This window comes from Rattus norvegicus, chromosome 9 (genome assembly GCF_021556685.1).
Source record: "Rattus norvegicus strain SHRSP/BbbUtx chromosome 9, alternate assembly SHRSP_T2T, whole genome shotgun sequence".
Lineage (NCBI taxonomy): Eukaryota > Metazoa > Chordata > Mammalia > Rodentia > Muridae > Rattus > Rattus norvegicus.
The window spans coordinates 63,203,895-63,759,752 of NC_141542.1; the positions used below are offsets into that span (position 1 = coordinate 63,203,895).

At 39.8% G+C, this 555,858-nt stretch overlaps 8 protein-coding genes, 2 long non-coding RNA genes, 1 other non-coding gene and 3 pseudogenes across 48 annotated transcripts; 10 read left to right on the top strand and 4 right to left on the bottom strand.

The window, feature by feature from the left end:
- Window positions 1-29,197: 29,197 nt before the first annotated feature.
- Window positions 29,198-137,301, bottom strand: Slc40a1 (solute carrier family 40 member 1). 10 transcript variants are annotated; one of them, XM_087564638.1, is made up of 11 exons: window positions 137,143-137,301; window positions 49,527-49,611; window positions 48,051-48,139; window positions 46,845-47,032; window positions 46,351-46,418; window positions 42,420-42,579; window positions 40,145-40,260; window positions 39,446-39,572; window positions 33,494-33,739; window positions 31,928-32,566; window positions 29,213-30,744 (listed from the first exon to the last, which is right to left on the bottom strand). In XM_087564638.1, exons 4-11 carry the CDS (start codon window positions 46,885-46,887, stop codon window positions 30,431-30,433), a joined length of 1,713 nt encoding a protein of 570 aa, XP_087420764.1. In that variant the 5' UTR covers window positions 46,888-47,032; window positions 48,051-48,139; window positions 49,527-49,611; window positions 137,143-137,301; the 3' UTR covers window positions 29,213-30,430.
- LOC148003715 (uncharacterized) lies at window positions 47,309-49,509 on the top strand. Its single transcript, XR_015629499.1, has 2 exons — window positions 47,309-47,583; window positions 48,357-49,509. It is a non-coding gene; the product is annotated as an uncharacterized LOC148003715 (long non-coding RNA).
- On the top strand, window positions 72,610-73,140 carry Plp2l1 (proteolipid protein 2 like 1; annotated as a pseudogene).
- Window positions 122,577-131,913, top strand: Asdurf (ASNSD1 upstream open reading frame). The gene is made up of 4 exons (NM_001399676.1): window positions 122,577-122,723; window positions 124,312-124,365; window positions 130,271-130,346; window positions 131,685-131,913. The coding sequence occupies exons 1-4, from the start codon at window positions 122,634-122,636 to the stop codon at window positions 131,762-131,764; spliced, it is 300 nt and encodes a 99-aa protein (NP_001386605.1). The 5' UTR covers window positions 122,577-122,633; the 3' UTR covers window positions 131,765-131,913.
- Asnsd1 (asparagine synthetase domain containing 1) lies at window positions 122,577-134,852 on the top strand. Its single transcript, NM_001106763.1, has 6 exons — window positions 122,577-122,723; window positions 124,312-124,365; window positions 130,271-130,346; window positions 131,685-133,228; window positions 133,440-133,621; window positions 134,496-134,852. The coding sequence occupies exons 4-6, from the start codon at window positions 131,777-131,779 to the stop codon at window positions 134,743-134,745; spliced, it is 1,884 nt and encodes a 627-aa protein (NP_001100233.1). The 5' UTR covers window positions 122,577-122,723; window positions 124,312-124,365; window positions 130,271-130,346; window positions 131,685-131,776; the 3' UTR covers window positions 134,746-134,852.
- A 26-nt stretch (window positions 137,302-137,327) lies between the features above and the next one.
- Ankar (ankyrin and armadillo repeat containing) lies at window positions 137,328-213,780 on the top strand. Of its 8 annotated transcripts, none has more exons than XR_015628848.1 (24): window positions 137,328-137,790; window positions 139,202-139,837; window positions 151,575-152,012; window positions 153,256-153,419; window positions 154,131-154,234; window positions 157,784-157,964; window positions 159,660-159,879; window positions 160,294-160,329; window positions 162,863-163,064; window positions 164,472-164,680; window positions 168,608-168,712; window positions 181,980-182,221; window positions 183,245-183,413; window positions 196,349-196,590; window positions 196,761-196,914; window positions 196,992-197,153; window positions 198,839-198,945; window positions 202,091-202,213; window positions 202,724-202,882; window positions 203,985-204,102; window positions 204,812-204,967; window positions 208,027-208,223; window positions 211,767-211,813; window positions 213,500-213,780. XR_015628848.1 is itself a non-coding variant. In NM_001431344.1 (24 exon segments), coding segments are annotated over 23 exon segments (4,338 nt in total). In that variant the 5' UTR covers window positions 137,408-138,040; window positions 139,202-139,236; the 3' UTR covers window positions 213,748-213,780.
- Window positions 213,767-248,338, bottom strand: Osgepl1 (O-sialoglycoprotein endopeptidase-like 1). 9 transcript variants are annotated; one of them, XR_015628600.1, is made up of 10 exons: window positions 248,239-248,338; window positions 231,234-231,509; window positions 226,392-226,634; window positions 221,640-222,027; window positions 219,791-220,144; window positions 218,893-219,023; window positions 218,704-218,775; window positions 216,851-216,954; window positions 214,997-215,222; window positions 213,767-213,950 (listed from the first exon to the last, which is right to left on the bottom strand). XR_015628600.1 is itself a non-coding variant. In NM_001394068.1 (8 exon segments), coding segments are annotated over 6 exon segments (1,245 nt in total). In that variant the 5' UTR covers window positions 226,613-226,634; window positions 227,634-227,712; the 3' UTR covers window positions 213,767-215,222; window positions 216,851-216,875.
- Window positions 227,841-232,817, top strand: LOC148003716 (uncharacterized). The gene is made up of 3 exons (XR_015629498.1): window positions 227,841-227,913; window positions 229,107-229,247; window positions 231,341-232,817. It is a non-coding gene; the product is annotated as an uncharacterized LOC148003716 (long non-coding RNA).
- On the bottom strand, window positions 245,093-258,873 carry Ormdl1 (ORMDL sphingolipid biosynthesis regulator 1). Of its 2 annotated transcripts, none has more exons than XM_087564326.1 (4): window positions 258,794-258,873; window positions 256,817-256,997; window positions 254,636-254,771; window positions 245,093-248,338 (listed from the first exon to the last, which is right to left on the bottom strand). In XM_087564326.1, the coding sequence occupies exons 2-4, from the start codon at window positions 256,988-256,990 to the stop codon at window positions 248,235-248,237; spliced, it is 414 nt and encodes a 137-aa protein (XP_087420452.1). In that variant the 5' UTR covers window positions 256,991-256,997; window positions 258,794-258,873; the 3' UTR covers window positions 245,093-248,234.
- Window positions 258,874-258,991: 118 nt separating this feature from the next.
- Window positions 258,992-344,400, top strand: Pms1 (PMS1 homolog 1, mismatch repair system component). Of its 13 annotated transcripts, none has more exons than XM_087567186.1 (16): window positions 258,992-259,110; window positions 260,746-260,926; window positions 262,373-262,465; window positions 262,795-262,940; window positions 263,259-263,396; window positions 267,754-267,936; window positions 275,812-275,914; window positions 289,191-289,354; window positions 321,439-321,555; window positions 328,726-328,848; window positions 329,097-329,240; window positions 329,405-330,261; window positions 336,931-337,410; window positions 338,437-338,567; window positions 341,109-341,269; window positions 344,103-344,400. In XM_087567186.1, exons 5-16 carry the CDS (start codon window positions 263,265-263,267, stop codon window positions 344,265-344,267), a joined length of 2,760 nt encoding a protein of 919 aa, XP_087423312.1. In that variant the 5' UTR covers window positions 258,992-259,110; window positions 260,746-260,926; window positions 262,373-262,465; window positions 262,795-262,940; window positions 263,259-263,264; the 3' UTR covers window positions 344,268-344,400.
- LOC148003717 (large ribosomal subunit protein eL37-like) lies at window positions 287,508-287,914 on the top strand (annotated as a pseudogene).
- A 58,571-nt stretch (window positions 344,401-402,971) lies between the features above and the next one.
- LOC120094923 (small nucleolar RNA SNORA17) lies at window positions 402,972-403,104 on the top strand. The gene has a single exon (XR_015630048.1). It is a non-coding gene; the product is annotated as a small nucleolar RNA SNORA17 (small nucleolar RNA).
- A 60,460-nt stretch (window positions 403,105-463,564) lies between these two features.
- Window positions 463,565-469,983, bottom strand: Mstn (myostatin). The gene is made up of 3 exons (NM_019151.2): window positions 469,484-469,983; window positions 467,333-467,706; window positions 463,565-465,394 (listed from the first exon to the last, which is right to left on the bottom strand). Exons 1-3 carry the CDS (start codon window positions 469,857-469,859, stop codon window positions 465,014-465,016), a joined length of 1,131 nt encoding a protein of 376 aa, NP_062024.1. The 5' UTR covers window positions 469,860-469,983; the 3' UTR covers window positions 463,565-465,013.
- Window positions 469,984-532,121: 62,138 nt separating this feature from the next.
- Smc6-ps1 (structural maintenance of chromosomes 6, pseudogene 1) lies at window positions 532,122-533,250 on the top strand (annotated as a pseudogene).
- Window positions 533,251-555,858: the final 22,608 nt, after the last annotated feature.

Sequence of the window (555,858 nt, forward strand, 5' to 3'; positions counted from 1 at the left end):
GCCCCACTGTAATAGGGAGTGCTCCATTTTGCACGGAGCTCAGAGAGCTATCCAGACATGGTGGAATGACACCTTAAACGGCAGGGTTCTCCAACACTTAGATAAGGATTATAAGTATTTATAAGAACATAAACCAAAGAACTGATGGGATGACATGCCAGTGTGTTGTTCTAAAGACAACTGTGCACAGAAGAAGTGGATTTAAACTACAGGTAAAGAACCACAGCCTACTTTCCCATCTGATGTCTCACCTAGACATTTCAGAGCCTTATATGATGAGCATTGTCTCTGGCTTAATAAGTTGATAGACTTTCCTGAGGTGACACAACCAAAGCATGTTTGAACAGCTACCTTTGAATATTTTTCCTTTAGTTAGGTTGGCATGGTCTCTATACAATGGGAGGTTGCCTGCTATGTGATCATGCATGTACACAAAAATTCCTAGAACTTAATGGGATAAGTTAAGAAGACAATCTTTGTCTTTTCTTCCTTTCTTCCTCTCTTTCTCTCTCTCTCTCTCTCTCTCTCTCTCTCTCTCTCTCTCTCTCTCTCTGTTTCCTTTTTCCAGCAAACATTAAAATTCAACCCACTCATGGTTCTGGCCCAGAATAACCAATCTTTTGTAGCTTTGACTCAGACCATAAATCATGGCAAAAATGATTATCTAGTGTTTATGTCAACTCTATAACAGATTCATACAAGCTTAAAATAAAGTTAAAAAGCAACATGGTCTATCAAATTGCTGTTATGATGTCCCTAATGTGCCACTTATTGTGTACCCAAGCTCTTCCTAGGAAAACACTATGGTCTTCAATGTTGCAGTGACCAAGAGGAAGCCATGACCTGAAATAGATAATATGTGACTTAGAATAGTCCCAGTATTTATCCAGTGTCCTTAAAACCCTAAATGTTGTCCAAAAAAAAAAAAAACAGCTTTACAAACAGACAAAACAAACAATCCAGTGTATAAAGCTTCAAACTTTCCTGCATCCCTACCTGATTTTAATCATTTCTCTGCCTCTCTACCTGCTATCTCTCTGCTCTGTGATCCATTCTCTCTGATACTTTGAGGATGAGGCTTTGTTCCCTACACCTTTCTTTTTTTTTTTTTTAATTAACTTGAGTATTTCTTTTTTTTTTTATTTAAAAAGGTAGTCATTTTATTTCTCTGATGAATTTTTTTTTATTTTTTTTTTATTTTTTTATTTTTTTTTTTTATTTTTTTTTTTTATTAACTTGAGTATTTCTTATATACATTTCGAGTGTTATTCCCTTTCCCGGTTTCCGGGCAAACATCCCCCTCCCCCCTCCCCTTCCTTATGGGTGTTCCCCTCCCAACCCTCCCCCCATTGCCGCCCTCCCCCCCATAGTCTAGTTCACTGGGGGTTCAGTCTTAGCAGGACCCAGGGCTTCCCCTTCCACTGGTGCTCTTACTAGGATATTCATTGCTACCTATGGGGTCAGAGTCCAGGGTCAGTCCATGTATAGTCTTTAGGTAGTGGCTTAGTCCCTGGAAGCTCTGGTTGCTTGACATTGTTGTACATATGGGGTCTCAAGCCCCTTCAAGCTCTTCCAGTTCTTTCTCTGATTCCTTCAACGGGGGACCTATTCTCAGTTCAGTGGTTTGCTGCTGGCATTCGCCTCTGTATTTGCTGTATTCTGGCTGTGTCTCTCAGGAGCGATCTACATCCGGCTCCTGTCGGTCTGCACTTCTTTTCTTCATCCATCTTGTCTAATTGGGTGGCTGTATATGTATGGGCCACATGTGGGGCAGGCTCTGAATGGGTGTTCCTTCAGTCTCTGTTTTAATCTTTGCCTCTCCCTTCCCTGCCAAGGGTATTCTTTTTCCTCATTTAAAGAAGGAGTGAAGCATTCACATTTTGATCATCTGTCTTGAGTTTCGTTTGTTCTAGGGATCTAGGGTAATTCAAGCATTTGGGCTAATAGCCACTTATCAATGAGTGCATACCATGTATGTCTTTCTGTGATTGGGTTAGCTCACTCAGGATGATATTTTCCAGTTCCAACCATTTGCCTACAAATTTCATAAACTCGTTGTTTTTGATAGCTGAGTAATATTCCATTGTGTAGATGTACCACATTTTCTGTATCCATTCCTCTGTTGAAGGGCATCTGGGTTCTTTCCATTTTCTGGCTATTATAAATAAGGCTGCGATGAACATAGTGGAGCACGTGTCTCTTTTATATGTTGAGGCATCTTTTGGGTATATGCCCAAGAGAGGTATAGCTGGATCCTCAGGCAGTTCAATGTCCAATTTTCTGAGGAACCTCCAGACTGATTTCCAGAATGGTTTTACCAGTCTGCAATCCCACCAACAATGGAGGAGTGTTCCTCTTTCTCCACATCCTCGCCAGCATCTGCTGTCACCTGAGTTTTTGATCTTAGCCAATCGCACTGGTGTGAGGTGAAATCTCAGGGTTGTTTTGATTTGTATTTCCCTTATGACTAAAGATGTTGAACATTTCTTTAGGTGTTTCTCAGCCATTGGGCATTCCTCAGCTGTGAATTCTTTGTTTAGCTCTGAACCCCATTTTTTAATAGGGTTATTTGTTTCCCTGCGGTCTAACTTCTTGAGTTCTTTGTATATTTTGGATATAAGGCCTCTATCTGTTGTAGGATTGGTAAAGATCTTTTCCCAATCTTCCCTACACCTTTCTTAACTCTGTACCAAGGAGCTAATCCTTCTAATCTTTTGAGCTCTGGCATGTGGCCACTACAAACTGCAGGTAGACATCTGCCAGAATATGCAGTCACTGATCTCTTTGAGAGGGACTCCCACTATTCTTGGTGGTGGGCCCAGTATAATCAAGAGTCTTACAACGGAAAGGAGGTGGGAAAGTCAGAAATGAAGATGTGATCAAAGAAGTGAAGAGGCAGACCGATCTGAAAATGCTATGCTGCCCACTTTAAAACCTGCTAGAAACCACAAACCAAGAAACTCTCGAGGCTGCCAGCCTCGAGAAAGTAGAGGAATGTGGATTTTCTCGTAGTTTCTTAAAGAAGTGCAGCCCTGTCAACACCCTGATTGCAACATAGTTGGAATCCATCACAAACTGTTGACATCTATACTTTAAGAACTTACATTTGCATTGCCAAACTTATTGTCAGAAGACCAATTCCTGCAGCTCATGACTTCCAACATCAAAAAGTTAAAAGAAATTTCTTTCCACTCTCAGAAAATTAAGAATTCAAAGATAGGTATGATGGTACATGCCTTTAATCCCAACAAAGGTAGGCAGATCTCTGCAAATTCAAGGCCAGTCTGGTCTACTTAACAAATTCTGTAGCAGTACCCAATTAAGATATTCAACTGATCCTGGTGACAGCAGCAGTGCTCTTCAATACCCAACCCCATGTTTTGAGTTCTCAAGTGGAAGACATATATACGCAGCCTTTATATATTTATTTGTCTTAAACAGCTTAATGGCTGGGCCACTTCCTAACCTCCATATGGTTCATCCGCCTACCTCCAGTAGTCTCTAATTATCACTTACTAAAATCTGTACTCCATCTCTGTTGCTCTAGACCCAGTCAGGGACTTTCATGGGGCACAATCCTCCAGCTCCTATGCTCTCTGTATCATGCCTCTTAGGCATGGTGTCTCTCCTCTCCTTGTCTTGGCATAGAGGATCTCTCCTTCCCTCCTCCCTTGGTCCTTTGTTCAGGAATCCTACAAGTCCTGCCTCTGTCTCCCTGCCCAGCCATTGGCCAGCAACTTTCTTTACCAATCAAAACCAACTGGGGGAAGAGGTCCCTCAATGTCATACATGATGACATATGGATTCTTGTACAATTTTAGACACTCAGATTAACATAATACAGACATCATTAGACAAAACCCATAACAATTCAAGGAGAGCAGGGACTCTGTAGAGAGATTGTCTCAGAGAGAGAGGGGGGGGGAGATTTTTGAGAATTCAGTCTGTGTTGTATGTTGGAGCATCTTTTGGGTATATGCCCAGGAGAGACATGCTGGGTCTCAGGCAGTACTATGTCCAATTTTCTGAGGAACCTTCAGACTGATTTCCAGAGTGGTTGTGCCAGCTTGCAATCCTACCAACAATGGATGAGTGTTTCTCTTTCTCCACATCCTCACCAGCATCTATTGTCACCTGAGTTTTTTAACTTAGCCATTTTGGCTGGTGTGAGGTGGAATCTCAGAGTTGTTTTGATTTGCATTTCTCCCATAACTAAGAATGTTGAACATTTCTTTAGGTTCTTCTTAGCCGTTCGATATTCCTCAGTTGAGAATTCTTTGTTTAGCTCTGTACCCCATTTTTTAATAGGGTTATTTGTTTCTCTGAAGTCTAACTTCTTGTGTTCTTTGTATATATTGGATATTAGCCCTCTATTGGATGTAGAATTGGTAAAGATCTTTTTCAAATCTGTTGGCTGCCATTTTGTCCTAATGACAGTGGCTTACAGAGGCTTTGCAATTTTATGAGGTCCCATTTGTTGATTCTTGATCTTAGAGCATAAGTCATTGGTGTTCCGTTCAGGAAATGTTCTCTAGTGCCCATGTGTTCGAGACTCTTCCCCACTTTTTCTTCTATTAGTTTGATGTACCTGGTTTGATGTGGAGGTCCTTGATCCACTCAGACTTTAGCTTTGTACAGGACGATAAGAATGGGTTGATTTGCATTCTTCTACATGCTGACCTCCAGTTGAACCAGCACCATTTGTTGAAAATGCTCTTTTTTCCACTGGATGGTTTTAGTTCCTTTATTAAAGATCAAGTGACCATAGGTGTGTGGGTTCATTTCTGGCTCTTCAATTCTATTTCATTGATCTACCTGCCTGGCTCTATAACAATACCATACAGTTTTTTACCACTATTGCTCTGTAATACAGCTAGAGGTCAGGGATAGTTATTCTCCCAGTTCTTCATTGTTGAGAATAATTTTTGCTATGCTGGGTTTTTTGTTGTTCCAAATGAATTTGCAAATTGCTTTTTCTAACTCTGTAAAGAATTGGGTTGCAATTTTGATGGGGATTGCATTGAATCTGTAGATTGCTTTTGGCAAGATGGCCATTTTTACTATATTAATCCTGCCAATCCATGAGCATGGGAGATCTTTCCATCTTCTGAGATGGCTCACTTTCTTTTTAAAATAATTTTTTTGAGATTATAAATTCATCACTTCTTCATGCCCTCCCTCCACCAGAACCATACTAGGTACTCCCATGTTGATCTCTTTCCAATCCATTGCTTCCTTTTTCTCTTAAATCTTATTATATGCGTGTGTGTGTGTGTGTGTGTGTGTGTGTGTGTGTGTGTGTGTGTGTCCTTTTCTCAGTAGTCATTGGCCAGTAGCTCATGAGGAGCAGGAAGCAGAGTTGAAGAACAGGGTTCAGATGGCCCAGGAGTAAAAGGGGATGGACTTCCAGGATTAACTTCAGAGTGGTAGCTCAACTTTATTAAAGGGTCAAGGGGAACAGATAGGAAGAGGGCAGTTGCTAGGGGATTGCCTGATAACTGTGAACACTATGCTTTATTTATATTAGGCAACATAGTTCTATCATCCTGATGGGAGCATAATATCTAATTATCATATAGGCAGCAGTGGGGAACATGTTTTGTTTTGGCTTTGTTTCGTTTTTGTAAAGAACTGTGCCAAAGGTCACACTTAAGATAAGTTAGGCATCAATGTGCTTAGACTGTATGTTACAAGTATGCATACCTTTGCAGGGCTGACCATCTAAGGTTTCCACTCTTCATTGGGAACCTTCAACATTGTAGAAGGAGGGGCAGAAAGAGTGTAACAGCCAGAGAAATGGGAAGTCTGGTATAAGACTGTATCGAACAGAAATGTCAGAAGCTCCACCCATGAACACTCACCAACATGGCTGCCTAAACACCATCTGAACAAGGACAACACAAATAGACAAACTAACCTGGAGAGGAGAAAGTTCACAAGGTCTCAACCCTAGACAGTTAAGAATGCTAGAGTGTGAGAATCAGTCCAGGGTACTAATTGATGGCCTGCTTTGCAGCAGCTTCCATTTTCAAAAGGACCAAGTCTAAGCTTTCTGATATTGCCCTCTTCCTTATGATCTCAGATACTGAAGGCTTGGTGTTGGGCATGGGTTACTATCAATGAGACTGTGATGGCTTATTCTTGGTCAGCTTTACTCAATATTCTCAGCACTATTACTCACACCGTTCTCTAATTTACTTCAACAACTGCACAGATAGATAGCCCTTTGAACTTTAAAGCCATATTTATCAATGATAATAAAAACAATTGAATTTGTACTTGGGTTGAATGTATGAGAAAGGCAAGTATAATAACCATGGGTAACCAGCACCTGTGTAGTACCATGCGCTTTTGGGCATATATATATATGTGCGTGTATATATATATATATATATATATATATATATATATATATATATATATGCATGTGTGTGTTTGTGTGAGTGTGTGTGAGTGTGTGTGTGTGTGTGTGTGTGTTTATGTATTCTGAAGACTACAACCATGTAGAAGTCCTAGGTTTTGTTTTAGCTTCAGAAAAGAGTTTGATTTGAACTAAGTTTTATTTGTATAGTGCTTGGCCAGTAGTAAATCTATTATTATGTTTTATAAAATCACATTTTAAATCTAGAGGATGTTGGCCATAAAGCAATCTTCCAAATGTCTTGCACATGCACAAAGTGAATGCACTTGGGAGGTGCCCACAGGAAAGGTCTTCTGCCAGGGAGCTGCCCACACTCAGCCATTAAGGACTGTTTGCACTATATATAATGATAACTTGCAAAACCAAAGACACCAACGTTGAGCTTCAAATGGCAACAGTTATGCAAAAAAAAACACTTTACAATATGGTGGCTGGTTACAATAACATTGATATTAAATTACCATACTAACAATGTACTTCCAGAAATTATAATCATTTTCTCACCTATCTCCAGTCTTCCATAGTAACAGCTTTACTTTTATAAAAACACTTGATGGTTCCATGGCATGGCTGGGTGATCCTTGCAAATAGAAATAATTATTAGATTTACTAAGAAGAGTAAGCTGTCCAGTATGGTGGCAAAGATTTACTCCCCATTTTGTCTCCTAAAGTGTACCCTAGCCAAAGAGCTGTTTTCTTTGAGAAATGAAGGGGATTTGGACCATGAGACAGTTTTAAACAGCTTGTGTGGATACATTCATAATCAAAGCATGAGCTAAGCCACTCTGTCCTTTCTGTGGATGGAGGATTTTTATGTGCACCACCTGGAGCTGGCACAAGCAACCTGCTGTTTCCAGACATTGCTGTGCACGGCCTGTGTTACCTTTCAGAACAAAAATGTATTGTCTCTTGGTTCTGGTGGGTGGAAGCTCAAGACTGATGCATCAGCACATAAGCAAGTACACCTCAGGACTTTCTTTTAGATGGTCAGGCTTTGCTGGGAACCTGGAGTATTCTTTGGCAGGAGTTGTATCATCCCATTCTCTGCCTTCAACTTCATTTACCAGCCTTCTGTCAAACTTTTAAAGTATAAAATTACCAGTAACATTGCATTAGAAGCCCACTGTGGTCCAGGATGACCTCATATTAATTGCAGACATCTGCAATAACACCATTTCTAAATTTGGTCACATTCAAATGGAGTTGGAACTCACCTCAACATATGAACTGGTGTGTTGAAATTCAATTGATATGAAATTTGGTCCATTGAATAAATCTACCAGAAAACTAGAATATAATAGGTTTCTCTGTTTACCACTCTACCACGTACCTGAACTTCTCACTTTGCCCAGTTCCTGTCACTGCTATAGGATCTTTTTCTTTGATTGTTTCCCTTTTTCTCCTAAGGTGTTCAAAAGAAGCAAGTTCTTACATATTATCCAATCTTTAAGACTTATTTAACCCTACACTTTCCATAAAGTCAATTTTCCAAGAAAAGAAAAAGGAAAAAAACTATCCCAAATCTTAATCTCAAACATGTTCTTACAGATAATATTTGTCTATGTAGTTGTATCTATTGCTTTATGGAACAACATTTCCTGCCAGAAGCTCACTTTGCTTCCTATCTCCCTATGTGGTGAGCTGAGCTCGCCATAGAACAATGGAAGGCTGTGTTCTGTTGAAACATAATAAATACTTTCCATTCCCCTCCCATGGGTGGATGTACCCAATAATTATGTTGTTGCAATTTCAAAAACTACACAATAACTGGACACTGACAGTTACAGAGTATCTGCTTTAGCTCTGAGTGCTTTATTTTTACAATGTGCAATTGCTTACTTTGTGTGTGAAGGCATGTTTTTGCCATGATACATATGTGAGGGTCAGAGCCCATATGAGTATCAGATAGTTCCTTCCCTCAACCTTGTGGTTCTAGGGACTAAACATAGGTCTTTGGGCTGAGAATTAAATGTCTTTACCTACTGAGGCATCCTACCCACCCTTCCCTGGATAGCTTGCCATGTATTCAGACTGCATAATCAGATCAGTGTTCTTTTCAGAGAAGGTCTATTATACTTAGGTAGCATTTTCTGGATCCAACTGATTTGTGGATCCAACTGAATAAAATTTTTACCATCAGGCAAAAGAACCTGTGTCTGTCTGTGACATGATACACTCTCAGGGTAATGGCTGTTTTTAGTGAGTAGCTAGTTCAAGCTTTTAGTGTCAAGCTAGTTTGGAATGTTCAGATTTGCTCAGTGGTTTAGAAGCAGAGCCCTAGTGGCAGATACCTAAACTCAAGAACCAACTACATCCCTACTAAGTAAACAGTACCTAGGCTCAAGAACCAACCCCATTCCTACTGTGAGCAATATCTATTCTATCCCTACTAAGTGAGCAGTACCTAGGTTCACAGACCAACTCCATTTCTACTAAGTGAATAGTACCTATTCTCACACACCACTTCTGTCCTTACCAAGTGAGCAATACCTAGGCTTAGACTTGAACTCCATCCCTACTATGTGAGCAATATCTAGGTTCAGACTCCAACGCCATCCCTATTATGTGAGTTGATGAAAGTTACTGACAGTAGTGTTTCCTTCCTAAAAAGATTCCTGTGACAATCAAATAAGGCCCCAAAGACTTCCCACTCCAAAGCCACCACTCAGACTACCTGCCAGGCACTGAAATGAATTCAGTTGATTAGCTCACAACAACTATGCATGCCCAATAGTACTAAAATATTTATGACTTGAAACCATCTTTATTGAGATATACTTCACATAATATATATATATATATATGTATATATATATATTCACCCATTTAAAGTGTAATGGCTTTAACATATTCACAGAGTTATAACTGTGAGCATAAACTAACTTCAGAGCATTTTTCTCTTTGTGTATAATAAATTAATGAGTGTTTTTGTATGTTGTTTGTTTTGTTTTGTTTTGTTTTTAACACAAAGTCTTACTGTGTAGCCCTGGCTGACCTGGAACTCACAAAGATCCACCTGCTTCTACCTCCTGATAACTGGGATTATAGGTGTGTACCATCATACCATGCCTTATCAAATTAATCCATACACATTTTTTATTGTTGTATTCTTGTTTATGATTTAAAGTCTCCTCATTCTGTCCTTTGAACAGTAGCCTAATTATTTTTTTTCAAAAGCTAAATTGGCGAAGTTGCTCTGAAAACAGAATGATTCATTGTATCCAATGCATAATGCTTTAGGGGGGCTGGATTGAATACTGCTCCCTACTGCTGGTTGGGTAAGAAGTGGTCATAAAAAGTAGTCATAAACAGTGATCAAGATTCACTTTAAATATTTAAGATATAAAGAAGAACTCTGGATAGAAAGTGCTAAGAAGTGTGTTCTGTGGTCAAGGAGAGTGTATTGATGTTCATCTTTATGACTGGCAAATACAGACTGACTAAAGACAGCCTCTCATGGCTTGGCATTGGAAGAAATGGTTCAGTTTAGTGGTAGCTGGAACAGGAGTTTGAGCATCTGGGCAGGAAATGAAACTCCAGGCCACAATCCTGAAGTTGAACTGGGCTGGGTTGGACATAACATCAGATGGCAAACGAAAAAAACTGGAATTACTTCACAAACTTGCTGAGGTCTGGATTAGTTCAGAATGCCCACAAATACATGTCTGTCTGCACTCTACTTCTACAAACTGAAAACTTATTAGACTTTGTGTTTTTCTTAAGTCAGCAGGTTCATAACAAACTAAAATGCATGTTATGAACAGTCTCCAGAAGTTTCCCTGGACTCGTTTAGGCAACAGCTGCATGAATATTTTGTACATTGGCTGCTTGCCCCTCTCCACTTTGTGAGAAAGCTGTAAGGTTTCTGTTCACTCTTTATATGTGGATTGATGGGAAAACATTATTTCTAAATGTCAGTATTCTGACCATCACTATGACTCCTGAAAGCTGAAAAGACATTGCTAAACTGTTTTTCTCCTATGATACTTTTCTGGGATTTTTCCCTTAAGATTTAATCTAGAATATTTGGTATTCCTTTCACACTCACTGGAGTAACCATTTTCAAAAGACAGAAAGTGGGAAGCTATAATGTGGGTGTGCAGTGGGGGCAAACCACTTGCTGTACAAGTCCAGTGGCTTGAAATTAATTCCCGATGCCTGTATAAGGTGAAAGAGAGAACGCATGTCACAAAGTTGTCCTCTGACTCTCACACATGCATGGCGACATTTCTCTCCTCACCTATATACAAAACAATAATACTTTTTAAAACACAACAACAGAAAGTCGGAAATATTGGCAAGGATGTAAAAGTTGGAACCTGTTTGCACTGCTCTGGGAACTGTAAGACAGCGTAGTTACCGTAAGAAAACAACAGGACAGTTACTTGACTTGGCAATCCCACTCCTGGATATATACAGGAGCACACTGAGAAGCAACTGCTCCTGTTTATCCTTATACCCACTTTTACAGCAGGTGGAAGCAGCCCAAGTGCTCACTGATTGAGGACTTGATTACAAAACAGGGTACGAATACCAGAATGGTATTATTCAGTCTTAAAAGGAAGGAGCATTCTGAAAGATGCTAAAACATCGGTGGACCCAGGAAGATGTACCAAGTAAAGAAGCAGGTTAAGAAAAGACTGTATCGTTTCACTCTTCCAAATACCAATAATGCCAAACCCATTGAGACAGAAATTATGCTCATTACCACGAACTCAGTGTTGGAAAATTGAGCTGTTAGGATTTAATAGATACAGACAAGTAGCATTCTGGGAAGGAGAGAGTGCTTTGGAAAATGGGTGGTGACAATTGCATTGCACCATGAATATAGTTTACATCACTGAGCTATCGTGCACTTAAAGTTTTCTAAGTGGATGCAAGCCTAAATTTTTATTAAATAAAATAAGAAAGTTTCAATAACTGAAAAAATAGTATTTTGTTGTATTTGGTGGAAAGGAACATTAAAATTCATGAAAAGTCAGTTTTTTCCTGATAAGATCTTGCATTAGTTACTTTATTGCTTTGCCAATGTACCAGGACGAAGGCAACTTCTAAAAGAAAGTTGGGCTTTCCAGAGGGTTAGGGTACATGGAAGCAGGCATCTGGGGTGGAGCCGAGAGTTGACATCATGAGCCACAAGTAGGAGGCAGATCTTGAAGACTCAAAATGGCAAGGAGTCTTTTGAAACATCAAAATCTACCCACCCATACTGGCATACCTCCTCCAGGAAGGCCACGTCTCCTAATCCTCCCCAAACAGCCACCAACTGAGGATTCAAATGCCCTAGACTTATGGAAGACATCTCACTTGAATCACCACAGAACTACTCTGTTAGGCCAGCCAAATAACAATATCCATGAGTTTTCTAGAAATTTACAAAAGCAAATGAAAGATTATATATATATATATATATATATATATATATATATATATATGTACACACACACACATTTAGAAGACCAAGAAATACCCTAAAAATTAAAAGGAACTTGTCTGCACATGTTATAAAGCTACAATTTTTCCTGAACCATAAACTTTTAGATCCTACTACGTACAAGAGATTAAAGCCAAGAAGCCAGTTCCTATGTGAGATACATATTCAATTAGTAACTGTTCAACAAACTCTCATCACATGCTGTGTATTAATTTAAGCCCTTCATATATATTAGTCCTGAACAACACCTCCAAGAAATTATTTCTAGTATGCTCACTTTTTCTATGGGAAATCAGGTCTGCCCAGTTGTTAAGCATCAGAGCCAGAATTTGGACCAGGAAGTTTGAATCTAAGATCTTGTCTTTTGATTATCCCTATAATTTAAGCCACCATGAATTCAAACACAGACAACTAGCTGAAGCCAGCCTTCATTTCAGACAGCATAGTTTAATTCTAGATATTTTAAATAGCATAAATAAAACTATAAAGCGTCAGGGCAAAATATGGACTTTAGGGTTTTCTTTTTTTAATTCTTTGACAATTTCATACACGTTACAATATATTCTGGTTACCACCCAACACTCTCTCTCTCACACCACATCCACTAAACTTCTGGGCCTTTCAAAAAGCTCCATGAGACAAAGCCACTTTACAGACCACCAAAATCTCAAAGTCAAAGTGTAAATGTCTTATAGAAACCAAGCATGGCAGTAGACACACAACTTTATGTTTAAAGGATTTATAGAAGCTAGACAACATGGTCCATTGCTATAATTTCAACAATTCAGAAAGGCAGCAGAGAGATTATGCTGTCCAGGTCAACCTGGACTATCTAGCAAGATTCCATCTCGAAATAACTAACCAACCCACTGATAAACCTGATTCATAAGCGCTTTAAAATCATAATTCAAGTCAATAAGCAAAGAGATGATGCCATAGTCATAGTGCATACAGCCAGCAGATGTTAATATGCACCGGCATATAGAGATCTTTTTACAAATCAATCAGATGATAATAAGTAAGCCCATAGAAAAATGCGTGAGCATTTCATAAAAGTGAGAAAAACAGCTGGGTTGCTGGAGCATGCCTTTAATCCCACTTCTTGGGAGATAGAGGCTGGTAGATCTCTGAGTTCCAGGCCAGCCTGTTTAACATAGGAAGTTCCAGTCCAGTCAGGGCTACACAGTGAGACTGTCTCAGACAGAGAGGGAAAGGGAGAGGGGAAGGGGGATGGGGAGGGGGAGAGAGGGGGAGAAGGAAGGGGAGGAGAGGGAGAAGGAAGAGGGACGGGGAGGGGAGGGGGAGAGACAGGGAGAGACACACAGACACAGACAGACAGAGACAGAGAGACAGAGAGATACTTAAAGTTACTATTTACTGAAAAAGTTCACATTTGAATGAGACCCAACCAATTGATAAAATCTGATTTTGATTAGAAAGTCCCACACTCCAGGAAAGCAAGAGGCTCCCAGGACCCAACAGGGATGACATTAGCTGAAATACCCAACAAAGGGGAGAGAGAACCTGTAGAGATCATATCCAGAGGTTAGGCAAGGCCCCCGGTTGAGAGATGGGGCCACCCACCCTTCTCAAAATTTTAACCCAGAATTGCTCCTGTCTAAAGGAAATACAGGGATGAAGAGTTGAGTGGAGACTGAAGGAAAGACCATCCAGAGACTCTCCCACCTGGGGATCCATCCCACATGTGGCCACCAAACCTAGTCACTATTGCTGATGCCAAGAAGTGCTTGCTGACAGGAGCCTGATATAGCTGTCTCCTGACAGGCTCTGCCAGAGCATGACAAATACAGAGGAGGATGCTCACAGCCAACCGTGGAACTGAGCATGGGGACCCCAGTGGAGGAGTTAGGGGAAGGACTGAAGGAGCTGAAGGGGTTTGCAATCCCACAGGAAGAACAACAATATCAACCAACCACACCTCCGAGCTCACATGGACAGCTGCAAGTGTAGCAGAGGATGACCTTGTCTGGCATCAGTGGGAGTAGAGGCCCTTGGTTCTGTGAAGGTTCCACCCCTCAGTGTAGGGGAGTGCTAGGGCAGTGGGGGCGGGAGTGGGTGGGTAGGGAAGCACCCTTGTGGAGGCAGGGGAGAGAGATGTGCAATGGGAGGCTTTTGGAGGGGAATCTGGGAAGGGGATAACATTTGAAATGTAAATAGACAAAATAAACAATAAATTTAAAAAAAAGATAAAGAGGACTTTAGGCTGTAACTGAGTACTCCCATGTGTGAGGCCTTAAATTTGATTCAAGCAAAACAAAGTGAGGAATTATACTAAATGCTTTTAAAATTAAAAACTCTATTTTTTTTTTAAAGAAAAGACATAGAATACACACAGCACAGTTTCTCTGGAGAGACACTTGCTCTCCAGAATTTCAAGAATAACTAGGAACTCTTCTAGTGACTTCTTTGTGGAGATCATTGCCCAAATACCCAAAATAACATACACATGAATGCATGTGGGTTTTCGTCCAATGATTTTAGTGAAATAAACTGTGGGTAAATGGGGAGTCATGGCTTTTCACAAATCCATCTTCAAGCAGGGTGCAGGGTCTCAGTAAACCAATGTTCGTCAGAACCCTTCTTGCGTGTGAATCTGATATTGACAATGCCTGTTTTGTTTTGTTTTTAAAACTGGGAGCACATCTACTTTCTAGAACTCTCCTTTTTCACAGATGCAAACTAGGCTTAAGCATAATTTGCCCATTAATACCATCTACTGCTGGTGATGAGAGGGGTGTGAAGTGTGTGCATATTAGAAGGGCTCTGCCTTAGGCGTGCTTTATCTCAGCTCCAAATTTTCCAGTGAACTCTGTATTTCTATGTTGAAAACACTGCTGAGCACTGAGCTCAGCCCAGTGTGTTTCACAAGATCCCCTCCCTTATCAGTCTATTAACTTCACCATGTGATGTTTGCCTTTTGTCAGAGCACAGATTGTCTTCTAGGGTCAATGCTGTTGAACTATAGTTACATATAGGAGTTGTGAGTAGAAAAGGTCTCTAATTAGTAACTATTAGGTCTCACTTCCCTAATGTAGGGTAATGCCAGGGAGTTGAGGTTGGAGTGGGTAGATGGGAGTGGGAGCATCCTCATAGAAGCAGGTGGAGGAAGGAGGGGGTATGGGAGAGGAGGAAGGGGGATAACATTTGAAATGTAAACACATAAAATATCCAAGAAAAATAAAATAAATGTAAAATACATGAAAAGAGCAATAGATTTGAAGTTCCAAAGAAAGAAAGAAAGGAAGGAAGGAAGAAAGAAAGGAAGGAAGAAAGAAAGGAAGGAAGAAAGGAAGGAAGGAAGAAAGGAAGGAAGGAAGGAAGGAAGAAAGGAAGGAAGGAAGGAAGGAAGGAAGGAAGGAAGGGGAAAGAAAGGAAACAACTGATTGAAATCATTTAAAAAGTTGAAAGAACTAAATTCTGTGTCTGAAATATAAATATAGTCTTAAACACTTGGGGGTAGACTAGTTTTGTAGTATTGATGCTATTTTTAATTCTATTACTACTTTTTAAAAATTGGAAAGATAACAATATCAAGAAAAATCCTCTCATCTCCACCTCCTCCTTTCCCCTCCCCCTCCTTTCTTTTTCCCTCTTCTCCTCTCCTTGCCTCTCCTCTTCTTTTCCTAAAGCAGCCAGTGTCTGACAGCAATTCAGTATTGTTTCCAGTATGAGGTCTTCCATGAGTTGCCTCATCTTTAGTTTGTTTGTCTCCAGTGTTTAGAGGGTGTGCTTTTCACATGCTCCTCCAGCCAAGGAAAACATCAGTCTTGAACCATCATGTAAAAGCTGTGAGTTCCATCCTACTTGTGTCAACATGATAAGTCTGTTTATATCTGATTATTTATTTACCAATTTCTCCCAAATTAAGCTTAACATTCCTCCAGTGTGTTACTGAACATAGCACATCCTTCTGAACCTAGTGTACTACATAAGATGATTTACCTACTTCCCGTTTTGAACTTATATTACATAAAACCAATTTTAAGTGTACTTGCTTTTAAATAAGCATTTATTAGTTAAAAAATCAAAAGCTCAAAAGTTTTGATAAATGTAAAATATTGGAGAATGTAGATAAGATACTACTAGGAAAAGGAGAAAACAACCGCAAGATGACTGGAACTGAGAAGAGTAAAAAGATAAGCACTAGATACAAATCACAGTCATAGCATCTGCATGTGGTAAAAGAGTATATCTTAATTTATAACAAATTAAGATCTAATTATTCTACACATCAAATAACTTGCTTTTAATTCTATGATCATAAACTTTTAATTACTCTTTAATCAAATATGTATAATAATTTACTTCTTTTAAAAATGATACTTTAATTAATTCTTTGAGAATTAATGCATTTGATCACATTCATCTCCTCTCCCCTAACTCCTCAAAGATGGACCCCGGCTCACCCCCTCACCATTCAACTTTACATTTTTCTCTTTTTTTATTAAACCCATCAAATCCAATTTGTGTTGCCCATAGGGAATCATTTAAAGAAATGGACTCTCCCTCTCCCAGCAGCTATTAAATGCAGCTAGGAAGGGACTTCATATCCACATCTCTCTGAGCAAATACAATTTTCACTTTCACAAAAGAAAGCTAAAGTCATCATTTGCATATATTTAACACATTGACAGTAATAAACTCCGAAGAAACCCAACTATATATTCCTAAAACAGAATAGTTCTAAACAGACAACTTAAGTTGTCTTAATCATTAAGACCTAGATCTCATTAACAGTTGTATGTACGAATGGGCTTGTTAATGTGTATATACATGGGGAACAAAGAGGTAAATACCAGGATCTGCTAAGGTCATAACTAAGTACATCTACTTCTCAATATTGCTAAAATTCTCTCTACTTCTGCTTCATGTAGGTAGGGCCCAAGGCAAACTTCCTCTCTATGGCTCACTACCCCAGATAAGTACCTCATCTCTGGCCCTGTCCTACCTTTTCCCCCAGGTTTTCTCACTATATATTTGTATTTTATTCCTTTCATAGTCTCAAATAATGAGCCTAAATGTCCTTTATTGTTTCATAAATTCATACACCATCTTGATTTTCTCTCAATAAATTCAAGATGTAAGAATCATACACGGTAGTGCATACCTGTGATGCTAGCCATCTGAACACAAAGGCAGGAGGCTTGCTAACCAGAGGACAGCCTGGACCATGTACTGAGTACTGCCCCAGTCTGGGCTACGTAACAAGACTGTGTTTCACAGCAAAGCTAGAGGAACCCTGCTGCCACCTTTGTCTATAGCTCTCAGGTTTTATCAACTTATACAATGATTTAATTTATCTGTATTTATACTATTTCCTGTACATGCTGTTTTCATTTTATAAATCCTTCAGTATATTCACCTTATTAAAATTATGAGTCTTCTGTAGAAAGGCTTTTTACTTAGATTATAGATAACATTTCTTCTTTGATCTCTGAATACAGAAACTATACTTTTTTACAAAAAGAAAATATATTTTCCTCCATAAGTTACCTGTCTTCTTTGGTCTGTTGCTTTCTTTAAGCATCTATTGCTGCTATCTGGTCCCTTCCTTTTCTCAGATTTCTGACCATCTTTGATTATCTGTTCATATTTATGAGAAAGACTTGGTTGGTTAATTTAAGCAGCTCCTGTAAATTCCTTCTGCTGTTGAAACATTGTCTTTTCTTAACTGACATCCCTGAGAGATGGGATTGTGTGTAAGTGGTCCGCTCATGGCAATGAATGGGCTTTGGGGCACAAAAGTAGAGTTTCCCCCAACTCTCAAAACAAGTCCTTCTCTAGGGTGTCTCAGTCTCACTGGAATGTGAATTCCCCAGGCTTTCTCTAGAGGGCCCCAGACTCACTATAGTGAACTCTCTTAATCCTTTAGAAGACCACAGCCTCACTGACCACAGCACCTCCAAGATCAAGTCTTCATTTCTTTAATTATCTATTTGAAAATGTCACCTTGCCAATGATAGTACACACATGATCAGCAATAGGGTAAGCTGTTTTGGATAATACAACACTTCTGCCTTCTGTCCTCAATGAGTTATAATCCAACCCACTCCAGAAAATACAGCTTATGCCTGTGCTAGGTATATATAAATCAATATTCTTTTATCTGTGTTCAAACATGGACAAAGCAGGGAACAATAGATTGTGTTGGGACAAAGAATATTCTCAATTCTACCTTAAGAATTAAAAAAAAACATTTAAAGAAGAAGCTACTGAACTAAAAGTGCTGATCTCCTGTGAGACAGATGTCAGCAGTTTGTCGTGCAAATAGAAAACAGAAGTTCAGGCCCAAGAACACAAAGCTAGCAATTGGCAAGGCCTAAATTTGCACAGAGCTATCCCTGCCACTCACACAGATGATGGAAAAGCCTCAACATACTTGGATTACTGCACAAGCACAAATCCTGACATTGTTAACAGGCAAGACAGCCATATAAGGGGAAAACTAGTCCCCTGGAAATACAGTTAGAATTCCTCACATTTGGCTAGTTGACAGAATTCTGTCCCTCAAGAACACAAGGGATTTTCTGGCATTTCTTACTAGGAAAGCTCCCATGGGACTTTGAGTGGTAGAGAGGAAAGTTGAAATAAATGGTTTGAGATCCTGTTCTGAATTTTGCTGACCATGTACTTATACATTATTCTACAGGTCTGTCTTTCTCATCTGTGCATTATGAAGGATATATTTTTCACTGAGTTATGGTGGAAATTAAATGAATGAGATACAGACAAATACCTGATATTCAAATATTATCTCTCTCTCTCTGTTCAACTATCCCAAATACCTTTTATCTAAATACCTTAGAATTAAGTGAGAAAATTGGCATCCAGTTGACAAATACATAATGCTAAATAAATAAAATATTAAATCTATCATGGCAAAATTTTCTTCCTAGAGCAAAATATGAAAAATCTGTAAGTCTGACCTGAACTGTAACCTGCCCTATGTTATTTATTATAGGGCTTTGAAAATTAGTTCTACAGAATTTCATGTATATAATCAGTAAGGACAGCAACCACCTAAGATAATTTGAACATAGTTATTTTAAGAATGTGACAGTGTACTTTTCTTCTAGTAAAATTCAATAAGGAAACTGTTCAAATAGAAAATCTACCCAAACTCACACAAGGCCAGGGATAAAAAAATTCACCTGGGCTTTGGTATCCCATTTGTCTACTCCACAGAAAAAAATATGTGTTCCCTTGTAGATCTGGAAAATGTGAACAAGCCTACAGATAAAGAAAAATGTATACTTTTTAATTTTTAAAGCATGGGGAAGATGAACAGTTTAGACCTGTCAGGTAAAATATGCACGTGCTGTCACAAGACTCAAGCATTTCAACTGTATTCTTGAGCTACCATCTTGCAGAAGATAGCAAGGATTATTCTGAAGGGTGGATCAAAGGGAGAAAGAAGGCGTCCTGGATGACATTGTAATGCTTAGCTGGGGGTTCTGAGAGTCTGAAGTCAGAATAATTTGAGGAAAAAGGTGAAACTCGGGTTTTTTTCTTTGTTTTATTTTCTTTGGGTATTTTAGTTTAGTTTTTGGTCTTATCTATAATCTCAGACTAAATTTATTTACTTTTAAATTTTTGTATTTTGTTTGTGTGTCAGTGTGTGTTCCACATATGTTCCCAGAGGCCCGAAGACTGAGTCACGTATGTGAGTGCTGGGAAGTGGACCAGAGTCCTCTGCAAGAAGAGCAAGTGTTCCTAACTGCTGAATCACTCTTATAGTCCCTAAATTAATTTCTTAATTATGGTAAAATATATTAGAAAATGTGTATCACTACTTACTCACGTAGTAGATCTTTAAAATGCTCGATGAATATACCAACAGTCAATGTGAACTTGATTTTTTGTCTTTCTTCAAACTTTGGATATATGCACAGATCGATCAGTAGAGAAAAAAACCTTGGCAAACAAACTATGGTTATAAAACAAGAAAGTATCTCTTTCAGTTCATTAAAAAAATTATAAGAACAAACAAAATATTTACCGTGTTTATTCCCAAGAACTCAGAATAGCTTGGAAGTGAGCATTTTCAGTCAAACCCTGCATGGTTCTCTTTTTGTCCAAGAGGAGTATGTTACCATGACAATTCAGGAAAACTTTAGAAGTTGTTTTTAAACATGACTCTTTAATCCAACAGCACAGGCAGTGCATGAAGTAAAGAAATGAGATGCCAAAATCCTTAACATCGATATGATAGGTAATAAAGGCTTTGTAGTTTGAAATTCACATCACAAATGTTTGCCGAGTTTTCCCTGGTTCTCCAGACTTAATAATTTTTGTGTAAACTTCTTTGCACAATCACTAGCTTTATGAAAATACCGTCCACTTATTCATAAACCACCTCGGTAGAAAATGCTAATCTCCCTCCCTCTCTCTCTCTAGAAAAAAGGCAACACCTGCATTTTGTTTGTTTGGTCGGTTGGTTTAAATTTTTGGTGTGTTTTCAGATTAATTGTCAGATATTTAGGAGTTCCAGGTCCGGCCAGCACAGGTCCACATCACATGACAAGGGGGTCATGTACTCACTGCCTGAGCCCAGAACCCTGAGCACACCTCATTCCCTACCCACAGGCTTTGGGTGTGGGTACCTTCAGAATTCTTTGTGCACTCTCTTTTCCTTATAGAGTATGACAAAGGGCAAAGGACATTGAATATCAAACTCATTAGGTTTGTTACTGGTGGGTGGAGCGGAGGAGAGGTAGGGCAGGTGGTGGAGGCTGGAATATTTCTTTGAAAGTTAAGTGAAATAAGTTGGATGAGAAAGGGAACTATTGCATTTCCCTCCTCATTTTAGGAACTAGAAGAACAAAAAAGGGAAGCTGCACAAGTAGATGAAAGACCATTAAAGAAGAGGAAGAAGTCAAAGGAGGGGCGGGAGGAGATAGAGTGGCAGGCAGGACCCTGTTCTTTTGTCATTACTTGCTCACAACAATGGGTTTGTTATGAAATTTAATAAAAAGGAAAAATGAAGGTGTCTTCACTGTGCTTAATACAACCCAAAGGAGTCTGTGGGAAGAAACAGCTTAAAGGGCCTGACAAAAGAACACAAGAAAACCAAACAAATTGCAACAAATGTGTCTTCAAGTGGGAACCCAGTGAGGAATTTCTTTTAAAATGCAATTACGAACAAAATAAAAGACTATTTTCCAACTTCCAATTCACTGTGCCATATTGACCCACTGACACCGAAGCATTTTGAGTTTCTCTTTCGCCTCCTAGTCTTCTCCTCCACACATAATTCTTAACCTGCAGGCAGTAAACATTCCCCTCCTTTTTTTTTTTTTTTTTTTTTTTTTTTTTGCTCCTCTTCCTGCTCAGTGCAGTAGCCTGCAAAGATAAGGGCAGCTGCTGTAAAACTATTAACTCCCCGCTCTGCACTGCTCCTGTGAATCTGGCATTTGGCGAGGCGCCTACATCAAGTGCTGGAATGTTTTCTTGTTCAGATGGTTCCATTCATTGCACAAGGTCACAGACCTTCAGTTATGGCTGCAAACACTCTGAGCATATACCTAACCACAGCTTGACCTCTGCGAGGGAGCAGAGGACCTCTGCAAGATTGCAGTCAAGCCTAACAGTCGGCATCTGCTTTCTGTGTAATCTCCAGGTCTGTAGCTAAGGGCTAATGCCAGAAACTCCCAATTTTAGGGGAAAGGGTGATCTTTGTCCATCATGTCTGCTAAACTTGTACTCAGCAAGCCTAATCACGGTGCAGTGCCTAGACCACATTATCAGTAAGGAGTCACTGAATGTTTCCTGAATGGAGCTCTACTCACAGGGTGTCACAGGGTCTCCTCTGCTACTTAGGTCCAGTCCCTTTTGATGATATCACCATCCTCAACTGCTTCATGTGGTCTCACTTGTTTAATTTAATCCAGGGAGTATTGAGACAGGTAGGGCTGCTTTTATAGTATTACCTCCAATTTATAGAAGGAAACCTACAACTTGTGACCTTGGTATGACTGACTCAAAGTCAAAGAGTGAGTCCAGGGCTCTACGCTTATTGAGCATTCATCCAGGACAACATAAACTAAAAACTGTAGTCCTTTATAGAGAAGAACACATTATTCAATCGAGATGTTCCATAACAAAAACAACGTAAGAAATTATCCTAAGAACCAGCACATTGGGCTACATGAGATTAAAAGTTTCTACACAAGCTATCAGAGGAACGGATGCCTTGCAAATCAAACAGCCAAATGTCAGGAAGGTTGCTGATATGCAGAATTTACAAAGAACTATAAAAATCAAACCCAAATTATGCTAAACAAGTAATAAGCTAATGAATAACTCCCTCAAAAGAAGAAGAATAAATAACAAGAATTTCAAAACTAGTTCAACATCTCCAGTCATCAGAGAAGGGAAGACTATAAGCACTCTGAGTTACCACTTCACACATCAGAATGGCCATCATAAGAAATCTGATAGCCGCTTCCAGGGCTCAGGAGCCACAAGGCAGCTGGGACAGATTCCTTCCAGTCTCCATCTGCACCCAGAGCTGGGGCTGTCCCACAGCCCTCAAACACAAAACCTGCCCTGAGAGAGCTGGTCTCCCAGGAGTGCTCTCATTCATAAGCCCACAGCCCACAGGTGGAAACCCACTTTCTCTCCATTGACTGTCCAAGAAGAGACACACCAGGAGCACATGGGATGCAGGAGCCTCAGGGCAGCCTAGGACAGGACCTTTCCAGTCTCCCTCTGTGCCCAGAGCTCGGGATGTCCCATAGCTCTCAGACCCAAAACCTGACCTGAGGGAGCTGGTCTCCCAAGAGAACTCTTACACCAGGAGGCTCAAAGGATCACAGGCCGAAAGAAAGGACAAGCTCCAGGCAAAGACAGCATAACCAACTAACATCAGAGATACCAAGATGGCAAGAGGTAAGCATAGGAACCTAAGCAACAAAAAGCAAGAGCTTGGCATCTTCAGAACCAAGTTCTCCCACCACAGCAAATACTGAATATCACAATACACTGGAAATGCAAGATCTGTATTTAAAATCACATCTCATGATGATGCTAGAGGATTTTAAGAAGGACATAAATAACTCCCGTAAAGAAATACAGGACAAAACAGGTAAATAAGTGAAAGCACTTAAAGAGGAAATACAAAAATCCTTTAAAGAATTACAGGACAACAAAACAAACAGGTAAAGGAATTGAACAAAACCATTCAGGATCTAAAAATTGAAATAGAAACAATAAAGAAATCACAAAGGGAGACAGACCTGGAGATAGAAAACCTAGGAAAGAGATCAGGTGTCATAGAGACAAGCATCACCAACAAAATACAATAGATTGAAGAGAGAATCTCAGGGGCAGAAGATACTATAGAAAACATGGACACACTAGTCTAAGAAAATGCAAAACCAAAAAGATTCTAACCCAAAACATCCAGGAAATCCAAGACACAATGAGAAGACAAAACCTAAGAATAATAGGTATAGAAGAAAATGAAGATTCCCAACATAAAAGGCCATAAATATCTTCAAAAAATTATAAAAGAAGACTTCCTTAACCTAAAGAAACATGCAAGAAGCCTACAAAACTCCAAATGGATTGGAAGAGAAAATAAATTTCTACTATCACATAATAGTCAAAACACCAAATGCCCAAAACAAAGAAAGAATATTAAAAGCAGTAAGGGGAAAAGGTCAAGTAACATATAAAGACAGACCTATCAGAATTGTACCACACATCTCAACAGAGACTATGAAAGCTAGGTAATCCTGGGCAGATGTCATACAGACCCTAAGAGAACACAAATGCAAGCTCAGGCTACTATATCCAGCAAAATTCTTAGTTACCATAGATGGAGAGACCAATATTCCATGAGAAAACCAAATGTATACAATATCTTTCCACAAATCCAGCCCTACAAAGGATAATAGATGGAAAACTCCAACAAAAAGCAGGAAACTACACCCTAGAAAAAGCAAGAAAGTAATCTCCTTGCAACAAAACCAAAAGAAGAGACACACACAAATATAATTCCACCTCTAACAACAAGAACAACAGGAAGCAACAATCACTATTCCTTAATATCTCTTAACATCAATGGACACAATTCCCCAATAAAGACATAGACTAACAGACTGGATACACAAAGAGGACACAGTATTTCACTGCATACAGGGAACACATCTCAGAGACAAAGACAGACACTACCTCAGAGCAAAAGGCTGGAAAACAATTTTCCAAGCAAATGGTCCGAAGAAACAAGCTGGAATAGCCATTCTAATATCAAATAAAATTGACTTTCAACCAAAAGTTATCAAAAAAGATAAGGGAGGACACTTCATATCCATCACAGAGAAAATCCACCAAGATGAACGAACTCTCAATCATAAATATCTATGCTCCACATGCAAGGGCACCTACATTCATAAAAGAACACTTAGTAAAGCTCAAAGCACACTTTTTTTGCACCTTACACAAAATAGTAGTAGATTTCAACACCCCACTCTCAAAATGGACAGATCATGGAAACAAAAATTAAACAAAGGCATAGAGAAACTAAGAGAAGTTGTGAAGCAAATGGATATTTATATTAACATCCATTACATTATAATGAATTATTTATATATTAACAGATATTTATAAAACATTTCATCCTAAAACAAAAAAATATACCTTCTTCTCAGCACCTCATGGTACCTTCTCCAAAATTGATCATATCATTTGTCACCAAACAGGCCTCAATAGATACAAAGACATTAAAATAATACCATGCACTCCATCAGAACACCGCGAACTAAGGCTGGTCGTCAATAACAAAAAAGACAACAGAAAGTCCAAATACACATGGAAGATGACCAATGCTCTACTCAATGATAATTTTGTCAAGGAAGAAATAAAGAAATTAAAGACTTTTGAGAATTTAATGAAAATGAAGGTACAACATACCCAAACTTATAGGATACAATGAAAGCAGTGGTAAGAGAAATACTCATAGCTTTGAATCCCTCCAAAAAGAAATTGGAGACAGCATACACTAGCAGCTTGACAGCACACCTGAAAGCTCTAGAACAAAAAGAAGCAAATACACCCAAGAGGAGTAGAAGGCAGGAAATAATCAAACTCAGGGCTGAAATCAGCCAAGTAGAAACAAAAAGGAGTATACAAAGAATCAACAAAACCAGGAGCTGGTTCTTTGAGAAAATCAACAAGATAAATAAACCCTTAGCCAGACTAACCAGAGGGCACAGAGACAGTATCCAAATTAACAAAATCAGAAATCAATAGGGAAACATAACAACAGAAACGGAGGAAATTCAAAAAAAATTATCAGATCCTACTACAAAAGCCTATACTCAATAAAACTGGAAAATGTGGATGAAATGGACAATTTTCTAGACAGATACCAGGTACCAAAGTTAAATCCGAATCAGATAAATCACCTAAATAGTCCCATAATTCCTAAAGAAATAGAACAGTCATTAAAAGTCTCCCAAACAAAAAGAAAAACCAGGACACGATGGGTTAGGGCAGAACATTCAAAGAAGATATAATACCAATACTGTCCAAACTATACCACAAAATAGAAACAGAAGGAACATTACCCAATTCCTTCCATTTAGCCACATTTTCACTTATACCTAAACCACACAAAGACCCAACAAAGAACGAGAACTTCACACCAAAATCCCTGATGAATACTGATGCAAAAATACTTAATAAAATTCTTGCAAACCAAATCTAAGAACACATCAAAATGCTCATTCACCATGATGAAGTAGACTTCATTCCAGGGACGCAGGAATGGTTCAATATACAAAAATCCTTCAATGTAATCTATTATATAAACAAACTCAAGGTAAAAAAAAAACCACAATAATTTCATTAGATGCTGAGAAAGCATTGGACAAAATTCAACACCCCTTCATGATAAAAGTCTTGGAAAGATCAGGAATTCAAGGTCTAAATATACTAAAAGCAAACCAGTAGCCAACATCAAACTAAACGCAGAGAAGCTTGAAGTAATCCCACTAAAATCAGGGACTAGACAAGGCTGTCTACTCTCTCACTACCTTTTTAATATAGTACTTGAAGTCCTACGCAGAGCAATTAGACAACAAAAAGAGATCAAAGGGATACAAATTGGAAAGGAAGAAGTCAAAATATCATAATTTGCAGATATATGATAGTATACTTAAGTGATCCCCAAAATTCCACCGGAAAACTGCTACAGCTGATAAATAACTTCAGCAAAGTGGCTGGATATAAAATTAACTCAAACAAATCAGTAGCCTTCCTCTATTCAAAGGATAAAGAGGCTGAGAAGGAAATTAGGGAAATGAAACCCTTCACTGTAACCACAAATAATATAAAATATGTTGGTGTGAAAGATCTGTATGACAAGAACTTCAAGTCTCTTAAGAAAGAAATTGTAGATCTTAGAAGATAGAAAGATCTCCCCTGCTCATGGATTGTCAGATTTAATATAATAAAAAAGACCGGGGGTTGGGGATTTAGCTCAGTGGTAGAGCATTTGCCTAGCAAGCGCAAGGCCCTGGATTCGGTCCCCAGCTCCGAAAAAAAAGAAAAGAAAAAAAATTGTAAAAAAAAAAAAAAAAGACCATCTTGCTGAAAGCAACCTACAGATTCAGTGCAATCCCCATCCAAATTCCAACTCAATTCTTCATAGAATTATAAAGCAATTTGCAAATTCATTTGGAAAGGAAAAAAAACCTCAAGATAATGAAAACTATTCTCATCAATAAAACAACTTCCTTGGAAATCACCATCCTGACCTCAAGCTGTATTACAGAGCAATAGTGATAAAAATTGTATGGTATTGGTACAGAGACAGGCAGGTAAATCAATGAAATAGAATTGAAGACCCAGAAATGAACTCATACACCTATGGTCACTTGATCTTTGACAAAGGAGCTAAAACCATCCAATGGAAAAAAGACAGCATTGTCAACAAATGGTGCTTGTTCAACTGGAGGTCAGCATGTAGAGGACTGGAAATTGACCCATTCTTATCTCCTTGTACAAGGCTCAAGTCCAAGTGGATCAAAGACCTGCACATAAAACCAGATACATGAAACTAATAGAGGAGAAAGTAGGGAAGAGCATTGAACATATAGGTATAGGGGGAAATATCCTGAGCAGACACCAGTGGCTTATGCTCTAAGACCAAGAATCAACAAATGGGACTTCATAAAATTGCAAAGCTTCTGTAAGGCAAAGGACACTGTCAACAGAACAAAATGGTAACCAACAGATTGGGAAAGAAGTTAGACTCCAGAGAATCAAATACCCTATTAAAAATGGGGTACAAGAACTCTTAGCTGAGGAATATCAAATGGCTTAGAAGTACCTAAAGAAATGTTCAAAATTCTTAGTCTTCAGTGAAATGCAAATCAAAACAACCCTAAGATTCTACCTCACACCAATTAGAATGTCTAAGATAAAAAAAACTCAGTTGACAGTAGATGCTGGTGAGGATGTGGAGAAAGAGGAACACTCCTTCATTGTTGGTGGGATTGCAAACTGGTACAACCACTCTAGAAATCAGTCTGGTGGTTCCTCAGAAAATTGGACATAGTACTACCTGAGGACCCAGCTATACCACTCCTGGGCAAAAGATGTTCCAACATATAACAATGACACATGCTCCACTATGTTCTTAGCACCTTATTTATAATAGCCAGAAGCTGGAAAGAACCCAGATGCCCTTCAACAGAGGAATGAATACAGAAAATGTGGTACATTGTCACAATGGAGTACTACTCAGCTATTAAAAACCATGACTACATGAAATTCATAGGAAAATGGATGGAACTAAAAATATCATCCTGAGTGAAATAACCCAGTCACAAAAGAACACCATGGTATGCACTCACTGATAAGTGAATATTTGCCCAGAAGATTGTAATACTTAGGAAAAAATTCACAGATCATATAAAGCTCAAGAAGAAAGACAAAATGTGGGTGCTTATTTCTCCTTAGAAGGGAGAATATATACTCATGGAAGGAAATACAGGGACAAAGAATGGAGCATGGACTGAAGAAAAGGTTATTCAGACTCCCCCACCTGAGGATCCATCCCTTATGTAGCCCCAAACCCAGTCACTATTGCTAATGCCAAGAAGTGCTTGCTGACAGGAGCCAAATATGAGTGTCCCCTGAGAGGCTCTGCCAGTCTTAATGGTACAGATGAGGGTACTTGCAACTGACCATTGGACTAAACAAGGGGACCCCAAGGGAGAAGTTAGAGAAAAGACTGAAGGAGCTGAAGGGGTTTGCAACCCCACAGGAAGAAAAACAATATCAACCAACCAGATCCCCCCAGAGCTCCAGGGACTAAACCACCAAGCAATGAGTACACATAGAGGCACCCATGACTCCAGTCACATATGTAGTTGAGGATGTCATTGTTCAGCATCAATAGGAAGAGAAGCCCTTGGTCCTGTGAAGGCTCGTTTCCCCAGTGCAGGGCACAGACGTGGGAGTGTGTGGGTGGCATGGGAGCATGCACATAAAAGCAGGGGGAGGGAGGAGGGGTATGGAAGTGGGGAAAAGGGGATAACATTTGAAATGTAAATACATAAAATATCCAAGAAAAATAAAGCTTAAAAAAATGAAAGAACTTTGATAGCATATGCCAGCAAGGATCTGGGAAAAAGGGACCACTGGTAGGATTGAAACCGTGTATAGCCATTATATAAAATCATTATGGAGAGTTTGTAAAAATTACAAACAGAAGTGCCGTAAGTCAACTATACCACTCCAGGGCATATGATCAAGGATTCTATATCCTACCACAGAGATACCTGTGCATCCACATTATCACTGCTCTCTTATCAACAGCAAGGAAGTGGAAATAGCCTATGTGTCCAGGAAGATATGAAATAATGAAGATGTGTCATATATGCACAACAGACTCTTTTTCCACTTATGAGGACAAGTGAAAATTCGAAAATTTCAGGGAAACGGATGGATCTGGAAAATATAATTTTAAGTGATGTGATCCAAACTTAGAAAGACAATGAGTTTCATATGCCCATTCTCACCTTCAGTGTGTGCATGGATACAGATATGAGTCCAGATGTGAGTAAGCTTCCAACCAAAAGGACAAGGTATGGCTAGGCGACAAGGAAGGACAGGAGGTGGTCAGAAGGACATAGGGGAGAAGTTACTGGGATGCAGCAAGGAGGAAGGTGGGATAGGAAGGGACATGTGAGAGGAGAAATTGACTACGGCGCACTTTGTTCAAAAGGCCAGAATGACATATACTTTTTATATGCTAATATTGAAACATGTAACAATAATTGGAGAACACAACCCAGCAAAGGAAAATGAAGATTTTACAAACATTTTATATAGAAATATTTTATGAAGATTTTATAACATAGTCAATCATTATGTCATACTGCAGAAGGGTGAAGAAAAATATTAAATGGAAAGAAAGTGCTCCTAGCAACGCATGGCGGTCTCCATGAAAGTGCATCAAAAGTTAAAGCAATGTCCCATGTTGGTACTGCATATTACAAAAAGACTTGTAGAACAGTTTAAAAAATATTTACAAACAGTTTTTTCTTTATTCTTTTCAGAGATATTGAAAGGGGAACCTTTGTGACTATTCTTGCTCTAGAAAAAGACAGAGATAATAAACACGTCGGCCCAAGTCAGTGAAGGTAAAATGCTCTGTACAAGCTCATCATTGATGTGCAGTCCTTTCCAAGCGTGGGCTGCTTTTCTGCCGGTCAGGTGCCAGGCCTAGGGCCAGCTCTTTCATATACCAGGATAGTTAGTGATCACTGACGACAGTGACTCTGGTTACGTGAGGTCCTCCCCATTAGCTTCTAGTTTCTACAACCACACCAATAACATGCTTTAAGTCCTTCTGTACTGCACTAGAAATCTACAGCTTTTCTTCTCTCTGCAGTCATTTTAGGAAGAGCCACATACACACATTACTGTAATATTTTGCCCTAGCTGATAGTCAAAATGCAAAGGTTATACCATGAGCCTTTTGAAGAAGTTTAGTTATGTATTTCATCCTTCACATATAATAAATTCCCTAAGTTCAATGGGATTAATAAGAATAATGCTCATTATCAGACTATAATCTTCCTACAAGGAGAAAAACTTGTTTCTGTAACGTAACTGAGAAAAATACTACTCATCTTTAAAAAAAAAAAGGGAAGTGAGCCAGACTTTTACAAGAGTGAGTTTTGGGGTGAATTGATTTATCTGCATTCTAGTGGACAATATCTACTATGGAGTAATTTAACTCACCTGACAGCCACTCTTTAAAATTTAATATACTCATAAGAGTATGGGAAACTCATTTTACCATTAAACCCATCCTACCCACATGCTGACTTTTCCTCTCCCTCTTATTTCCCCATGTTTACATGTAAGGAGAAATAACCATCTTCGCTGGTGAAGGTTCGTTAGTGCCCCTAACCCTTAAGGCACAGCTGTAGTAAAAACAGAGAAAAGTGCAGGCATTTATTGGAATTCTGTAGTACAAAATAAGCACACATGCTCTCCACAAATCTAGTAACAGGGGCCACAGCTAAACTATTTTACACAACAGATGTATTAGGCTGACTTTCATCTGTAACTTCCTTTTCATCAGGAGCACAAACAAAAATCTGGTTGCCCAGAGTCTTCTGGGCAAAACGGAAATACATAAGATGTCCCATTGCCACAAAGGAGACTGAAATCAATACTAGCAAGCCAAAAGCTTCAGGATTTGGGGCCAAGATGACCATGATGAAATGCAGAAGGTCGAGAAGGTAGTTCATGGAGTTCTGCACACCATTGATAATGCCTCTTTCTGATTCAATTACATTTTCTTGCAGCAACTGTGTCACAGTCAAATCAAAGGACCAAAGACCTGTATGGCAATGAATATTTTAGAATGTTAAATTTTAGTGCATAACTTAATGTATAGTTATATAGCTCACAGTCTCTAAGTGTATTAATATATGCAAAACACACTGAAGCTCTACAACCTTTGAATTACCTATATAAAGTATTAATTACATTTTTGCCTTATATAATTTATTAGCATATAGTATATTATATAGCTTATTGGTATATACTAATGCCTTCAAGAAATGATTTTCCCAGCTACAAGATACAATAAAGCTGAGTCACAGCTTCTCAGTCTTGTTTTTTCTATGATTACGCAGACTACAAAAGCGTCAAGGACACAAAGCCTATAAATTCTAGCACTTCTAAAGTTTAAAGTGACCTAATGTGCTGCTACAGCCAAGGAGCACAGAAACTTTAAACCATTGTTATATCGCTGCTTGAGTAGCATAGGGCTCCCAATAAAGCTGTCTTGACTGAGTATTAATACCTCTGATAAATTAATAAATTGTTCTGTATCACAAGATAAATAAGGTCTCATTTCAAGAATGAATGGATTTAGAAGGCTATTCACCAGGGTTCCATTAATGATTACTTAAATTCTGCTCTGTAAGACACCTTTACATAACGCTTCCTGACAGAAGTTTAAAACTCATACGTGACGAAGAGTATATAGTAAATACACACAGCTAGAGAAGGCTTTTGAAGGACGGTTTTTTACAACCACTCTATCTTTAGACGAGTGACAATTTAAGCCACTTCCCTAGCAAGCAGGAGGTCCTGGGTTTGATCCCCAGTACGAGACACACAGATACGCAAGGAAAGGGGGAAACACTTAAAAATATTCATTTAAGGATGTACCTCAGAATTAGAGTACTGGCTTAACAGGCATAAGATCCTGGGTTCTCTCTCACCACACCACACACACACACACACACACACACACACACACACACACACACACACACACACACACAAAATTTAGAAAAAAACTAAACACTTACATACACACACATATACATGCAAACATAGTTTAAACTATTACATGAAATTTTATGTTTAGAGAGTAAATTCTATACATAAACTGTGGGTTTTGCCTAAATAAATATCTGTAAAGTATTTCAGATAATGTATTGTTGAATTGTCTACATTAGGTTTTAAAATGATGTTTGTAATTTTTTAGTATGCAGAAAGAGAGTTCTTACCGATTCTAGCAGCAATGACTCCTGCAAACAGCAGGCTGACGGAGATTATGGGGACGGATTTAGTACTCATCTCATGGACGGTATTGACAACATTAGACACATTAGACATAAGCATTTCTGTTTCAGGTATTTTGGTAGTTGAGGACACTGCCTCCTCATGTATAAACCTAGAACGGATATCTTCAAATGGAGAAACAGACAGGTCCAAGGGGCTTCCAGGCATGAACACGGAGATCACACACAAGATCAAACAAGAAAGCTGAGCCAGTCCTGAGAACAGACCAGTCCGAACAAGGCCACATTTTCGACGTAGCCAAGTGAAGGCCACAGTTCCCATTATTCCAGTTATTGCTGATGCTCCCATCAAAACACTGAGGATGGAACCACTCAGTCCCTGAGTGTAAGCATATCCTGTGGTGATACAGTCGAAGCCCAGGACTGTCATATAGAGGAAAGCCAGGCCCATGCCAGCCAAAAATACGGGCTGGTTATAGTAGGAGACCCATCCATCTCGAAAAGTGCGGAAGGGTTCTGCGATCTGGGAGGCACAGGTGGGTTCTTGTTCACATTCAAGTTCACGGATGTTAGAGTCTTTCTCACCCATTAGGTGAGTTCCCTCCAAAGGTTTTGGCTCAGTATCTGTTAATAAAACACACCATTATTTTAGAGGAAGAACATGAGGAGTAAAACCCAATTATTTTTATTTTACTTTTCTCCTCCTATATAGATCTCCTTGACTACTACATTATAATGTGATTTTCTTTTACTGGTAAGTTATGAATTACAGCTGTCAAATAACTCCCAAGTACCAGTTTTGCTTTAAAAATACTGTTGGTCTCTTTTTAAACCTCTATTTCTTTTAGGTATTATACTCACACTTAAGTAAATTGCAGCAAGATTCATCAAATAAAACATAAAAATTATGCGGGGAAATAAAAGTATCTTTTTTTTCTGGAACCTCACTAAGATTTCATTTGCTGGGCTGGGGAGATGGCTCAGTGGTTAAGAGCATTTACTGCTTTTCCAGAGGTCCTGAGTTCAATACCCAGCAACCACATGGTGGCTCACAACCATTTGTAATGGGATCTGAAGCCCTCTTCTGGTGTGTCTGAACACAATGATAGTGTACAGTGTACTTCCATAAAACAAATAAATTAATCTTAAAAAAATTCCATTCACCAGAAAACCATCCTCCCCTTCTCCTGGAAAAGTCCTGCCTCTCTTTCTGCTTCCCACCGTTTCCAAATGGCGATTTTATTCCCCTCAGAAAATATTAAGAAAATTTTCATGTTCTTGTCCTCCCAGTTCTAGAATCATTTCCCAGGCATCCTCAATCAGCTGTTTCTCTGTTCCTATTGCTGACATGAAGAAAACGGGCCAGGGATCTAATCCCAAGCCCTTTTAGATCCAACCCACAGTTCTTCCCAGAATCTCAAAAGATGATATTACAACCCATCTAGGCTTTCCCTGGAAACACAGCCTGGACTATAGAACCTGATCTTCACCGAAAAGTTCAAGGTCTGAGCGTGAACTTAGAGCACAAAGCTGGTGGTTGTGCACCGTTACCTTTAGGTGAGGTCAGCTGCTTCAGTTCTGACTCCTCTACCTTGAGAGCAGCTTTTACAGCCAGAGCAGGGGTCTTCTGGTAAACCTTCCAGAGCAAGAAGTACTCCACACACATGGACACCAAATTCCAACCAGAAATGAAACCACAGCCAATGACTGGGGAACCGAATGTCATAATCTGGCCAACAGCCATGGGGGCCAGGATGTTGGTTAGCTGGTCAATCCTTCTAATGGTAGCATTCATGTCTAGAAGTAGGTGAAAGAGGAGAGTGAGCGTTCCAAAATGTGAAAGAAAGCCTGAACATTTACGTGCTATAAGTCTAAACCAACAGTGCAGACCCCTGAGAGGCTTGCTCCTGATGGCACTCTCTGGCCAATCCATCTGTTGTGAAGAAAACAATCAGTCCTCCCCTGTTTTCCTCAAGTTAACATTTCTCTAGGAAAAGTCAATATATTACATATATGTATAGAAACAAGTTCATAAACAGGCATACAAATACATCTAACATGTAAAATGTTGCAAGATAAGTATAATGCTCCTTTAAAGCAGTGGCTCTTGACCTGCCTAATGTTACGACCCTTTAATACAGTTCTTCATGTTGTATTGACCCCCAACCAAAAAATTATTTTATCACTACTTCGTAATTGCAAGTTTGCTACTCTTATGAATCATAATGTACATTATTCAGGGTATCTGATATGTGACCCCTGTGAAAGGGTCACTTGACAACATCCACAAAGGGATTAAGACCTACAGGTTGAGAACCACTGCTTCAAAGGAAGAGCTGGGGTTGACTCGGTTATGGATTATGGTGAAGAGAGAATAAGAGGAGTCACAGATGGTTCTACAAAATGTTGTTTCTTTTTATTTTTCTTGAATAACTATTTACTGAGAAACAGGTGACTTCAGAATACTCAAATTTAGTATAAGAGAACTCGAATTTGATTTTGCAAATGTTGATTTTGACAGACCCGCTGACATTCAAGAGGCTCTGTTGTGACCAATGGTTAAATAAATAAATAAGGCTGAAGATTTGGAAAGAGATAAGACCCAATTTTGGACATTTGCCAATTTTTAAGACAATGACATTACATGGAATATCAATAGAGCATGTGTAGAGACCACACAGGGGCTAACATGTTGTGAATGCCAATGTTCAGCTGTCAGAAAAGTCAGTAGAAAGCAAGATGATTAAAAACAAGAGTACGGTGTCCTGGAAACCAAATGGGGACAGTGCTTCAAAGAGCAACAAAATCACTGGTGAAATCAAGAAAGATGAGCATTTAGAAGGATCCTCAATGGTCCAGTGAAAACTACTGCAAACCTCAAAGACAGTGGAGCAGGCAGGGCAAATGCTTGAAGAAAGTTGGTTTTGGAGCTTGGTGCCAACTCCAGGAAACACTAATTTCTTATCTTTCAGCAGGTTTCTCTCCAAGGTATTTTGCTGCCTCCTAGCAAAGTGCCCGGAGTAAAAAGTAAAATACAACAAAAGTCAGCAGAATGTGAGGAGGGTGGAAGAGTTCCTGCAGGATATAGGTGAAAATGCAACGCAATTCCTCAGGAAGGAGGGAAAGAGAAGACAGCAGAGAAAGGATTGATCACTAAATGAAGGAAAGAATCAACTCTATGCTCAAGGGAACACTGGGTTCATTCACTTGTTTTTCTCCCATGTTGCTCTACTGTGAAGAGTTGAATTTAAATGGGGTTACTAAGTTAGCCTAACAAAAGGAGAGGGAACCAAGTGAGCTAAGGAGGTCAGCATGCCATCATGATGGACCTTGGGATTTAAACTGGGTAAAAGAAAGAGAATGTGAAAGTCATAGACTGTCGTGCAGGGCTGTTGGGCTGGGAGCTGAAGGAGAGGGATGGGAGGGTGCAAGAGTGGTAGGCTAAGACACAGAAGCCAAAGACTGAGACGATGAGGTGGGAAGATTTCATGGCAGTAAGGAGACTTTCTAAAGTTTGACCCTGGGACTGTGCAACCGTGTCAAAGACGAAGGAAGGGCAACTAAGGAAATTATCTCCTTTGTCATGCTCTATAGCACAAAGCGGGGTGAGATTAACTAGGTAGGTCCTTAACAATCATCTGGGTTGGCAAGGAAAAATCAATGACTAATGAGCACATTCATGGAAAATTGCCTTTCTTCCTCCCTTCATTCATTCTAGTCTTCAAGTGCTTCCTCATTAGTCCTATGAGTGTACGATGTGTATGATAATGCGAGAACTTTGATATTCTTCACCTTTCACTTGAAAGGCAAAGGCAGCCTCCATCAGTTTCATCCAAACTATCCTTGCCAAGGCTCCCCTAATGTCTGTCTGCCCACAAACAGGTGTTCAGTGCATATGCCAACGGTGACGCAAGGAGCTGATCCAAGTAACTTACTGATCCAAATCCAAAAAGCAAATAACTGATGTAATAACAGCTGGATTTTAAAAATATAACAAGAAGAAATGTTTTAATTAAATGTTTATCCTTCCCTAGATGATCACAGAGCTTCCAAGACCCCAGTTTTATCTTTTATGTGATACTTAGGAAGGTAATGATGCTTTGTGTCAAGAAAACAGGTTTTATATCTTTGGAGAAGAATAAATTAAGCAGTAGTTTTGAAGACCTGTTCATTTTATTGGTAACAGCCTAGAATAGAATCTGTCTTCTGAATATTCAAACATAAGCTATTCGTGAGCTTATATTTATTCTCATGTGAACCCTCAAATGAATGTTGTCCTGGCTCTGAGTTGGCTGTTTTGGCAATAGCTATGATACAGAACAGTCATGAAATAAGTTCTTTCACTGTAATAAGTACATAATACCACAGAGGAGAATATGTCTTTTCAAAAGGGCTTTGCTGAGTTGAGTAAATCGGAGCCCACAGGCTCTCCTCCCTAAAATATGAAACTAGCTTTTAACCAGTAGAGTTCAGACAGGAAATTTATGTGCCATGCTGGATCAAAGCAAACCATTGGATTTTTCTTCAGAATAATTAAAAAGACACTGTTACTAGATTGTTCCAGAAAGAAAAGAAGCAATAGATGGGCTGGAATGCCTGGAGAAAGGAGGTTACACAGCCTGTGTGTAAAAGAGACTATCTTAATAAAATAATATTTTATTTAATAACTGAAAAATATTTTAGTTTATAAAGAAGTTAAAAAAGAGTACATTTGTGAAAAAAACTATGCCTTTTCTGAAGCTCTCTACCTGACTGTTTTCTCTTGTTCTATGCCTCAATGACACAGCTTCAAATTTTAAAGCTCTCCAGAATCAATGAATACTGGGATAAAGAGGTGCATCCAACAGCCAACTCATAACCTTACTCTTTAAAATCAGTCACCCACCCACACACACAGACACAGACACACACACACACACACAGACAGACACAGACACACACAGACACACACACAGACACACACACACAGACACACACACACATACAGACACACACACACATACAGACACAGACACACACACATACACACACATACATACACACACACACACACACACACACACACACACACACACACACACACACACACAGCCTTACAGCCCAGTCTCCTACCTGGTTTTCTAACATCCTCACCAGAAGCCAAGGCAACCCACAGACTACTTTTCTTCTTCTCTCTTCTATTTTTCTTTAGCCATGGCCTTTTTTCCTGACTTTTAAAATTCTGCTTAGAGCAGAAATGACACCCAAAATCCATGGTTAGACATCTGCTGACCCTCTGAACTAAAGAAGTCTCTGTATATTGCTTTGAAGCATGGTTTTTAGTTAACAACCGCTGCCGTTAAATATCAGGAAAGAAAGCTTGTAGGTTTCCTTCACTGTTCCAGGAACTACACTTCAGCCCTTAAGACTTGGCGAACAAAAGAGGAAAGCACACATTCCATTTCTCTTCTTAAAGTGGAGGAAGCCCGCAGGGAAGGAAACAGGCTTCCTGTTCTGGATTTGTCTACCATATCTACCATTCACAGTAAAGAGAGGTTTAGCTGAGAATTGGCCAGTCATATTTTCAGTTGGTCTAAAACATCTTTTTATAAACTCACAGAGTAATGTTGTTGGTGTGATTGTACTAGGACCACATAAAGAGTATTTCCCTTTAACAAGGCTATTGGAAGGAGAAAAACAACATTTTAAAAACATTTCTTTTAATTACTTTTTAATTATGTGTATTGTGCAGGTATGTGCACATAAAGGCATGTGCCTACAGAACCTAGGCTGTCAGATCCTCTGCAGCTGGAGTTTGGCAACTGTCTGATGCTTCCCTGAGAACAGAACTCCTGTCCTCCTGAAGAGGAGTATGTAAATGCTCTCAAGCACCAAGCCATCTCTCTAGCTCCCTAAATCAACCCTTTTAATTTAATGGACTTTACAGGATCAAAATGAGTACAGTTAAGGAATTCAGGTAAGTGAAAGAAAGACAATCTAGATGCCATTTTTTTTCTTCAAACATGTCAGAAAAGTATATTGGTGACCTATTTTCAAAATAAACTCTTTGATATCCCTAGCTTTTAAAACATTAGCTCAGTGGTAGAGCGCTTACCTAGGAAGCGCAAGGCACTGGTTTCGGTCCCCAGCTCCGGAAAAAAAAAAGAACCAAAAAAAAAAAAAAAAAAACCCATACATGTTATGTGCTTAAAATATTGTTAAAAAGAGAAACATAACAACAACAAAAATGATGAAGACATCTTCTCCTTTAACATGACAAAAAGAGATGTGGAATTATTATTATTTTTTTGTAAATGAACAATGAGAGGAGTCAGGAGAATTCCCCGCAGGGCACATCCACTCCGCTGCTCTCACCTTATACACAAACCCCAAGGCCCAGGAGAATTTCTCCAGGTTGTAATCAGCCACCAGGAAGTGATGATGACTCAGGCAAATTCCTTTTGTTCTAGATCAGGGGTAAGCGTGACATTGTCAGTCACCTACAAATATACGAGGCCACATTCCTAGCTATCTGAGGACGTATGCAGGCAGGTTGGACAAGCCTGTTCCAGGCCTCCCATAGACTTTGTTCCCTTTCAATCACTCTTTTCTTCCTATCTTCTTTTAAGTCTAGTCAAACAGCCGCTTGCTAAGCCCAGCACATAATCTTTCCTTATGCATCCTGGAGTAAGCCACTTTAGTCATCAAGAATGGTTTTCTTGTTGGCCTGGGTTGTTGGGTAATGTGTTTGTGATACTCATTATCTTAATGACCAGCAGAGTCAGTTCAGCTGATCTCTTCAGCCCTCCTCCTTCACCTTGTGTAATGATCAATCCAGCTCAAGCCTATGTGCTCTGTGGAGAAGGAAAATGGAGACGGAGATGGAGAATACTGAGAAAGTGAGGGCATTTGGAGCCTTAGAAGTACTGAGGCATGCTGTCTTATAAGCAATCTTTGCTCTCTCTTGAGCCACTCATCTGTGTTTCCAATAAACTGAAACTGTTTAAAAACACATTCTGTCTTCCATTTGAAAAGATATTTCAAAAGCCTTACATTGTGTAGGATGTGAGATAACTGCTATTCGAACATTTTTTGAAGCAGAAAACAACTTCTAGGAACTTTGCTGCAATTGTGTTGTCCATGGGTATTAAAAAAATGCCAACGGTATGATCCTTAAAATCCATATAATAATGTCCACAGTTACGAGGGTCAAATACCACGTCAGACTGTCACCATCACAACGGAAACTCAGAAACAGCAAACTATTTTTTAAAAAGAGGAAAAGTTCAAATGCGATCTATTTGTTAGCTTTGCAGAGCATGATAGAACAGTAGGTACACTAACATTAACTCGGTAACAATTAGATAAATCACTGCGCCGTTTGACACCTAGAGCAGAACAATACAAAACTCTGCACTTTTCACAGATTATTCTTAAAACCTTCCCATATGATCAAGAGTAAAAAGCCCCCTACTCCTACTTAGCACCACAGATGCATTTAGTTGCACAGGGAATCCAGGTTACCTGCTAATCTGCTCCTGTTTTCTCCTGCTACGACAACAATCCAGTCCCTTTGGATTGTAATTGCAGTGGCAGTACTGGCCAAATTCGCAATGTTTGCAATGGTGATGATCAGGATGTAGCAGACAGTCTAAGGAATGAAAGCAATAAAAAAAAAAAAAATAAATAAAATAAAACCTTGAGTTAATATGTCAGTTCACATCTTTTAATTTTAATCTCATTCATGAGAAGTCACTTTACTTTCTACACATGGAACAGGTGCGTCAGATACTACAGCAGAGCATGACACTGTTCATATTTGCATCATCTGTAGTTAATGCAAAAACAAAAAACAAAAAACACGCCCCCCCCCCGCAAAAACCAGTAGTCACTTATGTGACAGTTCATATAAAGTAGTGACACAATGGTGGTTTTTAGTGTTTATCCCACAAATACTTGTTAAAATTACATCAGAGAATCAAAGCAACCTGTGGACATAGAAAGCGACACTGAACGGTTACAGTAGAAAACCCAAAAGGTGTACTCCTAAACCATAAAAACTTTACATTTTCATTGCTGTTACATATTCATTTTCTGTCACCCAGTGTCCTGGAGGAGTTGAGCCACAGCTCTGTGGTAGAGTGTGTGTCTAGCACTTAGTAGGTCCTGAGTTTCATTCTCAGGATCCCGAAAGCACACAAACAAACAGCAGGAAGAACTTACAAGGACCCATCCATGATACATGTTCAGAAGCTCATTCTTGTGTAAGAAAACCATCATCAGGATGATCCCGCAGAGAATGACTGATACATTCTGAACCACCAGGGACGTCTGGGCCACTGTACAGAACAAAAGCACAATGTTCACTGCACCAGCATGTCTTGGGCAGGCTGCTTTTATCCACACAGTTGTTGGCCTACATTGATGTACATGCATGATTACCAGACAGAGAAAACCTTCTAACAGTAAATTCTGCCTCAGTTATTTTCTGTACACAGACCTATGAAACCTGCAAACGTTATAATATTCTCAGGACTTTCTTCTACTAGCTGAAGTCTTTCATGATAACTGCATTTTCATCTGACAAATTTACTAGAAAGTTTGCTGCCCTAAATAGAACTATTCTACAGAGAAGATCCGCCTTTCGATTCTTTGCTGTTTAAGCTTAAATAAAGACACAGAGGAGGTTACAAAGGAGGTGAAGGGGGAAGTTATGGAATTGTAACCTCTCACTTACATGGCAGGCTTAATCTAATAAAATGGTCTTGACAAACAAAAAATACACAGACATTTGCCAAAAATCCCTAAGTAGCAAGTTTCTTCAGATAGGTATTTTATTCATCATTGCTATAAATTCTAAGATACACCTTCTATCAAAGAAATTGCAAGTCCTGTTAGAGACAGAAACTCCTTCATGCAGAACAAGTGTTAGAGTAAAGCCAGATAGAAAACCCAGTAGTTGTTTACCATTCACTCGGTAGATGATCTAGGACAGGATACTTAATGCTTATGCCTACGCCTAACAAGTGTGAATGATAACATCCGCCTTCCTTCCTTCCTTTATGGAATCCTAATGATAACTCAAATAAAATATTCATGAAAGCATTCTGAAATGCATAAGCTATAATTACAGATCTTGTCATCCAGGACAGTAACGCTTATCCCGGCTTGGAAGATCATATCAAAGGCTTAAGACAACAAGCTGCTCTCAGAAGACAGTCTGAAATAAAAGCCAACATAGAACTCACTTATTCACACATCTGGGCATGCATTCCTTCACCAAAGGATTAGATACCAACTGCCAACACACCAGAAGGAGGGATATGTGGGCAGATGACTATACCCATATCAGTATAATAACCAAGGTCCTGAAGTCTCAAAGAGCACGGAGGAAGAAATGCTCACTTTATTCCATAAGCATCAGGGATTTTGCATGAAGGGTGACTTGTGCAACAGACATAGGAGACTCCTATCTTACCATATTCGTCTTCTTCATCCAGCTTAGCACTTCTCTAACATACAGTTACAATGTTCAACAAATTTATGGTTAATAAATCCTAAGGATAATATCCCTGTGTATAATATAAAGAATTCGGTTTCCTCCAACATAAAGAAAATTTTTTCTCTATGTGTTCTGATCTGCTCATTCTCAAAACAGGAAAATCCTCAGATGAATCTTTGTACTAATAACACCAAATCCTAGAATTTGATAGTCCTATTGACTATTTAGAAGCAGTTATATTGAACTGAACACAACTAGTTATAACAATGTCTGTCTTCAGAGAGGCCTAGCCAGTTCTTTGCATTAGCAAAGCTCCAAAAACTTATCCACATTTCTCTTATATTCTAGATAACTAAATTGCTTACTTATTTTAGTCTCTTGTAAATAAAACAGATGTCTTGATATCCTAGAATAAATGTTAATTCATCATACATGTACAACACATGCATAGTACATGTGCATATAATTTCTTTTTAACCTAAAAATTATAATTCAGCTGTCTGCAGTATAGACATAGTTATTCTCCCTTGTACCAGTATTTAGTTATTTAGTTTTCAGTCCCATTACACATCCCTTTATATGTAGCACAGTAATCCAGAGGAGAGACTTTCAAACTGTTCCCAGGAACATCAGACAGGAGAGCCTCTAGTGTAATTCATAGTTACAGGGGAGCCAGCACGAAGCACGCTTTTAATATTTAACGTGATTCCCAGAAAAATTGATTACAGGGTTAATTGTTAACATTTGACACTGACAAACTGCCAAAAGAAAGAAAATCTATTAGGTCAGTGTCCTAACACTCCTGCTAGTGCAGGAGCCTGGGGACCTGGAATCCAGGTGTCACCACCAACCCCCTGCCTTTCAATTGTGTTGTGTGAATGATTTCTCTGAGTCAGTTAATCACATCGATTCTCTCTTAGTCTGATATTCCCTCCATTCCAGGGGAAGCACAGTCTAGTCTAGAGAGTACAGGCTTAGTTATGTAACAGCACTCACCTTTAAGTCTGGCATTCTTATCCACCCAGTCACCAATGATGGCTCCCAGGACCAGAACAGAGCCTGCCACCACCAACCCGTAGACAGCTGTCAAGAGGAGGCTGTTTCCGTAGAGTTCCACCAGAAACACAGACACTGCAAAGTGCCACATCCGATCCCCCTTAAACAAGAGAAAGAAGTTTGGCTGAAATGTTTTTAGTTTGTAGCATATTGTTCTCAAGAAGTTGTTCCTTATCAAATGGGTGCTTTCTGGCTATATCAGATGACGTTTCATGTTAGTAGTTATGGATTGAATACTTGCCTAATGCTAAAACTTCATTCCAGCGCAATGGAAAACATTCAAGCTTCATTAGTTTATAGGCATTAGTTTGCCTTACATGCGAACGGATTGAACAGACCCTGTGGCCTCTGATGGATTTGCATGTCTCTCATTTTTTAAAAAAAACAATTTGCTGTTTCACAAGTAAATTTCAAAGTCCTCAAGAGCAGAACAATCAGAAGGAGGAAGTCTGATCCCATAAGACCAAAGGTGTTGAAATAAATAAGTAGTCATTTTAATGTTTTAACACAGGTCAATTTTGAAAAAGAAAAAAGGCTATATTTCCACATAGTTTCAGAACATATAATGAATTTTACAATTAGTTAGTATAAAGTGTGGTATAAATTTAACACCAACTTTTAAATAAGTCAAGTCGGTTAATGTCTAAGACGTCTAAAATAGACATTTTAAAACACTGTAAGCTCCATCCTTAATGTCATGGGTTAACATGAAGGCAGACGATGTCTTGTCAACATCATCACTAAATTCACAGAGCAAGTTCCTTACATATTTGACCCTGTGTGAAAGCACATCAACTCTGAGCTCTTCCCAAAGTCTCACAAAATCCTCACGATAAATTTCCTATGCTGGAAGAAAATTATTATATTGAGAAGCCAACTGCTATTAAATTTTAATAAGACTAAGGTAACAATCTGAAATATTCAAAACTTAAATTGATTTGTGCTAATATGAAAAGCATGCCATTCACAACTATGAATGATTCTATTCTTCAGGGATCATTTGCTAATAATGTCTGTAGATGCTTTGAGTTATCACATCCTCCAGGCCTGAAGGAAGCTTGAAAGAGGTAAATACTCTTGGCATCTATCAGTCCATAAAAGAATTTCTAGACCCCAAATATTAATAGTGAAGAGGTAGAGAAGTCTTGGGTTAAAGAATAATACACTTCCCAAATATAATTCAAGCTGATTACAAGATTGAGATCTTGGTAAAAAAGTTGAAATTTCTCTGGCTATCCTAATTTAAGAAGTGACAAATTACGTCCTTAGAAAAATGTCAAGACCCGACTAACATCTAAGTTGATGTTGACTGAGTCAGCGGTTCTCAACCTTCCTAATGCTGTGGCCCTTGAATAGTTTCTCATGTTGTGGTGACCCCAACATAAGATTTTCATTGCTACTTCATAACTGTAATATTGCTACTGTCATAAAGTATAAGGTAAATATCTGTGTTTTCTGATGGTCTTAGGTGACCCCTCTGAAAGGGTGATTCAACCCTCTAAGGACGTGTGACACATAGGATGAGAACCACTGGACTAAGAGCTCACCCATCCCTTCCATGCCTCCATTTCCTGCCCTCCCCACCAAACAAAAGCACCTCTCACTATACTTTGGTATTTGTTTACATGCCTATCTCCCCACGCTGGATCTGAGAATAAGTAAGCTCAGTAATTAATCTGCTTAATAAGTGGCCACAGGATGGTTTTCCAATGCATGCCCAATGCTACTGTGGGCATCAAAACTTCAGCAGTAGACAAAACACACAGGCTGTTTTTCATGCTGCTGGTGTTCCAATGTACAGGGACGGAAGCAAAGCTAGCACAGGGCAGGTGGTGGCAAAGGCTATGAAGAGAAGGAACACAGGGAAGGGCTGGCAGGTGGCATTCTACATGACAGAGGCCTTTATGACTAGAGAAGTAAACCCTTGAAAATACAGAGCACTTGGGCTTAAATGACAACAGTCTGACGGACATGGTGTAAACAGAGGAACTTGCTTTTCTTCGCCGTACATTTGCTTTACGTTGCTGTTTTTGTTGTCGCTTTTTAAAGTCCACACTAAATTAAATTAGTAACGCCTTAACCAAAGCATCTAGTTCTTGCTTATTTTGTACTCCAATAGTAGCGTAAAAATGCATTGACCCATTAGTAGAAAGGAAGTTGGGAATTCAAAACCATACAAATCAACAGAAGCCTGACTTGAGAGGATCTTCTGCCCAACTGCTCCTATATCTGTTATCTAAGGACTCATGAGCTAACAGCGCTGGAAAATGTATATATAATATTTTATTTATAAATTATAATTAACTAGAAATATAATTAAATAATATAAGTTTACATGTGTAAGACACACACTCATACACATACACACCAGAGTGACCTACACGAGACAAAGGACATAGAACAAAATTGCCTCCTCTCTTGTATTCCTTTGGAGTGAGGAGTAAAATCCCACTAACCCTTATAAGGCTTCTGGTACTATGGTTACTTTCCCTCCCTCTCTCTCCCAAGGACCTGTCCATTTACTCAATTTATTATATAAGGTTGCAACAAGCATCTTCCATTTTTCTTTTGGTACTTGCTTTAAATTTTCTTGACAAAAATCTTCTTCAAATTGCCCTGGAACACACATAGCTCCTCTCTTGTTTCTGGACAGACTGAAGCCCAGTCTGTCACCCAAAGGTCACATGAACCTTGAAGTTAATCAGTGTTTAGAATCGAGGCACCTGGTTTTCTAGGAGGACTTCAGAAACTCTTCTATTACAGGTCTTTTTAATGCTTATTATAAAATTAAATTGGAAGAACAAACTATTGGTTCAGATGTAGAAAGGGTTCTTCACTATTTTGCTTTGCTTTTTCACCTTTTCTCCAGCTGCTAAAGTAAACTCCACCTAACTCCATTTTGTTTATACCTTTATTTTTATTCAGAAAGATGGCAGCTCACTTCTCTAAAAAGCAATTCCTTAGAGAGCCAACTTAATAATTTTCCAAGGGCATAGGGAATACGTTTCCTCATGTGATGGTTTCCACTCACATCTTATAGGTAAATCAATAGGGGATCCCATTAAAAGGAAATTAGTACTTCAAAATATACTTTTGAAATTCTTTTTTTCTTATTTGTAATACACAGAATATGTTTAGAATTGTAGCTTTTAAGCAGCAAGAATGATTGTTTAACCTGACAGTTTCTAATAATTATCCACTGAACACAGCCAGCATGCTAATATCTCGAAGAACTGATGAGGAACAGAAAGACTAACATTTTCCAAAAGCCACATAGGAAGCCAAAGGGAAAACTGGAAATCCATAGCTAATTTCCATTGGGTGGTGGCTTTTAACACAGCTCACACTACCCACAAATTAAGTTGCCACAGATAACAGCTTTGAAGATCAGAATTGTTATCATTTCGATGTTTGATCTTCGGTTAGGTATACTTAAACTCATCTTATAGTAATAATGTAATCCTAATATGCCAGTGTTCAACTGTCTACCCTTCTACTGTTTCCAGAATGCTGCATGCCAGTACCAGTTGTTAACCCAAGAGGGCCCATGAAATGCCTTTCCAAGGAGGCCCAATTAGAATTTACCAACACTAGTAACTATTCAAGTTTCCTGTCCTTGTGGATCTTGTTTCAAACAATTGTCAGTCCACGTAAAGCTTTAGAATTTCACTGTTAAGTAAAATTTACTAACACTCGTGGGAAACATCTTTGAAGAAAACAATGTTTTTGTTGAAACATGTGTTTTAGGAAGATTTATTTACTTAACTGAATGACAAAACTGCAAGTTCTCTAATACAACTGTCTCTGAGGAAAGTAAACAACAGCTTGTGCAACAATGAGTGCCTCAAGAACTGTGTGCATTCTCACTTACCCAAGTGGAGAGAGAGTGGCCAAGGTAGAGGAGGAATTTTGCTGAGGTCAGGTAGTTTGCTAAAGATCCTATAAAGGCACAGAGAACAAGTTAAAAACATGTTTAAGCACTTCAATGGGCTCAGATTAGAATTTGCTTTTGGTCTTAATTATGTGTGACTTTTATCAGGTCACTTACAGACTGATGCATTCAGTTTACCTAATACCATCCACACAGATTCTGCGTTGCCTCTTGGTCAATAACCGCCCCAACTTCAGGCAGTGAAGAAACTCTTGTTTCGACATTCCTTAACTTCAGTGGGGTTTGTTTTTAATGCAAGGAATTTCACCCTGCCCGGGTTGCTCTATGCTTACCCTTGCCTTACTCTTTTATTCGGACTTTGAGTTTACATTCTTCTTGAACCTCCATCAAAACCTAAGCCAACCCTCATGGAACTGTATCTCCCTATCCCCACCTGCATTCCCCCACTTGAAGCATTCGATTTCTCAACTCACCACAGCATCCTTCCTGATGGGTCTGATCTCTTGACTTGGTCATGGCACCAGACGCTCTCCCCTTGTTTGTTCGGATGCTAGTAGCTTTAGCTGCTCTTGCCCAGGGGCTTCTTCACAGGAGTGTGAGGAACCGGAGATAGCACGGCTATAAGCACAGCAGCCTTGTGCCGAAAGACCCCAAAGGACAACTAAGGCAAAGAACAGCAAAGCTGCCACCGGGGTCTTCTTTATGTCTTCTTTCCAAACTTAGCTAACACTGTAGCTGAAGTTGGAAAGCTAAAGCCTTATGGAAGCGGGTTGGAGGGTCCACCGGCCGCAGTAGACCCTAAGCCTGCTCTCGCCGCCGCCGCCGCCGCCGCCGCCGCCGAGGGAAGGGCAGCGGCTTATAGGGAGCCGTGGGCGGAGCTCGCGAGCGCCGGGACCGCCCCTCCCGGCTGGACGTCCAGGTCCCCGCCAGCTGTGCTCCCGCCGCCCTCCCAGGAGGCGCGAACAACCAGCGATCCGGCTGAGCTACCGCAGGAGAAACCCGAGAAGTGGCCCGCACAGTAGGAAGGGGATTGTGTGCGGACCCCGAGGGGACACCGCAGAGACATTTTGCACAAAGCCGATTGGCAGGTGCTAGAGGGAAGAAGCTCTTCTCTCAGGCCACTAGATTGACCCACAGTCCCTAGGCAAAGCTCAGCGGGAGCTGGCGCGGAAAAAAGGAGCCTCCCACCCACAGCTACACTTCGGAATGCAGGTAGCTAAGTAAATACAAGCCGTGTCCGGTCTGCCTGCGGCGCAGAATGTTTTCCTTCTCCGGGCTGTGGAGAGGGCCTTCTCTCAAAGCTGCCGAATCAAAGCTCAGGAAAGGGGCTCAAAGATCACAGTGCAGCCCTGCGCACCCCAGTGATCGAACGCGAGCCGCCTTCTGTTCTACAAGCACTGCAAGGAGGCAGCACCCTTCACTGTCCTTTCCCTCTGGGTTCTAACCCCAGACGCTCCTGCCTCTTTGGCTACTCCACAGGCCCCAGGTGCTGACAGGCAGTTACCAGGAATACCGGTTGTCCCAGTTGGGACCCTGGGTCTGGCCCGGTACAGATAAAGCCCTTTTGGTAGCCTCCTGGAGGGACAGGTAAAAATAACTAAAGGAAAAAGCGCCAGGTGTGAGCCTCTAATGACCCCAGGGCGTACCTGTTTCTAGGGTCCAGTGGACCCTTAGCTTACCTTTGTCAGTTCTGTCAACACCTCAAGAGTGATCCTCAACATTGAAACTCCAACCAACTTGCACGCTTGAAGCACTGCCAGAATGACACCTGGTAATGAACAGAGCCACTCATGAGCACAGGTCTTGTATCTGGACTCTCTATCAGAAGCCCCAAAGGTCTTTGCGGGCGGGGTGCAACTGGATTCGTTGGGATGAGGTCTGCAGAACAGAGATAGGGGTTTACTGCTGTAACCGCTTTTTGTCCTTTGCAAACCCTTCTCTCTCTTTTCCCACAAAACTTTTAAGTCCTTTCTTCTCTATCACAGGTTCAGTTATGTCTGCTGAAGTGACAAAATGGAGTAGTATATCCAAATGCCTTTGAAGGAAATCTAAAGAGTGCTTCCACGAGGTACTTAGGAATGGATCATCTAGCAAATTGTGACAATTCTTTCTTTCTTTCTTTCTTTCTTTCTTTCTTTCTTTCTTCCTTCCTTCCTTCCTTCCTTCCTTCCTTCCTTCCTTCCTTTCTTTCTTTCTTTCTAAAGTGTGTTAATCTTCAAAACACAAACCTTCCTGATTCCCTGCACATATATCACTGTGTGCCAAAAACAGGACCTCCATGTCCTTTGCATTAAGTACTGTGAGCTTTAAGAGCTATCCCCAACCTCTAATCAGAAGACTCAGAAACAGGAGCTCAGTTGATGTGTGCTTCAAAGTGTGATGTGGAGCTTCTGTTCCCCATTGTCACCAAGGAGTCCTCAGAAGCCAAAACTCCTGAGGGGTAAGAACAGGTGGGAGCTACAGTGAAGCAAACCTCAAGTAAGCAAGATTCACAGACAGCAAACGTGTGCAGCGTTTGAGCCTTGGCCAGGGCTCCTATCCTAGTCATTGGGAATGAGTGTACTGTTGAAGCTCATGACACAGAAGAAATTAAAATAGAAAATGGAATAAAAATTCTCAAAACACTTGGAGTACACAAGTGACAGTTTCCTGGCCTTGACGTTCCAGATTAGAAAGCAGAGCTGAGTCACAAGACATCGGTGGCTCTTCCTCCCTCCAAAGAAACATCTGACTGACTGAGAAGTAAAATTTCATCCAAAAGCAATGTTGTTCCTCAGGACAGAAAATATATAACTTTCTTGTCAACTTAGTCATAACTAAACAAGTCATGCATGTTTTAAGCCAGTTTTCAAAAACAAAAATTAAGTGCCCAAAAAAACTATTTCTCAGTTCTTTTCAACATAGTATTTATGAGACAGACAGAATCTAAGTTACGCATACTGGCTTTGGAATCACCATCCTCCTACCTCAGCTTCCCCAGTATTGGAATGACAGGCACACGTCACTATTGAGCTGTTTAAAACTCTGTTAGTTTTTAAAGAACCTTTTAAATCTTTCAGCCAGAATAAAATGTACTCTGATTGAAAGCTGTTAATACACATTTATGGTTGGGAAATAAAGGGGGCTTATTCTTTTCAAGTTGTGTTTTTACTTACCTCCAGGGCCCTCAGTTGCCCCTTCTGCCTCTGAGCAGCTCTCCAGAACAAAAACCACACAGGGAATGGTCACTGCTCCACAGCCCTGAAGACAAATGAAAAGGAAACAACACAGTGGGGTTATCACCAGCTATTACAGGAAGCCTTAGATCTGAGGACAGAGCTCCAATCGGATCCAAAGCCACGATTCTGTTCAAGGGCCTGTCAAGACTATCTGACGTTTCTGTAAGCTTCCAACTGAGTGGACTCTTAAGAAATTCAAGTTCAGGTTCTTACTTCAAGTCATAGACAATGGACAGAAAGATGAGCATCCTCATAACTCTTCAGTGTGGTTGAGTATCCCAAGAGATTCGACCTTGACAAACTTTTTATAAATACATGACCTCTCCTCCATTCTCCTCATACATCTCAAGCTTTAAAAAAGGAATGCATAATATTCCAAAATTATATATTTAATATGTAATATGCATTATCTATATTATATTATATATACTATACTACACTATATATTATATTATCCATATATTTTATATATAAATATATTACATAAAAATGTATGCTATATAACATTTACCTAATATATAATATAAAACATATATGTATGTGTGTTATCTAATAAATATATAGTATTCATAGCTCATAGTTGTCTTCAGGGTCTGGGAAGAATAGGTAATTATAAGGCACCTGGCATTTTTTGAAATAATGGACATCTTGCCAATGGTGATGGTGCAACGTTGTGAATTTATCTAAAGTGTCAAAACTATATTAAAATGACATAAACAATGAATTTCATTTTACATGATTTTTTTAACCTCAATTAAAAAAAATAAGACAGTGCTCTTAAAAGGAAAGTTTGCTATTTTCCCAAATCAGTGTGAACTGGGATTGATGTAGAACAGATATGTAGAAAGAAGAAAACAGAAATCAAGTCTTACACATCATATTGGAAACTAAAACAGAGAGCTGTGTTCATTGTTTAATTTTCTCAATATATAGCCAGAAAATACATGTGATTTTCACTTAGTAAATAGTTTGGTCTCTTAACTTTTGGCATAGGTCCTTTCTATCTAACCTACCTCTCTGTTATGATATAGAGTCTATTCCTTTGTTGTTTGTTTCCACCTAAACATCAAAGCTGGATGCTTACTGACCACAACCCTAAAGACCTCACTCAGCCTTGCCTTCCTAGGGCTTATGCAGACAGACAGGCCTCAGCTACGAGGTCCTGTTCATTTGGTTTTTCTGTTGCTTGCAGCCCTCACAGAGAAGAGTGTATACATCTCAGATGTGTGAAGAGTTCTCAGTGCACACACCCACTCAAGTCATCTGCCTCAGACATACCTGACGGCATACCTGTTTCTAAGAAACCCCTTGAAGCTAATTCCTACTAAGATGGCCAGAAATTTCTAGCCACAAAGTTTGCATTCTAGGCAAAAGGTAAAAATGTTCTACTTAGGACACAGTTCCAGGTTCAGTGCAGGAGGGACCAAATGACTGCCTCAAGGCCTTTCCTGGTATGGGCACTATACCTGTTCTTGATTTTGTATGTTTTGTTTTATTTCAGTAAATATTACTTTTATATTGCTTATTTTTATTTTTGTTACCAAATCTCATAAAATGACAGATTATCATTACATGTCACCGAGGAGATAATGTCATTCCATGGCTGTGAAAACCTTGGGCATTTCCCTAATCTTAGACCCTTGAGTTTTGCTTACACAGACATTACTGTGGTTAAGGCTCTTTAAGGAGAAAACAAAAGGGCCTTTACACATGATCTGGACAAAACCCTTTAGTCCCATAGGATTTGAAATCACTGCTGAAATTATTCCAACATTTCGAAAGAAAGCCTCGCCCAGAAATGTCCCTCAGAAACACTCCATTAGTGTTATCTTGCATTGAGCAACGTGCAAAACAAAAGGCTCTAGAACTACCCAAATGGCAGGTAGAAGACAGGCACTTACCAGATGTTACTATCGTGGTTCTTCTCAACACCCTGTGAAATAATTCTGTCTTTATCCCACTTGCAAATAGAAGTTAAATAACTCACTCAGTCACTCAAGTGAAGATAGAAGAGAGGCTGATTAGGATGCCAGGGGTGGCTGCTTTCCCATTGTGCCCCTTATCAGTGAACAAGAGTAGAACAGGACAAGTCAATAACCACAAGTAAGTCAATCAAGCAACGCAAAAACACCACAAAATCAGGCAACAATGGGGCCTTAGAAGGAACTGCTTTGACAGTTGAGGGACAACAAAAAAACATAATGAAAGTTAAAAACAACAAACAAACAAATGAACAAACAAACAAAATACCAGCTGCTGGGATAAAATAATGACAGACCTCCATCTGGAGCAGAGACAGTTTTTTCTTTTTCTTTTTCTCAAGTCAAGCTTTTTTTCTTTTTTCAAGTCTAGCCTTGGCTGACCTTGAACTTGTTCTGTAGACCAACCTGACTTCCAACTCACAGGGATCTCTCTGCCCCTGGGATTACAGGTCTGTGCCACCACAGCCCAGCTGGGCAGACACCTCAGTACTAGAAGCTGCAGCAGACCTTCCTGGGCATGGGACCTGCAGCCTACATGCAGGTGACAGTGGGCCCCTTTCCTAGCTGCTGCAACTCTAAAATAGATTAAATAACACGGTTTGGGTTTTGATTTTTTTAGTTTTGGTTGGTTAGTGGTTGGTTGGTTTGACTTGGGTTTTGGTTTTTTCCCGGCAGTTTCTATGAGTAACCCTGGCTGTCCTAGAAGTAGCTGTGTAAACCAGGCTGGTCTTGAACTCAAAGACTCAACTGCCTCTCTCTACCCTTTCAGTGCTGGGATTAAAAGTGTGTAGCATCATTGCTTGGCTTGAGGTTTGTATTTTCAGACATAGAGAAATGGAGATGTTTGAGGAAAATCCATTTTTTTTTATACCGAAGATGTAGGAGTTGAAGACCGATTAAAAATGTCTTTAAAATAGTCAAAATTCCAGAATTTCTTGGCACTGAAGAGGGGATTAAATGGAATTTTTAAAGGGGCCACTGTAGGGATAGATTATGCAATATCAGAATGGTTCTTTTAAAATTGTTGATAAAACCATATTAGATACAGACTTACTATGTTTAGAAGATGTACTTTTTATACTAAAATAGAAATATGATTTTAAGGATAATTTTTCATATAATAAAGCATAAATGCTTTACAGAGAAATGTACATAGTTTCTTTTCATTTTAATGTCTTTCTGTTTTCTTACCTCTAATAACCATTCTTTTATTGCAGGAAGCACACAACAAACCACTTCTAGACTCCATCCATTGCCTACACACACACACAAACACACACACACACACACACAAACACACTCACACTCACACACACATACACACACTCACACAGACACACACAAACACACACATACACACACATACACACATACACAAACACACACACAAAAAAACACACACAGACACACACTCACACACACACTAACACACACATACACACATACACTCACACACATACACACACACATACACAAACACACACACAAAAACACACACAGACACACACACACACACTCACACACATACACACTCACACACATACACACACATACACTCACACATACTCACACACAAACACACACACTCACACACACACTCACACACACATACACACACACTCACACACACATACATACACTCACACACATACACACACATACATACACACATTTACACACAGACACACACACTCACACATACACACACAAACACACACATACACACACACTCACACACTCACACACACATACACACACTCACACACACATACATACACTCACACACATACACACACATATACACACATACATACACACATACACACACAGATACACACAGACACACACTCACACATACACACAAACACACACACATACACACACATATACAAACACACACATACACAAACACACACACAGAAAAACACACACACACACAAAAACATACACACACACTCACACATACTCACGCACACATACATACACACACACACAAATGCACATGTACTCTCAGACACATGCACACACACTCGGACAGTGTGTACTGTGTGTATATGTTTCCCTCTGGTGGTAGGGAAGGTTTTGTGTTGCAGCTGGTGATAAAGGGTGCTTGGATTTGAACTGACTTAAGGAGACTTAGTAAACTGAAGATGAAATGAATCAGAGTGGGCTTGAAGGAAGGATAGTGAACATGGTGTGGCCAAGCTTCAGATTAGGAATCAGGGAACAAAGTTAAACCATGGCTAAAAAGAAGTTTGGCATCTTTGGGAAACTAATATGATATTGATCATGACTCAATAGTACAGTAATATATATTTTACTCATAATTTTTCTATATAATGAGCACATATTATTTCTCTAGAGATCACATATCACTTACAACTAAAACAAAAAGAGTAATTTAAACATTCTGAGGCTTTCCTGTATGTCACTTATGCTCAGTTGTATGTTTTCTTCATACAATACCATTAGACTTTAAAAATAAAACTTAAGGTCACGATAATAAATTTGAAGAAATTTAATGTTTTCCTACTATGTGGGTCAGCATTCTTTTACTGATGATTGATAATAGCTCAACAATTTTGATTTTGTATTAAAGTGATTCTGATATTCTGCCTCTGGGGAAATTGAAGGCATTCATGAAGGTGGCTTGGGACTTTTACTTATTTGCAGAGTCCACATATAATCTGAGACAATATTATCACCCAGAACGAGATAACTCTTAGGACTTCTGCACTTACGTTGATTGCTTTTGAGTTGCTTAATCTGATGTCATCTTTAAAGTAACAACAGATTAAATATTGGAGGATTTATCACCTGAACAGCACCACGTACGGAGATACCTACAGAAAGACCAAAGATAGGAGGAGTGTGTTGGTATGGCTGACAAAAAGCTTTTCTAGGGTTATCAACCTGGAAGAAGGCCTTTAGATTGCATTTGGTTTAGGCAGCCCAGTTACATTCGCTGTCAACTTCCTTGGTGATTATTCCCCGAGGTTTCCCTGATCCTCCCTCAGCTCTCCTCCCTCTCCATGTCCACCCCTTTCTTTGACACGTTCAATGACTGACTACTGAGCTGCAGCACAGCAACTCATTTCTTGTGGTCACAAGATGTGCTTATGTTCTCCTCAGCACTAAGATACACTTGTCCTTTGGGGTAAAAACAACAATAATAATGCAATCCTAAGAAGTCATAGTGGAAAACATTAATGTTTTGACTAATTTATCATAGCAAACGAAAAATACCTACACTATAATTTTAGGCTTATGAGGATGTAAGGAAGGTATCATTACAGGAGTGTGGTTGTTTCTTCTCAGTACCAATTACTTTAGACGTGTCTAATTTGTTTTTCTCTTTTATATCCACACACTATTGCCTTTAAAGCGAATGTGAGCTGGTCAAGAGTACTGACTAACTGTGTGTCAGGCTCCTCAAAGAGCAGATCTTCTGAGCTAAAGTTGAGTGTCGGGTGAACTGAATTAGGGAAGTCTCTTAATTGGGTGGCAGGAGTCCCTTTTGCACAGCTTCAAAAACAGTCTCCTTTTACAAGCAGCTGACCAACTCAGACAAGACTATAATGACGGCCGGTTAAATGCATTCCTTCATCAGTGATGCACCTATACTGGTGCTTAAGGAGCTGGTGATAGGGGGTTTGAGAAATAATCTCTCACTGAAATGAACCATATTAAATTGGTTTCTTCTTATTTAATTGTGCTATGGCCCCTGGAAAAATCTATCACCTTTTCTCTTTGCAGCCCACCCATGCTCTTTATCTCAATGACTCCTTTGGTTTCTCTTGTTCTCAGGTTTCAGAGACTGCCCAACTCCCCAAGGCCATATGTCTCAACTGCCTCAGAGGCTGTACCTGTCTGTAAAAGCATCATGAACATAAACATGTCAGAAACACTCTAAATATACCACACGATCTGATTATCTAGTGCCTTCATATAGAACAAATTAGCAAATGCTTCTAATTCTGTCCTATGCACACCTGTACAAAGACAGTTTGGCTATACGACTACATAAAACTCTAGTCACAGGTATAAATGGACACTATAGCACACATGGGAGTGCTAACCATTTTAGAGGTGTACTTAGATCACTGGTCTGAACATCTTTCTGATAAACTTCCTTTTGGACATTGTACACATAAACTTCCTTTTAGACACTGTCTGCATTAACTCTGAGACAAAATATCCATCAAGCATCACAATGCTGTTAACTCCCAAGTCAAGAAAACCATGCCACTGAAATCCTGTGGCTGTGAAATTAAAGACGGGGTGACCAATTCTTTAGGAAGAATAAGGATAGGATTCTGATGCTTTTAAGCATATCTTTCCAAATGATAGGAACACAATATCAAAACAAGGAAAGCTGTCTGTATGTCCTTATGTAAGGATGTCTCACAGGAAAATTCCCTCCAAAGACAGGACTTGATCTCTGAAATGTGACATACATTTTTAAAATTTTGATAAAAATTTAAATATTTTTCCATTCTTAATAGTAGTTATGCCTCTAAATGTATTTGTAGCATTTTAAAGATATTCCTGCATTAGAGTAAATACAACTTTCAAAAACATTCACCTCATTTCTCCCCTAAACTACAGCTAACAAATAACTAGACATGGTATGCACAATTATACTCACAGATATGTAGTAGGCTGAGGAGACAACCGGGGCGACTAGGAAGTCACCATCACACACACACACACACACACACACACACACACACACACACACTCACTCACTCACACACACACTCACACACACTCACACACTCTCACACACACTCTCTCTCACACACACACATACACACACACACACACACACACACACACACATGAAGGCACACATATATACACACCAGGTAATACAATAACAGTTAAGTTCACATATTAAATTAATGTCATAAAAGCATAAGACTAAATTCTTAGGAGTAGATATTTTACATTTTTGAGAACTTGTATCTACAAGGCAATTCATTGTCGTAAAATAACTTGTTTTATGATTCTAGTAAATATTAAGCATTTATGAAGTTAGGAAAGTGTAGTTTACAGGATAAGAGATTTTCCTGGTGACATTGGAACAATTCCACAGAAGGCAGGATGGGCGTTACCCTTACAGTTTCCTAGTTATTGGAGTTGGGAAAATGTAAAAGGTTTGCAAAATATGACAACCCCACCCAAAATATTCTTTCTATATTACATGTGATAGTGTTACATCCTTGGTTGCCATGAAATGAAGAGAAGCATCTCTCCATTAACTGATGATCAAGCAGTGGCAGCTTTCTCTGGCTGGTTGTGGAGGATGATTAACTAAGTTACTGGGTTCTTTGGTAAGTTTTGATTACATACACACACACACACACACACACACACACACACACACATATATACATATATATATATATGCACACATGTACCATGCATGTGTGTATATAAGTTATTAATTTTAATGAAATAATATTACCTATACTATATATTTACTTACAATCAAATAATGTAATATATAGTATTTTGTGTGTATGTATGGGCGCTTTGCTGCATATATTTCTATGTACCACACACATGTCTCAAGCCCCTAGAGGCCAGAAGAAAGCATTGGATTGCCTGGAGATGGCGTTATAGATGGTACTGAGTTACCATGACGATAATGGGTGTCAAAACACTACCAGTGCTTTCAACTGCTAAGCCATCTATCTATCTTGATATTTTCTTTCTTTTTTTAAATTGGATATTTTATTTATTTATGTATGTTTCAAATGTTATCCCCTTTCCTGATTTCCCCTCTGCAAATCCCCTATCCCATCCCCCATTGCCTGCTTCCATGAGGGTGCTCCCTCCCCACCCACCCACCCACTCCCACCTCATCGCCCTAGCATTCTTCTATGCTGGAACATCAAGAGTTCACAGGACCAAGGGCTTCTCCTCCCACTGATGCTGGATAAGGCCCCTTCAGCTCCTTTAGTCCATCCCCTAACTCCTTCATTGGGGTCCCTCTGGTCAGTCCAATGGTTGGCTTCCAGAATCTGCATCTGTATTCTTCAGGATCTGGCAGAGCCTTTCAAGAGACAGCTGTATCAGGCTCCTGTCAGCAAGCACTTCTTGGTATCAGCAAGTGTCTTGGTTTGGTGTTTGCATGTGGGATGGATCACCAGGTGGGACAGTCTCTGGATGACCTTTCCTTCAGTCTCTGCTCCAATCTTTGTCCCTGTATTTCCTTTAGACAGGAAAATTCTGGGTTAAAATTTTGGAGATGGATGAGTAGCCCCCTCAACTAGGGGGCCATGCCTAACCTCTGCATATGGTCTCTACAGGTTCTCCCCCCCCCCATTTTGGAGTATTTCAGCTAATGTCATCCCCATAGGGAATCCAGGAAGGCGCTTGCTTTCCTAACATCTGGAACTCTCTGGTTGCTTCCCCCATTGCTACACAACTCCGTTAAATTTCCTGACCCTCTGAACATCTCCTCCATCTCCTCCCATGCCTGATTCTGCCCTCTTTCCCCCTCCCCCTCCTTTCTTCCTCCCAAGTCCCACCCACCCTCTACTTCCCTTGATTTTTTGTTCCCCCTTCAAAGTAGGACTAAAGCATTCAAACGTTGGTCTTCCTTCCTCTTGAGCTTCATGTGGTTCATGGGTTGTACTGTGGGTATTCCAAGCTCTTCGCCTTATATCCATTTATCACTGAGTACACATACCATGTGTTTTCTTTTGTGATTGAGTTGCCTCACTCAGAATGATATTTTCTAGATCCATCCATTTGCCTGTGCATTTTAAGAAGTCATTGATTTTACTAGCTGAGTAGTACTCCTCTTTGTAAATGTACCAAATTTTCTGTATCCACTCCTCTGTTGAAGGACCTCTGGATACTTTCCAGCTTCTGGCTATTATAAATAAGACTGCTATGAACATAGTGGACCTTGTGTCTTTGCTATATGTAGGAGCATATGTAGGGTATATGCCCAGGAGTCGTATAGCTGGGTCCTCAGGTAGCATTATGTCCAGTATTTTGGGGAACCTCCAGACTGATTTCCATAGTGGTTATATCAGCTTGCAATCTCAACCACAATGGAGGAATGTTGCTCTTTCTCCTCATCCTAACTAACTTTTGTTGTCACCGCCTTTTTCTTTTATTCATTTGACTGGTGTGAGGTGGAATCTCCAGTGTTTTGATTTGCATTTCCCTGTTGACTAAGGATGTTGAACACTGCTTTAGATGCCTCTAGGCCATTTGAAATTCCTCAGTTGAGAATTCTGTTTAGCTCTGTTCCACACCTTTAATAGGATTATTTGACTCTCTGATGTCTAACTTCTTGAGTTTTTTGTATATATTGGATATTAGCCTTTATCAGATGTAAGATTGGTAAGATCTTTCCACAATCTGTTGATTGCCATTTTGTCCTATTGACAGTATCCTTTGCATTACAAAACTTTGCAATTTTATGAGGTCCCATTTGTCCATTCTTGATCATAGAACATAAACCACTGGTGTTCTGTTCAGGAAATTTTCCACTGTGCCTATGTGTTCAAACTTTCCCCCACTTTCTCTTTTATTACATTCAGTGTATTTGATTTTATGTGGAAGAACTTTATCCACGTGGACTTGAGCTTTGTACAGGGAGATAAGAATGGACCAATTTGCATTTTTCTACATGCCAATCTCCAATTGAACCAGCAGTATTTGTTGAAAATGCTGTCTTTTTTTCCACTGGATGGGGTTAGCTTCTTTGTCAAAGATCAAGTGACCATAGGTGTGTGGGTTCATTTCTGGGTCTTCAATTCTATTCCACTGGTCTATCTGCCTGTCTCTGTACCAATACCATACAGTTTTTATCACTACTGCTCTGTAATACTGCTTGAGTTCAGGGATAGTGATTCCTCCAGAAGTCCTTTTATTGTTGAGGATAGTTTTAACTACCCTGGGTTTTTTGTTATTCCAGATGAATTTGCAAAATGTTCTGTCTAAATCTATGAAGAATTGGTTTGGAATTTTGAGGGGATTGCATTGAATCTGTAGATTGCTTTTGGCAAGATGGTCATTTTTTACTATATTAATAATGCCAATCCATGAGCATGGGAAATCTTTCCATCTTCTGAGATCTTCAATTTCCTTCTTCCGAGACTTCAGTTCTTGTCATACAGATTTTTCACTTTTTTGGTTAGAGTCACCCCAAGATATTTTATATTACTTGTGATTATTGTAAAGGGTATCATTTTCCTAATTTCTTTCTCAGCATGTTTGTCCTTTGAGTAGAGGAAGACTACTGATTTATTTGAGTTAATTTTATATCCAGCTACTTTGCTGAAGTTGTTTATCACCTGTAGGAGTTCTCTGGTGGAATTTTTGGGGTCATTAAAATTTACTATCATAGCATCTGAAAATAGTGATATTTTGACTTCCTTCTTTCCAGTTGTATCCCACTGATGGTCATTTGTTGTCTAATTATTCTAGCTAGAAGAACGTCAAGTACTATATTGAATAGATAGGAAGAGAGTGGGCAGCCTTGTCTAGTCCCTGATTTTAGTGGGATTGCTTCAAGTTTCTCTCCACTTAGTTTGATGTTGGCTACTGGTTTGCTGTATATTGCTTTTATTATGTTTACATATGGGCCTGGAATTCCCGATTTTTTTCAAGACTTTTACTGGGAAGAGGTGTTGAATATTGTCAAATGCTTTCTTACCATCTGATGAAATGATCATATGATATTTTTCTTTGAATTTGTTTAAGTGGTGGACTACATTGATGATTTCTGTATATTGAATCATCTCTGCATCCCTGGGATGAAGCCTACTTGATCATGATGGATGATTGTTTTGTGTGTTCTTGGATTTGGTTTATGAGAACTTTTTTAACGTAATTTTGCATTGATATTCATAAGGAAAATTGGTCTGAAGTTCTCTTTCTTTGTTGGGTCTTTGTGTGGTTTTGGCATTAGCACAACTGTGGCTTCATAAAACGAACTAGGTAGTTTTCCTTCTGTTTCCATTTTGTGAAATAGTTTGAAGAGTATTGGTATTAGGTCTTTGTTGAATGTCTGATGGAATTCTGTAATAAACCTATCTGGTCCTGGGCCATTTTTTGCTGGGAGCCTTTAACGACAGCTTCTATTTCTTTAGGAGTTATGGAACTGTTTAGATATTTCATCTGATCCTCATTTAACTTTGGTACCTGGTAACTGTCTAGAAAATTGTTTATTTCATCCAGATTTTTCAGTTTTGTTGAATATAGGCTTTTGTAGTAGGATCTGATGATTTTTTAAATTTCCTCAGATTCTGTTGTTATTTCTCCCTTTTCATTTTTGATTTTGATAATTTGGATACTGTCTCTGTGCTCTCTGGTTAGTCTGGCTATAGGTTTGTCAATCTAGTTGCTTTTCTCAAAGACCCAGCTCCTTCTTTTGTTGATTCTTCGTATAGTTCATTTGTTTCTCCTTGGTTCATTCCAGTCCTGAGTTTATTTCCTGCTGCCTACTCCTCTTGGGTATATTTGCTTCTTTTTGTTCTAGACCTTGCAGGTATGCTGTCAACCTGCTAGTGTATGATCTCTCCAGTTTCTTTTTGGAGGCACTCAGAACTAGGAGTTTCTCTTTTGGCACTGCTTTCATTGTGCCCCATAAGTTTGCGTATATTGTGCCTTTACTTTCATTAAATTATAAAGTCTTTAATTTCTTTCTTTATTTCTTCCTTGAGCAGGTTATCATTGAGTAAAGCATTATTCACCTTCCATGTGTATGTATCTTTCTGTTGTTTTTGTTGCTGTAGAACTGGGTTATGGCATTCCATTTCCCAGACCCAGACATGCTTTTAAAGTCTGTGTTGGGGTCAAGAGATGTGACAGAGAGAAAGGAGCAAAGCAAAACAGCCAGAGAAATTATTGGACCCATTTAATTGCCTAATTATTATATGGATTTTTTATATCTCAAAAGTTAATTTAAGTCTTATAACATAGGACATGATTCCATTTTGGGATATAAACAACACCTTATATCCTTATAACCATCCCTAGGCAGACATGTGACTGGAAGCCATCTTTGTTGGGGTTGGAGATGAAAGATGCCATATGGCTCTACCACCATCTTGATTAAGGTAATCATGTGGTGTGGGCCAACCAAGGAGACAATAATAGGTCTTCAAGATACTTTGAATTGGAATATATTTCTGTATGATAACTCCTGTCTTAAAAACAAGGTTTATGAAACAGGATTTTTAAACAATGGTTGTTTAATGGGTGTGGTGGTTTGAATAGATATGATGCCCAGAGACACATGTGTTTAAACACTTGGCCCATAGTGAGTGGCACAACTGGATAGTGTGGCCTGGATGGAGTAGGTGTGCCTTTGTTGGAGGAGGTGTGGCACTAAGGTAAGCCTTGAGGTTTCATATATGCTCCAGGTACACTCAGTGTGACACACAGTTTCCTTCTACTGCCTCAGGATCAAGATGTAGAACTCCCAGCTTCTTCTCTAGCACGTGTCTGCCTGCATGCTGCCATCCTTCTCACCCTGAAGATAATGGACTAAATCCCTGAAACTGGAAACCAGCTTTCATTAAATGTTTTCCTTTGCTATGGTTATGGTCATGGTGTCCCTTCACTGCAGTGAAACTCTAAGAGAGTGAGGTATTCGAACTGCACCTCCATGTGTTCACATACAAGAGTGTACCTTGTTGGCAGCAAAATTTTGTTAAATAAGAGTCACCCATATGGTGACTTGTCAATATGTCACAGGGGACATGTTGTAGATGCCCATGTCATATAATAATCACCAAAAAAAATAACACCAGCAACAATAAAAATGTAGCTGATTGAGATATAGAAGGCAGAGGATGGGACCAGAGAGTGACAGGGGTTCCTAGGAAAAATCCAGAAAGATAAATGAGTCCCTTACATTGAGCACTGAATTGTTTGCACTGTTAGAACTTGGTACTGCCTTGTGAAAAGTGTCATTGCACCATACATCTTCACTCTCAAGAAAAAAATTATTATTTTTATTATTCAGGAATATACACCTGAAACTGGATTTTAAAAGACAGGATGGCATTTAAAATATTCAGGTTTATAAGGCTAGGACATTTTAAATTAAAAAAAATTTTATTATGTCTTTATTAATATGTAATCTTGATAAATAGGTAAATAAAATACTAAAAATTTAAATCTCCAGCTGTCAGCACCAAACTTTAAACATTACAGCAAGACAATGATCTAAGCAGTCAAAAAAGTGGTCTTTCCTTACCTAGGGTCTACTGGCTAACAGAGAGTGATTTACAAATGTAGGCCTAGGCCTGTGCCTGGAGCTGACCCGGTCCCACACCTCTCTGTACCCAAATCCTTTGGAGGAGAAAGCTGGACTCTCAGAAGTGCGGACAATCCTGAGAGCTCAGGGGAGACCCCCACTTCTGCTCACATTCGTGGCCCAAGAAGAACCTGCCTAGAGCCCTCTGGACACAGGAACCTAGTAAGGGAGAGGTTTCTTCCAGTCTCTACCTGCAGCCAGAGCTGAAAGCAAGTTGCCAGGAGCATTGACACACCTAAGAGCAGAGGTAAGACCAACTCCTTTGCTCCGAGCGACTAGCCTGGAGCCCTCAGGACACAAAAACCCAGAAGTAGTCTGGGACAGGACCCTTCTAGTTTATGCTGGTGCCCAGAGCTGATCTGGTCCCTCAGCTCTCTGTACCCAGATCCCGCAGGGTGAAACAGATCTACAGGAGTGATGACACACAGGCTTAGGTCAAACCACTATCAGAGACTGCAAGAGCGGCTAACATCAAAGACAACCTGATGGTGAGAGGTAAGGGCAAGAACCTAAGCAACAGAAACCAAGACTACTGGGCATCATTAGAGCGCAGTTCTCCCACCAAAGCAAATACTGGATATATCAACACATGGAAAAGCAAGATTTGGATTTAAAAACACATCTCATGATGATGATAGAGGATTTTAAGAAGGACATAAATAACTCCCTTAAAGAAATACAGAACAACTCAGGTAAACAAATAAAAGCCCTTAAAGAGGATACAAAAAAAATCCCTTAATGAAATACAGGAAAACATAATCAAGCAGGTGAAGGCATTGAACAAAACTATCCAGGATCTAAAAATTGAAATAGAAACAATAAGGAAATCACAATGGGAGACAACCCTGGAGATAGAAAACCTAGGAAAGAGATCAAGAGTCATAGACATAAGAATCACCAACAGAATACAAGCGATAGAGGAGAGAACCTCAGGGGCAGAAGAAACCACGGAAAACATTGACACAACCATCAAAGAAAGTGTAAAATGCAAAAAGCTCCTAACCCAAAACATCCAGGAAATCCAGGATACAATGAGAAGATCAAACCTAAGGATAATAGGTATAGAAGAGAGTGAAGAGTCCCAACTTAAAGGGCCAGTAAATGTCTTCAATGAAATTATAGAAGAAAACTTCCCTAACCTAAAGAAAGAAATGCCCATAAACATACAAAATCCCGCAGAACTCCAAATAGATTGGACCAGAAGCGAAATTCCTCCCATCACACAATAGTTAAAACACCAAAATGTACAAAACAAAGAAAGAATATTAAAAGCAGTAAGGGATAAAGGTCAAGTAACATATAAAGGCAGACCTATCAGAATTACACCAGACTTCTCAACAGAGACTATAAAAGCCAGAAGATCCTGGGCAGATGTCATATAGACCCTAAGAGAACACAAATGCCAGCCCATGCTACTATATTCAGCAAAACTCTCAATTAATATAGACAGAGAAACCAAGATGTTCCATGACAAAACCAAATTTATACAATATCTTTCCACAAATCCAGTTCTACAAAGGATAATAGATGGAAAACTCCAACACGAGGAGGGAAACTATATCCTAGAAAAAGCAAAAAAGTAATCTTCTTGCAACAAACCCAAAAGAAGATGGCCACAGAAACGTAAGTCTACCTCTAATAATAAAAATAACAGGAAACACCCATCACTATTCCTTAATATCTCTTAACATCAATCCCCGTCAACAAAAAACATGTAGACTAACAGACTGGATACCTAAACAGGACCCAGCATTTTGCTGCATGCAGAAAACACACCTCAGTGACAAAGACAGACAGTACCTGAGAGTAGAAGGCTGGAAAACAATTTTCCAAGCAAATGGTCCCAAGAATCAAGCCGGAGTAGCTATTCTAATCTCGAATGAAATGGACTTTCAACCAAAAGTTATTAGAAAAGATAAGGAAAGACACTTCATATTCCTCAAAGGAAAAATCCACCAAGATGAACTCTCAATCCTGAATATCTATTCTCCAAATGCAAGGACACCTACAATCATAAAAGAAACCTTACTAAAGATCAAAGCACACACTGCACCTCACAGAAACAGAAACAAAACAGAGACATAGAGAAACTAACAGAATTTGTGAACCAAATGGATTTAACAAACATTTATAAAACATTTCATACTAAAACAAAACAATATGCCTTCTTCTCAGCACCTCATGGCACCTTCTCCAAAATTGACCATGTAATGAGTTGCAAAACAGGCCTCAACAGATAAAAGAATATTGAAATAATCCACTCACCCTATTAGATCACCATGGACTAGGGCTGGATGGACTTCAATAACAACAAAAATGACAGAAAACTCACATTCACATGAAAGTTGAACAATGCTTGACTCAATGATAACTTGGTCAGGGGAGAAAAAATATAAAGATGTTTTAGAATATAATGTAAATTAAATCACAACATACCAAAACTTATGGGACACAATGAAAGCACTACTAAGAGGAAAACTTATAGCTCTGAGTGCCTCCAAAATAGAAACAGGAGAGAGCATACACTAGCAGCTTCACAGCACACCTAAAAACTCTAGAACAAAAAGAAGCAAATACACCCAGGAGTTATAGATAGCAGGAAATAATCAAACTCAAAGCTGAAATCAACCAAATAGAAACAAAAAGGAGCTATACAAAGAATCAACAAAAGAAGCTGAGTCTTTGAGATAGATAAACCCCTAGTCAAACTAACAAGAGGTCACAGAGAACGTATCTGAATTAACACAATCAGAAACAAAAAGGGAAACATTACAGAATCTAAGGAAATTAAAAAAAATCGTCAGATCCTACTACAAAAGCCTATATTTAAGAGAACTGGAAAATCAGATGAAATGGACAATTTTCTAGACTGATACCAGGTACCAAAGTTAAATCAGGATCAGATAAACTACCTAAACAGTCCCATAAATCCTAGAAATAGAAGCAGTTATTAAAAGCCTCCCAACAACAACAACAACAACAACAACAACAAAAGCCCAGGACCAGATGGATTTAATGAACAATTCGATCTACCTTCATAGAAGACCTAATACCAATGCTGTCCAAACAAATCCACAGAATAGACACAGAAGGAGCACTACCCAATTTCTTCTATGAAACCACAATTAAACTTTTACCTACCACACAAAGACCCACAAAGAAAGTTAGCAGAAGGATTGAAGGAGCTGAAGGGGCTTGCAACTCCGTAAGAACAACAATGCCAACCAACCAGAGCTCCCAGGGACTAAACCACTACCCAAAGAGTACACATGGACTGACCCATGGCTCCAGCTGCATATGTAGCAGGGGATAACCTTCTTGGCCACCAATGGGAGGAGAAACCCTTGGTCCTGCCAAGGCTGGAACCCCCAGTGTAGGGGAATGTCAGGGTGAGGAAGTGGGAAGGAGTGGGTGGTTGGGGAGGGGGAACACCTTCATAGAAGAAGAGGGAGGGGGATCAGATAGGGGTTTTATATAGGGAAACCAGGAAAGGGGATAACAGTTGAAATTTAAATAAAAAATATACAATAACAAAAAAGAAAAAAAAGGAATGTATGTCTAACCTCTTTGTTTTTGCTAGCATTGTTAAGACGTTGCTATCTTAGTAAACTGATTCATACAAGAAACTGTTATATTCTATAATGGTGTACTAAGCAAGAACCAGGAAAGCACAGTTGCTGATCTCTGTATGAATTATAGTCAGGATTTAAATTGCATTTTAATATGAAAAGGAGCTTCAATTTTGAAATTCTTACTTGTTAATATAAGCTATTAAAGATTAACCCTTTATATATTCAGAATTATCCTTGTAGTCGTGCTAAGTACTAATGTAATTAATTACAGAAAAAAAAGCCTGATTTAGCCTCCAATATATGTTTTCAAGGTATAGCTTAACCCAAGGGGGGGTTGGGGATTTAGCTTAGTGGTAGAGCACTTGCTTAGCAAGCACAAGGCCCTGGGTTCGGTCCCCAGCTCCGAAAAAAAAAAAAGAATAAAAAAAAAAAAAACAAGCAAGGGTTTGTTTTGTTTAGATATACTTAATAGATAATGGTCTCAAACTTCCAGATAGCTGCTGAGTATGGAATTTATTTTATTGAATTTATTAAGTTTAATTAAAACACTTATGACAACAGTGATCTCTAGATCATAGAGGTGACCCCAAGATCTCCAAAAGAGTAATGGGGTGCAATGACAATGACTACACCTGTAATGTGGTAACCCTAAATACTGGGCTAGACTGCCCCACTGCCTGGGCTGCTTCCAGGATCTGTGGACAAGCAGGACCATGGAGAGTTGATTGCCCCACTGCCTAGACAGAATAAGGTCAGGTCCCCCTCATCATGTTTCTTCACCACAGGCAAGCCTCTTATCTTCTGGGTTTGGTGGCTGAAGACCTATGCTCCCCTGGTACCTTTGGCCCCAAATGAAGCCATGGAGCCCGGGATAACTGTCTAGGTAATGGACTGGTCTCCATCATTTTGATGGATAGGCCATTTGTATTATACTTCCTGCTATAATTTATCTCAGATCTCTGATGCCATTGATGACTAGGTAAACTATAGCTTTGTCAGTTTGGCAGCAGGAACCCAAACAACTCCTCTGCTCAAGATTGCAACCACCTTGTTAGTTCATTTAGAGCTACTATGTCTCTAAGAAAAGACTGACAGGTTTGCCTTGGTAACAGGCTTATCATTAAAGGATAAACAGGTTTCAGATGTAACTTTTTACTGTTCATTTATTTAGAAAGAATGTGCCTTTTGAGACCTGCTCTCAATAATAACTACACTTGTTTCTAGTAAATGATTAGATGGAAACCAAAGGGTTTAAAATCTATATAAATTCTAACAGTCTAAAATGGTTTGAGATATAAAAAATAGAAAATGTGAAAACAGACCTCTGTGCTATTGTTACACTAAGATTTCAAACGTCCAGAGGCTTAACGTTTGTCAATGGAGTTCTGATAAGGTGACAGAACACTGACTACTTACTACAGAGTCAGGAACTCAAAATTTTAAATTTCCTTTGGTTATTTTCTAAGTATAGATTTAAAGGAGCTTCTCATCAGACTGAAAACTACATCTGGCTCTCACAAGAGAAGAAAAATGTTTATACTTTTTAACCTAAAGCTGTAGTTTCGGCTAGAGCTCAAAAGTATAAGTCTATTTAGTTGTTTTATATGTGGATTTTAGTACAGATCACAAACAGTGGTAATGTTAATATTGCTAAAACTTTTATCTCTTTTCTTAAATAAAGAATATTCAAGTAAGCTTTGGGGAGTCAAGGGAACCATAAATCTTGGCTCTACCTGTCACAGGTCAGACTCCAGATAAATACAGTGTCCCTACCTGTCTATTCCTGAGAATGGGATTCCTCTCCCTCCTGGTCTTGGGACTCCTCCTGTTCCCCTAGTTATTAAGTCTATGGGCCTGAAATTTTCGAATGTAAAATTTTCCTCCAAATCTCTAAACTATACCTTCTGTCCCTAGTTTATATCTGTCTCAGAAAATGTCCCCTTGGCTGAGAGACTCCATCCATGAATCGCTGTGGCCTGCGAACAACTGCAATCTGGAGTTGTTGACAGCTGTAGTGAACCAGTGCAGCCAACAAAGTTGTTCCCTGTTTCTTCAGCTGGGTCAGCTAAGCAGATACTTCTGATGAATGCCCAAATGCCAAGCCTTTGACTAGCATTCCAGCCTTACTGGATCCTGACAACATCCTAATTTCAGCGGGAAGTAGGTACAGAAGAGAGTAAGTCCTCCTTCCCTTGTCTCTTAACAGGCTGAAATGCTAAGTCAAAAGAAGACTGTCTGGAAACAAAATGTCTACCAATAATGCTGATTGGCATAACGAGAAAGGGGGCTTGATTTATCAAGTAGATTTGTTAACTAAAATAGTTCCATACAATATAATAAGCCCTTGGCCTTCTTTAGGCAGAACAAGGAGGTAAAAAAATTTAATGTTTCTATACAAACCATTTACAACTATAATTTGGTTATACACAAAGAAACATTGCAAAAAGGACATGAGATGAAATAAATATTGCTGGTGCCACATCCATTTCCAGGCTCCTTCTAGATAGTATCTGTGATGTCAGTCATTCGAGTTTGACCTTTCTGCATTTGCTAATTACTGTTGGCTCCTGTACCACTGATGCTTTAACAACATCATAATTCCTATCTGGGTACCATTAAGCTAATCGTTGTTAGATCCCAATATAAAAAGGTACCCATCACCGAGTCAAGAATTTAACTCAGGATACAACTCAAGAGGGGACTGGAAAAGTCAACTTTAACCTGTAAACATATTCAAGGACAAGATAACTTCCTGGGATGCTGGAAATTGTAGTTGGGGAAAATAACACATCACATGTTTTTACTTCCCTAAACAAGTTTGTTTGAAACTGCTACATCAGATATACTTGACTGTATGTAGGTACATTAGCAGCACGGCAGGATGTATGCTTGCCACTGATTGGACCTGATGTGAAATGGTATGAATTACAGGTTTTGCCTTTTTAAGACCCTGAAAAACATGATTCATGGTCACTTCCTGGGAACCCAAAGGTAGACCTGTTCAGTGTCCTTCATGGCCAGTATTTAATTAAAGCTTGCTTAAAATTTGACCCAAAATTGTGGAACATGTTTTTCTTTCATATCTCAATATTAACACAAGGAAGCTAAAAGTGAAGCCACACTTCTTCTACTGATCCTGAGATCCAATTCCTCAATTCTTACCACCAGCTCCACAGCAAGAATTTCCTGTGGTCTCCCTCTTCTCTTTGACACTATCCCCAAGATATCACAAAGACCTTCTCCAACCTTCTCTCCCAGAACTCATCCCAGTATCGCAACCTCCAACAAGCAGGAATTCCCTGTGTAGGCATAGTGTTATTATGCACTTTGTAAAGATTATTCTTGCACTACTGAAATGCTGATTTATGTGTCCCATATCTGGTTTCAAAACATTGCTCCCAAATTATTCCCTAATTGGTCAATAAAGAAGCTGACTAGCCAATGACAGAAGAGGGGATAGAATACGGCTGGACTTCCTCCCAGCAAAGGAAAGAGAGAAGGAAAAAGGAAGTGGGGATTTGCCATGGAGACAGAGTCCAGGAGAAACCATGAGAAAAGAACTGGATCTCAGAGAGCCAGATCAGTACTAAAATGAAAGTATCACTTAGATTTTGACTGTGAGGTAGACAGGTTATTTTAGAGGGTTAAAATAGAGTAATATTGATCAGTTGTTGTGCCCTTAAAGCTTGTTAAATAAATATAATAGTCTAGTCTCAATTATTTAGGAGCTAGCTGGATTAAAAGGAGAACTTCAACAAACATTTCATTCATTAAAAAGCCGCTAACATTCCTGTGAATGCATCAGCTGGGCAGATCAGGTAAAGAGACAACAAACATAAATCATCACGCTTTCTGAAAATCAAGAGAGGAAACAGAAACCAAGGGGGTGGGGTCACCCATCTAACAAAACAAATACAGAAACCAGTGCTGAGACCTATTATCATATAGAAGATTATAGAGGTCCTCAGAATTAATAAATCCCTTAAATAATCCCAGGGAAAAAAAACAAAAATCAGAGGAAATTAATACATTCCTTTAAGAAATCCAAGAAAGCATAAAGAGTTGAAATATATAAAATTCCTCAGGCCTGAAAATGGAAATACAACCAATAAAGAAACAAGAACAGAGGGAATTCTGGAAATGGAAATTTAGGAGTTCAAACAGGGACTACAGAAGAAAACTTCACCAACAGAATAAAACACATAAAGGAGAGAATCTCAGACAGTGAAAATATGATAAAAAAAATGGACAGTATGGTCAAATAAAATGTTTCTTTAAAACTTCTGACATATAGCATCCAGGAAATCTGGGGTAACTAAGAAAAGTCTAAACCTAAGAATAATAGTAATGAAGGAGGAAGAAGAAGAATCCCAGCTCAAAGGCCCAGAAAATATTTTTATTAATTTACTCATTATTTATTTGATATTTTTGAGACAGGGTTTCTCTGTGTGTGGCCCTGCTGTCCTAGAACTTGCTCTATATACCAGACTGGCCTCAAAATCAAACAAATCCACCTGCCTCTGTTTCCTGAGTGCTGGATCAAAGGTGTGTAATACCAATGTCCCACTCAAAAGATATTTTCAATAAGGTCATAGAAGAAAAGTTTCTAAAGAGGGAGATGCCTATCAAGATATAAAAAGCATACAGAACACTAAATAAATTGGGCCAGAAAAGAAAATGTCCTCACCACATAATAATCAAAATACTAAATATACAAAATAAAGAAAGAATATTAAAAGCTGCAAGGGGAAAAGACTATATAACAGTTAAGACCAAACTATTAGAATGACATCTGACTACTCAACGAGGACTCTAAAAGCCATAAGGGCCTGGAAAGATGTGCTGTGCAAACTCAGACTCTAAGAGACCACAGGCGCCAGCCCAGACTAATGCATTATACATACATATATATATATATATATATATAATACATATATTATACACATATATATATAATGTGTTGTATATATATGCATAATACATATGTATGCATATGTGTATATATACATATATATGGAATAATATACCATGGATGGAGAAGATAAGATGTTTCATGATAAATTCAAACAATGTCTATCTATAAATCCAGCCCTACAGAAGATGCTAGGACAACTTCAACTCAGGGATGCTAAAAACACAGGAAACAAATAATCTCACATAGCAAAAGCTAAAGAAGGAACAACACACACACACACACACACACACACACACACTACAATCATCACACTCACTATCAGCAAACATTGGTCATTAATATCTCTGAATACCATTGGTCTCAATTCTCCAAATGAAAAGGCACAGACTGACAGAATGGATGCCAAAACAGGATCCATCCTGGTGCTGCATCCCAGAAACATGTCTCATATTATGATGGAAATTACCGCAAGGTAAACGGTTGCAAAAAGATATTCCAAAGAAGGGGCCTAAGAAACAAGCTGGTGTAGTCACTTTAATATATAGCAAAAGATGCTTCACACCAAACTTAATCAGAAGAGACAGGAAAGGATACGACATACTTGTCAAAGAGAAAAATCCACTGAGATGTGTTGCAGTATATATTAGAAAATAGTAACGTTTTACCTTTTATCCTGGGCTCGTGCCAGCACCCATGGGACCACATGGCACTGTAGGGTACTTTTATCTCGGCAGCTCCACATTGCCCCCAAGTACTCTCAGACCCAAGCAGCTGTCAGCTGTTCCAGCATGGCGCCTTTCCTGGAGTTAGTTCCAGCACCAGAGGGCCACATGGAACTAACCATAATTTATCTCTGGTTAGCCTCTTTCCTGGCAGCTCTCTGCTAGCTGTGAACTCTCTGGTTCCAGCTACCTGGTAAAATCAGGGCTCTAGAAGTCCAGCATGAGCTGGCCTGTCACAGCTCCCTGCCACAGCCTGCCACAGACTCTGCTCACACTCCCAACAACTGCCCCCTGGTAGTTAAAGTATAAATTCCCAACTAACCAGTGAAATCAGGACTCAATAAACTGTATTTTTTCAACCAGATTTATATGTTAAATTCCCAGTCCACAATACATCCACACAATAAACTCACAACCAATTGATAAGGATATAAACCACCTACCTAGATAAGACACATTGACCTATAGAAATCCATCCCTGAAGAAATATTCATAACGTGGATGTGCAGCGATCTCGAACCCGAGAGCCAGAAAGCAGAGCTTCTGCGTCCCAAGGACTCCAGCACACACCATGGCGGACTCTGAGCGTCTCTCGGCTCCCGGCTGCTGGTTAGCCTGCACCAGCTTCTCGCGCAGCAAAAAGGGAATTCTCCTGTTTGTTGAGATTATACTGTGCCTGGTGATTTTGATTTGCTTCAGTGCGTCTACATCGGCCTACTCCTCCCTGTTGGCGATTGAGATGATCTTTGTTGCTGTCTTATTTGTCTTCTACGTGTGTCACCTGCACTCCAAGATATCATTCATCAGTTGGCCTTGGACCGATTTCTTCAGATCCCTCATAGCCATCCTGTACCTGATCACTTCCATTGTTGTCCTTGTAGAAGGAAGAGGCAGCTCCATATTCGTCGCTGGGGTGCTGGGCTTGTTGGCTACATTGCTCTTTGGTTATGATGCATATATCACCTTCCCTCTAAAGCAGCAAAGACATACAGCATCTCCTACTGACCCCACAAATGGCCCATGATCGTCTTTCGGTTGTCTCTGCTACCTGTTAATAGCTCCTCCATCAAAAACTTCCTCCTGTCAGGCGGTGGTGATGGTGCATGCCTTTAATCCAAGCACTCAGGAGGCAGAGGCAGGAGGATCTCTGAGTCTGAGGCCAGGGCTACACAGTGAGATCCTGTCTCCAAAACAATACCTCCTCTGGTTTCCACAACTCTCCAGTAATCCTCTGACCCCATGGACACTGCTTATGGTACAAGAGATTGAACCTAGAGCTGTGTGCCTCCTGGGCAAGCACTCTCTACTGAGCTACATCCCTGTTAAAGTGTCTTTTTTGGGAGCTTTGTCTTCCAGCCTGCCAATCAACCCACTTTATGGGTGTGTCTAGATTCCCCTTTGCTCTGAAGTACCAGCAGCCAGACATGAGTTCTGCTTGAACCATATTCCCCACATAAGCTACAAAATGAGTTACCCACTACAAATAAGAACCTTTTTTCTCTGTGTGGGGTGAGCTATGAAGGGTTAAATAAACAATAAAAAGTATTATTAAAGTCTATAAAAAAGAAATATTTGGGGTTGGGGATTTAGCTCAGTGGTAGAGCGCTTGCCTAGCGAGCCCAAGGCCCTGGGTTCAGTCCCCAGCTCCGAAAAAAGAAAAAAAAAAGAAATATTTATAACTACCTGTAACTATGTAGAGATGCATGGCAATGGATCGTTTATGTTGCCTCCGTGTTACCTCTCCTGTTTCCCCTCTGCATCTAACTTTGATATGATAGTTTATGCTTCATCTTGTTATCTTTTACTTTTATCATGTTATTTCTTCGAATCCTGTTCATTTCTGATGAGGGTCACAAAGAGAGTGGATCTGGAGAGGTGAGAAGAAACTAGGAGGAATGGAAGGGGGAGATTGTAATCCGAATATACTGTATGAGAAAAGACTAAATGTTCAATAAAGGATAATGTAATACATTTTTAAAAGTCTGACTGAAAGGAGGCAGGTCCTTAATTTGTTGGCATTGTTATGCACGTAAAAACAAGAAAAAATTAGACAAAAACATGAACAAATAGGAAGGAAAAAGCAGGGCTTAACAACAACGATACCTACCAGTATCAGATATGAGCAGAACAGGATGGAGTTCCCTTACATCCAGCAGGTAAGCTATTTCTCATCATGACATTGACTTCTAGCCTTCAGAGGCACAGGATAATATATTTCCATGGTCCTAACCCATCTGCCCTGTAGTAATTAGTTAAAATAATCTGAGAAAATGAATACGGCAATGGGTCATAATTAAGATGATTCTTCAGGAAGAAGTACGTCTTGGCTTCTCCCAGGCCTTGCTATGACTTAGGGTGGGACACAACCACAGTGAGAGCATATACTGGAAGCAAATTCATCTCAGTTTTGTCTTCTGCTTTCCAGAAATACATTGTAATAAGAGTTCTTTGGAATAATCAGGTTTTGGTTAATGTTAATCTATACTTAATATCAAATACCAGATACTGTGGAAAGAACATTAAGTGCATACACTTAAGTTTCAAGGAAGGTTTACAATATTGCATAATTAAAATTAACTTCATCTGAAGTGCTGGTCCTTTTTATTTGCCTAACAACATTAAAACTTTTGTATTCAAGAAGGAAAATAGTCTCATAGCTTATGAAAGGAGCTCCAGGTAGTCTTCATTGACACTACATGGCAGGGCAGCCTGCACAGTGCCAAGTGCACATGTGCTCAGAACCCAGGCCACAGTGAAATAGCATAAAACAACACGAGCAAGCACTGAAAGAAACACAAAGGTTCATTACATGTTTGATTCTGAATTAATTTCTGATTGTTGTGTTCAGAAGCCTTTTCTTGCCATTAAATATTTTACTACCCATATATTCAGTAATGGTAGCCCATCTGGAATCTTAAAGTACAGTTTTACAGAGCTGTGTCTTAGATGTCTAAAACCCCACAATAATGTGCTGAGATCTAGAGCCAAACTTAAATATGGTTAGGATTTTTCTAGGACATGGAAAGGTTCTTAACGGAGATTAACCCTTATTTCCAAAGGAGTTGAACCATACTAAGAAGGCAGACTAGGATAAACTAGGAGTGGGGGACAGATTGCTTATTTAGTGGGTTGGTTAGTTGGTTGGTTGTCAACACAAGCACTTCTCAAGAAAAAGAGGTTCCTGGTGTGGAGGTGGAGCCAGAGTGATGCTTTGCTTACTTGGCATGGTTTAAGGCCCTGATGTAACTCTAGCACTAAAAACAAGCAAGCAGATTAACAGTAACAGAGCTCTGCTTGACACACAACCGCTTAAGGGGGTAGGAAGGGTAGGGCAGTAGTTTTATTTGACCACAGTTATACAGAATCTCTCTTTAGACTACCTAACTCTTATTAGTGTGCTGTTACAGATAACATGGTGTTGGATAGAAGCAGGATGGAGGGCTATTCATTCCTCCTCATAAGGAACTTTCCTCTCTGCAAATGAAATCAGTAGTGTCAACCAGCATGCCTTGGCTCCAGCAAGAATGATATCATTACAAAAGCAAAAGTAACAGCGAACGCAGAGCACTTGCTATTTCCCTGCTGCTCTTTCATACCGAATTCTAATTCACTCAGTTGTCACAGTAAATCTCATGATGTGTGACTGTTATGCCTATGTTATAGACTAGGAAATTGGAATTTATAACCCCAGGGGGAGTCTCAGCTGAGCTTTTAAACGTAAGCAACTAAACCCTTGGCCAATAAATGATCCCTCAGTGCAAGAGGTTGTGAGTTGTGTTATACCTTTTTGGCATTGGTTTTCAGTTTATCTTTTAAGTACCTGGAGAATTATGAAAGAGAGGTTAACACCTTAAATTCGACCTTTTAAATATTTTTTATTTGTTTATGTGTTTGTGTTCTTATGACTGTATACCTCCCATGTGTTGGGAGGAGACAAAGAGGGTGTAGGATCCTCTGGAACTTAGGTTATAGCTGTGTGTGAGGCATAAACATGGTGGTGGGGACCAAACTCCTGTCCTCTGGAGAGCAAGAAGTGCTTTTAACCACAGCCATCTCTCCTATGCCTCAAATTTAATGCTTATTCATATGAAGAAAGCAAGGCATGGTGACTCATGTCTATAAACCCAGTGTTGTGGAACTGAAGCAGAAGAATAGCTGTGAGTTTTCTGACAGCCCAAGCTATGCAAGGAATACCAGGCCAGCCCGAGTTAGTGAGATTTCTGCTTAAAGAAAACAAAAAAGCCACCACCACAATAACCACAAAGAGAGTCACAGTGATTCTGCAGATACAATGACAGCTTGCTACTTCCATTGTGGAGATAGCGTTAGTCACTTGGAATTTGACTACCAAGTGCTTAAGTATAAAAGAACCTGACCTTTAGGATAATATCACTACTTCTTAAAAGCCTCGGACCAGTGGAAGAACTTATCTCAAGTTAAACATAGAGAATGTATGCTATTTGGTCATAGTGCAGTTCAGACTTCTAAAACCAGTAACGTGATAGTGTGACCACAGGACTGCACACAACCTGTATATCTGTCATAATACTCAGCCAATTTTATACTGTACCTGTTCTCTGTAGATTCTAGGCAGACCACAAGTTGGATACTCATTTACTCACAGCTGTGACACCTGAGGAGCAACATCCAAACCTGTCCTTCAACCTCCATGGCACTGATACACAAGTAAACACATGATTTTATCTCCCATAAACCTTAAGGCAACCAAATAGGCTGGGAGAGGCTGGAATTCAGGACATTCGTGAAGCTGGTATCAAGCTGAACTGAGAAGGGACACATCTTCGCCAACTGTCAACAAACATCTCTGCATAATTGTAGCTGCATAATTGCCTAATTGTAAAGCCTGAAGAATACCCAAAATAAAAATTAAATTTTTATTGAAAACCTTACTCACATGCTGGCCATTTCTGTTACTAGGGCATATTACCTGCCTGCTTTATTGCCTCCTTTATTCTCTGCTTTCAGCTAAGAAAAAAAATAACAAAAATGATTTTAATTACTTCTATGAAGAACAGAACCTTTAATAACTGTCCCAACAAACATTGGAGGAGGAAAGCGACAGCCAGTCATGCAGGTGGGGAATTAACCATCACCAGCTTGGGCCGAAGCTTGTTTAGCAGCAACTGAGAATCCTCAGCACCCGGCAGAGAATGGGAGAAGGGCCCATAGCCTGTAAAATAGGAGTCAGGAGCTGTTGAGGTCTGAACTTTAGCACCCACATCATCTTTTCTGAATTAATAAAGATTTCCAGCATGACAAGAACACCGTTAAAATGTAAGAACCAAAGCACACTCCAGGACCCCGCAAACATGGCGCTGTCCTCGCTGCTCCTGCTGGCAACCGCTGTACAGATAACTCACAAGCATCTGTAGAGTCCATTTAACTGGGCAGGGGCAATCTAGCAACGACCCACAATGCAAACCGTTGACGGGCAACGAAAAGCACTGTCTCAGCGTCACTGTTGGTGGGTAGTGCACTCATCCTTTCTGGAAGCTTATGTGTGGTGTTTATGGAAGCTGAAGGGACATGCTGCAGCCCGAGGCATGAGGGAATATGATGGTTGAGGAGTATTCAATCCTTACACCTAGGAATCTGTCTGGGAGGCAAGGAATTAACAGGTCATCATAGGACAGATCTCACAGAAAAAAAAGGAAGCAGTTTTATAAGAACTTTTGATCTTCAAAGGGAGGAATTGGCACACATGTAAGAGACGAAGCCAGAGAGCATATAGAGGCAAGAACTATGTGGCTCAGAGCCAGCTGTCATTGTAGTTTTCAAAAGGGAACTTTAAAGTGGAACAGGCAGCGTATTCTGTTAACAATTGAACATGCGAACGCATCCAGAAGAACATTTCTATGCCTTTGCATCAAAATAAAATTGCTAGATTACAATACTACTCAAATATCCACATGCGCTTGTAGTTTCGGTGTATGGTAAGCAAGCAGCCTAAGCAAATCTAGTTTTAAAATAAATAAAGATAATTTTATGACAAACTGCCACCATGTAACCAAGGTAAAACAGGCAAGCCTGCTCCCTTTCTAGAATTAACCACTTGGCCAATTCCACTGTTGGGTGACTTACTCCAAGCTTTTTTGAAGATACAAGCTAGACTTACTCAACTTCAGGGACCCAGCACCTGTTAGTAGTACTTCATATGTGGTCAGTACTCAATAGATGTTGATTAATTAGCAAACTGTCCTCTGTAAGAGTGTGAACATATGTAGCTATATAAAAAAGGATTAGCCAGAGACTAAAATTCAAGTTATGTTGGTAACTTGTTCTCTGAACTTTTTTTTTTCTTTTTCTTTTCATCTTTATTAAATTGGGTATTTCTTATTTACATTTCGATTGTTATTCCCTTTCCCGGTTTCCAGGCTAACATCCCCCTAGCCCCTCCCCCTCTCCTTCTTTATGGGTGTTCCCCTCCCCATCCTCCCCCCATTACCACCCTCCCCCCAAGAATCCTGTTCACTGGGGGTCCAGCCTTGGCAGGACCAAGGGCTTCCCCTTCCCCTGGTGCCCTTACTAGGCTATTCATTGCTACCTATGTAGTTGGAGCCCAGGGTCAGTCTATGTATAGTTTCAGTTCTTGCCCATTTGGTCACCTGGGAAAACCGCTGCCAGTTGGAGTGTTTCACATATCCAGTGTGCATTGAAGTCTTCCTATAAATGTGTCATGTTACTGCTATCAACTGAGGAATATCATTATTCATTCTTATCTTTCATCTTTGTGCTTAAAGACTCTTCTGACTGCAGCAGATTACTCCTTCACCCTTTCAAAATCTAAAGTAATCGCAAGTGCTAAAAATATGTCTCTAATATCTTTTTTTTAATATTATACTCAGTCTAAGAAAGCTTCACTGTAATTTATTTGTTTCTTATTGACGCAGTCTCAATATCACAGGCTTCCACAAACTCCCGTAGCCAATGATGATATAAAACTTTTTTTTATAAATCTACTTTTTTATTTTACATATGAGTACACTATAGCTAGCTCATCTTCAGTCATGCCAGAAGAAGGCACTGGTTCCCATTACAGATGATTGTGGGCCATCACGTGGTTGCTGGGAATTGAACTCAGAGCATCTGAAAGAGCTGTCCATGCACTTAACCACAGAGCCATCTTTCTAGCCTGATATAAAACTTCTGATCTACTTCCTTCCTCCTAAGTCCTGGGACTACAGGGGAATATCACCAGGTTTACTTTTATGTGGTGCTGGCTAGGCAAGCAGGTTTCCAACTGAGCTACCCCTCATCTCCACTCCCATCACCCACCTCCTATCCTCCCATCCCCCACCTTCCCACCACTCCATTCCCCTACTTGCTGCCCACCCCCTCAACCCCAGATCTAGATTCTAGGTTGTAATTCTGAAAGTCTTTGTGTGGCTACTTGCATTTTAAAAAATATTAACAAAATATTTACACTAAAGCTAAATTTTAAGGTAAAAAAAGAAGTAATATAGTAGACCCTCAGATTGAGGATTAAGTTCAAGACCAATTTGACTTGAACTCTGTTTAGGTAAATCTGAAGAGATCTTTTGGCATGCACATGTGTGAACTTACACACCCAGAATCAGCAGGAAACAACCATACTCCATGAAATAAGTTGGGGACATCAAGATCCCCAGAAGTCTTCCCACTCCTGAGAAAATTAACTCTAAAAGACAAACTATTCATAATTATTTTTTTAAATCAGTTCCTCTAAATATATGTCTCATTATGCTTAAGACTTTTGAAAATAATTCAATTCCTATACAAGTGTGAATTCCTTCAATAAATAATAGTGGGGTGACTCCTAGGAGTAAGCGATGAGGTGGTGTGCACAGGAGCAGGGACTAAGTTGTAAATAACCCACACTCTACTACAGTTTGACTCACGTCAGGTAGAAAAACAAAACCCTATTGTTTCCTTCTAATCAAAGTCAGAATTTTATTGCTCCCTAATCAAAGCATTTTAAACTGTTAAAGTATAATTAAAAACAGGATGGAGGTGCAGCCTGGGTGGCAGAATGCTTGCCTAGCATGAACACAACATGTAAACCAGGCATGGTTGCTCATGTTGTACTCCCAACACTCAGGATGTAGATTCAGGGAAAACAGGAGGATCATATGGGTTAAGACTGCCTTCTGGTGTTTAGTATGTTCAGGGCCAGCCTAGGCTACATGAGCACTTGTATCTAAAAGAAATTAATAAAATCTTAGTGTATAACATGTTTTTTTCTGTCTCACTCTTTACCTTATCTTTTTTTACAATCAATTTTCAAATTTTTAATGTGTATGGATGTTTTGTCTGCATGTCTGTCTGTCTGTCTGTCTTTCTGTCCAGCATGCATGTGTCTGGTGTCATGGAGGTCAGAAGATGGTGTTGGATGCTCTAGGGTCAGAGTTACTGACAGCTGTGAGCCACCCTGTGGGTGTCAAGTCCTCTATAAGAGCAGGCTGTCCCCTTAACTCCTTAACTGCCAAGCCCCTCTTGAGCCTCCTCTCCACCTAATTTTTTGAGTGAGACTCTCTCACTGAACCCAAAGCTCATTGATTTTCTACAACTATTAGCCACCAAGTACTTTAGCAGCCTGTCTTTGCCCCCAGGAATTATACACCTCTGCCTCCGGGTCCAGCTTTTTAAGTGGGTGTTGGGAATCAGAACCTGGGACCTCATGCTTTCACAGAAAGAACTTTACCGATTGAAACATAACCAGCCCCTAAAAGTATTTTAACACGCACAAATAACCAATGAAGTTTAAAGATGGAAAATACATGAAATAGGCAAATTAGGGAATATCTGAAGAAGAAAAAGCATTTGCGATGGGCACAGAGGTGGTTACAGTAGCAAAAAGAATTTCAGAAAAAGATTTCTATAAGGAAAATGTAAAAATGCCCACCAAGTCATTTTCCTGGAAGGATTTTTGAAGACTGATTTCATTTACATTTAATGCTAGCAAACAATACAATATCCATCACAACATAATATTTAGCTTGTTACTATAAGGCATGTGTACCTATAATAAAGATTTAGCAAGCTTGAACTTGATATAAAATTATATTTTAAATGTTGCTTGAGTAATATACTCATTAAAGTCCATATTGTATATCACTCTTATTTGTTTTTAACATTGAAAACAAAACCATCTTAGGTCTCATTTAATCCTGACAAATTATTATTTATTAAAAATGCCTAATGATTCACCATGGTCTTTGCAAACCTTACTATTATCTGCATATATATATATAGGGATAAATATAATAATTAGCTATGTGCTTCTGCATAGATATGCTATCAAAATTATAGGATTGCACAGGCTTCAGGTCAAAAAAGCAAGCAGAACCCTGATCCCAGCAGCTGAAGACAAAGCTGTTGACTCAAACAAAGAGGAAGCTCGGCAGCAATAGTGGAGGCCCAAGCTCACCACAGGGAGATGCTGATGAGAAGCCAGCAAGGTCAACGAGACTCTGCCATCTGAGCGGAAGGCTATGCTTTGGCTCAATTACAGTGCACTGCCACTCAGTGGTTGTTGTTGCAAGGAAAGATTGGTTTCTATCTTCTAAAATAAACTTGGTATTTACCATTACCATAGTTCTGGAATGATGTTTAATTGTGAGCTTGTAGCAATGTTGGGGACTCTATGCCAAGCTGTCAAAAAAAAAACAAAAACAAACAAAAAAATCCCTCTGATATAGGGCTATAGGTCTCGGTTTAATGAGTATTTTACTATTTTACTGTGAAGTTAAATACTAAGCTATACTCTACAAGAAAAGCAAGCTGGCATATTATGATCTCAAATATAACAATGTATTTTAAATATTTGATCTTTTGTCAATTTGATATAGATGGTTAATGCGCTGAATTCAATATTTATGCTAAAACATGATTTAACAGATATTCATATGTCAACATGAATTCTCTGTCCTGAGTAAAGCTCTAAAATATGTAAAATAATTATAATAAAATGGGACTTGAGAAAATGGGCCCAATACTACTGTACTAGCTAAATCTAATAAGGGGGAAAAATGAGGGCTGCTAGTGGACTGAGCATGGCTAACACGGCTCTGGTAGGTCTTGTTCTTCTCGTAATTTCCCTGCCCTGCTAAAAAACATTAGACTGCATTCCTAAAGCTAGTCACCAAGTTGTGTTCCCTTATTTGGTCACTTCCAAGTCTTGAGGCTGACCACCAAGGTCCAGCTGCCAATGTATTGAAGTCCATCCAGCACACCAAAGCCTCTTTGGCTCACCTAATTTACATACTCAATTAAAAGTAAAATCCTCATCCTAGAGGGTTTCTCTTTTACCTTTATTATTTTTTAATTTTATTTTTTATTAGATCTATTTCTTTATTTACATTTCAAATGTCATTCCCTTCTCCGGTTTCCTGTCCATTAGCTCCCTATCCCTTCCCCCTCCCCCATACGGGTGTTTTCCCTCCCTTTCACCACCCTTACTTCCCCCCAACCCCCGACATTTCCCTGCACTGGGGTTCACCCTTGGCAGGACCAAGGGCTTCCCCTTCCACTGGTGCCCAACAAGGCTATTCTCTGCTACTTATGCAGTTGGAGCCCTGGGTCAGTCCATGTATAGTCTTTGGATAGTGGTTTAGTCCCTGGAAGCTCTGGTTGGTTGGCATTGTTGTTCATATGGGGTTGCAAGACCCTTCAACTCTTTCGATCCTTCCTCTAATTCCCCCCATGGGGGTCCCATTCTTAGTTCAGTGGTTTGCTGCTAGCATTGACCTCTGCATTGGACATGCTCTGGATGTGTCTCTCAGGAGACATCTACACCTGTTTCTTGTCGGCCTGCACTTCTTAGCTTCATCCATCTTATCTAGTTTGGTGGCTGTATATGTATGGGCCACATGTGAGGCAGGCTCTGATGCTTCTTTTACCTTTATAAACTGCCATTTTGCTATGTGCCACATCTGTCTCCTCTCTATCCAGAGGCAGTCCTTTGTCCCCCTCCTAGGACAAATTCCCCGTCCCCTTCTTCCATCCCTCTCTCCCTTACCCTTTTTCACACCCTCTCTCCTGTCCCCTCTGAGGCAAATAAATCTCATTTGTGCTGAAAACTTGTTCTTGGGGTGTCTTGAGTGGACTCCAAGGTTCCCTAAAAAAACCTATTCATTTGATTTTTATTTTCCCTTCATGGACTTAAGAAGGCCATCTATTTATTACTAATATTTTAGTGTCTGGGTATAGGTATGCAGACTGAGAAGCCTTGGGATCAAAGACCAATTTCTGTGCTGAGGACAAGGCTAAAGTGGGTGACAGTGCTTGCTGTACAAGCATAAGAAGCTGAGTTTGTATACCCAGAACCCATATAAGCGTCGCACAATAACACAGGATTGTAATACCATTGCTTCCACTCACGATGGATGGAAGATAAACACCAGTCAAGCTCTCAAACAAGCTGGATGTGTCTGTACTCATTCGACTGTGCTCACGTGTTTTCCTCCTCACACATATCACATACATACTAAAGGTAACAAAGAAAATTCACTTGTTTTACTTTTCAAATGATTTTAAGCATCTGAGAATTTTCTGTATTTGATTCTGTCTGTCACATCTTGGATCTTTTCAGGAATCAATGAACAGTGGTAGGTTTTGTCCCATAATGCAATTCTCAACCTGTCCCACTCTCAAACGAGCTACCACCACATATACATGCCATTTTAGATAAAGTCAAGGAACCATAGCTTGTTTCTTTCAAACATTCTTTGCAAATAAAAGCTAATATCTCACATTCCATGATGAAATGGGCAAACATTCAATAACATAGTAGTTTGTAAAGACACTTGTATGCCTTGATGTAGGAGGCAATTGTGTCTGCCCCAGGTCGTGAAGTACAGGCAGAGCCAGAAAGAAGGAGATCCAAAATGATGTGTGTGCTTTAATACAGACGCACCCCTCCCTCTTCCTCCAACTCCCCCCTCTCTTTTTTGTTCCCCAACTTCATCTCCCTCCCTGCTCTCTTCTTCCTTCCTCCTTTCCCCTTCCAACCCCTTGCCTCCCTCTTCCTCCTCCCTCTCCCCCTGCCTCTCTCTACTATCTGACCTTAAATTGTCTAAAAAGTAAAGCCAATTACAGTATAAACAAAGAAAATCTTTAAATTAATACATTCAAAATTTGTACGAATTTTACTTTTTAAAGTTTTCCTAGTCAATTGCAGTCATTTGTTTTCTGCTTAGTTTCTCTCAATTAGGAAACAGGTCAAGGATGTTTCACACGCCCTCATCTCAGTCTCCACGACTTCACAAGTTATTTCCCACTACTGAGAAAAAATATTACAAATAGACCTTTAGAAAGTAAGTTCTGCCAAGGCTGTGGACAAGGTCATCCCAGAGCTGAATGGGAAGCTCACTGGCATGATCTTCTGCGTTCCTACCCACAATGTATCCGTTGTGGATCTGACACGCTGCCTGGAAAAACCTGCCAAGTATGATGATATCAAGAAGGTGGTGAAGCAGGCATTCTAGGGTTGTCTCCTGCGACTTCAACAGCAACTCCCACTCTTCCACATTTGATGCTGGGGCTTGCATTGCTCTCAATGACAACTTTGTAAAGCTCATTTCCTGGTATGACAATGAATATGGCTACAGCAACAGGGTGGTGGTCCTCATGGCCTACATGGCCTCCAAGGAGTAAGAAACCCTGGACCACCCACCCCAGCCCAGCAAGGATACTGAGAGCAAGAGAGAGGCCCTCAGTTGCTGAGGAGTCCCCATCTCAACTCAGCCCCCAACACTGAGCATCTCCCTCACAATTCCATCCCAGACCCCATAATAACAGGAGGGGCCTAGGGAGCCCTCCCTTCTCTCCTGAATACCATCAATAAAGTTCACTGCACCCGCTCCCCCAAAAAAGAAAAGATGTTCTTAAAAAAATTAAGTTCACTCAACTCTCCATAGACTCACGCTGCTGTTTCCAATTCCCTGCTGTCCAAGGCCTCTGCTTTTTGACAGGTAACTGTCAGTCTCAGAGTTTGGTTGACAGTTTTAATTTGTTTTTGCTTTAGCTGATTTTAAAAATATTTTCTAAAGCAAGTCGATAGAAATATCAAAATCAAAGTAACTTACTAAGGATCAATTCAATTGTGATCACGGGTAAATGCACTTTGAAGTGCCCAGATTAAGAATTAAATTTGCTCACAAATATAACAACTCAGAAAGTGTAACTCCATTTATACATTGCATATACAAGGCAAAAAAAAATGCATGGAAATCATTACTTATGTAGCCCCATCAAAGAGGTAGTAGCATGAGACATGTCGATAAAAACTTGAAAATATGGTATTTTTTTTAAAAAGATCATTGAATCTTTAGTCATAAGGGAAATGCAAGTCAAAACAACCCTGAGATTTCACCTCACACCAGTGAGAATGGCTAAGATCAAAAACTCAGATGACAGCAGATGCTGGCGAGGATGCGGAGAAAGAGGAACACTCCTCCATTGTTGGTGGGATTGCAGACTGGTACAACCATTCTGGAAATCAGTCTGGAGGTTCCTCAGAAAATTGGACATTGAACTGCCTGAGGATCCAGCTATACCTCTCTTGGGCATATACCCACAAGATGCCCCAACATATAAAAAAAGACACATGCTCCACTATGTTCATCGCAGCCTTATTTATAATAGCCAGAAGCTGGAAAGAACCCAGATGCCCTTCAACAGAGGAATGGATACAGAAAATGTGGTACATCTACACAATGGAATATTACTCAGCTGTCAAAAACAATGACTTTATGAAATTCATAGGCAAATGGATGGAACTGGAAAATATCATCCTGAGTGAGGTAACCCAATCACAGAAAAACACACATGCACTCACTGATATGTGGATATTAGCCCAAATGCTTGAATTACCCTAGATGCCTAGAACAAATGAAACTCAAGATGGATGATCAAAATGTGATTGCTTCACTCCTTCTTTAAAAGGGGAATAAGAATACCCTTGGCAGGGAAGAGAGAGGCAAAGATTAAAACAGACACAGAAGGAACACCCATTCAGAGCCTGCCCCACATGTGGCCCACACATATACAGCCATCCAATTAGACAAGATGGATGAAGCAAAGAAGTGCAGGCCGACAGGAGCCGGATGTAGATCGCTCCTGAGAGACACAGCCAGAATACAGCAAATACAGAGGTGAATGCCAGCAGCAAACCACTGAACTGAGAATAGGACCCCCGTTGAAGGAATCAGAGAAAGAACTGGAAGAGCTTGAAGGGGCTCGAGACCCCATATGTACAACAATGCCAAGCAACCAGAGCTTCCAGGTACTAAGCCACTACCTAAAGACTATACATGGACTGACCCTGGACTCTGACCTCATAGGTAGCAATGAATATCCTAGTAAGAGCACCAGTGGAAGGGGAAGCCCTGGGTCCTGCTAAGACTGAACCCCCAGTGAACTAGATTGTTGGGGGGAGGGTGGCAATGGGGGGAGGATGCGGAGGGGAACACCCATAAAGAAGGGGAGGGGGAGGGATTAGGGGGATGTTTGCCCGGAAATCTTGAAAGGGAATAACACTAGAAATCTATATAAGAAATACTCAAGTTAATAAAAAAAAAGATCGTTGAATACAAGGAACTGTGGAGAATAATATTTATGCTACTGAACAGTGTACAACAGGCATGGCTCTTGAGACCACGTCATAGTTGTTGTTTGGGTCTTCAAGCTTGTTCAGACATCGTGTATCATCCCTTAAAATCTGAGGAGAGAAGTGAAACTGAGGTCACATCAGGCTACTGTGGCTTCCCAAGGCAGAATGCTGAGTGGACTGAACTGCCTTCGACCCGTCGACCTGTAGATCTGTCATCAGTGCCACTCCCACCTAATCCTCCCTGTTAAATCAGTCGGTGCCTCCACTCAGCAAAATCTGTTCTAGGAAATAACAAGCTTTTAAGTGTAAATATTTGACTATGCTTCCTCTGTTGTTACCCTGATTTGTTTACTTTTTAGTGACACAAAAAATAAGGAAACAATATAGTCAATTTTTTTTTAAATTACAGGACCCTTTTATGAAAAGGCAAGGGGCAGGAAACCCTGCATCACAAAAGATATAGGGCAGTGCATCCCCACATTAATTTCAGAATTGCTCTCAACAGTAATGTGAACTTATGTGGGGTGGAATGTTGTCCCTAAGAAGGGATTGCTAACTGCTGGCATTTGCTTATATCAAGCAGGCGGACATCCGGTTTGTAGCTTGGTTACTTAAACCACAAGGACTTACAAAACTCATTCTGTCCCACATCACTTCCAAGTTACTGTCATCTAATGAAAATTAACTAATTGTCCATTACACGTGGTTATTGGCCTGCCATCTCTAATTGGTGTCTAATTTACTACAGCAGCCCCGACATATATCATACCTTGATTCATACTTGATTCAAAAGGGCAGAATTAAATCTTCACGTATATTAAAAGAGTGAAAAGGGATAACCAAGAAATATAATGTGAGAAAAGAAGCAGCAGACTCTTTGTGAACCAAGAGGAACCACCATGAAGTTAAGTACCACGTTTGTTGATATGACCAGGCTACTGTTAAATCTCTTCAGTGTTGACAACAGCATCATTCCCTATCCTGCTCCCAGTCTCTGTCTCAGACACTGGACCTGAGACGCAGAATGTGACTTGTATCTGCCAGGTTTTACGGGAACTGGGAAACTAATGTTGAGTCCTGGGGCTACTCACAGCCTGGGTTTTCAACCATGAGGGTCATTAGCATCTTACATTGAATGGTTGTGGCACTGGCAATGATACTGCTTGCTTTTCATTTCATTCAAAAATAGTTTCTATTCTCTTGCTTTCATAACCTCAGCCCAGTGGCCATTCGGTGACCCTTACTGTGGCGGAGAGGCCACAAAAGCTGGGCAAAGGAAGAGAGAGACAGAGAGAAATCAGAGACTCCAGTGTCACAGTCATAAAACATTCAGAGATGGAGAAATAAAACTGCTGGTTATGGCTTACAGGTCTACAATCACTTTCATCTAAAAGAAAATTCTTCAATTTCCTTCTTCAGTGTCTTGAAGTTCTTATTGTACAGATCTTTTACTTGCTTTGTTAAAGTCACACCGAGGTACTTTATATTATTTGGGTCTATTATGAAGGGTGTCGTTTCCCTAATTTCTTTCAGAAGATGGAAAGATCTCCCATGCTCATGGATTGGCAGGATTAATATAGTAAAAATGGCCATTTTACCAAAAGCAATCTACAGATTCAATGCAATCCCCATCAAAATACCAATCCAATTCTTCAAAGAGTTAGACAGAACAATTTGCAAATTCATCTGGAATAACAAAAAACCCAGGATAGCTAAAGCTATCCTCAACAATAAAAGGACTTCAGGGGGAATCACTATCCCTGAACTCAAGCAGTATTACAGAGCAATAGTGATAAAAACTGCATGGTATTGGTACAGAGACAGACAGATAGACCAATGGAATAGAATTGAAGACCCAGAAATGAACCCACACACCTATGGTCACTTGATTTTTGACAAAGGAGCCAATTGGAAAAAAGATAGCATTTTCAGCAAATGGTGCTGGTTCAACTGGAGGTCAACATGTAGAAGAATGCAGATCGATCCATGCTTATCACCCTGTACAAAGCTTAAGTCCAAGTGGATCAAGGACCTCCACATCAAACCAGACACACTCAAACTAATAGAAGAAAAACTAGGGAAGCATCTGGAACACATGGGCACTGGAAAAAATTTCCTGAACAAAACACCAATGGCTTATGCTCTAAGATCAAGAATCGACAAATGGGATCTCATAAAACTGCAAAGCTTCTGTAAGGCAAAGGACACTGTGGTTAGGACAAAACGGCAACCAACAGATTGGGAAAAGATCTTTACCAATCCTACAACAGATAGAGGCCTTATATCCAAAATATACAAAGAACTCAAGAAGTTAGACCGCAGGGAAACAAATAACCCTATTAAAAAATGGGGTTCAGAGCTAAACAAAGAATTCACAGCTGAGGAATGCCGAATGGCTGAGAAATGTTCAACATCTTTAGTCATAAGGGAAATGCAAATCAAAACAACCCTGAGATTTCACCTCACACCAGTGAGAATGGCTAAGATCAAAAACTCAGGTGACAGCAGATGCTGGCGAGGATGTGGAGAAAGAGGAACACTCCTCCATTGTTGGTGGGATTGCAGACTGGTACAACCATTCTGGAAATCAGTCTGGAGGTTCCTCAGAAAATTGGACATTGAACTGCCTGAGGATCCAGCTATACCTCTCTTGGGCATATACCCAAAAGATGCCTCAAAATATAAAAGAGACATGTGCTCCACTATGTTCATCGCAGCCTTATTTATAATAGCCAGAAACTGGAAAGAACCCAGATGCCCTTCAACAGAGGAATGGATACAGAAAATGTGGTACATCTACACAATGGAATATTACTCAGCTATCAAAAACAACGAGTTTATGAAATTCGTAGGCAAATGGTTGGAACTGGAAAATATCATCCTGAGTGAGCTAACCCAATCACAGAAAGACATACATGGTATGCACTCATTGATAAGTGGCTATTAGCCCAAATGCTTGAATTACCCTAGATGCCTAGAACAAATGAAACTCAAGACGGATGATCAAAATGTGAATGCTTCACTCCTTCTTTAAAAGGGGAACAAGAATACCCTTGGCAGGGAAGAGAGAGGCAAAGATTAAAACAGAGACTGAAGGAACACCCATTCAGAGCCTGCCCCACATGTGGCCCGTACATATACAGCCACCCAATTAGACAAGATAGATGAAGCAAAGAAGTGCAGGCCGACAGGAGCCGGATGTAGATCGCTCCTGAGAGACACAGCCAGAATACAGCAAATACAGAGGTGAATGCCAGCAGCAAACCACTGAACTGAGAATAGGACCCCCGTTGAAGGAATCAGAGAAAGAACTGGAAGAGCTTGAAGGGGCTCGAGACCCCATATGTACAACAATGCCAAGCAACCAGAGCTTCCAGGTACTAAGCCACTACCTAAAGACTATACATGGACTGACCCTGGACTCTGACCTCATAGGTAGCAATGAATATCCTAGTAAGAGCACCAGTGGAAGGGGAAGCCCTGGGTCCTGCTGAGACTGAACTCCCAGTGAACTAGACTGGTGGGGGGAGGGCGGCAATGGGGGGAGGGTTGGGAGGGGAACACCCATAAGGAAGGGGAGGGGGGAGGGGGATGTTTGCCCGGATACCGGGAAAGGGAATAACACTCGAAATGTATATAAGAAATACTCAAGTTAATAAAAAAAGAAAGAAAAAAAAGAAAATTCAAGGGTATACTCTTTTCCAGATATTGCTTCAACAGAGTCGTCTACATCTGGGCATGGCAGCTCACACTAGCACTCAGGAAGCAGAGCAGGAGGATTTCTGCAAGTTCAAGGCCAGCCAGGCCTACATAATATAGTAAACCATCTCAAGAAAGAAGCATGAAAATGTCATGCACAGAGCTCTGGGGCTCTTGTTGTTTGTTTGTTTGTTTGTTTGTTTGTTTGTTGCTGTCAGATTCTCTGAGGATGCTTCAAAGCTTTTAGGGTTTAAGACACCCAAGAGCAGCTCAGCCATGGAGTTCTGTAATTTCCACTATCATTCTTGCCGTGTTAGTCATGGTCTCTGCACTTGTACCTGCTTAATACCAGAGCACCATGTAAAATGTATTTTGGATTAAAAACAAAAACAAACAAACCAAAAATCCAACCAATCCAACAAACAACATGCTGGGCTTGGAGAGAAGGCTCCTTGAGTCAGTGCACAACAGCTTCTGTTAAAGACCCGAGCTCAGGCTAACACTCCCATTGGATGACTCACATCTGCCTGTAACTCCAGCTCCAGCGGATCAAATGCTCATATACATAGAGCGATACACAAACAGATATGCATATACTTTAGAAAATTAAGTAAGTCTTTAAAAACAAACAAAGGCCACGTGGCTTACAAAATTCAAAATAGGTGTCCTAAAGAAGTGCTTTCTATATGTTTTCACTCTGAATCAAGAGAAAAACAGCATGAACATGCACCTCACTGTCCTGTGGGCATGCCCAGAGATGGATGCAGCATTTCCATCCCTTTCCCTCCTTCTCAAGGGAACATTCAAGTTTGAAGAGAGAAACAGCAATGTACTCTAGGCTTCTCTTACTTTTGTTCCTCATGGAGATCAAAGGGTCTCCACTGGTCTTATCACTGTGAGCATGAAAATGTTGTCACTGTTATTTCCTTAAACATACAGTATAACATACAGTATAAAAGCTAATACATGGCATTTTGTTAATTAGATATTTTAAGTCATCTAGATATGATTTAAAGTATATGGGGGAAAGTGCATATGCAAATATTACACCATTTAGAAAAAGTGATTTTGACATTTTGGGTTTGATATACTAGAAAGGTCCTATAACCATTCCCCACAGTTACTAAAGAACAACTCTAAGGACCCTGACTCAAATACAGTCTTCTTTATATAATAATTCTAACCAGATGAAGCAATGTTAGCAATTATAACTTAAATTTTACTTCTTAACTACATCATGATTGTAATCTATGTTTAAGGTTGCTTTGGCAACCAAGAAGTTCTGTGGGGCCTGGTCTTAAGTGAGTTTTCTTCCAATTCTTTCTAAACAAAGAAGTTTCAAAGTTTAAAATCAAAACTTAGAGGAAGGTTTGAGAAATAGGTGTGTCATGTCTGTGTGTGTTTGTCTGTGTGTAAATGTAGGTACATGTGCATATGGAGGACAGAAGTCAACATCATTTGTCGTCTTCAACCACTTCTCCACATAATTGTATGAGACTGAGTCTCACTCATTGAGCCTGGAGCTCACCAATTGGCTAGATGGGCTGGCCAACAAGCCCTAAGGACCCTACTGCTGGCCTCTCCAGTGCTGAGATTATAGGCATCTGTTTCATAGACTCTGGTTTCTTTCTTTCTTTTCTTTTTTCCTTTTCTTTCCTTTTTGTTTTGTTGTTGTTGTTTATTTGTAAGAATGTAATTCAATTGCATTCAATTTCTACCTTCTATTTCTTCCCTCCAAACCCTCCCATATACATACCCCTTCCCACTCTGCTACAAATCTGTAGCTTTTTTCCTTAATTCTTTTATTATATGCATATATGTATTTATATGCACATGTATTTTTATTTCTAAATATAACTTCTTGAGTTTCTATAACGTTTCTTGTATGTATGCCTTCAGGGCTGGTCATTTGGCAGTGGACAACCAATTGGTACGCCCTTCCCTGGGGAAGAGCACCTCTCCTTCTCCCAGCTCTGCTCAGTTGCCTATAGGTCTTTGTGTAGGGTTGAGGTCTTCTGGACTTCTCATTGTCCAGTTTGGGATATCCATTGACATCACCCTTGTTCAGCTCACTTTTAGGGGGTTATGCTAGTGAAATTTTATGGGTTCAGCATCTGATGTTGTTAGGAGACACACTTTCTACAGTCTTTCTGCCTGCTCTTCTACAAGGTCCCTTGAGCATTAGGTACCAACATATTTTTCTGATTTCTTCAACTATGAGCCCATTGTAAATATTTGTTCTCTAGAGCAAAACTTCAAAGTAGTAAACTGTTCCCCAGGGAAAGGCAGTCAAGTCTGATCTTACAGAGGAATGTGCTGAAGGACCACAGCAGGCTAGAGACAAAATCCTGAAGTGTGCACATTTCTCTAGTGTTTTGCATCCGCCTTAACCATCGCTTGTCAGAACTCTTCCCTGCTTCTCAGATAGCGGCATTCCATCAACTTCCTGCCTGCTGCACAGACTTTCTCAGCACTGTTTCCACATGGGAACTATGGAAAGTTTTAGTCAATGTGCTTATTGTAATCTAAGTAAAGTGGCTAACATCATGACATGCATTTTGATCTTATACTCACTTATGAAATAAAAGTCTTTTCCCTTCCATGAAACAACTTCAGGCTTCACTGTTTGAAATTGTGTGTGGAATTTGGTTAATAGTTTAAGGGACAAGCCTAGGAATTGCAATGAGCCTGTGAGAATATCTTCCATACAATCTTAATTTAGCAGAATTTCATGTGTATTTAAAATTGTCTTTCTTTAAGCATAATAATGAAGGAAGTTTCTAACGGTGTGTTTTCCCAGTGTATAGGCCTCATACAAATTCATAAGCCGGGTAGAGTTGGTCTGTTTTCTTCTACAAATCGGTGTCCAGAGAATTAAGGATTGAGCAATGGCCAAAACCAAAAACAAATACTCTCAGAATTCTTTGTTTTGTATTCAAGAATCCCAAAAAATCAATAGAGTCAGATTCACTCTGTCCTCCCTTACAAGGTCTGGACTAGGTCTAAAGGCCTGTGTGCTTATAAAGCATTTCCTTTTCCTGGTACTCTGATGTGTTCACGCTGATGAGGTGTAATGAGCAGGTAGATGAGGATTTGTCATCACTTCCCTGTTCGGTTAGATGCAATCTCCATGGAACCAACTGCACAGGGGCGGACCAACTACCCAGGTAATAAAGTGCAGAGTCCATAAAGGATGGACTCCTAGAACTATACTATGTCAGATTTTTCCAAGATGCCAAAGGAAAAGAGTCCCAAAGAAACTAGTGTAGAAAAATCTGTGTAAGCCAGTTCTTGTAGAAATCCAAAGCACTGAAGACTGATATCCTTCCTTCTGGCCATTACAAAATCACTTATGTCTAGAAAGCTGTCTGGATCACACCGTGACTTATCCAATGTACAAATTCACACCAGCTATTAGATTGCATCAAAAGCAAGATGCAAAGAGAGTGTCCTTGGGATAAAAGGACCTCAGCACGAGGAAATCACCTGTACAAGGGCTTTAACCATCAACTGTCAGAGTGTCTATACTATCAAAAGGAAACATGATAAAGAACATAAATTCTTCCCTGACTTCTCAGATTCAAATTAAAGTTCCTTGACTTAAGAGTAGGTACACTCGATTTAATCAGTTACTTTTCTAACTCTCAGTTTCTCCAGTTGTTGTGAGGACTAAATGGATTCAGCAAAACAAATCACAAAAAGCCTTGTAAGTGCTTATTAACTGTTAATGCTTAGCTGTCTACATTGAGATGCAGGTAACTGGTTGTAATCTCTCACATCCTTGTCCTTTCAGATCAAAACTCTATAGTTGTTTTACTCCAGGTGACGTGTTTCTTATTTGGGATTCAAATTCCAAACCCTTCATTAGTCTGGTTGGGGGTCACTTGTCCAGTCTTTGTTTAGGAGATAAAAGACATAACAATCAAAACTCCTACTGAGTTTCCAATGATGGGTAACTAAAAGCAGGATACTTTTATTAGAGGAAAATTCATGCTGGGAAGGGAAAAATAAATGTCACTAAATGGCCATCTTCAAAATTATCTATAACATATTTTGCCATAGATATTAAGATAACATCCTCTCTTTAGCCCCAAAGAAAGCTAGTTTAATTCTTAATTCACCTGAAACACTTATAATATTCTAAAGCCCAAGACCATTAAAGATGCTTCAGATTGACCTTAATCTGTATCTTTTGTTTTTTGTCTTTAAAACATATGTAAGAGCTATACAAAACAAGATCCCTGGCAACTAGGTTTATTGGTACCATCTTAACAAAAGAGTGAACACACAGACAAATAGATGATGGGCCATGCTGGGCTAACTTGGATTTGTGGCTCCATTGGAAATAGCACTGAAAGCATCCAAAGTGCTAAGTGAAGTTCCAAAAGTAAGTTCCAAAGCTAAAAAGAATGGTTCATACAAAAAAAGACTGCGAAAATCTTTAAGTCATGAAAAAAGAAGAAAAAGTTTTAAGACTAGCACAAGAACATTTTGAACACAGTGAGTATTTATAAACATTTGAGAATGAATATTAGAATAAAATTCTTAGCTTACATATCAAACTGGTGGATGTGTGATAGGAAAATTCAAACTATACCAGTATAATCAGATGGAGCCATTTTGTAGCAGACAAAAATACTTGCAACTTTATTGGAAACAAATCTATAAATTCAAATGTAACTTTCCAACTTCTGGGTTAACTTGTACTAACAGATAACAGAAAGGTCCTTCATGGCTTGTGAAAATTTCTTATACACCATATGTTGGGCTGTATGTGAGAACTGAGGGTCTTTAAACTCTCCTTGAACCGTGTAACTTTTCTTGACAAGTGGCTAATGGTAGGAGACAAGGGAAGGCTTCCCTCTTTACAAAAGCTCACTTTGTCCATTTGCTTCATTTTTTTGCCGCAGGAAGGGTGGCAATGAGAAGATGTTATTTGCATATCTTAGTATTTGTGTCAAAATTTGAACAAATTCCAACAAAAGTATATAAAAGATCATTTTGAAAATAACCAATTAATGAGATGGTGGACAGCTATTTTTTCTGCTTTCCCAGCATGCATCTCTGGTAACAGAGTTGCTGAGTGATGAACATGTACACCGGGTACATGTACGAAGGAAACCATGAAAGTAGGTTGCACACTAGGATAAGTGGGTGTGCTGCAATATTTTTAGTTAGTTAAATGCTCTTGTTATGTATCCGAAGTCACAAAAGGTTTTCTGTCTGTTAACTAGCTGAGTTAATGTTCTATTTTTCCTTTTTCCTCCTTAGTTTCTGACAGTTTTTTTTTAAATCAAAAATATCATCTTTTTAGAGCCTGTAACTGCAGGATAAAGTAGTAGAACTCCCACAAAACTAGGTCATTATAGCTATTATCCTACGACAAACGCTTCTTTCAAAGCTATTTCTAGAGCCATTAAGATGGAGTACATTTTCCTTTCCTAAGATTAGTCCATTTCTGGTTTTTTGACACAGAGCATGGATTAGGTGGTCTCTAGGATTCCCTGATAGTAATGAGATCAAAAACTTCTCTATGAACTAGGTTTCCAGAATGGTTATAAGATACACACAATTGACAGATAATCAAAATTACACATTAAGGCATATTTTTAACCATCTACCAATATTTAAATTAAAAAATATATATGCTGGCTTATTCTTAAAGATTTTGATAGTACTGCAGTTTCTCAATCTAAGTTAAGCAGCTAAAGAACTGGCTTCTTGTTAGGTTGGGCTAGAGCAAGGTGCATACAACATGATGGGTTTCTTGATGGCATTTTCTATACATATATTATGTGATTTGCTCATGGTCAACCACCCTTTACTCTCCCTTGTGCCTCCTCCGCTACCTGACAGGCCCTTTGAATGATGTGCTACATTCTCTCACTCAATCCCTGCATCTGAGCTCTTCAATGACCTTGATCACATTTGTATAGTGTCTGTTGATGGCAAATTATTTTACTGTTTATGTACCATAAAATAGCCCTTAATGCATTTATTGCTATTCTGTGTGGGTATAACCTGTGTTCATGTCACAGGACTGTGTGGAGGGCAGAGGACAGCTGTGGAGTCATTTCTCCTTCCCCCTTTACATAGGTTTAGTTTCTCAAACTCAGGTCATCAGGCCATCTCACCTACTGAACCAGCTTACCAGCTCTTCGTATCAACATTTGAGGTACGTGTTCTACTCTGAGCATAATATCCTGACTGAGGTTATGACTTAGATGACACTGTCAGCAAAGTAGAAGGAACAAACATAGCCATGCACATGAGAAAACTGGATGTGTAACACATGCAGTTCTCTAATTTATGTATGTTAGGATTCTTATTTAATATCAATATTTATAAGCTTCCATTTTAATTTTCCATGATTAGGATATTCCTAGCATTTTATATCATTTTGGGTTCATCTTGAAATTTGTTAATCTTTAATTGTTTCATTTAATGAAGTTTTAACTAATATACTATGTGTTTAATCTCAAATCATAAGTTCATGTACCTATTAACATACAAGTGATTACACACATATTTTTAGTTTTTCTAGCATATTAGCTATAGCAATGACTCTTTTCATCCAGTAGTGATAAATTCTATATTTTTCTTGAACTTCCATGTCTGTCTCTATTCAGTGTAATGACTAGACTCCATAATGGCAACAAATTATTAATTCGTTTATATATTTATTTTTAAGAGGAGGTCTCACTATGTACATCAGGAACTGGCCTTGACCTAGCTATGTAGTTTATGATGGCCTTGAACCTGCAATTCTGCCTGTGCTACCTGAAGGCCAAGACCACGGATATGTGCCACCACTTCTACTATAATCATAAATTCAGAGTGATATTTCCTTATATATGTCAAACATCACACAATGATAGCAACAATTTTGCTTATAAAAACCTAGGGTGTATTATTTTACTAAGATGTTTTGATTTTTAGTTTGGAAATCCGTATTTTATTCACTTTGTAATTTCTTATTATATCTTTGATTTTGAAATTGCTTTCCATTGAGCAGAGATAATAAAAGGATGTTGGCATTAAAAAGTCAGATATAGTACTTAATATATAGTATCTACCTAATAAATATGTTGAGTGAATTAGTAAGTATTGCTAAGTTAAATTCCTGACTTAAATTACAATTAAAATAGTAAAGAAAATTATTAAAGGCCTCTCTGTAGGAATGACAAAACAAACCTTAAGAATTATCTTACTCTGGCTGGAGAGATGGCTCAGCCGTTAAAGGCTAGACTCACAACCAAAAATATAAGACTTATCTTACTCATTTGAAAGCAGTTTATGTTTTTCTATTCAGATTTTATTTAAAATAAGAATAATTTAAGTATCTCTATATAAAAATGTAATGGATAGTAAGCCCCCAAGGTTGTATAAGGTATAGATTCTATGCTTGATGTTCATTGAAAGACAGCAACTAAACCAAGAATTTTCTAATATTTATTTTGAAAAGAATTTAAACTCAATTGAATCTGTTAGACACTTAACAAACCACATGTCCCAATCTTTTAATGTATATCTACCCATGTGTCTATATAAATCATAGCTTAATGTGAGCTATCTATGTATCTATGTAGATCATAGTCAAGGCTTGAGTATCTTTCTTATTGTTTGTTTTGTTTTATTTTTGAGACAGTGTTTCTTGTGTAACACTTCTGGCTATTGGCTATTCTGGAAGTTGCTTTGTAGACCAGGCTGGTATCAGACTGAGAGATCTGCCTCAGCCTCCTGAGTGCTGGGATTAAATGTGTGTACCACACATCCTAACACATAAATTTGAGAACACAGATTTATTCAAGATTCCAATTTTAAATGTCAGTGATTTTAAAAGTTTATCCCCATATTTTAGAAATCTTAAGACATTGTGAAATGGGAGAATATATTATATTTTGTTGACCATTGTATTATCAAAACACATCTTTAAAAATATACTTTTCTACTAAATAAGAAATTAAATATAAAAAGCTTTGCAAAAAATTGGATTTGAATTAATAAGTCCTATTACTGCTTTGGAACAGCTCAAAGAGAGGAAAGTTTTAATAATTTAATAATTTTCTTATTTATTAAAGGGAGAAGTTAATTATAGCTTTAAAACATTTTATAAATTAAAATGTCATCTTGGAAATCACGAATTTACATCTTAAAACATTGTAGTTTTGCTCAAACTGTCAGATTCAGGTTTGGTTGTTCCATATGAAAAAGACTTTTTTAAAGCAGAAAAGATTCCTTCACTAGTAATTGCTACATCAAAAATAAGTTCATTATTGGTGGGATTAGAAGCCTATGGAACTTTCCATCTAGATGCTTCTGCTACGTCACTTTCAATTACTGCAAATGTTGAAGCTTTTGTTGCTCTGTTTCATTGTTGCTGCTTGAGAGAGAGAGAGAGAGAGAGAGAGAGAGAGAGAGAGAGAGAGAGAGAGAGAGAGAGAGAAAGTGACTTCTAAACCATTGGGGGGGGGGGTCACAATTTTTTGGACACCTCTGAAGTTCCGCACTAAAGTGATCCGAGTTCTGACTTGCTGTGTTTTCGTGTGTGTCCTTCGGAGAGAAGAGCTGATGATAATTCCAAAACTGAAGAGCAGCGGATGGAGTGCTTCGCCTTCCTCCTGTGGAACTATGGGCACCTGCCACAGCCAACAAGTAGAAAGGCTTCCTGCTAAGAGCAGCCTTGTGGGTGGGTGGGGGGGGGGACCTCTCCATTTTGTATGGAACGGGTGTGATGGGTGGTTTCAAATGTCAATTTGCCACAAGCTAGAGTCACCTGAGCAGGCTGAGGGGGAGGCTCTTGTTTGTCTTGCCTCGAGAAGATCCACCCAATGCAAACAGCAACGCCTAACAGCAGGAGAGATAAAGCAGGACCAGGAAGGCGGAAGGTCACAGTTCTGCTCACTTGCCACTCCCTCTCAAGCTAATTCACCCCATAAACTCGCTTCTCACTCTGTCTCAGTATGGGATCAGGGACCGGTAGACAGAGGGTCTATCCAGTTTCCAGAACAATAAGCAAAACAAACTTACTCTGGTCTCTGGTGCTGTTTACAGCACAAGAAAACCAGTTAAGGAAAAGAAATCTGAGATTTTGTTTTGTTTTTGTTGCGTTTTTATGAGAAACAGCTGAAGTTGTTGTATCATACATACTTCTCTGCTAACTGTTATATTCAGGATTATAGAGATGAACCCCCATGGAACTTAGTCTACCCCAAGAGTGATGGCATCAATTCATTTAGAAGGGTGAAGCCCTTAGTCCCCACTTCTGAACAAATTGCACTGGTACTTAAAGCAGAGCAATTAAAACAATCTTAGACACCCCTGACCTCTGCCCTCCACTGACAGAAGCTGTCTTCAAGATTTGGAACTACACCTACACCTAAGGGGTGGTTTTTGTTGGCACTTCCTTATATCGTGTCCCTTATACAATTCTTCAGTTCCCTAAATCTCAATTCCCTCGGTCCCCCAAAGCCCCACACCTCCATGAGCTTCTTATAATTAGTAATCATGCCTGTGCAATGTAGTGTCTTATGTCTGGAACCTTCAGAGTCTGGTATTTTATCCTACTTGCAGGTTAACAAATTACTCATGGATTATGACAAAGAAGCATGAGACACCTGAGTCAGAGCAAAGTATAGGTTACCGCGGCAGCAGTCGTGCCCAGAACCTCAGCACACATTTGAGTGCCCCGGATTCTGGTTCCACAGCGTAATGCAAAGAAGGCGAATGAGGTGAATTGTTAAGTACTCAAGCAGTAAGCTGTGCAGTAGGGGGAGAACCCGTGAGTATAGAGACTCTGACACGTTATGAGAGGTGGTATAGAGACCCTGACACGTTATGAGAGGTGGTATAGAGACTCTGACACGTTATGAGAGGTGCTGAGCAAACCTTGACCATTGTTCCGCATGAAAACATTATCTTTATTAGTCTAGACAGAAATAAATGAGACTTACACTCAGGATGTTCTATGGCCATTTGTTTGTTTCCCTTGGGTTAGCCTAGGAGAAGGACTGCTGGGTCATATGAAGAAAGCCAGCAGCAATGGCCAGAAATGTCTCTTTTTGCAAAACAGGCAGATATAAAGAGAGGTGTATTAATCCTTGCTTGGTAAATAGTCAAAGACAATAGTCATCATTGTCATGAACACAGTTGCCTGTGGCTCATGCTGGACAAGGTGAGAACAAGAAACACATCTTTTTTTTTTTTTTCTTTTTTCTTTTTTTCGGAGCTGGGGACCGAACCCAGGGCCTTGCGCTTGCTAGGCAAGCGCTCTACCACTGAGCTAAATCCCCAGCCCCTCAAGAAACACATCTTGAAAGAATGATAGTTCCTGTTGTCTTTCCCTTAAAGTTAATTTTCCACTCTAATGGAACTCTAGGAGATGGTAAAAAGTTGACTATGCTTTGCCGTGCTGTGGGTGTCTGTCTGCTTGCTTGAGACTTGATTTCTGTCATCAGCTAGGAATACCTAGTCATATGGCAAAGTTGATGTCTCCGTTTAGATGGTTTTTCTCAAAAGAACACATACTATTTATTTTGTTTATTTTGGAATCTATTTAGTTTCACATACTACTGATTAGTTCTCAGAATTTTCTGCTGGCTCTCACCTCTCCTGGAATATCCTCATTTCACCGTCTTCATTTTTGTTGTAATTCAATTCGGTCGAGGTATTCAGATCATTAAATTTACTATGTTTATGTATATATACTGTTCCATTTGTTTTGACATGCGCATACAAAGTATAACTATCATCACAATCATGATGCAGATGGTTGCAGGTAACCCAATTTTGCTCTTTTTATTGCTATTCCATTATATTAATATATATTCAGCTGGTAATAATAAATAATTTTTGTGGCTTTTTTGTTGTTGTTAGCAGTAGTAAAGTCCCAAATGTTTCAATAAAAAATAATATTGAAACTAAAAAAATATGAGTTTAAAGTCCAAACCAGTTGGGTTCAACTTAAGTAAAGGAAAGGCTACCCCAGGCAGGTTTGACTTTATTTGACAAAGCATGAAGGAAGAGTGTGAATGACTCCCGTGAGCTTGGGCCCTGGAGTGCCTCTTCCTCCTCTGAAACTGCCTTTCTGATTATTGCTTGTGGACAAGAAACTTTGGTTCAAGCTATACTTACAAAGCATCCTTCCAATAGCCTACCACCACTGACAAGCTTCTGCTGGTAACTTCAGAACTCTTGTCTGCTTAGTAGTCTTTGTGTATGCTCTACAGATCTTGGACATGCTTAGCATTTCTCTCTACCTATGTAAACTGATTTCCTTGGACATCTATATCCATCCCCACACTTCAGCACACTACTAGTTCAAGTGTTCCACTCCAATCCTGAATGATAGAGTATTCAGTAGTATAGATTTAGCATAGGATTCATATGCATGTATGTTCCTACTCATCTGTGCTTGTGCACTGCTGTGTATGAGAAGGTCAGAGGTCAGCATTGAGCATGGTGTCATAGTAGAACAATAGCTGCCTGCCTTGTTTTCTGATACTGTGTCTCCCCTACTGATTACTTATTAGGTCAACAAGCCCCATGTATTCAATTGTCCTCTTCCCTCCTGTGCTGGAATAACATGTGCCCAGCTTATTGTGTTTGTTGCTGAGATCAAACTTGGGTCCTCATGCTCATATGACAAGTGCTTTACAGACTGAACTATCTCCCTAGCTCAGGCTTAATATACAATTCAAGTATGAGCTTTCAGGCTTGGCTCAGCATTTTTAGGAATTCATTATTTAATCTGATAAGGTAGGTTGCAAATCAGGAATGAGTGTGGCAGCATAGACTTTCAGCTAGTTCCTCATGGATTTGATTTGCTCCTTGGGTCCTTAAGCAGACACGTAAGGTGGTGACTCTGTGGAGTATGAGTCCTTAGACAACAGTTTCTTAGAACCCATGAACTTGTAATTGTATTTTAGAACAGCAATAAAAGATTAAAATATGTCACCCACCAACAATATTTAACTAAAGCTTCAGATCCTCTAGATATGTCAGATTTATATCTGTCCTATCATCTATATTAGACGGTATGTCCTTAAATGTGAAATTCTATGGCCATTTACTGTTGCTTTATGTTTTGTACACAGCTGTTATACCGAGTGGGTACTCTTGTCAGGTGACTTCCGTGTATATGATATGCTGCTTCTTTAAATTACACTTCAAAACTGTCCAGAGAGCAATTCAGACTCACATCCAGAACCTTAAAACTCATCATGTGCCAAGAAATGCTGGAAATCTGAGGTGGGAAGTATGTCCCTTGAGGCAGGATGAAAAACTCTAAATCCTGGGAGATCTTTGCCCAAGGGAATTTGTAGCTACCAAAAGATGGAAGGCACAAAGGGTGCTCTGTGCTTTCGGAGGTAGTCTAGTCTCCAGTGACAAAATAATACAAACGTTTAACAGGTAAAGATACACAATTATTTTTACTTTTTACTCTGAATTTGTATATTCTTGGAACTTTTTATTTTATTAAAAATTAAGATAGCATATGTTGCCGGATGGACCATAGGTTGACTCTCTGAAGAATATCAAACCTGAACTCTTACCTATTACTTCTGGCTCCTTTCACTGTCTGTACCTCGGACTCTCTTGCTCAGTCACAGTCTATCCAGATGGCAGAGAAATACAGTTTTTTTCTAACAACCAAGGATAAGTTACATATAACCTTTCACCCCAAAGGCCCAAGATACTACAGTTTTATTATTTATATGCTTATGTGCATGTGTGCATATATGTATGGGTGCACTTGCCCTTGTGTGTGTGTGTAGGCTAGAGGCTGGTATCAGTTGTCTCCTGCTTGCTTTCCATCTTCTTCTCTCCACAAACCCAAAGATTACTGCTTCAGCTAGTTGCCCCTCCCTGGACATGCCTGTGTCTAGCTGTGCGGTCACTGGTGTTATAGATGGAGGCTACAATCCCTGAGTTCTTGTTTAGTATACATGAGTGCTGTGAACCAGAATTCATTTCCTCATACTTACATACCAACCACTTACCAAGCTATTTCCCCAGCCCCTTAGTCTTTGTTTCTTTATTAAAAAAATATTTACTTTTATACACAGTACAAGTAAGCTACAATAAATCTATCACTAGTAAAATTTTTAAATCTTGGTAATTTTACACAGTAACATTCACTAAGGTTTGCATTTCTGTTTTGATGGGTTTTGTACTGGTTTTATCTTTTATCTTTTAACATTGTTCCTTTTTTTTTCGGAGCTGGGGACCGAACCCAGGGCCTTGCGCTTGCTAGGCAAGCGCTCTACCACTGAGCCAAATCCTCAACCTGGTTTTATCTTTTAATAACAAAGTACTACCTTCCTTGTGTGCTGTTTGGAATGTTGGTTAGGGAATCACAAAGATGGAGATAGAGGGAAGGATTCACTTAGCTCTTCTTGAGGAGGAGGGCTGCTTCAACTTCAGTAGCTAGAGGTTGAAAAAATTGTATGGGGCTTTTCCCACAGTCCTAGCTTGGTGATAAACAAAAATGTGCAATGGAGATCTGGTCTTCTTCCCTCTTGCTCATATGAAAAGTGGCACATTCTAAGCAGCCCTTTTTGCAGGTTACAGACTTTTTCCTCTTCTGTCCCCCAGATAAGAGAGCATGGAGAATCATTGGTACATGAGTGGTCGCACAACAAGCGTGACTTCCTGATAATATGGTGGAACAAAGGTGTGGCAGACATACAGATATGCCCGTCTATATCCAAAGCACCAGAAAGGAGGGCGTGAAGGTCCCACAGAGCAAAAGAAAACTTGAGGCAATCTCTCTATATTTTCATGTAGCATTCTGGTCATTTCTCACAACTAGAGTTTTCCTGGATTCCAAGCTCGCTATACAAGACTTCTTGTGACTGTGGCCATTTCCTCTCCATTCACCCACTTCTATTTTAAGAGAACCCAGGTCCACAGTGACACAGGGCAGAAAATTCTTTTGAAAACAATGGAATTTTTCCACATTCACGCAGCTATTCAGTGTACTGCTGCGTATTGCTGGGTGGGGCTGTCTGGACTGTTAGGAAGGCAAGTTAACAAGCTCATAACGTTAATGCACAGCAAAGTGTGTTTCCAAACAGTCTTCTCTTGGAATTTTCAATAGCCATTAACCTTGGAAGGATATGGTTATTGCAAAGTGGCATGGAGATTTAAAACACGTTCATGTTGGCCTACGTGCAAACTGGGCACACAGGAATGTACTTTTTCACCTGCAGTTCTCTCTCAGGTGGTTTAACGAGGTCATTTTTCTACTAGCTTAATTTAACTCTGAAATTCTATTTCCAAAGTTTCAATTGGTTACAAGTAAATATAATTTTTAAATTATTTTATAAAATAATTTTATAATTATTTTAAAATTAGTATCAATTAAAAACAATGGTTTTCAGTAGTACAATTCTTTTTTTTCTTTTATTGGTCATTTTATTTACATTTCAAATATTGTACCCTCTCCAAAATTCCTGTGTAAAACCCCTATCCAATGCCCCCTACCCCTGCTTCTATGAGGGTGCTCCACCACCCACCAACCAAGCCCTCCCTACTCCCTGCCCTGGCATTGCCCTATATTGGGGCATCAAGCCTTCACAGGATCAAGGGCCTCTCCTCCCAGTGATGCCCAACAAGGCCATCCTCTGCTACATATGCAGATGGAGCCATAGAGTCATCCCTGTGTTCTCATGGAATGGGGGTTTATCCCTGGAAGCTCTGGTGGGTCTGGTTGGCTGATATTGTTGTTCTTCCTATGGCATAGCAAACCTGTTAAGCCCCTTCAGTGCTTTCCCTAACTCCTCCATTGGGGACCCCATTCTCAGTCCAATGGTTGGCTACAAGAATCCACCTCCATATTTGTCAGGTTCTGGCAGATCCTTTCAGGTGACAGCTATATCAGACTCCTGTCAGCATGCATTTCTTGGCATCCTCAACAGTGTCTGGGTTTGGTGACTGTATATGGGATGGATCCCCAGGTGGGGCAGTCTCTGGATGGCCTATCCTTCAGTCATTGCTCCATGTTTTCTCTCCATAATTCCTCTTGTTAGTATTTTGTTCCCCCTTCTAAGAAAGACTGAAGAATTCACACTTTGGTCTTCCTTATTCTTGAGGTTTATGTGGTCTGTAAATTGTATCTTGGGTATTCTGAGCTTTTGGGTTAATGCCACTTAAGGTACCATCTGCGTTCTTTTGCAATTGGGTTACCTCACTCAGGATGATATTTTCTAGTTCCATACATTTACCTAAGAATTTCATGAAGTCATTGTTTTTAATAGCTGAGAACTAGTCCATTATGTAAATGAACCACATTTTGTGTATCAAATTCTCTGAAATGAAATGAAGGACATGAGAGTTCTTTCCAGCTTCTGGATATTATAAATAAGGCTGCTATGAACATAGTGAAACATGTGACCTTGTTGTATGTTGGAGCATCTTTTGGGTTTATGCCCAAGAGAGGTATAGCTGGGTCCTCAGATAGCAGTAATATGTCTATTTGTCTGTGGACCTGCCAGACTCATTCCCAGAGCAGTTGTACCAGCTTGCAATCCCACCCACAATGGAGGAGTGTTCCTCTTTCTCCACATCTTTTCCAGCATCTATTGTCACCTGAGTTTTTGATCTTAGCCATTCTGACTGATGTGCCATGGAATCTCAGCGTTGTTTTGACTTCCATTTCCCTGATTACTAAAGATTTTGAAAATTTCTTTAGGTGCTTCTCAGTCATTCCATATTACTCAGCTGAGAATTCTTTGTTTAGCTCTGTACTTCATGTTTTAATAGGGTTATTTGATTTGTAGGAGTGGAACTTCCTGAGTTCCTTGTATATTTTGGATATAAGCCCTCTTTCAGATGTAGGATTGGTAAAGATCTTTTCCCAATCTGTTGGTTGCAGTTTTGTCCAAATGACAGTGTCTTTGCCTTACAGAAGCTTTGTAGTTTTATGAGGTCCCATTTGTGGATTCTTGATCTTAGAGCTTAAACCATTGGTGTTTTGTTCAGGAAATTTTCCCCAGGGCCCATGTGTTCCAGGCTCTTCCCCACTTTCTCCTTTATTAGTTTCAGTGTATCTGGTTTGATGTGGAGGTCCTTGATCCACTTGGGCTTGAGCTTTTTAGAAGGCAATAAGAATGGATGGATTTGTATTCTTCTATATCGTGATCACCGGTTGAACCAGCATCATTTGTTGAAAATGCTGTCTTTTTTCCACTGTGTGGTTTTAGCTCCTTTGTCAAAGGTCAAGTGACCATAGGTGTATGGGTACATTTCTGCATCTTCAATTCTATTCCATTGATCTATCTACCTGTCTCTATAACAGTACCATACAGTTTTTAATCACTAATGCTCTGGAATACAGCTGAAGGTTAGGGATGCCTATTCCCCCAGAAGTTATTTCATTGTTGAGAATAGTTTTCGCTATCCTGTATTTTTTGTTATTCCAAATGAGTTTGCAAATTACTTTCTAGCTTTATGAAGAATTTTGTTACAATTTGATAGGGATCATATTGAATCTGGAGATTGCTTTAGGCAAGATGACCATTTTTACTGCATTATTCCTACCAATGCATGAACATGGGAGGTCTTTCCATCTTCTGAGATCTTCTTCAATTTCTTTCTTCAGAGACTTGAAGTTCTTGTTATACAGATCATTTACATGTTGGTTAGAGTCACACCAAGGGATTTAATATTATTTTTGATGACTGTTAAGGATGCCATTTCCCTAATTTCTTTCTCAACCTGTTTATCCTTTGAATAGAGAAAGGCTACTGATTTGTTTGAGTTAATTTTATATCCAGTCACTTTGCAGAAGTTGTTTATCAGGCTTAGTATTTCTCTGGTGGAACTTTTGGGGTCACTTAAGTATACTATCATATCATCTGCAAATAGTGATATTTTGACTTCTTCCTTTCCAATTTGTATCCCTTTGACCTCCTTTTGTTGTCTCATTGCTCTGGCTAGGACTTTGAAAATTATATCGAATAAGTAAGGAGAGAGTGGGCAGCCTTGATTCCTGATTTTAGTGGGATTGCTTCAAGGTTCTCTCTATTTAGTTTGATGTTAGCTACTGGTTTGCTGTATTTTGCTTTTACTATGTTTAGGTACAGGCTTTGAATTCCTGATCTTTCCAAGACTTTTAACATGAAGGGGCATTGAGTTTTGTCAAATGCTTTCTCAGTATCTAATGAGATGATCATGTGGATTTTTTCTTTGAGTTTGTTTATATAGTAGGTAACACTGGCGGATTTCCATATATTGAATCATTCCTGCATCCCTGGGATGAAGCCTACTTGATCATGTGGGATGATTATTTTGATGTGTTCTTGGATTCGGTTTGTAAGAATCTTATTGAGTATTTAGGCATTGGTATTCATAAGGGAAATTGGTCTGAAGTTGTCTTTCTTTGTAGGGTCTTTGTGTGGTTTAGGTATAAGCATAACTGTGGCTTCAAAGAACGAATTGGATACTGTTCCTTCTGTTTCTATGTCACGGAACAGTTTAGAGAACATTCTTACTAGGCCTCCTTTGACGGTCTGATAGAATTCTGCACATCTGGTCCTGGGCTTTTTTGGTTAGGTGACTTGAATGACTGCTTCTATTTCTTTAGAGGTTATGGGAATATTTAGACAATTTATCTGATCCTGATTTCATTTTGGTACTTGAAATCTGTCTAGAAAATTGTTCACTTCATCCAGATTTTTCCAGTTTTGTTGAGTATAGGTTTTTGTCATAGGATCTGATGGTTTTTTAATTTCCTCAGTTTTTGTTGTTATATTTCCCTTTTCATTTCTGATTTTATTAATTTGGATACTGTGTCTGTGCCCTCTTGTTAGTCTGACTGAAGGTTTTTCTATCTTGGTAATTTTCTCAAAAGAATCAACTGGTGGTTTTTTTGATTCTTTGTATAGTTCTTTTTGTTTCTACATGGTTGATTTTATCCCTGAGTTTGATTATTTCCTACTGTCTACTTCTCTTGGGTGTATTTGCTTCTTTTTGTTCTAGAGCTTTCAGGTGTGCTCTCGAGCTGCCAGTGTATGGTATTTCCAGTTCCTTTTCAGAGGCACTTATGGCTATGAATTTTCTTCTTAGCACTGCTTTCATTGTGTCCCATAAGATTGGGTATGTTGTGCCTTCATTTTCATTAAATTCTAAGAAGTTTTTAATTTCTTTCTTTATTCCTTTTTTGACCAAGTTATCATTGACTAGAGTGTTGTTCATCTACCACATATATGTGGATGTTCTGTTGTTTTTGTTATTATTGAAGACCAGTCTTACTCCATGGTGATCTGATAGGATGCATGGGATTATTTCAATCTTCTTGTATCTGCTGAGGCCTGTTTTGTGACCAATTACATTGTCAGTTTTGGAGAATGCACCATGAGGTGCTGAGAAGAAAGCATATTCTTTTGTTTTGGGATGAAATGCTCTATAGACGTCTGTTAAATCCATTTGGTTCATAACTTCTGTTAGTTTTACTGTTTGTCTGTTTAGTTTCTGTTTCCATGATCTGTCCATTGCTGAGAGTGGGGCATTGAAGTTTACCCACTATTATTGTGTGAGGTGCAATGTGTGCTTTGAGATTTAGCAAAGTGCCTTTCATGAATTTGGGTGCCTTTGCATTTGGAGCAGAGATTTTCAAAATTGAGAGTTTATCTTAGTGGATTCGTCCTTTGACAAGTATAAAATATGCTTTCTTATCTTTTTAGATCACTTTTGGTTGAATGTCCATTTTACTCGTTATTAGAATGGCTACTCCAGCTTGTATCTTGGGAACATTTGCTTGAAAAATTTTTTCCCAGCCTTTTACTCTGAGAAAGTGTCTTTTTTTTGTCACTGTGGTGCATTTCCTGTATGAAGCAAAATACTGGGTCCTGTTTATTTATCCAGTCTGTTAGTCTATGCCTTTTTATTTGAGAATTAAGTCCATTGATGTTGAGAGATATTAGGGACCAATGATTGTTGTTTCCTACAATTTTTGCTGTAAGAGTTGGAATTATGTTTGTGTGGACATCTTCTTTAGCATTAGTTAAAAAGAATATTACTGAATTAGCAGGATTAATATCGTAAAAATGGCCATCTTGCCAAAAGCAATATACAGATTCAATGCAATATCCACCAGAATTTCAACTCAAGTCTTCATAGAGTTAGAAAGAGAAATTTAAAAATTTATTTGGAATAACAAAAAACCCAGGATAGGGAAAACTATCCCCATCACTAAAAGACCTGAGGGAATCACCCTCTAGCAGTATTATAGAGCAATAGTGATTTTAAAAAAATGTATGGTACTGGTACAAAGACAGGTAGGTAGATTAATGGAATAGAATTGAAGACCCAGAAATGAATCCACACACCAATGGTCACTTGATCTTTGACAAAAGAACTAAAACACAGCATTTTCAACAATTATTGCTGGTTCAAGTGGGGTTCAGCATGTAGAATGCAAATTGATCCATTCTTATCACCCTGTACAAAGCTAAAGTCCATGTGGATCAAGGACCTCCACATAAAACCTGATACATTCAAACTATTTGAAGAAAAAGTGGGGAAGACCCTCGAACACATGGGCACTGGGGAAATTTTCCTGAACAGAACACCAATGGCTTATGCTCTAAGATCAAGAATCGACAATTGGGACTTCATAAAATTGCAAAGTTTCTGTAAGGCAAAGGACACTGTCATTAAGACAAAACAGCAACCAACAGGTTGGGAAAAGATCTTTACCATTCCTACATCTGGCTAATATTTAATATAAAAAACTCATGAAGTTGGACTCCAGAGAGTCAAATAACCCTATTAAAAATGGGTTACAGAACTAAACAAAAATTCTCAGCCGAGAAATATCGAATGGCTGAGAAGTACCTATAAAAGGTTCAACATCTTTAGTCATGAGGGAAATGCAAATCAAAAAGCCCTGAGATTCCACCTCACACCAGTGAGAACGGCTAAGTTAAAAAACTCAGGTGATAGCAGATGCTGGCGAGGATGCGGAGAAAGAGGAACACTCCTCCATTGTTGGTGGGATTGCAAGCTGGTACAACCATTCTGGAAATCAGTCTGGAGGTTCCTCAGAAAATTGGATGTTTCGCTAACTGAGGACCCAGCTATACCTCTCTTGGGCATAAATCCAAAAGATTCTCCAACATATAACAAGGACACATGTTCCACTATGTTCATAGCAGCCCTATTTATAATAGCCAGAAGCTGGAAAGAACCCACATGTCCTTCAACAGAGGAATAGGTACAGAAAATATGATACATCTACTCAATGGAATATTACTCAGCTATTAAAACAATGACTTCTTAAAATTAATAAGCAAATGATGGAACCAAAAAATAAACTCCTGAGCGAGGTAACTCAATCACAAAAAAAAAAAATAAAGGTGGTATTCATTCACCGATAAGTAGATATTAGCCCAAAAGCTCAAATTACCCAAAATACAATCTTCAGACCACATGAAGCTCAAGAAGAACAACCAAAATGTGGATGCTTCAGCCCTTCTTAGAAGGGGGAACAAAATTATTCCTAGGAGGATATATGGAAACAAAGTTTGGAGCAGAGACTGAAGGAATGGCCATTCATATATTACCCTACCTGGGGAATCCAGCCCATATAATACAGTCACCCAACCCAATCACTTTTGGAGATTCCAAGAGGTGCATGCTGACAGGAACCTGATATAGCTGTCTCCTGAGAGGCTCTGCCAGAACATGACCAATACAGAGGCAGACTCTCATAGCCAAACATTGAACTTATAGAACAGGGTCCCCAATGGAGGAGTTAGAGAAAGGATTTAAGAAACTCAAGGGTTTTGTGACTCCATAAGAACAACAATACCAACAAACTAGAGCTCCCAGGGATTAAACCACCATCCAAAGAGTATGCATGGACAGACTCCTGGCTGCAGTTTCATATAGCACAGGATGGCCTTGTTGGGCACTAATGGGAGGAGAAGCCCTTGGTCCTGCCAAGGCTCAACCCCTCAGTGTAAGGGAATGTCAGGGAAGGGAGGTGGAAAGGGGTGGTGGTTGGGTGGGGGAACATCCTCATAGAAGAAGAAGAAGGTGTATGGGATAGGAGTTTTATGGACAGGAAACTGGGAAAGGGCATAGCATTTGAAATGTAAATAATAAAAAAATTTCAGTAAAAATGGCAAAATATAGGAGACTTGCATTAGAAAAAATATGCATTATGCTCAATTTTTTTTCTTTCATTCTTTTTTTTAGTGCACTTGGTGTTTTGACTATTATGTGACTTGAGACATTTCTTTTCTGATCCAATCTATTTGGAGTTCTGTAGGCTTCTTGTATGTTTATGGGCACTTCTTTAGGTTAAGAAAGTTTTCTTATATAATTTTGTTGAAGGTATTTACTGGCCCTTTAAGTTAGGAATCTTCGTTCTTCTATACCTATTATCCTTAGGTTTGATCTTCTCATTGTGTCCTGGATTTCCTGGATGTTTTGAGTTAGGAGATTTTTGCCTCTTTGATTTCTTTGATGGTTGTATCAATGTTTTCTATGATATCTTCTGCCTCTGAGATTCTCCCTTCTATCTCTTGTATTCTGTTGGTGATGCTTGCATCTATGACTCCTGATTTCTTTCCTAGGTTTTCTATCTCGAGGGTTGTCTCTTTTTGTGATTTCTTTATTGTTTCTATTTCCATTTTTAGATCCTGGGTGGTTTTGTTTAATTCCTTCTCCTGTTTGGTTGTGTTTTCCTACAATTCTTTAAGGGATTTTTGTATTTCCTCTTTAAGGGCTTCTACCTGTTTACCTGTGTTGCTCTGTATTTCTTTAAGGGATTATTTATGTCCTGCTTAAAGTCCTCTAACATCATCATGAGTTGTGAATTTAAACCAAAATCTTGCTTTTCTTGTGTGTTGGGGTATCCAGGCCTTGCTTTGGTGGGGGAATTGGGTTCTGATGATGCTAAATGGCCTTGGTTTCTGTTGCTTAGATTCTTGCCCTTGCCTCTTGCCATCTGCTTATTTCTGGTGTTAACTGGTTTTGCTGTCTCTCATAATGGCTTGACCCTCCTGTAAGCCTGTGTGTCAGCACCCCTGGCGACTGGCTTTCTTTCAGATGGATCCGGTTCAGAGAGCTGTGTTGCAGGTCAGCTCCAGGTGTAGGTGAAAACCAGAAGCATCCTGTCCCAGACTGCTCTTTAGTTCCTGTGTCCAGAGGGCTCTAGGTGGGTGCCTCTTGGACCAGGAATGTAAGTAAAAGTGGTGGTCTCACCTGTGCTCTTAGGATTGTTGACACTTCTGAGAATCCAGCTCTCTACCCATGGGATCTGCGTACAGAGATCTGTGTCTCAGGGTCAGCTCTGGGTGCAGGTGGAACCCAGAAGGATTCTGTCTCTGTATGTTTTTCTACATATAAATTTGCTGAATAGATTAATAGCTCACTTTGTAAAACCATGCAGTTGTTAATAATCATATCATACGTAAGGAGCAACAATCTTGGAAACCCTCTGTGATACAACGTGTCATATGCTCTCACTCCATGTGGTTTTAAAATCAGCAGTGAGAAGGTTAAGTGGCTTTTAATTGGGGATTATTTTCTCCCTTGGTGGTACATTGCAATGTCAGGACCACTTTGAGTTCTAATAACTTGGAAAATGAGACTGTTAGTGGCATCTGGTGGGTACAGATAATAGATACAGAAAGGCATATACAAAGCACAGGGCTGCCACCACAACAAAGAATTACCTAGTCCCTAATGTTGATAGCCAATATTCAAAGCACTTTAGCCACAGAGTAAAAATAAAGCCAGCCTGGTCTTCATAGTGAATCCTAGATCACCAATGGCCACATAAACCTACCGAAATTGGGCAAAAAAGACTCTTTATCTGTTTGCCTAAAGAACCATGTTTTACCAGTTCCTGTAATGTCATGGAAAGATTGAAAGTTGTGCTAAGCTCCAATGACCACCCCACTAGTCACCTTCTAGGAATGTACAGCTTCGACAATGAACTATAAAAAGCTGAACTCTGAACTCCAGGAAACAACAATCTCAAGAAACAAGGGTTGGGTATTTTGTGTCTGCTTTGATCTCTAGTAATTTAAGTTCTGCAAAAACAATCAGGTGATAATAAACATAATCTCAGAAATATTGGATGAGCTATTAAAAACATTAATCAAAGTATTTGCACTGATAATAAATGATAATGACTTTAAAAGAGTCACTTAGTTACTAGAGCAGTAAGATTACCAACCATTGTGACATTTAAGACTGCATGTAAGAGTCAGCTTGTTCAACAAATGATAGTGGTACATGCCTGTAATTTCAGTACTTAAGAGCTGAGGCAGGAGGATTACGTGTTTGAGGGCAGCCCGGGCTACCCTCAATGAGAAAAAGACTGAAAAAACAAACGAAACCAAAACAGCTGGTCATCTTCAGAAAACTAGGAGATGTATCAAACCAGAGTCATGACCTGAAAAGTGTTCTACACAACACTTTAGCCAAACTTGCACCCAGAGTTTACACCCAGACTGCAGTGGAAGCACCAGCACTCTAAGTCTGCCACCCACTGCTGGGCCTCCATGGCGACACGGCACAGTAAGCGTCTACTCGTACCTTCATCTGCTTAATGACAACATTGTTATGCTCTGCTATCAACCTTAGCTTTCTCATTCCCTCAACCCTGATTTGTTATTATTGTTCGTTTGTGTTGGGGGTAATGTTAATGTTGATGATGGTGCTTTTATTTTACTTTGATCCTTTCCATTGTGCACATTAGTCATTTTACATCACATTGCTACAGAAAGACAGTTCCATCCAAGTACGTAATGTGAGTCAAACACATTTTCCCTTACACACCTGTGAGACAAGGTCTTGTCTTGTGTTCTGGACTGACCTCAAACTCATGATCCTCCTGACTCAGCTTCTCAAGTGCTGGGATTATAGGTATGTTACACTTTGCCCTGCTTATAAAGTCACTACTTTAATGAGGGTTCTTAGCTTTTTAGCCTAGATTACTGTAACCTTGGGGGGGGGTGTCTCTTATCTTTAGTGTCTCCTTAAGTCACTCATGTTTTTACATGGTGATGTAATAGCCATAACCACATAATGATGATGATGATGACAATTCTAGGCTGATATGGCTTAAGGGCTGATGGCTCAAGTTTGGAAGCTCCATTGACTGGATTTCAAGCCCTTTAGGTACATTAATGCAGTTAATCCTCCTAACAACTGTGACTCTTCATATTCTGCAGGTTAGAAAACTCAGTTGCGAATGTTGGGAACTTTTGCTCTAAGTCCTTAGCTTCTGATCTACACTGTTCTCCTGCAGCTGTCACTCAGCATTTGGTGTACCCTACAACCATATCCAGGACAGGCTACAGGACTGAGTCTAATTTAGCAAACTCTTCTGTTTCCATGTTTTCAGAGTCACCTTTGCACGTAAGTGGTTAATTGCCTGTATGGTGAGATCCGTGCAGCTGTTCTCAGGTAGTCTCATTCGTTTATATTTTGTCTCTTCACTTACTAACACTTTATGTTTAAGCTCAACTTTTCCATATGCAGAAGGAAGAAGGAATAAGCTTGAATTGTCTGCAACAAAGTTCATTACAGTTTATAGTTTGTCTTTCATGAGTAGCTAGAACAGATGCAGCTTATATTGGCTGGCCAATTGGTGTAGGTGATGGGTGGATTCAGGAATGTGCAGGAATTATTGCCCAGGAGTAGTACGAGCAGTAGTATCTGTTATTCATCTATCAGGTTGCCCATCCATATAGTATGGGGGTTTAGAAACAACTCTCTGGATTCAAACTGCTCAAATCCATGTCCACTATTTAGGAGAATTAACTTTTCAGACTGCCAGTTGTTTGACCAGTGATTTGTATCTAACGAAAGAGACCATCTTCTATCGTGTGTGTGTGTGTGTGTGTGTGTGTGTGTGTGTGTGTGTGTGTGTGCATTACTATATGTCCAGAACTTGAAAAGGAAATAGTGAAACACATGACACCTCTAGGACTTCTAGGACAATCAGAAAGACATCTTGGTGAATGCCACCTGGATGAGTAGATGAACAAAAAAGTATTATCATAAAAAATACACTGCAGAATGTGAATTCGAAAGGTATAAAGCCTAAATTTATTGCCTACCTTGTCCCTATTCCTCTGGCAAGTCCCTCACTGAATTCTGTATAAGCTGTTCAGCTACATTTCTTTCCCTTTTTACTAACAACAACTTAACCCTATTCTTCACAAGAGCTCATTCCAGAAACACTGTAATGTTCCTCCTTAGATGATGATCCCAGAAAGGCATAAATAAGGACATACTTAAATTTCACTATTTGACATTCCAGGTGTTTCAAGTCTCCTATCTTCTAGCCCTAGCTTCTCTTCCCTCCATCACACTGCTCACTGACCTATATCTTGGCCTGCTTTTCATGCCTCTCACCCTGTCGATTCCTTGTTTGTTCATGTCTCCTTTCTTTGTGTCTGTCTAGATCCTGAGCACTCTGAGCCCAGGTTTGTCCAAACGCCTCTGTGAAATCATCATCAAGGTTTCCTTATTAAAGATTCTCACAGTTCTGATAACCTCTCATAAAACCACCTTGCATTTTAATTTTAACTCTGGAGTCCCTGTTTCACAAATGGGCTGTTGTCATCATCATCATTTTGTTGCATGGTGTACTATGTTTTACACTTGTGTGCAGTGCTCTGAAAAAGCCTTCAGTGCATTCTTATTGATGCATAGGACCTTTCCGTGCCTTAGCAATAGTCAGAATTATTCAGAGAAATAAGCATACTTGATATTATCATTATCCCTGGTGCTCCACCCAATGTGAGATCACTTTCTTTCTACTTGAAGACACCATTACCAGCACACTGCTATTTGCCAACTCATTTCTAACTGGGCTCTGTACTGACCCTTGCCTTTCAAGTCTTCAGTTTCCTTGACTTATCAGCACTCCTTGACTTACTTTTGCCCCATGGTCTTTGACACTGGCCTCCTTCCTTGGGTATGAACACAAATCATTTTGCTGAGGTTGGTTCTTTATGGTTTCTTTACTAGCACCTGAAGATGGAAACTATGATATCATCTAAGCCAATTATCCCCAAAAATAACAGGATAAGAACACTTATGTGCTTACTAAAAATTCCAGTGTCTGTGTCCTGTCCCAAACCTTTTACACCAGATTGAGCACTCCAATAGGAGTCGTCTGAGCAGATGAGGCAAGGAGACTCACTGGGCAGTGCTTATCAGCTGATATAATGGAACAGTTGCTTTCTATTTCCTATCAGAAAGCCAGTGTTCAGAGGAGAGAGATAGTTGATTTTAGGGACGTAGAATTATAACTCATTTATTTCTAGCTTATATCTGTCAATATTGACAGACCAGTGACATAGAACAACCTGCTTAGGACCTCTGAACTTTAATTTCTTCATATTAAAAGAGAAAAAGAAAATGTGGTGGTTTGAAAGAGAATGTCCCTTATAGGCTCATATATTTGAAGGCTTGATCAACTGTTAATGGAACTGTTTTGGGAGGATTAGGAGATGTGTGTCACTGGGAGTGGGCTTGGAGGTTTCAAAAGTTCATGCCTTTTCCAATTGGAGCCCCCTCTCCCTCTCCCTCTCCCTCTCCCTCTCCCTCTCCTCCCTCTCCCTCTCCCTCTCCCTCTCCCTCTCCCTCTCCCTCTCCCTCTCCCTCTCCCTCTCCCTCTCCCTCTCCGTCTCCCTCTCCCTCTCCCTCTCCCTCTCCCTCTCCCTCTCCTCCCTCTCCCTCTCCCTCTCCTCCCTCTCCCTCTCCCTCTCCCTCTCCTCCCTCTCCCTCTCCCTCTCCTCCCTCTCCCTCTCCCTCTCCCTCTCCCTCTCCCTCTCCTCCCTCTCCCTCTCCCTCTCCCTCTCCCTCTCCCTCTCCCTCTCCCTCTCCCTCTCCCTCTACCTCTACCTCTACCTCTACCTCTACCTCTAGAAGGGAAGCTCTCTACTTCATGGGTGTTGTCCCGACCTGTAAGTTCTCAGTTGCTGCTCCAGGTCATGCCTGCCTGCTGTCATGTATCCCACTATGTGGTCATGGCCTAACCCTCTGAACTGTAAACAAGCTCTCAGTTAAACAATTTCTGTTGGTTGTGGTCTCACAGCAATAGAAAAGTAGCTAAGACAGCAAATAAGGAAAGGAGGAAGAGAGGAAGAGAGGAAGAGAGGAAGAGAGGAGGAGCGAGCAACAACATGGTGTCCCATGGGATAATTCTTGGGACTTTCTGGAATATCACCTGTATTTGTTACTTTTCATGTGGCTGTGATAAAGTGCTTGACAGACAAACTCAAATGACAACAGTTTTATTTTGATTAATGCTTTCAGAGTGTAAATGCCTGGAGAGGGCATGAAAAAGTGACTTCACAGTGGCAGACTCAGGAAGCAGATTCCTGAGCTGTAAGTTCTGCAGGTTTGACCTCAGTGACCTGCCTCTGAAAGCCAGACCTCACAACCCCCTCATGATCTCTCAAAATAGGATAAGGTGTTCAAACACATGAGCCTATGGGGAACATCATAGCAACCATAATAATCCCAAAGGTCTTAGTTAATGGAGCAGATATGCTATTGAAGTCAAAATAAAGGGAGCTGGTAACCACTAAGATGCTTTCAAATTGTTACCTATTTGATTTAATGATTATGACATTTAAAAAATGTGCCAATGGTAGCATTTATGTCATTTATAAAATTTATATTATTATTATTATTATTATTATCATTATCATTATCATTATTATTGTGTGGGATGGTAGAAGTGATGCTGGGAAGTTAATGGAGAGCCTCACAGTATGTGAGCACTGTACCATAGAACTATATTCCCAATATAGCTTTCTAGTCTTCTCTTCCACAATATCATTTTATTACATATTTTCTACTTAGGAGAGTAGATGAATAGTCTTAACTATCCTACAAGTTGTTATAATTTTTTAAAATATCCTAGACTGTAATAATGTCTTTCAAAATCTATAGCTCATGAAGGGGTTTGCAACCCAATAGGAAGAACAACAATCAACCAACCAAATGACCCCCACACAGAGCTCCCAGGGACTAAACCACCAACCAAAAGATACAGATAGAGGGATCCATGGCTCCAGCTGCATATGTATCAGAGGATGGCGTTGTCCAGCATCAATAGGAGGAGAAGTCTTTGGTCCTGTGAAGGCTCGTTTTCCCAGTATAGGGCAATGTCAGGGCGCCGAGGTAGGAGAAGGTGGGTGGGAGAGGGAGCATCTTCATAGAAGCAGGGGGAGGGGGGGATGGGAACGGGTAAAGGGGATAACATTTGAAATATAAATACATAAAATGTTCAAGAAAAATATTTTAAAGTGATGGCAGGAACATTTGCAGTTGTCATTTGTTATTTGACAAGATTTCTAGAAACTAGGCCAAATGTGTGAGAGAATATGCCTCTCTCTCTCTCTCTCTCTCTCTCTCTCTCTCTCTCTCGCTCTCTCTCTCTCTCTCTCTCTCTGTGTGTGTGTGTATGCATGTGTGTGTGTGTGCATGTGTGCGCGCGTGCAAATACCAGTGATCTTTAGGGTTCTTAAATTAATACAAGGATTTAAAGTGTAAGCATATCAAGAACATTCCAAATCTGTAGAACTTTCACTTCTGTGTTTCCTGATCTTGTTTGCTTTCCTTTCCTGACTGGCCTGGCATGCATCAACTCAGTCAGACTGCTCAAAGAATCAATGGTTCTTTCACTGATTAATTTATCGTTTCCTGTATTATTTTATATCTTCTGTGTCCACTAGTTTGATTTGTTTCCTAATTTAAAGTATCAGTTGGGCCTTCCTATGTCAAAGAAGTAAACTAAAGTACCTGTCATTGAGGTCACAAAGTAATTAATGCGTTGAATCTATGATCTGAAACTACAGGAAATACAGGGAAACATGCCAGGGCTTTGAATAAAAGATTTATGAGGCCCACCCCCAAAAGAACAGGAGATTAAAGTGCAAAAGTGAGGTACCATCAGAATTAAAAGCTTCTCGGCAGCAAAGGAAACATCCATGAGAAAGGAAGTGACTACTTCAAAATGGGAGGAAGCATTTGATGAAAACTATCTATCTGACAGAGGATTAGTGTCTACACCATATAAGGATCTCAACAAATTTGGTGTCAAAAACCCAAATAATCCAAATTTTAAGACAGATAATACATTTAAGTTGACATTTCTCAAGGGAAGACATGCCAATGGCCAGGAGGAAGAAAAATCATGTTCAGTATTTCCAGTCACCAGGAAACTGAAGATCCAACTACAGAGGTACATGGATTGCTGCAGTAAGAATGACTTCTATCAACGGCAAAAGAAGACAAGTGCTGGCAAGGATGTGGAGGAAATGGACCCCTGACACCCCACTAGTGTAAATGTAATTTAAATTACTGCAGCTATTGTGCAAGATAGTAGGGAGGTTCCTCAAAACTTAAACTAGAACTATATGATCCCAGCTACGGCAGTATGGGATATATATCCAAACAATTGGAAATGAGTACATTGGAGAGATGTTTATACTTCTTTTTTTCTTATCACACTAGTCATACTAAAAGACATAACGTTATTATCCATTAGCTGACAATGAATAAAGAAAGTGTGCTACATAAAGCTATGTAATACTATTCAGTCATTAAGAAAAAGGAAATTCAATGGAGTTGTTGTTGGTGACATGGATGGAACTGTGGGATACGATGCTAAGTGAAATATTCTCCGTGCAGAAAAACTTGCCAATAATTGCATGATTGACCTGTCTCACACTCAGACAGAAGTTAACTGATTTTTTTCCTGTTTTAAAAAGTAACTTATCTGCCTGGGTATGGCCACATATGGTAATTCCAGAAGTTGGGAGACTAGAGCATGAAGATCTCCATTTCAAGCTCAGCCTGGACCATCTAGTTAGTCCTTGACCAACCTGAACTACATAGCAAGACTCTGTCCATTTAAACCAAAAGAAGGAAAAAGTAGTAGAAAGGTGTACCTTATTGCTCCCTTATTCTCTTTCCCCCTTCTCAATATAGGTAAATTTTCTTAGATTTCTGTGGAAGTTGGGAGAAGGAAATCATCAGGCTGTAGCCTTTCTGCTACAGTTGCTACAGACTGGAAGTTGTGAGCAGATTTTGTTGTATGTATTTACTTCATGTTATGTTGATTGACTGATTCACTTTGCGAACATTTTACTGGACTTTTTAAAAATTAGTTTACTTGAGCCAAATCATGCTGCTGGAGTTTGACCCTGTACTGCCCCTTATGTCTGGAAAGTGTACAAAGCTCAAATGCTAGTGGATCAAGGACCTCCACATCAAACCAGATACACTCAAACGAATAGAAGAAAAAGTGGGGAAGCATCTCAAACATATGGGCACTGGAGAAAATTTCCTGAACAAAACACCAATGGCTTATGCTCTAAGATCAAGAATCGACAAATGGGATCTCATAAAACTGCAAAGCTTCTGTAAGGCAAAGGACACTGTTGTTAAGACAAAGCGGCAACCAACAGATCGGGAAAAGATCTTTACCAATTCTACATTTGATAGAGGGCTTATATCCAAAATATACAAAGAACTCAAGAAGTTAGACCGCAGGGAGACAAATAACCCTATTAAAAAATGGAATACAGAGCTAAACAAAGAATTCTAAACTGAGGAGTATCAAATGGCTAAGAGGTAACTAAAGAAATGTTCAACATCCTTAGTCATCAGGGAAATGCAAATCAAAACAACCCTGAGATTCCACCTCACACCAGTGAGAATGGCTAAGATCAAAAACTCAGGTGACAACAGATGCTGACATGGATGTGGAGAAAGAGGAACACTCCTCCATTGTTGGTGGGTTTGCAAGCTGGTACAGCCACTCTGGAAATCAATCTGGAGGTTCCTCAGAAAATTGGAAGTAGTACTATCTTAGGACCCAGTTATACCACTCCTGGGCATATACCCAAAAGATGCTCTAACGTATAACAAGGACACATGCTCCACTATGTTCACAGTAGCCTTATTTATAATAGCCAGAAGCTGGAAAGAATCAAATAACCCTCAACAGAGGATGGATATAAAATGTGGTATATTTCTACAAAAATAATGACTTCATGAAATCCATAGGCAAATCGATGGAACTAGAAAATATCATCCCTAGTGAGGTAACCCAATCACAAAAAAAACAAAAAAAAAAAAAAACAACAACAAAAAAAAAAAACCACATGGTATGCACACTCACTGATAGTGGATATTAGCCAAAAATCTCGAATTACCCAAGATCCAATCCACAGACCACATGAAGCTTAAGAAGGACGACCAAACTGTGGATGCTTCAGTTCTTCTTAAAAGGGGGAGTAAAAATATTCATAGGAGGAGATATGGAGACAAAGCTTGGAACAGAGACTGAAGGAATTGCCATTCAGAACCTGCCCTACCTGAGGTTCCAGCCCATAAACATACAATATTTCTGATGCCCAGAAGTGCATGCTGACAGGAGCCTGATACAGCTGTCTCCTGAGAGGCTCAGTCAGAGCATTACAAATACACAGGCAAATGCTAGCAGCAAACCATTGAACTGAGAACGGGGTACCATTGGAGGAGTTAGAGAAAGGATTGAAGGAGGTGAAGGGGCTTGCAACCCCATAAGAACAACAATACCAACCAACCAGAGCTCCAGGGACTAAATCACCATCCAAAGACTATATACATGGACAAACCCATGGCTACAGCTGCATATGTAGCAGAGTATGGCCTTGTTGGGCACTAAGGGGAGGAAAAGTCCTTGGTCTTACCAAGGCTGGATCCTCATTGTTGGGGAATGTCAGGGTGGGGAGGTGGGAAGCGGTTGGTGGTTGGGGACGGGGAACACCTTCATAGAAGAAGGGGAAGTGGGGATGGGATACGGTGTTTATGAATGGGAAACCGGAAAGGGGAATAACATTTGAAATGTAAAAAAAATATCCAATTTAAAAAATTAAAAAAAAAAAATGCCAAGACCACAGTGTTAGGCACACTACTGATTAGTGATTTATTTTTACATAGCATCCGCTAGGGGGCAACACAGACCATTCATAGACTCTTCAGCCAAGCCAGACGAACCTTTAGCCAAAACTAATGTGCGCTGATGCACAGCTACTTAAAGTCGGAGTTCCAGGATCTAGTATCCACGCCTGCTACTGAGCAGGCGTAAATATGCGCACTCCATTGGTCGAGGTTCCGGAAGGGGCAGGGTCCTGAAAGGAACACTGGCTTCCGGTTGGGCCTGCCGCCTGCTGTTTCATCCACCGCGGTTCCTCCGTTCGGTGCGGCGTGGCGATGCCTAGCGGTGCGGAGCACCCCGGAGACAGCGCCGCGCCGGGACCCACCCGCACATCGACCGCGCACGCCGAGGCCCTTAGCAGTAAGGTGCCGTGGGACGCCGAGGATGGGCGGTGGGCGGCGGGCGGCGGGAAACGGGTCCCGCGGTCGCATCGGTGCCCAGTAGCCTCACCGGTCCATTCTCAGCACCGGCCGCTGGTTTCCCCTGCGTCCTGCAGATTTGCTATGATGGAGGCACAGATTTATCCACTGCAAACAACAGTGATACTGAGACAGAGGTCTTAATGACGTTTTTCCTTTACGCGTTTGCACCACTCTCCTCTCGGAACCCTTCACACATGTGATCTGTTGCTCGTTGGCTGTGCTTCATCCATTTAGCCATGTACCCGCCTGGACGCCATCCATGACGTCCATCATGAAAGTTTAGAAATCTGCCCGTTCTTCCAGACTCAGGCAAAATTTTCTTAACCGAAGTTATCAGTTGCCTGTTGACCTTAAAATATATTCTCACCTTTAAGTGATCCTAAAAACATCAGTTTGGTCATCTCTTTATTATTCAACCAGGACTGTAGCAGATTAATTTTTTCCCTTCCTCTTTTTGGGATAGGGTTTCATAAGTAGCTCAGGCCAGCCTCAAATATTGTTTGAGGATCACCTTGAATTATTCTCTTGCCTAATAGTCAGGATTTCAGGGAGGCAACCCCATACCTGAACTGTACAGTGATCTCAACTTCCAGTTACAGACAAAAATCTTTAAACGTGTGGATTGGAGGGGGTGTGGGTGCAGCCTTTTCAGTTATTAAACATCCTGAATTCCATATTTTTTTTCTGTCCTGTATGACATCTTCAGTACATTGCCTTATTTCCAGTGTGCCACAGTATTCTGTGGTGTCACCTAAAGTGAGATATATTATATACCTGTCGTTTGTAGTGAGCATAAAAGCGCTGTACAAGCAGCCTTGAATCTCAGGGAGGGTGTACTCAATGTAGCTTTGTCGTATGTTAGTACAGCTCTTAGCACTGCCCATGCACACTCATTTGGGTGGGGATGAGTTTTCAGAATACTCTGGCTACTGCCATAGCAAGCCTCTTGGCACTGTGTAGCTGTGTCAGTGTAGACTTATTGCCTATTTGGGCATTTCATCTGATGATAAGGAACAAACTGAGCTTAAGGATACCAGCAGTATGCTGTCCTTAATACTCAAAATAGAATGATACAAGGGTGGGAGATGATGTTGTACCACTGCAGGAAGGGCGTTCGTTCAGTACCGTTCCGTTCATTTTATCCGAATGTCTGGCTGTCATCCAGTGCATACATCATAAAACCACTGGCTATTGGTAAAGAGGAGAAGCCACATTCATTTCTCTTTTTTAGTCTACAGCCAGGCCTTATAAAATTAAAAGATTGGTATTAATTTGGCTAGACAGTGTCTCACCCTGGTTAAAGATGTGAGCTGTGGTAACTGGCGCCTGGCAAGTCTAAGTCAGCTTCTTTCTCCAGCTGTCTTCTACTGGTTCCAGCCTGAGTGTGGTTGCATCTGTACAGTATCCATTTAGACAGGCAGTCCATGACAGGCCCCAGTCCCATGTTTTGTTTTAAAGCAGTTGCTAAAAATGTGCTCACTAAACATAGTTTGAAAACTTCCACTTTAGGTTTTTTTCTTTACTTTAATAGATTAAAGAACAGAAAGTTATTGTGGATGAACTTTCTAACCTGAAGAAGAATCGGGTAAGTTGCTGTGGGAATCTGAATAGTATATATATATAATATTAAAATTATGATTTAGATTATTTATGCTAACATTGCAAAATTCAAACATCGTAATTTAAAAACTAAAGTGATATCCTCATTTGGTTTTGCATGTTTTAAATTTGTTCTTCCTGTATAAGTCAGTAGATCTCAAAGATGAAAAAATTATATTTTAACAAAAAAGAATGAAGTTTTCCATAGAAAACTTTAATATTCCAAATACTTAACCCATTTCATGGCTTTTAAATAAATGTGTTAATAAATCAGCTACAATTAACTAATAATCGACATTTCTGATATTGTCATTTGTGAAATATTAGATGCTAGGGCAAATTAATACAGAAATTTTTGGAGATCAAACTGGCAAAATGAGTAAATGCTGTATGACACTTCAGAGTAACCGGTGTGGAAGCAGTTGTGAGGATGAATGCGTGTTTACCTGCAAAGGTACTTGCCAGCATCTGTAGTGAAGAGTTGACAGAACAGTAAATGACTGAGCTTGAAGGCAGTAAAGAACTATACATTGTACCAATGTGGTGATATAAAAGAACCTTCCTTGGTCAGAAAAGATCTCCATGTATTATTCGTTTATGAACTAAATTATAAACCTGTTGCTGTGATAGCCTTTGTTATTTGAAAGACTATGGTGTGATGACACATGTGAAGCAAACAACCGTCTCTGGGTGGCATAGTGATCAGTGACTTTGTTTATCTGTGGTAATCACTCTTCTGAATATTCCTGAAGTTCAAGAGTGGGTGATAAGAGGATCCTGTTCAACATCACTGTGCAAGTCGCATTCTTCTTTTTTATTAGCATGTCATGGGTACTGCGGCCTGAAGCATGGACTTTCAGTGCAAGGACATGATTGTCATGACCCTGGGACACCACTCATGGGTGGCTAGGAATATTGGTGCTGTATGATGGAGTGAATGGACTGTGACATAGTAGGTGCTCTCATAGCACAACACAGGAGAAAGCAGAATACAGACTTCATTGCCAATGATTAAGAACCACTGTCAGTTCTGTAACCAATGCTAAGGGAGCCTTGGGAGCCTTTTCCTCTTGCAATTGAGGCAGAGCTTTCGTTCATTTCTTGAGAGCTTTGACTGCTCAGGACTATAGCCAAGCAGTACCTTATCACAGTGCGTGCTTGCTTGCTGGCTTTCTTCCTTTCTTTTATTGGATATTTCTTTATTTACATTTCAAATGTTAATTCCCTTTCTCAGTTTCCTGTACATAAGCCTCCTATCTCCTCCCCATCCACCCCCCCCCCCCACCACCACCACACACACATTCTCTAACACTAGGGATTCTCCTTCCTTTGGTGCTCAATAAGGCCATCCTCTGCAACATAAGCAGCTGGAGCCATAGGTCGGTGCATGTATAGTCTTTGGGTAGTGGTTTAGTTTCTTGGAGCTCTGGTTGATTGGTATTGTTTTTCTTATAGTGTTGCAAGCCCTTTCAGCTCTTTCAATTCTTATCCTAATTCCTGCAATGGGGGTCCCGTTCTCAGTTCAATGGTTTGCTGCTAGCATTCGCCTCTGTATTTGACATGCTCTGGCTGTGTCTCTCAGGAGACATCTATATCCGGTTCCTATCAGCATGCACTTCTTAGCTTCACCAATCTTATCTAGTTTTGGTGGCTTTATATGTATGGGCCACATGTGGGGCAGGCTCTGAATGGCCATTCCTTCAGTCTCTGCTCCAAAATTTGCCTTCATATCCCCTCCTATGAATATTTTTGTTCTCCCTTTTAAGACTGAAGCATCCACACTTTGGTCATCCATCTTATTGAGCTTCATGTGGTCTATGGATTGTATTGTGGATAATTCAAGCTTTTGGGCTAATATCCACTTATCAGTGAGTACATACCAAGTGTGTTTTTCTGTGATTGGTTACCTCACTCAGGATGATATTTTTTAGTTCTGTCCATTTGCCTATGAATTTCATGTTCATCGTTTTTGATAGCTGAGCAGTACTCCATTGTGTAGATGTACCACATTTTCTATATGTTCACTAAACATAGTTTGAAAACTATATGCATTCCTCTGTTGAAGGGCATCTGGGTTCTTTCCAGTTTCTTACAATTATAAATCAGGCTGCTATGAACATAGTGGAGCATGAGTCTCTTGTATGTTGGGGCATCTTTTGGGTATATGCCCAGGAGAGGTATAGCTGGGTCCTCAGGTAGTGCAATGTCCAATTTTCTGAGGAACCTCCAGACTGATTTCCAGAATGGTTGTACCAGTCTGCAATCCCACCAACAATGGAGGAGTGTTCCTCTTTCTCCACATCCTCGCCAGCATCTGCTGTCACCTGAGTTTTTGATCTTAGCCATTCTGACTGGTGTGAGGTGAGGTGGAATCTCAGGGTTGTTTTGATTTGCATTTCCCTGATGACTAAGGATGTTGAGCATTTCTTTAGGTGTTTCTCAGCCATTCAATATTCCTCAGCTGAGAAATATCTGTTTAGCTCTGTAGCCCATTTTTTAATAGGGTTATTTGGCTCTCTGGAGTCTAACTTCTTGAGTTCTTTGTATATATTGGATATTAGCCCTCTATCAAATGTACGATCGATAAAGATCTTTTTCCATTCTGTTGGTTGTCGTTTTGTCCTAATGACAGTGTCCTTTGCCTTGCAGAAGCTTTGTAGTTATATGAGGTCCCATTCGTCGATTCTTGATCTTAGAGCATAAGCCATTGTTTTGTTGAGGAAATTTTCCCCAATGCCCATCAATGTGATCAAGACTCTTTGTGTGGTTTAGGTATAAACGTAATTGTGGCTTCATAGAAGAAATTGGGTAGTGCTCTGTCTGTCCCTATTTTGTAGAATAGTTTGGACTGTATTGGTAAGAGGTCTTCTATGAAGTTCTGATGGAATTTTGCACTAAACCCATTTGGTCCTGGGCTCTTTTTGGTTGGACGCCTTTTAATAACTGTTTCAATTTCTTTAGTAGTTATGGAGTTGTTTAGATGGTTTATCTGATCCTGATTTAATTTGGGTACTTGGTATTTGTCTAGAATATTGTCCATTTCTTTCATATTTTCCAGTTTTGTTGAATATAGGCTTTTGCAGAAGATTTGATGATTTTTTGAATTTTCTTAGATTCTGTTATGTCTTTTTTTTCATTTCTGATTTTGTTAATTTGGATACTGTCTCTGTGTCCTCTGGTTAGTCTGGCTAAGGGTTTATCTATCTTACTGATTTTTCTCAAAGAACCAGCTCCTGTTTTTTTTTTTTTTTGTTGTTGTTGTTGTTGATTCTTTGTATAGTCCTTTTTGTTTCTACTTGGTTGATTTCAACCCTGAGTTTGATTTATTTCCTGCCTTCTACTCCTCTTGGGTGTATTTACTTTTTTGTTCTAGAGCTTTTAGGTGTGCTGACAAGCTGCTAATGTATGCTGTCTCCTGTTTCTTTTTGGAGGCACTCAGAACTATGAGTTTTCCTCTTAACACTGCTTTCATTGTGTCCCATAAGTTTGGGTATGATGTGCCTTTATTTTCATTAAATTCTAAAAAGTCTTTAACCTCTTTTTTTATTTCTTCCTTGACCAAGTTATCATTGAGCAGAGTGCTGTTCAACTTCCATGTATATGTGGGCTTTCCGTCGTTTTTGTTGTTATTGAAGGCCATCCTTAGTCCATGGTGATCTGATAGGATGCATGGGATTATTTCTGTCTTCTTGTGTATGTTGAGGCCTGTTTTGTGACCAATTATATGGTCAGTTTTAGAGAAGGTACAGCAAGGTGCTGAGAGGAAGGTATACTCTTTTGTTTTAGGATGAAGTGTTCTATTGATATCTGTCAAGTCCATTTGGTTCATAACTTCTGTTAATCTGTCTATGTCTCTGTTTAATTTTTGCTTCCATGATTGGTCCATTGATGAGAGTGGGGTGTTGAAATCTCCTGCTATTATTGTGTGAGGTACAGTGTGTGCTTTGAGCTTTAGTAAGGTGTTTGTTTGTTTGTTTGTTTTTTTAATGAATGTACGTATTCGGAGCATAGATATTTAGGATTGAGAATTCATCTTGGTAGATTTTTCCCTTGATGAATATGAAGTGTTCTTAATTTTTTGATAACTTTTGGTTGAAAGTGGATTTTATTCGATATTAGAATGACTACTCCAGCTTGTTTCTTAGACCATTTACTTGGAAAGTTGTTTTCCAGACTTTTACTCTCAGGTAGTGTTTGTCTTTGTCTCTAAGATGTGTTTCCTGTATGCAGCAAAATTGGGTCCTGTTTAGGTATCCAGTCTGTTAGTCTAAGTCTTTTTATTGGGAAATTGAGTCCATTGGTGTTACGATATATTAAGGAATAGTGATTTTGCTTCCTGTTATTTTGTTGTTGTTGTTAGAGTTGGAATTCTGTTTGTGTGCCTCTCTTCTTTTGGTGTCATTGCAAGGAAATAACTTTCTTGTTTTTTCTAGGGAGTAGTTTCCCTCCTTGTATTGGAGTTTTCCATCTATTATCTTTGTAGGGCTGGATTTGTAGAAAGATATTGTGTAAACTTGGTTTTGTCATGGAATATCTTGGTTTCTCCATCTATGTTAATTAAGAGTTTTGCTGGACATGCAATCTGTGTTCTCTTAGGGTCTGTATGACATCAGTCCAGGATCTTCTGGCTTTCATGGTCTCTGGTGAGAAGTCTGGTGTAATTCTCACAGTTCTACCTTTATATGTTACTTGACCTTTTCCCCTTACAGCTTTTAAAATCCCTTCTTTGTTTTGTGCATCTGGTGTTTTGACTGTTATATGTCAGGTGGAATTTCTCTTGTGGGCCAATCTTTTTGGTGTTCTATACATTTTTTGTATATTTATGAGCATCTCTTTCATTATGTTAGGGACGTTTTCTTCTATAATTTTATTGAAGATATTTATTGGCCCTTTAAGTTGGGAGTCTTCATTCTCTTCTGTACCTATTATTCTTAAGTTTGGTCTTATTGTGTCCTGGATTTCCTGTTTTGGGTTAAAAGATTTTTTGCATTTTACGTTATCTTTGATGGTTGTGTCGATGCTTTCTATGGTATCTTCTGCCCCTGAGATTCTCTTGTGTTCTGTTGGTGATGCTTGCATCTATGACTCCTGATCTCTTCCTTAGGTTTTCTTCTCCAGGGTTGTCTCCCTTTGTGCTTTCTTTATTGTTTCTATTTCCATTTTTTTAAAATCCTGGATGGTTTTGTCCATTTCTTCCACTTGTTTGATTGTGTCTTCCTGTAATTCTACAAGGAATTTTTGTGTTTCCTCTTTAAGGGCTTCTATTTGTTTACTTGTGTTGTCCTGTATTTCTTTAAGGGAGTTATATATGTACTTTTTAAAGTCCTCTGTCATCATAAAATGTGATTTTTAAATTCAAATCTTGTTTTTCGAATGTGTTTGGACATCCAGTATTTGCTTTGGTAGGAGAAATGGGCTCTGATGATGCCAAGTCATCTTGGTTTCTGTTGCTTAGGTTCCTGTGCTTGCCTCTCACTATCAGGTTGTCTCTGGTGTTGGTTTGTCTTACTGGTTTGGCCCTCCTGTTGATCTGTGTGTCAGCACTCCTGTAGAACTGTTTCTTTCAGCTGGATCTGGGAACAGAGAGCTTTGCTCTCAGGTGTATAGGCACTCCTGGAGTCTGGCTTTCAGCTCTTTGCACAGGCAGAAATCTGAAGGGTCCTGCCCCTGGCTGCTCCTAGGTCCCTGTACCCAAGGGGCACAGATGGCACTAGGCGATTTCCTCTTGGGTCAGGAATGCAGGCAGAAAGTTTTTGTTAACTCTGAGTTCTCAGGGGTGTCTGCACTTCTGAGGGTCCAGCTCTGTCCTCCACGGGATTTGGGTGCAGGGACCTGTGGTACGGGTTCAGTTCTGCAAGTCACATTCTGATAATTGTACATTTCTTTTGCAGAAAGTATACAAGCAGCAACAGAACAGCAACATATTCTTTCTTGAAGAACGAACAAAAATGTTGTCTGAAAGCAAAAGTGAGTAGTGGTCTTTTTAGTTTTGTTTTCAGACTTATATGGAATGCTACAGAAAACCTTTTGTAAGCTTTTTGTGGGGATTCATAATGGTGCCTCAGTTAAACCCTGTTTGAATGAATGTGTGTGTGGATTTAGGGTAGTGGTCTGTTTCCAGTTAGTCTTCCAGAGATGTATACAGTGCGTTGTGTTTTGGCAGCGTGGCTTGTGGAGTATCCTTCAAGATAGGGTTTCTCTGTGTAGCCTTGGCTGTTCTGGACCTCACTCTGTGGATCAGGTTGGTCTTGAACTCAGAGATTTGCCTGCCTCTGCCTCTCAAGTGCTGAGATTAAAGGCATGCGTTGCACCACAGTCACCGGACAGATGTTCTACAGTTTTAAAAAGACTCCTCCAATATGGATGGGCTGGGATTTGGATTGTCTTGATCTTGGGCAGGAAGCCGTGGCTGCAGAGAGTTCATGTTCATAACAATCCTATCATGTCTGGAAAATACTGTCTTGCAGCCATTCTCCCAATCTCTTGTTATGATGGTCTTTCTGTTCCCTTTTATTCATGAGCTTCGGGTGTGATACAAATGTCCAGTTCAGAGTTGAGTACTCCACAGTCACTGATGATCCACACTGCCCCAGTTGTGGTCTCTGAACTAACTGCCATCCACTGCCAATGTCGCTCCTGGTAGATAGCCCATACCCCAGTAGAAGGAGATATGGAATGAGAAGTAGAAAGTGGCTATGATCTAAATATATCATAAATCAGTATGAAATTCTCAAGGAATAAAAATTATGAGTTTAGTTATTAGTAAAGTAGTCATATATATTTTAAGAGGTTGAGAGAAATATGAAAATCATACAATTTTGTGACTTTCAGGGGTAATACTTTGAGCCTCTAAAGCAGCAGTTCTCAACCCGTAGGTCAGTACCCTTTTGGGGGTCACAAATCAGATATCCTGCATGTTAGATATTTATATTACAATTCATAACAGTAGTAAAATTACAGTTACGAAGTATCTGCGAAATTTGGTTGGGGTCACCACGACATGAGGAACTGATTAAAGGGTCGCAGCATTAGGAAGGTTAAGAACCACTGCTCTAAGATCTTGAAGTATTTAAATTATATATGTAAAGTGTTTAGCCAAGTGATTAGATAAAATGTGTACCCAGTGGAAAGAAACTATTACCAAAATATCAGCATTGTCTGTCACTAAAGCATTGTGAATTATGGCTGGCTTTTGTACAGTGCATCTCATATGGTTTAATCTTGAGAAGTAGCCTGTTTTGTTCATGAAATAATAGGTAAATATTTTTGAACTTTCACTTCAATATTTTTTCTCACTCTCAACAGATAAATTAGACGAACTAAGAAAAGATTACCAAGAAGTAGAAAACTCAGAGACAACCAAAGTCAAGACACAGTCAGCCTGACTTCACATAACCATGTGTGGCATTTGCTGTTCTGTGAGTTTCTCTGTTGAGCACTTCAGTAAAGATTTAAAAGAGGATTTGCTGTATAATCTCAGACGGCGGGGCCCTAGTAGCAGCAGACAGTTATTAAAATCTGCTGTTAACTATCAGTGTTTATTTTCTGGTCATGTTCTTCATTTAAGAGGTGTTTTGACTGCCCAACCTGTGGAAGATGAATGTGGCAATGTGTTCTTATGGAATGGAGAAGTTTTTAATGGAGTACAGGTTGAAGCAGAAGATAATGATACCCAGGTCATGTTCAGTAGCCTTTCTGCCTGTAAGAATGAGTCTGAAATACTGTCGCTCTTCTCTAAAGTGCACGGCCCGTGGTCGTTTATATATTACCAGGCCTCCAGCCATTGCTTGTGGTTTGGCAGGGACGTGTTTGGCCGCCGTAGCTTGCTTTGGCAGTTTAGTAACCTGGGCAAGAGTTTCTGCCTCTCTTCAGTTGGTGCCCAGATATCCGGAGGAGCAGACCAGTGGCAAGAAGTTCCAGCATCTGGAATCTTCCAAATTGATCTCAATTCTGCTGCTGTTTCCAGATGTGTGATCTTAAAATTATATCCTTGGAAATCTATTTCTAAGGAGAATGTTGCTGAAGAATGTGCTAATGAGCTGACTCAGACTCCAGCAGAATTGCCAGAGTTTGTATCAGTGGTAATAAATAAAGCCAACTTGTACCTCTCAAAACCCATTGTCCCCTTAAACAAGACGCTGCCTGAGGTACCCTTGGAGACCCAATGTAGAAACAGTTCCAGCGTTCCAGGGTCAAGAGAGACACTTGAGATACTTCTTAGAGATGAACACACACAAAGAATAGTTCAGCAGTTCATTGACGTCCTCAGTGTTGCAGTCAAGAGACGCACCTTATGTTTAGCTAGGGAAGAAAACTTGGCATCAAAGGACGTTTTAAAAACTTGTGGTAAGAAAGCAAACATTGCGATCCTGTTTTCCGGAGGTGTTGATTCTATGGTGATCGCAGCCCTTGCTGATCGTCACATTCCTTTAGACGAGCCAATTGACCTTCTGAATGTGGCTTTTTTACCTAAACAAAAGGCAGGGCTGCCTATTCCTAACGTAGAAAGAAACCAGCAAAACCACTGTGAGATCCCTCCTGAAGAGTCCTCTCCGAGCACTGCTGTGCCTCAGGGTCCACATGACGCCGAGGTGCCAGATCGAGTCACAGGAAAAGCAGGACTGAAGGAACTACAGTCTGTCAACCCTGCTCGAACTTGGAATTTTGTGGAAATTAATGTTTCTCTTGAAGAATTACAAAAACTAAGAAGAGCTCGAATATGTCACTTAGTTCAGCCATCGGACACAGTTCTGGATGATAGTATTGGCTGTGCTGTCTGGTTTGCATCTAGAGGAATCGGTTGGTTGGTGACCGAGGATGCTGTGCAGTCTTACAAGAGCAGTGCAAAGGTATGTTCCAAAGGACTGCTGCTCATAATTTCTGAGACCTCATTTTGATATTTAAGGTTTATAAATACACTGTATTACAGTTACACTTTATCGTACAGTGTATTTGTTTTACTATTTTCTGACTTGTAGTTTTCCTCCTTTAGCCTGAGAAAATAGAACTTGTTTTCTTTATCCTCTTGTCATGTCTCTGGCTCTTTTTCCTCTTCTGTAGGTGATTCTCACTGGGATTGGTGCAGATGAGCAGTTGGCAGGTTATTCCCGTCATCGTGCCCGCTTTCAGTCTCTTGGCCTAGAAGGATTGAATGAGGAAATAGCAATGGAATTGGGTCGCATTTCTTCTAGAAACCTTGGTCGTGATGATAGAGTTATTGCTGATCATGGAAAGGAAGCAAGGTAACTCATTACTAAATGTTTTTTTTTTTTTAAATGTAAAAGGAAGCTTTACATTTTCCCTTGGAGATTGGTATCATGCAAAGCAGGAGAGCAGACCACTCTCTCTACTTTACATTATAAACATGGTCGAGAGCAAAACCGATGGAGCCGGGGAACTGCGTTTCCTCATTAAGTAACTTTGTAAAGTTACGTTGTAAAGTCATGGAATAGGTAGTTCTTTTCAGGACCACAATGAACACAGGACTGTCCAAGGGGCAATCACAGGCAGTTTAAGGGTTTTCTTTTGTCCCACAAACCTATAATAAGTTTCTCCTCCAGTACTGTAGAATCTGGTTTTGTCTCTGTAGGCGTAGTGATCTATAGAGGCCCCAGTCCTAGATTTCTGCCTATTGAATGGTTTTTTGAACGTGCTTTAGTACTGTTACAGATGGTGTAGAATCTTCAGAGACCCAGGCACTTTCGTGTATGCTTTTTAAATCTTGGGTTTATTTTTATCTACAACATACATCTGATGATAATAAAGACATACTTAAGTGCAGCATTTTTAAATATTAAGGATAAAGGAAGATGTGATAGTATGAAGAGTTGAACTCTGGACCTGGGTATCGTAGTTTACATTCATCAGACAGAGTCAGGAAAATTATGGCAAAGATACTCTGAAAAACCTTGGGAATTATTTCTTGCTATCATAGACAACTGATTTATTTAGATTTTAGAGTATATTTATAATGTATACAAAACTGCCACCTGTTTTGAAATTCTTTTTTAATGTAGTTAAATTTTAGCCATTAAAATGTGTTGTAAATACTTAACAGACTTTTTTAGTAGTAGTTGCTATTATTATTGTTATTATATTTTTTTTTATCAATTTTAGATTTCCTTTTCTGGATGAAAATGTTGTATCTTTCCTGAATTCTCTGCCAGTTTGGGAAAAGGTAGACCTGGCTTTGCCCCGTGGAGTTGGTGAGAAGCTCATTTTACGCCTTGCAGCTGTGGAACTTGGTCTCTCATCCTCTGCCCTTCTGCCCAAACGGGCCATACAATTTGGATCTAGAATTGCAAAACTAGAAGAAACTAATGAGAAGGCATCTGATAAGTGTGGAAGGCTCCAAATCCTACCTTAGACAACCTCTCTCAAGATTACATAATGACTATTCTACCATATAACAGTACTGTGTGACAGTTACCTCAAAATAAACAGCTGCCGCCTTACGGGATGTAGTAGTCTTGCATTCATTGTGTGAATTTTTACTTTTCTCATCAAAGCTCCATTTGAACAGACACGTGAATTAAGTTAGACAGGTTTCACAGACACCTTCAACATTGAGGTTGTTAGAAGAAAGCCCAGGATGCACATGGTTACAGTTGGCCTTTTTAGAAATTTCACCTGAGAAGTAGGGTGAAGAGAGCTGGAGATGAAGCATCATCGAGCTCTTCAAAGACTTGACGAGTTCCAGTTTGTAAAGGCACGAAAGGGCTTTGAGGACCAAATTGCACAGAGGGCATGGAAGGTCACTTGCCCACCCTAGTACCTTGCCCTGTGCATTTCTCCCATCTGGTTGTTCTTGTGTTAAATCCTTGTGAGTGTAAATCCCCGAGTTCTGGAAGCACAGTGTTGATACTAGGGAGAAGGGTTGTGAGAGGTGAGTTCATAGATGGCTGGAGGGAAGAAGCCGAGGCCCTGAACTGAACTAGGCACTTAAAGTGCTAGTCTTTCAGGACTGAGGTTTTAAACCTGGGACCTGATGCTGACGCCTGGTAGACAGTGTCAGGATTGAGTTAGATTATAGAACACCTTGGTGCTGTTCAGAGAGATATTGGGGTGAGGGGACCAATATCAGTGTAAGACCATGGACAGATTGCTTCCACAGAGTCTTCACTGGAACATATCTACACATGACTCAATTGCTATTATTGCTAGGAACCTTGGTTTGGGCTTTGAAGATTTTACAACTCAAGTTTTGAGAAGCTAAGGAATTTGAGATTTGTATTTGTAAAACTCAGTACTCTTTTCACACTCATTTTCCTACTTAAACTTTTAAGACTCTTTTTAAAAGTTCTCTGATTCCCCAAAATCTACTTGTCCCACTTTTAGCCATTCACAGAAAGATCATTTAGCCCAAGACCCATCTCTTCTTCACAGTATCAGAACTCTTTAACAAATTTATTTCTCAGAGTTGTGAATGAAAGAACCCGAGAGCAAAGATGTCAGCAGAATTGGTTTCCTTAGTCATATCCTGCTGTGTATTTGCATCACAACTTCCAACTTACCTATAGTCACACCATTTTCTTTCTTCCCACTAAAACCAGAAATGGTCATCTACCTATTGATAAAGTGTCTCTGTCACTAACTATTGTAAACTGATAACAATTTGACAAACTCTTGCCTGCACCCATCTCAGCTCACCACCTTTTGGTATCACCACACACTCCTGAGTCAGTAACCACCTTGTAACAGTACTGTTTGCATTTCTATCTAGGGCACTATTCTGATCCTTTTATTTGTAATAAGGAGTTGTTAAGAGACTGACAGACTAGCCTGACAAAGGGAGCCAGAGAGTTTCTGGTAAATGCAGTTTTGCACATAGAGCCTAGTTCTTCCCCAGCCACTTAAGAATTCTGTTGCTCAGTGTAAAGTTCAGGGGAGTTAATCTTAAACTTCCCTTCACCTGGCAGCAGCAGCTAACAGTTGGCCATGCCCTTCCCTTATTCATGAAACATAGCCCTAGCTAATGACAGTTGAAACTCTCCTCTGGTTTTCCAGGCTATCCCTTCTTTGTCTTTGGCTGACCCTAACTGCAATAACTGCCAACCCTCCTCCCTCCCTCCAATTACTTTCTCTCTCTCTCTCTCTCTCTCTCTCTCTCTCTCTCTCTCTCTCTCTCTCTCTCTCTCTCTAGTCTGCTTCCCTTCTCTTTTGAGACAAGGTCCTATTATGTAGCTCTGATTCCCCTCCAACTGACCTTTAAATATTAAATTTCATAGGTTTCTCTGCTAGACATCAACATGTTCTTCCTGTGATTTCAACCACTCCTCTGGCTTCAGTTATTTTAAACTTTAATAAATGTGTATGTCTCATCCCAGCTGCCATTTTTAATCCACACCGATAACTAAAAGATGTATCTGATTTTCTTTTCTTTTTCTGGTACTTTAAGGTGAATTATGTTCACAGCTGAACTTAGTCTTGTTTTGACACCCTGATAGAAACTCAAGGATCATCCTAACATTATTTTCAACACAATGCAACCCCATGATGTGTTTGTTACCAATAACCCACCTCAAACTTCACAGCACTCTGCAAGTCATCACCCTGCACCTAGCCTCCATTGTTAACACGTTAGCCCAATTATCTGGGTTAACTCAAAATTCCGCACTGTGTCTCACCCAATTTTACATACTCGTTTTGTACCCACATCCCTTGGGCTCAGTGGAGTGGTTTTATCAAACTTTCAACACCACCACCCTGTCCCAGATGATTGATTTCAGCAATTGTTTGCACGGGGAGCTCCTATTTTACCAACCTATTTTAAAAGTCACTTCACAGGCATCTGGATGGATGTCCTTTTGTTGTACTGTCAACATCTTAGATCACATTGGCAAGCACTTGGGATTTTGCCGGTTTCTTTCTATCTGGTCTCATCCTCCAGCATGCTGTGGGGCTCATAATTGGTGTTCAGTATGTTTGTTGCATAATAGGATTCCAGACGCGCCTCAACCCCGCACTGGCCCGTGACGCTCCAGGGTTTCTGTTGTTTCCTTTATAAGCAACTGCCCGGTAGCGGTTGCGGAGACAGTATGGGGCTGAGCTGAAATCTAGAGAGATTAGAGGGTTTGTCCTCAGGGGAACAACCACTAGGCTGTGTGCCATCCGCCAACTAGTACAGAGGTCGCCCCAGCTGCAGACGCCTCACATTCTTGGCCTAAGGCACAGCCTGTATGTGGGAGGCCTTAGGACAGCTTTAGCTGGCTCAGGGGTTTCCCAGGAGTTCGTACCAGCTTTAGCGTTCAGCACAGGTAAGGCCCTCACAGCTTCCCTGAGCATCTCGAGCTTTGGAGTTCTGGTGGGGCGATTCAGGACCCTCAAGAAGCCATTCCAAGCAACGGCTGCCTGTTCCAGAGACTACCTTGACCACCGTCGAAGCAACTCTCCTAGACAAAATCATTTCCAAGTAGGCCTCTCTCTTTTCCTTGTCTCTTCCCATGACCATGGCAGTTGCTGGTGATTATGATCACAAGTCTTGGAGCAGGGTTCTGGTTCTCAAAACTTTGAACCCCCATCATGACTTAGGATCTCCTACGTTTACATGTTGGCGTCTATGAAGTAGTAGAAAAATGCCGGGCGAGCTGGATTCTATACACAGTGTCAGCATTGCCTGCAAAGTACAATTTCTCTGCCCTACCCATGTGATCCAGAAACAGGTATTTTAAGAAGGTCTAGGTGATTTTGATGCAGGCTAAATTTCAAAAATCAGTTTAGTGAAGGCCGATGATATTAAAGAAGTAAAATAAGTATTGTGTTTTACATGTGGAGCATTTAGATGCTCAGAAAAGAATAGTAGTTAACTATTGCGAAAGTGACATTCAACTGTTCCCGAGCAAACGAGTAGGTGGGAGGAACAGCTCAACCAGGATGTGGGCTGAAACACCACAAGAGAGGGAGAGCATGCAGGTCTCAAGGGCTTCTAACAAGGAAAGTGCAATATGTAAGAAAGGAGTAAGAAGGCAGAAAAGAGAGGAGGAGGTAGTTAAAAATATTTACAATGAAAAAGTACAAGGCTTCTTGTGTACAAACATGATGTTTTTCTAAAATACAGCCACATGCCATTTAATGATGAAGTTCTGTTTAGTTTTTTACCAAGTGACACGAGTTTAGGTCATTTAAGAAAAATCTCAAGCAACCAAATCAACATATTGTCCTGTAGACAATTCCGTGGGACATTTTTTTGATTGATGATGGATGTAAACAGGCCCAAGCTTCCTGTGGGTGGCATTATCACTGGTCAGATGGTTATCGGTGTATAAAAAAAGCAAAGTGAGAAAGCCTGAAGTAGCAAGCCAGTAATCAATTTCTTACTGATCTCTGCCCTGGCTTCCCACAGATGATGGGCTCTGTGGCCTGGAAACCAAATAAACTCTTTCCTCCACAAGTTCCTTTTGTTATGGCATTTATCACAGCAAATAGAAACTTAATTGGGACAGATGGGAAGAGGGTGGAGCTATTTCCTTGTTGTATAAACACTGTAGAGTATTCTTACACAAACTAAGATGTTATATATAATCTTATGAAACAACTATGTGTGGTCAGCTGTTGGCAGAATTTTGTAAAGCACAGGATTTCTCAGTAACTTTTGAATAAAAAGCAGAACTTTTCAAGTAATTTAACATGATTGATGCTAAAGATTTTACAAACTTAAGAATTAAAATTAAATTACTTGTGATTCAATTAATTGGAGGCTGTAGAAAGTACAGATTCTCCATGAAAATATTAACTAACTTTAGAAAGATAAAAGGTACATATTTATTTTTAAAAATCCAACTTTATTGCCATGGTAAATATTATTGTCTTTTCCTTTGTTGCAGAAACTTCAAAAAGAACAAGCTAGATTTAATTGGAAATGTTAAGAATAGTAAAAAAAGGAATAGTTAGATTTGATCAAGGACAAGATGAAGAAACCTTCCTGGAAAACTTAGCAGTGCAACGAAATGCCTCTGCTTTTTTTGAAAAATATGAACGAAGTGAAGTGCAAGAATTATTAACAACAGCACTAGTCAGCTGGCTGGCTGCCAAGGATGATGTTCGTTCTCAACTAGACATCCCGTGTGGACTCATGAGTCAAATAAATAATGTAGGCTTCTCCACTGCCGTCCTATTGACTCCTGTGGACCCTACTACCCAGTTAGACTACAGGGAAGTCCATCAGATCTTAAGGGAGTTGGCCATTGGAATTTATTGCTTAAATCAAATTCCTTCAATCAGTTTAGAAGCCAATTTTGATCAGAGTTCTTCTTGTCAATTACCTCCAGCTTATTATGATACCAGAGTTGGACAAATTTTGATCCATATTGACTATATGCTAAAAGCACTGTGGCATGGAATATACATGCCCAGAGAGAAACGAGCCAGGTTCTCTGAATTGTGGCGCACAATCATGGACATTGATCAAGATGGGAAGCCTCAAACAACTAAAAACATATATTCTGAGTTTAGTTCAGCAGGTAAGACCTTTTTCATAAAATAATTTTTGATCACACTTTTCCCCTCCTCCAACTCTTTCCAAATTGTCCCCACCTTCCCAACTCTATCCTTTTTCTTGCTCTCTTTAAAAAACAAACAGGCAAACAAACAGATGAAAGAAACTTAGAAACTTGCCTTCTCTCTCTCTCTCTCTCTCTCTCTCTCTCTCTCTCTCTCTCTCTCTCACACACACACACACACACACACACAATGTTAAATAAGAAACCATAATATAAAAGTAAAAGATCAATAAGACAAAAAGTGCCCAAAGGAAGCAACATGATTAAAACACACACACACACACACACACACACACACACACACACACACACACACACAAATACCATTGAGTTCATTTTTGTTGGCCATCTACTGCTGGGCATGTGGCCTTCTCTGACGTCTGGTAGGTATATTCAGTGAGATGCCATTGTAGAAAATTTAATTTATTCTTTGCAAGCAAATACCAATTATAGATATGGGATAGAACCCGTATTCCACTTCCCCCTCTCAGAGGTGGGACCCTATCTGGTTTGAACCTGCACAGACCCTGTTCATCCTGCTTATGTGCATACATCTTATGGTGACTGAGCATGATTATTAGGAGGAAGTATTGCCATCTTATGTAGTATAGCTCAGTTAAAAAGGACACATATATATATTCCCACACATATAAGTACACAATCTATATATCTATATATAATTATTGTAAGCTTACAAAATATGTTGCCCTGTGGCTTTTAAAAATCATTCTTAGAGTTTCTATCTTTCCCCTTTTCAATTAAGAGTCACCCCATTATACCTGTCCGCTACTATCGTCCTCTCTGGAACCCCACCTCCACCCTCACCCTGGCCTTACAACAATGTTTTTCTACCTTCTTGGCTTCTACTAGTACTTCAGGTTATATACTTAGATCTAAATTTTTGGAGCTAGGAACTACAAATAAGACAGAATATATGGCCTTGTTTTCTGTATCTGGGTTACCCACACACAATATTTACCAGTTCCACTTATTTATCTGTAAATTTCATTTTTCTTTGCAGCTGAACAGAACGTTATTGTAACATATGTATCACACTTTTTACTATCCATTCACCAGTTGAAGGACATTTAGGTTGTTACCACATCCTAGCTACTGTGAATAAAGTAGCAATAAACATGGTTGAGCATCTCTAGAGTAGGCTACTGAGTCCTTTGAGTACTACAAGCTGGGCCATATGATAGATTAACTTTTAATTTTTTAAGAATTCTCCACATTTACTTCTGCGGTGGCTGTCCCAGTTTTCAATTCCAATGGGAGTGAATGAGCAGAATTCCCTTTCCCTGGATTTTACCAGCCTTTGTTGTCAGTTGTTTTCATGAATTTGGCCATTCATTCATTGTGACTGGGGTAATCTGTGATTGTTAACAAGGTTGAACACTTTAAAAGATATTTCTTAGCTATATTTCATTTCCTCTTTTGAGAACTCTGTTCAGATTCATAGACTATTTCCAAATGGGTAATTTGTTTTCTTGAATTCCAAGTTCTTTGTATTTTCTGGATATTAATCTCCCAACAGGTTTACACAGAGACCTATAAAGAGTTCTCTTCTGCAAATATATCATGTAGGGCATTTCCTATATTTTCTTCTAGTAGTTTCAGCATTCCAGATTCTGCATTGATGTCTTTGACCCACCTAGAGCTAACTTTTTGTGCAGGGTAATAGATATAGGTCTAATTCCATCCTTCTACATATGTGCACTCGGTTTCCCCACCGGCACTTGTTGAAGATACTATCTTTGAACCAATGTATATTTTGGTTGAAATTTCTCAAATATCAGATGGCTGTAGCTATGTGCATATATGTTTGGATTTCCTATTTTCTTCCATTGATCTTCATATCTATTTTTGTGTCAAGAACATTCTGTTTTTTATTGCTACTTCCAGCTTAAAATCAGGAATGGTAATAATTCCGACATTGCTCTTTTCACTCAAGATTTCTTTAGCTCTCTAGGATCTGTTGTGATTCCATATGAATTTTAGAATTTTTTCCTATTTCTGTGAAGATTATCATGGGGTCTTTGATCGGGATTTTACTGAATCTGTAAATTGCTTTTTTATAAGATAGTGATTTTCAAAGACTTTTTCCTGTATCATCAAACATGGATTTTTAAATTTAAGTCCACTTATATGTGAGATGGTTTGTACATGCTTGGCTCAGAGAATAGTAGCTCTATTGACAGGTGTAGCCTTGTGGGAGGAAGTACATCACTGTGAGTGTAGGCTTTAAGACCCTCGTCCTTAGCTGCCTGAAAGCTGGTCTTCTGTTTGTCTTCAGAATAAGATGTAGACCTCTCAGTTCCTCTCTAGCACCATGCCTGCCTAGATGCTGCCATGCTCCTGCCTTAATGCTAGTGGACTGAATCTCTGAACTTGTAAACTAGACCCAATTAAATATTGTCCTTTATACAAATTGCCTCGATCACAGTGACTGTTCACATCAGTAAAACCTAACTAAGACAGTATTATTTATTATATTTATTTACTTACATGTGTTGAACCATCCCTGTGTCCCTAGGATAAAATCAACCTGATAAATGGTGGGTGACTTTTCTGGTGTATGCTTGTATTCAGTTTGCAAGTATTTTATTAAAGATGTTTGAATTTATGTTCATTAGAGATAATGGTCAGTTGCACTGATTTGTTTGAGTTAATTTTATACCCCGACACTTTGCTGAAGTTTTTTATCAGGTTTAGGAGTTCACTGGTAGTTTGATTAGCTACATTTAAATGATCATCCATCATGATCAAATAGGCTTCATCCCAGGTATGCAAGAATGAGTCAATATGCAGAAATCCAACAAGGTAATCCACTATGTAAACAAACTCTAAGAAAAAAAACCACATGATCATAAACAAACTCTAAGAAAAAAAACCACATGATCATCTCATTAGATGCTGAAAAAGCATTTGATAAAATTCAACACCCCTTCATAATAAAAGTCCTGGAAAGAATAGGAATTCAAGGCCCATACCTAAACACAGTAAAAGCCATATACAGCAAACCAGTAGCTAATATTAAACTAAATGGAGAGAAACTTGAAGCAATCCCACTAAAATCAGGGACTAGACAAGGCTGCCCACTCTCTCCCTACTTATTCAATATAGTTCTTGAAGTTCTAGCCAGAGCATTAAGACAACAAAAGGAGTTCAAAGGGATACAGATTGGAAAAGAAGAAGTCAAAATATCACTATTTGCAGATGATATGATAGTATATTTAAGTGATCCCAAAAGTTCCACCAGAGAACTACTAAACCTGATAAACACCTTCAGCAAAATGGCTGGGGATAAAATTAACTCAAATAAATCAGTAGCCTTCCTCTACACAAAAGAGAAACAAGCCGAGAAGGAAATTAGGGAAACGACACCCTTCATAATAGTCCCAAATAATATAAAATATCTTGGTGTGACTTTAACCAAGCAAGTGAAATATCTGTATGATAAGAGCTTCAAGCCTCTGAAGAAAGAAATTGAAGAAGATCTCAGAAGATGGAAAGATCTCCCATGCTCATGGATTGGCAGGATTTATATAGTAAAAATGGCCATTTTACCAAAAGCGAACTACAGATTCAATGCAATCCCCATCAAAATACCAATCCAATTCTTCAAAGAGTTAGACAGAACAATTTGCTAATTCATCTGGAATAACAAAAACCCCAGGATAGCTAAAACTATCCTCAACAATAAAAGGACTTCAGGGGGAAACACTATCCCTGAACTCAAGCAGTATTACAGAGCAATAGTGATTAAAAACTGCATGGTATTGGTACAGAGACAGACAGATAGACAAATGGAATAGAATTGAAGACCCAGAAATGGTCTTCACTTGATGGTCACTTGATTTTTGACAAAGGAGCCAAAACCATCCAATGGAAAAAGATAGCATTTTCAGCAAATGGTGCTGGTTCAACTGGAGGGCAACATGTAGAAGAATGCAGATCGATCCATGCTTATCACCCTGTACAAAGCTTAAGTCCAAGTGGATCAAGGACCTCCACATCAAACCAGACACACTCAAACTAATAGAAGAAAAACTAGGGAAGCATCTGGAACACATGGGCACTGGAAAAAATTTCCTGAACAAAACACCAATGGCTTATGCTCTAAGATCAAGAATTGACAAATGGGATCTCTTAAAACTGCAAAGCTTCTGTAAGGCAAAGGACACTGTGGTTAGGACAAAACGGCAACCAACAGATTGGGAAAAGATCTTTACCAATCCTACAACAGATAGAGGCCTTATATCCAAAATATACAAAGAACTCAAGAAGTTAGACCGCAGGGAGACAAATAACCCTATTAAAAATGGGGTTCAGAGCTAAACAAAGAATTCACAGCTGAGGAATGCCGAATGGCTGAGAAACACCTAAAGAAATGTTCAACATCTTTAGTCATAAGGGAAATGCAAATCAAAACAACCCTGAGATTTCACCTCACACCAGTCACAATGGCTAAGATCAAAAACTCAGGTGACAGCAGATGCTGGTGAGGATGTGGAGAAGGAGGAACACTCCTCCATTGTTGGTGGGATTGCAGACTGGTACAACCATTCTGGAAATCAGTCTGGAGGTTGCTCAGAAAATTGGACATTGAACTGCCTGAGGATTCAGCTATACCTCTCTTGGGCATATACCCAAAAGATGCTCCAACATATAAAAAAGACACGTGCTCCACTATGTTCATCGCAGCCTTATTTATAATAGCCAGAAGCTGGAAAGAACCCAGATGTCCTTCAACAGAGGAATGGATACAGAAAATGTGGTACATCTACACAATGGAATATTACTCAGCTATCAAAAACAACGAGTTTATGAAATTTGTAGGCAAATGGTTGGAACTGGAAAATATCATCCTGAGTGAGGTAACCCAATCACAGAAAGACATACATGATATGCACTCATTGATAAGTGGCTATTAGCCCAAATGCTTGAATTACCCTAGATGCCTAGAACAAATGAAACTCAAGACGGATGATCAAAATGTGAATGCTTCACTCCTTCTTTAAAAGGAGAACAAGAATACCCTTGGCAGGGAAGAGAGAGGCAAAGATTAAAACAGAGACTGAAGGAACACCCATTCAGAGCCTGCCCCACATGTGGCCCATACATATACAGCCACCCAATTAGACAAGATGGATGAAGGAAAGAAGTGCAGACCGACAGGAGCCGGATGTAGATCGCTCCTGAGAGACACAGCCAGAATACAGCAAATACAGAGGCGAATGCCAGCAGCAAACCACTGAACTGAGAATAGGTCCCCCGTTGAAGGAATCAGAGAAAGAACTGGAAGAGCTTGAAGGGGCTCGAGACCCCATATGTACAACAATGCCAAACAACCAGAGCTTCCAGGGACTAAGCCACTACCTAAAGACTATACATGGACTGACCCTGGACTCTGACCTCATAGGTAGCAATGAATATCCTAGTAAGAGCACCAGTGGAAGGGGAAGCCCTGGGTCCTGCTAAGACTGAACCCCCAGTGAACTAGACTGTTGGGGGGAGGGCGTCAATGGGGGGAGGGTTGGGAGGGAAACACCCATAAGGAAGGGGAGGGGGGAGGGGGATGTTTGCCCGGAAACGGGGAAAGGGAATAACACTCGAAATGTGTATAAGAAATACTCAAGTTAATAATAAAAAATAAAAAAATAAAAAAAAGCTTCAAGCCTCTGAAGAAAGAAATTGAAGATCTCAGAAGATGGAAAGATCTCCCATGCTCATGGATTGGCAGGATTAATATAGTAAAAATGGCCATTTTACCAAAAGCAATCTACAGATTCAATGCAATCCCCATCAAAATACCAATCCAATTCTTCAGAGAGTTAGACAGAACAATTTGCTAATTCATCTGGAATAACAAAAACCCCAGGATAGCTAAAACTATCCTCAACAATAAAAGGACTTCTGGGGAATCACTATCCCTGAACTCAAGCAGTATTAAGAGCAATAGCGATAAAAACTGCATGGTATTGGTACAGAGACAGACAGATACCAGTGGAATAGAATTGAAGACCCAGAAATGAACCCACACACCTATGATCACTTGATTTTTGACAAAGGAGCCAAAACCATCCAATGGAAAAAGATAGCATTTTCAGCAAATGGTGCTGGTTCAACTGGAGGTCAACATGTAGAAGAATGCAGATTGATCCATGCTTATCACCCTGTACAAAGCTTAAGTCCAAGTGGATCAAGGACCTCCACATCAAACCAGATACACTCTAACAAATATAAGAAAAAGTGGGGAAGAATCTCGAACACATGGGCACTGGAGAAAATTTCCTGAACAAAACACCAATGGCATATGCTCTAAGATCAAGAATCAACAAATGGGATCTCATAAAACTGCAAAGCTTCTGTAAGGCAAAGGACACTGTGGTTAGGACAAAACGGCAACCAACAGATTGGGAAAAGATCTTTACCAATCCTACAACAGATGGAGGGCTTATATCCAAAATATACAAAGAACCCAAGAAGTTAGACCGCAGGGAGACAAATAACCCTATTAAAAATGGGGTTCAGAGCTAAACAAAGAATTCACAGCTGAGGAATGCCGAATGGCTGAGAAACACCTAAAGAAATGTTCAACATCTTTAGTCATAAGGGAAATGCAAATCAAAACAACCCTGAGATTTCACCTCACACCAGTGAGAATGGCTAAGATCAAAAACTCAGGTGACAGCAGATGCTGGAGAGGATGTGGAGAAAGAGGAACACTGCTCCATTGTTGTTGGGATTGCAGACTGGTACAACCATTCTGGAAATCAATCTAGAGTTCCTCAGAAAATTGGACATTGAACTACCTGAGGACCCAGCTATACCTCTCTTGGGCATATACCCAAAAGATGCTCCAACATATAACAAAGACACATGCTCCACTATGTTCATAGCAGCCTTATTTATAATAGCCAGAAGCTGGAAAGAACCCAGATGTCCTTCAACAGAGGAATGGATACAGAAAATGTGGTACATCTACACAATGGAATATTACTCAGCTATCAAAAACAATGACTTTATGAAATTCATAGGCAAATGGATTGCACTGGAAAATATCATCCTGAGTGAGGTAACCCAATCACAGAAAAACACACATGCACTCGCTGATATGTGGATATTAGCCCAAATGCTCAAATTACCCTAGATGCACAGAACACATGAAACTCAAGAAGGATGACCAAAGTGGGAATGCTTCACTCCTTCTTTAAAAGGGGAACAAGAATATCTTGGCAGGGAATAGGGAGGCAAAGTTTAGAACAGAAGCAGAAGGAACACCCATTCAGAGCCTGTCCCACATGTGGCCCATACATATACAGCCACCAAACTAGATAAGATGGATGAAGCAAAGAAGTGCAGGCTGACAGGAACCGGATGTAGATCTCTCCTGACAGACACACCTAGAATACAGCATAGGTAAATGTCATCATTAAACCACTGAACTGAGAACGGGACCCCCATCGAAGATTCCCCATCGAAGGAATCTTAGAAAGGACTGGAAGAGCTTGAAGGAGCTCGAGACCCCATATGAACAACAATGCCAATCAACCAGAGCTTCCAGGGACTAAGCCACTACCCAAAGACTATACATGGACTGACACTGGGCTCCAACCTCATAGGTAGCAACAATGAATAGTAAGAGCACCAGTGCAAAGGGAAGCCCTTGGTCCTGCAAAGACTGAACCACCAGTGAATGTGATTGTTGGGGGGAGGGCGATAATGGGGGGAGGATGGGGAGGGCAACACCCATAGAGAAGGGGAGAGGAGGGGTTGGGGGATGTTGGACTAGAAACCGGGAAGGGGAATAACAATCGAAATGTAAATAAGAAATACCCAAGTTAATAAAGATGAAAAAAATGAAAACAAAAGAAGAAATCTGGGAGAATAAAAGGAAAGGTGCATGTTGGTAGCAGGCCTTTCCCTATGGGTATTTTATTTGTTTATTTTGTTTTGCTGTTTGCGTTCTCACTCATAGTTTGTCTTTCAGTAATTTTAGTCATATTGTTTGCTTTCTATGTTTTTCAGCTATACATATCCCTTCCTCTAGTATTCCTGTGTTCTTGGTAACGCTAGATTGGTGAAAACTTCCCTAACCTAAAAAAAGAGATACCCATAGGCATACAAGAAGCCTACAGAACTCCAAATAGATTGGACCAGAAAAGAAACACCTCCCGTCACATAATTGTCAAAACAGCAAACGCACAAAATAAAGAAAGAATATTAAAAGCAGTAAGGGAAAAAAGTCAAGTAACATATAAAGGCAGACCTATCAGAATCACACCAGACTTTTCGCCAGAAACTATGAAGGCCAGAAGATCCTGGACAGATGTCATACAGACCCTAAGAGAACACAAAATGCCAGCCCAGGTTACTGTATCCTGCAAAACTCTCAATTAACATAGATGGAGAAACCAAGATATTCCATGACAAAACCAAATTTACACAATATCTTTCTACAAATCCAGCACTACAAAGGATAATAAAGGGTAAAGCCCAACATAAGGAGGCAAGCTATACCCTAGAAGAAGCAAGAAACTAACCATCTTGGCAACAAAACAAAGAGAAGAAAAGCACACAAACATAACCTCACATCCAAATATGAATATAACAGGAAGCAATAATCACTATTCCTTAATATCTCTCAACATCAATGGCCTCAACTCCCCAATAAAAAGACATAGATTAACAAACTGGATACGCAATGAGGACCCTGCATTCTGCTGCCTACAGGAAACACACCTCAGAGACAAAGACAGACACTACCTCAGAGTGAAAGGCTGGAAAACAGCAAATGGTCAGAAGAAGCAAGCTGGAGTAGCCATTCTAATATCAAATAAAATCAATTTTCAATTAAAAGTCATCAAAAAAGATAAGGAAGGACACTTCATATTCATCAAAGGAAAAATCCACCAAGATGAACTCTCAATCCTCATCTTCGGTTGGTTTATATACAAGTGTGCAACCTCTAGGCTTGAAAGTAAAATGATGCTATCTGGTGCTGGATAGAGGAGCCTTATTTTTTATTATGGCAGCTTGCTATTTTTGTAACATGGTGATTTGGTTGAACACAATAAAGTACAGTAGTAACTGATCTCCCCTTCTTCCTGGATGAGTGAGGAGATGATTAAATGTTGATGTCAGCATCCTTGAGCATATTCAGATGAGCTTCTGCTTCTGTTGAAAAGGATGCTGTGTTTGATTGTGGTCCGAAGCTTTGAAGCACTACTTGGCATCTCCTTCCTTGGAGGTCTCACTGTTTAAACATAACAGATTTGATAGCTTGTTGGTAAGGTGAGGTCCAGCTTGTCTCCACTAGGTCATCTTCATGTGAATCCGGTGGTTATACGGTTTTGTTCTAGGGATATTTCATTTTTTAATAACGGTTTTAGCTGACATTCATGGAGAGAATGAATCCTTAGAACTGTGCCACTAGTGAAAGGAAATCCTGTCTAGAGTATGTTTCTTTACAAAGCTGTGTCACACCATCCTTTGGGCCCTCTGCTGGAAAAGTAGAATCAAGTCTCAAATAATGCCTTTTAAATTGTATCCTCTAGTATTATAGATGTAGGACAGTACTGTATCATACCTCTGTGGATGTAAAATAGCTTGTACCTGCTTTATGATACGTAGTAGTGACCGTGCTTTATCAGAGCTGTTTTTAATGATGTTGCTCAGAATGTTTTCTTTCCAGATGATGATTGAGAAGCTAATTTAAAAAAAAATGGTGCCAGGTACCACAAGAGTAACAGAACTGTGCTGTTTTCTCGGGTTTTGTTTTTTTACTTTTTTTTTTTTTAATAGAGTGTGCTGGATGTCTCTACAGTTTTGTTCAGATGACTGCAGAACCTGGAAAAGCTGTTGCTGCTGTTGATGCATAACACACTGCTATTATTGGTCTTTTTATATAAATATAAATATATATATAAGATATATAATTTGAATTTTTTGAAACTTTAGCTGTGCTGTCAACTTTGGAAAAAAGTATCCCCGTTTACAGTGTTGAGTTGGCACTGTACAGAAATTAACAGCCATATTGGTCTAGAAATGTTGAACTTAAGTTTTTTAATTTGTACAGGGGTAACACACTGTATTAAAAATGTAAGGTCTTATCTACGTGGGTTTGATTACAAAAACTAATAAAGTATTCTCTAAATTAAAAAAAAGTTTTCATATTCTTTATTAGGATTGGGTTTAGGTTTAGGGTTGGGATTGTGGTTGGGTTGGGGTATGTTTCCTCTGCTTTATCTTTTAGTCCTGATATTATATTTCCTACTTAATCCATTATACTGGAAAGTCTTTCTTCTTTTTAAGTGGCATTGTTGAAAATTTTTAGTCTATCTTCATTTTGGCTTGATTTTTTTTTCAGTATTTCCAATTTTTTTCATTACTGAATTGAGTTTTTAGAGTTTGAATTTTCATTGTTTATCTCATTCATTAATGTATTTTTGCTTTCTTGGACATGGTTCAGGAGTTTATTCCTATCCTCTTTAAGTTCATTGAGCTATTTGTGTCCTCCTTAAACTCAAATTCTTTGGTCATGGTTAAGATTTTTCTTTCAAATTCTATGTCCTGAGGGTTAATTTGGATAATTTTCATTAGAAAACATTTCTATAGGGTTGGGTGGGTCTTGGGAAAGACATACTGTATTGGCCTTTCATACAGTGTTTATTTTTGTGATGTGATCTTGACATGTAAAATTCTTTTTATGGTTGTATGTCTGATGTGAGATTTTAGGCTGCCTCTGTTAAGTTGTAGCTTGGTTTTCTCTCTGTTGTTGCCCAAGTTTGGTTGGTTTTAGATCAGATGAGAGTAGGAAATAGTAATCCAAACCCTCTGGGTAGTTTTGATTTCAATTTGGTAGAATGGGGCTAATTCCACGTCAGTGGTAACCAAGCACATGCACAAATGGGACAATAGCTACATCTCTTTGAACTTATGTACAAGGTACAGTACCTTAGATATGCTTAGGAGTATGAGATGACATGGATGGGCTGAGGTATTGGGAATTCACCAGGTTAGGCCAGCACACAGGCAGTTCAGTTGAGTGGAGGCCTGAAGATTGTGGGCCATGAGAGAAGGTAAGGGGTCAGGGAACTGTCAGGTTGGGCCAGAACCTAGGCTGTGCAAGTAGGAATCAGATTGAGGTTTGGAATGATGTAGACAAAGGGGTTCCTGGGGGACTCACTAGCTGGCAAAGCACATAGGATGTGTGGATAGGCCTAGTGTTGAATACAACCTGTTCCTTATATATGATGCTCTTGCATTTTTTGCATTTTTTTCCCTAAACTTTAACTCACTCTCATCCTATTAATAGCCCCTTCTTTACTATGTTCTTTCCAAGATTTATAAGTTTTGTTTTTACTTTGTGATCCACTTTGTTTAACCAAGGTCTTTTATTTAACAACTGGAGCTGGGTAGAATCAGCAGAGGGCACACAACTGAAAGCCATGAAGCTCCTTTCCATAAATGTACCCTTAGCTATGAATTTGGCAGTTAAAAAGAAGTAGGTCATCCCAAGCTTCTCATGTCTGACTGACTGCTTGCAGGGGTGGTGTCAGTTCTGGGTCAACCTAGTAGAGGGAGCCACAGCTAGAGTTCATGATTACAAGAACTGTGTCTTGCCCAGAAAATTTCATGGGACCTTTCCTTATCTTGTCTCTTATTACCTAATTTTTTTCTTACTGTGAAGGTTTGGTTGATATTACAAATGACCCAGACTTTGAGGGGATCTATGATGAAGACATGAATGAAGATCCAACATATGAACCCAATAGCCCTGAAGAAAAGGCTATGTTCATGAAATATGCTGAGGGTATGATGATGAAGCTGACGTTCAGTACCACACATATTCAGCAGCATGAAAACATCTTTATATTTGAGACAGCCTATTGGCTTACTAATGCTATAAAGTACAACCAGGATTACCTTGACATTTGTACTTACCAGAGGCTACAACAAAGACTCTCTCTTCAAAAAAAAGTTATTCAAAAGCACTTCGAGAAAAAAAAAGAAATCAGAAGAGGGATAGGCTATCTAAAGTTAATATGTTTCCTGATTCCATTTTTACTCAGTTTAAAAAAGAAGATGAAAGTTCCATATTTAAATAGTCTACTTCCACCCTTTTCAGGTAAGAGGATAAGCAAAAATAGATCTTATGTTTGCTGGGATTTTAGAAAATTATTTTTCAAATAAGTAGTGTGTATGTTCTCATTGTTTCCTAGTAATAGGAGCTGATTAGTTTTATCACATGGTGTGGTGGTTTGAATAAGGCTCAGGTACTCAAGTGTATGGTCATCAGTGAGTGGCACTACTTGATTAGGAATACTAGGAGGGATTAGGTGGCATTGTTGGAGGAAGTGTGTCGTTGGGGTTGGCTTTGGGGTTTCAAAAGTTCAAAGCAGGCCCAGTGTTGCTTTCTTCCTAATGCTTGTGGATGTGGATATAGAACTCTCATCTACTTTTCCTCTGCCATGTCAGACTATGTACCTTGTGCTTCCAGAAGTGAATAAAACTCTGAAACTGTAAGCCAGCTCCAATTAAATAAATGCTGCCTTTTTTAAGAGTTGCTGTGGTCATGATGTCTCTGTACAATAGAACACTGACTAAGATAGCAGAGAAATACCTCCTTAATTCTTTATAGTATCTTTTGCCTAAAGTACCTCAAGAGAGATTTTGTTGTCATTGTTTAAATAAAAGTTATCAAAAACATAGAATTTGATTTCCAATAATTGAGGAATTATATGTTAATGTTTACTCATAGATGTCAACCAGAATATTTTGACAATGCTTTTTAAATGTTTATATAGTAAAACCACATTAAGATTCATTAAACAAATTTATTTTATTGTTAAAAGTTAAATACTTAGGCATGTATTTACTTATTTATTTATGTATTTGTTACTGGACCTGTTGACATAGGCCTGTAGTCCCAGCTACTCAAGAGAGAGGCAAAAAGATCACAAATTCAAGTCTAACGTGAGATCAAGGCTATCATAGGTGACAGAGTGAAAGACGGCTCATAGTGAGAAATAAAGGGGCCCGGAATAGAGCTCAGTGATTGACCACTTTTGTATGCAAGGTCCTGAGTATAGTCTCTAGTGCCACAAGTGTGTGTGTGTGTGTGTGTGTGTGTGTGTGTGTGTGTGTGTGTGTGTATGTGTGTGTATGTGTGTGTATATATGTGTATGTATGTGTATGTGTGTGTGTCTTTGTAGAGAGAGTGTAAATAATTTTATAGTCAGTAATTGCCAAGTTTTAATTTCTTATGGAATTCTATATTTATTTACATGAATGATAATCAGATATCTAAAATGCAATCATCTATGTGTTTTCCACATTTTAAATTCAAATAATTGTTTTTATTTCTGGAGACGACAAGGTCAAGACGGAGAGAGAGCTGCCTCCATTTATCTATGGACGGAACTTTAAGTGCCAGAACTTCGATTACAAGGAACATCAGTACTTCCATGTGCACGGAGGGATTGAATTTGACATCAGCACGAGCCCAGTTGAGAACGCTCTGGACGACTTTAAGGTCTTTGGATCATTAGTATTTCTGAGATGTTCTGTTGTTTCAGCTGTTTTTATAAGTTTTCACTGAGAAAGAGCTTCTATTGGTACAGGCACCTTGTAAGTCTCTAGACAGCCATTCTCACAGGCCACTCTCTGTTTACACATTCCTGAAACAAACAAGAATTAAATGCAGCCACCTCTAAGCAGCTGTGTTGAAGAATAAACTGATAAATAAACCCAATACAGCTACTTTCATCACAGAGTTTACAGATTTCAAATGAGCAATCTTTGTCCTCGGACAGTTAAAGCATACAGTAGACATCCTGAACACATGGCTGATCATGGTGGCATACCTGAGATCCCAAGGGCATGAGAATCATGAATTCAAAGTCAACCAGGCACATCAGAGAGACTTTATTAATTAAAAAAGGGAAAAAAACAAAAATAAATAAATTCCTGAGCACTATGCTAATCTATCTTTATTTCTCAAAGATTATGATAAGAAAAAAGACAGCCTTAAGTTTGATAACCCAGGAAGCTGATTGCATCACATACATCAGCGCCTTACTTGTTATATTTATTATATTTATTCTCAGACTAGGAGTGGGATACATGCAATTATCAGATTTCTCTGGGGCATTTTTTCATTTGCACATAAAACATTTCAGATAAAGAATCTTAGAATTGTAGAGTTCGCTTAAGGATTTTTTTTAATATGTGATTTTTATTTTAGAACAATGCCAAAAAAATATGGGCATGTGCTGCTAATACCTTTACAGAGGATTCAGGATACAAAGAATTTTACTCAGTACCAGTCATGGAGTTTTATGGAAAGAGGTGAGGAGCTTTCCATTCATACCAGCCACGGATTGTTGAATGTTAGCAGAAAACAAGAAAGCAGCAAAAAGCAAAAGCTAGCTTAAAATCTGAGAATGGCAATCCTAGAACCGGTATGATGTTGTGAATGACAGACTGAAAGCATAGTAAAGTTATTACTTCACACACTTTGATACAACCCACAAATATCCTTAGAGCTTGGACTTACAGTGAGCACACTTAGGTAGGCATGGAGGTGAGGACTAGATTATGAGGGGCTGTTGAAAGGAGTGGACAAAGCACACACCATTTCATTTCCTTATATTAACAGTTCCAAATCCTCTATGCCAGACCTTGCTATGTCTTTCATCTTCTAAATGGTGTAGTTCCTTCAGTGCTTCTAGAGCCTTCCATGTACCGTGTACCTATATTTCACCATGGATACTGAAATTTTAAAACATGAATTATACAGCTCAGAGAAAAGGTTTGTTTGCTCTTTTGTTTCCACTCTTTTGTTTCCATTAGTAGATGGAGACAGTTGAGAGAATAGGGCCAAGTCTGAAATTCTGGAGAACAGAAATTTCAAAAATGGAGTAGGGAAAGAAACATGGGAGAGAGAGCAAACAAAGAAGACTGAGATGGTATAGCACGCAAGTAGGGAACAGAGACTGAGACAGAGTAGCAGTCAAATGGGATGTTTGTGTAAGAATAAATATAATAAAAGTGTCAGATACAACAGAAAATGACAACTATTTTAGAGTGAAGAGCTGCCTCTAAAGTTAGTTTTGATTTGGTAAGAGAATTCCAATGAGACTATGAGCAATGGAGACTATTTGCAGCAAGTTAAAGGGTAAATTGAGGGAAAGTTAATGAAACAGGAAGAGGTAAAAATAATCTTGGGATGGGGAGAACAGAAAATGAGGCAAAAGGTCTGTGAAGACAAAGAATTAAATGTGTTCAATCGATTGAGTATCATCTGCTAAAGATGACGTCAGCTACCATGTGACCATGTTTCTGAAGGAGAAAGAGCAGGGTGAAGATGGAGACATGTTTGAGGACCTGTGTGAAGGTGGCCTCTTACTCATAGGCTGACTCCATGGAAATACCTTCTGCCTTAAGTTGTTTGTTGTCTCTTTGGAAAAGAAAGGTCTTGTTCAAAGATTCAGCATCTACTGAATATTCCATAGACAGTCGTTGCCAGAGTGCACACTATCCTGGAGACATCTATGAATGAAATTCTACTTCTCAGCTTCTATCAGGCTTCTGGAACAGCGGTGATTCTGAAAGTGCATGGAAGCAGTGAGGAGAGCTAGATTCGTGAGAGGGTGTCCTAGGTGCAATAGTTAAGTTAGTGAATGCATCTTGTTATTGCCCTGTAAGAGATTCAACCACTGCAATGTGATGTCATTGGGCAGTTGTTTCTCTAGTGTCTGACTAATGAGCAGCAATGGGGAATAAGTTGGTGAATTGTAGGTAGATATGAGTTTTCAAGTTTTGAAAACTATAGTAGGTTCTGGGTGGTAGCACATTGGTTAAAGTGCTTGCTGAACACACATGAGGATCTGAGATCTGGTCTCTTGCATCACATAAACACTCCAGGCACAGCACTGGAGTCTCCCATAACTAGGAGGTAAAGATAGGAGGGTCCCAGGGACTCACCATTCATCCGGCTACATTTGCCAATTAGTGAACCTCAGGTTCAGTGAGAAACTCTGCTTCAAAACATGATACAGAGATATAAAGGAAGACACTTAACCTCTGAACACACGTGCACACACACACCTAGTAAAAACAAATACAAAATGAGCATGTTTTTAGACCAGACAGCATGAAATGAAACTAAACACCACAAACACCTAATCAGTATTTTCCAGGTTCACATATCAAGCACTAGAGAACCTTCATCCGGTGTAAAAGCCAACCTCTGCATAATGTCTAATTGGAGTTCTGTATGCCAATTGGCCAGTATTCTCAAGTACAGTGAAAAACCCTTGGCTTCTTCCTTTCCTGCCCAGATTCCCTCCTTTCTCCTGCTGGGTGCCCAATAAGTTCCGAGTGCCATCTTTGATAACTCCTGCTTCTGGATGAGTGTGTGCTGCCTTCTCTCAGATTGGCTTCTCACCACGCCTGGCAAATGGCATAAGTTAGATTTGACAGATCCAATGAAATAAGAGTTCCTTTCCCAGTAACTGTTTTCAAAGTAGTGCTACCTTAAAACTCCAATAATTTCAAACAACTTTTTCTTTTAGACAGTCTGTTTCTTTTTTCATCATAATGTAGGGCTCTTGGTGCTGGACCAGAGAATAATGAGAACAACTGGAAACAGGGTATTTCAAAGTCTCTTGCTTTCCTTGATTTAAAGAAGCAGTCACTACACTGAGTCATAGCTAGAAAATTTAGATCCTAGACTCACTTTAGGTTCAGTGTGAGTTTTCTCATCACAACAGAGTAAAGGCATGGAACTACAATCAGACACTCAACAAACTGCAAGTCCTTAAGACTAGAACAATGCTGATTTATAGCAATGATAATTATTGAAGCTAACAGATTAATTGTCCTAAAATACCCGGTTTGGAGAAGAACATACCAGTTTCATGATACTGCTGTAGATGTAGGGAAGCTGACCAGAAGTCTGCTTAATGAAAACAAGTGAGCTTCCCTAAAGTCCCTGGTGATAATCACACTTAAAGTTTGAATAAGACATGTAGTACATCACTACACAGTACTTGCATGAAGATTACCTGGCTAAAATATCTAGCCACTAACTTTGAAGTACAGACCATCTGTGGCACTAACCACATATAAAGCACCTACATGTGCTTAGTGCCAGAGCTTAGTATACAGTGACCCTGGACCTCACACACTCATCTGATGAGAGACGCTCACAGGGTACATGCCAAATCCTCTCTCGGGTAGTAGAGACCCACAGTCTCACAAAGTGCTTCTCTTTAGATTGTCTTCACTCCTGCCAGAAAAGTCACCAGTGCTTCCTCTTGGGGAAGCACAAGCATTCCTGTGGTGAGAAGCCACTGCAGGCAACGGACTAATTGTATGGCGTGTTGCTGCTCTACTCCAGAAAGAGAGGGCCTGTGTTAGTCTTCCAGCCCGTGTCTCAGGATTGGGCGGGAATTTCTTTAGCCTACAGATGCAGTAAAAGGCAAGGAGCCATTACCTAAAACATTATTCCAGGTTGGCCTTAAGGATGATTATCCCTCAGAAAAACAATTTATGGACACAATTAGATTAAAACAGTAAGAGAAAGGAAAACAGAGGTGGAAGACCCTTTCTACAGCTCTTTTCTCTAGAACCTAGGCTTCTAGTGACTTGAGGACAGTGTTCCTAATCTGTTATGAGAATACATAACCAAGCCAAATAGTCACTAAAAAGGATAATTATACAGATAAAAATCTCAATAATAGTTGATAATAATGCTTTTTTTATACTATCAAGTATAGTTCAAACTATAGTCCTATGTAATTATTATGGAATAAGCAAGTTTTGACAGTATATAAATAAGCAGCAAACTAATTCACAACTATAAAACACACCCCTTTCCTTTATTTTTTATAGCTACTATGTGATCTATTTTGAACTTGAAATTTTCTACCAGCAACTCTATAAGACTCAATGGTGGGGAGCCATAAACGAAATTGTGAATAATCTGAGATTGAAAAGGCTTCCACTGACTGAAGCTCAACTACACGAGCAATTTAAGAAAAAATTTGGTTTAAAAAAAGCTATGAAATGCAAGGTATTTTACTATCAAAAAGTGTAAGAAGTTAGATATTATAAATTGATGTCCCCTATTCTACATGAGGTGAAAGGTCTAGGATGTGAGGTTAATGAAGGGTGCTGAGATGGATTGTTAGGGGTATGGAGTTTACTAGAAGAGTCATTGGTGGCTATGGACAGACAGACAGACAGACAGACAGGCAAGCAAGCAAGCAGGCAAGCAGGCAGGCAGACAGACAGGCAGACAGACAATAACATGGCAGGGGCTCTGAGAAAGTTCAGGCCCTAACACCAGACAGTATGAGGCACGGCTCTGACCAGAGGAAATCAGGGCCCACAAGACAAGGCAGGAGAGAGAGAGAGAGAGAGAGAGAGAGAGAGAGAGAGAGAGAGAGAGAGAGAGAGAGAGAGACAGAGAGACAGAGACAGAGACAGACAAAGAGAGACAGAGAGAGACAGAGAGAGACAGAGACACAGAGACACAGAGACACAGAGAGAGACAGAGACAGAGAGAGAGACAGAGAGAGAGACAGAGAGAGGGAGAGGGAGAGAGTTTTAGTACTCTTCTGAGAACAGGGGTTGTGTAAATTTTCAGTCAAGGTCTCTGATGCCCAGGCAAAAGTCAGGGAAATGAGTAGAGAGCAACACCTCTGACCACCAACACTACCTTTTAAATGAATTCACTTCTCCAGGAGAGAACTCCTAGGACCTGAAGTCTATTAGCTTGGAGCTTGACAGACAAAGTCTCAATAGGGTGCTTTGTTGTCTCCTGAGAATGGAAGAGGTCCTGTAACTGTTCTAGCATTACATCTGTCCTGGGGATGTACTAATGCTTAAACAAATTCTTCAGTACGAAATAAAGATTCCGTGTTTCATTAGCTGAAAATCACTACGGTTCTAGATTTTACAATTTTGGCAAAGTAAACAAATTGTAATAAACTGGATTGAGATTAATCTGAATGGCAAATATTCACTGATGTCTACTGTTTAAAGCACTACTCTAGATAGGAAAGCCCCTTTGCAGAACTGCTTGTAGTGTTATCACATCTACTATACAAGTGAGAAGTGTGGAGTGCAGCGAGTTAATAGGAGTCACACAGTCAGGAAGCAACAGCACCCAGCTTCACCGTGGCAGGCAGACTAGACAGAGCTGGCATCCGGAGTCACCCTCTATTTAACAGACTTCAAAGGTTACCCTGGTACTTACTTCCCATTTATTTGTTTAAAAAGCCATAGTTTTAAAACTTGGATAACTAGCCTAAACTATCAGACTTTCTCAAAGAGCATAATATTTTTACCTTTATCTGAGAACTAAAGAAAGAATTCTCTCCAGCTATATAACTTGAGCTGACTAAAATTTCTTGAGTTGTCCTTAAGACTGCATTTGCTTTTAAACTACTTCACGAAAGTATCTGTCCATTTTGCTGAAATTGTCTGCAGGGATGAAGCTACAGTTAACTCTAAAAGACAGGGAAACGATCTCTCCAAATATATTTTCCATGCTCAATATCTCCTTGTAGCTCTGTGACTTTTAGCATTGTCCAGGGAGAAGCTCTTCACTTGTCCCCTGTGGTAACATGGCAAACATTGAACTTGTGACTCTTTTGATACATTCCATGTGTTCTTTTCTTCCCTTTAAAGAAAACTTTGATGTATTTTTATTTAAAAAATAACTACTTTAAAAAACTAATGCTGATCCTTTAAATAATTTTAGAGTATCCCATTTGGTCTGAAGTCTGCTGTTGAAAGAGGCTTGTCTGCTGTTTTCCACACATTTAGCCGTAAAACCTCAAGCTCCACAATCAATGTTTCTGATGAAGCAGGCTACGCCATTTTCCACCATGCTGCCCTGCACAATCGGGTCCCTATCATATGTCAGCTGTGTAACGCCAACTTCAACGTCAACCAGAGACGCTTCATCATGTTCACCCAAGGTTTTACTCAGTTTCCAAACTTTGTTCGGTACTCATAAGCCTAATTAATATAAAGCAGACTTCGGTGATTTAAATGCAGTGAGTAGCAGTTGTCCTTTAAGCACTTTTAAATGTGAAAAGAAATTTTGGTAATTAAAAATGTTCTATTCACCCTTGTCTTTCTCAGATTTCTATCTGCTGATAAACAGGTACATTTCACAGTATGAATAAGTACATAGCTGCTTGTAATATTACTGTTAAATCAGCACATCCTCCCACCTGCAGGTTTTGATTAGCTTTTGAAAGGGATGGTTTTCAACTAGAAATTGTACTCCACATTGTCTGGTGTGAGCCTGCTTTCTGTATCGATACCCTGTCACTTGTTCTCCTATATATTGGTAATCATGTTTCTATGTCAATTTTCTCTTTAAACAGAGTCATCCAAAATGGATATGAAAAAAGAAAGAAACGGTAAGGCATAAGTGAAGTATTTGTACATATTAAGAGATTATTGTATATGCCAAAACTTTTGCTGGGTGTGGTGCTACAAGCCTGTAATTCCAGCACATGGGAGACAGAAATAGGAAACAGGGATTAAGCATTCTCAGTTATATAGTGAATTTGAGATAGCCTAGACTGCATGAAATTCTGTCTTGAAAATGAATAATTACCTCATCAAAAAATAAAGAATAAAACATTTTATAGTATATAATCCGCAAATGTTTTATTGCATAAAATGTAAAATAACCAGGTTTCATTTTTCATTTGAAGTGTAATTTTTCTGCCCATGTTTATTAATACTCATAAGTTAGGTATCCCTCTTTTATAATATTTACTACCATCTAGACTGGTTTTATAAATTCAGTTTCCAAAGTGGTTGTGGAAGCTTGTACATAAGCAGTTAAGAGCTGGGAATGTAGCTCGGCTATATGGTGCTTGCCCAGCATGTGCAAGGTCCTAAATTCAATCTCTAGCATCCTGTTCCCACGAACAAGTTAATATAATTTAGACACTCTGCCCTCTAGGGGTGATAATGATGTATGGGCTCTGAGGAATGATTACATTTGGTGGAGATCAATGTTTTGAGATAAGCATTGAATATAAAAACACAAAAGTATCTTTGTCCTCAAATTTCCATTTCCTTTCTACACATGTAAGAGATTTACCATATACCTTCAGAGTCTACACTAGGTAATTAAAGAATTCTTCCATAAAAACAAACCAAACCAAACCAAACAAACAAGTACTTTACAAGGCCCATATTGTCAAGGGCAGAGAGGGACTAGGTACTACTCCAGTGAAGGACAGAGTACACCTGAGAGTATTCCACAAAGGAGCCATGACCTTATGTTTCTCCTCCTTCAATCTTCTTCCAGGGCGTCCCACTAGCAGGAACTGGACAGAAGCCCCTATGACAGGTCTCCCAGATTTTTCAGCGCTCATGTTTGCCTACAGCAAGCTTCTAGCAATTCATCATTAGCCTTCCTTCTGCTGGTCACGTTAGAAGTTCTGCTTGATGGCACCGCTGATAGTCATGCTGCTCTGCTTCTGGGCCACCTTACAACTTGGAGCATAGCAGTTTGCCTTCTACTGTCACTTCTGTACTGAATTTTGAAAGGCCTGTTAATTTTCTGCTGAGCATTGTATTTGTAATTAAAGCTGACCGTCTGTTGTGTCTTGTGATCATACACACCTTACTAGAAATTGGAAAAAGAAGCAAGAATTTTTTTTTCTTTTCTTTTTTTTTGGAGCTGGGGACCGAACCCAGGGCCTTGCACTTGCTAGGCAAGCGCTCTACCACTGAGCTAAATCCCCAACCCCAGAAGCAAGAATTTTTAAATTTAGTATTTAAAAATTTTTTGATCCTTTTTTCTTACTGTCCTTCAGTCTCAAACTTTCTCATAATGCAATGTATGGCCTCCAATCCCAGCCAACTTCTTAGAACTCTTAATCTGGTTTGGTGGCAAAAGTTTTTTAAAGAAGAGTTTATCAAAGATTCAGTCACAGTAAATATAAGTGACAGCTGTCCTGCTCTTCCTATACCTTCTCCTAGTGGGACTGTCTGTTACATACTAAAGATTACACACTGCTGTCTCTTTGTAAGCTCTGTCCAAGGTCTTCAGGGTAATACAATGTAGAGTGATAAGGTGTATCCTTCCTCCAGAGCACACATGATGTTAAGATCCCATACTCTGCCACGGACAAGCTTCGGCTTGCTAGAGGTCCCAGACAGTAGGCAGGTCCTGAGGCTGCTCACAATGCCATTGTTCAAACCACAAGCGACACACAGACTAGTCACACTGAACTGGAGTGTCCACACTCCATGCTCAGTACCACCAAGAGCCTGAGAGTGGTCACGTGTACACAAACGTGTGCTGCATTTGCCTAGCAATGAGCAGAGGAAACTGGGGCAACCAATACGGCCTTGCAAACGAGAACCATGAATAATGAAGTCTGTGATTACTTCTAGGAAGTCATATGTAGCAAATAGGGGTCGTCAACAGCTATAAGGCTCTCAGGATCCACAACCCAGAATATGGGAGATGGAGCCAGCTAAGTAATGGTTTTAAACACATAGATTCAGCTCATATTTTACAGACAAAGATGTGATATAAAGATTACTGGGCACCGAAGCCTAAAGACACGGGCCTGCTTTACCAGCTACTTGAGCCCCTTTAGCAAGAATACCTAAAGTTTTAGGGCCACCCTGAGCAACTAAATATAATTATATTTCAAAAATAAAAGTGTATGTATTTTATACAAATACCTATATTTCCCCATGTTATTTCTTGTCCATAAAAGGTATGATTATTCCAGACATTCCACGTTAAACAAAGTAATACAAGCTTGTCCAAATGATTGTTTTTGTGCTTACTTTCAGTCTTTTCAAATACTATAAAGCACTAAGCTGCATGGTTGGACTCATAAAGGCATGCGCATTTATTGTTTATTTATTTTAGAAGGGCTATCTCTTTGACTACTAAACAATAGTTGTTCATCTCAGGTCCAACACCTCTACACCTGGCTGCACAAGCTTGTTCACTGGAAGCAACCATCTGTCTACTTTGTTTCAAAGCTGATTACACACTTACTGAGAAAAGAGGCTGGATGCCAATACACTTCGCCGCCTTCTATGATAACATCTGCATCATCATCGCACTCTGTAGGAAGGATCCGAGTTTGCTAGAGGCTGAGGCAACAGCTGAGTGAGTTATTGAGCATCTGTAAGAATATGAACTTCTTTCCTGACGATCATCACCATTTAAGGGCCTAATTTGTCTGGGGTAGCAAAGCGCTGATGTCCTCTCTGACCCTCAACTTCTTCTCTTTAAGCTTAGAATTTATAAAGACCAGATCTTCCATCCACCTATGTGTGTTTTCTAGAGGAATAAAGAATGGCTCCTGGGAATTTCTTTTCCTTTTGTATCAATAGTATAGCTTCACAGACAGGTTTATTAGGCTAACCATGTAACTAAGGAAGATAAAGTTGTTCTTGTTTCCTATGTAATACCCAGGTAGTTCCAGATCCAGGTAGATAGAATGTATTCTCAGCAGAAGTAGCTACTTGTGTCTAGCAGAGATACAAGCAAAAAGAAGAAAAGTTGGAAACAGGGAACATCTCCTTCAGTCTTCTGTTTCATTAATTTGCTGAAGAGCCATTTTTAAGAGTAGAGGCATAGGGGTTGGGGATTTAGCTCAGTGGTATAGCGCTTGCCTAGGAAGCGCAAGGCCCTGGGTTCGGTCCCCAACTCCAAAAAAAAGAACCAAAAAAAAAAAAAAAAAAGAGTAGAGGCATAAATTTTTCTTAAAGATTGTCTACGAATCCAAACACCATGTGGTTATTTTGATTTCCTGAACCTATTCATGGATATGTTAGCCTTAAGTCTTCAAATTGTGTATCTGTTATTTGCATACTGGCTTGGAAGTTTGAGGGACACTGGACTTTTGTTATTGCTCCTTAACATATGGCTTCTGTACCATAGAACAAAATGGCAACTACTGCCATTCCATTTTCTTGCCTGTATTATGGACAGGAGTGAAAAGGATAGAAGGCATCCTTTGTCTTCACAGAGGTGCTCTTGAAACTACTACTACTGTCCTGATGGCCTCACTTGTTCCCCTATGAGGGAAAATGGAAGCTGAACACTGGGTTGGATAACCATGCACACAACTCTTTTTTATATAAAACAATTAATTTTCTTGCTGTTATTTTCCACTACAATGGGGGAACTGGGATTTGCAATTGGATATAAAATATTTAAAAATGTGTTTGATAACTATCAAATCTATTTGATATTTGTAAGGTCGATTGCTATTATCTGATTATATCTCCACTAATTTATAGAAATTCTGAAAAGATTAGATAGGATAGTATATTTTAATTATTTTGTATAGTATTAATTTCCAAACACATTACAAAATATAATAATTGAGAAAGAGGACAGAAATGACTACTAAGGAGAGATAGGCAGGAAGGCAAATCTGTGGAATTCAGAGAATGAGAATCTAAAGGAAGACAAAGGGATAGTATAGAGTTCTTGCAGCAATACAATAAAGGGAAATGTGACGCTGTATGTGTGCTCAATACTGTTACGATGTGTTCTCGACTTTAGGAATCAGTGTACTCCACTGTTACTTGCTGCCACTTCGGGAGCCCTAGACACGATCCAATACCTGTTTTCTCTTGGTGCAAACTGGAGAAAAACAGACACAAAGGGGAACAACATCATCCATCTGTCAGTGCTTACTTTTCATACAGAGGTACTCAAGTACATAATAGAGCTGCATATCCCTGAACTTCCAGTTTGGAAAACTCTGGTGGGTGAGTATAGAACATGAGATTTCATTGTAAGGAAATGTTCTGATTATTCTATCTTTGATCTCTGCTATGCTGAAATGAAATAAGTAAAATAGAGTGTGTAGATCTTTAAAATTGAAGATCATGAAAGAAATTTATGCATTGAAACCAAGAGTAATATAGTTGATTAGGGAACTGTATTTTTGTGTCTAAAAGTAGTTTGATTTCTAACTAAAGATTGGTAACCAAAATGAACTATAGCTTACAAAATGATATTTACTCTTATTACCCAACTTTCTTAAAAGTCAGAACATCATTTTTCTCCATTAATAAACCAAATCCCAAATGAAAAAAAAAGAATGAAAAAGCAGAAATTAGAAGCAAAGGTTCTTTTCTATTTATTCTTTAATTTAATTAATTAAAGGAATTAGGAATTTAATTAATTCCTAATTTTAGAGGCAGTTTTAGAAAAGTTTTTCCTCACATTTTGAGGAATTTTTATGCAAAATTTTGTGTTCAATTTAGCCAGAAAAACAAGGATAAGTATTGCACAGTCAATTGAATGTGCATGTCAAAATTTATCCCTCCCCCAAGCCACATTATAATTACATGAAGATTAAACAATGAAGCAGCAGCAGCAATCAAAATTCAAGAAACAGGAGGTGATGGTCTATAGGCAATGTAAATCCAAAGTATTGATTCAAGTAACAACTATGAATGTGAGGAAATGGGTATGAGAAAATGGCAGCCACCTCTTAGACTTAGCTGAATCTCAAGCCATCATCAGGAAAGCTGAGAACTTCTCAAACACATAACTCACAGTCCTCCTGAGGCTGGAAAACAGGCAGTGCCAGGGTTCTCCACAGAGCCCAGCCAGAAAGGCCAGCAGCTACTGAGGATGTCTTTCTCCTTGGTGAACAGAAGTGGAAAGACCCCAGGGAGCAAAGGGTGACAGCAAAGGGGCATTCCCTAGTGGAGCCAGCCTTAATTAGGCAGAGGAAAGTGCCACTGAGTCCAGGGAAAACAAGGTGAATTTCAAATAGAGAAAGATTATATCCAGGAAAAACAATAGTGAGAAATAAGACAACACCATGGGTTACTACAATGCCCAACTGAGAGTGATAGTCTATAGGCAATGTAAATCCAAAATATTGATTCAAGTAACAACTGTAAATATGAGGAATTGGGCATGAGGAAACGGCGGAGCAACATTGAGCTGGTGTCCTATTTCCCATAACATGAAGTTACAAACAAATCCTAAGGCCAATATAGCAAGATACAGCACTGTCTCAAACTAGGCAGACCTGTGGACTACACAGTCCAAAGTACTGTTTTTAGAGAGGTGAACCCAGAGAAGTGGGTACAAAATCACAATATTTTGCTGTAGATATTTTAGAGGTATATAATTTTGAATTGTGAACATAAAATAAAAAAGTAAATAGAAAAGAAATGGAGAATGAGAACTGATGTTTTCCCATTAGGTGAGATACAGTTACTATTTCAACCTGACTCTTCTGATTTAAGGTGTTTGGTTCTTGGGCTACTGATACAGTTCAGTACGGCCCGTGCTGTATAAGCTTGAGGGCCTAAATCCAGGTGCTAAGCACACAAGTAAACTTGGGCATTGTGGCCTGTTTGTAATCCTAGTACTCAAGTTTGAAAAACTGCTTGAGAATTTCCCTCAACTTTGTGTTTAATCTACTTAGAACTATTATAAAGATAAGGATATTATGTTAGTTTAATGAATTCATGGAAATTTACTCATTCACAAGATGCCCATCGCCCTAATTGCATGAAGATTAAGCAGCAGACAAGCACTCAAGGGAAAACAAGGAGAACATGACGCAACAAAAATGGGAGGCAGGCTAGTTCTTGTAGCTCACTGGCCATCCATTCTAGCCAGGTTCAATGGAAATGTTGTCTTAAAAATTAAGGTAGAATATAGAAGGGAAGGGGAAGTGGTTAGGGAGATGTTTGCCTGGAAACCAGGAAAGGTAATAACAATTGAAATGTAAATAAGAAATACCCAATTTAATAAAGATGGTGAAAAGAAATTAAGGTAGAGTCACTCAGAGGGCAGAGGCAGGTGGATCTCTATGAGTTCAAGGCTAGCCTGGTCTACATTCTAGGACAGCTAGAACCAAAACAGAGAAAATGTCTTGAAAAATCAAAACCAACCAACCAACTAAACAAAACAAACACCCAAACCCAAATGAAACCAAACCAAAGAATTAAGGTAGAGAATAGTGAAAGGTGCTCAATGTTGACCTCTGGACCCCACCCCCCCAATACAAATATACATTTATGAACAAGCAAAACACACATTCACATGAACACCAAACACACACACACACACACACACACACACATGCACACACACACACACACAAAATACACATGAATGCACATACACAAAATAAATATATACACACAAATGCACATGTGGGTACATATACAAAGCCATTCACTCAAACTAGATACAAAAATGGATATGAATGCACACATATAAAATTTTTTCATGCAAATACTGTAATACTATATACATATAAACAGATGCTTATGGATGCATACACAAAAACACATTCACAGAAATATTATACACACACACATACACACAAACACACACTTCAAAAAAACTGACGTCCAACTATTTGTTCAAAATGGTGTCAGCACCAATCTTGGAAGCATTTTCTGAGTACATCAGCCCAAGGAGATACTGTGAAATGTCTTTGTGTTTATTTTTATGCACATGTATTGTTGCATCTTAATCCTTTAAAAGAGTAACTGTGAGGATCAACTTGACTTATAATAGACAAATACCTCTAAGTCTGAGCCTTGACAAGGATGACTTAATGGTGTTTATAACTCCCAGTGGCCACTCCTTGCAGTAGCAGCCATGGTTACAAAGTCCTGCTAATTACATGATAATGACACAAGCAGAACGATAATTTAAAACAAGTTAATTATTAGCCTTTGAAGTAGAAGCTAAAATTTAAAACAGAGAAGTCTCAGTAAGGACCAGACCACTTCTGAACATAGCAGTCAGAGAGAGATGAAGGAAAGATACAGCCCCGTGTTTTCTTACACCACAGACATTGTTTAGAAGCACATATAATGTTTCATCTTTAGTCTGGAGCTTAAATTCATGCTAGATTTTAAAAATCATATAAATTATTTTTAGGAAATGCAAATAATTTAGTGGCTATTAAAATCATATTGATTAAAGTAGTTTACTTTGCCATCGTTAAATCTACTCAAATTTTATTCAAAACTAATCATAGGCATATCAGAAATATTAATTTTTGAGTGAATTTGAACTGTATTTCTAGGCAGTGTTACCAATTCAGACCATAGACAAATAATTTAGGATTTTTCAGTAATTATATATATATATATATATATATATATTATAAACCTCAAAGATTAGCTTTTGTTACTGTGCCCAAGATAATCAAAGTCTTAAGAGCAGCTCTATTTGGGTCCACAGGATTGGCTGTGATGATGTAATAACACTTATTACAGAATCCTATGGCAGAGGCCCATTACTTATTTGCTTCATGAGAGGTATAATAAAACAGAGAGACAGGAAGAGGAAGAGATGGAGTCCCATAACTACCTTCATGGATACGTTCTGCAATGACTTAAAACCTCCACCAAGTCCCACTTCTTAAAGTTCCCATCAGCATTGAATAGCACTAAGCTAGACACCAATAGACACAAGTGGTGACTAAATCATTAAGAAGGGCCTTTGAGGACCACCCCACGCCCAAGCTATAGCCCATGATCATACATCCAGCATCTCCCAAGGGACCACAAAAATGAATGTAGCCTACGCAGTTGGTGATGGGATGATTTTAAGTCATTGTGTTCAATTTACCTATATAAAAACAAAGTTAGCGAATTGTCTCTGTTGTGAATTACAGTTGTGTTTTTCTGTTAAATGCTTGCCAGAAATGTTGCAGTGTGAAAGCTTCAAACGAAGGATGATGGCTGTCATGTCCTTAGAAGTAATTTGCTTAGCAAATGATGAATACTGGCAAAATATTTTGGATGCAGGTGATATAAATTATATTAACTATCTTTTTCTTAGCATAATTTTAAGTAGAGCTATATTGTACCCAGGTAGACCATTTAAATATATATAAACATAGGCATACAAATTTAATCCTGGGGTCATACTCTACCATTAACCTAATTTCTCTCTCTCTCTCTCTCTCTCTCTCTCTCTCTCTCCCTCTCTCTCTCACTCTCTTGCTCTGTCTTGCTCTCTCTCGAGCGTGTGCACACGCGCGCACACACATATGCTAATTTTGCAAACCTGAGTGCTAGGGTTTCCCCCCAACTTTATCTTATTAGGTAATATATATTGGTTTAACATATATAACTATATATTTTCTTCAAGATAGGGTTTCACATATAGCCTAGGCTGTCCTTGAGCTTGTAATCCTCTTGCTTCACCTTTTTTTAACTAAAAAAAATTTTTATACAATATATATATTCTTGCCATTCCTGACTCCTAGATCTTCCCTTCCTCTCTACCTACTCAACTTTGGTTTTTTTGCTCTGTTTCTAAACAAACAAACAGACAGACAGACAGACAAAAAATTCACAAGAAACAAAAACAAAGCAAGGAACAAGCTCCCGTAAAACATAAATAAAAACAAGCTGGCAAAAATCTGAAAAGACAAAAATGTTAAAACAAAGAAAATACCACAGGGTTCTTATTGTTGTTATTGTTGTTGTTGTTGACCAGTTATTCCTGGGCAAGGGGTCTATCTGGGAATATGGTTGATAGACTTAGTGAGACTCCATTGAAGAAATCTACATTTCACTTTGCCATTGGGTTTTAAATGCTGACAGCCCCTTGTACAGGCTAGGTGATTCTTTTCACCTCTTCTTATAGATAGATCCCCGAACCTTTAGGGGCAGGGTTTGGTGAAGACATCCCATTTAGGACCAAGCGCTATAAAATCTCTCATTCTCTGCAAATTGTCCAGTTTTGGGTCTTTGTGTTAGAGAGGCAAGAGGAAACTTCACTGATGTGGGCAAAGTGAGGCCCTGACCTATGAGTATAGCAGTATGTCATTAAGAGTCATTTGATCCTAATTATATTCCTTTAGCAAAATGATGATGGTTTCCCCTAAGGCCATGACTATCTAGTCTTAGGGTCTTGGCCACTCTAACAGTGTCAGCTGTGGTTTGCTAGGTTTGTGGACTGCTGGGTTTACAGGCAAATGCAATTAAACATTGCTTTAAAAATAGCCATCGGACTGAGCACGGGGACCCCAATGGAGGCGTTAGAGAAAGGACCAGAGGAACTGAAGGGGTTTCAACCCCATAGGAAGAACAACTATATCACCCAACCAGACACCTTAGAGCTCTCAGGGACTAAACCACCAACCAAAGAATACACATGTTGGGGACTCATGGCTCCAGCCACATATGTAGCAGAAGATGGCATTGTCTGGCATCAATAGGAGAAACCCTTGGTCCTGTGAAGGCTCCTTTCTCCAGTGTAAGGGATTGCAGGTGTTGAGGTGGGAGTGAGTGGGTGGGAGTGGGAGCATCTTCATGGAAGCCAGGGGAGGGAGACGGGAGAGGAAGGAAAGGGGATAGCATTTGAAATGTAAATACATAAAATATCCAGTCAGAATAAATAAATAAATAAATAAGTTTTTAACTCTAAAGGACACTTTTTAGTTGATTTTAAGTGATTTTAAGATCACGTTTGTCAACTTTGTATCTTATTTTTTCAGTTAAAAACTACACATGATCAAAAAAACTACGTACTTTTTAGAGGAACCCTATTTCTCTAAAAACTTAAAATTTTGAGAAGTAATAAAACTAACTTTATCCAGCTAGTTATTCTAGCTGGATTTTGGTTGGGAAAACTACCCTAACAAAAACAACTTAGGGAAGAAAGTGCTTATTTTATTTTATAATTCCAGGTTCCAATCTGTTATTTCAGGCAAGTCAAGGAGTCAGCTAGTCACATACATCCACAGTTAGAAGCAGAGAGAAATAAATGTGTGCATGCATGCATTTTTGTGCCCAGCCTTCTTCTACTCTTACAGTTTAGGAGTCCCTGCCTAGGTCATAGTATTGCTGACACCAACTAAAGTAGGTGAGTTCCCAAATTAATTAACAGTAGTAATCTAAACAACCATCCACATATGGCTAATCTTATCTAGACAATCTTTCACTGAGACTCTCTTCTTGGTTGATTCTAGATTATGTCAAGTTGACAGAGAGCTGTCCCATCACAGTATTGCTATAATTATTCATTTATAAATTATTCCAGTTCTAAACTTATGCAACTTACTTTCTAAACTGAAAACCAGAAGAAAATGTCAGACCAGATATAAATAGTTCTTCATTTAGCAACTCCATTAATTGTGTGGCTTCTCTGGCCTGGTTTATTCATTAATCAAATGGATTGACCACATGCACTTATTCTGAGAGCATCATTGTCCATTACGGCTTTCTATAATGGTGGGACTGTCTGAACTACCCATAAGGTACATAGAGACACATCTAATGTTCCATAAATATTTATGACTGAATAAGCTTAAATTTATCTAATTCATTAAAAACATGTTTGAAAAAGCTTTGTCTCCCCTGAAGTCAACAATAGATGGTTCCATTTCAGGTAGATAAATAAATGCTACTGTATTATACTCATATGTTTCAGAACATTGTGTGTCTCCTATGGTGTGGTTTCTTATCAACTAAACTGATATAACCTAACATTCAACTAACGGTCAAGTTTTCTACCCAACCACTGACTGATTATAACAAATGAGGCTACTACTACATTTTACTAGATCAGCACTTTTAGGGTTTTTAAAAAATTTTTCTAGGTGAGATCTTTATAAGACACACAGCCTTGTTTATAATACAACAATGTATTTCTTTTTAACTCTCTCAAAATGAAATAAAATATATAAATATATACAATGAAAATATATCCAAAGAGCATCATGACAAGAAAACTGTAGAATAAACAAATAACAAGAGAGAGTTGGCAAGGGGGAGGGGCATATAAGCCATAATGTCAGATGTATTAGTAATTATTAAAGATAAGGAATGTATAACCTACTGAATATAGATGCTGTCTCTGGAAAAAAGAATGCAAGACTTTCTCCTATAGAGGGCAAAAAAATGGGTTTGTTTCTACCCTTTGATCTCTTATTAACACTGTAGTCTTATTAACATTGTAGTCTTATTAACATTGTAGTCTATTAACATTGTAGTCTATTAACATTGTAGTACTGTGGACAGCAGAGCTAGAATACAGAGTGCTTCAGTTTAGTAGTGCTTGCCAAGTATTGCTTTGTACGCAACGTAATGCTTTGAACACAACACCCCTAGATGGTAAGAAATGGCTTTGTGCTTTCTAATTCCAGCAGTCATGCAGAACTAGATTCTAACCATAGATTAGTACAAATGAGTTCTAGGCTACTATGGAGGCACTGGATAGCCTTTCCTTGTCTGACTGAACTAGCATTTCTTCTCTTCAACTCAGCCAAACCCAAGGCTCTTGTGCAAAGCCACACATGGTACAGACAGCTCAAACACAAAATGATTGTGTGTGTGTGTGTGTGTGTGTGTGTGTGTGTGTGTTATACTTTACTAGGTGAAAAAAGAATGACCTTACTGGAATAATAAAAAACCCAAGATAGCGAAAACTCTACTCAACAATAAAAGAATTTCTGGGTGAATCACCATCCCTGTCTTCAAGCAATATTACAGAGCAATAGTCATAAAAACTGTATGGTATTGGTACAGAGACAGCCAAATAGATCAGTGGAACAGAAGTGAAGACCCAGAAATGAACCCACACACCTATAGTCACTTGATTTTCAACAAATGGTGCTGGTTCAACTGGAGGTCAGCATGTAGAAGAATGCAGATCAATCCATTCTTACCACTATATACAAAGCTTAAGTCTAAGTGGATTAAAGACCTCCACATCAAACCAGATACACTCAAACTAGTAGAAGAAAAAGTGGAGAAGAATCTCAAACACATGGACACTGGGGAAAATGTCCTGAACAAAACACCATTGGCTTATTCTCTAAGATCAAGAATCGACAAATGGGACTTCATAAAAGTGCAAAGCTTTTGTAAAGCAAAAGACACTGTCATAAGGAAAAATCAGGCAACAGATTGGGAAAAGATGTTTACCAATCCTACATCCTAGATAGAGGGCTAATATCCAAAATATACAAAGAACTCAAGAAGTTAGACTCCAGAGAGCCAAATAACCCTATTAAAAATGGGGTACACTTGAAAAAAAGAACCAAAAAAATGGGGTACAGAGCTAAACAAAACATTCTCAGCTGAGGATTATCGAATGGCCAAAAAGCACCTAAAGAAATGTTCAACATCCTTAGTCATCAGGGAAATGCTAATCAAAACAACCCTGAGATTCCACCTCACACCAGTCAGAATGGCTAAGATAAAAAACTCAGGTGACAGCAGATGCTGGCGAGGATGTGGAGAAAGATGAACACTCCTCCATTGTTGGTGGGATTGCAAACTGGTATAACCACTCTGGAAATCAGTCTGGAGGTTCCTCAGAGAATTGGACATTCCACTACCTGAGGACCCAGCTATACCTCTCTTGGGCATATACCCAAAAGATGCTCCAACATACAACAAAGACACATGCTCCACTATGTTCATAGCAGCCTTATTTATAATAGCCAGAAGCTGGAAAGAACCCAGATGCCCTTCAACAGAGGAATGGATTTAAAAAATGTGGTACATCTACACAATGGAATACTAATCAGCTATCAAAAACAATGACTTCATGGAATTCATAGACAAATGGATGGAATTAGAAAATATCATAAGGGAAATGCAAATCAAAACAACCCTGAGATTTCACCTCACACCAGTGAGAATGGCTAAGATCAAAAACTCAGGTGACAGCAGATGCTGGCGAGGATGCGGAGAAAGAGGAACACTCCTCCATTGTTGGTGGGATTGCAGACTGGTACAACCATTCTGGAAATCAGTCTGGAGGTTCCTCAGAAAATTGGACATTGAACTGCCTGAGGATCCAGCTATACCTCTTTTGGGCATATACCCAAAAGATGCCCCAACATATAAAAAAGACACGTGCTCCACTATGTTCATCGCAGCCTTATTTATAATAGCCAGAAGCTGGAAAGAACCCAGATGCCCTTCAACAGAGGAATGGATACAGAAAATGTGGTACATCTACACAATGGAATATTACTCAGCTATCAAAAACAACGGCTTTATGAAATTCGTAGGCAAATGGTTGGAACTGGAAAATATCATTCTGAGTGAGCTAACCCAATCACAGAAAGACATACATGGTATGCATTCATTGATAAGTGGCTATTAGCCCAAATGCTTGAATTACCCTAGATGCCTAGAACAAATGAAACTCAAGACAGATGATCAAAATGTGAATGTTTCACGCCTTCTTTAAAAGGGGAACAAGAATACCCTTGGCAGGGAAGAGAGAGGCAAAGATTAAAACAGAGACTGAAGGAACACCCATTCAGAGCCTGCCCCACATGTGGCCCATACATATACAGCCACCCAATTAGACAAGATGGATGAAGCAAAGAAGTGCAGACCGACAGGAGCCGGATGTAGATCGCTCCTGAGAGACACAGCCAGAATACAGCAAATACAGAGGCGAATGCCAGCAGCAAACCACTGAACTGAGAATAGAACCCCCGTTGAAGGAATCAGAGAAAGAACTGGAAGAGCTTGAAGGGGCTCGAGACCCCATATGTACAACAATGCCAAGCAACCAGAGCTTCCAGGGACTAAGCCACTACCTAAAGACTATACATGGACTGACCCTGGACTCTGACCACATAGGTAGCAATGAACATCTTAGTAAGAGCACCAGTGGAAGGGGAAGCCCTGGGTCCTGCTAAGACTGAACCCCCAGTGAACTAGACTGGTGGGGGGAGGGCGGCAATGGGGGGAGGATGGGGAGGGGAATACCCATAAGGAAGGGGAGGGGGGAGGGGGAGGGGGATTTTTGCCCGGAAACCGGGAAAGGGAATAACACTCGAAATGTATATAAGAAATACTCAAGTTAATAAAAAAAAAAGAAAAAAAAAGAAAATATCATCCTGAGTGGGGTTACTCAATCACAGAAAAACACTCTTGGTATGCACTCACTGATAAATGGTTATTAGCCAAAAAGGTCAGATTACCCAAGATGCAATCCAAGACCACAGGAAGTTCAAAAAGGATGACCAAAATGTGGATGCTCCCAATCCTTCTTAAAAGGGGGAAAATATCCATAGGAGGGGATATGGAAGCAAAGTTTAGAGCAGCGACTCAAGGAATGGGCATTCAGAGCCTGACACACATGTGGCCCATATGTATACAGCCACCAAAACTTGATAAGATTGATGAAGCTAGAAAATGAATGCTGAAAGGGACCAGATATAAATCTCTCCTGAGAGACACATCCAGAGTATGTCCAATACAGAGGTCAATGCTAGCAGCAAACCACTGAACTGAGAATAGGACCCCCTTGGGGAGAATTAGAGGAAGGATTGAAAGAGTTGAAGGAGCTTGCAACCCCATAAAAACAACAATGCCAACCAACCAGAGCTTCCAGGGACTAAACCACTACTGAAAGACTAAACATAGACTGATCCAGGACTCCAACTGCATATGCAGCAGAGAATAGCCTTGTTGGGGCACCAGTGGAAGGGGAAGCCCTTGGTCCTGCCAAGGTTGGACCCCCAGTGCAGAGGAATATGGGGGGCCAATAAGGTGGATGTATAGGGAGAAGACCCATATCGGGGAGCGAGAGGGGAGGGAATGGGGACTTATGCACAGGAAACTGGGAAGGGGAACAACCTTTGAAATGTAAGTAAAGAAATATATCTAATAAAAAATTAAAAAAGATAATTTCAGTAGACCTCAGATCATGCTCTGGAAATGTACGAATAATAGTTTTTTTTAACTAATAAAAAATTTTATTTACTTAGAAGCATTCAGAATGTCAAGAAAACAGCTGCATTTTTTTTTTTGCAATCACAGAGTGGTATTCAATTAACAATGCTATTCACAACAACAATTATCTTCATTTCCACTGCATCAGAGACATCTGAAGATGAAAATAAAAAAAGAGAGAAAAACAAAACCAAAACCAAACTACCATCCTCATATATAACTAATTTGTGCTGTGCACCTACAAGAACCTGCTTTAAATTTCCATGCCAATTTACAACACCAGACTGTACCAGGCAAGATTAGTGGTATTGAAAATACCACAAGGGCAGGGTTATCTAAAGACACATGCACTGTACAATTTTATTTTTTAATTTTTAAAATCAATTTATTTATTTTTATACTGCACATTTTATTCCCCTCCTGGTGAACCCTCAGCACCAAGGGTTTCACACCCCATACCTCCTCCCCACCCCCACCCGCACCCTCACAAGGATATCCCCACCCTATCCTCCCCACCAGACTTAAACATCCTAGGGCCTCCAGTCTCTTGAGGGTTAGATGCATCTTCTCTGACTGAACTCAGACCCAGGAATCCTCTGCTGTATATGTGTTAGATGCCTCATCTAAGCTGGTGTATGCTTCCTGGTTGGTGATCCAGTATCTAAAAGATTTCAGGGGTCCAGGTTAATTGAGACTGCTGGTCCTCCTACAGAGTTGCCCCCCAATCCTCCTCCTCAGCTTCGTCCAGCTTTTCCCTAATTCAACCCGAGGGTCAGCAGCTTCTGTTCATTGGTTGGGTGCACATATCTGCATCTGACTCTTTCAGGTGCTTCTTGGGTCTTTTGGAGAACAGTCAGGGTAGGTCCCTTTTTGTGAAGGCCCCATAGCTTCAGTAATGGTGTTGGGTCTTAGGGTCTCCCCTTGAGCTGGATCCAACTTTGGGCCTGTCGCTGGACCTCCATTTCCCCAGGCTCTTCTCCATTTCCATCACTGAATTTCTTTCAGACAGAATGGGTCAGAACTTTGGCTGGGGGATAGCAAACCATCCCTCACTTGATGCCCTCACTTTCTGCTGGAGGTAGAGTCAATAAGTTCTCTCTCCCCACTGTAGGGCCTTTCACCTAGGGTCCCCTCTTTGAGTCCTGAAAGTCTTTCACTTCCCAGGTCTTCAGTACATTCTAGAGGGTCTTCCAAACCTCCTTCCTCCTGAGGTCCCCTGTTTCCATTTTTTTTTCTGCTGGCCCTCAGGGCTTCAGTTCTTCCCCAACCCCACAATACAAGATCAGGTTCTTCTCTCCCCTGACCCACATCTGCTTTCCCTCTCCTGTCCCTCCCCACTTGTGGTTGCTTTGTTCTCCCTCCCAAGTGGAACTGAGGCATCCTCACTTGGGCCCTTCAGCTTGTTGACCTTTTTGAGTTCTGTGGACTGTGTGTTGGGTATTCTGTACTTTTTTTTTTTTTTGCTAATATCCACTTATTAGTGAGAACATACCGTGTATGTCCTTTTGGGTCTGAGTTACCTCACTCAGGATGACATTTTCTAGTTCCATTCATTTGCCTGCAAAACTCAGGATGTCCTCATTCTTAATAGCGGAGTAGTTTTCCATTGTGGAAATGAACAACATTTCCTGTATCCATTCTTCTGTTTTGGGGCATCTCCGTTGTTTCCAGCTTCTGGCTATCACAAATAAGGCCACTGTGAACATAGTGGAATATGTGCCCTGTGGCATGTTGGGGCATCTTTGGGGTATATTCCCAAGATGGTATTTCTGGATCTTTAAATAGGTCTATTTCTAATTTTCTGAGGAACCTCAAAATTGATTTCCAGAGTAGTTGTACCAGTTTGCAACCCCACCAGCAATGGAGGAGTGTTCCTCTTTCTACACATCCTTGCCAACATGTGTTGTAACCTGAGGTTTTGATCTTAGTCATTCTGACTGGTGTAAGGTAGAATTTTGAGTCGTTTTGATTTGTATTTCCCTGATTACTAAGGACTTTGAACATTTCTTTAGGTGCTTCTCAGCCATTCAAGATTCCTGTATTATGAATCCTCAGTTTAGTTCTATACCCCATTTTTTGATTGGGTTTTTGGTGTTTTGGATGGTAAGTTTCTTGAATTCTTTATATATTTTGGATATTAGCCCTTATTCAGATGTGAGGTTAGTAAAGTTTTTTTCCCAATCTGTAGGATACAGATTTATCTTATTGACTATTTCCTTTGCTTTACAGAAGCTTTCCAGTTTTATGAGGTACCATTTATTGATACTTGATGTTAGAGCATGAGGCACTGGAGTTCTGTTTAGGAAATTTCTGCCTGTGCTAATGAGTTCAAGGCTCTTTCTCACTTTCTCTTTCTATAAGATTCAGTATATCTGCTTTTATGTTGAGGTCCTTGATCCACTTTGACTTGAGCTTTGTGCATGGTTGACAAATATGGGTCTATTTTCACTTTTCTACATACAGACATCCAGTTAGACCAGCACCGTTTATTGAGGATGCTTTCTTTTTTCCATTGTGTATTTTTGGTTTCTGTGTCAAAGATCAAGTGTGCGTAAGTGTGTGGTTTTATTTCTGGGTCTTCAATCCTATTCCCTTGATCAGTGTGTCTGTCTTTGTACCAATACTACGCAGTTTTATCACTACTGCTGTGTAGTAGACCTTGAGGTCAAGGATGGTGATTTCCCCCAAAGTTCTTTTATTGTTGAGGATAGTTTTTGCTATACTGGGTGTTTTGTTATTCCAAATGAATTTGCAAATTGCTCTAACTCTATGAAGAAGTGAGTTGGGAATTTAATGGGGATTGCACTGACTCTGTAGATTGCTTTTGGTAGATGGCCATTTTTACTATGTAAATTCTGCCAATCCATGGGCATGGGAGATCTTTCCTTTTTCTGAGATCTTCTTGAGAGACTTGAAGTTCTTATCATAAAGGTCTTTCACTTGTTTGGTTAGAGTTACCCCAAGATATTTTAAATTGTGTGTGGCTATTATGATGGGAATTGTTTCCCTAATTTCTTTCTCAGCCTGTTTATCATTTGTGTAAAGGAAGCCTAGTGATTTATTTGAGTTAATTTTATATCTGGCCACTTTGCTGAAGTTGTTTATCAGCTGGAGGAGTTCTCTGGTAGAATTTTTGGGGTCACTTATAATAATTACACCAGACTTCTCAACAGAGACTATGAAAACCAGAAGAGCCTGGCCAGAGGTCATGCAGACTCTAAGAGAATACAAATGCCAGCCCAGGCCACTATACCCAGCAAAACTTTGAATCAATATAAATGGAAAAATCAAAATATTCCAGGACAAAACCAAATTCAAACAGTATCAGCTCTACAGAGGATCCTAGAAGGAAAACTTCAGTACAAGGAAGATACCTTTACCAAAGAAAAGACAAGATATCAAGCATCTCACAAAAAGCAAAAAGGGGAAAACCACAAGCACATAAAGCTACCTACAAAAGCAAATATAACAAGAACCAACAGTCTTCTGTATTTAATATCAATATTAATGGACTCAACTCACCTATAAAAAGACTGGATATGCAAACAAGATCCAGCATTTTGCTGCATATAAGAAACACGCCTCATTAACAAAAACAGACACTATCTCAGAGTAAAAGGATGCAAAAAGGTCTACCAAGCAAATGGTTCCAAGAAACAAGGTGGAGTTGCCATCATAATATTCAATAAAAAGACTTTCAACCAAAAGTTCCCAAGCATGATGAGGAAGGACACTTCATATTCATCAAAGGGAAAATCCACCAAGAGAAAGCCTCAATTCTGAACATCTGTGCCCCAGATGCAAGGGCAGCCACATACATAAAAGAAACTTTGAACCCCACACAATAATAGTAGGAGACTTCAACACCCCACTCTCACCATTGGTCAGTTCATTGAAACAGAAACTGAACAAAGACACAGTGAAACTAATAGAGGTTAAGAACCAAATGGATTTAACATATCTATAGAACATTTCACAGTAAAACAAAAGAATACACCTTCTCAGCAGCTCATGGTACCTCCTCCAAAATACACTATATAATTAATTGGTCACAAAACAACCCTCAACAAATACAAGAAGATTGAAATAATCCCAAGCACCCTATCAGAACTCCATGGCCTAAAGCTGGTCTTCAACAACAAAAGCAATAGAAAACCCACATATATATGGAAACTGAACAACTATACTCAATGATAATTTGGTCAAGGATGAAATAAAGAAATCAAAGACTTCCTGAAATTTAATGGAAATATTGACACATCATATCCAAACCTATGGGACACAACGAAAGCAGTGCTAAGAGGAAAATTCATAGCACTAAGTGCACTGGTAAAGAAACTGGAGAGATCTTACACTAGCAACTTAACAGCACACCTGAGAGCTCTAGAACAAAAAGAAGCAAACTCACCCAAGAGGAGTAGAAGACAGGAAATAGTCAAACTCAGAGACGAAATCAACCAAATAGAAAGAAAACAATACAAAGAATCAGCAAAATCAAAAGCTGGGTTTTTTTTTTGAGAGAATCAACAAGATCGATAAACCCCTAGCCAAGCTAAAGGGCTCAGTATCCAATTTAATAAAATCAGAAATGAAAAGGGAGACATAACAACAGAAACAGGAAATTCAGAAAACCATCAGATCCTATTATGAAAGCCTATAATAAACAAAACTGGAAAATCTAGATGAAATGGATAGTTTTCTAGACAGATATCACATACCAAAATTAAATCAAGAGCAGGTAAACTTTCTAAACAGGCCCATATTCCATAAGGAAATAGAAGAAATCATTAAAAACCTCCCAAGCAAAAAAAGCCCAGGGCCAGATCGATTTAGTTCAGAATTCTACCAGACCTTCAAGGAAGACCTGATATCAGTGCTCCTGAAACTATTCCATAAAATAGAAGGAACACTACCTATTTCATTCTATGATTCCATAATTACTCTGATACCCAAACCACACAAGAACCTACTAGGAAAAAAGAACTTCAGACCAATCTCACTTATGAATATCAATGCAAAAATACTCAATAAAATTCTCATAAACTGAATCCAAGAGCACATCAAAACCATCATTCATCACAATCAAATAGGCTTCATCCCAGGGATGCAAGTTTGGTTCAATATATGAAAATCAATTAGCATAATCCACCATATAAACAAACTCAAAGAAAAAAATCATATGATCATCTCCTTAGATGCAGAAAAAGCATTTGAAAAACTATAACACACCTTCATGTTAAAAGTATTGGAGAGATGAGGAATTCAAGGCCCATACCTAAACACGATAAAGCAATTTACTGCAAACCAACAGCCAACATCAAATGAAATGGAGAGATACTTGAAGAAATCCCACTAAAATCAGGGATTAGACAAGGCTGCTCACTCTCTCCCTACCTATTCAATATAGTACTCAAAGTGCTACAGTAAGACAACAAAAAGAGATCAAGGGGATACAAAGTGCAAAGGAGAAATAAAGATATCACTATTTGCAGATGATAGGATAGTACACGGTACAGTTTTAAAACAATCTTACACAGCCTTAGATTTCAATTTTTTTAAAGGAGTTAGTGTGTTCAGGGTGGTTAAATGCTTTATAGACAAGAAAAAAAAACTTTGCTAGAACCACCTTATTCATTATCATCTTCCTCTTCCTTTTCTTTCTCATCCTCTTCATCCTCATTATTTTCCTCTTCCTTCTTTTTCTTGCTCTTTTCAACCTTGACCATCCCTTTTTCACTGCATCAGGTCTTCCTCTAGCTCTGTTGGCAGCGATCTCCTTTTCGTTCTTCTACCTCAGCGTGGCATCTTTCTTCTCATAGGGCACTTAGGTGAGTTGAGATGTTACTCAGCAACCGGTTTACTGCAATGGCCTTCCACATTTAGTTTTAAGATAACCTATGATAACACATTCAAATAATTAAACAAATACTGCCACACAAAGACAATTCAGTAACCAGACAAGAACTTTACTATGTGATATGTAGGCATGACGTTGCTCACCCGTGACCCCAGCAATTAGGATGCTGAGACAGGAAGGAGAACTGACTGCATAGTGAGTTCCTATCTACATAAAAAAATTAATTCTCATAGGCCAAAATTCAGTATTTTAAAGCTGGTTTAGATTTACTAATATAAAGTATATGGTTATGCATGTTATGTGAAATCAAATATGCAGAGAAGAGTCTTTTAGATAAGGCATAATCATTTCTATATCACTTCAAGTTTTTTTTCTATCCTTTGTAGAACTGTCTAATTATTTATACTGCCATACCATGAATGTTACTCTGATACTGTCAGGATATGTCACCTATAAATGATTTTGAATAAATTTATGCTTATTTTAGTCTTATCTTTACAGGCACCATTCCTGCCTTAGTCAATCTATTAAAATGTCCCAAAATAAAGCTGCAGTGTAAAATTGTTGGGTTGCTGAGCAATATCTCAATTCACGTAAGTGTAGTGCATGCTTTGGTGGAGGCAGGAGGCATTCCTGCTTTGATCAGCCTGCTGGCTTCTGATGAACCGGAACTCCATTCTCGCTGCGCTGTTATTCTATATGATATTGCTAAGTGTGAAAACAAGGATGTTATTGCCAAATATGTGAGTACTGTTTCATAGATCCCGTTTTTCATCTAATAGCAACTCTCTCACACAGAAATTAGAAAGATAGAAATAGATGTTGTTACACAGTAACAAAACTACCAGGGATGGTGGGGAGAGGAGAGGGAAAGCATTCAGGCCAGTAGCAGGTCTGTAGCATAATGGGCTTAGGGGGCCTAATGCTCAGTGCTGACAGAGTTTAGAGAAGCCCTAGTGAGCAGATGGAGTACTTTTCATAGTACATACTGGTTGTTTCCTGTTTAAATGAAGATATTAGTTCTGTGTGAGAAATATATCCCAATTGTGTACTAGAAAGCATTAGAGAAAAATTGCTTTTGGTGAACACCAAACAGTTGCAGCTGTGCTTTCTTTCTTCAAAGAAAACCTGCCTGCGTCGCATCCACTGTAATTTAGGATCTTTCTCTAGATAGTTACAAATGAAGTGAAGTTACGTGATTTGTTTCTTCAGTTTCACAGAGTTGTCTCCTCAGTATAAATTGAACCATCTGCATTATGAAATGCACCTGCTGTCTGGCTTAGTGCTCTACTTTTGATGGTGGGAACCACTTCTATTCTGTTTTCTTTGTACTCTTTTTTTTTTAATTTTGCCTTTGTTTATTTTTTTTAATTCTCTGAAAAACTTTCATTGCTGTGTCCGTTAGACAAAATATTGAAAATATAGTCACACCCAAGTCTAACTCTGAGTTACTCAGTTTTATCTACTTAATTCTTTTGTTAATTGATTCTGGCATTCAGCCAGAACTATGATAATTTCTGTGTGTGCAGCACACTTAGGCTGTGCTGGTCCTTTCCATTGTGTTGTGTCAGATAATCTTTATCTTAGTTCTGCAATAATATTGTATTTTTCTGGGTAAGAATTACTCAGTGCCTTAACTTACTGTGTGACAGCAGTAACTGTTCTCTTCAAAATAAGGATGTATTTACAGAAAGCTTACAGATGTATAAACACAATTATATCAATCTTAAATGAATTCAAATGTAATTCTCTTTGTCTCTTTTTAGAATGGAATTCCAGCTCTGATAAATCTCTTAAGCCTTAACAAAGAAAATGTGCTGGTGAATGTAATGAACTGTATCCGGGTGCTTTGTATGGGAAATGAAGGCAACCAAAAAGCAATGAGAGACTATAACGGCATCCACTACCTTATCCAGTTTCTGAGTTCTGATTCTGGTGAGCCTCAACCTGTCTGTTTAAAAGTGACAGATTTACCAAGTGAAGCAAACATAGATCTGGGTTTGTCTATGGACAAATATTTTGGATTTATCTTTGAATAGATCTAGGCACATTATATAACCAAAATATCTGGGAAACCAACCTCATAGGAAGAACAACGATATCAACCAACCAGATACTCCAGACATCCCAGAGTAACCCATGGCTCCAGCCCCATATGTAGCAGAGGATGGTCTTATTGAGTATCAATGTGAGGAGAGGCCCTTGGTCCTGTGAAGGCTCGATGCCTCAGTGTAGGGGAATGCCAGACAGGGAGGTGGGAGGGCATGGTTGGATGGATGGGGGAGCACCCTCATGGAGCCTGGGGGTGGAGAGATGGGATGGGTGGGTTCCCGAGGGGAAACCAGGAAAGGAGATAATATTTGAAATGTAAATAAAGAATATATACAATAAAAGAAAAGAAAAAAGAAAAAGGAAAAAAGATATAAATGGTTTTAACAAAAAAATATTAGGATAAATAACTGATTCAAAAGTATATTAAGATGTTTAACAAGAAATTTTCATAAGCAAAAATATTAGCATGAATAATGAAAATAGAGTATATGTTTGAGGAGGAGATTTCTTCTTGTATGAATAAATATGTATCAATAATTGGAAACTATTTTACAATGTACACCAAGAACTTAAGATTTGCTCTTCTATATCTGATATCAAAATTCAAGAAAGTCATCAGGTTTCTGTTTCTAAAGTGCACCTCAGTTCCAGGAGTTTTTTTCATTAGAAGCAAGGCAATAATAGCAAATAAACAGTGTAGAAACTGGGAATCTTAATATCACTAATGAAAAGAGATGAACATCATTTAACACTATATGAAGTATCATCAAGAACATGTCACTTTTAAAATGTCCTGAATGGAGGTGCATATCTTGAATTATGAGAAACATTAACTGAACCTGAACTGAGGTTTAAAGTAAATGATTAATATGCATTTAAAAAGTCTAAATCACTAAAAGTAAAGAGAAAGACTGAAGAACCGTTGTAGATTATAGAAAATAGAGATGTCATAAATGAAATGCATGCTCTCAATCTGAGAGAAAAGTGTTATAGAGGACATTACAGGAGAGCAGATACAATATGTTTAAAGCATTGCATCTACTGATTGCTCTGTGTCTCTATATTGTACACATATCCTCAATGTGTGCTGAGTCCTTGTAGGCATCATGGTCAACTGCAAAGTGATCCATGAAGAGACATAGGAAAACATCAGGAGTCTGATGCCAGATGGCTTATTGTCAGCATATTTAAACAAAGTATAATTTGGAAAACGGTTTCCTGGTGTAATACAAGCCCTTGTGCACAAGGAGGCACAGATTTTTCCCAAGAAGATGGGTTCTAGGGATAGGCTACATGTATTAACTTCAAAGCCTAAGGAAGGATCTGGCATGCTCTCAGTCATACAAATAATGTAGAGGCCATTTGGGCCATTACCCACCTTCAGTCCTGGCTGTGGGAGCTCGACGTGACCTGACCCTACAGATAATACAGATCACTAGGTTATTAATCGCCCCCATTCCCAGCCTTCTGGATGGATAAATGTGTTATATGTCCTTTCCATTAAAAGGAAAATTCCTGTGTGCTTAAAATTCCTGGCTTTCATGATGATCTGTGGGTGTAAAGACCTTTGTGCTCCCACCACAAGTGTAGAAACTAAACTGCAGCCTGACATAGTGGTACATCCCTTCAACTCCAGCACGAGGGAGGCAGAGCCTAGTGGACCTCTGTGAGCCTGAGGACAGTTTAGCCTGTGTAGTGAGTTTCAAGTTAGCCAGGACAGACTAACATATAACACACACACACACACACACACACACACACACACACACACAGACACACACACACACAGACACACACACACATACACACACACACAGAGAGAGAGAGAGAGAGAGAGAGAGAGAGAGAGAGAGAGAGAGAGATAGGGTGAGCAAAACTAAGTTGCAGATAGATATATATAAAATCAATGGAACAATGTATTAAATTTCATTTTTTCTTTTTTCTTTCATTGGATTTTTTATTTACATTACAAATGTTATTTCCTTTCGCGGTTTCCCAGACATAAGTCCCCTATCCCATTCCTCTTCCCTTCTTGTAAAAGGGTGTTCCACTCCCCATCCACCCCACTTCCACACCACCCCCATATTCTCCTACACTGGAGGTCTAACCTTGGCAGGACCAAGGGCTTCTCCTCCCATTGGTGCCCAACAAGGCCATCCTCTGCTATATATGCAGCTGGAGCCATGGGTCAGTCCATGTATAGTCTTTAGGTCGTGGTTTAGTCCCTGGGAGCTCTGGTTGTTTAGCATCGTTGTCGTTATGGGGTTGCAAGACCCTTCATCTCTTTCAATCCTTTCTCTAATTCCCCAAAAGGGGTTCCTGTTCTCAGTTCAGTGGTTTGCTGTTATCATTAGCCTCTGTATTTGTCATGCTCTGGTTGTGTCTCAGGAGAGATCAATATCTGGTTCCTGTCAGCATCCGCTTCTTAGCTTCATCAGTCTTATCTAGTTTTGAGATTTATATATATATTATATTTATATTTATATATATTTATATATATATATATATTATACCTCATTTGGTGCAGGCTCTGAATGGCTGTTCCTTCAGTCTCTGCTCTAAACCTTACCCCCATATACCCTCCTATGAATATTTTTGTTCTCCCTTTGAAGAAGGAGTGGAAGCATCTGCATTTTGGTCATCCTTCTTCTTAAACTTCATGTGGTCTGTGAATTGCATCTTGGGTAATTTGAGCTCTTGGGCTAATATCCACTTATCAGGGAGTGCATACCCTGCATGTTTTTCTGTGTTGGGTTACTTCACTCAGCATGTTATTTTCTAGTTCAACCCATTTGCCTATGAATTCATGAAGTAATTGTGTTTGATAGCTGAGTAATATTCCATTGTGTAGATGTACCACATTTTCTGTATCCATTCCTCTGTCGAAGGGCATCTAGGTTCTTTCCAGCTTCAGGCTATTATAAACAAGGCTGCTATGAACACAGTGGAGCATGTGTCTTCGTTGTATGTTGGAGCATCTTTTGGGTATACACCCAGGAGAGGTATAGGTGGGTCCTGAGGTAGTGCAATGTCCAATTTTCTGATGACCCTCCAGACTGATGTCTAGAGTGGTTTGCATTTCCCGGATGACTAAGGATTTCGAACTTTTTTTAGGTGCTTCTCAGTCATTCGATATTCCCCAGCTGAGAATTCATTGTTTAGCTCTGTAGCCCATCTTTTAAAAGGGTTATTTGGCTCTCTGGAGTCTAACTTCTTGTGTTGTTCTTTGTATATTTTGGATATTAGCCCTCTATAAGATGTAAGATTGGTAAAGATCTTTTCCCAATCTGTTGGTTGCTGTTTTGTCTGAATGATAGTATCCTTTGCCTTACAAAGCTTTGCAGTTTTATGAGTCCCATTTGTCCATTCTTGATCTTAGAGCATAAGCCATTGGTGTTTTGTTCAGGAAATTTCCCCAGTGCCCATGTGATCAAGACTCTTCCCCACTGTTTATTGTATTAATTTGAGTGTATCTGGTTTTTTTTTTAATTTAGAGAATACTTTATTAGTTTTTGTAATCAAACCCACGTAGATAAGACCTTACATATTTAATACAGTGTGTTACCCCTGTACAAATAGAAAAAACTTAAGTTCAACATTTCTAGACCAATATGGCTGTTAATTTCTGTACAGTGCCAACTCAACACAGTAAACGGGGATACTTTTTTCCAAAGTTGACAGCACAGCTAAAGTTTCAAAAAATTCAAATTATATATCTGTATATATATATTTATATTTATATAAAAAGACCAATAACAGCAGTGTGTTATGCATCAACAGCAGCAACAGCTTTTCCAGGTTCTGCAGTCATCTGAACAAAACTGTAGAGACATCCAGCACACTCCATTAAAAAAAAAAAGTAAAAAACCAAAACCCGAGAAAACAGCACAGTTCTGTTACTCTTGTGGTACCTGGCACCATTTTTTTTAAAATTAGCTTCTCAATCATCATCTGGAAAGAAAACATTCTGAGCAACATAATTAAAAACAGATCTGATAAAGCACGGTCACTACTACGTATCATAAAGCAGGTACAAGCTATTTTACATCCACAGAGGTATGATACAGTACTGTCCTACATCTATAATACTAGAGGATACAATTTAAAAGGCATTATTTGAGACTTGATTCTACTTTTCCAGCAGAGGGCCCAAAGGATGGTGTGACACAGCTTTGTAAAGAAACATACTCTAGACAGGATTTCCTTTCACTAGTGGCACAGTTCTAAGGATTCATTCTCTCCATGAATGTCAGCTAAAACCGTTATTAAAAAAATGAAATATCCCTAGAACAAAACCGTATAACCACCGGATTCACATGAAGATGACCTAGTGGAGACAAGCTGGACCTCACCTTACCAACAAGCTATCAAATCTGTTATGTTTAAACAATGAGACCTCCAAGGAAGGAGATGCCAAGTAGTGCTTCAAAGCTTCGGACCACAATCAAACACAGCATCCTTTTCAACAGAAGCAGAAGCTCATCTGAATATGCTCAAGGATGCTGACATCAACATTTAATCATCTCCTCACTCATCCAGGAAGAAGGGGAGATCAGTTACTACTGTACTTTATTGTGTTCAACCAAATCACCATGTTACAAAAATAGCAAGCTGCCATAATAAAAAATAAGGCTCCTCTATCCAGCACCAGATAGCATCATTTTACTTTCAAGCCTAGAAGTTGCACACTTGTATATAAACCAACCGAAGATGAGGATTGAGAGTTCATCTTGGTGGATTTTTCTTTGATGAATATGAAGTGTCCTTCCTTATCTTTTTTGATGAATTTTAGTTGAAATTTGATTTTATTTGATATTAGAATGGCTACTCCAGCTTGCTTCTTCTGACCATTTGCTTGGAAAATTGTTTTCCAGCCTTTCACTCTGAGGTAGTGTCTGTCTTTGTCTCTGAGGTGTGTTTCCTGTAGGCAGCAGAATGCAGGGTCCTCGTTGCGTATCCAGTTTGTTAATCTATGTCTTTTTATTGGGGAGTTGAGGCCATTGATGTTGAGAGATATTAAGGAATAGTGATTATTGCTTCCTGTTATATTCATATTTGGATGTGAGGTTATGTTTGTGTGCTTTTCTTCTCTTTGTTTTGTTGCCAAGATGATTAGTTTCTTTCTTCTTCTAGGGTATAGCTTGCCTCCTTATGTTGGGCTTTACCCTTTATTATCCTTTGTAGTGCTGGATTTGTAGAAAGATATTGTGTAAATTTGGTTTTGTCATGGAATATCTTGGTTTCTCCATCTATGTTAATTGAGAGTTTTGCAGGATACAGTAACCTGGGCTGGCATTTGTGTTCTCTTAGGGTCTGTATGACATCTGTCCAGGATCTTCTGGCCTTCATAGTTTCTGGCGAAAAGTCTGGTGTGATTCTGATAGGTCTGCCTTTATATGTTACTTGACCTTTTTCCCTTACTGCTTTTAATATTCATTCTTTACTTTGTGCGTTTGGTGTTTTGACAATTATGTGACGGGAGGTGTTTCTTTTCTGGTCCAATCTATTTGGAGTTCTGTAGGCTTCTTGTATGCCTATGGGTATCTTTTTTTTTAGGTTAGGGAAGTTTTCTTCTATGATTTTGTTGAAGATATTTACTGGTCCTTTGAGCTGGGAGTCTTCACTCTCTTCTATACCTATTATCCTTAGGTTTGATCTTCTCATTGAGTCCTGGATTTCCTGTATGTTTTGGACCAGTAGCTTTTTCTGCTTTACATTATCTTTGACAGTTGAGTCAATGATTTCTATGGAATCTTCTGCTCCCGAGATTCTCTCTTCCATCTCTTGTATTCTGTTGGTGAAGCTTGTATCTACAGCTCCTTGTCTTTTCTTTTGATTTTCTATGTCCAAGGTTGTTTCCATGTGTTCTTTCTTGATTGCTTCTATTTCCATTTTTAATTCCTTCAACTGTTTGATTGTGTTTTCCTGGAATTCTTTCAGGGATTTTTGCGATTCCTCTCTGTAGGCTTCTATTTGTTCTCTAAGGGAGTTCTTTATGTCTTTCTTGAAGTCCTCCAGCATCATGATCAAATATGATTTTGAAACTAGATCTTGCTTTTCTGGTGTGTTTGGATATTCTGTGTTTGCTTTGGTGGGAGAATTGGGTTCCGATGATGACATGTAGTCTTGGTTTCTGTTGCTTGGGTTCCTGCGCTTGCCTCTCGCCATCAGATTATCTCTAGTGTTACGTTGTTCTGCTATTTCTGACCGTGGCTAGACTGTCCTATAAGCCTGTGTGTCAGGAGTACTGTAGACCTGTTTTCCTGTTTTCTTTCAGCCAGTTATGGGGACAGAGTGTTCTGCTTTTGGGCGTGTAGTTTTTCCTCTCTACAGGTCTTCAGCTGTTCCTGTGGGCCTGTGTCTTGAGTTCACCAGGCAGGTTTCTTGCAGGGGAAAAGTTGGTCCTACCTGCGGCTCCAAGGCTCAAGTTTGCTCGTGGGGTACTGCCTAAGTCCTCTCCGCTGTGGCAGCAACCGGGAAGATCTGCGCCGCTCTTTCCGGGAGCCTCCGTGCACCAGGGTTCCAGATGACGTTTGGTGTTTTCCTCTGGCGTCTGGATGTGCACAGAGTGCAGTCTCTTCTGGTTTCCCAGGCGTGTCCGCCTCTCTGAAGGTTTAGCTCTCCCTCCCACGGGATTTGGGTGCAGAGAACTGTTTATCCGGTCTGTTTCCTTCAGGTTCCGGCGGTGTCTCAGGCGCAGGGGTCCTGCCCTCCCGGGCCCTCCCCTACGGGAACCCAGAGGCCTTATACAGTTGCCTCTTGGGCCAGGGATGTGGGCAGGGGTGGGCAGTGTTGGTGGTCTCCTCCGCTCTGCAGCCTCAGGAGTGCCCACCTGTTCAGGCGGTGAGGTCTCTCTCCCACGGGGTTTGGGAGCAGAGAGCTGCTGCGGGCCGGGATCCGCAGGTCGAGTGTATCTGGTTTTATGTGGAGTTCCTTGATCCATTTGGACTTAAGCTTTGTACAGGGCAATAAGAATGGATAGATTTGCATTCTTCTACAAGCTAACCTCCAGTAGAACCAGCACCATTTGTTGAAAATGCTATCTTTTTTTTCCATTGGATGGTTTTAGCTTCTTTGTCAAAGATCAAATGGTCATAAGTGTGTGGTTTCATTTCTTGGTCTTCAATTCTATTCCACTGATCTACCTGTCTATCTCTGTACGAATACCATACAGTTTTTATCACTATTGCTCTGTTATACTGCTTGAGGTCAGGGATCGTGATTCCCCCAGAAGGTCTTTTTTTGGTGAGTTTAGTTTTCGATATCCTGAGTTTTTTATTATTCCAAATGAATTTGCAAATTGGTCTTTCTAACTCTATGAAGACTTGAGTTGGAATTTTGCTGGGAAGTGAATTGAATTTGTAGATTGTTTTCAGCCAGATGGCCATTTTTTCCCCATCCTCTCCCCATTACCACCCTCCCCAGATGGCCATTTTTACTATATTAATGCTGCCCATCTATGAGCATTGGAGGTCTTTCCATCTTCTGAGATCTTCAATTTCTTTCTTCAGAGACTCGATGTTCTTGTCATACAGATCTTTTACTAGTTTGATTAGAGTCACACCTAGACATTTTATGTTATTTGGGACTATTGTGAATGGTGTTGTTTCCCTAATTTCTTTCTCAGCCTGTTTATGCTTTGAGTAGAGGAAGGCTACTGATTTGTTTGAGTTAATTTTATACCCAGCCACTTGGTGCTTTGTAGTTCTCTGGTGGAACTTTTGAGGTCACTTAAGTATACTATCATATAATCTGCAAATAGTGATATTTTGACTTCTTCCTTTCCAATTTGGACTTCCTTTTTTTTTTTTTTTTTTTTTTTGGTTCTTTTTTCGGAGCTGGGGACCGAACCCAGGGCCTTGCGCTTCCTAGGTAAGCGCTCTACCACTGAGCTAAATCCCCAGCCCCCAATTTGGACTTCCTTTTGTTGTCTGATTCCTCTGGCTAGGACTTGGAGTACTATACTGAATAAGTAGGGAGAGAGTGGGCTGCCTTGTCTAGTCCCTGATTTTAGTGGGATTGTTTCAAGTTTCTCTCCATTTAGTTTAATGTTAGTTACTGGTTTGCTGTATATTGTTTTTACTATGTTTAGGTATGAATTCCTGATCTTTCCAGGACTTTTTATCATGAAGGGGTGTTGAATTTTGTCAAATGCTTACTCAGCATCTAATGAAAGATCATGTGGGGTTTTTTTCTTTGAGTTTGTTTATATAGTGGATTATGTTGATGGATTTTTGTATATTGAACCATCCCTGCATCCCTGGGATAAAACCTACTTGATCATGATGGATGATCATTTTGATGTGTTCTTGGATTCGGTTTGCAAGAATTTTATTGAGTATTTTGTTTTGATATTCATAAGGGAAATTGGTCTGAAGTTCTCTTTCTTTGTTGGGTCTTTGTGTGGTTTAGGTATAAGCATAATTGTGACTTCATAGAAGGAATTGGGTAGTGTTTTGTCTGTTTCTATTTTGTGGAATAGTTTGGAAAGTATTGGTATGAGGTCTTCTGTGAAGTTCTGAAAGAATTCTGCACTAAATTCATCTGGTCCTGGACTCTTTTTGGTTTGGAGACTTTTAATAACTGCTTCTATTTCTTTAGGAGTTATCAGATTGTTTAGATGGTTTACCTGATCCTGATGTAACTTTGGTACCTGGTATTTGTCTAGAATATTGCCCATTTCCTCTAGATTTTCCACTTTTGTTGAATATAGGGTTTTGTAGTAAGATCTGATGATTTTTTGAATTTCCTCAAATTCTGTTGTTATGCCTCCCTTTTCATTTCTGATTTTGTTAATTTGGAAACACTCTCTGGTTAGTCTGGCTAAGGCTTTATCTATCTTTTTGATTTTCTCAAAGAACCGGCTCCTGGTTTTGTTGATTCTTTGTATAGTTCGTTTTGTTTCTTCTTGGTTGATTTTAGTCCTGAGTTTGATTTCCTGCCTTCTACTCTTCTTGGGTGTATTTGCTTCTTTTTGTTCTAGAGCTTTTTAAGTGTGCTGTCAAACTGCTAATATATGCTCCCTCCTGTTTCTTTTTGTAGGCACTCAGAGGTATGAGATTTACTCTTAACACTGCTTTCATTTTGTCACATAAGTTTGGGTATGTTGTGCCTTCATTTTCATTAAATTCTAAAATGTCTTTAATTTCTTTCTTTATTTCTTCATTGACCTATTTATCATTGAGTAGAGTGTTGTTCAACTTCCATGTATATGTGTGCGTTTTGTTGTTATTTTTGTTATTGAAGACCAGCCTTAGTCCATAGCGATCTGATAGGATGTATGGGATTAATTCAATCTTCTTGTATATGTTGAGGCCTGTTTTGTGACTGATTATATCATCAATTTTAGAGAAGGTACAGTGAGGTGCTGAGATAGAAGGTATATTCTTTTGTTTTAGGGTGAAATGTTCTATAAATATCTGTCAAGTCCATTTGGTTCATAACTTCTGTTAGTGTCTCTATGTCTCTTGTTTAATTTCTGTTTCCATGATCTGTCCATTGATGAGAGTGGGATGTTGAAATCTCCTACTATTTTGTGAGGTGCAATGTGTACTTTGAGCTTTAGTAAAGTTTCTTTTATGAATGTAGGTGCCCTTGCATTTGGAACATAGATACTTAGGATTGAGAGTTCATCTTGGTGAATTTTTCTTTTGGTGACTATGAAGTGTCCTTTATCATCTTTTTTCGTAACTTCTGATTATAAGTTGATTTCATTTGATATTATAATGGCTAGTCCAGCTTGTTTCTTCAGACCATTTGCTTGGAAAGTTGTTTTCCAGTCTTTTACTCTCAGGTAGTGTCTGTCTTTGTCTCTGAGGTGTGTTTCCTGTATGCTGGAGAAGGTCCTCTTTAGGTATCCAGTCGGTTAGTCTAAGTCTTTTTATTGGGGATTGAGTCCATTGATGTTAAGAGATATTAAGGAATAGTGATTGTTGCTTCCTGTTATTTTTGTAGTTAAAGGTGGAATTATGTTTGTGTGGCTCTCTTCTTTTGTTTTCTTGCAAGGTGTTTACTTTCTTGATTTTTCAAGAGTGTAGTTTCCTTCCTCATTTTGGAGTTTTCCATGTATTATCCTGTGTAGGGCTGGATTTTTAGAGAGATATTTTGTAAATTTGATTTTGTCATGGAAGATCTTGGTTCCTCCGTCTATGTTAATTGAAAGTTTTGCTGGATATAGTAGCCTGGGCTGACATTTGTGTTCTCTTATAGTCTGTATGACATCGTCCTAGGATCTTCTGGCTTTCATAGTCTCTGGTAAGAAATCTGGTGTAATTCTGATAGGTCTGCCTTTATAGGTTACTTTACCCTTTTCCCTTTTAATATTCTTTCTTTGGTTTGTGCATTTGGTGTTTTGGCTATTAGGTGACAGAAGGAATTTCTTTTCTGGTTCAATCTATTCGGAGTTCTGTAAGTTTCTTGTATGTTCATGGGCATCCCTTTATTTAGTTTAGGGAAGTTTTCTTCTATAATTTTGTTGAAGATATTTACTGGCTTTTTAAGTTGGGAGTTTTCTCTCTCTATATATACCTATTATCCTTAGGTTTGATCTTCTTATTATGTCTTCGATTCCCTGGATGTTTTGGGCTAGAAGCTTTTTGCATTTTACCTTATCTTTAATGGTTGTGTGATGTTTTCTATGGTATCTTCTGCCCCTGAGATTCTCTGTTCTATCTCTTGTATTCTGTTGGTGATGCTTGCATCTATGACTCCTGATCTCTTCCCTAGGTTTTCCATCTCCAGGGTTGTCTCCCCTTGTGCTTTCTTTATTGTTTCTATTTCCATTTTAAAATCCCGAATGGTTTTGCTCAATACCTTTACCTGTTTTGTGTTTTCCTGTAATTCTTCCAGGGATTTTTGTATTTTTTCTTTAAGGCCTTCTACTTGTTTACTTGTGTTGTCCTGAATTTCTTTAAGGGAGTTAGTTATGTCCTTCTTAAGTCATCATCATCACAAAATGTGATTTTAAATCCAAATCTTGCTTTTCCGGTGTCTTTGGATATCCAGTATTTACTCTGGTGGGAGAACTGGGCTCTGATGATGCCAAGCAGTATTGGTTTCTGTTGCTTAGGTTCCTGTGATTGCCTCTGTCCCTAAGGTTGTCTCTGGTGTTAGCTTGTCTTGCTGTCTCTGACAGTGGCTTGACAGTCCTGTAGGCCTATGTGTCAGCACTCCTGTAGACCTGTTTTCTTTCAGCTGGATCTGGGAACAGAGAGCTCGTCCTGGGTTTGTGTGACCTGAAGCCTCCAGGACGGTTGTGGCTCAGAAGAGTTGGTCTTACCTCTGCTCTCAGGTGTGGAGGCACTCCTGGTGATTGGATTTCAGCTCTAGGAGCAGGCAGAAACACCAATGGTCCTTCCCCTGACTGCTCCTAGGTCCCTGTGCCCAGAGGGCACAGATGGCACTGGGTGATTTCCTCTTGGGTCAGGAATGTGGGCAGAAAGTAATTGTCTCCTCTGAGTTCTCAGTATTGTCCAAACTTCTGAGGGTCCAGCTCTCTCCCCCAAGGGATTTGGGTGCAGGGAGCTGTGGGACCTGTTTAGTTCAGTTCCAGGCATAGGCAGAAACCAGCAGGTCCCTGCCAATGACTGCTCCCATATTCCTGTATCCAGAGGCACTATGCAGGTTCCTCTTGGACCAGGAATGTGAGCAGAAGAAGTCAAAAGTGGAGTTCTCCCCTGAGGTCTTTGGATTGTCCACACTTCTGGGAGTTCATCTCTCTCCTCCATGGGACTTAGGTGCAGGGAGCTGTAGGATTGTTTCAGTTCCATTCTGGGCACAGCCAGAAACCGTTAGTGTCCTGTCCCAGGGGACTTCTGACTTTGTGTGTCCTGAGGCTACCAGGCAAGTCGCTTGGAGCAGAAAAGTTGGTCTTACCTCTGTTCTCAGGTGTGGAGGCACTCCTGGTGACTAGCTTTCAGCTCTCAGAACAGGCAGAAACCCAAAGAGTCCTGCCCCTGACTGCTTCTAGGTCCCTGTGCCCAAAGGGCACAGATGGCACTAGGCAATTTCCCCTTGGGTCAGGAATGTGAGCAGAAAGTAGTTGTCTCCCCTGAGTTCTCAGGATTGTCCTCACTTCTGAGTCTCCAGCTCTCTCCCCTATGGGATTTGGGTGCATGGGGCTGTGTTTATATTAATTTTCTAAGTGTAGGTAAAGTATTTAAGTTCTCTCAGTTATCCTTACACTTTTCTGTAAAATGTAAAAACAAAATAAAATGAAATGCCATTTTTGTCTATTCAGTTAGCAAGTTTTATGTATTCATTTTTAATGATAAAATTTTCCTGAAGAAGACAGTCAAATTGATGTGCCTGAGTTCTGATTAACAAAGAATAATATGGTACTGATCCTTTTAGAAATTGATTTACTGAAATGTGTTGAATTATCCAGTAATACTCATGAGTCTATGCTAAAGGAAAATGTATTGATAAATAGCTCCATGTTAAGAAAAATTTTCCTGGAATTACTTAAAACACTGAAAAGTTTGAAGCAACATGTATTTTCCATGTGATATGACCATTAATGCAATATTTAGAAGGCATTTGTGACATTTATGTTCATAAAAGAATCCAGAAAATAATTCATTTGTAGTATAATCATATTGAGTATGTCTATAATTATCTAAATATGCCAATTAAGTCTATAGATAGGAAAAGGTGGGCAAGACAATCTAAATGACGAACCTGGACAGTTTGTTTAAATTGTTGTTTTCTAAATTTTTCTTTAAACTTATAAATTTGATTTTGTAATATGTGGACTATCTAGAAATGTAGTATAATTACATTTTCAGTGACTTGTGTTCTTACTCTTCGCTCTTTTGAAGATGTGCTGAAGGCAGTGTCCTCAGCTACAATCGCTGAGGTTGGCCGGGACAATAAGCAGGTGCAGGATGCTATAGCAATGGAAGGGGCTATCCCTCCCCTGGTAGCTCTTTTTAAAGGGAAGCAGCTCAGTGTCCAAGTAAAAGGTGCCATGGCTGTGGAGTCACTGGCAAATCGCAATCCTTCAATCCAGAAGGCATTTCTGGAAAGAAAATTAACTAAGGACCTCCTAAAACTTCTAAAGGTAGGGATCTTATCATATCTCTTCTAATCGTTTAGATGGTTTATTTTGTTTTGAGTTGTATTTGGAGATTGGGAAATCAAAGAATTCTGAATGCATATTTTATGAAATATATATCTGTAATGCGTTCAGTATGCCTACACTGAATGAATACCATGTTTTTGTTTAAATAGGCCTTTCAAATAGATGTTAAGGAGCAAGGAGCCATAGCACTTTGGGCCTTGGCAGGACAAACACTGAAACAACAGAAGTATATGGCAGAGCAGATTGGATACAACTTCATAATAAACATGCTTTTGTCGCCATCAGCTAAGATGCAGTATGTAGGTAAGTTCCTTCCTTTGCCTAACTGCTGATGGAGTTGACACTGAAGTCCATACTCACCTCTTCCTTTTTGTTACCAGGAGGTGAAGCAGTCATAGCTCTAAGTAAGGACAGTAGGAAGCACCAGTATCAAATATGTGAAGGGAACGGCATTGCACCACTGATTCGCCTGCTGAGGATTAGTAAGATAGCAGAAGGCACACTCCTGAGCGTCATCAGAGCAGTGGGCTCCATTTGTATCGGTTTGTATACAATCTCAACTTCTTGAATACTATGAGAAAAATAAAATAACTGGGTAGAGAAGTAGAAATTGTTTCTTTATCACTATTCCTACTATGAGAGATCTCAAAGATTTACAAATAGTTTATCTAAGACCTTGATTCGTTAAAATGGTGAGCTTAAGAATTTCATATCTGCTCTTGAATTCGGAGTAAAACAGAAAATGAAGACAATAAGCATTGACTATTTTAAATTGAATATAATACCATTTATTCTAAGATAAGTTGATAAGGTCAAGTGGCATAAATATCTTAAGGTACACATTCAATTATGTTTTTTCAATTCTTGTTTATTTATATAAATATTTTTTATATAAAGTGGTCTTTGTTACCAAAAGAACTGACATTTTAGGGACTATGAAAAAATTGCAGAATATTTGGTGATTGATCTACCAATAGAATCTGGTTTTTTTTGCTGACAATAATGAGTCAGGGTAGAGTCTTAGATGTCTTGCACACAACAGAAAAGAAGGTTTCTGTGCATGCTTGTTCCTCCGTGTTATCAAGAGTACCCAGATGTTGAAGTTAGTAGCGCCATTTTTATTTCTTGCTCTGTAGAACTTCATTAACTACTATACGAAATAAATAATCCAGAAAATAATGTCTTTCATAGTTGGAATCTATGATATATATTCTTATAATTGGGGGGGGGGGGGTAAAGAGATGGCTCAGTTGTTACGACGGCTTATTGCTCTTCCAGAGGACCTAGTTTGGTTTTTAGCATCAATATTCTTCACACCTGCCTGTAATTTCAGCTGGCACGTAAGCATAAGCATACATAGGCATAGTGACACAGATCAAACAAATTTAGTAAATCATAAATATATTATCTATCTATCCATCCACCTTTGCTTGATCATCCACCACACCACTGTATTCATATGGGGGTATGAAGGAGAATAAAGGAGAAAAAAATGAAATGGCTGCTGCTCAATCCACTCCCCCTAGTTAATTTAAACTTTCCAAATAACAATATGTGGCTGGCTCTTTGTCAATGTTAAGAGAAGCCTAAATTTGTAATTTTTATTTAAGTACATAAGCTTGCTATATTTATATAGTGTACATATAAATATATTTATACTATATTTAAGTATATCAACCTACAATATATGTAGTGGCATTTCTTGGCAAAACAAAATTAATTTTTATGCATATTGGCGAAAATGAGATTGACTTTTCTCCTGACATTAGGTTGTAACTCAAAGTATAGAATGTTACAAAGATAACGTGTTCACCTTTTACCATATGCGGTTTAAGAAAACTAAAAATTTTAACTTAGTGATTAATCAATTCTGATTAAGAAATTTTTAATGGAAAAAATTAACTATAAACTTGACTAACAGGATATGGTATTTCTAAACAATGCAGGATGTTATTCATTAGCAACATAGCATTTTTCAAATGTATGTGCTGTGTCTCTAATATAAACCATTTATAATTCTAATAATGGATTTTTCCATGCTTATTCCTTCTGCCCTTTAAAGAATTCAAGCAGGAGTATTGAAATAGTGTCAATATACCATGTTCTTAAAATTTGCTAGCGATATTGCCTTAAGATAGTTTATCAACCAAAATCAAGTTAAGTTTGACTCTACAACTTACAATATGAAACAAAACCATGACCTCATTGACCTATGAGAGCCTTACAGGTGTGGCCCACACGAGCAATCCCATGAGTCAACAATGTGTTGTAGAGGAGAATGCCTTTCCAGTGCTTATTCAGCTACTAAGAAGTCACCCTTCAATTAACATTAAGGTATATATTAAGGTTTTAAATGTTTCTGACAGAGTAAATGCAAATAATTTGTATCTTAGAATATGCAAGTTTATAAGAATAACAACTTAACTTTTGAAACAAAATCTAAAATTTTTAAGGAGAGAAGATTAATGTAGTAAATATTATTTTTTCAAATATGACATGAAAGTCTTATACACTTATTCTTCAGCTACTTCTTAGCCATTCAGTGTGTATTCACAGAATAGCTTTCTTCTTCCTCAGTTAGTGGGTGGCATGGCACTATTTCTCAGCACAGTATGGGCTGATTGTAGGCCAGTGGATTATAACAAATTACTACATGGTCTAAAAAAATATACATTTTTTCTCATAATTTTCCAGGGGCTCTGTTAGTGATGGGGAAGTAGATATAGAATAATGTGATAGTGAATAGAAATATTTCCTTTCATAGATATATTGCAAAAGATATATCATATTATCAGATCTTTCAAGAAATGATGAGAAATAGAAAAATACAGATTAACATTAATGAATAGCAATATTTCCTTTTATTTTTTTTTTTTTGGTTCTTTTTTTCGGAGCTGGGGACCGAACCCAGGGCCTTGCGCTTCCTAGGCAAGCGCTCTACCACTGAGCTAAATCCCCAGCCCCTGCAATATTTCCTTTTATAGACACATTATAAGAAAAGATATTGTAAGTCACTTGCCCCCCTTTTTCAGGATACAAAAGGGATGATTTAGTTGTAGTAGTTCGGTGGGAAATAAAGGTAAGCATAGCTACAAATCACTTTTGGTTTGAATTATAAATAAAAATTATATAAACATTTAAAGTATATTTTGTAAGACTATGGAAGTTCCACATGGAAAGCTTCCATTTTAACCATTTTTTTTTTCAAAAAAAATTTTAAACTTGTTAAATTATAATGATAACCTAAATATTTTCAGTCACTTTCCTGAAAATTAGACTCTGCAGTGGATAGATTATTTCACAAGAGTTATGAATTTTTCTTTCTTTTGTTCTTTTTTTTTTTCATTTCCCATACCTCCTCCCACTCCCCATCCCCACGTTTCCAAAAGGATGTCCCCAACCCCCAACCCTCTACCCCCACCCTATCAAACCTCCTCACTCCCTGGGGCCTCAAGTTCCTTTAGGGTTAGGTGGTGCTTCTCTTACTGAGTCAAGGTCTGGCAGTCCTCTGCTGTATGTGTGCTGGGGGCGGGAGTGGCTAGTATTAGCTGGTGTATGCTTCCTAGTTGGTGGCTCAGTGTCTGAGCAATCCGGGTCCAGGTTAGTTGAGACTGCTGGTCTTCCTATAGGGTTGCCGCCCTCCTCAGCTTTTTCTAGCTTCTCCCTACTTCTACCACAGGGGTTACCATCTTCTGTCCATTGGTTGGGTGGCAATATCTGCATCTGACTCTTTCAGCTGCTCGTTAGGCCTTTTGGAAGGCAGTCATGCTAGGTTTCTGTTTGTAAGCACAACATAGCATCAGTAATAGTGTCAGGCCTTGGATCTTCCCCTTGATCTGGGTCCCAATCTGGGCCTGTCACTATACCTCCTTTCCCTCAGGCTCTTCTCCATTTTTTGAGCCAGAAGTTCTTTCAGACAGGAACAATTCTGGGTCAGAGTTTTTGACTGTGGGATGGCAACCCCATGCCTCCACATGATGCTCTATCTTACTACAGGAGGTGAACTCTACAAGTTCCTTCTCTCACTATAGGATATTTTATCTAAGGTCCCTCCCTTTGAGTCCTGAGAGTCTCTCACCTCCCAGGTCCCTGATACATTCTAGAGGGCCTTACCTCCTACCTTCTGAGGTTGCCAGTTTCCATTCTTTCTGCTGACCCTCAGGGCTTCAGTCCTGTCCCCTTCCCAATACCTGGCCATGTTCCCTTCTTCCCCTCCCTGTCCCTTTTCCCACTCACATTCCTCCCTCCCTCCCTCCTCCTGTGATTGCTTTCTTCTTCCACCCAACTGGGATTGAGGCAGCCTCACTTGAGCCCTTCAGCTTGTTAACCTTCTTGAGTTTTTTGGATTGTATCCTGGGTACTCTGTACTTTTTTATTTTTATTTATTTTTAGCTAATACCCACTTATTAATGAGTACATCCCATGCATGTCCTTTTGGGTCCAAGTTACGTCACTCAGGATACTTTCTAGTTCCATCCATTTGACTTCAAAACTCATGATGCCCTTGTTCTTAATAGCTGAGTAGTATTTCATTGTGCAAATGAACCACATTTTCTGTATCCATTCTTCTGTTGTGAGACACCTGGGTTATTTTCAGCCTCTGGATATCACGAATAAGGCTGCTATGAACATAGTGGTACACGTGCCCCTGTGGCATGATGGGGCATCTTTTGGGTATACGCCGAAGAGTGGTATAGCTGGGTCTTCAGGTAGTTCTATTTCTAATTTTTCGAGGAACCTGCAGACTGATTTCCAGAATGGTTGTTCCAGCTTGCAATCCTGCCAGCAGTGGAGGAGTGTTCCTCTCCACATCCTCACCAACATGTGTTGTCACCTGAGTTTTTGATCTTAGCCATTCTGATTGGTGTAAGGTGAAATCTCAAGAAAGTCATAATATAGCCCTCTCCAAAGCTGTCTGTCAAGTGCAGCAATGTACATGATTCAGCTTCCTAATGGAAGATAACTGTAAATTAAATGACTCTTCCAACTAGAAGGAAACAACTATGCCTTGATGCTACTTTTATGAAACTTTGCTTGAATTCTTAGGCAGTCCCTTATACACATTGACAGCTCCATGGTCATTAGCAACTTAAAACAGCCTTTAAACTCATACCAGCAAACACTTAAAAATTGTGTTTAGAAGTGGAAAGGATTCAACTACGTTGAATTAGGACTGTATCTTTGTACATGCCCTACTGTCCATAAGAACCTCGCCACCACCCTGGGCACCCGGAAATGTGTGGTTGTCTCTGGACACAGAGGAAATGGACTTTTCCTGGCCATTAAAATTTATGAGGAACAGTCCTGCAGAAGCTGTGTCAGTCTTTAAATAGTAGTCAGAGGACTGTACTCAATAACTGCTTTAAAACACTTTATAACCATATTTCTATAATCTAGTCTGTATAAATATTTTACATAATGAAATGTACCCTTTGGTAATCTGGGAATAGAAGATAATTTCTGAAAACCACATATTTAGGTTGAAGTGGCCTTTTCGTTGGCATGCATTGTCCTAGGGAATGATTCGCTACAGAAAGAATTACAAGAAAATGAGGGATTTGAATATTCTGATGTCCTTTATCTTCTTCACTCAAAAGATAAGGTAGGACTTTCGCAGAGCCTCTGCACGCTCACCTCGGGGGCGGGGGGTGGGGGGGAGATGGCTCTACAACAACAGTGTCATTTATGACCAAGGGCTCCTCATGACAGCATGCAAGTGCATTATTTAAGAGAACACATAAAATGTCTCTTCGTAGGTCATGATTTTGTACTGGTATGATAATCAAATTCTCCAAGGAAGACAAGCAGCAATTTTATGCTTGATGCGAACCCAAAATCTGTCATTAATTGAACGTTTAACTTAATTTCATGCCTTTTCATTCCCAATCATCCCTTCTTATCCAATACTAGTGAGACTTCTGAAATATTTTATGATGAAGTGAGAACAGTTTCTAAGATGATTAATATTAGGCAATTATTTTTCTTTAAAAATTTCCCCTAATAGTATCATATTTCTCTTCATTAAAATGCCTTTTAATAGGCAGTAACTCAAGAGCCAGTGAGGAACATGTGGTGAAGCAAATAAAAATGATTGATGTTTCTCCTTTTCTAGGAAATCTGCTTGAGAGCAGGTTACGCACTCACCCTTTTTGCCTTCAATAATCGTTTTCAACAGTACTTAATATTGGAAACTGGAATGATAACCTTATCTATTTTTGAGCCTTTTCTTCAATCCAGAGTTGAAACAGAGAGGGCAATGGCAGCATTTCAGGTACATGGATCAATCCTAATATTTCATATTGGCAAGTATCTAGGAAAACATTTATTTATGAAATGCAGTACTTTGCACATTAGTCTGCCTACCTCCTGAAAAGCCCCTTATTAGGATTTCTTTTTTTAATTAATTAATTTTTTATTAGATATATTTCATTACTTACATTTCAAATGTTATTCCCCTTCCCGGTTTCCTGTCCATAAACCCCCATCCCATCCCCTCCCATCCCACTCCCCCATACGGGTATTCCTCCCATACATCTCCCTTACTGTCCCCCCATATTCCCCTGCACTGGGGTCCAACCTTGGCAGGACCAAGGGCTTCCCCTTCCACTGGTGCCCCAACAAGGCTATTCTCTGCTACCTATGCAGTTGGAGCCCTGGGTCAGTCCGTGTATAGTCTTTCAGTAGTGGTTTAGTCCCTGGAAGCTCTGGTTGGTTGGCATTGTTGTTTTTATGGGGTTGCAAGCTCCTTTAACTCCTTCAATACTTCCTCTAATTCCCCCCAAGGGGGTCCTATTCTCAGTTCAGTGGTTTGATGCTAGCATTGACCTTTGTATTAGACATGCTCTGGATGTGTCTCTCAGGAGAGATCTATATTTGGTCCCTAGGATTTCTTTATATGGAAATTTTTAGGTTACAACTGATGTTTGTAACAATCCTGTGATACAGCAGGGTTGCCTTCCCAGGAGGCAAATGTTTTAATTACATCATGTTTAAAGAACTATGTAGAGAAACATAGCTGGGTTGAAAACAAGTCTATTTGCAGACTGTGAGCTGATTGCAAGGTTTCTTGCACCCTGAACATTTAGGTTCCTTAGTGTCTTATACTTCTCTTCAGAGTTTTTCTAACCTCAGTCTCATTAAATACTTCTCTTGTAATTCAAGGACAACTGTTGCAAGGATTGTAGAAAGAATAATATGACCTGTCATAGTCATTGTTGTGACCATTTGGAGTAGTCTGTGCTCTCTACCTCTCCATCTCTTCTATTGGAGTCCACAAAATGTTCTCATGACCCAGTAAAAATGCCCTTAAATCATAAATGATTAAGAAAGTCTGAGTAGCAGATGTTCATCAATTGTATGTTTTTCTCTTTCAGATTATCGTATTAGCTAAAGTCATTATAGACATGGATCATATTACTTTGTCTGCAAGAGGTGTTACTATTTTAGCTGACAGCCTGTATTCAGCCCACACTCCTACTCTTGCCCTGACAGGTAAGAAATATCTAAAAAACAAGCAAACAATAAACAAAAAATCAAAACAAATGACAACAACAAAAATCTAATGACATCTACACAAAGGAGAACAAGCTTTGTGTCCAAGATAATAAAATATTTCAGACTGGAATCTCAACAATATTAAAATATGCTTGACTCCCTCTATCATAGTTTTAAATTATGCTACCTGAAAACACTGAAGTATCTGCATGGAGCAGTGGGCATCCGCTCTGCTCACTGAGCAGGAATACAGTAACTCTCAACATGGCCTTTTTGCTTCTCTAATGATTCTTTCAAAGTTTTAATGACTTTTAGACTACTAACTGAGAATTCAATTATGCACTGACCATCGTGTCTCAAGAAATAGATGCAGTTCACAGTCTGTAGATTCAAGAAAAACACTTATATACATAAAATAAATAAAAACAATCTTAATAATCAAAAAAGTGAATATATTTTGAAGTATTGTAAGACAGAAAGCTTTCAGTCTTAAAATTTTCTCATTCTTATATAATATACCTGTGTAAGTCTTAGTACCTTCACAGAAGAGCAATCAACTACAGGGAATCATTATTCTATATTCATATGCATATTTTTTTCTTCTTCATTTTGGTTTTGGAGCTCAAATCTTTTACAATGAAATGAACAAAAAGCACCTTATCAGTTATTAGTTTTAGATAAGAGCTTTTCTTTGTTTTAACTCTAGGTAATCTAATAGCTAGCCTGGCTCATACAAGATCGGGGATCCCAGATGCTTTTCTCACACTGGGGACCGTCCAGCGGCTCTTCTACCATCTGTACTCAGAGAGAGAAGAGGTGACAAGAAAAGGCTATTAATGGAATGCGCTGCAAACAGTAACCGGTGCTTCTCCCACACGAGATGACCGTTTTTCTTGAGATATTATGTAATTCATAAGAACTCAAATATAGTATTAGTCATATCTGGCATCTACAATTCTGATTCTAACTCCAACATTTAAGTAGAATTTTACAAGAGCAGTGTAAAACAACTATAATTAAACATTTTCAACTACAGGGCTGGAGAGATGGTTCAAGAGCATGAACTGCTGTTGCAGAAGACACTAGTTTGGCTCCCAGCACCTGTATCAGATGCTGGATCACGACTGCCTGTAACTCTAGTTTCAGGGGATCCAATGGCCCTTTTCTGGTCTCTAGGGGGAGGGACACACACACACACACTCCTTTGAAAACTTACAGAAGGTCAACATGGAAAAGGAAAATTGATGATTAACATTGGTGGGAAATATGTAGAACATCTCTGGGCAAAGATTTACACAGCTTTATAAACAATCGCCTCATAGCAAAAAGCAGTGTAAGTTTAAAAAGAAGATACTCTCTGATATCATGCTTATTAAAATGTTTTTAAGAATGTTTGGAATCTATTACCTATTCAAATTAATCTGACCTAAAACAACAACAACAACAACAACAACACTGTGAAATGGGCTATTTTAATTCTAAAATCAAGATTGAACCTTTAAAACTTCATGTCAGAGATCATGTCAGTAATCTCAGCACTCAGGATGCCAAGACAGGAGGATTCCTCCTACTTGTGTAACCAATCGGGGTTACACAGAGATTTAGAATATGCCCTGTGAAAGAATGACATGTACATTTGTGAAGGGCACCATATTTTAAGAACAAATGGTGACATGGATGTAAGAAAGTGTCATAATGATACCCAGTGCTTTGTATAGCTTAAATTTTAAATACTCAGTGTATAAGTAAATACACTGAGATGAAACACATTTATAACTAAAATGTTAGGAAGTATCATGTAAGAATTTGTTACTTAATCAATGCTGAGCCTTTTCATTTTTATTTTTTAATATTCTTAAGTAATTCAAAATGAAGTCATAAATAATTGTGAGCAACGACTATAAACCGTGGGCAATTAACAGTATTCTTTAAAAATTGGGGCAAAGGATGTGACCTGGATATGGGATGAGTGACCTGGCAGTCATGAGCTATCATGCTCCTACCTGGTCACTGACATCTGTTTACATCCATATCTGATACTCATGTTTACAGAAGTTAATGATAATGATAAATGAAGAAGGAGGAGGAGGAAGAGGAAGGGGAGGAGGAGGAGGAAAAGAGGAGGAGGAAAGGAGGAGGAGGAGGAAAGCAGGAGGAAAGGAGGAGAAGAGGAGGAGAAGGAGGAGAGGAGGAGGAAAGGAGGAGGAGGAGGAAAGGAGGAGGAAAGGAGGAGGAGGAGGAAAGGAGGAGGAGGAAAGGAGGAGGAGGAGGGAAGGAGGAGGAGGAAAAGAGGAGGAGGAGAAGAGGAGGAGGAGAAGAGGAGGAAAGGAGGAGGAGGAAAGGAGGAGGAAGAGAGGAGGAGGAGAAGAGGAGGAGGAGGAAGAAAGGAGGAGGAGGGAAGGAGGAGGAGAAGAGGAGGAGGAGGAGGGAAGGAGGAGGAGGAAAAGAGGAGGAAGAGAGGAGGAGGAGAAGAGGAGGAGGAGAAGAGGAGGAAAGGAGGAGGAGGAAAGGAGGAGGAAGAGAGGAGGAGGAGAAGAGGAGGAGGAGGAAGAAAGGAGGAGGAGGAAAGGAGGAGGAGAAGAGGAGGAGGAGGAAAAAAGAAGGAGAAAAAAGGAGAGAAGAAGAAAAGAAGAAGAAGAAAAGAAGAAGGAGGAGGAAGAAGAGGAGGAGGAGGAAGAGGAGGAGGAGGAAGAGGAGGAGGAAAGGAGGAGGAGGAGGAGGAGGAGGAGGAGGAGGAAGAGGAAAGAAGAATTTGGTTTTTCAAGACAGGATTTCTCTGTATAACAGCCCTGCCTGTCCTGGAATTCACTTTGTAGACCTTGCTGGCCTCAAACTCAAAGATCACTTTCTTCTGCCTCCCTAATGTTAGGATTAAAGATGTGCTCCACATGCCCAGATTATAGAAATTTCTTTTTCCTTTTTTTTTTCCGGAGCTGGGGACCGAACCCAGGGCCTTGTGCTTGCTAGGCAAGTGCTCTACCACTGAGCTAAATCCCCAACCCTAGAAATTTCTTATGATTTATTTTATTTTTAATAATGTGTGTATGTGTCTGTGTAGGTATGTTCATGTAGATCCCTATGGAGGCCAGAAGAGGGGGTTGGATCCCCTGCACTTGAAGTTCCAGGTGGTTGTAAGCTGCTGACTGTGGGTGCTGGGATCCAAACTAGGGTTCAATGGAGCTAACTGGAGCTATGGGCTAGATAATTTTATAAGACTTTTTTGAGAATATCATACCAATTGTTTTCACCATATTCACCCTTCTTCTACTTTCCAACTTTGTCTTTACCTATCCCCACTCCCACATTGATACACTTTTCAGTCCTGCTCCAAATATCCAGAATGATTTGTTTTCCACTGGAGTGTGGCTGACTTACCAGGGCTTACTCTTTAAGAGGAAGCTGTTTCTCCCCATCCAATCAGCTAACATTGCCAATGGCTCTGTGGCTATGGGTAGGATTATGTGCTGTAGTGTGGTCTGGGTTGGGCTTGCTTAGGTTTTGTCCTTGCTATTGAAACTATTTTGAGTTCAGATGTAGAAACGCCTTGCTTGGTGTAGAAGACACTGTCTCCTCCAGTTAGCCACAACCTCTGGCTCCTGAACTCTTTGCCTCACTCCCCATCACTAATCTCTGAGCCTTCAGAGCCCACAATTTTCTCCTCATAAAATTGTGACAACCCTATGCGACATAGAGAAATTCCACATATGCTACCTATGACACCCTCAGTCCAAACACGTACTGAAAATTCAAGACATATCCTGAGATTTGTATTCAAAATAATGTTCAAAAAGTGTATATGGATATATTTAGCTCTGGTGAATTGTGCGATTTAAAATGGCAAAATAGCAAAATTTCCTGTCAGTTATATTTTGTCGTAATAAAATATTAGGAAAAACGGTAAGGAATTTCTTCGTGTTTCAGGTTCGAGCAGCATGTTCCTGTGCCCTTGGCTACCTCAGTTACAATGCACGTGCTTTCCGCATCCTGCTAACGGAGTGCAGGAATAAGCCTAACCAATTTCTGCGCATAAAACATAACATCAGTAGGGACGCCAGGATCAACCCTGCCTTCCTAAAGGAGTTTCAAATGCAGCAGGACGTGGGACTTCCTTCTTTAAGGTGCGACGGCGTCTCAGCAGTGACATTATTAGTAAAGATCTTAGATTTCAGGGGTCCAGCATGCGAACTCCCCTTGAAATACATATCCTCTGTGTGTCAAATACATATTTAACCTCGAATGAATGTTCATTGCCAGGGCCTGTTTTTATTTACTTTTGAAGGCCACGTGTCTTTTGTTTTGTTTTTTCAGTCTCTGTATCAAAACAAACAGCATCAGATTTGTTTAAATCTTAGTGTTAAGTTGTAAACGTTTTTTCCCTCATTTTAAGTGCATTATTCTATCAAGGAAAAATAGTAAAATTCACTTTATTTTTGCCTTGAAACACTTCCATGATTAGCTAGGGCTATGCGAAGTTAATAGATTTATTTTTCTATGTGCAAGCCGGTCTATGCCCAGGAAAGATCAGATTTGGTTAAAACTGTTTCTGAAAAGGACCCCACAAAATAGAAGGCCCTGTTTTAAAGGAAAGATGAACATGACGAGTAGTTTCCTACAGGGAAAAATAAATCAGAATTTCTGAAACTCTTCAGTCTGTATTTTTTCAAAATAGTTCAAAGTGGGGCTAAACTCTCACCTGATCTTCAAAGCACTGCTCCTGCTTACCTTACTGTTGGTAGAAATGGAAGGTGATGTCTCATGACTGGGAGACTGAGCTATGAAACTATACTATCACCGACGCTTTGTGGCATTTGCTCACAATCATAGTACTGGGGAGGAAAAAAAGTACCCCCTCCCCCCAGCTTCCTGGCCAGCCAGTTCGTTCTTTTAAGTGAGTTCTAGGCTAATCACACACACACACACACACACACACACACACACACACACACACACACACACACACACACACACGGCCATCCCTGCCACTTCTGAGGCTGCAAGAAGTACTGAGGTTGGAGAGCCTACAGAAATGGACCAGAACTGATGCTACCATCCTGCTGTGGAAAAAACTGAAGAGACTGGACCTGTATTTTCTTGAAAAGAAAGGCTTAGAAATCCAAGCAGCATAAAGGACAGTTCTGCTAGTGTACATGAGCCACAAGAAGAACCAGCCTGGCCTGTCATGTGACCTTAACAAAGCCCTTGGCAACAGTGAAGCACAGGGCGATCACACCACTCTTCAGCCAAATCCCACAACACCCTCTTCCTGGAGGCCCGTGCCAAGGAGTGGCAGACCAGCCTGCTGTCCCACAGTGAAGGATGCAGACGATGGGAGTGCTGGGACAGAGGCTATGGGGAACTGAAGGAGTACTGACTTTCCATTAGCCTTCTGTGGGGATTAAACTCCCCAGAGTAGAGCAACTACTACAAAGTCCAGTGTGGAAGTGTGGGGCTCTTTGTGAGTGTTAAGTGTACAGAAGTGAGACGCTAAAACAGAACACTGCACTCATAAGGATTACCTTCTAAACCACCTTCTTGTGAATAGGGGTCATATTTATTTTGGAATGGTCAAAATTCCCCAAAAGATAAACTAAGATGTTCAAAAATTGCTGGTCTATAGATGTTGATGAAGGTGCTTTAAACTTGAGCAGGAAAGAAATCATAGGTGGCCCATACTCACATAGCATTGTCAGCGTCCTTACAGTAATCAGGGCGCAGCATCTCATGGGATGCCTTTCCAACATCCCTCTCAGAGCTGATAGATACATGTACTGCTACATATTTTCCATGTTGTGGGCATCAGGAAAAATGTCAGTACCACACCTTGTCCTCTTCCTGGGAAGACGGATACACTGTTTGTATTTATGGTTATCCACTTGTTTTCCTCTTCCAGTGGAGGTTCTAATATAGCCAACACTAACTTATTGGTTTATCTGTTAGGGTAAGGGTTCCATTGCCTGGTGACACTACTGATTTTTTTTTTAATGAGCAGACACTTGGCTAATATCTCAATATCCTGTAGCTTCAGCCAAAAGAAAAATTGGACTCTTACAGTTCCAGGGGTCATAGGACTCCTGATAAAAGTAGACACGCATGCCCAAAGATAATTTGTCAACAGTATCTCTAACCTAATCAAAGTGATGACACTCATTTGACATGCCAGATATGTGCCACCTCCAAAGTCAGTCATCTTCCCCAATCACAGGGACACTATTTATCTGAATACAGTGCTTTGCTATGTTGCCCAGCTTCACCCTCCCACCCCCGCTTCCTCTGCTTCCTCAGTAGCTGGACCTAGAGATGTGTCATTTTTGTGCCAAATTAAAACTTACTTTAATTCCAACTTAGTAATAGAAATGTGGGTGTGGACAGGACAATCACCAGATTTTAGGGATCCTGATTAGGCAGGATTGTTTCAATTTTAGAAGTTTTTGGGAAACTGATAAATTTTATACCTTTCCCAGGAGTCTATTCACTCCCCTAAAGTTATATTTTGAGAGCTATGAACTAAACAGGAAGACATAATCTTCACTGCAGATGGATTTCCCAGATTTACCAATAGCCAAGCCAAACTTGTTGGAAGGAAGCAGGGCTAAAACAGACACAGTGGCTGAAGTTACAGTTTCTCTTAAGCATTTTTCTCAGATGATTTTCTCAATTTTATGATTTCATTATAACCCAAGTATTTTAAAATGGGAATTGCAAAAAAAAAAAAAAGCCTTATTGTGAACTATTTTCTCTGCTTCTACATACAGAGCTGAATTATGAGTGTTTCCAGGTAGGAAGGCATTCATATAGAGGAAAAGAGCTACTGATGATATATTATTATTATTATAAGAAGGGAATCATACCTAATAGTATTTTATGGTGATATAAATTAATTTCAGTAGAGAAAAAGATAAATCTATTTAAAGAATCCTTTAAAAACTGAAAATCTAAAAACACAATCTGGACACTGTGATAAATAACAAGTTAATTTTATTCTTTCATAAATTTCATACAAATGATTTATACTTTGTAGTCATTCCCACAACTCTGTTGGAAATGGAAAATGTGTTCCTGTTTAATTCTGTTTTCCTTAAAATCCAGTATGAGTCCTGTCTTTGAGTTTCCATTACTGCGAAATATTTCACTGGGGCTCACGGTTCCGAGGTTTAGTCCATTAGTGTTGTGGTAGGAAGCATGGCAGTGTGCAGGTAGACTTGGTGCTGGAGACAGGGCTGCTCCAGACATGGTGCTGGAGACAGAGCTTAGAGCTCTACAACTTGATCCGCAAGCAGCAGAAGCAACTGTGTCACCAGGCATAGTTTGAAGATTTAAGACACTAAAGCCTTCCTCCACAGTGACACACTTCCTCCCACAAAGCCTCACTTCCTAACAGAGCCATTCCTTACAGGCCAAGCATTCACACAATGAGATTATGTAGGCCATTCCTTTTCAAACCATACCTTCTTCCCATTACTTCAAACACAATGTTCCATTTTAGTTACATTTAATATTTGAAATGAGTAACTGATCAAACATAAGGTAGCTGCAGGCAATATTATACATGTATGGCATAGATCATTAGGTCCCTGAACATGGCTCCTGGAATCTTTATTTATCCACGGTTTTCTGAGTATACTATGTCTTCATTTATTATTTGTTATTTTACCCCCTTGTAGCCTGGAGAAGAATGGAGGACCATCTGTAATTCCTATCTTTAAAAAAGGTAATAATTAAATTTTCTGTTATTTTTTTTAACTCCTGCTAGTCCTAGCACTCCGTAATTCTGCTTTAGGGTTTCTACTGATATGATAAAACAAAAACCACGAACAAAGGCATCTTAGGTTGAAAAGGTTTATTTCAACTTACAGCTTACAGCCCATCAGCCAGAAGAACAGGGCTGGATCTCAAGGCAGGAACTGATGCAGGCCATGGACACGAGCTGATTGCCAGATTACTTACTTTCCTTTTTTATATATCCTAGTATGTAGCAAGGGGTAACACCAGCAACATAAAACAGGACCCCCACATTAATCATGAATGAAGACAATGGCCATAGGCTTGCCTACAGACCAGAGTTATGGAAGCATTTTCTCAATGTTGGTACCATGTTTTTCAGTTGTGTCTAGGTTTGTGTCAATAAAACAAACCCCAACCAGCACATCTAATCTCTAAAAATTTAAAATGTGGAGACAACCCTCCAGAAAGCATACCTGTAAGCTTCTGTTTTGTAACTCTACATACAGAAGACATGTTCTTCATTCAATGTCTTTCCTACTATCTTCAGTTGCCACAGATTACTCTGGCAGGATGGCACAGCTGGTAAATGTACTTGCCAACAAGCCTAATGATCCAAGTTTGATCATCAGAACCTATGTGGTGGGAGTGAACTAATTCCCAGAAGTTGTCTGTTAACTCTGCCCTCATACACACAAACTTTTAAAAAGATCTTTCTCTGTTATCTCCACATAAAACACAAATAAGGCACCATATAACCATGTCTTAAATGATTTTCATGTATAATTATCTAAAAATTCGTAGACCAATGGCCACATTTTTTTCATTGATACCTGACTTTTTTTGACTTAATTGGTAGTTGAAAGTTGGGTAGTCCAGGTATAAGGAAATCAGAATTTAGATCTTACAATATTATTCTTTTCTATTTTAATTTTAAAAATACATTTTAATTCCATAGGGGGAGGAAGGAACGGGTCTGACTACAGATGCCCAAGAGGCCATGGGTCAGATTCTAGTAGAGTTAAATTTACAAGAAGTTGTGCACTGCTTGATGTGGATGCTGGGTACTGATCAATCAGTTCTCTGCAAGAGCACTATACGCAGTCAATGGCTAAGTCACCTCTCCAAGCCCTTATTAGGTATTGAATAGGAAATAAACACAGGTTACTTACTGTTATGCACATGTTTATTAATCTGGCATCCTTAGAAAAGGGTCATTGATGGTGTATGTTGTCCTAGCTAAGCATCTATGACATAACCAGTAAGAAAGAAAGCAGGAAAAGTGAAAAGAATGTAAGACTGGGGGATGGCCCAGTGCTTAAGAACAAATACTGATCTTTTAGAAGAGCCAAGTTTAATTTGCGGCATCCATATACAGTTCATGGTTACCTGTAATTCCAGCTCTGGGGAAGGTGATACCCTCATCCGGCATCAGTGGGCACCCACGCACACTGCTCTCTCTCTCTCTCTCTCTCTCTCTCTCTCTCTCTCTCTCTCTCTCTCTCTCTCTCCCCCCCCCTATACATAAACGGAATTCCTTTAAACAAAGAGAAAAGGAATGTTTATTCAAAAGTATCTGTAGAAAGACAATATATGTTTTAATTAAGCAGTCAGGTTATACTTAGGGCACTTGATTTGATTTGAGAGATGTTTAACTATGGCTTCTTATTTACAGGGAAAGAGCACCGAAGAAAAGCAAGACCTAAAATCCAGCCAAGAGATTCTCTGACTTTAATACCACCTGCAACTAACTTCATGGGGCTCTTCAGAACAACACACAAGACCAATGTTTCCCACAACATTTTTTCATTTTCATCTGGAATTTCATCAGATATCATAAATGTATCAAGACCAAGAATAGTGTTTTTGAAAAACCTTGGGAAAGGTGAACAGAATGCCAACCCAGAGCCTGCAGAAAGCTAATAATTAAAAGCAAAAGGCATTTGAAACATGAAATGATTCTTTACTGGTCTTTCTCAAAGCAGATATTTATTGCGGTAAAAATACACAGCATCTTCAGGGGATGAAATTTGTGTTGTTGTTTGAATGGAAGTTATTTATATTAATACTGAATAGATTTTCTTCCCAGAGTTTCATATGGAATTTAACCGCACGTCAGGTATTGCCTGAAAAAAATTAGAATTTCTATGTAGAATGCCTGTACTTATACCTATAATATTTATCAACTGTCATGAGTAGAATAATACATATTATATATATATATGTGTGTGTGTGTGTGTGTGTGTGTGTGTGTGTGTGTGTGTGTATCTATATATCTAAAATACGTCTCAAGAGTTAGAAACATTTTTGAGTTGATATGCTGAGTTAAGAGCCCACATATTAACACTTACAACACTTCAGCTGTCAAATACTTATCAATGTGTGAGACTTCTGAGAGACCCGAAGTGTACAGTGTCTAAATATTCACAGGAGTATCGGGAATCACTGCCCATAAGGTACACGGGGAGAATAATTCAAATACACGGAAACTAGAGTGATCCCATTATCTACAAGGGGTACCTTTTCTTTGCATCTGGAAAACAAAATCCCTAAACAAACTAGAATTTAAAAGAACACAAAACATACACACCATAAAAGCACAAAAGTGGAAACCACAGTATACAAGCAAAAGACCAGTAAAACAAAACAAAACAAAAAATGTCCAAACTAAGGCATGAGGCCCACCTAGCCTTATGTGGGGTTTATATACCCAGTGAGACTCCATTGGAGAAAAATTGTTCATTGCAAGAAGATGTCAGTTACGCCAGCTTCTTAGTTAGAGATGGGAGTCTATGTCCACTCTCATATCTGAGGACTACGGCCCGATCTGGCTTGAGACTGTGCGGGCCCTGTGTGTGCTGCCACATCCCTGAGGTCATATGTGCGTCAGTCCAGTTGTGTCTGGGGGCCACCATTTTCATACCTGCTGGCTCTAACAAATGTTCTACCTTGCCTCTGGAGAGCTCCCTGAACCTTAAGCGGAGGATGTCCTCAATTCATAGACTATTTTTTATCATTTGGTTGTTTCAAGATTATAGATAAGAAAAGCGTCAAGATAACATCCTGAGCTTTACCGGGTGGAACCATATTTAACCAAAGATCTGGGCGATTCATGCGAGAGGTTTGCTGAGATTCAAACCAGTGTAAGCTGTACAGTGAGTTCTACACATACCTGAGCTAGAGTGAGGCTGTCCCAAATGAATGTATTCATAATAAATATTTTGGTAAATTTTCTTCCATAATTTATGTGTACTGATAGTAGTATCCTTAGGAAACTACAAGTAGTTAATTCATAATTACATACAAAATGCAAATCCAAATGTAAGACGTGAGTTCAGGAACTAGTTGTTGCTTTTACTTGTTATTTCTTCACTCTCACCATGTCTTCCAACAGCAATCTAATGACCAAGAACACAGAGGTACTGTGAGGAAAGGCTATTTCCAGACACTCTATTTTTAAAAGGAAAATAGGAGAGCATAACAAAATTGAACGTATTTATGGAACTTTCTGAGAAGAAAGTTAGCTTAAAACAGGACTAAAACTAGAGATGTTTCCATTCGAATCAAGAATGGTGGCTACACAGCTGTAATTCTACTCTTGAAATGCTGAGGCAGAAGGATCAAGAGAGTTGAAGGCCAGCATGCTATGAAGTGGGCCACCTGAAGAAGGCTTTCTTCTATGCTAAATTTTATCTTTACATTATGGCTTTTCAATAAAACCTGTTACCAGAGTTTAGAAAGTGCACAAATTTAACAAAGTGTTTGAGTGCAGAGGACATATGGGACATATGAACATCTAGTGGCAAAGTCAGTGGATATAAGTAGCTTTAAGAAAATGGAGATTACTAATTTTTAAATTTAATCTTTGTCTTCCACATGTGTGCCTGGTGCCTGTGGAGGTCAGAAAAGGGTGTTGGATTCCCTAGAACTGAAGTTATGGATAGTTTTGAGCTGCCATGTGGGTGTTGGGGTCCTTTACCAAAAGTATAAAAAGTACGCTTAACAACTGAGCCATTTCCTTAGCCCAAGATGCACTGTACTTATAGCCCCAAACAGTATGAAGTTACTTTACTCAGAAAAAAAAATCCAATGGCAAACTTCGTGTCTGTAACACCAAGTTTCAAACAAACCTTTCTCATCTCATTTATTTTCATCTTAGTAAATACAATTAAATACATTAAAGAAGTCAGTGTAGGGTTGGGGATTTAGCTCAGTGGTAGAGCGCTTGCCTAGCAAGGGCAAGGCCCTGTGTTCAATACCCAGCTCCAAAAAAAAAAAAAAAAAAAAAAAAAAAAAGAAGTCAGTGTACTGTAGTCAAAAGCTAACTTCTATTCTTCTAATTTGAGAAATGGGGAAAAGATATCGAATCCATGACAAAAGGTCAGGAATGACAAGAACTACTACTTTCTCCCTGAGGATTTTCTTTCTCTACCTGCCAACATTAGTAAATCCTTCATCCTTTGATTTCATTGCTTTTTCTTTTTAATAATAAAAAAGCTATTCTTTTGCAAAACTATAACATGCAACTATTATTGTATTTGGGAAGAAAAGGAACTTTTTTGTTTAAAGAGTCTTGGATCTAGAGAGATAACTCAGTAGGTAAAGGACATACCTTGCAAATATAGTCCCAAGTTTAATCCCCAGAAATTATGTAACATTGGAGGCATGGCAGTGTAACCTTATAATTCCAGTGCTTGGGTGGTAGAGACAGAGGATTCCTGAGGCTCCCTGGGGCTCCTTGGGCAGTCTGTTCCAGTGTTATTAGCAAAGCTCCAAGACAATGAGAAATCTGGACTCAAAGGAGACTGACAGCATTCCTAAGTGTGACACCTGGATTGTGAACCTTTCCTTGCTACCGTGTGCACACATGCATGGGTTCACTTGCACATACATGTGCCCCTCCAAGACTACACACACACACACACACACACACACACACTCACATAAAAATTTTGATGCCTAATGAATATATTTAACATAATAATACCAAAACCTTAAAACTTAATTTTATTGTTTAAAATATTACCTGTAGAGACCTTTACAGTCACAAATCAAAGTGTCATTTTTAATCGTGGTACTTTTATGGCAGCTTCTGCAACTTCTCTGGATATGTCTATTCCGAGAGGACATCTGCATAAAGATCAGAGGTCACATAACTTTATACTTGCTTCATAACCTATCAGGACTTGTGCATATCACCTGCTTGTAGTTTGGAAAACAGTGGGAGTGATGAAGAGTGAGCACAGGTGGTCATCTTTCCACATATACAAACCAGAGCAATGCATAACAATACCTTATTCTTTTTTTTTTCTTCTTCTTCTTTTCTTTTTTTCGGAGCTGGGGACCGAACCCAGGGCCTTGCGCTTACTAGGCAAGCGCTCTTCCACTGTGCCAAATCCCCAACCCACAATACCTTATTCTTAAGAAACCTTAATTTTGAGGTATACTCGCAAATTCTACTGCTTCAAAGTACTGTAAATTAGTAAGCTTACATCAAAATGAACGCTAGGGATATGTAGTTAAATGGTTCAATGGTAGAGTATATTTTTAAGCGCCTGTAAAGCCTTGGATTTCACAAATTATCAAACAACAAAACTACAAATAAAAAAAATCTTTAAAATGAAACATAAACAACAAAAGATGCCATAGACAATAACATTTTACAAAATGGTATCAGTATTTTAACATAAAATAGCGAGTCTTCATTTGTTCATATTTTCACGGGTCCCTTGGTCTCCATGACTTTTCAGAGTTCACAAGCTGGTCTGTCCTTTTCAACTTTCCCTTGCACTTTTAGACTGGAGAGCTTTTCACCTCTCTCTCATGTTGTCTATTCTTCCTCAGTAAGTAAAGTGAAACCATAGACTTCCACTTTTCTAGGATATTGCTCAAGGTAAGACTTTAAGCTGACCACAGCTGAACAGAGCCATCATGTCCAGCCTCGACACTGCTACAAGGGGGAACAACTGGACCAGGCAGTATCATCTGATGTTAGGCTGCCATGTGAAGTGATTCCTTGAGACACTACCCTAAACTCTGGTTATTCACAATCCACAGTAGCAATTGGTAGTTCCTGCAGCACAACTCTCTGGTGTGGACAAGTTCAAAATGTCAGAAGAAACAAGGGTCAAATATAACCCCGTCAAGTTATGAAACGTAATTGTCCTCTATTATTCCCTGACTAACTTGGACGGAACTTGATACCAAATTAAAGATCTTTGCTCTTGGAACTACGGTTTGAGAGAGGAAACAAAGCTTACAGTGAACAGTTGCCTTCTGGCTTATTTTCTTCTATTCCTGTAGGATCACATCTGTAACCCAGCCTCTTACCTGAATGTTATCTCTAAGCTTCCCTGAAGACTGCTAACACACTAACTGTCCTTAGATAATGTTAGACATCACAAAAGTACCACAAATGGAGATGATTTCTCATTAAGAATATTTAATGTATGCCTGACTGTACGCATGTACACCGTCTGTGTGCAGGAGCACATGGATGTCTGGATGTTGGCTCCCCTAGAACCAGAGTTAAGTGGGCTGTGAGCCACTGTGTGGGTGCTGGAAACAGAATCCAGGTCCTCTGTAAGAGCAGTAAGAACTCTTAACCACGAAACTATCTCTCCAGCCCTGGTAAGAAATAAGACAATGTATTATCTTTATTCATGACCTACAGAAATAGGCCATAACTCATATATAGCTTGTTAATATTTTTATAATTTGGATCTATAGCGGAAATATTTATCAATTATTTATCAACTACATTCATTGAAACCATTAATCTTCCTTAAAGAACCACCAGAACTTCAACAAAAACTTTATATATATATAAAAATACTCATCTACTTCTTTTATGGTTTGTATAAGCATGATACTACATACTTTGGTTCGTATCGGATGTCTTCTACATCATGTAAAATGCCCAAGCCAGCACGTAATCTTTCAATTCCATTCCTAAATGATAAAAATTATTGAAAAAACATCAATAGCCTTACGATTTAAGGAAAGACAACTGAGTAGGAGATGACTAGTCACACAAACACAACTAAATCACATACATCCTGGGCTTACCATGCAATCATGATACCATTGTCAGTGCACAGTCTCGGAGGGGGACACAACAAAGTGCATTGTGTTGCATTTGCTACAATTTCCAATGCTCTTCGGATGTACAAGTTACTTGCAACACCTCCAGACACAACCTGAAAATATTGGGACGATGAGTATTAATGGCTGTCACATATAGTTATAAACCAGGCTGTTATCTAAAACTGGGGAACAAAACCAGCTTCGCCCAACAAGAAACTATGACATTTGGGGTTATATAATAAGTGATAGATTTGCATAATAGAAATTTGGGAATCTTAATCACAATTTTAATGCCAACATGCATTCATTTAAGGTATTTCCTTATTACTAGAAGTGTCTCTGCAACATTTGCAATCATAATATACCAATATTTTAGACTGCATTTTGTGCTTTTGTTAGTCATTGAGCTACTCAGCTCTTAAGAAACCGTTATCTTTAATATTAATATTTTTAATATTCCACTTTCAATTTCCAAAATGTATATATTTCATTAGTGTATAATTTTCAAAGTAAGATTTAAGATCTATTAAATATGAAGAATATCAAGACTTGTAAACACATTTAAAGGGATTTAATTAAAAGAAGGAAGATGGCAGTCTACTTTACTAAAAATAGTAACCACAGTGGTCATTCTGATTTCTTTACTATTCAGAAAGTACAATAAAATTCAGAGAGAAATGTAGCCTGGGATTTTTTTCTTATACAGGCTGTAGATATGCCCCATAAAGATGTTACGTCTATATTGTTTTCATTCTGTATTGTTCTACGTTGTCTAGTATGAGCCAAGGACCAACTCATCCTAACCTCGAAGTTACCCGGTTCCTGGGGAAACCAAACTGGAACGTACACTATTACTACAAGGGAAGAGGGCAAAGCTTACTAATACTGCGTTAGCTGGAGATAGCAAATTTTTCTGCTGGCAAAACAGAATAGCACGATGTGTTCTTTTCGCAAGGTGGCACGCTGTTGCGTGCTGTACCGCAGCAGCAATGTCTGCGGCTGATGACAGGATTTGCCCCTTCTCAATGCCTTCTTCTTTTTCCTTGTGTGTTATTAGCTTATCGGTGACATGTTGAAGTCCCGTAAAAGAAAAATCACAGTTCTTAGCATTCTGCATGGGTGGATTGATAGTAAAGTGGAATCTATTTCCTTCTTTGGCCAAATGTTCTATAGCTTTCCCACCACTCATTGTAGAACATTCTGGATGTTTGATTAAAGAAAGTCTTCTTGCCACCTATTAAAAACAAGCATTTAAAATTTTTTCATATAATATATTTTGACTATAAATTATTAAGAAAAAAATTATCCAATATTGACCAAGTCAGTTTCAAACCAGAAGAGATATAGGGATGGTTCAAAATATACAAGTCAATACATGTAATAAGTGACATTAAGAAAATAAAGATACAATATAAAATTATATATATATATATATATATATATATATATATATATGTATCTCCATCCTAGGATACACATTTGAAAACTGTAAGATATAAAGATAATGAATTCACGAGTTCCTTCTAAAATCCTGGATGACTATAGGGAGTCTGCTAATTTCAGGGATCAGGCAACTCTTCTCTCCAGAAAACTGACCAGCAGGGTCCAAGTACTGCTTCTCTAGTGTCTCTTGTACTGGGATTGGAAAATTAAAGTTGAGATGGTTATTTAATGCTGAACTTTAAAAATAAGAATCTGGCTGGCTGGTAGTGGCCCATGCTTTTAATTCCAGCATTGGTGAGGCAGAGGCCAGCCTGGTCTACAGAGCCAAGACTATACAGAGAAACCCTGCTTCAAACCCAATAAACAAGTGAGTCATCTGTCTATCATTTTATCTATGGCGGTAGGTTCCATACTACTAAAAGTTGTTGTGATGTTTAGCAATAAAGCACTTAACATTGAGCATCTGAGTTCCATGTTAATCTTCTCTTTTCCCTCGTATGATCTCACGATATGTAGCCCCAGTTTGTCTTAACCTCACCATGCAGACAAAGTAGGCCTTGAACTCACCGCAATCCACCTGCCTCTGCTTCCCACATGCTGTCCCTAAATCTCTGAATACCTTTATATTCTTGCAGCATGCTAGTTTCCTAAACACTTTCACAAGAAGTGTTTGACTAAATATATATTGATACCTGCAAACTAATTGAGCTTTTACATATAAATGTAAAATTCTTATTATTTCATTAAATGGCTAAATTTATTTGGCAATAGTGGTCACTCACACCACTGTCAGCATATGGGAGGCTAAAGCAGGAGGATCATTGTGAGTTTTAAGTCTAGCACGGGTCACAGAATGACACCTATCTAAAGAAAAAGAGTTCAAGTTCTTACAACTCTTAGGGCTTTTCGTTGTTATTGTTTTGTTTTCCTCTTTATGGAGCCCTGGCTGTCCTGGAGCTCACTATGTACACCAGGCTGGCTTCAGACTCAGAGTTCCGCATGCCTCTTGCCTCCCAAGTGCTAGGATTAAAGATGTGCCCCACCACGCTTAGTCACAACTCTTGATTTTTAAGACAAGACATTGCTGCATGACCCAGGCTTGCCTTGAAGCCAAGGTTGGGCCTTGAATTTGAAGTCTACATTGCTACCTCCACCAAGCCTTTGGCAATGATTTTTAAAAATAGTTTTTTAAGTCTATTATGTAATGCTCTTATTTGCCTGGATGAGTAGTCTGTAGGCTGGAAAGAGGCAACAGAAGGAAAGGAGAACAACCTCTGGAAGAGTACCTTGTCAAGCATGTCGCCTGGCGCTATGTCCAGGGACTTCCCGAGGAGCAGAAAATCTGAAACACTCTGAACTAACGCCAACAGGCAGTGGCCTCCAGAAATCAAAAGAACTAAAAAAGGAAATCCTACTTTGTGGGTCAGCCTAATAGTCAGCGCGTGAGCCTCCATGTGATGGATTGGGATAAATGGCTTTTTAAACTGATTTACTAGCTGTACGCTAAAGGATAAGCCAACCCCCAGGCTTAGGGCCAGTCCTGGTTTGATGGTAGTTGCAATTGCTGAGAGGTCGCTTGGGGAGACCCCACTGGCAGAAAGAGCTTCTTCTACTATTCGCTGAATATTTTCTCTGTGAAGCTGTTGAGCGACTGGAGGAACAATCCCACCTGTTCTGAAACAAACAAACAAACAAAAGAGAGACAGCTTTTAAAAGACTAGGAAAGGAAATGTTACATTTGAAGGCATTTTCCCCATGAATCGTTGTATAAGACTGATAAGAGTTCGATACTATTGCAGACTTTTCATGCTGTGTTCAAAACCCCTGTGGTTTACTTCTCATTAATGATATCACCAGAAGAACACTCTGAAACCTTTCAAAGAGGTCATGGACAAAGAAAGGACCGGCTAACCCGTTAGTTCAAATCAATATTTTTGAGGAGAGAATTTCAGAAATTAGTGCAAGAGTTATTTGTCTGAAGTAACTGTATACTAAACTCGATAGGACAGTATGAGGAGCCCAGGCATCAGAGATGACTCATATTTGGTAGGGATGACTGGGAGAAAAAGAAAATACTAACAGTGAGAAATATGAAGACAGTTTTGTGAAGATGAGTTTATTTTTAAACACACGGCACTTGAGGTCACACCAGGACAGTAGATAGCTTGCAATCCTAAAATAAGGTTTGGGAATTTATGCTCAGTGTCTAGGAAGGCCAGCGAATGATCACCCAAATGTTAAGAATAAGCAGGGAGGGCTGGGAATAAAGCTCAGTGGTAAATCACTTGTGTAATATACCCAGGGATTTGCATTCAGTCTCTAGCACGGAGAGAACAGCCAGTGGAACTCAGCCGGCAACAAATATAGTAGCCTGTTCTGCTTTATGATCTGAGAAGCAATCTCACATGGTCTGTAAAGTTTACCTCTGGTCTGAACACATCTCCATAAAATACTTCACACTGCAAGATCATGTGGGATAATCTCTATGGCAACATTCAATAAATATTTAGTTACTACTTTATATAGAGTTTTTTTTTTTCAGGAAATGAAAACTTAAAATCATTTTATTTCAACAAGTGCATTTAGTCATAAATTTTAAAAACTGTATGAAATATACTTATTTGATATTCTCATCTGTTAGTAGCAATAGTATTGTCAGAGTCATTTGAATTTCACGGCTCATTTTGAACAATCTAATATGTAAGTTACACTTTTATTTACTTATGGGAGGGCTGGTGAATGTACAGGTGCTCAGAAGACAACTTGCAGAGACAGTGTCTTCCTCCCACCACGTGAAGTTCCAGGGAGTGAACTCAGGTCAGGAGGGGCCTTTACTAATGAGTCATTTCACTTCCCTTAACATCAATTCTACCTTTGTCTCCACACTTAATGTTCAGTTTAGTAACACTCTTACTGACGCCACCAAAGTTAAAGCTTCTTCACTTTTCTAGCTGCAGTATTGATTCTTAGAGACCACCACAGATTGTGATGTCTCCAAAACACCAGAGAACAATCTGTTGACTGTTTTTTTATTTTCCCACATCAAAATATTTATTTGACTGGAATGAGAGTTTGAATGTTTGAATTCAAGTCTTTTCCTCCCATTCATTTCTTCCTCCTATCTTATATCCATTTTATGCCTTTTTGGTAGTTTTTCAATAAAAATTATGCTAAACAATAAAGACAAATGAGTAAAACTGTGGTCTTATTCTCCAATAGTTAATAAGAACATGTTTTATTATCGTCTTTTAATTTGTATAGAGAATGCAGATGATTAGGGAGACGCGGTGATAAGGGAATTGTTTAAATTTGAAGAGTCTAGGCAAGGGGCAAATGGAGGATTAAACTAAATTGACAAGGAAGGAGAAAACTATGTCAAGTAGTACTTGAGGGTTAAGTTTCTAACAACTGATGGCTGACTTGGATGTGGAGTGAGGAAAAAGTAGTGGTCTGAAGATGGGACACGCTAACAACCAGTGCCTTACTATCACTCTTCCTACACTACTCTGCAATGATCTCTTCACAGTCTGTATTGATAGTAACAGAACTACTATTAGTAATGGCTATGTTCTACTGAATCACTTATACTTGTCAAATTCTGCAGCAAGAGCTCTAACATAATTCACATTTAATACATTGGCATGGTTATCTGGACTTTATAGACAAGAAAGCTGAAAATATGTATGGCCTCAGTATGAAGGATTAGAAAACTACATGTCAGCCTGAGGCAAGCAAGTAGAAATGACAGGTGAACTCCCGCCTGTTTTGGAGTACGCACACACCTTCCCTTGTAATATACACTTGGCAGTCTAGTTCCTTTACCTTTACCCACTCTGCACACACATCCCTCTCCAAACAAACGTACTTAGCGACCTTAGAACTCTCTCCCTCCCCCACCTGTGGGGGCCATATGTACTTCAATCTCTGAACAATGGCCCTGTAACAATCAAATTTAGACAAATTTTATTCAAATATATTCCCAAGAGAAAAAAGGCTGATTCAGTTTGATCTCATTTGGATGCACGTGTAATCTTAACAAAAGTGTTTGCCCAAATGATCTTTTTGGGAGAATCCCCTATTTACCATCTTATGCCTACACAAAATTGGGCATGCATGGGATTAAAGCAGATGCATTATGGAAGGGGACATACACAATAGGGAAAATGAGTATCTAATCTATCAAAATGAAGAACCACTCAAACTCTGCTCCTGAGTAATCAATCCCTCCGTTTAAACTCCATGAACATAGCCCTGAACAATAATCTTGAGTCTTCTTAATCAGGTGGCCTCCTGCCAGTCTTGACAGTATATCCATTTATAGCCAGCGCTGTCATTTTGTTTCTTTTGTTGCTCTATGTGAGCCCTTTCCCATTCTTTGGGAAAGTAGCCAAGAACCTGCAAATACCTAACCTGACCCCAACCACTGACAGCAAACCCATTGGATATGGTGGGCTATTCAGATGTATCATATGCATATTAGAAATCATAGTGTCCCAGGTATTGCCTGGCAACGGTAGGTTTCCAATTCATGCTAAGCTGAGCTGTGTGGATGATGTTACTGAACAAACTTGCCTAGCATTCCACTCAAGGGGTATACACTCTGGTTAAGTGGAATGGTTTTGTCTTTTTGCCTTTGTTGTTAGTGTTCGCTTGGACAGCAATATTCTCTCTATCTTTACTGAGGACCTGTGAATCAGACACTGTGCTAGCAGGGCAACAGGAGTAGCACAGTGGTCAATATAGACAGAGATTGATTGGAGGAAAGATTATGACCAGGCAAACAAGTGTATAAATTGTGAAAAGGATTAGAAAGAAAATATGTAGAACATAGTGATACAGAATGAACCTGATTTAGGTGATATGCTTAGAGTAGGCCTGTGTGTGAAGATAATATTCAAAAGCTCAGTAAATTAAAACAATGTCCTTAGCATGGTAATTATTATATGATATTGATTTTATGCTGCTTTGCACTGGTAGCTCTTTGTAGGTCTGTGTGCATTATATGACAGAAGGACCTTCTGGTAGTCTATTGACCACATCAATATCCATGTAGTTTGTTTCCAATGGTGTGTTGTTTCACTCCATTTCCTCCATAAATTATTCCCACTGAAACTGCTCTTCTTGCTTATTGATATGGAAAAGAAATCAGAGAGGATAAAGAACTTGCCCAAAATAATACCAAAAATACCAGCCATTTTTTTCATTCTTCAAATCCTGGAAGTTGATAACTTTGAGATGTATTTCAATGTGTTTTGAGTTAATAATCTAAAAAACACAAACTAGAGATTATGTTTAAAATATGGATTTCCATTTTCTTTTGAAAATTATGATACTCTAATGATTTTTAAATTTTACATTCTTGAGTGACAATTGGCTAAAGCTAAGTATATTTTACACTTTATATCTAGTCCAATTATTTAAGTCACCAGTCCTGCAGTCATCTGCAAACAGCTGGGTTGATAAACCCAAGCTTTCGTACAACAATGTCTTAACTACTATGCGAATTCTATATGTACATGTGAATAGAATGTTTTGAACTATCAGGTGATGCTTTTCCAGGACTTCCGTTGAGACCATGTATGTAGAGGAAAAAAGCTGGCAGTCAGAGAAAAATCATAAAAATTATTAGTTCTGTGAATGACTGTTGCTTCCTTTTGTTCTAAGGATTGGCAAACATTGAGATTGCACTGTGAACTGGAGAAGCCTTGAAAGACAGGACAAGGTATGAAATATTTGTACAGCAGGTTTTTGCTTGTTTGTCTGTTGTGTTTCTTTTTTGAGACAGAGTCTCGCTGTGTGGCACTGGTTGGCCTGGAACATCTGCCTGCCTCTGCAGTGCTGGCATTAAAGCTGGTATTAAAGGCATGGACCACAAGGCATAGCTGTTTATTCTGGTACTTAGTGGTCTAACACAATAGAGAAGAATTTAACTATTAAATTTTGACTTTTATACATGATAAATGGAAAAGAGTGGTATCATTTTTCTTAAAAAAAAAAAGGGCAAAAAAGCAGAAAATGACCCAAATCTTTCTACTTACTTCAGATGGACTTCCGTCTGGGAGTGCAGTGCTTCTCCCAGCACATTTCCAGTTTCATCCACCACAGCAGCTGCTGTGTCATCACAGCTGGTTTCAATTCCCAGCACCAGTTTATGATGAAAAAGTGCTCTAGGTTGAACATTAAATCTTCTTATAAATCCACGAACGTTACTCCTTGGTGGTCTCGGAATAGCTCCTGCTGTCTTACTTAACATTAGCATATTTACACTCTACAAATAATTCCTAGAAAAGAATTACAGAAATACCATGTCATTTACAATTAATTCATTTACTTAGAATAATGAATATTATTTTTAAGTATGCAGACTTACAGAATTTTAAGAACATTTTTAAAAAGTTATCGAAGTCCTTAAGATTTTAGAGGCCCTAGAAATCACTCGATACAAATAGATCAGATTTTGCAAGAGAAAAAATGAGAAACATGTAAAATGATTACTATTTCAAGTTGAGCATCCCCAAAGTGAAACTCTAAACCACTCTACCTACCTGATTTGTTATTGAAAATACGAAAAGTACTAAAACATTGCTATATAAAATTGCTTTAACTGTGTTTATAAGTATATAAATAAAACATGAATTTCACATTTATTCCTGAGTTTCATCCTCAGTCATGAATGTGGAACTTCACAAAATAAAAAAAAAAAGTTGTCTTTGTTGTAAAAATAACTTTTTTTTTTTAATTTGAAACACTTCTGGTCCAGACATTTTGGGTAAACCATGCTCAACATCCGCTTTATATAACGGTCAATGTTATAGTGTAATAGTTATGTGGATAGTCCTATTTAAAATGACGTTAAAGTTAAAGGCAAATAGAATAAATGAAAAAATAAAGGCCTCCCGGTTCTTGACACCCCCCTCTCTCTTACAAAATAGAGAGCCCTGCATTTGGACAGTTTATTAAAGTATATGCTCACTAGTCAGGATTTAATTTTGTATTTTGGAAACAAGTCCTCTCATAAAGTTCATTGTAAAAAAACAAACAACAAAATCCCCCGAAAACGGCATCTTAGCAAAGGCAACTGTAAAACTTATCTGATCTTTGCATTCACATCTCCACCTCACCACTCACACTTCTTCCTAAATCCTTCTCCCCACATTAACTCCTCCCCAAAAGATAGCAATCCACCACCGAACATAAACATCCTAGCATTCCCACACATGTGAGGAATGAGCAAAACTGAGGTTGGAAATAAAGTGAACACGTCAACTGGGAAAGCAGACCTGTAGGGAAGAATCAGGTTTCCTCAATTCGGACAACACAGCTGGAATCCGCTGGCTGGGAAACGGAGGAATTTCTATTGGTGGCAACAAACGCCTGGGACAAGACTCAGGAGCACTCTCCATTCACCTTAGGAAGCTGCAGGCGCTTGCACTACGCCCAGGCGCCCGGAAGTGACGCCACTGCTCTTGGGCCCCGCGGTACTTCTTGTGACTTGAGAGCCGCGCTTCTTAAAGAAAGGCTGAAAGACCTCTCGTAGCCTGCGGCGTTCCTAACTGGTTTGTGAGTACCGGGACTTATACAAAGTCACACTGATAGCGACTCATGAAAAGGTGTCCAAATTCAGTTCACCGCACTGTGCCCACAGTGTGCTTGCTACATTTTAGGAAAGAGTTCTGCCCTCGGTTAGAACTTTACTGCCACCAAGAGAAAAAGGATAGGGTACATCTATTTTAGGAAAACTGTCGCCAGACTTAAAAAGTAGTGGCCTGAGAAACCTTCCATTTTCACGGGGAAACAGTATTTTCATCAGAAGTCAGAACACCAGCAAATACAGCGCTTGGTTCTCAGAGAGTGAAGTGGTTTTGGTTGTGCAGTTTAAACGACTGCTCCATTTACCATCCCAGTGAAGCACCTGTGGCTGCCTCATCACAAAGTCAGTGTAATAAGTGGTGAACATTTTAAAAATATTTCTGCGTGGCATTCTATAGTCCCAGATTATTAGGTCAACTTTCTGTGTGGCATGTAGTAATCATTGCATCTTGCTTTGATTTTGTTGGTTTGGTTTATAAATTTGTTAGTACAATCAAATGAATGTCCTTTCTACCTAAACTTTAAAAACTGTAATAAGCAAAGGCTTGCTTGGATACACATCTTTGCTTTGTTTAACGACAACAACAACAACCAGGTAAATTTTATCACACTTATACTAAAGTCTAGGAGCAGTTACAAATAAGTTCATAATTACAATATTGAGCTTACTTTTAAAAACTTGAGACATTTTTCTTCAATATATAACAATAAAACACTTCTGTGCCAGCGTGGTCAGGAGAACATCCATGAGATACTGTGTTCAATGACCCTACTTACAGGTAATTGGGTACTAAATTTGAATGAATTCAAAGTCACAGAGTAAGTGCCTCTAACTAACATTAGAATGGGCCAGGGCAACTTTGACTCTGGAACCTGTTTGGTTAAATGCAGGAAGACAAACTCATTTGTAACCTTCAGGTGAATTTAATAGGAAGAATCTTACAAAACCTATTCCTTACATGTTCCACTTAGATGTGTGTACATGTGTATGAAATATTATACAAACCAATGATTCAGGTTCTTGCTATGTTGTCCAAGCTGACCCTTAACTCCTGGACTTAATTCTTCCTTTAGCCTCCATAGTAATTGGGCTCCAAATACCCACTCCCACAGGCCTACCTGGATTTTATCACACATTCATCAGGACTTTTCCTTTGTGGCAGGTACTTCCTTGGTTTTGAGAGCTAAAAACTTAAGATCCACCCTTGATCTTCAAGACAGGGAATTGAAAGGTAGAGAAATGGAAATGCACACGGAGTAACCTGGGGAAGGCTGAGTGGTTCGAATGATGGATCTGTAGCCTGGTAAGATCATGACCTAATTCCTTGGTTTCTGCATCTGATCCTTTCCAGGGTTTGGCTTGGAAGTGACTGGACTCTAGGCTACTGAGTCACACATCACAAATTGCTAGAAAACTATTTAAAAGCCATCAGAACTAGTAATTAATTAACTTGTTAAAAATGTATTGATGCTGGGACTAGGATGGTGAGTCTGCTGGCCTCAACTCTTTGTTTTCAATAATCCACAATGAAGATCAAATGCAGATTATATGCATTTGATGGAAGCTGTAGAAATAAGTCTAGTGCTCTTAATGGCTAGTATTTCCCGCTTGAGCCATATACCAGTTTCAAATCAGGCATGCACTCTATGGCCACCTGCCTTTCTCCTTTCCAGTTTTTTTTTTTTTTAAAGATTTTATTTTATTGTATATTGGTATACTGTAGCTGCCTTCAGACACACCAGAAGAGGACATCAGATCTCATTACAGATGGTTGTGAGCCACCATGTGGTTGCTGGGATTCGAACTCAGGACCTCAGGAAGAGCAGTCGGTGCTCTTAACCACTGAGCCATCTCTCCAGCCCCAATTTATTTGTTTGTTTGTTTTTGTTTTAAGATTTATTTTATTATATATATATATATATATATATATATATATATATATACTGTAGCTGTCTTCAGATACACCAGAAGGGGGCATCAAATCTCTTTACAGATGGTGAAAAGAAAATTATACGAATTCTAGGTTTAAAAATATAAAATTAAAAGAGTTAGCCCCAAAAGCCACAAACTCAGGGCTAAGCCCTGCCGCCAGGAATAGCAGGCCATAAAGATAAAGAAAAGGAATGCAAGAACCAGCTCAGGCTATCGAGGACTGAGCCATAAACCATCCAAAGACATCCCCCCAGCTTACTCAGAGTCATACTTTAACCAGATGTCCTCCAGACCCTGATAAGCCCCTACTTGTGCTTTTCAGCCATTGTGTCCTACAGAGAGCACTCCAAGAAACCGGACAGCCCAAGCCTAACCAGAGGTGTTTCAAATACAAATGCTCCATCAGTTTTGACAAACGTTTAAAAATAATGAGGACCTGAAGACCCTACCCTTCTCCTGATTTAGTAGCTCTGTTCCAGGAACCAGGGGGCCATAAAACCTTCTGGCGTCCCCTTATCTCCTGGAGCCATAAAACAATCTTGTAACTTGTGGTACATTCCCCTTTGACATCCCCCATCCCCTGGTGCTCACAGCCTCTGCCTTTAAATACTCTTTTTCCCAGCCTCTCGGGGCCGACACCTCTGTCTCCTGCGCGGGATACGTGTCGGCCCGGAGATCTCTGTAATAGGTCTCCGTAATAAACCTCGCCTTTGCTTATTACATCCAAAATGGTCTCTCTGTGTCTGGGGTCCGCGATTTCCCAAGACTTGAGTAAGGGTCTCTCTGCGTGGGATCTTTCAATGGTTGTGAGCCACCATGTGGTTGCTGGGAATTGAACTCATGACCTCTGGAAGAGCAGTCGGGTGCTCTTAACCGCTGAGCCATCTCTCCAGCCCTCTTTCCAGTTTTAATAAGCAATACCGCCTTTGATGTGAGAAAAATCCTCATACTACAGGAAATACTGTTAGTCTGGTTTCACTTTTGGAAGGTTTTATTTCCCTTACATTTTGCTTGGTGAGGTATTGTACTTTACAACTTGTCCTTCAGGTTATCTTCTTATGGCAAAGACAGAACATACATGGTCTGAAGAACTCTCATTGTTCCAGTCTTCACTACCATTGCTCTCCAAAATTCATCTTCCCCGACTAGAATTTAGTAGCTGGTCAATATTAATACTTCAATCTTGGCAACAACTATTGTCCTTTGTCTTTATGAATGTAAGTGGAAATCATAACCACATTTGTCATATTGTGACTTTCACAGTGTTTTTGAGGTTAACCTGTTTTCTACCATATGTCAAAATTCCCTTTTAAACACAGAATCACTTTTCACTGTGTGTGTTATTTTATCCACTCACCTTTTGATATGGGCATGTGGACTGCTTCTATCTTGTGGCTATCGTGCAGAATGCTGCTGTGAACATGTATGTTCATGCATCCATGTTCCTGCTTTTACTTCTTTCAGATATATACTAAGTGAGCTTTTCATCGTTGTCATGAAGAACACTTTCAGAGGATGAAAAGTTGCTTTGGCTCACCATTTCCGATAAAAAGTTCATGTTTTTAGGACTGTGATCAGGTGGAGAACCATGACGGGAGCACATGGAGGAAGACCACGCTCACCTCACTGTCAGCTGAGAAACAACAAATAAGGAGAACCAATCTGGAGACGGGATATGCAACCCTAAGGAGTAGGCTCTATCTCCTGAGAGCATCTTGCACGGCAATCAAGCTTTTAGCACTGACTTTTGGAAGAACGTTTTAGATCCACACCATTCCACAAAGCAGAACTGCTGAATCACACAAACTTAACTTCTGAGGAAGCTCCCCACTCTCCAAGTGTGTAGAGGCCACGCACAGTTGAAGTAGGGAAGGGAGAGAGTGAATCTCTGCCCTTCCTGTATGTTAACAGTGCAATGAGAGAAGCACGTGGTTTGAGAATAATTCATGAGAGGAACATGTGTTTCAAAGGATCTCTGTATTTTCCCAGAAATAGTTAATATGTTAATTTTCCACCAATTTGAAAACTAGCCTTTTTGGGTTTTCGGTTTACGGTGCTACTGTCTACCAAACTATAGATTCTAAGAGAGCATAACAACAGCTACTTAAAAGTATCTGTGTCGTTACCCGAATAGATGTTTTGATGGCACAGCACTAAGTTAGAAAAGTACTGAAAGATTAATTCCGTACACTGCATTAGCTCAAATCAGCACTGATGAGCCTTCCTCCATTAAGTTGTGACTTAACAGTAATAGAGGACAGCATGACCCATCTTATAGTAGTTATAAGCTGTTTATAGTGAGCCAAAATCCTAATCTTTATGCATGTAACTCTTCAGCTACGTGTTTAAACTGTAAACAGTATTGAATAAGCACTATTACAGCTGCTAGCTACCATTGTCCATAAAATAGCCTCACATTTCTCCCACTTGCACAGTTGCCGTAAGAACTGCTTTGTTTTTTAATGTATAGAATGCAAGCTAGAGACAAGAGGTGACAAGATGAGACTTTTTTTTTTCAGTCTGTTATCACCTCAGCTGTTTTGACTTAATGGCCACATCACTGATTCACTTTGTGGTTACAAAACCTCAGATCTTCAACATGAGCTATCGATGGCTTTCCCCTTCAAACACTTAACAAAATGGACTTACTAAACCAAAAGCTAAGAGTTCTTGTCAGAATCCATCTTGTTAATTTTAGCCTATCTTATCTGCCTACTGTTGAATTCTATGTCTTCCTACTTCAAGTCCTGAATGCTGAGATTACAGGGTGTACCATTATGCCTAGCTAAGTTTCTCTACAATTTTAAATTTAATATACATGCTAAATTGTCTTTGTCTTTCTGCTTTGTATAGGTACATATTTATTAAAAAATCTCAAAGCATAAAAGTTACAATTAGAAAATAACATTCTAAAATGAATAAAATTATTTTTTCTATGTAATTAGATTTATTGTCGGTCTTATTTTTACTTTGCAGAACAGATTTTTCAGTAATTTGTATTTTGGTTGACCATATTATCAAGAGGATAAATGTGTGAGTTTTTTTTCCGTCAATGTCATACAGCTTAAAATCAATATAGCCGACACCCAGAGTTAGGACCGTCTAGCCTTTATGCCTATTACTATATTTACTTCTGTTAGATTATAGAGACTTTTTTTGAGTTTAATTTTAATGTGACAAAACTCATTTCCACAGAATTCAAAAATTTGAAGGAAAAAAGGAAAAAAAGTTATTTATGATCCTTTCTCTTGAAAATGTTCTTACTGTGAATATATCTATCCAAAACTTACCCCTTACAAAGTCTTTTCACCTAATTCAGATTACACTGATATACTATTATGTGTGAAGCAATATACTATAGTGTTAAAATTAAGTTATGTGTGATACATATCATGTACAAGCTATCTGAGTTCTTCTCTGCAAAATCATAATCTAATCATGACCATGAAAACATCTGTATAAATAAAGTGTACATAAATCATAATACTAATAAGAAAGCTAATTCTTAGGTGGTATATTTCTTATTTACTATGCATACAGTAATATTTTACATTATATATAACCATTTAATTCTTACAATACCTGACAGGTACTTATTATCCTATCTCACAGATTAAGAAACTGAGCAAAGGATGGATTAAGCAGCTTCTCAAAGTTAGGTAACCACTGAGCCTGTGTTCTCCACTCTAGACAGTGTTTTTTGTGGTAAGTCATGCTAACGGAAATATTTATTATTAACTGCACTAAAGATCTAAGGATACAACATGGTATGGACTCAGATAGTAAATGTAATGATTATATAAGGAAGATTACATAATAAAGAACTAATACCATCTGTACCTCCTCCGATCCTACAAATGGTCTATTTTCCCATGATTTATGTAACAGGTTATGTTGCAACATCCAGGTCTTACCTTGAGCCTCCAAAGAACGATTTAGCTTTGTGTTTTCTTTTTTTTTTTTTTTTTTTTTTTTTGGTTCTTTTTTTCGGAGCTGGGGACCAAACCCAGGGCCTTGCGCTTCCTAGGTAAGCGCTCTACCACTGAGCTAAATCCCCAGCAGCTTTGTGTTTTCTTAACTAAAGGTCATAACCCTTTGGAGAGTCATAAAGTCAATTTTGCTAGTCTGAACAACATTTAGAAATAGAAACAGGGGGGTTGGGGATTTAGCTCAGTGGTAGAGTGCTTGCCTAGCAAGCGCAAGGCCCTGGGTTCGGTCCCCAGCTCCAAAAAAAAAGAAAAGGAAAAAAAAAAAAGAAATAGAAACAGGAAAAAAACATATAAATCAGAAAACATGGTTGCACAGCTCACATGGTAAAAACTAACTATTCTACCCCTAGTCCTGTTTTTACATGTGCATGTACTGTCTACATGCTAATCCATGTAATAAAGTGTATTTTAAAATTCAAATGTGTCAAAACAAGAAACACATTCTGAAAGAAGCCAAGGAGGGAAGTGGGTGATTTTAGATAGAACTGGGGATTTGCAGGAAAAGAGAATTGTGACGGTTTGCAATATGCTTGGCCCAGGGAGTGGCACTATTAGAAGGTGTGACCTTGTTGGAGGACGTGTCACTGTGGGAATGGGCTTGGAGACCCTCGTCCTACCTGCCTGAGGATGCTCAGTCTGTTCCTGGTTTGCTTCGGGTGAAGATGTAGAACTCTCAGCTCCTCCTGCACCACACCTGCCTGGATGCTGTGATGCTGCCATGCTCCCACCTTGATGATAATGGACTGAACCTCTGAACCCGTAAGCTAGCCCCAATTTAATGTTGTCCTTTATAAAACTTACATTGGTCATGGTGTCTATTCACAGCAATAAGACCCTAACTAAGAGAGAAGTTGGTACCAGGAACTGGGGTATTGCTGTGATAGGCCTGACTATGCTTTTGTTTAGAAGAATGTGGACTTTGGGACTTTGGATTTGGAAAGCAGTGAAATGCTTTAAATGGGGCTTAATGGGCTATTTTAGTAGGAATGCGGAAGTCTTTGTTACTGAGTGTGATTTGAATTGTGCAGGCCTGGCCCAAGAGGTTTCAAAGGAGAAGAGTTTTGAGGTGTGCTGCAAAGACTGCTTTTGTGGTATTTTGGTGAAGAATGTGGCTGCTTTTTGCCCACGACAGAAGAGTCTGCCTAAGGCTAAGGTGAAAAGACTCAGATTAATTGCATTGACAAAGGAAGTCTCAGAAATGCCCATCATAGATTTTGTTCTCTGGTTAGGTCTCACGAAGAGCATTTTAATGAAAAGAGGGAAGTTGAGAAAGAAAAATAGAAAATATGGTTTGAGTATTAAAGGGCCACCAGGAAGTGAAATGGAGCTGAATCCTGTGTTCAAGGATATTAAATTGAATTAAGGGAGTAATGACCTTGGGGCAAGATCCCACCCAGTGAAGTTAGTTCCAGGCAACTTAGTACAAACCTTTACTCCCAGGAGACAGGCATACAGATTTCTAAATTCAAGGTCAATCTACAGAGCGAGATCCAGGACAGCCAAGTTTAGGCAGTGAAGGAGTTAGGAAAGAAAAAGTTAGTGATGATGTAATAGAACAAGGGGGCAATGTTCCAGCTCCTGCAAGCAGCAGAACTCAGCAGCTTCAGCCATGGGTCTCTGACTTTATATTCAAGAGATTACTGGAGTTAAGAAAGAGACCATCATCACTGAGGAAAAATCTTCTGGGAAGTGTTTTCTGAGAGCACAAAAAAGGAGTGTTCCAGAGATAGACAAGGTTGTACCTCCTGCTGCAGCTGTACTTGGTAATGTGTAAGAGTCACCCAGGTGGTACTGGTTTTGAAGGCTTGAAGGGGTCATGAAGAGCAGCTGAGGCTGGGCACTGTGAGAGAACATGGAAGGCCATTGCACCCTCAGTTGCAATTGACAGCCCAGGACTGAAGGGGTCATAGAAAGGAGTTGAGGCTTGACACCATGAAGAGAGCCTGTGAGAGGCTATGGGTGAAGCCTAGTTGCAATGGAAGACCGCAGTGTATTGGAGATGCTAGTACCATGGGATGATCACCAAGAACAGCTGAGGCAGTGGGGTGGATCAACCTGAGTGCTACAGAGGACAGAGCTGGAGAAGTGAGGCCAGCCTTTTGGAGAATCATGTGTGGATCCAAGACATTGAAACAAGTTGTAACATTGAAGCTGCCTTGGAGACCCAAAGATGTTAAAGATGCCAGAGCCACGGGCTATCTCTGAGGAAAGCTGCTAATAGGGAGTGAAACCAGCTCAGGAGAAAGACGTTTGTTGCAGTCAGCAAAGATGAAAAAGGAGTTGAAGCTCTGAAGACCGCGTGACACCAGACATGGAGATGGCGGAGTGTGAAGTTTATTCGGGGATTACAGGTAAGTGATTGAATGGATCTCAGAAGAAATGTACTTTCTTATTGTGCTAAATTTAGGTATGGCCTCCATACACTCATGTGTTTAAACAACCCGACGGAGGCCAGGGCATGGAATGTGGTGGTTTACATGTGCTTGGCCCAGGGCCTGGCACTATTAGAAGGTGTGGCCTAGTTGGAGGACGTGTGTCACTGTGGGAATGGGCTTAGACACCCTCCTCCTAGCTGCCTGGGGGTGCTCAGTCTACTCCCAGCTTCCTTCAGATGACGATGTAGAACTCTCAGCTCCTCCTGTACCATGCCTGCCTGGATGCTGCCATGTTCCCACCTTGATGATAATGGACTGAACCTCTGAACCTGTAAGCCAGCCCCAATTAAATGTTGTCTTTTATAAAATTTGCATTGGTCATCGTGTTTGTTCACAGCAATAAAACCCTAAGACAGAAATCAATATAATTATCATCAGTAAATCATTCCTTAGGTTGATAATGTGATACAAAATAATAGTGTACCCATAATTTCCTTAGAAACAAAGACACAAATGTTTTTTTATCTGTGTATCTTAGACTTATACTCACTGATGATCAGTAGTACTTCTACCTGTACTAATTCAAGTAAAAGCTGGTTTCTTACCAATGTGTTAAAAATTGTACCTGTACCTTATGACTACTTATTGCCACTACTTGCTGATAAAAGTTCTTAATAAAATCTGATAAATAAACACTATTCTCTTACGCAATATATTATCTCTTAACCCTTCTAACACTTATAGAATTATTGGAAAAATTGTGAAAAACTTCCGAGAAGATGTAAACTGTACTCCATAGTCAAGCTGTTCCCAGTGGGTTAGCAGCCTTGCTCTACCCTGATCGGGAGTCTCAAAAGGCGTTCCTTTTACTGCATGCAAAAATACATACATCCCCTGAAAAGCAAACAACAGAGGGAATCAAATGCAGAGTTCATCCTTACAATTAAGCCTCATGATGGTTCTAGGCTATTTGTGAAAGAGTATATAATTTAAACTAACAAGTTAGGTTTTCATAAAATTGTGAAAAATTATGTTCCGTATCTACGACGTATAAAGCTTTCTGGGGGTATGTTTCATTTGGTTAAAAACCAGAACATGGGCAATCAAGAGGAACATGTTCATTAAACAAATATGAATGTTAACATATACTATATCTATATTTATTACTACACTCCACAACAGCAAGAAACCAGCCTAAATGCTTATCAACAGAGTAATGATAAGACAAAATGTGGTATGTATCTATGTGTATATACACAGGTATATACACATATCATAAGAGTTTTATTCACCACTAATGAACAAACTGTGCGTGTGTGTGTGTGTGTGTGTGTGTGTGTGTGTGTGTGCATCTAAATTGACAAAAACAGAAGACAAATTTTCGCACTACTGAATACACTACCCATTTCAGATAAAGGAGGAATCCAGCCGGACCTGGAAGCATTCTAGGTTGGTTAGGTCTTGGACTCTAGAAAACCTACTACTGTCACTTTCCTAAAGCAGTGAAATGTCTAACTGCATTCTTATCCTTATTCCCACAGTGAGTGTAACTTTCACTTCATCAAATAAGCTCCTTTTTGCAGCAGAGACCGTTACACAAATCCACATCTGGTTAAAATGCAGAGAGCAACTGATTGTGAGGTACCCAACATCTATAACACAATCTCTATGCTAAGCTAGCTTAGAGAACACTGCAGTCGAAGATGTGGAAAGACTGTAAGACTCAGAAATCCAGGATATCCGCTGTAAGATAGCATCTTCTATCCATAACAGAGAAAGTGCACTCAGGACTTCTCAGCAGTATGACGGCCTACACAGTGTAACAATAGTTGATGAGCCAACATGGATGGTGTTGAGGTTTTGTCGTTTACAGTCGACTCTAATGCTGAGTACAGCCCCCAGACCTGGAGTCTGCAGGTAGTCCCTGGGACCCTGCCCCTAACACCCAGTAACTGGGCAGAAGAGATATAGGCAGGGTTGAGGTTTGCAGGCCTGGAGAGAAAGGCTGCCGTGGAAGAATATGCAGGAAGGAGGAGAAGTGCAGCCCTGGGCTAAGGGCCAGGAAAATGAGGCCTATAGGGCTGCCCAATCGGGTAAAGAGCAGCCAAGGTGGAACATAGCAAATAGTATGTGATAACTTTGGGTTACTGACAGGGAAGAAAATTCTAACAGCATGGAGGGCAAGCAGCTGCCCATCTACTGTGCTCCTAAGGTATATTAAAAAAATATAAAGGCTGTGTGTGTCTGTCATACGGGAACATAAATGATCTAAGGCGAGGAAGAAGCCCCAGTCCTTTCCAGGCACAAACCCTCTGATCAATTATCTGATCCTAACACATACACATGTGAGGACACTAAATGGACCCAGCAGATTATATTTCTATACACATATATGTATGCACAACAATAACAAGAGGTTGTAAACTTTAGAGTGTGTGTGTGGGGGAATAAAGGAACAGTTGGGGGAAAAGGGTGGAATAGTGTAAATACAGTATTCAAGTATGCGATTCTCAGAAAAAAATTAAAAATTTAATCCAACTACACGTTTAAAATGGGTAGATCTTGTTATATAGATCACTCATCTATAAAGCTGGGGTGTGGTTTGGTGGTGAAATACCTGGCATGCTTAGACTAAAGAACACCTCAGATTCTAACTCAAAAACCAGAAAGTTTACATAAAGTTGACACTAGAAACATGAGAAAACAGATTAAAACTCATGAGATGTAAAAATGTTCTCATTGTCCTTTGCATTAGTTAATCGGTGACATAAATGATTAATTTTACGTGGATATAGTTTTACATCAAATGTAAGAGGCTAATTTAAAGATACTTTGATAAACTGTTACTGCTTTTTAAGAAAAAAGAAGTACCTTTACAACACATCTTTTTCTTAGAATCTAGGAAAAGAACAATCTTTTTGCTGTTTTCTTCAAACCACATTGCTCTCACTAGTGTTTAAAATGGGATACTCAAAAGTTTACCCTTTTCAATGGAAAAAGATTAAATTTGCACTGGAGTATAGGTTAGCTCTACAGCAGTGTACAACTAACATGCATGAGACTCCAATCAATTCCCAGCAATGTGCACACAACATGCACATCATCACACAAAATGATGTTTTTCCTGACTGTATCTTTTCTTTTAGTATGCTCACTTTTAGTAGCTTTCATACAACAGTATTAATGATTATTATTTGCAAACCAAAATAATTAGGAAAAGAAAATACATATTTGGTGTACTAGCACTTAATAGTCATTGACTCAAAAAGACTACATTTTATAGCTGGGATGATAATCCTGGGAAGCTCTCAGAACTCATGCCAGGTGGCTCACAACTACCTGTAACTCCCAGGAGATCTGACACCCTCTTCTGGCCTTCACAGATGCCTGAATGTATGTGTGAACACACAGATATATACATGAAAATAAAGTATTAAAAAAAATGAAAGAACTGGAAAATATCATTCTGAGTGAGCTAACCCAATCACAGAAAAACACACATGGTATGCACTCATTGATAAGTGGCTATTAGCCCAAATGCTTGAATTACCCTAGATGCCTAGAACACATGAAACTCAAGACGGATGATCAAAATGTGAATGCTTCACTCCTTCTTTAAAAGGGGAACAAGAATACCCTTGGTAGGGAATAGAGAGGCAAAGATTAAAACAGACACTGAAGGAACACCCATTCAGAGCCTGCCCCACATGTGGCCCATACATATACAGCCATCCAATTAGACAAGATGGATGAAGCAAAGAAGTGCAGACCGACAGGAGCCGGATGTAGATCTCTCCTGAGAGACTCAGCCAGAATACAGCAAATACATAGGTGAATGCCAGCAGCAAACCACTGAACTGAGAACGGAACCCCCGTTGAAGGAATCAGAGAAAGAACTGGAAGAGCTTGAAGGGGCTTGAGACCCCATATGTACAACAATGCCAAGCAACCAGAGCTTCCAGGGACTAAGCCACTACCTAAAGACTATACATGGACTGACCCTGGACTCTGACCTCATAGGTAGCAATGAATATCCTAGTAAGAGCACCAGTGGAAGGGGAAGCCCTGGGTCCTGCTAAGACTGAACCCCCAGTGAACTAGACTGTTTGGGGGAGGGCGGCAATGGGGGGAGGCTGGGAAGGGGAACACCCATAAGGAAGGGGAGGGAGGAAGGGGATGTTTGCCCGGAAACCGGGAAAGGGAATAACACTCGAAATGTATATAAGAAATACTCAAGTTAATAAAAAAAAAAATGAAAGAATGAACTTTAATAAAGGAGTTCTGAAGAACAGTACAGTCCTGCACTACAGTGCCCTCCATTTCCACATGCTTAAGGCTTCGCATATCACATTTCAGTTGGCTAAAATGGGGGCTATTTTCAATGGAAAGCTTAACTTGCAGTCTTATAGTTGCTATAACTTGCAGTCTTATAGTTGCTATATCTAGGGTTGGTCAAATTTAGTTTAGTTTTATTTTTTAGTGTGCTGAACTAATAATGAATGATTCCCTATATTGTGTCCACTATCCAGTTTTTGCTCATAGTTGTGTACTGTGACACAATCTCAAGTCAATCAACTTCAAAGCAAGGAAGGCAGGAATGGAAAGGGCATCTATAATACATTTAAACACATGTATTCAGTAAACACACACACACACACACATATACATCATCAGAGAATGCAGAAATTAAAATATAAAGAAGCCAGATGTGACAGCTCACTCATGAAATCCTAACTCTTGGAAAACTGAAACAGGATGAATGCCAAGAGTTCAAGGCCAGCCTGGGGCCAGAGTAAGAGCCTGTTTCAAATGTCAAAGTAAATGAACAATTAAGATTAAGCTCCTAATTACAAACTATTATGAATATATAACAAATGCAAAGGGTTCTATAGATTAGTATAGGAGGTGAAGTCTGAGTAGTTTTTTGGACAGGAATCAGCCAGGCAGAATGAGGAAATAGAAAAGCTGAAACCAAGGCAAAAGTTCACAACAATATTGTTTTTTCAAAACTGCTAGAACATAGCCTACAGCCTATATTTGGTTTAGAGACAAGGTGAACAGAATAATTATGCCACACAAAGAGCTAGGGATCTTACTATAAACACAAAGGAGAATCCTCAAAGGATTTATAAATAGGTCTTGTATAGATACACATTTAAAAACATTCTAAGTCAAGTCTGAATAGAGGAGGGTAGAATTGAGGAATATGAAGAGGAACACTATTGTGACAATTATCTGATAAATGATGCTATAAGCAAGTTAATAGTAAAACAGTAAGTAGCCATACATAGGAAAAAGCATTAACACAATGTAGAAGTGGCCACATCCTATTTGCACAGGGCATTGCAGGCTTCTACCTCTCTTGGAGTGGCTATTACTGGAATCCCCTTTGAACATGAAAAGGTCAGGGTGGCAATACAATGTTTTACCTTTGAAATTCAGTGGTCTAGCAGGCAGTAAATTCTTTTTTTTTTTTTTTTTTTTTTTTATTAACTTGAGTATTTCTTATATACATTTCGAGTGTTATTCCCTTTCCCGGTTTCCGGGCAAACATCCCCCTCCCCCCTCCCCTTCCTTATGGGTGTTCCCCTCCCAACCCTCCCACCATTGCCGCCCTCCCCCCATAGACTAGTTCACTGGGGGTTCAGTCTTAGCAGGACCCAGGGCTTCCCCTTCCACTGGTGCTCTTACTAGGATATTCATTGCTACCTATGGGGTCAGAGTCCAGGGTCAGTCCATGTATAGTCTTTAGGTAGTGGCTTAGTCCCTGGAAGCTCTGGTTGCTTGGCATTGTTGTACTTTTGGGGTCTCAAGCCCCTTCAAGCTCTTCCAGTTCTTTCTCTGATTCCTTCAATAGGGGACCTATTCTCAGTTCAGTGGTTTGCTGCTGGCATTCGCCTCTGTATTTGCTGTATTCTGGCTGTGTCTCTCAGGAGCGATCTACATCCGGCTCCTGTCGGTCTGCACTTCTTTGCTTCATCCATCTTGTCTAATTGGGTGGCTGTATATGTATGGGCCAAATGTGGGACAGGCTCTGAATGGGTGTTCCTTCAGTCTCTGTTTTAATCTTTGCCTCTCCCTTCCCTGCCAAGGGTATTCTTTTTCCTCATTTAAAGAAGGAGTGAAGCATTCACATTTTGATCATCCGTCTTGAGTTTCGTTTGTTCTAGGGATCTAGGGTAATTCAAGCATTTGGGCTAATAGCCACTTATCAATGAGTGCATACCATGTATGTCTTTCTGTGATTGGGTTAGTTCACTCAGGATGATATTTTCCAGTTCCAACCATTTGCCTACGAATTTCATAAACTCGTTGTTTTTGATAGCTGAGTAGTATTCCATTGTGTAGATGTACCACATTTTCTGTATCCATTCATCTGTTGATGGGCATCTGGGTTCTTTCCAGTTTCTGGCTATTATAAATAAGGCTGCGATGAACATAGTGGAGCACGTGTCTCTTTTATATGTTGAGGCATCTTTTGGGTATATGCCCAAGAGAGGTATAGCTGGATCCTCAGGCAGTTCAATGTCCAATTTTCTGAGGAACCTCCAGACTGATTTCCAGAATGGTTTTACCAGTCTGCAATCCCACCAACAATGGAGGAGTGTTCCTCTTTCTCCACAACCTCGCCAGCATCTGCTGTCACCTGAGTTTTTGATCTTAGCCAATCGCACTGGTGTGAGGTGAAATCTCAGGGTTGTTTTGATTTGCATTTCCCTTATGACTAAAGATGTTGAACATTTCTTTAGGTGTTTCTCAGCCATTCGGCATTCCTCAGCTGTGAATTCTTTGTTTAGCTCTGAACCCCATTTTTTAATAGGGTTATTTGTTTCCCTGCGGTCTAACTTCTTGAGTTCTTTGTATATTTTGGATATAAGGCCTCTATCTGTTGTAGGGTTGGTAAAGATCTTTTCCCAATCTGTTGGTTGCCGTTTTGTCCTAACCACAGTGTCCTTTGCCTTACAGAAGCTTTGCAGTTTTATGAGATCCCATTTGTCAATTCTTGATCTTAGAGCATAAGCCATTGGTGTTTTGTTCAGGAAATTTTTTCCAGTGCCCATGTGTTCCAGATGCTGCCCTAGTTTTTCTTCTATTAGTTTGAGTGTGTCTGGTTTGATGTGGAGGTCCTTGATCCACTTCGACTTAAGCTTTGTACAGGGTGATAAGCATGGATCGATCTGCATTATTCTACATGTTGCCCTCCAGTTGAACCAGCACCATTTGCTGAAAATGCTATCTTTTTTCCATTGGATGGTTTTGGCTCCTTTGTCAAAAATCAAGTGACCATAGGTGTGTGGGTTCATTTCTGGGTCTTCAATTCTATTCCATTGGTCTATCTGTCTGTCTCTGTACCAATACCATGCAGTTTTTATCACTATTGCTCTGTAATACTGCTTGAGTTCAGGGATAGTGATTCCCCCTGAAGTCCTTTTATTGTTGAGGATAGCTTTAGCTATCCTGGGTTTTTTGTTATTCCAGATGAATTTGCAAATTGTTCTGTCTAACTCTTTGAAGAATTGGATTGGTATTTTGATGGGGATTGCATTGAATCTGTAGATTGCTTTTGGTAAAATGGCCATTTTTACTATATTAATCCTGCCAATCCATGAGCATGGGAGATCTTTCCATCTTCTGAGGTCTTCTTCAATTTCTTTCTTCAGTGTCTTGAAGTTCTTATTGTACAGATCTTTTACTTGCTTGGTTAAAGTCACACCGAGGTACTTTATATTATTTGGGTCTATTATGAAGGGTGTCGTTTCCCTAATTTCTTTCTCGGCTTGTTTCTCTTTTGTATAGAGGAAGGCAACTGATTTATTTGAGTTAATTTTATACCCAGCCACTTTGCTGAAGTTGTTTATCAGCTTTAGTAGTTCTCTGGTGGAACTTTTGGGATCACTTAAATATACTATCATGTCATCTGCAAATAGTGATATTTTGACCTCTTCTTTTCCGATCTGTATCCCTTTGATCTCCTTTTGTTGTCTGATTGCTCTGGCTAGAACTTCAAGAACTATATTGAATAAGTAGGGAGAGAGTGGGCAGCCTTGTCTAGTCCCTGATTTTAGTGGGATTGCTTCAAGTTTCTCTCCATTTAGTTTAATGTTAGCAACTGGTTTGCTGTATATGGCTTTTACTATGTTTAGGTATGGGCCTTGAATTCCTATTCTTTCCAGGACTTTTATCATGAAGGGGTGTTGAATTTTGTCAAATGCTTTCTCAGCATCTAATGAAATGATCATGTGGTTCTGTTCTTTCAGTTTGTTTATATAATGGATCACGTTGATGGTTTTCCGTATATTAAACCATCCCTGCATGCCTGGGATGAAGCCTACTTGATCATGGTGGATGATTGTTTTGATGTGCTCTTGAATTCGGTTTGCCAGAATTTTATTGAGTATTTTTGCGTCGATATTCATAAGGGAAATTGGTCTGAAGTTCTCTTTCTTTGTTGTGTCTTTGTGTGGTTTAGGTATAAGAGTAATTGTAGATTCGTAGAAGGAATTCGGTAGGGCTCCATCTGTTTCAATTTTGTGGAATAGTTTGGATAATATTGGTATGAGGTCTTCTATGAAGGTTTGATAGAATTCTGCACTAAACCCATCTGGACCTGGGCTCTTTTTGGTTGGGAGACCTTTAATGACTGCTTCTATTTCCTTAGGAGTTATGGGGTTGTTTAACTGGTTTATCTGTTCCTGATTTAACTTCGATACCTGGTATCTGTCTAGGAAATTGTCCATTTCCTGAAGATTTTCAAATTTTGTTGAATATAGGTTTTTATAGTAAGATCTGATGATTTTTTGAATTTCCTCTGAATCTGTAGTTATGTCTCCCTTTTCATTTCTGATTTTGTTAATTTGGACGCACTCTCTGTGTCCTCTCGTTAGTCTGGCTAAGGGTTTATCTATCTTGTTGATTTTCTCAAAGAACCAACTTTTGGTTCTGTTGATTCTTTCTATGGTCCTTTTTGTTTCTACTTGGTTGATTTCAGCTCTGAGTTTGATTATTTCCTGCCTTCTACTCCTCCTGGGTGTATTTGCTTCTTTTTGTTCTAGAGCTTTTAGGTGTGCTGTCAAGCTGCTGACATATGCTCTTTCCTGTTTCTTTCTGCAGGCACTCAGCGCTATGAGTTTTCCTCTTAGCACAGCTTTCATTGTGTCCCATAAGTTTGAGTATGTTGTATCTTCATTTTCATTAAATTCTAAAAAGTTTTTAATTTCTTTCTTTATTTCTTCCTTGACCAGGTTATCATTGAGTAGAGCATTGTTCAATTTCCACGTATATGTGGGCATTCTTCCCTTATTGTTATTGAAGACCAGTTTTAGGCCGTGGTGGTCCGATAGCACGCATGGGATTATTTCTATCTTTCTGTACCTGTTGAGGCCCGTTTTTTGACCAATTATATGGTCAATTTTGGAGAAAGTACCATGAGGAGCTGAGAAGAAGGTATATCCTTTTGCTTTAGGATAGAATGTTCTATAAATATCCGTTAAGTCCATTTGGCTCATGACTTCTCTTAGTCTGTCGACATCACTGTTTAATTTCTGTTTCCATGATCTGTCCATTGATGAGAGTGGGGTGTTGAAATCTCCCACTATTATTGTGTGAGGTGCAATGTGTGTTTTGAGCTTTAGTAAGGTTTCTTTTACGTATGTAGGTGCCCTTGTATTTGGGGCATAGATATTTAGGATTGAGAGTTCATCTTGGTGGATTTTTCCTTTGATGAATATGAAGTGTCCTTCCTTATCTTTTTTGATGACTTTTAGTTGGAAATTGATTTTATTTGATATTAGAATGGCTACTCCAGCTTGCTTCTTCTGACCATTTGCTTGGAAAGTTGTTTTCCAGCCTTTCACTCTGAGGTAGTGTCTGTCTTTGTCTCTGAGGTGTGTTTCCTGTAGGCAGCAGAATGCAGGGTCCTCGTTGCGTATCCAGTTTGTTAATCTATGTCTTTTTATTGGGGAGTTGAGGCCATTGATATTGAGAGATATTAAGGAATAGTGATTATTGTTTCCCTTTATATTCATATTTGGATGTGAGGTTATGTTTGTGTGCTTTCATTCTCTTTGTTTTGTTGCCAAGACGATTAGTTTCTTGCTTCTTCTAGGGTATAGCTTGCCTCCTTATGTTGGGCTTTACCATTTATTATCCTTTGTAGTGCTGGATTTGTAGAAAGATATTGTGTAAATTTGGTTTTGTCATGGAATATCTTGGTTTCTCCATCAATGTTAATTGAGAGTTTTGCTGGATACAGTAACCTGGGCTGGCATTTGTGTTCTCTTAGGGTCTGTATGACATCAGTCCAGGATCTTCTGGCCTTCATAGTTTCTGGCGAGAAGTCTGGTGTGATTCTGATAGGTCTCCCTTTATATGTTACTTGACCTTTTTCCCTTACTGCTTTTAATATTCTTTCTTTATTTTGTGCGTTTGGTGTTTTGACAATTATGTGACGGGAGGTGTTTCTTTTCTGGTCCAATCTATTTGGAGTTCTGTAGGCTTCTTGTATGCCTATGGGTATCTCTTTTTTTAGGTTAGGGAAGTTTTCTTCTATGATTTTGTTGAAGATATTTACTGGTCCTTTGAGCTGGGAGTCTTCACTCTCTTCTATACCTATTATCCTTAGGTTTGATCTTCTCATTGAGTCCTGGATTTCCTGTATGTTTTGGACCAGTAGCTTTTTCCGCTTTACATTATCTTTGACAGTTGAGTCAATGATTTCTATGGAATCTTCTGCTCCTGAGATTCTCTCTTCCATCTCTTGTATTCTGTTGGTGAAGCTTGTATCTACAGCTCCTTGTCTCTTCTTTTGGTTTTCTATATCCAGGGTTGTTTCCATGTGTTCTTTCTTGATTGCTTCTATTTCCGTTTTTAATTCCTTCATCTGTTTGATTGTGTTTTCCTGGAATTCTTTCAGGGATTTTTGCCATTCCTCTCTGTAGGCCTCTACTTGTTTATTAATGATTTCCTGTGTTTCCCTAAGTGTGTTCATGTCTTTCTTGAAGTCCTCCAGCATCATGATCAAATATGATTTTGAAACTAGATCTTGCTTTTCTGGTGTGTTTGGATATTCCATGTTTGTTTTGGTGGGAGAATTGGGCTCCGATGATGGCATGCAGTCTTGGTTTCTGTTGCTTGGGTTCCTGCGCTTGCCTCTCGCCATCAGATTATCTCTAGTGTTACTTTGTTCTGCTATTTCTGACAGTGGCTAGACTGACCTATAAGCCTGTGTGTCAGGAGTGCTGTAGACCTGTTTTCCTCTCTTTCAGTCAGTTATGGGGACAGTGTGTTCTGCTTTCCGGCGTGTAGTTTTTCCTCTCTACAGGTCTTCAGCTGTTCCTGTGGGCCTGTGTCTTGAGTTCACCAGGCAGCTTTCTTGCAGCAGAAAATTTGGTCTTACCTGTGGTCCCGAGGCTCAGGTTCGCTCGTGGGGTGCTGCCCAGGGGCTCTCTGCAGCGGCAGCAACCAGGAAGACCTGTGCCGCCCCTTCCGGGAGCTTCAGTGCACCAGGGTTCCAGATGGTCTTTGGCTTTTTCCTCTGGCGTCCGAGATGTGTGTGCAGGGAGCAGTCTCTTCTGGTTTCCCAGGCTTGTCTGCCTCTCTGAAGGTTTAGCTCTCCCTCCCACGGGATTTGGGTGCAGAGAACTGTTTATCCGGTCTGTTTCTTTCAGGTTCCGGCGGTGTCTCAGGTGCAGAAGTCCTGCCGCTCCTGGGCCCTCCCCCACGGGAGCCCAGAGGCCTTATACAGTTTCCTCTTGGGCCAGGGATGTGGGCAGGGGTGAGCAGGGTTGGTGGTCTCTTCCGCTCTGCAGCCTCAGGAGTGCCCACCTGACCAGGCGGTTGGGTCTCTCTCTCACCGGGTCTGGGAGCAGAGAGCTGCTGCGGGCCGGGATCCGCGGGTGTGGGACTTCCGGTAAACACAGACCGTGCCTCCTAGAGAAATTCTGCTTCCGTGTCCCAAGCTCACCAGGCAGCTTTCTTGCAGCAGAAAATTTGGTCTTACCTGTGGTCCCGAGGCTCAGGTTCGCTCGTGGGGTGCTGCCCAGGGGCTCTCTGCAGCGGCAGCAACCAGGGAGCCAGGCAGTAAATTCTTAAGATGAGATCTAGAGGGAAGTTAGGAACAGACCATTGTGGTGAGGATTAACTCAGGACTACAACAAGTTCCATTTATATGTTTGCTTTCAAATGTAAGGTTATCTAAATACAAGTATTGGTCTACAGATAGAAACTGAAAATATAGGTGGGCGGAATGATCTGGATAGAGTATACAGCATAAAGAGAATCAAAGCAAAGGATCATAGGAGATTACTAATATTAATGGATGGATAAAAATGTACCGTATGACCTCGCCAGCAAGAATACGCGGGGACACACGAATCCTTACTGCAGCTAAAACGTTTATTGAATCTTAAAGAGAGGCCAGGAGCACCGGCATGGCACGGCTTATATACACCCTAGCGCGGCGCATCCACACCTGATTGGTCGCTTACCCATGATCTCATTAGGCACGCCCCGGAGTGCGCAAAGACCTGGCACAAAGGCACTCTTGCACATTCGCACACAGTTAACTTCCTGAAAGGAAGTCAGCTGGCGCGGCGGAGGCCAGCGCCATCTTGTAATGGCAAAGCTATCTCGGCCTTCCACGTGGGGCGCAGTGGAAGCCAGCGCCATCTTGTGGTGGCGAATGTTATTGCAGCCCTCTACATCTCCCCCTTATTATTTTATTAATAACAATAAATTATTGTCTAGGCTGGTCTAGGTCCCTGCAGTTACGTCCATCTGCTGTGGCTCCTGTCTTAGGTCGTTCCTCTATGTCACAGCCTTATCCGTCGAAGGGTAACCCTATCGCCACTGGGCCCCGTGTCTTAGATTGGTCTGTGCATGAGGAAAGTTGCCCGTCTCTGGATACCGCAGTGCTGTGTGACAGTAACTGTTAAATGACCTAGGGCGAACTCTAAAAAGAGGCCAGCCAGAAAATGAGTTAGTGGGGAAATCATGATCACCCTATCGCGTGCAATGAGGAAACCTCAGCGATGTAGAAGGGCTGATCAAAGAATCATTAAGTCTCTCTCATCCCAGTGCAATGGATCCACAGATCCATGGGGTGCAAGAGCAGAGAACTCAGATACCGACTAATTTTTGAAGATAGATAACCAAATTTTAGGGGAGGCCCCTTGTTCAATGGCCACAAGTGCTTGAGTGATAACGGCCTTGTCACGTTTCTGTTGAGATCTGAGTTTGCAAACCAACCATAGCATGAACACTAATCCACAGCATAGGGCTGCACCAAACAGAGCCACCCCCACTCATTCTTTGAAGTACTAGGAATCCAAATCCAAAGAGGCAGTGTGAGGGCTAGAGGTAGTTTCCGAGGGATCCATCCAGGAGTCATTTTTAGGCGTCAGAATTCTCCGTGTCAGTCGTTCCGGTAGCCAGAATGGGTTGTCTTCTTCCTGTGGGAAAACACAAACCGCTCCCCTGGATCTTATTAAAATAGGATCCGGGCCTTTCCATAGACCAGTCAGAACATCTTTCCATTTTGCCATCTCTTTTGGTCTATCAGGCTCTGAATAGTGGCGTTCGGCCGCAGTATGGCCTTGGGCGTCAAGATTTAAAAAATTAAGGGTGAAGAGTGCCATGGAAACAGCTTCTCTTGGTACTGAGGGTAGAGCCTCCTCGACTCCCCCTTTTTGTTTAATTAAATAGGATTTGAGAGTGCGATGGGCACGTTCTACAATGCCCTGTCCCTGAGGATTATACGGGAGACCAGTCAGATGAGTCACATCCATCTGGTGGCAGAATTGTTGAAATTTTTGAGAAGTATAAGCTGGTCCATTGTCTGTCTTAAGGAGTTTGGGTTTACCCCAAGCACTCCACGCCTCGAGGCAATGTTGAATTGCATGCGAGGCCTTTTCTCCTGTTAGAGGTGTAGCAAACATGATGCCAGAGCATGTATCAATAGAAACATGCAGATACTGAAGTCTTCCAAAAGAAGGGATATGAGTAACATCCATTTGCCAGACCTGTAGCGGTTGGATTCCTCGTGGGTTAACTCCCACATGTGGTACAGGCAGGAATTGACAACAATTTTGACATTGGGTAACTATCTCCCTAGCTTCTTTTCTAGTCAAAGCAAATCGGTGGCATAAAGTTTCAGCCGTCACATGAAATTGTCTGTGAAATTCTTTTGCTACATCTAATTGGGGGGACAAGGCAACTGCAATCACTCTTGTAGCTTGGTCCACTAGGTCATTTCCGCGGGACATTGGACCAGGAAGGCCCGAGTGAGCTCTAATATGTGTTATAAATACAGGGGATCTCCTGCCGAGAAGGGTAGATTGAATTTGTTGAAAAATTTGAGCAAGTTTGCTGGAAGGCCTGATTAATCCAGCCACCTCAAGAAACTTAACTGCATTAACCACATAGGAGGAATCTGACACAATGTTAAGCGGGCCTGGGAAGATCTCGAGGACCTCTAGCACCACTAAACATTCCACAACTTGAGGTGAGGTTTCATTATACTGCTTAGATACTACCTTATTATTGACCACATAAGCACCTACACCAGTTTTTGACCCATCTGTATACACTACAACCCCATCAACAAGTGGTTTCTGAGACATTATGTGTGGGAACACAATGGCTTGGCTTAAAGCAAATTGTAGGATCGGGTGTTTTGGATAATGATTATCAATCTGTCCAGCAAAGGAAGTAACTAACACTGCCCAAGCATTTGAGGTAGCAGCTAATGTTGAACCTGAATGGCTGTATATGGTACTATCAAAATTTTGGGTTCTTTCCCAAAATGAGTAATAGCTGCCTTCAACCCGCGGAGTGCAAGCTGAGCAACCACATCAGGATACCAGTCAATAATCTTAGCAGGAGATGCATTGGGATGGATCCATAATAAAGGCCCATCCTGCCACAAGGCAGCTGTTGGTAACTGTATAGTTTTGAAAACACACAAATCAAAAGGCTTGGTTTCATCAATGCGCTGCAATTGAGCATCCTGTAAGGCATTTTCTACATCTTGTAAGGCCTGGTTTGCGGCTGGCGTCAATGCTCTCGGAGAGGAGATATGAGAGTCCCCTTCCAAAATATCAAATAAAGGTTTCAACTCAGCAGAGGAAATCTTTAAAAATGGTCTCAGCCAATTTATATCTCCCAATAATTTTTGGAATTCATTTAAGGTATGTAAATGATCTCTGCGAATCTCTAATTTCCGAGGAAATATTTTTTCAGGATAAATGACCGATCCCAGAAATGAGCCAGTTTCTGCAATTTGAACCTTTTCTGTAGCGACTTGTAGTCCCCATTGTCCCAATGTTTAAATTAAGATGGGATATGAGGTCTGTAAGGTTGTTAAATCTCTATCACACATTAGAATATCATCCAGTAATGAGCCAGAAGCAAAGATGGAAATTGCTTCCTTATAGGTTCAAGGGCTTGTTGCACATATAGTTGGCACATAGTGGGGCTATTGGCCATGCCTTGAGGCAGGACCTTCCACTGAAATCTCTTATCAGGTTCAAGATGATTAATAGCTGGTATAGTAAATCAAACCTCTGTCTGTCTTGTGGACACAAGGGGATGGAAAAGAAACAATCCTTAATGTCTATAATTATTATCTTCCATTGCTTAGGTAAGGCGGAGAGTAAGGGTAGGCCTCGTTGGATCGAGCCAAATAAACGCATCTGTGCATTAATGGCTCTCAAATCATGGAGAAGTCTCCATTTTCCTGATTTTTTCTTTATCACAAAAATAGGAGTATTCCATGGTGAAATGGACGGTTCTAAATGACCAAGCTGTAATTGTTCATTAACCAATTTAGTGGCAGGTTCCAATTTTTCAGAGGATAGAGGCCATTGAGGAACCCATTTTACCTCCTCCGTAAGCCAGGGTATGGGCATAGAACCCTCAATGGCACCTAGGAAAAACCCAGGCCTTGCCTTCCTATATTACCTTCTTGTGGGACTGGTTCTAATTTTCCTTGTTCCTTTTTTCCTAATCCCTTCCCTTCCTCGTAGCCCATTCTCTTCATAATCTCGACAGTTTGTCGAGAGTACTCGTTGGTCAATGTCAGTCCTAGACCCTGTAAGACATCCCTCCCCCAAAGGTTAACAGGAAGAGGGAGGACATAAGGAATGAACCTTCCTGATTGGCCTTCTCGAGCATGTCAGATCAAGGAGCGTGAGCTGATAGTGGGGCTGGCCTCATACCCTAGTCCTTGTAAGGAATGGGATGATTGAGTGACAGGCCATGCCTTAGGCCACCAACTAGAGGAGATAATGCTCTTATCAGCCCCTGAATCTAGAATTCCCGTAAAAGTTTTCCCTTCTATATTCAACTCTAAAGAGGGTCCAGAATTAAGGTCCATCATTAAATAAGCAGAATCAGTCCCGGAAGAGCCAAACTTCGCGGGGCCTCTAGGGACCACGGAAGAAGGGAAATGATCATGTAAGCTTGGAAGGATAATCAACTGAGCAATCCTGTCACCTGAGAAGATGGAAAAAACGCCTTGAGGGCAAGAGCAGAGAACTTGAAGTTCTCCCGTGTAATCTTGATCTATTATTCCAGGGTGAACAATAAGTCCCTTTAAGGTTAAGGAGGATCAACCCAAAATAAGGCCGACACTTCCTAAGGGTAGGGGGCCTTTGTAGTCAGTGGGGACAGGTTGCACACCCATCAGTGGCATTAATATGAATTGGGTGGTGGAACAGAGGTCCATTCCTGCTGAGCCTTTTGTAGCTCTGTGAACCGTGGTGTCCGTCTGTTGTGAGCTGGAGTCCCATATGTTTTGGGGCCCTGAGACTTGGGGCCAAGATACCCGTTTTTTGGAGTATTTTCACCCCCTTCTGCCTGGGGAGGCCCGGGCTGAATAAGCCTGCCTCTGATATCTTTAACTGAGCGACACTCACTAGCCCAATGATAGCCTTTCCCACACTTAGTACACAGTCCTGGTGCTCTCTTCTTTGTGAGGGCCTGACACTCCTTTTTCAGATGTCCTGGTTTGCCACAGTTATAGCAGACCCTGCGATCACCTGTACCTGAGCACTTTTGGCCCTGTAGGATAGCAGCCGCGAGGCCGGCATTAGTAAGCGGGCCTCCAAGTTCTCGGCAAACTCTCAGCCAGTCCTGTAATCCTTTGCTCTTCCTAGGTGTAATAGCTGCTCTGCATTCCTGTGTGGCTTGCTCATAGACCAACTGTTCCACTAAAGGCATTGCCTGTTCAGGGTCTCCAAAGATCCTGCCTGCTGCCTCCATCATCCTAGCCACGAAGTCTGAGAATGGCTCCTGGGGGCCTTGTATAATTTTCGTTAAGTGTCCCCCAGACTCTCCCTTCTTGGAAAGTGCCTTCCACGCCTTAACGGCGGCAGCAGAGATTTGAGCGTATGCTCCCCAGTCATAGTTTGTTTGATTATTGGCATACTGCCCTTGTCCTGTTAGCAGATCAAGTGTCCAATCTCTCTGATCGCCTTCAGCAATGGCATTGACTTTGGCCTGTGCCTGAGAGGCGTCATACCACAAGGCTTTCCATTCCACATATTGTCCCATATTAGGGAGCGCAGCCTTCACTGTTGTCTGCCAGTCTCCTGGAGTCATGGCCAGAGTGGCAAGCCTCTCGACTTGAGCAATAGTAAAATTGGCACTAACTCCATAGTTATGGACCGACTCGGCAAGTTCCATAATTTGAACATATTCTACTGGTGCGTGAACACGGCCTCCATCGGCGGCCTCAAACTTCGGAAATGCCTGCTGTATCTTTTTCTGTTCCTCTTTAGTGAGGAAGGAATCTGAGTGGAATCTCTCCATATAAGATGGAGGGGCGCTGGGGCTTATAGGCTGGGAAACCGCATGGTTTCCACCTCCCACTTCCTTCTGTTTACCCAAGCTGTTAGCTCGTTGTTCATCTGGGTAGTATCCTTCTTCTTCATAGCGAGCTGCCTCATCTTCTAAATCCTCTCCCTCAGAGGAGCTAAGCTCATCTGTCTCTGAGCTATCAAGCTCTGAAGCCTTTAATTCCTTTAACGGATAACGACTTCTCCTTTTCAAGACTTTTTTTCCCTTCTCTGTTTCATCTTTCCCGGGGCGTTTTTTTCCCCAATCTCTCACCTCCGCAGATCTGAAGTCTTTGGAAGTGACTGTCTGCTTATTTTTATCTTTTTTCCTTGAGCTCTTTAATTTTTTACCCCACCCTGTTTCTGACATGCCGTCTTGTACTTGCCCTAGCACTCTCTGCTTTGCTATTACAGCTGGGCGGCTCCCATGCGACCTCTGATGCTGTCTGGCAGCAGCCAAAAACTCAAAGGCCAATAGAGAAAGCATGAGGGCTGCTAAAACGATTTGCAGGGGAGTGAAGTGGAACAGATCAAGACTAAGCATGTCTCTCAGGGCCTTACCCGCGTCCTGCAGCTTTTTGGATTCTCTCTGCGGACGGAGGACCTCCTCTGTCAGCGCCTGGCGATGGTGTGGCGTCCCGGGTTCTCGGCACCAAATGTCCTGCGCGACCTCGCCAGCAAGAATACGCGGGGACACCTAAAACGTTTATTGAATCTTAAAGAGTGGCCAGGCGCAACGGCATGGCGCGCTTATATACACCCTAGCGCGGTGCATCCACACCTGGTTGGTCGCTTACCCATGATCTCATTAGGCACGCCCCGGAGTGGGCAAAGACCTGGCATGAAGGCACTCTTGCACATACACACACAGTTAACTTCCTAAAAGGAAGTCGGCTGGTGCGGCGGAGGCCAACGCCATCTTGTAATGGCAAAGCTATCTCGGCCTTCCACGTGGGGTGCAGTGGAAGCCAGCGCCATCTTGTGGTGGCGAATGTTATTGCGACCTTCTACATAAAAAGAAGACTCTGCAGGAGGTATACCTAGGACAAAGTGATCCCACAGAAGCCAAAATAAAAGTTCTGGTCAAAAGGAGATGACTAGGTTTCTAGTCAAGCATTTCTAGAAACCACTATTTAAAACTATGCACCACTCTGGGTATGCACCTTCTGTCCCACTTACTTGGGAAGATGAAATGGGAAGGTTACTTGAGCCAAGGAGTTCAAAGCCATCCTGGGCAACATGATAAGATATATTCATTCTCATCCATTCTCTCTCTCTCTCTCTCTCTCTCTCTCTCTCTCTCTCTCTCTCTCTCTCTCTCTCCCCTCCCTCCCTCCCTCCCTCTCCCCCCCCTCCTTTCCTCTGTCTCTGTCTCTTTGAGATAGAGCCTCTCTATGTAGTCTTGCTTTTCTTGACCTTGTTAAATAGACCAAGCTGGCCTTGAACTTGCAGAGATCCACCTGCCTCTGCCTCCCTAATCAGAGGTGCGTGCAACCATGCCCAGTGATTCCACCGCTTAAACAAGTACAACAGTGATGTTCTATCAGAGTCCCTCACTTAAAATGGAAGAAGTATTTACTTATCTTTTCTACCAACCCAGTACCCTGATCATCAACCTCACCAACATTCCGTATGTAAATTAACTATTAGTATAAAAACACCTATCTCCTTTCTTTCTTTCTGTTCTGCTCTAATAAGCAAGCATATAATCAGTTTGGATTCAGTTCCCTTTCCACTCTGCTTTAGTAATCACTTAAAGGTTAAGAAACCCTCACAGTGTTGGATGGGTTCTCTTCCTAATAGTCAACTTCCAAGCATGAGTAACATGCTCAGGAGTCAGTGAAGTCTGTGACAATCTGTAGTGCTAATGTGGCAGGAGCATGAAACCAACAAGAGGGCTGGGGATTTAGCTCAGTGGTAGAGCGCTTACCTAGGAAGCACAAGGCCCTGGGTTCGGTCCCCCAGCTCCGAAAAAAAGAACCAAAAAAAAAAAAAGAAACCAACAAGAAATATCTAAGGTACCATAGGACGCTGAAAAGTGCTTAGGTTAAAATGTTTATACTGAATAAAAAAAAGTAGTCAAACAATTTAAAAAAACTTTGCAAGGATCAAACCAAAAATGTTTATTAGACTTAAACAAAACCCAATTAATGTTCAAATATTCTAGTGAATCAATTAATAATAACCCAAATTATAATGTAATTTTTATTAAAATGGCAATCAATGAAAGTGTAATGAAATTAAAATGGCAAAAAAATGAAGTGTTAGAAACAGGCCTAACGTTAAAGCCTGACAAGTAAGGAATCCTAACCAACATTAAAATTCTTCAAAATTACCTCAAGCCACTGGATTATATACATGTACTTATCTTTGCAATGCCAAGTCTGGAACTGTACATTTTAAATAGGTGACTTTTATAACACAGTGCTGTTAACAAAACCCCTAAGTGTTGGGCTGGAGGTGTACTTCAGTCCAGAGCTTGCCAGGCATCCACAGGGCCAAGTTCAAATCCCAGTACTGAAGAGCAATGTGCTGTCCAAACACCACTAAGTTACAGATGTTATTTACCATGTATTAAATACCTTCATGCTGTTATGAACCACCAGTAACTTATCTCCACTTTTCTCATCACTCCAAACTGAAGCTCTGTACTCATTAAATAGCATCTCACTGTTTCTTTCCTTAACTCCCTGACATAGAACCTTAGAGCGCACCATATTGAAAGTAAAATGGAGTTCTTACCAGATTATGTATTATGTTTGTTAAGGTCCAGGCAACAGGAACACTGCAGAAGGGGATGCTGAGAAATACAATGTGAAGCAGGCCAACTCCCAAAGCATATGTCAGCCACATACCACGGCTATTCATTACACGAGTATTGGGGTTTACCTCACTGTGGGCAACTCCAACATTCATGTCTGCTCTGTAGGAAAGAAATAAATTAAATGTTACTGCGATTTTCTCCCCTTCTCATCCTGACAGGGAACACACATACCTCCAAAATATACCTTCTATGGATGTCAACATAAGCAATGAAATATCAACGCTGGCTGTCACTACTGTCAGGCAGACAAAGCTTACTTGTACTGCTTCTTTTTCTAAAGCCTGTTTCCTAGCCTGTCAATTTAACTAGATGAAATAATAGGAAAGAAAGCTCAAACTGAATTCAGGTGTGTTGGTTCAGTCCTGTAATCCCAGGACTCAGGAGGACTGCCAAAATCTGAGGTCAGCCTGGGCCACATGACAATACCCTATTTCAAAATTTCTTTAAAATAGAAAAAAATTACATATGTGTAAAATGTAAGCAGAGTGAAAGCCAGGAGCTAAATATATAATTGTGCAAGTTAGCAGGTTTCACTGTGATGTTTCAATATATGTCGATATCATGTTTCGAGGGTATCCCCTCTCTGCTCTCTCCACTCTCCTTCCCATGGTAATCTAGCCCATTTTATATTTTCAGGTCATCTTTTTGTTTCCTTTTATTAGCTTTCCATATATTACTTTTATTTCTCTGTGGGGTTTGTTTTGCCAAATATGATAATCACCAATAAAATAGTATTTTAAAAAAATGGGGGGGGGGTAGCAGAACTGGCCCAACCAGTCTGAGTGGCAAGATGCTAACATGTAATGGAACATTTTAACAATAGTCAGAGGTCAAAAGCAATTTGTTTCCTCTTTAATTTCCCACTCTCTTGAAACAAGGTCTTACTGTGTAGGTCAGACTGTCCTCAAACTCCTGTAGAGTAGAGGGATTACAAGTGTACAAGGCAACAATGTCTGGCTCTGTGCCCCCACTTGAATAGTGAACCTAGAAATAACAAGTTGTTGATGTAAAATGAAAAATTTGCTGGGTTAGTTATACAAACTTGTACCACAACTAAGTTAAAGTCATGAATCTTTCTCAATATCTCTTTAGCCAAACTCTCTACTTATTTTTTTCTTTGCCTCAGCCCCTCCCCCACCACACCACTGGCTTCCTCCTCCTTCTATGTTCAGGAAGAAACACTAAAGAACTAGTATTAGTATTCAATTATCCTGATCATACGGGGGGGCGTGGTCTGAGAGTTTAGTTTGTTACAATCAAACTGAAATGGGTATTGTCTGAAAGAAAGAATTGCACTAGAATACATTTCAGTTCCCATTCAAAGATACATAAAACCCCTTCTACTGCAGTGTTTAAAGAAAGGAATTTCACCCTGCTAAGCAAGTGTTTTTGGAGTGTAATGTTCTTCCGGCTTCTCAAGATGTATGGAATAGGCAGTGATGAAAGTTACACTAAAGGAAAGTCTCGCGTAAATTTTGCTTCTATAATAACCTATAATGCAATTTAAAAAGTTAATACTTCGAACTAAATATAAAAAAATATAAAATGTAAAAAACTAAATATATAAAAATATAAAATATAAACAATATAGACTATTAAAAAAAACCCTAAAAACCAAATCCAAAACCTGCTGGAATGAGCCTCACTTTGACACCTATGCTATACTACAAAACCTTTCCCTACAGGTAAGCGGCAGACAAAGACTTTCCCTTCCCAGACCTTCCCGGCCCGCGCACACGCACCCTAGGTCCCACCGACCCAATCGCAGCTGCACTTCCGCGGCGCACCGCCCACCTATGGGCACCTTGGGTGCCCGGCGCGAGCCCCTGAAGCAGAGGAAGCTCGCTCTGCCGCAGACCTTCCCGCAGCTAGCTCCAGGGAGCCTTCGAGCTTACCGGCCGCCAGCTCCTGGCAGGTTACAGGACAAATCCCGCGGCAGCTATAGTAGGTGCCCACGCCAGAGCGCCACTGGTGCGCCTCACCGCTTCCGGAAGGCTGCCAAACTGCTCTTGCGAGTAGCCGATTGGCTACCAGTCTCGCCCATCCCACTTCCCGCTGTGGGCGGGCCTAAGAGGAACGCGAGCGCAGGTCCTGTTGAGCGCAGGCGCGCTCCAGGAGAAGGACATCCCGCCAAGTAGGGCCTGCTGCTCCGGGTCTACTGAGTGCCTGCAGCGGTGGGTGGTGAATCTCATAACCTCTCGCGAGCTAGAAGGTAGTGTAATGGCGAACGGGCACGCCCGGTGATGCTCGGGGAGGCTGGAGGCGCCTCCCGGAGCCAGGTGTAAATGTGCAGGGCTTGCGCGCGCACGCTTGTCAAGCCTTCTGGGCTGGCTAGGCAGTAGTTGGAGCTCAGACCCCTGGGGTTCAAGCTGGGAAAGTTTTGTCTTGCTAGAGAGTGTAGCTCCAAGAAGTGCTGTGCGTTGTCTCATACAGAAAGGTGTTAATTTGCGTTTATCCCCGATGAAAACAATCACGTGTAAGTATATCCCAAAGAGATGTGAATACCAGAAGTTCATCTCATTGAGGAAGGGGAGAAAAAAAGATTTAATTGATCCATTTTCTTCCTGAATCATCATTGAAAGTACATTTTCTTTACCTTAGTGATTTGTATTTATAAAACTTTGTGAGTTTTATTTCAGAAGTAATTCTGGAAAACATTTTAAAGTTGACAGAATGCTTGCATGTATGTGTAGATATCTTATATTTATGTTGGTTCTATGTAATGGTTGGATTGGATTCTTTTTTAAAATTTGTTGTTTGCTCCGTAAAGTCCAAGTTCTCTAATCTTCTTGCTTTCATACATCAGTTTCTCTTTCTGATCACCTCATATTTCTAGTACTGTTGATTGGCTTCAGTAGACATTAATTCTTTTCCAACACTAGGACTGTTCCAATACTAGGCTTGTCCTCAGTAGGTATGAATTCTTTTCCGACATTCCATGTTTTGTTCTGGGACATGTAAGCCTGGCAGTAACCCTTTGACTTTTCAGAAGAGGCCTTTAAGTTGCACACCACTTAATAATATGCCACACTCCTGAATATGTTTTCAACATAGATTCTCTGCCCTCAAAGCAGTGTGAGCCAAAAGGAAGGGACAAATAAATAAAATAGCCATTTATGGGTTTGAATTAAAAATAAGGAAGGGATGCCTAATCTCTTGAGAGATTGGAATACAGAAGAAGAGTTTTGGGAATTGGCACAAGATATCCCAGAAAAATGTCATGTGACTCGGAATCCTACCACATCTAGATAAAGAGAGCCACATTGTAGTATGGCCAGATTTGTACTATGTGTACATTTGGAAAATAGGATGAAATTAGAGAAATAGGGTAGTAGGGAATTTGGACTTAACGTACTTAGCAATTGAAAATCTTAAAAATTTAAAGTAGGGTAGCAAAGATATTAAAGTTATAGAAACAGCTTATAAATATTTAAGTCCAGATATCAATTTGGTAGTGATTGAAATCGTTCAGAGGAGAAATACTAAGGGGCTGACCAGAAGTGGTATTGGGAAGAATCCTCTTCTAATAAACTCAGGAAGGAGCAGAAATAAGACCAGGTGTCATGTATCTGGGAGTTCTTACAGTATTGTTGAGATTTTTAGCTTGCTTGCTTGGCAAGTATTGAGGTGTGGTTTTCCAAGCCAGAATATGCATGTGTCTTAGAAAGGCGGTAATCTTCTGCGAGTTAACAAGCTTTTCCATTTCATTGTAATAGATGTGTAATATGTGTTGAGGATTATAAGAGATAGTCCACAGAGTTCCTATGTTGGCTATTAATTTTATTACCAAGCAAATTATAGAAAGAAAGAGATTCTGAGATATAATAAAATTTATCTTGTCTCTTAGGTCATCTAAGTATGATACTTAGAAGGAAGATAAATAAGGCCCTGGAATCCAGAAATTGCTAGGCAGTACACTGGATCAGGGGAATGTATTGGCTGGTATTTGTCACCTTGATACGACCTGGAGTCATCAGAGAAGAAAGAACCTCGGTTGAGGAAATGCCACCATAGGATCCAGTTGTAAGGCATGTTCTCAATTAGTGATCGATGAGGGAGGACACAGCACACTGTGGGTGCTGTAATCCCTAGGCTGGTGATCCTAGGTCCTATAAGAAAGCAGATGCTTGGAGGTTGTTTCATTTTCAAACTTAGAGATTAAAAGCAGTTCCTATATGAAGAGCTCAGCACAGTGTCTAGCGTGCTAAATTTCATAACGGAGGGGCTAAATGTGAAGCAAAAGACTTGATGAGAAATAGGAACTTATTCCATCCGGGTTTGACTGTGTAATTAATTTGATAGGAATACCCTGAGTTTGACCTGGCGGCCCCAGCAGGCACTTGGAGTTTAATAGGAAGGAAATCAGAATTATACATATATTCAAAACCCTTGGAGAGAAAAAGAAAAACATCAGTTTTCTTCCATTTACACTAGTGAACTTTCTGTCTTATTTAGTTGTTAAGTTGGCATGAAAATAATGAGTTTTATTATGGCATTTTCGTTCATACAAGTGTTACACCTTGTTCCAGTTTGTCCCCCTGCCCTGGTGCCCTGCTAATTAAGGTCAGAGTCTACCATTGTCTGGATAGCCTTCTGAGTTCAGCACAATATGGAGGACGTTTCTCACTGACAGAGCTTCCCCTTCTCTGACCTTGTCTGGGGAGTTCAAATACCCCTACACACCTCTACCTGTAGAATGTCACATAGCCTTAGTTAGATAACAGGTTCAACTTCCTTTCTGCCAATAAGAACCCATTCAGCTAGCAGTTGATATTCATGAAAATGCTTCCCCATGATGATGATGTAGTGACCTTTGCCCATTCTGGATATTCTGACCCTCTGACCCCCATGCCCAAAATTATATAAGCCTTGAACCATGATCTCCAGGGGGGTAGGGAGACCACACTTCTCTATTCCCAAGTCTTACTCGGTTTTTTGTTCCCTTCTCCCTCCATTAGTTAATGCTCCATCTGCTCTCAGATACGTGTGTTCTATTACCCTCTTTTGTTTTTAACCTTCTTCCCCTTCCCATAAGATTGCTTTCCCTTGTCTGGAAAGATGGCTCAGAGGTTAAGAGGTCTTCTAGAGAACCAGGGTTCAATTCCCAGCATCCATATGCTGGTGAAATGATCCACTGAGATGGTTTTTGACAACCACTCTGATTAAGCCAATTAAAACTTTTAGTCCTTTTTTTGTTGATGGCCAGATCAAGAGTGGGCTCCTGCCTATGAATACCCTCTTGGTGCTCAAACTCAGGAGTAAGACGTTTTAAAGGCAAACACAAAGTTAGATGAGGGTCAGAAAGATTTTGAAATCACTTATGGTAGACTACTGGGGACATTCTTATTCAAACCACCATCGTATGTTTTTAAAGTATAACCAAATGATCCTCATTATTTCATTGAACTCTTGCCACATGACCTTTTCCATTTCTATTAGTAATTAGAATCTTCTCTTTGTTTTAATTTGTCTAGGGCTTTGCCAATCTTGCTTGTTTCTGATTAACAACTCTTTGACTTTGTGTATGTGTTGGTTTTGTCTCCCTTCTGAGTATCTGGGGAGTCCTGGTGAGTAGCTCTCTCTCGACTCAAACCTAATCTGTTTCTAGGGGAGAATCTGTTTGAAAGGGTCTTCTGCTTACTTTCCCCTGCTGTGAACAAGACTGTATTGCTGCCTCTGGCTCAGATCATTTTTCAGTATTGCCCACCTTTTCCCCTGAACTTAGCTTTTCTGCCATTGCATATGTGAATTCCTCTTTCTCTCTTTAAAAGTAAAGTCCATTTTGTTTTATTTTTTAATCAGTTAAACATTTTTTTTATTATTTTGTTGTAATTCAAAGCAAATGGCTTCTGCCACCCCCCTATCACCACTTTCTTCTTTCTTTTTCTCCCTCCAGCTCCTTCTGTGTCTGATCTGTTTTTTTTCTTATTCTGATGCTTCTACTTTCCCATCATGTGGCGGTAACTACCAGTCTGCTGTCTTTCCTGAAAATCTACTTCTCCTGGGGTTTTTAGAGCTGTTGGGTCACTGCACTTGTGAGAGGTAACTAATTATGTGTCTCAAGACTTCCTGGATCCAAGTCTTGACCCTGTGTTTTAGTAACTGAATGAACTTAGTTTCTCTTTGAATGCTTCAGTAATCTCACTAAGTAGAGATGGTAATGGTACCTGTATCCAAGGATATTAGTAAGAAATTAATTATCTGACTATGTGAGTTTGAAGTACAGTCTTGTATAAGTAGTGGCTCAACGCCAGTGAGCTCTTATGGTGTCATCTAGTATTGTCTGCTCTGTGAGAGTCAGCAGTATTTAGCCATTCTTATTTTACTCCTAATGATTCTTTTCTAACTACTCTGGTGCAGGCTAGGATGAAACAGTTGCCTGCAGCGACAGTTCGCCTCCTGTCCAGTTCTCAGACAATCACTTCAGTGGTCAGTGTTGTGAAAGAGCTCATTGAAAACTCCTTGGATGCCGGAGCCAACAGCATTGATGTTAAACTGGTGAGTGTCCCTGTGAAGCAAATACCTCTAAAGTAAAATGGGCCTGACCGATTGTCCTGTTACATTGTTGATGTCTTTTTTTCCCCAGACATTGGACATTTTGGAGCACGTCTTAAAGAATAAATTGTAATTTAAACTAAGATTATAGTAACACTGAAGGAAATTACAAAAGAATACAAATGCTAGATAGGAAGGAATCTTTTACCCAATCACTCGATTTAATATCTGTTTTCTTTTAATGTTTGTCCTTAGTTATTCATATGACTTAAACCCCAGCTTCTGAATGACCAGCAAAGTATGTGCTGTGTGTGCTGGCAGGCTGTGCCTACAGCACCTCACTATGAATTCACACTATTGTATATTACGAGTTATTCTTACTGTACATGCTAAGTTTTCTACCCTTATAGATACATATGCATGCAATTATGGAAATAAAGACTTTAAATATTTTTCTACCATCATTTCTCAGCACATAAGCATGTAAATATCTCTATTTTCAAGTTATTTTATATCAGGATGTTACATTTTTAAAATTTGCTGTAACCTCCTATAAAATCAAAATCAAATTATATACTTCCAACATGCAATGGTACATGATATACAGGACCATTCTAAAAAGGAGGAAGAGGTGTATAATGAAGAAATAGCAGATAAAGGTAAGACTGAAGCCAAGCAAGGCAAAGTCCAAATCCTCCAGCAGTGAGTCCAGGGAGAAAGGGCTTTGGATGGCCCTTCAGATCTCCCATTGCTTTCATCTCAGTTGTCTGCAACACACTTCTCACCTTGAGCTGGTTCTCCCGAACACAGCTTTCCTCAGTAGATATTGCAGGCTTCCGGCATGTTCAGCATCGTGGAGTCTCCAACATAATTTAGGCTTCACTAAAGTGAAGCTGTTAAAACAGCTCCTCTCAAGCCGTCACCAGGCCTTCATGTGGGGACCCACTCCCCGGTCACACACCTGGTCTAGGCAGCTTTTCTCAACCAAGGAAGAAGGTTCCACAATGCCTTTTCTCTTGCTCCTTGAATTGTATTTGTATAAGGTTTGATTTGTTGGTACTTCTCTTTGTTGTATAAGCTTCCCTTCACTTCCTAGGTCTTTTCTTCTACAACTTGCAGGATTAGCTGGGTAGGGTCTTGCGCTGTCAACCCCACCCTCTTTACTGCCCCTACCTCCATGTCTTTCAGCACAAACCGAGGCTCCAACTTGATATTACATCCTCTGGTGCTCTTTTGACCCTCGAAATGTGTTTATATTTCTCTTTGCCCTGCCTGCTCTTTATATATTATACAGTGGAGTCATCCTAAACTATAAGGACATTAATCCAAAACTTTTCAACTTAACCTCAGGCACATTCTTAGGACAAGGGCAAAAGGCAGCCACATTCTTTGCCAAAGTATCCCAAGAATGTCTCTAGCCTAGTTGCTAATATTATTCCCCTGTGAAAGCTCCTGAGTTGGGCCTCTATAATCCAAATTGCTTTTAGCACTACTGTCTTCCAAATTTGTACTAGGGTGACCTAATAAACCCCACTTGCAGCATTCAACAGCTTTCCTGTCCAAGGTTCCAGTGTTTTCCATAATTCTCCAAAAAGCAGCATGGTCATTCTGTCACAGAACCCTAATCACTGGGACCAACTTAAGTCATAGTTACTGTTCTATTGCCGTGAAGAGGCACCATGTTGTAGGCAACCTAGAAAGCATTTAGCTGAGGGCTTGCTTACAGTTTCAGAGGTAAATCTATTATCATGACAGGAAGAATGGTGGCAGGCAGCCAAGCTTGGTGCTGGAGAAGTAACTGAGAGCTACATCCTGATCCACAAGTTGGAAGCAGAGAAAGGCCCTGGACCTGAAAAGGCCACATCTCCTCATGCTTCCCAAAATAGTTTCATCAACTAGGATCCAAATATGAGCCCAGGGGGCCATTCTGATTCAAACCACCATAGTCCCTAAATGTATTTATGCAGTTCTGTAAAATATACATAGACCAAGTATGTTGTAAGTATTGACAATTACAGAATCAGCTGATCAGACCTGAAAGATTTGAAGATGTTCTGTGCTCTAAAAACAGCAAATGTTCCTCCAGGATTTAAATATGTAAAAATAAACAAGCACCTCTATCTATCCCTTCAATGTGCAAATCTGTATTCATTCTTAATAAATGATAAAAACATGTATAACAAAGTATCTCAATTATTAAATATTGGATTTGTATACCTATTTTATATATCACTATATACCAGAAATTGTGTAAAAATTTGGGTAATGAAAAGAAGAAGTTTAGGAAGCACCCAACGGTGCTCGTGAAACTGCTCATTTTAAATTTAATTTCATTTTTGTGTCCTCCCTACCTGTTCATTATTTACTATATATGAGTTGTGTAGGATTATATTAATGAAACAAAGAATATGGTTTTAAGTATCTAATTGTCAGATTTCTTTTTTGTTGCAAGCACTATGACATTATAATTCTGACAGGGGCACTCTGTAAAAAGGATCTAACTTTTACTTATCAGCTAAAATCCCAATGGCTATAACATCCCAACCACTTTTTACAAAAATTGTATGGATTACCATTTTACAGAGAATCAACGTTCCCAAAACTTACTTAGGTCACTCACTCAGCTAGTAGTGAATGTGAGATTGGAATCTAGTGCTCCTGGCTCATTTATGACTATGTTCTTAGCATGGTTTGAATACAACAGGCTAAGTTGGGGACTTGGTTAGGCAATAACTGGGCTCTACCCCTAAAGTTTCAGATTATAAGTGAAGCTTTAGTGTGTACATAATATAGCAAATTGCTGGCTGCTGCAGCTGCTGTATAATCATAACAGTAGCAAAGTTACAGTTATGAAGTGCTAACACAATAACTGTTTGGTTGGGGGGGTCACTATAACATGAGGAGCTGTTTTAAAGGGTCACAGCATTAGGGGTTGAGAGCCAGTGCTTTAAATAATATGCCATGTACTTAAAATGTGAACGTTTAATGAATTAAAAGTCAAGTGACTATCTTTCTTAGGCATTTCATGTAAGTAGCCTAATTAGGGTACAAGTGATTGTGACCTTACATCGGTCAGATGCCATTGGAGACTCTGAGGGAGAAAACCATATATGCCACTCTTAACTTCCTCGTGGAGCTTTTTGCCTTTTGCTCCTTCCTGTTTAACTCTCTTGAAATGTGTCTTGTTCTTAAATGTTTCTGAAAGAAAAAAATGTTTCTTAAGATACTGTTAACAGGGCAGTGGACACATTCTTACAAAAGTAAATTAATGTTGTGACCTTAGTTCCATATTTATTCTCATCATTGTCTACTTTGTAGGATTTCTAAGTAAACTGCCTAACTGGGTCCAGTAAAATGCACTTAGGCACGCTTTATTCTGTTTCTGGACATAAGTTAATATTGTTTTAAATATACATTGGAATTTTTGTGTTTTTATTTTACTCAGATTCCCGGAGTTAATTATGTTGTAAGATTTACATTTCTCTTGTTTATTGTTTAATGAATGAAGCAGACACACTGCTTTTTAGAATATCATCTTAATTGTACATTAAGAGAAATGTGTGAGGACTGAAATCTTGGGTATTTGCTTATTAAAGTGTGATATCACTGTATAAAACAGAGTCAATGTAATTTCCAGAAGGTGTTTTTCCCCTCTGTCACTTGCACTGAGGTGATGTTTGCAGAGCTTTTTGGAGTGAGGCTGATGACAGTTGGTGACCACGTTTACAAGACGGCATCCATACAAAGTAGGGGCATTATAGAAATCTAGATTCTCTTATACAGCTTAGTATAATAGATTAAGCTATGAATGGGGTTTGTCTTCTTAATTTTCAAGTTTAAAAGAGATTACCAAGTTAGATATATTTTCTCAACCATTTCTTGTTTGGTGAACTTTATAATAAAATTTTGAGAATTATCATGCTGTAAACACTTAGAAATTTTTTTTTTATAAAGGCAAACAGAAGAACTTATTAAAAGTCAAGCTAAATAAGGATGCTTGCTGGTTTTTTGGTGAGATCAGGTTGTGTTCTGCTGGTGGTAGTGTTTTGCTTTAGTTCATTTGGGGGATAATATACATAGATACTATGTCTGAATTTTTAATTTAATTTTAAATATGTTACCATAAATACCTATGATAGTGAAAAGTTAAAAGAATCCTCAGAGAATAGACTGACCTCCTTGTGTTATAGCTGAGTCAAGATCCAGAGGAAGCAGGTACTTAGCTTATTATCCATGCATACCTAGGAATTAGCAGAGCTAAAGAATTGAAGCTCCTGTGTGCACCTTTCCTTAAAGTTGTCAGATAACTAGATTGTGTATCCTGTGTTAAATGTGACGACAGTTTAATGTCTTTTGCTAGGAGAACTATGGGTTTGATAAAATTGAGATTCGGGACAATGGTGCGGGCATCAAGGCTGTGGATGTCCCTGTCATGGCAGTAAAGTACTACACCTCCAAGATCAGCAGTCATGAAGACCTTCAAACTCTCACAACCTATGGTTTCCGTGGTGAAGCCTTGGGGGCAATATGCAATGTTGCAGAGGTAAGGGGGTTTATATTGGCTTTTTAATTATTTTAACAATGACCAAGTATTAGAATTAGGAGAAAACCAATTTATTGTTTGTCAGAGTAGCTTACATTTTTTTTAACTTGTGGTAAAATACACTGAATATGAAATTTACCATTTTCAACTACAATTTGATGGCATTAGGTTTATCTACATTGTTGTGCGTTTATCAATTTGCATTTGTCTGGGTCATTTTCCTCTTCCAAGTTACAACTCAATACTCATTAAATAAAGCCCTCTTTCTTTTCTCCTTTCCTCTATCTGTCAGGTACTGTTCCACTTTCTGTCTCTATAAATTGATGTCACAGATACCTCATAAAAGAGGGACATTAGACCGTTTGTATCTGGCTTATTCTATCTTACAAAATGTCATCAAGGTTTGTTCCCATTATGTTGTAACACTTGACAGACTTCCTGAACCAGGTGTGTTTCATGCCAGTTTACCAGTGTGGAGTTTGAGGCCATCCTGAGCACATTATCGAAATATACCTGAGTATACAGTACATTTTATTTATGATTCCTTTGCTTTTGGATTTGTGGCTTGCTGTCATGACAAGAGTTGCTCTGGTCACAGGTGCTCAAAAACGTGTTTAAGTCCTTGATTTTGGTGAAGTAGACCTTAGTACCGCATATGATAAGTCTGTCTTTAATGTTTTGGGAAAGTAGTAACGTATGCTTGGTTATATATTATTGCTCATTAGAGGAGGTTGTTTAATAGACCATTAATTTGGAAATTTTGTAAAAGTCAGCATTTAACTGTAGCACGTTTTAGAGAGTTTATCCTAAAATAGACTGTGAATCTAAAGGTAGTCTATAGTATGTATATTTTTCTGTACCTGTTTGATCATGGAAACTCCTTTATTAAGAGGCATGGCACTGAATTGTTTGTGAGTCTATGGAGCACACTGTATAAATGCCATTGTGGTGAATGTAGGTGATGAGAATGAGTTCTCCATCTCTGAATTGACTTGCCCTATCCGATAGGATACCTAGGGATAGATATGGATAGATAACAGTTGGATGTTGCAAATTTAGTCAGTTTCACTTGTCATTTCTTTAGAGCCCTTACTTCAGTGCCTGGCATACTCAGTTGTCTGACACTGCCGCGGCTCCAGGTTTTAGAACTACGTAATCTCAGTCTCTGGTTTGCATGTATCTCAGTTGTGTTTGATTGTATGACTTGACTAGCTCCCTTTGCTAAACTTTCACTGTGTAGCTGTTGGGCCCTGTCACTGTTTGAAGTTATCTGTATGCTGGTAAGAGTGCCAGTAACTGAGGGTCTCTTTGATTACTGAAAATTTCCCCATGGCCATATTACTTGTGCTAAGGCCAGAATACACCGTTCAGGTAGGAGTGCCAGAAAGCAGTGACGTTGATACCTAATGTTTAGGAAAGGGGTATGAGGGGTTGGGGATTTAGCTCAGTGGTAGAGCACTTGCCTAGCAAGCGCAAGGCCCTGGGTTCGGTCCCCAGCTCCAAAAAAAAGAAAAAAAGAAAAAAGAAAAAAAAAAAAGGAAAGGGGTATGAACGTGAGATACTGCCATGTCCTCCTCTCTGGTCATTGAATGTCTGTGTAGTGGCCTGATTTCAGCAGTGTGGTATTCTCCAGATTCACTTGTCCTGTTTTGTGTGGGTGGGCATGTGTGCGTGCCTGCCTGTGTGCGTGCGTGCGTACATACATGCGTATACGTACTTGACTAAGGATTCACTTATGCTCTGGCTTTGGAGGCTCTATAAAGTTGACCATAGTAGGCTGGAAAAACATTGTAAAGATGATGAAATTCAGTGGGAAATTCTGCCATTAAAACACAAAGAGGACGAGGCCTCAGTCCCTGGACTACAGATGTTCAGAGCTAGGTTTAGGAGGAAATTCCCAAGTATCCTCTTCAGCCTCTAGCCCAGACCTAGTATACCAGGTTCTTCCTCGGCTAGTTTACTCAGCACTTGCTTTACTTAGAGCTCACTTGAGCCTGCACCTAGATTTTAGGGTACAGCTGGGAGTAGCCAGTCTTTCTTCTGGAGAACGTACTTGGCTGTCTGCAGCCTTGAAACGAGTGCAGAAAGCTCATTTTAAACGTGGTATAGAGTGTGAAACCTCGGAGCTCTCTACTGCTGCTCCGTGGCTGGGGCTTTGATCGGCTGCGTTAGTGTATAAATATTTGATCACCTAGCTGTCGTCTAAACTGGCAGGTAGAAATTAAACTTTATATCGTGAGAGTATTGTCAGGAACTAATGTGTTCCGATGTGTCTGTTTTCTGAAGATGTGGCCAGCCTTTGAGCGGTCGTACCAGCCTTGTCTGCTAGATGGCAGCATGGCACTGAGTCTGTGAGTGTGACCTCTGCGCTTCTGACGTCGGATGGCTGCTTGCTTATCTGTTGGTCACTATCTTGCTTGTTTGTTTCTTTTTTTTTGTAGATTAGTTAAGGTCATATGACACCTACATTTATCACTTTATCTTTTTATCTTTGAGATATTCAAAAGGGCTCACACAAATAATTGAAATCATTTTACTTATCAGAATTTACCAAAGAATTGTTGAAATATCACAAGAAGATATTGACTAGGCTTGGTTCTATCTGAAACCTCTAGTAGTCGCTGTAGATCTTAGTGCACCGTACAGATGCCCTGCCTTAAGATGCATGTTTCCAAGAGTGCTGGTCACTAACAGCTGAGTCTCCCTCACTTCTTCTGAAGGGATCTGTGTTAACCAGGTCATAGAGAACAAGCACTGGGCACTGAGTGACTGATGAAGGGTTGTTAAGGTACAACCATCTCAGGAAAGTGCTTTTCTGTCCTTTCCTATAGGTGCTCGTGCCAGGCCATGCCCCAGTAAAGGCCTGTTGATTAGTCTCTGTCCCAAAGTCTACTTCTTGGAAATCTTCTGTAGATAATCTCTTTATATTACTGGTGAGGAAAATGGGGCCTTACAGAGTTAAATGCCAAGTTTTCTTACTCCAGTTTCAAAGGAGCATTCATCATAATGGAGATGAAACCCTCTTATTATCATAGTCACCACAGTGCGTGCACGAATTACTCTGGGGTTGGTGCTGATACAAACTGGTCACTGTGGCTATGTAGAATTATAGCACTTTCAATTATCTAAGTCCACAGGCTTATCGATTTTACAATAATAATGTCTGTTCATGAATGTGCTATTGCTACTTTTTAGCATATTCATGCTATTACTCAAAAGCCAGGGTTTACTGTACCTTGCTACACCTGTAAGAGCTTCCTACATCTTATCTGTACCACGTCTTTTAGATACATTGAAAAGTTTATAACTTTTTTTCCTGCTCTGGACTCCACTGTAAAAAACAATATGCTCTTGTGCTTAAATCAGTGATGGAATCAGTTGCTTAGTCCCTGTCTACATTTACCTACGCTCCTCATGTTGGTGACTCTTTCCTGAAAATTGGTAGCCATCTGTAGGCAGATCCCTGCTAGTTTTCACAAAACGTCTTTGTTCTGTAGTGCAAGTTCATTGATTTTTGTTCTGTTCTTTCCTATCGATAGTTGTGGTCCCCGTATTTGTTACTTCATAACTAATGTTCATGTTTGCCGGTCCACCCATGCAGCAGGTTTAGAGTTGTCACAGTGGGGTTGGTCGTGCTCTAAGCACTCACATTTGTTACGAGCCATTCCGTAGAGAGAACACGGATCTGTAGGTTTGTTTAAGCCCCCATGTGTAGAGGGGTACACTGAGAGCTGGGAGACCTGTAAAGGGCAAGAGGAAGCCTCCAGCGTTAGACTGATGTCAGACAAATAAACGCAGCTCTCTTCAGTGTCAGGAGCTTCCTGTGTCATACACAGCCACAGTAGCAGAACTTTAGTGTAAGCAGGGTCATGAGTTTTTGAATCCTGCTTTCTAAATGGTGGTTTAGCTCACTACGGGCAATAGAAAATGCTTTGAAAAGTTTACAGTCATTGCCTTAAATGAATTTGTGTCAAGAAAATTTTACTTGAATTGCCAGGATGCATTTAAAAGAAATTTGTAGGCAAATGGTTGGAACTGGAAAATATCATCCTGAGTGAGCTAACCCAATCACAGAAAGACATACATGGTATGCACTCATTGATAAGTGGCTATTAGCCCAAATGCTTGAATTACCCTAGATGCCTAGAACAAATGAAACTCAAGACGGATGATCAAAATGTGAATGCTTCACTCCTTCTTTAAAAGGGGAACAAGAATACCCTTGGCAGGGAAGAGAGAGGCAAAGATTAAAACAGAGACTGAAGGAACACCCATTCAGAGCCTGCCCCACATGTGGCCCATACATATACAGCCACCCAATTAGACAAGATGGATGAAGCAAAGAAGTGCTGGCTGACAGGAGCCGGATGTAGATCGCTCCTGAGAGACACAGCCAGAATACAGCAAATACAGAGGTGAATGCCAGCAGCAAACCACTGAACTGAGAATAGGACCCCCGTTGAAGGAATCAGAGAAAGAACTGGAAGAGCTTGAAGGGGCTCGAGACCCCATATGAACAACAATGCCAAGCAACCAGAGCTTCCAGGGACTAAGCCACTACCTAAAGACTATACATGGACTGACCCTGGACTCTGACCTCATAGGTAGCAATGAATATCCTAGTAAGAGCACCAGTGGAAGGGGAAGCCCTTGGTCCTGCTAAGACTGAACCCCCAGTGAACTAGATTGTTGGGGGGAGGGTGGCAATGGGGGGAGGGTGGGGAGGGGAACACTCATAAGGAAGGGGAGAGGGGAGGGGATGTTTGCCCGGAAACCGGGAAAGGGAATAACACTCGAAATGTATATAAGAAACACTCAAGTTAATAATAATAAAAAAAAAAAGAAAGAAAGAAAAAAAAAAGTAATTTTGTTGACATGTCGTCTAACTCCTATGGGGAAACTGCTAACATAAGGTTTAAATGATTTTACAAAACTTTTTTAAAAGGATTTATTTATTTGTTTATTTATTTATTTATTTATTTATTTATTTATTTAATGAATGAATGAATGTATTCAAGTGCTCTATCTGTATGTATACCTGCATGCCAGAAGAGTGCATCAGATCCCTGTAGAGATGGTTGTGAGCCCTGTGTGATGGCTGAGAATTGAACACAGTACCTCTGGAAGAACAGACAGTGCTCCTAATCACTGAGTTATCTCTCTAGCCCCTATATAACCTTTTTTTTAAAAATAATTAGGCCCACTTTTAATACAGAGCTAATATAATCCTCAAGGTCTCTGAAGAATTCTAAAAGATGTCTTAAAATCTTGACATCACTAGACTCACTCTCTTCAACAACTGCTCATTACCCTGTGAAAATCACCAATGATTGGTGTGTGTGTGTGTGTGTGTGTGTGTGTTATCAGAGATGTTCCTGATCATGAATTAGTGTAGGACACCAGCTCTTCCTACATAACTAATACATTTTGAACCTGTCCAAGTTTCCTGCCCAGGACATGAGGTCACATGAAATGAACCCTAGAAATACAATTCCTTCATCTGAAGAATATGCTGTGTTTCATGAATTTACAAAACATAATTATATGTTTTCTTCACTGTCTCACCATGAGCATTGCCCATATAAATACATTTCTATAGTGTTCTATACATTGACATTAATGAAATTTTATTGTTAAGAACCATAACGTGTTTAGTATAACATAAATGTTAATATTCTTAACATTAAAATCCTGCTTCCTTTCTTTGCACTCCAGTTTCTTCATCTAGGTTGGTATATACTTACTGTTCATTAAAATGTCTAAAGCATGAACAAATTAGTGTTGTAGAAGTTGGCTTTGAAATACTTTAAGCAAAATGCCATGTAACCTTATAAAGCATTAGCATCCTCATCTTATCATCACCCTCCCATAGAGAGCGCGTAATCATTTATTCAGGAGCCTCTAGAAGCCACTGGCAGAGTTAGTACTGGAACTCCGAGTTCCAGGACGGCCTTTGCTCAGTGACACCAACATTATGTCAAGTGGCTCGCTCTTTGGAGAATAGAAATAGAATTCAGTTGACCTTGGCATTTTGAAGAAGCAGTTATTTAGATGTAGACTTACTTTTAAAGGGATAAATATGAAATAATGAAACATAGAAAAAAATCTCTACCACTTATTGTTCTGTTCGTTTTGGGTAAACAAATCAAATAATACATTGGCTGGTAGACTCTAGATTAAAGTCATGCATCATTAACTTATGGAATGGACTTTTGTTCAGCAAAATAGAACAGTTGGAATACACAGAAGCACATAGCTTTCCCTTAACAACCTTAACAAGTTGGGAAGACATTTCAGAAAACTTAGTAGTATCTACTAATTCTTGAAACTTAATAAGAGATCTTCCCCCCCACTCCACACAGACAGACAGACAGACAGACAGACACACACACACACACACACGAAGGGGAGGTGCAGTGGTGGTGTGGGTACCCACATACACATAGTACCCAGGTGTTCCATAGTGCATATGCTACAATTATGTCTACTTGATAGGTAAGCCTCAGCAGTAAAGCTAGATTTTGTAGATTCTAATTTTTGTTGAGTCCAAGGATAGTCAGAAGAGATACCTCCCAACTTTGCATCACCACCTATCATAGGGCTGCTCTCTTTTAGTCCACCTTTCTTTCCCCGACAGTATCTCTACTCCACACCAGTGCGTCTTGTCTGGTTTTCATTTTCTTTTCCATTAAGGTGATGTCTCCTGCCAGAATCACAGGATATGTATGGGTAGTGCAGAAAAGTGAGGGATTCTTAAACCTCTATTCCACAGCTCACATCATAAGGAAATATTTTGGTATTTTCATGGATCTCTTTCCTATGATCATATGCTTAATGCTGACTTTAATTAATGAAAAATTTATACTTAAACATTGTTTTAAACTTGTTTTTCTCTGAATAACACCTTTAAATAATTGTGTATATATTTAAATTTTGCTAGTTGAAACTATAATTGTTTTTATAACCTGTAAATGTTTTATATGAAATATATATGGGAAAGAAAATGATTACTGATCATTCATTTTTCCATAAATTTGTGGAAATTATTTAAAAAAAAGATTCTACATGGTACAATTAAAGTATTTGCTTTTACATTTGTAAAGCATGTTATACAAATGGCCGTTTGATGTATACTTGTTTTTTGTTTTAATTAAAATGCTCAAACACCAGCTCATTTGCAACATAGAAAAGTCACAGGTTGCTCTGTTGTTTCAAAGTGTAACTCCAAAAAACACTACCAGAGAAGCATCCAGAGTAATTGATCAAGCAATGGACTGAAGCCTCAGCCCAGGGAACCTGAGTTCAGTTTCAGGCACCCTACATGGAGATTCAAAACCCACTGTAACTGCAGCTCCAGGGGATCTGAAGCCTCTGGCCTGCACCTGAACATATATGTGTGTACATAATCACATGCACCATTTCAGTACAATAAAATAAGTCTTTAAAAAAGAATTACCAAGTAATATCCTTTTTCAATACTAAGTAAATGTGTGATTATTAACTTACTGACTGACTGACTGACTGACTGACTGACTGACTGACTGACTGACTTGAAACAAGGTTGAGACTCTGCAGCCCAACCTGGTCTAGAACTCACAACAGTTCTCCTGCCGTAGACTAGCAAGTGCTAGAGTTGTAGGCATGGCTTACCATGCTGGCATATCTTGGTGGCCATAGATAAAGGGTTGTTTTAGTGGGCTGTAATGATACGTTTCTTTGATCCAGGATTCAGAAGGAGGCAGGAAGATCTTGAGTTTGAGAGCAGTCTAAAGTGCATAGTAAGGTCCCATTTCAAGCAGGGGTGAGGGGAATAAAGGGGAAAGAGGGAGCAGTCTCTGTTATATATACCTTTTTGGTTTGGTTTGTTGTTTCCAGGTGGTAGTGACAACAAGGACAGCTGCTGATGACTTTAGCACCCAGTATGTTTTAGATGGCAGTGGCCACATACTTTCTCAGAAGCCTTCACATCTTGGTCAAGGTAAGTGTACTCACTCTGTGTGTGTGTGTGTGTGTGTGTGTGTGTGTGTGTGTGTGTGTGTGTAAAATTGCTGTCACCATCATTAAAAAAAAAGAGCTTTGCCTTGAATTTAAGTAGCATTTTGGGTTTAGTCTTAATCAAGGCTGGTTATCTCTCAAGCAAGCATTCAGCCTTCCTCTGTGAAGCTCTTCAGAGTGCAGAGTCATCCTCCAGAGGAGCACAGTGAGACAGGATGACTCAAGGAAACGGCCTCTAGCAGCAAATGTTTTCATGTGGCTGGGTCACTTGTGTCATCTTCACAGATGAGGGAGAGCGTTGTACTGAAGCGCCTAAAACGTCATTGATTTGTCATATACTGTATCCCTGATACTTAAATAGTTGAAAAGTATTTATTGATGAATAACATAGATAAAAGGTGTAATCATTGCTTGGCTCCTACAGTTTACCAGTTTACAGCTGAAGTCTTACCTGACACCTGTTCCACCTCTCCACTCTTATTCTGAGATATCAGCTGTTTATTAGTTTTTATTGTTTTATACACATCTGTGTGATTTTCTTTTGTATACTTTTAAGTTCTTCTAAAAACTAATTCTAAGGTAGAACTCTTCAGTCTGAGTTCACAATATCTCCTCACCATTTTCCCAGCAGTAGGTGGTTAGTGGTACCAATGTCAAAGGTGCTCCTCTTCAGAATCTGCAAGGGGCTTGTGGGGTATGAGTTGTTCCCTTCTCACATCTAGAATGTTAATTTTAATTTATTTTTATGCTCCTTGTTACAGTTGATAAACATAATACACGGTTTGTGGTTTTATTATTCCCATCTTAATGTTAAAATACTATATTTAATTTTTAAAACGACTTTGGTCTTTGAAATTTATTTTCTTAATTCTGATAAATCCACTCACTCTGCCTATAATTTTAGAAATTGTCAGCATAGTTAGGGATTATTTTTTGCTCATTAGGAATTTACATTCTTGTATTCACAGAGAAAAATAATTAATAGGAAATCCTAAGAAAACATACTCATTTACATCTCATTCATAAGTCAATAAAGGTGACCTCATCTATAAACACTACTTAGTTAGATATGTAATAAGTATTATATACTTCAGTTAAAGTAATACACATTATCCATTTAATATGTATTGTGTTGAACACACAGATAAGTATTTTTTTTAAAATTTAAATATGTTCCCTGTTAAGAAGGACTCTGGATCTTAAAAATTCAAGTTAGGAAAGCACCAGAGGCATTGAGTGCCCCCTCGTAGAGTTCTTTGAAGTAGTCTAGTCAGTGTTTGCCAGTCTGGTCTGGGTAGCCAGTGGCTCTGTATCACTCATACTTCTCATGCTTTTCATCTCCATGGGAACTATGAAATAACAATCCTTACAGAAGGACTCCATCTGATCTTTGCCCTTCTCCTGACTGATTTCTCTTCTTCTACTGACGTCAGTCTTTCCCCTTCTGTAAGTAAAATTAGGTATGCATGTTAAGGAAGTTTTATAGTCAGTAAATGCATCTTATTTTCATTAGCTTATTTCATAACTCAGGAAACAACACACTTGAAAGGTCAATCGTTACAAAACCAGTATGACTTTTTGTAACTCACTTTTTCCACCTAACTATATTTGATTGCTTAGGTAACAGCAACAAAAAAACCCCAGAAAACCCAGAGTCTTAATTTCAGATTGTTCTAGGTAGACAAATTAAACAACTCTGCACACTAAAAGTGATCTTGCAGTTCCATTGCTCCGTGTTGACGGTTTGTGAGAGACTGAGTCGCATACTCACATTTCACCAGCTGTCATTAGCTTCCATTTAAATGTTTTCTATGTAAGATAAGACTGCAGTTCAGCAATCCTCGTTCATACCTGTGCATTTGAGGTTCTTGTAGATTAATCTCTGCTGTGATAGGAAAGTCCTTAGCATGGATTCCTCATACCATCTGGTCAGACGGCATAACTGTAGGCGCAGTGACAACCTCTCAGTTAGACACTGGAAAAGTTGTACATATTTAAAAGTGATTTACTGAAAATTCCTTTTCTGTCTTTTGGGTGTAGATATTTATTTATTTTATAGATTGTTCTGGCCATTTAAAGTTTATTTATGATTTTAATAGAATGTTATTTTAGTTGTTCTTCCCTTCTCTTCATCATCACATTCTCAAACATTGTACCTGGCATTTTAAAAATATTTATTTTTAATGTGTGTGTGTGTGTGTGTGTGTGTGTGTGTCTGTCTGTCTGTCTGTCTGTCTATCTGTCTGTCTGTCTGTCTATATGTATGTATGTATGTACTTATATATGTCTGCAACTTGTATAGGTTCTTACAGAGGCCAGGATATGGTGTCTGTTACAGGCAGTTGTAACTCACCTGTTGTGGGTACTGGGAACTGAACTCTGGTCCTCTGCCAAGACCAGTATAGTCAACACAGAAGTAGAGCAAGCACTTTATGGCAGGAACTACACTCTGAAGAGCAAGCACACTGGGAGGAAGTGCTCTCTGAAGAGCAGGCACACTGGGAGGAAGTGCTCTCTGAAGAGCAGGCACCCTATAGCAGGAAGTGCACATAGTTTTTATTCTAAGGCAAGTGGTGTCTCTGTCTTCTCTCCACTGACTAGGGCCACCTACAATGTTTAACAATTTGCTGATTTTTCAAAGAATTGTACAAAGGAAGTGAAGGAATGCAGGAAAAAGCCATTTTCAATCTTAACCTCTGAGCTTATCTCCAGCCTCTATTCCTGCTTTCCTTTAAGGAACTAGAATAACTCTCCAGCTTTCAAGTCTTGGGTAACTTAGTTATCCATAGTGTTCATATAGTTTTGTGTCCCCTAGTTTTTTGCTTCTAGGTTGATTTATTGTCCAGAACAAATACTTTCGAAAGCGTATTCCATTCTTGTACCTTGTGAGAAACCCTTGCTATGGCTTACTGCTCTGTGGGATTGTGCATGGACTGCAGTTTTGTGTTTCTTAACAGAAGAGTGGAACTTTGTTCACTAGTTTAGAACACATTGTGACAATTCAGCACCCATACCTTTACGTTAGAAGTGTAAATAACCGCCTTCATAAGTGGCATAGTATAGGGTCATATAAAAATATAACAGCATATTGCAGGCCTGCAGATTAATTCTGGTGTGTGAAGAGTGTGCTAAAGTTAGAGAGCTGAGCAGTTCTCTTGTAAAATACGATAGCGCACTGGGGCCTCTTCCGCATTAGTTGGTATTACTTGGTACCTTTATTTTTAAGGATATGTATTTCATTTGAAATTTAAAAAGTTTTTATGTGCAAGTTCTGTTAACACATTACTTTGAAATTATTAAACTCTTACTTGAGATTCTTAGTTTATTTTGGCTCTTTTAAGATGGAAAAGTAATTTATAAATATATGGGTTAGGTGTAATGTATTTAGAGCATTATATGTATCTAAAAGTCAACAAATAACATTTTGTTTAATAAACATATGTATCTGGGGTATTGGTTTTGGCCTGTCTTCCTTCTTCTCTTTTGTTCATAGTTATAAAAGATGTCTTTACATTGCCATTTAGGAATTCAAGGATTAGTAAGAAATGGATAAGCCAATAAGTGATGACAGTGATATGAAAACACTGAACTTAGAGCAGGGTCAGTGAGATTTTCAGAGAGCATGGCATTTGAGTTGGAAGCTTATGGGTGGAGGGCAAGGAGGGAAAGGAGTGGAACCTTCAGCCAGAGACTGATGTGTGGAGAATAGACCATTTCTCTATAGCCATAAAGAGAGAAAAATACAACTTAAAAAACTTGCATATTTTTCTTTAAATTTATTGAAGAATTGTGTCATGAAAAATCTTTCACGAACTAAGCTTAAGAGAAAGAGTTACCCCTTTCCAGACAAGAAGTAACTGATGACCACATGCTCTGCTGCTGACAGGATTACATGAGGTTGCATGTGTAGGTGCATAACAGAGCTACCTGCCATAGGTAGAATGTCGTAGAGCACTGGGAAAACCCTCAGATCTTCACATAGCCACCTGTGGACTGAGCTGAGGTTGAAGTATGCCATCCGCAGACTGAGCTCATTCACTTACACACAGGACTTTTGCCGACTGAACAGTGCTGAAGAAAGTTGAGACTGGACTACACAACTTACTAGAGGAAGAGGATTAATTCCAGTGTCAAGCCTGTGATGTCTGAGCTACACCATTGGTTACTACTGGTTCCTACCCTACATTAACCCAGGAAATATGACCATCTTCAGCAGCTGGGGATGTTTATGCAAATCAAATAAAAGCCTTAAAGGATACAATCAAGGGAAAGTAAAAGCTATAACCAAAAGAAAGAAAGTGTAGCAGAGGCAGATGAACAAAATGAGAATCTTTAAGAAGAACTATTTGACCAAAATGTTTTAAAGCAAATCCTGCATCATTAAAAATAATTTTTAAAAAAGTCGGGGGTTTGTATGCTAAATGGAAAGTTTGGAAGAACCAAATGAAAATTCTAGAAGTATAAAACTGCTAAATCCAAGTATTCACTGAAAGGTGCCATAGTTAAGATCTCGACTGTCCCCTTTGTCAAAGGCTTGTTCACTAGTAGGAGGGTCTTTTGGTCATTAGACATTAGGTACACCCTGCAAGAGGCTACTGGCACCATACCTCTTCCTCTCTTTCTGCTTCCTAGTTGCCAAGACACAAGTTTTCTTGGCCACAAGCACCAAGATGCACAGCTCATTGCAGGCCCCAAAGCATGGTGCCAGCTGATCATGATAAAAAACCTCCAGCTAGGAGTTGAAGTAAGTGTCTTACTTTTTTCAAGTTGATTGGCCTAAGCGTGCTGTTATGGTCATAGAAAGTCCCCTGTCCCGGAAAGTTGGTGATGAGAGGCGGGATAATCACCATCACTGTGTCAGTTGACAGTGACAAGTTTTAGAACTGGTTCTTTGCAGGATTGTGCTAGTGCAGACTGTTATAAGTGGACTTTAAGGGGTGAAAACCAGATGGTGATAGAAATACGGACAATCAGGCTGGAGGGGTGGCTTGGCAGGTAAGAATGCTTACTGCTCTCGCAGAGTTCCAGAGGACCTGTGTCACAACACCCGTGATACAACTCTTCCAAAGGATCCAGTGCCTTCCTCTGGTCTCAGACACCTGTACTCACTCACATACACACATCCACAATCACATATGTACTTGTAATTTGAAATAAAACCTTTACAAAAAATCAAAATACATAGTAAAGATGGTGATTGTGTAGTTTCAAATGGAATTCTTTATTGGCAATTGAACTTCATACCACCTGACAAAGACTTTGGTTTCATTATTCCCATGCCTTGACATTCTGTGGGCAGTTCAGTACTGGTAGTGAAAAATTGAAGGAAACACAGATTTCCTATAATTTCCAGATTAAATATAGCTAAAAGTTTCCAGTGAGAATTGGTAACAAAATGAGAGAAAAAACGTAAAACTTGAAGTTTGGCAAGAAAAGCAGAATATTGATTTTTTATTTTTTATTTTTTTGGTGTAGATGGCATTTTTACTGTAAAGGTTAGCACTGATTAAAAAGTCAGCAGCAGGAAGACTCTTAAGAAATTAACCAGACAGCAAATGAACTTTATCTCAAAGGTTTCCCAGGGCTTTTTAGAAGGGCCTTAGGGGCCTTATTCACTCTGACTACCTAAAACCCTGTTGGCAAGGCATTAAGAAGCTGCTATGGTTTGCTCAGTTTGCTTCCTTATACAGCCGTGACCACCTGCCCGAGGGTGGTGTTATAGTGGGTTAGGCAGTGCATATCAATCATTCACTAAGAAAATACACTGCAGACTACCCAAGGGGGTATAGTGGGTTAGGCCCTCCTACTCCATCATTCATTAAGAAATACACTATAGGGGGTTGGGGATTTAGCTCAGTGGTAGAGTGCTTGCCTAGCGAGCACGAGGCCCTGGGTTCGGTCCCCAGCTCCTAAAAAAAAAGAAAAGAAGAAATACACTATAGACAACCATAGGCAACTCTAAGTGGTCTCATAGAGGCGTTTTCTTAGCTGTGATTTCTCTTTCTTGATAAGTCAAGGTTTGTATCCAGTTGTTGAAAATCTAATCCACATAGGTATATTTCCTCCCTCTCCTCTACCCCATTTCACTTCCTGTCTGTCTAGTCCTCCCTCCCTTTGTTTTATGAAAAGATAGATTGTTTTACAGTCCAGGATGGCCTCGAACTCGATGATGCTCTGCCTCAGCCTCCTAAGTGCTGAGATTTCAGGCGTGAATAACCATGCTCCATCAGGAGAATTGATCAGTAGAGAAAGCAGTGTTATTCAATAGGATGTGTGTTTACAAAGTGATGTGATAGAAACAACTGCATATAGATTATGTTCATGTGCAATGGTGCTGAGTATGCACGTGTTGGTACGTACTTGTGTGTGTGAGTGTGAGTGAGAGAGAGATGGGGGGGCAGAGAGAGAGAGAGAGACTGTGTGTGTGTACGTGTGCACAGGTACACTTATTTGGCTCTGTGACTGCATGTGGAGGTCAGAGTTCAATATTAGGTGTATTTTAACACAGTCTCTATTACCAACCGGCCGCTTACAGTTCCCACTGGACGGGCTGCTCAGTGGGTCTACTGGGACCCACCTGTCCTACCCACCTTATGCCACTCTGTTCCATTTGTGTGGTTCCTGGGATCTGAACTTAGTTTCTGGTGTTTGCATAGCAAGCTCTTTACCTAGTGAGTTCTAGATCTCCCCCTCTGTGTAGGTTCTTTCTCTCTATTTTCACTTTCTAATTAAAAAACATCTACATATATTTTGATTACATTCTTTCCCGTCCCTCTCAGTTCCTCACAATTGCTCACCTGTGGGGCAAGTAGAATGGTGTCACCAGACAAAAACTGGGAAGGTTGAGCAGATTCAGAAACCCCAGTAAGTTCTCCTATCTGAGAACAGCAGGAGTTTCCTCTACTCCCTACCTGCTTCCTGTCCTGGAGTATGTGGCCACATCATCCCATATGAGGATCATGGCCGCTAGTCACATTGCACAGAGCTCTTCATGCTAATGAGATATCTGTATGGGCCCTGATAAGCTTCTCTTTGCAGACATTTCTTCCTGCAAAAGGTCCACCCTGAATAAGTGATGTGCACCCATTTTCCACCATGAACAATGAATAAATGGTTTGGACAAGCAAAGACTATTTCTCATCAAGAACCACCATGGGGGGAAGGAAGGCTTTGTCATACAGAGCCATACTGCCTAAGTCTCCCTCAGGCCCTCTGTCCTCTGGACACAGAGACTCACCTCTGAACTAAGCCAGAGTTTCCCCTTCACCCAGGTCCTGGGCTCATTGCTGTCCAGCACGACCCTGTCATTTCTGACTGGACACCCTGGAGTTTGGGAACCCCTGCCTCCTTGACCTCAGACTGTCTCGTTTCTCACCTGTTAGTGGCCTAATGCCTCTGCATTTTGTTTTGTCTGCCAGCACAACACCCACATGCTCCAGCAGTAAGGCAGAATGTGGATCCACATTTCCCACCTTTTACTCACTCAGCTTCATGTTTTTTCCCCCTCTCCATCTATCAAAGAAAAAAATTTAAAAAGTCAAAACAGACAACTAATAAGACAACAAAACAAGTAAGCATGCAAAAAATTTATTATTAAATCTGTTCAAGGGAAAAGGCCTGTCCTGGAATGTCCTTGTTATTCATGGAGACATTACACTGCTTTTCACATTTTCAGAAGATAACCAATTGCAAATAGCTTCTTTGTTAGGGATGGGACTTTGTTCACTTTCCCATCTCCATGCCGGGAGTTGGTCTAGTTTGAACCTGTACTGACTTTGTATCTTGTTATATAGTCTCTGGGTATCTGCCCTGTTGAGTCTGGAAGACACTATTTCCTTAAAGTCAGTCATCTACCACCTCTGCCTTTTAAATCTTTCCACCTTTTCTTCTGTACACGTGCCCGAGCCTGCAGGGAGAGGGGTTTGCTAAAAACACACATTTAACACCAAGCCTTCCAAAGTCTCACTCTCTTGAACTGTTCAGTTGTAGCCTCATCTGGTGCAAGAAGAAACTTCTCTAATGAGGGTTGAGCGATCTATAGCATAACAATAAGTCATTAGGAGTCACCTTCTTGCTGTGTCCTTGGAGAAGAATAAAAAGGGTAGGTGTTTTCCCTGCCCATGGCTTGTCCAGTCTCATATTGTTAGCTCTATTTGCAATGTGAGATATGGGTTCAATCTCATAGAGTGATTCCTAAATCCAGCTTTAAAAAAGGTTGTCGCGGGACTGGAGATTTAGCTCAGTGGTAGAGCGCTTACCTAGGAAGCGCAAGGCCCTGGGTTCGGTCCCCAGCTCCGAAAAAAAAAAAAGAACCAAAAAAAAAAAAAGGTTGTCGCTATTCCCATAACATTTATACCCCCAGCATATCGTACAAGCCCCTCACTATTGTAGGTCAAAGGTTTTGTAGCCGAGTAATATTGGTGACCATTTTTCTCCTCTGGTAGTATGCAAAATACTTTGAACAACAGTCAGTAGAAGTAAGCCTCTGGTTTGGCGTCAGTTTTATCTCTCCGTGTTTAGTGGCATAATTAAGTGGGTCTCAGCAATGTGATCTTACTGTCAGGTTATAGAAGTTAGCCAGTAGCCTTGGCAGCGTTTTGAGGAGGGACTAGGACTCCTTTGGATGATGTCTTAACAATTTCTAGCACTAGAAATACAAGATGTCTAGTTGGGGCATATATATGACTCCATTTATTTTTATTTTTTATTTTTTTTGTATGTAACTCCATTTAAATTCTTTCCATATATCTATATATTTTAGGAAACTTCTACAGAAATAGGATTCTATATGGTTTTTAAAAGGTGGTTAATGTTAGTTGTCCCTTATATATTCCTTCCTTTCTCCTGCTCTTCCCATCCTCTTGCCCATTTAATCCTTCTACTCTTGTTCCCCCTGACCTCTTCAAATCCTCGGAATATCCCCTCCCTCTGGTTAGTAACTAGTTACCTAACTTATGCAGCTATTCAGATTGAAACATATATATGAAGCTGAAAAGCATGAAGTATTGTTTATTTGTTTATTATTGTTTAATGTCCTTGATGAGGACATTCATTTCTGTCTCCATCCTTTGTACCTACAGATGTGGTGGTTTCATCTGTCTTAGCCGCTCAGTAGTCCCGGTATAAATGTATCTCACTTTCCTTATCATTCATTAGTTAGTAGACATCCAGGCTGTTTCCTACCTCTGGCTATGAGGAAGAGAGCAGCAGGGACCATGGATGAGGAGGGTGTTTTTCATAGTATCTTTGGATATATGCCGAGTAGTGGTCTAGCTGGATCTCGAAGTAGATCAATTCTCAGATTCCTGACGCACCAGCACTCTGATTTCCGTAGAGGCTGTAAAAGTTTGGCTGAGCTGTCATTGGTTGTATTGAATATGGTCATTCTGACTGGGATACGATAAAATTTCAGAGTGCTTTGAACTTGCATTTCTCTCATGGCTAAGGTTGTTGAACATTTCTTTGTGTATGACATTTTGAAAATTCCATTTAGTTCCTTTCCCCATTTTTAAATTGGGTTATTTGTCTTCTTGATGTTCAGTTATTTTAGTTCTTTATATATTTTAGATATTGTAGGTTGGTGTCAAGGTGATACATGATTGGACAGTAGAGAGTCGGGTAGGGACACATTTTTGTAAGGTTAGAGAGGAGGAAGGAGAGATCAAGATAGAGTCTACGGAAGAGGATGGTCAGGTTTAGGTGAACTAGATTGATTTTTACCTTGTCTAGGTGGACAATTTATACCTTTGTCAATTGGCAGTGAATTTATTGTGTGGATGAATTGTGGATTGAGAATTTAACGTGTAAACCTAATGGCTAAACTACAAGTTTCTGGAACTTTGGTTCTAGTGGACTAAAGAGGACACAGTGTGTGAAAGAAATGGCTGAGAGGCAGTTGGAGCGTGTAGATCTGGTTCTGTTGCCTGCGCAGAGTGAGAACTCGCAGGGCCCACAGCAGAAGGAGATTCTGTGTGTGTGTGTGTGTGTGTGTGTGTGTGTGTGTGTGTGTGTGTGTGTCGGGGGTGTGTGTGTGTGTGTCGGGGGTGTGTGTGTGTGTGTCGGGTGTGTGTGTGTGTGTCGGGTGTGTGTGTGTGTCGGGTGTGTGTGTGCGTGTGTGTGTGTCAGGTGTGTGTGTGTGTGTGTGTGCGTGTGTCTCGGGTGTGTGTGTGTGTGTGTCTCGGGTGTGTGTGTGTATGTGTGTGTGTGTGTGTGTCTCGGGTGTGTGTGTGTATGTGTGTGGGTGTGTGTATCTCGGGTGTGTGTCAGGCATGTGTCAGGCGTGGTAACTACCACCTAGGAGACCAAGCACTCAAGGTTGAGGGCAGCTTGCAGACCATGTGGTAGAGTAGCAGCCGGAGCAAGCGGATCCGGCTTGCAGGAACTGATAGAAAACGTTCCTTTTTAATCTTTACGGCAACAAGATATTAACCACCTATTGAATGCGTTATTGGTAAAGATTTCCCAAGCCGATGGCTGCCACTTTGCCCTTATGATGGTGTTCTTTGTCATACAGAGGCTTTTCAGTTTAATGAGGTCCCATTGTTTAATTGTTGGTCTTAGTACCTGTTGTCTTTGTTTTGGTAGTCCTGTTGGTGAGAGTTTATGGGGGAAGCTGTGACAATGCTAGGGACAAAGTCTCATAGCATACTCCCTGACCCTCCTCCATAATGTTCTCTGACCATTCCCTGAGTATCGAAGTGTTTTGTAGATGTACTCATTGGGACCGGATTCTACAACTCCTTTATTTGATTGGCAGTTGTATTTTTCTCTAGTGGTCTTTTTCTGTTGAAAAGTGAAGTTTCCTTGATGAGGGGTGAGTACGACACTTATCTCTTGGTGTAAGGACAAATATTTAAGGTATGATTAGAGATTATGCTGGTTTAGTAAAGTGGCAGTTGTAGATTCTCCTTCAAGATCCACGACTTCATTAGCCCTGGGTAGCTGCCTTGGTGTCTAGTACCAGACACGATTTCCCTCATTTTGCGAATGTCTTAAGTTCAACTAGAGAGCCTTTGGTTACTGCCGAGATGCTGTGCCCTGGGGTTATTGTGCCGTACTAGCTGTTGGGGATCAGAGGGATCACAGCTCGGTAGGACTGCTGGTTCTTTACTCTTCTACAGGATAGCATGGCTCTTTCTGGTCCCATGAGAGTTAGTCGTCAGGTCAGTTCTGCCACCGTGACTTTGGTGGGACCTCATGGTGGGTGACATTATAGTAGCAGAACCCATGCAGCTGGGAGAGATGACAGGATAACCCAGGACTCATAAGAACTTTAAATCCTGTTGAGAGCAGTTCACCTAGTGACCTAAGACCTCCCTCTAGGCCCGAGCTTAGTTAGTATTGCCACACTAAGGACCAGACCTCCAACACATGAAGGTGAAGGAGCAGTCCTTATCAATCATATCCCAGCCTCATTTGACGTTTTATTTTGATACGAGATCTGAACAAGTTACCCAAGTTAGCCTTGAGTTCACTGGATGGGGCAGGTGTCTTGAATTGTGATCCTTCTGCCCCAGTCTTCCAAGTAGCTAGGACTGCACCAGGCCTACCTTATCCTCACTTGATCCTAATTAAAATACAGCCAAGGCTAAAAACTTCACTTAACAGAGTCTAATTTGGCCTCACCAGTAGAAGTAAATGGTGAAAGGAACGTCATCCTTTGGAAAGCGTTGCAATAAGACACACGCGCTGTGCTGCCGCTGTGCCTCTGAGGCCTCCCACCTTCAGAAGTCGACCTGTGGCTAATGCGGCTACCCTGCCAAGTGCTCAAGGAAGTATAACTGGAGGGCCAGGGCTAAGAGGCGAAACACTGCCGGGACCGGTCGGATGAGGCACCTAAAGATTGTCTACCGCAGGTTCAGACATGGATTCCGTGAAGGAACACCTAACCCAAGAGGGCAGCTGCTGTAGCATCCAGTTCAACGTGAGGATTTCAATCGGTCATAAAATAAATGCTCTGGTTTCAAAAAAAAAAAAAAAAGAATAGCAGTCAGTAACCATCAGTTTAGATGTCTGCTTCCTGCCCACCACTTGCAGTCTTCTCAGGCTTCCCTCATTTTGATGGCATAGCAATAACTTCCTTACCAAACTAAACCAGTTACTGTTGAATCTCCTGAACTGTGAACGGAATTAATCTCCTCATTTAAGTTACCCAGACGCAGGGTTGTTGCTTAACTTCAGATGTATTTATTTTATGTGCACTAAGTGTTTGGTTTACATGTATGTAAGTGTACCACACGTGCGCCTAGTATGGAGGGGGTAAGAAAAGGGTATCAGAGGGGGTCAGATCTCCTAGAACTAGAGTCACAGACAGCTTGTAGGCATGTGGATCAAATCTGGGTCCACTGCAAGAGCAACAATTGCTCCTAACTGCTGAGCCATTTCTCCAGCCCCTTGGTTTTTTGTTTTCTTTTTGCTTTTGTTTTTTGCAACAAAAACCAAGTGAATACAGGAAACCAGCACTGTTGCATAAGATCCATATTGACCGTGTATTTGACCATGCAAAAGTGGCTGTACGGTTAGAGGAGAGCAGAGAATGGGAGAGTTTGGATCTAAAATTCTGTAACCGGAGCATGTGATTCTAGGGACAGCTCAGCAGATGAAGAAGCACGGCACCAGTGTCAGCCAGAAATAAGGCTCTGCCTGGAAATTGCAGTAACAGTGCCCTTGCTCTGTTTATGCACTAACAGTACATTTGCTACAGTGCTGTAAGGAATACAGTATGCAGCCGGATGCAGTGTTGCTGTGCTACCATAAAGAAGCCAAACACCCCGTTGGTAGTTAGAGCTTTATGAAAAGTCAAAATTAAGGATTAAGGACCAGTCTTACCTTGCAGAAGAAATTTTTAACAGATCAACATCAGAAAGAGACTGACCGGGAAAACCTTTAAAGTGGCGTGACATGCCTAAGGTTATTGCATACACTGTGTAGTCCTCTGTCACCTCTATATTGCACTCTAAATGTAGACTAGTCAACATCTCACGTGGTTTGATATTCCACAGATTTCTTAAGATTGCACTCTAGTGAGCTTGTGTTTCTCTACACCATTAAAATAAAATTACTCTTGTTTCCTCAGTGGATCATGAGTAGAAGAGGAGTCTAGTAGGGCATTAGAATAGTTTATAGAGATGATCCTTCTTTGGACCTCTGCACTTGGAGGAAGATTGGGCTTTATGATAGAAAGGGTTGTTTACCGATTATATGTGAATTTAGAGATTTGTAGTTTCTTCTATATCTAAAATGCTTTTATCTGCCAACAGGTACAACTGTAACGGTTCTAAAGTTGTTTAAGAATCTTCCTGTAAGGAGACAATTTTATTCAACCCCAAAAAAGTGTAAAGATGAACTAAAAAATGTACAGGATCTTCTCATAAGCTACGCTGTCCTGAAACCTGACCTAAGGATTACTTTTGTACATAATAAGGTGAGCATTACTATATTTTGTAAGAAATCTTTGTGGTAATATAATGAAGAGATGGTATATCCTGTATTAATGTGTGCCATGGAGTGGGCATTTGCCATATTCCACAACTGTCCTTCATCTGTGGAAAGTTTGACCCCAGTGTGAAGACGTAGGAAGCTGGCCCTGGGTAGGTGATTAGGCCATGAGGAGCCCTTGTAAATCGGCTATGTGAAGGGACCCAGAAGAGTTGCTTCTGTCTTCTGCCACCAGAGGATGAGGAAAAGAAACCAGGACTTGGTTTTTATCAGAAGGCAAGCCTGTTAATACCTTAATCTTGGCTTTTCCAACTCCTCTGACTATGGAAAATAGCTTAAGTGAATGCTATTTCTTTTAACCAACTTAGGACAGTATACAGCTTTCTTCCCTAAAATCTTTGGTCCACGTTCCTTTTTCTTTAGGAGCACTGAAGAGCTATGGGAAGTCTACTAGGACCTTACACTTTATAATACCTGCCGTCAGCTCTTCCCGGAAGAGCTATGGGAAGTCTACTAGGACCTTACACTTTATAATACCTGCCGTCAGCTCTTCCCGGAAGAGCTATGGGAAGTCTACTAGGACCTTACACTTTATAATACCTGCCGTCAGCTCTTCATGGAAGAGCTATGGGAAGTCTACTAGGACCTTACACTTTATAATACCTGCCGTCAGCTCTTCATGGAAGAGCTATGGGAAGTCTACTAGGACCTTACACTTTATAATACCTGCCATCAGCTCTTCCTAGACACTCTCTTCCAGGAACAGCTCTGGCGTGTCCTCAGGCCGATGAATATGGGCTGCGCTTTTCCCCATTTGAGACCCAGAGTTGCTTAAGATTTCTAAAGGCCACTCTAGCTCATTCTTTTGTAATGAATCTTGGGGGAAACAAAGGTTTATACCTTTTCTGAACTCATGTTTCCTTGATTCCACAAAACCACGTTGAAATAGTCAGTGGAAGGAGAGCAGATTCATTCAGCAGTAGATGGGAAACGGGGAATTAACCTTCAGCGAGGATCCATGGATGCCAGGTGCTTTGGTCTGCTGTTGTCCTCACAGAACATGCAGAGGAACCGGCAATGTACCACTTTGTCCTCTGAACTGAACTCAGAGAAAGTTAATGTGTGGCTTAGAGTTCCACAGCAGGTAAACGGTTGAAATGGGATTGGAAACTGGTTTACCCTGGAGTATAGATTCTTCAGTTGACTGAGGTCTCTTCCCACTTTACCCTGTGTTGTTCCTCTCCATACTGCAAGTATTAGAATACTTGCAGTAACTGAAGGAAACAGTATTACCTGAATGTTTATGAGGAACTGAAAGCTCAGAGTGACAAAGGAATTCTTTTTTATTAGGTATGCAAATGTATTCTATAATTACATATCAACTTTTATTAATCATTTTATTCGTTTACATTTCAAATGATATCTCCCTTCCCAGTTACCCCTCCTCACACCCCCATCCCGTTCTGTCTCTACCCCCTCCCCTTTCCCTCTATGAGAGTGTTCTACCCACTCACCCACTCCCACCTCACCCTTCTAGCATCCCTTTATGCTGGGCCACCAAGCCTCTCCTCCCATTGATGTCAGATAAGGCCATCCTGTGCTACATAAGTATCTGGAATCATGGTTCCCTCCATGTATACTCTTTGGTTGGTGCTTTTGGTGTCTTCAGATGAAATAGATCCCTAGGTGGGGCACTCTCTGGAAGGACTTTCCTTCATTCTCTGTTCTGTTTTTTTGTTCCTGTCTTTCCTTTGGACAGGAACATCATTGGGCTAAAAATTTTGAGATGTGTAGGTGACCGCATCCCTCAACTGGAGACCACGCTTTTCTACTGGAGGTGGTAGTATCTACAGCTTGTATGCATTTAGGCTGAAGTCATCACCACTGGGTCCTGGGAGCCTCTTGCTTCTCTCCTGTCCATACCTGTTCCGCCCCCCTTTTTCCCTCCCTCTCTTCTCTCAGATCTCCCAGATTCCTCCCTCCCTCTACCTCCTGTCATTATTTTGTTTCCCCTTCTATGTAGGATTAAAGCATCCATACTTAGGCCTTCCTTCTTCTTAAGCTCCATATAGTTTGTGGGTTATACCATGGATATTCTGAGTATCAGTGAGTATATACCATGTGTGTTCTTTGGTGTCTGGGTTACCTTACTCAGAATGATATTTTCCGGTTCCATCCACCTACAAATTTCATGAAGTCTTTGCTTTTATTAGCTGAGTAGTATTTCATTGTGTAAGTGGACCACATTTTCTATATCCTTTCTTCTGTTAAGGGGCATCTGGGTTGTTTCCAGCTTCTGGCTATTATACATAAGGCTGCTATGAACATAGTGGAGCATGTGTCCTTATTATATGTTGGAGCATCTTTTGAGTATATGCCCAGGAGTGGTATAGCTGGGTCCTCAGGTAGTACTATTTCCAACTTTCTGAGGAGCCACCAGATTGATTTCCAAAGTGGTTTTACCAGCTTTCAGTCCCATCAGCAGTGTTCCTCTTTCTCTACCCCTTTGCTAGCATCTGCTGTCACCTGAGTTTTTGATCTTAGCCTTTCTGAATTGTGTGAGGTGGAATCTCAGGGTTGTTTTGATTTGCATTTCCCTGATGACTAAGGGTGTTGTTAAACATTTCTTTAAGTGCTTCTCAGCCATTTCTGATTCCTCAGTTGAGAATTCTTTGTTTAACTCCATTTTTAAATAGGATTATTTGGTTCTTTGGAGTCTAACTAATTGAGTTTGTGTATTGTGGATATTAGCCCTCTATTGGATGTACAGTTGGTAAAGATCTTTTCCCAATCTGTGGGTTGCTGTTTTGTCCTATTGATAATATCCTTTGCCTTACAGAAGCTTTTCAGTTTTATGAGGTCCCATTTGTCAATTGTTGATCTTAGAACATGAGCCAGTGTGTTTGAGGTTCTTCCCCCTCTTTCTCTTGTATTAGATTCAACTTATCTGGCTTTAAGTTCCTAGCCAGAGCAATTAGGCAACAAAAGTAGATCAAAGGGATACAAATTGGAAAGGAAGAAGTCAAGATATCACTATTTGCAGATGATATGATAGTATACATAAGCGACCGCAAAAATCTCACCAGAGAATTCCTACAGCTGATTATCAACTTCAGCAAAGTGGCTGGTTATAAAATTAACTGAAACAGATCAGTAGCCTTCCTCTACTCAAAAGATAAACAAGCTGAGAAAGAAATTAGGAAAACAATACCCTTCACAATAGTCACAAAGGATATAAAAGTTTGACTCTAACCATATAACATAAAATATCTCAGTGACTCTAACTGAGCAAGAGAAAGATCTGTATGACAAGAACTTCAAATCTGTGAAGGAAAAAAATTGAAGATCTCAGGAGATGTAAAGATCTCCCATGCTCTTGGATCAGCTGAATTAACATAATAAAAATGGCCATCTTACCAAAGGCAATCTACAGATTCAATGCAGTCCCCATCAAAATTCCAACTCAATTCTTTATAGAGTTAGAAAGAGCAATTCTCAAATTCATCTGGAGTAACAAAGAAACCAGTATAGCAAAACCATTCTCAACAATTAAAGAACTTCTGGGGAAATTTCAAGCTGTACTAGAGAGCAATAGTGATAAAAACCGAATCGTATTGGTATAGAGACAGGCAGGTAGATCAATTGAATAGATTCAAAGACCCGGAAATAAACCCCCACACCTATGTATGGCCATTTGGTCTTTGAGAAAGAAAGCAAAATCATCCAGTGGAAAAGAGGCAGCATTTTCAATAGCTAGTGCTGGTTCCACTGTCAGTCAGCATGTATAAGAATGCAAATTGAAGGGGTTGGGGATTTAGCTCAGTGGTAGAGCGCTTGCCTAGCATGCGCAAGGCCCTGAGTTCTGTCCCCAGCTCCGGAAAAAAAGAAAAAAAAAAAGAATGCAAATTGATCTATTCTCATCTCCTTATACAAAGCTCAAGTTCATGTGAAAAAAGGAATTCTTTCATATGTTTTAGTGAGTGACTGTGTTCAACCATAATGTTAACAAATTATTTCTTTTATTATATTTTAGTATAGCATAATACATACTATAATGCAATATAATTTTGTTTCTTCCTTCTGCTCCATGCAAATCCCTCCTTATACCCCTCCTTTCTGTCTTTGTATGGCTTCACCTCTTTTTCATTAATTGTTATATATATATATGTGTGTGTGTATATGTATACATATATATTCCTAAATATATTTGCCTCAGTCTTACTTCAGTTTTTACTAACTCGTCAGAATAATCTTTATTTTCATGTCACATGAAATGTTTATGATCAAAAGTTTAGTCATCTTAAAAAAGAAAAAAATTAAGAAGTATCAGCCACCTGTTCCTGCTGGCAGAGCGCTCTACCAGATGATCCCTTGAGACACTTCCAGCTCTGCTGTGCTGAGCCGCCTCAGGTTGTTGATGGACAGAGGCTCATCCTCTAAAATAACCCTGTGACCTCTGCGTCCAGAGGACATCTAGTAATTAGAAATTAAATGTCTCCAATTAAGAAAAGACCAGGGTCAAAAGAAACATAATCAATAAGGGGAGACTGATTTAAAAAATAAGAAATGAAGAGAAATAAAATTACACATTCATAAAAAAGCATGAATACAAGTAAAGATAATCATTTAAAAAGAAAGTAGAGGAGATAAAAAGATGAAAGTAAAACTGAGAATAACAAATGAATTTGATCATGAAGAGTTCTTGCTCATTTAGAACTGGATATATGTCTTCTGAGTTTTCAGGTTTATGTAATTTTCTTAACCAATATTGGGTTATCTGAATACACATTTTTTTTCTGAGAATGGAAAGCAGTATTTTTGTGATGTGTTATTTTTTATTAAGGGGGGGGAGGGTACTGCACTGAAGCAAATTCCAGTCCCTCTATGGCCTTCAGCCATTTCAGTGATAGTTCAGATCCTAGCCTGTGTGTCGAGAATGTTCTACCAAATCTAATAGTAAAATTGCTAGCTGTTATAGCCAGTCATGAACTAAGCGGGAGAAGCTTTGTGCCTTCAGACTTGTGTTAATCACTGATATAGCTGCGCTTCTTTTTATAAACAATACTATTGTGCTTCAAAAAATGTTAAGATACATTGTTAAGCCTTCCACATGGCATTGACGTTTTAACTAAATCTGTACACTAAGCCTTGCTCTCAGCTCATCTTTTAAACACGCTCACTTTCATTGCTGTTTCTGTGAAGATTTTTTTTTTTGTCTAAAACCTAAGTATGATACTGATGAGTGTGCTGTTTTTGAATTAGAAGCAAACAATCACATTGCACATAATCTGAGAAGTACCCTTGCTACTTTGATGACTTGGATTAGCTGGTGTTCCCTCTTTTTATGAAGGTTTAACCTGCCAAGACATTCTCTGAATACTGATAATGTTGATGCTCTTGCCAGTATGGTTATGTTAGAAAGAAGTATTTTTCTTCTTTCATCACCACGTTCCTTGAAAGCATATTGAATAATGAGATCGCCAGAGTGGATTCAGCGAGTTTATTTAAAGTAAATATTATCTGGAGAATCGCTAGAGCCCTTTTTGGGCGGAGCACTACAGTTTTAGGTTTAGTTAAAAGGACTAAGTTCCTGCGTTGCCGTTCTATGTAGTTTTGCATATAGATTAGTAAAAAAGGCTATTTTAGTCTGATAACTTTGTAATTACTGATTATTGCATATGAACACAAATAATTTGTGGTTTGAAATATGTCACATTCATTATTTCTACTTAGAACTACTCAGGGTCAGGGGCTAGGTACCAATCAATGAGTATAGCAGAATATTATTTCTTTTTTATTTTTCTTCTTCGTTGATGTTGTTGTTGTGGTGGTTGTGGTTGTTGCTGTTGTTGTCTGTTCTGTTAGGTGTGATCCTAGGCCAACCTGCTTCCAGTTCCTGGTCCTCCAGGCATTGTCTGGCATGGTCTCCCTCTCATTTCTTGGGCCTCTTTACCCAAGCCATTGCTTGGCCACATCCCACAAGCTCGGAGCCAGCATTGCCCTAAGCACACTTTGCAGTCAGGACAGATAGTAGATCATAGATTTTGTAACTGGGTTGCTGACCCAGTCCCACCGTTGGGAGCCTGCACTGGTTACAGAAGATGGCCAGTTCAGGCTCCATATTCTCCATTACTAAGAGTCCTCACTAGGGTCACCGTCAGAGGCTCCAGGAAGTTTCCACTGCATTAGGTTTCTACCTTGCCTCCTAAATGCTCACCCATTCCAGGTTTTCTCACACTCCATCTCTCCTTCCCCTATCTGATCCCTCTGTTCCTATCCCTACCTGCCTTCAGTACATCCACAAATCTATTCTGTTTTCCCTTTCCAAGGAGATCCATGTGTCTCCCTAGATTCTTCCTTTTTACCTGGCCTCTCTGGGCCTGCAGACTGTAGAATGATTGCCATTTACTTAAATAGGTAATGTCCACTTATGTGTGAGCACATACCATGCTGGTTTTTCTGAGTCTGGGTCACCTTACTGTAGACTTGGTGTTTCCTAGGTCCAACCATTTCCCTGCAAGTTTCATGACGTCATTTTTTCTAACAGCTGAGTGATAGTCCATTATGTACCACATTTAAAAAAAAAATCTATCCTTCAATTCAGAGACATCTAACTTGTTTCCAGTTTCTGACTATCATGAATAGAGCCGCTGTGATCACAGTTGAGCCAGTGTCCTTGTGGTAGGACGGAGAGTCTTTTGGGGATATGCCCAAGAGTGGTATAGCTGGGTCTCTAAGTAGAAATGTTGAACATTTCTCTAAGTGTTTCTCAGCCATTTGAGACTCTGTTATTGAGAATTTTCTATTTCAATCTGTCTCCCATTTTTTAATTGGATTTTTTGGTTTGTTGATACCTAGTTTCTTGAGTTCTTTATATATTTTGGAAATAAGCCCTGTGCCACATGTTCAAGCAATGAAAGTCTTTTCACATTCTATAGGCTGCCATTTTTGTCTTATTGATGGTGTCTTTCGACTTGCAGAAGCTTTTCAGCTTCATAAGATCTCATTTATTAATTGTTGATCTTAGTGCCATGTTATTGGTGTTCTGTTCAGGAAGTTGTTTGCTGTGCCAGTGTGTTTAAGGCTAGTCCCTATATTCTCTTCTATCAGGGTCAGTGGCTTTGGTTTGGTTTTGATGTCTTTGATCCACGTGAACTTAAGTTTTGTACAGTGTGATAGATATGGATCTACTTGCATTCTTCTACATGAAGACATCTCAAACACTAGGCCAAATAGAGATGACAAAACTTTATTCTAGTCAAGCTGCTACTGATCCATCAAGATAAAGACAAGGGAGCTGAGCTGTGACCTTCAAGGCACATCATATAGGATATTTAAAGGATATACCGTAAATCAAGGGGGAGAAGGGTAGACTGTAGCATTGTCCAATTCTATTTTGACTTGAAGGATTGAACAACGGAGTTTCAGTCAGAATAGGAGTAGGTTGCTGGGCCTAGGAACATGAGCTTAGTTTGACTCTGCCAGCAAGGAAGATAGAGAAGTTGTCTTTGAGATGTCTGGACTCAGATAACTGTTTCCTTACAATAGAAACTGTTCAGCTATTGGGAAGATGTCAGCTCCCCTAGGGCCTGGGACTTTGAACTTAGTTTCTCCCAGTGGTAGAATGGAATCTGAAAAGGAAATGGTAGTACTTGGAATAAGTTCTTTTTGCTTGTTCCCAGCATGTCGAAGATGCTTGCTTTTGCCCAGTCTGTGTTTCTGGCTTCTTTATAAAAGATCAGATATCCATACATACATATGTAAGTATGTGGAATTACATCTAGATCTATGATTCAATGCCATTTGATCAACATGTCTTTTATGACAATACTCTTTGGTTTTTATTACTATAACTCTTGAGATTGAAATCAGGGATGGTGGTGTGTGTGTGTGTGTGTGTGTGTGTGTGTGTGTGTGTGTGTGTGTGTGTGTGTTTCCCTTCTGACTTTGCTAGTTTTCATGGGTGCAGTTAACCTTTTTGAGTGGGAGTTTTCTTTCTAGTGTCTTCTGCAGAGCTGGATTTATAGATAGATATTGTTTATATTTGACTTTGCTGTGGAATATATTGTTTCCTCCATCTATGGTTATTGAAAGTTTTGCTTGGTGTAGTAGTCTGACCTGAGTCTGTGGGTTATCTGTTGAGGTCCTTCTGGGTTTTAGAGTTTCTGTTGAGAAATCAGGTGTAATTCTGATAGGTCTGCCTTTATATGTTACTTGGCCTTTTTCCCTGCAACTATTAATATACTTCCTTTGTTCTGTATGTTTAGTGTTTGGATCAATATGTGACAAGGGGACTGTCTTTTCTGGTCCAATCTGTTTAGAGTTTTGTGTGTGTCATGTATCTTAGGAAAATTTTCTTCTATGATTTTCTTGAAAATATTTTCTGGGCCATTGATTTAGGGTCCTTTCCTTCTACTATTCCTATTATTCTTAGGTTTGGTCTTTTCTTGTGTCTCAGATTTCCTGGATATTTTATGTCAGGAAACTTTATTTTAGAGTTAACAGTTTCTTTAACCCAGGTATGTTGTGGATTTAGTTTATTGCTTATATCATGCTAGTTGGGTTCCCAAATAACACAAGAATTCACTCCTCTACAGTAAGACAATGTGGGTCCCTGCCTCCAGTTGGCTCAAATTGGTAAATAAAGTTGTCAGCAGCCAGCGGTAGGGAAGGGAGACAGAGGCAGGTCTTGAGGTTCCTGGTGAGGAACACAGCAGAGAGAGGAGAAGGCAGAGCCAAAATGGCAAGGCCAGGAAGCAGGAGAATCAGGCTTGAGAGCTAGAGAATTGAAAACATTCAACCATGTAAGAGCTAGGGAAGGGCGGCCCCACCTGACCCACCCACAGTAGGGACTAGGGTAGCAGAGATGGAATATGGATTTTAGTAAGTAACAGTTCAGGAGTGTTAGAGGGGAGGCATTAGCAACGTGGAAATTTGGGAGTGCGTATATTATAGGAAGGCATATGTAGATAGAGATATGATTTATCATTGATTCCTGAGTTCAGGTATTTGTCTACTCTAATAAGAGTCCCTACAGTCCTCTGTTACCTGCTAGAGAACTTAAATGCCCCCCAACTCCTGCGTAGTGCGTTCCATGTATTTAAAGTGTGTTATTCACACCTCACCTCCATTCCACCTCCCTTGTATAGCAGCAGTTGTCTCTAAGAGAATGGGAAGCATCTTCCTAGAATACATAGTTCAAGGTGGTGAGTTAAATGAATTAGGTGATCTTAAAATCAACATCCATAAATAGTTTAAAAGGATATAGGAAGGAGTGGGTGGGTGGGTGGGTCGGAGAGCCCCCTCAATAGAGGCAGGGGAAGGGGGGAGGGGAAATCAGGAAAGGGGATAACATTTGAAATATAAGTAAAGAAAATATCCAATTAAAAAAAAAACACTCTATCTTCCCAAATGTACTCTGTAGTTATTATTAAAATGATTTTCTTTTAAGGATTTGTTCATTTCTATTCCCTAGTGACTTCAGATTTTTAGTTTCTTTTCACTTCTATTTGTAGACGTGTCCTATTCTGTTTTCCTTCTTTGAAGCTAAGTGGCTAGTAGTCTCCATTTAAAATAATTGAGACATTCTGAAGACTTACCGTCAGTGGGATAGCTGGGGGTAGAGTGAGCATGTGACACAGCAGTCTCTAAGCTCCCTGTAGGTTTTCCATGTTTAATTTCTCTGAACTAATTAATAGGGCCATGTAATTTCTGCTTTTTTTTTTTATTAACTTGAGTATTTCTTATATACATTTCGAGTGTTATTCCCTTTCCCGGTTTCCGGGCAAACATCCCCCTCCCCCCTCCCCTTCCTTATGGGTGTTCCCCTCCCAACCCTCCCCCCATTGCCGCCCTCCCCCCATAGACTAGTTCACTGGGGGTTCAGTCTTAGCAGGACCCAGGGCTTCCCCTTCCACTGGTGCTCTCACTAGGATATTCATTGCTACCTATGGGGTCAGAGTCCAGGGTCAGTCCATGTATAGTCTTTAGGTAGTGGCTTAGTCCCTGGAAGCTCTGATTGCTTGGCATTGTTTGAACCCCATTTTTTAATAGGGTTATTTGTTTCCCTGCGGTCTAACTTCTTGAGTTCTTTGTATATTTTGGATATAAGGCCTCTATCTGTTGTAGGATTGGTAAAGATCTTTTCCCAATCTGTTGGTTGCCGTTTTGTCCTAACCACAGTGTCCTTTGCCTTACAGAAGCTTTGCAGTTTTATGAGATCCCATTTGTCGATTCTTGATCTTAGAGCATAAGCCATTGGTGTTTTGTTCAGGAAATTTTTTCCAGTGCCCATGTGTTCCAGATGCTTCCCTAGTTTTTCTTCTATTAGTTTGAGTGTGTCTGGTTTGATGTGGAGGTCCTTGATCCACTTGGACTTAAGCTTTGTACAGGGTGATAAGCATGGATCGATCTGCATTCTTCTACATGTTGCCCTCCAGTTGAACCAGCACCATTTGCTGAAAATGCTATCTTTTTTCCATTGGATGGTTTTGGCTCCTTTGTCAAAAATCAAGTGACCATAGGTGTGTGGGTTCATTTCTGGGTCTTCAATTCTATTCCATTGGTCTATCTGTCTGTCTCTGTACCAATACCATGCAGTTTTTATCACTATTGCTCTGTAATACTGCTTGAGTTCAGGGATAGTGATTCCCCCTGAAGTCCTTTTATTGTTGAGGATAGCTTTAGCTATCCTGGGTTTTTTGTTATTCCAGATGAATTTGCAAATTGTTCTGTCTAACTCTTTGAAGAATTGGATTGGTATTTTGATGGGGATTGCATTGAATCTGTAGATTGCTTTTGGTAAAATGGCCATTTTTACTATATTAATCCTGCCAATCCATGAGCATGGGAGATCTTTCCATCTTCTGAGGTCTTCTTCAATTTCTTTCCTCAGTGTCTTGAAGTTCTTATTGTACAGATCTTTTACTTGCTTGGTTAAAGTCACACCGAGGTACTTTATATTATTTGGGTCTATTATGAAGGGTGTCGTTTCCCTAATTTCTTTCTCGGCTTGTTTCTCTTTTGTATAGAGGAAGGCAACTGATTTATTTGAGTTAATTTTATACCCAGCCACTTTGCTGAAGTTGTTTATCAGCTTTAGTAGTTCTCTGGTGGAACTTTTGGGATCACTTAAATATACTATCATGTCATCTGCAAATAGTGATATTTTGACCTCTTCTTTTCCGATCTGTATCCCTTTGATCTCCTTTTGTTGTCTGATTGCTCTGGCTAGAACTTCAAGAACTGTATTGAATAAGTAGGGAGAGAGTGGGCAGCCTTGTCTAGTCCCTGATTTTAGTGGGATTGCTTCAAGTTTCTCTCCATTTAGTTTAATGTTAGCAACTGGTTTGCTGTATATGGCTTTTACTATGTTTAGGTATGGGCCTTGAATTCCTATTCTTTCCAGGACTTTTATCATGAAGGGGTGTTGAATTTTGTCAAATGCTTTCTCAGCATCTAATGAAATGATCATGTGGTTCTGTTCTTTCACTTTGTTTATATAATGGATCACGTTGATGGTTTTCCGTATATTAAACCATCCCTGCATGCCTGGGATGAAGCCTACTTGATCATGGTGGATGATTGTTTTGATGTGCTCTTGAATTCGGTTTGCCAGAATTTTATTGAGTATTTTTGCGTCGATATTCATAAGGGAAATTGGTCTGAAGTTCTCTTTCTTTGTTGTGTCTTTGTGTGGTTTAGGTATAAGAGTAATTGTGGCTTCGTAGAAGGAATTCGGTAGGGCTCCATCTGTTTCATTTTTGTGGAATAGTTTGGATAATATTGGTATGAGGTCTTCTATGAAGGTTTGATAGAATTCTGCACTAAACCCGTCTGGACCTGGGCTCTTTTTGGTTGGGAGACCTTTAATGACTGCTTCTATTTCCTTAGGAGTTATGGGGTTGTTTAACTGGTTTATCTGTTCCTGATTTAACTTCGGTACCTGGTATCTGTCTAGGAAATTGTCCATTTCCTGAAGATTTTCAAATTTTGATGAATATAGGTTTTTATAGTAAGATCTGATGATTTTTTGAATTTCCTCCGAATCTGTAGTTATGTCTCCCTTTTCATTTCTGATTTTGTTAATTTGGACACACTCTCTGTGTCCTCTCGTTAGTCTGGCTAAGGGTTTATCTATCTTGTTGATTTTCTCAAAGAACCAACTTTTGGTTCTGTTGATTCTTTCTATGGTCCTTTTTGTTTCTACTTGGTTGATTTCAGGTCTGAGTTTGATTATTTCCTGCCTTCTACTCCTCCTGGGTGTATTTGCTTCTTTTTGTTCTAGAGCTTTTAGGTGTGCTGTCAAGCTGCTGACATATGCTCTTTCCTGTTTCTTTCTGCAGGCACTCAGCGCTATGAGTTTTCCTCTTAGCACAGCTTTCATTGTGTCCCATAAGTTTGAGTATGTTGTATCTTCATTTTCATTAAATTCTAAAAAGTTTTTAATTTCTTTCTTTATTTCTTCCTTGACCAGGTTATCATTGAGTAGAGCATTGTTCAATTTCCACGTATATGTGGGCATTCTTCCCTTATTGTTATTGAAGACCAGTTTTAGGCCGTGGTGGTCCGATAGCACGCATGGTATTATTTCTATCTTTCTGTACCTGTTGAGGCCCGTTTTTTGACCAATTATATGGTCAATTTTGGAGAAAGTACCATGAGGAGCTGAGAAGAAGGTATATCCTTTTGCTTTAGGATAGAATGTTCTATAAATATCCGTTAAGTCCATTTGGCTCATGACTTCTCTTAGTCTGTCGACATCACTGTTTAATTTCTGTTTCCATGATCTGTCCATTGATGAGAGTGGGGTGTTGAAATCTCCCACTATTATTGTGTGAGGTGCAATGTGTGTTTTGAGCTTTAGTACGGTTTCTTTTACGTATGTAGGTGCCCTTGTATTTGGGGCATAGATATTTAGGATTGAGAGTTCATCTTGGTTGATTTTTCCTTTGATGAATATGAAGTGTCCTTCCTTATCTTTTTTGATGACTTTTAATTGAAAATTGATTTTATTTGATATTAGAATGGCTACTCCAGCTTGCTTCTTCTGACCATTTGCTTGGAAAGTTGTTTTCCAGCCTTTCACTCTGAGGTAGTGTCTGTCTTTGTCTCTGAGGTGTGTTTCCTGTAGGCAGCAGAATGCAGGGTCCTCGTTGCGTATCCAGTTTGTTAATCTATGTCTTTTTATTGGGGAGTTGAGGCCATTGATATTGAGAGATATTAAGGAATAGTGATTATTGCTTCCCGTTATATTCATATTTGGATGCGAGGTTATTTTTGTGTGCTTTCATTCTCTTTGTTTTGTTGCCAAGATGATTAGTTTCTTGCTTCTTCTAGGGTATAGCTTGCCTCCTTATGTTGGGCTTTACCATTTATTATCCTTTGTAGTGCTGGATTTGTAGAAAGATATTGTGTAAATTTGGTTTTGTCATGGAATATCTTGGTTTCTCCATCAATGTTAATTGAGAGTTTTGCTGGATACAGTAACCTGGGCTGGCATTTGTGTTCTCTTAGGGTCTGTATGACATCAGTCCAGGATCTTCTGGCCTTCATAGTTTCTGGCGAGAAGTCTGGTGTGATTCTGGTAGGTCTCCCTTTATATGTTACTTGACCTTTTTCCCTTACTGCTTTTAATATTCTTTCTTTATTTTGTGCGTTTGGTGTTTTGACTATTATGTGACGGGAGGTGTTTCTTTTCTGGTCCAATCTATTTGGAGTTCTGTAGGCATCTTGTATGCCTATGGGTATCTCTTTTTTTAGGTTAGGGAAGTTTTCTTCTATGATTTTGTTGAAGATATTTACTGGTCCTTTGAGCTGGGAGTCTTCACTCTCTTCTATACCTATTATCCTTAGGTTTGATCTTCTCATTGAGTCCTGGATTTCCTGTATGTTTTGGACCAGTAGCTTTTTCCGCTTTACATTATCTTTGACAGTTGAGTCAATGATTTCTATGGAATCTTCTGCTCCTGAGATTCTCTCTTCCATCTCTTGTATTCTGTTGGTGAAGCTTGTATCTACAGCTCCTTGTCTCTTCTTTTGGTTTTCTATATCCAGGGTTGTTTCCATGTGTTCTTTCTTGATTGCTTCTATTTCCATTTTTAATTCCTTCAACTGTTTGATTGTTTTTTCCTGGAATTCTTTCAGGGATTTTTGCGATTCCTCTCTGTAGGCTTCTACTTGTTTATTAATGTTTTCCTGTGTTTCCCTAAGTGTGTTCATGTCTTTCTTGAAGTCCTCCAGCATCATGATCAAATATGATTTTGAAACTAGATCTTGCTTTTCTGGTGTGTTTGGATATTCCATGTTTGTTTTGGTGGGAGAATTGGGCTCCGATGATGGCATGTAGTCTTGGTTTCTGTTGCTTGGGTTCCTGCGCTTGCCTCTCACCATCAGATTATCTCTAGTGTTACTTTGTTCTGCTATTTCTGACAGTGGCTAGACTGTCCTATAAGCCTGTGTGTCAGGAGTGCTGTAGACCTGTTTTCCTCTCTTTCAGTCAGTTATGGGGACAGAGTGTTCTGCTTTCGGGCGTGTAGTTTTTCCTCTCTACAGGTCTTCAGCTGTTCCTGTGGGTCTGTGTCTTGAGTTCACCAGGCAGCTTTCTTGCAGCAGAAAATTTGGTCTTACCTGTGGTCCCGAGGCTCAGGTTCGCTCGTGGGGTGCTGCCCAGGGGCTCTCTGCAGCGGCAGCAACCAGGAAGACCTGTGCCGCCCCTTCCGGGAGCTTCAGTGCACCAGGGTTCCAGATGGTCTTTGGCTTTTTCCTCTGGCGTCCGAGATGTGTGTGCAGGGAGCAGTCTCTTCTGGTTTCCCAGGCTTGTCTGCCTCTCTGAAGGTTTAGCTCTCCCTCCCACGGGATTTGGGTGCAGAGAACTGTTTATCCGGTCTGTTTCTTTCAGGTTCAGGTGGTGTCTCAGGCAGGGGTCCTGCCGCTCCTGGGCCCTCCCCCACGGGAGCCCAGAGGCCTTATACAGTTTCCTCTTGGGCCAGGGATGTGGGCGGGGTGAGCAGTGTTGGTGGTGTCTTCCGCTCTGCAGCCTCAGGAGTGCCCACCTGACCAGGCGGTTGGGTCTCTCTCTCACCGGGTCTGGGAGCAGAGAGTAATTTCTGCTTTAATGATCCTCTAGTCAAATACATTTTCTACTTATTTATCCTAATATTTAAATTTGCTCCAATACTGTGAATTTTTCTAATAGTAAAACTCATCAGAAATAATCTCTCACATCTGGCTTTTTTATTTGGGCTAATGGAAATTGATTGAATCTTGGATCTTTTCTTGGGGGTTTTTTCTACCCCAGCAGTATTTGGTTTTTTGCAGATGTCTACTTATGTCTTGATATATTCTATGTCTTGCAACAGTGTAATATAATACTTTTATCACTTAGAAATTCTTCTGGAAGCTAATCTGCTTAACAAAGAGAAATAAACCATCAGGTATAAACTTTTCTAGAAGACATTTAGTGATGCCAGACTTTTCACTGCATGTTTCCAAGTGTAGAGCCACCTATGTCAAAATCCTTTATAGCAAAACTTTTGCTAACAAGTAAATAAATGTAATATATTTTATTGGATATTTTTATTTATATTTCAAATGTTATCTCCTTTCCCATTTTCCCATCCATAAACCCCCTAACCTACTCCCCCTTCCCCTGCTTCTAGAAGGGTCCTCCCCCACCCACCTCTTCCCACCTCCCCCCACTGACATTCCCCTACACTGAAGCATTGAGCCTTGGCAGGACCAAGGGCGTCTCCCATTGATGCCCAACAAGGCCATCCTCTGCTACATATGGAGCTGGAGCCATGGATCCCTCATATGTACTCTTGGGATGATGGTTTAGTCCCTGGGAGCTCTGGTTGGCTGATGTTTTTCTTAGGAGGTTGCAAACCCTTTCAGCTCTGTCAATCCTTTCTCTGACTCCTCCATTGGGGATCCTATTCAATGGTTGGCTGCGAGCATCTGCTTCCGTATTTATTTGTCATACTCTGAAAGAGCCTCTCAGGAGACACCTATATCAGGCTCCTGTCAGCATGCACGTCTTGACATCAGCAATAGTGTCTGGGTTTGGTGGCTGTATGTACAGGGGCTGGATCCCCAGTTGGTGCAGTCTCTGAATGACCATTCCTTCTGTCTTTGCTCCACACTTTGTCTCCATATCTCCTCCTATGAATATTTTTGTTTCCCCTTCTAAGAAGGACTGAAGCATCTACACTTTGGTCGTCCTTCTTCTTGAGCTTCATGTGGTCTGTGTATTATGTTTTGGGTAATCTGAGCTTTTGGACTAATATCCATTTATCAGTGAGTGCATACCATGTGAGTTTTTGGTGATTGGGTTACCTCACTCAGGATGATATTTTCTGTAAACTACATGGTACAATGTTATCATCCTTGTCTTGGGTTCTATTTGACTTCTGCTGCTTTCCTGCTTAAATATACATGTTGGATTAACCAGATATGTTAAAACCATGTGTGTTTTCATCTCAGTGTGCAAAAGATAGAACATATATCCATGATACCCAGTACCATTTTAGATTCATAATAATTAATCTTTTCCCCTTTTATTTTAGCATTTATGTATTGTGTGTTTGTTTATAGGTAAGAGACAACTTGGAGGATTCAATTTTCTCCTTCCATGTGAATTCTGGTGTTTGGTGGCAATCACCTTTGCTCACTGGGCCATCTCAGTGGCCCATGATCACTAATCTTATACTGTCACTTTCTTGGTCTCCTGTGCTTCTGACAAACTTTGTCATGCTTTATGGATCATATAGGGACCTTATGAAAACTGTAGGCCCAGTAGCCCAGGGAAAATTCACTTTCAGTCAACCCCCAGTTAACATGTTATGGGTTCTCTTTAAGCTGGGAAGTACCAGGTAACTGTTTTATATCCATTCTCATCTGATAATATTGCATCATAGTGAGAAAATGGAGGACTTTTCCCCCCAAAGGATAACACCAGCTACTTTGACAGCAGTCAAGATGGCAAGAGTGACTGGGTAGAGTCCCTTTCATAGAGGTTACAGGAAACAGGGAGGGATCCTCTTTATGCAAATCAAGTCTCTTGGCTGGAACTGGTGGATGGGGTCAGAGGTGGAGGATGGCAGAATTTCCTTCATAGTCCAGTCGATGGCCTGTCGAGCCTCCTGCAAAGCCTGCAAGGGTTGGAAAAGAGAGTGATTAGACATTTCTGCCTGGGGACTATTTTAGAGTTTGGGGAGGAGGGGAAGTGGTCTTTCTGACACTGAGCAGGGCCAAAAGTAGGAGCTTAACACAATTTTTAACCAGTTTCCAGGAAAAATTTGGTCAGTCTCTTTAGGAATTCTCTTCATCCTTTCTACCTGACACAAGCTCTGTGGCCCATACACACAGTGTAATTTCCAAGTAATATGTAAGGCTTTGCCACATTTTGAGACACTTTGTCAGACAGTAAAGCCAGGACCAGTTCAGTCCTAGGGATTATTTTCTGAAGACAGTCAAGTTTCGTAATAACTATTGGAGCAAGTAAGCCTTTCTCCATCCTGAGAAGGTGTCTACAATCACTAGCAAATTTTATAGCTAAAAATAGTTGTAGATCTTAAAGACCATAGATTTTTCTGACCTGTGGAGCTCCTATGCTAATATACAAAAACAGCTACAATCAACATAGCTTTGCTTACAGGAAGCTTGCTCAGTCAGTGGCTTGATTTGGCTTACTGAGCTCTCTTGTAGGTTATCCAACTTTCTGACACTATTTTTTCTTGCTTTGATTCATTCCTCAAGCATACAGTCTCATTTCTAAGTGAGAGTGGCTGATTTGTAGTTTGCTTTTGATAGAATGTTCTGCTTCATGTATCTGGTTCAGTGACTTTCTTTAGACTCTTGAAAATTGTAAGCATTCTCTCTGTCCCACATCTTTTCCTGTAATAATGTTCTTTCTAACTTACCATATTATCAATGCATCTTGATTTATTGTTCTTTGAGTTTTCTCTTAATATGTCTTGATTTATTGTTCCTTGGGTTTTCTCTTAAAGTGTAATTTTTGTGACTTTATCTAGGACCTGTTTTGTGGAGAACATTTTTATTATAGTACAATTAAGTGATAAAAATAAATGCATCAAGATCATTCTAGATAAGATATACTATGAAGAGAAAATATTCATGGGACTGGAATGATATACTGCTCTTCCAGATGACCTAAGTTTGGTTCCTAGAATCTATATTGTAAAATTCACAAATACCTGTGCCACAAGATCCAAGGATCTGATACCTCTAGCTTCTGTAGACATCTACATGCACATTTACCTACACCCACATAAATATACACACGAAAATGTTACTACAAATAATTTTTTCTCTTATTGTGTATTTTTTATTTACATTTCAAATGTTATTTCCTTTCCTGGTTTCCTGGACATAAGCCCACTATCCCATTCCCTTCCCCTTTTTCTATAAGGGTGTCCCCTCCCAATCCACCCCTCCTTACCCTTTCCCCCGACATTCCTCTACAGTGGGGGTCCAACCTTAGCAGGACCAAGGGCTTCTCCTTATATTGGTGCCCCAGAAGACCATCCTCTGCTACATATGCAGTTGGAGCCATGGATCCGTCCATGTATAGTCTTTGGGTAGTGGTTTAGTCCCTGGGAGCTCTGGTTGTTTTTCTTATGGGGTTGCAAGCCCCTTCAGCTTTTTCAATCCTTTCTCTAATTTCTCCAACGGGGGTCCTATTCTCGTTTGCTGCTAGTGTTCGCTTTTGTATTTGTCATGCTCTTGTTGTGTCTCTCAGGAGAAATCTATATTCGGTTCCTGTCAACATGTACTTTTTAGCTTCATAGTCTTAAATAGTTTTGGTGGTTGTATATATATAGAGACTGGATCCCCAGGTGGGGCAGGCTCTGAATGGCCATTCCTTCAGTCTCTGCTCCAAACTTTGCCTCTGTGTCCCCTCCTATGAATATTTCTGTTCCCCCTTCTAAGAAGGAATGAAGCATCTGCACGTTGGTCATCCTTCTTCTTGGGCTTTATGTGGTCTATGGGAATGTATCTTGGGTAATCTGAACTTTTGGACATATATCCACTTATCAGTGAGTGCATACCATGAGTGTTTTTCTGTGATTGGGTTACCTCACTCAGGATGATATTTTCTAGTTCAATCCATTTGCCTGTGAATTTCATGAAGTCATTGTTTTTGATAACTGAGTAGTACTCCATTGTATGAAATGATGAAATGATCTTGTGGGGGTTTTTTTTGAGTATATTTACATAGTGGATTACATTGACGAATTTCTGCATATTAAACCATCTCTGCATCCCTGGGATAAAGCCTACTTGATCATGGTGGATGATTGTTTTGATGTATTCTTAGATTCAGTTTGTGAGAATTTTATTGAATATTTTTGCATCGATATTCATAAGGGAAATTGGTCTGAAGTTCTCTTTCTTTCTTGGGTCTTTGTGTGGTTTAGGTATAAGAGTAATTGTGGCTTCATAGAAGGAATTGGGTAGTGCTCCATCTGTTTCTATTTTGTAGAATAGTTGGACAGTATTAGTATTAGGTCTTCTATGAAGCAAACCAAATCTAAGAACACATCAAAACAATCATCCACCATGATCAAGTAGGCTTCATCCCAGGCATGCAGGGATGGTTTAATATACGGAAAACCATCAATGTAATCCACTATATAAACAAACTGAAAGATAAAAACCACATGATCATTTCATTAGATGCTGAGAAAGCATTTGACAAAATTCAACACCCCTTCGTGATAAAAGTCCTGGAAAGAACAGGAACTCAAGGCCCATACCTAAACATAGTAAAAGCCATATACAGCAAACCAGTAGCTAATATTAAACTAAATGGAGAGAAACTTGAAGCAATCCCACTAAAATCAGGGACTTGACAAGGCTGCCCACTCTCTCCCTACTTATTCAACATAGTTCTTGAAGTCCTAGCCAGAGCAATCAGACAACAAAAGGAGGTGAAAAGGCTACATATTGGAAAGGAGGAAGTCAAAATATCACTATTTACAGATGATGTGATAGTATATTTAAGTGATCCCAAAAGTTCCACCAGAGAACCACTAAACCTGATAAACAACTTCAGCAAAGTGGCTGGGTATAAAATTAACTCAAATAAATAATCAGTAGCCTTCCTCTACACAAAAGAGAAACAAGCTGAGAAAGAAATTAGGGAAACGACACCTTTCATAATAGTCCCAAATGACATAAAATACCTTGGTGTGACTTTAACAAGCAAGTGAAAGATCCGTATAATAAGAACTTCAAGCCTCTGAAGAAAGAAATTAAAGAAGACCTCAGAAGATGGAAAGATCTCCCATGCTCATGGATTGGCAGGATTAATATAGTAAAATGGCCATTTTACCAAAAGCGATCTACAGATTCAATGCAATCCCCATCAAAATTCCAACCCAATTCTTCATAGAGTTAGACAGAACAATTTGCAAATTCATCTGGAATAACAAAAAACCCAGGATAGCTAAAACTATCCTCAACAATGAAAGGACTTCAGGGGGAATCACTATCCCTGAACTCAAGCAGTATTACAGAGCAATAGTGATAAAAAACTGCATGGTATTGGTACAGAGACAGGCAGATAGACCAATGGAATAGAATTGAAGACCCAGAAATGAACCCACACACCTATGGTCACTTGATTTTTGACAAAGGAGCCAAAACCATCCAATGGAAAAAAGATAGCATTTTCAGCAAATGGTGCTGGTTCAACTTTAGGTCAGCATGTAGAAGAATGCAGATCAATCCATGCTTATCACCCTGTACAAAACTTAAAGTCCAAGTGGATCAAGAACCTCCACATCAAACCAGGTACACTCAAACTAATAGAAGAAAAAGTGGGGAAGCATCTCGAACACATGGGTGTCGGTGCCTGCACCGACATGGTACCGAAAGCCTGTGGGATGAAAGAAACACACACAGACAGGTTATTCCTGTCAAGTCAGGAGAGGAAGAGAGCCTCTGGTTTCTTTATTGACCAAACTATATATCCAAAGAACACCACTTAACAGATATCTGCCAAGCACAGTGGCTGTGACTTCAGTAACAAAGGGCCTACTATGTGACCTGAATAAATTAGGGAAATAACCAGGAAGGCCAACCTAATTCTGACTCAGGTGAGTAATACCTGGCCAAACTGTTCCCAGTTGGGAACAAAAAGCTTCCACATGCAAGGGCAGGGCTCAGCAGGGGTCAAACCTTACTGGAGACCCAGAAGGGTCTTGTTCCAGCTGGAAACATTCCCTGAATGCAAACTTCTTGTGCCTTAAATTACAGGGAGAGGCTTTTGATCCTACAATCTAAGACTAAGGCCACACAGTGACAAGGCAACCAGGCCCAAATCCAATTCGGCTCCCACACATGGGCACTGGAGAAAATTTCCTGAACAAAACACCAATGGCTTGTGCTCTAAGATCAAGAATCGACAAATGGGATCTCATAAAACTGCAAAGCTTCTGTAAGGCAAAGGACACTGTGGTTAGGACAAAACGGCAACCAACAGATTGGGAAAAGATCTTTACCAATCCTACAACTGATAGAGGGCTAATATCCAAAATATACAAAGAATTCATGAAGTTAGACTGCAGGGAGACAAGTGACTTTATGAAATTCATAGACAAATGGATGGAACTGGAATATATCATCCTGAGTGAGGTAACCCAATCACAGAAAAACACACATGGTATGCGCTCACTTATAAGTGGTTATTAGCCCAAAGGCTCGAATTACCCTAGATGCACAGAACACATAAAACTCAAGAAGGATGACCAAAATGCAGATGTTTCACTCTTTCTTTAAAAGGGGACCAGGAATACCCTTGGGAGGGAATAGGGAGGCAAAGTTAAAACAGAGGCTGAAGGAACACCCATTCAGAGCCTGCCCCATATGTGGCCCATACATATACAGTCACCAAACTAGATAAGATGGATGAAGCAAAGAAGTGCAGGCTGACAGGAGCTGGATGTAGATCTCTCCTGAGAGACACAGCCAGAATACAGCAAATACATAGGCGAATGCCAGCAGCAAACCACGGAACTGAGAACAGGACCCCCGTTGAAGGAATCAGAAAGGACTGGAAGAGCTTGAAGGGGCTCAAGACCCCATACAAACAACAATGGCAACCAACCAGAGCTTCCAGGGACTAAGCCACTACCCAAAGACTATACATGGACTGACCCTGGGCTCCAACCTCATAGGTAGCAATGAATAGCCTAGTAAGAGCACCATTGGAAGGGGAACACCCTTCCTGCCCTTGTTCCTGCCAAGACTGAACCCCCAGTGACCGGGATTCTTGGGGGGAATCGAAGCAATGGGGGGAGGATGGGAAGGGGAACACCCATGTAGAAGGGGAAGGGCAGGGGTTGGGGGATGTTGGCTGGAAACTGGGAAAGGGAATAACATTTGAAATGTAAGGAAGAAATACCCAATTTACTAAAGATGGGAGTAAAAAAAAAAAGAATTCTGCACTGCATCTATCGGTCCTGGGCTTGCTTTTTTTTTTTTTTTTTTGGAGGTGCTTAATAACTGCTTCTGTTTCTTTAGCAGTTATGGGGTTGTTTGATTGATGGTTTATATGTTACTGATTTAACTTTGGTACCTGGTGTTTGTCTAGAAAATTGTCCATTTCCTCCAGATTTTCCAGTTTCGTTAAATATAGTCTTTTGTACTGGGATCTGATGGTTTTTCTTTTTTAATTTCTTCAGATTCTGTGGTTATGTCTCCCTTTTCATTTCTGATTTTGTTAATTTGGATATACTCTCTGTGACCTCTGGTTAGTCTGGTTAAGGATTTATCTATCTTATTGAATCAGCTCCTGGTTTTGTTGATTCTTTGTATAGTCCTTTTTCTTTCTACTTGGTTAATTTTAGCCCTGAGTTTATTTCTTGTCTTCTACTCCTCTTGGGTGTGTTTGCTTCTTTTTGTTCTAAAGCTTTTAGGTGAGGTGTCAAGCTGCTAATATTTGTTCTTTCCTGTTACTTTTTGGAGGCACTCAGAGCTGTGAGTTTTCCTCTTAGCACTGCTTTCATTGTGTCCCATAAATTTGGGTATGTTGTACCTTCATTTTCATTAAATTCTACAAAGTATTTAATTTCTTTCTTTATTTGTTTCTTGGCCAATTTATCAATAAGTAGAGAGTTGTTCAACTTCTATGTCTTTGTGCGCTTTTTGTCATTATTGTTGTTATTGAAGTCCAGTCTTAGTCCATGGTGATCTGATAGGATGCATGGGATTATTTCAATATTCTTTTATCTGTTGAGGCCTGTTTTGTGACCAATTATATCATTAATTTGGAGAACGTACCATGAGATGCTGAGAAGAAGGTATATTCTTTTGTTTTAGGGTGAAATGTTCAATAAATATCTGTTAAATCTATTTGGCTCCTTTCTCCATGTCTCTGTTTAATTTCTGTTTCCATTGATGAGATTCAGGTGTTGAAATCTCCCACTACTATTGTGCGAGGTGCAGTGTGTGCTTTGAGCTTTAGCAAGGTTTCTTATTGTTATTCTTATGTAGGTGTCCTTGTATTTGGAACATAGATGTTTAGGATTGAGAATTCAGCTTGGTAGATTTTTCCTTCGACGAATAGGAAGTGTCCTTCCTTATACTTTTTCATGACTTTTGGTTTAAAGGTGATTTTATTTGATATTAGAATGGCTAGTCTAGCTTGTTTCTTCGGACCATTTGCTTGGAAATTTGTTTTCCAACCTTTTACTCTGAGGTAATGTCTGTCTTTGTCTCTGAGGTGTGTTTCCTGTATGCAGCAAAATGCCGGGTCCTCTTTAGGTAGCCAGTCTGTTAATCTATGTCATTTTGGGGGTGGTGGGTGGTGGTGGGGCGACGGAATTGAGTCCATTGATGTTACAAGATATTAAGGAACAGTGACTGTTGTTCCCTGTTATTTCTGTTGTGTTTCTTTCTTCTTTTGATTTTGTTCCAAAGAGATTACTTTCTTGCTTTTTTTCTAAGGTGTAATTTCCCTCCTGGTATTGGAGTTTTCCATCTATTATCCTTTGGAGGGCTGTATTTGTAGGAAGATAATTGTGTAAATTTGGTTTTTCCATTTCTGGTATTTGAGAGTTTTGCTGGATATAGTAGCCTGTACTGGTATTTTTGTTCTCTTAGGATCTGTATGTCATCTGCCCATGATCTTCTGACTTTCCTAGTCTCTGGTGGGACGTCTGTTGTAATTCTGATAAGTCTGCCTTTATATTATGTTTCTTAACCTTTTTCCCCTAGTGCTTTTAATATTCTTTTTTTTTTTTTTTGTGCGTTTGGTGTTTTGACTATTTTGTGACAGGAGGAATTTCTCTTCTGGTCCAATCTATTTGGAGTTCTGTAGGCTTCTTGTATGTTTATGGACATTTCTTTCTTTAGGTTAGGGAAGATTTCTTCTATAATTTTGTTGAAGACATTTACTGGCCCTTTAGTTTGGGAGTCTTTGCTCTGTCTATACCTACTATCCTTACGTTTGATCTTCTCATTGTGTCCTGGATGTTTTGGGCTAGGAACTTTTTGCATTTTACATTACCTGTGAGGTTTGTGCAGATGTTTTCTATGGTATCTTCTGCCCTTAAGAGTCTCTTTTCAATCTCTTGTATTCTGTTGGTGATGCTTGCATCTATGACTCCTGATCTATTCCCTAGGTTTTCTATCTCCAGGTATAAGTCTTTGTGCTTTCTTTATTGTTTCTATTTCCATTGTTAAATCCTGGATGGTTTTGTTCAATTCCTTCACCTGTTTGGTTGTGTTTTCCTGTAATTCTTTCAGGGATTTTTCTGTTTCCTCTTTAAGGCCTTCTACTTGTTTACTTGTGTTGTCCTGAATTTCTTTAAGGGAATTATTTATATCCTTCTCACAGTCCTCCAGTCATCATCACAAAATGTGATTTTTAAATCCAGATCTTGCTTTTCTGGTGTGTTTAGATATCCAATATTTGCTTTGCTGGTAGAACTGGGCTCTGATGATGCCAAGTAGGATTGGTTTCTGTTGCTTAGGTTCCTGTGCCTGCCTCTCACCCTACGGTGGCCTCTGGTGTTAGCTTGTCTTGCTGTCTCTGACAGTGACTTGACCCTCCTGTAGGCCTGTGTGTCAACACTCTGGTAGACCTGTTTTCTTTCAGCTGGACCTGGGAACAGAGAGCTGCTCCTGGGTTTGTGTGTCCTGAGGCCACCAGGCAAGTGTCTTGGAGCAGAAAAGTTGGTCTTCCCTCTGCTCTCAGGTGTGCAGATGCTCCTGGGACTGGCTTTCAGTTCTCAGGGCAGACAGAAACCAGAGGGTTCCTGGCCCTGACTGCTCCTATGTCCCTCTGCCCAGAGGCCACAGATGGCACTAGGCGGTTTGTGTCAGAAATGTGGGCAGAAAGTAGTTGTCTCCTCTAAGTTCTCAGAATTGCCCGCACTTCCAAGGGTCCAGTTCTCTCCCCTACGTGATTTGGGTGCAGGGAGCTGTGGCCAGGTTGAGTTCAGTTCTGGGTGCAGGCAGAAACCAGTTCCTTCAGCTGACTGCTCCTATATTCCTGTATCCAGAGGCCACTATGCAGGTTCCTCTTTGGCCAGGAATATAAGCAGATGTGGACAGAAGTGGGGGTCTCCGCTGAGCTTTCAGGATTGTCTGTACTTCTGGGAGTTCAGCTCTCTCCCTGAGGGGATTTGGGTGCAGGGAGCTGTGGGACAGGTTCAATTCAGTTCTGGGCACAGCCTGAAACCAGAAGTGTTCTGTCCCAGACTACTTTTGCCTTTGTGTGAAATAATACTTTTTAAGTGAAAATTTTACCTCTCAAGTAGAAAGTTTTTGTTAAGTAGGTAGACTGAGGCAAAAACCTAATCAATTGTAGGCTAGCTCTATGTATTAGTTCCATACCTTACCACTTGATTAGAAAAGAAACACAAGACAGTGAAGAGCCACACTGTAGAGATATTTGCTTGTCTTTTCATTTTAAGCTTCATTTACAGAGTTATGGAGAAGTAAGAGTGGTACAGAGAAGAAAAAATTCAGGTTGATCCCTAGCCCTGATACCATTCAAAACCTGGATATGGTGTTATATGTTTGGAGCATGAAGGTCAGAAGTTCATAATCATCCTTGTCTATGTAGTGAGTTGGAAGCCAGTCTGAGTTCTGTGAGAACAGGAAGCATTGTCTCAAAAGCAAGTCACTTTAAGCCTCATGATTAAGCATTTCCATGTATCTCCTTATGTGGCTACATTAGTCTTTGTTTATAATTTTGAGTAATTATATGAATTTTTAAAAGTCTGACTCCCCTTTCCTCATTTTCTATATAAAGACATACCTTTTATACATTGAGACAAATTTCTAATTATTATTTTTGTCCTTTATCTGGTAGAGAAAATAAACTCAAATCTTTAACAGTTTTAACATTAAGAACAATAAATTATGTGAAATATAAGCCTGTCATAAAGTTCCCAATTCTCTTTTTCATCTTAGAAAAAGACTTAGGACTATAGCCTTAAACACACACTTTTAGATGCTTTATCTTTGTTTCAAGTACAACAACTAGGGATAGGGAGTTATCTCAGTAGCTAAGAGGGTTTGCTGCTCTTTCAGAGGCCCTGAGTTCATTTCCTAGCATTCACACTGGGAGCCTTGTCACTCTAGCTCCTCCAGTGCCTCTGGCCTCAACAGTCTCCTGCACTGACACGCACATCTCCCCCTATACACACACACACACACACACACACACACACGCACGGTGAAAAATAATAAAAAATCAATTCCTTGAATATAGCGATTGAATTTCATACTGGTAGCGTGTATTTTTTATTATAGAAAGAGATGCCTATTTCCAGGGAGAATTAGCAGTGCCCTTCTTTAGTAACTTTTTTTTGTGTATACACATTCCCTATTCAAACAGTATATATCAGTGAAATGGGCTGGGGACAAGATCTATCTGACCAACTTAAATCAGTCTTCAGATGGTGTGCATGTAATAATATATTCTTGATGGTGCTTTTGCACTGTCATCAGACTGCCCAGAGTCCAATTCTCATTTGGCACACTCAGATGCTCCAGCTTTGTGTGACCTAGATAGAAAACATATGGAGGTGTGTGTGTGTGTGTGTATTTTTAGAATATGTTAAGCTTTCAGCCTAAGGGCAAGATATACAGAGCTCTTGAGGAAGTAAAAAGATTATGCTGTTCAAGAGCAGTGTGGACGATCCAGGAATAACGTTTTTATTAAGAATATATTACATTTTCAGCTTCTTCAATAACGGATTCTGTTTGGAAAACAAGTATTTTCTGGGCAAGCCTGGAAGTTTTGCTTGCTGGCAGATGTTTGCATTATTCATTGCTAGGCCAAATGATAGTAAGTTTGGGCAGTGCCCCTAAATTGATTGCCTCGCTGGGACATGTAGTTCATAGTAACTGCCTGTGATTCAGCGCTCCCAAGCTTCCAGTAGTTAGTGTTCTCATCACAGTAAAGAAGAAACGAACATATTTCTTGTTCTTGTGTTGCTCAGATTTTCTAAAACCAGTTTCCTAAAGTCCTTTTATATACTGACTTCAGCAAGCCCGGCAGTGAGACAGGAACCTTGGCATTAGTCAGCAACCAAGATTTATTCACAAGGTAGCTCTTCATCAGAGCAGCCAAGGTCCACAGTGTGGGCTCCCAGCCTCATAGTTACATTTCAGACCCAGGCAACGGAAATGCTTTCCTCGTAACTTTATGTAGATGGGAGAGCAGGGCGAGACTCAGCAGTTGCCCAGCATGTGTCAGATAGAAGGAAGGGAGGATGAGAGCAGAGAAAGAGGAGACCAGAGAAGGAAGTTCCTCTGTGCCAGGGCCAGAGCTGGTGCAGCTGTGAAGGGTGCGCTTCTGTGACCAGCGTCTCATCCTGCATGAGTTTGCTGTGGGGCATTCATTCCCGTACAGCTGCCGACTGTCTAGAATCTTCTCCCTACTTTCTGTTTTTTAGAATATTCTCCCTTAAGTCACCACTGTGCCTATAACAGCAGCCGCTGCCGGCATCTCTTTGTCTTTTTAGAAGCTTAATGCACATAGAGATTATATGCTAGTCAGCTGTGCTGGTTTAATGAAAATGGTCCCCGTTGGTTCACAGGGAATGGGCACTATTAGGATGTGGGACCTTGTTGGAGAGGATGCGCCCTTCCAGGAAGTACATCACATTGGATGGTCTTTGGGTTTCAGAAGCCCAAGCTAGGCTCAGTGTCACTCTCCTTTCCTGCTGCCTGTCAATCCAGATGTAGAAAATTCAGCTTCCTCTCCAGCACCGTGTCTGTCTTCACTGCCATGGTTCCCATCATAAAGATAATGGACTAAACCTCTGAACCTGTAAGCCAGCTCCAAGCACATTTCCCATTATAAGAGTTGTGATCATGGTGTCTCTTCCCAGTAGTAGAAACCCTGAAGCATCAGCCTAAAGATACCTTATCACCCAGCACTTATGGCCTACGTACTTGTCCAGGAGAGATGAAACATGTCCGCACGAAAAATTCAGTGTTTATAGTGGCATCATTCATAATGGTCCAAGCTGGAAACAACCCAAATAGCCATACATTTATGAAAAATGCATCAGACATGTATCATGAATACCCTTCAACCATCGAAAAAGGATAGGGTTGTACACCACTGGTGAAATTTCAGAACATCGTGCAAGGTCTTAATAAAACACTACATATTGTGTGATTCCATTCATATGACAGTGAAAACAGGCAATTTTATGAAGAGAGTAGTGATTATGAAGACATGAATAAGTCGTTTCTGTTTGATGATTTTTTTCTAAAATTGTAGTACAGATGCCACAAATCTGTAAGCAGGCTGTGTAACAAACTATCGCGCCATAAAACTGTTCTACTTGAAGGGAGCAAAGGTCGCTTCAGATTTCCTCGAACAACATAGCAAAGTCTGTACTTGTCAGCAGGTGCAGCCAGTGCAGGGAACCCGCGTGTTAACCAGTGAAGACACAGGTAATTGTAGCTCCAACAGGGTGCTTTCCCCAGAAAACTCAATAGATAATTCCTTAGAGCACTGGTTTTCAACCCTTCTAATGCTGTGACCACTAAATACAGTTCCTCATGTCGTGGTGTCCCTCCAACCATAAAAACTATGTTCGACACTACTTCATAACTGTAATTTTGCTACTGTTAGGAATTGTAATGTAAATATCTGTGTTTTCCAGGGGTCTTAGAATGATCTTTCAAAAGGGACATGGCCCACAGGTTGAGAACCACTGCCTTGTGGATCATCCACGAAATTCAGCGCTGCCCTTGATATGAGGGACACAGCATTGTACAAACTGAGTGCATCATTTTTCCTTTCCCGACAAACCTGTTCTAGTCAGTACTGTTTGCTGTGTAGGATTCCTGACATTTCATCCTCTCAGGACAAAGTCCGGAAAGACTCCCCAATACTTCCTTCGACACTTGAAATCATCACATCATATAACATCTCTTTCAAATCCTTCAGTTTACTTCACTGTCTTTTTTCCTCCTACTGGTATGTTGGTTCTGTTATCTCAGTTTTAATGTCACAGCTTACAAGGGAATTGCCTTACAATCAATAAGTAAATGAATAAATGGGTAAACTAGAAGTATAATTCTTTTGTAAATGTTTTTCTGGGCTTGTAGTCAACCACATTTTCAAGAATGGAAAGTAACTATACCACAGCTAGTCCAACAGAAACCACAGTTCCCAGAGACCTCAGGGAGCATTTTATGAATGAACTTTACTCATTTCTCATGCTCACTGTCAGAGAGCTGGGACTCTCTGCCTTGGATAAATACTGTAACAGTGGTTTGTGTTTGTTTTTCTAACTTCAGATCTCACTAAATCACTCTTGCAAAACAACCATGTCTGAGTATGTTTTGTCCTTAATTGATTTTTCCAGTATTATGTACAAGAAACAGTAAATGTGTCATGCTGTGGTTAGCCGTTCAGTTTTGCTCTTGGACATTTAACTTTATTTCCAGCCTACTCTGTACCGTCATGCTTTTGTGTGTATTGTTCCATCAGTCAGCAATGTGTTGCCTGTATTTATTTTATAAATTAATTTAAACAGTAATTGGAAATTCCACAGGACATCACATGGCCTCATGGTAATTATCAAAAAATGCATTTGTCAGTCAAACACTTTGCTGTTCGAAGGATTCTTTGTAACTCCTTAAATCCAAGTTGGTTCCTAAATTACTGCTTTCTTTGACTAGAAAATAAATGTTGGAATATGAAAAAATAGGTTTAGAGACAAAAGGGAGGGAGGGGGAATAGAATTGGTTCCATGACTGAATGTCTGTTTCTTTAAGAAAGTTGGTTTCTTTGAGCTTTGATTTATTCAAGATAATAGACATCCAGAATGATTATGAAAATATACCTAAGTTTATGGATCAGAGGTGCCTTAGTTGTAATTATCCGACCGTGTAAGTAGAACTCTTGGAATGCACTCAGGTCCTTCCTTATACTCTTGAGTCATTTGTCTGCTGTATGGTTTTTCTTTGAGAGTCCAGACGAGCACATCCTTCCCTTCTGCTTTTACTGTGCATAATACCAGGAGGATGGTCTGACCACATGGGTCCCTGGCCTTTGCTAAGGACTCCTGACTGACTTGTTTTGGTACACAGCTTGGTTCACTCCTCCTCTCTTTCCCTTTCTCTTTTCCTCCTTGTCTTTGTATATCCCGACGCCATGTGTAGTAGACTTCTCCCTTCATTTTTAACAATTTTCAGAAGAAAAAGAAAATTCCCAAAGAGTGTACAGGTTTATTGAGTTGTCAAAGTTCTACATTGGATTACGAAGCAAAATTTATTTACATGTTTTTTTTTTTTTTTGGTCTTTTTTTTTCGGAGCTGGGGACCGAACCCAGGGCCTTGTGCTTCCTAGGCAAGCGCTCTACCACTGAGCTAAATCCCCAGCCCCTATTTACATGGTTTTAGCAGCCTGGTTTATTAACAACTTCTTTTTCTGATACTGGTTCTGTTTTTCTGGATGGCATAAACAAATGAAAGACTACATCAAGCAAGCACACATGTGCATTCACACACACACACACACACACACACACACACACACACACACACACATGATGAACTTACATGCCTCAGGCCTCCACACCAACTTGCCAGTACAGTGTACCCCTCTGCCAGGAGGCCAAGTTTGTCACCCCTCTGCTTCCAGTAGACATCACTCAGAGCTCCTAAGAGAGATGCACAAGCCTATTATTTGACCACTACCCAAATTACTGCCATTTGGACCTGCTTGTACTTTTAGAACTGTGGCCAATCTCCTGACTGTTTAATATGGTGGTCGCATCTTGGTTGCCTCGGAGGAACTGCTTGCTATAGAAGACTCTTCTGTGCATGACACTGTCCTGTCTCTCCTCTTCATTCGCTGTGACCTTTCCTGTTCCCTACCCCTCTTCTTGTCCCCAGGATGCTGATAATGTTTTCTCTTAGGTTCTTCAAATATTTTCATCAGGACATGCAAGAGACTGAGTGACTATTTGTGGGACGGGTGAATGTTTTCTATACTGACAATTTCTCAAGTGTTTTCAACTCTAATTGGACACAGCAACCTTTGTTCTAGTCTCTTGATTATGTCTCTTGATCTACCTACAATGTGCAATATGTAGCATGTAAAATGGATCTAGGTAGCATTTATTTATGTGAGATTCAGTCAATTATAAGTTCTCTGTTTATTAAAAGTACCCGAAAACATCATTTTAAAGTGCATTTTGCTTTCAAACTCTTCACAGTCTAACTATTTACAATAATCTTATAGCATTGCTGTCAATTCTGGGAGGCCAGGGAGAAACCTTAATTGTAAATATACCTTGAAGTATGTATTCTAAGAGTTAGAGGGAGAATATTTTGTGAAATTTTAAGGAAAGGACTGGGGCTTGATAAGGTTATACATTTCTGCATGTACAGCTAAAAATGTAGAACCAGAGTTTGTTCTTTTAGACCATAGTTCCTGAGTTCCTTCTGAATGACACAGAAAACAGTGAGGGTAAATGCTCAATATGTAAACGCTGTAAGTTTTCAAATTCATATAAACCTTAATTGTACCACAACACATCTATGTTTCCTTGTCCCTAGGCAGTTATTTGGCAGAAAAGTAGAGTTCCAGATCACAGGATGGCTCTAATGTCGGTTCTGGGAACTGCTGTCATGGGCAACATGGAGTCTGTTGAGCGGTACTGTGAAGACTCTCAGGTAAACAGCAATGCTCACCTTTCAAAACTCTCACTGGTGGTAAGAAGTGTTGTAAGGCAAGCAGCAGAATGCGAAGCCAACCTTCGGGGCCTTGGTTACCTTTTTATTTACGTTGATTTTTTTTGAAAAATGATTTTTCAATTCAGAATTTTCTCTTTACATTATAGAACAAAAAAAAACGTAGATATTATTTATCCTTTATTTCTCTTTCTGATTGTGAATATATGCCCAGGTTGCCTTCTGTTGGTCTTTCAGATTTAGATAGGACATTTAGCTCTGTACTGCCAAATGATGCCACCTAACTTAACTTGCTCCTCCTTCATAATTTCATCAGCTGTGTGTGTGTGCGTGTGTGTGTGTGTGTGTATGTGTGTCTGTGTGGGTGTCTGTATGGGTGTTTGTGTGTGTGTCTGTGTCTGTGTGTACATGTGTATGTGTGTATGTATCTGTGTATATTTGTCTGTGTTTATGTGTCTGTGTGTGTCTGTGTGTGCACACGTGTGCACATATTCATATCCATACATATACACATAGTCCTGGGCATTGAACCTGGAGCCTGGTGTTTGCGACAGACACTATTACACTGAGCTATGTTCTGAGTCCTTCCCCCACACTCACCCCCATTTTTATTTTTCAGTCATGTCTCGCTATGTTGCCCAGCATAGGTTTAAACTCTGTAGTATTGAACTTACAGTCCTCCTACCCCATCCTTTTAGGATCTGCAGTTGCAGGCTTGGGCTGCCAGTCCTGGCTTTAACATATTTCATATGTAGTTTTCTTTCTCAGAGCTCAGGGTCTAACCTAGCACATCACACCAGTGGCGGGCCTTCTGTTCCCAGCCCTGGGGTTTTGTTACATGTTGTGTGCTTGTCTGTTTCCACCTTTGCTCTAAACATTGATTGTAAGTATACCAAATCAGTACGAAGCCTGGTCCTACACCAGGCTTGCATTTCCCCTTAGGGATCCAGCATTTTCTCTGTTATGCCACACAAATGAGAATCTTCCCACTCCACTAATGGAATATATTGTCCTTTGTTATATTCCCACCAGCTACTCAAAACTCGAGTTGTTTTCCCCTCATTTGTGTTTTATGTGTTCTACTGCATGTAAACGCTTATGTTTCCTAAGGTTCTAATGGTTAGTGAACTTGTCTTTTTGTCTCCCCTTTTCATGTATTCATTCTGACATTCTTTTTGCCTCCTCTTATGTAATGGCCCCTGAGCCTTGGTGGGGTGTAACAGCAGTTTCATTTAGGCCCAACGCCACACCAGCACTTACTCTTGTCGTTTTTGTGGAGTTTTGCATTAACACCCCACTGTAGTAAACTTCTTTGATGTCTAGATATAGCACAATCCAGGAGTACAAACAGTATTAGAAAGCTGTTTGACAGCATGGCCTTTTAGCAAAACTGTAGTAGTTTTGCTATGATTTCCCAGTCAAGGGCCCTTAAGCAGGTTAACAGAGCAAGGCATGAGTTTCCTCTTACAGAACAGACCTCAAACATAATCAGAAAATGGTTGCTTGCCTCAATTCCAGCTCTGCCATCTTACCACTTGCCTCTGAAGTTATCGTTATAGCTAGCAGTATTCACAGCTTAGTAAGACTGTTAATAATACCCCTACCCCGACCTATGTAGCAATTCTGGCGCCATGGCAGCTGGACAATAGGGAAGAAATTTGTAGCTCAGCTCTAACTTAATTTTTATGCCCTGGGATCATAACCACTGAATTCTGGTGGGCAACCCAGAACAATCCGCATAATTCGTGTTGTTCAGGTGCCTCTGGGGCCTCCCTGACCAGTAGAAAGGTGTCCCAAAGCTGGTACACTTTAATAATACATGACCTCTGGGAAACATCACCCATGTCCATGGAGGGCGTCTCCTTTCAAAGATTATATTTTAGATTAAGTTTTAAATAAGTTAATAGAACAATTGTTTCCATATGGCTTTTTTCATATCCTCTTAGTAGTGTTTGCCCCTTCTATCTGCCCACCACTTCCCCTACTTGTAAGTTTTATAATAATCATTTATGTTTCACTGCTGTGCCAAGGACATAATGCTTTCAATCTGGAGACACATTTTCCTTAGCCACATAGGATTTATACTTCTACCCATTATCAGTCCCCCCACCCCCGCCTATCTCTCCTCTGTCTCTCTCGTCTCTCTGTTTCTCTCTCTGTGTCTCACCCACCCTCCTCTTATTTTCACTGTTTCCCTCTTCCTATGTGTTCTGTAATTCTCGCTATGTCTCTATATCTTCAAACTCGTATTGATTACATAAGAAGGCAAGTTCAGCTTCTAAAAGTATTTTTATTTAAATGTTTTTATAGCTTCTTTGTGTGTGTGTGTGTGTGTGTGTGTGTATGTGTGTGTGTGTGTGTTTTCAAAACCCTGAATAAAGTTTTGTTTTTAAAGTATTTGCTCCTTAAACAATTTTTATTTCATTGGAGATAAGCTTTGTTTTGCTTAGAAGGTCTTGTTACTGTAAATCTCTGGTTCCCTCTCCATTTTCCTTTTGTTCCATACTCCTGATTCTCTGTGTTTTTGCTCTGTGGAAATTTTAATTGGGAGTGTGTCTTCATGCCTGCTGTTGACTATCAGGTTTGTGTTGAGTGATCCTTACCTGCCTGTCTCTCTATCATCTGCTTATCCATCCATCCCCCTACCCAACTATCCATAATCTACTTATCCATCACCATCAGGTCCACATGGGATCTTCCATTCTCTCTTCCTGCCTTCCTTTATTTTAATTTCAAAGACAAAGTTGAATTAATTGTAATTGATTTATGATACATTGTCACTATGTAGTTTCTTTAGACAAGAGACCCTTTATTCGTTGCTATTTGTCTGAACACTTTAAGCCTGTTGGCTCTCTAGTGCATGATGCTTATAGTAGGTGAGTTGGAATAGCCTGGGTAAATCTGAATTGTCCTTGGTTCCCTTATTTTCCTGGGACTTGGTTGTTTGTGTGTGTGCTCATATTCTAGATACTTCAGATATCCTGATAGGATCTGTAGGCTAAGAGTGTTGGATATTGCATGGAAGTTGTTAGGATTAGTGTCAAAGGCCTGTTCTTAGATCAACTAAGGCAGATCTATACTCTTACCCAATCCTTACACTCAAGTGTGGAAAGCAGTTGTCTAGACATTTACTACCTGTGATTAGATATGTGACTGGGATTCACATGAGTCACCCCTGCAGTAAGTAAATTTTTCACTCTGTTTTGAGACATTACCAGATAATTTTTTAAATTTTATTTTTGGATTTTTTGTTTGTTTGTTTTCTTTTCCCTTGGTTTTGCAGACCAATTTATGTAAAGACTTCTGGTAATCTCTCATAGACAATAGGAATTTTGCTTTCTCTTCACATGCTTATTTTTGTATGGAAGAATGTATAATACATGTGTTAACAATGTTCTAGCTCAAGGGCTGAAGAATGTCTGCTAATGTTGGAATGTCTGGAAGTAATCGCAGTCAGATCTCTGCTATTCTTGCTTTGTGTCATGCTGCTGTGTTTCTGCTCCACCAGCCGTCCGTCAGCACACCATACTCTGGCTCTATTCTTGACTCTTCTAATGTCAGAGTTTCCGTGAGTGTTTTCTCATTCTTGGTCAAAATCAATCCTATTTTCCCCCACTGCTACTGGCTATGACCTCTCTCTTTATTCTGTCCCCCAGAACTTATCTTTGATTGTAATATTTGCCCATCCTGTTTTCCCTTTTGGACTGGAATGACAGGTTGTTGGCCATTGGGAACATTGAATACAGAGTATCTATATATCTCTTTTCTTTGTGATAAGGGTCTCCTTTGTAGGTCTTTGGTTCTAGGAAGAATCTTTGTTATGGGTGATGGTGCCATATGAGCCCCTGGTGTGACATCTTTTGATAGGTTGTCAGGTTGTCCTTCTTGACATCTGTCTTCTCATTGATACTTTTAGCTCTACTCCAAGGTGAGGGAATGTCTTATTACTACCTGATTTTTATTCCTCAAACTGTATTTTTTCAGAACTTGGAATATATTTTCATTTTTTTAAGCTTTATTCAGAGCCATCCTGCTTGCTCGCTTATTTTCTGATACAATTGGTGCTATTTGCTTGGTTTAAATTCCATGCTACAACACTCAATTCCAGAGTCATTTCCGAGGTTCTGTCATTTCAATTTTTCTGAAAGAGGAGTTTTATTCTCCACTATTTTATGTGGCTAGAAACTTTAATGTAGCAGATCGGGGACACGGTTTGTTTGTGTTGTTCTGTCTTGTTCTCCATGCTTGCACTCTGTCCTGTAGTACAGCGCCCACCTCTTCCCTAGTCCCAGTGTGAAACCAGGTGTTACCTCAGTAGTTCCTGCCTCATCCTGCCAGAATTCCCAGACTCCTCCCTGACTGCAGCATGACCTCGCCTGGTGTTGACTTTATTCTTCCTGTGACATGGCAAGCAGCCATTGACAGTGGTCACAGTATGTAAGTCATTTTGTTTTCTTCCAGGGAGGTGTTATGTGAGCTCCATGTTCCAAGTGGAAAGATTGATTTCAGTCTTCTGCTAGATTTTAATTTCCAAACGAGGCGTCTTGTCTCTGATATTACCATGTAAGGCCTCATCCTCCAGCCAGCATTCCCCATTATGCAGTTTGCACATACAATTTAACCTTTGTCTGTCGTTTATGCTGATAGTTCTTTTGAAATTAAACATTGGTTTTTAATCACCTCGATGTAGTTTACATTTTTGAGAAGGGACTTCCACATGAACTTGTTCTACTGTCTTGACCACAGAGTATTTAAATGACTCCTTTAGTATTTATATGTAATTTAGATATGTTCGTATGATATTATAGAGCTTTACTGGAAAGAGAGGGACACAAGGGTAAGTAGATCAGTCAGGCTTACATTGTTCTAATTAAAGAATAGGTTTGTCTGACAGACTATGACTCTCTAGTATGGTAAAGAATACAAAAGTTGCCAGTTGGACAGTGGGGTAAAAACTAAGTAACATATCTTACAACATTTTAATGTGGTGAATTTATTTTGTGGCAGCTAGTTGATGCAAGAAATAACTACAACTTTGCTATATTAGTATCAGTGGTGGGTAGCTATTGGAACTAGGGATGAGACTGAAATTATTCAGATTAACTACAGAGCAGAAGAGGCCTAAAGATGGAATTTAGGGACCATCGTCCTTAAAGGGTAAAAGTAAATGAAAGAACACAGTAATCATGCTGAGGAGGACATGACACAGAAGAGGGAGGGAGTCAGTTCATTTAGGAGGAAGCCGCTTAAAGGCGTTGTTGATGTCAGGCCTGCATAATCAAAAGAAAAAAAAAAAAGACTTGCATTAGCTATTGAGAGGGAAGACAGTTTATTGGGTGTTTGTTGTTCTTTGAGGCAGGGTCTCCCTAAGTAGCTCCAATGGCCTGGAACTTGCTTCACTGCTGTGAACATTAGGCTGGTGTCAAAACTCCGCCCTCCTGATTGCACTGAAGGTGTGCCCCGCCATGCCTGGCAGAGACTCGTGTGTACAGGAGACAGAGGAGAGGAAAGAGGTCTACTTGAGAAGCCGCTGAAAGGATGGAATTTATTGTGTTTAGGGGAATTTTTCTTTTTAGGTTAAGGTTGAGGTACAGAATCTCATAAAGTCTATCAGATTGTTTCCTTATGGAACTGATTTGGGGGTTTATTGCTCTTTTTTTATGAAGTAACCTGATATTTAATTTATATAACATTGTATGCACCATGCCTGCTTGACTCTCCCATGTAACTTTAATGTGGTTTGTTATTTTCTAAGATTGCCTTCATTTTTAAAGCTCAGTGTCTCATAGTTACACCGTTGCAACCAGAGTGTATGAAAGGAAATCCCTGGCTCTGGTCTCCTTCATTTTAGGGCACCAGGGGCACTTTTCTTCTCTCTTTTCTCTCCTCATCTATGTCTTTTCTTTAATCCAAACACTCAGTAAGTCCTCCAGAGGCTAAGCAGACTCTCCTGGTACCCAGCAGGTGCTTAAAGAAGAGTCTCATGTTACATGGTAAATTATACAGCCATTTATAAATGCTGTGAAGTTTTACAGTTAATTAAGTGGTATCATCTTGTAATGGATTATCCAGATTTATTAATTTATTTTTCCAAATTGGTACACGTTGGCACTGTGACAGTAATGCACTTAGTGTTCTAAAATTGGTATTAGTGTTCTAAATTGGTATTACATCTCCTTAAGCACTTACTCGCAAGAGCAGGGCTGGCCATAGACATAGGTGACAGCCTACGGGTTGTGTTGTTACCAAGTGTCATGGTTACTGCTTGGCTATAAATAGCACCTTACTCCTTACCCTAAGCTTAACGTTTACCATTAGAGTTGCTCATTGGGTTCATAGCACATCAAGTTTGAGTTATTTCATATAAGATTATCTGCACACACACACACACACACACACACACACACACACACACACACACACACACACACACACTATGAATGCAAAGTGGGAAGAAGGGGACTATGAATGAAATCCTTAACAATTTTCTGTGTCATGTTAATTAGCTCAAGATAGAAGCAGGTACACATTCTGCCTTCTAATCCCTTAAACCACTCTTTCCTTCTGGTACCCTTCAGTTTCTTCCTCCTCTTGATTATTTGTAGACTAAAGAAAAGTAGGTGTGTAAATAATCACAAATCTGTGGGGAAGTTCCATGAGCAATCATAATAGTAACTTGTATACAACCAGTATTTAGACATGAAGGGGTTAATTCACTGTAAAGAATTTTTTTCTTAAACACAGCAATGAAAACACAGTACAATTAGCTTCAAATTATTAAAAACAAAGAAATGGCTGTTTTTCATGGGAAATAATAGTTGAAGAGAAAAAGACAAACAGCCAGTAAGGGAAAGGGGTTGAAGTCAACGTTATGAGGAAAGACATTTTAAAATAAAACAAGGTAAGGGTATTTGTCCTGATAGTTAAAAATGTGAAGCAAGGGCCATTAATAAGATTTTCTCTTACTGGTTTAGTACTCTTCGGTAGTTTATCAACATTAATTCTCAAGGCATGCTTACCAGCATGTATATGACCTAAAGTTATAAGTCTCATGTGTTATTTTGTATACTTTCTAATACACTGTATATAATCAGACTACTAGAACTTTATTGTTGAAGTTACACCTTCTATACTTGTGTATTACAATTGTAGATTCACCTACGTGGATTATTTCCAAAGCATGATGCAGACCACAATTCCACAAGTCTTTCAACCCCAGAGAGAAGTTTCATCTTTATTAATAGTCGACCAGTACATCAAAAAGATATACTAAAGGTAATTAATCACTTCCAGAAAGAAAAAAATACCCCTTGGATTAGGAATTTCATATATTTTAAATGGGTTTTTCTTTTTCTAAATTTTCTTTTATATGTATGGATATTTGTTCTGCAAGTCTGTCTGTAGCACGTGCCTGGTGCCTATGGGGGCCAGATGAGGGAATCAGATCCCTGGAGCTAGAGTTCTTATTTAAAGCTGGCAGTAACAAGATATTTCTGTCTTTTGTTCATCGCATATATTTCTAGTTAATCCGACATTATTATAACCTGAAGTGCCTAAAGGAATCTACCCGCTTGTACCCCATTTTCTTTCTGAAAATTGATGTTCCTTCAGCTGAGGTGGATATAAATCTAACACCAGATAAAAGTCAAGTGCTATTACAGAATAAGGTAATCTTTTTCAAATAAAGTTCAGTATGTAATTATGCTAAAACTGTATGCAGTCCCAACTGTTCCCTTCTTAAAACGACTTGGTTGTTTAATTTTTGTTATTATTTTGGTTATTGTGCCTTTTCACAGTCTCCCTCCTAATATTTGTTCATTTGTATTTTTAGGAATCTGTTTTAATTGCTCTTGAAAATCTGCTGATGACCTGTTATGGACCACTACCCACTACAGAGTCTTATGAAAATAACAGAGTAGATGTTTCCTCAGCTAATGTTGTCATTAGTGAAACAACAGAAACAGATGTGCTTTTTAATAAAATGGAATCATCCGGAAATAAATACCCAAATGCTGATACTTTGGCTATTCCCTTCCAAAATGATGAATCTAGAAAAAACACTGACCATCATTTAAACGAACAGATAAATATAGGTCACTGTGATGGTCATTTTAGTGGTGAATATTCTCACATTAATAAGGACACGTTTCAAAATATCCCTAGGAATAATTTATCATCAGAGGCTAATCAGAGTAAACACAGTGAGACTCATTCTGCAGATTCTATTGAGCATATCCAAGGAGAAAATGGCAGGAGTGGTACAGGAGAAAATGGGGAAGATGGAAAAAAAACACTTCCTGAGAAAGCTCTGGAAATCTGTGCAGACGACTGGAGCAAGGGAAATGTGTTTAATTCAATGGGAGAGAATATCGAACCTGTGAAAATTTTAGTGCCACAAAAGAGCTTATCATGTAAAGTGACTAATAGTCACCCAAACCCTGAACCAGAGAATCTCAGTGTTGGTCCTGGTAGCAGAACATCAAATGTTATTGATAACAGGCCTGGGCAGCTTACAGCCTATGACTTAATTAGCAGTCGAGCAGTCAAGAAGCCCATGTCAGCCTGTGCCCTGTTCATTCAAGACCACCGCACTCAGTTCCTCGCAGAGAATCCCAAGACTGGTTTGGAGGATGTGACAGCACAAATTAAAGCACAGTGGGAGACACTGAGTGAAGAGGAAAAACACAAGTAGGTCTCCAGAGCACGTGTGCCCAGATACTCAGCTGTCTTCCTTCTGTCTGACTTACGGGTTCAAAGCCTTAAAAACCACATTTAGGAAGAAAACAGAAAATGATTCTTTAGCTTAACTGAAGTCTTTTTGGATATCATTTTTTCATTATTATTTTGGATAGTGGGGTATTATTTTTTTATTTTTGTTTTGAAAATGTTTGTTGTGTTCTGTCTCCCTGATTATTTGGAAGAAGCCTTTACTGCTTCCACCTCAGTCTGACTCTCCACTCTCTTATTCCTTTCTTTTAATTTATGTTAAAGAGCTTCACTGGAGCGGGATTTTTTCAAGCTTTTGCATTAGAGCAGTTGAAGTGATAGTGTATTTTGTAAAAACTTGGTTGTTTCTCCCTGTTAAATTGGTCTCTAAAAAGGCATGCACAGTACAAAAGATTGTGCTGGAGTTTTAGAACCAAATTAGTGTATTACCACCTATATTGTAGCATCTAAATTTTATTGTCAGTTTGTAAAATGTTGTGGGTGTTTGGGGTATGTAAGTAAGTGGTTTGATCCGATTAAAATATTACCTGTATCTTCAGATCTAAGCTTATGTCCCAGAACAATCTAATGGGCATAGTTTCTTGTGGGAACTTTTCCCTTGGGAGATGTGAACAAACTTGTACCCCTTCCTTACAAAGCACCCAAGACAAACAATGTACAGATCCACCAGAGTCCAGCTTAGTCCAGCTTGGGGAACCAGTAAGTTTATTGGGCTTAACCAAAGAGCATGGATGTGGGTTTGCTTACAGGAGGCTCAGTGACCCCAAATCAGCTGTACCAGTAAAAAGTCATGACCAGCATAGCTGTACAGATAGAGGCCCCTCAGTTAGCACCCTCTGTCTACTTTAGTACCTCCATGATGTCATATGCAGTTGAGTCAGAATTGCATACAGCTTCCTGAAAGGTGAAGGAAGCAGAGCTGGGTGACCTTTCTACTCCTTCCTCTCAGGGGAGGACGTCGACAGCATGTTGGCTCTTGAGTCTCACTTGCAAGCAGTCTCAGCCCTAATAAAGATGATGGCCAATGAGTCAAGCTGTCAGATTATTAGTTAGCATTATGGCTAGTAAGCTTCATCTACATTTTTCTTTAGCAGTGTTGTGGAATCCATTTAGGGCAGACCTCAGAAACTACGCCTGGGACCTGTGATAGTCATTCTTTGCTGGCTGTCAATAAAGGTGTGCTGTGGTCTGTCACTGTTGCGAGGAGTAATTGAGATCATGGCTATTAGAGCTCAGGGCAATGTCCCACACTCAGAGTGACTTCTCTGTTAGCGTAATGGGGATTGTTAAGCCGTTTGTGTTATAAATGGCAGTTTTCATTTGTTCTACGTCAGTTCAGTTGACTTGGATGTCAGAGACAGAAATGTGCCAAGAAAGTACTGATCTCTTAGAATCAGACACACAGATGCTTTTTTAAAAAAACAAAATGTTTCATTTCAAGGCCAGGGCTCCTTGGACTGTGATCCACTGGATTGAATCCATGGTTGTCAAATCTTCTCCAGCTTTCATTTTGAAGTTTCCTCTTCTCCTCAATTCTGCAAAGAATAGATGTGTTACAAGAGTAGATCTGGTATGCATCTCAGTGGCAGAGCACCTGCATGCCTTCCATAAGTCTCTGGCCTCCATCCTCACTGTCACAAAGGTACTGCCTGACTGCCCCTCCTCAGGCTGTCATCCATGGTAGTACAAAGGCAGAGCGCCTGCCTCCCTCTCTAAGGCCCGCCCTCCTCTCTAAGGCCCGCCCTCCTCTCTAAGGCCCGCCCTCTCTTCCATCTCCGTAGGAAGAGTCAGCCCCTTCTACAATGCTTCAGTTCATTTTGGCATTTCCTTTCTCCTTTCCATTCCCTTCCTCCATTTAGGAAATAACTTGTTAAGGATAGCCTGTACTCTGGCTGGTCACTTCAGTTAAAAATAACATTAATTGTCTACTCATAAATAGTATATAGTCTGCAGTTTGTCCTGTAGCAATCACAGAATTTTATGAGTTTTTTAATTGAAAAACACTTTATACAATATATTCTGATGATTGTTTCCCCTTTCCCTGCTCCTCCCTACCTACCTACCCAGCCAACCTCACCCAGCCACTTCCTTTCTCCCTTTCTCTCAGTTTCTTGCGCTCTCTTGCTCTCTTGTTCTCTCTAGCTCTTGCTGTGCTCTCACTCTTTAAAATACAAAGAATCAAGAAACACATACATTACAAAGACACAAAACCAAAACCTAAAATAAACACTCAGAAAAGACTAATAAGATCAAAAAATGCCCTTGAGATCCTTTTGCAGTGATCATCTACTGCTGGGCATGGGGCCTACCTGAAATGTAGTTAATATACCCAGTGAGGCACCATTGGAGAAAACTAATTTTTTTTTCCTTTGCAAGCAGATGTGAGTGGGAGATAGCTACTTAGTTAAGAATAAGCAACTGTGTCCATGGCACCTTCTCAGTTCTTGGACCCCATCTGTCTTGAACCTTATAGGCCCTGTGCATGCTGCCACAGTCTGTGACTTCATGTATGCATCAGTCGTGCTGTGTCTGGAAGACGACGCTGTTTCCTTAGAATCATCCATTACCTCTGGCTCTGACTGTCTTTAGGTCTCATCTGCATAGACATCCCATTTAGGACTGAGTCCTACAAAGTCTCACTCCCCGCACATTGTGAGTTGTGGGCCTCTTAGTTGCCCTCCGCGACCTTCATAATAGAATTAGTGCCTTTCATAAGGACAATACAGAGAGTTGTGAAAACACTTACCAGTTGTCTGATATACAGGAAAATTGCTTCCTTCTATAAGACCAGAAAGTTTTTAGGGAATTATCACATGAGAAGGAACATGATATTGCCAAGGAAGACAGTACGACTTGGGCAGAACGTGAGAGTGTGATGAAGAAAGGTGGGAAAGGGGTGGTGGCGAGGTTGAGGATAGTTGTGCAAGCCCCAGGATTAGCCAGAATCTCAGTCCTGGCTGAGAAAGTAGGACAGATGTGGGGTAGGGAATACTTAGGTCCTTTCTGATTCTTATGACCTCTTGTTTTTCTCTCATTTACTCTAGAGGGCCAGAATCCAGGTGTGCGCCATGCACCTCCCTACCACTTGGGAGAGGAAGGAGCCCTTATCAGTTGGTGTTAATTTGAGCTTTCATTTGCAATACATAAATATATTCCTACTTAAAATAACTAAATAATGTAATTCAGATGTTGCTGAAAATGTTAAGTAAACTTTATAATTAAATGTAGCCTTTTGTCTCAGAAACATCCTTTGATTGACTGCTTAGTCAAACGGGGCGAATATTTTCCATTTAAGTTGCTAAGCCCCTTAATGGCATTAAATACAAAGGTAACATCTGTTATTACTTAACATTTACCTAGTATTATTTTGGACATAACTTTTTTATGTTTCCAAAAGAACTCATTAAATTGACTTCTTGAATAAATCAAAAGATTAGTACCATATGTGAAAATTTGCACATTATAATTAATTATAAAAATGACCTTTATCTTGAACTCATTTTCCATCCCATAGGAAAAGTCTGGAGTTCTGAGGTCTCAGTGCTAAAAATATACTTATTTCTAGTGCCTGTGAAAGTAAACTATTAAAGACCATGTGCTTTGTATAACTAACCCATATGTTCGTGTTTTAGGAATAAGTGGAAGAAAATAATTTTCAAGAATATGAATATGAAAGGCGAATGATGACTAATGTTTATCTAGTTTACAGTGACGCAGACCTTAATCACAATCTTCTCCAACTAATGTGTAGCGTTTCTGTATTCAGAAGCATGTTCTGAGCATGGACTGTATACCATGTCCTGCTCTGTTGGTTCACAGTCTAACTGTACAGTATACAAATCAAATAACGTTCTGTAGAATCTAAGCCAGCTTCCTACCAGACCTGAAATAATCTTAGTTCCCTAGGCCCAAATTTAAAACCTAATTAAAAAAAAAACAGCTTTATTTAATTACTAAACTTTTTAAAAATGTATTTATTTTTATTTTTTAATCCTTTTTTTTACAGTCTAGACTTCCTCCTTCTCCCAGTCTGCACCCCCCCAACTCCCTCCCATACCTCCCCCCACCTCCAAGAGGACGTCCCACCCTACCACTCCCACCCCACCAGGCCTCCCCATTTCCTGGGGCCTCAAATCTCTCAAGGGTTAAGTGCGTGTTTTCTGACTGAGGCCAGACCAGGCAGTCCTCTGCTGTATTCGTGTCAGGGGCCTCATCTCAGATGATGTATGCTGCCTGGTTGGTGGCTCAGTGTCTGAGAGATCTCAGGAATCCAGGTCAGTTGCCAGTATTTAAACTTCAAATAAATAAAACTATACGATACTTCTAACTTCTAACAATATTTCCAAGACACACCATTTTAAGTAATAATGTTTAATTTTATAAGAATAATAAGGTTTATTAATTCAACCTCTACTTGGTAGATACTGAGGCTAGTGTGAATACTATTGTCTTAGTTTTCAGACTTTAAAGGCTTTTATGAATAAACTTGGGTTCCAGTTTAACATGGACAGAAAATAAGTTAGTTTTCACTCACCTGTTGGCATGTATTGAGAATTTGCTCCTCGTATTTCCGGTCCTGTTGAATGATCCATGTTCACGTACAAAGAGTCAGAATTCCTGTTTACCTCAAAGTGAAATCTGCATGTGGCACTGAGGGGAAAGGCATCAGTGTCTCCAGCTATGCGTCTCACTTTATTTCTGCATTTAGGCTGTGAGATTTTGCTTGATATCGCTGGACTTTGCTTCAGATTTAGCTTCAAATCTCTTGATATTGAAAGCTCTATTACTGGGTGCACACACATGTGAGTGTTAAGTTTTCTAATGAGCCCTGCATCTCTGACAATTTAGCATTTTGATCTGCTTCATTTAATGTTGTCAGTCTCTTGTTTTCTTACACTTTCTGTTTGGGTAGTGTATATACATTTCTCCGCTCTTGTATACCTCTGCGTTATAAAAGTACAATTCTTAGAAGCCCATGACACTGGGTATCCTGTCCTTTAGCTTGCAGATTTGGTCTATGTCATAAAGTCATTGACATTATTAGGATTAGAGATGCCCTTCTTGTGTCTGCCCTGTCTTCTTGTGGAACACTTGCAGAGGTACTCAAGGTTTAAGTGAATACATTTTAACATCTAATTTATATTAGTGTGTGCATTGCTGAATACATCAGGCACCCCGTTATTGCACTTAGGTAAAGTTAATACCATAGAGTCTCACATAAAACCTACAGGCCCACAGGTATAATTACTTTTGTGCTTATATCATTCTTTAAGAGTGCAGCCAGGTTAGCAGAAAACATGTTTTATCTGAAGGCATTTGTTTAATTTTCCCTTTAAAGGATATTTATGGTTGGTAGATGTGGACTGCGGCTCTCTTGCCGCCTAACGCCGCACACTGCACACTCAGCAGGGATCACATTGTCCTTCTTCTTGGTCTCTTCTCCCTGATTCATCTCAGTTCACAGTTTGCTTCTGGTGTATTTGGCAGGTGCACTTGCATTGATCCTGCCTGGACTTGCCGCTTGGGTCTTAAGGTATTACAATTGTACAGGTTGGCTCATCATTAAATGCTCGACACGTCGGGAAGCTTGTGCATACGCCCCTGCGTGCTTCAGTGTGCACAGGTCCATTTTCTGTCACTGTGCTCACAGTGGTCATTGCTGTAGCTCTGCCCTCAGGTTCGCTGGCCTTTTGTTGTTTCCGTCTCTGGTCTATAACTAAGTCTGTGCAATGGCTGTTCCCTTTCAGATCCTGTCATTTAGTTCTAGATGGCCCACTTCTCTGTATATATATAAATCCACTTCTTACTGGAGCCTCCCCTTTAGTCTTCCTATTTCTCTTTCTGTTGCTCATCTAGAGCCCTAAAACATGCACACAAAACTTTTTATTAACTATAAATCTGACTCCTGGCTCTTTTCCTGACCTCTTCCCCTTGGCCATGACTCTCACTCTCTGTTTTGTTGTAGAGTGGTGAGTTTCAGTCGTGCAGTGGACATCGTGGGTGATGTTTGTTCCTTTCTGGAAAGTGATCGTTTTTATTTAAGATGCCTTTGAGCTTGTGGGAGTTCATCTTGCATTGAATCATAGGAGATTTACTCAGTTCTAGGGTGTAGGGGTTTCCTCCTAACATGGTACTCTTCAAGTTTTAAATTAAAGCCCATGATGCTTGCTTACCAAGCTCCACATGTAACTCAGACACCAGGGTCTGTTTCTTCTCCACCAGAAGCAATGGAAACTCTGTTCAATTCATTAGCATTTTAATGTTTTCCTGAGGGCTTTCACACATGGGATTTTTCTCTTGATTTCAAGTTGTTCTGGAAGCAAGGATCTGTGTTCTGGTGATACAGGCTACTAAGTGCCATTTCCTAGCTAAAGCTCCCACTTGCTAATGCTGGGTCAGACCTTCATGGATGCAAATACAGGTCCTTTCCCATTTGCTTTTGACTGCTTTACAGGGACCAAATTCTGTGCTCTGTTTGGAGTTTATCATAAGCACACAAGAGGGTTTCTAATACATATTTCATTGTCATTACTGAATGGCTTGTTACTGTTAAAATTTACTTTAGATGATTATTATGTTGTTATGTTTTTCACTATGAACTCATTAATTCTGTTTTATCTCTGTTCTTAGATATGAGGAAAAGGCTAAAAAAGACTTGGAACGATACAATAACCAAATGAAGAAAGCCATTGAACAGGAAGCACAAGTGTCATTAAAAGATGGCAGGAAAAAGCTAAGAGCCACTGGTGCGTGGGGCTGCACACAGAGACACAAGGTGAAAGACTTGTCTAACCAGCCAAAACTGGACGAGCTCTTCCAGTCCCAGAATGAAAAGAAGAGTGAAAATATTAAAATAACAAAGATCCCCTTTTCTATGGAAAACTTAAAAGTGAACTTTAACAAACAAAAGGAAGTTGACTTAGAGGAGAAGGATGAGATTTGCCTGATCCACAGTCTCAAGTTTCCTGATGCATGGCTGGTCACATCCAGAGCAGATGTCATGTTGCTGAACCCATACAGAGTGGAGGAAGCCCTGCTATTTAAAAGACTTCTTGAGAATCATAAATTCCTTGCAGAACCGCTAGAAAAGCCAATCGTATTAACAGAGAGGTACGGCGAAGAGACATTTTTAACTCGGGATGTTTAATGTTAAAAGTTGAAGGTTTTCTGGTAGGCATAGTGGTACTTATTTGAAGGAATATTTTTAAGGAAGTTTTTCGAAAGTAATGATGCTATGAGTTGCTTACAAATAATGTTAGAAGTTCTAAGTGTTCATTCCTCCACTCAGTAAGGCCCAAGCTCCTTTCTCCTCTACCTTCATGACTTCTCTGTGGTAATCAAAAGCTAGAGTGCTGGGCTTTTTCTTGGTATTACCCTGCTCTGACACCGTCAAGCATACACTAGAGTAGATTTACATAGCGAATGCCTTCAGCAGTCTTTGCCAACATTCTTTGCTCCATCCTGTTTCTGCCCATACATGTTTCCTTTCAGTCACTAAGGTGTGTGAGCGTAATTCTTACGCTTAATCCTTTCCTATACTCACAGAAATGATTAGATTCTAAGCTAATCACAAACTCAGAAAAGTCACCTTAGGTGCCCTTACAGAAGCAGTAAGTAAGCCACGCATCCAGGGTTCTAACACAGACTGCTTACCTGTGGAATCTCCCCTGTCATCCTTACCACAAGCCTTCAGATTGGTTCCAGAGTTGATAAGATGAGCAAGACATACAGCCAATGTGTTTTCTGTAATATCACAGTCAGTGGAGTACTCAGCAAAATCAAAATCAAAATCAAAAAGATTTTAATGTATCTATAAGAAGATACAGCATCATTCTATAACGTGTTGTGTACCTAAGTTGATTCTCTACTGTGCTAGACACTCACGTTCCCTTTGCATAGATGAGGATTGGTCCTCATCAGTAGGCAGGTCCTCCTCTGTAATGACTGTTCTGAGGCACCTTCAGTTCAATGCTATGTCTACAGAGGGCCTCTTAGACAATGCCAGCAGGATACAGAGTGCTTCTCAGAGGGCTCGGCACTTCATGTAATTGGAACACTTTCAAAACACCCATAAACTTCCTTGTTTCAATCTGAATGTTTAGTAACTTAAAGAACCATAATTTCTTTCTTTTTCAGTCTTTTTAATGGGTCTGATTATTTAGAAGTTTTACATAAAATGTCGACAGTTGAGGAAAGATGCGGTGGATCAGTTTACCTGTGTGACCCTCGTCTCACAGCAAATGGCTTCAAGATCAGATTGACACCAGGTAACAATAATGTGGCTTTTCTGAAACGGAAAAAAATAAACCTTCCCAACAGCTGCTTCCGGCTCTCAGAGCCCTCAGGTGTATTTCCATTTCACTAAAAGTCACTGTCTGCGTTGTCACTGCAGAGGAGGGCTTCCTTCAGAGAGGTGCTCGGGTGATCACTACACTTTCTGTTATCTTTTGACATGGCAACCCAGCTGTCTTCTTGTGTAACTTAGCTGTCCAGACTCTTGGATGGTAAAGCAGATATGTGAAAGTGACCACCTCTTTTGCCGTTTAACAGTTTCGCCTCTGTGCCAGCATGACTGTTTCTTCCCCTTTGTGTTCTGTCCAGTTCCATGGCCACCATGTGGAAAGACTGCAGTGCCTCAACTGTCATACCCAAAATGTAGGAAAGCGTTTTTAGAAGAATGCTTTCCCAGAGGCCCAGGAGACAGTAAGTGGGAGCTGGAGAGATGGCTTAGCGTTTAAAAGCACCGGCTGCTCTTCCAGAGGTCCCGCAGAGCAACTCGTAAATATGTCCAGCTCTGATTCAACAACCTCTTCTGTCCTCCTTCATGTGGTGGACAGGCATGCATACAGATAAAACTCTATACAACAACAACAACAATAGTAAAAATCAATCAATCAATCAATAAATTTTAGAAAATAAATAACAATAGTGTACAAAAGTACAGAGCTGGATATTTGGGGGAAAAGATTCTGTTTTCCAAACTTCAAATTTTGCTTGATTTTTTTCTCAGATTCACAATGTAAAGATACCTCCCATAAATGCCTTACTTCCATGGTTACAGCCGTTACACTTTATGGAGATTGCATGTCCAGATCACAGATTTCTCAGTTTGTCCATTAACAACAACTAATAAATTTTGAATAACCATTATATGCAGAGTACCCTTCAAAGAATTAACATATCAACCCTCTAACAGCCTACAGAGTAGCTCGCATCGCAGTCCACAGTTTACAGATGAGAAAAGTAAAGTAGGAAGAAGTTAAGTTTGCTCCAGAGGGCAATCAGTGTTAGGTCCAAGATTGGAACCCACGCAGCCTGCCTCAGGAGTCTAGGGGATTTGTTGTATGGCTCTCCATAAAGTTGGTATATTAACTTCACGGAGTAAGTGTGAAGTAACGTAAATCCAGGGCACAGCTGGGTGCTTGCCTGTTACCATGCCTTGAGAGGCCAATGTGGGAAAAGTGTCACATGTCTAGCCTAGCCTGGAATATATAGTGAATTTAAAGCAATCTTGGGCTATGCAGTGAGACCTGTCCCCATATACAAAACAAACAACCAGTAAACCTAGGACTCTGCCCATCCAGCCCCCCCCCCTTTTTCAGACCTGAACTGATTCCAGTTCACTTCTTCTAGTCTTCATATAGATGTTTTCCTTGAGGTCTCTGGTATCTTTTAATTAGAAATTTTGCGTAAGGAGACTAGGGGCAGGGGTATACATGTGTGCATTCGTGTGACTTCATTCTTCACCTGCCTCTCTGTACCTGGAGTTGATGAAAGGTGCCTTTCTTCACATCCGTATAGATGTTAAAAGGATGGACTACAGCCTGCTGAATCCTGAGTGCCTTCCTCACATGGTTTCCGGTCCTACCTGAGGTCCCCGTGTGCTCTAACTCATATCCCCTCCCTTAGTGAACTCTGTAGCTCATCTTCTAGTGCTTGATGATGTGTCCGCTCATCTTTCCTCAGTTGTTCCCTAGGAAGAATGTTACTTTCCTACTGTTTGGTCTGAAAGCTGGACCAAACCCGAGGTTATACTAGATGGTAGACCATTCCATTCCCGAGATCTGCAGTCTTCAGTTTGTATTAGCTTACCAACAGCTATTAGTCAAAGACTGGACTCTTCCCTTCTAAGCAACATGATATTACTACAGTATTAAAGGTGCTGTTACACAAATAGGATAAGCACATTCTGTCCCTTAATGTCAAAGGAGATGCTTCGGAATGTATACTCTTGGGGATTTCCTACCAACTGAATTACCCTAAAATAGCTTAATACATAACACCAATTTCAAGCATTTTCTTAGTTAAATTGTTGAATAAATGCTAGCATTATTTATTTCCTGAAAGTTTATAGTAACATATAGTAACAAGGTAAGAGTGTCTATTTTTATTCAAATAATGAGGTCTTTAAGTTAAATATTAGACCAGTAGGCTAGAATTTGAAATACAGCAGTTGATAAAATGCTTAAACCCTTTTGATTTTAATAAATATCATGGGACTTCATTTTCTCTCCAAAGTAAATATTCTGAGCAAATGTGAGGAACAGAGCGGTAGGAAGCGAGATTAAATTAAATTGTAGGAAGCACATGTATTGTCATGAGCACCTATGACTTAATGTGCGGTCTTCTGGAAAGTGATTATTTATACTCTCATGGAGAAACAGAACTTTATCCTGATGTATTAAATTCTGATGAGTGTTTGTTAAGTGTTCTAACAGTGGTGCCTGTTTCCAGCAGACGTGTTCTGGAATACAATTTTAACTGACCTAACTGTGTCTCTGCATCTGCTTGTTTTTGTTTCTTCTCAGGAGTTTCCAGTGCTGAGAACTACTTGGAAATAGAAGGCATGGCTAAGTGCCTCCCGTTCTATGGAGTAATGGATCTAAAGGAAATTCTTAATGCTATAGTAAACAAAAACGCAAAGGAGATTTATGAATGTAGACCTCGAAAAGTGATAAATTATCTGGAGGTATGCCTCACTGGATCACAGGAGCTGCCTACAAACAGAAAACTTTGTTTTTATTTTGTTCACTTTTCCGGCAGGGTCCTACTACCTAGCCCTGGCTGACTGGAACTCACTCTGTGGACCAGGCTGGCCTTGAACTCACAAGAGACCTGCCTCTCTCTACCTTCTGTCTTTAATCCTATGCCAGGATTAAAGGTGTTTCGCCCACCTACCCCAGTAGTAAATGGTTAAAAGAATAGTTTCTAAAATGTTCGTTTTCAAGAAGAAAATGCTATTTTAAAAAACTCAATAACATGTTTCACAGTGTAGACTAATAAACACTATCAGAGATCTGTCATACAATTCTTAGACCCATATCGAGATGGTTACTTATGAAACATTCTTTTTTTTTATTAATTCTGTAAGTAAGTTCAGAGTGGCTTCCAAGGTGTTCAACTTTTATGCCATATTATTTATCTAAAACATTTTGAGGTGACTCTGATCCCCGAACAAGCACTTCAAAAGGAAGAGATCCAAATTATTCAGTACAGGGAGCTAAGTTGTTGAATAAATGAAGTTTCACTTTGCAAAACTTTGTAGCATCTACCAAAATGAGAATTATAAAATTAGATTTAGAAAGGTGCACTCAGAACAAGCCAGGTTTGATGGCATATCTGTGTACATGTCCAGCACTCGGAAGACTGAGGCAGGAGGATTTACTGCCAGTCAGGACTGCATACTCGTCTCAAAAATAAAATCTAACTGGAAGGGGCTGAGGAAGTTTCTGAGCCCATCAAGTGTAGCCCAAGTCTAGAGAAACAGCCTCTACTACTTCTGTAGCTGAAGTTCTGAGTGTCTCATTAAGGTTCACTGCTGTCATTCTCAAAACAGACCTGGACTTTGTTTTCTTCTGTATTAAAGTGGGCTTTTTGTTCATGGCATTTAGATACCAAGCATGCTGTGTGTCACCTGACTCTGGAGAATGGATTCAGTGGTGCTTAGAGCTCCTAGGAAGCTTTGTCTTGTGGAAATTCCCAGCCTGTTGCCAGGGCAATTCAGCAGTTATAGTTTCAAGGAACCCCAGAGAAGTCTTTCTTAAGAGCAAAAAACATGTGGTTAAGAAATAAGGTTTTAGACATAATGGAGGAAAAAAGGAGTTGAGAATGAACTGAAATGGTTTTACTGATGTGTACCAGGCTAGAATATCTAGGCATGGTTGTTATGGAGAAGTTAAAAACAATCAGCCAGAGACAAAAGTAGGGCACTCTGTGAATTAAAGGTCAGGCTGGTCTACCAAGTGAGTTCTAGGATAGCCTGGGCTACACAGAGAAGTCCTGTTCGGAAAAGCCAAAAGAGAGGGGTTGGGGCAAATAAAATAATCCAGTGTGACAGAATTTTTTGAAAGGAGAAACATAATGTTCAAGAGTAAAAAATAATTTTTCTTTGTTTTTTTGTGGTAGTTTTCATTATTACTATTTTTTTTTTTGAGATGAGACCTCACTATGTAGCCCATACTGGCCTCAAATTCACACCAATCTTTCTGTACACTATCAAGACTTACTAAAAGAAACATTTTTAGGTAAATGAGAAGATGTATCTGATGTATGTATGTGGTTAAGAGAAGAGAAGTTGTCTGCTTTAAGTGGAGGGGTAGGGAGGCTTTGGGCATTTGAGTACCATAACAGATATAAAGCCAAGTCTACCGGTCCAGTCAAAGAAAGGACAATCTCCAAGTGTCGCTGAGGCTCTCAAGACCTGACATTTCTATTGGTAATGTCAGGACAGTTGTTTGATTCTAGTATTGTCCAGCATAGAATTTGCCCACAGCTAAGGGTTAACAAGGGTCAGAGAGAGAAACCTGAACACTTTGTACTCCAGAAACTGTTGCTAAGTCAGCCCTAGCACTGGATTCTGGATAGCTCATCCGTGTTCAACCTCAGTGAGGGAAACATGTTCCAGTGAGTCTGAGAGGAAGGAGAGGTTAAAGGTCAGAGTGAAAGAAAACCGGATTCTGTTGGAATAAAGAGGTGGAATGGCTGAAAAGGTGATATACCTGTGGCTAAGAGAGTAATGCTATAATGTAACATCTCTGAGCTTGCAAGATTTTTCTGTGTGCTAAAAGAAGTTGGTCTTGTTTATAATTCTTATTCCCCAAACCCCTCTTCCTGCATCTGAAAACAACATTTATATTCCATGCCTGAGTACATTCCCTTTGATTCTGCAGGTCTCATAGTCTATCTACCAAATACCTCAAAGGCAGACCGTCCATAGCACCTCTTCTCAGCCCTCGCCAGCACCACAGTGACTGTCAGCCTCAAAGCCTGTTTCCCATCACAGCCACACTGCTTTATGACATGAAACACTTAGCAGGCTTTGTTTGTTTGTTTGTTTGTTTGTTTGTTTGTTTTAATCTCTGCTTCCCTGTGTGTTCAAATAACTTTTAGTCTGTCCCTGCCCTAGAGGGTGACCTGATTCCTGTTTAACTTCCTTATCTCGTCTCCTTCCCTGTAGTGCTACAGTCCCTGAAATGCTTTATGTTGCTCATGACTGTGACATAACTGAAAAGCCTAAATGTCATCTCTTGGAGCAAGCCTTCCCACTCACACAATCCCTGCTCTTGCCCAGTTAATTGTGTGCCTTAGGTATTCACAATGTTTTGTCTAATCTGCTTTTTTATTTTCTGCATTGAAATATAAATTCCACGGGATCTTCTGTTGCCAATGAATTTGTCTCCAGCATTGTTGGTGCTTACTAAATATTTGTTGAGTAAAATGAAAATCAGTTTTTATTTTACTGGAATCGTGTGTTTCTTCTTCAGGGCCTATAAGGATGAAATGTGTGGCTTTTCTTTTCATAGGGAGAAGCCGTCCGCCTATCCAGACAGCTACCCATGTACTTACCGCAAGAGGATGTCCAGGATCTTATCTATAAAATGAAGCACCAGTTCGGAAAAGAAATTAAAGGGTGTGTTCATGGTCGCCCATTTCTTCATCATTTGATCCATCTTCCAGGAACTTCATGATTAAGTTTATGACCATTAGTTACTATGGAAATTGATGTGGCTCTCAAACTTGTACTAAAATGATTATTTGTATACTGGAAAAGATTTTTTAAAGTTGTAAAATATGTATAAATAAACGACGTGGACTATAAAATTTTGTTTTCACATCTATCCTTCAAACTAATTGTAGGTTGTAGGCTCCACAGTAGAAGGCAGGTGTGTTCTTGGTTGCTTGATTTATTAAGTTAGCCATTTAGAAAGATTCTACCCCACAAAACAGACTTAGCTGGCATACCAAAGAGGGATTTTTCAGTCCCACTTTAAAGTAGGATGGGGCAGTAGGGAATAAGAATATTACAAAATACAGTATGATTTTTTTTTAGCTTCAGTGTCAGAGAATATGCAAGAGAAGATAATCATTTTTAACAGAAAAATTAGATTACAATATTTTCTCTCACACACATCCCTTCACGAACCAGGTCATGTTCTAATGCTTCACCAAAAGCTGGAGCACAACGTGTTTAGTACATGCCTTTGTTGTCTAAAGTAAGACATGTGGGAGTGGGTATGGTGTCTCCATGTACTGCCTGTTGTTCTCATGAGTCATCTATAAACTCTTAATCTTTATATTTACATAAAAATTATCATGCCTACAGTTGTTCCTGTTGCTCAGACTGTTTCCTTACCAAAGTTATTTTTCCTATGACCCAAATATTGCTACCACACACACACACACAAAGACCTCTTTGTGTGTGTGTGTGTGTGTGTGTGTGTGTGTGTGTGTGTGTGTGTGTGTGTGTGTTTGGTGTATATGTGTTGCACATGCCTGTTTGCCTACATCCAGAGGCAGGTAGAGGAGGGCACTGTTCTGAGATACTGCCTCTCTCCATTGATCTCTTCTGACAGGGTCTCTTACTGAACACTGGCCTCACTGTCTTTCTGCCAGGCTGTCTAGCCATGGCTGGATTTACAGGCGCACACTGACAACCCAGCTTTTCTCTCCATGCTGTGTGTGTGTTGGGACAGGGAAGCTGAGGATCAAAACTCAATTCCTTGCATAGGAAGAGACCTTACCTTAGAGCCATCTTCCAGGCCAGTTAATCCTCTTTAATTGGACAAATTGAGGGGTAACAGGTCACCAAGAAACAGAAGAAATCACATCAGACATCACACCACTGCTGAACAACAACAGAAAATGTGGATTCGTTTTCTCAGTAAATCAGATTGGCCCTACCTACCACAGTGGTCTCTTGAGTAGAGAAACTCATTTTTGTCTTTCTCATCTGAGCATCCGTTAAGGCTTGCAGATCCTATCAACACTAATCACAAGAGTGTTCTTAATAGCTGACTTACCGTGAAAAGTGGGTCTAAAGGGGCCTTGGGGTCCATAAAGTACAAGTATTTGATAGTAAGGATGATATAAGACATTCCTTGACATCACTTTCACAAATGCTTCTAGAACAAATTAACTCGGTCCACATCTCTGCTGACTGGAGCAGCAGGGTATGGGAGCTGCCTGCTTTTCTCATAGAGTGGGTTGTGGTGAGGTCAGCCAAGTTTTGTTATGGGCTCTTGGCTCTATTGGCTATAGCCTACCTTCCGAGAGCTAACCTCCCCCCCACACACACACACCCCATACCCAATCCCAGCAACACCTACGCGCCCTGCGCAACATGGCTGGAGCGGGCAGCAACGGAGAGGCCCTGGCTTCCCGGATGGAGGAACGGCTGAGGTTTGGAAGATGGAGCAGGGTGTTATGCATGGTTAGAGGAAGGTCCTAAATTCCTCCCTCCTCTAGGGATTCACTGCCCTAAGCTTGAGAAAGGGGAGACTTTTAAATGTCATTTTCCCAAAGCATTGTTGGTATCCAAATGTGTTTATAAGGGTTGTCATAGCGTTGACACCCACACGGAAGCCTGGAGATGAGGCCTACGGGTCCCTTTTGTACAAACACTTAGCCAGAGCAGAAGCCAGGAGTGCTGTAGGCAGGTCTATGGCATTTTAGGAGATTTACGTAGTTAAAAATGTCGGGTCCGACTTAGATAAACAAATCCGTGTTTTCCTTGATTATTTAAAGACCTCCAACCCCACTTGTTTTCTCGGTGTAGCTTGGCTGTCCTGGAACTTTCTCTGCTTTCTCTGTATGCCAGGCTCTGGCCTCAAACCCAGATTCACTTGCTCTGCCTCTCGAGTTGCTTTGTTTGGGCATTATTTTGCTTACTAGTCTTTTGCTTATATACTATGGTTTCTGATTTTACGCTTTTATTAGCTTCGTTTGCATGGATGGGTATATTTCTGTATACATTTCTTTTGCTTTTTCTTAATTGGTTTTTATTTTTAATATTTTGTCTGTTTTCCAAAGAGAGAGCAAGAAGGTGGGAAGTTGGATCGGTGCAGAGGTGGAAAGAACCGGGGAGATGATGAGGGAAACTATGATCAGAATATACTGTATGAAATTTTTTTCAGAAAATTATAGTGTGGGTTAATTAAGATAATATATAAAATCCTACCCCCCCCCCAAAAAAAAAGCTGGTGTTAAAGGAGTGTGCCACCACCACCTGGCTTCCTTGATTATTTAGTTGTGGTTTTATACAAATTTTGTGGCTTAGGTTGCAGTCACTGGTACCCATACCTCTACAGCAAACATTTGTTAACTAAAAGTGTAAAGAAAAGGTTTTTCTCTGTTTATTTTCATCATAGGTTTGCAAGATCTCTCCAGTCTCATAAGAGGTGCAAGAGGGGAATGAGAGCCCTTAACGTCAGGTTAGGGCTCACACATACAAAATAGGTTAACTTAACAGCTCCAACTGCCAAAGGAAAATGCTTGTGAGACACAGAACACTGGCGCCATACTGGATGGAGCTGAGGTGCAGAGCATTTGCCTAGCATGAACAAGTCTCTGGATGTGGTCCCCAGCAAGCCCAACCCTTCCAAAAGTGTCCACGGAGTCATAGACACCAATAAGGCTTTGTGAGGTTACCCAGTCAGCTGTACACGGAAGGAAACAAACGTGCAGATGATTTAAGTGACTTGAGTGCACACAAATTGCAGTGCACAGCATTTCTCCTGTCGAAGCTATGAGTGAAACGAAGGTATTAAAAGAAAACAGTAACTTTTACTGCAGAGCCAAATGAAAATACTTAAGATTGTTAGCAGCTTTCTACATTCATTAGCACAAATAATGAAAAGTTAGTTTTAAGTTGCAGCTGGGCTATCAGAACTGTAACCCCAGTTATTCAAGAGGATGGGGCAAGATTGAAAATTCAAAGCCTGGCTGGGTACAAAGTAAGTTCAAGGCCATCCTGGGCAAATTAGCAAGACTCCAAGACTCTCAAAATGTTTAAAACAGCTAGAGGTACAGCTCAATGGTAGGACACTTTTCTAGTGAATGTTAGGCCCTGGATGGTATGTGTATGTGCACGTGTGTGTGTGTGTGTGTGTGTGTGTGTGTGTGTGTGTGTACGCACGCACGCGCGTGTACTTCAAAACCTTCACTATTCAGAAAAGCTCATAAGCCAGCATCCAACCTGGACTCTTAAAGAACCACTTAAAGGTTCTTTCCTCTGTTTACTTGCTTTGGGGTTTTCCTGGAACTTTAAAATGTATCAATACTTATCCAAATTGAGCTCATTACGTGATGGCCTTGTTGAAACCAATTGTTAGGCATATATCCAGAGTTTCAGATTGGGGGGACAGGGTGGGCATGGGACCAAAATGTCATTTATGAGAACTTCCCAGGTGATGCTGGAGCTTCTGTGGAATGCTGTAGGCATAGAGACACTGCCCAAGTCTGTGGACACAGATTCCCTTAGAGTCTCAAGTCAATTTCTTTAGCCTCTGCTTTAGGTTTTTGATACATCCTATATCACATGCATTTCTTTAAACCTGTAGGCTTTTTATCCTTGCTAAACCATTGTAATCCACTATCTCAGTCAAAATTTAAAGTAGGGGTTAGAGGTTCTCACTGCAGCTATGTTGTAATAGATGATCATCGGGTCAGCCCTGACATTCACATGTAAATATGATCCCAAATCCAGGATCATTTCTAACAATTTAACGTGTCCACTTCATTTTGAACATTCATCAGTATCTGAAAACACTTTTCCCCCCATCAAATGATAACTGCATTATTATTCATACTTAAAACATCTCTGAATTAGTGCACTTTTCCACAAATGTTTAAATGACCAGTGGTTCTAGTTCCCTCAATCCTCAAAGAGGACTCAAAGTTATAAAATTTTTCAATTTCTAGTTGTATATCCATTTATGTTGAGTGGGACCAGTGTCACACTAAATGTGGAATGAAAAGATATACCTTAGCCTCTAGAGAGGCAAAATGGTTGAATGCTAGTATTCTGGTGAGACTGGTTAAGTACCGTGCTGTGCAGAAGTTAGCACCACTGTAACATACACAGAAGGTACCCACAGTCAATGCAAAGAATCCTACTGAAGAAATTATTGAACTAACTCTTACGGTTGATAACAGATCACCCAGGAGAAGAAGGGAAAGAAATGGGTTGGTGGATAAAGACAGCAGTGTGTGCAAGTGTGAGGGGAGTGCAAGGAATGGTCCAGGCAGAGACTGAGATATGGCACTGCCCCTGCCCAGATCAGACAAAGTCTTAGGCCCATAAGGAATGGGAAGGCTTCTTTTCTGTTGACTGAAAAGCTAATAAAAAATTTAAACACAAAGTGAAAACACTTTAGCAAATTATTAAGGAAGTTATGCTTGAAAATTTAGAGAGTTTAAGGTATCCAAACAAAATGGATTAAAGGTTATGTAGAAACAACATTCATATGAGAATCTAGACTCTCACCACCTTGCATGATTTCCATTTACATTCTGACACAAGATGAGCAGGGAAGGGCCCTCTCCTCTGCTCCTGCTAACTTACATGATAAGAGGTCCCTAGAACAGCTAACCAACATAAGGCTACACAGGCAAGGAAAGACATCCCGTACCCCATTTTTTAAAGCATGTTTAATTTTAAGCTGAATTTGCACTAGAAGTCTTTTGGAAGCCATCCTAAACTTCATAGCTGTTCTTTAAGTGCAGAAGTTCTTTTAATAATAAGGGACTTAAACATGTAAAGACAATTTTGTGGGTAGCATTTATATAGACATGCTTAATACCAATAACTGACAGTCCAATTGATCATTATAGCTAGGCTTACCTGATTTTATGCACTTTCTTTTAGATATTTTAAGTGTTTTCTAATTTAGGTCATAGAGATGAATGACACACTTTTAATCCAAGGACTTGGGAGGCAGAAGCAGTTGGATCTCTGAGTTCAAGGCCAGCTTGGACTACAGAGTGAATTCTAGAACAGCCAAGGTTACACAGACAAACCATGTCCAAACAGCTGGATCCCATGGAGGCATTTCCTCAGCTGAGGCTCCTTCCTCTCTGATGACTCTAGCTTGTGTCTATTTGATAAACGTCAGCCAGCACACATCACAAATTGTCCTCCTTATTCCACAAAGGTGTTTGCTTGTGTTTTTTTTTTATTGTGAGACTTAGGCTTTTGGAGTTTGAGTTTGAGTGTGGCTTATGTTATTTGTATGACCTTTTGGCTCCAAGAACCTAGGAGCAGGGTGGGCAGGGCTGGATGAAAATCCAGAAGGAGAGAGCAATGAGGAGTGGAACAGAGGTTCGTAACCAGCTGCATGGAGCCACTGCCGAGCTTAAATGGCAGCAGGTGATAGGATAGGTTTGAATGAGAGTCTGGAGGATGGGACTGAGAGAGGTAGGGAGGGGGAGGGAGACAGGAAGGGGAGAGACAGGGGAAGGACAGCAGATCCTACTGTACCAAGTCTATGGCTCAAGAGTCTCTGGAAAACAATGGGTGGCAGGCAGGGCTTAGGGTAGAAGTCCCAAAGTGGTGGACCCAAACACTTTTTATTGATAAATATTCTAATAAATGGTTATAAAAAATTACAAAATTAAGGTATGTTGGATCAATATGACTTACAGTCATTAAATTTGTGGATTTAAAGAGGTTTCTGATGTCTGAATTTTTATCATAGAATTTTGTGTTATATAGTTATTTTAATTTATGCATCAGACAATGCACATTACCTATGGTGTATTTCTAAGGTCACATAAAGAGGGATGTTATGCGTCATTATTAACTGCATTCAAGTAGTTAATCATTTTCGGAGTCCAAGGATAGCACTACTCGCCTGTAATCTCAGTACTTTGAAGGCTAAGGGAGGACATGGGATGATGGGCTGCCATCTAGGTTATCATAGTGAAGGTCATCTAGGCTGCATAACAAAGCTGTCTCAAAATAGTCAATACTATTGTTCTCGATTTTTCTAAGTTAAAAAAATACTCGTAATGTTTTTCAAAATATAAGCATGAGGGCTAGGGTTGAAGCTCAATGGTGAGCGCGCATGCCTAGTATGCACAGGGCTCTGGGTTCAGTACCCAGTACCCACTCTCTCCTCCAAACAGACCTTAGACAGCAAAGTAAGAGTGTGCATTGGCTATACCTGTCTTCCAGAAGAACCTGTAGAACTGTGGAAACAAGACATTTATCTAAATTTCAAGATGGGTTGCAGCTCAGTAGAAACCAGTGCTTTCCTAGGAGGCATGAGCCTTAGCCGAGTGTGGTAGCTCATGCTTGTCATTCCAACACTAAGGAGGCAGAGATAGGGCCACAAGTTCAAGGTTATTCTTGGCTATATAGTAAGTTCAAGGCCAGCCTGCACAACCTGAGCCCCTGTCTCAAAAATACCTCCTGTACAGCAGCTACTGCTGGAATGTTTTATATAATTATGCATGAATAAAACTTTTTAAAAACTGAATATTTTTGTGCATGTCAGCATGGACATAATTAACATAGACCCTATAAATGTCTTGTCATACTTTCCCCGCCAAAAACTAACATCTCCAATGTCTTAACTGTAGGAAAAGAAGAGACGGTGCCTGGAACGTTTTGGACTCCTATGATATACTTTTGCATCTTTTCTCCAGATTTTCTATGTTAAAAGTAAAGAGAAGACCCAAATTTGACATTTCATATTCTCATTACATCACTTCTTTAATTTTTTTCATTGACATTAGTTTTATACTCACACTCCACTGTTATAATTTATAAATAAAAACAATCATCCATATTTATTGTATACTAGAACAGAATGGAATTGCTCTCTCTCTTTTTTTTTTTTTGCTCAGAACATTTTAACATGATTTTAATATATTAAGTATAAAAGTGTTTTTTCTGAACATTTAAACATTTTCCTGACGGTGCCCTTGGTTTAAATATGAATGGCTGTAGGTTAACTAAAGTACTATGTCAAAATAAATTACAAGCTCAAACTTTATTCATAGTTTTGGTTTAAGCACAGTGAAGTTGATACAGTTACTTCATAATTTTGATGCTCTTTGCTGTGAATTTGATATAGAACATTTGCTAAAGATACCATTTTTTATGGAAAACATCTGGGGTAATTATAATTGGTTGGTTCAGGATCTGCAGTGCTTGTTTTAAAAGCTGTTGAATTCATGGAGAAAGAAGCGTCTTTTACTTAATGACTAGAATAATCAAAATTAATGTGGAAACCATTTATGGCACTGGTAGCTGTGGCTTACGGGATAATTTTAGAGTATTCCAAAAGGAAATGAGGGGTAACTTGTATGTAAAGTGCCAGATTGGCACGTTACACCTGTTAGTGTGCATCGTTTGGAACAGCTGTGTCTTTTATTGTCAGTAAACAGATGCAGAACATACTGGAATGTTTTAAAGCAATATGTTAATCCTGCCTTCCTCTCCTGACTGTCTCACAGTGTAGTGATTAAATATTGGCTGTGCAGCTGTTACCCACAACTATAGCATTGCTAGTTAATTTCTTCTTCCCAGGCCCAAGTGCTTTAAATTGTGAGGAAATACTCTTTAACTTTTAAATGCTTTAAAATGTAGTTTATTTAATACAAATTAATTTCTAAGGATGAGTTACTTGAATATTATGAACAGTTCATGCATGTTAAATTCTTATACGTATGTTTGCAAATTACTGTTCTTGGTAGGATAAACAATGTTTAGATTACTTTTTAATTTTTTTAAAATTGGTTCATGAGTATAAAATGAGTTTTAATATAATCACTTGAGTTTTATTCTTGATAATTTCTATCAAGAAACTGAATAGGAAATGAATCTTATTAAGTATTTTTGAACTGAAGTATATACCATTTTCTTAGAATAGTAGCTTTACTTACTGTTCTGAGTCTAGTATACAACTTTTTGGATTTATAATGACTTCCTTATAATTTAATTATGCTCTAGTTCTTATTATATCACCTTGCCAAAGAATATATTTAAAAGATTACTTAGTTATCCAGTTTACATACAACTTTGAAAAATCAATTGTATTAGTTGAAGTTATAAGTAATTAGATTTATTGTTTTTAATATATGGGTTTATTTTATAAAGCATATTAAGTGCATTATAATATTCTTGGCCTCATTTTGGTAGTTGAGGAATTCAGGCTTGGAGACATGAATAAGCTGGCCAGCACCTTCCATCTAGAAAGTAGTGAGGCTGGCATTCAATCAGCCATTTCACCCTTAGACTTCTTTTTCTTAATAGTTTTGTATTTCCTCTGCCTTCCCTCCAGTATCAACTTGATGCAGAATAGAAACTATGTGCAAAGTAAACGTTAGCAATGTTCTGGTTTCAGCTCCTTTCTGCATCCCACTGAGATTACTACATTGTTTGGACAACATGCCTAAAATAAAGTACATGAAACATACATGGAGCAGTAAGACCCCCAGCATTGGGCATCTCATAATGCAGCTGTTTGTTAACCAATCAGAGGATCAGAGTGCACATTGCACAGGAATCCCTGGAGCAGACACCTGAAACAACCTCCAGAGGCTCTCAGTCACCCTGATGCTCCTCTGTAGAAATGACCCCATGATCCTCCTTTCTTTTGACTTCAGAAGAAGCCTTCTTTGCTGTGCGAGATCTTGAAGAGGCTATATAATGCAGTTTTATTGACACACTGTCTACTTATGCCTTCACTCTCAGTAGTTAAATGATTATCTTCCATCAAGTATTAGTGCTAATTGCATCTATATTTCTGTTTTATCATGTGTGAATTATGAAAAGAACTGAGACTGAAAGATATTAAGTTAACTGAAGATCATTCATGCCATATAAAGTTTGTGTGTACTTGATTTTTTTTCTTCAAAAAGCAAAACCAAACAAAAACCCAAAGTAAGGATCTAAAACTGTCTAGCTAATCATCCTGTTCCTCCAAGATGTCCACCTCCACAGATGCTCTGTGTCGTGTAGATTCCCTGACACTGATGGGAACACTCACACGATTAACTAGAATCAGCCATGTCATGGAGTGTCACTGGAGGAAATGTAATACAAGACAAGTCCATTATGAGGTACTTCTCCGGAGGGAAAAATGCTCTTACTTACAAGCTGTGTGAAATATATGGACATAAACACCTTATTTTCATGAAATACTGTGAAAATTTAAAAATATTCTATTTTAAAATGAAAACAGATGCATTATATTTTTGCTAAAATTAATCAGCAATCCTGAAGTTCTTTAGCATTACTGTTTTCAACTGTGTGCACGTGTGTTCATATCTGTATATATGAGCTTGTGTGTGTACTTCAGGGGTGTGCACCTGTGTGTGTGTGTGTGTGTGTGTGTGTGTGTGTGTGTGTGTGTGTGTGTCTGGAAGGCAAACATGAGTACTGGTTGGTGTCTTCTGTCACTCTCCACCTCACTTTAAAAGGATGCACATAATGTTCATGTGTGTGTGCTCTGATCAAATGCATCCCTGTTCTTCCCTTCAGTTTCTTCTCCACCTTCTAACTTTTCCTTCTCAGCTTCATGTGTGTGCTCTCCCTGCCTTTCCTCCATGTCTCTGTCTGTTGTAAATGAATGGAGGCCATTTAGTGCCTCCATAATGTGTGTGTGTGTGTGTGTGTGTGTGTGTGTGTGTGTGTGTTAGACCAATGATCTGCATCCCTGAATAAAACTGGCTGTCCCTCACTAGCAGCTATTAATTGCCAAAATGTCCTCAGAGAGGGGTTGAGCTCCATGAGTCCCTCCCCAAATCTTTCTAGGATTTTGGTTGGTCTGATCTGGTACAAGTCCACCTTAGGAGAGAGGTTGTCTCACTGAACCTGGAGCTCCCTGGTTTAGTTAGTCTGATTGCACAGAACTCCAGGATCCTTCTTTCTCACCCTCCTCAACGCTGAGATTTCAGACATCTTCTATGTTCCTGGCTTTTTCTTGGATGCTGGCGGCTGCACTCAGGCCCTCATGGTAGTGTATTAGGCACTTTACCTACTCTATCATTTGCATAACCCCTAAGCAGTTATTTTATTCAACTATTTTTTTCCAATTTGGGAACTGTGATTTTTTATTTTTCTATTGTTCTGATTTTGAGACAGAGTCTTGAATTTTTCTGGCCTTGAATTTGCAATTCTCTTGCCTCGGCTCTCTGGGTGTTGGTTTATAGACTTTCATCTTATACCATAAAATTTTTATTGGGGTTTCAATCAAAACACAATATATAAAGCAAACAATAAAATGCCTATTTTATATTATGTACTGCAAAATTTCCAGGAAAAAAGTAATTTTGCTTTTGTTTTTATTTTAAGCTTTTGTCAATTTGAAAAGTGAAACTTTTATTGTGAGTCAATTTAGATGCACATCCAACTGAAAAGAATACAAAGAAATCCATTGTGCAGTTTATTCAGCCCCCCTCAAGGGTGTAGACATGACACTGTGGTGCTGGATCAGAGCCAGGGCACACAGATGCAGAAGGACATTGAACTGAGGTCGTCTCCTCCCTCCCTCCCTTTCTCCTTCCCTCTCTTGTCCTCTCTCTCTCTCTCTCTCTCTCTCTCTCTCTCTCTCTCTCTCTCTCTCTCTGTGTGTGTGTGTGTGTGTGTGTGTGTGTGTGTGTGTATTTGTGGGTCTTTCTTCTGAACTGTCTCTGTTTCAGTCCTATCCTCTTTTCTGAGGAATAGTGTATAAAATTCCTATTCACTTTGGTAGAATTACACAAAGCTATATTTGTTTGTAATGATTTCAGCAATGAGTTTATTTTCCTTAATTACAAAATATTCAATTCACATATTTTATAATGATTGAGCATGGTTTTGTACAGATCAGGCTGTAGACATACTTGGATACATTCTGTAGTGATGCTCATATCACATTCAGGCTGTTGGCAATTTATGATTTCTCTACTTATAAGTTTTCCTGATCCATTTTACTAGAGATTTATTGAGTTCATTGGTCTTTTGAAATAGCCTACTATTTTGTTATTCTATACAGTTGGCTTTTCTCAATTCAACTTCTACTTTTGTCTTTGTCTTTGAAAAAAAATCTAGGATTTTCAGAGGTCAATATGTAGAAGAATGCAAATCTATCCATTCTTATCTCCTTGTACAAAGCTCAAGCCCAAGTGGATCAAGGACCTCCACATAAAACCAGATACACTGAAACAAATAGAAGAGAAAGTGAGGAAGAGCCTCGAACACATGAGCACAGGGGAAAGTTTCCTGAACAGAACACCAATGGCATATGCTCTAAGACCAAGAATTGACAAATGGAACCTCATAAAATTACAAAGCTTCTGTAAGGCAAAGAACACTGTCAATAGGACAAATTGGCAAACAACAGATTGGGAAAAGATCTTTACTTATCCTACCTCTGATAGAAGGATATATCTAATATATACAAAGAGCTCAAGAAGTTAGACTCCAGAGAATCAAATAACTCTATTTAAAAATGGGGTACAGAGTTAAACAATGAATTCTCAGTTGAGGAATATTGAATGACCATGAAGCACCTAAAGAAATGTTCAACATCCTTAGTCATCAGGGAAATGCAAATCAAAACAACCCTGAGATTCCACCTCCCACCAATCAGGATGGCTAAGATCAAAAACTCAGGTGACAGCAAATGCTGGCGAGGATGTGGAGAAAGAGGAACGCTCCTTCATTGTTGGTAGGATTGCAAGCTGGTACAACCACTCTGAAAATCAGTCTGGTGGTTCCTCAGAAAATTGGACGTTGTACTACCTGAAGACCCACCTATACCTCTCCTGGGCATATTCCCAAAGATGCTCCAACATATAACAAGGACACATACTCCACTATGTTCATAGAAGCCTTATTTATAGTAGCCAGAAGCTGGAAAGAACCCAGATGTCCTTCAATGGAGAAATGGATACATAAATGTGTTATATTTATACAATGGAGTACTACTCCATTTTTTTAAACATTCTCATTGGATTTTTTAATTTACATTTCAAATGTTACCCCTTTCCCAGTTTCCTCTCCAGAATCCTGCTATCACTATCCTTCCCCCTGCTTCTATGAGGGTGCTCCCCCACCTACCCACCCACCCACTCCCTCTCACCTCCCTGACCTAACATTCCCTTTCACTGGAACATTGAGCCTTCATAGAATGAAGGGCATCTCTTCCAAAACCTCCCCATCCCTCACCCCTCCCCTGCCTCCACAAGGATGCTCTCCCATCCACCCACTCATCCCTGCCCCACCATCCTAGCATTCCCCTATACTGGGGGTCAAGCCTTCATAGGACCAAGGACCTCCCCTCTCACTGATGCCAGGCAAGGCCATATTCTGCTACATATGAGGCTGGAGCCATAGGTCCATCCCTGTGTACTCTTGAGATGGTGGTTTAGTCCCTGGGAGCTATCTGGGGTCTGGTTGGTTGGTATTGTTGTTTTTCTTATGGGGTTGCCAACTCCTTCAGCTCCTTCAGTCCATTCTCTAACTCTTTCATCAGGAACCCTGGTCTTGGTTCAATGATTGGCTGAGAGCATCAGCCTCTGTATTTGTCAGGCTCTGGCAGAGCCTCTCAGGAGACAGCTATGTCAGGCTCCTGTCAGCATGCACTTCTTGGCATCTGCAATATTGTCTAGGTTTAGTGGCTGTATATGGGATGGCTCTCCAGGGGGAGGGGCAGTCTCTAGATGCCCTTTCCTTCATTTCTCATCCTGCTTGATAACTTTTGGTTGAAAGTTTATTTTATTACATATTAGGATGGCAACTCCAGCTTGTTTCTTGGTACTATTTTCCTGGAAGACCTTTTCCACCTTTTACTGTGAGGTAGTGTCTGTCTTTGTTATTTAGGTGTGTTTCTTGTATGCAGCTAAATGCTGGATCCTCTTTGTGTATCCAGTCTGTTAGCTTATGTCTTTTTATGAGTGAGTTGAATCCATTAATATTGAGAGATATTAAAGACAGATAATTGTTAGTTCCTGATAATGTTTATTTTGTAGGTGGTATAATATGCATGTGATTTTCTCTTGGTTTTGTTGTGAAATGAATAATATTTGTTTTTTTCTTTGGTGTAGGCACCCTCCTTATGTTAGAGTTTTCCTTCTAGAATCCTCTATAGGGCTGAATTGGGATAGAAGAAAAATGCTGCTCCACTATGTTCATAGCAGCCCTTTTTTAGAAGCTGGAAACAACCCAGATGTTCCACAACAGAAGAATAGATACAGAAAATGTGGTTAATTTACACAGTGGAATACTATTTAGCTTTTCAGAACAAGGAAATCTAGGGTTTCACGGCCAAATAGATGGAACTAGAAAATATCATCCTGAGTGAGGTAACTCAGACCCAAAAGAACATGCATGGTGTATGTACTCACTCATTTAGATATTATCCAAAAAAGACAGAGTACCCAGGATATAATCCACAGAACTCAAGAAGGTTAACAAGCTGAAGGGCCCAAGTGAGGATGCCTCAATCCCACTTGGGAGGGAGAAGAAAGCAATAACATGAAGGAGGAAGGGAGTGAGGGGCCATGATGGGAAAGAGGACAGAGGGGAAGAGGGGAACACAGTCAGGTATTGGGTGGGAGAAACAAGACTGAAGCTCTGAGGACCAACAGAACGAGTGGAAACAGGCAACCTCAGGAGGTAGGAAGTGGGATACCAGAGACCTGAAAAGTGAGAGACTCTCAGGACTCAAAGGGAGGGACCTTCGATGAAATGCCCTACAGTTGGGAGAGGGAACTTGTAGAGTCCACCTCTAGTAGAAAGACAGGACATCAAGTGGAGGGATGGGGTTGCCACCCCGCAGTCAAAAACTCTGACCCAGAATTGTTGATGTCTGAAAGAACTGCAGGGACAAAAATGGAGAAGATCCTGAGGAAAAGGAGGTCCAGTGAGAGGCCCAAATTGGGATCCAGCTCAGGGAGAGGTTGCAAGGCCTGACACTTTTACTGATGCTATGATGTGCTTACAAACAGGAACCTAGCATGACTGACCTCTGAAAGGCCCAACAAGCAGCTGAAAGAGTCAGATGCAGATATGTGCACCCAACCAATATACAGAAGCTGGTGACCCCTGTGGTTGAAGTAGGGAAAAGCAGGAAGAAGCTGAGGAGGACAGTGACCCTGTAAGAGGACCAGCAGTCTCAATTAGCCTGGACCTCCAAGATCTCTCAAACACTGGACCACCAACCAGGCAGCATACACCAGCTGATATGAGACCCCCCAACATATTACAGCAGAGGACTTGTGGATCTGGGTTCAGTCAGAGAAGAGGCACTTAACCCTCAAGAGACATGAGGATTGGGGAGGTCTGGTGGCATGGGGGAAGGAGTGGGGACATCCTCTTGGAGACTGGAGTCGGGGGGGTGTTATGAGATTTGTAACAGTCAGAGGGTGGACCAGGAGGGGGATAAAAAAAAGCTTAAAGAATAAATAAAAAGAAATTTTTAAAAAAGAGGTTCTAGGCAGCAGCTCTCTGCTCCCAGACCCGGTGAGAGAGAAACCCAACCGCCTGGTCAGGTGGGCACTCCTGAGGCTGCAGAGCGGAAGAGACCACCAACACTGCTCACCCCTGCCCACATCCCTGGCCCAAGAGGAAACTGTATAAGGCCTCTGGGCTCCCGTGGGGGAGGGCCCAGGAGCGGCAGGACCCCGCAGGACCCTGAAGGAAACAGACCGGATAAACAGTTCTCTGCACCCAAATCCCGTGGGAGGGAGAGCTAAACCTTCAGAGAGGCGGACAAGCCTGGGAAACCAGAAGAGACTGCTCCCTGCACACACATCTCGGACGCCAGAGGAAAAAGCCAAAGACCATCTGGAACCCTGGTGCACTGAAGCTCCCGGAAGGGGCGGCACAGGTCTTCCTGGTTGCTGCCGCTGCAGAGAGCCCCTGGGCAGCACCCCACGAGCAAACCTGAGCCTCGGGACTACAGGTAAGACCAAATTTTCTGCTGCAAGAAAGCTGCCTGGTGAGCTTGGGACACATGGAAGCAGAATTTCTCTAGGACCCAGCACGTTCTGTGTTTACCGGAAGTCCCCCACCCGCGGATCCCGGCCCGCAGCAGCTCTCTGCTCCCAGACCCGGTGAGAGAGAAACCCAACCGCCTGGTCAGGTGGGCACTCCTGAGGCTGCAGAGCGGAAGAGACCACTAACACTGCTCACCCCTGCCCACATCCCTGGCCCAAGAGGAAACTGTATAAGGCCTCTGGGCTCCCGTGGGGGAGGGCCCAGGAGCGGCAGGACCCCGCAGGACCCTGAAGGAAACAGACCAGATAAACAGTTCTCTGCACCCAAATCCCGTGGGAGGGAGAGCTAAACCTTCAGAGAGGCGGACAAGCCTGGGAAACCAGAAGAGACTGCTCCCTGCACACACATCTCGGACGCCAGAGGAAAAAGCCAAAGACCATCTGGAACCCTGGTGCACTGAAGCTCCCGGAAGGGGCGGCACAGGTCTTCCTGGTTGCTGCCGCTGCAGAGAGCCCCTGGGCAGCACCCCACGAGCAAACCTGAGCCTCGGGACCACAGGTAAGACCAAATTTTCTGCTGCAAGAAAGCTGCCTGGTGACCTCAAGACACAGGCCCACAGGAACAGCTGAAGACCTGTAGAGAGGAAAAACTACACGCCCGAAAGCAGAACACTCTGTCCCCATAACTGACTGAAAGAAAGGAAAACAGGTCTACAGCACTCCTGACACACAGGCTTATAGGACAGTCTAGCCACTGTCAGAAACAGCAGAACAAAGTAACACTAGAGATAATCTGATGGCGAGAGGCAAGCGCAGGAACCCAAGCAACAGAAACCAAGACTACATGCCATCATCGGAGCCCAATTCTCCCACCAAAACAAACATGGAATATCCAAACACACCAGAAAAGCAAGATCTAGTTTCAAAATCATATTTGATCATGATGCTGGAGGACTTCAAGAAAGACATGAACACACTTAGGGAAGCACAGGAAAACATTAATAAACAAGTAAAAGCCTACAGAGAGGAATCGCAAAAATCCCTGAAAGAATTCCAGGAAAACACAATCAAACAGTTGAAGGAATTAAAAATGGAAATAGAAGCAATCAAGAAAGAACACATGGAAACAACCCTGGATATAGAAAACCAAAAGAAGAGACAAGGAGCTGTAGATACAAGCTTCACCAACAGAATACAAGAGATGGAAGAGAGAATCTCAGGAGCAGAAGATTCCATAGAAATCATTGACTCAACTGTCAAAGATAATGTAAAGCAGAAAAAGCTACTGGTCCAAAACATACAGGAAATCCAGGACTCAATGAGAAGATCAAACCTAAGGATAATAGGTATAGAAGAGAGTGAAGACTCCCAGCTCAAAGGACCAGTAAATATCTTCAACAAAATCATAGAAGAAAACTTCCCTAACCTAAAAAAAGAGATACCCATAGACATACAAGAAGCCTACAGAACTCCAAATAGATTGGACCAGAAAAGAAACACCTCCCGTCACATAATTGTCAAAACACCAAACGCACAAAATAAAGAAAGAATATTAAAAGCAGTAAGGGAAAAAGGTCAAGTAACATATAAAGGGAGACCTATCAGAATCACACCAGACTTCTCGCCAGAAACTATGAAGGCCAGAAGATCCTGGACTGATGTCATACAGACACTAAGAGAACACAAATGCCAGCCCAGGTTACTGTATCCAGCAAAACTCTCAATTAACATTGATGGAGAAACCAAGATATTCCATGACAAAACCAAATTTACACAATATCTTTCTACAAATCCAGCACTACAAAGGATAATAAATGGTAAAGCCCAACATAAGGAGGCAAGCTATACCCTAGAAGAAGCAAGAAACTAATCGTCTTGGCAACAAAACAAAGAGAATGAAAGCACACAAACATAACCTCACATCCAAATATGAATATAACGGGAAGCAATAATCACTATTCCTTAATATCTCTCAATATCAATGGCCTCAACTCCCCAATAAAAAGACATAGATTAACAAACTGGATACGCAACGAGGACCCTGCATTCTGCTGCCTACAGGAAACACACCTCAGAGACAAAGACAGACACTACCTCAGAGTGAAAGGCTGGAAAACAACTTTCCAAGCAAATGGTCAGAAGAAGCAAGCTGGAGTAGCCATTCTAATATCAAATAAAATCAATTTCCAACTAAAAGTCATCAAAAAAGATAAGGAAGGACACTTCATATTCATCAAAGGAAAAATCAACCAAGATGAACTCTCAATCCTAAATATCTATGCCCCAAATACAAGGGCACCTACATACGTAAAAGAAACCTTACTAAAGCTCAAAACACACATTGCACCTCACACAATAATAGTGGGAGATTTCAACACCCCACTCTCATCAATGGACAGATCATGGAAACAGAAATTAAACAGTGATGTAGACAGACTAAGAGAAGTCATGAGCCAAATGGACTTAACGGATATTTATAGAACATTCTATCCTAAAGCAAAAGGATATACCTTCTTCTCAGCTCCTCATGGTACTTTCTCCAAAATTGACCATATAATTGGTCAAAAAACGGGCCTCAACAGGTACAGAAAGATAGAAATAATCCCATGCGTGCTATCGGACCACCACGGCCTAAAACTGGTCTTCAATAATAATAAGGGAAGAATGCCCACATATACGTGGAAATTGAACAATGCTCTACTCAATGATAACCTGGTCAAGGAAGAAATAAAGAAAGAAATTAAAAACGTTTTAGAATTTAATGAAAATGAAGATACAACATACTCAAACTTATGGGACACAATGAAAGCTGTGCTAAGAGGAAAACTCATAGCGCTGAGTGCCTGCAGAAAGAAACAGGAAAGAGCATATGTCAGCAGCTTGACAGCACACCTAAAAGCTCTAGAACAAAAAGAAGCAAATACACCCAGGAGGAGTAGAAGGCAGGAAATAATCAAACTCAGAGCTGAAATCAACCAAGTAGAAACAAAAAGGACCATAGAAAGAATCAACAGAACCAAAAGTTGGTTCTTTGAGAAAATCAACAAGATAGATAAACCCTTAGCCAGACTAACGAGAGGACACAGAGAGTGTGTCCAAATTAACAAAATCAGAAATGAAAAGGGAGACATAACTACAGATTCGGAGGAAATTCAAAAAATCATCAGATCTTACTATAAAAACCTATATTCAACAAAATTTGAAAATCTTCAGGAAATGGACAATTTCCTAGACAGATACCAGGTATCGAAGTTAAATCAGGAACAGATAAACCAGTTAAACAACCCCATAACTCCTAAGGAAATAGAAGCAGTCATTAAAGGTCTCCCAACCAAAAAGAGCCCAGGTCCAGACGGGTTTAGTGCAGAATTCTATCAAACCTTCATAGAAGACCTCATACCAATATTATCCAAACTATTCCACAAAATTGAAACAGATGGAGCCCTACCGAATTCCTTCTATGAAGCCACAATTACTCTTATACCTAAACCACACAAAGACACAACAAAGAAAGAGAACTTCAGACCAATTTCCCTTATGAATATCGACGCAAAAATACTCAATAAAATTCTGGCAAACCGAATTCAAGAGCACATCAAAACAATCATCCATCATGATCAAGTAGGCTTCATCCCAGGCATGCAGGGATGGTTTAATATACGGAAAACCATCAACGTGATCCATTATATAAACAAACTGAAAGAACAGAACCACATGATCATTTCATTAGATGCTGAGAAAGCATTTGACAAAATTCAACACCCCTTCATGATAAAAGTCCTAGAAAGAATAGGAATTCAAGGCCCATACCTAAACATAGTAAAAGCCATATACAGCAAACCAGTTGCTAACATTAAACTAAATGGAGAGAAACTTGAAGCAATCCCACTAAAATCAGGGACTAGACAAGGCTGCCCACTCTCTCCCTACTTATTCAATATAGTTCTTGAAGTTCTAGCCAGAGCAATCAGACAACAAAAGGAGATCAAAGGGATACAGATCGGAAAAGAAGAGGTCAAAATATCACTATTTGCAGATGACATGATAGTATATTTAAGTGATCCCAAAAGTTCCACCAGAGAACTACTAAAGCTGATAAACAACTTCAGCAAAGTGGCTGGGTATAAAATTAACTCAAATAAATCAGTTGCCTTCCTCTATACAAAAGAGAAACAAGCCGAGAAAGAAATTAGGGAAACGACACCCTTCATAATAGACCCAAATAATATAAAGTACCTCGGTGTGACTTTAACCAAGCAAGTAAAAGATCTGTACAATAAGAACTTCAAGACACTGAGGAAAGAAATTGAAGAAGACCTCAGAAGATGGAAAGATCTCCCATGCTCATGGATTGGCAGGATTAATATAGTAAAAATGGCCATTTTACCAAAAGCAATCTACAGATTCAATGCAATCCCCATCAAAATACCAATCCAATTCTTCAAAGAGTTAGACAGAACAATTTGCAAATTCATCTGGAATAACAAAAAACCCAGGATAGCTAAAGCTATCCTCAACAATAAAAGGACTTCAGGGGGAATCACTATCCCTGAACTCAAGCAGTATTACAGAGCAATAGTGATAAAAACTGCATGGTATTGGTACAGAGACAGACAGATAGACCAATGGAATAGAATTGAAGACCCAGAAATGAACCCACACACCTATGGTCACTTGATTTTTGACAAAGGAGCCAAAACCATCAAATGGAAAAAAGATAGCATTTTCAGCAAATGGTGCTGGTTCAACTGGAGGGCAACATGTAGAAGAATACAGATCGATCCATGCTTATCACCCTGTACAAAGCTTAAGTCCAAGTGGATCAAGGACCTCCACATCAAACCAGACACACTCAAACTAATAGAAGAAAAACTAGGGAAGCATCTGGAACTCATGGGCACTGGAAAAAATTTCCTGAACAAAACACCAATGGCTTATGCTCTAAGATCAAGAATCGACAAATGGGATCTCATAAAACTGCAAAGCTTCTGTAAGGCAAAGGACACTGTGGTTAGGACAAAACGGCAACCAACAGATTGGGAAAAGATCTTTACCAATCCTACAACAGATAGAGGCCTTATATCCAAAATATACAAAGAACTCAAGAAGTTAGACCGCAGGGAAACAAATAACCCTATTAAAAAATGGGGTTCAGAGCTAAACAAAGAATTCACAGCTGAGGAATGCCGAATGGCGGAGAAACACCTAAAGAAATGTTCAACATCTTTAGTCATAAGGGAAATGCAAATCAAAACAACCCTGAGATTTCACCTCACACCAGTGCGATTGGCTAAGATCAAAAACTCAGGTGACAGCAGATGCTGGCGAGGATGTGGAGAAAGAGGAACACTCCTCCATTGTTGGTGGGATTGCAGACTGGTAAAACCATTCTGGAAATCAGTCTGGAGGTTCCTCAGAAAATTGGACATTGAACTGCCTGAGGATCCAGCTATACCTCTCTTGGGCATATACCCAAAAGATGCCTCAACATATAAAAGAGACACGTGCTCCACTATGTTCATCGCAGCCTTATTTATAATAGCCAGAAAATGGAAAGAACCCAGATGCCCTTCAACAGAGGAATGGATACAGAAAATGTGGTACATCTACACAATGGAATATTACTCAGCTATCAAAAACAACGAGTTTATGAAATTCGTAGGCAAATGGTTGGAACTGGAAAATATCATCCTGAGTGAGCTAACCCAATCACAGAAAGACATACATGGTATGCACTCATTGATAAGTGGCTATTAGCCCAAATGCTTGAATTACCCTAGATCCCTAGAACAAACGAAACTCAAGACGGATGATCAAAATGTGAATGCTTCACTCCTTCTTTAAATGAGGAAAAAGAATACCCTTGGCAGGGAAGGGAGAGGCAAAGATTAAAACAGAGACTGAAGGAACACCCATTCAGAGCCTGCCCCACATGTGGCCCATACATATACAGCCACCCAATTAGACAAGATGGATGAAGCAAAGAAGTGCAGACGGACAGGAGCCGGATGTAGATCGCTCCTGAGAGACACAGCCAGAATACAGCAAATATAGAGGCGAATGCCAGCAGCAAACCACTGAACTGAGAATAGGTCCCCTATTGAAGGAATCAGAGAAAGAACTGGAAGAGCTTGAAGGGACTCGAGACCCCAAAAGTACAACAATGCCAAGCAACCAGAGCTTCCAGGGACTAAGCCACTACCTAAAGACTATACATGGACTGACCCTGGACTCTGACCCCATAGGTAGCAATGAATATCCTAGTAAGAGCACCAGTGGAAGGGGAAGCTCTGGGTCCTGCTAAGACTGAACCCCCAGTGAACTAGTCTATGGGGGGAGGGCGGCAATGGGGGGAGGGTTGGGAGGGGAACACCCATAAGGAAGGGGAGGGGGGAGGGGGATGTTTGCCCGGAAACCGGGAAAGGGAATAACACTCGAAATGTATATAAGAAATACTCAAGTTAATAAAAAAAAAAAAAAAAAAAGAGGTTCTATTTCATTCAGTGTCTTTGGGAGTAGAGATCATGTTGGGATGGGTGCTGACTTTTTCTCTTTGTTTCTGGACACCCTCTTAAACATATTTCCTTCTATTTCCACTTAAATCTTCACTGTAGCCCAACTCAATGTATCTTCATTACTTTCCACTGAAATTTCCAAAATTAGGACCCAATGTAAACCTTTTAATAAGATGACTGTCCCAAATAACTCATTATTATATCAGAAGAATAATACACAGAACAACAGCTTCGCCAATAAATTTACTATACATTTAACTAATTTTCTCCAACCCTCCCCAAATACCTATAAGACAAAAATGGAAATAAAGTTCTTACTAAATAAGACCATCATTATCTTGATATCAAGAACATCAAATATGTTTTTATACACTACAGATACTCATATATATGCAAAATTTCTTATTTACATACTAGCAAACCATACCAGTGGTTTATTAATACTAAATGCTAGGAACATAGCTCAATTAGTAGACCATTTGTCTAGGATACACAAAGCCCTGGGTTCAATCCACAGCACTGCATAAATTTGGCATGTTGGCACCGATCTCTATTCTCAGAACTTGGGAAGGGGAAGCCAGAAGATTAGAAATTCCTACTCATACTCAGTATATAATTCTAATGCAGTCCTCAACGTCTTTCAAGGAAAGATCTTGAGATCTTGCTCAAGGTAAAAATAAGAATGACGATGATGCAACCAACTACACATTATGAGCAAGTGGAATTGATCACAGCACTGTGTTAAGCACAGGGCGAGGAGGACACCCAGGAGATTGCTCAGTGGTTAAAATGCTTGTTGTCCAAGTGTGAGAACCTGAGTCTGAATCACCAAAGCTCATATAAAGCTACATATAGTAATATACCTCTGTATTCTCAGCACTCCTATGACAAAAAGGTCAATAGCAGATGGTGTGTATGTGTCTGTGGGGTTATTTTAATAAAGGAAAGCATTTGGTTGAATACAGCAGAGAATAGATAGGACTTAGAGTGGCTTTAAGACTGTTGGAATTAGGGCAGGCACCATTAATCACCTGCTTTCAGTGGTGTGCAGATACAGCATATACTCATTTATATAGAGGAAAGATGAATTAGAGAGGCAAATAAGGGTCATATTAAAACTTTAGTCAAGGTGCTCAGATTTTGTCTATTTTTTTATTTAAAAAATATTTCCATACAAAATTGTTATTATATTCTTCCTTACCCCAACTCCTTACAGTCAATCTCTAGAAAAAAATCACGTTTTCTATTTCTCTAACAATAAAAATCAAATACAATAAATAAAAATAAAGTAAAAAACAAAAAGTCCATAAGACAAAAACTAACAAAACAAAAATGCATACAAAAAAAAAAACCATGGTGCTTATTTTTCATTGACCAACCACTGTTCCTGAGGCATGCCCAAGAGTGTGATTGATGTACCACTGTCACTCTACTGGAGAGAACTGATTTTTCTCTTCCCTAGCTGGTACCAATTGCAGGGGTATGAGTTTTGTGTCCACTTCCCCTTTTCTATACCAAGATTTTATCTAGGTTGTGATTGTGCAAATCTTAAGATCTTATGCATTCTGCCAGTGGATTCTTATGTGCATCAGTCCGGTCGTGTCTGAAAGATACTTTTCCTTGGAGTCATCCACTACCTCTGGATCTTTCAATCTTTCCACCCCACCTTTCATATAGATCTTTGAGCTTTGAAGAGAGGGGTTTTATGAAGACTTCTCATTCAGATCCACTTACTTCAAAGACTCTGCACATTGTCTCTGTACTAATTACCATCGAATACAAGAAGAAACTTCTCTGATGAGGACTGAGCAATGTATTTATCTATGAATATGTGAAGTGGAAATTTTTGGTTTCTTTGGAGACTCAGTTGTAACATGTAATGTTTTTCTGGAAACTGTCTTATGAGAGGATTTTTTTGCTGAGCAGACACATGGGAGGATGTTCTGCTGAGAACAGACAAATGGTCTCACATGGCACTTTTCTAGAAGCTATCTGGGAAAAGGGCATATGATGTTTTGCTAGAGAGTAAACACTTGAGAGAATATGTTTTGTTTGGAAAGTGTATAAATATAACCCAATGGAGATAGGATGGTGCTGTGAGCCATTGCTTTGCCTTGGCACTCCTTATGATCTTTGTTGGACTTTGCTGATGCTGTGGCCTTGGTTCTCCTTGCCTTCTTTGCTGATCATTGTCATGACTTCATACAGAGAAATGCACCAAAGAACTTCTGGTGCTGTTTCAGCAGCTTCTCGCTGCTTCTGTGGACTCCAGTAGATTGGCAGAGCCTGGTGGTTTCTTCTGGATTGAACTGCTGTTGCCGATTTGTGACTGGTGTTTGTGAGTGGGTGGAGCTACCGCTGCTGGTTTGTGTGAACTGAACTGCTGCTATCCTGACATCCAAGACTGGAATTGTGCCAAAGAACTATTTCTAAGTAAGTCAGTATCCTCTTTTGCCCTCTTAACCTTTCCTTTCCACTATCTCTGGTGGGTGGTAAGCTAGAAGGGAGGTTAAAACATTAAAGTATCTGTATTAAACTAGGTTTTGAAGAATATAAGCCTATAGATATGTATTCTTAAGAGTCACTTTAATGATAAGTTCATTCAGTAGAATAATAAATAGTACTAGCTTTTCCCTTAGGGCACAGGATCTAGCTAATCTCAGGTACTTGGATACTTTAGGAGTGCCAGGCTTTGGTTTCATCTCATGGGATAAGCCTTAAATCCAATTTTTAAAAGTGATTGGCTACTCCCATAACATCTGTGCCACTAAGGCACCAGTATATTTTGTAGGTCAGTTGTTATTGCAAGTTGCAGGGTTTGTAGATGAGAGTTAATTCTGATCACAAACAGGATTTCAAAATTTTCCTATTCACTAATTGTTTTATAACACACAAATCAATACTATTTTTCCTCTTTTTAAAAATTTTTATTAGATATATTTCTTTACTTACATTTCAAATGTTATTCCCCTTCCCGGTTTCCTGTCCATAAGCCTCCATTCCCTCCCCTCCCCCTCTCCCATGCAGGTATTCCCCCTATACATCCCCTTTATTGACCCCCCATATTCCCCTGCACTGGGGGTCCAACCTTGGCAGGACCAAGGGCTTTCCCTTCCACTGGTGCCCCAACAAGGCTATTCATTGCTACCTATGCGGTTGGAGTCCAGGGTCAGTCCATGTATAGTCTTTGAGTAGTGGTTTAGTCCCTGGAAGCTCTGGTTGGTTGGCATTGCTCTTCTAACTTGCTCTTTCAATTTGTGGCTGTGCACAGAGCAGCCCAGCCTGAACTGCCCAATGAGCATGCTCCTAGTGGAGCATGTCACGTCCTGCTTTTTCGTTCAGCTTTTATATACATACCACTCTTTTGGCTTTTATATACCATGTCTTTGTTTTGTTTAAATTTTTAGTGGTCTTGCTTTTTTAAATAGCCCCAGAACATATTGTGTAATTGCTTTCCAGTGTCCATAGTGCAAGGAGACTATGATGCACTCTGTGGGACAAATGCATGCTATTAATGGCAAATCAAAATAGATCTTAAATACAGTTTGTTAAAACAAACACTTTTTTGCTGGGGTAAAATTGGGAATTGAATTTAGGAACTTATGCATGCTAGACAGGTGCTGCACTTCTGAGCAATATACCCAGCAAAAACCTACACCTTTAAAACTGTATATGGAGAGATACACAGATGGCAGGTAAAATGTCCTTGCTGCTCATCTAAAGGACTGGAGTTGGATTACTAGTATCCATGTGAGTGGGCACCCAACCATTTGTAAGACCAACTCCAGGCAATCCAACATATCTGCTAGTCTAAAAGTGTACCAGCACACATACAGCATACATATATACATACATACATACACACACATTATATATATAATATAATATATTAATATACTTATATATAAATAATATATATTAAAATTTTTAAAATATGTGTTGATAATTAGTAGCTAAGGGAGCCACCCCTGTATTTACTCTCAGAATCTAACCAGGAAGAGTGTGTGCTAATTCTACAACCATGTATCCCACAGAACATAACTATTTTTGGTAACAAGAGAGTTGAAAATAAATGTTAAAACTTAAGGCATGTATGAAGATGAGGAGATTCCAAAAACCTTGCAAACAGGATATAGAATGGAAAGCCAGGAAAATATGCATCATTAAAGTCTTTATTTCAAGAAGGAAGGCACTGTCTCTGTTTTCAAACATTCTTAAGAGATTAAGACGAAAAAAAGTTCATTGTATTTGATGAAAAACACATTTTTAAGACTTGGTTCTGAGCATAGTTTCACGAAATTGCAGTGGAAACTCAATTATACTAAATTAAGTAGTTTTTTAACTGAGAAAGATTCTGATTTGAAACTAATATAGGTTACTCTTTCCCAAATTTTGTGTTAAAATTTTGTTGGTGGTCTTATTTCTTAGGCAGGCTCTCCCACTTCAGTCTGTACCACCGAGAAAGGTTAAGCACTGTTCTTCACTGACACTTAATCATGTATGCAGAGCATTTGGGCTGTTTTCTTGATTATTTTCTATGGATAAGCCCACTGAAGCTCATGCTCTGAAGCTTTCCACTCCATTCTGATGATGACTTCACGATTTCTCTGTTCCTTCAAGAGAAAGAGAAGAGGCAATTGTTTTTCATGCTTTTCTCGGTAGTCCTACCTTCTACCTTTACACAGTACTTAAACCAAACTGTGAACACTTTTCCTTCACTGCTTACTGTGTGAAAGCTTTGGGTGTATTTAGTGTGTTTACACACTTTTGATCACACAGTGATGATTTTGATTTTTAGAATGGTGGAGTTTTTCTTTCTGAATAAAATTCTGGACTGGAGAGTTGGCCCAGTGGCTAGCATTACTCTCCATGGGAGCTAGGTTTCAATCCCAGCACACATATATGATGGTCACAGCTGTCTGTAAGTCCAGTTCCAGGGGATCCAGTGCCTTCTTCTGGCCCTCCATGGGCACCAGGCAAGCTAAGGGCTCACAGGGAAACATTCAGGCCAAACAACCAAGCAGAAGTACTTGTGTCTTTCTTAGTCCTCTTCAATTTGGGATAATACTTCAGTGTCTATGCTTATTTAGTGACAGATATGAACTTTCCCCCATACTGGGTAGAGATTTGTGTGTTTTTCATTCTGTGGTTAAATACCATTACAACCATTAGTTCTTTGGTCACCAGATTATCCCAGATTTGATCAACAAAATCATACTGATCTTGTGATTTATAACCAGACTGCACATATTACCTGATATAAATGGAACAGCATTGTTTGCATTTGATATATCATTTAAAGCTGGTCATTGTATGAATATATTAAATCCTACAATCCTAGCACATGGACAGGAGAGACAAGAGAATTAGGAGTTCAAGGTATTCCTCAGCTACATGGAGAGTTCAAAACCAATCTTGGCTACATGAGACTCTGTTTTAAATTGGAAGTTACATGAATTATTTTTGTAATTATAAGCTATCTTAAGGGAATTTGAAGTATTCAAATAATTATATTTTTAATTCATAAAATCAAAAATCATTAACCATGTAATTGTGTGTGCTTAGATAATCTCACACCTCATGCCAATCACTGACAATAAGATCTCCTTTTTAGATGCTGGGGATCAAACTCCAGAGCTTTTTGAGGGTAGTAAATTCTCTACTACTCACTTCCGTCTCCAGCTTTCAAGAGACCTTCCTTATTTTCGCTTTATTACCACTTGTTGTGGATGAATAGTCACTATTTCTTCATTTTTCAGTTTTAAAATAATATTATAATCTAACCACTGTTCGTGTTTTTATTGCTGTTACTTACCAAAGCCTCCAGTAATGTCAGTGCAAAGGTAAGGATGTGGACAACATCTGACAAATGCAAACTGGGTGGCATGTGCCGGTCGTTAAGTGTGGCACGACTACTGCTCAAGAGATATTTGTTGCACCAATGAGTAATGGACAAGGCAAATCTCACCCCTCTGTTTTATTTCCAAAATCTTTAGCTTATTCTTTACTCAGTCATTTTTCACATGCTGATTCTGTTTATTGTTGAGAGTAATGCCTGAATACTTACAGTTATCAAAGCATCTCTAAGTTGTCTTCTGTGGAAAAATGGGTGGATTGGAAATTTCAAAATGAAGAGGGAATCTCATATACAAAAATCAAGTTGCATTATTTTTTGTGCCTTAATGTAGAATAGTCAATATGTCATGTGCTCACTGTGGACCTATCAGAAATGGGAGAGTACCCAGCAGTTTGAAACTGACTTAATGGTTAGACCCCTTTTTATTTCAGTTCCTAAAGGTCCATGGAACAATTTGGGTAAATGCATTTCCAATCTCTGGAAGTTGCTGATTTTCTTGAGTCTGATTCTTTTGTTATGTTTTTTTAAATCTGTTTAACACTCAAAGTGGCTTTCCTTTCCCATGAAGTTTCTGCTCAGCTAAATATCATAAACTCTAGGATGTTCATTGACTTCTCAGAAAGCTGATCTCATGAATTAGAAATGACCCCAAGATCACTCATCTAAACACTTGTCACAAACTTATCAAGTATATTTAATATAGTTTCTCTAAATTCTTGGAGATCCACTTTGTATATCCTGGTAGGAGATGTTTCATAATCAGCTAGAAAAAGTAGTTGAAATTTCAAACATTCAGAGAATGTTGAGTCAGTCGCTTACTGACAAGTTATACAGAGGAAGAAAGACGTCCATAGAAATAGAACCAGGAGGAGACTATATAAATAGCAGGGGAAGAAGAGTGGATTCCTTTTTAGCTGTAACATCACATTTTTTTTGCATGTTGGACACATTGTTCAGCCGTTTCTAAACACATTTCCATTTACGTCACTTGTAAAAAACTTCCTAGGCTCATATTTTGGAAAACTGACAGGGTTGTAATGAACAGATGCAGATTCCATGATTGTAATTGGCTTTTACTCTAATGCTCTGCCTCATGCATCATTAATAATCGCTGCTTTCTCCACATTTGTATTATACATCGGAGAAGCTTCCTTTCTCACTTCAGCACCGTTAATCAACTTTAAGAGCTCTTTGCATTGTGCTCTGTTGGTTTAAAAACACCTTTATTCACACCTAGAATTTTATCTACAATTCGGTTTTGTCTTTTTCAAACTTCCGTTGATTTTTAACACTATTTTTTAAACTTTAACCTTTTTAACTTTCCCTCTCAGGAAAATTAAATGTCTTTCCACAGAAGGGCATTGATTTTTGAATATAGTTCCTCTTTCCTGTTTTATTTTTCCTATCACCAATGTGAAAAACAATTTGCTTGTTTTAAAAAAAGGTCTCAGGGGATATAATGTAACAATTCATGTCTTCCTTAAAAGTAAATAATTTATATTTTTACAGTATATATTTTACTCTGGTAAGATTTTCTAGGCAGACATTCTACCACTGAACTATATCCCAAGTAAGGTTTTCTAGCAGAACCACTCAAACAACTATCATATCATGAAGAATGTATTACTTCAAACTGCATCTGTGCAGCGGCTGAGGCTGTAAATGTTGATTACACAGGAAATCTAAGGCAAGTGGGGGCGGTTGTTACATTATTCTCTTCAAAGCAGATTGAGTAGTTTGAGTACACAGGAGAAGGCGAGCAATTATAAATATTTTTTTACTTTTTTTATTTGTTGTTTAAACATTTATTTACTTTACCTATATGAGTACGCTGTAGCTGTCTTCAGACACAGCAGAAGAGGGCATCAGATCCCATTACAGATGGTTGTGAGCCACCATGTGGTTGCTGGGAATTGAACTCAGGACCTCTGGAAGAGCAATTAGTGCCCTTAACCCTGAGCCATCTCTCCAGCCCTGGAATACTTTCTTAACTGAGGTTCCCTCCTTCTCAATGACTCCAGCCAGGGTCAAAATGATCTAAAAACTAGCCAGTGCAATGCTTTATGTAAATTTGTAACTCTACATTAGTTCCTGGCTATTTATTTTAAAGACATACTGCTGTATGTCTATTTCCTAATTGCTTTCCATTATGGCTCTTGCAAGAAGTCTAAAAATGTACAGACTGTAGCATTTTCAACGATGAAAGAATTTTGCTACTAGTGTTATTGTTACTCTGAGGAGTCACATGAATAGCAAACAGGAGGCAACTGGACATGTTGGGTTAGCTGTTGCTAAGCTGAGAACTATAAAAGATTAGATTCTCATTATTCCTCACAATTCGTCCCAAATGTTCAGTGGCTCAATTATTCTTTTTTGCAGTTTGGCAGGAAGTCTTTTCTTTTTTCATCTTTATTAACTTGGGTATTTCTTATTTACATTTCGATTGTTATTCCCTTTCCCAGTTTCTGGGCCAACATCCCCCTAATCACTTCCCCTCCCCTTCTCTATGGGTGTTCCCCTCCCCATCCTTCCCCCATTACCGCCCTCCCCCCAACAACCACGTTCACTGGGGGTTCAGTCTTGGCAGGGTCAAGGGCTTCCCCATCCACTGGTGCTCTTACTAGGCTATTCATTGCTACCTATGAGATTGGAGCCCAGGGTCAGTCCATGTATAGTCTGGTATAGTGGGTAGTGGCTTAGTCCCTGGAAGCTCTGGTTGGTTGGCATTGTTGTTCATATGGGGTCTCAAGCCCCTTCAAGCTCTTTCAGTCCTTTCTAAGATTCCTTCAATGAGGGTCCCATTCTCAGTTCAGTTACCTTACTAAGGATGATATTTTCCAGTTCCATCAATTTGCCTATGAATTTCATAAAGTCATGGTTTTTGATAGCTGAGTAATATTCCATTGTGTAGATGTACCACATTTTCTGTATCCATTCCTCTGTTGAAGTGCATCTGGGTTCTTTCTAGCTTCTGGCTATCATAAATAAGACTGCTATGAACATACTGGAGCACGTGTCTTTTTTTATATGTTGGGGCATCTTTTGGGTATATGCCCAAGAGAGGTATAGCTGGGTCCTCAGGTAGTTCAATGTCCAATTTTCTGAGGAACCTCCAGACTGATTTCTAGAATGGTTGTACCAGTCTGCAATCCCACCAATGATGGAGGAGTGTGCCTCTTTCTCCACATCCTCGCCACCATCTGCTATCACCTGAGTTTTTGATCTTAGCCATTCTCACTGGTGTGAGGTGAAATCTCAGGGTTGTTCTGATTTGCATTTCCCTGATGACTAAAGATGTTGAACATTTCTTTAGGTACTTCTCAGCCATTCGGTATTCCTCAGCTGTGAATTCTTGTTTAGCTCTGAACCCCATTTTTTTTATTAACTTGAGTATTTCTTATATACATTTCAAGTGTTATTCCCTTTCCCGGTTTCCGGACAAACATCACCCTCCCCCCTCCCCTTCCTTATGGGTGTTCCCCTCCCAAACCTCCCCCCATTGCCACCCTCCCCGCATAGTCTAGTTCACTGGGGGTTCAGCAGTGACCCAGGGCTTCCCCTTCCACTGGTGCTCTTACTAGGATATTCATTGCTACCTATGGGGACAGAGTCCAGGGTCAGTCCATGTATAGTCTTTAGGTAGTGGCTTAGTCCCTGGAAGCTCTGGTTGCTTGACATTGTTGTACTTTTGGGGTCTCGAGCACCTTCAAGCTCTTCCAGTTCTTTCTCTGATTCCTTCAACGGGGGACCTATTCTCAGTTCAGTGGTTTGCTGCTGGCATTCGCCTCTGTATTTGCTGTATTCTGGCTGTGTCTCTCAGGAGCGATCTACATCCGGCTCCTGTCCGTCTGCACTTCTTTGCTTCATCCATCTTGTCTAATTGGGTGGCTGTATATGTATGGGCCACCTGTGGGGCAAGCTCTGAATGGGCGTTCCTTCAGTCTCTGTTTTAATCTTTGCCTCTCCCTTCCCTGCCAAGGGTATTCTTTTTCCTCATTTAAAGAAGGAGTGAAGCATTTACATTTTGATCATCCGTCTTGAGTTTCGTTTGTTCTAGGGATCTAGGGTAATTCAAGCATTTGGGCTAATAGCCACTTATCAATGAGTGCATACCATGTATGTCTTTCTGTGAGTGGGTTAGCTCACTCAGGATGATATTTTCCAGTTCCAACCATTTGCCTACGAATTTCATAAACTCGTTGTTTTTGATAGCTGAGTAATATTCCATTGTGTAGATGTACCACATTTTCTGTATCCATTCCTCTGTTGAAGGGCATCTGGCTGAACCCCATTTTTAATAGGGTTATTTGTCTCCCTGCGGTCTAACTTCTTGAGTTCTTTGTATATTTTGGATATAAGGCCTCTATCTGTTGTAGGATTGGTAAAGATCTTTTCCCAATCTCTTGGTGGCTGTTTTGTCCTAACCACAGTGTCCTTTGCCTTACAGAAGCTTTGTAGTTTTATGAGATCCCATTTGCCGACTCTTGATCTTAGACCATAAGACATAGGTGTTTTGTTCAGGAAATTTTCTCCAGTGCCCATGTGTTTGAGATGCTTCCCCACTTTTGCTTCTATTAGTTTGAGTGTATCTGGTTTGATGTGGAGGTCCTTGATCCACTTGGACTTGAGCTTTGCACCGGGTGATAAGCATGGATCGATCTGATTCTTCTACATGCTGACCTCCAGTTGAACCAGCACCATTTGCTGAAAATGCTATGTTTTTCCATTGAATGGTTTTGGCTCCTTTGTCAAAAATCAAGTGACCATAGGTGTGTGGGTTCATTTCTGGGTCTTCAATTCTATTCCACTCATCTGTCTGTCTGTCTCTGTACCAATACCATGCAGTTTTTTATCACTATTGCTCTGTAATACTGCTTGAGTTCAGGGATAGTGATTTCCCCCAGAAGTCCTTTTATTGTTGAGGATAGTTTTAGCTATCCTGGGTTTTTTGTTATTCCAGATGAATTTGCAAATTGTTCTGTCTAACTCTCTGAAGAATTGGATTGGAATTTTGATGGGGATTGCATTGAATCTATAGATCGCTTTTGGTAAAATGGCCATTTTTACTATATTAATCCTGCCAATCCATGAGCATGGGAGATCTTTCCATCTTCTGAGGTCTTCTTCAATTTCTTTCTTCAGAGGCTTGAAGTTCTTATCATACAGATCTTTCACTTGCTTGGTTAAAGTCACACCGAGGTACTTTATATTATTTGGGTCTATTATGAAGGGTGTAGTTTCCCTAATTTCTTTCTCGGCTTGTTTCTCTTTTGTGTAGAGGAAGGCTACTGATTTATTTGAGTTAATTTTATACCCAGCCACTTTGCTGAAGGTGTTTCTCAGGTTTAGTAGTTCTCTGGTGGAACTTTTGGGATTACTTAAATATACTATCATATCTTTTGCAAATAGTGGTATTTTGACTTCTTCTTTTTCAATCTCTATCCCTTTGATCTCCTTTTGTTTTCTGATTGCTGCAATTGTAAATCTTAAGTTACTATTAAGAACTATTAAAGTGTACTATTAAGTACTTTGGCTGTGATGTCCAGTAAACCTCCAAGTCTCTTAAAATGTAAGATATGTTCAGAATAGTTCATTTCCACAGGTGTGGGTCCATACAGTGGAACATGGAGAACCTTCCCCCAGTTACATCAACAACAGCCAGTGTATCCTCAGCTAAGGGTATGGCCCCTTCCCAGTCTCCTGGATTTAGACAAGCTCGATCATGTGTAGATTTTGTACAGGTGACCATAGCTGCTGGAAGTTGACTTGTGCAACAGCCCTATTGTGTCAGCAAGGTGACTTCACAGCTCTCACATTCACAGTCCTCTTTCACTATGTCCTCTGTTTGCCTTTCATGGAGGCAAACGTATACAGACAACTCCTCCACAGCTAGCACTGGCATTTACTTACACTAAGCACTTGGTCAGTTAAGGGGCTCTTCATGACCTCCTACCCACTACCACAAAGATGCTTCTTTGACAAAATTTAGTGCAGAACAAACCTACAGCTATATTGAATATTATATAAATAGTAAATAATTATATAAATATTTAGAAGGCAGACGATAGCACATAATGTTGAGATTTTTTTTTATTCATTCCATGGCATTTTAAGCCAGAAACCAAAAACTCTAGGAATTGTTCATTTAAAAAGGAGTGTGCTCCTGAGAGGACAAGAAGGCAGGAAATGATCAAACTCAGGGCTGAAATCAACCAAGTTGAAACAAAAAGGACTATATAAAGAATCAACAGAATCAGGATCTGGTTCTTTGAGAAAATAAACAAGATAGATAAACCCTTAGCCAGACTAACCAGAGGGCACAGAGAGTGTATCCAAATTAACAAAATGAGAAATGAAAAGAGAGACATAACAACAGAATCTGAAGAAATTTTAAAAATCATCAGATCCTACTGCAAAAGCCTATATTTAAGAAAACTGGAAAATCTGGTTGAAGTAGACAATTTTCTAGACAAATGCCAGGTAGCAAAATTGAATCAGGATCAGATAAACCATCTGAAAAATCCCATAACTCCTAAAGAAATAGAAGCAGTTATTAAAAGTCTCCCAACAAAAAGACCCAGGACCAGATGGCTTTAGTGGAGAATTTTATCAGACCTTCATAGAAGACCTCATACCAATACTATCTAAACTATTCCACATAATAGAAACAGAATTCCTTTTATGATGCTAAAGTTATGCTTATACCTAATCCACACAAAGACACAACAAACAAAGAGAACTTCAGACCAATTTCCCTTATGAGTATCAACATAAATACTCAAAAAAATTCTTGCAAATCGAATCCAAGAACACATCAAAATGATGATCCATGATGATTGAGTAGGCTTCATCCCAGGGATGTAGGGATGGTTCAATATATGGGAATCCATCAATGTAATCCACCATGAAATTAAACTCAAAGAAAAACCACATGGTCATTTCATTAGATGCTGAGAAAGCATTTGACAAAATTCGACAACCCTTCATAATAAAAATCCTGGAAAGATCAAGAATTCAAGGTCCATACCTAAACATAGTAAAAGCAATATACAGCAAACCAGTAACTAACATTAAACTAAATAGAGAGAAACTTGAAGCAATCCCACTAAAATCAGAACCTAGACAAGGCTGCCCACTCTCTCCCAACATATTCAATATAGTACTCAAAGTCCTAGTCAGAGCAATCAGACAACCAAAGGAGCTCAAAGGGATACAAATGGGAAAGGAAGAGGTCAAACTATCACTATTGGCAGATGATATGATAGTATACTTAAGTGACCCCAAAAAGTTCCATCATTTAACTACTAAGCCTGATAAACAACTTCAGCAAAGTGACTGGTATAAAATTAACTCAAACAAATCAGTAGCCTTCCTCTACTCAAAGGATAAACAGGCTGAGAAAGAAATGAGGGAAATACCACCATTCACAATAATCACAAATATCATAAAATACCTCGGTGTAAGTCTAACAAAGCAAATGAAAGATCTGTATGACAAGAATTTCAGGGGTTGGGGATTTAGCTCAGTGGTAGAGCGCTTGCCTAGCAAGCACAAGGCCCTGGGTTCGGTCCCCAGCTCTGAAAAAAAGAAAAAAAAAGAATTTCAAATCTCTGAAGAGAGAAATTGAAGAAGATCTCAGAAGATTGTAAGACCTCCTATTCTCATGGATTGGCAGGATTAATATAGTAAAAATGGCCATCTTGCAGAAAGAAATCTATAGATTCAATGCAATCCCCATCAAAATTCTTCATGGAGTTAGGAAGAGAAATTTTCAAATTAATTTGGAATAACAAAAAACCCTGGATATCAAAAACTATCCTCAACAATAAAAGAACTTCTAGAGGAATCATCTTCCCTGACATCAGTCTGTATTACAGAGCAATGTTGATAAAAACTGTATGGTATTGGTACAGAGACAGGCAGATAGACCATTGGAATAGAATTGAAAAACCCAGAAATGAACCCACACACCTATGGTCACTTGATCTTTGACAAAGGAGTTAAAACCATCCAGTTGAAAAAAGATAGCATTTTCAACAAATGGTGCTGGGTCAACTGGAGGTCAGCATGTAGACGAATGCAAATCGATCCACTCTCATTGCCCTGTACAAAGCTCAAGTCCAAGTGGATCATGGACCTCCACATAAAACCATATACACTCAAACTAATAGAAGAAAAAGTGGGGAAGAGCCTGGAACACATGAGCACTGGGGAAATTTTCCTGAATAAAACACCAATGGCTTATGCTCTAAAATCATGAATTGACAAGTGGGACTTGATAAAACTGCAAAGCTTCTGTAAGGCAAAGGACACTGTCATTAGAACAAACCAGCAACCAAAGAATTGGGAGAAGATCTTTACCAATCCTACATCTGATCAAGGGCTAATATCCAATATATAGAAAGAACTCAAGAAGTTAAGACTCCAGATAGCCAAATAACCCTATTAAAAATGGGGTACAGAGCTAAACAAAGAATTCTCAGGTGAGGAATATCAAATGGCTAAGAAGTACCTAAAGAAATGTTCAACATCCTAAGTCATCAGGGAAATACAAATCAAACCAACCCTGATATTTCACCTCGCACCAGTCAGAATGGCTAAGATCAAAAACTCAGGTGACAGCAGATGCTGGTGAGGTTGTGGAGAAAGAGGAACACTCCTCCATTGATGGGACTGCAAGCTGGTACAACCACCCTGGAAATCATTCTGGCAGTTCCTCAGCAAATTAAACATTGTACTATCTGAGGACCCAGCTATACCACTCCTGGGCATATAGCCAAAAGATGCTCCAATTTATAAACAAGGAAACATGCTCCATTACGTTCGTAGCAGCCTTATTTATATTAGAAGCTGGAAAGAGCCCACATGCCCTTCAACAGAGGAATGGATACAGAAAATTGGTACATCTACACAATGCTTTTCTACTCAGGTATCAAAAACAATGACTTCATGAAATTCATAGGCAAATGGATGAAACTAGAAGATATCATTCTGAGTGAGGTAACCCAATGACAGAAAAACACATATGGTATACACTCACTGATAAGTGGATATGATCCCAAAAGCTCAAATTAGTCAAGATACAATCCACAGACGACATGAAGCTCAAGAAGAAGGAAATCCAAAGTGGAGATGCGTTACTTCTTCTTAAAAGGGGATCAAAAATATTCATAGGAGGTGATATGGAGACAAAGTTTGGAGCAGAGACTGAAGGGATGACCATTCAGAGCCTGCCCTACCTAGGGATCCACCCCATATATATACATACAGCCACCAAACCTAGACAGTATTGATGAAGCCAAGAAGTACATGCTGACAGGAGCCTGATATAGCTCTTTCCTGAGAGGCACAGCAAGAGCATGACAAATACAGAGGTGAATACTAGTAGCCAACCATTGAACTGAGAACGGGGTCCCCATTGGATGAATTAGAGAAATGATTGAAGAATCTGAAGGGGCATGCAACCTCATAAGAACAAAAATATCAACCAACCAGAGCTGGCAGGGACTAAACCACTACCCAGAGGGTACACATGGACAGACCCATGGCTCCAACTGCATATGTAGCAGAGGATGGCCTTGTTGGGCACCAATGAGAGGAGAAGCCCCTGGTCCTGCTAAGGCTGGATCCCCTAGTGTAGGGATATGTCAGGGGTGTGGGAAAAGGGGTGATTGGGGAGGTTGTTGGGATAGGGGGCTTATGTCTGGGAAACCAGGAAAGGGAATAACATTTGAAATGTTAATAAAAAATATCCAATAAAAAAAAGAAAAAGAATGAGTGTGCTTTCACATATTATTTAAAATTATACCATAATAAGGTATATTTTTTAATAATTGTTAAGCACAATCAGCTAGGATAACATAAAATGTACCATAAATTACAATAATAATCAAATATGTCATTATTTTAAGTCTATCCCAAGAGTCCTTACACTGTACAGAATGGTAGCTGGTAATCTGTACTTTGTGTACCTCGGCATGGGGGCTTTGGAGATAGTTCAGTCAGTAAAGTGCTTTCATTGAAATCAAGAAGACCTGAGGTCTATCCCTACAGTTTACATGAAAAAAGCTGAACTTGTAAAGAATGTTTATAATCACCCACAGCATGAAGGAGATGGGTTCACAGGGTGACTTGCTTAACTGATCCAAGCCAGCCCAGGGAGATACTCCGCTCAAAAGAAAGAAGGAAAGAAAAAAAAAAAACAAAGAAACACATACCTACACAAAACCTGAGGAATAACACTCTGGGTTGCCTACTGACCTCCAGCCCTTCTGACTTCCATATGCAGCTCTCTCTCTTTCTCTCTCTCTCTCTCTCTCTCTCTCTCTCTCTCTCTCTCTCTCTCTCTCTCTCTTTCTCTCTCTCTCTCTCTCACACACACACAGAGTGAGGGGAGAATATATATATATATACATACATGTATATTTGTAGTATAAATGGTCACTTATGACCTCTTTGTCTGGGGTGACAATCTTTAGACACTGTAGTTATTATTAGATACTCTTAGAGATACAGAGAAATGATGGATGGCAAGGCAAGATACTTTGGGACTTGCCACCAGGAAGGAAAAGGGTCAGCTTCTCCTCTAGCACTAGTTCACAGAACAATCTTGGGGAAATTCTTCCAATTTTTATACATTTTTTTGGAGCTTTTTCCATTTCTTATTTTCAAAAATGAATTTTTTTGAGTAGGGGGTTGTTTTTGTCAGTGTTCTATTGCTGTAAAGATACTCCAGGACCAAGGCAATTCTTAAAAAAGAAAGCATTTAATTAAAGCTGGCTTTACAGTTCAGGGGTTTAGTTCATTATCATCGTGGAGCAGAACATAGTGACATGGAGACAGACGTGGTGCTGGAGAGGTGACTGAGAATTCTACATCTGGGTCTCAGACAGCAGGAAAAGAGACATCAGGCCTGGCATGGGAGTTTGAAAACATACCTACTCCATCCCCAATTTCTTCTAAAGTAGTGCTTCCCTAATAACTAAGCATTCAATATATGAGCCTATGAGACCATTCTTATGCAAACTACCATAATGGTCTTGGCTTTAAAAATCTATAATTTTATAAACCAGGAACCTTGATGCATTAAAAGAGAGCAATACATAGTATGAAGTGGTATAAAAGAAGCATCAGAGATGTTTGTTTCTGATTTTAGAAGCATTCATTTCTCACAGGTGCCATGAAACCAAAAGTAGTTTAGTGAAATGCGTTAATAAATACCTAATGTGTGTGTGTATGTGTGTGTGTGTGTGTGTATGTGTGTGTGTGTGTGTATGTGTGTGTGTGTGTGTGTGTGTGTGTGTGTGTGTGTGTGTTTTATATGGGATCTTCTTTGTAGCTGAGAATAGCCTTGAAATCTTGTTCCTGAGCCTCTCAACTGCCAGGACCACAGGAAGTAATCCTGTATTAGCACAGTTGTGAATAGGACATAAAGTTCTTATGATAACCTGTGTCTCTCTCTTTATGGAAGCAATGCGTATTCAGCAGAAACCGTTTTTACATTTTGCTTTCTGATCAGGTCGCATTCAATAACCTAGGATGTAGCTTCGACACAACCACACTACCACAGGGTGAACAACCCACAGCCCACAGCACTCAGGTTCTGAGTAGACTGCTTGGGAGATTAGCTACATTAAATGCACTTTGACTTATTATTTTCAAATCACAGCAGGTTCATGAGGACATCATCTTCCATAATTTGATCAGCACCTTTAGTGTGTGGTATGTTTGTTACTTTGCTCTGCTCTGCTATTTCAGACATATTGTTAGTACCCCTAAAGGTGATGTTCAACTTTTAGACTCAAGTGGCCTCTTCACACTCACCCTTCTGAGCAACTGAAACTAATGAGCATTGCCAACTGGAAGCATCCTTAAGTACCATATACCTGGAAGCATCATGTGTGTGGAACACATGGGTATTGGGGAAATTTTCCTGAATAAAACAGTCTAAGATCATGAATCAACAAGTGGGACCTCAAAACTGCAAAGCTTCTATAAGGCAAAGGACACTGTGGTTAGGACAAAACGGCAACCAACAGAATGGGAAAAGATCTGTACCAATCCTACAACTGATAGAGGCCTTATATCCAAAATATACAAAGAACTCAAGAAGTTAGACCGCAGGGAGACAAATAACCCTATTAAAATGGGGTACAAAGCATCCTCAGCTGAGGAATATCGAATGGCGAAAAAGCACCTAAAGAAATGTTCAACATCTTTAGTCATCAGGGAAATGCAAATCAACACAACCCTGAGATTCCACCTCACACCAGTCAGAATGGCTAGGATCAAACACTCAGATGACAGCAGATGCTGGAGAGGATGTGGAGAAAGAGGAACACTCCTCCATTGTTAGTGGGATTGCAACCTGATACAACCACTGGAAATCATTCTGGCAGTTCCTCAGACAATTGGATATAATATTACCTGAGGACCCAGCTATACCACTCCTGGGCATATACCCAAAAGACGCTTCAACATATAACAAGGACACATGCTTCACTATGTTCATAGTAGCCTTATTTATAGTAGCCAGAAGATGGAAAGAACCCAGAGGCCCTTCAATAGAGAAATGGATACAGAAAATGTGGTATATCTACATAATGGAGTACTACTCAGATATTAAAACAATGACTTCATGAAATTCTTAGGCAAATGGATAGAACTGGAAAATATTGTCCTGAGTGAGGTAACCCAATCACGAAATAAACATACATGGTATGCACTCACTGAAAAGTGTATTTTAGCCCAAAAGCTTAGATTACCTAAGATACAATCCACAGACCACATAAAGCTCAAGAAGAAGGATGACCAAAGTGCAGATGCTTCAGTCCTCCTTAATAACAATCGAAATGTAAATAAGAAATACTCCAGTTAATAAATATAAAAAATAAAAAAATTAAAAAAGGAGGAATAAAAATATTTATAGGAGGAGACATGGAGACGAAGTTTGGAGCAGAGACTGAAGGAATGGCCATTCAGAGCCTGCCCCACCTGGGGATTCAGCCCATATACATCCAGCCACCAAACCTAAACAATATTGATGAGGCCAAGAAGTGCATGCCAACAGGAGTCTGACATAGCTCTCTCCTGAGAGGCTCAGCCAGAACATGACAAATTCAGAAGTGAATGCTAGCAGCAACCCGTTGAAATGCGAATGAGGTCCCGATTGGAGGAGTTAATGAAAGGATTGAAGTATTTGAAGAGGTGTGCAACCCCATAAGAACAATACCAACCAACCAGCGTTCCCAGAGACTAAACCACTACCCAAAGAGTACACATGGACAGACCCATATGTAGCAGAGGATAGCCTTGTTGGGCTCCAATGGAAGGAGAAGCCCTTGGTCGTGTCAAGGCAGTACACCCCAGGGTATGGGAATGTCAGGGGAAGGAAGCAGGAACACAGTTTGATGGCGAGGTGGAACACCCTCATAGACGAAGGACGTGGGGGCAGGGGGGACAGGGCTTATGGATGGGAAATCAGGAAAAGCAACAACATTTGAAATGTAAATTAAAAAATCCAATAAAAAAAAGAACGGGGGAGGGGGTCAAGAACTCTGCCAGGGGGAACTGGAAAGGGGGGGTGATATTTGGGATATAAATAAAACATTAACTCATAATAAAAATTACTTTATTAAAACTAAATTGTCATTAAAAAGTTATAGCATAATTAACTCTGCTATGTACTGTCAAATGGTATGCTAAAAGTTAATAGAGGAATAATTAGTCTACAGTTTTTGTCAGTTTTTAATCAATCTCGTTTCAGATTCTGAAAATAACAAGCTTAGGTTTCAGCCATAGGTTAGGGAACATAGTTCTCTGTATGAAACTATTTTCTTTTGCATGAAATGTTTTAGGATGGAGGTTTAAGACAGGTTGTCATGCTGTACCCCTGGCTGACACGGAACTGGCTTTACAGAGGTTTGCCCGCCTCTGCCTCCCCAGTGTGGGAACTAAAGATATTCGCCATCATGTCATGCATACTCAGTGTTTAAACTTAAAGAAAATCCTGAAACTTCAGAGCTGGGTATTAAACAATACCAGCGCCTCTTTTGTAGTCTTGTGAATGTTCAATGAGTTAACTCATGTAAATCACCAAACAGCACTTAGCACTTACAAATGTCTGATTCTAATTATCACAATTACAAGGGTCATCTCCCTATCAAGAATAGACTAGAGTGATTGCTGGAGATACCAGATGGTTCCAGCTAATAGTGAAGCCCCTCCTGATTGGCTATCTGTCCCTGAACCATAATAAGCCTCTGGCAGCTACTGCTAACTGGATTCCCTGCCAGGGTTGAAAGTGCCAGGTTACTGAAGAACTTTTCTGGTTCTTTCTGCAGTTCCTTGTAGTCTAGGGAGGCTCAAAGGAAGTGTGTTATCGTCTATCAGTTCTGCCATTTTTATTTGGTCACAGTTCTGCCATTTTTACTTGGTCAGTCTCAGGCTCCTCCCTTGGTTTAAGTAGAGGACACTATAGTTTAATTTTCTGAATTTTCATTTTTCAGTATCTCCACAGCATCTTCTCATTCCTTTTGTAAATAAATTAAGTACTTTGAAAGTGAAAGATATATTTATATATGAAAGATTATGTATATATAAAAATACATATATATAGAACCTATATTTCACTGTTCCCCAAATAATCCTACAATGAATAAAATCCTAAAGACCTTCATTATTCTTAGTTTAGTCTTAAATGCAGACAAAAAAAATGTACTAAAATGAGCTTTATCTTCCATATGTCTCCTAGCATTACTTCGTAATTTTGGTGTCTAGTTTAAGACCTTTCTTTTGTCATGTTTCCACAAGGTGTGATTCTTTGTTTGAAAATATAGAGTGAGGAAGAGATAGGGAGGTTCCAGAGGGGAAATCAGTAAAGGGGATAACATTTGAAATATAAGTAAGGAAAATATCCAATAAAAAAAAAGAAGAAAGAAAATACAAATCCTTTACGGGAAGGCCAAAGCACACAAGTCTTTTGAAATGTAATTGTTATACATATATGGAAAGCTGTTACTCTGAGTAAAGTAGGTTAAAAATCCACCAAGCCAAAAAAAATCAACTAGTTATTCCCTAATCAATCTTCGAATTTATATCTATGCACGACATTCGTGGAGGTTCAGAACATATTTTTAGTTTCCCCATTAAATATTATGAAGCAGTTTGTGATAAAAATAATGATAAAATAAAACACAAAATAAGAAGACCAAATGGCACACTAAAATCTATCTTTTTTCTTATAAGGATCAGTACATATGCATGAAAGTACTAAACGAAACCTGTGTGCTTCTCTGCTAAACTTTCATTAACTGTGTTTTCTGGCTTAGCCACAAAATCTACTAGATTAAAAGAAAGGTATTCCCACCTTGCACAAGGAAAAGTCTATAAAAGGCTTTATTCTTCCCCCACTATAAGATAGTCAGCGGGACTTCAGAGAGCTGAGACTTGGCATTCTCCACAGCAGACCGTTTTAGAAGTTCTTTCCTTGCATAAGCACTTAGATCTTAGGAATCCTGTGAAGAATTCATTCTTCATTCTAGGCCACTAATAGGAAGCTTTTGAGGTTTTCTCTGTCCTCCTACCAGAACTAAATCATAAATGAAGAGAAATCAGTAAAATAATGTTAATGGGAAATTAGAAGACTCAGCCTTCCATAGCTACAGATGCTTCTTACAGTGTTGGTGTCATTTTGAAAAGGTTACTCTATTGACTTGGGATGTGGAGATTTTAAACAATCACACCTAGATTTTTTCATCGTGACTTATATGGACTTGTGAAATGATTGACTGATTGATTCATCATTCATTCAAACAATCTATAAAGTGGATGATACTGGTATGCTCATTTCACAGGCCAGGGCGTGATGAATATTAGCTAACTTTTCTAAAACCTAAGGACCATGAAACCAGTCTATAAAATGAAGTTAGCTGGCCTCAGAGGCTAGCTCTTAACCAGTAGGTGTTTGTTTGCACACTGCTGGAAGAATGAATGAATCTACACAGTAGATCATTGCTAGCAGGGTACAAAAGAATTCATGGTGACAGTTGAGCAGTAATGCTCAGGAGGGGTAGAGATAAGAAGACTATCAAGACTGGGACTGAGATTGAGGGTTCAAAAAAAATCAGGGGTTTCTTTAAACAACAGGCGTCCCCTGTCAATCTTTCTGTCTTTCCTCCTTGAGAAATATTCTTAGAAATACCACCTTTTAAATCAATGTTGTCCTAAGTGTCACTCAGTTGACATTGCTCAGTGGAATTGGGATGTTGGCGTTTTTTAATATCATACGTTTCCTGGTACTCAAACATCATACACAAAGAAGACTTATACATCTTTTTCTTAAAGCTAGAATTAGCAGTTGTACTTTCTGGGTGTTGTTTTATAAATATTCCTTTCCTTATTCTTTACATGATACTTAGTTTAAGATTACAAGCAAAATTACATAAGAGAAATTTTAAACAGCATGGTAATTTAACTTGTATAATTGTAAGACCTAAAATGAGTTTATAAATTATGAGGGTTTCTCCCTCTGAGGTACCAGATACAATTCCTCTAGATCATAGAGAACAGGCCCTCATTATATAAGTAGAACATAAAGTTAGACTTTATTTAACAGATCAATTTTTTGATAGCATTATTTAATATGTTGACTTATTGATTTCTTTCAAACATCAGCATTCATACATTTTGTAAAAATCCTAAGTGTGGTTTAAATGATTTTTAACAAAATATTTGGCCACTGCCCTTGTTTGTAAAAGTGAGCGCAGTTATTGACACGTACTTAGACCTGCTGGGTTAAGCTGCTGTGTCCAGAGTGTCTCGCCACCTGCAACTGTTTGTCATTTCCTTGGTTTGAGAACACCAGTAGTAATTGTAAACTTAGGAATGTGTGACAAGCTAGCAGCCAGCTGTGTGCAGCCTGACTTTTTCCAGGTGTTAAAATAAATATGACCATTTAGGTTACATGTAACTCAGCAAACTGCTTCGTGATTCATTAGCTTAAAACCCATCTTTTTTGAGTCAATAATGTTATAATTCCTATATAATGAAAAACTATATATCCAGAAATACATATGGTATCATTACTTATCAATTAGTCTTTTCATAAAACAAAGAATTGTAACACTCTGTAGGTTTTTTAATACTGTTTGTTGGAAAAATACTAGTATCCCAATTCCACTTATACAAGAACAAAAAAGAGTTGCTTTCTTAATAACTAAAAATATTTTTTTCAGAGTTCTACTTGCCTAAGAAGAACTGAGTCCCACACTGATTTTACATTATCTTGTTATATGTTGATAATATTGTAATAGTAATACAATTTGCTGAATGCCTATTGTCAAGTGTTAGCACAAGAGACATGGATACCTAATTGTTGCTTTGAGCAAACCACCAATTCTCTTAATGTTAATCGAGTGGAAAAAGGAATCCAAATCCATTTTATTATTAGATTATTGTGTGTCTGAACTTCTAAACACAGAAGGAACAGGTAAACTGGAATGGAATGTGTCTTAAACAACCCTGTCTTCCCCAAAGCAAGCCAACTCAGGAACAGTGGATCTGGTACTGGGAGATGACAGAAAATGTTAATAGATCACCTTATCTCTCCTACTGAATACATTATTACTGTCTAACCTGGGAATCCAAATTAGAACCACACAGTTTGTAGGACCCAAGCATGAAAAATAGCAAAACAGTGAAATGGAACAGAAGATCTATTCCCAGGAAACAAAGGGGGGGGGGCTCGTATTGGAGCCTGCGTCATCAGAGGGGATGGAGCCTCATTTAGTAAAATGCGTCCAAAAGATCCAGCTGCAAAGTCCTTTCCCAATTAGTGATCAATGAGTAGGGCCCAAGCTATCGTGGGTGGTGCCATCCCAGGGCTGATGCTCCTGGGTTCTATAAGAAGGCAGGTTGAGCAAGCCAGGAAAAGCAGACCAGTAAGCAGACACTTTGACACTGCCTCAGAAGGGGCCTTAGCATCTAAGATATATGATCTATTCGCAGTACATTATTTCTGCTCCCCCCTATCAGTGCCTCTTACCAATTCCAGCTTTATGGAGTGCAGGGAGGAGTATTTATGAGATTAGATGATGGTTCTGAAGCTCCTCAGAGAGGTTTTCTGAATATGGCATTTAAGGTGTTTAATACAACAAACAGAAAAGGAAGAAAAGAACTTCCCCAGATAGACAGAAATAACATCACCTTGCAGGAGCCCTGAAGTCACCCCCAAAATAGTGCACCAACAGACTCCAACAGTGATCACTGGGCGAGAATTGAACTTCACGTCATCTGCCACCAGGGCATTGCCCAAACTACAGACAGGCAGGATACTGGAGGATTCACCTCTCTGCCTTGCCAAAGTTTCCCCAAGTTACTCCTCCACAGAAAAATCTTTCAAATCTTCTGGGGCTGGTAGCCAAAGACTGACATCTTGGCCTGAGACTTCTGCCCTCCACAACACAATTGCAATTACTACAGAGGATCTTACGGTGACTGTCCAGGTAGCAGGTAAGTGTGTCAGTTTTAACAGATTTGTGAACTACTTGGTCCATACTTCTCTTTACTCTGTGTGGAGGTGAGTAAGAAAGGTGGTGGGCCAGAAAATCTCTGCTGACCTTTAAGGTGGAAGACTTGAGATATTGCTATCTAAGGTAGAATGCTCTAAAAAGAAGAAATCTATGGGCAGAATTTAAACAATCAAATGAATCAAAACTAATACAAAGTTTCTACATAAAGCATCTGAAAAAGTAGTCCATCCAAGATAGGTGCTATGCTAACGGAGCTTGCTGCCAAGCCTACAACCTTACGATGCACCTGGTAGGGGTAGAGACTGACCCTTACAAGTTGCTCTTTGACCTCCAACAAAAGTGCCTTTAGTGGCACAAAAGTGCATGTCCCTTATAGGATGGATGGATAGATAGATAGATAGATAGATAGATAGATAGATAGATAGATAGATAGATAGATAGATAGATAGATGCATACATACGTACATATATATGTACATATGTACATACATACATTATACATAGATGATAGACAGACAGACAGACAGATAGACCAATACACAAATAGACTAATGTCTTTGTCTTCAATCTTGACTCACCAAATTCATCTGGTTCAATTCCAAGATAACCATTTCATAAGACATATCTAATCTGATAACCCTGGTAATTCTCACAGGTCACAGACTCTAATTTAATGAGTATAAATCCTAAATATAAAGCTTTGCATACCCCTATAATCTGATTTCCTACATCCCTCTCTTTTACAAGTTAAACATGTCTGTTGAAATGGATGTCTCATGCTTTAAGATATCTTTTCTTATTTTCATACAATATTTTTTTTTGGTCCTAGGGAAGGGAAGGAAGGAAAAATATATGGGGGTGGAGGAGGTAAATCAAAAAATGAAAGGGAAAGAGAATGCTCTATTTATTCATGAGGTTAATTCTAATGCCAGCCACTCAGCGTAGATGTCCTGAAGCTTGCTCAACAAAGATCTGCGTTCTTATGTCATAACATCAAGTAGAGAAAATGTTCTCAGGGAATAAAAGCGTGGAACCTAGGCCATGACAGTGCCACTTCCCACAGTTCTTATGAGGTCAGAGCACAGCAGGGACCCCTGTGGAAACTGTTTACATATGCTGCCTGCCCATCAGAATCAATATTAAAACTTTGCTAAAGAAAAAAGTGAATATTACCAAAAATCCACCTTAGAATGGAGTGTCTGAGGTGTTGGCACGTAAGCTTTTCAGCTGGTTCTGATGCAAACAAGTAGATGAAGAGAATTAGCCTGGAGTCACCATGGGTAGAATAGGCTACTCATGGTGAATGGAAATGTGGGACAGACCCATAAGGGAAGCTCTAAGCCAGAACTCAGAAGGCATCCAGGGCCACAACCATACAGGTAGGGACACAGGACAGCAAAGATCTGAAGCTGGCAATTCAAGTGCTCCTCTACCTTCCCTAGAACACGTCAGATTAGAAGAGAGAGTGGGGTTCACTGAGGAATCAAATGGACTGGGCCTACCTTTCAGACATACTGGAAATAAGATGTTTTTGAGAACCTATCAAATAAAAGTTTCTACATTCAGCTACACATTGCATCATGAGGAAGTTGAGCTGGGCATCAACTCATATCTACTGAGTCAGGATCAGTATTTTGACAAGATCTCTAAATAATCAAAGTCCACCGTGAAACCTGTGACATGCCAAAGCCTGGTTTCTAGATTTCCTGGGCTAGGTGACAGAAATCAAGCACTGCAACTGTGAGCAGTTTGAGGGCCAGAACCTCATTCAGTTTACCTTATTTCTATTCTCACAGGGCCTCGGGAAGTAACACTGCAGTTTCTGAGTTAAGTTTTGACTATCTAAAGCTGGTCCAATTTAAACTCAGCCACTCATTAGCTCTATGGTGTAATCACACTGCACAAGACTACTTTCCTTTCTTTTCTTCCTTCCTTCCTTTTCTTCCTTCCTTTCTTCTTTTCTTCCTTCCTTCCTTTCTTTCTTTCTTTGTTTCTTTGTTTCTTTCTTTCTTTTTTTCTTTCTGGTTTGTTTTCTTTTTTTTGGAGTATAGGAACACTGAATCAAAAGAATGAGAGGAAAACATGTTTGTTTGTTTGTCTACTAGCATTATAAGTATTTTGATAATAAAGTAGGTAATAAATAGCCAAAGGATAATTATTAATGGGTCCAGGTTAAGTCCTAGGTTAAGGTGTAAGGGGTAGGGGTTGGGGATCTCCAAAGTTCTAGTTCCATGATTTCAAACTGAATCATCTGTTCAATAATACAACTGGGAGAGTGGCTTAAATCTTTTTTTTTTATTTTTTATTTTTTATTTTTTATTTTTTTTATTAACTTGAGTATTTCTTATATACATTTCAAGTGTTATTCCCTTTCCCAGTATCCGGGCAAACATCCCCCTCCCCCTCCCCTTCCTTATGGGTGTTCCCCTCCCAACCCTCCCCCCATTGCCGCCCTCCCCCCACCAGTCTAGTTCACTGGGGGTTCAGTCTTAGCAGGACCCAGGGCTTCCCCTTCCACTGGTGCTCTTACTAGGATATGCATTGCTACCTATGAGGTCAGAGTCCAGGGTCAGTCCATGTATAGTCTTTAGGTAGTGGCTTAGTCCCTGGAAGCTCTGGTTGCTTGGCATTGTTGTACATATGGAGTCTCGAGCCCCTTCAAGCTCTTCCAGTTCTTTCTCTGATTCCTTCAACGGGGGTCCTATTCTCAGTTCAGTGGTTTGCTGCTGGCATTCGCCTCTGTATTTGCTGTATTCTGGCTGTGTCTCTTAGGAGTGATCTACATCCGGCTCCTGTCGGTCTGCACTTCTTTGCTTCATCCATCTTGTCTAATTGGGTGGCTATATATGTATGGGCCACATGTGGGGCAGACTCTGAATGGGTGTTCCTTCAGTCTCTGTTTTAATCTTTGCCTCTCTCTTCCCTGCCAAGGGTATTCTTGTTCCCCTTTTAAAGAAGGAGTGAAGCATTCACATTTTGATCATCCGTCTTGAGTTTCATTTGCTCTAGGCATCTAGGGTAATTCAAGCATTTGGGCTAATAGCCACTTATCAATGAGTGCATACCATGTATGTCTTTCTGTGATTGGGTTAGCTCACTCAGGATGATGTTTTCCAGTTCCAACCATTTGCCTACGAATTTCATAAACTCGTTGTTTTTGATAGCTGAGTAATTCCATTGTGTAGATGTACCACATTTTCTGTATCCATTCCTCTGTTGAAGGGCATCTAGGTTCTTTCCAGCTTCTGGCTATTATAAATAAGGCTGCAATGAACATAGTGGAGCATGTGTCTTTTTTATATGTTGGGGCATCTTTTGGGTATATGCCCAAGAGAGGTATAGCTGGATCCTCAGGCCAATGTCCAATTTTCTGAGGATTCTCCAGACTGATTTCCAGAATGGTTGTACCAGTTTGCAATCCCACCAACAATGGAGGAGTGTTCCTCTTCCTCCACATCCTCGCCAGCATCTGTTGTCCCCTGAGTTTTTGATCTTAGCCATTCTCACTGGTGTGAGGTGAAATCTCAGGGTTGTTTTGATTTGCATTTCCCTTATGACTAAAGATGTTGAACATTTCTTTAGGTGTTTCTCAGCCATTCGGCATTCCTCAGCTGTGAATTCTTTGTTTAGCTCTGAACCCCATTTTTTAATAGGGTTATTTGTTTCCCTGCGGTCTAACTTCTTGAGTTCTTTGTATATTTTGGATATAAGGCCTCTATCTGTTGTAGGATTGGTAAAGATCTTTTCCCAATCTGTTGGTTGCCGTTTTGTCCTCACCACCGTGTCCTTTGCCTTACAGAAGCTTTGCAGTTTTATGAGATCCCATTTGTCGATTCTTGATCTTAGAGCGTAAGCCATTGGTGTTTTGTTTAGGAAATTTTTTCCAGTGCCCATGTGTTCCAGATGCTTCCCTAGCTTTTCTTCTATTAGTTTGAGTGTGTCTGGTTTGATGTGGAGGTCCTTGATCCACTTGGACTTAAGCTTTGTACAGGGTGATAAGCATGGATCGATCTGCATTCTTCTACATGTTGACCTCCAGTTGAACCAGCACCATTTGCTGAAAATGCTATCTTTTTTCCATTTGATGGTTTTGGCTCCTTTGTCAAAAATCAAGTGACCATAGGTGTGTGGGTTCATTTCTGGGTCTTCAATTCTATTCCATTGGTCTATCTGTCTGTCTCTGTACCAATACCATGCAGTTTTTATCACTATTGCTCTGTAATACTGCTTGAGTTCAGGGATAGTGATTCCCCCTGAAGTCCTTTTATTGTTGAGGATAGCTTTAGCTATCCTGGGTTTTTTGTTATTCCAGATGAATTTGCAAATTGTTCTGTCTAACTCTTTGAAGAATTGGATTGGTATTTTGATGGGGATTGCATTGAATCTGTAGATTGCTTTTGGTAAAATGGCCATTTTTACTATATTAATCCTGCCAATCCATGAGCATGGGAGATCTTTCCATCTTCTGAGGTCTTCTTCAATTTCCTTCTTCAGTGTCTTGTAGTTCTTATTGTACAGATCTTTTACTTGCTTGCTTAAAGTCCCACCGAGGTACTTTATATTATTTGGGTCTATTATGAAAGGTGTCGTTTCCCTAATTTCTTTCTCGGCTTGTTTCTCTTTTGTGTAGAGGAAGGCTACTGATTTATTTGAGTTAATTTTATACCCAGCCACTTTGCTGAAGTTGTTTATCAGCTTTAGTAGTTCTCTGGTGGAACTTTTGGGATCACTTAAATACACTATCATATCATCTGCAAACAGTGATATTTTGACTTCGTCTTTTCTGATCTGTATCCCGTTGACCTCCTTTTGTTGTCTGATTGCTCTGGCTAGAACTTCAAGAACTATATTGAATAAGTAGGGAGAGAGTGGGCAGCCTTGTCTAGTCCCTGATTTTAGTGGGATTGCTTCAAGTTTCTCTCCATTTAGTTTAATGTTAGCAACTGGTTTGCTGTATATGGCTTTTACTATGTTCAGGTATGGGCCTTGAATTCCTATTCTCTCCAGGACTTTTATCATGAAGGGGTGTTGAATTTTGTCAAATGCTTTCTCAGCGTCTAATGAAATGATCATGCGGTTTTGTTCTTTCAGTTTGTTTATATAATGGATCACGTTGATGGTTTTCCGTATATTAAACCATCCCTGCATGCCTGGGATGAAGCCTACTTGGTCATGGTGGATGATTGTTTTGATGTGCTCTTGGATTCGGTTTGCCAGAATTTTGTTGAGTATTTTTGCATCGATATTCATAAGGGAAATTGGTCTGAAGTTCTCTTTCTTTGTTGTGTCTTTGTGTGGTTTAGGTATAAGAGTAATTGTGGCTTCGTAGAAGGTATTCGGTAGTGATCCATCTGTTTCAATTTTGTGGAATAGTTTGGATAATATTGGTATGAGGTCTTCTATGAAGGTTTGGTAGAATTCTGCACTAAACCCGTCTGGACCTGGGCTCTTTTTGGTTGGGAGACCTTTAATGACTGCTTCTATTTCCTTAGGAGTTATGGGGTTGTTTAACTGGTTTATCTGTTCCTGATTTAACTTCGGTACCTGGTATCTGTCTAGGAAATTATCCATTTCCTGAAGATTTTCAAGTTTTGTTGAATATAGGTTTTTATAGTAAGATCTGATGATTTTTTGAATTTCCTCTGAATCTGTTGTTATGTCTCCCTTTTCATTTCTGATTTTGTTAATTTGGACGCACTCTCTGTGTCCTCTTGTTAGTCTGGCTAAGGGTTTATCTATCTTGTTGATTTTCTCAAAGAACCAACTTTTGGTTCTGTTGATTCTTTCTATGGTCCTTTTTGTTTCTACTTGGTTGATTCCCGCTCTGAGTTTGATTATTTCCTGCCTTCTACTCCTCCTGGGTGTATGTGCTTCTTTTTGTTCTAGAGCTTTTAGGTGTGCTGTCAAGCTGCTGACATATGCTCTTTCCTGTTTCTTTCTGCAGGCACTCAGCGCTATGAGTTTTCCTCTTAGCACAGCTTTCATTGTGTCCCATAAGTTTGGGTATGTTGTACCTTCATTTTCATTAAATTCTAAAAAGTTTTTAATTTCTTTCTTTATTTCTTCCTTGACCAGGTTATCATTGAGTAGAGCATTGTTCAATTTCCAAGTATACGTGGGCATTCTTCCTTGATTGTTATTGAAGACCAGTTTTAGGCCGTGGTGGTCCGATAGCACGCATGGGATTATTTCTATCTTTCTGTACCTGTTGAGGCCCGTTTTTTGACCAATTATATGGTCAATTTTGGAGAAAGTACCATGAGGAGCTGAGAAGAAGGTATATCCTTTTGCTTTAGGATAGAATGTTCTATAAATATCCGTTAAGTCCATTTGGTTCATGACTTCTCTTAGTCTGTCTACATCTCTGTTTAATTTCTGTTTCCATGATCTGTCCATTGATGAGAGTGGGGTGTTGAAATCTTCCACTATTATTGTGTGAGGTGCAATGTGTGTTTTGAGCTTTAGTAAGGTTTCTTTTATGTATGTAGGTGCCCTTGTATTTGGGGCATAGATATTTAGGATTGAGAGTTCATCTTGGTGGATTTTTCCTTTGATGAATATGAAGTGTCCTTCCTTATCTTTTTTGATGACTTTTAATTGAAAATTGATTTTATTTGATATTAGAATGGCTACTCCAGCTTGCTTCTTCTGACCATTTGCTTGGAAAATTGTTTTCCAGCCTTTCACTCTGAGGTAATGTCTGTCTTTGTCTCTGAGGTGTGTTTCCTGTAGGCAGCAGAATGCAGGGTCCTCGTTGCGTATCCAGTTTGTTAATCTATGTCTTTTTATTGGGGAGTTGAAGCCATTGATGTTGAGAGATATTAAGGAATAGTGATTATTGCTTCCCGTTATATTCATATTTGGATGTGAGGTTATGTTTGTGTGCTTTCATTCTCTTTGTTTTGTTGCCAAGACGATTAGTTTCTTGCTTCTTCTAGGTTATAGCTTGCCTCCTTATGTTGGGCTTTACCATTTATTATCCTTTGTAGTGCTGGATTTGTAGAAAGATATTGTGTAAATTTGGTTTTGTCATGGAATATCTTGGTTTCTCCATCTATGTTAATTGAGAGTTTTGCAGGATACAGTAACCTGGGCTGGCATTTGTGTTCTCTTAGGGTCTGTATGACATCAGTCCAGGATCTTCTGGCCTTCATAGTTTCTGGCGAGAAGTCTGGTGTGATTCTGATAGGTCTGCCTTTATATGTTACTTGACCTTTGTCTCTTACTGCTTTTAATATTCTTTCTTTATTTTGTGTGTTTGGTGTTTTGACTATTATGTGACGGGAGGTGTTTCTTTTCTGGTCCAATCTATTTGGAGTTCTGTAGACTTCTTGTATGCCTATGGGTATCTCTTTTTTTAGGTTAGGGAAGTTTTCTTCTATGATTTTGTTGAAGATATTTACTGGTCCTTTGAGCTGGGAGTCTTCACTCTCTTCTATACCTATTATCCTTAGGTTTGATCTTCTCATTGAGTCCTGGATTTCCTGTATGTTTTGGACCAGTAGCTTTTTCCGCTTTACATTATCTTTGACAGTTGAGTCAATGATTTCTATGGAATCTTCTGCTCCTGAGATTCTCTCTTCCATCTCTTGTATTCTGTTGGTGAAGCTTGTATCTACAGCTCCTTGTCTCTTCTTTTGGTTTTCTATATCCAGGGTTGTTTCCATGTGTTCTTTCTTGATTGCTTCTATTTCCATTTTTAATTCCTTCAACTGTTTGATTGTGTTTTCCTGAAATTCTTTCAGGGATTTTTGCGATTCCTCTCTGTAGGCTTCTACTTGTTTATTAATGTTTTCCTGTGTTTCCCTAAGGGAGTTCTTCACATCTTTCTTGAAGTCCTCCAGCATCATGATCAAATATGATTTTGAAACTAGATCTTGCTTTTCTGGTGTGTTTGGATATTCCATGTTTGTTTTGGTGGGAGAATTGGGCTCCGATGATGCCAAGTAGTCTTGGTTTCTGTTGCTTGGGTTCCTGCGCTTGCCTCTCGCCATCAGATTATCTCTAGTGTTACTTTGTTCTGCTATTTCTGACAGTGGCTAGACTGTCCTATAAGCCTGTGTGTCAGGAGTGCTGTAGACCTGTTTTCCTCTCTTTCAGCCAGTTATGGGAACAGAGTGTTCTGCTTTCGGGGGTGTAGTTTTTCCTCTCTACAGGTCTTCAGCTGTTCCTGTGGGCCTGTGTCTTGAGTTCACCAGGCAGCTTTCTTGCAGCAGAAAAGTTGGTCTTACCTGTGGTCCCGAGGCTCAAGTTCGCTCGTGGGGTGCTACTCACGGGCTCTCTGCAGCGGCAGCAACCAGAATACCTGTGCCGCCTCTTCCGGGAGCTTCAGTGCACCAGGGTTCCAGATGGCCTTTGGTGTTTTCCTCTGGCGTCCGAGATGTATGTACAGAGATCAGTCTCTTCTGGTTTCCCAGGCTTGTCTGCCTCTCTGAAGGTTTAGCTCTCCCTCCCACGGGATTTGTGTGCAGAGAACTGTTTATCCGGTCTGTTTCCTTCAGGGTCCGGCGGTGTCTCTGGCAGGGGTCCTGCCGCTCCTGGGCCCTCCCCCACGGGAGCCCAGAGGCCTTATACGGTTTCCTCTTGGGCCAGGGATGTGGGCAGGGGTGAGCAGTGTTGGTGGTCTCTTCCGCTCTGCAGCCTCAGGAGTGCCCACCTGACCAGGCGGTTGGGTCTCTCTCTCACAGGGTCTCGGCTTAAATCTTTATAACCAATAAGCATTCTGTCACAAGAATTCTTGAAGTTTTAACCCAGAGATGTGATGGATGAAAGTCGATCAAAGCATATGGATTGCTACCTTCCTTAGTTGGTGACCACAAAACCCTTGTATTCTCACCCAAATTCCTAAAAGAACACTCTTTGTGGCAAAACATGAAGTTCTCTTCCTTTGTTGGGTCTTTGTGTGATTTAGGTATAAGAGTAATTGTGGCTTCATAGAAGGAATTGGGTAGTGCTCCTTCTGTTTCTATTTTGTGGAATAGTTGGACAGTATTGGTAATAGGTCTTCTATGACAGTCTGGTAGAATTCTGCACTAAACTGATCTGATCCTGAGCTTTTTTTTTTTTTTTTTTTTTTTTGGTTGGGAGTCTTTTAATAACTGCTTCTATTTGTTTTGGACTTATGGGACTGTTTAGATGGTTTATCTGTTCCTGATTTAACTTTGGTACCTGGTATCTGTCTAGAAAATTATCCATGTTATCCAGATTTTCCAGTTTTGTGGAATATAGGCTTTTGTACTAGGATATGATGATTTTTTTTTAGTTTCCCCAGAATCTGTTGTTATGTCTCCCTTTTCATTTCTGATTTTGTTAATTGGGATACTGTCTCTGTGCCCTCTGGTTAGTCTAGCTGAGGGTTTATCTACCTTATTGATTTTCTCAACGAACCAGGTCCTGGTTTTGTTGATTCTTTGTATAGTTCCTTTTGTTTCTACTTGGTTTATTTCAAACATGAGTTTGATTATTTCCTGCCTTCTACTCCTCTCAGGTGTATTTACTTCTTTTTCTTCTAGAAATTTAGGTGTGCTATCAAGGAGCTAACGTATGCTCTCTCCAGTTTCCTTTTGGAGGCACTCAGAGCTATGAGTTTTCCTCTTAGCACTGCTTTCATTGTGTCCCATAAGTTTGGGAATGTTGTGCCTTTATTTTCATTAAAGTCTAAAAAGACTTTAATTTCTTTATTTCTTCCTTGACCAAGTTGTCATTGAGTATTGTTCAACTTCCATGTATATGTTGACTTTCTGCCATTATTGTTATTGAAGACCAACCTTAGTCAATGGTGATCTGATAGGATGCATGGGATTATTTAAATCTTCTTGTATCTGTTGAGGCCTGTTTTGTGACCAGTTATATGGTCAATTTTGGAGAACGTACCATGAGGTGCTGAGAAGAAGGTATATTCTTTTGTTTTAGGATGAAATGTTTTATAGACATCTGTTACAGCTATTTGGTTCATTACTTCTGTTAGTTTCTCTGTGCATCTGTTTATTTTCTGTTTCCATAATCTGTCCAGTGCTAAGAGTTGGTTATTAAAGTCTCCCACTATTATTCTGTGAGGTACAATGTGTGCTTTGATTTTAATAAGGTTTCTTTTATGAATGTAGGTGCCTTTGCATTTGGAGCATAGATATTTAAGATTGAGAGTTCATCTTGGTAGATTTTTCCTTTGATCAACATGAAGTGTCCTTCCTTATCTTTTTTGATAACTTTTCATTAAAAGTCAATTTTATTAGATATTAAGATGGCTACTTCAGCTTGTTTCTTGGGACAATTTGATTGGAAATTGTTTTCCAGTCCTCATTCTGAGTTAGTGTCTGTCTTTGTCACTGAGGTGTCTTTACTGTATGCAGCAAAATGCAGAGTCCTCTACATATCCAGTCTGTTACTCTATGTCTTTTTATTGGGGAATTGAGTCCATTGAAGTTAGGAGAGATTAAGGAATAGTGATTGTTGTTTATTGCTATATTGTTGTGAGAGGTGGAATTATGTTTAAGTGGCTCTCTCTTTGGGGTTTGTTATAAGATTACTTTCTTACTTTTTCTAGGGTGTAGTTTTCCTCCTTGTGTTGGAGTTTTCTATCTATTATCCTTTGTAGGGATGGATTTGTGAAAAGATGTTGTATAAATTTGGTTTTGTCATGGAATATCTTGGTTTCTCCATCTATGTTAATTCAGAGTTTTGCTGGATATAGTAGCCAGGGCTGCCATTTGTATTCTCTTAGAGTCTGTATGACATCTGTCCAGGATCTTCTGGCTTTCATAGTCTCTATTAAGAAGTCTGGTGTGATTCCGATAGGCCTGCCTTTATATGTTACTTGACCTTTTTTCCTTACTGCTCTTAATATTCTTTCTTTGTTTTGTGCATTTGGTGTTTTGAATATTATGTGACCAGAGGAATTTCTTTTCTGGTCCAATCTATATGGAGTTCTGTAGGCTTCTTGTATGTTTATGGGCATCTCTTTCTTTAGGTTAGGGAAGTTTTCTTCTATAATTTTGTTGAAGATATTTACTGGCACTTTATGTTGGGAATCTTTGCTCTCTTCTATACCTATGATCCTTAGGTTTGATCTTCTCATTGTGTCCTGGGTTTCCTGGATGTTTCAGGTTAGGAGCTTTTTGCATTTTACATTATCTTTGATGGTTGTGTCAATGTTTTCTATGGTATCTTCTGCCCCTGAGATTCTCTCTTCTATGTCTTGTTTTTTGTTGGTGATGCTTGCATCTATGACTCCTGATGTCTTTTCTAGGTTTTTCTATCTCCAGGGTTGTCTCCCTTTGTGATTTCTTTATTGTTTCTCTTTCCATTTTGAGATCCTGGATTGTTTTGTTCAGTTCCTTCACCTATTTTGTTGTGTTTTCCTGTAATTCTTTAAGGGATTTCTGTGGTTCCTCTTTAAGGGCTTCTACTTGTTTACATGTGTTGTCCTGTATTTCTTTAAGGGACTTATTTATGTCCTTCTTAAAGTCCTATATCATTATCATGAGATGTGATTTTAAATTCAAATATTGTTTTTCCAGTGTGTTGGGATATCCAGTATTTTCTTTGCTGAGAGAACTGGGTTCTGATAATGCCAAGTAGTTTTGGTTTCTTTTGCTTAGGTTCCTGAGCTTGTCTCTTGCCATCTGGTTTTCTCTGGTGTTAACTTGTCTTGGTGTGTCTGACACTTGACCGTCCTGTAAGCCTGTGTTTCAGCACTCTTGGAGACTTGTTTTCTCCCAGTGAGATCTGGGTGCAGAGAGCTTTGGGACCAGGTTAGCTCTGGGTGCAGGCAGAAACTGGAAGTGTCCTGTCCCAGACTGCTCCTGGATTCCTGTGTCCTTAGGGCTCCAGTCTGGTCCCATAGTGCAGAAGGCATGATCTTTCCTCTGCTCTCAGGTGTGTCAGCACTCCTGGTGACTGACTTTCAGCTCAGGGTGCAGGCAGAGACTGGAAGGATCCTGTCCCTGACTGCTCCTAATTCCTGTGTCCAGAGGGCTCTAGTTGCCTTCCTCTTGGGCCAGGAATGTAAGCAGAAGTGGTAGTCTCATCTGAGCTCTCAGGATTGTTCCCACTTCTGAGAGTTTGCTCTCTCCCCCCACAGAACTTGGGTACAGAGAACTGTGGGACCTGGTCAGCTCAGGGCACAGGCAGAAACCTGAAGCGAAAATATTTCTTGCGCTATTCTGCTCTGCTCTTAGACTGGAGCCTACCACAATCATCATCAGAGAGGTGTCATCTAGCAACTGATGGGGTGCAGAAACCCACAGCAAACAGGTGGAGCTCAAAAGTCCCAAACATGAAGGGGAGGAAGGATTATAGGAGCAAAAGGGGTCAAGGACACCAGAAGAACATGGCCCACAGAATCAACTAACCACAGCTCACAGAGGCTCACAGGAGCTCACAGGGGCTCATAGAGATAGAATTGACAATCAGGGAGCTGAGTGGGTTTGACCTAGGTCCTTTATGTGTAAGTTTGGTTGCATAGCTTGGTATTCTTGTGGGACTCCAAGTGGGAGCAGGGACTGTCTCTGGCTTTTTGTTACCTGCTTTTAGGACCATTTACCTCCTACTGGGTTGTCTCATCCAGGCTTAGAGGTATTGCAGGTGTGGCTGCTGTGTCACATGTATATCAGTAAGTGGCAGAGAGGAGAGAAAAGTTATGTCTATACTTCATGTTATGCTTCATGAACATCAGAATGATTAGTAGTCTGACACTCCCTGGAAAAGGAGAGCCAGAGACAACCACTAGCCCTGAGACCATGGTGAGGTCTTAGCTTGTTAGGCTACCAGAGGCCATGTCTGGATCTATGGTTCCACAGCAGTTGAGGTTTGTAACTACCAATGGCCATGCCTCTGGGGGACAAGTTGATTTCTGTCAGGCTCTGCAGTACTGGTGCCACCCCACACTTGGGGATCATGACCCTGAGAGCAGGGGAATGGACCCCACCCCTAGTCAGCTGCAGTACTCTGGAAAGCAAGCACCACACATGGTTGTGGGTGAGTTGACTCCAAGGATATGAACATGCTAGAACCGGCCCTAATCACTCTTCTCCTGTGCAATGGAATGGATGAGGAAGAGATACCATTTCTTGCTCTTTACCAAATATACCAGACAGGAAAGCTGGTCTGGTGTCATGAGAGCCGGAAAGCTGGCACTGTCCCTTACCTCCTGTAGCGCTCAGGAGAATGAGCCCTTCTGTACCTCACCTGAACATCACAGTAGACCTGGCCCTGGATGTGGGTGTTGCAGATGAGCCAGAGTCCAAGGGCATGAGTGCAGGAAAGACACTTAAAACTGAGTTACCATGGGTTCCTCCAAGATAGCTCATGCTGAAGGGAATTGTGAGTGAAACAAAAAGCAGAACTGTTCAAGAAGGACAGTTGAAGTAAAAGAAATGGTCTTGAACTGGTCAAGGGTAGGATCTGCAGTCAAGATTAAGAAATGAATAAATCAAGTCTTGTCTCCCAAGAGGGTCTGTAAATTCACAAACTACCTGTTTCAGTACCCATGAACCATACAAAAGCAGGTGGCATTTGGAAAAGTATATATGCTTGAATATGGGATGAACTTCAGTGTAAGAGTAGTGGAAATGTGTGGGTATAGAACTGAAGCTACTCTTGCCTGGCATTGGCTTGCCTTGCTACTCTTTGCTGGTCTTCATTCGGTTTTGCTGACTCTGGTCTTCACTGACTTCATAAAAATAAACACACTAAAGAATGTCTCATGATATTCCAGTGGCTTCCGTGGATTTGGGCTAATCAGCAGAGCCTCATGGTTTCATCTGGATCAAACTGTCATTGCTGGTTCATGAATGGTGCTTCTGAGTGGATCCATCTACCACCGCTGATTCATGTGGACTGAACAGCTGATATCCTGAAAATGAAAATTGGAATTGCCAAAAGAACTACTTCTAAACAGGTTCCCATTCCCCTTTGACCTATTAACCTTTCCTTTCACTACCTCTGGTGGAGGGGGGTGAACTATTGAGAAGGTTAAAGCATTTAAGAACCCTTATTAAAGTAAGTTTTGAAAAATCTAAGTCTACACCCTGCAATTAATGGTAACCGATTCTGAGTATCCTCAGATGCTCCAGATATATGTAGCAAAGCATCTTAGTTCTTTTCCTATTGCTGTGGTAAATTACTCTGATAAAGGCAACTTAAGAGAGAAATGGTTCATTCTGGATCACAAATCAAGGTTTAGTCCACCATAGTAGGAAAATCAAAGCTACAGGAGCTTGGGGTCACATTGCACCTACAATCTAAAGGCAGAAAGCACACACACACACACACACACACACACACACACACACACACACACACACACTGTTCAGATCTCTTGTTCCAGTTACACAGTCCAGGATACTACCTCGGGAATGATTCTAACCACAGTATTGGGTATCCCCCTTTCAGTTAAGACCATTAAGATAACTACCATAGGTATGCCTAGAAGCCCATATCTTAACCCTATCTTTGGATTCTAGATTCTGTTAACTACCCCAGTTCTATCCCTTGTCAAGCTGACATCAAAACACCTTACTTTTATGCCAGAGCCTTCCATCCCTTATCTTCATTGACTCATGCCCATACTACAGTGTAAAAATACATTTACCTACACACTTGGTTTCCTGACTGTAGCTGTTATGTGACCAACTATTTCTAGCTCTTGCTACTTCGACTTCCAGCCATTGTGGACTATATCTGAACTCTGAGCTAAAATAACCTTTTCCCCCCTTGAGTTGCTTTGTTGTTTTGCCATGACAACAGAAAAAGTAACTAAGACATAAAGATTGTAAAGCACCTGCTTGGAAATATGTTCAAAGAACTAAAGAAAGCTATGTAAAAAACAATTGAAGTATATATAGTAAAGAATTAACAAAAAGAGACTCTCAAGAAGAATTCTTTCTTTCACAAAGAACCAAATAGTAATTCTTGATTTCAGAGTCAAGAACTATGAGGGCATTCAGAACATTAAAAACAGAAAAGAAGAAAAGAACACACACACACACACACACTCTAAAGAATGTACTGATAGACCAAAAGAAATTACACGTCTGAAATCAGAAAAAAATACAAACTAAAAGTGAATATCATTGATAATATACACACAATGGAAGTCCCCCCAGATGAGGGAGCCAAAGGGCAAAAATCATATGCTGAAAACAATGCTGAAATCCTCTTTAAAAGAAAGCATAAGTCTAAACCAAGAAACTCAACAGTGTCCAACTAACAATTCAAAACTTTCCATCTGAGTTATCAAAAGTAGACTCCCACTACATCTACTTTCCACAGGAAGCAAAATGAAGAAAAACCCAATACACTCTGTTTTCTAATAAACCAATGGTGTAGACATTGTACATAAAGTTTATATTCAACAGAAAGAAGTTAGTCACATGGCAGTACTCTTATGACAATGGAAAATGCAGTTGTTTGCTGGTAACACCTAGGGAGAAGAAAATAGAACTTTTATTATAAGTAGTAACTGATTATCCAATTCTTTCTGTAGACTTTCATCACTCACAATGAGAGGACTCACCCTCCTCTATGTACTATAATTTAAGATTTTACTTACACCTAAATGCAGAAACCTAGAGGATGCAATGTTCACACTATTCACTTCCATATAAGACTCAACACAGCTTCCAGAACAATATACTACTAAAGCTTGACCCTTAGTGACAATGATGAAAAATATTTTTCATAAATGAAGAATGAGGAAATATAGAATAGTTACGTATCTACCACATATGTCAAAAGATATACTGGGTAAGATTACCAAGAGTCCATTGATCTGGTTATAGGCAGGGTTGCCTTGATTGCAACCTGGTCTAGTACCTCAGAAAAATTCTCCTTTTATTCATGGAATTCTTTTTTTTTTTTTTGAGTTTGTTCCTTGTTAATACTCTTATGTGGCCACATATAATTTTCAATAGAACTTGGGTCACATAAACTGGGAATAAGGAAGTAGAATATTTTGATAGCTTACTTACAAGTTTCCTCACAACATAATTCTCTAAGTGCCTTAGTAGTTGCATACTATATTTACTTCCTGGCTATTATGTTGTAGTGACAAGAAATATTTTGGCTTGCCACTTTCCAAGCTTGTCTTTTGTCAACATCTTGGCCTCCTATTTCTTTTTTCTTTTAATGGTGACTACTTTGAGGCTCTCTAAGGCTTACATTCAGAAGAAAACATGTTTAATTTTATCTTTCTCAATTGACTTCCTTAGGCTTTAGGGAATGGTTTTAAAGAAGTAGTCTTATCATTTGATACTTCTTATCACATATTACTAAGAGAAACATCGAGTATGTGTTGGCTGCCCCTGCTACTTTTAGCAAGGTATTATAGGAAAAAGATGACCTAAGGCAAAAATATGCCAATTTGCAAGCAGAGAAGGAAGGGGATAGAGAATCCAGAAATTTGAGCTTCACAGCCTGGAAAAGCCAACTGCTCCTGCATCTCAAACAACACAAGATCCACTGCCTCACCACTAAATCCTAAATTCTGCTAAGCCAACGCTCTATATGTTAGTGTCTGTGGTTATGGTACTCCAGTTTCAGGAACTGACTTGGTTAAGGTTAGGGCTAATATTCTAATGAATAGAACTAAAAATACAAAGGGTTAAATAACACGAATTTCTAACTCTTGCAACACTCCTAAACTATGCAATCAGACACATGGCTGTCATCCACTTATTCAGGGACACATTCTTCTCCCACTGTCATATCCTATGAGTTACATTTGTAGGTCAAATGTGATGATGTCATCCAACTTCCTAACATCTGAAGAGAATTTAAGTCCACAGTAGGCATCATTCAAAATGTAGATGTCAACTTAATAAATGGCCACATCTATTCACATGGGACCAGAAAACAGTAGTCTTGGAATAGCAGTTTTTCAAGAAGAGGAACTAATATTCAGAAATAAATCCATCATTTCTAAATATAAGAATCTTATAATATAGTAAATAGTTATTTTCTGCTCAACTTAAGTATTTTATCCTAGAATTTTACTTTTTAATTTATTTATTACTATTTATTAATTATGTAAAATGGTGAGTTTGTGACATTTTCATGCATATATGTGTATATATGTATGTATGTATATATGTACATACATACACACCTATTATCCTCTCTTGATTCTACCTGTTCACACTGATCATCCTCTTTCTTTTCCCAAATATTCTCTCCTGTACATTTGAGTCTTAATAAAAAAAAGTCTGTATTTTGCTTATGAGAGAAAATGTAATGTTTCTCTGAGTTTGACTTATTCAGTTAATATAATAATGTTATGTTCCATTAATTTCCTTGTAGCACATATAATGTTGTTCTTTATAGTTGAATAAAACTCCATTATATATATGTACTATATATTTTTATATTCATTCATTTGTTGGTTAGCACACAGGCTAGCTTGGTTATTGGTAATACAGCTGTAATCCTGTGTTATATGCTGACTTATTTGCCATCATACACACACACACACACACACACACACACACACACACACACACACACATGCCTACTATGGGCTTGTATAGATGGATTATGTCTTTCAGGAATTTTCACACTGATCTCCTTAGTGACCATATCAATTTACATTAATTCCCACAGTGCATAAAAGTTCTGTTTCTCTGTGACCTTATATTTTCTTGATCACAGTCATTCTGGATCAGGTAATTTGGAAAAGCAATGTCACTCTTTTATCTTATTGAAAATATTTCAAATTAAATAATTGTTAGTTTATTTTTACGGAAATAACAGTATCTGCATGTTAATCATATTTTATATTTATTATTTTTATATCTATATAACAAATTATTACAAGTTGAACAGCTTGAAACAACTTTCATTCATTATCTCAGAACAGAAATTGGTGACAGCAATGCAGGGATTCCCAACTCAAAGACTGAAACAAGGTTTTCTCACACATTAAACTCTTCTCAGGAGGGCTGGAGAAGAATGTACTTGCTAGGTCATCCTCTTGTTGGGGTAATGTTGGTCCTTAACTTTGTGAGAATGAGGCACTTCTTTTCTTGCTGCCTACTATTTGGAGGACCCCCTCAGGTCTCAGAGGTCACTCTCAGGTTCTGTGGAGGTGGCCACCATTCATAGTTCGCCATGTAAATATGTGCTTTTGAGATTAGTGAGAACACATCTTTCTGACTGTCCTGCTTTTCATCTAAATGATGTAAATCAGTATCATCAGCCTGAAATGACATTATTCCTTGAATGCTCCCTCAATATCTGGAGCCATGGTAGATAGTTGAATGAACATTGATATTTATCAAGCTAAATTTGTCTAAAGAAAAACATTCAGTTTTATTTCCAGCATCCAGTACAATAACATATAGAAAACATGTGATGAGTACTGCTAATTAATTGAAGAAATGCACAATAGCATTAAGTCTGTTGTTGACCATTAAACATGGAATAAAAGGCAATTAATCAAAGAAGAAAGCCAAATGACAAATATTTAAAGTGAAAAGATGGTTAGCACAAGTAGTCAAAGATTTTAAATTGGAGGTGTAAGCCTCTTACAAACACTAAAGATTGCTAATGATGTAAAAAAAATAAACTATTATGGGATCATGTACAGGAATGGTTGTCCATATGTAGAAGAGTACTTAACTATAACCTATGTAGTATGTTATTCTATGTCCACTGTTTCTATTTATAAGCCCCAAGATGACAGTTTAATAAATGTATATTTGGGGAAATATTCATAGCATTGTTATCTAAAATAGTTTAGGATAACTTGAACAGCTATCATCAAAAGAATAGATCACTAAGTTGAAAGAAATAGCATATAAATATCACAAATGAACTAACACTTAGAAATTAAAATAAACATTTAAATATACATATTGTTTATTTAAAACTTAGAGAAAAAGGCAAATTGCAGAAGAATAAGAACATGTACATTACATGTATAATAAGTTTTATAAAACATTACTGCATTGCTAAGAGACACAAAATTAGTCAAAATATTCAGTAAGATATAGTATTGATAAACCTCTATAATATAGTATGGTAAGTTCTGAAGGTATAGAAGACAAAAGTGTAACATAATAAAGAAAAATCACATAATTTTATCAAAAGACCCACTCATATCAGTTAATTAATAAATGAGCAAAGGAATTGAGTTGATAGGTTCTAAAAGAAGAACTATAGGAGACCATTAAAAGGATGAAAAAAAAGTGTACATCATCCTTGTAACAGAGAGCTGTAAATTAAAACTGAGTTGATGTCCCAGCTTACCCAAGTCAGAATGGCTATCATAAGAAAACAAATGACAACAAATGCTTGTGAAAACATGGGAGAAGTAAACTTTTGTACACATTTGGTGGGTATGTAAACTGCAACAAAGACGCAGCCACAGCACTCCTGGGTAACCTGAATCAGCGTCTGCATTTATTGTGACACTACTCGCAGCAGCTACGTTCTATAATCAGCCTGAAAGTCCATCAACAGACAGATAAAGGAAATGTGCAACATGTGCCATCATAGAGTTCTACTCAGTAAGGAATGATAAAATTGTGCCATTTGTGGAATGGAACTGGAAAGCATCATGTTAAGTGAAATAAGCTAGGCCCAGAAAGCAAAATAATGCTTGTTTTCACTCATTGGAGGAACCTGAATTTAAATGTCTGAGTGGGAAACAGAGAAGGGTGAGCTATATGGAGGAAAGGGGAAGAGAAGAAAGGGTAATGAGGCTGTAAAATGTTGACATTTTAAGTAAAGGTAAAATGTATCTTACTCTGTTCAGGTTGCTATCACAAAATGCCACAGACTGGATAGCTTATAAAATCCAGAAATGAATTCCTCACAGCCCTACAGGCTGGAGTATCTAAGACCAAGGTGCCAGCAGATGTACCATCGGTGAAGGACTGCTTCTTTCATAGCTGCAGTCATCTGCCATCGCATGGCAAAAGGGCAAGGCAACTCTCTGAGACCTCTTTTATTAGGACGCTAATCCTAATCATGAGGCTCCACTCTCAACACCTAGCATCTCCCAAAGCCTGACCTTTTAAAACTACCTCATTGGGGGTTAAGTTTCAATGCATAAATTTGGAAGATACACAGACATTGAGCTCATAGCAGAGTGTGAGCAAGAAAGTAAAAATGTAAATCATTTTGCTTTTATGATATTATTGCATGTGCATTTGTGTATGATATATATGCAATGTGTTTTTAAAGCTTTACATATATTCATATAAAGGTAATCGTGTAGCAAGAAAAAAATGGATAATAATGTATAACTTATATAACGGACTTCTCTAAAACATTTAAAGTAGAAAAGACCAACTAACCTTTGCAAATTAACTGGATTTTTAAAATTTAAGTAGAAACCCCCCAAATCTGATATACTTTCATTTGATAGGCTTTATCCTGAGGGCTTGAAGTAGGTTTGAATCAACATGCTTCAGCCTTGTGTACTCTTTCATTCTGGAACTCTTCTTTGAGGTGTGTGCACAGTGTGCAACCCTGGACTATTTAATCTCTGTTGAAATATTCAGCCAATTTACATTATAATTCAGAAATTTTGTTTATCATCTTATTTTCACATCCCGTTTGTCTTGCCTACCCTATATATTTTTCTTATCTATTTTGAAATTTACTAAGTATTTCCTAATCATTTTATTTCTCTTCTTCAACTAGCATACATTGTTATGCATTTTCTTGGCAGTAACTGCCCGTTCTGTCTCTCTGTGACTTCTGGAACATGATCAGCAATAGCGTGTGTCAGGCAGACTCCCTATGCCCATCGTATTGGAAGGGATGAATCTGCACTGTGACTCACCACAGAGACTCTGGTAAGTCTGTTTTCCTTCAGTAAAAGCTCCTGGACATAGCCTTTTTGCCTGCTCTGCCTCTCTCACTAGCTTCCTGGAGCATGAACGAACATTGGCACTTATTAGACTTGTCAGCTCCTCTCGCCTACTTTCTCTAATCTATTTCCATTCTTAGACTCAAAGATTCCATTAAGCCATGACATCTTATTGCAAATGGCTTGACCTCAGTACAAACTAGATAATGAATCTCAATGGCCAGAAAACGGCACATTAGAGTTCCAAATTCTCACAGACTCTCACAATTTCTGCCACCACACAAGCAATTGATCAGAAAAATGTCTTTATTGCTAAGCTTTCTGTACTCTGTTCTTGAAAACCTCTTATCTCTATTCCTTCTTAGCTCTCTGTTTGCTCTAGTTCTTCCCTCTGATCACTGGGTTCAAAACTACAGTGTTGGGCAGCAAGCTGTGAAAGGTACCCTGATTACTGGTCAAGACAGGTCGAATCCCTGTGGACCCTGTGGATGGAAGGCCCATTCCCAGTCTCCCAGATCAAGGCCTCACTAGCTGCAGCACCCCACAGACTCCTGTAGAGAGGTTTGAAACAAACCAGTCATGCAGTCAATGCCCCAGCCCCTCCTCCACAGTTGAGGAAGTGACCACAGATCACATAGACTCAAGACAGATCAGTTATAGAGACAGGACCACGCCCCCAAATATGTATGAGGTCTTCCCAAGCTCTCAGGCCAAACCAATACGAAGTACTTGCTGTCAGACACTGACCCACCCAAAAACTGTATTTAAGAGTTGTGTTCAGAATTAAAGGTATACAAGAATCACTCTGTCATCTGAGAGCTTCTGTCCTAAGAGCTATAACACCACCCCTTGGGGACGAGATCTGCTCTCCCAAAATCACCAACAGAAGCCCTCAGGTTTCTATTCAGGCTTCTATAATGGTAGCTATTCCAGTAGACCCCTCGCAGGCTAGTCTGATTCCTTCTGGCTAAGCCAGCCTGAAACAGGCAGAACAACACCTGCCCGAATGCTCTTCCTTTCTCCTGGACCCGCGAAGCCAGCAGGACCAAAGATCTCCATTGAAAGCCTCCAGCACAGAGGTCCACATTACAGAAATTCAAACATCTTTTAGGTCTGGATAATAATAAAATATTGTCACATGCTGTTTTACTCTACTGAAGTAGCTGGCTCTGGAGCTGGGATTTAGCCTGCCCACATTAGACCCAAGCATATTTATTTAAATGCTTCCTTCCTTCCCCTAAAGACTCTGCTCTGGGTCAGGCTGGCAAACTGTTCTATGACAGGGGAAAAATAACAAAACAGAACAACTCAGGGAAAAGGTACTACGTGCCTGAGAACAACTAAACAGTAGCTATTCCGGTAGAGGTTAATACTGAATAAATATAATCACAGATGTCCAGCTCTTTGAACCCATTTTTTTTCTTGATTTTGTTTACTATCTTTGAAGTTTTACTGAAACATAATTTTCCTCCCAGGATGTATAAGACCACAAGGGGTGCTGATACACCTGAGAGTAGAGGCAAGACCACGATTTCTGCTCTGAGGTACCCACCCGGAGTCCGCAGGACACATAAACCCAGCAGCAGTCTGGGACAAGTCTCTTTCAGTTTCTGCCTGAACCCAGAGCTGATCCGTTCCCACAGCTCTCTGTACCAAATCCCATAGGGTAGAGAGATGGACTCTCAGAAGTGGGAACAATCCTGAGAGCTCAGAAGAGACTACCACTTCTGTTCATATTACTGGCCCAAGAGGAAAGTGCCTAGAGCCTTCTGGACACAGGAACCTAGGAGGACTCAGGGTCACAATCCTTCTAGTCTGTCTTCACCCAGAGCTGAAAGCCAGTCACCAGGTGTGCTGACACACCTGAGAGCAGAGGAAAGACCAAACCTTCAGCTCCAAGCAACCTGCCTGGAGTCCTCAGGACCCAGGAACCCAGGAGCAGTCTGGGACAGGACCCTTCCAGTTTCTGCCTGTGTCCAGAGCTAACCTGGTCCCACAGCTCTCTGTACCCAGATCCCATTGGGAGACAGCAAGAGCAGCTAACACCAAAGACAACCAGATGGTGAGAGGCAAGCTCAGGAACCTAAGCAAGAAAAACTGAGAATACTTGGCATCATCAGAGCCCAATTTTCTCAGTGAAGCAAACACTGGATATCCCAACACACCAGAAAAACAATCTTTGGATTTAAAATTACATCTCATGATGATGATAGAGGACTTTAAGAAAGACATAAATAACTCCCTTAAAGCAATGCAGGAGAACACAGGTAAACAAGTAGAACCCCTTAAAGAGGAAACACAAAAATCCCATAAAGAATTAGAGGAAAACACAGCAAAACAAGTAAAGGAATTGAACAAAACAATCCAGGATCTTAAAATGGAAATAGAAACAATAAAGAAATCACCAAGGGAGACAACCCTGGAGATAGAAAACCTGGGAAAGATATCAGTAGCCATAGATGCAAGCATTAACCAACAGAATACAAGAGATAGAGGAGAGAATCTCAGAGGCAGAAGATACCATAGAAAACATTGACACAACCGTCAAAGAAACTTGAAGCAATCCCACTAAAATCAGGGACTAGACAAAGCTGCCCACTCTCTCCTACTTATTCAATATAGTACTCGAAGTCCTAGCCAGAGCAATCAGACAACAAAAGGAGGTCAAAGGGATACAAATTGGAAAGGAAGAAGTCAAACTATCACTATTTGCAGATGATATGATAGTATACTTAAGTTCCACCATTAACTACTAAGCCTGATAAATAACTTCAGCAAAGTGGCTGAGTATAAAATTAACTCAAACAAATCAGTAGCCTTCCTCTACTCAAAGGATAAACAGACCGAGAAAGAAATTAGGGAAACGAAACCCTTCATAATAGTCTCAAATAATATAAAATACCTCGGTGTGCCTTTAACCAAGCAAGTAAAAAAATCTGTATGATAAGAACTTCACGTCTCTGAAGAAAGAAATTAAAGATCTCAGAAGATGGAAAGATCTCCCATGCTCATGGATTGGCAGGATTACTATAGTAAAAATGGCCATCTTGCCAAAAGCATTCTACAGATTCAATGCAATCCCCATCAAAATTCCTACTCAATTCTTTATAGCAATAGAAAGAGCAATTTCCAAATTAATTTGGAAAAACAAAAAAACCCAGGATAGAAAAAACTAACCTCAACAATAAAATAATTTTTTGGGGGAAATCCCGTTCCCTGACCACAAGCTGTATTACAGAGCATTGGTGATTTAAAAAGAAACAAAAACAAAAACAAAAACTGTATGGTATTGGTACAGAGACAGGCAGGTAGATAATGGATTAGAATTGAAGATCCAGAAATAAACCCCACATCTATGGTCACTTGATCTTTAACAAAGGAGCTAAAACCATCCAGTGTAAAATAGATAGCATTTTCAACAAATGTTCCTAGTTCAACTGGAGGTCAGTATGTAGAACAGTGCAAATCGATCCATTCTTATCACCCTGTACAAAGCTCAAGTCCAAGTGGTTCAAGAACTTCCACATCAAACCTGATACACTCAAACTAATAGAAGAAAAAGTGGGGAAGAGTCTCAAACACATGGGCACTGGGGAAATTTTCCTGAATAGAACACCAATGGCTTATGTTCTAAGATCAAGAATTGACAAATAGGACCTCATAAAACTGCAAAGCTCTATAAGGCAAAGGACACTGTCATTAGGACAAAACACCAACCAAAAGAGTGGGAAAATATCGTTATTTATCCTACCTCCAATAGAGGGCTAATGTCCAATATATACAAAGAACTCAAGAAGTTAGACTCTAGAGAATCAAACAACCCTATTAAAAATGGGGTACATAGCTAAACATAGAATTCTCAGCTGAGGAATATCAAATGGCCAAGAAGTACCTAAAGAATGTTCAACATCCTTAGTCATCAGGGAAATGCAAATCAAAACAACCATGAGATTCCACCTCACATCAGTCAGAATGGCTAAGATCAAAAACTCAGGTGACAACAGGTGCTGGTGAGGCTGTGGAGAAAGAGGTACACTCCTCCATTGTTGGTTGGATTGCAACCTGGTACACCCATTCTGGAAATCAGTCTGGAGTTTCCTCAGAAAATTATACATAGTACTTCCTGAGGACCCAGCTGTACCACTCCTGGGCATATACCTAAAAGATGCCCCAACATGTAACAAAGACACATGCTCTACTCCTATTCATAGCAGCCTTATTTATAATAGCCAGAAGCTGGAATGAACCCAAATGTCCTTCAACAGGGGAACTGATACAGAAAATGTGGTACATTAAAAACAATAAACAATGAGTTCATGAAGTTCTTAGGCAAATGGACAGAACTAGAAAATAGCATCCTGAGTGAGGTAAGCCAATCACAAAAACACACATGGTATACACTCACTGATAAGTGGATATTAGTCCAAATGCTCAGATTACCCCAGATACAATCCACAGATCACATGAATGACCTTAAGAAGAAGGATGACCAAAATGCAGATGCTTCAGTCCTTCTTAGAAGGGGGAACATGAATATTCATAGGAGGAGATATGGAGACAAAGTTTGGAACAAAGACTGCCCACCTGAGAATCCAGCCCTTAAACATGCAGTCACCAAACCCAGACAATATTGCTGATGCCAAGAAGTGCATGCTGACAGGAGCCTGATACAGCTGTCTCCTTAGAGGCTCAGCCAGAGCATGACAAATACCGAGGCGAATACTAGCAGCCAACCATTTAACTGAGAACAGGGTCCCCATTGGAGGAGTTAGAGAAAGGATTGAAGGAGCTGAAGGGGTTTGCAACCCCATAAGAACAACATTACCACCAACTAGAGCTCCCAGGGACTAAACCACCATCCAAAGAGTACACATGGACAAACCCATGGCTCCAGCTGCATATGTAGCAGAGGATGGCCTTGTTGGGTACCAAAGGGAGGAGAAGCCCTTGGTCCTGCCAAGGCTGGACCCCTCCCCTGACTGTAGGGGCCTATCAGGGCAGGGAGGTGGGGAGGGGAGGATGTTGGGGGGGGGAATGTAAATAAAAATATCCAATAAAAAAAAGAAATAATTTCTTTGCCTTTTTTTTTATGCCAGTCATGTTCGTTGTTACCCTCATTCTCTGGACTATCCTGCCTCTGCTTCCTGGCCCTCCAGGCAGTGTCAGGCATAGGCTTCCTCTTGTTGGGTGGATCATTGGTTGGCCACTCCTACAAGTTCTGTGTCACCTTTACCTCAGCACATCTTGCTGGCATGACCAATTATAGGTAGAAAGTTTTGTGGCTTGGATGGTGTACCAGCCAAATATACTATAATTCAGTATGAAGGGAAGACGGGTGTATGTGAAGAGAACATTGGATACGGTTGGTTATTTGAAACACTCTGTAAGTGTTTTTTCTATTCATATTTATTTATCCATTTAAATTGTTCTAGCTACTTTTGAAAATTCTTCTTATAGCATAGACATCAGTTCATTTAGTCTGTTTCAAGGGAAGTATTACTTCCCCAGTTTATTTTATATATTATTCCACTAATACTAGCATTTTAGTATTATCTTTGTTTTTTCTTTTTTTTGTTTGGTTTGGTTTTTTGATCGTTTTTCCAGGTAGGGTTTCTTTCTGTAGCCCTGGCCGCCCTGGAACTCACTCTGTGGATCATGCTGCCCTTGAATTTAGAGATCCCCCTGCCTCTGCCTTCAAAATGCGTGCACCATCACACTGGCTTTATCTTAAAAATAAAACATCTCCATGATTATGTATTGTGTTAGCAACTCTCTGTCTCTAGAGACAGATAAGCAACTTTAAGGAAGATTAATTTATTTTAGCTCATGGATTCAGGTAGCTTTGTTACTTGTGGTGATGTGAAGAAGGAGGGAGCCATGGTAAGAGCATGAAGCCAAGGAAGTTGGTTAGCTCAACAGCTGGGAGAGAGGAGTGAGACTGGAGAGGAGGCACAGGATCCAGAGTCCTAGTCTACATTTCAAGACATGCCTCTGCCTTCCTAATTTCTTCTTCCTGGATCCCACCACTAAAAGTCAGTGCTGTCTCTCAGTAGCCTGGCTTGGGGAACGAATCTTTAATCCAGTGTTCTAGGGGAAATTCCAAGTCCAAACTGTATTTTTTGTATTGCTTTTTAAAACATGTAAGTATTTAATGAATCTATGGTTTAAGTTTTTCTGTTAAGTGGCATCAGAGCCTATATCCATTTTTTCACCTTATAGGCCATTTGAATACCTCGATCTCCACTGTGATGTGGCACCATGCAGTCACGACATAAGCTCAGCTCGATTTCTGAATTATGCTCTTCAACTGCACTACTTTTATTTTTCCTGATTTTATAGGTCACTAGAAACTGTATTTATTCACCTTCCTGTGTTATCATTCTAGATAGTATATAAACATTATAGAACAAATTAATCTGTTTGTGACCTGGGCTCGTGATAAGAACCATCAATTATACCGCAGTGACAGGCCTTTCCTATTTGTTTTCCCAGCCCCTTTCATTCTCTGTCACCTGTCCTTTCTTGGTTAATCTGTCCTAGCCCTTGTGAAATAGGGACCAAAACTACCAACTCAGTATTAGGAGGTTTAAGAGACGGCCCAACAGTAAAAAGGCCAAGCTCTCAGAAGCCTTCAAACTCCAGTGATTCCTACCCTGTGGTAGAGATCCTTTTCCGGACCTGGGCTGAGAAACCATCAGGTCTGTAAACCAAGCACATAGATCCAAAGACCAAGTGAGAGTTTGGATAGTAAGGTGCATGGGCTTGACAATACTAGCAACATCCAGCCTCAGGACTTCCAAGACTTCTGAGCTCACATCCCCTGTGGATGCCTCCCGGGTACCTCTCTGTTCCCCCTGCCACACAGGGAACAGTATGAGAGATATAGCAGAAGTCAAAGATAGAAAGACCAGCTTGGTCTTGAGAGGAGAAGATGTTGCAGCTGGACTACCACACCTCCACACCCAGGGCCACAAAAGTCTCAATGAGAATAGCAGTCTCCACAGTCATGAGCAGTCAGCCAGCAATGCAAGCACCCTTCAGTGGCTTGGAGGCTGAATACATCTCCTGTATGTGCATCAAACCTGGCATCTCATTCTCAGCTATGTCCAGGGCCTTTCATTCCCAGGCAGCCAGTCTGGTGTCCACAACTTTGTAGTACAGTTTATCAGACATACTGGCGGTGCTTCCACTAGGAGTGATGAACTCAGTGAGGCCGGGCTGGCACGGGGCAGGGCTGTTTTTCCTGAGTTTAAGTGGGCAACTCAGTGGCATTAGCACACATTTGTATAGTTGTACAATTTTCAATACCACCATCCCAAAATAGATGTCTTCATCATCCCACAATGAAACCCTTTACCTGTTAAACATCACCTTCCTATTTCCATTCCAGCTAGGCTTTGTTTTACTTTGTCTGTCTCTTGAAGCAATCCCATTAAAATCAGGGACTAAACAAGACTGCCCACTCTCTCCCTACTTATTCAATATAGTACTCGATGTCCTAGCTAGAGCAATTAGACAACAAAAGGAAGTGAAAGGGATACAAATTGAAAAGGAAGACGTCAAAATATCACTATTTGCAGATGATATGACTCCAAAAGTTCCACCAGAGAACTGCTGAGTCTGAAAAACAACTTGAGCAAAGTGGCTGGGTATAAAATTGACTCAAACAAATTAGTAACCTTCCTGTACTTGAAGGATACACAGGCTGAGAAAGAAATTAGGGAAAGGACAACCTTCACAATAGTCCCAAATAACATAAAATACCTCGGTGTGACTCTAACCAAGCAAGTGAAAGATCTGTATGGCAAGAACTTCAAGTCTCTGAAGAAAGAAATTGAAGAAGATCTCATAAGATGGAAAGATCTTCCATACTCATGGATTGGCAAGATTAATATACTAAAAATGGACATTTTGTCAAAAGCAATCTACAGATTCAATGCAATTGCCATCAAAATTCCAACTCAGTTCTTCATAGAGTTAGAGAGAGCAATTTGCAAATTAATTTGGAATATCAAAAAACCCTGAATAGCAAAAACTATCTTCAACAATAAAAGAACTTCTGGGGGAATTACCATCCCTTATCTCAAGCAGTATTACAGAGCAACAGTGATTTTTTTAAAAAGTGTATGGTATTGACACAGAGACAGCCAGGTAGATCAATGGAATAGAATTAAAGATCCAGAAACGAATCCACACACCTATGGTCACTTGATCTTTGACAAAGGAGCTAAAATCATCCAGTGGAAAAAAAGAGCATTTTCAACAAATGGTGATGGTTTAACTGGAGTCAGCATGTAGAAGAATGAAAATCGATGCATTCTTATTACCCTGTACAAAGCTCAAATCCAAGTGGATCAAGGACCTCCACATCGAATCAGATACACTCAAACTAATAGAAGAAAAAGTGGGGAAGAGCCTGGAACACATGAGCACTGGGGAAATTTTCCTGAACAAAACATCAATGGCTTATGCTGTAAGATCAACAATCGACAAATGGGACTTCATAAAACTGCAAAGCTTCTGTAAGTCAAAGGACACTGTCATTAGGACAAAATGGCAACCAACAGATTGGAAAATGATCTTTTTCAATCCTACATCCAATAGAGGGCTAATATCCAATATATACAAAGAACTCAAGAAGTTGGACTCCAGAGAGCCAAATAACCTTATTAAAAAGTGGAGTACAGAGCTAAGCAAAGAATCCTCAGCTGAGGAATATCAAATGTCTGAGAAGTACCTAAAGAAATGTTCAGCATCCTTAATCATCAGTGAAATGCAATTCAAAACAACCCTGAGATTTTACCTCATGCCAGCCAGAATGGCTCAGATTAAATCTCAGGTGGCAAGAGATGCTGACAAGGATGTGGAGAAAGAGGAACACCCCTCCATTGTTGGTGGGATTGCAAACTGGTACAACCACTCTGGAAATCAGTCTGGAGGTTCCTCAGAAAATTGGACATTCCACTTCCTGAGGACCCAGCTGTACCACTCCTGGGTATATACCCAAAGGTGCTCTAACATAACAACAATCACACATGCTCCACTATGTTCAGAGCAGCCTTATGTATAATAGCCTAAAGCTGGAAAAGAACCCAGATGCCCTTCATCAGAGGAATAGATACAGAAAATATGTTTTATTTACACAATGGTTTACTACTCAGCTGTCAGAAACAATGACATCATGAAATTCATAGGCAAATATGTGGAACTAGAAAATATCATCCTGAGTGAAATAACCCAATCACACACACAAAAAAAAACCATGCATGGTATGCACTCACTTATAAGTGAATATTAGCCCAAAACTCAAGTTTCCCAAGATACAATCCACAGACCACATGGAGCTCAAGAAGAATGATGACCAAAGTGTGAATGCTTCAGTCCTCCTTAAAAGGGGGAACAAAATTACTCATAGGCAGGGAATATGGAGACAAAGTTTGGAGCAGAGACTGAAGGAAAGGCCATTCAGAACCTGCCCCACCTGGGGATCCAGCCCACATATATACAGTCACCAAAACTAGACAATATTGATGAAGCCAAGAAGTGCATGCTGACAGAAGCGTGATATAGCTCTCTCGTGAGAGGCTCAACCAGAGCCTGATAAATAGAGGCGAATATTAGCACCAAACCATTGAACTGAGAACAGAGTCCCCATTGGAGGAATTAGAGAAAGGACTGAAGGAGCTGAAGGGGCTTGCAACCCTATAAGAACAACAATGCCAACCAACCAGAGCTCCCTGGGACTAAACCAGTACACAAAGACTACATTTGGACAGATCCATGATTCCAGCTGCATATGTAGCAGAGGATGGCCTTGTTGGGCACCAATGGGAGGAGAAGGCCTTGGTCCTACCAAGACTGGACCCCCAGTGTAGGGGAATGTCAAGGTGGGGTGGTGGGAAGGGGGTGGCTGGGGAGGGGGAACACTCTCATAGAAGAAGGGGGGGTGGATAGGGGGCTTATGGACAGGAAAGCAAGAAAGGGAATAACATTTGAAATGTAAATAAAAACTATCCAATAAAAATTTTTAAAAAGGGGATAATAGGATATAGGCATCAAGTCTACATGCTATAAGAGGAATATGAAGTTTGACAGACTGTGTGCAATCTTATGCATATTTAATATTCTTTGCAATGATCTTTACAGTGATAGTGTGGCTATAATTATTCTGAGGGAAAACTGTTTTTATTCCAACTTCGTTTTTTGTTATAAGGTCAATGTTTTGATTTTTTTGTAATAGAGCAGTCACTTTTCTTTTAAGTGGACAATCTTACTAGAAAATTAAGGAAAAAGAAAGCTGCTTATGGATTTTCTTGAGACACCAACAGAATTCTCTATGATGTGTTTACATCCTGAAGGTACTGTGTATTGTTGTCCACTCTATTTTTAAATAGTATGATATAAAGATAGAGTAGTGTTCCACATTTTCTATTGGATCCTAACCATATCATTTATATGTGTTCTTAGAGACTGTAAAAGCACTATCAAAATAAGAGGACAAGAGTAATTTTCCCATCATATTAATTCCCCTAAACCTATAAATCTATACCTACTGCTGTCTCGGTAAGCTCATCATGTCCTCCAGGGGGCACTAGATAACAATAGTAAGTGGAAGGTGTGTGCAGGTGTGAATGGCAGGTGTGCAGAATAAAATGAAGGGCAGGCAGCATTCCGAGTGCATTGGCAATAATATGAGAATCTATCAGTGTAGATCCACACAAATGCAGGCATCCTTGGGATGAGAATGTAGACCACGCTGTTTACTTGGGATTCTTTAGAGTCTTTTCTTTTTAAAGGGAGACTTACAAGATAAGATTTACAGAGCTAGTATATGTTCATTTTCCAAGGTGCACAGCTCGCTCTCCTATACAAAGAAACAGACAAGTCAGACTAACATATAGTCTGAGCAGCTGTGTAATGAGCACAGCTCCCGTGTGTTACTAATCTGCATAGGGAACCTTAAGCTGCATGGCATATAGGGACATATGGGGTAGATTCAGTCATGCCACCAGAGACCAATGAACATGTGCCATTTGCACAAGGCCAGGAACCAGCCTAGACCTACACGACTTCAGCTTATCCGGGTTAGTGCATGGTCAAGTACTACCTCCATGGTAGCCAAGGAGTCCTATATACTATTCCAAAATATCAGGAGAGAATTCATAATTCAGTCCTTTATTAACTGTGACTCTTAATCTCTTTTTTTTTGAGACAGGGTCTTACTATATAGAGCTGGCTTGTTGGAACTCGCTATGTAGCCCAGGCTTGCCTTGAACTCACAGAGATCCTCCTGCTTCTGCCTCCCAAATACTTGTATTAAAAGTATGCACCACCGTACCTGGCAAATCTATATGCTTCTGTTCTTGGTATAAAGGATCATCTTAACTTCTGTCTGTCTCAATCACTAGCTCTTTTTCTGTCTTTAGACACACACACACACACACACACACACACACACACACACACACACACGATGTTTTTCCAATATCTCAAATATAATTTGTTGTTAGGCCTGCAATATGTTCTTGTATGCTTTGGCCTCATTGCATAAGGTGAAATAAAAACAATAGTCTTTAGCCAAATGGCTGGCACTGATGCATACCCCCTAGCAAGATTATAATATTTTCAAGAGTCCCTTTTCATTTTGTGCTTATACCATATCAGCCCTTAAAATTCAGCATTTTCCATTTCCAAATATACTTGTAGTATGACAACCTCATACTTAAAGTAATACTGCTTACCATGTTATACTCTTAATCTTTCTATGAACATTGCACTGTCCCAAATTTTAATTCTTTGAGCCATACACTATTTAGTATAGGAGAAGTGTCAAAATCTTTGTTAGTGGACTACAAACTTCAAAATCTGGCTGGAGTGGCCCTTGGATCCTTTATCTTTCCTCTCTCTATCCAACTATACTATAGTTCCACAAAGGTATTATATTATATGTCTTAACATTATTTATAGATATTATATTCACTTTTGGGGTAGATGTCTATTCATTTTGACAAATGTGTAATGGTTATTTAACTGTAACAGTAATTAAGATGTTTTAAGTCCCTTACAACCCTAAAAGTTATTTGTGTGGGACTGGGAAGGTGTCTGAGTTGGTAAAATGCTTACCTTGTGAACACTTGGACCTGGGTTTCTCAGCACTCATGAAAAAAATTATGTGTGACAGATGCACTTATAATCCCAAATCCACACAGACGGAGAAGGAGGATCCTTGGGGTTTCCTGGCCAATATAGCTCTAGACCAATGAGAGAACTTGCCTCAGAGGGAGTACAAGCTGTACTTGCCTTGTACAGTTTTCCTCAGATAATATTCCATGTTGTCCTCCAGCCTACATACACACACACAGACACACAGACACACACACACACAAACACACACACACATACATTCACACACATGCTCACTCACATTCACTCACTCTCATGTACACATTTACTCACACAAACACATACACATTCACACACACTCACACACAAATATTATTCATGCTCTGTTTTTGTAGACAACTCCTATTCCTGTATCTAACTCCTGGTGAATCCTGCTATAACCTTTAATCTTAAAAGGTTTCCTTTGGTAGTATGTAATAGAATAGGACTTTATGGCATATATAGTCTTTTGAGTTCCTGATATGGTCATCACAGCCATGACTAGTGAAAACAGTGACAGCCATGAAGCCGGCACAGCTGTCTGCAGGTTCAGCAAAGTTGAGCTGGATGCTGTTTTTTGCCCCTGCACTGTCTTTCACATTGGGTTTTTGATCTCTACATGTTGCATTTGTGCAGGACTTTTTACATTATTATTATTTATGTTTTTCCCCAAAAAGTTATTTCTGCTCCAGATCAGATTACAGGTTTTCTCCTATATGTAGTCTTACAGGACACTGACCCCAGAAAATAAAGTTTTAATACCCAAGTTAACTTGCCTACAACAACCTTTGATAATATATGTGATATAAAATTAATATAAAAGAAATTAAAGAATCTACTAATCGTAAGGAGACTGGCTCATATTAAGTTACAGTGAGGTTCTTTAACTAAAGAACAAAGAGAAAACAAATGAATAGATCGGGCCAGCCTGTAACCTCGGAGAGCTTTCTAAATTTCTAGCTAGGCTAACTCACAAGTTGTCCTTCAACTACTGTGCATTGTTCAAGGCTTGGGAACTTGTCTAGATACTTTTCTATCAGATTTATGTTTTTTTTTCTTTCCTGAAGAATATATTGTCATATATACTAAATGCTTACATAATCTAAAAGGATTTGAGATTGTTAATACCTATTTGCTCTGTTTTATAATACTTGTCCAAGGACAAAATTATATGATCTGTATTTCTTTTGAAATTGTAAGTTTACCTCTTTTGTAGAATCTGTATAAATAAAGAAACATTCTGGTTGCTCGTCAGAAATGCAAGGTTCTCCCAGAATGGTCTCTGACTCATTCACTTCCCTCTGCCTTTCCCTTATGTCATCTGCTGGGACCTAACTGCTGGGGCTGCCACCAGTTATATGCTGTCATGGACTTAAGGTTTGTTCACACTATTGTGTATATCATTATGGGTCGACCGCTTATATTTGAGAGAGAAAGTGAGTTTCTCTAATTTCACATGTCCTCATGACCTTGAACATTTTTTTCTAGAATGCCTTGCTACCCTATTGTTTCCTTGTGATTCTTTTTTTTATTGAGTATTTCTTATTTACATTTCGAATGTTATTCCCTTTCCCTGTTTCCTGGCAAACATCCCCCTAATCCCTCCCCCTCTCCTTCTTTATGGATGCTCCCCATCCTCCCCCCATTGCCGCCCTCCCCCAAAAATCACGTTCACTGGGGGTTCAGTCTTAGCAGGACCCAGGGCTTCCCCTTCCACTGGTGCTCTTACAAGGATATTCATTGCTACCTATGAGGTCAGAGTCCAGGGTCAGTCCATGTATAGTCTTTAGGTAGTGGCTTAGTCCCTGGAAGCTCTGGTTGCTTGGCATTGTTGTTCATAAGGGGTCTCAAGCCCCTTCAAGCTCTTCCAGTTCTTTCTCTGATTCCTTCAACAGGGGTCCTATTCTCAGTTCAGTGGTTTGCTGCTGGCATTCGCCTCTGTATTTGCTGTATTCTGGCTGTGTCTTTCAGGAGAGATCGACATCCGGCTCCTGTCGGTCTGCACTTCTTTGCTTCATCCATCTTGTCTAATTGGATGGCTGTATATGTATGGGCCACATGTGGGGCAGGCTCTGAATGGGTATTCCTTCAGTCTCTGTTTTAATCTTTGCCTCTCTATTCCCTGCCAAGGGTATTCTTGTTCCCCTTTTAAAGGAGTGAAGCATTCACATTTTGATCATCCATCTTTAAGTTTCATGTGTTCTATGCATCTAGGGTAATTCAAGCATTTGGGCTAATAGCCATTTATCAATGAGTGCATACCATGTGTGTTTTTCTGTGATTGGGTGACCTCACTCAGGGTATTTTCCAGTTCCAACCATTTGCCTATGAATTTCATAAAGGCATTGTTTTTGATAGCTGAGTAGTATTCCATTGTGTAGATGTACCACATTTTCTGTATCCATTCCTCTGTTGAAGGGCATCTGGGTTCTTTCCAGCTTCTGGCTATTATAAATAAGGCTGCTATGAACATAGTGGAGCACGTGTCTTTTTTATATGTTGGAGCATCTTTTGGGTATATGCCCAAGAGAGCTATAGCTGGATCCTCAGGTAGCTCAATGTCCAATTTTCGGAGGAACCTCCATACTGATTTCCAGAATGGTTTTACCAGTCTGCAACCCCACCAACAATGGAGGAGTGTTCCTCTTTCTCCACATCCTTGCCAGCATTTGTTGTCACCTGAGTTTTTGATCTTAGCCATTCTCACTGGTGTGAGGTGAAATCTCAGAGTTGTTTTGATTTGCATTTCCCTTATGACTAAAGATGTTGAACATTTCTTTAGGTGTTTCTCAGCCATTGGGCATTTCTCAGCTGTGAATTGTTTGTTTAGCTCTGAACCCCACTTTTTAATAGGGTTATTTGTCTCCCTGCAGTCTAACTTCTTGAGTTCTTTGTATATTTTGGATATAAGTCCTCTATCTGTTGTAGGGTTGGTAAAGATCTTTTCCCAATCTGTTGGTTGCCGTTTTGTCCTAACCACAGTGTCCTTTGCCTTACAGAAGCTTTGCAGTTTTATGAGATCCCATTTGTCGATTCTTGATCTTAGAGCATAAGCCATTGGTGTTTAGTTCAGGAAATTTTTTCCAGTACCCATGTGTTCGAGATGCTGCCCTAGTTTTTCTTCTATTAGTTTGAGTGTATCTGGTTTGATGTGGAGGTCCTTGGTCCACTTGGACTTAAGCTTTTTACAGGGTGATAAGCATGGATCGATTTGCATTCTTCTACATGTTGACCTCCAGTTGAACCGGCATCATTTGCTGAAAATGCTATGTTTTTCCATTGAATGGTTTTGGCTCCTTTGTCAAAAATCAAGTGCCCATATGTGTGTGGGTTCATTTCTGGGTCTTCAATTCTGTTCCATTGGTCTATCTGTCTGTCTCTGTACCAATACCATGCAGTTTTTATCACTATTGCTCTGTAATATTGTTTGAGTTCAGGAATAGTAATTTCCCCTGAAGTCCTTTTATTGTTGAGAATAGTTTTAGCTATCCTGGGTTTTTTGTTATTCCAGATGAATTTGCAAATTGTTCTGTCTAACTCTTTGAAGAATTGGATTGGTATTTTGATGGGGATTGCATTGAATCTGTAGATCGCTTTTGGTAAAATGGCTATTTTTACTATATTAATCCTGCCAATCCATGAGCATGGGAGATCTTTCCATCTTCTGAGGTCTTCTTCAATTTCTTTCTTCAGAGTCTTGAAGCTCTTATTCTACAGATCTTTTACTTGCTTGGTTAAAGTCACACCGAGGTATTTTATATTGTTTGGGTCTATTATGAAGGGTGTCATTTCCCTAATTCTTTCTCGGCTTGTTTCTCTTTTGTGTAGAGGAAGGCTACTGATTTATTTGAGTTACTTTTATACCCAGCCACTTTGCTGAAGTTGTTTATCAGCTTTAGTAGTTCTCTGGTGGAACTTTTGGGATCACTTAAATATACAATCATATCATCTGCAAATTGTGATATTTTGACTTCTTCTTTACCAATCTGTATCCCCTTGATTTCCTTTTGTTGTCTGATTGCTCTGGCTAGAACTTCAAGAACTATATTGAATAAGTAGGGAGAGAGTGGGCAGCCTTGTTTAGTCTCTGATTTTAGTGGGACTGCTTCAAGTTTCTCTCCATTTAGTTTAATGTTAGCAACTGGTTTGCTGTATATGGCTTTTACTATGTTTAGTTATGGGCCTTGAATTCCTATTCTTTCCAGGACTTTTATCATGAAGGGGTGTTGAATTTTGTCAAATGCTTTCTCAGCATCTAATGAAATGATCATGTGGTTTTGTTCTTTCAGTTTGTTCATATAATGGATCATGTTGATAGCTTTCCGTATATTAAACCATCCCTGCATGCCTGGGATGAAGCCTACTTGATCATGGTGGATGACTGTTTTGATGTGCTCTTGGATTCAGTTTGCCAGAATTTTATTGAGTATTTTTGCATCGATATTCATAAGGGAAATTGGTCTGAAGTTCTCTTTCTTTGTTGGGTCTTTGTGTGGTTTAGGTATAAGAGTAATTGTGGCTTCGTAGAAGGAATTCGGTAGTGCTCCATCTGTTTCAATTTTGTGGAATAGTTTGGATAGTATTGGTATGAGGTCTTCTATGAAGGTCTGATAGAATTCTGCACTAAACCCGTCTGGACCTGGGCTCTTTTTGGTTGGGAGACCTTTAATGACTGCTTCTATTTCCTTAGGAGTTATGGAGCTGTTTAACTGGTTTATCTGTTCCTGATTTAACTTCGGTACCTGGTATCTGTCTAGGAAATTGTCCATTTCCTGCAGATTTTCAAGTTTTGTTGAATATAGGCTTTTGTAGTAGGATCTGATGATTTTTTGAATTTCCTCTGAATCTGTAGTTATGTCTCCCTTTTCATTTCTGATTTTGTTAATTTGGACACACTCTCTGTGTCCTCTCGTTAGTCTGGCTAAGCGTTTATCTATCATGTTGATTTTCTCAAAGAACCAACCTTTGGTTCTGTTGATTCTTTCTATGGTCCTTTTTGTTTCTACCTGGCTGATTTCAGCTCTGAGTTTGATTATTTCCTGCCTTCTACTCCTCCTGGGTGTATTTGCTTCTTTTTGTTCTAGAGCTTTTAGGTGTGCTGTCAAGCTGCTGACATATGCTCTCTCCTGTTTTTTTCTGCTGGCACTCAGAGGTATGAGTTTTCCTCTTAGCACAGCTTTCATTGTGTCCCATAAGTTTTGGTATGCTGTACCTTCATTTTCATTAAATTCTAAGAAGTCTTTAATTTCTTTCTTTGTTTCTTCCTTGACCAGGTTATTGTTGAGTAGAGCATTGTTCAACTTCCACATATATGTGGGCGTTCTTCCCTTATTGTTATTGAAGACCAGCTTTAGGCCGTGGTGGTCTGATAGCACGCATGGGATTATCTCTATCTTTCTCTACCTGTTGAGGCCCATTTTTTGACCAATTATATGGTCAATTTTGGAGAAAGTACCATGAGGAGCTGAGAAGAATGTATATCCTTTTGCTTTAGGATAGAATGTTCTATAAATATCTGTTAAGTCCATTTGGTTCATAACTTCTCTTTGTCTACATCTCTGTTTAATTTCTGTTTCCATGATCTGTCCATTGATGAGAGTGGGGTGTTGAAATTTCCTACTATTATTGTGTGAGGTGCAATGTGTGTTTTGAGCTTTAGTAAGGTTTCTTTTACGTATGTAGATGCCCTTGTATTTGGGGCATAGATATTTAGGATTGAGAGTTCATCTTGGTGGATTTTTCCTTTGATGAATATGAAGTGTCCTTCCTTATCTTTTTTGATGACTTTTAGTTGAAAATTGATTTTATTTGATATTAGAATGGCTACTCCAGCTTGCTTCTTCTGACCATTTGCTTGGAAAGTTGATTTCTAGCCTTTCATTCTGAGGTAGTGTCTGTCTTTGTCTCTGAGGTGTGTTTCCTGTAGGCAGCAGAATGCAGGGTCCTCATTGCATATCCAGTTTGTTAATCTATGTCCTTTTATTGGGGAGTTGAGACCATTGATGTTGAGAGATATTAAGGAATAGTGATCATTGCTTCCTGTTATATTCATATTTGGATGTGAGGTTATGTTTGTGTGCTTTTCTTCTCTTTGTTTTGTTGCCAAGACGATGAGTTTCCTGCTTTTTCTAGGGTGTAGCTTACCTCCTTATGTTGGGCTTTACCATTTATTATCCTTTGTAGTGCTGGATTTGTAGAAAGATATTGTGTAAAATTGGTTTTGTCATGGAATATCTTGGTTTCTCCATCTATGCTAATTGAGAGTTTTGCAGGATACAGTAACCTGGGCTGGCATTTGTGTTCTCTTAGGGTCTGTATGACATCTGTCCAGGATCTTCTGGCTTTCATAGTCTCTGGCGAAAAGTCTGGTGTGATTCTGATAGGTCTGCCTTCATATGTTACTTGACCTTTTTCCCTTACTGCTTTTAATATTCTTTCTTTATTTTGTGCATTTGGTGTTTTGACTATTATGTGACGGGAGGTGTTTCTTTTCTGGTCCAATCTATATGGAGTTCTGTAGGCTTCTTGAATGCCTATGGGTATCTCTTTTTTTAGGTTAGGGAAGTTTTCTTCTATGATTTTGTTGAAGATATTTACTGGTCCTTTGAGCTGGAAGTCTTCACTCTCTTTTTTTTTTTCAGTCAGTAAAATGTTTATTATGCAAGTACAAGAACCTGAGATTTTTTTTTATTAACTTGAGTATTTCTTATTTACATGTCGAATGTTATTCCCTTTCCCGTTTTCCTGGCAAACATCCCCCTAATCCCTCCCCCTCCCCTCCTTTATGGGTGTTCCCCTCCCCATCCTCCCCCCATTGCCGCCCTCCCCCCAACAATCTAGTTCACTGGGGGTTCAGTCTTAGCAGGACCCAGGGCTTCCCCTTCCACTGGTGCTCTTACTAGGATATTCATTGCTACCTATGAGGTCAGAGTCCAGGGTCAGTCCATGTATAGTCTTTAGGTAGTGGCTTAGTCCCTGGAAGCTCTGGTTCCTTGGCATTGTTGTACATATGGGGTCTCGAGCCCCTTCAAGCTCTTCCAGTTCTTTCTCTGATTCCTTCAACGAGGGTCCTATTCTCAGTTCAGTGGTTTGCTGCTGGCATTCACCTCTGTATTTGCTGTATTCTGGTTGTGTCTCTCAGGAGCAATCTACATCCGGCTCCTGTCGGCCTGCACTTCTTTGCTTCATCCATCTTGTCTAATTGGATGGCTGTATATGTATGGGCCACATGTGGGGCAGGCTCTGAATGGGTGTTCCTTCTGTGTCTGTTTTAATCTTCGCCTCTCTATTCCCTGCCAAGGGTATTCCGTTCCCCTTTTAAAGAAGGAGTGAAGCATTCACATTTTGATCATCCATCTTGAGTTTCATTTGTTCTAGGCATCTAGGGTAATTCAAGCATTTGGGCTAATAGCCACTTATCAATCTCTTCTATACCTATTATCCTTAGGTTTGATCTTCTCATTGAGTCCTGGATTTCCTGTATGTTTTGGACCAGTAGCTTTTTCTGCTTTACATTATCTTTGACAGTTGAGTCGATGATTTCTATGGAATCTTCTGCTCCTGAAATTCTCTCTTCTATCTCTTGTATTCTGTTGGTGATGCTTGTATCTGTGGCTCCTTGTCTCTTCCTTTGGTTTTCTATATCCAGGGTTGTTTCCATGTGTTCTTTCTTGATTGCTTCTATTTCCATTTTTAATTCCTTCAATTGTTTGATTGTGTTTTCCTGGAATTCTTTCAGGGATTTTTGTGATTCCTCTCTGTAGGCTTCTACTTGTTTATTTATGTTTTCCTGTGTTTCTCTAAGGGAGTTCTTCATTTTCTTTCTTGAAGTCCTCCAGCATCATGATCAAATATGATTTTGAAACTAGATCTTGCTTTTCTGGTGTGTTTGGATATTCCGTGTTTGCTTTGGTGTGCGAATTGGGCTCCAATGATGCCATGTAGTCTTGGTTTCTGTTGTTTGGGTTCCTGTGCTTGCCTCTCGCCATCAGATTATCTCTAGTGTTACTTTGTTCTGCTATTTCTGACAGTGGCTAGACTGTCCTATAAGCCTGTGTGTCAGGAGTGCTGTAGACCTGTTTTCCTGTTTTCTTTCAGCCAGTTATGGGGACAGAGTGTTCTGCTTTCGGGCGTGTAGTTTTTCCTATCTACAGGTCTTCAGCTGTTCCTGTGGGCCTGTGTCATGAGTTCACCAGGCAGGTCGCTTGGAGCAGGAACGTTTGTCTTACCTGTGGTCCCGAGGCTCAAGTTTGCTCGTGGGGTGTTGCTTATGAGCTCTCCACAGGGGCAGCAACCAGGAAGATCTACACCACCCTTTCTGGGAGCTTCAGTGCACCAGGGTTCCAGATAGCGTTTGGTGTTTTCCTCTGGAGTCAGAGATGTGGGCAGAGTGTAGTCTCTTTTGGTTTCGCAGGCCTGTCTGCCTCTCTGAAGGTTTAGCTCTCCCTCCCACGGTATTTAGGTGCAGAGATCTGTTTATCAGGTTGGTCCCTTCAGGTTCGGGCAGTGTCTCAGACGCAGCGGATTTGCTGCTCCTGTTCCCTTATCCAAGGGAACCCAGAGGCCGTATAGTTTCCTCTTGGGCCAGGGATGTGGGTAGGGGTGGGTAGTGTTGGTGGTCTCTTCCGCTCTGCAGTCTCAGAGAGGTGAGCTCTCTCTCCCACGGGGTTTGGGAGCAGTGAGTTGGAGGCAGGGAGCGAGAGCGTTTCCTTGTTTTTTTTTAAAGTTCAATTCCTTTGTTAATATAGTTTGTCTATGTTAGACAAACATGAGCATTCCTTTTCTATATTACTTGACACATTCTGAAACGACTTTGAGATTCAGAGGAAACTGAAAGGAAATTTACCTAATTAAAAATTATGCAGGAATCATAACATTTATATTGGAGAGCAAGTGACCTTTGGGCAAGTTAGCCTGGGCTATGTTGTCTTTTAGTAATGTCAAACTATAGAGTTTTAAGAATATTATTTCATAATCACATTAATTTACATAACAAACCTCTTCTTTTTTAACATGACATACCTCAATTATATATTTCAGTCTAACCCAAGTCCAAAATTCCATGATTAGAATTTAGGAACAATTTCTTTGCTTTTACTGAAATATAAACATTTAATAACTTGATCCTTGAGAAGATAATGTATCATTTCAAGCTAACCTAAGTTCAAAATTCCACATTAGAATTTAAAAGCAGCTCCTTTGCTTGCACTAAAATACAAGTTCTTAATTTGAGAAGATAATGTACCTTAGCATTAACGTTATACTCAATACCATTTGTTGAAAGGTAATTAATATTTCTTGCCCCCAGCCCTTGCCCTTCACCCCACATACCACATTACATTCCAGATCTAAGCCTGGGACATGTATACACAATGCTTCACTCTTACTGGAATCAGTGGCAATCCCGTACTAGATTTGTCCTACCAATCAAGCTTTATGTGACCATTTAACTGACTGATTTATCTCTCATATTTCACATGCTATATATGCTTATTGCCTTTTATAGATGAATGTGTATTAGCATGGTCTCTTTGTCAATCTTTAGTCATTTATGCAGGAGAAATTTTTACAACAATCTAAAATAACATCCTTATTTTTAAATTAAGTGACATACATAAATCTGCCACAATTAACACCCAAAATTCAGTGTGACCTTCATGGCAGCTGGTAATATTCTAATATTTCTGAGTAGCACAGGAAAGGTGAAAGGGCATATCGTCTTTCAATGTGCATATGTAATTGCAGTAAGTATTAATAGGAGGGCATACTTGTGGATAATGTTGGAATGCTTATCTATATTTATAATTAGGAATAGTTATACAAATTTGATATAAATGTCTGTCATGAGTAGTGTTTAATTATCAATTTCCCTGCTACACTTTGTAAGGACTGTGAGTGTATGGTAACCTTCTATATTTGGTATTTATTAAAAGTAGTGGAGATGTGTTTAAAATGCTTCTAAAAATTTTCGTTTACAACAGTAATTATTCAGAATTTATAAGTATGAAAGTATTTTTAAATTTTATTTTTATCTTGTAAGAACAGGCCTGGCAGAATTTCAAAATCAAATTTCATATATGATACTCAGTTCTAAACTGTTGGTTTTGTTTGTTTTTGAGTCTGCTGTAGTCTAAGCTTTGCTTAACTCACTATCAGGCCATCTCAGCCTCTCCTTCTCTGGAACTACCCCTGTGTGTGTGGCAAGGCCTAGGAACTGTCTGCTCTTATGACCCTACAAGAAACTTTCAGAATAAAGTGTTCCTTATGATCAGCTTCTGCATAGATTTCCTTTATTCTCTGGCTTCCCTCGTTTTCTGTTCTTTACTTAGCTTTCGCTGCATTCATACCGTGAGATACTTAAGTAAGATGTAAAACTAAACATAAGGGGCTTTATGTAGAAAGTGTAAGAGGCTCTTCTTTATATGTTTCTTTTTAAATTTTATGATTTGAACTTAAAATATAATTACATAAGCTTTCCCTTCCTTCTGTCAATTCCTCCCACAAACCAACATAGCCCCTTATCTTACAGTCTCCCTAATTCCTGGCCTATGGTCTCTTTTTCTATACTAAATACACTAAAGAGTTGTGGTTCTCAGTGGAAGGCGAAGCCCTGGGTCCTGCTAAGACTGAACCCCCAGTGAACTAGACTGGTGGGGGGAGGGCGGCAATGGGGGGAGGGTTGGGAGGGGAACACCCATAAGGAAGGGGAGGGGGGAGGGGGATGTTTGCCCGGATACCGGGAAAGGGAATAACACTCGAAATGTATATAAGAAATACTCAAGTTAATAAAAAAAAAAAAAGAGTTGTGGTTCTACACACAAACAGACAGAACACCCCTTCCCCCCCCACACACACACTCATTCCTAAATATATAAAGACAATCTGCTCAATTTACATAATGTTTCTTATATGTATGTTTCTCATTATGTGAGGGGTAATAAACATCAAAACAATGAAATTACTGCTTTTATCACAAAGGGATGTGTGTGTGTGTGTGTGTGTGTGTGTGTGTGTGTGTGTACCCATTTGTGCATGCATGTTAAACAAGGACTCTTCCATTACATCCTTAACACATGGAATAAACTAGCATTAATGGTTTAGGAAATTAATGGACCCAACTAGTCACAACCCTTAATGAATAGCTTTTAATGAGAAGACTAAATTTCCTATGACTAGATTGATTTTCAAATGGCAAGCTACATGAAGTGTTTATTACATACATATAAAACAAGGCAGTCTATCATTTCACAGAGAAAAAAGGGATAAATGACCAGTAATATGGATGGTGGTTGACCTCTATGAATCAGATAATGTGGGTGGAAACTCAAATTGTTTGGTTATCCTCTGGTCTGGCAAGGGGCTAGATAAAATGAGCCTTTTCATTCTGTACTCAGAGAAGCAATGATTATTTTGGTTCACTCAGAAAGTGGCTTGGAAAGGTTTATACATCTAATATAAAAGATACACAATATTGATCCAAGAGTTCCAGGAAACAACTAGGTATAGTAAGATATATATTGATTACACCATAAAGGAACTGAAACTTTAAATATCCATCAGTGGAAAATTTATGAACTAAACTATGGTCCCTGTATACAATGGAATCCCACTCATCCATTTAAACATGCTAGATATGTATTTGTTAATTTATAAATTATAAATGCTATGTTGTTGTATGGAGAAGCGAGTTATAATGTGTTTAGAATGAGTGTGTGTGTCATAGGCTGGATTTTGCATGGTCAGGCTATGCATACAACTGCGCTTCTCTTCAGCTCTCTCTCCTACTGCAATCTGCCTATCATGCAGTTTAGCCCAACAGCATGGCTGCATTTTGAGAATTCTCTTGTAGAAACAGGAAGTCACATTTTGCTAGCCTTCACTGCACACAGAAAACTATTTGGACAGAAATAATGAGTATCTTGTCAGAAGAATATTCACACATGGATTCTAGTCAATGGCTCCCTATAGGAGCTAGCTCATTTTTGCTGATTGCATTAGATTTTTCTTTACCATCTGATTGTTGTAGACACTAACAAAGACTCATACAAATTATCTTATTGAGTCTGCTACTCTTCATAAAAACAGTTCCAGGGGACAGCATGCCTGAGTACACTGAGATATTTCATGTTAAATATGTGTTTATTAGGTAGAGAAATATCTAAATATAGTTTGGTTTTCAGGATTACTACATCTCTGCACTGTGCACATAATTTTCTTCTTTTCTCTTCTGTGTTTTGTTTTGCTTTTGAGACAGAATTCTGCTATGTATCTCTGGCTGGCTTGGTATGTAGCATGAGGCCAAGGCTGGCTTGTAACTCATAATCACTCTCCTGTTTCAACCTCCCAAGTATCAAAATTGTAGCTATGCAACACCACCCCCAACCCCACACTTGCTTCTCTAATACTCTTTTTGCACTACGTTTTATAGCTCCATCCCACTCTATAATGTATGCAATTGCAAATTTACATATATAACATTATATATATGGGTATGCATATATACATATACAATTCTAGTATGCATATTTTCTAAATCTAACAAAAATAATCCAAATAAAAGTGTATATACATTTCCTTCTCAACCTTCCTCTTTTCCTGTCTGCCAGCCCTCTGATCTTCCTTATTTCCCTACTGTAGTTGTCCATCACATGTCCGTCCTGCTTCTTTCATTATGTTATCTCTTATAACACACTAATAAGGGGGTATGACACCATTAACATCACCTGGATACTCACATAATGGACAACAAATATCCAATTTTATTTGGAGGACTTACTTAATTTCACACCCATTTGCAATAATCAGTTATCCACGGACACTCTCTGCTCCTTATGAGTGCTTTCCATTTCTAACTAACTGGTCATATATATGCACCAAATGTACAGGATATAACACAATATGTAGCTTTGTGCATGTAGCTGCCAGCTCTGCTTGGAAAGGGCTCCTTGGTGCCCTCTGGATATGTATTTGAAGAGGGGGAAATATAAGACCAGAGAAGTAATGGCATTTCCATTACACAGGCAAGACATGATTGATCCCCAACCGACTAACTTGTAGCAGAAGTGAATTGGAGTAGATGCATTCTGAGGTCAGATAAAAACAGATGAACAATGTTCAGTAATGGATGAGACTTGGGGAGGGGATGAAAAGTGCTCATCAAAGACAACAGTCTTTGAACTGTGAAAAAAAGAAAAATGACTATATTTTCATCTTCAAGTGGAAGACTGCCATCATCTGTGGAGTAATAAAAGGGAGTAGGCAGGAGTTGACAACTTTTAAAGTCAAAGAGAATGATGGGTATTTAGGGAAGAAGGAACATTAATGAAAATTCAGAGATTTCCAGTAAATAGTGATTACTCTCATAGGGAGTAGTAAGGGGGCAGAAGTGAGCATGGACAGACCGGGGAGTCCCTGAATGTGACGGACGGAGCCTCAGTTCCTTATGAATTCATTGAACTTACATTTGTAATTCGGCTGTTCAGACACTGACATTCACAGAACCAGTGAAATTTTATAACTCTTTGATACATCAACATAGAGCTACCTGCCTTTATTTCATGAAATATTTAAGGAATAAAGCAGTCCATTATCTTACTTAAAATATCAGCGCTCTCTTAAGACACTTGATTTTGCACTTAAATTTTGCGCAAAATAAACTCTAAACTCAATGTAGAAATGTTTATAATAGGCAGAACTTTGGCTTTTTTAATTAGCGAGGAATTTCTGAAAATCAGTAAACACTGAACTCCCACTTGAACAGAGGAGCTGGGGAGCTACAAGTGAAACTTCATCACCTTAGACAAACAGCCACAAATCACCAGTCAAGTGGAAAGCTCGAGCACCAAAGACCAGCAGCGTTGCTGAGCCTTACCATATGATAACAGGCTTGGAAGGGCTTGGCAAATGGCTGCACTTCCAGTGTCCTGGAGAGAATAATGATTTATGTTTAGTAAGCAGGGCAAACGCCGGCTCTGCTTTTTTTAAATTTGTATTTCCTAATCATGTGCTGCGAAATAACTTAGAACTTGTACGTGAGGTTTTTTTTTCTTTAGCTACACGATTTATAATTTATGGTGCTCGTTTTTAAAAATTAGCCTTTGATGTGCATTGTGAATGGGATTAAAAAATATTTCACACATGTGTGTGTTTTTAAACATCCATCAGTGTTCTGGCAATTATATATAAGTTGAATGCAATGATTAAATTTCCCGAATTCCCTCTCACCCCTTCTGCAATATTAGCTGACATTTTTCCTTTATATTCTATTGTTTATGGTTTTGTGTGAAGGAAATATTGAAAATGGAATGGTAGGTATTTTCTCACTTACAGGAATTGAACACTTGCAGGAATTTTAAGAATTGTACCGTTATTGACTTAAGTCTAAATTATATTATAAAGGAAACTAAAGAACATATAAATCATGCCAAAAATACTTAGGATGGGGGGTGGGATGCCTCAGGGAATTGTAATTTGACCCAAAGCCTGTCACCTGTTAAAATTTATCCGGGGTCAGAAGTGACTGAAACCATCAGCGCCTAACAGGTGTTCAGGATCGTGTGTAAAGCGAATGGCCTCAGGACTGTCACTGTCTGACACGTGTGTGCACTGCAGGAACCGCCCCAGCATTAATTGATAACTATGCTGGCGATCTTGATGGAGGTGCCAAGGACTGGCTGGCCTGAACTCTCCTCACCCCTTCTAGTGTGCCTTTTAAAATAGGTTCAAGTGTGCTGTGCACTGGGAAACTGGGTATGCCCGATCCTTCAGCTAGGCTACTCTGGAATCTGCACATTTCTGTCTTTCTAGAGTAGAATCCCTCTCTTTAACACCCGACTTTCCCCTGGAGTACAGTTTTATCTGTCCTCTGAATTACCAAATAATGGTAATCATTAAGTAGTGACTTCTTATGCACTAGGATATGTATGTCCAATCTCCTGTTCTCTTCTTGAATTTAATTTATAAGAATCAATGTGCTCTTAAATATGTAAGAGCACCACTTACAATGCAAAAATGTTGAAAGAATTACTTTTTAACTTTGTTGATATTTCTTACCGAAAAAAAAAAAACTTGTTGTTTTATATACTAGAGAGTCAGAAGTGAAGCGAAATTCACTTGTTGGTAGTGGGTAACAAAAGGAAAGAATTTGTTCCTATTGTTGCTATGTAGTTAGGAAAACACCATTTTCTAAAATCACTTTAGGGTCATGCAGTGCTCTGATCTGTAAACACAATTTATCCCATCCTTGCCAGCAATATCATTTTTTTTTGCCCAGAAGGGAAGGTGTATTTTAAACAGTGGAATGGCAGCTTTGTGAACCGCGTGTGCCCTGGCTTAGCCTATACCCCAAGTGGAATGGGATCCTGCTGCTTATAAGACTACGTAGCAGCATTCATTGATGAGTAAGCATGTAGCCTGTTCAAGCCCGGAATCACTCTTCATTTCTCAAACCGGTTCCAGAAGGCTAGGAAGAGGCTGTAAGGAAACTGAAGTATGTCTGTAAAATCTGTACAAATATGCCTGGTTCATCTAGTCGTAGGAATCATTTGAGAGCTGGTTAGAAAGATGCACTTCAGGCTGCATAACACAGATATGTAGATATAAAGGAACGGCAGAGTTTGACTTAATTGTGTTCGTACAACCATTCTAGATAGCATCTGCATGTTCGTTCTCTACCTTTAGGTCCTTCCATGTGTGGACTTAGCTCCGTGGCATCCTTTCTTTCTCTCCTTCTCCTTATTTATTCACACCTTTCTCTTGGCTGGGTCAGCTTTGAGTATTGCTTTCTAGTCCTGGAGTGTCCGCAGATTCTTACCATTCCTTGGCTCCTGGTCTCTATTCCAGACTATATTGTTTACGTTACTAAATACGTTGCAGTGCTGCCGTTTCTGGTCTCTATTCAGTGGCTACTTAGAAGAGGGGTTTTGCTGTGGTGTTTTCAACATGTTAGAGAGTTTTGAAGATATTTAAGGAGTGAATAACTGAATATGTTATTACAGCTTCTTTCGTTTAATGTTTATTGTATTTAAATAAATATTATGCACCAAAATAAGTTCTAAAACCCCGAGACAAATATCTACAAACTTTTTAAAATATATCTTACTTCCAATGAATGTGGTTTTATTAATTCCTGAGCATAATGTTACCAACTATGTATTTTATTAGAATATATTAATTATACATAATAATTGACATTTTTATACTTGTAAATACTATTTCTTCTTGTCTGTCTCTCCATCCATCCATCTGTCTGTCTGTCTGTCTGTCTTCCTTGTAGCCCATGAGTTTCACTAGAGTTGCCTACAAAAGCATGGGTGATGGATTATTTACAGGACCATAGGCATGGAACCAGTAATTATACTGCTGGAGAAAATGTTTCTCCCTCTCTTTATTAACCGCCTTATGAGCCCTTTATTTCTGTATGTCAGGATGATGAGGGGCCAAAGCAGTTCTTGTATACCTAATCGCAGCTGCTGTGAATTCAGGAGCACTGTGGCATACAATGCCCAGGAAACAGTTTTCCACACCTTCTGCACTGGCTTTTAAGTCCTTTCCACCTCCTCTTCTTCAATAGTCTCTGAGATTTGGGTAGGGGATACAGCCTTCCTGTTTAGGGCTGAACATTCAACGGCCATTCATTCTCGCTGCTTTGATCGGTGATGAGACTCTGCAAAAGGAAGTTTCTCTGATCAAGGTTGACAACTTGTACTGTCTATGGACACAAACTCAAATATGAATAAAGTAATTTGATGGAACACAGTTAGCAAAATAATAGTAGAAAATTCTGAAATTGAACTTATGACCTCCCCAGCCATAAATTTTTGGCAGGTTTGTAGTACCAGACATGAATTCCCTACTACATACAGAGCAGGCCTCAAATCCCATTTTTTAAAAACAATCTTGACTTCTCTGTTTTGTGACCACGATGTGTGGTATCTTCAACACTAATGTCTCACATTCAGTTCTGGTGGGCAACAAACAACAAGGAAAATTGATGATATTATTTGGAGGATCTTGGGGCCTCTCTGACCAACCATGTTTAGGGAAGCAACCCTACTCCTGGCTCTGGGATTTTTGTTAATGACTTCTGGAAATAGCCTCATCCATTTACACAGACCGTCTCTCTTCAAACTCAACTATTCATTTAAAGACAGTTTTAATTTTTGTTGGCTTCTTCAAACACATTGAAAATTAACACATGGACTTTTAAAAATCACTACATTTATGAAAATTCCATACAGTTTGTATTTTAATCCAGGGAAAGTTCAGACTGGGCAAGACAGATGAAGAGCTATTATAAATGGTTCATACCTATAAGTGTGTGGTACAGAAAATATTTCAACTGAACCAACTTTAAACATATTTCAAAATTGTACAAGAGTAACTCAGTAGTTCTCATTGACCCATTGTCCAGGTTTAAGCATTGTCACCCACACCCAGTTTTGTTCTCTCTCTTCCCTAACCCATCATTCCTGATCTACACTACTGTAAGGCAGACTTACAGAGGTCTTCTTTATATAAAATATAATTGCAAAGATAGAGTTGGAACAACTTACTAAAATACCCAATTTCTACAATTTTTTCTCATACTGGAATAGGGGTTAGCTCAGTTGAAGAGCTTCATTTGGGGAAGGAGGGGGCTGAGTTCCCTCAAGAACCACCAAAGTTATTTTCCCATAGTATTATTTTGTAGTCTCTTTTCCCTGCTCACACTGGTCACTCCCCTGAGAGCCACCAACTTCCTTAATATTTAATGTAACATTTTCACTCAGCCTTTTAGACCTTCATACATAGAAACAATGAATTTTAACTATATCTAACCCATTCTCCAGGACATGCCCTCACATAACCTATCCCAACCTCATGGCTTTTTCTTGTCCCCCCTATTTTTCCTCCTCCTTCTTATCTTCCTTCTCCTCCTCCTCCTCCTCCTCCTCCTCCTCCTCCTCTTCCTCTTCTTTAAATAATTGAGTCCATTTGATGTTGCTAGTATGGGCACAGTGTTTCACAGCACTCCACTCTATCCTTGAGCTCTTAGACTCTCTCCACCCCTCTTCCATGGTGTACTCTGAGCCTTGGGAGTGGGATGTTATGTATCTCTTTTAGAGCAGGCCATTCCAACTAACTTCAACCAATTTTGAGTCTCTGTATTAATTGTTACCCATTGCAAAGAAAATTCCCTCTGATCAAATCTGAGAGAAGTACAAAAATCCATCAGAAAGAAAAAAAATATGGAGGAGGCACTTCCATAAGAGAAAACAATAATGACCTTCCCACCCACGGCCCTTTGATCAGTTTTACTATACCAGGCAGAAATTCCTTTCTGTGGAGCAGCCCTCAAATCTAATAAGAAGGCAGTCTGTTCTCTCCAAAGAGTCATGCCACTATTGCCACACTCAGTACATCTTGCCTGCCAGTATTGCAGACAGGGATCGGTGCTGAGGAAGACCATTTCTATCTATCTTGTTCAGTAGTGTTTTAGACGTTCTATGTGATTTTTACCTCGGTACTCTCAAGTTTGTGCTGCTAATAAACCTTTGTTCTAAAGTGCTTGGTTATTTTTATTATTCAAAGCAATAAGAATCACTGAGGCAACTCTCAAGACATCTTGCTACTTCTTGCTGGCAAGGGCCTGGCTAGGGTTCTCTTGGACAGACAGTCATGTAGCCCTGCCAACTATGTGCTCTCAAAATCACAATGTGGCTATGGGCCACGGCACAGTACAGCTGACTCAATCTTTGCAACCTGTTTGGATTTAGGAAAGTCCAGGCTTAAGTCAGCCTGTGCCTTACAAGACAGCAGATTGCAGAAGACTCACTTGTTTCTCCTGATTAAATTAAACTCTCACAGAACTAATGAGCTTTGTATAGTGACTTGAAATACACTGAGAGAAAGAGCATAAAGTTTCGTGGGAAGGGATGTAGGGAAGACCTTGGAGGGAGTTGTCAAGGGGAAAAATATGATTCAACTATATTGTATGGAAATTTAAATAAAAAAGAAAAGCAAATAAAAGGCATTATGGCTATAAAATATTCTGGACTAGAAGTATTAAAAAGTGTCCTCCTAGACATATTATCCATTAACATTGTGAAATAAAATGATTAGGTAAAAAATTACAGAGTTTTGGCAAAATTAAATCATAATTTTGAGAGGCCTTGATTTTGATTTGGTGGTATGTATTTGATTATACTAAAAAAAACTAAAGGCACTATTTTAGTTGTTTCCTATGATGTAGATATGTATACTGTAATTAAGAATTCCTTTTCTACTTCCATGGCTTGAGTGCCACAGTGGGCCCTTTCTAGCTATTCAGTGTACCCCTTGAACAGAACAGAGGAGACTCGGAGTTTTGGGTCAAGCGGACCAAGTATTAGAAGACCAAGGACCCAAATTCTTTAAGCAAGGCGAACATACTGTTTATTGTGTGATATAAATGAATAGACATAGGTCTTTGCATTACTAAGCAAATGTTGGCAAGTTATTAAAAAGATAAACTGTATCTGAAATTTGGACAACTAAATAAACTATAAACTAAAAAATCTGAAGTCTCACTTTACTTTAAAAACAACCAAAGGACTTTTTGATAGTGATGGCCTGGAAAGAAGTCTCAAGAACAACATCCTTGAAGCCTACCTCTGGAACTTGGTTTCTTTGAGTTTTATAAAACCAAAATTGATCTTTGCCATAGCTAACCAGATTAAATGGTGGACACAATCTCATGAAAGATATTCAATTTAAACACAGCCTGCATTTGCACCACAGGCTAACCATAATCCTAGAAAGCAGAGCCATCCGGAGGCCAGGAACTTGGAGGAGAAATGCCATGTGGGGTCAACAGAACAGCTGCACTTTCTTTCTAAATTTTCAAGTATTGGCTTTTCAAGAGACACAGCTCACCTACCACCTTCTTTGCCTGGAGCCACAGCTGAGCTGACAGCTCTTAGAATCCAAGGCACTATCCCACTTCAAACACAATGAAATCGAATTTCAAACGAGCTAATGAAATAGAGAGTTTGCTATTCTCTTTTTTTTATTGATACTTAATTTATTTACATTTCAAATGTTATCCCTTTTTCCAGTTTCCCCTTTGGAAAGCCTCATCACATCCTCCCTCTCCTGCTTCTATGAGGGTGCATCCCCACCACCCACCCACCCACTCCTGCCTCCCTGTCCTGGCATTCCCCTACACTGGGCCTTAGAGCCTTCCCAGGACCAAGGGCCTCTCCTTCCATTGAGAATGGAAGTCATCAGGGTGTGTTTGTGTGTGTGTGTGGGGGGGTGTCTGGTTGGTTGATATTGTTGTTCTTCCTAGGGGTTGCAATCCCTTAAGCTCCTTCAGTCCTTTCTCTAACTCCTCTATTGTGGACACTTTGCTCAGTTGGCTGCAAGCATCCACATCTGTATTTGTCAGGCTCTGGCAGAGCATTTCAGCATACAGCTATATTAGGCTCCTATTAGCAAACACTTCTTGGAATCTGCCATATTGTCTGGGTTTGGTGTCTGTATCTAGGATGGATGCCCAGGTGGGGGAAGTTTCTGAATGGTTGTTTTTTTCAGTCTTTGCTCTAAACTTTGCCTCCATATTCCTTCCTATGGATAATTTTGTTCCCCGTTTTAAGAAGGAGTGAAGTATCCGCATTTTGGTCATCCTTCTTCTTGAACTTCATGTGGTCTGTGGATTCTTTCTTGGGTAACGAGTTTTGGGGCTAATATCCACTTATCAGTGAGTGCATACCATGTGTGTTTTTCTGTGATTGGGTTACCTCATTCAGGAAGATATTTTCTGGTTCCATCCATTTGCCTATGAATTTCATGAAGTCATTGTTTTTCATAGCTGAGTAGTATTCCATTATGTAGATGTACCACATTTTCTGTATCCATTCCTCTGTTGAAGGGCATCTGGGTTCTTTCCACCTTCTGGCTATTATAAATAAGGCTGCTATGAACATAGTGGAGCATGTGTCTTTGTTGTATGTTGGAGCATCTTTTGGGTATATGCCCAGGGGAGGTATAACTGGGTACTCAAGTAGTGGAATGTCTAATTTTCTGAGGAACCTCCAGACTGATTTCCAGAATGGTTGTACGAGTCTGCAATCCCACCAACAATGGAGGAGTGTTCCTCTTTCTCCGCATCCTCGCCAGCATCTGCTGTCACCTGAGTTTTTGATCTTAGCCATTCTCACTGGTGTGATGTAGAATATCAGGGTTTTTTTGATTTGCATTTCCCTGATGACTAAGGATGTGGAACATTTTTTAAGATGCTTCTCAGCCATTCCTTATTCCTTGATTAATAATTCTGTGTTTAGCTCTGTACCACATTTTTATTAGCTATTAGTTTAGTTTTATTTGTTCTTTCAGATAAAGTCTTACATAGCCTAGGATAGCCTCAAATCCCTATAAAGCTATGGATGGTCTTGAGCTCGTGATCTTTCTGTCTCTATCTCCCAAGTGCTGTAATTGTAGGCTGTCTGTACCACATTTTTAAGAGGGTTAATTCATTCTCTGGAATCTAATTTCTTGAGTTCTTTGTATATATTGGTTATTAGCCCTCTGTCAGACGTAGGATTAGTAAAGATGTTTTCCCAATCTGTTGGTTGCTGTTTTGTCCTAATGACAGTATCCTTTGCCTTACAAAAAGCTTTGCAATTTTATGAGGTCCTATTTGTTGATTCCTGATCTTAGAGCATAAGCCATTAGTGTTCTGTTCAGGAAATTTTCCCCAGTGCCCATGTGATCAAGATTCTTCCCCGCTGTTTATTGTATTAATTTGAGTGTATCTGGTTTCATGTGGAGGTCCTTGATCCACTTGGACTTAATTTGTACAGGGCAATAAGAATGGATAGATTTGCATTCTTCTACATGCTGACCTCCAGTAGAACCAGCACTATTTGCTGAAAATGCTATCCTTTTTCCATTGGATGGTTTTAGCTCCTTTGTCAAAGATCAAGTGACCATAGGTGTGTGGGTTCATTTCTTCAATTCTATTCCACTGCTCTATCTGCCTGTCTCTGTACCATACCATGCAGTTTTAATCACTATTGCTCTGTAATACAGCTTGAGGTCAGGGATGGTTATTCCCACAGAAATTCTTTTATTGTTGAGAATAGCTTTCACTATCCTGGGTTTCTTGTTATTCCAAATGAATTTGCAAATTTCTCTTTATAACTCTATGAATAATTGAGTTGGAATTTTGTTGGCGATTGCGTTGAATCTGTAGATTGCTTTTGGCAAGATGGCCATTTTTAGTATATTAATCCAGGAGTATGGGAGCTCTTTCCACCTTCTGAGATCTTCTTCAATTTCTTTCTCCATAGATAAAATTCTTGTCATACAGATCTTTCACTTGCTTGGTTAGAGTCACATCAAGGTATTTTATATTATTTGTGACTATTATGAAGGGTGTCGCTTCCCTAATTTCTTTCTCAGCCTATTTATCCTTTGGGTAGAGAAAAGCTACTGATTTGTTTGAGTTAATTTTCTATCCAGCCACTTTGCTGAAGTTGTTTATCAGGTTTAGGAAGTCTCTGCTGGAATTTTCGGGTCACTTAAGTATACTATCATATCATTTACAGATAGTGATATTTTGACACTTTCTTTTCCAATTTGAATCCCTTTGACCTCTTTTTGTAATCTAATTGCTCTGGCTAGGACTTCAAGCACTATACTGTATAGGTAGGGAGAAAGTGGGCAGCCTTGTCTAGACACTGATTTTAGTGGGATTGCTTCAAGTTTCTCTCCATTTAGCTTGATGATGGCTACTGGTTTGCTGTATATTGCCTTTACTGTGTTTAAGTATGGGCCTTGAATTCCTGATCTTTCCAAGACTTTTTTTTTCTTTCTTTTTTTCGGGGCTGAGGACCGAACCCAGGGCTGAACCCAGGGCCTTGCACTTTCTAGGCAAGTGCTCTACCACTGAGCTAAATCCCCAACCCCCAAGACTTTTATCATTTGAATTTTGTCAAATTCTTTTTCAGCTTCTAATGAGATGTTCATGTGGGTTTGTTTTGTTTTTTTTTTTTTTTTAGTTTGTTTATATAGTGGATTACATTGATTGATTTCCATATATTGAACCATCCCTGCATCCCTGGGATGAAGCCTACTTGATCTTGGTTAATGCTCATTGTGATGTATTCTTAGATTCTGTCTATGAGAATTTTATTGAGTATTTTTGTGTATTCATAAGGGAAATTGGTCTGAAGTTCTCTTTCTTCGTAGCATCTTAGTGTGGTTTAGATATAAGCATAACAGCTTCTCGTTTTGTTTATTCTTTGTATAGTTCTTTTTGCTTCCACTTGGTTGATTTTAGCCCTGAGTTTGATTATTTCCTGTGGTCTACTCCTCTGGGGTGTATTTTCTTATTTTTTGTTCTATTGCTTTCAGAAGTGCTATATTCATTTGGTTCATAACTTCTGTTAGTTTCACCGTGTCTCTGTTTAGTTTCTATTTCCATGATCTGTACATTGATGAGAGTGGGGTGTTGAAGTCTCCCACTATTATGTGTGGGGTTCAGTGTGTGTTTGGAGCTTTAGTAAAGTTTTTTTTATGAATGTGGATGCCCTTGCACTTGTAGCATAGATATTCAGAATTGAGAGTTCATCTTGGTAGGTTTTTCTTTTGATGAATATAAAGTGTTCTTCCTTATCTGTTTTGATAACTTTTCATTGAAAGTCAATTTTAACTGATATTAGAATGGCTACTCCAGCTTGTTTCTTGGGACCAATTGTTTTGAAATGTTTTTCCAGCCTTTTACTCTGAGGTAGTGTCTGTCTTTGTCACTGAGGTGCATTTCCTGTATGCAGCAAAATGCTGGGTCCTGTTTACATATCTAGAGTTCAGTCCACTGGTGTTGAGACATATTAGGGAGCAATGATTGTAGTTTCCTATTATTTTTGTTGTTAGAGGTGGAATTAGTTTTGTGTGGATACCTTCTTCTGGCCTTGTTGAAAGAAAATTAATTTCATGTTTTTTCTCGGGTGTAGTTTCCCTCTTTGTGTTGGAGTTTTCCATCCATTAGCCTTTGTATGGGCTGTTTCTGTGAAAAAGTATTGTCTAAATTTGGCTTTGTCATGGAATATCTTGGTTTCTCCATCTATGTTAAGTAAGTTTTTGTGGGGTATAGTAGCCTGGGGTGGCATTTGTGTTCTCTTAGGGTCTGTATGACATCTGCCCAGTTTCTTCTGGCTTTTTGAGTCTCTGGTGTGAAGTCTGGTGTCATCTGATAGGTCTGCCTTTATATGTTATTTGATCTTTTTCCCCTACTTTTTATATTCTTTCTTTATTTTGTGCATTTGGTTTTGTGACTGTTATATGATGGGAGGAATTTCTCTTCTGGTCCAATCTATTTGGAGTTCTGTAGGCTTCTTGTACATTCATGGGCATCTCTTTCTTTAGGTTAGGGAAGTTTTCTTTTACAATTTTGCTGAAGATATTTACTGGCCATTTAGGTTGGGAGTCTTCACTCTCTTCTATACCTATTATCTGTAGGTTTGCTCTTCTCATTGTGTCCTGCATCTCCTGGATGTTTTGGGTTAGGAGCTCTTTCATTTGCATTTTCTTTGATGATTGTGTTAGTGTTTTCTGTGGTATCTCCTGCCCCTGAGATTCTCTCTTCTATCTCCTGTATTCTGTTGTTGGTGCTTATGTCTATAACTCCTGATCTCTTTCCTAGGTTTTCTATCTCCAGGGTTGTCACTCTTTGTGATTCCTTTACTGCTTCCATTTCTATTTTTAGGTCCTGGATGGTTTTTTTCAATTCCTTCACCTGTTTGGTTGTGTTTTCCTGTAATTCTTTAAGGGATTTTTGTGTTTCCTCTTTAATGACTTCTATTTGTTTACCGGTGTTGTCCTGTATTTATTTAAGGGAGTTATTTCTTTATGTCCTTCTTAACGTCCTCTAACATCATGAGATGTGATGTTAAATCAAAATTTTGCTTTTCCAGTGTGTTGGGGTATCTAGTAGGCGAACTAGGTTCTGATGATGCCAAATAGCCTTGGTCTCCATTGCTTAGGTTCTTGTGCTTGCCTCTCTCCATCTGATTTATCTTTGGTGTTAGTTGGTCTTGCTGTCTCTGACTGGAGCCTGTTTCTCCTGTGAGCCTGTGATCTTAGGTGAGTCAGCACTCCTGGGATCTTAGGTGAGTCAGCACTCCTGGGAGACCAGTTCTCTCTGGATGGGATTTGGGTGTGGAGAGCCGTGTCAAAGGGTATTCTGGGACACTGAGGAAACTTAAAGGATCCTGTCCCTGGATGCTCTGAGGTTCCTGTGCCCTGTGATCTCTCTTTGGCCAGTTCTTGGAGCAAAAGTGTTGGTCTCACCTGTGAACTTAGGAATGATAGCCCTCCTGGGAGACCAGCTTTCTCCACGCAGAATTTGGGTATGGAGAGCTATACCACAAGGTTAACTCCGGGGCACAGATGGAGACTGGAAGGATCCTGTCCGCATCCTACTTTTAAAAGTCTCTTTGAGCCTGCTGAGAAAAATAATCTGACAATTAAAACTGTAGGTAGAAGAGTTCTAGATATTTGCTATACCACAATATGAATAAAGGTAACACTACTCATACATTTAAAACCATTGATTGGGAAATGTTGCTGCCTATTTTTACTACCATTAAAAATAAATTCAAGATTTTGACTAGTATCTCACAGAAGTCTTGCCTCGTCTCTCATCTGAATTTCTAGATGAATATGGAGTAGCAAGGGTGACTAACTCTTGTAGCCTTCCAGACCGTTCTCTGACTCCTCCTGACTTCATACTACTTGGAATCCAGGTAATGGTTCATCCAGGCATTTTCACATGCATGGGTTGTTATGTTTTATTTAAATTTATCCTCACTCTACTGTTCTCCCACATTCTCCGTGAGGTGACGAAAGTAAGTACTAGCTACATACATGTAGGGACAGAAACCCGCAAATGAAAAGTTCCATTTTGACCTTGGCCAAAGTCAGAGAATGTTCTTGCTTTTGTCTTGGCCAGATGTCATGAACGCCAGCACAGAGCTCTGCTTTCTCATCTGAGCACCCCTGCCTAGAGGTGCTGTGCCAAAAATGCCAGTGAAGACACAAGGCAGGTCTGATGAGTAGCTCTGAAATTGGATTTCTGGATTCTAATGATGGGATAGGTTATGTCTATTCTCTAACTCCAGTTCAGTTTCTAAATGATTTTAGCGTCTCCACTCTTGAGGTAGGAATGGCACAGGAGCCTTAGAAGCCATTGGGAGTGGAGGTCCTGCCTCTGGGACACTTCCTCTCATTTCTCTAATAACAGGAGAAAGTTTGCCAGCTTTGTCACTCCTGGCAAAGTCCTGGTCAAAATAATAGGGTGCCTCTGGCCCTGGATGGAGACATGGCATTTTTATCTGCTCCAAAGGTTAGAGAGTTACATGCTATTTTTTTTCTTAAGACTTAATTCAGCTGGGCCTAGCAATCCATTGTACAGGAAAACAAGCATCAGAAAGGTTGATTCACTTAAAGAAGGAATGGAAAGAATAATTATTCCCTTAATGAGGTGATACATGTTTCCTTCCCAGATTGCCTGCACTCAATGATGTCGCTTGAAGATCCTCTGCCGTGTGGCCTACCCTCTTGTCTAAGTTACTCAGCATAACATTTTTCTGTACTTTTATTTCCTTTGAACATTGGCATATCTAAAGTCTGACACACTTTCCCTGGCTCCGGGCTTTCTCTGATTTCCCGTTCCCTTTGCTGTGTGGCTCTTTGCCAGAGTCACTGCAGAACTTGTTTGTTCCCTCCTCTGGGCAGTCCCTGAAATTAGTTTGCCCAGTCAGTTGATTGCTTTTAACATCTAGGCATATTGTCTCAACATGCTGACTCAATTTTAAAATCTTTTTATTAATGAGACTATGATCCCATAGAAGGAACCCCAAATTCCCCAATAACATGTGGAACCCAACATGTGATTGCCCTGGTCACGGTCTCTGCTTGCGTTGCCCATCTGTGAGTGATAAGCTCCTCTGTTTTAGTGTCAGGTGTATTCCACTTCTACACTACAACTCTCCTTCTCCCCTTAAGATCTCATTCATGGCCTCATTTACAATTTCCCATCACTCCCCACAGGAATTTAAATACAGTTCATACATAAATAAATTTAAAAACACATTTTTTTCTGCTTCTGGCTCATTTAATTTAACAAAGATTTCCAGTTCCATCCATTTTGGCATCTACTGTTGATGATCAAACTGCCACATTCATCTACAATACCCCTGCATCTCACTATCCACAGCTAAGCCGAGCAACACGAAAGCTACACATCCTACAGCCTGCCCTTGTGAGTACCTCCTCTTAGATCTTCCTGGAAACCACTGAGAGTTAAGGATCCAGTGCGATGCCCTCAACTTAGGAATCACCTCATTGCTACCCCATCACACTGGCCCCTTACGGGATGCAGAACTGTCTGTGTGAAATGGGAGCCAGAACTGGAGTTTTCCAGTGTTCTTGATGGTCCTGGTTAGTTTGAACTTTTTATCTGCTTACCTCCATCAAGCCAAATGTGATCTTCCCCCACCAAAAATTAAAACGTCAAGGACACTTGAATGTTATCTTGTACTTCTTCCTTGCCTTTCTCAAATGTAACAAAAATAATCATCGTAACCCAATACCTTAGTAGTATTTTCTTTTTTTCTTTCTCTAAAAACTATAAGCTTTAGTTTAATGGGTTTTTTTCTTAAAATATTTTTATTTGGTCTTTGAGAATTTCACACATATTTTTATCATATTCACATACTCCTAACTTTTCCCAGACCCACTACTTCCTTCCCACCCAATTTTGTGTCTCTTTTTGAAGTCCAGCAAAACCATTAGTGCTGTTCAAATATTCTTAGATATGTGGGACCTTGATTCAGAAAATACAAAAGCGCCACATTAACTGTGAATTTCAGAAGGGTGTATATAACCATACTGCTTCCTCCTTTAAATGTTTCTCTGGATCTCGTTGCTGATCCGGATAGCTTTAAGAAAGGCTTACCCCAGGTAACTACCCATTCCCCCTTGCATATCACCCTGCCCAAAGCCCTATCCCTCTAGCCTCTGGTAATCCCTCTCAGGACCAGAAAAGTCCCCTGTGCTCTTGCCGCCTTCAGATGTATGTTTGTTTTGGAAATCTCTCTTCCCTCTCTCCATTTTTCTCTTTGTCCTTACTCATCCATAGTACTTGTAGTCATTATTACAGTCATTTATGATCACATCCTCTTTTGATCTTCCCCATGCTCTCCTTTTGTCTGAACTATCTTTCTTTCTTTCTTTCTTCTATACCACAGCCCGTGCAATATGGAAGCCAAGGCAATGGCCAGTATAATGGGGCATCTTTTGCCTCATTATACTGAAGTGTTTACTTGTCTGTTTGTTGTTCTGATTCCTATCCAACCATGAAATCCTTGAAGGAAGGCAGTGGTTGGATCTTCTGCTTTTACCCTAGATCTTGCAGTAACGTTGAGAACTCACTGAAGAATGAAAAGTGGTAGCACAGAGATCAGAAAGCCCTCATGTGTTATTTCACAGGAAAGCTAAGTGATAGCCTCTTGATAGAGTAGAGAAAGCAGTACTTTGAAAGGCTGAATGCCATACCAGGTGGGGCTAGTCAACCAGAGGATGTTAAGAGAGAGGCTGTGAGAATTCTGAGCAGAGATGTGTAATTACACTGTCCTCTGGGGTCATGGGTAAAGAGTTTCTGTTGTGTTGGGCAACCCCCTCCTGAAAGAAATCTGTCTTTGTGACCCCACATCTTCAGGGAGAATTAAAATACAACAGGGAACTCCCTGAAGATTTTGGTGGACTAAAGTCACATAGAGACATATCTGTGTCTCTGACCAGCTACAAACCCTGTAACATGTGTGCTTACGTACTCATCCACACTGATTGTTCTCATATCTCAAGACAATTCCTAATATTTCCTAGAACTGATTAAAGTCTGTAAAATAACTGTCTGAATTTATGAATTAATGTGATGATTAAGTAAGAGGCTTTTGAGTTCAATTCCCCATTAGAGACAATAGAGACAAGATAGGAATGTGACTACCACATGGTCATCTACAGAAAAATAAGTCGATTCCTACTTATGCAAAAAGAAGTTAAGATGAACTGAAGATTTTAAAAGCAAATACAATTTAGGTACACTTAGTATTCCAAGTATAGCAAAAAAGGGGGGCAAGCAGGTCAATCTGTGTGATATCATATAATATTTTTGGAAATTTTTATTTCAAAAAATGAAAAGACGTTTCATTTAGTGGTAACATGTTTGATTGGTACACATAAGGCTGTTTATTCACTAACACTGCAATAGAAAACAAAGACATAAAGTTGATGGACAAATGCTAATGAGACTGTGGGAAAAAGAGGACCCTTATACATTGCTACACGGAGTGCAAATTACTTCAGCTTGGAAAAACTACTGAACAACTACTAAACTAGAAACAAGATCTGACTATGCTCCTAAGGATGTATATACCTTAAGAAACTTGAGTCAGCATGCTACAGAGACACCTACATGCCCATGTTTATTACAGCACTATACCAACAATAGCAAAGTTATGAGAATTAGCCTGGATGTCTAAAATATGAATATATACAAAATGGAGTTCTATTTGTCATATAGACAAATGTGTATTTTCTCTCATGAGAGGAACCTAGATTTATTTGTTTGTTTGTTTGTTTGTTTGTTTGTTTATTCCCCCAAGACAAGGTACCTATGTGTGACAAATGCTGGCTGTCCTGCGCTGACTTAGTAGACTTAGCAGGCTTCAAACTCCCAGAGATCTGCCTGCCTCTGCCTCCCACGTGCTGGGATTAAGGGCATGTGCCACGATGCCTGGACCTAGATTAATTTTTAAAAACATAGAAGTAGAAGGGAAAATATTTGGGAGGAGGAAAAAGGCAGTATTGGGAAGTGGGTAGAGAGGAGGAAGAGGCAGTGTGGGAAAGTGGGCGGGGAAGAGGAAGAGGACGATATGGGGAAGAGGACAGGAAGGAGAAAGAGGACAGTGTGGGGAAGTGAGGGGTCTTTTAAATTAATACTGGAAATATTCATAAGTGAACATTGTATAAAATGCTGTAGCCATCTTGTAATCATAGCAACAACCCAACGGCCAAGCAAAGCACAATGAATATGTCAGAAAGATGAGGTAGAAAGAATCTTGGTCCTCATTAAAATTACTGAGCTACTGGTTACTGCCCAGCGCTATCTTCCTTCTTGACTTACAAGAGATAATACATTTCTGCATTGTTGAAGACTGTCTTGAATTGGGAGTTATTGGCAACTAAAACTCTTCTTAATAAATACATTATAACACACATATGTGTATGAATGTATGCATGTCTATACACATACGATGTGTATAAATATAAATTTGAATATTATTAAAATATTTTATGTTTTCTCTATATTTGGAATATGTTACCTAGTTCCAATTTTAAAAATAACATGTAATAGCTAGAGAAATGGATCAGCAATTAAGAACACTAGCTGTTCCTACAGAAGATCCAAGGTTGATTCCCAGTACTCAAAAGGAAGCTCATGATCTCTAACTCCAGTCCTGGGGGTTACAACTTCCTCTTCTGCCTTCCTGGTACCAGGCACACAGTTGTTGCATAGGTATAAATGCAGGCAAACTCATACAACACTCATACACATAAAATAATAATTAAAATATAAAAATAGTCCCTTCCAGAGGGCACCCTGTGCTGAGGCAGACTGTCAGCTAGTCTGCTCCCCTGCAGACACCACAGCCTCCGGGAGATCCACTGCACATAGGGCAACTGGTATGGACACCAATACACCTGACAATCAGAAAGCTGACCTAAAATCCTATCTCATGAAGATAATACAGTCTTTTATGAGGATATAAATAGCTCACTGAAAAAAATACAGGAAAACACAGTTAAACAGATAGAAGCCCTTAAGAGGAAACAAATAAATCTGTTAAAGAAATACAGGAAAGCACAAACAGGTGAAAGAATTACATAAAGCAGTCTAAGACCTAAAAGTGGAAGTAGAAGCAATAAAGAAAACACAATTGGAGGCAACCCTGGAAATGTAAAACCTAGGAAAGAGGTCAGGAATTACAGATGTAAGCATCACAAACAGAATACAAGAGATAGAAGAGCAAAGCTCAGGCATAAAAGATTCTGTAGAAGAGATTGACACAATGGTCTAAGAAAAATTAAAGCAAAAAAATTCCTAATCCAAAATATCACATCCAGGAAATCCAGGACACAATGAAAAGACCAAATTTAAGAATAATTGGAATAGAGAAGAACAAAGATTCCCAGTCCAAAGGATCTGAAAACATTTTCAACAAAAGCATAGAAGAAAACTTCCCTATCTTAAATAAAGAGATGGCCATAAACTTACAAGAAGCCTATAAAACACCAAATAAATGGGACCAGAAAAGAAAAATTCTTACATCACATAATAATCAAAACACTAAATGTGCACAACAAAAAAAGAATATTAAAAGCTGCAAGGGAAAAGGGCCAAGTAAGATATGAAGGCAGACCTATCAGAATTACACAAAACTTCTCAACAGAGACACTAAAAGTCAGAAGAGCCTGTTCAGAGGTCATACAGACTCTAAGAGAATACAAATGACAGCTCAGGCTACTATACCCTGTAAAACTCTCAATTAACATAGATGGAGAAACCAAAATATTCCAGGACAAACAAAATTCAAACCATATATATTTACCAATCCAGCCCAACACAGGATTCTAGAAGGAAAATTCCAACACAAGGAGGGTACCTACACTAAAGAAAAGAGAAGACAATAATCATCTCACAACAAAGCCAAAAAGGAGAACTACATGCACATAAAGCCACCTACAAAACCAAACAGATCTGGAACTAACAACCATCTGTCTTCAACATTTCCCAATGTTAATGGGCTCAACTCACCTTTAAAAAGACATAAGTTAACAAACTGGATTCACAAAGAGGATCCAGCATTTTGCTGCATATAAGAAAGACACCTCAATAACAAAGATAGCCGCTGCCTCAGAGTAAAAGGCTGGAAAAGGTTTTCCAAGCAAATGGTCCCAAGAAACAAGCTGGGATTGCCATCCAAATATCTAATGAAATAGACTTTCAACCAAAAGTTATCAAGTACGATGAGGAAGAACAATTAATATTCATCAAAGGAAAAAAATTCACCAAGAAAAAGTCTTGATTCTGAACATTTGTGTCCCAAATGCAAAGGCACCCACATTCATAAAAGAAACTTTAGTGAAACTCAAAACACATATTAAACCCTGAACAATAATAGAGGGAGACTTCAACACACCACTCTCACTAATATGAAACTAAGAGAGGTTATGAACCAAGTGGATTTAACAGATATCTGAGAACATTTCACCCTAAAACAAAAGAATACACCTTCTTCTCAGCACCTCATGGTATCTTCTCCAAAATTGAACATATACTTGGGCACATAACAAGCCTCAACAGATACAAGAAGATTGAAATAATCCTATGCATCCTATGAGATCACCATGGACTAAGGCTGGTCTTTAATAACAACAAAAATAACAGAAATACCACATACACATGGAAGTTGAACAACTCTCTACTCAATGATAACTTGGCTAGGGAACAAATGAGAAAGAAATTAAAGAATTTTTAGAATTTAATGAAAATGAAGGCACAACATAGAAAAACTTATGGGACACAATGAAAGCAATGCTAAGAGGAAAACATAGCTCTGAGTGCCTGGACAAAGAAATTTGAAATAGCATATACTAGCAGCATAACCACACATATGAAAGCTCCAGAACGAAAAGAAGCAAATACACCCAAGAGGAGTAGGCAGCAGGAAATAGTCAAACTCAGGGCTGAAATCAACCAAATAGAAACAAAGAGAATTACACAAAGAATCAACAAATCATCAAAAGTTGGTTCTTTGAGAGAATCAACAAGATAAATAAACCCCTAGCCACACTAACTAAAGGGCCCAGAAGCAGTATCCAAATTAACAAAATCAGAAGTGAAAAGGGAGATATAACAACAGAAACAGAGGAAACTCAAAAAAATCATTAAATCCTACTGCAAAAGCCTATACTCAACAAAACTGGAAAATCTAGATGAAATGGATGGTTTTGTAGACAGATATCACAAAGTTAAATCAAGATCCAGTAAACTATCTAAACAGGCCTATATCCCCTAAGGAAATAAAAGAAGTCATTAATAACCTTTCAACCCCCCCCCCAAAAAAGGCCAAGGGCCAGACAGCTTTAGTGCAGAATTCTACCAGACCTTCAAAGGAGGCCTACTACCAATATTCCTCAAATTATTCCTTAAAATAGGAACAGAAGGAACACTGAATAATTCATTCTATGAAGCCACAGTTACTCTGATACCTAAACTATACAAGGACACACACACACACACACAAAAAAGAACTTCAGACCAATTTTGCTTATGAAGATTGATATAAAAATACTCAATAAATTAGTCTTCAACCCAGGGATGCAAGGTTGGTTGAACATATGAAAATCCATTAATGTAATCTACTATATTAACAAACTCAAAGAAAAAAATTACATGATCATTTCCTTAGATGCAGAAAAGAATTTGACAAAATATAACATGCTTTCATGTTAAAAGTATAGGAGAGATCAGGAATTCAAAGCCCATACCTAAACATAACAAAAGCAATTTACTGTAAGGCAAAGGACACTGTGGTTAGGACAAATCGGCAACCAACAGATTGGGAAAAGATCTTTACCAATCCTACAACAGATAGAGGCCTTATATCCAAAATATACAAAGAACTCAAGAAGTTAGACCGCAGGGAAACAAATAACCCTATTAAAAATGGGGTTCAGAGCTAAACAAAGAATTCACAGCTGAGGAATGCCGAATGGCTGAGAAACACCTAAAGAAATGTTCAACATCTTTAGTCATAAGGGAAATGCAAATCAAAACAACCCTGAGATTTCACCTCACACCAGTGAGAATGGCTAAGATCAAAAACTCAGGTGACAGCAGATGCTGGCAAGGATGCGGAGAAAGAGGAACACTCCTCCATTGTTGGTGGGATTGCAGACTGGTACAACCATTCTGGAAATCAGTCTGGAGGTTCCTCAGAAAATTGGACATTGAACTGCCTGAGGATCCAGCTATACCTCTCTTGGGCATATACCCAAAAGATGCCCCAACATATAAAAAAGACACATGCTCCACTATGTTCATCACAGCCTTATTTATAATAGCCAGAAGCTGGAAAGAACCCAGATGCCCTTCAACAGAGGAATGGATACAGAAAATGTGGTACATCCACACAATGGAATATTACTCAGCTATCAAAAACAATGACTTTATGAAATTTGTAGGCAAATGGTTGGAACTGGAAAATATCATCCTGAGTGAGCTAACCCAAACACAGAAAGACATACATGGTATGCACTCACTGATAAGTGGCTATTAGCCCAAATGCTTGAATTACCCTAGATGCCTAGAACAAATGAAACTCAAGACAGATGATCAAAATGTGAATGCTTCACTCCTTCTCTAAAAGGGGAACAAGAATACCCTTGGCAGGGAAGAGAGAGGCAAAGATTAAAACAGAGACTGAAGGAACTCCCTTTCAGAGCCTGCCCCACATGTGGCCCATACATATACAGCCACCCAATTAGACAAGATGGATGAAGCAAAGAAGTGCAGACCGACAGGAGCCGGATGTAGATCTCTCCTGAGAGACACAGCCAGAATACATCAAATACAGAGGCGAATGCCAGCAGCAAACCACTGAACTGAGAACAGGACCCTCGTTGAAGGAATCAGAGAAAGAACTGGAAGAGCTTGAAGGGGCTCGAGACCCCATATGTACAACAATGCCAAGCAACCAGAGCTTCCAGGGACTAAGCCACTACCTAAAGACTATGCATGGACTGACCCTGGACTCTGACCTCATAGGTAGCAATGAATATCCTTGTAAGAGCACCAGTGGAAGGGGAAGCCCTGGGTCCTGCTAAGACTGAACCCACAGTGAACTAGACTGTTGGGGGGAGGGCGGCAATGGGGGGAGGGTTGGGAGGGGACACCCATAAGGAAGGGGAGGGGGATGTTTGCCCAGAAACCAAAGAATTATTATTAAGTATTAAATAAATTTAAAAAAATAAAATAAAAGCAATTTACTGCAAACGAACAGCCAATATCAAATTAAATGGAGAGATACTTGAAGCAAACCCACTAAAATCGGGGACAAGGCAAGGATGCCCACTCTCCCCATATCTATACAATATAGGACTCAGAGTTCTAGCTATAACAATAACACAAAAAGAGATCAAGGGGATACAAATTGGCAAAGAAGAAGTAAAGCTGTCACTATTTGCAGATGATGTAATAGTGTATGTAAGGGACCCCAAAAATTCTACCAGAGAACTTTTACATCTGATAAACAACTTCAGCAAAGTGGCTGGATATAAAATTAACTCAAATAATTCAGTAGCCTTCCTTTATAAAATGATAAACAGGCCGAAAAAGAAATTAGGGGAAAAAACTCCCTACACAATAGCCACAAATAATACAAAATACCTTGGGGTAGCACTAACCAAACAAGTGAAAGATCTTTATGACAATAACTTCAAGTCTCTCAAGAAAAAAAATCAAAGATCTCAGAAAATGGAGAGATCATCCATGTTCATGGATTGGCAGAATTAACATAGCAAAAGTGACCATCCTACCAAAGGCAATCTACAGATTCAGTGCAATCCCCATCAAAATCCCAACACAATTCTTCAAAGACATGGAAAAGTCAATGGCAAACTCATCCGGAAAGGTAATAAGCCCAGAATAGTGAAAACAATTCTCAACAATAAAAGAACTTCTGATGGAATCACCATCCCTGACCTCAAGCTCCCCTACAGAGCAATAGTGATAAAAACTGCATGGTACTGGTACAGAGACAGACAGGTTAATCAGTGGAATAGAATTGAAATATACGATGGAAAAAAGAAAGTATCTTCAATAAATGGTGCTGGTGTAACTGGCTGGCTGTATGTAGAAAAATAAAAACAGACTCATATGTGTCACCTTGCACAAAGCTCAAGGCCAAGTCGGTCAACATAAAACCAGATACAATGAATCTAATAGAAGAGAAAGTGGGAAAGAGCCTTAAACTCATTGGCACAGGGGAAAATTTGCTAAACAGAATTCTAATGGCTCAGGTTCTAAGATCAAGAATTGACAAATGGGACCTCATGACACTGGAAAGCCTCTGTCAGGTGAAAGACATAGTCAATAAGACAAATCGGCAGCTTACAGTCTAGGAAAAAAAATCTTAACCCCACATCTGATAGAGGGCTAATATCCAAAATATATAAAGAACTCGAGAAGCTAACCACCAAAAAAACAAACAACACAATCAAAAAATTGGGGTATAGAACTAAACAGAGAATTCACAACAGAGGAATCTCAAATGGCTGAGAAGCACCTAAAGAAATGTTCAAAGTCCTTAGTGATCAGAGAAATGCAAATCAAAATGGCCCTGAGATTCCACCTCACATCAATCAGAATGGCTAAGATCATGTGACAGCACATGTTGGCCAGGATGTGGAGAAAGAGGAACACTCCTCCATGGCTGGTGGGATGAAAACTGGTACAACCAATCTGGAAATGAATCTGGAGGTTCCTCAGAAAATTGGAACTAGAGCTACCTGAAGATCCAGTTATACCACTCTTGGACATATACTCCCAAAGATGTCCCACCATGCCATAGGGGCACATGTTCCATTATGTTCATAGAGGCCTTGTTTGTGATAGCCAGAGGCTGGAAACAACAAGATGTCCCACAACAGAAGAATGGATACAGAAAATGTGGCTCATTTAAATAATGGAATACTAATCAGCTATTAAGAATGAGGACATCATGAGTTTTGCAGGCAAATGTGTAACTAGAAAATATCATGCTGAGTAGTAACTCAGACCCAAAAGGACATGAATGGTATATATTCACTAATAAATGGATATTAGCCAAAAAAAGTGCAGGATACCCAGGAGACAGTCTACAGAGCTCAAAAAGTTTAACAAGCTGAAGGGCCCAAGCTAGGACACCTCAATCCCACTTGGGAGGAAGAAGAGAGCAATCACAGGAGGGGGAAGGGAGCTGGACGTAAGAAAGAATGAGCACCCTACACCTCTCCTTTAGACTGGGGTATTTGAGAAGAGAGTTAGCGTATGCAAAGTTGCACTGCTACAGTTGTATTTGCATTTAGCCCATCACGTATACACATCCTGAGTTGGCCACTGTCTGTCACCTTTTAGTCATGAATCTTTTTAAGCTTCAACCTGCTCATTTTGAAAGTGGAAATAATATGTATTTGTCCTGTAAGCTCACATTCCAATGTCTTGCCCGAGACACTATCTATGGGCAATTTATTTCTGCTAGGTTGAACAAGATACATAGTTCCAAGCACACTAACAAGATAATATACAAGACAAGGCTGTGTCACTATACATGGTCAAATTCCGGTCACTGTCACAAATCCTTCCCTGAAGTGACTCTGGTTTGTTTTGTTTGGGCCAGGACCAGAAGTTTTGGTCCAACTTCTGCTCAGGCTGGAAAGAGATAACTATTCAGTATACACAGCTCTGTAATGAGGGCAGCTTTTCTGTCCCTTCAGCAGCAGAACTCCCATTAGTCTCTTACTAGGTGTAGTTTGCTTTGGTGATAGGGGAACTTCACATCCTATGAGTGAGTGGAAATGTAGCTAGCTACCCTGTGCAACTTATCTTGGATTCTGACGCTGGAGTTCAGTGTTTGTTTACTCCAAGTCACAGCTCCTGGTATATTCTAGATTTGGGAACAATTTCACTGACTGCCAACACATAACTGCAAGCAGGAGTTTGGGCGTTCCCTCTCTTCGTTAGCATGTCTAGGCTACCACACCTGACCAGGCTGAAGCTCCAGATAGCCTGGGATTTCCCAGTATCATCTTTTGCCAAAGGTGCAGATAGCCACATAACTTTACTCCTTTATTGAGTTAGTGCAGAAGTGTGCAGCTTTTCAAGAAGATATTCTTGGGCGCATGGAACCAGACAGTTGTCTCAGTAACCTTCTAAATGTTTCTATGAACAATGCAGATTTTTCTCTCAGGCCTTTAGAGCCTACTCAGAAAACTACTGTTTCCCATTTGAGTCCCACCTTCTTAATTCAGTGACGGTATTGTCAGAGTCTGATGACATCATGTAGTCACATTTTCCTGTGTTCATATGTTGTTTTGGCTACTTGAAGGTAATGCCCAGATCCAGAGTTCCCTGGGAGCAGAGCCAAGAGACATTTAGCTACTTAGACAGACTTAATGTCCGTGGGAGCAGATCTGGAAAACATTGTGTAGGATCTGTGGCCAAAACCGCATAAACAAATTGTGTTGTGAATAAGGCCTTTCACAAGAAATCAGGAAAAACACACCATATAGGGAAAGTTTTAACAGGGCAATCGTGAGTGCTTAGGAAAATAAAAGGGTAAATTAAGTAAATTAACTTTTAAAATTTTTGGTCCAAAGTAGCTTTCAAAATTAATCAAATCAGGTAATTGCTTTTCACAGTAGAACTTTCAATAAATCTTTTAGGATGCAAATCTGAGACTGCTATACATTCTAACAGGTACTATCATGTTTATCTTGCAGACATAGAATTAATATAAGAAAAGTGTACTGAGGTCAGTTTTTAGGGCAAATGTGGACATGATATGAGTGCAATTAGTAACTCACCCTCACAAATGAGCTTATACTTTAATAAGCCACAGAAAAAGGGGAACGACAAAGCAAAGAGTGTGTCTGCTTCATTGCAAGCTATATATTTCTGTATCAAGAACACTGAGTGTAATGTTAAGGCTAGTGCAAACTGTTAGACCTGTGCACATCTCTGATACATATGCATTTTATGTCTGTAAGTTAAACTTGACGGTCTCATAGGGAAAAATACCACAACTGAGAACATCCTGGATTTTTCAGAGAGTATCTTACTCACTCAAGTATTTTGATATGTAATGCAGTAGATTAAATTTCAATTTTCTACCTATTTTAAGTGGTAACAAAGATAAATTTGCTGTAAGCCATCCATTCTAATGTACATTCCCCAAAGACTTTACGAGTCCCATCTAGAGACAAATAAACTAAATTTGGTACCAATTTCATTGTTTGAACCCCGCTTGAGGATGAACAAAAGAGATGACATTTCTTTTGATGCTTTGCAGTATGTGTCTTAGCCCACAACAGCCATGTAAATGAGATTTCAACTTTTGTCACAGTCCAGGCAAACCACAACTTACCTTTCACCTCTTCCTCTTTTTTTTTTTTTTTTTTTGGTTCTTTTTTTTCGGAGCTGGGGACCGAACCCAGGGCCTTGCGCTTCCTAGGTAAGCGCTCTACCACTGAGCTAAATCCCCAGCCCCACCTTTCACCTCTTAAAGTTTAATTTCCTACTCATCAAATTGGTAGTAATCATGTCTTATATTTTTAAAACAGACTTTTGATTATTTTAATGGATTCTTGTCATGTCTCAATTTTAATAATTGCTATTAGGATGAATGATAGAATATAATGTGTTGGGAGTTAGATTTCTATTTCAAAAAATTAATATGCAAATAGAAGTTGTTAAAATTGTATTTGGGCTAATTATGACTTTTTCACTCAGAAATAGTGGCATAAAAGAATTTTACTCACCTCCCCATTAAACTTAAGTCCCTTCAGGCCACATCTCTGGCCTGATGAAGAGAGGGGGAAAAAATTGCTCAAATAGACTCCTGTTCAGTGGTACACACGGACTTCTTGGTAATTTAAGAATCACTTTGCTATTCACTTTGAAAATTGGTGCCCCCAGTGCTCAGGAAAATGTGCCAATCTCATTAAGTGTTAGGGAAGAACTGTGGTTTCCTGTGTCCCTGCCACGTTGGTGGGGCCTGTAACCCTAGGAGTGTCTACCACTGCCAACTGCACTGCATTTGAAATCGAACCTATGAAATAAATAGATTTTAGGTCAAGGTAGAGAGAAATGGAACAGAAGATACTAGCCTTTGCTTTTGTATATATAAAGCAAATTCATGGGGAATTTCACTCAGACTTAGAGTTCCTAAATCAAACTTCTGTACTAACTTTTTTTGTTACAAACTTTTGTGCAAATCTATAACAAAGTAAAAATTAAAAAACCCACAATCAATCATTATGACATAGGACTGATGCATTTCAAAAATGTGAAAACACTTTAATTTATAGTTTCTACACATTTTATGTAAGAAATAGTTTCATTTAGCTATGAGTACAATACATTTGATTAACAAAATTCCAATTTATAAAATTGAACTGAACAAATGCAGAAACATATTCATTGTCAAATTATAAAATAAAAGTAACTGTTATTGAGATTCCATATTTGCTTTTCTTTAGATAAATTTTGGTATGTTTAGTAATGCTTATAATTTTTAAAATAGTGGGGCATTGAGATTTGAACACAATGGCCACTGAAACTTCACATTCATAGATACAGCCACCATGAATCCATCAGTGAATGTTGATATTGTTAAAAAAATATAAAATGATTGTAATATAACCATCTAACCCTAACATACGAAGTTTTAAGACCATTATTGAATCTGCTAAAAGAAGCAGTCACTTTTCTGTGATACACGACATGTCTTTGTTCGTTAATGATTTGAAATTTCATTAGTGTAAAAATATACCAAAGTAGATATAAAAGGAGACACTTATTTACAAAACAATATTGTATACATATTATATAAATGCAATTGTTTCAGAGTCATTTATACAATATTGATAGAACCAGTCATTTCCCATTATTTTACCACAAAACTGCCATGTGGCAAAGGCAGACGGTGATTTTGAGATTTAGATCAAAGTGAATACTGTTTGTCGGCCTTTCAAGATAAAGCAGCCACTCCCACTGTGCTAGAGAACTGAAAGTTGACCTCTAGAAAGAAAAAGATTCTTCTTTCCTCACAGAAAATGCATTGCACGCTTAGTGCTGTGTGCACATGCGCCTGTTAGGGAGAGAATCTTACTTTATAGAGTGTTGTATTCGAAAAGTTCGGCAGTAGGAGCCACTCGGCATGGCATTAGCACCGTTGCTGTGTATTGTCCAATTATAATAGGAATGGAAACGTATATGTGAGGCCCCATTCCTCCTTTGTGGAATTTTACCTTACCAAGTATACAATACAAATATAAGTGTACATGATGTTTTTAAATGATAACAGTTCTACACTTTACAAAGGCTATATATAGACTTTTCAGTAAATATTAAGTGAAACTGTTAGGAAATAAGACTTTGCCTTTGAATCAGACCCCTTTAATTCAGCAGACCACAAGGAAACGTGCTCTCGTTTCCTTGCCTAGATTGTAATTATGATAGACAAAAATGAACATAAATGTGATTTGATTTCCTCCTGGTTCAAAAACTCTGGAAATCATTAAACACCCTATAATGTGGTTTATTTTGATGGTTAAATGCCAACCATTGCATCTATTCTCTCTTTTAGTTCATACACTGTAGCTCGTGCTTAAGTTACTAGAGCATACTCAAGGCCTACAGCCTGTGGTACATAAATTCACAGTTTCGAAATCGAGGGGAAGACCTTCCACGATTTGGGAAATTTTAAAGCTAATGCAAAGCTCACGAGCACCCACACCGGTCTACTACCATGGCTGGAATTTTCCCATATATTATTTGTTCTTTGCCATTAAAATATAGCATATTAATGGGAGACATTTTTGTTGGCGTGCAGCAAGGGCCTGCCGAGCCTCTGGGGTTTGCTTGGTGCACAAGATGAGTATGCGGATATTTTTGTAAGAACACAAATTCACACTCTCCAGAGCAGTAATTAGCCTTATATCTTTTGGGTGCAATAATCCAGTCCCATCCAAAGGCTTCGAAATCGACCGTGAGGGGGTAGCGACAGCACCGCGATTCCGTGGAGTGTTCATCACAGTCAAGCCCAAAGTCTCTCCGGGACCTCTTGGGTGTGTCTGTTACTTTGACTTCTAAAAAGGGATTCTGTGTGAAAAGGAAAGCACAATTGTGTTAATGGAGCCCCAAATCCTTCCTACCTTAAAAATCATTATTCAGGAAAAAAACCATCATTTCTATGCTTTTTTAAAATAAGAATTGCACTATTAAGAAATTTTTATAGACACTAGACTTCATTTTTCCTTTCAAGAATCTAACAGCATCAGGCATTTCCCTGTGGTCATTCCCTTTGCACCTTTTAGAGTTTTGTTTCTTTTTCATACTGTTATCAGACGTAATAGCTCATAATGGCTGAACAGATGCTTGGGAAATAAATGTAAGCTGAAAGGGAAGGAAGGTGGGCGGGACGGTGAGAGGACTGAACACCCTCTTTTCCTCATTGCTGATTGCACATCGGCTGCAGGTGACTGATGACTCTTGGAGGGATGGCACTCTCTGGTCTCTCTTCCCTAGGGCTTTTCTGGAAGAAATGTGAAAATTAAGTCAGAGCAAAATAGCTCCTTCTGAGCATTATAGGGATTACAGTGGGAGGAGGGAAATTAGCATGACAACAGTGGCTGTGTGTACAGTGTGTGAAAGAAGATCCTTAAAGGAGTAAAGAGGAGGTTTTTAAGAAGTGGTGAACTGGGTGTGGATGGAGCCTGGTGGAACAGGGTTTGCCCCTCCTGTGCAAGGTCCTAGTTCAATCCTCAGGACCACAGCAGAAGGAGAAGAAGGAAGAAGAAGAATTTGCTTGCACTGCGACAGCTTCAGTCTCCCAGTGCATTTAAGACCATTTCCTTTTAGAGGGAAAACTCCAAGGAATATCATATTAACCACCTTGTAAATAATTAAAACCCATTAGCAACCTTGGTGATTAAATAATTACTATCTATGAGAAAGAACGTTCTCAAATAGTTGATAGCAATTTTATCTTTTATCACGAGGCTATCTTGTCAAAGAGAACATCATTTGTAAAGTGTAGTGTTTAAATGGCAAGTATAAAGAAAATAGACCATTTAGGAAATCATAGCGCTTTAAACAATAGGTTTCACACACAACAGATCTATTCCCAAATTCAACCAAAAGATTAAAAAGGTAACCACATTTGTCATTTCCAAGTACAATGCTTTGGTGTAAACTATGACAATGGGTGAAAATAACAATATGTTCACAGTAAGTTTTTCAAAGCAGAAGTAAATAAAAGTGACACAAAACAGTAACTCAGGCCTATGGAGGATTAAATGTTTTTTATTAATTTTTATAATCTATGAGGTCTTGTCATATCCCTGACTCACTATTTAATTATTTGGCAATGCCTAAGTAAATTCCTGGGCAAGTAATGCTAAAGGAGCCCAGAGATGGGCTAGGAGGCAAAGGTTAGCTTAGAAATTACAGTTTTATCAGCAACAATCCACCAAGTAATCTGTATACATATCATGGCTCCAACATTCTGTAAGTACTGAGCATGTTTATTAGAAGTGTTGAGTAGAATATATTTAATCAAGCCTATCTACACATATAAAGGTATTTTAATTAGAATTTTAATATTTTTTACTTTATTGGAAGCCAATATTTTTCAATGAATAACCTAGGAAAGAAACAAATAAAATGGGAGGGAAAGGTTTTAATTTGTCGGGTAGAAACCAGAATCTGCAGTTACATATAGGCTGCATAGTTTATGCATAATTATGTGTCTGACAATGAAAAGGACACTACATCTAATTCCCAGTAAGGACCTCCTTATGAAATTAAGAACATGATGTAATTGGCTTTTGGTCTTCATGCTAAGTAAGAGCATCATGGGATAACAATGTGTTCACAGAGATTGGCACCTACTGGTTTGGGTACAGACCAACCTTTGGGTAAGGTACTTTGTCTGCCTTATGAGCATTGAAAATAGGATTTATTTTTCACTATTATCATTTATATCAAGGATAAAAATGTAACATGGTTGTTCGAATGTTACTTTCAGTTACTACTTACCAGCCCATCTTCTCCTGGTCCTGGGAAGGTTACAGCAAGATCATGCCCATTCTCATCCAAAGCTTTGATTTCAATGCCTAAGTTGGATTCAGGCTGTTTGAGCCAATTTTGCAACACTGTCTTCACATCAATACTCTGCCAAATACCAGTGCCTGGGCTCATGTCAAGTTTCAGAGATCGGATTCCGGTATACCTTGTACCGTCTTTCATGGGTTTGATGAGTCTCAGGATTTGCACAAACACTGTTGTAGGAGTCTTGACGGCTCTCAGATATATCCACAGCTGGGCCTTTACCACTTTGTTGTACTGTATTTTAGAGCTAAATTTAAAAAAGCAACATTTGGGCTTTCCATCCGCTTGCATTAGAAAGTCAGCTGCAAAGGAATAAGAAGAGATTGATTGATGTTAGGCCCCATCGAAACACGAAGAAAATCACCCATTAACATCGGCTGCTGGGGTAGTGTGTATGTAACGTGGTCTTTTAAAATAAAACATGGTGAGGAACTTCATTCCTGTTTCGGATGAAATTACCAGGAAAAAAAATAGTTGCTCTAGCTTTTCAGAATTTTTTTAGACATCTGTATTTTCAAACCTGCTTATGAAGATTCTACTCCCCTTCCAGAGAGCTGTGGGCTAAGGGATATTTTTTCAAGAGAAGGAAGTGCACATGAAATTTGCAAGTGATGATGATTAGAGACTAAGAGACACTGTGCCGGAACGTCCACTTAGAATTCTTCGGGAATCTGAGCAGTTACACTCACTGAGCAGCTGTACCAGTCAGTCTGGAGAAAGGAACCCTTCCCCCAGGCCTCAATTACCTGGGGAGGGACACTGGGAGCAATCTAACCAACCTCAGAAATGGCAAACAATGTAATACATCTGTGACACTTGGGCTCTGGAAGAGTCATTCAAAGGAACAACATGAAGCCTCTAATTAGCAAAAAAAAAAAAAAAAAAAAGAAGAAGAAGAAGAAGAAAAAAAAAAGAAAGAAAAGAAAAAAAAGAATCAGGTATCATGTTCAAGCTATCTCAAAAGTCAGAAACTGCAACTTCAGCACTAACAATTGCTTTTCTTCGGGGTTTTCCAAACCCCATGTAAATAAGGAAGACTTTCTCCCGAACTGTTTGATCCGAGAGTGATCATAAGTGAAAATTACTTGCTGTGTCGTAACCTGATTACTTAGTAAAGGGCTGATTTGAATCCATGTCGTGTCTGGTTTTAAGTGTTTAAAGCATGGTATTAAAGCAAGATCTCGGACACATGTCACAGAAATCTTTCAGTGTCCTGCCTGCTCTCTAAGGCTACCTGTCTTGCTTTTCAGAGAACTCAGATAGGAACTGCCTGAAACATATCATCTCCCAAAAGCGATGCTGCAGTTAGAGGTGACGTCCCCTCCCCCTCATAAAGAATTAAATCTTTTAGAAGGTTCTCAATCCCTGTTCCTGCCTAGAAGTACACAGCCAGGGTTCTCTCAGTGCAGTGCCAGGAACATACAAGCAGCATTCACACCATGACCTCCCAATTATAATGCTTCTTTCCTGAGCATTTTCTGATACTCGGGCCTGAGTATTATTTTTGCTATGCCTGCTTCATCATGGCTTATGCTAATGCATTTAATATTGACCTTCTTTAACTTCCCAGTGCAATAGCTCTCACAATTACTATTCTAATTCGTAAAGAGCATAAAATCTTTGTGACTGACAGTTTTAAATAACAGAAAGCACTCTAACTGTGGAACAGTGTCAAATAAACATCCAGCAGATTTCTTTCTTCAGTGTTAGTGGGGGAGAAAACTAGAGCACATTTTAGACAAATGCAATTGTAAATTTCATATGTTTTAACATTGCTTATAGAACCTCACAGTCCTTGCCTTATACTGTTAAGCTCTAAACACACAAGCATTCTACATTTTTTCGTATAAAATTAAATACTATTAAATGTTAACTTTGAGCTACTTGGCTCTACAAGGAAACAAGACAGATTTCGTTGTCGGTTTTGTTTCTCAGGAAATCTTGAAAAAAAAAAATCTCCTTTCTCTCCTACTTACATATAAGCCAACAGCTTGTTAAAAGCCTGAAAATAGATCTGTTTCTCATAAACACTAGGACAGCAGTCAGCAGAACTGTTGATATACTCTAACAGCTACTTACACTCGGTAGGCATGGTAATGATTGTTTCCGTGGTAGCGTGATAATCGTCATCTTCCAAAGAGCCGTCACTGCTGTCATCCCTCTGGACGTCGTACTGATCGATCAGTTCCCGGAGTGGAGGCGCTCTGGGCAGAAGTTGTCTTATAGCATCTTTGCTGATGTTAGGCGCTGTTTCCAGGCGGAGTTTACTGAGGATTTGAATTTTTATGGCTTCTATTCTGGAGTACCTTGTGTTTTGTCTCCACGCACACGCATTACACAGCCCCTCTTTTTCCACATTCGCCTCTCTCTCACTGTCCTCATTTAGATCCACTGGGCCAGCAGCAATCAGCACAAACAGGTAAATATAAACATACATTTGCGGTTTTTGAATCATTTTAAAATCGGCACAATCTCTTTTTTCCTTGTTCTTATTTCTTCTCTTTTGCTTTTGAATAATGCCAAGTGAAATATCAGTGCATGTACCGTCCGGGAGACAACCTGCCACGCCAGTGAGTCCTGTATACTGTATTCCAAGTGGCTTTTTATATTCCAACTTAGAGGAGACAAGTGTCGTCAGGATCTATGATTGGCTCCTGCTCCACAATGAATCTCGCTGTCAGAGGTTAAAACCCTGTCTGTCACAAGTCACCAAGCAGTATTTTGTTACAGTCGAGGGCAAGCTGATTCATTTGACTACTTCATACATGAAATAAATCCCCAAATCATGAAAGATATATGTGACATTTGATAAACTAAAGTCTGTGTACTAATACAAACTGTACTTAAAGCTTATTAATTTCTGTAAAACTCTTGCTATTGTTTAAGTTGGCAAATTTTAATTTAGACTCTGTGTTTAAAATAGAAATGTTAATCCTTTAAGACATGGAGTGCTATTTTGTTATTAAAACAAATATTTGAGGTAAAAAATATGCATGAAGTGATGGATAATTAGAGAAGTAAAATTAGGAAGAGCTGGCTAAATTGAAAGAAAGCTAAGTTTGTGACCCTGCTAAAAAGTTGCATCAGTAATTTGAGAAGCCCGTTTTCACGGTTTATTTGTTAGTACATATTACAAACCAGTCCTGTTTTATTTCCACGTACATGGAATTAACTTTTGATAGCTTAATGTCTTGGAACACTAACATGAAAACTGGGCTTGATTTTAGCTTATTAGCATTGCTATTTTCTATCCTAGAGATACATATTGAAGCCTGAGTGTTGCTTTGTTGTTACTGCCCACAGGATAATGTAAGCTAGGAGGCCGGGCTCTGTACTTAGGACAAGCAGATAATGGATTTTTGTAAGTGGCACTGGAGCATTACTTCAGTTTGACTCAGGCTTCCAGGCTGAGAGGAAAGTGCAATCTGTGTTCTCTGTGAATGATGTCAGAGCCATGAGCACACAAAGAGAAAGTTGCATGTAGAGGGGTGTCCTTTGTTGTGTTCCAACACTGTCATAGGTTAGCACCCCTTTGCCAGTGTCTCATTTTGACCAGAGGGAAGACACCTGGCAGGGATCTGGGGAAGAGTCTGCAGCAGAGAATGGTGCTTTTTGTTCTCTGAATTTAAGTGGCCTCTGCAGGGATCAAACTTCTACCCTTGGCTTTAGGAGCCACAAGATCGACTGGGGTGAACTCTTAAAGAGGTGAACAAATGCAGCGGCAGGGGCAGAGAACACCTCCAGGCCACAGATTCCCTCCTCCTTTTTGGGAAGCTGAAGAGTCTTTAGAATTTTAATCTATTACTTCCCCCACCCCAAGAGAATATAATGGCTTGTATCAAATATTTATTTTTAGGTCACCACTGTTCTTGCACAGTGTACACCCAATTTACTGCCTCAGTGCACTAAAATGCAACTCAGTAGCTTGAAAAGTTAATGCATTTTCATCAAATTCTTAAGAGGCATCTACATCTCTTGAGGGGAAAAAGTGGGTTTCCATAATGTATTGGATTTGCCCATCATTAAAGATTAAGGAAAACAAGACACAAACCAGATGGCCTGAGGTGTTTGGGTCCTCTTTGTACAAGGCAATATTAGAGCAGGCCGATAAGGTCATATTTGTCTGGAAAATTCATTTTTCTGCATAGAATTCTTTGAGATATTATAATTATAACGCATGCTGCTATATACTTCGGAATAAATTGATCCTTTTTTTTAAACTATACTGCGGTTGTGAGCTCAGACTGGAGAGTCAAATAAACCTGATTTCAAATCTCAATTTTGCCTCTTCTAAGTCTATAACAAAGATGACACAGTACTTAATTTCTCTTTGGTTTCTCATAGGGGTTGAGGTACAAAATTTAGCAATATAAATAGCTAAATGCAGCCCCTTTCATAAGTAATTCATACCTAAAGCAGAAGGGCTTGCTCTTTGTTTCAAGCCTTTTATTTCAAATTATCCCTCAAGTGCTTCAGATTAAGGCAAGGGAATAGCACCCCATGGGATATCCCACTAAGCATAGAAAGTGAGCTCACCTACATGTTCCAGATTGCCATTCATAGAGCAGAAAAGTAATAATAACAGTGATAGAGGCTTTTGCCGGCTACACAGATTTCCCCACTAAGCCTGGGCAGGGCAGGGCCAGGCCTGAGCCACTCATTCGGCTCTGACTCTATGAACAAGCGCCCTTTGTTTGTTGTATTTTTATTTTGCCTATTTATTACCATTTTGTTTACTTTCTTGTGATTTTAACTGCCATTGCTGTCTGCCACTTTCTGATAATACCACTGAGACTCCAGGGCAGCTTCTTTAAGCACAGAGGCTTCAGGAAAGCAGAATGGAGCCCGCTGGGCGTGTGTACTTAATACTTAACAGTTACAGATATGCGGTTTGTGAGAGAAAACCATCCAGACGGACGAGCTAAGGGCTAAGCAACATTTTGAGTACATGGACCTCCATGAGGCTTAGGACTTAAAAAGGCCTAAAGTACCAACTTTTGTGTTATAATTCACAACCAGTTTTTAGAATGCTGTGGTATGTCTTATGGAAGGAATACATTCCTCAGGAGAAGACACCCGCATTAGACAAGCTATTCAGGCCTGAGTGTGTAGTGTCTGTCTGTGACTTCAGTGGTAATGAATGAACACCATCTGTTGAGTGGTGGCACCCTTCCACAGAGAGAGAGAGAGAGAGAGAGAGAGAGAGAGAGAGAGAGAGAGAGAGAGAGCAATACATTCATTAAAAGATGAGCAGTCAGCACCTGTGGCTCACCTCACCCTGCACATTCTCTCTCACCCTGCACAGCCATCAGCATTCATGAATTCAGTGCTGGCGAAGCCTTTTGAGACCATTAATGGTCATCACTGACTGCGCCTAATCAAACTTTCTGGTACTTCACTCACTCCTTAGTACATGGGTTAAGAAGTATTCAGTCAGTTTCAAGAACAACTGTTCCTTCTCTAGTGGTGACGATTGTCAACTTCCCAAGGTTTGGTGACACAGGGAACTCCTTACTGTGGCCTGAGAATGGAGGCAGCTATCATAATGGACTCTAGCTGGGATAACTTTGGGTTGAGTGAAGAGAGAAGAATTTCTTCCACTTGCCCAGGAGAACTTGGTCTTTAAGCTTGTTGGTCTTGTGTTAGTCACCATCTTTGAAAAGAGTTTCTCATGGCTTCAGAAGGTGGGAGGCAAGCCATGGTGCATAGGGCTTATATTAATTAGACTTTATAGTGGTGGGCTATTGTGGGCTGGTTTTTTGTACTTGTTAGTGAGGTGGCAAGTGGACTTTCTAATCTTTATTCGAAATCCCACAGATTGTCTTATGACACATTGGAGAGTATAAAATATATTTACCAAAAGAGTTTATGATTGTATTCTTTCCAGATTCTGGGAACTGCTAACCTGCAAAAACTTTAATGATGTTGTCTAAAAATAGAGGAAGAGAAGGTTAGGAACTCAGATAGAATGCTTTATGAAGAATTCAATAATTTGGGGGAAACATCCTGCAGGTTATAGTTTATCTCATTGCTCACCATTTCCTTAAGATACTGTTTAGTAGTTCTCTATAGTGATTGTTCTTACTGCCAAAGCTAAGCCTGCAGAGTGCTCAGACTTGTCACAGAATAAGAAGGCAGGTCCCCTACATTGAAGGCAGTTGATTATCAATGCTTTTCATAGGTTACAAGACTAAAATTAACCAAAAATGTTGAACTAGGGTATGAAAGGAATAGAAGACGGGAGCTTTGTCTTTGCAACTGGCACTTTATGTAATCTCAAATAAATCAATTAGCAAAGCATTTATTTATGAATATGTCTTTTGATACAGGAATTTTTCATTTCATGAAATATTTGAATGCCTATGATGTCCTTTGGCACTAATGTTTGATTATGAAAATAAAACAATGAACCAAATGCAGTCACTTTTTATGAATCCTGTGGTCTAGTTTCCTCATATAAAGTCTGAGTAGATGTGAATGTCATCTCAACTAAGATTTATCCCCTAAGTTATCAATCCTCAAAACTTCTTATTTTCAGTGTATTTACACTGTTCAAATCGTTACAGTTCCCATAAATCTTTTGTATGAACAGATCATATTGATCAACATTTTTTTATTTATTTTTATTTTATGTGCATTGGTGTTTTGCCTGTACGTGTGTCTGTGTGAGGGTGTCAGATCCGCTGGAACTAGAGTTGCAGACATTTGTAAACTGTCATGTCTATGCTGAGAATTGAACTCAGGTTCTCTGGAACAAAGGCCAGTGCTCTTAGCCTCTGAGTCATCTCTCCAGTAGGGGCATAAGCAGACACACACTGCATTTGCTAATATTCATTTATAATTATTTTGTGGATATGTATTTGTGGGGGGCCAGGGAGAGGGAGAGAGACAGGGGTAGGGAGAGGAGAGTATATTTATGTACATTATATGTATGCAATACTGAGGACAAGGGTGTTAGACCCCCTGAAACTGGAATAATAGGTGTTATGAGCTGCCCGCTATGGGTGCTGGGAACTGAACCTAGGTCCTTTGCAAGGTTAGTAAGTGCTCTTAACCAGTACTACATCTTTTTAGTCCCCTCTATTTTCTTTAATTATCGTGTATTAGTTGCACAAAGTAATAAGTTTCATGACAATTTCCTATCTATGTGCACTTTCATCACATAGCCCTTCTCTATGTTGTTTCCTCCTCTTCTCCCACCTCTAAAGTCCCCTTTCTACCATAAAAACAGCATTATCTTAAGACATGGATGCTCTGGAAAACCCCAGTGTACAAGAAATAATTACAGGAAAAGAGAAATCAACGTTTGAGTTTCTGTGAGTGCAGTTTTTAACCACAGGTTCTCTGGGCACGCTTTCTGAACTGCCTAGAGTGGCCTAGACTACACTAGAGCACAGAGCCCTAAAGTTTATGCTACTGTAATTCAACCCATTCCTATCAACTACCCCTCTTCCCCAAACCCTTGGTTTTCTGTTTCTTATCAAATGTGGCTCTCTTTAGATGCTATAGTTATTTAATTGTACAGCTGGAACAGAAATACTATGGCAGTAGAATTGCCAACAAACGTGTAAGCAATCTAATGGACTCTGGCAGGAAGACTGGGTGGTTTTAAAGGATTTCCTGTGGATGGTCTGTTGGTCACTCTGAAGTGAGACGTTTATACTGTGGAAAGGGGCACTTGGGAGCTGTCCAGGAGAATTCAGAATGTAAATGAAGGTCAAAAAAGGGGTGAGTATGGTGTCTGGGGAGTGGAAGGGTAAAATCACTGTAATAAAACCCCTTACTTTGTACAGCCAATATACGCTAGTAAGAAAAGGAGCCTCCTGTGCTGTGCTTTGTAACAGAGATAACAAATTCATCCCTTCGCCACTAGAGGAAGAAAAAAAAGACTAGGCCCAAAGACAGTACTGCATTGTGCTCTGTGCCCCTTCGGGCACGGTCTCACATGTCTGTTTCTTTCCTGCCTTTGTTCCCCAAGCATATTGGGGCTCAGTAAGAAAAGGGGGTTTGCTCTCTTTTAGTCTAGTACCTGATGTATAATTAAATGGCCAAGGTAGTGTTTATTGATTAATGAATTAGTGGACGGGCAAATACTTTCTTAAATACTAAGGGGCCTCTTGATTTTCCAGTGATATCAGTTGTTAATGAGTTCCCGTAACTGTGGTTCATACATCCAGCTCATACATATGTCCTGCTGGCTGTGGCTGTGAGTGAAGATGGCCCATCCCCTTACCTGCACATATATGCTTATTTTAAACTACAAACTGATTGCCTGAGGTAGTTTGTCTCTTTTCAATAAAGTATTGTATTTCTCAGTGATCTTTTTTTCTCCTTAATCTTTCCTTATACAGAAGGAAGGAACACTCTCATTCCAAAATTAGGGCTTAAGCCTAGGAGATTTAGGTCTCCAAGCAGAAATGAGTCAATCTGTTTTCCCAAACGTGTTCTCCTCTCGCCTTTCCTTTTCCCTCTTGCCCTCCAGTAAGTTACATAAGTAATTTCATCCAATTTAGGTCTCTAAGTATATTCCTGATTAGCTACATAGCCACGTAATGATTGGCCCTTCGGTGTCTACTTTCCAGTAAATAAAATCAGTGCTCACAGCTGAGGTTTCGACATCCAGCGCCATCTGACGCCATCTGACGTCAAGGTGATTTTTGCACACTATTCACAATGTCCTCCTCTTTCCAGCTTAAAAAGAGTCTAAATGGGTGGCTCAAGTAATATTTCTTAAACAAACAAACAAAAACAAAGATAGGGTCTTATTATTCAAACCCTGACTAGGCTCTAACTCTTTCTGTTTCCACTGCCCCACTGTTTAGATTGCAAGCAGGTGACACTTCAACCAGCTTCCAAAGAATGTTTTAATTCTGTCAAAACCCTCTAAAGTCTTTGTCATAAGGTCATGACTTACGTAAGATGAAAATCTATAGCTCATTTATTTAGCCTTTTTTACTGGACTCAAAATTTTTGTTTATATTGACTTACAGGGGGGTGAGATTGCATGCAAGAATATTTAAAATTGCTTCACATAAATGAGCCCAGGCTGTATTTGACCTGAGACTTGCATGGCCCTCTTGTTGTCGTAATCTCTACATGACTGACCCCTACTTCCCTGGGTCAGAGAAGCATGAATTTACACCTGGAGCTGTACATTTTCTGTCTGAAATGAATAAAGATAAACTTTGAAAGTCTGTAAATGAAAAACTGAATATCCTAAGACTGTTTTTGTTGTATTTGATGACCAGTTTGCTCAGTGATACCCTAACTATGTGATTTTCCTCTTTCCCTTTTATTCCCTCAAACTCTTCCCATACACCCCCTCTTGTTCTACCCACTCCCTCAAATTCCTGCCAAGCACTTCTTTCTGTTAAGATTTTTAAATATTCTAGAATGAGTGAGTGACATCAATGGTCAATTTCTGAGGTTAATGACATAGGATGATATGTGTTCCTCGACCCAGGCCAAGGTTCTAACTTTACAATTGAAGACACAATGGCTTGCTGAGGCAATTAGGAAAAGGGGCGTATTACCTACTGACCAAAGATACTTCGAACGCCTGTTTGCTCAGATATTGAAGTGAGGGGAAGTCAGCCTTTGTATTAAGGAACATCACTCTAAGCTCATTTCTTCAATATTGAAAATTATAGTTATTACAGTTTTAAAACTTAAGATTAGTGCACCTGTCATTTCAATAATTTTAACTGGAAAGAGCTCTCTTTGACCCCCCCCCTTCAAAGACAGCCTCTTTGTTTAATTCTTTAATTTTTTTTACAGTCCAGACTTTATTTATCCCCCTCCTGGTCCACCCTCTGACTGTTCCACATCCTATACCTCCGCCTCCCCCTGCTGTCTCCAAGAGGAAGACCCCATCCTCCACCCCCCAGCTCCACCCCAGCAGACCACCCCCATTCCCTGGGACTCCAAGTCTCTTGAGGGTTAGGAGCATCTTAGAGCAGACCTGGCAATTCTCTGCTGTATGTGTGTTGGGGGCCTCATATCATCTGGTATAAGCTGCCTGGTTGGTGGCAGCTTGGCAGGGTCTGAGAGACCCCTGGTTAGCTGAGACAGCTTCCTGCAGGTTTTCCCTATTTCAAACAGAGGGGTCACCAGATTCTGTCCATTGACTGGGTATAAATATCTGCATCTGACTCTTTCAGCTGCTTGTTGGGGAGTCATGACAGGGCCCTGTTTGTGAGCACACCATAGAATCAGTAATACATCAGACCTTGGGACCTCCCCTTGAGCTGGATCCCAATTTGGGCCTGTCACTGGATCTCCTTTTCCTTATTTTGTCCCTGCAGTTCTTTCAGACAGGAATAATTCTGGATCAGAGTTTTTGACTATGGCATGGCAACCCCATCCCTCTACCTGATGCCCTGTCTTTCTACTGGAGGTGGACTCTACAAGTTCCCTCTTCCCACTATAGGGCATTTCATCTAGCTTTAACATATATAAAGAATTCTAAAGTAAGGTTACAATTATTACTGTCATATAGATTTTACGTGGACATTCTACCCCCTGCTGGGAACTCTGAGAACTGCAGCATGCCACATTTCTTAGCTGTGGTTGATAAGATTTGGGGGTGGGCAATGGAGACAGAGAGATGGAAAACTGGATTATAACGCCTTCCAGTTCGAATCCCATGGATAACGACTTCTGTCCAGGCAGCCTCTTAAAATTCTCTAACTTGGGACAAAGTTGTTAACCATTAGTTTCACATCTGCAAAATGGAAATATCAACAAGCTTGTGAAGGCTAAAGGAGATGATAATCCAGTGCCTGGCATAGAGTAGGACCTTTATAAACGCGTGTCATTATATAATAATACCAGTAGTAGTCATTAGCACTCTGTTGTTAATGTTTGCTTGAATTATAAATTTTTGTAACACTGAAGATTTTTTATAAGTTGTATTTTGGTAGCATGTGGGACTGGCACATGTGATATACAAGAAGGGGAATATAAAAACAAGACAGTCAGAAAACCTGAAGGAAAAGTGAAAAAGACACAGCAGGTAAATTATAACGTAAAGAAAACTGGTGCTGGCATTAGTCACACACAGAATTCAACTTGAGACAAATGATACAAGACTGAGGAAGACATATTGCTATAAGAGGAAACAATCTGCTGGGGCTATGTGCCTCTCTAATACTGTCAAGCATTTCATGCCAAAATGTAAATAAGAAAAACTGCAAAACTACAAGTAAAAATTATAACCAACAAGAGGCTAACAACAGAGGAGTTCTTTTCAGGAAAGTTAGCAAGGATGAAGTCTACTTTACCAATGAAGTCAGTGACGTTGATGAGCAGGGTCAATATTGAGCTCTATACCCTTGTTATGGAAAAGAAACCCTGTGAAAGTATTCACTAAAGTTGACTAAAAGGCTGAGACTATAGTCTCAAAATTCAGCATGGAGAAGCAAGAGTGAATGACCAAAATAGAAACTAGTATTTCCTCTTCTGGTTGAAAATATAAGACCTTTGCTTCAGATAGAAAACAAAATGGATCTTATAGAATGCAGAAAGAATAATTAAAATGTTACAAACTGAAACCCATAGAACAAAATTCCATTGTATCAACAGATAGCTTAGCTTCAAATGTGTATCCAGAGAAGATAGAGTGAACGGGATCTATGATTTACCTACATCTGTGGGGGAGATTACACACTAAACTAAAACAGAAGGATAAAATTATCTAGTAAGTCAGACACAAATGAGTGATAAGCATGAGAAGGAAAAGTTGTAATGTTTCTCATAGAACAGAACTCCTTGCTCAATTAACCACTATAAAGAAGGAAAAGATTATAAATTAGGAAAGAGAAATTATGTACAAACACTGTGAAAAAAATAAAAGATTTGAAATGCAGAAGTATTGTGCAAATAAATTTGAAAGTGTGTCTGAAATTAAGATATGTAGAGTGTGGGCCAATTTTTTCCAACCTACTTTAATAAGGGTTCAACCTTTCCTCTAGCCCACCTCCCACCAGAGGAAAAGAAAAGTTATTAGAACATGGGGGAAGTAGACCTGTTTAGAAATAGTTCCTTGGGGACAAGTCCAATCATTGTTGTCAAAGTATCAGCAGTTCAGTCCAGTAGCAACCAACAAATAAAATTGGCAGACACCACATGCGAACGAGCAAGGGCCGTTCAACCCAGAAGAAACCGCAAGGCTTGCCAACCAACCTGAGGCTGCTGAAGCAGCAAATAAGGGTGTCACCAGAAGCGGAGTTCAGCAACACAATGTAAGGTAAACCAATGCATGCAGGTGGTTAGCAAAGAATAACAAGGAGGAACAAAGCAGACTAATGCTCAAGCTCCCACTGTCTGTGGGGTCAGGTTTATATTCCTTCTGAACATCATGCATCCTTTCATGTGTTTGCTATAGCAAAACATCCTTCCACCTGTGTGCCCCAGCAAAACATCCTTTGACATAACTGACTTTCCAAAGAAACCAGAAGTTTCCACTTCAGGAGAGTTTCTGAAAAAGACAAAGCACAGGAAGCTGTGAATCTCTGCGATCTGCCTTCTTATACTGATTGCTCCCACTCTGTCAAGAACAGACAACTTAGAGTGTTGAGGCCAGGTGTGGTGGCATACACTGTACTCCCAGCACTTGGAAGAAGGAGACGGGAGCATCAGGAGTTCAGGTTCATCCCCAGATGCATAGAAAGTTGGGGTGAACCTGGGCTACATGTAACTGTCTTGAAATGCTGAGAAGAGTGAACCGTGGAGGCACACACCCAATCTAAAGACAAATACAGTGTGAGATTTCTACCCAGTGCCCAGTAGAAGCTGTGCCACAATGGGAATTACCTAGAAGCCAGGGCTTCAGTGTGAAAAGAAATTCAAAGACATTCAGTTGTCCCACATGGGAGTACAAAGTTCTGTTTGGCAGAATGTAGAGTAAATCAGTCCTTACTTATTTAAAAAGAGTTCCATTGATACACATTGATCTTTTAGATCACTGGTGTCACTTTCCTTACCATTGGCCTTTTGGGCATCATGAGTCTGGAAACCACCCCACCCCCCAAAAAGTAAGAAGTCCCCTCATGTCATCTGGCACTGGTACTAGCATTAACCTTTCAGTCTCCTTTTATTGCCACTTTCAGGCTTCTGCAGGGTTGCTTCTGTTACTGTCCTGGGGTCTGGATTGGGTTCACTTTCTCTGCCAGTTAAAGAATTAAAAGAGAGGGGGAACTATCCCTAGAGCTGCAGTTAACAACTGAGAAATTGTGAACACAGTAAACTGGCAGGCTGAATCAGCATCTGAAGACAGGCATGTGTCAGGGGTGAGGAAACACACACAGCAGACACGCAGAGAAAAGGTCTTCCACCGCACATCAAGAGAGGCAAAACCCAGCGTCTCTTTGAGGGGTAGGGATTTTTAAGTCTCTGAAGGCTCGTCCTCTCCTAAGTCAGAGTTAGTCAGATCTGAAGTAAAACAGGACGGCTGATTGGCCCACAACTGCTGTGTAAATCCCCGCCTTGAACTTATTGAGCCACAAAAACAAAAAGATCAAGAGGTCTTCATTTCAAGTCTCAGGTCAGGAGGGTGAGGAAGAGATCAGCCACCTTTGAAGTTCATCATCTTTGTTTATCAGCCATAGCCCCTCTTTCTGTGCCTCTGCCTATCAGGAGTCTGTCAAATGTCTAGTAACTCACTGCTACTACACAGTTCAGATTCTGATCCCTTATCAAACTGCTCACCTCCAGGGTTCATGAAATTACGAACAACTTAATAAGAACCCTAAGAAACTTTCATGTAGTAAAGCTCTGTGAAAATTATAGAAGCAAATATTTAAAACAGCATTATGCTCGTACCAGGGAGGTTGGGAAAATACTGATTATTACTCAGGAATGAGATTTCTCAAGAGTGAAGGTTATTTTCTGCAAAAAGAGTTTGCTTCATAAAGATGATGACCTCTGGAGCGAAGGGAGCTGCTGCCACAATGGTCTCTGGGGCTGCTTGTGTCCAGCTCTTGGCACCTCTGTCTCAAGGCCTCTCACTCAGTAGCAAAACCCACTGAGACACTGCACCAGGCAGATCCTCCTCTTCAACTTTAAGGACTCTCCGGGTCCTTCTGTGAATTTTAATTATCTCACGAAAACTGATGACCCTGGTGACCAAAAATCCGAAAAAGAGATTTCCTTTTGTTTATCCACTTATTCACACACTCTCATCTATTTAGTTCGTTGAGCTCCACCCCACCTCTCTAAAACATGTGAAGCACTAAGTGATTTATAAATTAAATGAAAGCCAAATTAAAGAATAAACATGAATATCGAAAATGTATACCAAAGCAAAAAGGAATGATGTTTTGGATTTTAAAATTTTAAACAACTAGATCTCTGCAACATTTTAAGAACTGCATAATGAACAAGATTAGTCATTCTAGTTATAGAAGTATGATTAAGGATTAGAACCAATTAATAGCTTATAACTTATTACAAAATAAAAGGGAAGGAGAAACATTAATCACCTTAATGAATTGCTGTGGTATATTTGGCATAATTTACAAAGAAGTCCTCTAATTAGCACTGTTTATTATTTTTTAAGCAGCCTTTCATAAACAACTAAATGTGCTTTCTTGATGTGGCGTACTACTATCGCATTTAATGATACACCATGGGTGTTCCCATTGAAGTCAGAAGATGCTAAGAATGTCCTCAGTCAAAAATAGTGTTTATTTCCATAGAAGCATTAATAAGAGAAGAACCATAAATAATGGAATAAAAGTCAGAAATACAGGAAAAGAAAAGGCAAGTTTGCTTTTGGTGCAGATGGCGTAATTATTTACCTGTAGGCAGTGGAAGAGTGAGCAGGTACACAGCACAAAGCAAAGCAGGATGGGACGTGACTGAGTCAACGCACTCAGAAATAATGGATTTTATTTTGCAAAAGGCAGTTAACTGGAAAATATAATGAAGGAAAAGGTGCCATTTCAAAAAATAATCAAAACCAAACAAAACCTAACTGACCACTCAAAGAGCTCAAGTAGGAGGTATGCAGAGTCTCTATAAGAACATTGGAACACTGCCTGGGGCCAAGCTCTTAATAAATGTGAAGGGCCTTTGCTCCGCCTGAGACCGGCTGCATCCTGAGACATGGCCGGGATGCCTTTACCTTTGTGATCTAAGGGGTCATGTGCTCGACACGGTAAAGGACTACTTCTCCACATGAAGAGAGGTCTGCTCTGTTTTATTTTTATTTTTGTTTGTTTTGTTTTGTGGTTTTGTGTTTTTGTTGTTCTTTTTTGAAAAACAGGCTGGCCTTTAGTTTGTGATGCTCCTCATGTCTGCTCCTTCTGAGGGCTAGAATTAAAGGTATGTGAGTGCCTGCATGCCTGGATTTGAAGAAAATATGAAAATTCAAGCTCTGAATGAAAAGTCATACAATCATCTTGATAGAAAGAATCAACACTGACGAAATGCCATTCTCTTTACTCTATAAATGCAAAGTAATCTTCAATTAACATATTAATAGCTTTAAAACATTTTTACAAATAGATTTCTTAAAATAACAGATATTTCCATGTAAATAAGTAAATACTGGTAAGTAAAGTAGACTAGTATTAGCGAACGTAAGAACCTTTTAAGATGCTATAATTTAAAGCAGTACAGTGCTGACAGGAAAATGAAGAGGTAGAAGAAAATGACACGAGTGTTGCTTAAAGTCAGTTCATTAACAATAAATGGAACCAGGACAGAGAAATAGCCTGGGGAACTCTGGACCATAAACTTTACATGATTTCTCAGAAATCTAAGCTGGGCATAGTGCCCCATACTTGAATCCATGCACATGGGGAACAGAAGCAGGAGAATCAGGAGTTCAAAGCCAACATGGTCTGCGTAGCAAGTTAAAGGCCAGTTTATGATACACAAGACCCTGTCTCAAAAAAAGCCAAAAAGCAAAATTTTAATGTCAAAAATGAAACCACGATGGGAGAGAATGTGACTAGTTGTTGTGTATAAATTTTGTAAAATACTATGTAAGTTTTGGAGTGTCAGACAGAGTGAGCACGTATATGTTTATAATTTGAGGTTTTCTTTGCCATGATTTCAATAACTGTGTAACACATGCTATAGCTTACTGAATGGTTCATCTGCATTTGAAAATCTGCTGTATTCTGCTGTTGGCTTTGCATTACAATTCCACAGGTGTCAGCTCGGTCCAGTGAGTCGAAGGTCTACAAACCATTGCTGACTTTCTGTCTACTCAGCCTGTTCATTAGAGATGAGGGATGGCAAAGTTTCCAGCCATGATGAATTTAACTGCTTTCCTTTTCAATTTGGACAGATTTCACTTTTTTTATTTCTATGTGCATTTTGATGTCCCACAACTACCGGCATGAACCTCTGTCATGGTGACGTTTTCGTGCCTATGCGTTACATTTGTGTAACTTTCTCCAAGATGTCTGAGTGGACAACTTACTGAGAAGAATTACTTATTGTGGCTTATGGCTTCAATGAGAACAGAGGTAGATCACATCTTAATGTAGTAGAGAGATGGGATTCATGGAAGAACTAATCCAAGAGATAGCCCCAGTGACACATCCACACAGACTCACTTCCTCTACCTAAGCCCACGTCCTGCCTTTTACTGCCTTGAAATTATGCTAAAGTGTTATGAGTCCATCAAAGTCTTCATGAGCTAATCATCTCTGCGAATGCCATTATGAGCTGCTCCCTGAAGTACATGCCTCAGACCAAGCTGAAAAGAGTAAACATCACAACGTAAATTAAACACACATTTCAGCATTACCAAGTAATCTTTTGTCTCTAGCAATATCACTTATTATTATTATTATTATTATTATTATTATTATTATTATTATTATTACAGAATAAACAAGTTTCTATTAGAAATTATTCATAGTTAAGAATGTTTATAATTTTCCATGCTCTTTAGTGTATCCTCCCAGTAACTCTCATCCTTGGAACTGAAGACTGGAGAGATGGCTCAGGAGTTAAGTACACATACCTCTCTTGTATAGGATGCAAGATTGGTTCACAGCACACATTGGTTAGTTCACAACCACCTGTAACTCCAGATCAACAGAATTCAATACTGTCTTTGGGCTCCATGGACACTGTACTCACATATACAACCCCATACACAGGCACACACATTTACAATGGCTGGCCAAGAAAAACCACCGAAAATGTCTCCAGACATTGGAAATTGTTCTCTCGGAGGTAAACTGTCCCTAGTTGAGAATCCCTTAGGCCCGAGAAGTATGTTTTAGCATTTCTTTTACTTCAAGTTACTTCTTCTTCTCGTGCTAGGGATTGAGCCAAAGACCTCACATACTAAGCAACTACTTTGTGATATTTCCAGCATTTTTGTTATGATATACTCTAATATCCATGTTTTTGTGTTAGGGGATTCATTGAGCTTTCTAGATTTAGAGGTGTATAATTTACATCAAAATTGGGAAAAGATGACATCCATTTTCCCACACGTGTTCTCTCTCCGTCCTTTCCTAGGATTATGACATCAGACAGTTTACCAGTAGCATACAAACCACAGGCTTTGACCTTGTTACTTTTCACCCCTTTCTTCCTGTGTCCTTTGATGGTATCCAGTGCTAGGGCTTTGGGTACATTGATTTTTCTTTAATATTTCCCACTAATGTTGTTATAGTTGAAATGTGAAATGTTCTCCATTTCATATTTGTTTGTATACTTGACCCCCACAGATGCCACTGTTTGGGAAGCTCTCAAGAATGTTGGGGCAAGTGGTATGACTGAAGTTGGGTCACTTGGGCAGGCCTTTGAGGGTTATAGCTAAGCCTCCACCCAGTCCCGGCTCTCTGCTTCCTGGTTCATTAAGATGTGAGCAAGTTTACTACAAGTATCCGACACAGCCAAACTCTCCCAGTTACCATCTCTTCTTGTTCACAGTGGACTGCTACCCCTCCTCCATAAATTTAACATAAGCTCTATTACCAAAGAAATAAGAAAGTAATACAAATCCCATCCAGTGGGGTTTCTCATTTCAGCTGTTGTATTTCTATCGCTCTAAAATTCACCTTTTATGATTTCTTTTTCATGTTCATGCTTTCTGATAAACAAACATTTTTATAATTTTGTTTTTTTTACTGCTAAAAATCTAAAAATGTTATCACTCATGGATTATTTTATTTGTTAGTTACTATCAACTCTTTTCCCAGTTATACATCATATTTTCTTGCTTTGTTTGGTTTATGAAGTTTCACTCTACACTTCTGTATAAGCCTACTTCGTATACTAGCAGACCCCAGAGACACCCAGTCATTGTGCTCCCTTTTTTTCTCAGACTCTCCCCGACAGTATGTAGTTAGTGGTTATCTCACTGGTTTCTAGTGCCTTGATTTAGAAGCTCTATATTATTAGCCTGCCTGGTTTATTCCACTTTGCCGCTGGAACAGCTCTCACACCACAGCACTGCTTTTGTTAGTTTTCTATCTCTTAGGAATCACACTATTATGCTATAGTGAGTAATTTCTTAAAAATTGTCTTTCTCATATATTGTCTTCTGTTCTAATGGTTTGCAACAGCAAGGCTAGTACGGTACCAGTTCATCACACAGAGCCTCAAACAGAAGTTCCTGAACATCTCAACACAGCAAGGGTTGGAGAAAAGGATGGGAGGAAAGATCTGTTTTTATCTTGCCTTTAAACCAGCACCCTCAAAAATAACAGTCAACCCAAATGTGAAAACATGTTCAACCTCACAGTCAAATAAGATGAAATTATCAGGGGAACAAGTTTCTTGTTGACATGTTAGGATGAGAGTAGAAAGACAGTGAGCTGTCCCTTTCAGGTGGTGCTGTGGTCTGAATTAATGTTTCTACATGGTGCCCTGTGATCTGAACACATTTTTTCACATGGTGCTATGGTTTGGAACATGCATTTCTACATGGTACTGTGGTTGGAACACATGTTTCCATATGATATTGAATGGTTTGGAAAATACATTCCCACACAGTGCTGTGGTTGGAACACGGGTTTCCACATGGTGCTGTGTAGTTTGGAACATGTGTTTCCACATGGTCTTATCAGGTGCCCAAAGCAATGGGCCCACCTGATCTTGAAATGTGCTCTCTAGAAAATGTGCACTAAATATACCTTTTCACTCATAAGTTAATCACCCCATATATTGATTAAAAAATGAGTAAGATGGTGGGAGTATACATTTCACACTCTATCTCTGTGAGCATATGTGTACAAGGTGTGTGGATATGTGAAGGTCAGGGGTCAACCCTTGTGGTCAGTGGCCTTCCTTCATCGCTTTCCATCTTTGTATGTTTTACTTTGCTTTGTAGGTCTCTCTAGACTCTGGAATTTACCCTGTCAGCTAGATTGGCAGGTCAGAGCAGCCTTGAGCTCTGTGTCCACTCTCTAGCATTAGGGTTCAGACAGCTTGCTGGCACACTTGGCTTTTACATGAGTGCTGGGGATCTGAACTCAGGTCCTCATGCTCTGAGAGCAAGGATGTAGCTTACTGAGCCCTCTTTTCAGTTCTTGATACTTTAAATTTTAAACTTTCCATTACCTTTAACCCAGAAAGATTTCTTTTTCAGAGAGAAGAGGAGAATTTTACCCTTTGATCAACTATCAAAAACCCAACAATCTCCACAAAGCTTGTAGTGGAGAATGCTGGAAATGATCCACATGTCCCAGAATTAGGATCAATGAAATAACACAATGTCTCCAGGCAAATTTATATGTACTAATATAAAGCAATAAATGTAGTAAATAAAATTTGGAAATGGAAAGACAAATTCTAGGATGAAATAATGTAGGGGAGGGTCTGGGAGGGCAAGAGGGGAAGGGGAGCATAAAATGTCTGTTACAGCTGGAGAAGTGAGTTCCTAATGTCCCATCTCCTGATTGTATCATAGGCCGGTAAGCAAACCCTTAGTACATGAAGTTTTGAGTTCACATTTAATATCAACTCTGGCATAGGCTAGCAATGTGCATTGTGATGTTCTTGTAGTGCTAGGCAGCAACAATGGCAACAAGTCTCAGGTTTGTCACAGTGTCACAAAAGTAAAAAACAACTCCCCATGGGGTTCTGTTGCTAAGGCAAACTGTTCGGTAGGCTGCATGTGTCACATGTAACTTTGATGTCTGCAACTTTTAATTCATGGTGGATTCCTTAAGATGGCATCTTGTAAGTAGAGCAGTATCTGAACTATCGGAATTTAGTTGGATTTGAGGGTGGTAACACTCAGGTGGAAAGGAGCCCAGTACACACCCATTTATGTAGAAACCTGCTCATGGTTTGCTCTGTTACAGCCTTATTGTGCATGCCAGCACATAGCTGCCTGGTAAAATAGATATCCTGAGAACATGAGTTTGGTTGCACAACAGATACTAGTGTGCATGTTAGGCACCTCCTGGAAGCTACTAGGAGCTGACATGTGGGAATACAGAGAAATTGTTCTTTCTTAGTCAAATAAAAATCGTCCTTCCTTGGTTACAGAAAAATATTAGCTCACCATATGTCTATAAGGACAAAGTTCCCTGAATAAAGGCATTAATGTGTCTTATTCTTTCAGCAAAATTAAAAATCCTTTAAAAATAGTTTCACTGGTTCCTAGTTAAGTCTCACTAACCAAAAGAAAAATTAATAAAGACATGATGACCTCACATTGCAGTGTGGGAGACAGACTGGTAAGCAGATATGATCAAATCGAGTGTGGTAAGGCTTCTTTTGACTGTTGAGCAAAGAGCTGTCAGTGACGAGACATGGGGCACTTCGCTGGAGCCAGTCAAGAAGGTTTAGCAGAACAGGTGACATTTGAGCTAGATCTTGAAGGATGGACAGAAGTTTGCCAAGTGGATGAGGTGATCGCTATATACAGGACCAGGCTCTTGGTGAGAGCCAATACATGTTAACATCCAGTTCCAGTCAAGGAAGTGTTCCTGGAAGAGGACACCAGTCAGTTCAGCTCAAGGAACACTTATTGAGTACCTTGTGTATATCAGGCACAGCTCCAGGCTCTTCAGTCCTATGTGCCAGGCACATCTTGTGAAGACAGATAATTATACAAGAGCCTGGTGTGAGCCATGGTCAGAGCTCCTATTTATAGCATTGGTTCTCCAGATGGAGCGGGATGCTTGTTTTAACACTGCTGACGCATTCCCTCCTGATTGCAACCCTCCGCTACTGCCCTGACCGCCCTGAGAAGCAGGTAGCCGATGGCTCTGTCAGACTTGATTTCAAGAAGTCTAGCATGCCTACGCTCATCCCTGTGCTCCAGGCTACCCTGGTCTACACTTAGAATCAGGTCCGGGCAGCAGCTCTCCCTCACAACAGGAGTGGAAGATATCTGATGCCATATCTGTCTCCAGCTCACTGACCTAATGAATACAACTGTCCTATGGACCTGCTCACCCCTAAAATGGTAACACTTAAATGCATTTTACTATAATTCAGTAAAATATAAACAAGTATAGACACTACTATAAAATGTATAATAATGAGGAGTATATACATTACTATAAAATCTATTATTATGAGTAAAGAGCCTATACATCTTATACCTACCATAGCATGTTTATACATTCAAGGAATACTCCAGGGCTGTTTTCATAGCATTTTTGCTGGCCCAAACAATAAAGAAATGAGCCAAGTTCAGTGCAAAAGAAATTTTTGTAGTTTAATATTCATAAGTCAGAGATGAGAATTACTCTAACCATTATACTATGAAGCAAAAGCACAGAACATTTAATTTACCATTTATTTACCAAATGCTGAGAAAAGTCAGATCTCATGAATCCTCAGGCTCAGTCTCTCTCTACTAATGCAGTCTGTAGGTCAGACACAACAAAAGACATTCCTATATACTGTCTTGCCTGAACTTGTTCTTTAATTAACAAGTTAAAATTGTATACATAATTTATATTTATATATAAATTCATATTGTATATCATAATTAAGTTATATATTTATGTACATTATATATAGACATATATCAAAATACATATGGTAGACAATATAATGTTTGAAAATATACATTTTATAATGCCAAACTCATGGTAGATAACATATGCTTTACATTACACAACTATGCATGTTGCAAGAACATGTTCAGTCTACTCTCTTTGAGCAAGGGATCTTTCTTGAAGACTCACACAGGCAGTGAGCTGCTGACCCTGACTTCAGGCCCAGGGATTGCACTCTGATGCACTTTTTAAAAATGTATCACACAAAACACAGGTATTTGTCCTCAGAGAGCCTAATACAATTGTCCAGAAGGAATCAAATGATCTTAAAGCTGTCAGGTGACATGAATGTGCTATCTGCTTTGAAAGCACTGCTCTCAAAAGTTAAAATTAGTAGGAGACATATCTTTGTTTATTTTGATAATTCATTGGAATTTTCACTTATGAACAGTTTTTAAAATGGCTCTAGAGCGCTGGAGAGTTGTTCCTCTTTCGGTGGATCTGGTTTCGATTCCCAGCACCCAACCATCAGTAACCAGCTCCGGGGATCCAACACCCTCTTCTGACCTCTGTGGGCACGAGACACACGTTAGTCCACAGACATACATGCAGGTAAAACATCCACTCATAAAATAATATAATTAATACATGTAAAAAATGTAAGTAGGTAGCATGCAGCTGTTCTCTAGTACTCAGGAGGTAGAGACAGGAGTATCGTCATAAGTTCAAGGCTAATCTGTTACACACAGTGAGTTATAAGTCAGCCTAGGCTACACAGGAAGATCCTGCCTTTTAAAAAAAGGGGTGGCAATTTTCTAGATATTGAAGCTGTAAAAAGCACTGAACATTGAGCTCTACCTTTGGCACTTTCTTGCCGAGTGTCCTTTACATTGATTGCATAAAATATTATGAAAGAAATAATCAGTGTTCCTGAAAAGACATTCTGCTTTCTTACATATAGAATGACTGCAACTTTATCTCTTATTGGGAGATATATATATATGTATATATATGTGTGTGTGTGTGTGTGTATACATATATATATAGAGAGAGATAGAGACAGAGAGAGACAGAGAGACAGAGAGAGACAGAGAGAGAGAGAGAGAGAGACAGAGAGAACAATTTCTCATTTTCCTAATCAACCTGCCTACGACTTCTGCTGCCAACATTCTCCCTGCTCATGCTTTAGTTAGGCTACACTGTGGACATATCTCAACTCTCAGTCACCCCTACTCTGCTTGGCTGACTCTAATCTTCCAATAACTCTTACAATGGATATGGGAGTGCTGACACTAGCCAATAGAACCCCTTGGCTTCTAGACATAGTCTCCTTCCCTCCTTCTGCAGTCTAGTACCAACACTTTTCTTACTTTATAACCAGAATCAGTTGGTGATGGTTGGTTTTAGTTGCATGGAGAGTACATGGTGAGGGGAGGGCCTAGAATATTTCTGGTGTTTCTTAGTACAATTATTCTTCACTTGGATATAAGAGCACTGCATCATGGGATTGGAAACACAAGCTTGTGGATACAACAATAAGATTAAATAAAAGAACTCAACAACTCCTACATTTTGGTTCTTAGCTAAGCATTCTGACTGTGAAAAGGGCATGTTATATTAGTAGATGGCGTGCTTTCCCAAGACCCACATATGTTCATGAACCAATTGTACAAGCAAGTCTATTATAACTGTGGGGCGGCATCATGGTCTCATGTGACAACATAAGTAAATGATAGATAATTCATTCCACCACTGTATCACATTGCGTCTTTCTTTAGTAGTGAGAGAATCCTTCTGGATCTTTCTTAAGTGATGTCCCTTAGTCAGAAGCATTATTAAGGAGGTCCCATGGTCCTTAGAGAAGGCAGTCACTGCATGGTTAGCAGTGCAAGAGAAAATATTATAGGGAAAGAAGACAATTTCTTGGATCACTTTTCTTACATTGGTGATACAGTTCTGGTGCAATCCATCTGTCTCTGGGTACCAGGCAAGGCCTGGGAGCGATGTCACCATAGGGATGTCGTGTTGGCTCCTGTTGTTAGTAGCAGCCACATCAGCCTTGGTGATGTGATTTCTAAAGCCATATATAACAAGCATACTTTCCCAAGACCCATATAGGTTCATGAGCCCATCGTACAAGCACAGGGTAGTTAATGAGTAACTAACTGACGTCTGACGGGTTAGCCATATGGAAGAGCCTACTTGATTACTGAAAGTCTCGTTCTCAGTGTTCATCTGAGACACAATTGTCTGACTCCGCCTACTTTTAGATATCCATCCTAAAACTCATCTTTGATGTCCTCCTCTACTCAGCTTCCAAAAGTGCCTTTAAGTTCTTCACTTTGGCCAATTAAATTCTTGCCCACGAATTAATGCAGACTTTACTTATGACGATCTGTCTGCCAGGTCAAATGAGCAGTCAAGCAAAACCATGTACCCTCCAGCTTGCTGCCTTCCTCAGCGGCAGCTTCCGGTGCTAACCTTGACCTTGACAAGACCGACCTTGATAATGAAACCAGAGAAACCTCTAGTTTAAACATGACATGTCTAAACCTGACAAACTTCTATTACATCCTTTTTACTGAGCCTTTTCTGCTTTCTGATAGACAAAAACATCACCTTTTCTATAAAACATAAGAATTAAAAAAAACTAATAACTTCTGTGTTGTCTGAACAGAAAGAGAGAGAGAGACAGAGACAGAGACAGAGACAGAGACAGAGACAGAGACAGAGAGAAGACAAAAGAAAAAGGAGCTAGGCACATATTTAGGGAAAATGTACAGAAGTCCTCACTGCATTGCAATCTCAGCTTTAAAGATGTAAAAGAACAATGGAAAAGGAGTTCTGTAAAACCTCCACCTTGTGGCCACTGTGACAGAATGGAGTAACACACAAACCCCTGTCTACAACATGTGTGGAAACTCAGGTGTGTGGAGTAGAGAAGGAGAATGTTGCTTATTTGAAGGAAACTGGAGATCCCTCTGGTGTGTGGCTGATCCCTGAGCAGTGGACACAGGGCAAGAAGCAGAGGCAAATGGGTCAGAGCCCTTCGGGATAGGGGCTGGTCACATCCTTTTTTTTTTTATAGCGCATTATCACCAGGTACAGTCCATTATCAGTTAGGTATAGGAGTACTTAACTGAGGATGCCATAACACTGCATGGGAAATTGAAGTGACGTGCTATTAGGGGTCAGCCAGACCAGAAGAGTGTTTTAAAACCACTGTAAATTCCAGAGATTTTGCTTGGCCTCGACAGTTTTTGTGCTACACATATTTTGTAGAGACAGAAAATTCTTCTTGGCTTAAACACCCACAAAAGTTTTGATTGTCCAGCAAGTGTGGCTCTGGGATCTAAAGCATGTTGTAGAACCTACTCATAAAATCAGCGATAGTAAATGTTCTCTGAACCTAATTCCAACTTTCAAATCCAAATGCTCTCTGAGGGTGTATCTGGGGACACTGACTATTACGGAATGCATGATATGACATTCTGAAAGAATTAATCAAATATGAGGTTTTTAAGAAGACGCAGGCATAATTTATACTAGCCCTCAATTAACTTCTAGAGTTGAAAATAAGAAGAGCTCCAGCAGGGGTCACTCTAGTCACACTGAGTCCCAAAGCTGGTGCCTTCTGCGTTTGGACTGTGGACAGATCTGTTCTTTCTTTAGCTTGACTGACTACCACACTCTCTGCTCCCATGTTTTATTCAATGGACATGGGAAAACCAGTGAAGGCTGCCTTCTTCTCTGACCCTGTCTGTTTACTCACTCTTTAACTTTGGAGAACTATGATGAGTATATTTCGTCTACATTTATGAAATGCTTTTTAAAGACACAAAGCCCAATTCTAACTTGACATTTTTTCTTCTAAAATGTACCCCAAAATGTTACCAGCCCCTTTGAGACCCAGAAAACATTATATCCTCCCTGAGAAATCTATAATTCTGAAGTCTTGTTGATACTTTATAACTCCCTATAGAAAATATTCTACATATATGAAATGAAGCCAGAAACAGAAACGATCATTATGGTGATTTGAATATGCTTGTCCCATGGGAATTAGCACTATTAGAAGGTATGGCCTTCTCGGAGAAAGTAAGGCACTGTAGGGGCTGGGCTTTGAGGTCCTATGCTTAAGCTCCGCCCAGTATGGAGGAGATCCTCCTTCTGGCCGCCTGTGGAAGAGATCTGCTACTTGCAGATCAAAATGTAGAACTCTTGGCTTCTCCAGCACCAAGTCTACCTGCACACTGCCATGCTTCCCACCATGATGATTATGAACTGAACCTCTGAAACAGTAAGGCAGCCACAATTAAATGTTTGCCATTGTAAGAGTTACCTTGGTTATGGTGTCTCTTTGTAGTAATAAAACCCTAAGATAGTTTTTTATGCAATAGAAGGATATGGATTGTATGACAGTTCTAATGTCAACTTTCTATTTTGACTCTTAAAATACAGTGGCCAAGGGCTGGAGAGATGGCTCAGTGGTTAAGAGCACCTGACTACTCTTCCAGAGGTCCTGAGTTCAATTCCCAGCAACCACATGGTGGCTCACAACCATCTGTAAAGAGATCCGATGCCCTCTTCTAGTGTATCTGAAGACAGCTACAGTGTACTTATATATAATAAATGAATAAATCTTTTTTAAAAAAAGACATTTATAAAACAAAACAAAACACCAAAATACAGTGGCCAAACATACAACATAAGTGAGGAATGTCTGTGTCTGTGATACTGAAGGAGAGGCATCCAGCAAGCCTAACAGCACTTCCAGGAGCTCATAGGCTTCTCACAATCTTGTATTAAGACAGAGCTTTATTTTCTAAACCTTAGGGTCTTTAAAATGATGGTTCACTTTAAGGGTGCTCCAAAATAATTCATTTTACCCAAAATCCTTTCCCAGAACTCCATTACTTAAAACCTTACTTCCTGTTTCATCGGGAGTCAAAGAAATTAATTTTTAAACTATAAAAGGCAGCTTCTAGTCCTTTGGCCTGATGCATATGGCATCCTTTATGACACTACTTGGACCATGGCAGTTCTTCTAAAGTATTTTTTATTTTTATTATTTTATATGTATAGACATTTTGTATGCATATATGTCTGTGAACCATTTGTGTGCCTGTTGCCTTCAGAAGCCAAAAGGGGTCACTAGATCCCCTGAAATAGAAATTATAGATGGCTGAGAGCTGCTGTGTGGGTGCTGGGAATAGAATTTGGGTCACCTGGAAGAGCAGCCAGTGTTTTAACTGCTGACCCATTTCTCCACCTGTCCCGGTAGATCTTAGCGGGAGCGAGGGCAGTGGTAGTTTGAATCTCGCCTTGCTAGTCTCTTTCTCCGAGCATATCTGCTCATACTTTCCAACTCTCACTGGAAGCAGCAGCTGTGGCTGCTTCCATTCCCTATATGGCTCAAGCTCAAGCTTTGACTCTGGTGGTGAAAGACTATCTTTCAAGTTGTAGAAAACAAAGTAGAAAGCCCTCAAGTCAGCAGCCATGCCTCATGAGTACAGAGCAGAAAGCCTCCCCGTCTCCAGCCAGCACCACCTCGTCAGGCCTCTTCATGAGCCACAGTGTAAGCAGAAGTTGCTGCAGTGGGCTGTGTTGCAGGCACTGGGAGATTCCTAGTGCCTCATTATGTATAGACTATTAGTGCTATCAATCCTATTAGTGCTGACTTTACATGAGGACACTTGTGTGTGGTTTTGCACTACCAGAAGTGACTGTGCTACCAGCCCCCACCAGCTTCCCTTGAATCCTCGGATAAAAGACACACACACACACACACACACACACACACACACACACACACACACAGTTGTTCATTTTCAACTTGCCTTCTTAGCCCAATTGCTGGGTACAACTGTCTCCTGCCTGAAAAATCGTGCCCTTATCAATTTCTTATCTCTGCCTCTCTTGCTTACCCTAAAGTCTAGGGGTCCAGTCCTATCTAGACACTGCTAAACATCCTGATCTATGTGGCCATTCCACTATGAGATCTCACATGGCTGGTCAACTTTTCTTCATCAGATGCTTCATGAACTCTGTCTCTCTTCCCTTACATCTCTCTGCTTGCTCAGCAATTGGCCCCCGGATTTCTTTACTGACAGATCAAGAAACAATCGGGGAACAGGACCTAGGAATCAAAACTCCCCATACAGACACTCATTCAACCTGCACAGCTAACTGATCACGTTTCTCAGAGCGCTAACCTGGGTTCAGAGTAGACCCCTTGTCCAGTCATTTGTGGCTGGGGTTGGAGAAAACAACACAGAGTGGAGAGGAAGTCTGTGGGCTGAAGAGGTCTTCAATGTGAGTTCTACAGTGTCCCTCCCTACTGTTCCCTCCCATTAGTGCTTCTCTTCTTGGAGTATAGTACCATACTATAATCTAATTGTCTGTGCTTTCTTTTTTTATCAGCACATCCTATTCTATAGGATCCTAAAGGGCTAGACTCTGACTCATTATAGATCTACTCCTAGCATCTAGCACAATGCCTGACACACAGGAAGCAGTGGCAACAACAACAAAAATAAAGAACGACCCTGCATTAAGGTGAAACATTTATGAAAGGACTATGCTATTTTAACATGGCTACTGTAGTCATGAAAGGGACACCCACATAAGTAGTGAACCTCACTACTTGTCAATCAGCATTCTGCTTAATAGTGACAAGCACAGGAAATACCTATGAAAGGTCAATAATATATTGACTTCAAACAGGACTTTTTCAAAGCCTTTACATGGGACAACATGGTGCCCTCAAAGACAGAAACAGAAATTCATCCCAGGTTTACTTTTTAAAGTGTGAGAAAATTGCTACCACAATTTCAGTTTCACAGTTTTTATACGATCATGCCTCAGAGAGCGTACCAACTCAAAGGAACCCCACCATTGTGATAGTGTGCTGAGAATTCTAAGAAATATTTTCAATTTGTACTGAAGTATATTATAAATCAATTATTCTCCAAAGAATGAAAGTTTTCTCATTTTCTTTAAGACATCATTTTTTAGCAAAGTAGAATTTATCCTTTATATTTGGGGGTAGGAGGCAGAGAAAACTGTAATTCCCAAATAAAACTATTTTGAGAACAAAAGAAGCCATAAATTACATTAGTGATTACAAAAGCTTAACTGATTTTATAAATTCAATTCAAATTTCTAGAGAATCTAGATTTCCACCAAAATATTCCTGTGATTGCTTTCAGCAACAAAGTCTCAGGATTATTTTGTGTGTGTACACGTTTGTGCATGTGTATGCCTATGGGTGCATGTATGTGCATGTGATTATATATAAATAGATATGATTAAACTCTGTGCTTTTAACCAGGAAGGGTAATTCACCCTATAAATCCCACCACTTAAGAAGCCATTCAGGAAGCCAAGGCTACAGAGTGAGCACCAGTTGGCCTGGGAGATGAGACCCTCTCTCAAAAATCAAATGACTCCCTTAAAACCTGTTAAGAAAATAACTTTTTAATATTAATAAATTGTAGTTATAAAGTAATTTATATTTTCTAAAAATTTAATATAGAGATTCAAAGACAAAATAAAATAATTTCTAATACTTTCCTTCAGAAATAATTATTAACAGTTTTGTCTATTTGTCAAATAAGCTAAATTAACGAAATCCCTCTCCTACCATTAAGGATTTTTATTCAGTGAGTTGGAAGACGTCTAGAAGAATATGGTAGGAGTGAGGGGTGGGCAGGATGAGGATGTACTGATTTTATATGTTGGAAGTTGTCAAGAATAAATAAAAGATGCTTTAAAGTATTTTATATTATTGATGACTATGTGATTGTTTCATTAATATTTGACAATTTATATAAGTAATATTCTATTAATACTATAAAACACTTATGTTTTTAATTTGTTTTAATTATACTTGAAAGTGTATTCTTGATGGTAAATACTTTTGTGACTATATTTTTGAAATATAATTATAGTTACATAAATGATATATTTTTTGAAATATACTTAGCCACTTTTTCAAGTTAGCATCTTAAAAACTGATTTATAAGTCAAACAGAAATATTGAAAATTATGTTATTCCCTACCAAATATTTTTCAACCCAGAGTAAAGAGCCTTTAAAAAATGATTCTCCAAAGGAGAAGGAAGAAAAGAAGGAAGGAAGGAAGGAAGGAAGGAAGAAAGAAAGAAAGAAAGAAAGAGAGAGAGAGAGAGAAAGAAAGGAAGGAAGAGACAAACAAACAAACAAACAAACAAAATTGTTGAATCAAATGATCAAATGTGCTGGTACACATCTATAATTCTATCCCTTAGGAGGGAGAGAGTTGAAGCAGAAGGATCAAGAGTTCAGGATCCTCCTGAGTTACATACAGAATTTGAATCCAGCGTGGGCTACAGAAGACCTATGTCTGAATAAAACAAAACAAAAATCATTGTCTATCTATCTGTAACCAGTACTGTCTGTTTCTAGCACAGATAGAAGACTAGTTACTAAAATCAGAGTTCTGTTGTTCTACTTGTGTTAGGCCCATTACTAAAAGTAGGGGGGAAAAAGTACTAGAAATATTTTGTCATAACTTTGCCATTTTTAGAAATACATAATTTATTAATAAAGGCAAGACTTCATTTCCAAAGGAATTCAATTCCATAAGGAAAATGTATATATGGTACAGATATGAGAAACAGAGCAGTAGATGTTTATAATAAAAAAATTAGATATTACAAAAATAGTACCTGTGACACGGACCAGAATATGATCATTTAGATGCCTGAGATTAAAAGCAAGGAGCAAGTGGTTCGTGGTTGCTGACATAAACTTCATACCCAATAAGTATTTAAGCTGTTTAAACTGTTTCCTCACGTGGAAAAATATTATACTTCCATACCATTCTTAGTTTTTCTTTATTGTCGAGTCTCTGTGACTGCCTTACATCCAGTCAGTCTTTGGTGGGGTGGGGGGAGAGTTTGGTAGGGTTAAGGTCAAACTTGGCAGGGTGTATGATTTTTTTTTTTTTATTAACTTGAGTATTTCTTATATACATTTCGAGTGTTATTCCCTTTCCCGGTTTCCGGGCAAACATCCCCCTCCCCCCTCCCCTTCCTTATGGGTGTTCCCCTCCCCAACCCTGCCCCCATTGCCGCCCTCCCCCCATGGACTAGTTCACTGGGGATTCAGTCTTAGCAGGACCCAGGGCTTCCCCTTCCACTGGTGCTCTTACTAGGATATTCATTGCTACCTATGGGGTCAGAGTCCAGGGTCAGTCCATGTATAGTCTTTAGGTATTGGCTTAGTCCCTGGAAGCTCTGGTTGCTTGGCATTGTTGTACTTTTGGGGTCTCGAGCCCCTTCAAGCTCTTCCAGTTCTTTCTCTGATTCCTTCAATAGGGGACCTATTCTCAGTTCAGTGGTTTGCTGCTGGCATTCGCCTCTGTATTTGCTGTATTCTGGCTGTGTCTCTCAGGAGCGATCTACATCCGGCTCCTGTCGGTCTGCACTTCTTTGCTTCATCCATCTTGTCTAATTGGGTGGCTGTATATGTATGGGCCACATGTGGGGCAGGCTCTGAATGGGTGTTCCTTCATTCTCTGTTTTAATCTTTGCCTCTCCCTTCCCTGCCAAGGGTATTCTTTTTCCTCATTTAAAGAAGGAGTGAAGCATTCACATTTTGATCATCCGTCTTGACTTTCGTTTGTTCTAGGGATCTAGGGTAATTCAAGCATTTGGGCTAATAGCCACTTATCAATGAGTGCATACCATGTATGTCTTTCTGTGATTGGGTTAGCTCACTCAGGATGATATTTTCCAGTTCCAACCATTTGCCTACGAATTTCATAAACTCGTTGTTTTTGATAGCTGAGTAATATTCCATTGTGTAGATGTACCACATTTTCTGTATCCATTCCTCTGTTGAAGGGCATCTGGGTTCTTTCCATTTTCTGGCTATTATAAATAAGGCTGCGATGAACATAGTGGAGCACGTGTCTCTTTTATATGTTGAGGCATCTTTTGGGTATATGCCCAGGAGAGGTATAGCTGGATCCTCAGGCAGTTCAATGTCCAATTTTCTGAGGAACCTCCAGACTGATTTCCAGAATGGTTTTACCAGTCTGCAATCCCACCAACAATGGAGGAGTGTTCCTCTTTCTCCACATCCTCGCCAGCATCTGCTGTCACCTGAGTTTTTGATCGTAGCCATTCTCACTGGTGTGAGGTGAAATCTCAGGGTTGTTTTGATTTGCATTTCCCTTATGACTAAAGACGTTGAACATTTCTTTAGGTGTTTCTCAGCCATTCGGCATTCCTCAGCGTGAATTCTTTGTTTAGCTCTGAACCCCATTTTTTAATAGGGTTATTTGTTTCCCTGCGGTCTAACTTCTTGAGTTCTTTGTATATTTTGGATATAAGGCCTCTATCTGTTGTAGGATTGGTAAAGATCTTTTCCAATCTGTTGGTTGCCATTTTGTCCTAACCACAGTGTCCTTTGCCTTACAGAAGCTTTGCAGTTTTATGAGATCCCATTTGTCGATTCTTGATCTTAGAGCATAAGCCATTGGTGTTTTGTTCAGGAAATTTTTTCCAGTGCCCATGTGTTCCAGATGCTTCCCTAGTTTTTCTTCTATTAGTTTGAGTGTGTCTGGTTTGATGTGGAGGTCCTTGATCCACTTCGACTTAAGCTTTGTACAGGGTGATAAGCATGGATCGATCTGCATTCTTCTACATGTTGCCCTCCAGTTGAACCAGCACCATTTGCTGAAAATGCTATCTTTTTTCCATTTTATGGTTTTGGCTCCTTTGTCAAAAATCAAGTGACCATAGGTGTGTGGGTTCATTTCTGGGTCTTCAATTCTATTCCATTGGTCTATCTGTCTGTCTCTGTACCAATACCATGCAGTTTTTATCACTATTGCTCTGTAATACTGCTTGAGTTCAGGGATAGTGATTCCCCCTGAAGTCCTTTTATTGTTGAGGATAGCTTTAGCTATCCTGGGTTTTTTGTTATTCCAGATGAATTTGCAAATTGTTCTGTCTAACTCTTTGAAGAATTGGATTGGTATTTTGATGGGGATTGCATTGAATCTGTAGATTGCTCTTGGTAAAATGGCCATTTTTACTATATTAATCCTGCCAATCCATGAGCATGGGAGATCTTTCCATCTTCTGAGGTCTTCTTCAATTTCTTTCCTCAGTGTCTTGAAGTTCTTATTGTACAGATCTTTTACTTGCTTGGTTAAAGTCACACCGAGGTACTTTATATTATTTGGGTCTATTATGAAGGGTGTCGTTTCCCTAATTTCTTTCTCGGCTTGTTTCTCTTTTGTATAGAGGAAGGCAACTGATTTATTTGAGTTAATTTTATACCCAGCCACTTTGCTGAAGTTGTTTATCAGCTTTAGTAGTTCTCTGGTGGAACTTTTGGGATCACTTAAATATACTATCATGTCATCTGCAAATAGTGATATTTTGACCTCTTCTTTTCCGATCTGTATCCCCTTGATCTCCTTTTGTTGTCTGATTGCTCTGGCTAGAACTTCAAGAACTATATTGAATAAGTAGGGAGAGAGTGGGCAGCCTTGTCTAGTCCCTGATTTTAGTGGGATTGCTTCAAGTTTCTCTCCATTTAGTTTAATGTTAGCAACTGGTTTGCTGTATATGGCTTTTACTATGTTTAGGTATGGGCCTTGAATTCCTATTCTTTCCAGGACTTTTATCATGAAGGGGTGTTGAATTTTGTCAAATGCTTTCTCAGCATCTAATGAAATGATCATGTGGTTCTGTTCTTTCAGTTTGTTTATATAATGGATCACGTTGATGGTTTTCTGTATATTAAACCATCCCTGCATGCCTGGGATGAAGCCTACTTGATCATGGTGGATGATTGTTTTGATGTGCTCTTGAATTCGGTTTGCCAGAATTTTATTGAGTATTTTTGCGTCGATATTCATAAGGGAAATTGGTCTGAAGTTCTCTTTCTTTGTTGTGTCTTTGTGTGGTTTAGGTATAAGAGTAATTGTGGCTTCGTAGAAGGAATTCGGGAGTGATCCATCTGTTTCAATTTTGTGGAATAGTTTGGATAATATTGGTATGAGGTCTTCTATGAAGGTTTGATAGAATTCTGCACTAAACCCGTCTGGACCTGGACTCTTTTTGGTTGGGAGACCTTTAATGACTGCTTCTATTTCCTTAGGAGTTATGGGGTTGTTTAACTGGTTTATCTGTTCCTGATTTAACTTCGGTACCTGGTATCTGTCTAGGAAATTGTCCATTTCCTGAAGATTTTCAAATTTTGTTGAATATAGGTTTTTATAGTAAGATCTGATGATTTTTTGAATTTCCTCTGAATCTGTAGTTATGTCTCCCTTTTCATTTCTGATTTTGTTAATTTGGACGCACTCTCTGTGTCCTCTCGTTAGTCTGGCTAAGGGTTTATCTATCTTGTTGATTTTCTCAAAGAACCAACTTTTGGTTCTGTTGATTCTTTCTATGGTCCTTTTTGTTTCTACTTGGTTGATTTCAGCTCTGAGTTTGATTATTTCCTGCCTTCTACTCCTCCTGGGTGTATTTGCTTCTTTTTGTTCTAGAGCTTTTAGGTGTGCTGTCAAGCTGCTGACATATGCTCTTTCCTGTTTCTTTCTGCAGGCACTCAGCGCTATGAGTTTTCCTCTTAGCACAGCTTTCATTGTGTCTCATAAGTTTGAGTATGTTGTATCTTCATTTTCATTAAATTCTAAAAAGTTTTTAATTTCTTTCTTTATTTCTTCCTTGACCAGGTTATCATTGAGTAGAGCATTGTTCAATTTCCACGTATATGTGGGCATTCTTCCCTTATTGTTATTGAAGACCAGTTTTAGGCCGTGGTGGTCCGATAGCACGCATGGGATTATTTCTATCTTTCTGTACCTGTTGAGGCCCGTTTTTTGACCAATTATATGGTCAATTTTGGAGAAAGTACCATGAGGAGCTGAGAAGAAGGTATATCCTTTTGCTTTAGGATAGAATGTTCTATAAATATCCGTTAAGTCCATTTGGCTCATGACTTCTCTTAGTCTGTCGACATCACTGTTTAATTTCTGTTTCCATGATCTGTCCATTGATGAGAGTGGGGTGTTGAAATCTCCCACTATTATTGTGTGAGGTGCAATGTGTGTTTTGAGCTTTAGTAAGGTTTCTTTTACGTATGTAGGTGCCCTTGTATTTGGGGCATAGATATTTAGGATTGAGAGTTCATCTTGGTGGATTTTTCCTTTGATGAATATGAAGTGTCCTTCCTTATCTTTTTTGATGACTTTTAGTTGAAAATTGATTTTATTTGCTATTAGAATGGCTACTCCAGCTTGCTTCTTCTGACCATTTGCTTGGAAAGTTGTTTTCCAGCCTTTCACTCTGAGGTAGTGTCTGTCTTTGTGTCTGAGGTGTGTTTCCTGTAGGCAGCAGAATGCTGGGTCCTCGTTCCGTATCCAGTTTGTTAATCTATGTCTTTTTATTGGGGAGTTGAGGCCATTGATATTGAGAGATATTAAGGAATAGTGATTATTGCTTCCCGTTATATTCATATTTGGATGTGAGGTTATGTTTGTGTGCTTTCATTCTCTTTGTTTTGTTGCCAAGACGATTAGTTTCTTGCTTCTTCTAGGGTATAGCTTGCCTCCTTATGTTGGGCTTTACCATTTATTATCCTTTGTAGTGCTGGATTTGTAGAAAGATATTGTGTAAATTTGGTTTTGTCATGGAATATCTTGGTTTCTCCATCAATGTTAATTGAGAGTTTTGCTGGATACAGTAACCTGGGCTGGCATTTTTGTTCTCTTAGGGTCTGTATGACATCAGTCCAGGATCTTCTGGCCTTCATAGTTTCTGGCGAGAAGTCTGGTGTGATTCTGATAGGTCTCCCTTTATATGTTACTTGACCTTTTTCCCTTACTGCTTTTAATATTCTTTCTTTATTTTGTGCGTTTGGTGTTTTGACAATTATGTGACGGGAGGTGTTTCTTTTCTGGTCCAATCTATTTGGAGTTCTGTAGGCTTCTTGTATGTCTATGGGTATCTCTTTTTTTAGGTTAGGGAAGTTTTCTTCTATGATTTTGTTGAAGATATTTACTGGTCCTTTGAGCTGGGAGTCTTCACTCTCTTCTATACCTATTATCCTTAGGTTTGATCTTCTCATTGAGTCCTGGATTTCCTGTATGTTTTGGACCAGTAGCTTTTTCCGCTTTACATTATCTTTGACAGTTGAGTCAATGATTTCTATGGAATCTTCTGCTCCTGAGATTCTCTCTTCCATCTCTTGTATTCTGTTGGTGAAGCTTGTATCTACAGCTCCTTGTCTCTTCTTTTGGTTTTCTATATCCAGGGTTGTTTCCATGTGTTCTTTCTTGATTGCTTCTATTTCCATTTTTAATTCCTTCAACTGTTTGATTGTGTTTTCCTGGAATTCTTTCAGGGATTTTTGCGATTCCTCTCTGTAGGCTTCTACTTGTTTATTAATGTTTTCCTGTGTTTCCCTAAGTGTGTTCATGTCTTTCTTGAAGTCCTCCAGCATCATGATCAAATATGATTTTGAAACTAGATCTTGCTTTTCTGGTGTGTTTGGATATTCCATGTTTGTTTTGGTGGGAGAATTGGGCTCCGATGATGGCATGTAGTCTTGGTTTCTGTTGCTTGGGTTCCTGCGCTTGCCTCTCGCCATCAGATTATCTCTAGTGTTACTTTGTTCTGCTATTTCTGACAGTGGCTAGACTGTCCTATAAGCCTGTGTGTCAGGAGTGCTGTAGACCTGTTTTCCTCTCTTTCAGTCAGTTATGGGGACAGAGTGTTCTGCTTTCGGGCGTGTAGTTTTTCCTCTCTACAGGTCTTCAGCTGTTCCTGTGGGCCTGTGTCTTGAGTTCACCAGGCAGCTTTCTTGCAGCAGAAAATTTGGTCTTACCTGTGGTCCCGAGGCTCAGGTTCGCTCGTGGGGTGCTGCCCAGGGGCTCTCTGCAGCGGCAGCAACCAGGAAGACCTGTGCCGCCCCTTCCGGGAGCTTCAGTGCACCAGGGTTCCAGATGGTCTTTGGCTTTTTCCTTTGGCGTCCGAGATGTGTGTGCAGGGAGCAGTCTCTTCTGGTTTCCCAGGCTTGTCTGCCTCTCTGAAGGTTTAGCTCTCCCTCCCACGGGATTTGGGTGCAGAGAACTGTTTATCCGGTCTGTTTATTTCAGGTACCAGCGGTGTCTCAGGCCGGTGTCCTGCCGCTCCTGGGCCCTCCCCCACGGGAGCCCAGAGGCCTTATACAATTTCCTCTTGGGCCAGGGATGTGGGCAGTGGTGAGCAGTGTTGGTGGTCTCTTCCGCTCTGCAGCCTCAGGAGTGCCCACCTGACCAAGAGGTTGGGTCTCTCTCTCACCGGGTCTGGGCATGATTTTTTAATGTTTACAGATTCCAAAGATTCCAAAGTGTTTGATGTTAACAGATTCCAAACACAGCTGCCATTGTGTTTGCTCCTTCAGAATGTCCTGGCTTGGTGGCCTGGCTGTGGGAGCTTAAAGTCCAGGTGAAAAACTAGATAGAGGCAGTCAGGGAAAAGCAATCTACTCACCCACTCAACTCCCACTTTCCGGACAAGACAGCCAGCTTTCTTTGCCTCCCAGCCCAGCAATCCAGCAACCATCGCTCTTCAAGTAGTTGCTGGAGCAGCAGCTTTCTGTCCAGGCCCCAACACCTGACTTTTATGAAAAGGCCCTTTCCCTATGCTGAGACCTTCTGCATTCTCCCAGCAACAAAGCAAGCAAGGGATTATGTTTCTTCACTTTGTCCTCCACAATAGTTTAGTGTGGGGGACATATGAATTCATAGGGATTTCACAAGTCATTGCTATAGTGAGGTGTAGGGGAGCAGTCTTAAATGAACTAATGTCTGGGGTTATGGCATTGCCTGCTTCACTGCTGGGGTGTCCAATTACTCAAGCCACTCAGAGGAGGAAAAACACAGTCTATAGTAGGGGTCCCAGTCCGTATTTCCCCTGAGGAGTCCGAGACAAATCCTGTAGTTCCCAGTCTCCTGCGTACCCAGACTGCACTGCGCACCACTGGGAGTTGGGAACAGAGGTCCCAGGTCTATGCTTTCCCCCAGGGCATCCAGGAGACAGACTGTGAGAGGGTGGCTAAGCCAAGAAGGAGGAGAAATCTAGTTTGTTTGTGAGTGAGTGCCAAAAGCAGGCCTCCCCTAGGGCAATCCTTGATGAAGGAGACAGTTCTTGCTTGTCCAAACTGTTTTATTTGATGGCAAATGTGAAGGTATACATCTTACTTGGGGCGAACCAGGGATTATACGTTTTGTGGAAAGGAATGCCTAGGAAGGGAAGCTCATTGGTTGAACACTGGGGACCTATCTAGATACCTCAGTAGCATGAAAAACTCCAGGTTTTTATTGCTATGTGACCGATTATCTTGGACCTCTCTCAGTGGGGTATCCTGGCTACATATTCCGGATTAGGAAATTTGTCTTGGACCTGGCCCCATGCCTGTGGTTCTCAAGTTGCCCCACAAACCAACAAAGGGGAAGTGCGTGTGCTTGGATATCTCCTCCATGCCTGGAGGAAGAGTTTTGTATGCCAGTTCTCATCTCTTTAGCAAATTCGTCAGTCTGATTCAGTCATTTGAAAGACAAGTCAAAATCCTTGGTCTCGAGTCACACTAAGACTGTGACGCAAACCCAACAAGCCCTTCAGTCTTTCGGCTGGCTGGAACTCTGTTTAAAAGGTTCTGGGAAAGTGGAATTCTAGCTCTGTCCCTGTGCTTCTGCCTGCATATGAAGCCTTACTCTGAACCGTGTTTCTCAGCAATCGAAGGGTTTATTATTGTAGGATGTTTCCTGCCAGTGAAATCCACTGAGCTGAATATCAGTCATCGCTTTGCTTCTGCCACTGCTCATAATTTATTCATGGCTGGCTGATTCATTGTTAGTATTTTATCTAAGCCATGCATTTGAATGATTTCTTCAAGACCTCATGAAGATATTGAGGAGAGGTAGGGAAAGGCATTTTATAGATGGTTTTAAGTGGGAAGCAAATGATTATGGAAATACGAGTGCACCTCCCGATGTTTTAAGAAATAGTAGACAGAGCTCTCTGCTCCCAAACCCCGTGGGAGAGAGACCTCACCGCCTGATCAGGTGGGCACTCCTGAGGCTGCAGAGCGGAGGAGACCACCAACACTGCCCACCCCTGCCCACATCCCTGGCCCAAGAGGCAACTGTATAAGGCCTCTGGGTTCCCGTAGGGGAGGGCCCAGGAGCGGCAGGATCCCTGCGCCTGAGACACTGCCGGAACTTGAAGGAAACAGACCGGATAAACAGTTCTCTGCACCCAAATCCCGTGGGAGGGAGAGCTAAGCCTTCAGAGAGGCAGACACACCTGGGAAACCAGAAGAGACTGCACTCTGTGCACATCCAGACGCCAGAGGAAAACACCAAACGTCATCTGGAACCCTGGTGCACGGAGGCTCCCGGAAAGAGCGGCGCAGATCTTCCCAGTTGCTGCCGCCGCGGAGAGGACTTAGGCAGTACCCAACGAGCAAACTTGAGCCTTGGAACCACAGGTAGGACCAACTTTTCCCCTGCAAGAAACCTGCCTGGTAAATTCAAGACACAGGCCCACAGGAACAGCTGAAGACCTGTAGAGAGGAAAAACTACACGCCCGAAAGCAGAACACTCTGTCCCCATAACTGGCTGAAAGAAAACAGGAAAACAGGTCTACAGCACTCCTGACACACAGGCTTATAGGACAGTCTAGCCACGGTCAGAAATAGCAGAACAAAGTAACACTAGAGATAATCTGATGGCGAGAGGCAAGCGCAGGAACCCAAGCAACAGAAACCAAGACTACATGACATCATCGGAGCCCAATTCTCCCACCAAAGCAAACACGGAATATCCAAACACACCAGAAAAGCAAGATCTAGTTTCAAAATCATATTTGATCATGATGCTGGAGGACTTCAAGAAAGACATAAAGAACTCCCTTAGAGAACAAGTAGAAGCCTACAGAGAGGAATCGCAAAAATCCCTGAAAGAATTCCAGGAAAACACAATCAAACAGTTGAAGGAATTAAAAATGGAAATAGAAGCAATCAAGAAAGAACACATGGAAACAACCCTGGATATAGAAAACCAAAAGAAGAGACAAGGAGCTGTAGATACAAGCTTCACCAACAGAATACAAGAGATGGAAGAAAGAATCTCAGGAGCAGAAGATTCCATAGAAATCATTGACTCAACTGTCAAAGATAATGTAAAGCGGAAAAAGCTACTGGTCCAAAACATACAGGAAATCCAGGACTCAATGAGAAGATCAAACCTAAGGATAATAGGTATAGAAGAGAGTGAAGACTCCCAGCTCAAAGGACCAGTAAATATCTTCAACAAAATCATAGAAGAAAACTTCCCTAACCTAAAAAAAGAGATACCCATAGGCATACAAGAAGCCTACAGAACTCCAAATAGATTGGACCAGAAAAGAAACACCTCCCGTCACATAATTGTCAAAACACCAAACGCACAAAATAAAGAAAGAATATTAAAAGCAGTAAGGGAAAAAGGTCAAGTAACATATAAAGGGAGACCTATCAGAATCACACCAGACTTCTCGCCAGAAACTATGAAGGCCAGAAGATCCTGGACTGATGTCATACAGACCCTAAGAGAACACAAATGCCAGCCCAGGTTACTGTATCCAGCAAAACTCTCAATTAACATTGATGGAGAAACCAAGATATTCCATGACAAAACCAAATTTACACAATATCTTTCTACAAATCCAGCACTACAAAGGATAATAAATGGTAAAGCCCAACATAAGGAGGCAAGCTATACCCTAGAAGAAGCAAGAAACTAATCGTCTTGGCAACAAAACAAAGAGAATGAAAGCACACAAACATAACCTCACATCCAAATATGAATATAACAGGAAGCAATAATCACTATTCCTTAATATCTCTCAACATCAATGGCCTCAACTCCCCAATAAAAAGACATAGATTAACAAACTGGATACGCAATGAGGACCCTGCATTCTGCTGCCTACAGGAAACACACCTCAGAGACAAAGACAGACACTACCTCAGAGTGAAAGGCTGGAAAACAACTTTCCAAGCAAATGGTCAGAAGAAGCAAGCTGGAGTAGCCATTCTAATATCAAATAAAATCAATTTTCAATTAAAAGTCATCAAAAAAGATAAGGAAGGACACTTCATATTCATCAAAGGAAAAATCCACCAAGATGAACTCTCAATCCTCATCTTCGATTGGTTTATATACAAGTGTGCAATTTCTAAGCTTGAAAGTAAAATGATGCTATCTGGTGCTGGATAGAAGAGCCTTATTTTTTATTATGGCAGCTTGCTATTTTTGTAACATGGTGATTTGGTTGAACACAATAAAGTACAGTAGTAACTGATCTCCCCCTCTTCCTGGATGAGTGAGGAGATGATTAAATGTTGATGTCAGCATCCATGAGCATATTCAGATGAGCTTCTGCTTCTGTTGAAAAGGATGCTGTGTTTGATTGTGGTCCGAAGCTTTGAAGCACTACTTGGCATCTCCTTCCTTGGAGGTCTCACTGTTTTAACATAACAGATTTGATAGCTTGTTGGTAAGGTGAGGTCCAGCTTGTCTCCACTAGGTCATCTTCATGTGAATCCGGTGGTTATACGGTTTTGTTCTAGGGATATTTCATTTTTTTAATAACGGTTTTAGCTGACATTCATGGAGAGAATGAATCCTTAGAAGTGTGCCACTAGTGAAAGGAAATCCTGTCTAGAGTATGTTTCTTTACAAAGCTGTGTCACACCATCCTTTGGGCCCTCTGCTGGAAAAGTAGAATCAAGTCTCAAATAATGCCTTTTAAATTGTATCCTCTAGTATTATAGATGTAGGACAGTACTGTATCATACCTCTGTGGATGTAAAATAGCTTGTACCTGCTTTATGATACGTAGTAGTGACCGTGATTTATCAGAGCTGTTTTTAATGATGTTGCTCAGAATGTTTTCTTTCCAGATGATGATTGAGAAGCTAATTTAAAAAAAAAATGGTGCCAGGTACCACAAGAGTAACAGAACTGTGCTGTTTTCTCGGGTTTTGTTTTTTTACTTTTTTTTTTTAATGGAGTGTGCTGGATGTCTCTACAGTTTTGTTCAGATGACTGCAGAACCTGGAAAAGCTGTTGCTGCTGTTGATGCATAACACACTGCTATTATTGGTCTTTTTATATAAATATAAATGTATATATACAGATATATAATTTGAATTTTTTGAAACTTTAGCTGTGCTGTCAACTTTGGAAAAAAGTATCCCCGTTTACTGTGTTGAGTTGGCACTGTACAGAAATTAACAACCATATTGGTCTAGAAATGTTGAACTTAAGTTTTTTCCATTTGTACAGGGGTAACACACTGTATTAAAAATGTAAGGTCTTATAAAAAAAAGAGATGAATAAGTCTGAGTTCTTGCCTGTGGGGAGCATATACCCTTGACCGGCAGACCACCACAAGACGGCTACATACCCAAGAACTCTATATGGGAAGCAAAATACAGACAAACAGGATGCAAGAAGAGCTGACATGAGTGTTAGGGTCTTGGACAATAAGAAAAACATGGGCCATGGAGATAGCTCAATTGGTTAAGAGTGTTTGCCTCCAATCTCTGAAATTCACCTGATGGAAGGAGAGAACCAATTCCTACAACTTCTTCTCTGACCTCCATGGTACATGGTAATAAACATCATATATGCATATACGTGAATAAATATTAGATTAATGTCATTACAAAAAAAAGTCTCAGATTCTTGACTGCAATAAACAGTTCCAATATCTGTTTTAATCTGATTTAGAACACCAAGCATAGAAAAACAATGTAGGCAATGAGTAATTACATTTTCATTTGCTTCTCCTATTAAAGCAGGTGCAACTAGAAAGCCTGAGAAGGTGTCAATAGTCACATGAACATATTTTAATTTTCTGAAATCAGCAATGTGAGTAACATCCATTTGCCATAACTGATTAGGTATAAGTCCTAGAGGATTAATACCATTATGTGATACAGTGAAAGGTAGAAGTTTAAAGGTTGCCCCCTAGACCAAAGTTTAGAACAGAAAGAAAGAAACTGGTTGGGCCCTGGAACTGCGATTACACCAGCCAGTTTGACAATTCTCTCCCAGGAACTAGTTGACCATAAAGTTAGATTAAAATCTTAAAGAACAAGCGCAAGGCCCTGGGTTCGGTCCCCAGCTCCGAAAAAAAAGGAAAAAAAAATCTTAAAGAACAATCTTGAGAAGCAGGAAGCGTCTCCTTGTGATTTTTCACTGGTATTCTTGACATTTTCCAATGATGTCCTCCCTACCCCCTTCAGTTGTGGTTTCTTCCTTTAAATTCCCCTTCTCTTAGCTACTGGTGGTTGAACTCCACTGCCCCTGCGTGGGATATGAGTCTCGACCCCAGTGCACTGGTTCCTATCAATAAACCTCATGTAAATTACAAAAAAAAAAAAGAAAAGAAATAGTAGACAAAAGCAAGCTGAGAAAATAAGTGACCCGGTAATTAAATCATGAAAAACACTAAAAATAATTACTATAAATCCCAGATGCTGTAAATAATGTTGGATGAGTACAATAGATACATATTTCTCTACCTTCCCAAATGCATATGCGGAAGTCTTACTTGCCAGCAAGATGATATGTGAGGTGGAACCATTGGCTTGAACGGCCTTCTTATGAAACAGATCTCAGAGAGCTGCATGTCTCTTTCTAATACATGAGAAACCAATGGGGAAAAAAGCAGTCTGTGGCCTGGAGGAACTCACTCCTTACAACAAAACGAAACTGACACTAGAGTTTTAATTCCAGACCCCATAACTACAGAATTCTGTTGTTGACAAGCTACCTGATCCAAGTAGACTAGCAACCAAATCCTCTATGATAGAAAGTCAACTAAAAGTCAGTTGGAGAGGGACCCAAGAGTGTTCAGCAGTGCTTGCTCTTATAGAAAACCTGAGTTCCGTTCCCAGTACCAACATTTGGTAGCTCACAGCCATTTATAATTCCAATTCCTCAGCACCCAGGCCCTGTTCTGGCCTCCATGGGCACACCTACAGCACAGGCATACACATATGTCACAATCAGTGCAAGGCTGTCACCTCCACATTTGATCTTGAAGTCCCCCCAGAAGTTGTTAGGGAAGCAGGGGAAAGAAAGGCAACTTAACTCTAAAATCCCATCTGCTTCTTCCCCCCACCCCCCTTTCTTCCTTCGCTCACATTAGAGTGTTGCCTCCTCTATCCAAGGTCAATTCTCGATACTCTACCCGTATTTTCTGGAAATATTACTACTACTTGCTACTACTTGTATATCTACATGCATTCCTTCTCAATAAATAATTTTTCCTCTCTACCATAACTTCAGTCTTTCTGTTCAGTGTCCTTCCTATTGATTAGCAATAGACCCTCAGGAAAATCTGGTCACCTTGATCAGATTTTTTTCTTTGTAATTCCCTTGGCTCCATTGTCCTTTTCCCCAGGCATTAATTGACAGAACTCTTCAAAGTGACCTAGTTGTAGTTCTTCCCTTTCTATTCTAACTTCATGAAAGACTCTTTTTTCTTGTAGTTTACAGCTCTTAGGCCCTAATCTAAACAACTTCCTGCTGTCTTGATGGCTCCACCTGGATGTCTCCCTTGAGCCCTAAGCTCAAAGTGTTCCAAACTGAATGCAACACATTTATTATTAAATTTTCCCTTCTGTCCTATTTTCTCTTGCTAAATTGTCTTAGCAACTTCTCAGCCTTGTAGTCTGCCAAATACAAGTACAAATTTTGACTCATTGCTATTCATTCCTCAAGTTAATTTGGAGGCAGGGATCATTAAATCTGTCTTAAATCCGTTTTTAACTACTCGCTCTGTGTTTCAAGCTAGTGACATATCCTCCTTCAGTGCTGCTCACTTCTTCCCATGTCTATCCAAATACAGGATACACCTTAACACCCACGGCTCAGGCTCTAAGATCAACATCTGATAAGTGGGACTGTGTCTTAGTTAGGGTCTTATTGCCGTGAATAGACACCATGACCAATGTAAGTTTTATAAGGGACAGCATTTAATTGGGGCTGGCTTACAGGTTCAGAGGTTCAGTCCATTATCATCAAGGAGGGAGCATGGCAGCATCCAGGCAGGCATGGGCAGGAGGAGCTGAGTTCTATCTTCACCAGAAGGAAGCCAGGAACAGACTGAGCATCCCCAGGCAACTAGGAGGAGGGTCTCCAAGCCCACCCCAACAGTGACACACTTCCTCCAACAAGGCCACACCTTCTAATAGTGCCACTCCCTGGGCCAAGCATATGCAAATCATTACAGACTGCGTGAAACTAAAATGCTTCTGTAAAGCAAAGGGCCCTGGCCATAGGACAAAACAGCAGCCTACGGATTGGCAAACAATCTTCACCAACCCTACATCTGGCAGAAGGCTAATATCCAAAATTTATCAAGAACTCAAGAATTAAGCACCAACAACCCAAATAACCCAATTTAAAAATGAGGAAAAGAGCTAAAGAGAGAATTCCTCTAAACAGAGGAATCTTGAATGACAGAGAAGCATTTAAAGAAACATTTAACGTCCTTAGTCATCAGGGAAATGCAAATCTGTATACCTTTCTAAAATGGAATTTAAAATACCTCAATACATCAATAGCTGTCCATTTCTCTGGAGACAAACCTAGATTTTTAATATAACATGCACACTTTTTTGATTCCAGGTTGGTCATATATCTTCTACCCTCCCTTTTGACCCCCTTTTGGTCTCTCTGGGTGTTAAGAAGTCGTAAGCACACTATCAATGGCTTTTCATGAGTACTCTTTAAAAATAAAATGTTCATATTCATCATAATTAATTATGAAATTACATCAACAAGTCCTAAACCATTTTTCTACAAACACAGAATAGCATATGATTAAAATTTAAGTATATAAACTGAGCGTGACATCAAGAAAAAGTCCCTGTAGTATCAGAATTAAGGAGAGAGATGAATTAAAGCAGTCTGTTTAAAGTCGACAACCAATTCATATTCTTGTTGCCTCCAGATTCAGGCCTAAAAACCTGAGTTGTAGTTTAAAATCCTCCTTTGGAAGTGGACTCCAGATCCTTAAAGACTGGAGCGAGCTATTTAGATAAATCTAGAAGCAGAAAGGTTGGACTGACTTTGGAATGGAAACTAGGGATTCTGTCCATCACCTCAGGGAAAGAACAAGGAATCTGGTATTATCATACCAGATCCTGAATGAGAAAATGTGACCTGCAGGAAATAAAAAGCCCACGTCTGCACCATGCACAGATGACAAGTCTGAAGTCACATTGCCTAGGTGGAGAGACTAGGAGCTGGGAAATCAGTCTGGAAAAGGAGCCAATTCTTTTACTCAAGCCAATTCAGTTTCAAGTTGAGGCCAGAGAAAAGTACTGTGTGCTCCTTCTCCACAGAGAGCTCTCTTCTCCTGAGAAGATAGTACTTAAGATTGAAACCCATTCCACAAAACAAACAACTGCCTGTGAGAGCTGGCAGATGAAACCAATAGGACCCAAAGCTTGATGAATGGAACACGAGACAGATACTTACAAGTTCTATTCAGAGTGTTCAAAAGAATGAGAGAGGGAACACAGATGACAGATGAGAAAAGAACATGGTGTGGAGACGGGAATCATTTAGAAACCGAAGCTCTGTCCATCCAAGGTTTTCACAAATGTCTGTTCACCCACACCTTGATGCTTCTGCTCCCCATCCTTCCAGCCGTATCCTGATGCCATTTCTCTCGGGCATCTCTTGACCAACCTCTGAGAGAATACTGACTGTTGTAAAAAATATTTAAATCTTGGCCTAGGCTGGGGGTTTCTACCCTGCCTTTGGTAATTGAATTCCTGGATAAAGAACACACTGACAGCCTTGATATTTACCCATAAGCCTTAATCAGCACAAGAGCTGGGCTAACCTCCATGCTGTTAGAATCTACTTTCTTACTGAAAACCCTGATTTATTACTGTTTCATCTGGGCTGCTCTTCGGTCCAATGGAGCAGCCATCAGGGTCACATTCCCCTGACACTTACAACCCATGGCCAATTCTCTCTCTCCTCCTTCAGCTTGTTCTTCTTCCTCCCTAGCCTGAAAAACCTAAATCCCCCCCAGTCTCTTCTGCCCAGCTATTGGCTATCACATCTTTATTCACCAATCAGAGTTAACTTGGGGGCAGGGTCATAGGGCAGACTTCAGGTCTTGGGGGCCCACACTTGGCATTACAATAGGCAGTAAAAGACAAAACCCCAGCAACTAGCTTCCTTTGTGAGAAACTCCTGTGGCTCCTACTTCCTTCTTTCTCTCAATGCTCAGTGCACGTCTTTCTTGCACAAATATGTATCTTTGCTGTATGACTGGCAAGGTGGGCACCAGGGCTGCCTTGATTTCCACCCCATTCTCAGTGCCTGGGTTATCCAGCACATGGAATATTCACAGGCAGCTCTATATCCCTTGTCACTCCAGCTTACTCCTGCTGCCTCTGGGAATTGCTCAACACCTCGTGAACTGTTTTGCACACAATTTGAATAATAAATTGTATAAATGCTTTAAACACTGGCTGATAAATTTACTGAAACAAACTGCCTAATTTACTGTCTCTCTCCATTCCTGTTCTTCAGAGCTCATAAAGACCCTGGTTTTCTTTAATTCTCTCTCTTTTTATTCTTCTTCCAATTTACATATTTCCTCCAGTCTTCATTCAGACATTTCTTATCCACCTAGTTTAGAAGGAACAATTTCTTTAAAAAGACTCTTTTATACTATCTGTATTCATCCTTGCTGCATATCAATTCATAAGCAACTTCTTCTCCTTCTCCTCCCCCTCCCCCTTCCCCTCCCCCTCCCCCTCCTCCTCCTCACCCTCCTCTTCCTCCTCCTCCTCTTCCTCTCCTTCTTCTTTCTCTTCTTCTTGTTTCTCCTCTTTGTCCTCCTCCTCCTCTTCCTTTTCCTCCACCACCTCTTCTTCTTCATGCTTTTTCTAGACAGGGTTTCCTGGAACTTACTCTGTAGACCAGGCTGGCCTTGAACTCACAAGAGATCTACCTGCCTTGGCCTTCTAAGTGCTGGAATTCAAGGTGTGCATCACCACTGCCCAGCTGATTTCTTTGCTTCGTTAAGTGCATTTTGTGATGCCTTTGTTCTGGCAGTAGACATGTTGACACAGTTTCAAATCCATTGCTTTCCATTTCAGCTCTGCCCTCTGGGCACCTGATGATATTCTAGTGCTCTTCCTAACTTCATAACTCCTCATAGCTCAAGCCTTGTATTGACTGCACTGCATCAGGGGTGTGCTTATAAATCAATTTGCCCATTAAACAGAGTTCCTCGAGAGTTCTAGCTCTCTATTCCAATAGCACTGAATAGATATTTATATTGTGAAACAACTTTAGCACCTGACTTTAAAACATTTATAAATGTAGCAAAAGTTCCTTTTTGTACCTTTGTACGTGTACTTTTTTGTACATGTACTAAAAATGTACTTTATTCTTCTACTATGAGATATGTGAGCCATGTTAATAATTGAAACTATTAGTTCAATAGAGCAGATTCATTTATATTCTTACATCTGTATCTAAGTGGCCTCCTGTGCCCTAATGGTGCCTGTTCTAGGAGTCACTGTAATCCTACCACTTGGTAAGCAAGACACAAGGATCGTGTTGAAGGCCAGTATGACTTTCCCATAACACCCTCTTGTAGTAATAAATATATTTTTTAAATACCAGTGTGTGGTTACTTCTAACCTTAGACCATTTATGTTCCCAGATGAAAGACACACACAGCCTTTATACTTTAATCTGCCTAAGGCAGCACAGTAGCTGGGTGGCTGCCTCCCCTCCATGCTGTTAGACTCTACTTGCCCATCAACAGCCCCAAGTTACCACTTACTATTTACCATTTTCCATCTCGGTTGCTCTTAACCCAATTGGGTAGCTCTCTGGGCCACTTTGTCTTGGTCCTTAGCCCACGGTGGCTTTCCTCCCTTTTGCATGTTCTCTATTCTGTAGCAGCTTCTCTCTCTCTCCTCCTCCTCCTCTTCCACCTTCCTCATGGCCCCAAGCTAGGGAAATGTAAACCCATGTCTCTTCTCCTGAGCTATGGGCTGCTGGCTTCTTTATTTACCAATCAGAATGAGCTGGGGGCAGGGTTTCTCAGCATCTTTGGGGGATTTGGGGGGGACCCAAATTAGTATTAGAGTACAAGTAGCATTAGGCCAACTCACTACACCCTCTCTCTAAAAAGACCTCAACATGACCTTTGTGATAATTTTGTCTCTGTAGGTTGCCAGTTTACACATTCCTGTGTTCTTAGCCTTAGAAATGTCACTTTCACCAGGTTTTCCTGTTTTTACCACCCACTCTAGGCTTCTCCCAATTCCACCTTTGCTCATGTTCTTCTGGGTGGCTGACAAACTCTCGGCCACTGATAGCTTTAAATCTTTCCTTTCACCTATGAGCTGATTCTGGATCTGGTAACCTGGGGCTTTTATCTCTTTGATGAGGACTAATTCTTGTCTGTGTAAACTCCATTCACAACCCAACTGAGGTGTTGAACAGGAACGACCATCACCCAGAACCTGCAACAAAGTCAAAGGAGTGCTCTAAACAGTTGTATTATTCCTCTCTGACTCAAAAATTCACCAGGTACAAAGGTCCCTAAGACTCATTTTCTCCTCAGAATTTCAAGAGAATAGCGATCAGGAAATGAAGAAGTGCTGCTGCATTTTTAAGTGGCGCCATCACTGAGGAACAGTTTAAATTCACCCAACTGAGGAGATTCTATTCCTAGATCCTACAATTATGCCAGCAAGAAACATAAGCTGGAGAGAAGAGTTGAAACTAGAAACTGCCAAGCAATCTTTGGAAACCATGTGGGTTCCACCCAGGTATACCGAAAGAAGAGCCATATTTATATGCAGTAGGGTTCTTCTTACTCAATGGTATAGGCCACTCTGCTTAGGGACTTCACTAGTAAATGTTTATTAGTGTAAAGTGTGAGGGTCAGGTGATGTAGTGAGAGACCCATTCCGAGTGCCCAGACTTGTAATGGATTCTCATATTTACCAGATGTGTGAGCTCTGGCAACTCACCAAATTAATCTACAGCTGTTTCTTATATGTGAAGTAAGAAGAACGAGTGCTTTGCCGAGTTAAGATAGAGAATAACACACAGTTAAAGTACCTGACAGAACATATGGCACAGGATCAGTGCCACAGAAAGTGATCTTCAGGAAAACTGTCATTCATTATCTGCTTCTTTCCCCCCATTTTGTCTTCCTGTTTCTTCCTGCATACTGGGTGTCAGCACTTCTAATTGGAAAGAAGAAAAACAGATTTTAAATGTTAGTTTTAAAAATTATGGAAATGGGCTGGTTTGCCAGTGGAAGTAGGATATTTCTATGCATCTATTTGATTTCAGGATGATATCCAACCTCATCCTTCAGCAGCTTGAGTATTGCTTCTTCCCAAGGGCACTGCTGAAAAGAAGGGACTCAGGTGAAGTCATGGGCTGCATCAGGACACCAACACCGGGACATGGCACTGGACACAGGGTCATCTGGTAACATCTTTTGCTGACCTGGGCAAAGAAACATAGCTGGACATATGGGGTGGGTAGATGAGCAGATAAATAATAGAGCTTTAACTGTGTCAGAAATATGCATGCCTGCACTACCAAGATTATAGGACATGGTTAAATATCAGACCCTCAACACCTTCATTCACAGATAAAGAAACTGGGCTCCAGGGAGCTAAGGGTAACACAGTTACTGCTACACAAGTTACCCTTGCTGAAGGTAACATAGTTAGTGCTCTCTACTGGGGCCCCCAGTGCACTTGCCCTGAATGATCTCAGTTATACAAGTTTTTTTTTTTCATGTAGAAATTCAAGGGAACATCTGGCCAGGGCACATGAAAGCTGTAAGCTTATGAAATCATTTTCAGTTTTGTTGAATTCATGAATTCATTCATGAATTCATTCAAGCATGTTGAATTCATTATTACCAATCTTGTCTTATAAAAATATTTGAGAGAACAAAAATATTTGAGAAGACCACAAGTGGTGAACAGGACGATGTTTCTAGCCAAATGACCACCATCTTCCGGGGTTCCTCCTGAGAAAGGATTTTAGCAATGCAGGTTATTCTCTGTGATTTGGCTTAGAATGGCAAACCCTTCTTATAGAAGATCTACATTCTGTTAGTACATGCTGACCTAAATCTTGGTAGTCCATAGAAATCTGCCGAGGCCTATAAGAATCCTAAACAGAATGAGAATGTAGAGCCACAGAGCAGTGAATGTGCTCTCCAGCTCAACATGAAGGCACTTTTAAAGAAATAGAAGACGTACCTTGTAGCCTTAGCATTTGGAAGGCTGAGGCAGGAGCATCAAGGCTAACTTGAGCTACATTGTAAGAGCCTGTCTCAACAAACTAAGCAAATAAAAGTAATATAGGACAGGAATACATTTGCTTCTAAAATTTTAAACATGGTGTTAAAGGTTGTGGAGGAGAGCCAGTGAAGCCTAATAGTTAAGACAAAATAAGTATTTTCTCCAAGTCTTCCTGGAGTCACTCAGTTCAGTTTTATCTCTCAAAATTCTTACATGGAATTTCTGATATATTTACTTACAGATTATTTCATAGGTGCTGGTTTGTAATTTTGTAGGAAAAAATAGAAAAAAATTAATTTATACTAATAAAATGTACTATTATATTCTTACCTGTGAAATGATTCAAGCTTCATTGATTTTTCTATATTTTTCCATAGGGCAAGGTCTTTGTACCATGAGATACAGGTGAAGCTGGGCAATCAAGAGAATTATAGGTTAGTAAACTATCTGGGAACACATTGTGGAAATGAGGCCCTTGGCAGGCGCAGATAACCTATGTCGATTGTGGGAATAGTGTTCAGGAGATCATCATAAGAACTGTTAGACTCCTCTCGCACCAGATCCCTCGTGTCTCTGCTAATAGTGACCTCAAAAGATCCTCTCCAGTCACATGCTGCTGCTCTACCACCCACCAGCCTCTAGGGAAGGGCCAACTCTACTTGGCTACTTTATCTGGCCTAGGTAGAGACCGGCTTTTCCCTTTATTCTGCAAGGCCTAAGTAGTTCAGTTGAGGGGCGGGGGGAGGTCCTCGCTTCCTTCCAGCATTTGTTTCAAAGAAAATGTCCATTTACCCCTGAAGAACCCTGTTACTTCAAGATATGAACTTGTTCTCAATTCCCAAAGGGACCAGGGCACATTAAACAAAGGAAATCACCCCAGTACCAGAATGCCTGGTTCACTTAGCCATCCATGGTGACAGCTAGTGAGGGTGTGACTGGCTTGGGGCAGTGACTTTCGGGCTTTAGTGTACATCACAATGGCTTGAAATATGAAAAGGGAGCCTACTAGGCCCGAGCTTCCTCACACGGTAGCTTCAGTTACTGGACTAACAGCACACATTTTAAAGAGCTATCAGCTGATTCTGGTACTGATTGGCCGAGGCCCACATTTTTTTTTTCATTAATTTATTTATTAGTACAAATACAAAGAAAAATGGTTGCTGCATTGTTACTCCAGTATCTCACTAAAATGCCAACTTTCAAAACAAAGCTTGCATTTTAGTTTTTCTACTGCTTTACTACCGTCCACCTCAGAAATGAAATCAGATTCCTTGTCATGGCTGAGTCCCAACACTCGTAATCAAATTACTGACTAAGTACATCATCTCAAACACAAGACTGAGCCTTGGCATGCCCAGTGTCCATTAGCCATCAAGTGATACTGCATTAATAAACCCAAGTGGAGGTATGATATTACACTGCAAATGCATCTGGAGGAGCTGTATTATCATTCTAACCTAGCCAATGTGCCACCATCATCTCTTTTAACCCTAGGTAACTAAGATATGTATTTACACATTAGGCCTTTCAAGACCAGCCTAAGTTACCATTTAAGGCACTTGTGAAGTTAGTAATAAGCCTCCCTAGGTCTTTAATGTTGTATTTTAAGGTGAAATAGATAAATAGGTGATAGAGAAGCAGAATCCATGTGTACACACAAACAAATACACATAGACTCTCAAAGCATTATTATTTTTGTGTTCTTTATACAAGTTTTACGAAAATTTACTTCTGTTTAATCAGTATGTTTTAAAACTTCTACTTGTAGGGCTGGAGAGATAGCTTAGCAGTTAAGAGCACTGACTGCTCTTCTGGAGGTCCTGAGTTCAAATCCCAAGCAACCACACGGTGGCTCACAGTCATCTGTAATGGGATCCGATGCCCTCCTCTGATCTGTCTGAAAATAACTACAATGTACTCACATAAGATAAGTAAATCCTTAAAAAAAAACAAAACAAACTTCTACTTGTAGTTACATTTATGATAATGTGTTTCCTTTCCATTTCTGTGTAGTAGAACATGGCATATTCCTCTGGGCCTTATTTAAAAATGTTAGTAGAATTTTACATTTCTCTTACATACTCATTGTAGGAGATTTTTGATATCTATTACTGTGTATTTCATTTTCTATTGCCTTTGCAGAGTACCCGAAGCTGAGCAAAGGGAAAGTGACTTACCTAGTTCACAGCGGCAGGAACAATAGCATGGTACCAACATCTTGGGTCTGGCAAAGGCCATTTTGTTTACATCACAGGCAAATGATACCACAAGCATATGCAAGAAGGAGAGATCACACTGTGAAAAGGAAGCCAGAGAGACTGGGAGGGAGCCAGTTTTGATTTTTAAAACAACCCTCTCTTGAGAACTAACCAAGGTCCCTTGAAGCTACATTAATTCTTTCCCAAGCCAGCACCCCCAATGATTTAATGACTTCCCAGTAGACTCCACTCTTTAAAGCTTCCACAGCATCGCTCAGTAACACCATACTGGCCACCAGATTAGAACACGTGAACTCTCAGGGACACAATTGTATTCAAACCATAACTATTAGTAGTGGGAGCAGCTTAGCTTCTACTTGTCATAAAGAAGGAACACGGTAGACTTTTGCGTTGCTCTCACACTTGCTTCTCATTGCTTTCTTTATTTAGCTTAGAATTTATCTTATTGGCCAGGACTTAATAGATTGGTGTCAACAGGAACTACACCTCATTCTTAAAGGCTGTTTTACTGGGGGAGATGTTGTTGCTGTTGTTGTTTCTGTTGTTGTTGCTGTTGTTGCTGTTACCTGTCTTGGGCCTTCTTCTCAGCTATCTTCCTTGCCCACATTTCTTTTTGAAAATAACCAGTAAAGGTCTTTATTCAAGTTTCCACTCATCTTTAACAAGTTCAGATTTCCATTTTTCTGAAGCAGGTCCTGCATAAAGCTGTGTAATGTAATAACTTGTAGCAGTTCATGGCAATATTTCATAATAAAAAAATCAGGGGGAGGGGCAGGGAGCAAGTGCGGACTATCCTGCCGTGGGCTCCTGTTTGCAGGGCTCCTGCCTGCATTCGGGCTGGTGTGCCCTGCTTGGCGGGAGAGCCATCGCCAAGGTCCGACACCCTTAGGGTGGCCATCCTCTCATAACAGCCCTGCCGACTACCTTCCCCAGGGCGACAGCAACTTGTTGGAGATCTGATAGCCAAAAGAAAGGAAGAAAATTCCTGCTCTCCTGGAAATGTTAAAAGACCAAGACAAGAAGAATTGGAAGATTTTGATACAGACGGAGATGAGGATGAATGTACAATTTCTTTAACAAATGGAACCTCCACTTTGACTGCCGCAGAAGTTGGAATAATTGGGAGTATTCAGCTAAGAAATGTCAGTGCTTAGACCTTTGGCTAAAAGTTTGGCTCTAATATCAACTTTGTTGTTGGCAATAACAGAAGTGGGAAGAGTGCTGTGCTCACCACACATAGAGTTGGTCTTGGTGGGAAAGCAGTTGCCAATAAGGATCCTCTATATTTTTCTTCCATTTTTATTAAATTGGGCATTTCTTATTTACATTTCAAATGTTATTCCCTTTCCTGGTTTCCTGTCCATCAGCCCCCAATCCCTCCCCCTCCCCTTCTATATGGATGTTGCCCTCCCCATCCACCCTCTATTACCGCCCCCCCAACAATCCCCTACATTGGGTGTCCAACCTTGGCAGGATCAAGGGCTTCCCCTTCCACTGGTGTCCCAACAAGGCTATTCACTGCTACCTATGCAATTGGAGCATAGGGTCAGTCCATGTATAGTCTTTGGGTAGTGGTTTAGTCCCTGGAAGCTCTGGTTTGTTGGCATTGTTGTTCTTATGGGATCTCAAGCCCCTTCAGCTCTTTCAGTCCTTTCTCTGATTCCCCCAAGGGGGGTCCTGTTCTCAGTTCAGTGGTTTGCTGCTGGCATTTGCCTCTGTATTTGTCATGTTCTGGTTGTCTCTCTCAGGAGAGATCTGTATCCGGTTCCTGTCAGCATGCACTTCTTAGCTTCATCCATCTAGTTTAGGTGGCTGTATATATATACATATATGTATGGCTCACATGTGGATCAGACTCTGAATGGCCGTTCCTTCAGTCCCTGCTCTAAATTTTGCCTTCCTATCTCCTCCTATGAATATTTTTGTTCCCCTTTTTAAGAAGGAGGGAAGCATCCACATTTTGGTCATCCTTCTTGAGTTTCATGTGATCTGTGTTTCTTGGGTAATGAGAGCATTTGGGCTAATATCCATTTATCAAAGAATGCATACCATGTGTGTTTTTCTGTGATTGGATTACCCCACTCAAGATGACATTTTCTAGTTCTATCCATTTGCCTATGAATTTTATGAAGTCATTGTTTTTGATAGCTGAGTAGTACTCCATTGTGCAGATGTACCACATTTTCTGTATCCATTCCTCTGTTGAAGGACATCTGGGTTCTTTCCTGTTTCTGGCTATTATAAATAAGGCTGCTATGAACATACTCGAGCGTGTGTCTTTGTTATATGTAGGAGAATCTTTTGGGTATATGCCTAGGAGAGGTATAGCTGCATCCTCAGGTACTGTAATGTCCAATTTTCTGAGGAATCTCCAAACTGATTTCCAGAGAGTTTGTACCAGTTTGCAACCCCACCAACAATGGAGGAGTATTCCTCTTTCTCCATATCCTCACCAGCATCTACTGTCCCTTGAGTTTTTGATCTTAGCATTCTGACTGGTGTGAGGTAGAATCTCAGGGTTGTTTTGATTTGCATTTTCCTGATGACTAAGGATGTTGAACATTCCTTTAGGTGCTTCTCGGCCATTTGATATTCCTCAGTGTGACTTCTTTGTTTAGCTCTGTACCCCATTTTTAATAGGGCTATTTGGCTACCTGGAGTCTAACTTTGTGAGTTCTTTGTATATTTTGGATATTAGCCCTCTATCAGTTGTAGGATTGGTAAAGATCTTTTCCCAATTTGTTGGTTTCCTTAATGTCCTAATGACAGTGTCCTTTGCCTTACAGAAGCTCTGCAGCTTTATGAGATCCCATTTGTCGATTCTTTTTTTTTTTTTATTAACTTGAGTATTTCTTATATACATTTCGAGTGTTATTCCCTTTCCCGGTATCCGGGCAAACATCCCCCTCCCCCCTCCCCTTCCTTATGGGTGTTCCCCTCCCGACCCTCCCCCCATTGCCGCCCTCCCACCACCAGTCTAGTTCACTGGGGGTTCAGTCTTAGCAGGACCCAGGGCTTCTCCTTCCACTGGTGCTCTTACTAGGATATTCATTGCTACCTATGAGGTCAGAGTCCAGGGTCAGTCCATGTATAGTCTTTAGGTAGTGGCTTAGTCCCTGGAAGCTCTGGTTGCTTAGCATTGTTGTACATATGGGGTCTCCAGCCCCTTCAAGATCTTCCAGTTCTTTCTCTGATTCCTTCAACGGGGGTCCTATTCTCAGTTCAGTGGTTTGCTGCTGGCATTCGCCTCTGTATTTGCTGTATTCTGGCTGTGTCTCTCAGGAGCGATCTACATCCGGCTCCTGTCGGTCTGCACTTCTTTGCTTCATCCATCTTGTCTAATTGGGTGGCTGTATATGTATGGGCCACATGTGGGGCAGGCTCTGAATGGGTGTTCCTTCAGTCTCTGTTTTAATCTTTGCCTCTCTCTTCCCTGCCAAGGGTATTCTTGTTCCCCTTTTAAAGAAGGAGTGAAGCATTCACATTTTGATCATCCGTCTTGAGTTTCATTTGTTCTAGGCATCTAGGGTAATTCAAGCATTTGGGCTAATAGCCACTTATCAATGAGTGCATACCATGTATGTCTTTCTGTGATTGGGTTAGCTCACTCAGGATGATGTTTTCCAGTTCCATTTGTCGATTCTTGATCTTAGGGCATAAGCCATTGGTGTTCTGTTCAGGAAATTTCTCCAGTACCCATGTGTTTGAGACTCTTCCACACTTTTTCTTCTATTAGTTTGAGTGTATCTGGTTTGATGTGGAGATCCTTGATCCACTTAGACTTAAGCTTTGTACAGGCAATAAGAATGAATTGATTTGTATTCTTCTACATGGTGACCCCCAGTTGAACCAGCACCATTTGTTGAAAATGCTATCTTTTTTCTGTTGGATGGTTTTGGCTCCTTTGTCAAAAATCAAATGACCATAGGTGTGTGGGTTCATTCCTGGGTCTTCAATTCTATTCCCCTGGTCTATGTGCCTGTCTCTGTACAAATACCAAACAGTTTTTACCACTATTGCTCTGTAATACTGCTTGAAGTCGGGGATGGTGATTACCCCAGAAGTTCTTTTATTATTGAGGATAATTTTACCTATCCTGGGTTTTTTGTTATTCCAGATGAATTTGCAAATTGTTCTTTCTAACTATGAAGAATTTGATTGGAGTTTGATGGGGGTTACATTGATTCTGTAGATTGCTTTTGGTAAAATGGCCATTTTTACTATATTAATCCTGCCAATCCATGAGCATGGGAGATCTTTCCATATTCTAAGATCTTCAATTTCTTTCTTCAGAGGCTTGAAGTTCTTATCATACAGATCTTTCACTTGCTTGGGTAGAGTCACACGGAGTTATTTTATATGGTTTGGGAATATTATGAAGGGTGTTGTTTTCCTAATTTCTTTCTCAGCCTGTTTATCTTTTGTGTAGAGGAAGGCTACTGATTTGTTTGAATTATTTTTATACCCAGTCACTTTGCTGAAGTTGTTTATCAGGCTTAGTAGTTCTCTGGTGGAACTTTTGGGGTCACTTAAGTATACTATCATATCATCTGTAAATAGTGATATTTTGACTTCTTCCTTTCCAATTTGTATCACTTTGACCTCCTTTTATTTTCTGATTGCTTTGACTAGGACTTCGAGAACTATATTGAATAATTAGGGAGAGAGTGGGCAGTCTTGTCTAGTCCCTGATTTTAGTAGGATTGATTCAAGTTTCTCTCCCTTTAGTTTAATGTTAGCTACTGGTTTGCTGTATATGGCTTTTACTGCATTTAGGTATGGGCCTTGAATTCCTGTTCTTTCCAAGACTTCTATCATGAAGGGGTATTGAATTTTGTCAAATGTTTTCCCAGCATCTAATGAAATGATCATGTGGTTTTTATCTTTGAGTTTGGTTATGTAGTAGATTAGGTTGATGGTTTTCAGTATATTGAGCCATCCCTGCATACCTGGGATGAAGCCTACTAGATCATGATGGATAATAGTATTAATGTGTTCTTGGATTCAGTTTGCAAAAATTTTATTGGCTATTTTTACGTCAATATTCATAAGGGAAATTGGTCTGAAGTTCTCTTTCTTTGTTGAGTCTTTGTGTGGCTTAGGTAAAAGAGTAATTGTGGTTTCATAGAAGGAATTCAGAAGTGCTCTGTCTGTTTGTATTTTGTGGAATAGTTTGGACAGTATTGGTATGAGGTCTTCTATGAGGGTCTGATAAAATTCTGCACTTAAACCCATCTGGTCCTGGGCTCTTTTTGATTTGGAGACTTTATTTTTTAATTTTATTAGATATATTTCTTTACTTACATTTCAAATGTTATTCCCTTTCCTGGTTTCCTGTCCATAAACCCCCATCCCCTCTGCTCCCCCTCCCCATACAGGTATTCCCCCCGTACATCCCCCTTACTGCCCCCCATATTCCCCTGTACTGAGGGTCCAACCTTGGCAGGACCAAGGACTTCCCCTTCCACTGGTGCCCCAACAAAGCTATTCTCTGCCACATATGCAGTTGGAGCCCTGGTCAGTCCATGTATAGACTTTCAGTAGTGGTGAGACTTTTAATGTCTGCTTCTTTTATTTTAGAGGTTATGGGACTGCTTACATGATTGATCTGATCCTGATTTAAATTTCATACCCAGTATCTGTCTAAAAAATTGTCCATTTAATACAGATTTTCCATTTTTTTAGTATAGTGTTTTGTAGTAGAATATGATGATTTTTTTTAATTTCCTCAGATTCTGTTGTTATGTCTTCCTTTTCATTTTTGAATTTTTAATTTGGATACACTCTCTGTGCCCTCTGGTTAGTCTGGCTAAGGGTTTATCTATCTTGTTGATTTTCCCAAAGAACCAGCTCCTCGTTTTGTTGATTCTTTGTATAGTTCTTTTTGTTGATTTTAGCCCTGAGTTTGATTATTTCCTGCTGTCCACTCCTCTTGGGTTATTTGCGTCTTTCTGTTCTAGAGCTTTCAGGTGTGCTGTCAAGCTGCTAATGTATACTCTCTCTGGTTTCTTTTTGGAGGCACTCAGAGCTATGAGTTTTCCTCTTAGCACTGCTTTCATTGTGTTCCATAACTTTGGGTATTTGTATCTTCATTTTCATTAAATTCTAAGAAATCTACAATTTCTTTCTTTATTTCTTCCTTGACCAAGTTGTCATTGAGTAGAGCATTGTTCAACTTCCATGTATATGTGGGCTTTCTGTCATTGTTGTTATTGAAGACCAGCCTTAGTCCATGTTGATCTGATAGGATGCATGGGATTATTTCTATCTTCCTGTATCTGTTGAGGCCTGTTTTGTGACTGATTATATGGTCAGTTTTGGAGAAGGGACCATGAGGTGCTGAGAAGAAGGTATATCCTTTTGATTTAGAATGGAATGTTCTATAAATATCTGTTAAATCCATTTGATTCATAACTTCTGTTAGTTTCTCTATACCTCTGTTTAATTTCTGTTTCCATGATCTGTCCATTGATGAGAGTGGGGTGTTGAAATCTACTATTATTCTGTGAGGTGCAATGTGTGCTTTGAGCTTTAGTAAGGTTTCTTTTATGTGTGTAGGTGCCCTTTTATTTGGAGCATAGATACTCATAATTGAGAGTTCATCTTGGTCGATTTTTCCTTTGATGAATATAATCCCTTGATGTCCTTCCTTATCTTTTTCGATGACTTTTGGTTGAAAGTCGATTTTATTCAGTATTAGAATGGATACAGAAAGAGGACCCAGCATTCTGATGCATACAGGAAACACACCTCTGTGACAAAGACAGACACTACCTCAGAGTAAAAGGCTGGAAAACAATTTTCCAAGCAAATGGTCCCAAGAAACAAGCTGGAGTAGCCATTCTAATCTTGAATCAACTATCAATCAAAAGTTATCAAGAAGATAAGGAAGGACACTCCATACTTGTCAAAGGAAAAATCCACCAAGATGAACTCTCAATTCTGAGTATCTATGTTCCAAATACAGGGCACCCACATTCATAAAAGAAACCTTACTAAAGCTCAAAGCACATATTGCACCACACACAATAATAGTGGATGACTTCAACACCCCACTCAATGAAAAGATCATGGAAATAGAAATTAAACAGAGACATAGAGAAACTAACAGAAGTTATAAACCAAATGGATTTAAAAGATATCTATACAGCATTTCATCCTAAAACAAAAGAATATACTTTCTTCTCAGCACCTCATGGTACCTTCTCCAAAATTGACCATATAATTGGTAACAAAACAGGCCTTAACAGATACAAGAAGATGGAAATAATCCCATGCATCCTATCAGACTAGCACAGACTAAGACCAGTCTTTAATAACATCAAAAATGACAGAAAGCCCACATACACATGGAGCCTGAACAATGTTCTACTAAATAACAACTTGGTCAAGGAAGAAATACAGAAATTAAAGACTTTTTAGAATTTAATGAAATCAAAGACACAATATACCAAAACTTATGAGACACATTGAAAGCAGTGCTAAGATGAAAACTCAGAGCTGTGAGTACCTCCAAAAAGAAACTGGAAAGAGAAAACACTAGCAGCTTGATAGCATGCCTGAAAGCTCTAGAACAAAAAGAACAAATACACCCAAGAGGAGTAGACAGCAGGAAATATTAAAACTCAGGCCTAAAATCAACAAAGTAGAAACAAAAAGAACTATACAAGAAAATCAACAAAACCAGGAGCTGGTTCTTTGAGAAAATCAACGAGATAGATAAACTCTTAACCAGACAAACCAGAGAACATGAGAGAGTACCTAAATTAAGAAAACCAGAAATGAAAAGGAAGACATAACAACAGAAACTGAGGAAATTAAAAAAAACTTATCAGATCCTACTACAAAAGTCTATACTCAATAAAACAGGAAATTCTTGATGAAATGTACAATTTTCTAGATATATACCAGGTACCAAGTTAAATCAGGATCAGATAAACCCTCTATATAGTCCCATAACTCCTATAGAAATAGAAGCAATCATTAAAAGTCTGCAAACCAAATAAAGCCCATGTCCTGAAGGGTTTAGTGCAGAATTCTATCAGACCTTCATAGAAGGCTAATACTCTCCAAACTATTCCACAAAATAGACACAGAAGGAACACTACCCAATTCCTTCTATGAAGTCACAATTATGTTATAGCTAAACCATACAAAGACCCAACAATGAAAAAGAACTCAGATCAATTTCCCTTATGATTATAGATGCAAAATACACAAAAAATTCTTGAAAACCAAATCCAAGAACACATCAAAATGATCATTCAGTATGATCAAGTAAGCTTCAAGTAATGCAGGGATGGTTCAATATACTCAAATCCATCAACCCAATCCACTATATAAACAAACTAAAAGAAAAAAACCCACATGATCATCTCATTAGATGCTGAGAAAGCATTTGACAAAATTCAACACCCCTTCATGTTCTTCATGATCTTGGAAAGATCAGGAATTCAAAGCCCATACCTAAACATAGTAAAAACAATATACAGTAAACCAATATCCAATATCTAAGTAAATGGAGAGAAACTTGAAGCAATCATACTAAAATCAGGGACTAGACAAGACTGCCTACTCTCTCCCTACCTATTCAATATAACACTTAAAGTCCTAGTCAGAGCAATTAGACAAAAAAAGGAGGTGAAAGGGATACAAATTGGAAAGGAAAAAGTCAAAATATCACTATTTGCAGATGAAGTGATAATATAATTAAGTGACCCCAAAAATTTCAACAGAGAACTCCTAAACCTGATAACCAACTTCAGCAAAGTTGCTGGATATAAAATTAACTCCATCAGTAGCCTTCCTCTACTCAAAGGATAAACAGGCTGAGAAAGAAATTAGAGAAACAACACCTTTAATATAGTCATAGAAAATATAAAACACCTTGGTGTGACTCTAACCAAGCAAGATCTGTATGACAAGAACCTCAAGTCTCTGAAGAAAGAAATTGAAGATCTCAGAAGATGGAAAGATCTCCCATGCTCATGGATTGGCAGAATTAATATAGGAAAAATGGCCATCTTGCAGAAAGCAACCTACAGATTCAATGCAACCCCCATCAAAATTCCATCTTGATTCTTCATAGTGTTAGAAAGAGCAATTTGCAAATTCATTTGGAATAACAAAAAACCCAGAGTAGCAAAAACTATTCTCAACAATAAAAGAACTTCTAGGGGAACCACCATCCCTAACCTCCAGCTGTATTACAGAGCAATACTGATCTACAGGCATGTAGATCAATGGAATAGAACTGAAGACTGAAAGATAAACCCACACACCTATGATCACTTGATCTTTGACAAAGAAGCTAAAATCATCCAATGGAAAAAAGACAGCATTTTCAATAAATGGTGCTGGTTCAACTGGAGGTCAGCATGTAGAAGAATGTAAATCTATCCATTCTTATCTCCTTGTACAAAGCTCAAGTTCCAGTGGGTCAAAGACCCCACATAAAACCAGATACACTGAAACAAATAGAAGAGAAAGTGGGGAAGAGCCTTGAACCCATGGGCACAGGGGACAATTTCCTGAACAGAACACAAATGGCTTATGCTTTAAGATAAAGAATCGACAAATGGGGCCTCATAAAACTGCAAAGCTTCTGTAAGGCAAAGGACTCTGTCAATACAACAAATAGGCAAGCAACAGATTGGGAAAAGATTCTTTCCAATCCTACATCCAATAGAGGGCTAATATCCAATCTACACAAAGAATTCGAGATGTTAGACTCCAGAGAATTAAATAACCCGATTAAAAATAGCAGACAGAGCTAAACAAAGAATTCTCAATTCAAGAATATCAAATAGCCGTGAAGCACCTAAGGAAATGTTCCACATCCTTAGTCATCAGGGAAATACAAATCAAAACAACCCTGAGATTCCACCTCATACCAGTCAGAATGCTAAGATCAAAAACTCAGGTGACAGCAGATGCTGGCAAGGATGGGCAGAAAAAGGAACACTCCTCCACTGTTGGTGGGATTGCAAGCTGGTACCACCACTGTGGAAGTCAGTCTGTCAGTTCCTCAGAAAACTGGACATAGTACTACCTGAGGACCCAGCTATACCACTCCTGGGCATATACCCAAAAGATGCTCCAACATATAACAAGGACACATGCTCCACTGTGTTCATAGCAGCCTTATTTATAGTTAGCCAGAAGCTGGAAAGAACCTACCTGTCCTTCAACAGAGGAATGGATACAGAAAATGTGGTATATTTACACAATGGATTAGCTCTCAGCTATTACAAACAATGACTTCATGAAATTCGTAGGCAAATGGATGAAACGAGAAAATACCCTGAGTGAGGTAACCCAATCATAGAAGAATACATATAGTATGCAGTCACTCAGTCACTGATTAATGGATATTAGCCCAAAATCTCCAAAGACCCAAGATACAATTCACAGACCACATGAAGCTCAAGAGGAAGAATGACTAAAATCCAAAATTTGGCTGCTTCAGTTCTTCTTAGAAGAGGGAACAACATACTCAACGGGAGAAAATACTGGGACAAAGTGTGGAGCAGGGACTGAAGGAAAGGTCATCCAGAGACTGTCCCACCTCAGGATCCATTCCATATGCAGCCACCAAACTAGTCACTATTGCTGATTTCAAGAAGTGCTTGCTGACAGGAGCCTGATATGGACATCTCTTGAGAGGCTCTACCACAACCTAACAAATACAGAGGTGGATGCTCACAGCCAATCATTGAACTGAAAATGGGGTCCCCAATGTAGGGGTTAGAAAAAGGACTGAGGGAACTGAAGGGGTTTGTAACACTATAAGAAGAACAATAATACCAACCAACCAGAGCTGCCCAGGACTAAACCACCATCCCAAGAGTACACATGGATGGACATATGGCTCCAGCTTCTTATGTAGCAGAGGATAGCCTCGTTGGGCATCAATGAGAGGAGAGGCCCTTGGTCCTGTGAAGATTTGATGCCCAAATGTAAGGGAAGGTCAGGGTGGAGAGGTGGGAGGGAGGGAGTGGATGGGAGGGAGTTGGTGGGTAGGTGGGGGCGCATCTTCATAGAAGCAGGGGGAGATAGTGGGTTTCTGGAAGGGAATCCAGGAAAGGGAATAACATTTGAAATGTAAATAAAAAATCCAATAAAAAAAGCAAGATGAAAATAAGAAAAAGTATTTCTGAAATTCAGCAACTTGAGCATATAGAAGAACACCAATCTGTAGATACTGCAACCTTGGAAGATGATGCTGAGGAAAATAAAATAAAATGCATATGGTGGAGAAAAATATGGAGCAACAAAAAGAAAACATGGAGAATCTTAAAAGTCTAAAAATTGAAGCAGAAAACAAGTCTGATACAATTAAATTGAAGATTAATCAGCTATCGGAGCTAGCACATCCTCTTAAGGATGAATTAAGTGTTGCTGGCTCTGGAGTTGATAGCCAGAAACAGGAAACAGCATTATGAAGATAAACAGAGCCTCTGGGTACCTTCAATAAAAAGAGAAGAGAACTTGACATGAAGGCAAAGGAGCTACAGGAGAAAAGCAAGACACAAGCAAGACAGGTCTGCCCAAACAGACAGAAGTAAAAGAATCTGCATCAATTCTAGTCAAAGAAATTTTTGATTAAGACAAAAAAAATCAGACAGAACATGCTAATCATGGAGATTGGGAGGAAATAATGAAGCGGTACCAGGAAGCAAGAGAAACCTATCTTGATCTGATTAATAAAGTAAGGACATTAAGAAGCTTTATTAAATTACTAGAAGAAATAATGGCTCATAGTACAAAACATACCAACAATTTAGGTGTCTGACATTGCCATGCAAATTATGCATTGACAACGTATTATCTCAGCATGCGCATTGTAGAAAAATGAATTTTGACCACAAGAGTGAAACTCTTAGTGTAACAGTTCAGCCTGGAGAGGGAAACAAAGCCTCCTTCAGTGACACGTGTGCTTTGTCTGATGGCTAATGATCTTTCTCCACAGTGTGCTTCATTCTTTCCCTGTGCTCCATTGCTGAATCACCTTTCAGATGCCTGGATGAGTTTGATGTCTCCATGGATAAGGTTAATAGGAGACTTGTAATGGATAGATCCTTAAGATGGCAGATTCCTAATGTTTTAAACGATTTCTCTAGCTTACCCCTCAAGGCATGAGCTCAATTCCTTCGAGTAAACTGATTGAATTCTTCGAATGTCTAACCCTGAAAGAGGGCAAACTACCTTGCCCTTCTGACCTGTGGCTCAAAAGCAAGATGACAATGTAGGTTGACACCTTAGTCCCTTGCCCTCATACTAATGATGTGAGGGAGAATAATCTGGACTGGTGGATGAAGTAAAATTAGATGAGAGGTACTCTGAAATAAAGAAGCTCCTTTAGTATGACCCATTGATTGTGTTAATGAGCCTAGAAAACCAGCGGCTGCCAAGAGTTTAAAATCATTGATTTTCCTTGTGAAACCCAATTTCATAATACTGGTTTTAAGTATTTTTATGTTTGTTTTCTTTGGAGTTTCTGTGCTTTGTTTCTTTGTTTTTATCATCTACCTTTATGAATTTTTTTCAAGAGTAAAATTTTGTACATAAAAAATTCATTCTCTCGTAAATTTGTTTGTCTTTGTCACTGAGAGATAAAGTAATAGATTAGAAAAGTCTTAAAATCTTAAGTCACTACACACACAAGCACATACACGTATGTATATGATATGTTGTTTGAGGTTTACATAATAGAACTCTGCATTTCTTTAACTCATGAGTTGAGCTATTTATGCTGATTGTCATTATCATTATTTCTGTCATCTTCTTGGTTATCTATTTGCTCCTCTCATTGTTTAAACTACTCACATACACAAGTGCATAATCTAACAACACAGTCCTGATGACACTGCATATTTTGCTTTCTCTTGCAAGATCTCTATAACCTTCAAGTCCTCTCACCATAATGACATACAGGTAAACAAACCAGGAAGTGATGAGAAGTCAGACTCATGGAAAGCCATTTCCTTATTTAGGGTTGCCATTGCTGTGGTGAAATATCATGACCAAAAGCAAGTTGAAGAGGAAAGGGTTTACTTGGCTTACATATACTGAGTCACGGTCCACTGAGGGAAAGTAGGAACTCAAACGGAGCAAGAACCTAGCGTCAGGAGCCATGGGGGAGTAATACTTACTGGCTTGCTGCCCATGGCATGTTCAGGTTGCTTTCTTTGAAAACCCAGGACCACCAGCCCAGGAGTGGCACTACCCACAGTGGTCTGGACCCTCCCACAACAATCACTAATTTAAAAAAAAATGCCCTTCAGGCTTGCCTACAGCTTGATCTTATGGAGACATTTTATTAATTAAGGTGCCCACCTCTCAGATGACTCTGGTTTGTATCAAATGGATATAGAACTAGCCAGGAAAACCATGAAGCACGAGATATGGAATGATGAGTATTCTGTCTCCTATCCATGAGGAGGCAGGTATGAAGTGTATTCTACACGATTCCGTGATGACATATGCCAGGTCTCAGCTGTTCCCAGCAGTGACCACGTACTTTAAGTAGCTTTCCTTCCTTCACAAAGTCTTCCTCCTCATCCTCGGGACTTCTTTTTAAACCAACTGCCTGCTTGAAGGATCTTGCTCCAGGCTTTGGTCTTCAAAGGGAACAGCATGAGAAATGGCACTTTCCTCAGTTTGCATGCTCTCTGTCCTTCTCTACCACCTCTGGTGAATGGGAACACTAGCCCCCACAAATCTACACCTTGGCACCTTAGCACCTAAACCCATCACTTTTAAATGATGATCTTCTACCTTTGGTCCTCAAAGGCTCATGGCTAACCCAAAATGCCAAGTGCATTTATCTTAACTGTAGAGTTCCATAAGTTTTAAGAAACCTAACATTGTTCAAAAACCCAAGTTCAACGTTGATTTTAGGACTTCAGATAATCTCTTATAAGCATCTATAAAATGTTTTTAAATGATATATGTTCTATATATAATAAAGGAATTAACAAAATAAAATATTCCTATCCGAAAAACAAAAACAATAAAGGGAATTGGGACCATAGCAATAAAATTTACCAAAGCAAGACAGAAACACAGCAGGGCAAACACCCAGTCCTATGCTTCCATGTCTGATACCTAAGACTTCATAGTACGATTTGGCTCTGATGGTTTAGGAAGCCCTGCCCCTCCAATTCTGCCACCTGCCTCACAGGTATCCTCTCTCTAGCCCCACGCTATGCCTAAAGCATCCCTCAATGGATATTTCATAGACTTGGCGTCTCCAACATCCTGGAGTCTCCATCACAACTCAAGCTTCACCTTCTAGCTTCACACAGTGACTTCTCATAGGAACCCAACTTTGACACAAATTCAAAGCTCATTGGCCTCTCTTATCCCATAAATCTTGCATCTGGCACACCGTGTAGGCAATCCTGCCACGTTCTGTCAGAGGCCTGAGGGTTACTTTGACCTCCACCTGCTGCACCAGTGCTGGTGGTCCCTGTGCCCCTTCATAGCTGAGTCTGGCAGGCTGCCCCTCTGGATGACTATTTTCAAGCAGGGAACTACTTGTGATGCTCTCAATCTCTTGCCTTTCAAATTAATTTGCAGTTGGAGCCCTCAAAGGTTGGGGTGCTGTCCTCAGAGCTCTGTTCCTGTAACCCCGGTAAAAGTTCTGGCTGGGGTTCCTTTTTCACATTCTACTTTCTTTACCAGTTACAGTTTTCCTCAGATGCACCTTGTCTGCAACTTTTGACTTTTCCTTTTTCCTTTCCTTCACAAACCGCTCAGTTCTCATGGTTTTTTGTTTTGTTTTCTTGTTTTTGCATTCTCCCACTGTAAGTCTAAGAAGGGCAAGCAGCAACTGCCGCAGTACGATGCCATGCTGCCTTAAAATTTCCCGTGCCAGCACCTTAAAGCATTGCTTTTTAATTCTGCCTCTGCCCAATTTTCAGGACACATGGAGAACACAGCAAGATTCTTTGCTAAAATGTAACACAACTGGCCTCTGCCCCGACTCCTGGTCCCATCCCCCACTGCTTCCGTCTACTGTCTACCTTGCTATCACTTGTGTGCTCTTCCACACTTCCACAAGAACGGCCAACTGGTCTCTAAATGTTTACAGCATTCTAGAGTTTCTCTAACCCATGAATCCAAATGTGTCCACATTCCCTTTCCAAGCCAGTTCCAAAGACTTACAAACCACGTTGCCACTTTAACCACAGCAGCGCCCTTACTTCCTCAGACGGAATTTCTGCTACTCACTTTTCTCATTGCTTCGACAAAATACCTGGAAAGGAGTCTCATACAAGAAGAAAGACTTGTTTGGGGTCGTGGGTTGGAAGGACGGTTTTCACACAATGAAGAAGGAATACCAGAGTTCACGGTGGCAGGCTCGGCAGGCTCAGGGGGTTGGGAGCCTCACACCTTGGTGGACCAGGAACCGGAAATAGAGTAACGGTGACATTCTTCTTACTTTCTCCTTTCCCCGTTTTATTCGGTTCAGGACCCCAGCTTATAGGAAAATGGCTCACACTCGGGGCCGGTCTTCCTTCTCTTAAAATTCCCTAAAAACATAACCAGACAACAGATAAATCAAACAAGAATATTGCCTAGAGGCCTCTGTCTCCAGGCTGAAAGCTTCTTTACTCAAATCGACAGTAAGATGAACGATATACGATCCTGTTTTATGGATGGATACTCTTAGGTTACCAAACCCAAAGTAAATGTCTGTTTATCCGTATTGCAATATTTTCCCAGAATAAACTCATAACCCTGATAAGCTATCACACTTGAACTGCATCCTTTGGCACCTTCATTCCAGGTTCCTGAAGGACGGTTGAGGTTATTTGTACTAAATTCTCATTTGGACAGTGATGAAGTCCTCGATTCTTTATCATTTATCTCAGCTCCCTTCATGCTTCCAAAGTCAGCTCTATTTTGCCAAAAGCATATACAATTTTCATGGCATATAAATAGTTTCAAAAATACATGAGGAATTTTCTGAAATAGATTTCTCTCACTTTTAAAAATCAGTTTGGCTATAAAAATATCCTGAATTATAAATGCATTTTCTCCCAAACTTTCAAAATCTGACTTCATTGTTTAACCCTAATTAGTATGGCTATTGAAAACTCTAATGCTTGATTTTTATTTTTTACAATGTGCATTAATTTTAAAAATATTTTCCATCTATCTATCTATCTATCTATCTATCTATCTATCTATCTATCTATACCACCACACCAACCATCACCATCACCACTGCCACCACCACAGTGTGTGTGTGTGTGTGTGTGTGTGTGTTCATATGTATTCACTCCTGCAGGTTTAAGTGGAAAGCATAAGATGATACTGTAATGTCTTTTAGTTAGACTGACAAGTCAGCAGACACCCAGAATCCACTTGGATCCCTACCCAAACATTGGGGTTTCAACTTGTACAGCTGTGTGTGGCTTTAACATGGGTTCTTGGGATCTGAACTCAGGTTCTAATGCTTGCATAGCAAGCACTTTACCCGCTAAGCCATCCCCCAAGCCTCAAAATCATTAAAAAGATTCTCTGTGCTGTTTTATATCCTGGAAGACTAACTTATTTTATAAATGTTAAAATTCCTCTATTTATTGTCAGAAAGAATTTAAGTTTTAACAAAACTTGTTTGCTTACTTGTTTTCATCATGGAACAGTTGTCCTTTTTCATTGTGTTTCCAAAGTTGTTACTGGGTGCAAGTTGTTCTGCTCACCCAATAGCCAATTTAGTAAGAATTCCAGGTACTGAAGCAAGGAAAGTGACAGCATTTGAGAAACTATTGACAGGAAATGTGACAGACTATCATTCAAGCTCTAGTGATCTGTTAGTAGTTTTTAATGGAAAGGCTGTTCAAGAAAATTGGAATAAAACAATGCAATAAAATTATATTTTAATTTTATGGCACAGGCACCATGAGGTCTGGCTGTCTTCAATCAATACTGTCCAGACTGGGTTACTGCAACTAGTCTCTGGTTACAATAGATGTACATCTTGAACTATACACTAGCAGACCCACATATTTCCTTTCTACAAAAACTCATATCACTAAAAGAAATTAAACTGTGAATATTGGGTTCCCTGATATCACTGGTGAGGTATGAAATCTTGGCTCTAAGGCTAACATTCCTTTGGAACATGGAGTTACTGCTTCAAGAGCCCTTTGCTCTGTTTTATCTCTCACAGTAGACTTCAAGTCCCACACTATGCAAAAGACTGCCTAAGAAAGGAAGAAACCTTACAGGCTTGAGGGATTAAATGAGAGGCTGCCTGTCAACACAGACCAAGTGAGTTAGCATGGATTAAGCTATCATTGAACAAATTGGATTTCTTTCCAATACTATCACAATTGGATACTTAATAAATTGATGGAAAAGTGATCAGAAAATAACAATATTTACTAGGAATTATTTTTAAACGTTTATGCCAAATTAAAAATCTAAATACTATTTATGGAAAAATGCCATGACTATATAAACCCTACCAAAAACATCCCCAAAGTATTCAAGACATTGATGGTGAATGAACACTACATTTATGGGGGCTTAAGTGGGGAAAGGTTAAAAAAAACATTTCACTTCCTTATTTTTTTTAATATCTAAGTTTCCCCTTCAAAACAAGAGGCATCAAGTTCTTTTAAAATATGCCTTTAGGTAAAGTTTTCTATAAGCTCATTTAGAAAATTATCCTCGAAAGTGAACTTTTCAGAAATTCGGAACAGCAAGGTTGATTCTGACCTGCAGGTCTGAGAGCCCAAGGAGACAGACAAGGAGAGCACCAGTTGTGTCCTTGTCACCTGTTGGCTCCACTGGAACGAGAAACTTAAAATCCAGATGTGACCATTCTCCTCAGCTTGTGAGCATGAGCTTTGTCCAGGGCACTGATGAGAGCATCTCTGAGGAGCGGGAACTATCAGAAACACTGAGGAAGGAAGTAGGCAGGCTGCCAGAGCAACTCAGAGCAGAGCATGGTGGTGTCAGTTTGTCTTAAGGACACTACAGCTGTAGAGTGCTTGTCACTAGATAGTCTAAAGCACTTGAGCTAAACTGCAGCCTAGGGGTGAATTTGTAACTGGAGAAAGGTGGCTGTTCCTTCTAGGGACTGGTGCATGGGACAGACAAGATGTGTCCCTGTTGGCTTTCAGTGGGAGAGGATGGCTGTCACTGGTGACTGGAACTCCTACTTTTACCTATGACTTCCAATGTCATTGGAGACTTCTGCCCACTTTTCTATACTTGGCTCTCAACATTACCACCTTGAGGAAAGCACTGGAGTTTCTTTTCTCATGGTTTTGCTAACTTTATGGAGCCCATGCCACTTTGTGGTTGGCATTTATTTGCCCTTATTTTTATTATTGAAGTAATTCAGGTCATGTTCTTCACTAATTCATGGGTGTGATTGGCTCAACAATAGTATTCAGCTTTCTAGATTCAAGGCAGCCTTGATTTCTTCCAACTTTATAATAACGGCTCTGTTGACTGTTGTTTCACTTTATATTGTATCCACAAGACAAATTTTATTCACATGGCAGTCCTTGGGCTCTATTTTTGTGATCATCTTTAGCAGACAATGCAGAATATTTAAAAAAAATACCAGTGAGCTTCACAAAGGTAGCACACAAACTATAATCCCTGTATTGGGGAAAGTGAAGTAGGAGTGTTATTTGGTGGCCAACTTCGGTACCCAGTAAGACCCTGTTTCAAAAACCCATCTGTATAACTATTTTAATCCCTTATTTTATAATCTTACTCTTGTTTTAAAAGTCTACTTAAATTTACCCAAATTTTCTGTTAATTATTTTGGGCACCATGATGGTTTGAATAGAAATGGCCCCCATAGACTTGTGTGTAAATGCTTGGCCCACAGGGACTCTATTAGAAAGTGTCGCCTTGTTGGAGGATGTATATTACTGTGGAAGTGGGCTTTGAGGTCTCCTATGCTCAAGCCAGGCCACAGTCTCCTTCTGCTGCCTGTGGATCAAGATGCAGAACTCCCCGCTCCTTCCCAGCATCATGTCTGCCTGTGTGCTTCCAGACTTCTGCCATGCTGATAGTGGACTAAAGCTTTGAAACTGTAAGCCAGCTCCAATTAAACGTTTGCCTTTATAGGTGTTGCCGTGGTCACGGTGTCTCTTCACAGCAATGAAACCTTTAGACAGTCACAGACTTGCAAATGAGCAAAAGATGTGCTTCCTGATTTTGGTTGGCAAATCATCCTTGTTTTCAGGGCAAAATGTGGGTCATAATTGTAACCAAATATGAGAATCACACACACACACACACACACACACACACACACACACACACACACACACACAATCAACAACAGTAAAAGACTTTAAATGGGCAAAGACCAAAAATTAATTCAGTATCAAACACATGATAAATCTGACAACATCAACACACACTGCCCAAACCAAGTCTATTGAATGTTATGAACTACAGTGTTTTCACTGTAGGGGGAGGGAGAAATATAATAAAATTATAAAAATCAAAGATTTGTAATATTTTTATTTATTTATGTGTGTGTGTGTGTGGTCATATGTTCATGAGTGCTCTATAGGAGGGTGTAGATCTCCTTCCACCCTGTGGATCCTATGGATAAAACCCAGGTTACTAGGCTTTGCAACAAGTGTCTTTACCATCTCACCAGCCCAGAAAACAAAGACTATATATGTGTGTGTGTGTGTGTGTGTATGTGTATGTGTGTATATGTATGTATGTATATGTATGTGTATATATGTATATATATATCTGTATATACATACACATATGTGTGTGACATAAAATATATATGTATATATGTATATATTCATATATTATATAAAATTATATTGTATAAATATAATTTTATGTGTATAAGTGTTTTGCCTGCGTGTGTACCATGTACATGTAAATGCTCACAGGTGAAAAGAGGGCATAAGATCTCCTAGAACTGCAGTTACAGATAGTTGTGTGCTGGCTTGTGGTTGCTGGAAATTGAACCTTGATCCTCTGGAAGAGCAACCAGTGCTCTTAATCACTGAGCCATCTCTCCATTGGCCAACAAAGTTTGTTTTTGTCTAACTTTCTGCCTCTTTCTTACCAATACTACCATTCTTCTTAGTAAGCATCAAATGAGTGATCTTGTGGCATAGGATAGAATATTAGAGCTTAATAATCTGACCTGATTTTCATTAAAAAGAAATCTAAAAGGCACCCTGCAACTGACTCAGACAGATGCAGACACTGCCAGTCAAACATCAGATGGGACTTGGGGACTCCTAGAGCTCCCTGGAGGAGATAGGAACTCCACAGGAAGACCACCAGAGTCAACTAACCTGGACCCTTGGGGGCTTTAAGAGACTGAACCACCAACCAAAGAACATACATGGTTGGACCTAGATGCCCCTCACATATGTAGCACATATGCAGCTTGGTCTTTATGTAGCATATATGTGGGTCCCCAAACAACTGGAGCACAGGCTATCCCTAAACCTGTTGTCTCTCTATGGAATATGTTCTTCTAGCTGGGCTGCCTTGTTTCGCCTCAATAGGAGAGGATGAACCTTGCCCTGCAGAGACTTGATGTGCCAGGGTAGAGGGATACCCAGGGGTTCCGCCACCCTCTCTGAGGAGGAGAGGGTGAATGGGATGAGGATCTGTGTAGGTGAGGGACTGGGAGGAGTAGCAATCAAGATGTAAAATAAATAAATAAATTTTTAAAAGAAAATAAAGAACCCTGCCCCCCCCCCAAAAAATTTAATGGATTTTGATTTGGGATCTTGTGCTCTGTATTTGTGTGAAGCAGCTTTCTTATCATAGGTGGTTCCAAAAATCAAGATATACTCTGAAAAACATTGAGAGCACTGCATCCTACTGTGTTATATATATTCAGCCAAGATTTAAGTCCTTGGATAAGAATAACTAAGCTATTTTTATCTTTAATGAATGACAAAGTGTGTGTGTGTGTGTGTGTGTGTGTGTGTGTGTGTGTGTGTGTGTGTGTGTGTGTGTGCGAGTGTGTGTAAAATCAAAGAGTTGCTTTAACCTTTTTATGACTTGTAAAGGTTTGTAATGTAGTTAAGTATTTGTCTACTAAGGGCACCAGTGGAAGGGGAAGCCCTTGGTCCTGCCAAGACTGAACCCCCAGTGAACGGGATTGTTGGGGGGAGGATGGTAGTGGGAGGAGGATGGGAAGGGGGAAAAAAAGAAAAAGTATTTGATTGGTAGACCTGTTATATACCCATGCATTCTGAACTATATAACAGTTCCTCCAATGTAAAGTATCACGAGCAAAGTTTAAGCAGCCCTGCAGGTAACACTGAGGTACGGTATAACTTCCCTTTGTAGTCTTAGCTTACCTGTAAAGCTTTCCTGCCTCTCTCAGATCTGCATCCCTGATAGAGTATACATTATATTATACATTATTACATTATATTAGCTGTGAGCTTCTTTTCCTCTGTGTATGCTTTCACCAACTCCGATGCTGTCTTTAAGAGACACCAGTTTTCCTTCTTGCTTAAGGCCGGTCACATTTAATTGAAATGCATTCTTAAATCACACCTTATTCACATCCGTTTGGGATTTAGAGTATTCGGATGTGTAGTGTGAAACGCAGGTAACCATGAAATGCAGGCAGCAGTATGCCTGACAGGGAAATAATGCCACCCACTTACCTCAGCTGATTGTCCCCGGTGGTACTCTAATACACCGACTGGTTTGCTCAAACTTTCAAGAACAGTTTTCAAGAGGGTATAGACATTGTTGTCATTCTGTGTGGTGTGAACCAGGAAGACAACCATTCCACAGTCACTGCAGAAACAGCTTTACAACAGTATTTCTCTGAAGAGTTTTCCTCTTTCCCTTCCATCCCATAATGAACCAGTTTGGGAGAGTTGTTGAGGAACCTGAGAAACAAAGATGATGTTTGGCATAGCATGGATGGACAAGGGAACCTCCCCCCAACACACACACACACACACACACACACACACACAGGTTCACGTGTCAAAGCCTAGGTCCCCAGTTGTTAGACGTTCTATTTTTAGAGGTTCTGGAAATTTTTAAGAAATAGGGCCTAATCAAAGAAGTAGATTACAAAGGCAGGTCTTGGGATATCCTGACTAGGATCTCTCTCTCTCTCTCTCTCTCTCTCTCTCTCTCTCTCTCTCTCTCTCTCTCTCTCTCTCTCTCTCTCTCTTTCTCTCTCCTTCCAGTGCACAGTGAATAGAGGACCTTCTGTCATCAGAGCCCTGAAGCAGGACTATGTAACTACTTGGAGGAATTGCACCAAGTCTTTCCAGACTGGGAAAGCTTTATCTGTACTTTTTAAGATTGGAGACGCACACGGTTGTTCACAACCCTTATTGTTCAGTGCCCTTATTGGTGCAGTCATTAAGTCATCTGAGACTCCGTGTTCTCAAGTCGAGCTTGGTGGCTGATTTACCAGTAATGCAGAATGTGTTGTCCATGACAGAGGCCCTGAGCTCCAGAAAAATTTGTTGTTCTTAGTCTCAGAAAGCCTTTCTCTAGCCTCATGCTGTTTCCCCGCTTCAACCCCACATCCCCAGATCACTACCCAGAGCCTCAAGTCAGTGAGAACACAGAGAACAGTACGTTTGTGCCAATGAATCTTGGACAGGACCAATACTGGCACATACTTGAGAGATGTCAAACACCCAAGCACTCTGCAGACTTAAAAGTACATATGAAATGATACCATGTAACTTCAGCCACTGGAGATATATAAGAAGAAATTATATTTTATGTTCAAGTACTAGAACATACGTGTAAACCTAATCTGAATGCACTCCAGAGACGTGCTGCTGCCGTGGAAGTTGCTCATGAGTCTAGTCCTTTTCCAAGTTTGTACAGAGACACTTCTCTACCTTTTTCTTCTGAGATGGGGCTTTCTCTATGAGTCCTGACTGTCCTAGAACTATTTCTGTAGACCAGGCTGGCCTTGACCTCACAAAAATCAGTCTGCCTTTGCTTCCTGAGTGCTGTGATTAAAGCCTCTACCACCCAGTGTCGTTCTAACTTTCCCTTCTCTGGCCTCTCCTCCAGGTCAGAACACAGGTACGCACACTGCTGAGAGTGAGGGAGATTGCTGCATGTGATACATGGAGGCTTCATTCAACAGTCAGTTACTTTACATGAAGTTAAAAACAAAACAAAACAAATATCTAAGTCTGATAACTCAAAGATCTAGAGTCTGTGCACGGGTTTTTATGTAAAACAGCAAGAAAACTTAACAAAACATTAAAGAATAGTTCAAGTAACGTTCACAGTGGGAAAACAAGGAGGCAGTTCTCAGTCTGAAATGCAGAATACTGTTTTCTCTTTTGAAGAAGTAAATCCTACTTCTCAATGTGGGTAAGCAGCTCTATCGTGCTTAGTTTAGATCTAAACTGTATATTAAAGACTCGGCTCTCAGGGAGGAGCCTTAACAGACCTAGCCCAGGGAGGTGTCTTTAGGTCGTTGGGATCATGCCCTTGAGGAAGGTGGTGAGATCCTGGCTTTTTCCCTGACTTGCATCTTTTCCAAGCTTTTCTTGGAAAGGATTGTAGAAATCCCAAACAATGTTCTCTAAGACTTGCACGCAGCTGGGGTTCCACTTCTCTTCTGAAGGAGTCATTTCCCTACTGATACTTCAGTCAGTGTAAGAAAATACCCTGGATCATCAACTTATAATGAAAGGGAATTTACTCAGCGTATTGTGCTGGGGATTGGGGGGGTTAGACCATGATTGACTGGCCTTGGCAGGAGCGTGATCCATCTAGATGCCAAAAAAAGTACCAAATCCACTGAGACTGCCCCCTCCCTCTGCAAATAGCCAATTGGTCTAAAAGGCATAAAGTGCTTAAAATTTACAGAAAATATTTTACAGTGAAATTGAACATGGTAAGAGTCAAAAGTAGTTAGTTACACATGAATTGATCATAAATCTATTCTGAAATCTATTGTCCTTATCCGAGAGAGGAACTAAGGAGCTAAAATGTGGAGGGTGTCATGAGATGACCCTGGAGGTCTCCCAGGCTGCCTTTGCTGGGATTGGCCATGTGATCTAGAAACCTGTGGGAGTTACAATATTTTACCTGTACAAATAATGCACGGTTATGATTACAGCACGGCTTTAAAGAATGCCTCAGATGTACTGTAGTCCCTAACACATACATTACTCATCACAGATACCTAGTTTTCTTATATATTTGCTACATATATATATATTCATATATATTCACAATATACATATGTATATATGCACACACATATATGAACACAGGTTTTGTGATACATGTGCTGCAAAACAAGCCAACCAAGCCGAGCCTTTGGTATAAACTCACACAGCAAAGCAAGCATCCTAATAGCATAATCACTGAAGCGTGGCAAGCCTACCCTGTGGCGAGCTGTATCTTTTCAATATTTCCATCCACATCTTGTGGGGATGCCACCCGATGGATGTTGCTGTCTACGCATGACATCTCCTAGAGTTGTGAGGAAAAGAGCTGCCATGTATGCATTCTGTTTCTGAACATGGGCATTCGCTTAAGGACCCAAGGATATCGGCCTCAGTCCTCACAGTGGCAATCAGGTTTCACAGAACATTCTGCAGTTGGCAAGTGCTACCTTTTTCGGTGGAGTCAGTCTGCATTTATCTTATCTGGCACAGGGTTTGCTTCTGTATAATCAGTATGTGCGTCTGTCTGTCTCATTCTGTAAGAGCTGTAGAGCACTGTTTTACATATCTTGTAATTTAATTAGGCTATTCCTTACAGATTGGCAGCTAACTTTTTGCTAGAGCGTGTGGCTGTACGGTGAAAAGCTATAGTTTCCTTCTTTTATGCTGAAAATTTTCCATTGGAAATTGAATCCATTAGTTATTTTTGTAATTAAAATATACACATAGACAGAATAGAAATGATTTTTAAAATATCTTTATAAACTGATATGCAAGATAGACATTATTTTGAGTATCTTTATTTGACTGACTCACACATGTCTGGCCATCAACGTGTGTTTTTAAAAGTCAGTAAATACTTGCTATATGCCAGAAATTACACTGTCCTCTTTAAATATAAAAGTCCATTTCAGTTTTTTTAGACTTTTTCCTTTAAAGTAATCAGTCAAAACTGGTTTTCAATATAAAACACAAAAGACTGTTCTAAGGTGATGGGAGGAGAGGTGATTCATGTATAATAGGATATTCTAATTTTAGTACTTGGTAGGGTGCAACATCTGTTAGAAAAGAGAACAGAGCCACCCTGTCAGCAAGAAACCAAAGCTGACAAGCAAATGAGGAGGCCTGGACATGTGTGTTGTGCAATCATCTATATTCAAAAGAGCTTGCAGCTAGCTGGGTCCCCAGAAGCATCTCCTCAAATAGTCTGGGAGGACAGACTTGTCCCTAGAGGCAGGGATTGAGAGACCCTGGAGCTAGGGACGGACGCTTGCTCTCTGGGCTTTCTCGTCCTCATTGCCCTGCCTGCAGGCAGTATGGCTTCCCATCAGAGAAGTTCTCTCTGTCTGTCAATGTCCTTCCTGGGTTCCGCTTTTATTTCCTCTTTCATATTTGTCTTTAGAACTGGCTGGGTTTGGTGTTTGGATATTGGGAGCAGGAAGCAATTTCTTGGACCAATTTTTAGACCATCTGAAACCAAGTGAAGTTAAATTACTTACCCCAAGACACAAAGACTTTACAAACCATCATGCAGCTTGTAGGATCTTACTTCTTTCTCACGGCTCCCCTTAATCACTTCCTAATTTTCCAAAGATGCAGCAGAATGATTGACATCTGGGGTGACTGACTGATTCTCGGGCTGGTATCAGAATTCTGTGTATTTCATTCAGGATTCAATTTCAAGTGGGGCAAAGGCTTTACTTGAATTTTTTTCCAGTACTGGAATAATTTAGATGCTAGAGACAAGAACATTGGGAATGAAGATGACTTGATCCTTGGGTTTTGTTTTTCAGGTTGGCCATTATCAAATACATCTTGGTTGTATCAAAGATTCTAATTTGTTTCTAGTATTTTACTTTATAATTATGGGGGCCATGATGGAGAGATGAACGACTGGTGGGGAGGTCCTCCCCACCCCCATACACCTTTGTTGAATATTACCAAATCATGGTGACACTCTTAGTATATGGTGGCCCATGTGGCCTTCACATGGACCTTTAACAGCAAGCCATTAGGTGGAATATTTGGCACTGTGGCTTAATCAGAGTTTGTTAAGTGTGGGTGTGAGAAAGTGTTAATTAACTTTGATTTATGTGATATAAGGTATCACAGCCTCCTAGATATCCTAGGATGGGAGCCCACTGGACAACTTGCTTCAAATCTGAATCATCAGCTTACATAGATAAAACCCAGATATGTAGCAGCAGCACTGCATCAAAAAGAAGAATTTACCTTTTTAGAGAAAGCCAAGAGTGAGCTGAGTCTGAGCTCCACTTACCTCTGTGTCCGAGATTGGCTAGGTAGCAAAGGCTGTGTTTGTTATTGAGCAACATTAAAGCATGATGGTACAGAAAAAGAATGAAGTCTTTTTCTACAGAAATCTTCAGCAGAATTTACAAGGGAAAAAGTTACTTTATTAAACCCTACCCAACCAGAATTGCAAATAAATGTTATTGATTTATATCCACACATCACTTCCAACATTTATAGTAGATATTTATTTCAAGGTTTCTTTCAACTCACTGGCTGCTTTCAGTGAAATATGTTAGACTGAGTAATCACACACACATACACACACACAAACACACACACACACACACACACAACCCTCTTACATTATTCTGGGTTAGAGTTGTCAACAAGCAACACAATTTGATGTTAAAACTGTGCGTTCAGCTTAGCTTGTAAAAGCTGATTCCACTGGGAGTCCAAAGCATTGCCAGGTTGGTTATGGTTTTCTTACAAACAGCTTATGTTTAAACAAGTTGAATACACAGTAGGGAAACAGACTAAGTCCAGAGTTTAAATGGTTGCAAAGCATATGATTAACTTGTTGCAAGGTTGGGCAAAAGTTCAGTTTCTGATGGTAAAAGTTTTTTTTTTCAGAAAAGGTTATTACCCAGGAATGCTTGGTGCAGTCCCAGTATTTTCCCTGAAGGTTTTGGTGCCTTTAAATATACTAATTCTACTTACCCTCTGACCTCCAAAACATCCATCAAACCAATGCCTGTACTAAAGACATAACATCAGTAAAAACACAGTACTAGGATATGTAGTGCTACTACAGCTCTGATTCTGTTTCTCTTTGTTGGTTTAGTTGGGGGTCTAATTGTGCCCCAAACAAAGGTTCATGTATTTAAAGCTTAATTCTTAAGGTGGCACTATTAATAGGTTGTGGACCATAAAGACATGAAGACTGGTCGGAGGTCCTTAGACAGTACCTACCTTTAAAGATATTGTGAGAGCCTAGTCTTTTCTCTGCTACATAATGTGATCACATGTGTGTCCACATTGGCACCCAATATTTGGTCAAGGTGTGTGGGTAAACACAAGGGAGTTGATGGGACAGAGATCATGTGGAAACAACTCCAGATCCTATTTGCTAAGAAGCAAAGCAAGAATGTGGTTTTGTTTAACACAGCTGAAGACAAGGGGGGGGGTTTATTCAATGATGAACTGTTTTCAAGTTTGTAGGAACTTTGAGGCTGCCGGTATCTAGAGTTTCCCCTGGATGTTAGAAAATTATCATTGTTCATATTATCTTAACCATACATATAACTAAGCCATATAAGTGCATGTTCTTGAAAATGTTATGATTTAGTAAAATTAAGGCAAGACATTTTTATCTCAGTTCTTCAAAGCCCTGAAGTTTTTTGTATGAATTATTCATCTGATATTTTTTCTTAAGCATAGTTTTCTCCCAGTGATTTGTATCAGGTTAATTTAATTGAAAAGCTATAGATGAGAGGGAAAAAAACAGAAACCATTGCTCTTGGCCTTTTATTTAAAAATGTTAACTTTTAATCCTATTTTCATATGTTCTGAAAGTTATGTTCTTATTCAGAAAACAATGTAGCCTTACCTCAATGGAAAAGAAGTTTGGATTTGGGTATACAGTTATTTCTGAATATAAAAGTGTCTTTTATTAAAGACAAATGCACTTGGTAAAATAGTCTAGATTTCCCTCCAGGATAGCCATTTCCTACATCCTGTCTTTCAAATTGCTGAAGCTGCCCCATGTAATCAGTAATGTTCATATTTTTATTGTTCTTCAAGCATTTCTACTAAATGGACCTTCAATATTCTGCATCAATATTTTACACTATCAGCTTCCTCCTATGAGATTAGAAATCAGTGGTAGGGCACTGGAAATATATGTCAATGGTAAGGCACTTCCCTAGCATAAGAAATACCTGCTGTTCAATCCCTAACAGGGAGAAAGAGAAAGGAGGAACACAAGAAAGGAGGCAGGGAGGGAGAAGGAATGCAGGGCACATAAATAAGCATGTTTTGGGAAGTTACTCATTCCTGAACAACCAGTGAGGCAGAGACTCAAAAGGGATATGAAAAGGTATCTTGGGATAAATGACAATTGAAATAGAACATGTCAAATCCGTGGTTGTTCCAAGAATGGAGAGGGAGACCATAAATACTTTCATCCAAAGAAACTCTCTTTCCCTCATATATCAAAAAGTTCAGAGTGACTACTAGTGTTGCTCAAAGTTTGTATAAATGAAATGAAGTTTGTTTCCTTCTGTGAATCAAAAGACATCTTTAAAAAGAGAAATCTTCTCCATTCCATTACTCAATTCTAGTCCCTGGGTGACATTTATATTCATCCTGAGAATGGGGTAATGTGGAGCTTTCCGATTTTCATAAAGTACTCCAGGACCTAGATGGCAAAGATTTTCATCATTCTGTCCTGGAAACAGCCTAGCACAGTCCAGCTTCTGTGGCACTATTCATCATTCTGGCCAAGTTTTACCAGTGCCTTTTAATAAAATGGGAGCAGAAAGAATGATTGCAAGCGGCCTGTGTGCTATCATAATACTTCTCATTGGGTGAAAAGTGCATTTGTGAGCAAATCTGGTACTGCCTAGCAACTGTCTCCAGGCAAAGAGGGCTGGGACCCAGCTGCCACTGCCTTCCAGGAGCCAGCGGCCTGTTTTCACACTCTGACAGGATATCTGTTTTGGACAGCTGGGGATTCCAGTGTTAAGGTACAGTTCTTGGCAACAGTTAATTCTAAATATTCCGTCTGTTATTGATTGACACCTTTTACCTGTATTACTACATTTTATTTATCTCTGTATAAATACATGGATTTTGAAATATAATGGATTATATTTCATTATAGGATGAGGTTGTAATATTTTTAAAAACTGTGATAATTCATTTTCAACTTAAACTCTCACTTTCTAAGAAGTGGTCCAGAACTGTACCCCTATTCCCACAGACTTCTGTGAGTATAGGGTGTGACGTTAAACATGCCACATGAACTTTTTAGAAACCTCCCAAAGAACCTACTTCCTCTCCTGGTAGTGACCTGCACTTCCTCTCCTGACTTGCACTTCCTCCTCACCCTTGCTTCAGAACAGAACTAAGTGGACTGCAGCGATGCAGAAGTTTCTAGAGAAAGTAAGGAGCATGTAAGCAGCATGTCGATGCAGTAGAATTCTCTTTGGGTAGTAGACTACTTTAAAAACGTAGAGGAATGTAGTCAATACTGTAGCTTCCAACTGGCTGAATTCTTGGTGATCTTGAGCAGTCAACCTCTCTACTACTTTAAAAATGTTTTATTCTTTGAGAATTTCACACATCTTTCCAATGTGTTTTTAGCATATCAACACCTCATTCATTTCCAACTCCTCTCAGAATCTTCCCCACCATATCTTCCAAACTTTATTCTCTCTCTCTCTCTCTCTCTCTCTCTCTCTCTCTCTCTCTCTCTCTCATACACATGGGCACATAATAGAACATGGACTACCTACCAGGGGCCACATACCCGAAGAAATCCTGCCTCCCCTGCTGTCATTAATGACCAGGAGCTACTCAGCTAGGGGTAGAGCATGGTGACCTCCACTCATTTTGACTGGCTCCGTCTTATGCAGGTCTTGAGCCACACTCATTTACTTAGTAAATTAAGGTATAGTCCATGTGACTTTACTCTCCTACATGACACAATCTTCTACTCCAAATCTTGCTATGACCCTTGGATGATGTCTGCCACCACTCCTCCTTCAGACTTCTGTTGTGGTATCCATAACTCCAGCGCCCACTCCTTATAGCTCCTCTTTACTGGCTCCTAGATTTTCTCCCTGTTCATACTTTTTAAAATCTTTACTAAACTGTATTGTCTAAGCTTGTACACTGTAAACAATTGGATTTCTTTTATGATGGGAACATAAATTGAGTCATGTGCATAAATCCAAATACCACATCTTCCTGTGCTCTACTGGACAAAACCGAGTTATATGGCTGAGTGCAGACACAGAGAGACGATATGCATATTTCTTATGGATAAATTTCAAACTACTCTGTTTATTGGGCTTTAGACTCTACTGTAGATATGAAGTTCCCTGCCTGTGTAAGAGCTAAAGAAACATGTCTGCAGGTAAACAGGTAAACCTACAGAGAAACATAAAAGAAGACTTTCTTGCCACTTCCCAGGCTCACTTAAAATCTACAAAGGAGGTGAAAGAGAAACTTTTCTCAAGATGTATACTTCTTAGAGCATGTATAACCTCTCAGTTTTAACTCTAACAGAGTTATCCAACACAAAGAAATGTAGCCTTCCCTAGAAAAGGAAGCAGGCATTTTTCTATCCTAATTTCTTACAACTTGCTTCCAATAGAGAAGAACTAGAGAGAGATACAGGAAATTTCTAGAAAGTACCATTGCAATTCTTTCTCACTCAAAGCGATGGAGTTATTCTTAAGGAAGAAAGGGAGAGGAACTAGGGGAAGATGAACACTTCTAGTAGTTGAAACTACTGGATGGCTTTTAAATCTCGACAACACAAAGATGTAACAAAGCCAGATGGAAGAGAAGAGATAGAGCATGGAGGACAGGAGGCAAGGGAACAAAGACAATATCAACAGACCGGAATAAAACATGAGACTGCAGGATATGAGTGAAAGGTCTGGGGATGTCAATAGAACCAGGATGCCATAGGGGAATGTTATTCAGAATGAGTGTGGAAAAGATAATGTCTAGACCAGAGCCTAGAAAGCTGATTTGGGGTGGGAAGGTAGTTCCTTTCCTGTTGCTGGGACAAACACAACTTGTAGAAGGGGTTAACTTGGCTTACAGTTTGAATGTACAATCCATTGCGGCAGGCAGAGCATGGTACTGGAGCAAAAGGCAGCTGCCTACATTGCATCTGCACTCAAGGAGGAGAGAGCTCTGAACTCTGAACTCTGTACTCTGAACTCTGAACTCTGGTGCTTCGTTCACTGTCTTCTCTCTAGTCAGTCCAGGACCCCAGTCAACAGGATAGTGGTGTCCACATTTCAGGAGAATCTTCCCTCTTGTGTTAACTCACTCTAGAAACTTTCTCATAGATAAGCCTAGACAGTGGATCTCAACCTGTGGGTCAAGACCCCTTTTAGAAAACCTCTAACTCCAAAACTATTTACATTATGATTTATAACAGTAGCAAAATTATAGTTATAATGTGGCAACAAAATTTATGGTTGGGGGGGGGTCACTACCACATGAGGCATTGTATTAAAGGTTGAAAACTATTGACCTAGAGGTTGTCTTGTAGAATCTGTAAGATATCTACAAGAATCTACAATGAAGTTGATTTTTAGATTCATTTCCCAGCACCCAGATGGCAACTTATAACCATCTGAACCTCTAGTCCCAGGGGATCCAATACCTTCTTCTGACTTCAACAGGCACTAGATACAGACTATTATCCAGACACACATACAGGCAAAGAATATATACATAAAATATATACATGAAACACATTAAAAATAAAAATTAAATAAAAATTAAAAATCAAACAAAAGAGTTGATAATGAATATGGACACGTGGTGAGCCTGGTGAGATCCCTGTGAGTCATTCAGCAGGTATGTCTTTGGCTTTCTCATTTAAAAAGTTGACGTTTATTGGCCCACTATTATATATCATGTCCTATAGACTGTTTTGTTTACTCATAAGTCTAGAATTCACAGTTCTCCTTTATGTACTTAAAAACTCCTTTCAGGTTTCACCTATTTATGTGTGTGTGCGTGTGTGTGTGTGTGTGTGTGTGTGTGTGTGTGTGTGTGTGTGTGTGTGAAGAGGTGGGAGAACCAGCCCTAGGTATTATCCTCAGGAGTGGTATACACCACTTTTTTTTATGATGCAATCTTTTTTTATTTTTTTTACTTTTTAATTTTTTTCCCTCCATCTTTATTAAATTGGGTATTTCTTATTTACATTTCAATCGTTATTCCCTTTCCCGGTTTCCAGGTCAACATCCCCCTAGCCCCTCCCCCTCCCCTTCTAGATGGGTGTTCCCCTCCCCATCCTCCCCCCATTAATGCCCTGCCCCCAAGAATCCTGTTCACTGGAGATCCAGCCTTGGGAGGACTAAGGGCTTCCCCCTCTACTGGTGATCTTACTAGGCTATTCATTGCTACCTATGCAGTTGGAACCCAGGGTCAGTCCATGTATAGTCTTTGGGTAGTGGCTTAGTCCAGGAAGCTCTGATTGGTTGGCATTGTTGTTCATATGGGGTCTCAAGCCCCTTCAAGCCCTTTCAGTCCTTTCTCTGAATCCTTCAATGGGGGTCCAGTTTTCAGTTTCGTGGGTATACACCACTTTTGATACCATGCCTCTCCCTTACCTGGAATGCATCAAGTGGGCTGGTTGATTGGCCAACAAAGAGCCCCCAAATTTCCCTTCATTTTGCTTCCCTCAGTGCTGAGGTACAGGCGCACACTATGGCAGCATTTATATACCAGTGCTGTGGATCTCGCTCCTCATGCTCACAAGGCAAGTGCTCTGCCTACTGAGCTGCCCTCTCAGACCCTTGTTCTCTCTACTAACTTATGTTTCTTGAGTTCCCACTGAGTATCATGCAGTTATCTAGGAACTGAGAATGCCTAAGGATGGCATCCTTCCATGGAAGGACACATAAATATAAATTATCCATTACTATACAGTATTTATTATGGGCATATATATAAATGTAAAGGAAGAATGAGAAAAAATCTAGTAACGCAATCATTTAGAGCAGCAAATCATTGGGCAATAACAGAATCGTTTATTTCATCATGTTTTTCCAGAAAGAATTTTCATGATTAATGTAACAATTTGCATAAATTCATTACATTCCACATATTCTTACATTTTGCAGATAGAAACTTTATATTTGTGTTTTTTAGGATTAGCATTGAGGCTATTAAGTTTTTTGCCAAACATTTTAATATATTTTAATTAAAATATACCATTTCTTCACTCCTTTTCTTATCTTCAAACTCCTGTATTCCCCACTCAAACCCTCTTAAGCTATTGGCCTCTTTTTCTTATATTTGTAACCTGCAGTTTTGTTGTGTGTGTGTGTATGTGTGTGAGGGATTGCATTGGATAACTAATTAAGGGGCTCATCCCTAGAAGAGGCTAAGTTTTGCTGATTCAGTAGTCATTAGTTGCCTGTAGCTCTTTGTCTATGGGTAGGACGCCATGAGATTTTCTCTAACCCCCATTGGCATGATTATTGATATTACCCTCGTTTAGGTCTTGTCTAAGCAGCTATTTCTAGAAGACACAACCTCTCAGCCGACTTCCTGGTCCTCCGGCTCTTACAATCTTCTCTGGGATGAGCTTTAATGCAGGAAATGTGTTGCAGATGTACCCACCGAGGCTGGGCTCCCCACGATCTGTTGATCTCTTCATTGTGTCCAGATGTGGTGTCAGGGCTCTGTGAGCCGCATTTGGAAGAAACCAGAGCAATATTGACATCCCACACAAAACCATACACTTTGCTGTGCGGTCTCCCAGTGAGACTGGCAGTGAGATTGCTTCAAGTTTTTTTTTCTCAGTTTTAATATGTGGAATTAATACGTTACTTTCTGACTTCTAGAGAATTAATTTTTAAATTATCCATTTTAAATTCATATCTAAGGAATTTAATTTTACAATTCAATAGGAAAATAGAGGTAATAAGCATGTATGTATTTAAACTAAAAGTCTAATTTGTGTCTCGTTTTAGAATATTGATAGTTAAGTAATATATTTTTAGTCATAAACTCTACATGAATTTTTAACACTGGTTGTAGTAAGAGTCATCATTATTATTAACTTTAAGATTCCTGATGACTCATTATATACCTTGGGCTGACAGAAGATTCACAGTGCTCCTGACCTTTCAATCCTCCCATCCTAGCCTCTCAAGGACTAGAATTATAAGCATGTGCACTATTAGACCTGGCATAGTTATTTTCAAATACACTTAGCTACATAGCTCTAAGATGCTATTGGTTCTTGCTGGATAAATTTTATAAACATGGACACACACACACACACACACAAACACACACGCATGCACACATGTGTGAATAAAGGGGAGAGAGAAAACTATAGTCCGGGGTATTGCTCTGCTGGTGCTTACTGAGCATGCACAAGGCCCTGGGCTCCGTTCCCTGTTGTGCATAGTGTCCAAAGTAATGACTGTCTGTTATCCAAGCACTTTGGAGGTGGAGGAAGGAAGACCCAAAGTTTGAGGCCAGCCTCAGTTACACAGAGAGTCTGAGTCCAGCCTAGGATATACAAGACTCTGCTTCAAAAAAAATACCATATTTAAATGGAAACAATCTCTTTAAAATCAGGAAGAAGAATGTTCCTATTGCTACAAGGAAACAACAGACACCATGCCATAGATAAATTGTACAATCTCTTAAGCCCTTACAGAGTAGCTGAGGTAAAC

Bases quoted from the DNA above. Each gene is read 5' to 3' on its own strand.
- Slc40a1 (XM_087564638.1), bottom strand. From the start codon at position 46,887: ATGACCAAGTCAAGAGATCAGACCCATCAGGAAGGATGCTGTG. The intron at 42,580-46,350 runs GTAAGTGAGAAT...CTCTTGTTTAAG, and splicing joins GCCACTCTCTCTCCACTTGG to GGGGATCGGATGTGGCACTT. The intron at 32,567-33,493 runs GTAACGGTGCAC...TTTTATTAACAG, and splicing joins GCAGCTGACCTCACCTAAAG to ATACTGAGCCAAAACCTTTG.
- Asdurf (NM_001399676.1), top strand. From the start codon at position 122,634: ATGCCTAGCGGTGCGGAGCACCCCGGAGACAGCGCCGCGCCGGGACCC. The intron at 122,724-124,311 runs GTGCCGTGGGAC...TTACTTTAATAG, and splicing joins CCGAGGCCCTTAGCAGTAAG to ATTAAAGAACAGAAAGTTAT. The intron at 130,347-131,684 runs GTGAGTAGTGGT...CACTCTCAACAG, and splicing joins AATGTTGTCTGAAAGCAAAA to ATAAATTAGACGAACTAAGA.
- Asnsd1 (NM_001106763.1), top strand. From the start codon at position 131,777: ATGTGTGGCATTTGCTGTTCTGTGAGTTTCTCTGTTGAGCACTTCAGT. The intron at 133,229-133,439 runs GTATGTTCCAAA...CCTCTTCTGTAG, and splicing joins CTTACAAGAGCAGTGCAAAG to GTGATTCTCACTGGGATTGG. The intron at 133,622-134,495 runs GTAACTCATTAC...TATCAATTTTAG, and splicing joins GATCATGGAAAGGAAGCAAG to ATTTCCTTTTCTGGATGAAA.
- Ankar (XM_087567269.1), top strand. From the start codon at position 139,237: ATGTTAAGAATAGTAAAAAAAGGAATAGTTAGATTTGATCAAGGACAA. The intron at 153,420-154,130 runs GTCTTTGGATCA...TTTTTATTTTAG, and splicing joins ACGCTCTGGACGACTTTAAG to AACAATGCCAAAAAAATATG. The intron at 157,965-159,659 runs GTATTTTACTAT...AAATAATTTTAG, and splicing joins AAAAAGCTATGAAATGCAAG to AGTATCCCATTTGGTCTGAA.
- Osgepl1 (XM_087565678.1), bottom strand. From the start codon at position 226,612: ATGCTAATGTTAAGTAAGACAGCAGGAGCTATTCCGAGACCACCAAGG. The intron at 220,145-221,768 runs GTAGGATTTCCT...TGTTTTTAATAG, and splicing joins CTATTAGGCTGACCCACAAA to GTGGCAAGAAGACTTTCTTT. The intron at 218,776-218,892 runs GTAAGCCCAGGA...TTTATCATTTAG, and splicing joins AATGGTATCATGATTGCATG to GAATGGAATTGAAAGATTAC.
- Ormdl1 (XM_087564326.1), bottom strand. From the start codon at position 256,990: ATGAATGTTGGAGTTGCCCACAGTGAGGTAAACCCCAATACTCGTGTA. The intron at 254,772-256,816 runs GTAAGAACTCCA...TAAACGTTTTAG, and splicing joins CAAACATAATACATAATCTG to GTGTCCCCGCGTATTCTTGC. The intron at 248,339-254,635 runs GTAAGGCCCTGA...ACTTCCCTCTAG, and splicing joins CAAAAAGCTGCAGGACGCGG to ATCTCATCTTAAGAATTTAC.
- Pms1 (XM_087567189.1), top strand. From the start codon at position 263,265: ATGAAACAGTTGCCTGCAGCGACAGTTCGCCTCCTGTCCAGTTCTCAG. The intron at 275,915-289,190 runs GTAAGTGTACTC...ATCTGCCAACAG, and splicing joins GCCTTCACATCTTGGTCAAG to GTACAACTGTAACGGTTCTA. The intron at 341,270-344,102 runs GTATGCCTCACT...TTCTTTTCATAG, and splicing joins AAGTGATAAATTATCTGGAG to GGAGAAGCCGTCCGCCTATC.
- Mstn (NM_019151.2), bottom strand. From the start codon at position 469,859: ATGATTCAAAAACCGCAAATGTATGTTTATATTTACCTGTTTGTGCTG. The intron at 467,707-469,483 runs GTAAGTAGCTGT...ATTCCTTTGCAG, and splicing joins CATTACCATGCCTACCGAGT to CTGACTTTCTAATGCAAGCG. The intron at 465,395-467,332 runs GTAAGTAGTAAC...CTTTTCACACAG, and splicing joins GACCAGGAGAAGATGGGCTG to AATCCCTTTTTAGAAGTCAA.